The sequence below is a fragment of the Cervus elaphus genome, chromosome 18 (assembly GCF_910594005.1).
Source record: "Cervus elaphus chromosome 18, mCerEla1.1, whole genome shotgun sequence".
NCBI classification, from domain to species: Eukaryota; Metazoa; Chordata; class Mammalia; order Artiodactyla; family Cervidae; genus Cervus; species Cervus elaphus.
Genome location: NC_057832.1, coordinates 118,989,409 through 119,455,855, shown reverse-complemented (window position 1 = coordinate 119,455,855; position 466,447 = coordinate 118,989,409). Strand labels below are relative to the sequence as shown.

The window sequence follows — 466,447 nt, the reverse complement described above, 5'->3', positions numbered from 1 at the left end:
AGAACATCTATGCCTTTTATCTGATTGACATATTCAGCTTACACTTAAGGCTTAATGTGAGGGAAAAAAAATTATTCATCTAAGAAACCATCTGCAGAGTCAATGAACAATTATATGATTCTGTTCAGTTTGAAAAATGCTGATATAACGTCTCTGAGCCTGGCTGTCTGATCTCTAAAGGGGAAGGGAAATGCTGATGGCCTACAATGTGAAGTATTTGGAGGAGGAGTAGGCACATTGCAATTTGAAGAAAATCCACAAGAGGAGAAGCAGTGAACCATCATGAAGAGTCATGGGATAACACTGAAGGACAGTCTTTCCAGGGAAACGTGGTATTGTCCTGACATGAAGTTTGGTTGAGCTAGTATCATGGGGATGACTGCTGTCGGCTTAATGCAAACTAACAGTAACTGCTGGTGGTTCCTTCCTACCAGGCTGTGAGCTCCAGGAGAGGAGGGACTGTTTCTTGTTCATCTTTGAATCTTCTTTTTTTTTCTGGCCACACTGTGGGGCATGTGGGATCTTAGTTCCCAGACCAGGGTTCGGACCCACACCCTTCACACTGGAAGCTCAGAGTCTTAAACACTGGGCCACCAGGGAAGTCCCCTCATTTTTGTACCTTGGACTCTAGCACACAGCTAGGAATTCTGCTGCGAATCCATAAAACATCAGCGTGATTTGAAGTGGAAGTGGAGGGGCTTCCAGGTGGTGCAGTGGTAAAGAATCCACCTGCCGATGCAGGAGATGCAGATTTCATCCCGGGGCAGGGAATGAAATACCCTGGAGAAGGAAATGGCAACCCACTTTAGTATGCTGGCCTGAGAAATCCCAGGGACAGAGGAGCCTGGCAGGCTACAGTCCATGGGGTCACAAAGACTCAGATGACTTAGCAACTGAGCATGCACACACGATTTGAAGTGGAAGCCTCCCACTTTTGTACCTGCAGGGAAAGCATGCTAAAGAATCCAAGGTTTACAGCATTTTAAATCGACTACTGTTTTGTAGAGTCCGACTTTTGCGACCCCTCCCCCAATCAACTGTACTTCAATTAAAAATAAATTAAAAATTGCTGTATTGCAGAAATTAAAGCAACAGTGTAAATCAACTAGACTTTAATAAAAAAAAAATAATAATAATCTAAGGTGTGGGGTGGCCCCTTTCTTCCCTGGGGTGAGAGGTGCAGCCCGTCTGAGGAATAGTGAGGGTAAATAACACTGTATGCTTTCCTCACACCCCTCCTTTTAGAGCTGATTTAAGTAGGTCTTAAGGACAATCACCATGGCGGGAACTTTGAGGAGAGTATCAGCTGGGTAAGCAGTAGGTAAAAGTACTATAAGGGAGCGACTTCCCTGCTGGTCCGGTGGCTAAGAGCCTGAGCTCCCAGTGCAAGGGGTCCCAGCTTCGATCCCTGCTTGGGGAACTAAGTCCCACATGCCACAACTAAGACCTGCTTAGTTATTTATGCAGCCACATAAATAAATGTTGTTTTAAAAGTAGTACAGGGATGAGAGTGAGAGGAGAGGACGAGAGTGTCTTCCCTGCTGACCTTAGTTGCTGACACCATTGTCCACATATCATCTGATCTGATTATGGGTTGAATGGTGTCCCTGCCTCCCATTTGTATGTTGGAGTCCTAACCCCTTGTGCTTCAGAATGTGACTGTGTTTGGAGACTGGGCCTTGAAAGAGGTGAATAAGGTAAAATGAGGTCTTGTGGGTGGGCCCTAAGAAGAAGAGATTAGGACCCAGGCACATGCAGAGGTGTCTTCACCCTTTGACTCCTGCTAAGAAAACGATGCCCTCATCCACTGAGCTCTTCATGTGCTTTTTTTAAAAAGGGGTTTCATTTCCACACCACACATTCTGCTTCCTGTCGACTTCCTGTAACACTTGCTAACTTTCACTTCTAGTTTGCTTTGATTGTTCTATTTTGGACATCATTTTCTTCTGAAGTAAACAGTAACGACTCTGATAAATAGCCCACATATTGTTGTCTTAGTAAAAACAAAAGCAAGGAAACACCCTAGTGCTTTTCTCCTTTAATTCAAGTAGATGTCCAATATGAGGCATGTCAGGCTCTGATGGGTTTTGGATTACTTAACTCTCACTCTGACTTAAAAATAAAAGGAGGAAGTTTTATTAGAAAATGCACAGAGCCCTGTGCCCCAAAGGACTGGGTCAGACCTACACAGCACAGGCAGCTCGTAGGAGCTCGGAAGCAATTCAGAGCTCCTTTGGGGGCTGAGCGGAGAACAGCTAGAAAACACACTTCCCTGTCCTCTTTTCTTCCACCTGACTTTTATTTCTGTTTTTCTGTTAGTTCCATGTCTTCCCTATTGTAAATAGTGCTGCAATGAATATAGGGGTACATGTATACACATATATATTAATATATTTACATATATAACGGAATCACTTTACTGTACACCTAAAACATTATAAATCAACTCTACTTCAATTTTAAAGAATCCCAGTTGGGAATCAACGTGCAGAAGAGGGCTACTTGGTACCCTGAATATCTGTATTAAAATCTATGGACTCTGTCAAATTCTAAGACTTTCTGCTTCAAAGGCCACCTTCAAGATAGTGAAAAGACAACTCACAGAATGGAAGAAATTACTTGCAAACTGTATATGATCCTTCACACCTGTAAGGATGGCTAGCACAAGAAAGACAGATGAGCTAGTTAATTGTTAGAGAAATGCAAATCAGAACTACAATGAGGTATCACTTCACACCAGTCAGAATGGACATCACTAAAAAGTCTACAAATACCAAATACTGGAGAAAGTGTGGGGAAAAAGGAACCCTCCTGCACTGCTGGTGGGAATGTAAGTTGGTGCTGCCACTGTGGAAAACAGCATGGAGGTTCCTTAAAAAATTAAAAATAGAGTTACCACATGATCCAGAAGTGCCACTCCTGGGCATATCCAGAAAAGATGAAACTCTTATTTAAAAAGATACATGCATCCCTATGTTCACAGCAGTGCTACTCACAGTGGCCAAGACATGGAAGCAACCTAAATGTCCATTGACAGGTGAGTGGATAAAGAAGATGTGGTACCTATGTATTAATACAATAGAATACTACTCAGGCATTTAAGAGAATGAAATAATGCCATTTGCAGCCACATGGATGGACTTAGAGATTATCATACTATGTGAGTAAGTCAGACAGAAAAAGACAAATATCATATGCTATCACTTATATGTGGAATCTAAAATACAACACAGATGAACTTATCTATGAACCAGAAACCGATTCACAGACATAGAGACTAGATTTGTGGTTGTGTTGCTGTTGTTGCTCAGTCAATAAGTCGCGTCCAGCTCTTTGCGACCCCATGGCCTGCAGCACGCCAGGCTCCTCTGTCCTTCACTGCCTCCCAGGGTTTGCTCAAACTCATGTTCATTGAGTTAGTGATGGCATCCAACCATTTGTCCTCTGTTGCCCCCTTCTCCTGCCCTCAGCCCTTCCCAGCATCAGGGGCTTTTCCAGTGAGTCAGTTCTTCACACAGGTGACCAAAGTGTTGGAGCTTCAGTTTCAGCAAAAATATGTATGGAAGAATCAAATACAGATTCAGACTAATGGTTATCTTGTTCTCTCTGTGTGTGCAGCAAAGGAAATACACAGCCCTCAGCTTTATCTATTTTATTTTTTAAAATATCTAAAGTAAATATGGGGTAAAATGGTAAGGTTTGATAAAGTTGGTGTGTGGGTGCATGAGTATTTTTATGTTACTCTCTATACACTTTTTATAAGTTTGCAATATTTTGAAATAAAATGCGTGAAATGTCCTATTCAGCTCTTAGGATTCACAGAAATCGATTCTTTATCATCTGTAAGATTCTTCATAGTATCTATTTAGAAGTAGTTGGTGTGTTCTATTTCATAGATGGCCCACAAGAGGGAGACCTAGAACAATCCAGTGACCTGATGCGTGTGTGTGTGTGTGTGTGTGTTTTAGTCACTCAATTGTGTCCAACTCTTTGAGACCCCATGGATTGTAGCCCACCAGGCTCCTCTGTTCATGGAATTCTCCAGGCAAGAATACTGGAGTGGGTTGCCATACCCTTCTCCGGGAGATCTTCCCAACTCAGAGATCAAACCCAGGTCTCCTGCATAGCAGATTTTCTTTACTCTACATTTATTTATTGTCTTTATCTGGTAAAGACATCATTTTGCCTACCAAGGTCCTTATAGTCAAAGCTATGGTTTTTCCAGGAGTCATGTATGGATATGAGAGCTGAACCATAAAGAAGGCTGAGCCCCGAAGAATTGGTACTTTTGAATTGTGGTGCTGGAGAAGACTCTTCAGAACTGCGTGGACTGCAAGGAGCTCAAACCAGTCCATCCTAAAGGAAACCAACCCTGAATAATCATTGTAAGGACTGATACTGAAGCCAAACCTCCAATACTTTGGCCACCTGATGCGAAGAGTGGACTCACTGAAAAAGACCCTGATGCTGGGAAAGATTGAGGGCAGGAGGAGAAGGGGGTGACCAAAGACAAGATGGTTGGATGGCATCACTGATTCAATGGATATGAGTTTGAGCTACCTCTGGGAGACAGTGAAGGACAGGGAAGCCTGGCGTGCTGCAGCCCATGGGGTCATGAAGAGTTGATCATGACTTAGCCATTGAACAACAACAAAGACCAGATGTATCAATGAATATAATGACAACCGGCACCCAAGGATACATGGCCAGAACCTTGGTGAAACCAGGGACTGTTGAGCTCCTATCTGGCCTCTGTCTAAGTCAGGACAGACATGTTCAGAAATCTGCAGAGCAACCACTCATGGTAAAGGAGACACATCATAGGATGCAGTGCTAAACCAAACGGTGTTTTAAAACTGCAATTTAATGAGATGTCTGCAGAGTGAAGAGCCCATGGCAGCAAGTGGACAATGGGTTCACAGAGTGCTGGCAGACATGGGGACCCACAGGGTCCTCTGGAGCCTGCAGCTTGGGGTCTGTTCCCCAGCACAGCAGAGAAAACCAGAGACTCCTGCACTTATTCAGTGAACACGGAGAAAGCTGATCTAGCTGGTTCTACTGCTGCAGCTAGAAACTACAGCCTGTGATGAACAGAGCTGTTTGTCGATGTAATTTAAATTCACCATTAGGAGGACCCTTCACAGATTTAGACTGTGTGTGATGATTTGCAGGCTCTTCCATTTCTATTTCTGCTATTTATTTTACTCTTTGGAAAAAAAATTTTTTTTTTAATTTTTTGGCCATGCTGCACAGCATGTGGGATCCTAGTTTCCCAACCAGGGATCAAACGCATGCCCCTTGCAGTGGAAGCATGGAGTCTTAGCCACAGGACCACCAGGGAAGTCCCTTATTTCATTCATTTTGAATCAGGTGCCCAGAGGTTTTAGTAAAAATTGTGGAGGATAGATAAATTAAGAATAGTCTCTTCATCAGTGTCTTTGTAAACCATTCCTTCCAGCCATTACAATTTAGTGTCTCATCACCTCTAGGGCTTCCCTGGTGGCTCAGAGGGTAAAGCATCTGCCTGCAATGCAGGAGACCCGGGTTCAATCCCTGGGTTGGGAAGATCCCCTGGAGAAGGAAATGGCAACCCACTCCAGTATTTTTGCCTGGAGAATCCCATGGACGGAGGAGCCTGGTAGGCTACAGACCACAGGGTCGCAAAGAGTTAGACATGACTCAGTGACTTCACTTTCACTTTCCCCTCTGGGAGGGCAGGGACCCCCTAGTGACCTCGACAGCAATCTTATCTCCAGCAGCAAACCTCATGCGTGCTACATCAGTGGCACTCAAAAGATGTTTGCTAAGTTAATACTAGAGCCAAGTGTCCATCGACAGATGAATGGATAAGTAAACTGCAGTCTATGTAGAAAAGGAATCTTTTTTCAGACTCTGAAAGGAAGGTACTCCTGTTACCTGCTACAACACGGATGAACCTTGAAGGCATGAAATAAGTCAGTCACAAAAAGAAAAATACTCTGTAATTCCGCTTCCGTGTGCTACTAGAGTCATCAAATTCATATAGACAGGAAGAAGACTGGAGGGTGCCCAGGCGATGGTGGCGGGGAGGGGAAGAGGAATGGGGTTAAAGAGTCTACTGGGGACAGAGTTTCCATTTAGGGAGAGGGAAAAGTTCGGAGATGATGGTGGTGATGGCTGCATACCATGATCGTGAATATGCTTAACACTATGGAACGGTAGGACTTCCCTGATGGTGTAGTGGATAAGAATCCACCTGCCAAGGCCGGGGATGTGGGTTTGATCCCTGGTCTGGGAAGATCTCACATGCCACGGAGCAACTAAGCCCGTGGCCCACAACTACTGAGCTTGCGCTCTAGAGCCTGAAAGCCACAACGACCAAACCCTCATGCTGCAAGTACTAAAGCCCGTGTGCCTAGAGCCTGTGCTCTGAAACAAGAGGAGCCCCCGCAATCAGAAGGGAGCACATACACCTCAAGGGAGAGTAGCCCCTGCTCACCCCGACTAGAGAAAGCCCAGCAACAACAAAGACCTGCGCCGCCAAAAATAGATGAATTTTAAAAACCCATAGAGACACCTAAAAATGTTTAAAATGCTAAATTTCATGTTATGTATATTTTGAAAGTGAAAGTGTTAGTTGCTCAGTCCTGTCCGACTCCTTGCGACCCCATGGACTGTAGCTGGCCAGGCTCCTCTGTCCAGGGGATTCTCCAGGCAAGAATACTGGAGTGAGTTGCCATTCCATTCCCCAGGGGATCTTCCTGACCCAGGGATCAAACCCAGGGTCTCCTGCATTGCAGGCAGATTCTTTCCTGCCTGAGCCACCAGGGAAGCCCCCATGTATATTTTCAGTTCAGTTTAGTTCGGTCACTTAGTCATGTCTGACTCTTTGCAATCCCATGGACTACAGCACGCCAGGCCTCCCCGTCCCTCTCCAGCTCCTGGAGTTTACTCAAACTCATGTCCGTTCAGTCAGTGATGCCATCCAACCATCTCATCCTCTGTCATCACTTCTCCTGCCTTCTATCTTTCCCAACATCAGGGTCTTTTCAAATGAGTCAGCTCTTAGCATCAGGTGGCCAAAGTATTGGAGTTTCAGCTTCAACATCAGTCCAGTGTATATTTTACCATGAGAATGAGGAAAGAAAAGTAGTGCAACAGAAAGAACACTGGAGAGAGTGAAACTCCCTGTTCAGGCGATGAGCCTCTGGGATGGTTCTAAACTCAATCAATGGGTCAGCCTGGCTCCCACGGTGGGATCTGGGGCATGTGGCCTCCTTGCAGGGGCACGGTACTTCCAGGGGGAGGAAGAGATGTCCTGGAGGTCGCCCAGGTCCCAAGCTCAGGAACCTGGGGGGAGGCATGAGAAACTGCCTCGTAGGCAGCACTGTCACAGGTGAGCAGGGTCACAGATGCCAGCAAGCAGCCTGAGGTGTAGAGAGGGAAGAACAGAAAGGCCTTTGTGCTGGAAGCCACTGTGCGATAGCTTCCTTCCCGTCAGCCTCCTCCACCAGGGCACAGAATCACGGTCGCACCTGAGGAAGGATGGGGAAAAGGGAGGAGAGAATAAAAAGAGAAAGAGAGCGCTGGAGGAACAGTGAACACTTAGCATGTCTTCATCCTCACAGTTAGAGGCTGGATTCTGCAACTCGCACATCCGTGACTCAGATGTCTCCCTCCCGGGTGAGGTCCTGGATCCGAGGACTCAGAACAGAGCATCTCCTCCAAGGAAGATTATCCCAGGGAGCCCTCCAGAATTCTCCAGAATTCTCAGAAAAGAGCTGCCACCGCCCAGTTCCCTAGAAAAGGGCTTGTTATTACACAATCATATAATAACTATGACCCGAGAGCTGGCTTTTGTCCCACAGGTCAGGCTATGGCCCTGGGAGGTGATAGAAAATACATGTCTCTCTCGGTCTCTTGGAGAAGGAAATGGCAACCCACCCCAGTATTCTTTCCCAGTATTCTTGAGAATCCTGTGGACAGAGGAGCCTGGTGGGCTGCTGTCCATAGGGTCGCACAGAGTCGGACACGACTGAAGTGACTTAGCATGCATGCATGCATTGGAGAAGGAAATGGCAACCCACTCCAGTATTCTTGCCTGGAGAATCCCAGGGACAGAGGAGCCTGGTGGGCTGCCGTCTATGGGGTCGCACAGAGTTGGATGTGACTGAAGCGACTTAGCAGCAGCAGCAGCTTGATCTCTGCCCCAGGTTCCTGGCACAGACCTCCTGAATCCCGTGGGACTCCCTGGATGATGCAGTGATTAGGAGTTTGGAATACTCAGCCCCTGCTCCCCCCACCCATTCTCCTGGGAGGGGAGACCAGCTGGAAATGGAGCTAATGATCTATCAGGCCTCTGTGATGATGAAGCCTCCGTAAACATCTGCAAAGTGTGGAGTCTGGAGAGCTTCCGGGTTGGGGAATACATGGCAGTTTGGTGGGGTTGGCAGCTCTGCAGCTTCGTCTATAAACCTTTTCCTGGGCATCTCTTCCACCAGGCTGTTCCTGACTTGTACCCTTCCAACACAAATTGCTAATCTAGTAAGCAGAATGTTTCTCTGAGTTCTGTGAGCTGCTCTAGCAAGTTAATTGAACTTGAGGGGTCATAGGACTCTCCGATATGTGGCTGATGGGCCAGAAATAAGGCGATAGCCTAGGTGGTTGTCTGAAGTAGCGACGATCCCATGGGACTGAGCCCTTAACCCGTGGGTTCTCACTTGATCTCCAGGTGGGTAGTGTCAGAATTGAGCTCAACGGTTTCCGGTTCAAGATGGTGGCGTAAAAGGACGTGCGTTCATTTCCACCTGCAGGAGCATCAAAGTTGCAGCCTGCTATTGAACAACCATCGACAGGAGGACGCTGGAACCACCAAAACAAGATAGTGAAAGTTGCTCAGTCATGTCTGACCCTTCGCAACCCCATGGACTATACACTCCCTGGAATTCTCCAGGCCGGAATACTGGAGTGGGCCCTGGAGGGCCTTCCCCTCTCCAGGGGATCTTCCCAACCCAGGGATCAAACCCAGGTCTCTCACATCCAAAGACAAAGATACCCCACGTCCAAAGACAAAGAAGAAGCCACAATGAGATGGTAGGAGGGGCACCAATCAAGATAAAATCAAATCTCATACCTGCCGGGAGGGTGACCCACAGACTAGAGAACAGGAATACCAAAGAAGTTCTTGCACTCTTATGCATGTTCTGAGCCCCATATCAGGCTTCCCAGCCTGGGGACCTGACAAAGGGACTGGGAATCCCCAGGGAATCTGGCCTTGAGGGCCAGCGGAATGTGATTATAGGCCTTCCAGAGGACTGGGGGAAACAGAGACTCCAGTTTTGGAGGACACAAACAAAATTCCACATGCACCAAGAGGAGAGGAACAGGGTCCACATAGGACCCTGAACCAAAACTACCTGCTAGTGTTGGAAGGCCTCCTGTGGAGGCGTGGGTTGGCAGGAGCTCACCACAGGGACGGGGTCACTGGTAGGTCCCCCTTGGCATAAACCCTCTTGGAGTTTGCCACTGACCCTACCATAGAGCCCATAGACCCCAGGGCTGGGCTGCCTCAGGCCAAACAACTACCAGGGAGGCAGTGCAACCCCACCTATCAGCAGATAATTAGATTAAAGCTTTACTGAGCAAGGTCCTGCCCAGAGCAAGACCCAGTTTTTCCCACCATCAGTCCATCCCATCAGGAAGCTTACACAAGCCTCTTAACCTCCTCCATCAGAGGGCAGACAGAAGAAACAAGAAAAACAGAGTCTCAGAGAGGGTAAACAAAAACTATATTACAGAAAGTTAATCACGGTGAAAAAGCAGAAAGTTGTGTCTCAGATGAAGGGACAAGATAAAACCCCAGAAAAACAACTAAATGAGGTGAAGACAGGCAACCTTCCAGAAAAAGAATTCATAATAATAATAGTGAAGACGATCCAGGATCTTGGGAAAAGAATGGAGGCAAAGATTGAGAAGACACAAGAAATGTTTACCAAAGACCTAGAAGAACTAAAGGACAAACAAACAGAGATGAATAGTATACTAGAAGGAATCAGTGGCACAATAACTGAGGCAGAAAAATGGATAAATGACCTGGAGGACAGAAGGGTGGAAATCAATGCCACAGAACAGAATATAGAGAAAAGAATGAAAAGAAATGAAGACAGCCTAAGAGACCTCTGGCACAACATTAAACAGCCAACATTCGCATTATCAAGGTCCCAGAAGGAGAAGGGAGAGAGAAAGGACACTGAGAAAATATTTGAAGAGATAATAGCTGAAGATTTCCCAAACATGGGAAAGGAAAAAGTCAACCAAGTCCAGGGAGCACAGAGTCCCAGGCAGGTAAACCCAAGGAGGAGCACACCCAGACAGTAATCAAACTGACAAAAATTAAAGACAGATAAAACATTAAAAGCAACAAGGGAAAAATGACAAATAATATACCAGGGAACTCCCATCAGGCTATCAGCTGATTTCTCAACAGAAACTCTACAAGCCAGAAGGGAATGGCATGATATATTTAAAGTGATGAAAGGGAAGAATCTACAACCAAGAATACTCTACCCAGCAAGACTCTCCAGATTTGATGGAGAAATCAAAAGCTTTTCAGACAAGCAAAAGTTAAGAGGATTTAGCACCACCAAACCAGCTTTACAACAAATGCTAAAGGAACTTCTCTAAGCAGGAAACACAAGAGAAGGAAAAGACCTACAGAAAATAAACCCAAAACAATTAAGAAAAAGGTAATAGGATCATACATATTGATAATTACCTTAAATGTAAATGAATTAAATGCACCAACCAAAAGACAGACTGACTGGCTGGGTGGATGAAAACATGTGCACGTATGCACTTCCACTTACCATATCACTCTGGTTGACCCCCCCAAATTGTATGCAATTATTTTATATTGTTAGGTTAATCATGTTCCCATTATGGCTTGCAATTATAATTATCTTTTATTTTTTGTCTGGCTATTGATTGTGAAAACTGATAAACATCTTTTACTATTGTGATTATGTAACTATTACTCAATATCATTGTATCACGATTGGTCAACAGGAAAATAATAGAATTCTATATCACCAAAACTAGGATCTAACAGAAAAACCTGTAATCACTTTTTAAAATCCAGATGCATATCAGAACTATCTTGAAGATTTTTGAAAAATACAAATGCCCAGGTATTACTTTTTTCTCCAGAGCTCCAGATGTGTTTCTAATGAGCAGTCATGTTTAAAAACAACTGGACTATATGATGATCTTTTACTTTTATCTAGTTTGTTTCACTTTTTCTATTTCATATTCAGTGCTCCCATTTCATTTAGTTTATGTTCTCCAATTTCTCCATCTTTTTTTTTATGTTCTCTCTCAAGCCTTTATCAAGTGTAGTAGAAAAGCTTTCACACACACACACATAAATATAACATATCTATTTTAGAAAACTTATGAATTTTTGCCTAACTAAAAAAATTATGACATTTTGATTTCACTTGTTTGACTTAGTATGAATAGAATGCCAGATTTCTAATTAAAAACTAGATAATGCAACAAGCCACGAAGGTTTACTGTATATAGCACAGGGAACTATAATCAATATCTTGTGATACCCTATGCTAGAAAATAATTTCAAAAATAATGTATGTATTATTCAAAAATATATGTATTTTTCAAAAATAATATATGTATATATGTGTATTTGTATAACCTTGCGTGTGTACCTGAAACACTGTAAGTCATCTATACTTAAATAAAATATATATATTTTAAAAATAATTAAATTAATTAGAAAACAAAGAGTTGAGCTCAGCTGTAGGCCGCTTTGCTGGTGTGACAGAGAACTGCTCAGCGGGACACGCCCCCCAGCATCTGGTGTCACAAGCACTGTGAGTGTATTGTGAGTGTGGTAGGGTGGTGAGAGCAAAAGAGAGACACAGGAGGCAGGCTGAGGTTTTCTAAAACACGCCCAGAAAGAGGAGGGGGCCGTGTCTGGCCGCCTCTGGAGGATGGGCTTCCTACGGGAAGTCTAGGGTCTTCACCCAAGACAGGACCAGGAAGCAGGAGCAGCCTTAGAAAAGAGCAGGCTTCTCCCCTCCCTTAAAGGAACCAGCCTCGAATGGCCAAGTTCTAAAAGAATGGAGAAAACCTGAGCAGTTAAGTCTGGTTCTCTCTCTCTGCAAGGCAGTTCACAGAAAAGAAAGCACAGACTCTCAACTAAGACAGGCAGTGCGTGTGAATCCCGGTTTCACCATTTACCAGTTACATGGTCTTCAAAGTGAAAGTCGCTCAGTCGTGTCCGACTCTTTGTGACCCCCTGGACTATACAGCCCATGGAATTCTCCAGGCCAGGATACTGGAGTGGGTAGCCTTTCCCTTCTCCAGGGGATCTTCCCAACCCAGGGATTGAACCCAGGTCCTCTGCATTGCAGGCGGATTCTTTACCAACTGAGCTATCAGGGAAGCCCCACATGGTCTTGGGAAAGTTAATTAACCTCACTAAGATTCAGTTTTCTCTCCGTAAAATTAGGATAATATTACTTGGATCATGTGCTGGTTACTCTAAGAATGAAATGAGTACTAGTAGAGTGTTTCATTCACTGACTCATTTATAAGAACCCACAGTCTACTAGGGTGATGATCTGCCTCATAGATGTCAGTTTCTTTTTCCTTTCCTCTAAATTAGGAAGAGAAGAATTTGTTTCATTACCACCATCCTGTAGAAGACATGATAAAAAATTTTTTGCATTTACATGGGTACTCAGATTATTAAGATTATTTGGAGACAGATATTTGTATGTATGTGTATATAAACATATGTATAGATTTATATATCATATTTCATATAATATTTTAATCTGGTTTCTAAAAAGGATTGCATCTATTTAAGGAAAAAACAGGGCTTCACAGGTGGCACTAGTGGTAAAGAACCTGCCTGCCAATGCAGGAGACATAGGAGACCCGCATTTGATCCCTGGGTTGGAAGGATCCCCTGGAGAAGGGAATGGCAACTCAATCCAGTATTCTTGCCTGGAGAATCCCATGGACAGAGGAATCTGGCAGGATACAGTCCATGGGCTCGCAAAGAATCAGATACGACTGAAGCAACTTAGCATACAAGAAAAAAACAAGAGAGTTGAAAATTGTGCAGTCATTTAAATATTTTTTCCTGCTGGTGGTAGTGCCGATTAGTAAAATGTCTTTGAAATGCATTTTACTATATCAGGAATCTTAAAATCTTTTAATATTTTGACCATTTCTAGAAATATATCCTACCTAAGTATCAGAACTTAAATGAAGATTATGTTTTAAAGGCATTTATTACAGCCATTATTTATAAGAACAAAATCTGGAAAATGCCCACATGTTTAACAATAAAAAGAGAAGGTAAATAATTGAAAATGACATCACATTAAGTGAAAAATCAGGACACAAATGGTGTACACAGTATGACTGCAACTATGCAATAATACAGAGTTACTGTTTCTGCTCAGTCCTGTCTGACTCTTTGTGACCCCAAGGACTGTACCTGCCAGGCTCCTTTGTCTATGGGATTTCCCAGGCAAGAATACTGAAGTGGGTTGCCATTTCCTACTCTAGAGGATCTTCGTGACCCAGGGATCAAACCTGCGTCTCCTGTGTCTCCTGCATTGGCAGCTGGATTCTTTACTACTGAGCTACTGGGGAAGCCCGATTGATAGTTACACATGTGTAGAAAGCCTCTTATCCTCGTCCATTAGAGGGCAGACAGGAGGAAAAACAGGATCACAGAAAACTAACCAAAATGATATAAACTGTGTTACTGAAAGTGGGGTCTGGCTGCTTGCTGCTCAACAGCCAATAAAGAGGCAAGGTTGGTGGCAAGAGAAGCTTGCTTTACTTAAAAAGTTTTTAGAAGCTTATTATTTACGCTTATTATTTTTGGCTGCACTGGGTCTCCGTTGCCATGGATGGACTTTCTCTAGTTGCCGCGAGCAGGGGCTGCTCTCTAGTCGCAGCGTGCAGGCTTCTCACTGCGGTGGCTTCTTTTGGGGGAGAATGGGCTCTAGGAAGCATGGGCTTCAGTAGCTGTGCTGAATGGGTTTAGCAGCCTGTGGCATGTAGGATCTTCCTGGACCAGGGATCGAACTCGTGTCCTCTGGGTTGGCAGGTGAAGTCTTAACCACGGGACAACCAGGGAAGTTCCAGTTCGCTTTATTTGGGATGCTTGGAACTGGGGGGAAGGGTGGATGCCTGTCCAAAGGCCAACTCCCCCGAGTGACAATCAGGGGGCAAGAGCTTTCGTAGGCAGAGGGAGAGGGTTACGTGCAGGAAGAGCCCAGGCCGCTCTGACAGTCATCTTGAAATTGATCATTGATGGTCTGATCCGTGTCATCTTGACTGTCTTAACTACAGTCACACCTGCAGTTCCAGGGTCGGTTTGTTCCCATTTCCTTGAGGCTAATCCTCAGGACTGTGGTGGCTTCTATCATGGCTGCTGCTAAGTCGCTTCAGTCGTGTCCGACTCTGTGCGACCCCATAGACGGCAGCCCACCAGGCTCCCCCGTCCCTGGGATTCTCCAGGCAAGAATACTGGAGTGGGTTGCCATTTCCTTCTCCCGTGCATGAAAATGAAAGGTGAAGGTGAAGTCGCTCAGTCGTGTCCGACTCTTTGTGACCCCATGGACTGCAGCCCACCAGGCTCCTCCGTCCATGGGGTTTTCCAGGCAAGAGTACTGGAGTGGGGTGCCATTGCCTTCTCCACAGCTACAGTCTGGTAATCACATAGTTAAATTCTTCCACTTGGTGGGGGTTTCAGTATCTATAAGACAGCTCACAGGATGTGGCTCAGAATATTACAGCCCTGGAGGAGGAAATAAAGATCCTTGACTTTGTTTAGTGACTAAACTATTATTGTTTTGTTCTGTGTGTTTTCCTTTGTTTCTGTATTTCCTCATGTCTCTGATTAGACTTACTCTTTAGCTAAAGTTTTTCCATAGACAAAAGGCAGGCAGAGGACATGGGCCGCGGGGAAGGACCATAGGATCCTGCTCTGTTTATTTTTTGTCCCCCCCCAGATTCACATGTTGAAGCTGAGTCTGAAATATTAAATTAGCCACTTTTTGGACACTGCTGTTATTGCTATTTAGTTGCTAAGTGGTGTCCAACTCTCTGTAACACCATGGACCAAAGCATGCCAGGGTCCTCTGTCTTCCACTATCTCCCTGAGTTTGCTCAAATTCATGTCCATTGAGTTGGTGATGCTATCTAACCATCTCATTCTCTGCTGGCCCCTTTTCTTTTTGCCTTCAATCTTTCCCAGCATCAGTGTTTTTTCCCAAGGAGTCTGCTTTTCGCATCACATGGCCAAAGTATTGGAGCTTCAGCATCAGTCCTTCCAGTGAAGGTCTTTCTGGATGTAGATTCCAACATTGCTTGGTACTAACTTTAACAGTCCTTGGACTGCAAAGAGATCAAACCAGTCAATCTTAAATGAAATCAGTCCTGAATATTCATTGGAAGGGCTGATGCTGAAGCTGAAACTCTAATACTTTGGCCACCTGATGCAAAGAACTGACTCATCAGAAAAGACCCTGATGCGGGGAAAGATGGAAGGCGGGAGGAGAAAGGGATGACAGAGGATGAGATGGTTGGATGGCATCATCAACTTGATGGACATGAGTTTGAGCAAGCTCTGGGAGTTGGTGATGGACAGGGAAGCCTGGTGTGCTGCAGTCCATGGGGTTGCAAAAGAGTCAGACATGAGTGAGCAACTGAACTGAACTGAACTTCATCCCCACTGTGATGACATTTGGATGGGGGGGGATGGGAGGTGACTAGGTCACAAGGGTGGAGCCTCAGGTGTGGGCTCGGAGTCCTTGGAAAGAGACCCCAGAGAACTTGCCTTCCCTCTCTGCCATGTGGGGACACGGGAAGAAGATGGCCATCTGTGAGCCAGGAAGTGGGCTCTCACCAGACAGCAGGTCTGCCGGCACCTCAATCAGGAGCACAAGGCCTCCAGAGTCGGGTGGAGTAGGGGTCTGCTGTTGACAAGCCCCTCCCCTCATCTCTGCATCTGGTTAGAGTAGCCGAGGGGACTAAGACAAGGGGCGTCTCTTTTCCTGTCACTTCTCCTCAAATGACCCTGGCCAGGCTGGGTCTGGCACCTCCATCATCTCGTTTGCCCAGACCTGCAGGGTCCCCTGGTGGCGCTAATGGTAAAGAACCTGCCTGTCAATGCAGGAGACATCAGAGATGCAGGTTCGATCCCTGGGTCAGGAAGATCCCCTGGAGAAGGGCATAGCAACTTACTGCAGTATCCTTGCCTGGAGAATCCCATGGACAGGGGGGCCTGGCGGGCTACGGTCCCCAGGGGTGCAAAGAGTCAGACACGACTGAAGTGACTTAGCAGGCACACCTGCACGCAGGGTGTGGAAGGATTAACATCGCTGACGGAAGCAGACATGCATTGTGAGACCGAGGGACAGACTGAACAGGGCAGAGCCTCCCCTCAGCCGTCCAGCACAGATAGAGCGATGTGGCCCTTCCCAGGACTGCACGTCCAACAAGACAGGGTCACCTTCCCAGTGGCTCAGAGCCTGCAGGAAGCTCCCAGCTCCAGGACACTGGACTTATATAACTACCTCCACTGCCCCACTCCAGTTAACAACATTTTAAGGCTGTGTGCTTTGTACAAACTATCCAAATCTCAGGGGATTAAAACAACTGCCGGTGTGATTCTGTGGGTTGACTACACTGGACTGGGCATCCTCTTCCACTCGATGTCCATCAAGGCTCTGTCCACCTCAGGGCTGGCCCGCACTGGAGCCTCCAGAGGCTGGAGGGTCACCTGGAGTGTGGGTGGAGCTGGGATTTGGAGTGGCTCTTCTCCAGGCCTTTGCACATGGCTTCTTCCTGTGGGTTTGCTCATGGGCAACAGACTTCTTCCAGGATGCCCCAGAGCATCCCTGAGCACAAAGGAGGAGGAGGCGGCTCCAGGTCTCCGATGGCTGAGTGCTGGACCACAGCATCACTACTCGGAGGTCACAGGAGGCGCCCCGGTGTGGAGTGGGTGAGGCCACACCAGCATAGAACACGGGAGGGGCGGAGACCTGGGTCCAGGGAGAGGACTGTCGCTTGAGCTCACAGCTGGTGAGAGCTGGTATCTTTGCCAAGGTTCAAGATCCAGACTCAGGCCCCCCGCTAACTTCAAACCCACGTTCTCAAGGCTGGCTAGGCTGGTCATAACCCAGGACCTAACGGAGGAGGGGCAGGGGCTAAGCCGGGCTAAGCTTTCGGGCCCCACTCCCCCTGCACGAGGGCTCGTGGCTGGTGCTCGGTCAGCCTCCACAGCAGATTTTAGTCATGCTCGTAGAGCGGGAGGCCCCCCTGCTTGGGACAGATGGTGAGATTTAAATTTAACAGATGAAAACACCAGAGCTGCTGAAGTCTTCCTTGGCTTCCCTTCGTTCAGGGACCGTGGTCTTCAAACCAGCCCGAGGCAGGCTGCGTGAGGCATCCGAGGTTGAGTCAGAAGATGTGGGGTTTGCCAAGTTCTTCCCCGACCAGCTGCTCTAATGGGAGAAAACTACATCCACCCTCTGAGACTCTGGCCTGGTCCCTGAGAGGAGATGAGGGGAAAAAAAAAAAAAACAAGCACAAAGGGTGTTCTGAAGGTTCCACAAGATGATGCGAGCATTAACGGGGACAGACAGCCTGGATCTAACAACAGCACAGAGCTAGGCTTGATCCACCTAAGGAAATCTTAGCCCATGACTCGCTGTCATATTGCAAACTTAACGATCAAGTAAGGCCAGGGAAAAATTTGCTCCCAACTTAAAATCAAGAGCTGGCAGGGCCTCAGCATTCTTAAGCTGGGTTCAAATCCTCATATAGCTCTGTCGATAAAGCATCTGCCTGCAATGTAGGAGACCTGGGTTCAATTCCTGGGTTGGGAAGATCCCCTGGAGAAGGAAATGGCAACCCACTCCAGTATTCTTGCCTGGAAAATCCCATGAACAGAGGAGCCTGGCAGGCTATGGTTCATGGGATCACAAGAATCGGACACAACTTAGCGCTGTCTTTCTTTGTTTTCAAATCCTCACTGGTTATATTAGGACATTGAGTAGATGAGTAGAACCCCTTAACAATTTCCTTCTGTTAACATCTGACTCCTTCCAGGCTAATCTTATTCTCATCTCAAACTTTCATTTCAGACTTTCAGAGGGGTGGTCTATTTCCGTTGGCCCATCCTCCCAAATCACTGATTGCCCCCACTGCCCCAGGCTTGGCTGGACCCCGTCTTCACACAAATGTCCTGCAACCTCACACATTCTTTCAACCTCCCCTGACCCCGTCTCTGCACCCCACTTCCAAGTTTCAGAAAAAGATATCTCTACTTTCTGGTTTTATTTTTTCACTGTCCCCACTCTGACTTCAACCCAATCTAACCATGCTTTTGCCCAACAGTTTCATTGAAGAGAGTCTTAAGTCAAGTTGCCCATTATTTCCATGTGTCCAAAGCTAAGCGGTCAGGCGTGTCTCAGCAGCGCACGGTCAGCGGGGCTGGTCACTCCCTCCTTCCGTGGAGCAGAGCACCCCTCCTGCCTTGTGGGACCACCCTGACATGCCCTCCCTGCACCCCCTCCCATGCAGCCCCTTCTCCTCTCCATCCTCCCAGCATCAGAACTCAAAGCTCTGTGCCCATCAGGTCTCCCCTCGGTCCCTGGGTAACTGTCTGGGGTTGAATAGCGGAATCTGTGAACATGGCCCCATTTGGAAACAGGGTCTTGGGAGACTTCCTCAAGTTCAGATGAGGTCACACTGGGGGCGGGTGGCCCGAATCCAGCAATGGGGAGGGAGACGTGTGCACAGACAGACACACGGAGGATGTCCAGTAATGATAGGGCAGGAGCTGGCAGCGAGGCAGCTGCTGGCCAAGGAACGCCCACGACACAAATGGTCGACCAGATGCTAGAAGGCGCCAGGGTGGACCCTCCTCTGCAGCTTACAGAGGATCAACGTTGCTGTTGTTCTGAACCATGCAGTTTGAGTGGCACTTTTTTACAGAAGCCACAGGCAATCCAAGCAGTAACCCGACCCAGTCCCACGTCTCCCTCCACCCACCATCTCTGCTCTGATGATTCTGAAACATCTAACTCCAGTCCTGACCTGGGATCTGAGTCCCACACAGGACGACCTGACCGTCTGCTAGGAGTCACTTCTTAGAAGTCAAAAGCACACTGAACTTAACATGGCTAAAAGAAAACTACTGAATGCCCCTCAACCTGCTCCCTAAGTGTCCCCTCTACTCCACAAATGAAATCCACCCAGTTTCCCAGTCTAAACTAAGTTTTCTCATTTAACTTCAAAATCTTTAATGATAAAACATAAACACAGGTCACCACTGTCACTCAAGTGAATCACCTTGCCATCCCTGGGCCCTCCCCCTTCCCCGGACCTCCCCCTCCCCTGGACCATCATTCATCCCCTGGACCACATCCTGCATCCCAGCTTCTGTTCTTAGTCTGCACATACAGGGCATCCCATATACAGCTTCGCAGGTGATTGTTGGACAGAAAAAATCAGATTTGGCTGCTCTCAACACCTCAGACATAAGGCTGATATCACTCTAATCACAGAAAGCAAAGAGGAACTAAAGAGTCTCTTGATGAAAGTGAAAGAGGAGAGTGAAAAGCTGGCTTAAAACTCAACATTCAAAAAACTAAGATCATGACATCCAGTCCCATCACTTCATGGAAAATAGAAGTGGAAAAAGCAGAAGCAGTGACAGATTTTATTTTCTTGGGCTCCAAAATCACTGTGGATGGTGACTGCAGCCATGAAATTAAAAGATGCTTGCTCCTTGAAAGAAAAACCATGACAAACCTAGACAGCATGTTTCAAAGCAGAGACATCACTTTGCTGACAAAGGTGTGTATAGTCAAAGCTATGGTTTTTCCAGTGGTCATGTATGATGTGAGAGTTGGACCATAAAGAAGGCTGAGCATTGAAGAATGGGTGTTTTTAGACTGTGGTGTTGGAGAAGACTCCTGAGAGTCCCCTGGACTGCAAGAAAATCAAAACAGTCCATCCTAAAGGAAATCAGTTCTGAATATTCATTGGAAGGACTGATGCTGAAGCTGAAACTCCAATACTTTGGCCACCTGATGGGAAGAGCCAAGTCATTGGAAAAGACCCTGATTCTGGGAAAGATTGAAGGTGGGAGGAGAAGGGGACGATGGAGGACGAGATGGTCGGATGGCATCATGGACTTAATGGACATGAATTTGAGCAAACTCTGGGAGGTAGTGAAGGACAGGGAAGCCTGGTGTTCGACAGTTCATAGGGTTGCAAAGAGTCGGACATGACTTAGTGACTGAACAACGACCACCCCCTAGACAGGCCTGGGCTCTGCTGGACAGAAGGTCTCCCACATCCGTTTGCTCACTGCTGGATAAAGTCCATTTTGAACACATACTATGGAATCAGACATACCTTTGAACATACTGTTCCATTTGAAGAACAAGAAGAAAAACTCTGCTAGTACAGTGTTTTCCTGGACTTTGACCTCCAGAAGAAATGCTTCCTCTAAGAGTCTCCAAAACTAACAAGATAAAACCCAGGCTGTGTACAGTCAAGGGTATGAATGCCCTGTCTGGTGGGCAGAGTGTGCAGCCCACACCTTGCCCACAGCATCAGAGACGGGGTGGAAAACAAGGGGGACCCTCCCCCATGAATGAACCCTTTCTCCTGGGTCACTACCCAGCACTTACAGGGCTCTCACTGTGTACACAGTACTTGGTTCTATTTTATTGACAGCAGCAAGGTCCTCAGCAAACACACACACTTAAGATACAAATGTTGAATCAGGAAACCTTGGATTTATTCCCAGGTTTGCTTCTGACTTTTGCGATTTTTATAAAGGTCGTTTGATTTCTCAACGCACCTAGAGGAAAGCTTGCCCTTGCTTTTCTACACGGAGAGGTTGCAAAACCAAATGAGGCTGTTTGTGAATTGTCCCAGGTACTTACAATCACAGGATGTAGTTTCAGCCTCCTGTAAAGCATCACCAAAGATGTCAGTATTGATGAAACCACTTTATAGAAGAGGAAACTATGGCAACCATAATGTGAATTCAGCCTGGAGAGGCCGTGGGCGATTTCTTTTGTAGTGATGGAGAAGGCTGGGGGTGGTAAATAGGACCCCAGGAGTCCCTACTCTGCAGTGCAGATTCAGCTGTCCACACCCACATGTTAGATACAGTTTTGACACATTCCTCTTTCTTGACCATGTCCTGCTTGTTTCTGTTTCTGTACGATTTTCCCTTTGTCCCTTCCTTTTCACTCCACATGGTTACTCTCTTCTTTTATTTGGGGCGTCAGGTCTTAGTTGCATGACGCGGGATCTTGCATCGAGGCTCTAGCTGCGGCTTACTAGTGGCACATGGGATCTTATTTCCTCAACCAGAAATTGAACTGGCGTCCCCCATGTTGCAAGGCAGATTCTTAACCACTGGGCCACCAGGGAAGTCCCTCCTGGATTTCCAATGTCTCTGAAACAGGATACATGGAAGCAAGAGGTCCCCTGCCTGTGACCATTGTTTCCATATATCCCGCCTGATACCACAAAATTAATATTCCCCTAATACTGCCTGTTGAGGTCCTCCCCTGCTCTAAAACCTTCTGTGTCTCCCCAGTGCCTCAAGGATAAACTCCACACTCCCAAGGGATGACTGTAACCTGGACGTGAACCTGCCTTTCCCACTGGATCCTATTTCTCCACCTTCCTGCATTTACACTCCTGTTCTGCCCGTGTTTACCTCTCCTCTCTTCTCAATGGCCCTCCTCAGCTCCACCCAGATGGTATCCATCCAGCCTGTATTTCAAGGTCCAGCCGCTAACAACACTTCCAGACTCCCAAGCACCCGAACCCTTGCAACTCCTCTGAGAGTCAAGCAGGCACCACCTCCCGCTGTGAGCGTGTGTGTTTTCTCCCCAGGAAGATCACAGCTCTTTAATAGGAGATGTGGGGCCTCGTAAGTCATCAAACCCCAGACACACCTCTTTTGACATCCTGTGTGCTCGGTTGCTCAGCTGTGTCTGACTCTTTGCGATCCCATGGACTGTAGGCCACCAGGCTCCCCTGTCCATGGTGTACCCAGGCAAGAGTACTGGAGTGGGCTGCCACTTCCTTCTCCAAGGCATTTTAACAGCTGTGAAATCAGGATGCATCTTACGATCGATAAGCGTCACGGTTTAACTGCCAGGGCATTTCTTTCTTGACGGTAAGTGTAACAATGGTCTGCTATCCAAGCCACTGTGTCTTGGGTTCCATGCTTCTCTGCATCGCCTGCAGCTCCTACCCGAGTCTCAGATGTGACTTTCACGAGTCTCACTGGTTGTCTGATGAGTGGATGTATCCGTAGCTTCAGGTGAGCCGCAGAGGTGCAGGTTCTGGACACACGAGAGCCACACACACCGGCCGCTACAAAGCAACTGTGCTTCAAACCGGAGACGCAAATGAGGGCGGAAGGGAGCAGGGATTTGGGGCTGCGGCCGCTCTCTCAGCCTCGCACATTCATTACAGCCCTCGGACCAGGCGCCCGCCGCAGAGGGAGTCACAGAAGGACAGGGACACCCGGGGACTGTGCGAGCCAGGCAGGACAACAGATCCAATGCAGCTGAGATGCTGCCCGAGAAGCCAGGGGCTGGGGCTGGGCCAACGCCATGCAGATTCACGTCGGTCCAGGAGGCGGGAGGAGCATGCTGGCAAGACCCAGCACGTGGACGCCGAGTGCCGACCGAGCTCCACACCTCAGGGCTGTTTAGCAAAGCTCCAGCCTGGTCAGGCTAATGCAAGAAAGGCCATCAGATGAATTCCTGCTGTCATGAATGGGAACTTAGTGATTGAGGGTTTAGGAGAGACACAGGCTTCAGAAGGAAGCATCCTCTGACTGGGGATGCGTGTTGGACCATCGTCTCCACAGAGGGAGGGTGCTCTGCATCCCACCAGGTGTCCCTGAGCCACCTGATGGAGAGCAGCTCTCCTACTGAAAGAGGGCTTTTTCTTTTTTAAACCTGGACTTCCCCGACATTAGTGGTAAAGAACACGCCTACTGATGCTGGAGACGCAAGAGATGGAGGTTCCATCCTTGGGTTGGGAAGATCCCCTGGGGAAGGGCATGGCAACTCACCCCAGTATTCATGCCTGGGAAATCCTATGAACAGAGGTGGGCTACAGTCCATAGGGTCTCAAAGAGTCGGACACAACTGAAGCAAATTTGGACGTACAACCTAGACAGTGTACTAAAAAGCAGAGAAATCACTTTGCTGCCAAAGGTCTTATAGTCAAACTATGGTATTCCCAGTAGTCATGTACAGATGTGAAAGTTGGACCATAAAGGAGGCTGAGCACCGAAAAATTGATGCTTTCAAACTGTGGTGTTGGAGAAGACTCTTGAGAGTCCCCTGGACAACAAGGAGATCTAACCAGACAATCCTAAAGAAATCAACCCTGAATACTCATTGGAAGGACTGATGCTGAAGCTGAAGCTCCAATACTTTGGCCACCTGATGCAAAGAACTGACTCATTGGAAAAGACCCCAATGCTGGGAAAGATTGAAGGCGGGAGGAGAAGGGGATGACAGAAGATGAGATGGTTGGATGGCATCACCGACTCAATGGACATGAATTTGAGCAAACTCTGGGAGTTGGTAAAGGACAGGGAGGCCTGGTGGGCTGCGATTCATGGGGTCACAGAGTTGGCACTACTTAGGGACTGAACACCAACAAATCTACTTACTCATCTGGCTGTGTTGGGTGTTAGCTGCAGCAGGATCGTTGTTGCATCAGGTGGGATCTTTCTTTGCAGCACATAGAGTCTCTAGTTGTGGCATGTGGGCTCCAGAGCGGGCGGGCTTAGTAGTCACAGTACAAAGGGCTTAGCTGGTCCACAGCATGTGGGACCTTAGTTTCCTGACCAGGGATTGAACCTGCGTCCCCTGCATTGCAAGGCGGATTCTTAACCACTTGACCACCAGGGAAGTTTTTTAATGAGGTCTTTAGTAGGTGCTGCCAAGGGTAAAAATTATATGAGCAATTTCTTTGAACAATAACAGCTATTATTCATGAAAGTGAAAGTGAAGTTGCTCAGTCACGTCCCACTCTTTGCAAACTTACGGACTATAGCCCGCCAGGCTCCTCCGTCCATGGGATTCTCCAGGCAAGAATACTGGAATGGGTTGCCATTTCCTTCTCCAGGGGATCTTCCCACCTCAGGGATTGAACTTGGGTCTCCCGTATTTCGGGCAGACTCTTTACCATCTGAGCCACCAGGGAATGCCTCTATTATTCATAGTACTTTATAATTTACAGATTATTTTCACATGCAGTGTTTTCTTTCAAATCTTAAAACAATGCTTTATGTGGCTCAGCTGGTAAAGAATCACCTGCAACGAGGGATACCTAGGTTCAATCCCTGGGTTGGGAAGATTCCCTAGAAAAGGGAACGGCTACCCACTCCAATATTCTGGCCTGGAGAATTCCATGGACTATAGAGTCCGTGGGGTAGCAAAGAGTCGGACACGACTGAGCGACTTGCACTTTCACTTTGTGCGCTATTAGCTTTGGCATGGGGCTCCCTAAATTCCATCCTTCAGCCATCCCCAACCTTCACCCCAAAACTGGCCCCAGCAGACTTGGAGCTCAGGATGCCCCCGGCTTCCTGCCCTCCAAGGCCTACAGACCACCAAGGAGACAGACAGCAGGTCCTTACCACACCTAAATAAATAATAAAGCCAGCAGGCTGCCTTGGAAGGCAGGTGTCCCCTGGAACCAGAATGATGATGAGGGAAGCACTGTGACAGCCTGCTTCTGTTGAAGAGAAGGAGGTACCCTGATTGTTCCCAGCTGCAAAGTCAGATGGGCAGTGTTCCGTGTGCTAGGACCAGCCAAAGATCAGCTGGGTCTACGCCCCAGGGTCCCACCCTACCCAGGGACCCATCCTTTGTCCTGCTAAGGAGTGACCCTGCTAATCCCTTCTAGTTAATTCAGTGGGGGTGTTGTGACTGGCTCCTTCTTCCTGTGCGCATGCTAAGCTGCTTCAGTCGTGACTGACTCTTTGCCACCCTATGGACTGTAACCTACCAGGCTCCTCTGTCCATGGGGTTCTCCAGGCAAATATACTGGAGTGGGTTGCCATGCCCTTCTCCAGGGAATCTTCCCAACCCAAGGATCAAACCCACGTCTCTTATGTCTCCTGCCTTGGCAGGCGCGTGATGGCTCAGTTGGTAAAGAATCTGCCTGCAATGCAGCAGACCCGGATTCGATCCCTGGGTCAGGAAGATCCCTCGGAGGAGGGAATGGCAACCCACTCCACTATTCTTGCCTGGAGAATTCTATGGAGAGAGGAGCCTGGTAAGTTAATTACTGTCCATGGGGTCTCAAAGAGTTAGACACGACTGAGCGACTAACACTAGCTCAGAAAACGCATTTAGAGAGGTACAGAAAACTTTTGAATTGTGTTGGAGAAGACTCTTGAGAGTCCCCTGGACTGCAAGAAGATCAAACCAGTTAATCCTAAAGGAAATCAACCCTTAATATTCACTGGAAGGACTGATGCTGAAGCTGAAGCTCCAATACTTTGGCCCCCTGATGTGAAGAGCCAACTCAATGGAAAAGACCCTGATGCTGGGAAAGATTGAAGGCAGGAGGAGAAGAGGGTGACAGAGAATGAGATGGTTGGATGGCATCACTGACTCAATGGACATGGGTTTGAGCAAACCCTGGGAGATGGTGAAGGACAGGGAAACCTGGCGTGCTGCAGTCCATGGGGTCACAAAGAGTCAGACATGACTGAACAACTGAATAACAATAGAAGAGCACAGGTTAATTCCTCCAAATACCACCCCTCCCTCTAAATTCATGAATAAAAACCCAACAACTATTAGAGTCTCTAGCAATCGATTAGAGAGGCACCCGATCTGGACTTTGAAGAAGAGATGAAGGAGGAGTAGAAGAGGGGTCACAGATCAGGGAGGGGATGGGGAGGGCTTTTGGGGCCAGAGCCGGTGCTGAGCTTTAGGAAGCAGAGGTGAGGAGGCTGGACGGGCAGGGTGGAGCCTCAAGTGCTGGAGGTCTTCACACCAGGTGCTTTAGGTAGTGGGAAATCAAGTTAGGTTTTAAAGCCGGGAATTCCTATAATAAAAGCAGTTTTTTAAAACAAATGTAGTGGGAAAAAATAAGGGCTCTGAAATTAGAACCAGGTTCAAATGCTTGCTTTCCCGCTCTCCAGCTGTGTGACTTTAAGGAAATTGGTTAACCACTCTGGGAATTAGGTTTTCTCTGACTATAAAAAAGAGATCTTGGGGGAGTCCCTGGGAGAGACATGTCTTTGAATATATAATACTTTTGTGTGCAGGTGTGCTAAATTGCTTCAGTTGTCTTTGACTCTCTGTGACTCTATGGACTATAGTCTGCCAGGGTCCTCTGTCCACGGGATTCTCCAGGCAAGAATACCGGAGTGGGTTGCCATGCCGTCCTCCAGGGAATCTTCTGACCTAAGGATCCAACCCACGTCTCTTACATCTCTTGTGTGGCAGGTGGGTTCTTTACCACTAGCTTCACCTGGGAAGCCTTGAATATACTTTTGGATCTTCCCAAATTCCCCAGTAACAACAGGCAGAGCAACCAGATAGGAAAAAAAAAAAAAAACCCTCTGCATGGGACTTTCCTGGTAGTCCAGTGGTTAAGACTTCACCTTCCAATGCAGGAGGTGCCGGGGTTCAATCCCTGGTTGGGGAGCGAAGATCCCAATCCCTGGTTGGGGAGCGAAGATCCCACATGCTTCCTCGCCAAAAACAGCAAAACATAGGACAGAAGCAATATTGTAACAAATTCAATAAAGACTTCAAATATGGTCCACAGGAAAAAAAAAAAATCTTTAAAAACAGCAACAAAAACCCTTTGCCTGACATTTAAGAGCTAATTAGATGCCAGAGTGTCTCCATAAACTCCAAAACACAAGCAGGTGTGACAAGCCACTGGAGCCCCAAGGCCTGCACGGTACTAGCATCCTCATGGGAGGATGCAGAGAAGCAGGATGACAGGTAGAAGCCGGCAGACCCATCTGCACACGTGGTTTGGCCCATTTCAGTAGAGACCAAGCCTGAGGCTCCTGCAGTAAAACCTCGAAGAGTTGGATCGGTCCCACTCTGTGAACTCCTGAAACCGCCCCCCTGCCCCACTCCCCAGGCTCTCTTCCTGGACCAGAAGAAGGAGAAACAGCTTGGAGTAAAATCAAGACTGAGGTGCACAAGGATGATAGAAGCGAAGAAGAGAGAACGTTCAGATAACTGAGAGCCAAGCCAATACATGTCCTTAGCAGGCTGCTCATTGAAAACAACAGAAGGATCTCTGTTAAGTTAAAAAAAAAAAGCTATTAGCACTAAGCCTTCTCATAAAAGTTCAGGGAAATGAACTTCGTATAAAAATCAACAGCAGAGAAATATCAAGGCGAAATCTCATACAAAGATATTGCTTAGAAAAAGAAGGAAAGGGGCAGAATAACATCCATAGAGTAACAGCCGATGCAAGGAAAGACATGCTCACGAAACAGGGAGACACTGCAAGGCACTCTGTTCGTTTTCTGCTGGTGCAGAACCAATGTCCACACTGAGCAGCTTAGAAGGAATTGGTTTTCGTGCAGTTTCTGTGGGTCAGGAGCCCAAGCACAGGTCAGCTGGTCCTCGGTGAGGGTCTCAGAAGGCTGGAATCAAGCTGTGGGCTGGCGCTGGGGTCTTCTCTGAGGCTCAGGGTCCTTCTCTAATCCCACTGGTTGTTGGGAGGATTTATTCCTTGTGGTTGTAAACGTAAGACCTCTGGCGGCCAGAGGTCGCCCGCTGGTCACAGCTCCAGGCCCTCTCCACCACGTGGCAGTGTGCCTTCTCAAGGCCAGTAGAGAGAGTCTCTGCTACTTTGAATCTCTCTCCTAGATTCTCATTTAAATAGTCTCCTGATTAGCCCAGGCCCACTCAGGACTCTCTTTCTTGTTTACCTTAGAGCCATCCGATTAGGGATCTTAATTATATCTGATAAACACTCTCACATTTGCCAGGTAATGTAGCCTAATCATGGCGACTACATCCCTTCTTGGTCCCAGGTTCTACCACACTCTGGGGAGGGGATCATGGCAAATAGATGGGGAACATGTGGAAGCAGTGACAGACTTTATTTTTCTGGGCTCCAAAATCACTGCGGACAGTGACTGCAGCCAAGAAATTAAGAGATGCTTGCTCCTTGGAAGGAAAGCTATGACAGACCTAGGTGGCGTATTAAAAAGCAGAGACATCACTTTGCAGACAAATGTCCACCTAGTCAAAGCTATGGTTTTTCCAGTAGTCATGTAAGGATGTGAGAGTTGGACCATAAAGAAGGCTGAGCACCAAAGAACTGATGCTTTTGAACTGTGGCGTTGGAGAAGAACCTGTGGTTTGCAATAAGGAGTTACTACAATGAGAGGACCGTGGACCACAACTAGAGAGCAGCTCCTGCTCGCCACATCTAGAGAAAGCCTTCACACAGCAGTGAAGACTCAGAACAGCCAAAAATACATCAATAAACAAATTTTAATAGAATAAAGAGAAAGGTAAAAAGATTAGAGATTGTGCCAAATATTGAAGGCAGAAAAAGAATATCCAACACATGGCTAACGGGAGTCCCTGAAGAAGCAAAACAAAGCAAGGGGCCAGATCAAATATTAAAAACTGTAATTCAAGAAAACATTTCTAAAATAAACATTTAAAACTATGTACTGCTAGAGAATGGGGCTTTCCTGGTGGCTCAGGTAAAGAATCTGCCTGCAATGCAGGAGACCTGGGTTCGATCCCTGGGTGAGGAAGATCCCCTGGAGGAGGGCATGGCAGCCCACTCCAGTCTTCTTGCCTGGAGAATCCCACGGACAGAGGAGCCTGGTGGGCTACAGTCCACGGGGTCACACAGAGTTGGACGTGACTGAAGCGATTGAGCAGCAGCAGCATTGAAAGAGAACAACATGAACCTGAAAATAATGACCCACAAAAATCAACACCAAAGCATATCCTAGTGAAATTACAGACTTTCAGGAAAAAGAAAAGATAAGCCTGGAATATCTAGAAAAAAGAGAAAGTGACTTATAAATAATACTGAATTATCACAAGGCTTTTCAATAGTGACGCTTTATAAAATGATAGTAATATATTTCAGGTATTCAACAAAAGATGGGAGCCATGGAAATTATATTGAGCAAAAAATACTCTTAAGCATAATGAGGACACATTCTTATCAGCATCAAAGAGCATCTGCATCACCTGGCAGAGGTGACCACCAAATAAGACACCACACAGTGCCTCCTACCACCTGGAGCAAGTTAACTGTCAAGGCGCGTTCAGTTCAATTCAGTTTGGTCACTCTGACTCTTTGCAACTCCATGGACTGCAGCACGCCAGGCCTCCCTGTCCTTCACCAACTCCTGGAGTTCACTCAAACCCGTGTCCATTGAGTCGGTGATGTCATCCAACCATCTCATCCTCTGTCATCCCCTTCTCCTCCTGCCTTCAATCTCTCCCAGCATCGGGGTCTTTTCAAATGAGATAGCTCTTTGCATCAGGTGGCCAAAGTAATGGAGTTTCAGTTTCAGCATCAGTCCTTCCAATGAATATTCAGGACTGATCTTTAGGATGGACTGGTGGGATCTCCTTACAGTCCAAGGGACTCTGAAGAGTCTTCTCAAGCACTGCAGTTCAAATGCATCAATTCTTCGGTGCTTAGCCTTCTTTATAGTCCAACCCTCACATCCATACATGACTACTGGAAAAAGTATAGCTTTGACTAGACGGAAACGTCAATGCACGTTATAAAAGGTTATTTACAAAAAATGGTCTGGTGGCTTTATGTAGCATGGGTTTCTCTCTGCCCTGCTTCCCACATTCTGTTTTCCAGGAGTCGGAGCTATGTCAAGCATGGGCCAGGTCTTGATTTTCCAGCGGGTGGGCACAGCTGTGGGGAAGTCCTGTATCTGTTAGCTATTCCTTTGCTATTCCTCAAGAACAACTGAAAGGTTAGAGAGTTCTTGATCCTGCTGAGAACAAACATTTTCCCCAGTGGCCTAGTGTGAACCTTTGGAACATCACAAAATAAGCCTGTTTCCTTCTCCATCACGTAGGTGCCCAGGTAACTGGTAGTTCTTAGATTTTCTCTATTCACCACCTTGCTTTTGCCAAAGGAGGTGCAGCAACAACCAGACTTTTCAAAATGTGGAACAGGTGGTGAGTGGTGTTGCTAGGCAACAGAAGCCTGCCTGGTACAACCCTCCCCCACCCTCCCCCACACTATTTCCTTTCATCCTGCTAAGACTAGTACTAATATAATGATGTTTTTAGGTGTTAACCAACTGAATTCATTCATTCCCCACCCCAGCCCTATGAGGTAGGCACTATTACTATCATGAGACCTCAGGAAATCGAGTTAAGTAGTCAAGCGAATATTCAAGCCCAAGCTCTAGAAGTTACACTCCAAAGCCTGTGTTTCACTACCATTTGCAGCTGCACCCAGTCCTGGTACCACCGAGATTCAGGGCTGGGCTTCAGAGAGGTGAAACAGACCAGGCCTCATGGCCCACTTGAGTCAGAAAACTGAATAACCAGGAAAAAGGAATGCTTTTTCCAGCCCAGCTATAGAAGTCCTCTGCAAGGGATTAGGGAATCAAGGCAAGGTCACCACTGGCCTTGTCATTTCCTTTCTCTCTGGATGTAAATTTGTTGTTGTTGTTTAGTTGCTCAGTTGAGTCCAACTCTTTGCGACCCCATGAACTGTGTGGCCCACCAGACTCCTCTGTCCATGAGATTTCCCAGGCAAGAATACTGGAGTGGGTTGCTATTTCCTCCTCCAGGGGGGTCTCCCCCACCCAGGGATCGAACCCACTTTTATAACTGATCCAGTTCCCAAGGTTGGATCTTCAGTGTCTGCTGACAGAGAGAAGGATCTGGTGCCACAGTTTTTAAAGCACTGAACACGGGCACCAGTGATCTCAGACTAGCAAAGTGCTCGACAATTATCTAAACGATGGCAGCTCATTACTCAAAGCTTTCATTGCAGGCTTCCCTGGAGCAGGCCTGAAATACTAGAGGCAATTCACAGGAAATGATGTATTTAAAAGGTTCTTTCTGAAAATGTTGGTATTTTTTTTTTAATGGACATAGTATCACCTGCAGTAGCACTTGTAGCATCTGGCCTGGGAATACCCCTGGGAGATAGTCTTTGAAATATTATGGCAAAGCAAAGAGGATGGCTTGCAGTAAGGGGCGGAGACCCTCCCCACAAAGTGTCCTGCATTCTTTAACACAGGCCCTCCACACGGCAGATTCAGGCTTATGAAAACGCAGACCCTTCTAGGAGGCAGGAACGCTGTTTTCCCAGATGTGATAATGACTTCCCAGCGGTCCTTCCGCAGATTAACTTTGATGGAAGAGAAGAGTGTAAGCTGCCCCCAGAGTGCTTGTTTCATCTTCGAGGATCCAGAGGTTTCCTGTCCTCTCCTTCCTTCCCAATCCCATGACCCACTTTGGAAGGAACCGGAGAAGCACTTAGCCTGCGGAAGTCGTTGAATGACAGCAGCCGATGTAACCTTCCCGACAGCACTGTTGTATAAATTATATGAATAGTCGCCCACCATGGAAAATGTCACAGTCGTCATCTCTTCCATGATTATTTGGGGTTTCGTGGACCTACCTGCTTCCTACGGTCCCATTAATGCACTGTCTTTTACTAACACACTGTGTAACTGTACCATTTCATCTGCTAAAGGAAGTCTCCTCCGCTCATCACATGTTCTATACACCCAAACCACTAATGGCTCTTCTCCTATGCGTATTCTTCTCGAGGAATTTTAAAAGGACGCATCCCAGTGTTTGAAAATCCTGCAAGGGGCGATGAGATTGGATTCTGCCCACAGTACTCCAGGAGGTGATGGGGGCTTTGCTATCCACACATGGAGCCTCCCTTTGTACCAATGGGACCGCCACCCGGAGCACATTCCTTTCTTTCTCTATTTTTGGCCATGCTGGGTGTTTGCTGCTGCTTGGGCTTTTCTCGAGTTGTGGCGAGGGCGGGGTGGGGTGGGGGACTCCTCTCTAGTTGCGGTGGTTAGGTTTCTCATTGCGGTAGCTTCCCTTGTTTCAGAGGACGGGGTCTAGGGCGCATGGGCTCAGCAGTTTCGGCTCCTGGGGTCCAGAGCGCAGACTCAGTAGTTGTGGCACACAGGCTTTGTTGCTCTGCAGCACATGGGATCTTCCCCGACCAGGGATCAAACCGGTGTCTCCTGTACTGGCCGCCGGATTCTTGACCACTGAGCCATCAGGGAAGTCCTGCACATTGATTTTTGCGAACCACATCTTCCCTCCCTTTAGTTTTCTAACTGGTTTCTTATTACATAAGAAAAGCGTTGAGTCTTGAGTACTTTCCAGCCACTCAGGTCATGGAATCACCTTACTCATTCTAAGTATTTTCAGTTGATTTTAATTTGTTAATCTAGGTAGGTGATTATATTATCAAACAAATTTGTGTCTCCTTTTCAACTTTATAATTCTTAGTCTATTTAGAATTGATTGAGAATACTTGTTTCAGTGATTTTGTTAGGGATTTTTCATCATGGTAAGGAAAAACATAATAAAAGTAAAGTGATGCTTGATGACTCTTTTACTATCATTTCAGTCACTCAGTCGTGTCTAACTCTTTGCAACCCCATGGACTGCAGCACGCCAGGCCTCCCTGTCCATCACCAACTCCCGGAGTTTACTCAAACTCATGTCCATCGAGTCAGTGATACCATCCAACCATCTCATCCTCTGTCATCCCCTTCTCTTCCCGCCTTCAATCTTTCCCAGAATCAGGGTCTTTTCCAATGAGTCAGCTCTTCGCATCAGGTAGCCAAACTGTTGGAGTTTCAGCTTCAGCATCAGTCCTTCCAATGAATATTCAGGACTGATTTCCTTTAGGATGGACTGTTTTGATTTTCTTGCAGTCCAGGGGACTCTCAGGAGTCTTCTCCAACACCACAGTTCAAAAGCATCAATTCTTTGGCACTCAGCTTTCTTTATAGTCCAACTCTCACATCCATACAAGACTACTGGAAAAACCATAGCTTTGACTAGACGGATCTTTGTTGGCAAAGTAAAGTCTCTGCTTTTTAATATGCTTTTGCTATGGATTTTCTTTATTCGGAGAAGAATTCTGAATAGTTGTTCAGATGAAGACTCCGTAGCCAGACTTTTGTGTCAGGTCTCATGGAGCAGGTGGAACATGAAATGCTGTGCGTCAGGAAGACAAACCTATCAGTGAGTAAGAATGAGTAAGAAGACGTTTAAACTTCTAGGAAATTTCAGTCATTATAAAAATTTAGATTATCCCAGGTAACCCAGGGCGATTCCAAGGTGGGATTAATGGCATGTTCCTCAGCCACCACTTGCCCAGCGGTCACCCTTGCCCTTCCTCTTCAAGCCCAGCCGTGGGGAATGCATTTCCCAGGTTCCCTTGAGCGCCGGCTCCGCGCTGGCCTGGCTAACGAGAGAACTGGAGAAGGAGTAGAAGCTGGAGACGAGGGGAGGCCAGAGTCTTTCGCCTCCTCATTCTCGGTCTCCTGGGGTGTCCCTGGAAGAAGCTGGATGACCTTCTTCTGTCCACCGTCATTGAACCATCCACTTCTGATGGCCGAGCTACAGTCAGATGGCCCTGGTTTGGGGGGCTTTTGGTAGAACCACCTCAAACCCACCCCCCCTTGCCATGGAAGCCCAACCCTGAGGGTAGCAGCAGGCAGGGTGGGCTTCGTGGGCCTTCCAGCCACGTGGCTGGGTGGAGACCATGCTGGGATTGAAGACCTGTATTAAATTCTCTCTGGCTGAAACGGTGTAGCGGGCGCTGAGCGGGCAGGTCACCCGAGTCCACGTGGTCGCTGAGGACTGCCCCCTCCAGCCCAGGTCCCTGACCTCTGCAGTCGGCTTCCTGAGCATGCCTCTCATTGTCCGTGCGTGAGCGGGCAGCCTCGAGTCCTGACTCCAGAAGCACTCCTTTCCAGATCTACCTGCTTCTCTGCACTAAGAGGACTGGGAAGAGCTGCTGTGAACCCGCCCTGCCTCCTCGAGCTCCACACCCGCAGGGCGCTCGGCCGCCGGGCTCTGGATGGGCCTTTCCACAGAGCACCTGCTACAGGGAGAGGCCGGGCTTTGGAGCGGGCGACGGGCTCTCCCTGTTACAGAGGTCGTGTTGATAAATGTGCCGATCGCTTAAGGTTTCTTGCCAGCAGCCTGACCACTATGCTGGAAGCAAAGCCAAGTCCAGTTTTAATCTGGGCATCAATCAATCCTTTTCCATGATCCCTGACATTGCCTTTGTCTTACAGGCCGTTACCCTTCCACTCTGTTCAGCTGGAAAAAGAATAACCACTACAGTGGTTAAGAGCTTGCTTTTAAATCCAGCTCTGCCTCTGACTAACTGTGTGGCCTTGGGCAAATTACTTAGTTTCTCTTTGCCTTAGTCATCACGTACCGATGTGAGAGCTGGACCATAGAGAAGGCTGAGTTCCCAAGAATTGATGCTTTCAAACTGTGGTGCTGGAGAAGACTCTTGAGAGTCCCTTGGACTGCAAGGAGATCCAACCAGTCCATCCTAAAGGAGATCAGTCCTGAGTGTTCATTGGAAGGACTGATGTTAAAGCTGAAACTCCAACACTTTGGCCACCTGATGCCAAGAACTGACCCTGATGCTGGGAAAGATTGAAGGCGGGAGAAGGGGACGACAGAGGATGAGATGGTTGGATGGCATCACCGACTCGATGGATGTGAGTTTGAGCAAGCTCCGGGAGTTGGTGATGGACAGGGAGGCCTGGCGTGCTGCGGTCCGTGGCGTTCCAAACAGTCAGAAACGACTTGGCGACTGGACAACAACAAGAAAGTGGGATTAACAGCAGCACCCACTCTTCCCCAGCTTCAAATCTCTCTCTGACTCCTCGCCAGCCACCAGACAAAACCCAGCACCGTGGGGTAGAGCATATGGAGCCCCCCCACCCCCCCCACAGCCGCCTCTGCCCCACTGTCTGCTTCTGTGCACACTTACACACATCTGACCTCGCTTGGTTCTCAACACAGATTTGCACGGCAGTATTACGGCCTCTATTTACAGACGAGGAAAGCAGCTTAAGATGGTTAAGGAACCTGCCCCCCCCACCCCGCCCCCGCGTGGGAGAAAGAGCTGCGTCAGCCAGGTCTGCAGGACCCAGAGTCCTCCCCCCTCAGCCCGCACCCTGAGGTCCCCACGTGCTCCAGTCCAAACCGAACTTGCTGCTGTTTCCTGAACAGGCTCTATGTTTCCTGCTTCTTTGCCTACACACTGTTCTCTCCTGTGCATTTTGAGAATTATGAGTACGTGAATTAGGCAAAGCCAAGTGGTGTGGACTTGCCGGAGTAGGGAGAGTGAATCGGAGCGGGTGGACGCCAGGGACAGAGAGAGGAATCCAAGTTGCAGTTCGATTTCTGAGCAGGCGTGGGAATACACACCGCCATGCCCTCCTGCTCCTGAAGGGGGCGCTGTGGTTTTCTGCTTCGGAGGCAGACACCAACACCTGCGAGTCAACATTTCAGGCTGAGGTTGAAAAAGGCTTGTCTGCATCTGATTGACTTAAACCAAGCTTCGCTTGGAATGGGGTAGCAGTTTTCATGGCGATGTGTAATCACCACGGCACTACTGGGGGCTTCCCAAGGGGCGCAGTGGTAAACAGGTAAAGAATCCATCTGCCAATGCAGGAGACACAGGAGACACAAGTTCGATCTCTGGGTCGGGAAGGTCCACTAGAGGAGGAGATGGCAACCTGCTCCAGTATGCGTGCCTGGAGAATCCCATGGACACAGGAGCCTGGCGGGCTGCAGTCCATGGGGTCGCAAAGAGTCGGACACGACTGAGCAACTGAGCATGCACATGCTGGAAACGGGAATAAGCACCCCATCACTGACCGTCCATCTGACCATAGACCTGCACAACCGTTGTTTCTTCCCCAACACAACATTCCCTCTAAGACAAGTCCACCCATGAGAAACCCCTTCAGGCTGTCCAGAGTCAGAATCCTCAGTGTGTATCCCTCTTCATCTTCTTGGCTGGGGCCAAGGGGAAGAAATGGGGAGAGTGTGCCTCCAAAGGTAGCCTGTGACAGGGGCCTGACAACTTGCTGCAGCCCCCAGACATCCCAGGGGCCCCCGCCCCTGACCCTTGGGCTCGATTTCAATTCCCACTCACAGATGTTCCCGCTTCGCATCCCAACTCCCTGACCCTCCTTTGGGCTTGACTTCTCCAGGCTCTGATCTTACGCTACCTGAGAGTCAAGCTCTGCAGAAATAGTTCCTAAGGTTTTACAAGTCTTACAGTTTATCTCAACTATATTATTATTTCTATTAAATTTTACCCTTCTTTCAAGGCTCAGCTCCAGTCTTCATAAAGCCCTCCTACCACCAAAATTTAGAAATAATCCTTGTGGGACCTAACCCTGGTATTCCTCCTCCCTTCCTGATCCCCCATAGCTTTTGGTCTGTATCACATTCATTCATTCAACAAACACTTATTGACCATCTAAATGCCAGTGTCCTTTTCATTATAGGGGACTAGAATGCAAAAGTAGGAAGTCAAGAAACACCTGGAGTAACAGGCAAATTTGACTTTGGAGTACAGAATGAAGCAGGGCAAAGGCTAATAGAGTTTTGCCAAGAGAACGCACTGGTCATAACAAGCACCCTCTTCCAACAACACAAGAGAAGACTCTACACATGGACATCACCAGATGGCCAACACTGAAATCAGATTGATTATATTTGCAGCCAAAGACAGAGAAGCTCCATACAGTCAGCAAAAACAAGACCAGGAGCTGACTGTGGCTCAGATCATGAACTTCTTATTGCCAAATTCAGACTTAAATTGAAGAAAGTGGGGAAAACCACTAGACCATTCAGATATGACCTAAATCGAATCCCTTATGATTATACAGTGGAAGTGACAAATAGATTTAAGGGACTAGATCTGATAGACAGAGTGCCTGATGAACTATGGATGGAGGTTCTTGACATTGTACAGGAGGCAGGGATCAAGACCATGCCCAAGAAAAAGAAATGCAAAAAAGCAAAATGGTTGTCTGAAGAGGCCTTACAAATAGCTGTGAAGAGGAAAGAAGCGAAAAACAAGGAGAAAAGGAAAGATATACCCATCTGAATGCAGAATTCCAAAGAATAGCCAGGAGAGATAAGAAAGCCTTCCTCAGTGATAAATGCAAAGATAGAGGAAAACAACAGAATGGGAAAGACTAGGGATCTCTTCAAGAAAATTAGAGACAACCAAGGGAACATTTCATGCAAAGATGGGCACAATAAAGGACAGAAATGGTATGGACCTAAAAGAAGCAGAAGATATTAAGAAGAGGTGGCAAGAATACACAGAAGAACTGTACAAAAAAGATCTTCATGACCCAGATAATCATGATGATTATTCCAGACGTCCTGGAATGTGAAGTCAAGTGGGCCTTAGAAAGCATCACTACGAACAAAGCTAGTGGAGGTGATGCAATTCCAATTGAGCTATTTCAAATACTGAAAGATGATGCTGTGAAAGTGCTGCACTCAATATGCCAGCAAATTTGGAAAACTCAGCAGTGGCCACAGGACTGGAAAGGTCAGTTTTCATTCCAATCCCAAAGAAAAGCAATGCCAAAGAATGCTCAAAATACTGCATAATTGCACTCATCTCACACCCTAGTAAAGTATTGCTCAAAATTCTCCAAGTCAGGCTTCAACAATATGTGAACTGTGAACTTTGAGATGGTCAAGCAGGTTTTAGAAAAGGCAGAGGAACCAGAGATCAAATTGCCAACATCTGCTGGATCATCGAAAAATTCAAGAGAGTTTCAGGAAAACATCTATTTCTGCTTTACTGACTATGCCAAAGCCTTTGACTGTGTGGATCACAATAAACTATGGAAAATTCTGAAAGAGATGGGAATACCAGACCACCTGACCTGCCTCCTGAGAAATCTGTATGCAGGTCAGGAAACAACAGTTAGAACTGGACATGAAACAACAGACTGGTTCCAAATAGGAAAAGGATTACGTCAAGGCTGTATATTGTCACCACGCTTATTTAACTTGTATGCAGAGGACATCATGAGAAATGCTGGGCTGGATGAAGCACAAGCTGGAATCAAGATTGCCAGGAGAAATATCAATAACCTCAGATATGCAGATGACACCACCCGTATGGCAGAAAGTGAAGAAGAACTAAAGAGACTCTTGACGAAAGTGAAAGAGGAGAGTGAAAAAGTTGGCTTAAAGCTCAACATTCAGAAAACAAAGATCATGGCATCTGGTCCCATCACTTCATGGCAAATAGATGGGGAAACAGTGGAAACAGTGGCTGACTTTATTTTTGGGGGCTCCAAAATCACTGCAGATGGTGACTGCAGCCATGAAATTAAAAGACGCTTACTCCTTGGAAGGAAAGTTATGACCAACATAGACAGCATATTAAAAAGCCAACAAAGGTCCATCTAATTGAGGCTATGGTTTTTCCAGTGATCACGTATGGATGTGAGAGTTGGACTATAAAGAAGGCTGAGCATTGAAGAATTGATGCTTTTGAACTGTGGTGTTGAAGACTCTTGAGAGTCCCTTGGACTGCAAAGAGATCCAACCAGTCCATCCTGAAGGAGATCAGTCCTGGGTGTTCATTGGAAGGACTGATGTTGAAGCTGAAGGTCCAATACTTTGGCCACCTGATGCGAAGAGCTAACTCATTTGAAAAGACCCTGATACTGGGAAACATTGAGGACAGGAGGAGAAGGGGACGACAGAGGATGAGATGTTTGGATGGCATCACTGACTCTATGGACATGAGTTTGAGTAAACTCTGGGAGTTGGTGATGGACAGGGAGGCCTGGCGTGCTGCAGTCCATAGGGTTGCAAAGAGTCATAAACGACTGAGTGTCTGAACTGAAGTGCCAGGCACTGTACTAGGTCCTGGACTCAGAACAAGACATGTGGACATCTGTTTGTATACAATAAACACAACGTATATAAGTTATGCAGTGAATTAGGAGGCGACATGTGCCAAGGAGAAAAATGAGTCAAGAAGGTGGATGGGGAGTGTCCAGAAAGGGGATTTCGATGTAAAAGCAGTGGTCTGGGAGTCACTCACTGAGTCCCTTGGGGTGGAGAGCTGGAGGAATGGGGAAAGTAGATCATTGGGACCCTGCAGGCAGAGAGCAGCCAGTGCAAAGGCCCTGAGGTAGGAGGACACGTGCCCCGCTGGAGCACAGGTGGGCACATGGCTGGCTGCACCAGGGCAAGGAGTGGACAAGGGGTGGGAGACGAGGCCAGCAAGGAGTGGAGGCAGGTCACTGTGGGTCCGTGGGTGTTCGCTGAGTGAGATTGGAGCCTTTGGGGGTTTTTGGCAGAGGATCACTCTGTTGTTTTGAGACTAGACCACGGGGACCGGGGGTGGAAGCAGAAAGCCGTTACCAGGTGACAGATGATCCACGCTGGAGCAGACTGGCCCTGAGGGGGTGGTGTGATGTGGTAGTTCTGGCTGTGCTCTGCGTTAGGGCCACCTGGATTTGATGATGGGATTGGACATGTGTATGGGAAAAACAGGCAAAGACAGCTCCGTTTCTGGATTGAGTAACAGGAAGGCTGGCAGGGCTGTGGTGAGAACGGAGGATGGTGAGAAAGAACAGCTTTGGGAGGGAGAGGAGGGGCAGAGCTTCAGCTCGGGGGGCTGTTCAATTTGAAACCTGCATCTGTGGACACGCAGAGGAGATGCAAGTAGGTATTTGGATCTGCGCATCTGGAGCTTGGAAAGAGGTGTAGACCAGAGGCGTCCACTTGTGACTCTCTGGGGAACAGATGAGTTCTAAAGCCACAGGATGGGATGAGCACACAAGGGTGTGAGAGGAGGTCCCAGGACGGAGCCCTGTGCCACCAGCACGAGTAGATCAGGAGGAACCGGCGGCAGAGACTGAGGATAAATGGCTTGTGATGGAGAAGGCAAGCCACGGCATGCTGTCAACGGGGGAAGGAAGAGATGGACAGTCAGTGCTGCCGGAGCTGAGTGTGATCGGGCTGGGGCCCCACATGGTCCAGCAACGTAGCAGCCCAGCGCTTCTAGGCGGCGTCAGCTTCAAGGACAATTGCAGGAAGGTCTGAAGGAGATCAAACCAAGGCCAACTGCATGAGGGTCTGCAAGGAGATCCAACCAGTCCATCCTAAAGAAAATCAGTCCTGAATATTCTTTGGAAGGACAGATGCTGAAGCGAAGCTCCAATACTTTGGCCACCTGATGCGAAAAAATGACTCCTTGGAAAAGACCCTGATGCTGGGAAAGATTGAAGGCAGGAGGAAAGGGGGACGACAGAGAATGAGATGGTTGGATGGCATCACCAACTCAATGGACATGAGTTTGAGCAAGCTCTGGGAGTTGGTGATGGACAGGGAGGCCTGGAGTGCCACAGTCCATGGGGTCGCGAAAGAGTTGAACGTGACTGAACTGAACTGAAGAGGAATGTCAGGGGTCAAAGCAGGGACCATAGGGCTTGACAGCTCTTTGGAAGAACTTGGTTGGGAAGGTGGACGTGGTGGGAAAGAGCAGCTGTCCGTGAGCTGGTGGCGGTGGTGGGATGGCAGGGAAAGCTCACTCCTGGTGGGGTTGCAGGCTCCTGGGAGCTCAGGTCTCCCAATGCCTGGAGGACCCCAGGCCACTGAAGGCAGAATCTTGGGGCCCCTTGTGTTTTTTTTTTAAAGTTTGGTGATTCCAACTTGTAGCCAAGGTTAAGAATCACTGCATGAGAGAAAGAAACAATGATGGAACAGGAAAGAGAAGGAATCATTATTTGAGTAGAGCAGGGGGCATCTGGTGAAAAGCAGGGAGCGTCTTTGATGGGGCAGGAGGGGAGTGGGCATGGTGTGCCTCTGTGGGTGTCACTGCTGGTGGGGGGCCACGGTGGGAGTACCCTTCTGATGGGCCCTTTGCTGGAGAAACAGGCGAGAGGTTATCGGGGGAGGCAGGGAGGGGGCCATGCTGGAGGCTTGAGGAGGGCGACGAGAGCTTGAAACGTCACCCAGGGGGATGGGAGAGAGAAGGCTCTCTGGAAGGGTCCTGTGGTCCCAGGCAGCGCCTGTAAGGGTCTCTTAAGCTTGTGCCCGGTAATTGAAAGTGAGACCACTCAGCCTGGAGACCCTCTTCCTTCCGCTTTGGGGCCAGCAGTCCTGGTTGAAGTCCTGGCTCTGTTGCTTGGTGCTGTGTGACCGTGACCATCTTAGTTAATCTCCCGAGTCTCCATTTCTTAATCGTGAGTCCTCCACTGAGGACCCAGGCACTCCGGGCTGAACCCCCTGCTTGCTCCCACACCGTCCGCTCATGGGCCTTTGCTGCTGCCCGTGGGCCTCTGACTTGTCCATTCCAGCAGGAACATGGGTCCTTCCTTCCAGGGCCTTCTCTGATACATAGGACATAACATATTAGGAGAGGACTTCAGACTTTACAAAGGGCTGTGGCATATACACCCTCCTTCAGGTCTCAGAATAACGGGCCAGGTGGGGCGGACGCCCACTGCCCAGGTGAGGAAGCTGAGCAGGCCAGGCCCACCCTGCTCATGGGGAGGGGGCTCAAATCCAGGACCTGACTTGCTGTGAGCAGGGCTGAGGCAGTGAGTCAGCTGACAGAGGAGGCGAGGGTGGGGGCCCTGGGGTTGCCCAGCATCTTCCTCATTGGAAAGGGGTGATGAGAGCAGAGGGCTGCTGGGTCCCCCAGTTCTGACACCTCAGGATCCTGTGACAAGGATTACTCTCACACACTCAGCTCACACATCAGAGGTCGGGATGATTCCTTGGGGTGGCACCACTCAGCCACCGGGCGTCACGAGGCAGAGCTGGTCTCCAGGAGGCCCTGCACCACTGGCTCTCTCCGCAATCTGCCGGATTTCATGGTGTGTCACGAGAACCGATAGTTCTGTGGCCTTGACTGAAGATGAGCCAAGTCTCTTCCTCAGTAAAATGGAAGCTTACGGGCATAAATGCAGCCGCTGCCACGCTCCATGCAAACTGCTTTGAGTAGCATTTGAAATAGGTCCCCCGTGCCCTTTTTTGTGCATTAACTTTCATGTGGCAAGGTCTGGAATCTAATTTGTTTTCCTATCGAGAGGTACTAACGAACTTGGGGAGTCTGAGACTTGTTGCTGTTCAATCACTCAGTCATGTCCAACTCTTTGCAACCCCATGGACTGCAGCACGCCAGGCCTCCCTGTCCCTTACTATCTCCTGGAGTTTGCCCAAGTTCATGTCTGTTGAATTGGTGATGCCATCCAACTATCTCATCCTCTGTCACCTTCTTCTCCTTCTGCCTTCTATCTTTCCCAGCATCAGGGTCTTTTTTGGTGAGTCGGCTCTTCGAATCAGTTGGCCAAAGTACTGGAGCTTCAGCTTCAGCATCAGTCCTTCCAATGAGTATTCAGGGTTGATTTCCTTTAGGATTGATTGGTTTGATCTTCTTGCAGTCCAAGGGACTTTCAAGAGTCTTCTCCAACACCACAGTTCAAAAGCATCAATTCTTCAGTGCTCAGACTTCTTTATGGTCCAACTCTCACATCCACTCGTGACTATTGGAAAAACCATAGCTTTGACCACACAGGCTTTTGTTGGCAAAATGACATCTTTGCTTTTTAAATCACTGTTTAGCTTTGTCATAGCTTTTCTTCCTAAAAGAAAGTGTTTTCTAGTTTGAGACTTGGGTGAGTTTAAATTCTGCTCAAACCCCCAACTGATTGTCTTCTTGTAGCTTTTGCTGGAGTCCGGCTGGTCAGATCATAGATAATCAAGGCCTTCAGAGAAGCCTTGAACTTAGAACTCTTGCTGGAATGTGGTGGAGCTGCTGTCCATCAAGAGTGGGGAGATGGACACAGTTGGGGTGCAGACAGTTTGGTTTGTACGAGGCCTGCACCCAGGAGGTGTGGCCGCCCCTCTGGGCAGGCCCTGAAGACTTCGTGTTGAGGCTGGCTGTGTGCTGGGCTCTGAGGTTAGAGACTGACTCCAAAAACATTTTAATCAGTCTTGAAAAAATAAAACAAGTAAACCTTTCAGCAATCAAGAGGAAGTTGCCTAAAATCCTTAGTTTCCTAAAATCCTTGCATGGAGCAAGGTGACACAAGTAAGTCCAACAGGGTGGTTCATCCTAAGTGCTGAGGGGTGTGATATGACATGTAAGAGAGGCTGTGAGCTGAGTGGCTGGGCTGCCACATGTCTCTCTGGGGACACGATCCAACCCACACAGGTGCTTATGGTCACAGAGCCCATGAGAAGAGCCCATGGTGGCCCAAGACCAGCTGCATTGTGGGGGGCTTCCAGTCACCCCACCTCCCTCCGCTTAGTCCCCTCCAGATGAGAGGCCCAGGAACCGTGGGGGAGCTGCCCCCCAAGCAGGCGCAGAAAGGTGGGCTTGTACGGTACAAAGCAGGACGCAGTGGCCATGGAGGTGACACCCAACTTTCCTTCCACATGACCCGCTGCAGATGCACCCTTGATGGGCATTCCGGACACCACCCCCTTTGGGGTTTGCGCTGCATTTGACCTGAGGTCCCACTTTCCCTGGCTGTCCTCATGCAGTCACAGAAGACGTGGGGGCTAGGAGGGTCTACAGCTGCCCCTTCCTGCCTCCCAGGTTTTCCTCTGATGGCTGACTTCTGCTTGGAGAACTCCTCACTGGTCTGTAAGAGTTTGCCAGAACTGTGTGGTCTGGGGCTTTTCCTACCCAAGTCTGCCTTCCTCAGCTCTGAGCACAGGTGTCAGACCCACACTTGGTCTGAGGCTCTCCCCACCTTGATCCCTCTATCCTTCACCGCATTTCCCCCCAAACATCTCTTGCATGTCTAATTCCATGTTGGCATCTACGTTCCCAAGGATCCCCACAGACACAGACACAGTGGGAAACAGCAGCCTCTGTAATTGTACAATAAGTGAGGGAGATACACTGAGTAATCCCTGGGATGCCAGTAGTTCCACCTGAACCAGACCCCAGTTTTCTTTAAAGAGGGTCATGGAGAGCAAAAGTCGTAGGTTAGTGAGATGTGGACAGAGACTGTGACAAAGAAATTGCACTTTGACCTGCAGCAGAAAGTTCCACTGGATTTTTTTTTTTTTTTTTTTTTTGTGCTGTGCCACATGACATGCAGGATCTTAGTTCCCCGACCAGGAATTGAACTCTTGTCCCCTGCAGTGGAAACACAGAGTCCTAACCACTGGACAGCCAGGGAACTCCCTCCGCACTGGATTCTTTATGCACCACTTCCACACTAAGGATTTTGCCTGGTACTTTTACAAATATGCCATCATAAATTTATCAACATGGAGACTTTTTGTTCTTTGCACCTCACCAATTGGCCCGAAATTATTTTTTAAAAATAGTTTCAAAATATTTTGAGCCGTGGGAAAATCATTAGAAAAAATACAGATCTTCCCAATGGACTATTATAAAAACCATTATTTTTGTTTGTTACCTCACTCCTGAGCAAAGCAGAATAGTGGTAGAATACAAGGCGGGGTGCTTTGCCATCTCATGTGGCCCTAGGATCTGCCATTTTGTGAATCTGAATTTAAAAATAGAGATACTAGGATCCGAAGAAAATGAGGATGTGGTAAGAGTAAACCAGAGGAAAGTGGATTCTTCTGCATCAGATCTGAGTAATTTTCTGGACTAGCAATCTGACCATGTATATGAGCCCAACAACCTTGTTTTCCCATTACTCAGTCTGTTCCCCAGCCTGGAAGTATCTGGTTACAGTGCCACGGGAGTTTAACCAAAAATAAAGAGAACTGAATTATGCCCGTCAAGGCAAATGCCTGGCATATACGTGATGATGCTGAGCTTTAGCTTCTTAATCACTACTTTTTTTCCTGCTCAGGTAACTTGAAAAATTACTAATGGACATCGATAATCCCAGTCATTAGTATACTTTAATCAGGCTGTCTCCAATTACAAAGGGAAAAATTCTCTTTTTATAAAAGATTTATGGACTCCAATTCCATAAACACCCATCAGAGACACTCACCTGAATCTCCAGACTAACAAGAACACCCAGGGCTTCTGCCTGAGCTGAGCCTCTGACAATGGCCCTGGCAGCCCACGAACACTGTTTGGGCGTTACAACCACCAAGAGCTCCATTCTCAGAACAGGCTTGGGGATACACAAGCTGGGGCTCGCAGGCCCTCCGGGAGATCCCTGGTCAGAAGGGCTACCAGGGCTCCCTGACCACAGTGAGGAACATGTCAGGGGTGGCCAAAGGGCAGAGAGGTCAGGATGTAACAGATCACAGGTAGTGGTGAGAGTTATAAACGCTGCTCCTACAGCCTTCCTTTTCTTTTCTTCACCCTTCCTGCCTCCATTTCTCCGCTCCCCCCTTGCCTTGTTCTAGAAAGAATAACCTAGATAATATTGTAAAAAATAATAATCATCTTGTAAAAAATACAAGATTAACTAAAAGTGAGAAGTTACTTAGTGAGGACTCTCACCTTGCAAGAGACAAAAATCCAGGTCCATCTTAAGAAAAGATAGAGAGGGAGGAGGAGCTGGTTTTTGGGACGATGGGGAACAAGGCATTCATGTTCTCCCCCTCCTGTGGGGATGAGGGAGTTGAGCTGGAGGTTGGGCTATGTTCAACCTCTCAGGCTACTACTGCCCTTCAGAGGGGTCAGCCCCAGTTAGAATCCCAGAGAAGGGCTCTGATTGGCTGCCCAGGACCACGCCCCCAAGAGAAGGGCTTATGATTGGCTGAGCTGGTGGGCAGAGACCAGAACCCAGAGTCAGAGGGGCAGCCTCTACCAGTGCGGGAAGCAAGTCTCCCCAAAGGAGGATAAAGCAATTAATGGACACCATGTGTGTGGGGGTGTTACAGATTCCATGCTCCGTGTTCTGGCCAGCCTTGAAGACAACTGTCAGTCCCCATGTCCACAAGGAACAAATAAACCAAGAGTTCAGGAGAAAGTAACTGTTCCTGGTTTTAAAACTAAACAGGACTTGTATACTCGGGGTCTAAACCCAGGTCTTTTTTATGATTCAAATGATCAGATCCCCAAGTTGACCAGCCACACGCAGCCCCTGGCCTTCACAAATATGAGTCCTCGCAGACACAGCTCTGGTTGGAGCAGTTCCAAGTAGAAACAGTTTTTCTACCAGGGTCCCCCACCCTCCTTCTTGGAACCTGAACCCCACATAACTCTCTGTCCCCCACTTCTGGGCCGCCAGTCCAAAGTCCACCACGCCTTCCAAAATCCAGTGCGATCCCTTTTTTGCCTTAATAAAAATTCTGCTTTCCATCTGGAAACAGTATCCCATCTTTCCATGTTAAACAGTATCCCATTTTCAGGCCTCTAACTCATTCCCCTGTCATTCACTCTAAAAGTCATTCCGGAAAACACGTAGAAAATCAGTAACGCTAAACCCACATTTGCACCTCCTATGACATAACCTCTCTTCAGCCAGCGTTTGATGCAGACGTCTTGTACGTAAAATGCAAAGGGGATGTGAGTGGGCATCCCCTCCCCCACCTTCTATGCTGGGAACGTGAACTTCCGGGCTTTCCACCCACACAGCCAGGAAGTCGGCTCCTGGGAAACAGTGTGCTCTCCTGCCTGGTGATCCCGAGGGATGGGGCTATTCTCCAAGGACATCCCCCAAAGCCACCCACCTTCTGGTGACACGCAGGCATGGCACCGGCTCTTCTCTTGGCAGGAAAGACCATGTGTGCAGGCGTTTTTGTCTCCAGAAGGAGACCAGGAAACTCCCGAGCCATTCTGAGGCAAGTGCAGGAGGACCGCTCTGTGAGAAAGAGGAAGGTGGCTCCATCTCCGAGGTGTCAGGCCCCGGGACCCACGGCAACTCTGGAGCAGCGCTTCTGGGAAACGAGCTCTCCTCCAGGGTGGACGTCACCTCTGAGTGCGGGCCAGGTAGACCTCAGATGGCAACAGGATGTGTCAGGAAATGATGGACTTTTTGCAATTTTCCAGAGGAATTCAGGGAAGCAAACAGCACTGACCGTGTGACTGCCACGTGCCTGCTTTGGGGACTGACGTGGGGAAAAGAAAGGAGCTAACTTTGGGGGTTTTTTGAGGCTTTACATTTTTATTTAGGAAAATATTGAGCCTGAAGCTATGATGGTTCAATCTAAGGCGTCCCTCTTTCAATAGTGGAGTCAATTTAGGCAAAACATTTTTTCTCTACTATGAAAAGCACATTGAACAGCATTTTGAGTATAAGGAAATAAAAATATAAAAATATGAAATACAAATACATTCTTTAAACTGGTCAATCTGCTCTACCATAAAAGAAATAGGATGCTCTTTCCCTTTCCTTCTTGCATCTTCCATGCCAAATACACTCTCCCAGGAACATCAAGATTGACCAAAGACACTCCTTGGGGGTGGGGTGGGGGTACTTCCCAGGTGGTGCTAGTGGTAAAGAAGCCACCTGCCAGTGCAGAGGACCTAAGAGACGCGGGTTCAATCCGTGGAGGAGGGAATGGCACCCCACTCCAGTATTCCCACAGACAGAGGAGCCTGGCAGGGGCTTTGTGATGGGGTCACGAAGAGTTGGACATGACTGAGCATCTGAGCATGTCTTCGCCAGGCAGCGGCAGAGGCAGGTCTGACTTCTCTCACCGCCCTTCTGTAAACAGGATTGAAAACCCCAGGAGCCATACAGAACTAATCAATAGAACAAACTACACAAAAAGGGGACAATCCTGAATGAAAAAAGGGCACAATCCTGAATGAAAAAGGGTAAGATAAACAAAGCCAAAACACAAACAGACTGGGAAGAAAAGTTTGCAAACCACAGTACTGACAAGGGGCTAATTTTTTGCACATAAAAAGTTCCTATAAATAGATAAGACAGGTGAAGGGGCAAAGAGTAGAGACAGATAATCACAGAAAGGGAACCGCAAAGGAAATACAACTTTACAGAAAGCTGTTCACCCGCATTCACAAAAAGAAAGACACAGAAAAATACAGAGACACCACTGTCACCCAACAGCTTGGAAAGTACCAGAGCTAGAAACTATCCTGTATTGGAGAGGGCCTGGGGAGATGGATGTGTGCACACGCTGCAGGTGGGAGCCGGGATCGGTGGACTGCTGAGAAGGACCAATCTCCTGTCTGTGGAAATGAACAAGGTGCGCACACACACTCGGCCCCAGCAAACCCCATCTGAGGACGAACCCTCACACCAACTGCCAAACGTGTGAAAAGACGGGTGTGCAAGCATTCCAGCCCTGGAAGCAGCCTACGTTTTCATCAGGAGGGGATGGTTTAAACGCACATAATGTGATTAAACCATAATTGCGACTAATCGGGTACATTTATACAATGGAATGCCATGAGGCTGTTCCCAAGGATGCCTCAGGGCTCTGTAAGCAGACGTGCACGATGCTCCAGACGTGTTCCTGAGTTAGAAGCAGCACAGAGCTCTCCATCCCACTCGTGGGGGGAACGTCTGCAAGAGCCACCCTGCCACTCCCCACCTTTCCTCTCTCAACATCCCCCCGCCCCCCACACACACCTCTCCCGCCGTCCAGTAGTACACACACCTCTCCCCCCGTCCAGTAGTGGCATCGCTTCCTAGTCCCAAAGAAACTAGAGGTGGTCAGGAAGACCTCCCCCCACTGCTCTGGTCTCAAGGTGGGCTGCCCTCTTGTTGGCAAACAGCACCCCTCCTGCCTGTCCCAGCCTTTCGCTCCCGAAGTTTCTCCTCCTCTTTTCTGCATCCTCAATTCCCGCCCCCTCCCCACTCCCGACAGAGACGGAATCGTGACACTGGCAGAGGAGCACGCCGTGACATTCTCCTTGTCCTTAAGACAAGGCAGCCCCTCTCCTGACCCCCGTTCCTCTCCCCCCACCACCTGTCTCTCTCCTCCCCGGGGAGGGAAGCTCCAGGAACAGTCGTCCACTTTGTGCTGTGTCCACTAACTGGTCCCTCTCGAACCCACTCCATAGGGCTGCGGTCCCGGCCAGTCCGAGCTCTTGTCCAGGCTTCCAGTGACCTCTGTGTCACCAAACCCTACGGTCATCTTTCTTTTCCCTTAACTGTAAAAAAAAAAAAAAATTTAAGTATGGTTGACTTATAATGTTGCTAGTTTCAGGGGTACAGAAAGTGATTCAGTGATACACAGACATGCATCTGGGCTTCCCCCGTGGAGCGAGTGGTAAAGAACCTGCCTGCCAATGCAGGAGGCGTTAGGAGATGCTGGTTTGATCCCTGAGTCAGGAAGACCCCTTGGAGCCTCGAGGAAATGGTAACCCTCTCCAAGATTCTGGCCTAGAAAATTCCATAGACAGAGGAGCCTGTCAGGCTACAGTCCATGGGGTCGCAAAGAGGCGGACACCCCTGAAGTGACTTAGCACACACACAGACATGCATCTGTTCTTTTTCAAATTCTTTTCCCATTTAGGTTGTTACAGAATGTTGAGCAGAGTTCCCTGAGCTACACAGGAGGCCCTTGTTGGTGACCTGTTTTACACACAGCGGTGTGTGCCCGCGGGCATCTTGCGTCCCCCTGTCACTCACAGAGCACTGACCGCTCTTCCCCTCCCCGGATGCTCTGTCTAGTGGTCTCTGGATCCACCTCTCCTGGTCGTCTTCCTAATTCTCGACTGCTCCCTCGTGGGCCCTTTGCTGGTTCCTCTGTATCTCCCCAAACCTCTCCCCGGGAGGGCCAGCCATGCAGTCCTCACCCTTTCTACTGCTGTCTACACTCTTGCCCAAGTGTCTTTCTGCTTCACGGCTTGAAACGCCAGCCTTTGGTCGATGACTTCTCAACGCATGTCTCCAGCCAGATGTCGCCCTGGTGTTTTCCCTCTGGTTTTTCCCCGGGTGTCCTACAGGCATCTGTATTCATTGCAGCTAAAAGCAGACTCTCCACTTCCCAGCCCCTCCCGGGAGATGGGATTGTTCCACTCGCTCAGACACCCCTGAAGTGACTTAGCACACACACAGACTGTTCTTTTCCCATTCTTCAGAGCCATAGGGCACACTTTCTCTGCCAGAACTCACATCCAGCCTGTCCACACATCCTGGAGATTCTGCCTTCAAAAATCTATTCAGAAGCGACAACTCACCACCCTGCTGCTCCCATCCTGGCCTGAGCCATGAATATCTCTGGTCTGAAGGTCAGTGACAGGTCCTCACTGGGCCGCCCGGGTCCATCCTGCCGCTTGGTACAGCGTGTTCACGTGTCGGCCGGGCTGGTCCTTCTAGTTGGCCCCGTCTCGTCTCGGATACAAGTCTCTGAGCACCAGCCCCCGTGTCCTCTTGCCCACACTGGACCCCCCTGCCCTCCGGAGCCCCTGTAGCATCTTCCACCCCAGCTGCCCAATTCGTTCACCCCCACGGCTGCCAGATTTCTGCTCAGGGGTTCAAGGTCAGAGCCGTAGTCGAGGCTGCCCGGTGGCAGCTGGACCTGGTGGAGTGGGAGCCATGGAGGACGAATACACTATCCAAGATGCCACCCGAGGCAAAACAGTGGGGGAGACGAAGTCCCTCCTACCCTCCAGGCTCCTCCACCACCTCCTACTGGCTGAGTCTGGCCAGATACCGGTTGGCCGAAGATCCAGGGCGTGCCCTTCCTGGAAACACAGAGGAGGCTGGAGAGGGAACCTCTAAAAGCAGAGGCAGTGACCCCCCCCCCACAAAACACACCCCCATGGAAAACAGCAAGTCTCCAGGAAGGCTGCAGCATCAGAGCGAAGGAGTGGTTAAAAGGCACAATGCCCTAGATGCATCGGTTCTTAAACTTGGAAAGATAAACCAGAGATTTTGGAACTACGGTTCTGTGCTATGGAGACGTAGGTGCTCCTTGAAGCTCAGCTGGAAAGAGCTGCTCTGTCGGCCTCCAACCACAAGGGTCACGGACAACGTGTTGGCCTCAGGGTACAAGCCCTGGCGCCTTGGCAGTGAGCCCCGCCTGCCCCCAACCCTGCACTACACGCCAGGACCCTGGGTGCCCAGAGAAGCTGGTGTACCCACCTCCGCCAGATGCTGGGAAGCCCTGAGCCATGGGTGAACGAGCTACAACCGCAGGAAAAATGTTCTCTCAGGCTGGTCAAAGAACAATGAGCACTGTAATTATGCTTTATTTTTTGACCTAGAGGGTAAAGGGCCACAGTGAGAGGGGAGAGGAAAAACAAGCCAGTCCTTTGGCACCAAGATGCTGCCGGGAGTGTGTGTTGCAATGATCTAACAGGAGCTGACGCAAGCCCTCGCTCGGCACGGAGTTTTACTTGGAAAATCGCTCTCTCCCATCCTCTCCCAAGACCTCATGCAACTCTCGGGAGTTATATTTAGGAACATTTTTACAAAATGCCGCTCTGACCCACAGGCACAAGGAGGGCTGTGTCAAAACCCCTGTGTCCTTGAGAGTCTTCCAGTCCGTCCAGAGCCCTTGGACCGAGCCTCTTACGGGCTCTGTCTGGGCATCAAAGGGGCACTTATTGATTATGGAATAAAGTGCTACAGGACAGGGATAGGGGTAGAGGCTGGCAAGGTGAAGCATGGGTTTGCCTCTGGATGTGGCTGGGCCCTCATAGGAGGAACATGTCTAAGAGCCAGATGATAACCGTGGATCGCAGTGGGGTTCAGAGGTCAGCAGGTCTGAAAACACCTGGAAATCCAGGCTCCAATCTGGTGCTCTGTTCCACAAATGTGACCAAGCCTAAAAAAACCTGCAAATACATTTGTTCTGGAATCTTGTTGAAAAGCTGTAACTGGCACTCTCTTTCTTTTTTAAGATAACCTTCCAGCATCTTTTCTTTGGCCACACCATGCGACATGCAGGATCTTAGTTCACTATTCAGGGATCGAACCTGTGCCCCCGGCAGTGGGAGCTCGGAGTCTTAACCACGGGACCACCAGGGAAGTCCCTGTAACTGGCATTCTGGAGGCCAGGTCTGGGCACCAGCTGCAAGTCACATGAAGGGATGGTAACAGCGGTGCTGGGACGTGGCCCCCTGTACAAGTTCACATTCAGATTTGAACCTGCAATACATGAGGTTTGGGGCCAGTCTAATTCTGCAAGTGATTTCATCTGCTTGGGAAATTATACAATTGATAGATGGGTGAGGTAGAGGTCAGGAAGTCAGTTTTGAGCCTCAGTCAGATAATAGTGGTAAACTGATGCTTTTGACCTGTGGTGCTGGAGGAGAAGCCTCTAGAGAGTCCCTTGGATAGCAAGGAGATCCAACCAGTCCATCCTAAAGGAAATCAATCCTGAATATTCATTGGAAGGATTGATGCTGAAGATGAAACTCTAATACTTTGGCCACCTGATGTGCAGAGTCGACTCATCAGAAAAGATCCTGATGCTGGAAAGATTGAGGGCAAGAGAAGAAGGCGGCAACAGAGGATGAGATGGTTAGACAGCATCACCGACTCAATGGACATGAACCTGAGCAAATTCCGGGAGACAGTGAAGGATGGGGAACCTGGCGGGCTGCAGTCCACCGGGTCGTAAAGAGTCGGACAGGACTTAGCAACTTAACAACAAACATTTCTCAGGATTAATCTGTGTGGTTATGGCGTGTTCAAACCTCAGTACTAGGTTGAGAATGAACGCAAACAGATCTTTAGTCAACTTCGTTGGCCCAGGGAACCCAAACCCACTACGCTGATGGGAGGTAATGCCAGATCACTGGGACAAAAGTCACACAGAAAACTGTAAAGCAGCCATTGGCGGGACCCAAGATTTCATTCCCAACTAATGCTGTTTACGTGTCGATTACCTACAGTCAAGGAAAGGAGCATAATTGCTGGGGTTACCTATCCTTTTATTCAGCAAATAAACCCTTCCCCCCGCATAGCACTGCATGGATACACAGACCCTGCTTGTTTATCTGCCTGTGTGCAAGCACAGAGCTGGTCAAGACAGCAGGCAACTCTCCAGAGAAAAGACAGGAACAACAAGTCTGCCCTTGGGAGAATATTGCCACACAGTCTACCTTCACCTTAATCCACCGTACTTCTTGGATTCCAGGACTGGGACAGCCTCGTGGTCAGAACATTGCTTTACAATATTGCGTTATGGGTGAAGAGCAATCTGGAACACAGATAACAGAGCAGCTTGCCTGGGTCCTCCCCGGAAAAGCAAAAGGGACCCAGGAAAGGGCTGTCAGGAGAGGTGACGTCACAGGACTGCCCCATCTGCGGTCCTGAGTGCCTGCCTCCTCTTCTCCCCTCGGATGGAGAGTCACAGCTCCATCTGCACCAGGGAGCGAAATCTGTCACGAGGTCGTCCAATCAGTGGCCAAGTTTAAAAGGGAAATAAAAACTGGAATGTGACCCTCAAGTCTGGTTTTCATGATTAGATAACACCCGCACCCCCACCTTGGAATCCCATCAGTGATCAGAGCATTTACAGAGTCCTGATTCCAAACCTTAGGGTTTCACTTTCCCTAGAGTTGCTTTTGCCCAGAACTGAGTCACTGGTGTTCTGGGCTACATAGACCACCATTCTCCCCCCAACTCTATGTCAGAGGCATAGAAGCTGATGCCTGATGCCTAGTTAAGATGCTCAATCACTTGTCCAAGGTCACCCTGAAGGAGGTTCCTCAGTAGTACTCAGTCTTGAGCAAAGCTTTTAAAAAAGGAGGGGCCACATTTTTTAATGTCTTCCCAGAGGATACAGCAAATTAAGACCAATGGACAGAAGTTAAATGGACAGCTAAGCGAAGCTGACAGCAAGTCTCAGTTTCCCTCAGCTGTAAAATGCCGAGGAGAGTTTTCTTGGGGGATTTTAACAGAAATAGGTAAGATAATTAATATGAACCACCTAACACAATGTCTGCTATGTAATAGGTAATCAAAAAGTCCATTCCTTTCTTCCTCCTGACAGTGGAATATAACACCCCTGAATACAGAAATCCATCAAACACAGAAGTCCATCTGTCTACACACCCTTGATCTCCAATATCCCCTTCACTATTACATTACAAGTGTACAGGGCAGTCTTTTTTTTTTTTTTTAATGTATGTATTTGGCTGCACCAAATATATTTGGGTCTTAGTTGCAGCTTGCGGACTCCTTGCTGGGGCATGTGGGATCTAGTTCCCTGATCAGAGATTGAAGCCAGGCCCCCCGCATTGGGAGCGTGGAGTCTTAGCCACTGAACCCCCCAGGGAAGTCCCTACAGGGCAAACTTGAAATCCATGAGTACACCATGGATGCTAAGACTTTCTAAGCTGTCAATGCTCTACTGAGATGACTCATCGTTTCCAGAGTCATTTCCATTTACATGGGATATTAATAGACCAAATGGAAAAAAAAAAAAAAAAAGCAGGGGGTGAGAGGCTGGGTAGGGAATAGTTAATCTAGAAAACTAAGCCAAGTGAAATTAAACATCCCGTAAACTCCTTATCCAGGGTTTGTTCTGTGAGGACTTGTACTCGGCGTGTTTCACTTCTCAACTAGAGCGTCGGTGTCCTCAGGGCAGCATTTAAGTGATCTCTGAATGACATGCTGCCCCGGCTGGGGAACAGGTGGCACCATCACGGTGGCCAGTGTGAGGACCTGGAGCCTGGAGGGTACATCAAATGTTCAGGGGATGTCAGTCTGGGGAGTCAGTGGTGGTATAGCAAGTATACCAACACGTGTTAAAACAGGGTTAATAACATCCTCTCCCATACATAAAACACCCTGGCAATGGCATCTAGTATTAACCAGAGGACCCAGTGAAGTCACTCAGTCACGTCCAACTCTTTGCAACCCCATGGACTGTAGCCCACCAGGCTCCTCCGTCCATGGAATTTTCCAGGCTAGAGTACTGGAGTGGGTTGCCATTTCCTTCTCCAGGGGATCTTCCTGACCCAGGGATCGAACCGAGGTCTCCCACATTGCAGGCAGACGCTTTACCGTCTGAGCCACCAGGGACACCCCTAATATTAACAGGTGCCATGGATCTGAAACTCTCACTGCGAGCAGCCCAGACAAGTCATGCCCTAAACGGACACATCTTCAAAACACCAGCTTTCCCTGAGAAGCTCTCTCTTAAACCATCTGTGGGGGAAGGACCAGCGGTCTTCTGTTTGCTTGTCTGTTTTAAATTTTCAATTCATCACACAATACTTCCGAAAAGTTCAGTTGAAAAAGGGACTTCCGCAGACATCGGGAACAGGACACTGTGGCAGAAGGACAGGGAGGAATGGATTGGAAGAGTAGCGCTGAAACATACACATTACCATATGTAAAACAGATAGCCGGCGGGAATTTACTGTATGAGGCAGGGAGCTCAAACCCAGTGCTCTGTGACGACCTAGAGGGGTGGGACGGGATGGGAGGTGGGAGGGAGGGTCAAGAGGGAAGGGACATGTGTATACCTGTGGCTGATCCATGTCAGCGTATGGCAGAAACTAACATAATATTGTAAAGCAATTACTCTCCAATGAAAAATATATATTTACAAAAGGGATTCCTAGAGCAATAAAATTAACCGAGACCTATAAAATACAATTGGGACACAATACATGCCTCCATTAAAGAGGCCTTAGAAATCTTCCACGGGCAATCCCACTCCTTACGGAAGAAAGAAAGTGCCCTGCTCATAGCCACACCACTTCTCAGCGGCAGAGCTGGGGAGGACTCAACTCTTTCTCTTGGGACATGGAAGCTGGTCCCCTGACAGCCCACGGCCCTGGCTAACCTCTGCTTCTCACCCTTCCATCACACGAGGATGAGGCAAATGAGGCTCCTGCCCTGGGTGTGAAATTTAAGGAGGTGCCCCCACATCAGTCATGAAGATAAATAATATTTCAATGTAGTAATTTTTTTTATAGGCAAGTCTATGCTGTGATAACAAATAATTACCAACATCTCAGTGACCCCATGAACTGGCTCCTCTGTCCATGGAATTCTCCAGGCAAGCATACTGGAGTGGGTAGCCTTTCCCTTCTCCAGGGGATCTTCCCAACCCAGGGATCAAACCTGGGTCTCCTGGATTACAGGCAAATTCTATACTGTGTGAACCACGAGGGAAGCCTACAAAATGTCAGTGGCTTAATACAATTGACTCAAGTCAATGTAAGCTGGTTGCCCTCCTCCCTCTTACACGGAACACATGGCCTCCAAGATCACGGCAGGAAGGAAAGGGGAAATGGGGGAGACATACTAACTCTTCACTGCTTGACCCAGTGGTAAAACTACTAATTCTACTTACATTTCTTTGGCCAGAATTAATTACATATTCCTACCCTAACTGCCAGCGCATTAGAAAATGTAGATAATCACATCTATTATGGAGATAATCATAGATATTTGGCGACCACTAAGAGTCTCTCCTTGATTTGGGGGGGGGAAATTATATCTATAAACTTCATGTTATACCACCCCCCAAGTCAGAATTTTACATAGACAGGATCGTTAACAGTGCTAAGCTTGGCAATACTGGACCCTACAGCAAAAGGTAAAATCAGTAATGCTGCCTTTACATAAAATGTTTCTCTTTGGTTCAGCATCCATTTGATTGCATTAATTCTGCAAAGGGAGTCATAGGTCAGGGTGTTCAGAAACAGTTGATGTCAGGGTTATCACAGTGAGGCTGTGGTTTGGGCATGCCACATTTAGCTACCGGCTAAAACAACTTGCAGCCAGGTGAAGGACAGAAGGGGTTCCAGGAGGCACCCCAACACAAATCAATCACTGTGCTCCTTCCATTCTATGTATGATTGATAGAATTTATGATTGATTATACATTTTCACTGATTGGAAGATGTATGATCAATGAATTAATTGCTTTTCAGAAGGAAAAAAAAAAAAAAAAGACAGGTAAGGGACTTTTCAGGTCGTCCAGGGATTAAAAATCCACCTTGCAATGCAGGTACTTGGGTCTGATCCCTGGCTGGGGAGCTAAGATCCAACATGCTGTGTGGCAACTAGTGAGGCCGTGCGCCTCCAGCAGAGAAGCCCACAGGCCGCAATGGAAAAAGATCCTGCCTGCCGAAACTAAGACCTGATAGAGCCCCAAATAAATGAACACCTATTTTAAAAATGACTGGTAAGCTTCTTCTGACACCAACTATAAGAAACACCCAGGGACATTCCTGGTGGCAGAGTGGATAAGAACCCACCTGCCAATGCAGGGGACAGGGGTTCCATCCCTGATCCGGGAAGATCCCACATGCCGTGAAGCAACCAAGTGGGAGAGCCATGACTACTGAGCCTACACTCCCAAAGGGGATGCTCTGCAACAAGAGGAGCCACCACAATGAGAAGCCCCTCATACCGCAACGAAGAGTAGCCCCCCCCCCCACCTGCCACAACTACGGAGTGAGAGTTGGACCATAAAGAAAGCTGAGCGCCGAAGAATTGATGCTTTTAACTGTGGTGTTGGAGAAGACTTTTGGGAGTCCCTTGGACTGCAAGGAGATCCAACCAGATCATCCTAAAGGAAATCAGTCCTGAATACTCATTGGAAGGACTGATGCTGAAGCTGAAGCTCCAATACTTTGGCCACCTGATACAAAGAATGGACTCACTGGAAAAGACCCTGATGCTGGGAAAGATTGAAAGCAGGAGGAGAAGGGGACGACAGAGGATGAGATGGTTGGATGGCATCACCGACTCAATGGACATGAGTCTGAGTAAGCTCAGGGAGCTGGTGATCAACAGGGAAGCCCAGAGTGCTGCAGTCCACGGGGTCGCAAAGAGTCTGACATGACTGAGCAACTGATCTGAACTGAACAGAAAGCCCAGGCAAAGCAACTAAGACCCAGTATGGCCAAAAATAAAGCAAAAACAAACAAACAAACAAACAAACAAACCCAGATTAAAAAAAAAAAGAAAAACACATGTGGAACAACAACAAAAAAGATGGGGGGACTCTTAAAATGTAGGCAATACAGTAAAATGTTTTAAGATTCCCAGGCAGAAAAGTCAACACTCCAACCAAACTCAGAGAGCAAATGAATTTTATTAATGAGTGATGGGGCAAGCCCACGGACTAGCCCAACAGGATCCTCTGTCCATGGGATTCTTCAGGCAAGAACCCTGGAGTGTGTTGCCATGCCCTCCTCCAGGGGATCTTCCCGACCCAAGAATTGAACCTGCAGCGCCTGCAATGCAGGTGGGTGTTTTTACTGCTGATCGGACCGGGAAGCCCAAAATGCTGGGGCATATTTACTCAAATCAACAGACAAAAGTACCTATTCTAACAATCCAGGCACAGCCCATTAACCATGACAGGCCTCAGGCAAAATGCTCAGTGTGAGAAATAACAGGGCAGCCCTCATTCTGAATGGATCCCAGGAGGGCCCTCCCCAAGGCTCCCAGATTTCCCTCCTGCCCCTCCTTCTCCTTCCAAAACCAGTTCTCAGCAAATGGAGTCATTCCCTTGCCTTGGCCAGTTATTATTGTGACAGGGATTAAAATATTAAACTGAAGAGATGGAATTTAAATGACAACTGGAGAATCACTCTGCGTGGGTCCGGGTGGGCTTTATACATCAGGTAGGCTGAAGGCCCACACTTGTCTCTTTCTAAACAGTGTTTCCAGCGTTCAGTGGAATAAGGCAGTCATCTCCCTGAGTTTCCGGAAATCCTCCCCCGCAGCCAGCCGTTCAAAAAAGGTCAAGGCGAGAAACTCCACACCAGATGGCCAAGTGGCTTTTGAACCCAGTTGCGGGCCCCTCCAGGGCACTGCAACCTTCCGTCCAGAAAGCTCCCCAGGTGGCGCTAGTGGTAAAGAACCCGCTTCCCAGTACCGGAGACTCTAAAGACGCGAGTTCGATCCCCGGGTGGGGAAGATCCCCTGGAGACGGGAACGGCAACTCACTCCTGTATTCTTGATTGGAGTGTTCCATGGACAGAGGAGCCTGGGAGGCTACAGTCCATGAGGTCACAAGGAGTTAGACACGACTGAAACCACTTTGCGGCAGCAGTCCAGAAAGCACGGCTCTGGGACGGGAGGGTCTTCAGCGCCCCCACTCCACTCTGGACTGGAGAGCCGGGAGGGGAAGGAACCCTCCAGAAGCCCTGAAACGGGCTCAGAACGTCTGAACCAGGCACCACCCAGACTGGGGGGCGGATTTCACACAAGCGGAGGAACTCGGACTGGACAGGGAAGCAGGAAGATAGGCTGGACGAGGGTACCTTGTAGCTGGGTGGGGGGCACCGCCTGCGGCGCGTCCCTGAAGCGGGCCCACCCTCCTTCCCGGGGGAGACCTCTGCGACCCTCCGCACCTGGACAGGAGGGAAGGCCATCTCCTCACAGCCCCCGGGGCGTCCCCAAAGCGACCTGCGTCCTCACACCACTGATGGCCGGCCGGGAGCAGGAGAGCTGACGTCAGCGTTCAGGGCGCTCGAGAGGCTTTGGGGGCCACCCTCTCCTCAGAGCCGCGAGCAGGAGGGCAGGCGACTCTCTACCGAGGACTCGCCCCACTTCCAGCCGGGGTGGGGGAAGGGTCCGGGGTGCGCCTTGGTTGGGGTGGGAGGGGTCACCCCGCCACCCCCAGAGAACCCCCGGCCGGCCCGGGGCTACGCGTGGGGCTGAGACCGCGGCAGCACGTGGGCGCCTCGCCCCGCGTTTCCAGCCCTCGACCCCCACCATTTCCTCCGCCGTCTTAGCAATCCCGCGTGCCCCGCGGCGCCGGCCTGCGGACTCCGCGCCCGACCCTTACCGCGGGTCCCTTGGTGAACCTGAAACAGCCGGGAGCGGGGCGGTGGGGGGTGGCAGTGAAAACCCGCACTCCGCCCGCGACCCCGAGTCGCACCTGCTCGATGCGATCTCAGCGCGCACGCCGGCGGGCAGGGCCCCAGTTTTCCAGACGCACGTGCTGGTCAGCGCGCATCCCACCGAAATCCCCGCGCTTCCGCCGCCGCCGGGTCTGCGGGGCACGTGTGCGTGTTTCAGAGTGTGTGTGTGGGGGGGGTCATGACCGACACTGGGGGGGGGGGTGGTCTCCCGGGGTCAGAGTGGGTCCCGCGCCGCCGCGGCCGCAGGGGACCACAGCCCCCCGGGCTACAGCGCGCGGTGGCGAGGGGAGCGCGCGGCACGCCGTGCACTTCCTGTTCGAAGCGCGCCGCCATCCACCGCCCCGCGCCGCCAGCCTGCGTCCGGGCCAGGCCCGGCCCTTCTCGGAGTCCCGGGCCCCGGAGCGACGGAGGCGGGGGGACGGAGCGGGCGCCCAGGCCTCCGCTCCCCGCGGGGCTCCCGCGCGCTCTCCGGCCCGCCGCCAGCAGCCGAGCTCGCCGCCGCGCCGCGGTCCAATTGCGCAGAGTCTCCGCGTTTGCACCTCCTCTTCCCCTCCTCCTCCTCCCTCCCTCGCCCAGAAAGGGGGACGGACCTCGCTCCAGGCTGCGGGCTGGTTTATTCTGCGGCCGAGGCTCACGTTAATATATATAGCGTCTCGCTCTCGCCAGATCTTCCGCTCAGGCTCAGGCAATAGGAGGGCTGCTTCTCAGTGTTTAACTGCACCTGCCTGTCCGATTACCTCTGGGAATCGGGGAGTGGCGGGGAGCCGGGAGGGTGGGAAATGTTGCCTCGCCTTGCCAAAGGAAGAAAACTTTGTCACCCGGCGGGAGCCCGCTGCCACGCGTAGCCCGAGCCAGGACGGCCTCGGGCTTCGGTTCTGCCTCGGACGATCCCGTAGGAGGAAGCGGACACGTGAACCCGGCGGTCCCGCCGACCGCCACCCGCGGCGGGCCCGAGGTCCCTGCCCCACCTCCCTCCCGCGGAAGTCCCCACGCGGTGTCTTCAGGCGGGAGGGGACAGTAAACAGCGCCCGCGGCCGACGGCGGGGGCCGGGCACGGGGAAGGAGAGGACCGAATTCCAGGAACGGGTCACCCGGAATTAACTTCGGCTTAAAGTTATGGGAAGCGCGGCCATGGACACCAAGAAGAAGAAAGATGTTTGCAGCCCCGGCGGGAGCGGCGGCAAGAAAAACAGCAGCCAGAAGCGGCGTTCGCTGCGGGTGCACATTCCGGTGAGTCCGGCCCCACGGGGCCTCCCGCTCGCCGTCCCCCGCGGCGCTCCGAGCCGGCGCGGAAGCGGTTAACGCGGGCGGCCCTGCCGCCGTGCGCGCCCCTCCTGCCGCTCCGGGGACGGCTGACGGCGCGGGGCCGAGCTGCGCCGCCGGGCTGGGGCTCCCTCTCCCGCCCCGCCCGCGTGCCGCCCGGGCCGGGCGACCCACCGTCTGCGGCCGGGCGGGCTGGGCGTAGCCCGGGATCCCGCCGGGTGCGGGTGCGGGGGGCGGTGCGTAGGGTTGTTTTTGTTGAAGGAGGACCGTGTGGATTGCGCTCCGGGGAGGTGGAGCCGCGCGCCGCGGCTGGGGACCGACGGGAGGGGCGGTGGGTGGGGACAGCGGGGGAGGGGGCGGTGGCTGTGTAGCTGCGCCCTTAAACGGACCCCCCCTCCATCCCGCTCCCCAGCACCCAGCTCCTCATCTTCCCTCGGGTGTCTCTGGACCCGGGGCGGGAGGCTCCTCTGCAGCCGGCCCCAGTGCCTGACCCTGGGAGCACATTTCAGGCATTTGGAGGCTCCAGACCCCCTAAGGCGTGCACGGCCCTCGCGAACTTCAGCCCTGGTCACGCCGGCCGCCGGGCCGGACTTTGGCGACATCGATCAGTCTGCAGCTTGACTTTGTCCGGCTGGAGGGCGTGGCGGGCTGGGGTCGTGCGCCCACCCTGCGGTTTGCCTGCCCCTGGCCCCCCCGCAGCCTTCCCTAGCCACTCCATGGGTGGGTGGATGGGGGGTTGGTCTGATGCTGAGCCCTGCAGCCCTTACCTGCACCTGAAGGAAGCCCCCAGCTGGGTCACACCCCCAGCCTTCACTAACCGAGTACACATGTGTCCAAACACACACACAAGAGAACTTCGTGGAGGATGTAATGTTGATGATGGGTGACCGGTCTTGGGCACAGGGCTGCCTCCCACCTCACCTTGTTACAGACACCTCCTGGAAGCTAATCCTTCCTGACAGCCGCTGGGGTGGGGTGGGGGAGTGAGGCAGGGGAAGGTGGGGTGCTGGCCAAGCATTTTCTGCTGGGAACTCTCTTGGGCACTTCACTCCGGTGTTTGTTGACTGCGCTTCCTTCCCAGTCCTGTGTGCAAACACTGGCCAGGAAGGTCAGGTACTGGGGGAGCCCCAGACATCTGATGGGTACTTCAGGGAGCAGCCCCAAGTTGGGACAGGTGGCCAGCCCTCCCTGGCAAGGAAGAGCTGAGGGAGCAGGTGACTGGGCCCAAGCTTGCAGTGTGACCACCAGGGTGGTGACCCAAGCTTGCAGGAATAAGCATGCCTTTGAAAAAATAAACATCCTATTTGAAAATGAGATAGTCCTGTTTACATTCCTAACGTGAGATATTTTGAGCCATATTTGTAAATGAAAAGTTAGACAGCAGTAGGCGAAGCCTCCCTCTGGTAGTCTTCACTTGATGGAGCCATTTAACCACTCAGCTTCTCCTGTTTGTCAAACAGATAATAGCTTTGCTTTGTCCCCCTTTCAAGTCTGTTGATATAAAATAACTCGCGGGAAAGCTCATACCAGTGCAAACTGTTATATGAATGTGTGGCTATTACACTTAGATCAGAGCATCTACTTTAAAAGAGAGAAAAGAAAATGACAACTAGTGCCCAGGCCATATCCTATTCATGCTGGTCTCAAATGGGCACACGTGTGTGGGGCACGCTCCGGAGGGGTGGAGGGCAAAACCCAGAACCCCGAAAAGGACCAAGCAGCCAACGTGTGACGGCGGAAAAGCCGCCATAGAGTTGGAATCCTCTCACCAGCCCTCCTGCTGCTGGTGATGACTTTGGCTGCTTTAGACGTCGTTCTTGGCCCGATGCAGCCCTTACAGAAAGTACCGTTCACTCAGTTATTCCACAGCACGTGGGCTGTGCTCCTTGATGGTGAGATCCAGGGGGAAAGGAGAGGGCCTCTGTCTGTGCTTTCACAGGGCCTGCATTTACTGTGTGTTTGGGGGCAGGGGCAACCAAGAGGGTGTTGTCACTAACAACTAGTAATTACCTGTGGGTCCCTGTGCTGGGCTGGGTGAGAGTTACATGCCAGCTGGGAGAATGTGGCATTCAGACAGATGTTTGCAGATGACAGGTTGACCGGGGCAGGCGGTACCTGCTTTCAGAGGGGAGAGAAGGGAGAGATGGCAGGGCATTGACATATTCAAAGAGACTCTGCGCCCAGAGGTGGTAGGCAGGACAGAGAGGTGTCAGGGGCATGGCGGGGGATCACCCCTGCCAGGGAACCAGCTTGAGCCCCCCTCTGGAGTTGGGATGTGTGGGGCTGTTTCCAGATCTAGCAAAGGACCCCTTTTTCATGGACGAAAGGGTTTGAGAAATCAGGGTAATCGGAAATACGTGAAGGTCAGATCAAGGAGAGCCTTTTATCGGCCTTATAAGATTTAGCAAGTAGAAATACTAAATGCCCAGTTAAATTCAAATTTTAAACACTGAACAACTTCTTAGTGTACGAATGTGCCAGGCACCATTTGGGATAAACTTATACTAAAAGAAAAACCGTCCGTTGTTACCCACAGTTCCACTTTAACTGGCCTCCTGTGTCTTCTCTGGGAGTGCTTCCTGGGAGTTAGGCCCAGGAATGAGGATGCCCCCCCCTGGAGCCCTTGGGAAGCTCAGTAGATGCGATGGGTGTCCTTCCTGCTGCGCCCAGAGCCCACCCGGGGTTCCCTGCAGCCTTGCTGGACAGCTCCACTCCACATCACGGCTGCTCACTGTCTCTCTGCTCCTCAAGGACGCCTCTTGAATAGTGGCAGCTCGCTCAGCCTGAGTACAGGCTGGAGTGGGAATGTCGGGGTTGGGATTATGCTCTAAAGGGGCAGCCCTCACCAAGGAGGAATGCAGGTGGGGGAAAAGGTTCTATCTTGGGTTCTGTGGAGGCCTCCAAGGGTCCCAGCAGGACCCAGCCCCGGTTGCCCAGAGTGGTGGACTTAGCAGTCATTCACCTGCTCTTTCTGTCTGGCCTGACTTCCTTGCCTCGCCTCCCCCGCTCCCTGGGATAAACTACTGAATCCAAGTCATTGTCTCACTGTTTTGAGGGGGAATTTCAAGTCAGAGGCTTCCCTGGTGGCTCATACGGTAGAGAATCTGCCTGCAGTGCAGGAGACCGGAGTTCGATCCCTGGGTTGGGAAGATCCCCTGGAGAAGGAAATGGTAATCCACTCCAGTATTCTTGCCTGGAGAATCCCATGGACAGAGGAGCCTGGTGGGCTCCAGTCCATGGGGTCACAAAGAGTCGGACACAACTGAGCGACTTCACTTCCACTTTAAAGTAAGAAGCAATTAAAAGTGATGACGACACCACTTCGCGGAGCAGAGTTATGGGGACTGGGCTGGTGTCAAAGGAAGCGATCAAATGCTTGGGTAAAAAACCCAGAGATCAGCATTTGAGGGCTTGAACTGTAGTAATGATAAGAGAAAACAGACAGAGGCAAGATGGAAGATGGTCAGCCGTGGTGGCTGATGGATGGCAAGGGATTGAGCTGGCTTTAGGATTGCAGGACATTTGGTATCAGGAGCCGGTTCTTGGGGGAAGATTGTGAGTCTGTCACAGCCCAGGTGGACTTGAGCAGCGAATCAAAGGGCATCACTTCTGCCGCCTCCCCCAACACCTGGTGGTCATTGGTGTTCGTTTCCCAGGATGCTCGGGATTCTAAAGAGCGGCTTCTGGAAGATACCGTGGCTCTGGCAATCCAGTGGTGGGGTCCTTTGGTGGCGGCCAGTGACACTAACTATGGTATCCAAAGCAGCTGGGCTTTTTTTCTGAAATGGACATGACTGGACTCAGTCTCCAGCCTCACATCTGATGCGTAAACAGAACTATGACCAAGGATGTTGGGGGAGATAATTGCAAACCTCCATCCTAGGCTCTTTAATCTAGATCTTTCTTTTTAATTTATTTTACTTCTTTGTTTTTTACTTTGTAATTTTTTTTGGCTGCACTGGGTCTTCATTACTGCAGGCAGGCTTTCTCTGGTGATGGTCAGTGGGGGCGTCTCATTGCAGTGGCTTCTCTTGTTGGGGAGCACAGACTCTAGGGCGTGTGAGCGCAGTCGTTGCAGCTCATGGGCTCAGTAGTTGTGGCTTCCGGGCTTAGTTGCTCTGAGGCACGTGGGTTCTTCCCGGCCCAGGTATTAAACCAGTGTCCCCTGCATTGGCAGATGGATGCTTAACTACTGGACCACCAGGGAAGTCTTTTAAATCATATCCTTAACCCTCTTTTACCCTGCTGTCCCGCCAGCAGCATAGCACATGCTGTGCCCTGAGATAATGGAAAAGAGGAATCAACTTTAGGGGATAGACTAAGGGCTGAGGTGACAGTGGGTGGTGGAGACCCACAGTTACTAACTAAAGTAATTCACTAACTGAATTCTGCTGAAGGGAGAATGGCCCTTGGGCCTGATAGAGGGTGTTGCCTTGCTTGGCTTCGGTCTCGGAGTGGGTCACCTTTGGGGGAGACCCTCTTAGATCTTGTCTGGGCAAAGGGGAGGAGGGAGAGGAGAGGAACGCCTGTGTGCAGGCTCCTCTGGGGCTGTCCTGGGCCTTTAAAAGTAGCAAGACAAGCGTAGCGTTCAGAGTCGTGGTGTGCTGGCACCTCGCCTGGGTTCGCGTTCCTCCGCCTTCATCCCTAATGGAAGGCAGGAGCAGTCATCCAGGTGGTGGGAATGCTTTTAGAAAAGAGCTCATTAGAAGCCTAGCTGTGCCTGGCGACCTGCCAGAACCCTCTGCCCGAGCAGCCATCGCTGGGAGTTACCATGTGCTTTCCTCCTTTCTGTCCGAGAAAAAGAATGTGCCCTGTTAATGTGCAGCCTTACTGTAAGTGGTGACCGCTGGCTGTCTTTTTGACCGTCTTATGGGACCCTGGGACTGTTCACAGGCCAATGATGGGGTAGGAGGCCGGGGGGCAGGGAGGACTTTGGAGAGAAGGACCCACGTGGGGGCCTGTGGGGACACGGAGGCAGCTGGGGGAGGTCAGCCTCGGTCTGAGACAGTGGCCCGATACTTACTGCTGCCAGAGTGCCCAGCCCCTGCATCTCCTGGGAGAGGGGCAGCAGAAATCCGTGTCAGTCCCCAGAGACAGCCTAGAAATAGAGCCAGGAGCAGCTGGCCGGCCTCAGAGGTCATGGAGACCCAGAGTGGCTTGGGCCGGTCGCTGGGGACGTCTTTGCTTGTGGTGTCTCCCGAGGGAAGCTTCGCGCTGCCTGAAGCCCAGTGCCCTTCTCCTTGTAGATGGGCCTGGGACCAGTAGCCTCCATCCAGCCAGATTCTCTCTGCTGGGCAGGGCATGAAGGAGGGGGCCCCGCCCAGGACTGGGAGCTGCCTTCTACCCTGCGCAGGACTGCTCACTGCCCACCTCGCCGCTGGAACTTCCTGGACTAAAGCCTCGGTGAAGGGAAAGCGGGTGCCGTGCGGCAAGGTGCGGGGGTGTGTATCATCTTTGGCCTTGACCTTGGTCAGCGTGTACCACCTTGAGCACGATGGGTTAGGGTTTAGGACAGTGTTTTTCAAAGTGCAGCTTACGGACCAGCCTAAGTCGATCCTCCCAGTGTTTGCTTAAAATGTACATCCTAGGGCTCAGTCCAGAGCTGCTGAATCAGTGTCTCTGGGGCGTGAGACCTGTGGTTCTTTGTTTCTGATAAGTTTTCTGGGTGACTCTCAGGCCTCCAGGGATTTAACAAAGAATTGCTTTCCAACTTCCTCAGTGTGTGGGCTGTGACTCTTGCGTGTGCTGAGTCGTGTCTGACTTTTTTGCGACCCCATGAACTGTAGCCAGGCGCCTCTGTCCATGGGGTTTCCTGGGCAAGAGTCCTGGAGCAGGCTGCCATGTCCTTCTCCAGGCCGGTCGTCCTGACCCAGGGGTTGAACCCACATCTCCTGCATCTCCTGCACTTGGCAGGCAGATTCTTTACCACTTGAGCCACCGGGGAAGCCCCCTGCCCCCATGTTATTCTTTCTATCAGTCTGTCCATCCCCCCATCTAAGTATCTGTGTAGCTATCCATCCATCTCTCTAGCATCTGCACTCTTCCACCTGCCGTTGAGAAGAGAGACTCTTGGCTGCTGACGGTAGAACAAAGGTAGAGTGTTCTGGCTCCCAGATAAAGATGAGTGTCCAGACAGGCCCCCAGCCCGAGTACTCGCTGGTGGTCCAGCCTCTTAGACCTCACTGCATTGTTTCCTGACTTTGCCCCTCAGTGGCTTGATGCATTTTGGGCACCCTGAGCACAGGCTCTTACAGGGCCCAGAGCGTGGTATTGGAGGAGGCAGGGGAGTCAATCATGGAGCCCCCGGAACTGTTCTGTGGCTCCGGGGTTTATGAACGAGGCCTGGCTGTCTCTCTGCAGCTCGCAGGGTGTTGGCTGGACTAACTGTGGGGTGGGCTTCATGTAGCGCGTCGGCTGAATGCACAGCTAAGCACAGTCCAGCTCTGGGCCTGTGGGGGGCACGGGTAGGCAGATAACAGACATAGGGGTACCCTTCCCGGAAGATTCCACCCTACAGACTACGCGTGGATCTCCATGGACCAGCTCACCTAGTGACCTAAGCAGAGCACCAAACACGTGGATTTCAGAATCACACATCCAGTGACTCACAGGCTGGATTCCCTGTCTCATCTTCTTGTCCCCACTTTACAGCTTGTCCCCAGCTGAGAACAGGTGCATCCCCCGTCCCATGGTTGGTGACCCTATCGTCACGTCTAGCCTCTGCTGCCCTGGGCCCACTCTTTCCTAGCACCTGTCTGTGGAGGGTTCAAGGTCCTTGTGTAAACCGGGCTCTGAACACTGCCTTGTGGCCTCATGATAAATGCGATCATTGATATCCTGGGTCATTATTGCGCCAAAAGGACATCGTGAGTTCTGTGGTTCCAGCAGCAGCGGCGGCCCCACACATGTGTGTTCAGGGTTGTGTCTTTCCACACATCATAAACTTGATCTGGTTCTCAGCACTTCACCGGTATCTTTCCCTGCCTGTTTCCTCCTCCAGTAAAAATCTAGCAAAACTGTCTTCTATTACTGATCTGCCCCCAGGGGTTTCCCTTTTGACCCAAGTCTGACTCCAGAAAAACTGGAAGCACGTCTTAACTTGCCAAGGGCTTTTCACCTGCTCAGACTTCATTCTGTTTAACTTCAGCACATCAGCTTGTGTCTTCTGAAACCATCCAGACACGTAATTGTGCTCTTCAATGATGCTGTTTCTTTTTTTGTTTGTTTTTTGATGTTCATTTATTTGGCTGCCTCGTGTCTGAGTTGCAGCATGTGGGATCTTGGTTGCAGCAGGCAGGATCTTTTGATGTGGGGCACAGACTCCAGCTGTGGCACGGGGCCTCGATTGTCATCTCTCGGGCTGAGCTGCCCTGAGGCATATGGGGTCTTCGTTCCCCAACTAGGGATCAGACTCACGTCCCCTGAGTTGAAAGGCAGAGTCTTAAACCACTCAGCCACTAGAAAGGTCCCACAGGATGCTGTTTCTTAACTATCTGTTTTTCTTCTACTTTTCCCATCTTGATATATTTAGCTCACTGCCAGCGATGTCTGTTTCTGGGCACTATTTCACTTTTATGGGGTTACTCAGGTCACCAAACAGGCCACAGACCCTGGAAGAGCTGGGTTAGAATGGCCTTCCTTCCCCATTCTCCCCCATCCACTACCCCCGCTCTGACCCAGAACAGTGGGTATCAACACATGTGAATGCCTGTGACTCCCACCTCTTTCCAGACAGTGGCCCAGCCCATCTTGATATCCCTGGACAGCAAACCGAATGTCAGCATGTGGTCAGAGGCTTTAAGATAAGGGACAGACAGTGGCCGATGCTGTGCTGAGCACTGGAGGTGAAGAAGTCCTTCATTTGCTTGGTCAGTCGACCGTGACCTTGCTGTCAGACGGGCGGGGGAGCCTCAGGGGAGAGGCTGCGTCCCCATGGCTCAACCCCAGGGAATTCTTAGAGAGACCCCCACTGTGCGCTGTGTGCAGCTGAGCAGAGGAAATGGTTGAGGGCTTGTCAGCCGGGCTTCCCCTCCAGGGAAGGCTGGTTTAGCCCCGCGTCGGAACGGTTAACCCCAATCTCGCTCATCTCTTTCTTCCTCTGCCTGCTTTGAAAATGATTTGATCCGCATCCTTCCCTTCCTGTTGACAGGAAGCCCTTCTCTGCCAGCTCACGGCTTGTCACACACCCATCAGATATCATCCGGGCTTTGGGGCTCGTGCCAGAGCCTCTGTGTGTTGATATACTCTGACCTGGCAGCAAAGTCGCTGATGAATGGACAACAAAGATCACTTTGCTCTGGGTCACCCCAGGGGTCCAGCCTTTCTTCCAGGTGGCTGAGGCCGGGTCTTAGCTGTGGGAGGCGTGCAGCCCTGCCCACCTCCTGCGGGGACCCGTCGGGGGCTCAGTGCAGAGCTCGGCAGGTGGTCCTGCGGGACCTCACTGGTGCTGGGTGGGGGGGGGGACTGGAGGAAGGATATGATGGGGCCAGAATTTTAGGATGTGGGGGCCAGCTTCTCATTTGGAAGGAAATAGGGAGGTAGGTTGCTGGGAGCATATTTACAACTGGGCACCTTTAGAGCTGGAACTGGGAAACCCGTGAGCCCATTTCTATCTGTTTCCCAGGTCTCGTGCTAGACGTTGAGGATACAGAGGTGAACGGGATCATAGATGACTTGTGTCTCCTGAAAGATGATGTAATCCTAACCTCTGGTAGCAGTGACTGTGACCTGATTTGGAAGTAGGGTCTCTGCAAATGAAATGGCTAAGTTAAGCTGAGGTCAATAGAGCTGGTGTCCTTATAAAAAGAGGAAAATATGGATACAGAGGGGCTTACCCTGGTGGCGCTAGTAGTAAGGAAGTCACTGGTCAAAGCAGGAGACATAAGAGACGCGGGTTCGATCCCTGGGTTGGGAAGATCCCCTGGAGAAGGAAATGGCAACCCACTCCAGTATTCTTGCCTGGGATAATCCCATGGACAAGAGGAGCCTGGCGGGCTACAGTCCATGGGGTTGCAAAGAGTCGGACACGCCTGAAGCGACTTAGCACATGGATACAGAGACACAGAAGGAAGATCATGGGAAGACAGGCAGAGGTTACAGAGATGCTGTCATAAGCCAAGGATCCCTGGGGCTACTGGGGACTGAAGAAGCAAGGGAGGGCCCTCCCCTGGGGTTCCGAGGGAGCGTAGCCCTGCCCACACCTTGCTTTCAGCCTCTGGCCTCTGGAACTGAGAGAGAATTTATATACTTTTTAAATGCACATTGTTCGGGAATTTCCCTGGCGGTTCAGTGGTTGAGTTTGCCTTCCAATCTATACTGGGGTGTGGGTTCCATCCCTGGTCGGAGAGATAAGCTTCCGCAAGTCTCAGGGCCGAAAAACCAAACCATAAAACAAACAATATTGTAGTAAATTCGGTAAAGACTTTAAAAATAGTCCACGTCCAAAAAAATCTTTTAAAAAAAACCAAATAGACTTAAAAAAAAAACACCCACCGTTTGTTTGTGGTACATTATGGGGCCCCAGGACCTCATCCAGCAGAGTCCCTGCCTTCACAGCACTGTTGGGGTCAGTGGTCATTGCGCGGTCATCCCCGGGCATTCTTGTCCACAGGATATTGTGAGCACCCCAAAGCACTTTCTTCCTCCTAGCAATTTGGACGGTCCTTGATGGGTAGTGCCATTTGTGATCAATATTACTGATGATCAGATACCCTCTGGGACGACACATTGTCATCAGATTTAGCAATACTGATGGGGCACTTGCTCAGGATGCCAAGTGTGTGCTTGTATATAAGCTGACTCTGCTTATCTCCGAAATAACCCTGTGAAATACTATAACCATCATTATCAGTGTTATTTTCCTTATCACAGAGAAGGCAGTTGAGGCTGTCCACAGCACCCACCTATTCTAGTACAACCTGCCAAGAAAGCTGTGTTGTGTTTAACCTGGGTTTTTGCCATCCCTGCTCTGCCCTGCCCCCGCCCCACGTTGATGCCCGTGAGTGGTCCAGGCAGCCTGGGGTGGGAGGCAAGACTGCCGGGCAGGACAGACACCAGCCCCAGGATGGGCACAGGGAAAATGAAAGATCTGGTCTGCCTTCCACAGGTTTGCCCTTGGGGTTGACCAGGGGTTTATTTGCTCCCTTTTACAGAAAGACATTGAAGCCTGTGATTTACCCGTCTCATCTAGAAAATAATCTGCCATTTATAATTTCATAGATCTTATTTTGTAGTTCTTTCTCATTTTGTCATTTTTTTAATAAGAACTGAATATTAGGATAAACAGCAAAGCAGGAATCAAGACCTTCTGTGCTGGGTATTCATTCAAACGGCTGCAGGGCTTCTTACTGAGTTACCAAACATTTACCAAAAGCCCTCTGTCTGCCAGGCACTGGGCGGGGCTGAGAGTAAAACTATAACCGGGACGGGCTCAGCCCCCACCTCACAGGCTTAGTGCCTACATCCGGTGCTCCGGGCACAAGTCACCATGCAGGTTCACTTTTGCCAACAAGTACCCCAAATCACAGTGGCTTAAAAAAGCAAGCATTTATCCTTCTCAAACATATATAAATATATAAATAATAATGAATAATGTATGCAATAATCAATGTTAATCTTATTACTATATATTTATATACTATATGTTGTGTAGATATAATTATATAATGTGAAAAGTGAAAGTGAAAGTCACTCAGTCATATCCGACTCTTTGCGACCTCATGGACTATACAGTCCATGAATTCTCCAGGCCAGAATACTGGAGTGGGTAGCCGTTCCCTTCTCCAGGGGATCTCCCCAACCCAGGGATCAAACCCAGGTGTCCCGCATTGCAGGCAGATTCTTTACCAGCTGAGGCACCAGGGAAGCCCAATTACATAATCTAATTATAATTATGTGTAATATAGAATAACATATTGTACTTTTCATACATTATAACAGTAACTGTTAATTAAATATTATTTTATAATATACTTATTACTATATTGAGATTTTAAAGTGTTAGTTGCTCAGTCTTGTCTGACTCTTTGTGACCCTATAGATTGTAGCCCACCAGGCTCCTCTGTCCATGAAATTCTCCAGGCAAGAATACTGGAGTGGGTTGCCATTTCCTACTCCAGGGGATCTTCCCGACCCAGGGATTGAACTCAGCTCTCCTGCATGGCAGGCAGATTTTTTTACCGCCTGAGCCACCAGGGAAGCCCAGGATCTTAAACAGGTTGATGTGTGATAGTATTATTGTTTAATAATATGTTATTAATTGTACAATTGCTAGATAGTATTAATAATATTCTTTGTCATACATACTACAAAGAGGATTGCAATCTAGGGTCTACACTTGGCTTGGACACCAGGATCGTATGGAAACTGCTTCGTCCCCAGGACAAGTGAGCACTCAGGGGCTGTGAGTGAGGTTGAGGAGCCCAGGTCCTCCGGAGGCTGGTATTTGATAGCGCCCCCCTCAACCCTCGCCATCGGCTTTCATCACTAAGGAGAGGTGAGCCTCGGGGGAGCTCCTTTGCCCTTGGGGAGAGGCCAGTGCCAGGAGAAGGGAGAGGTAGCTTTTCACCGCTCTTCTTTGCTCGTTAGGTGTATTATGAGATTTCTGAAATGACCTTGGAGCACAGGTAATAGAATACTCTCGGCTCCAAGACAGAGGGAAGTGCCTGGGCAGCAGTATCCACCTGGGTTAGAGGGGGAGCCGGGCAGGGAGACCACCCCAGCAGGCACGGAAGTGGCCCAGAGCTTGCGTGGTGGTCCGGAGCAGAGAGGTCGCTGGTCACTGCTGCGGACCATGGAGGAGGCAGGCCCCAGCACTCCAGGATGGGCCACGGTGGCAAAGCAGGCAGCAAAACTCAGGTTTTCTCCTGGAGGAATGTCAGGAAGAGAGGAGGCCCTCCGGGCAGGTGGGCCCTCGGCACAGGTGAGGGTGGGGGGCGCTTCTGGGGAGCCTGGTCCCAACTGCCTGGCCTGCGGGGAGCTCTGCAGGGGTGTCTGCCCCTCGGGGTAGACAGAAAACGTTTTCAAAGCAGCTCTGTTTTACGCTGGCTCGAGTCAAGGCTGCGGGCAGTGGTGAGCGATCGTAGAGTCCTTTCAGCACAGACCCAGGCTCCAGGCTTGCACTGCTGTCTGCTCTCCTCCTCTGGACATGGTGACCTCGGTCTTCAGGAAAGGCTCAGAGCACAGCTCCGGAGGCTGGGTGTGTGGGCGCTGCATTTATGATCGTAATAAAATATGAAGAAAGATGGAAGAAAGAAAGATGGCGCTAACTCGTGTCCGACTCTTGCAATCCCATGAACTGTAGCCTGCCAGGCTGCTCCGTCCCTGAGATTCTCCAGGCCAGAATACTGGAGTGGGTTGCCATTTCCTTCTCCACAGGATCTTCCCAACCCAGGAATTGAACCCAGGTCTCCCACATGGCAGGCAGATGCTTTATCAACTGAGCTACGTGGGATGCCCCAGTAGAATATGAGTTAAAGTCAAATGGAGGCTTCCCTGGTGTTCCAGTGGTAAAGAATCCGCCTGCCAATGCAGGGGACCACGGGTTCGATCCCTGGTCTGGAAAGATTCCTCGTGCCACGGAGCAACTAAGCCCATGTGCCACGACCACTGAGCCTGCGCTCTAGAGTCTGTGAGCCCCAGCTGATGATGTCCATGCTCTGGAGCCTGTGTTTTGCAATGAGAAGCCCGTGCATTGCAGTGAAGAGCAGCCCCCCACTTTCTGCAACTAGAGAAACCCCAGGTGCCACAGTGAAGATCCAGCACAGGCAGAAATAAAATAATAAACCTTTAAAAAAGTGAATTGGACATTTAGGGTTCTATTCCTTGTTTAATGGTGAGCTACCTCTCAGTGATGTCCCTGACCTTCACCTAAAAATTATTTCAGCCAGTGCATCTGTGCTGCTTCTCGCTTTGGTCCTTCTGTGGCAGGGCAAGGAAAGAAAGCCAACGGGGCAGGGGGAGAAGCTGGACGCTGGGGCAGTCACAGCGAACTCCAGCTGAGCCCCTTGGGATGGAGATGGCCCTTCAGGGTTGTCCAGGATCGGGGCCACGTGGGGGCCAGACCCTCATTGCCTTAGCTGGACCACGTGCTCCTTTGAGAGCGGCGTGCACCTGCACCTTCATCTCCCAGCCCCAAGGAACCACTTCGCACAGGGACACCTCTGCCTTGATGTTGGTGATGAGAAACTGCAGACGCCAAACAGCGAAGCCAGAAGGCTGCTGGGAGAAGATGGTGGGTGCAGATATGGAACCTGGCAAGCTCCACCTGGGGGTCAGGACACCCCCTGGGGGCTCCCGGAGTCTCTCCCGCCTCCCCCACCCCCAGAGGAGTCGCTGGCCCTGGAGGGTGTGTGCTCCCATGGGTTGGAATGCGACCACCTTGAAGAAGGTGCTGAGCTGCTGGCCTGCTGGGGTGAACGTGTGTGTCTGTCCTCATCCCCTTGGGCACCCACCGCTGAGGCTCGCCTGGGGATTTTGTGCTTCGATTCCAGAGAGTGTGGAGGGCCTTTGGGGGGCCCCTTGGGCTTCAGGTGGGGTCAGGGGCTGGGCTCCCCCAGCTCATCCCCGGGTGAAGTGGGATCAGGGTTCTGTGGTCATGGCCCTGGATGCCGTGGGCCACTCTCGGGTGAAGCCTGTCTGTGCTTCTGACTGCCACCCCTGCTGTTGCAGGCGTGGGCTGGAACCCACTGCAGGAAGGAGGGGAGGAGGAGAGCTGGTGATAGAGCCAGGGGAGGGCGGGACGGCCGGGGGTGGGACGGAGGAGCCCAGTGGGGTCACAGGTGGGGCGCAGAATCGGGGGAGGAGAGTGGATTTCTGTAAGTTCTGGTTATGCCCTGTCGCAAAAGAGGAAGGTGAGATGCTTTTTTAGCCTGTTTTTGTTGTGGTTGTGTTTTAAAATTTTTGTTGGAGTATGTTGTCTTAGTCCCTCTTTTCAGTTCAGTTCAGCCGCTCAGTCACGTCCAACTCTTTGCGACCCCATGGACTGCAGCACGCCAGGCCTCCGTGTCCATCTCCAAGTCCCAGAGTTTACTCAAACTCATGTCCATCAAGTCAGTGATGCCATCCAGCCGTCTCATCCTCTGTCGTCCCCTTCTCCTCCTGCCTTAAATCTTTCCCAGCATCAGGATCTTTTCCAAGGAGTCAGCTCTTCGCATCAGGTGGCCAGAGTATTGGAGTTTCAGCTTCAACATCAGTCCTTCCAATGAATTTTTTACGTAGTAGTGCATATGTGTAAATCCCAGTCTCCCGGTTCATCCCACCCCTCTTTCCCCTCTTGGGGTCTGTGTGTTTGTTCTCTACGTCTGTGTCTCTATTTCTGCTTTGCAGATAGCCTCCTCTGTCATACAGAGTGAATTAAGTCAGAAAGAGAAAAGCAAATATTGTATAGTAATGCATATACGGAAGTTAGAAAAACGGTTCAGATGAACCTGTCAGCCTGTGTTTCTGTCTCCTGGTTCCGCGGGTCTCTCCTAGAGCTGCTAGACGTGCCAGCGTCTGCCTCCTACCTCCCTCTCGAGGCTGGGGTCTCCTCCCAGGCTGCACGTTAATAGTTCTTCTTTAGGGAGGGGAGAAAGCATTTGATGGGGGGAGATGGAGCCTCCTCAGGGGCTGATGGGCCCTCCCGGGGCTAGCATCCTGTGATTTTGTGATGCCTGTGGACACTGCAGATGCCTGACCACCGACCGTCCCTCCCAGCCCTCATCGCCAGCAGCAGGGCTGGGGCCCACTGTGGGAAGAGTCTTGGGCCACGTGGCAGACGGGGGTGTTCCAGCCCCAATCCCGACGTGGACGAGTCCTGTAAGCCCAGAGTCCCTTCTGCTACACGAGATGGCTGTCTAATTGGGCAACAGAGGATGACATGGCTGGATGGCATCACTGACTCGATGGACATGAGTTTGAGCAAGCTCCGGGAGATGGTGAAGGACAGGGAAGCCTGGCATGCTGCAGTCCATGGGGTTGCAAAAAGTTAGACACAACTGAGCAACTGAACAACAGGCCTCAGAAAGCTCGGGGAACCAGCGTCTGCTGAGGAGGGGCAAGACACTGGCCAGCATCTCTCACATGTGCTGAACCCTGGACTGAGGCGGGGTGCATGCATTCCTGGCACGTCAGCCCCCTGTCCTCACCCGGAGCCAAGAGGGGTCGGACGACATTGGTTTGGAAGGCCCAGACCCCAAGGAGCCCAGAGATCTCCTGCGATCCTGAGATGGAGTCTGCCAGCGGGAGGCTGGCACCACTCACAGATCCGTGCAGCAATAGGTCGACAGCGTGGCTCCTGAACAAGAGGGGTTGTGGGTTTGGGGACGTGGGTCCACTCAGCTGGTTAGTGGCTGAGCCAGCGCGGCAGAGAAGAAGCGCCAAGTGTCACAGACCCTCAGCGTCTGCCCGAGTGAGGCCGGCTCAGGGCTGGCCGCCCTTCTGGGCACGAAGCTGGGGTGCCCCTGGGGTCACCCGCTTCCCATCCCAGGGCCTCGCCCCGCGAGCCCTGCCAGCAGCTCGGCGAAGATCCGGAGGAGGGCTTGACTCCACTTTCAAGGTCAAGGTCGCAGTTCGTGGCTGCCCCTTGTTTTCCTTTCCTTGTTTCCAAGGGGAGCCAGTGTCTTCACACCCACTCCACACGCAGCCCTTCCCGGGGAGCGGCTGGAGTCCTGGATGGCGGTGGTCTTGGTCTTGCTGGGGGGCCCCCCTCAACCACCCCACAGTTCAGCTCAGGACCAGCTTTGTCCCTGAGTCCCAAGTGAGCGCTCACTGGTGCCGGGGGGGGGGGGGGGGCGGGGGGGAGGAAGTCTGCACTGGTGCAGCAACCCTGCCCCCCCGCAGCGTCCTCCACACCCTTCTGTAAGCCTCGGGGGTCGGCTTTTCCCGAATCTGTTCCGTGACCGACATGAGAGGTGCTGGCCAGTGTCTGGCCCCTCCTCAGCGGACGCCGGTTCCCCGAGCTTTCTGAGGCCTGTTGTTCAGTCGCTCAGTTGTGTCCGACTCTTTGCCACCCCATGGACTGCAGCATGCCAGGCTTCCCTGTCCATCACCATCTCCCGCAGCTCGCTCAAACTCATGTCCGTTGAGTCCGTGATACCACCCAGCCATCTCATCCTCTGTCATCCTCTTCTCCCCCTGCCTTCAATCTTTCCCAGCATCAGGGTCTTTTCTAACGAGTTGGCTCTTTGCATCAGGTGGCCAAAGTATTGGAGCTTCAGCTTTAGCATCAGTCTTTCCAGTGAGTATCCAGGGTTGATTTCCTCAGCTTCTGAAAACTCCCCTGGACCGGCGGGGGCTGGATCTGCCATTTGTGCCCCAGTCTTGCACGAAGAGGGGTCCTAGAGGGAGATGGAGGCTGGGCTCCTCTCGCACTCCCCCAGGCTCCTTGGGGGGAATTTCTGTTCCATTAGCCATTCCTCAAAGCGCCCAGAGTGTCCCTTATCTCAGACACTCCCTAAAGAGCGTTCTGGCTTCTACCAACGCACCTTTGAAGCTCGAAGCGAACCCATCTCACCTTTAGAAAACTGAAGTCGCAGGAACCCCAGCAGTGTCCCAAAGGAGTTACAGCATTGCCCCGCCTCCAGTGGGGGTTGTTGCGGTCCAGGAGCACCGAGGAGGCGGCACTTTGGTGCCTCTATCTCCCCTTCCCCACCCCCCCCACTCACGGGAAAGGAGCAGGCAGAAGAGGAGGGGAGGGGTCATTTAGAATCTCAACGTTGGGAGGGGCGTGGCTTTTTCAGTGTTCCCTGAGGACCACCTGGTCCAGTCCCAGGAAAGTATCATTAAATACCTAGCCTTTGAAATGGCAGGAGGCGCCCAGGCACACATCCACACAACTGTTGCACTGTCCCCATCTTTCTTGAAGCTACAAGCAAGCGTCTCAACCGCATGCTCACCACGTGTCCTGTGTTGGGCTCCTGGGTGAGTGGACTCGGGTGGAGGTGTGCCCTGGGGGTGTGGCTCACACACCGGGGAGCTTTGGGGTCGACTCCTGGGGAGGGAAGGAGGCAGGATCAGACAGGGGAGGGGCGGAGCAGTCACTCAGTCCACACCCCCAGCTGGAGCTGCGGTGGTCAGTTGTGCAACCGATGAGGGCGGTGGGCCTTGGGTGAGGCAAAGCTTGAAAGTAGCACTGCCAGCAGCCGGGAACGAGCCCCCCACCCCTGAAGAGGGGCCCCAGAGGAGCACCCAGCACAGCAGACCCTCCTTGGAACGGCCATGGGGCCACCTGCTACCCTTCGTCTCCCATGCCTTCCGGCCCAGGGACGAGAAACAAAGGTCAGGGTGGTGCTGAAGGTGGAAGAAGGCATCGTGTCTGCCTCCATGGCCCCATGGAGGTGGCACCTGGTTCGTGTGATTCTCAAGGTCAGCCTGGAAGGGGAAGGACGGAGGAACAGTGACACACAGCTGCTAAGTCACCTCAGTCGTGTCTGACTCTGTGTGACCCCAGAGACGGCAGCCCACCAGGCTCCCCTGTCCCTGGGATTCTCCAGGCAAGAACACTGGAGTGGGTTGCCATTTCCTCCTCCAATGCATGAAAGTGAAAATTGTAAGTGAAGTCGCTCAGTCGTGTCTGACTCTTCCGCGACCCCATGGACTGTAGCCTACCAGGCTCCTCCGTCCATGGGATTTTCCAGGCAAGAGTACTGGAGTGCGGTGCCATTTCCTTCTCCAAGTGACCCATACAGATAGCCGATATTCACTGAGTTAGCCTGCCGGGGCACACTTAGGAGGCGGCTTACCTGAGCCCCGCCTATGAGGCGATGCTGCTGATGTCTCCATTCTCCAGGTGGGGAAATCTTTGCAGCAGGGACCAGCCTTCTAAGCCCAAGCCATCTGGCACCCGAGTCCCCAGGCTGAAAAGCCATGCCCCACAGCCAGCTGACGCTGGGAGGCAAAGAGGGCCCTTGAGGACTTGGACGGCAGGGATGGGGGTGTTTACCTCCAGCCTCTGACAGGCAGATCGTGGACACATGAGTCTGTGGTCTTGCACCTGCAGTAGGTGATGAGGCCACCTTGGGCACAGCTGCCCCGTGACGGGCGGACCCCCAGCGTGGAGCTCTGGGGACCTCAGTGGTCTGCAGGGAGCCAGCGATGAGGGAAGAAGGATCCTGAATGTCACCGGCCAAGGGAGATGACTTTTCCCTTCTCTGTGTCCTCCCGTGGACATGCCTGTGACGCCCCTCTGCCCAGGCCAGGCCCCGAACTTTCTCACCCTCACAGCCTCTGCTTCTGACCTCCCCTCATCCTCAGCACACGCTCTTTCACAGCCATCATCAGTCTTTGGCTCATTGAGACTTGCTGGGGCTTCGGGTTTTTTTCCCCCCCGAGGCTTCCCAGGTGGCGCTAGTTGTAAAGAGCCTGCCTGCCAGTGCAAGAGACACAAGAGACATAGGTCCAGTCCCTGGGTCGGGAAGATCCCCTGGAGGAGGGCATGGCAACCCACTCCAGTATGCTTGCCTGGAGAATCCGATGGACAGAGGAGCCTGGCAGGCTACAGTCCACAGGGTCACAAAGAGTCAGACATAACTGAAGCAACTTAGCACACACACTCATGCGGTGCTTTTTTCTTAATGCTGTCTTCCAAAAATTCTACTGATTGGTGTCTTTGGATTCCCTAAGAGACCATCTATCACAAAAGTCGAAGAAAGTGGACTGATGCGCAAGACTCTCGGCTGCAAAATTGAGTTTCTCTTGCTTTTTCCCTTTTCCTTGTTTTGTCTCCTCCTTTGCATCTCTTTTTTGTGCCTTGTTTTCTTCTGTCTCTCTGTCTTCTGCCTTTTCTCATCCTTTTGTTTCTTTAGAACTGGATTTCACCAGGCTTGAAAAACCTGCTGTCTGACCTAATTCCCTTCCCTGAGGTCGCCGCCCCAGCCGAGAGGCACCAGCCGCGTCCCTGCAGGGACGCTGTCCCTCGTGTTTCTTGTTCTCAGACCGTTAGGTCACCTTGGGATGGAATCATGACGTATGCGCTTCCCAGGCAGTGTGTGAGGTGCTCCGCACCACGACAGTCTTGCTCACGTGCTTTGTCATTTAACTCTTCATCCGCTCCGCCTGGTTCGAGTGATTGCACCCATTTTCACAGCTGTGACGGCTGAGGCTCAGGTAGGCTGAGCAACTTGCACCAAAGGATGTGGCCGGTGAGGGCAAGGCCAGTGTTTGAAGCAGGCGGCTTTGAATCCCAAATCCATGCTCTTTGTCCTGCAGACTTATCTTGCTCGTGCTCCAAGTCCTTATCGGGTGAAGCAAAGACAGACATGCCCTCCCAGAAGCTGTCTAAAGTTCCAGGAGGCCCGCTGCTCCCTGGCGGACAGATGCACCTGTCCCCCATACGTGCTCCGAGGACCCGGCCTTGTAACGATGGTGACAAGGAGCTGGGGTTCTGTGACCTTGGTTTTCCACCAGGAGCCTCCTGGCATCCCTGAACCCAAGTTGCTTTATTTGTAAAATAGCACCTGAGGCTGGTAAAGGGCCTCAGAGGACCTGGCATGTTGCAAACTGGAATGAATCACAGTTATTCCGACGTCATCCTCTCCCTTCTCTGGCTGTGGTGTTGGAGAAGCCCTGAGAACAGGCCAGGGGGCCGGGCTTGGAGTACAGCTCGCGCCAGGCCTGCCCTGCTTGTGGCGGCTGGTTTTCCTTCTTGTGTTATTCCGTTCATCTGACTGCGTTGCAGCATCCTTTTGGTGGCGAAGGCAGGGTGTGAGTCAGTATCCCTGGAACCTGATAAATTCTATCTAAGCAAGCGGACAAGTCTTCTCGGCCCGTCTGCTGGGCGGGGGCGTGGGGGGGCCCGTTCCCGGTCCCCTTCCTTCTGCCTCCCGTCTCCCTCCCGCGTCCCGCTCCCCCCCTGACAGCACAGCCCACGCACGCCTGGTCTTCCTGCTGCTTCCTTGGCGAGCGTGTCCGCCCCGTGGGCAGTGGGTGTGGATGGTGGTGTGTGTGGGTGGTGGCTGTGGACAGTGGTGTGTGTGGGTGGTGGGGTGTGAACAGTGAGGTGTGGACAGTGGTGTGTGTGGGTGGTGGGGTGTGGACGGTGGGGTCTGGGCAGATTCTGCTGTGGTTTGGGGGCCAGAAGCCTCGTGGTTTTGCAGAAGAGCCTGGATTGGGAGCTGGGCAGACAGTCTTGGTTTGAGTTGCATTCATCCCATCTCATGCTTATGTTTTGACGGAGCAGCATGTGGGATTTTAGCTCCCTGACCAGGGATTGAACCTCTGGGGTGTGGACAGTGGGGTGAGGGCAGTGGGGTGTGGATGCTGGGGTGTGGACAGTGTGTGGATGGTGAGGTGTAGACGGTGGTGTGTGTAGATGATAGGGTGGGGACAGTGGGGTGTGGACGGTGGGGTGTGGACGCTGGAGTGTAAACGCTGGGGTGTGGACAGCGAGTGTGTAGATGGTGGGCCTGTGGACAGCAATGTGTGGGGGTGGTGGGGTGTGGATTATGAGTGTGGATGCTGCGGTGTGGACAGTGAGTGTGTAAATAGTGGGCATGTGGACAGTGGGGTGTGGACAGCAGTGTGTGGGGGTGGTGGGGTGTGGATTATGAGTGTGGACAGTGGTGTGTGGGGGTGGTGGGGTGTGGATTATGGGCGTGGACCGTGGGGTGTGGATCATGAGTGTGGACGGCGGGTTGTGGACCGTGCGGTATGGATTATGAGTGTGGACGGGGTGTGGACGGTGGCTGGGACCCCATTCAGCGGCCTCCCTCTGGGGTGAGCAGAGTCCCGGCCATCACGATCTGGCAGAGAGGCCGTGTCCTGCTGGGACCCTGCCCTTTCTTGCTGAGAGCCCCGCGCATCCCTGGGCTCCGTGGGCTCCTGGGCTCTGGGCTGTCCCTTAAGGCAGCGGTTTGGGAACCACAGGTGGCGGGGCCACGGCACAGACAGTCCTTGTGTCCCGAGAGCAGGAGGAAGGGCGCTGGGAGCCGAGAGAGCTCGGCTGTGCAACCTGAGACCCCCGTGCTACCGGGGGTCTCACTCCACCCGGACGTTAAGGTCCACGCAGCCCGGGGGCTCATGCATTGGGGGTCCGCCTTTGTCCCCCGCCGGCGGGGGAGGCCGGATCCCCCCACCTGACCCTTGCAGGACTGGCACACGGCCCTGCCTCCACAGGCCCCCGGGGGAGGGTCTGGGGTGGGCGAGGGGCCCAGGCGTGGGGGGCAGGGCTGCGCCTTGGGCTTCCCGGGTGCTGCTGCTGGAGGTCGGGGCACACCCCCCAACCCCAGCCTCACAATCAGCCACCGGGGAGCATGTGCTGGGCCTGGGCCTGGCTTGTGCTGTGGTCTGGGGGCCGGCAGCATCGTGGTGTTGTGGGAGAGCCTGGATTGGGAGAGGGACAGTCTTGATGTGAGTCGCACTCGTCCCTTCTCGTGGTTTTCTTTTGATGGAGCCACGTGTGGAGTTTTTAACTCCCCGAGCTGGGATCGAACCTGTGCCCCCTGCAGTGGATGCTCAGAATCTTAACCCCGGGACCCCCGGAGCCATCCCATCCCTTCTCTTTTCTGTGTCCTGTTTCCCCCGTGGCAAAAGCAGATGATAACATTAGGTTAAGCCGTAGCAAATAGCCAGTCTTTCACCCTTCTTTTTTTAACCGAGAAAATGATCATTTTACAGAAGTCACCCTAACATCTGACCTGTCCACTGTATAAAATTGTTGAAATTTTCATGTGAAAAATGTATCAACTGTTTTCAAACAGCTGGTTTCAGAACTGAATTCTTTTCTTGGCAAACCCCGTCATTGTGATTTTTTCCCCCTGTTGCTGAAGCAGAGGGTTTCTCTTCCTCTTTCTGCAGCCTGGCCACAGCCTCTTTCTCTCCTTCGCCAAGATGCGGGGTCCCGGGCCCAGTGCACGGCGGGCCGGGGCCTTTGTCGGCCTTGGGATGGTCGTCACCTGTTTTTCAGAAGCTGGAGAGAAAAGGTTGTCATGTCTGCATCTCCTAGTGCAAGCTCTGCAGACACGAAGGGCCCACTCCGGAGACACTCGGTGCTCGGGGAGCCCTTTGAGGCAACCGCTTCCCCACCTCCAAAGGGTGGAATTCAGTCTAGTTCAGAGTTGGAACAAGTGGTCCAGAGCCCCTGCCTTCCTGAGTGGCCCGGGCTCCCTCCTCACATCGCATGCCTCCTCCTGGCTGTGACGGATGCTACATGGGGTCCTGAGCTGGGGACCGGGGACCAGCCTGGGGTCCTAGCTTTCTGGGCACGGGGGTCAGGATCTGAGCTGTTTCTCCGATGGCTGATGGCCGAGTGCCTCTCCCACGCCTGTCCCCATTCTCCTACAAGGCAGGAGTGCTTCTAAGGCGATGGCATCACAGGCGAGGCCTCTGGTCTCCAGGTCAGCGTGCGCTCCTGGGACACAGTCTCCATCCTCAACCTGGCTCCTCCGGGCCCCATGCCTCTGTGACCTACTGCATCCCATCGCCTATGATGGAGCGCTCCCCCGCGCCCTGGGACGGGGCTGGGCCCTGGGAGCCGCGGTGGAGGAGGGGGGTCCAACCACTCCCACACCCCCAGGGGCTCCAGTCCCCCACCCGTGTCTTTCAGGAGCCCCCGCTTGGTCTGACCCGGCCCTGGCAGTCTGCAGGCTTTGTGTGGGGTGCCTGGAGTCTGGGCCATCCGTCTACTCCCCTCGGGGACAGTTGCTTAGACAGGGAGGCGCAGGAGACCGGGGAGGCCCTTTTCCGTCGGGCCCCACGTGGGGCCAAGTGGGAGGCTCCTCTGAGCTGCCTCGTGGTCGTCCCGCTGGGGAGAGGGGAGGCTGACCCCTGACCCGGGCGGATGCAGAGGGGTGCGTGGCCCCAGGTCCCCCCATGTCCACACCCCTGGGGGAGCTGAGGATTTCAGGGTAGAGGCAGCAGGTTTGGAGTTGCACTCGGTTCACGGAAGAGAACCAGGCAGAGTGAGACATTTGGATGTGAGTGCGGGGCAGGGGCGACCAGTGAGCGGAGGACTTCCCATCCTTTTTTTCCAGAAGCATCCATGCCTGCTACTATTCGCCCCGGAGCTCTCCCAGCGTCCACAACCCAGCGCTCCAAGCTGTTTCCTCTAGGGCTCCGCAGGACGCCAAGGGTTAATGGTTAATGGCTTGAGAGAATGATGATGAAACCAAAAGCCTGTAATTTTTGCTGAACAGGGGAATACGGAAATTTCCATTTGTAGCTGACTCCAGAGAGAAACATAACATCAACTTCAGAAAAAAAAAAAAAAAACAGCTTGCCCACAGCTGAGCTGTCGCGATGGCCCGTCCCAGAGCCGGGCGGGGCGGGACCGAGGCAGGGAGCGGCTGTCATTGGCGGAGGCCGCTGCTGGCCAGGGGGGTGGCGAGCGGCTTCCAGAAAAGGGGAAGCCTCTTGGCCAAAGCAGAAGCCACTTGTTTGCCGAGGCTCCGAGCTCACCGGCCTCAAACGGGGAGGGGGAAACTCGTTCTTAGCAAAATGCATGCCCGAGCGCTTTGACGGCAGGAAAACTCACTCGGGCTCCGGAAAGCTGTGGGCTGGCCTTTCACAGGAAGAGGCACCGTGCATTGTCTTCACCAAGCTGAACCCTGGCGCTTGCTAGGTTTCTGTTTCTTTGCTTGGCCTGTGTGTGTTTTCAGTATTTTCCGATGAGGCCATTAGAAACCTGTCAGATGTCAGTTGTTTCGGGGCGGCGGGGGGTGGGAGGGGGGAGATCTCAGATGCAGACTTGCGGGGAAGATAAAGTGTTTGACAGGATGCCTGGCTCTTGTCCCTGGAGGGACCTGAACCGATCTGGTCCTTTCTGGCTTCTTGGGGTAGAAGCAGGTGGCGGTCACACCCTTGGGAGGCTGAGCACCTGGCCTGAGGTTGAACAGCGGTGGCTCCCCGGGGATTCTGTAAGGGTGTCAGTGGCCTCGAGGGTCAGGCCTCACCACGCATCCTCCCTGCTCTCAGCACCAAAGGAGACGGTGACTCACATTGATGGTGTCTCTGTGTTTCGCTGGGCTTCCCTGGGGGCTCAGTGGTAAAGAATCCACCTGCCAATGCAGGAGATGCCGGTTCGATCCCTGGGTCGGGACCATCCCCTGGAGGAGGGCATGGCAACCCAGCCTGGTATTCTTGCCTGGAGAATCCCTTGGAGAGAGCAGCCTGGTGGGCTGCAGTCCATGGGGGTCACAGAAGAGTTGAACACTACTGAGCCATTAAACAACCACCATGGTGCTTCGCGGCAGGTAACCAGGCGAGGTAGATAGACGGGGGCGGGTGAAAGGGGCTCTTCAGGGGCAGGACACAGGGTGTTGGGGTGTGGGGAAGGAGCACAAGCCATCTTAAGGGTCTTGGAATCTGACTACCCAAGTTCAAGCCCAGGCTCAGGAGGCCTTTGCTGAGTGCCGTGCCCAGCAAGAGGGTCACTTCCAAGCCTCGACTTGCTGCCTCCAGGTGGAGGAGTGTCCACTTTAGGCAATCTGAGCTCAGGACAATTGACCTTTGGCCCTGGGTTCCTCCTTCCCTTTCCATGATGAAGTAATACCGTATTTGCTAATCATGTCTTCACAATTTAAATAAACGGGTGGATCTGGTCCCTTCTTCCCGGACAGGCTTTCTGATGGTGATGCGGATTCTCAGCCTCACTGGCACGGCCCCCGCCCCCCCTGCCCAGGACCTGCCCACCGCCCGCCAGAGCCTGTGCTCCCAGGGCCGGGTGCCCTGCAGCCCAGCGATGCCCCTCTCTGAGACGGCCACACTGTCCTCTGGGAAACAGCGAGATGCTGGGGGGTGGGCCTGGAGCACATGCCCCAGACCAGAGCACACTCACAATAGTAGGTATTAGGGGCTGAAGCCTGTGTCCCCCAAGTATGTCCACGTCCTCACCGCCTGCGAATGGGGCCTCATTTGGAAACAGAGTTGTGGGCAGGTGGCATTAGTTGTGATGAGCTGAGCAGAGGGAGCCCTTGTTCCAAGATGACTGGTGTCCTTATGAGAAGAGGGGAGAGGCACCCACGGAGGGGATATCCCCTGTGGGGATAGAGGCAGGAGGCTGGACTGACGCAGCCACAAGCCAAGGATGCTGGCCACACCGGAAGCTGGAAGAGGTGAGGAAGGACTGTCCCCCCCAGGTTTTGGGGGTGCTGTTTGTTGTTGAGTCATGTCTGACTCTCTGCAACCCCATAGACTGTAGCCTGCCAGGCTCTCCCATCCCTGGGATTCTCCAGGCAAGAACTCTGGAGTGAGTTGCCATTTCCTTCTCCAATGCATGAAAGTGAAAAGTGAAAGTGAAGTCACTCAGTCGTGTCTGACTCTTAGCGACCCCATGGACTATAGCCCACCAGGCTCCTCCGCCCATGGGATTCTCCAGCCAAGAGTACTGGAGTGGGTTTGCCATTTCCTCCTCCAGCAGATCTTCCTGACCCAGGAATGGAACCTGTGTGTCCTTCATTGCAGGCAGATTCTTTACCACTGAGCCAGCTGTGGGACCTGGGGCGGTATCCCTGCTGACACCTTGACTGTGGACTTGCAGCCTTCAGAACTGGGAGAGGACACATTTCTGTTCCTTGAAGCCACCCCGTTTGTGGTGCTTCTTTAGTGTGGCCCCAGAAGGTGAAGCAACAAGGCTTCCTGCTCTCCGCTCATCTAGACAGACAGAGATTTGGAGAAACAGGCTCGGGGCCCAGACCACGGCCTCCCCCACCAGGCTTTGCAAATCCTGAGATCACTTGGATTCTTGTGGATGGTGGGCGGACGAGTTCAAGGAAAACGGTGCGTTGCCAATTGCCTACACGGCAAGCGCTGGGCAGCCAGGAAGTGTCCCCAGGAAAGCCCATACTGCACAGCTCGGCTCCAGGCCCGGGAGCGGAGATTGGGGGTTGTGGGGGGTGCCCCGGCCTGCCCACCCGCTCAGCGCAGCCGTATCACCCGTCTCCATCAAGGATCCCACAGAGCTTCCTAAACAGTAATTAATTGCCATCCAGAACTCCCCTGAAGAAGCCGCTGGGAAGAGGGCCCGTGGGAGCAGGGAACCAGGGCCCTGGGCCTGTCTGGACCAGCTGTGCGCAGCCCGAGGCCCCTGCCCCGCCTCATCTGCCTGCAGGTGAAGATCAAACAGGATGAGGGTGCAGGCTGAATTCAGACTGACCCTTCAAGTCATTTCTAGATCTTGTTTATGGATCAAAAAATAAAAGAAGGTGTTTGTCCAAGCACTCGTCCGGGAGGCCAACATGCAGCAGGTGTGCCCCTCGGCCTCGGCTCTGCAGCGGGGCTGGAGGTCTGAGGGCTGCGGGCTTCAGCGGGCGGTCAGCACTGGATTGAGGAGAGCAGCCCTGACCGGCCCGGGGTGCAAGTGCTCCCCCCGCAGCCCGTCTTCATCTCTCTGATATGCTCACCTGTACCTCTTCTTCGCATGCCCTGGGACCCAGAGGAAGGAAGCGTTGCGTGGGATGGGGTGGGGCTTAAGAACCACTGAAACAGCATCCCACAGCCCAGGGACTTCCCCGATGTTAAAGCATCTGCCTCGAATGCGGGAGACCCAGGTTCGATACCTTGGCCGGGAAGATCCCCTGGAGAAGGAAATGGCAACCCACTCCAGTACTCTCGCCTGGAGAATCCCATGGACGGAGGAGCCTGGTGGGCTACAGTTCCTGGGGTCACAAAGAGTCGGACACGACCTTGCGGCTTCACTTTCTTTCACTTTCCTGGTGCCCAGGACGGGGAGAGCCTGGCCAGCCCTCCCAGAGCACTCGGCACTTGGCTGCTGGCGTTGACTGACCTCGTCACTTTGGGAGGAGATGGGGTCTGAGTCGTCAGGAGGTGATGGGGCTGGGCCCGGGGGAGGGGGAAAAGGGAGGGGGCCAGTGGAGGCAGAGCCTGAGCAGAGCCCCCTCCATGGGGCCAAAAGGGCCAAACAGGACCGGCCCCTTCCCCCACAGAGGCGGGGGGAGCACCTAGAGGCCACCGTCCCCATGAGGATGTGGCTCAGAAACAGGAACAGAGCTGCCATGCGGCGGGAAGGTCGCCGGGGACAGATTCGCCTGATTTGTGTCCCACCTGGCTGGCCCTTTGCCCTGGCCAGTTAACTCCAGCTGCCCTCGGCCAGAGGGGGAGCCCCAGGGGCTCGGGGGTCCCGTGGATGCTTTGCTAGGAGGAGTGTTCCCGCCAGCCCAGCTCGGTCGACTGCCCGGTATAGCTGGCGTTCCCTGTAGGATGCTGCTGTGAGCCCAGCGTGACACCAGACACCCAGGGGCCCCAGCTCAGGGCCACAGCCTTCCTGCAAGGTCCCTGCGGTTTCCTTTTCCATAACCATTTCAACTCACTTTTTTCCTCGAAGGCATCCCCGCTGTGGGCACGGGCTGTGTACCCAGCTGTCCCCTCCCCAGCCTTTTACCCCCGTGGCCGCCCACTTTTACTGGTATGCGCCTTGATGATTTTGCTGAGAACAATTTTGTTTTTTTATTGGAGTCTGGTTGATTTATAATGTCATGAAAGTTCAGGCCTACAGCAAAGTGATTCAGTTATACATATATGCATGCTTTTTTAGATTCTCTTCCCATAGAGGTCATTACAGAGCCTTGATTCAAGTTCCCTGTGCTACACAGTTCAGTTCAGTTCAGTAGCTCAGTCGTGTCCGACTCTGCAACCCCACGGACTGGAGCACGCCAGGCCTCCCTGTCCATCACCAACTCCCGGAGCCTACTCAAACTCATGTCCATAAAGTCAGTGATGCCATGCAACCATCTCATCCTCTGTCATCCTGGTCATCCCCTCATCCTGTGCTACACAGCAGGTCCTCATTAGTTGTCTGTTTTATATATAGTTCTGTGTGTATGTCAGTGCTAATCTCCCAGTTTATCCTTCACACCTCCTCCTTAAACCTGGTAGCCATAAATTTTTCCCACATCTGTGACTATGTTCCTATTTTATAAATCTCTCGGTCCATCCATGGTGGGCAGTGGTATTATTTCATTCTTTTTTATGGCTGAGTAGTACTCCATCGCACCACATCTTCTTTACCCATTTTTTTTTTGTTGATGGACACTTAGGTTGCTTCTATGTCCTGGCTACGGTGAATACGGTATATGGTGCTGCTGAATGTTTTTCTGCAGATATATGCCCAGGAGGGGGATTGCTGGATTATACTGAATGAACTAAGTTATACAGACAAAGACAAACGCCATATGATACCACTTATATGTGGAATCTAAAAAAAAAAAAAAAGTACAAATGAACTTATTTACAAAACAGAAATAGAATCACAAGTGCTGAGAACAATTAAATAAGCAGCCGGGGACTCACGTTTGTGTCATTAAAACACAAAGACCCTTGAAAACGATTTGGCTCTGGTTCCCAACTGTGGGCCTCACATGCTCCAGTCGTGGAAACATCTTAGGAGCAGAGTTGGGAAAAGTATCAATGTGTAAAGTACATCAGAACATACTGTTTATTGATACCTGTAGTGATTATAAGAGTAGGATTTATTTTACAAAGTTAACTAGAAGGATGCTCACTTAGTTATGCATATACACCCCCCCCACAGGTACGTATACAGGCATGTACATGTACATGGATGTACACACGTACATATACAGGTATGTACACACATGTGCTTCCATACATGGGCTGAAATGCCACCTCCCTCCAGCATCCTGAGTTACTTACCCCTCAGGGAATGAGAGGCAGCTTTGCAGAAAAGGCGTATCCAAAACTGCAGCAATTTGCACCCGCACAATTTTTACCCCTGCCAACACAGGAGACACAAGAGATGGGAGTTCAATCCCTGGGTTGGTTGCTGTCTCACATTAGCTCCCTCTGATTGCCCTCAGGGCACTCAGGCCCGGTCCTTACCCTAAGCAATGCCGCCCGCTCCTCTCCGTCCCACCCCCACTTGCTGGTGGTGGATGCGGGCGTCTGGGTTACTTTTCTGCTGGGAGTTGCTTTTAGGCATGTAATCTGTGGCTTTTATTTATTTTTCCTCCAAGTTAGGTTGCCCTCCGAGATTCGAAAACTTCCCCCAGACCCGCCAGCGAGAGGGTTTCCTGGTGTTTGGAAACCTTCTCCACTATGACTCCCTTCCCGGGACGGGTCTCCATTCCCAGCTCTTTTGTCTCTCTGTTTATCTTTTATATTTTGTCCTACCTCCTTTCGAAGACGATGGGCTGCTTTTCTGGGCGCTTGATGTCCTCTGCTGACGATCAGAAGTTGATTTGTGGAGTTTGCTCAGTGTTCAAATGATCTTTCGATGAATTTGTAGGGGAGAAAGTGGTCTCCCCGTCCTATTCCTCCACCATCTTGGCTGCTCCCCCTATCCCTGGGTTGGGAAGAGCTCCTGGAGAAGGAAACAGCAACCCGCTCCAGTATTTTTGCCTGGAGAATTCCATGGGTAGAGGAGCCTGGCGGGCTACAATCCATGGGGCCACAGAAAGTTGGATGCAACCAAGCACACACATACACACAGCAGTGGTTTTTGACCAAAGTCTGTCCTTAATAGAAAGACCCCAAGACTGGCAGAGATGGAAAACCATCATGGTAAAAACCAATCCGTAAGCACGGGTGACCGGTGTCCATCAGGGTGTCACCTGACATCATCTCGTGGGCGTCCCTGCTCTGTGCCTGAGCTGGGGGCCTGTCTCCAGAGACCCTGCTGGCCCTCCGACCAGAGGACAGCTCTCCTCTTTGCTCTGGTGGCCACATGCGTGGCTCTTGGGAGAACCTGGCCCCAGAGTGAAGGGACAGGGTCCTGATCTGAGACATCGGGGTGCTGCTGGTGGTTCCGAGGAGACGAGCTTGGGGACCCTGCCACTGGGGCTTTGGAAGGACTCTGACCTCTTAGATGAGTCCTTTTGCCCACCACTGTGTTTTGGTGAGTGCCTCTCCACTGTGCCCCCCGACCTTGGTGACTGGTGGATTGGCCCCCTCCTAGAGCTTGGGCCCCACAACAAGAGAAGCCACCGCGATGAGAAGCTCGCGCACTGCCAAGAAAAGGAGTCACTGCTTGCAGCAGCTGAAGAAGGCCCATGCACAGTAATGAAGACCCAGTGCAGCCAAAAGTAAATAAATATTTTTAATCAATTATTTATTTATTTCTGGCTGCCTCGCCCAGCTTGTGGGCTTTTAGCTCCCCAGCCAGGCATTGAGCCCATACCCTCGGCAGTGAAAGTGCAGGGTCCTAAGCCTTGGACCACCAGGGACTTGGCCAGCAGATAGTGATCGTGGGTTTACCTGCTGCCAGGGACTATTTTCAATGCTCTGGCTGTCAGCAAACAAAATTGTCAGAAGCCCCTAACTCCGGAGCTCCCATTCTAGTGCAGAAAGAGAGATAATCAGTAACAAAAATTCGTGCATTTCAAGCTGTAGACCATGGCCTGCTATAGAAATAATGGCAACAACAACAACAATAACTTACTTATTTAGTGCTTACTTTGCGCCGCCACGCACTGTGATATTTTCTCTTCCATCCTATTTTGTCTTTAAAAAACTGGTGTGGGTGTGGCCACTAAAAGTGGGTGTGGCCCACTTTAGATATGATGTAACTTTGTGATCCCCTGATAGGGATGCCACTGGGCTGGCCTCTGGAAACCGCTGAACTCTGGCAGCCTCACCTAGGTGGAGGGCTTCTCCCTCTCATCTGACCTGCCTCTCTATCCACATCCCGCATCTGCTTCGAGTCACAGCTCCTCTCTGATTTCCAGCTACGGACGTCACAGAATGGCAGGCCCGGGAGCTGGAGAGGTGTTAAGAGATGAGATGTTAACTTCATGCAATCTCCCCATCTTACGGAGGAGTAAGCTGAGGCCCAGAGGTCACAGGGAGGCTCTTGAGTAGTGCTGCCTGAACTCCCAGACCCTTCTTTTCCCCATTGTCCCCATCCCATCCCTGGGCATGTCCATCCTACAGAGTGTAATTCTTCAGGGAGACCTGGGGAAATGGAGGGGTTGATTTCTGGGCTCAGTCTTCCCTGACCTCCCTCTACCTGCACCCCCCATCTCCCCCGCCAGCCTACGGACCCCCAGCAAGAGTCAGAGGTCCAGGTTTAGGCCTTGGAATCTGAGTTGTTGAGAAGTTTCCCAGCGATCGTGTCCACGGCCAGATGTAGGGTCGAGGCCTCAGGTTGGAGTGCCTGGGTGGTCACTGCGGCCCCTCCGCTGGCTCTCCGTGGCTACTGTGAGCCTCCCGGGGCCCCTGTCCCCTCCTCTGGATGCCCAGCCCGGCTCTGAGAATGCCTGTGCCTTTGATCCTGGCCCGACCATGGACAGAGATGTGGCTGGGTGAATTTCCATCTGCTCCTAACCCTGCAGGCTTCCGTCCAGGTGTTTGAATTGGGTCCAGGTCTTCCTGACCTTGATTCTGCAGTCTCCCAGTGAATTTGTTAGTTTGTTTGGTAATAAGCGGTTTCAATTTCCAGCGTCAGCTTTCTTGGGAGGCCCCACCCCAGTGTGGCTGGAGACAGGCTGCGTGACCCCAGGTCTGGAAGAAGAAGAACTCTGTTTCCTCTCTGTGGATGCACACCAGCGAGATAGCAAACTCTGCCCCAGAAATATTAGTGTTTTGATGACATAATTTATTAAACTTTTGGGGATGTGACAACAGGGCCACACAGTTCAAAAACATAGTAACAGCTCAGCCCCCGGATCGCTCAGCCTCTGACGACTTCCAGGCCACGGTCCCTAGGAATGGCAGGCACCCGGATTCTTCTCAGGAACCCCAGAACTCGAGTGAGGGCCCTGCTCAGCCTGTGCTGCCACATGGCATCCCCGGGCACCAGTCCTCTGCACAGGCTCCAAGCAGGCATCTCTCTGCAGGACAGCATCCCCCCATGCTCGGTGACGTTGCAAGTGTAACAGCGTTCCAGCCAGGAGCGTGGGTCCAGTCGTCCCTCTCTTGGCAGGAGGCAGCATCTTGCTTACACCCCTGTTCCCTGGTTGAAGGAATACATAGTGTATGCATGCACTATGCATATTCCTATGAGGGAATACATAGGTGATGCATTTGGTAAACTGCAAAGCAGGGTTAAAACACAAGACATGAGTAAGGTACGATGAAACCTTTTGGAATGGCAAGTGCTGCTATTCTTACACATAACGGGCGCCCGAGTAGAATTTGCTGAATGAGAAGTGAGAAGTAGCAGGTTCGTGGACAAGCCTCGTTCTCTGGGGAAACTGAGGCCCCAAGAGCTAGGGCGGGGGTCATGTCCAGGACTGCAGACAGGGTGCCTTGGCTGCAAACCAGGGTGAGAACTGCCCCCTCCTCCACCCATGGCTTTCCCAGGCCTCCTGCCTCCAGAGGTGTCCACTGGGTTCTTCTTTCTTTATATTTTCTTTATCGCCTCCGGTCTGGCTCATGCCTGAAAAAAAGTCATGATGTGTTTGATTCTTTTTAAAAAACAAGTGTTTTTCTAGGTAGATCTTGGTCCGGGGAGCGCTGGGTGGGGCTCAAGCACAACGTGTCCCGCTCCTGGAGGTTTAGGGAATGACCTGATTAATGTGTCTGGTGGCTGCAAGGCTACGGGCTTGGCGCTCAGAGAACCACTCTCTTTTCTTGGTGACCTTGCCTCCAATTAAGTCAAGCAGGACGTGTCCAGGGACCGCGCCTGCCTGAGACCAGGGAGACAGCCTGCGACTGCTTGGGCCCAGTGCGTGGTGGGGACAGAGCGGGGCTGGCGGGGCCGAGCCTGGCAGAAAGGCTGTGCCCAAGTCCAGGGACCCCGGGCGCTGTTTGGCCACGGAAACCGTGCTGGTTGGGGGTACGGGGTGCCTCGGCCCCGCTGACCCAGCCCAGGGACACCTTGGAGGCAGAGCTGAACTCCAGCCTGTCCTGTGGGTCTGCGGTCAGCGTGTCATGATCATTGCTTCCAGAACTAGAGGAACACTGGCGAGGAGGGAGGCGGGCAGGTGAAGTTCAGGTTCTAGTGTCTCCTACCCTCATAACCCACCACTGCTAACTAGCCCAGGCTTTCAGAGTCCGTCCCGAATTACCATCCTGGTCGTGCCCTCACCGACATCTCTCCTGTCTCCACTTTGCCAGGAGATGCGCCATTAGCGCCTATTTAGTACTGTTGCAGGGAGGTGGTGGGGAGACCAAGAGCTCCGTTTCTGGGAAGGTCTCCCGTTGATCAGCTTTACGCTTTAGCAACCCCTTTCCCCACCCCACCCCCATGCGTCTAGCCCAGGGGAAAAAATGCCTCTCTGCCCTGTCCCTCGAGGAGGGGGCCTTCTGAAGGCAAGAGGATCGAGGGACGTTAGCTACAAATAGCTTCATACATTTAGTTCAGTTCAGTCGCTCAGTCGCTCAGTGTCCGATTCGTTGTCACCCCATGGACTGCAGCACGCCAGGCCTCCCTGTCCATCACCAACTCCCGGAGTTTACTCAAACTCATACCCTTGTAGTTGGTGATGCCATCCAATCATCTCATCCTCTGTCGTCCCCTTCTGCTCCCACCTTCCATCTTTCCCAGCCTCAGGGTCTTTTCCAGTGAGTCAGAGTTTCGCATCAGGTAGCCAAAGTACTGGAGTTTCAGCTTCAGCATCAGTCCTTCCAATGAACACCCAGGACTGATTTCCTTTAGGATGGACTGGTTGGGTCTCCTTGCAGTCCAAGGGACTCTCAAGAGTCTTCTCTGACATCACAGTTCAAAAGTATCAATTATTCGCTGCTCATCTTTCTTTATATTCCAACTCTCACATCCATACATGACTACTGGAAAAACCATAGCCTTAACTAGACGGACCTTTGTTGGCAAAGTAATGTCTCTGCTTTTTAATATGCTGTCTAGGTTGGTCATAACTTTTCTTCCAAGGAGCAAACATCTTTTAATTTCGTGGCTTCATACATTAGCAGCATCTTAAAGGGAAACAATCAAGGTGTTAGTGCTTCAAAGTTCACGGCCAACAGGGTGGAAAAAAGTACAGCATTTAGCTCTTTCCAGATCCCTTCTCAACTCTCCTCTCTCTTCCCTCCTCCCAAATTTGCAGTTGCCCCTCTTTCCAAAATGGCTCTCGTTGTTTAAAAAAAAAAAATCATCTGATGCTCTCTGTGTATGTGAATTCTGCGTGGACTGTTTCTGTGTGGCTGTTACCTATGTCTCCACGTCAGCTGTGGAGCATTGCAGATGCTCTGGGAAGCCGGGCTGCGGGTACCACCAGCAGATCAGGAGCCTCGTCTGGGTACCATCAGCTCCTTGCTCCCGGAAGCGGCCTTGTTTTCCCCACTTTTTTCTTCTATAATTACATCTTCCTGCCCACTTTGTTCCTTCCCCTCCATCACCCCTGAATTGGCTCCCACAAGTAACTGAAGGCCATTTAGAAACATTTGTGGTACTGTTTGAAAAAATTCAACTCTCTCCTTAATTAAAAAACATTCAACATCTCAGCCCCAGTTGGAAGGGGCGTGGACCCTCCTGGAGCTGTGGGAGAGGAGTGGCGAGGCCCTTATGTCACGTCATCCGTCTGTCTTTTTATTGTTGTTGTCGTCGTTCGGTCGCTGAGTCGTGTCCTGCTCTCTGCCACCCCAAGGACTGGAGCGCGCCGGGCTTCCCTGTTCTTCACTATCTCCAGGAGTTTGCTGAAACTCTTGTCCGTTGAGTCGGTAAGGCCATCCCACCATCTCCCCCTCTGTCATCGCCTTCTCCTCCTGCCCTCAGTCTTTCCCAGCAGTGTTGCAATGAACATTAGCATGCATGTATCTTTTGGAATTTTGGTTTTCTCCAGGTATATGCCCAGGAGTGGGATTACTGGATCATATGGTAGCTCCGTGTTTAGGTTTTTGAGGAATCTCATACTGTTTTCCATAGTGGCTGTGCTAATTTACATTCCCACCAACAGTGTAGGAAGCTTTCCTTTTCTCCACACTCTCTTCAGCATTTATTATTTGCAGAATTTTTGATGGTGGCCATTCTGACCAGTGTGAGGTAATACCTCATTGTAGTTTTTATTTGCATTTCTCTAATAATTAGTGATGTTGAGCATCTTTTCATGTGTTTATTGACCATCTGTATGTCTTCTCTGGAGAAATGTCTATTTAGGTCTTCCACATATTTTTTGATTAGGTTGTTTGTTTGTTTGTTTTTTATATTGAACTACGTGAGCTGTTTGTATATTTTGGAGATTAATCTCTTGTCAGTTGCTTCATTTGCAAATATTTTCTCTCATTCTGAGAGTTGTCTTTCCATTTTGTTTATGGTTTCCTTTTACTGCAAATCTACAGGAATCAAGACAATGTGGTACTGGCACAAAAACAGAAATATAGATCAATGGGACAGGATAGAAAGTTAGGAGATAAACCCACACACCTATGTCCATATGATCTATGATTTCGCAACATACAATAGCGAAAAAGTCTCTTCAATAAGTGGTGCTGGGAAAACTGGACAGCTACGTGTAAGAGAATGAAATTAGAACACTCCCTAACACCTACACAAATATAAACTCAAAATGGATTGAAGACCTGTCATGCCAGACACTATAAAACTCTTAGGGGAAAACACAGGCAGAGCATTCTTTGACATAAATTACGGCAAGATCTTTTTTGACCCACCGCCTAGAGTGATGAAAATAAAAACAAAAATAAACAAATGGGACATAATTAAACTTAAAAGCTTTTGTGCAGCAAAGGAGATCATATTTATTTTTAAAGGGACTCTCTCACTCCTGGACCAAAAGTCCTATGTAATTACGAGGTATTGTGGCTGCTGCTGTTACCTACTGAAGGATCTGGAATTAAATCTATTTTAGCTTCTCCTGTTAGAGTCAGGACGGCCTGATCTCAGGATGTACGTGAAGTGCTGTTTTTAACATTTTACAGACAAGACTTGGGCACTCCAACTAGGGCTGCAGATTGAGAACTAAGTTATTATGATATTAAGTGTCTCTCAGGGAGACAAAGAAGCATAAGAAACTTTCTGAGAGCTGCTGTTTGGGGTTGAATTGAACCATCTGGTATGTTGGAGCCCTGGCCCCCAGCACCTCAGAACTTGGCCTTGTTTGGAAATATGGTCTTTGTGGATGTAATCAGTCAAGGTGAGGTCACGGTGGAGCAGGGTGGGCCCCTAATCCAATATGAGTGTGTCCTTATAAAAGGGGAGATTTGGAGACAGGGCGGGTGCCGTGTGAGGATGGAAGCAGAGGTGGGGGTGATGCATCCCTAAGCCAAGGACCAGGGAAGGTTTGAGCGGCCTCCAGAGGCTAGGAGGATGCCTGGACCAGCTCCTCCCTGAGTCTCAGAAGGAAGTAACCCTGCCGATACCTCAGTCCTGGGTTCCTGCCTTTAGAGCTGGGACAGCTGCGTTTCTGATGTTTGAAGCCACCATCACAGTCAGTTCTAAAATATTTTCATCTCCCTGCTTAGAAACCCATTATATATATTTGCTCAGTTGTGTCTGACTCTTCGCTTGGTGGACTGTAGCCCACCAGGCTCCTCTGTCCATGGGATTTCCCAGGCAAGAATACTGGAGTGGGTTGACATTTCCTCCTGCAGGGGATTTTCCTGACCCAGGGATCAAACCCGCCTCTCTTGTGTCTCCTGGATTGGCGGGTGGATTCTTTACCACTAGCACCATAGACAGGCCTCAGGGCTTTTGCATGTGCAGTCTCTGCTGGAAAACTCATTCCTGAAAGAATCCACACGATGAAGTAAGGGACAGGTCCAGTCTCTGACTGTAAGGGAAGGAAAATCCTCTCCTTTGCTTCCACAATCACAGCTCGTCTCCCCAAACCCCCTCCCGACCCCTTCCCCCTTCATTTTGGTTTCCTGTTTCTCCTTTGCTCTCTGCTGCAGCTGGTCTGTTCGTTCAGGGCCTCCTTGGGTGGCTCCAGGGTTCTCAGCCGGATGGGCGGTGTGTGCTCTTCTCCCGAGCCTGACCGAGCTGTGTGCTGGGGGAGGTTACGGGCGAGCACACACAGGGGACACGGCTTCCACGGTGAGGAGGCGCCTAAGCATGAGTCATGAGCCCTGGTGCAGGCACGCGTCATCGGCCGTGGCTCCTGCGTGCGCGGTGCGCAGAAATGTGCTTCTGTTTAGGCATCCCCAGGTTTCCCCCCGGGAGGGTCTCACCCATCTGCGTGGCCCCCAGCAGCGGATGGGAACGCCTGTTTCTCTTAGGCCTGCTGACACCGTGTGGGTGTGCGTCTTCACTTTTGCCAGTCTGGAAGGTGAGAGATGGTCTCAGCATTGTTGCTGGTGTTGTGGTTTCGTTGACCCTCTTACACCTTCTCTCTCCCTCTAATAAAAAGCTTTGTTGAGATACAGCAAAAATTCACCCGTTTAAAGTGCACAATTCACAAAGTTGTGCAACCACCACAGTCAATTCTAGAATAGTCTCATCTCCCCCAAGAGAAACCCCTTACCCTTTATCTCTTCTCCGTACCCCACTCCATGCCCCCCACCCCCAGCCCTGAGCAACTCTGTCTGTGTAGATTTCTCTCCTCTGGACTTTCACGTAAATGGAAGCATAGAACATGTGATCTCTTGTGACTGGTTTCTTTCCCTTACAATAATGTTTCTGAGGTTCATCCATGTTCTAGTACAGTCGTCCCTCGGTTTCTCTGGGGGGACTAGTTGCAGGACGCCCTTCCAATACCAGAATCTTTGGATGCTCAAGCCCCTTGTATAAAATGGCACAGTGTTGTCATCCAACCGATACTCATCTTCCTGGATACTAGAGATGATACTTATGGTACCTAATATGATGTAAATGAAGATGCAAATTCAGGTTTTGCATTTTGGAACTTGAATTTTTTTCCTAATAATTTTGAGCCGCCACTGGTTTGATTTGTGAATGTGCGACTGATGGATGGGGAGGGCCAACTAGCTGTGTGTGTCTGTATTGCTTTCCTTTTGTGGCTGATCAATATTCCAGTGTGTGGGTGATTGTACATCATTCTGCTTATCCCTCTATCAGCCGAAGGATATTTGAGTTGTTTTCAGCTTTTGGCCTTTAGGGATATTGCTGCCATAGACATTCATGTTTAAGTTTCTGTGCTGCGGTGGTTGTTCAGTTGCTCAGTTGCGACTTGCAGCACGCCAGGCTTCCCTGTCCTTCACCATCTCCTGGAGCTTGCTCAAATTCATGTCCATTGAGTCAGTGATGCCAACCAACCATCTCATCCTCTGCTGTCCCCTTCTCCTCTTGCCCTCAATCTTTCCCAGCATCAGGGTCTTTTCCAGTGAGTTGACTCTTCGCATCAGGTGGCCAGAGTATTATATCTTATTGTAGCTTTGACTTGCATTTCTCTAATGACTAATGTTAAGCATCTTGTCATATGCTATTTAGACATTTGTAAATCTTCCTTGGAGAAATGTCTATTCATATCCTTTGCCAAAGTTGGGATGTCTGTTTATTATTGAATTTAAGAGTTCTTTATATATTCAGGATACAAGTCTCATCAGATATATGATTTGCAAATATTTTCTTTCATTCTGTAGGTTGTCTCTTCACTTTTTTAGTGGTTTTTCTTTTGAAGCAGACAAGTTTTTAATTTTGATGAAGTCCAATTCTGTTTTTTCTTTTGTTACCTATACTTTTAGTATCTTATCTAAGAATCCTCAGAACACCCCAAGTGACTTATGTATTGGTAGTTTCATATTAATGTTTTAATGAAGTCAAAAACCCTGAAGGGAGGGCGAAAGAGTTGAGATAAGGCCATTGTCAGATGTAAGTTTCCTAAATCTGCAGAAATTCCTTTTTTTCCCTCATATTTGCTTTCCCATGTTTTCTAGCATTGTTTCCTCAGGGAGATGGGCTTTTTGGGTCAGTCTTTTTTTTTTTTTCATGCAATAAACTAGATGAGATGGTTGGATGGCATCACTGACTTGATGGACGTGAGTTTCAGCAAACTCTGGGAGATGGTGAAAGACAGGGAAGCCTGGCGTGCTGCAGTCCATGGGATGACGAAGAGTCAGATACGACCGAGCAACTGAACACAAACTCATTCTTTCAGCAAGCCTTTGCTTAGCACTTCCCGTATATCAGGATCTGGATTGGATGCATAAAGTATCAGTGCCGCTTTCTGAGACCCCCACCCACACTTGTTGTCTGGGACTTGACGTTCACCCCGGTGCCCGATCGAGACCCCTGAGATGCAGGTCTTCCTCACAAAAGCGTGGAGACCCGTGGACATGGGGTTGCACTCATTCCAGGCTCAGGCCTCCTCCTGGGCAGCAGGTGCTGGTGGCTCCTTGTTGAAGGAGTTGATGATGCCCAGAGCCCCGGGATCCACTGAGATCCTGCCTCTATTCCAGCGTGAGCTTGAATCCTTGACTCACATCGACCTGCATTGTTACTCCTGTGTTTTCTGGGCAGGATGCCCGGAGAGGGAAGCGGGGTGAAGCTGGTCCGTCACATCTGTTGCAGAACTGGAACCCGGCATAGCCCGAGGTGCGTCCGAGGAACCGCAGCACTGACCTTGTCTGCCCTGGGGTCCCCGGGAGACCCCTGGACGCAGAGCCAAGCAGGGGATGGCGTGGCAGCCGCTCTGGAAAAGGTGACAGCCATCCAGGTTCTACTAAGGCCCTCTCAAGACATTTCTCTTGGAATGTGTGCTCAGAAAAGCTGAGCTTCTATCTAGGAACTGATTTCTTCTCTATGTAAAACAGAACAATCTGTACTCCATTGTGCTTTATTTTTCTTGGTGTACAGCAGTGACTCAGCCTTGGCTGCTCATTAGACTCACCCGTTGTTGTTATTGTTTAATTGCTGAGTCGTGTCTGACTTTTTGCGACCCCAGGGACTGTAGCCTACCAGCCTCCTCTGCTCTGTCCATGGAATTCTCCAAGCAAGAATACTGGAGTGGATTGCCGTTTCCTTCTCCAGGGGATCTCCAGCATTGCAGGTGGATTCTTTACTGTCTGAGCTACCAGGGAAGTCCCGGGACATTTTAAACTCCCAGGACCCAGCTGCAGTAATTTAAATCCATTAAATTAGAAACTCTGAGATTGGACATTGGGGTTTTGTTGTTTGTTAATTGCCCAGGTGACCTGCATCTGGGATTGAGAGCCAGTGGCTACAGGACATTTGGAACCAAAGGTCCCGTTTGACTTTAGTTCTCGCCTGCACACCTGCTTTCTCTGTTTCTCTGGCTTTAGTTTTCCATCCTGGGTTGTTTCTCATCCTGATATCTCTTGGCCAGTGGACAAGGAAGGTGGCCTTTGACTGAAATATGGCCTTTCCTGGCTGTGGGCTCTGCCAAGATGCACATTTGTGATGTTAGCAAAACACTCTGCCGAATGAATGGATGAGTGAATACAGTAATTAAAAAGCAGGAGACTAAATGGAGTTGCAGTGAGGTTTTATCTCCAAAGTGGCATTTTATGAAAAGCAAGTTTGATTTGAGGAAGAGGAAGAGGTACATGGAAAAAATGTAAGAAGAGTCATGTTATGAAAACCCTCAAGGGGCTTCTAGACATCCGCCGTATATTCGACTCCTGGTATTTATGTTTAATTTCATCTTAAAACTTTTATTTTCACTTATAGCAATTATTTTTTTTTAAAAACATTTTTTCTTTGAAGTTGAAGTGCTTGTTCTTTATTTTTTTAATGTCTTTTTGTTGTGGGCCTTTTTTATTTTTATTTTTTTTAAGTCTTTACTGGATTTGTTACAATGTTGCTTTTGTTTTATGTTTTGGTTTTCTGGCCTGAGATATGTATGATCTTAGCTCCCTGACCAGGGATCGAACCTGCACCTCCTGCATGTAAGGTGAAGTCTTAACCACTGGATTGCTAGGGAAGTCCCTATGTTTTCTTGATAAACACAAATCACTGGCTTCCTTCTTATTCAGTGATTGTTGTTGTTCAGTCATGTTGGACTCTTTGAGACCCCACGAACTGCAGCACGCCAGGCTTCCCTGTGCTTCACCCTCTCACGGAGTTTGCTCAAACTCCTGTCCATTAAGTCAGTGATGCCATCCAACCATCTCATCCTCTGTCGTCCCCTTCTCCTCCTGCCCTGAATCTTTCCCAGCTTCAGGGTCTTTTCCAATGAGTCGGCTCTTATCAGGTGGCCAAAGTACTGGAGCTTCAGCTTCAGGATCAGTCCTTCCAATGAACATTCAGGACTGATTTCCTTTAGGATGGACTGGTTGGATCTCCTTGCTGTCCGAGGGATTCTCAAGAGTCTTCTCCAACACCACAGTTCAAAAGCATCAGTTCTTCAGCACTTGGCCTTCTTTATAGTTCAACTCTCACATTGATACATGACTCCTGGAAAAACCATAGCTTTGACTAGATGGACCTTTGTTGGCAAAGTAATGTCTCTGCTTTTTAATACACTGTCTAGGTTGGTCATAGCTTTTCTTCCAAGGAACAAGTGTGTTTTAATTTCATGGCTGCAGTCACTATCCGCAGTGATTTTGGAGCCCAAGAAAATAAAGTCTGTCACTGTTTCCATTGTTTCCCCATCTATTTGCCATGAAGTGATGGGACCGGATGCTATGATCTTAGTTTTTTGAAAGTTGTTTTAAGCCAGCTTTTTCGCTTTCCTCTTTCACCTTCATCAAGAGGCTGTTTAACTCCTCTTTGTTTTCTGCCATAAGGGTGGTGTCATTTGCGTATCGAAGGTGATTGATATTTCTCCTGGCAATCCTGATTCCAGCTTGTGCTTCATCCAGCCCGGCATTTTGCATGATGTACTCTGCATATAAGTTAAATAAGCAGGGTGACAATATGTAGCCTTGACGTACTCCTTTCCCAATTAGGAACCAGTTCTTTGTTCCATGTCTGGTTGCTTCCTGACCTGCATCCAAGGTTTCTCAGGAGGCAGGTCAGGTGGTCTGGTATTCCCATTTCTTGAAGCATTTTCCACAGTTTTTTGTGATCTACACAGTCAAAGGCTTCAGCTTAGTCAATGAAGCAGAAGTAGATGTTTTTCTGGAATTCTCTTGCTTTTTCGATGATTAGGGTAAATTTTTACATTAGAAATGAAACAGAAAGAGAGGAAGGGAAAGTGTGAGGGGATTTCCTTAGCTACCAAAGAGCTGGGAAATAGAGGAAATGGGTGAAATGAGTGGATCTGGAAGAGGGGAGAGACACAGAGGAGGGCGTGGATGGGTATGGAGCCAAAGCCAGGGTGGTGGATACACTGATATGCCCAGGACCTCACAGGGCGGGGGAGGAAGGTGGAGGGCAGCAGGAGAGGCCACCTACCTTTTAGGGTGACCCTCTGTCCTGATTTGCCTGGGACCAAAGGGTTTCTAGAGATGCGGGACTATCTGTTTTAAAACCAGGACAGTTCTTCTGGGCAAACCAATGCTGGTTTGCCCAAACCAAGAGCACCTACTGGTTGCCTGGGTACTAATTTTTGTTTGGTGGCATTGGGGACAGGAAGAGGCAGTGCAGGAAGTGTGACCTGGCTTCCAGTGACCCGGATTTGAAGCTCCAGTGTCTACAGTTCTGGGCATACCTTTACCTAATCTGTTGGTTCTCGGGGAAGGATGCCCCAGACAGAACCGTAGTGGGGAGCGTGGGCTGTGAAGGAATAGGGGTCCAGAGGAAATCCACAGAGAGAGCAGGGCGGGAAGCGTCCTGTTCCGAGGCAGTAGGCTTAGGCCTTTATTTATTTGTTTGTTGTTATTTATATTTTTTGTTTTTTTGTCTGTGCTGCATGGCCTGCAGAATCTTAGTTCCCCAACCGGAGATCCAACCCATGCCTCCCGCAGTGGAAGCACAGAGTTTCAACCACTGGACCACCAGGGAAATCCCAGCTCTTGGGCCTTTTAGACAAAAATTCTGTCTCGAGTGTGTTTTTCCTAGACAAGCCCTTGCTTGAAGGGCGGACTTTGCCTTTTCTCTTTGTGTCTGCCTCACCTGTGTGCCTGGTATACCAAGTGTCCAGCGCGTACTTGTTGAGTTCAACCCAGCCGAGTGGAGGTCTGACATAGACATTAAGCGTTATGAGTAGTTACAAAAGGATCGGCGTAGCCTTACTTAGGATATCCTTGAGGGGCTTCCCTGGTGGCTCAGTGGTAAAGAATCTGCCTATCAACGCAGGAGACACGGGTCCAATCCTTGGTCCAGGAAGATCCCACATGCTATGGAGCAGCTAAGCCTGGTTGCCACAGCTACTGAGTCTGTGCTCTGGAGCCCGGGACCCGCAGCTGCTGAAGCCCGCACGCCCTAGAGTCCACGCTCTGCAACAAGAGAAGCCACCACAATGGAAACCCTGGCACCACAACTTGAGAGTAGTCCTTGGAAAAATCCTGAGCAGCCACAAAGGCCCAACACAGCCAAAAATAAATAATTTTTTAAAAGGTGTCATTGAGGATACAACACATACAAAGTATTAACACGTAGAGAATAGCATGAAATGAATTTGTTGAAGAAAACCAAAGCTGTGTTGTGTTTGGGTTCAGGGCTCGCTCTCAGAGGACCCCTCAATCCAAATGGATTCAGATAGCACAGCAGGGCGAGCAAGCCATGCAAACCACTTGAAAGTACAGTAATTTCTACTGAGGTTTTATAGGAATAGAGAGTAGATGCAGAAAAATAGAGTGTGTCGGCCGAATACCCTAGGGTGACACATGACTCTAGCCTCAGCCGTGAGCAACGGCAGACGCGCATTTCTCTCCCATCTCTGCGTCCAGCACGGGCAGCCATGGCTTCCAGTTTGTTCTGGGAACCCAGGCGGAAGACGCGGTTCCTGTCTGAGTCCTTGTCATCAGAGGGATGAGGGGCTATCAGAACTCCGGACAGCTCCTGAAGCTTCCCTGGGGAGGGACACAGCAGCATTTCTGGGAAAGGCAAGCTGCACGGCTGGCCTGCTGTCCATGGTGGGGGCTCCACAGGGAGGCGGCTGTGATGTTAGCACGGGCTGGTCACAATTTCGAGAGCACTGGCCACGCATTATGAGTTAGTGCTCTCTCCCCTGGGATTCCAGTCTTCTGACGTCACACGCTTGTCTGCAGTCTATTTCGCACACCTGATGTAATGCAACCACTGTAACCCAAGCACATGTGTACCCTCTTAGAATTTGGATGTGGGATTCAGGCACAATGACACGTAGTGGGAGGCCAACTAGGACACAGTGCAGCCTGTATTGGGCGCTTTGGCCCTAGCCTGTTACCAAAGCTTCCAGCTCAGAAGTTTTCCCCGTCTTAGAATATTATAAAGATTCAGGATTGAGGGCCATTTACTGCACTGCCCGTGAATAACCAAAATCTAAGTGCCCGTTGCTTTGTTGTTGCTGCTCAGTTGCTCAACGCGTCCGACGCTTTGCGACCCCATGGACCGCAGCACGCCAGATGCCTCTGTCCTCCACTGTCTCCAGGAGTTTGCGCACATTCAGGTCCATTGAGTCGGTGATGCCATCCAACCATTGCATCCTCCGCCGCTTGGTTTGAATTCGGTCAAGTGATTGCCGCTTAGTTTGCATTAAATCAACACTGGATTCCTTCTTACAAGGAAGACGCAGACTTCTGACTTCATATTTCCTTTCTTGGGGACTTTGTGACTAGGAGGGCCCCTGAGCGGTCTTCTCCCTGTGCTTGCTTGCCCATCTTTGCAGTGAGGTGCTGGACTGCACCATAGGCTCTTAATTAGGGTGTGTCTCAGTCCCCCCGTTCTCAGCCCCAGACATTCCGATTCAGCGGTTCTAGAGGGGCCCTGGGCAGCCATGTTTTGAGAAGGCGCCCCTGCAGACCCCGATGTGCCCTCTGGGGTAGGGGCCGTTAGACCAGGGACTTAGCTGGGGGTGGGCTCCACCTCCCTTCCAGCTCCCAGCCATGGGGGAGGGGGTCCTCCGGGCTCAACCTGGGGGTGGGGAGGGGGCCGGACCACAGCATCAGGCTGAGGAAGGCTTGAGAACCAGACCAAGGGTGTCATTTCTTCCCAGCCCCCTCCCCAGCCTTGCGTGTCGCTGAGGCATGAAGTTTCCGGGGAGACAAGGCCTGTGATGGTCTGGAGGCTGAGGCTCCGTCTCCTTGGGCTCTGCTTTCCTGTCTACATGGAGGGGTCTGTGTCCACCACGCACCTGGCACGTGGCGGGGGCAGCGACCGCAGACAGAGGCCAGACTGGGCTTCGTGGTTCATGTCATAGAGCCTGCGAGGGCGGCCCCTGCTGCTGGCTGCCCCCCGTCCCCGCAGCACCCGCGTGTCGTTTGGGTGTCCACATCCTGGTCACTGAGCCTGATGATGACGTTGGGCCCCCGAGATGTGACCTTCTCCCTCCTCGTGAGCAGGGCCGTCGGGCGGTGGGGAGACTGCCATGGGTCTGCCCCAGCCCCACATCACAGGGGGTGGACGGTGAGCTGGGTGGTCGGGACCTCGAGGGTGGTGGTCGGGCTCCTTCCTAGAGAAGGTGGAAGATGAGGAGTCTCTGGAAATGAGAGCAGCTTTAGAAGCTAAGTGTGAGGCAGGAGACAGAAGAATCCGATCAAAGCTGTCATTGTTTGTGCTGTTTGATTCACAGAACCCAGCATTAGGCTACTTCATGTAGAGCCTTTTTCATCAACTATGAGTAGGTGCAGCACTTTGGGGAATTCCGTGAAAGGGTCCCCCCTCCAGGACTTACCTGCCCCAGTATCCCAGACTCCACCTCTGTATTAAATGATGCATGGCCACCCACTCCAGTATTCTTGCCTGTAGAATCCCCATGAACAGAGGAGCCTGGTGGGTCCATGGGGTCACAAAGAGTCGGACATGACTGAGCGACTAAGCACTTAGTAAGTGGTGACTTATCCTCAAGGCCTGAGAAGTGGACTGATGGTAAAGCCAGCGGTGCCAGGCCCGCACACGTGTGGTCGCTGAGTCATCGCTTGGCTCTGAGACTGCAATTGTGTCTTTATAAAGGAAGGGACTCTGGGCCAGGTTAAGTAGGAGGTCACTTAAGGTCGCAGAACCAGAGAGTGGGGAACAGATCCGACTTCGATCCCGAGGCCAGCAGGTCCCCACACCTCCCCTTCCCTCTCCACCCCATCTCCCGTCCATCCCCCTGACCCCGCAGTATAGTACTGACCTCTTTAAATAGCTGAGTTATGTTCTGTTTAGGAAGACAAGGAATTCAGTCAAAAGAGACCACAGGGTGAATGGTTCCATTTATAAGAAGTGTTTAGGGATTTCCCCGGTCATCCAGTGGTTAAGACTGCTCCCAATGCAGAGTGTTCAATCCCTGGTCAGGAAACTGGGTCCTGCATGCTGCAACTTAAAAAAAAAAAGATACTAAACACGGGAACGAAGATCTGACATGCCGCAACTAAGGCTTGGCACAGTCAAATAAAAAGGAGGGGTGGCACTTGGGTGCCCAGTAATTGACTATTTAAAAAAAAAGAAGTGTTCACAAGTGGCAAGTCCACCGATACCCAATGTAGATCCGTAGTTGCTGTGGGCTGGGGGAGGAGAGGAGTGTGGGAGTGACCCCTAGTAGGCACGAGGCTTCTTTTGGGGTGATGAAAATGCTTTAACATTCATTGTGGTGGTGGTTACACAGGTGTGTGAAAGACTTAAGACCAGTTATCGTGCACGTAATTGGCTGAATTGTATGGCATGTGAATTCTATCTTAATAAAGCTGTGAAAAAACGAAAGAGCAAGTGGGTGACTGTCCTGGGGCTGCCGTAACAAAGCATCACAAACCTGGGGGGGCTCGGAACTGCAGACATTTATTGTCTCCCAGATCTGGGGTGGGAAGTCTGCAATCAGGTCATGGGCGGGCCATGCTAGGGGTGGGCAAGACCGTGCTAGGGAACGTCTATTTCAGACGTCAGTCCTAGGTTCACGGCGGTCGTCTTCCCTCTCTACATGTCTGTGTGCATGCATACTCTGTCACTTCAGTCGTGTCTGGCTCTTTGCGACCCCAGGGACCAGCCGGCCAGGCTCCTCTGTCCATGGGGATTCTCCAGGCAGGAATACTGGAGTGGGTAGCCATGCCCTCCTCCAGGGGATCTTCCTGATCCAGGGATCGAACCTACATTTCCTGCAGTTCCTGCATTGCAGGTAGATTATCTTTCGCTGAGCCACCAAGGAAGCCCTACATGTCTGTATCTGTGTTTGAATCCCCCTTTTTATAAGGACACCATCATAGTGAACTCGGGCCCACCCTACGCTCTCACTTTAACTTGATTGCTTCTGTAAAGGCCCTATTTCCTAATAAGGTCCTGGGGGTCAGGGCTCCCACACATCTTTGAGGGGTATGAGACTCAGTTCCATATGATACATTCTGAGAGACTTCTTTTCAGTTCAATTCAGTTCAGTTGCTCAGTCGTGTCTGACTCTTTGCGACCCTATAGACTGCAGCATGCCAGGTCTCCCTGTCCATCACCAACTCACAGAGTTTATTCAAACTCATGTCCATTGAGTCGGTGATGCCATCCAACCATCTCATCCTCTGTCGTCCCCTTCTCCTCTCACCTTCCATCTTTCCCAGCATCAGGGTCTTTTCAAATGAGTCAGTTCTTCGTATCAGGTGGCCAATGTATTGGAGGAGATCAGTCCTTCCAATGAACATTCAGGACTGATTTCCTTTAGGATGGACTGGTTGGATCTTCTTGCAGTCCAAGGGACTCTGAAGAGTCTTCTCCAACACCACAGTTCAAAAGCATCGATTCTTCAGTGCTCAGCTTTCTTTATAGTCCAACTCTCACATCCATACATGATCACTGGAAAAAACATAACCTTATCTAGATGGACCTTTGTTGGCAAAGTAATGTCTCCGCTTTTTAATATGCTGTCTAGGTTGGTCATAACTTTCCTTCCAAGGAGTAAGCATCTTTTAATTTTATGGCTGCAGTCACCATCTGCAGTGATTTTGGAGCCCCCCAAAATAAAGTCAGCCACTGTTTCTTCATCTATTTGCCATGAAGTGATGGAACCGGATGCCATGATCTTTGTTTTCTGAATGTTGAGCTTTAAGTCAACTTTTTCACTCTCCTCTTTCATTTTCATCAAGAGGCTCTTTAGTTCTTCTTCACTTTCTGCCGTAAGGGTGGTGTCATCTGACTTCTTTTAAAAGTGTTAAATGTGTTCTAAGTTTCAGCTCAACTTTTAGTGTTTATTCCATTTTTAGAAAAATTAATTGACAGGGAATCTTTGTAGCCAACAAATCTGGGTACACGAACCTTCCTGTTCCTACATCTTTCATAGGAATGCCTGCAGGCAGGGGCCCGGGGGCGGGGAGACGTAGGATAGCAGCATCTGGTTTAAAAGGATGAGGAAGGACATAGGGAGATGAGCCCAGCTTGTCTCAGAGAAGGCGTGCTCGAGGACCACGGTGACAGAGGGCGCCCTGGACAAAAAAATTGTTTTGTGCCCAAGGTGATTTGTGTTGGTTTCAATTAGTTCAGGAAGACGGGGGCCTATTTAGCACTAGCCTGGCCTTCCACCACCACCTGAGCAGCCCAGACCATCTGTTCAGCAGTGCCTTTGAGACAGTTTGAGGTCACAGGCTTCCAGAACTGGAGCATTTGCCTGAGTCTAGCCAAGCTCAGCCTGTCAGCCCCTTGACTCTGGATGAGCCAAGTCTGCCTTCTGGCTTCAATGGAAGATCTAGTTTCTGGAGCCTTCCTGAGCCTTCCAGAGCCTTGGCAGCACGTCCAAGATGTATTAGTTGCCCAGTGGTGTCCTACTCTTTGCTACCCCGTGGACTGTAGCCCACCAGGGTCCTCTGTCCGTGGGGATTCTCCAAGCAAGAATACTGGAGTTGGTTGCCATTTCCTTCTCCAGTCCAGGGACCAAAGAGGGAGCCTGACCAAATGCCAGGACCCTCCAGGGCCTCTGTTCACTTGCTGCTTCTTAGCTCTCCGCCTCAACCTTGCTCCTTGCATGAAGTACTTCTGTTACGGCTTCCATCCAAAGCAGCCACTTCCTTCTGGACACTATTATGGTGGCCACTGTCCACACTGCATGAGGTGCTGCAACGTTATTCCTTGTCTCCATGACCTTCCTCCTGGCCAGGACTGAGGTCCACGAGACGGGGGAGTCTCGTCTTCTACTTGTCTTGTGTCCCAGAAACCCAGCCTGAGGCTGACATGTGTTTGAGGGTCCCCTGGATACTCATTGTGAGGAGGGGGGAGGGCCTTGGCGAGATGGAGCTAGAGCTGTGGTGGACGGTGGAGACCCCCTGCAGATGGGGGTCCTTTGCGAGCCCATCCTGTGTGTTTAACTGCAGAGGCAGAGAAGAATACGGGGGGCTTCCTTAGTGCCACGCTGCTCCCGTGAAGGTGAGCACGCTGTCCTCCCGGACGGCGGCCCCCCCGCGTCTCAGATCTGAGGAGCTTCCTCCTCGGTCAGCAGTGACCTGGATGAAACATTCAGGTGGAGACTTGCTGTGTTCAGAATCGTGTGGACTCCCCTGGAGCCCTGGGCTCGAGATGCAGGCGGGAGGAGCCTGCAGGAGCCTGGGAGGGAGAGTCTCTGTGGCCGGCGGGGGTGGGGGTGGGCTTCGCGAAGACCCCCGCGAGCCCAAGAGGCCCGTGCCGGCTGTGACGGGCAAACGCCTGAGCCTGTGTCGCCTGTTCACCCCCCAGTCCATCCGCGCTCCTTTCGTGTGCCTGGTCCTTTCTGGCTGCCAGCAGGAATGGCAGATCCTTCCCCGTCTACCCTGCCCTCTGCACCTTGCACACCTGCGCTTGTCTGGACTGAAATTAGGGGAGAGGCCACTGCGGGGCCGTGTGAACAAACCCGGTGTTCCAGCAGGCGGGGCTGAGCTCCTTCTTGGCAGGTGCAGGGGGTCAAAGTCCAGAGCACCCGAGTCCTAGGCCTGGGCCTCTGGGCACCCAGCCACGTGGCCTCGGGCAAGTCCCTGCCCAGTGTGGGCATGCAATTTGGAGCTTGCATGCGGTGCGTATGTTAGTCTCTCAGTCGTGTCCGACTCTTTGTGACCCCATGATCTGTGTCCCGCCAGGCTCCTCTGTCCATGGAATGCTCCAGGCAGGAATACTCGAGTGGGTTGCCATTCCAGTCTCCTGGGGATCTTCCCAACCCAGGAATTGAACCTGGGTCTCCTGCTTTGCAGGCATATTCTTTACCAACTGAGCCCACACCAGGGAAGCCCGGAGCTTGCACATGTTCCTCATTACTTGATGGTGGTGACCCTGTGATCCGGCAGGTGATGTGCTCCAGACGCAAGCGCTGTAACACGTGTGTGTGTGTGTGTGTGTGTGTGTGTGTGTGTGTGGTCAGTGCACTTCCATGGAGGAGGGCCTCAAGCACCCTGCTCGATGTTCACGGCTCAGGGGAGCTTGTGACCCAGGAGCACGTCCCCCTGTGGGGCTCCAGGGGTGAGTCTAAAGACCTACGAGAGTCCAGGACAAGGCTGTGAAAGATGGAGAGACTGTTACCCTTTGGGGTTGGGGTTGGTTTGTTTCTGGTTCCTCTCCATTAAGATCAGGGCATGAGATCCCGCTGATTCCAAATGTCTTTGCAGTTCAAGAGTTCTGGAACTGCTGGTTCTACCTGGATGGAGGTATCAAGGGAGTGGCTGAGTGGCAAAAGGTTCTGAGCCAATTTGGCTGCTTAGGAAACACCTGGGGACTTTGATAACTATCAGTGGCCTCTGGTACTGGAGGTGGATAGGGCCATGTGTTCCCCTACCACCCCCATCCTGGCAGCCTCAGTGCCGGGTGATATGTTACAATGAGAGGAAATCTTTGATCTAAGTTTGCTAAACCCTTACGGATGGTTAGGAACTACCTACTGCAGCTCAGAGGCAGTCCTGCTGCCCTTCAGTAGATTCACTCTGAGCAGAACTCAGAGGTGTCCTTGGGGCGGGACTGGCCGACCCAACAGCAGAGTTCAAGCATCCAAGGCCCAGGATGTGGGCATCGTGGCCTCGAGGGCTGCGGGTGTGTGTGTGTGTGTGTGTGTGTGTGTGTGTGTGTGTGTGTGTGTGTGTGTGTGTGTGTGTGTGTGTGTGTGTGTGTGTGTGTGTGTGTGTGTGTGTGTGTGTGTGTGTGTGTGTGTGTGTGTGTGTGTGTGTGTGTGGCGGGGGACTGGCTGGATTCTCTGACTGCGTGTGTGTGTGTGTGTGTCTGTGTGTGTGTCTGTGTGTGTGTGTGTGGCGGGGGCGGGGGACTGGCTGGATTCTCTGACTGCGTGTGTGTGTGTGTGTGTCTGTGTGTGTGTGTGTGTCTGTGTGTGTGTGTGTGGCGGGGGCGGGGGACTGGCTGGATTCTCTGACTGCTTTTCTCCAGGCTGCTGCAGCCCATGCCGGCCTCCTGAGCCAGCCCTTGCCTTGACACCACTCATTTTGCCAGTGAGAAAGAGCTTTAACCCTCCCTGAGCTGATTAATATGTCCTCTGCCATAGATGTCACTAAAGATGTTCCAGGTCCCAAGTGGCCCTCTTCTGCATGTTGATTCCTCATTGGGATATTTTATTTTACTTTTTTTGAAGTAGAGTTTATTTACAGTGTTTCAGGTGTGCAACGAAGTTGTTGTTCAGTTGCTAAGTTGTTTACAACCCTTTGCGACCCCATGGACTCTAACCCACCAGATCCTCCTGTCCATGGGATTTCCCAGGCAAGAATGCTGCAGTGGGTTGCCATTTCTTTCTCCAAGAAAGTGATTCAGATATAGGTAAATACAGGTAGATATATGTATTCTTTTTCAGATTCTTTCCGTTATAGGTTATTACAAGATAACTGAGTATATCATAGTTCCCTGTGCTAAACAGTAGGTCCTTCTTGTTTATCTATTTTATATAAGGTAAGTCTTTCTTGTTTATCTATTTTATATATAGCAGTTTTTATCTGTTCATCCCAAATTCTCAATTTATCCCTCCTTCTTTGGTAACTATCAAGTTTAGTGTTCTGTGTCTGTGGGTCTATTTCTGTTTTGTAAATAAGTTTATTTGTACTATTTTTTTTTAAGGATTCCACCTATAAATGATATCATATATTTGTCTTTCTCTGTCTGACTTACTTTACTCAGTAGGATAATCTCTAGGTCCATTCCACATAGCTGCAAATGGCATTATTTCATTCTTTTTATGGATGAGTAATTCCATGGCATATATATACTGAATCTTCTTTATCCATTCATCTGGTGATGGATGTTTAAGTTGTTTCCATGTCTTGGCTATTGTAAATAGTGCTGCTATGAACGTTGGGGTGCATGTATATTTTCAAATTAGAGCTTTCATCTTTTCTAGATACATGCCAGGAAGCGGGATCACTGGTTCATATGGTAGCTCTAGTTTTTTGAGAAACCTCCTTACTGTTCTCCATAGTGGCTGCACCAATTGACATTCCCACCAACAGTGTGGGGGGCTTTCCCGGTGGCTGTCGGGAAGATCCCCTGTAGGAGGGCATGGCAACGCACTCCAGTATTCCTGCCTGGAGAATCCCATGGACAGAGGAGCTGGTGGGCTGCAGTCCCTGGGGTTGCAAAGAGTCAGACACGACTGAGTGACTTGGCACACATGCAACAGCGTGGAAGAGTTCCCTTTTCTCCACACCTTCCCCGGCATTTATCATTTAGACATTTTGATGATGGCCAGTCTGATTGGTGTGAGGTGGTACCTCACTGTAGTTTTGACTTGCTTTTCTCAAATGATTAGCAATGTTGAGCATCTTCTCATGTACCTCTTGGCCATCTGTAAGTCTTTTTTAGAGAAATATCTCTTTAGGTCTTCTGCCCATTTTTTGATTGGTCAACTGGGAAGCCACCAAACTCCCCTAACGTATTGCATAGTGAGCAGATGCAGGAGCGCTGGCCACAAGCTGTGTGTAGAAATGGGGTTCCAAAGTCAGATGTCACAGCACTAACATCCCTGCTTGATCTAGAACATCTCAGATGTCATTGCAGGTGGATGGCCAAGCCAGTGCCATTCCAACACCATGCCATACCAGTGGATGGCCAAGCCAACACCAAGCCATCACCATGCCCTGCCAGTGGATGACCAGGCCAGTGCCAAGCCAACACCATGCCTTGTCCCCTCTTCTGGCCCCCCCACTTCCGAGTGAAATACAAGTGTGGTTAGTGCAGCCAGGAGCCAGGCCCTTGGCCGAGGTTGGACCTTTTTTCCTTCTGAAGCATCTGACTGACGGGCTGATTTTTGGTTGTGCCAGGCCTCTGTTGCTGCACAGGCTTTCTCTGGTTGCGGTCAGTGGAGGCTGCCCTTCACGCGGTGCACGGGCTTCTCCTTGCAGTGGCGTGTCCTGTTGGTGGAGTACAGGCTCTAAGCTCGCGGCTTCAGTAGCTGTGGTGCACGGCCTTGGTCGCCCTGCGGCATGTGGGATCTTCCTGGAGCAGGAATCGAACCTGTGTCCTCTGCATTGGCAGAGGGCGTGACACACAGGCCCAGCGCCGGGCAGATCTGGACTCGGGGCTGTGGGTCCCTTTGCTGTTAGGGCAGGGGTTGCCCTCCTGCAGTGGCGCCCGGTCACAGGACTGAGTTTGCACGCAGCGTCTTGAGTTTCAGACTCACAGCCCAAGATGGAGTGGGGCGCGGCAAAGGGCCTGTGTTAGATTACAGAACACTCAGACTCTAACCCTGGGCTGTCTCATCGGGGCTGGGTGGGGGCGCGCTGACGCGTGTGTGACATGTGTCTCCAGCCTTCTGTGTCCCTTACAGGGTGAGGCGATGCTGTGCCTCATTAGCGATTCTCTGGCCGCATCCCTTACGTCGCTTGCTTCTTGGACGTCGCCGCGGTGGTTTCCTCACAGCACCACGTGGCCCTGTCTGAGCAGCCTGGACGAGACGCCCCGCCTCTTCTTGTGCACTCACGTGGCATCTGGGCCTCCTCTTTGCTGCAGATGCGCCTTGTGCCAAAAGCTTTTTTTGCAGTTCAGATTTTCTTTGGGATGGACTCCTCAAAGGGGAATTCCCGACTTGAAGAGTACAAGCTAATTCTGCTTATTTTTAATTGCACATGTCATAGACCTATGCCACAGAAATGCCAGGAGATTCAAATGACCAAAAGTAAACAGATCAAAATGGGGTGGGATGTGAACCTGTCAGGACTGCAGGGAAATACACCGGTCACTGAGTCCCGGTGTTGTCACTGGTTTGTCGGTAACCTTGGCGTCTCAGCCTCCCTGAACTGCATTGTCCTTATTCGTACAATAGGTAGGGTTTTACCCAGTTACCTCTTGTGCAGGTTGAGATAGCTAGCCCTTGAGAAATCAGTTCCAAGAGACAGGCCAGGTCATAACCTATAGATGCTGGCGAAGCCTGTGGGGGATGGTGAGGTCCCCTGAGGCCCCTGGGTGACAGGTCAGCCCAGCCCACAAGGTCGGAAGGTTGGATGGCTGGTGGGCCTGGCCCAGCACCCTGGAGACCCTGAGTTTGTCTGGTAGGTCATACGGAACTTGTGTTTGGGGAGGTTTGCTTACTTTTTGTTTTGGTTTGTCCTTTTGGATCTGGTGAGGGTGCTGAGAGTAAAGTTTGGAAAGAAGTGTTTAGGGGGATTGATTTGGGGGCAGTGAATCGTGGGGTGGGGGAATGGGAGACAGGCAGGAATATTCCGGAGACCGGCCGTGGGGCTGACTACAGTCTTCCTGGGTCTTCCGGCCTTGCCAACATGGTCCCCTGGGGCTCCTCCTTCCAGAACGCTGACCTCTACCCTCTCAGGAGAGTAGGTGGAAAACCTCAGAGTCTGAAGAAGTGTGAAGGGTCAGTGGAGATTTTTGGAAGCGAGAATAAACACAGGTGAAGACATTGGCCATGTCTGTTTTGGCACCTTGGCGGCCAGAGCAGAGTGGCCTGTGCCACTCCATCTCTTAATGAATATTCCAGGTTCCTGAGACTCGGGCTGGCTGGTGATCAGAACTGCAGAGAGTCACCCGCGCCCCGTAAGTCATTCACAGGCGCTTGCCTCCAAACGTAGCAAACCTTTGGACATTTTTGGATGGGGTAGCCCATTTTCCTGCCATCGCCAGCTATTCCAAGCAAAGCTAATTAGGCGTTTTTGCCTCAAGCTTGTTTGTATGCTTTGGAATAAAGCACACAGAAAATAAAACAAGCCCAGCTCACCCCGTGAGGCTAGTTCCAGAACCAGCTGGAGAAAATATTGTGATTGGCCGGGTCTCCAGGGGACCCCTCGCCCCCGTGCCTGGGGAGGGGTGGCCGCAAGGCTGGCTCCGAAGTGACCGAAATGGCACCAGCTTTTTGCTAAACCGTGAGTTTACGCTGCCCTCTGGTTCCAGAAAAAAAAAAAAAAAAATCCCTCCCACCCCAAGCCGATGCTTATTTTTGTCCAAATGCTTGCTCACCCGTTACCCCTCCAGCAGCCCTGGGAGATGCGGGGAGCAGGCGTGTTCCTTAGACTGTTTTCTCAGAGGAACGGGGCCTGGGCTGCGGTCGCGGAGTGTCCATGCTCAGGTCTGAGATGGCCTGGACGTCCTTCCGGGGACACCAGTGTGACCGCCACCAGGCAGAAGGCTAGTATACTTGTGATCCCTGGAACAGGAGCTCCCCCGGCACACGGGGGAAGCATGGGCGGGTGAGGAGGCAGGAGGAGCCTGGGGAGAATGTGGGCAGGAGCCTCCCCAGTGGTTTCTGTGGGAAGGAGCAGGCGGGGCAGGTGAGCAGGCAAAGGGTTGGTGAGTTTGAATCACTTCAGCTCCGGGTGGGGGGGGTACCTCTGGGTGCAGGGGCCGCCCCCTCGTTGTCTGGTACCTGCTGGAGGTGAGAGCCGCGGAAGAGGTGAGGGGTGTGGGCTTGGCGTCTCGCTGGTTTTGACATGAAAGAGGGGAGTGGTTTGCTGACTCTAGGAACTGGTGGAGCCCTGGGAGGGCCATTCCCTCCAGGGTCAGCCAGGCCCCGGACCTCAGAGCATCAGAATGACAGGGAAGCAAGTAGACTCGGTTGATAACCTGGCAGGGACCACATGGCCTGCAGGTTGTGGCTTTGCAGCTGGTCTGGTCAGGGCTGGAGCTCTGGGGTTTCCAATGGGAATTCCACTTGCAGGGCCTTTCGGAAGGGCCTCTGCTCTAAGTAGGGGAAGGGACATTTGGTTCGGCCTGGAGGTGTTTCATCGACTAAGAGGCTCCCCAGGAACAGAAGGAGGATTCAGCATCCGTCTACTTGCCAGAGAGAAATAAAACCGGCATTGTCCGTATCCCGAGGGCAGGACCCCCCCAGGGGCCCAGGTTCCTGGAGCCATGGTGCAGTTCCGCCCCCCCACCCCGAAGGGAGACAAGAGCCCTGCAGGGGCTGCGCTGGGAGCGGACCTGGAGCTCAGGGCCACCGACTGCAGCATCCATCGGCAGTTTCCCCCGCCTCCCTCCGTCCGCTGCCTGTCTTTTTAAAAGACCTGGCTGAGTCTTCCCTCCCTCTCCCTGGACCAGGGTAGTGAGGAGTCGCCTCCCTGCATGCTCCCCCCACCCCACCCCGACGCCGCGGTGGTCATGACAGTTTGCTGCAGTCCCGTCAATGGGGGGACCTGCCCCACGCCGCCTGTGTCGTGAGCCGCAGCGCGGGCTCCAGCCATCACACCCGCCGCCCGTGCGGCTCCGAGGACTGGGGACACACCCAGCCCGCTCCGTCCCCATCTGTTGCAGACGTGCACCCGGCGGAACCCTAGAAATCGCCCTCGCTGAGGGAGCTGGGAGCCCCCTTCTCTGCCTGTCTCTCTCTCGGGGAACCTTGGGAGCCAGCGAGGCAGCAGGATATTTTTTTCTCCTGAGCTGGGGGCGCTGTGTCTCCCCCATCGCTTGTCAGCCAGCGCGTCTCCCCGCGGCCGCCGATGAGCACCCGGGAAGGGGAGATCTCCTGGACCGCTCGGGGCTGAGTAAGCAGACCTCCGGAGGAGCTGGCTGTCTGAGTGCGTGCTGGTCATTGCGGTGCCTGGGTGTGCGGCTTTTGCTCTCTCGTGATGCTTTGTCTCCTCTGTATGCAAGACGGATGCTGAATTCTCGCTTTGTTCCTGGGGAGCCTCTTATTCAATTAAACACCTCCAGGCCGAACCAAATGTTCCCTCCCCTACCTGGAGCTGTGTGTTCCCTCCTTACATAACTTTTTCTTGGAGGTTTAGAGAATAACTCGTGAAGGTGGCATGTGAGTGTGTGTGTCTGTGCTGTGGGGGGAGCGGGGGAGGCAAATTCATCTCTGTTCCTCCTCTGAGTTTGGTCCCTCCTCCCCCACCCACCTGAGTTCAGGGTCTCCCCCCTCCCCTCACTCCCCTCCCATCCACCTTAAATCTCCCTGGCTGAAATCTCAGCAGGGTCTGACTTCCCTCCCTGCCCTGAGTCACCGTTTATTGAATCTGTCCCAAAGGGAAAAAGGGTCAGGGATGCTTGGGGACTCTGGGGCACCCGCCCCGTGGTCGCTTGGAAGGCTCTTGACCACATAACTCATGTTGGTCGGTCTCCTGCCCGTGGAAGGTGAGCTGTGAAAACTGTACTTGTTGTTTTAACTTCTGGGAAAGACATTGAAAAAACAGAAAATAGGAGGTGAGGGGGGTGACCAAGAAGGGGGGAGGAAGAGAGGAGGGACAATGTCTTCACCCTGGTCTGAACTAAGACTGGTCTGTTCTCTGTGCGAAGGAGGAGGGGGGAGGCTGAGAACCCCACGCCTGGACTGTGGAGCCACAAGTGGAGCTCCGGGCTGGAAGGGGCTGGTCCGGAGACACGGCCAGCTGGCCGGGCCCTCCGCTTGTACTGAGGTGCACTGCTCCGAGGTCGCCACTGCTGTTTTTGTTTGGGGGTCCCCCTTCCCTAAGGCAGAGGCTGCACGAGTTATGTGTGGACAGAACTTGAACTTAGGGTCAGTGATGGCTGGTGACTGGAGAGATGGGTGGGGTGGGGTGGGGGGTGAAACAGAAAGAAGCTTGAGCCCCTGCTTCTGCGTTTATAGCTGAATGGGGAGGAAAGTAGGCGTGGGAGATGATTGGCGACTTGGGGGCTCTGGGGAGTCAAGCCCCAGGTCTCGGCCGATTCTAGGTGATGAGAGGGCTGAGGGGCGGTCTGCACAGTTGGGAGAGTGACTTGGCAGGTGCCCCCTGGGCCTGGGGGTGGGTCCAGGGGGCGCAGACAGAAGGGTTCGGCCAGGAGGTTCCTGTCCAGGGGCAGGGGAGACCCCGGAGCATAAGCGGAGAGGATGCTCAGGTGCTGGTAGGTTTGACCAGGTGAGAGGCCTGCAGGAGTGGAGGGGAGGGAAGGTGGGTTGTGCAGGACGCCTGCTGGGAACGGGGAAGCCGGGAGAAAATGGGAGAGACGGAGGCAGTGAGCTTGAACCAGCCTCTGTGGGCTCTGTCCAGCCTCCTTCACCAGCCCAGCGGGAGGCATCGTAACCCAGACCCTCAGGACCCCCGCGCCCCCTCCCCCATCATCTCCAACTGCTTCCTCAGTTTATATGCAAACTGCCAAGGGCTCCATCAGTCTAAGGGGTGGGGGGAGTACTCTGGTTTTTTTTTTTTTTAACCCAATACTAGGCCTATGAGACACGTTATTCAGCTCCTTTTTATAGAAGAGGAAAGGAAAGGTTAAAAGATTAAGTTCGTGCAGGGAAGATAATTGAAAATCTAGGATGTTTCAGGTCCTTAATCTTCTCTCATCTGAAGTCACAAGGGTGGAACTGGCATCTCTTTATTGAGGAGTTGGGGGGGTGGGGAGAGGAGGGTGTCTGGGAGACTGAGGCTGGGTGGGGGGACCTCATCACAGGCTGTGGGGTCCTCCTTAAGGCTGGTCCCCTGTCTGGTATTAAAATAAACTTTAGTGAGACAACCTCTTGAATCCTACATGCCAGGCACTGGCCGTTCCGAGATGAGTAAGGCATGTGGTCGTGATATCACCAGTTCATGGTGCTGGGCAGCCAGGGAGCCCTGGAATGGAGGTGTGAATTTGGGGTTCTCACTTCAGCTCAGCTGTTTTAGTTTTCTGGAGTAAACGCACTTTTTAAAATTGAGATATAATGGGCATACAACATCATATTTGTTTCAGGCGCACAGCACAATGATTCAGTTATTTGTCTGTGATGTGAAGTGATCATCACAGTAAGTCTAGTTAACATCCATCACCATTCATACTTACAAGAAGTTGTTTTTCTTGTGATGAGAAATGTCAAGATCTACTCTTAGCAACTTTCAAATATGCAGTGCAGTATTACTCACATATAGGCTCCGTTGTTAACTGTTGGAATCCTTGCATTTTTCCAGTCCCTCACTGCTCTCCTAACAACAGGCCTTCTTCCTTTAATAGTCTTCCAGTCTCTCCTCCGACCAGACACGCATCCCCTCCTGGGAAGCCCCTGAACCTGCCCTCATACTGCGCCCGTGAGCTAGTATAGATTGATGCCTATACTTTTTGTTTTTTGCCTTATTTTGTGTTAAGTTGTGTTCATATAGTTCTCCTAGGTTGACTTAATTGATAGCACCCTTTGGTCAGCTAGAGATTTTATTAGAAGGATTGTCTTCATCAGTCAGTTCAGTTCAGTCGCTCAGTCGTGTCAGACTCTTTGCGACCCCATGAATCACAGCACACCAGGCCTCCCTGTCCATCACCAACTCCCGGAGTTTACTCAAACTCATGCCCATTGAGTCGGTGATTCCATCCAACCATCCCATCCTCTGTCACCCCTTTCTCCTCCTGCCTTCGATCTTTCCCAGCATCAGGCTCTTTTCAAATGAGTCAGTTCTTCACAGCAGGTGGCCAAAGTATTGGAGCTTCAGCTTTGGTCCTTTCAATGAATATCCAGGACTGATTTCCATTAGGATGGACTGGTTGTCTTCATACCACCTCTTAAACTGCTAATAGCTGTTTACATTTTGGGAAATATTTGTTGACTATGTATTAGGCGCCAGGCACTGTGTTGGACATTTTCATGGATGTTCACGATATTAAATCTCATGACAATCTTGGCCTCATTTTACCCATGAGGAAACTGGAGCTCTGTGAACTTGAATCATTTGCTGAGGTTGCATGGCTAGTACATGGCGTACCAGGGTCAAACTCAGGCCCTCTGACTCCAGAGTTGCCCCCTCCTCCTTCCGGGGGCGTGTGGGCCCTGTCTCCCACTATGGGGCCCAATCTCGGCTCCCATCATGGGCAGTGACTTAGCAAGAAACTGAGACCGGACCTACAGGCCAAGGACTTGCTGGAGAAGCCAGCTGCCCCTCCTCCTTCAGCCCTGTGTCTGCCTGGACCAGACTTCTTTCCCATGAGCAACTTAAGGCCCCAGAGCCCTCCAGGCAAGGATACTGGAGTGGGTTGCCATTTCCTTCTCAAGGGGATCTTCCTCGCCCAGGGGTCGAACCCACATCTCTTATGTCTCCTGCATTGGCAGGCGGGTTCTTTACCACCATCTGGGAAGCCCAGGCAGGTAATAAATGCTCAATAAACAGCAGGCCCCTCCCTCTAGGTGGCGGTCAGTTGTGGGTGTCCCTACTGAGCCCGGCAGAACATCTCCACAAAAGGCCTAGAAATGACCTGGTTTTCCGAGTTCTGTGGGTCTTCTCGATTGGATTTTTCATCAGGAAGTCGAGGCTGGAGGGCTCTGGGTTCTGTTGTGTTCACGCAGTTCCCTGGTGATTCCTGTCCGGCCCCTTCTCCATCTGTCCTTGGTGACATGGACGCCCAGTCCCTCCCCCTCCCCGCCTGTCCCACATGGACAGTTGACGCCCTCGGGTGGGTCATCTGGGTGTCTGCCCTGAGGGTGACGGTGGCCTGGTTTTCCTTGAATCTTAATTCCTTCCTTGAGTTCCTTTGGCATCTTTCATCCTAAGATACAGCCCAGTGGAAGGTGGGGGGAAGGTCGGATTTTACTCCGCGGGCGAGGTGTGTGCTGGCATTTCACTGTCTCGTCTGCTTCTCAGGGCGTCTGCCATCTGCCTGTGCTCGTGGCTCCAGCTCCTTAGAGCCTTGCTGGGCGGGTCCCAGGAAATAGGAGAACAGAGACCCGGGCAGGCGGCCCCACAGCACCCCGCATCTGCAGGCAGCCCATGGAGGGTTAGGGGTCCAGGCCAACCAGGGCCAGGGAATCGGGGGTCAGCGCTGGCCCCCAGCCAGCTCCTCCTCCTCTTCTGGGTCCGGGGCTCCCACGACAGGGTCTCACCGGCTTGAGAACCAGACACGGAATGGGGGCAACTCAGCAGACTCATACCCCACACAGCAGGCGTCTTTCTGGACAGGCAGCTGCGTTGACTCAGTCATGTTCAGAGTCGCGTTTTCACGACTGGAAGTATACTTGGGGCTGACGCTTATGGGCATTTGGGGTGTTCTGAGATGCCCAGCGTGGAAGGAGGAATAGGGTGGGCTGTGCTGGGGAAAAGGTCATAAAGAGACAGAATGTTCTCCTGACTTAGGGTGTGGATGTGCATGTGTGTGCGCGCATGCTAAGTCACTCCAGTCATCTGACTCTTTGCAGCCCCGTGGCCTGTAGCCCACCAGGCTCCTCTGTCCATGGTATTCTCCAGGCAAGAATACTGGAGTAGGTTGCCATGCCCTCCTCCAGGGGATCTTCCCAACCCAGGGATCGAACACAGGTCTCCTGCAACTCCTGCCTTGCAGGCTGGTTCTTTACCTCTGAGCCCCCGGGGAAGCCTGGGGACAGTGCATGACCCTCCAAATAACTGGGACCAACAAACAGACTCTTCCATGAACCGTATTGGGTATGAGACCCCCTCAGGAGGGGAAAAGGAGGGCAGAACATGAGGGGCGATGCAGCAAGGCCAAAAGGCTCCCTTCTGCATAGAAGCAGGTCTGGCCCTGGGACGGGTCTCTGAGGCTTGGGCTGGTTGAAGTGGAGGCTCCTTTGCTTTACAGAAACCGTGGGCCTCTGCCAGGTAAATCCTGCCCACCTGTTCTTCTGAAAGATGGGAGACGTGGGAAGGCATTTCTAGAAATACTTTCACCAGTAAGGATTAGAAGGGTGATTCCTCTTTATTCAAAAATCAACTATAATTCTTTACCTGCCATTGCTAGTACCAAACCCTTTCCTGGCTCTGTGGTACAGAATCCATCTGCCAGTGCAGGAGTTGCAGGTTCGATCCCAGGGTGGGGAGGGTCCCCTGGAGAAGGAAATGGCAGCCCACTCCAGTATTCTTGCCTAGAGAATCCCATGGACAGAGGAGCCTGGCGTGTTACAGTCCATGGGGTCACAAAGAATCAGACACGACTTAGTGGCTAAACTACAATGCCAACAACATCAAACCCTTCCCTACCCAGCTTTGGCAGCAAACACGCAATTCTCCAAGGTGAGTTTCTGGATAATGGAAACTCCTTCCCAAATAGAGCACTTGAGCAGCCAGGTGAGCCCTTCTGTGTTAGAGTTAGGGCTGAGCTGGAGAAGGGGGGTCTGGAGGTGCCCTTGGAGGGGTGTCTGCATTTTACCAGCGAGCGAGGCAGATGTGCTTTGATGGCTGGGAAGACAAACATGGGAGGGAAACTTCCAGAAACCGATGCTGGCGAGAGACCTCCAATGGGGGTGGGGGTCAGATAGGAGGGGAAGGGTGAGGGATGGGGGTGGACAGGGCAGCCACGGATCCTGAACAGGGCTGGGGTGATGGCCGGAAGTGCCAGGGGCGTCCTGATACTGCAGAGACTTGAGGCTGGGTGCAGGCGGGAAAGGGCCGGATGGGGCTGGGGGTTCATCCGTTTTGAGTGGGCTTTCTGCTCGGATTCCCTGAGCCCCTTGGCCCCTGGTGGGGCTTGGCCCTTCCCGCAGGCCCTGGCCAGGCGTCTCCCCAGCACGCCACCGGCTTGGCTTGGAGCTCGCTGCAGACATCTGTCACCACCCACTCGCTCTGAGTCATCCACACTTATCTGCTTAAAGCACAGAGCCTTGAAATGCGCTTTCCAGGGGAGCCTTCCAGCACAGATCCAACGAAGAAGGAGGGTCCTGGGGAAGGGGAGGGACGTGGGTTAGGGGTCCTGAGAGCCCCTTGCTGCTTTCCTTCCGTGGGGTAGTGTCCAGTCGCCCCTCCCAGCCCCTCCCGGCCCCTCATGGTCTCACTAGCGGCCACCTGGCAGCCCTCCCCGAAGGACTCGCTCCTCTTCCAGGCTGGCTGCCTGCACAGGGGGCACTGGGCCCGCCTGGGGGGCTGTCAACCCCACTCCCACCCCCGGGAGAGGCTCTGAGGGAGGCTTCGGGGGGCTGGGGGAGGAAGGGGGCGACAGCGGCTACTCAGTCTGTTTGTCCTCCTCGCCTCGGCCCGTCTTCACTTCCAGACCCCCAGATTTCAGCCAGAGCCCCAGGTGTCTCTCCAAGTGTGCCCCGCTCCTGCATGGGGTCTCTTGGGGGCTGGCCCCGCCTGCTGAATGGAGGTTCCCCGCAGAGTGGTCTGGGCCCTGAGGACCAGCTTTGCAGGAGAGGAATCTGGGTGCATGAGTTGGAATCAGCATCTCTCCCTCCTGCTCGTTTATCTAAAAAAAAGAGAAGATTCTAGATATTGCCCGAAGTCCAGCCTGGTGCCAAGTCTAGCGGTTCCCTGGCCCCTCCCCTCAACTCCCACCCCCATCAGTCTCTAATTTCACTCAGGGAGAAAGATAAGGAAATCACTATCAAAGTGCCAGAACACAAACAAACAAACAGAAGCAAAAAGGCAGAGTATTTTTTCACTGATTCTAAAGGCCTGCGGGTTAATCCAGGGTCCTGTCTGAGCTGGTGGCCATGCCTCCGCTGGATCCTAACTGTCAAAAAACTGACATCTGGTGACACGTCTTGAACGGTGACACCAACCTGACATGGCCCAGGCTCTGACCCCAGAGGTCCTTTTGGGTCTCAGTGACCACCACGGTGACATATCTGGAGTCCAGTGAGTGGAGATGTCAGGTGGAGATAAGCTGGCTGTGGGCATCGCTCTTCACGTGTTTAAATAGCCACGTGTTCTTGGTGCTCGGTGATCCTACACTTCGTACTTGGCAGGCGGGGAAGGTGTGGTTTATGGAGTGGGGAGTGGGGAGTCATGGCCTCAGTCCCAGAGAGCCGCAGAGCACCCCTTCCCCGCTCCAGGGCTCCCCAGCCTCACTCAAGCACTTTTCCTGTCTGTCTGTCTCCATCCCATTCAGATTTCTCTCTTTTATCTCCTAGGCCTTCAGGGTTTTCTGCTGAGATTTGTTGCTGTTGTTTGGCTGAGTTGTGTCTGACTCCATGGACTGCAGCACGCCAGGCTCCTTTATCCTCCACTATCTCCCAGAGTTTGCTCCAATTCATGTCCATTGAGTCAATGATGTCATCCAACCATCTCATCACCTGCCGTCCCCTTCCTCTCTTCCTCTCAATCTTTCCCCGCATCAGGGTCTTTTCCTAGTCAGCTCTTCCCTTCAGGTGGCCAAAGTATTGGCGCTTCATTATCAGTCCTTCTGATGAATATTCAGGGTTGATTTCCTTTAGGATTGACTGGTTTGATCTCCTTGCAGTTCAAGGGACTCTCAAGAGTCTTCTCCAACACCACAATTCGAATGCATCAATTCTTTATGCTCAACCTTTTTTTTATGATCCAGCTCTCACATCCATAGGTGACTACTGGAAAAACCTAGAGATTAGCTAATCTTCTGAGATTACCAACTCAGAGAAGGGAGTAGTTTAGTGAGTTATCTCTCCTGGTTATTTGAATGCAGCCTGGACCCAGATAAGGGTCAGTTTTCTCTGATTTCACTGTTTGAGATCCACAGTTAGGATCCAGCTGAGGCACGGCCAGCAGCTCAGATAGGACCCTGGCTCAGCAGAGTCCCCAGGCATTTAGAATTAGTGAAAAATACTCTGGCTTTTTGTTTTTGTTTGTTTTCTGGCACTTTCACAATGATCTCCTTATCTTTCTCCCTGAGTGACATTAGAGAAAACTGATCTTTGAAGCACCTGTTTCGGTTTGGGACATCTCGTGCTTGGGGATTTACCCTTTGGGAGAAATGGGCTCTTGGTGTCCAAGGGCTCTTTCCTCCCGGCTCTGTTTGTGGCTGCTGTGTGTTTGAGTGGGTCCTGGAAGGTGGAACGCTGGTCTTTCAGGTCCCAGGTAAGGGAAGAAGGGACAGCCGCACCCTCTCTGATTTGCGTGGCAAGGTGCTTTGGCATCAGGAGGGCCACTGGAACCGGAGACTTTCTGCTAGAAAATAATATAACTGGTCCATAACACAGAGCACAGTGCTTCCTGGAAACTCTACTCCCACTGCCTGGAAAAGCGTATTCCGTCTTCCAGGCTTGGCAACGCGGACATCGTCCCTGGGTTCTGGTGACTGCTTGTCTTGCTTTTTCTCCCCTATGGTATAGGGATGGCTGGTGGTTCACCGGTCACTTTTTGGCCAGCTTTCATGACCTGTGGTTTACATACAGTGAAATTCACCAACTTTAAGTATATAAGTAGGTTGGGGGTCAGTATGCAGTCACACGACTACCAGAGCAATTGTGGGACAGGACATTTCCATCACCCCCTGAAGGACCCCCCAAAGGTCCTTCAGATCCCTCTGCAACCTGCCCCTTCCCACCCAGACTGAGGGTGGTTCTGTGTCTTCCCCATGAATGCCTTACCTGTGTTTCTAGCGCCACCCCCGACACACAGGGGCTACTTAACGGATGTCTAAATGGATGAACACATCAGTGGTTCTAACAGATATTTAATACCCTCCTCTGAGACTCCTTCTGGTTCCTCCCCCTCGCCCTCAGTTCTGAAAGACGGTCTGGCAGGCTTTCGTTAATAAATAATTTCTGCATTTAGTCATTCCTGATCTCAGCCTTCTGATCAGCATTAGATAATCAGTGTTACCAGAGCTGATGAAATTCCAGCTAAAGGCCGAGACACGCTGTTCTCATGGCCTGTGCTGTCCGGGGCAAATGTGCGATTCCTGTCCCATTCTTCGGAAGACTGGACGCATTGCAGGAGCATCTGTGGCTGCTTTTTGTCACCTCCCATCCTAGACCGGAAGTCACTGACTTACCTCACCCCCCACCTTCCTTGGTTTTGGGGTTTTTTGTTCATAAAGAGGAAGCTAGCACTTGAGCAATTTAGACACATACCCAGAGAGCATCCCCAAAGACTGCTTCAGTTTACAGGGACTTTCAATTTCCCTAACTCATCACCAAGTGGTCAGAGCCCCTTCATCGTGCCTTCCTGAGCTCTCCTTTCTCCTGTAAGTTCGGGATGGATCTTGCCATTGTAAGGGTGCCATTGAATCTGTCCCTTTCCCGTAACCAAAGCTGTGAGGAAGACAATTCCATGGCCTACCCACTGGGTTCAGCGTTAAAAACATTTTGTCCCTAAATATAATAACATTTACCCATAAAATCAGTCATTCATTTTAGAGTAATAGCTAACAGTTTCCAAGTGATTGTCATGCATCATTATAATCTCTTTATTGCTGTTTTGTTGTTTAGTTGCTCAGTCATGTCTGATTCTTTTGTGACCCCATGGACTGTACCCCACCAGGCTCCTCTGTCCATGGGATTTTCCAGGCAAGAATACTGGAGTAGGTTGCCATCTCTCCTCCTGGGGATCTTCCCAACCCAGGGATCGACCCCATGTCTCCTGCATTGGCAGGTGGATCCTTTACCATTGCACCACCTGGGAAGCCACATAGTCCTTTTCTGTGTTACTACAAATGTATTGTGTTTACCTCTTTATGAGTTTGAGTAAGCTCTGGGGGTTGGTGATGGACAGGGAAGCCTGGCGTGCTACAGTCCATGGGGTCGCAGAGAGTCAGACACGACTGAGCGACTGAACTGAACTGATTTATATGCTCACTCATCATTGCACAGGAACCCCTATGACTCCCATTTTAGAGATTAGAAAACTGAGAAATTAGCTGTCGCAAGATTATATAGTTTTCTGGTCATCTGTTGCTATTTCATAAACCGCCCTGATTCTTAAGGCTGTGGTCTGGGATCGCCCGGGTCTCGGGGCCGCCTCATCAGCCCAGCAGTTCTCCTTTGGGGTTCCTCAAATATTTTCAATGCAGTGGCCCTTGGGGCAGAGTTCTCAAGGTTTTTTCACTGCCCCATCTGGTGCCTGGGCCGGTTTCACATCCCTTTCTCCACGCTGCCTCTTCACGTGGCTAGCTCGAACTTCCCCAGAGCATGGTGGTCTCGGCGCAGTGGGACTTATAACACAGCAGCTGGTTTCCCTCAGGGAAGAGTCCAGGGGATCCAGGGATAAACTTCTTATCACCTAACTCAGAAGCCTAACTGACCCAAGTTGTTCTTCTGTGCTTCCATGTTGCACCAAAAATTGTGTGTGCTTAATCGGTCAGTCGTGTCCGACTCTTGGACTCCGTAGACCGTAACCTGCCAGGCTTCTCTGTCCATGGGATTCTCCAGCCGAGAATACTGGAGTGGGTAGCCTATCCCTTCTCCAGTGGATCTTCCCAACCCAGGAATCAAACCGGGGTCTCCTGCATTGCAGGCGGATTATTTACCAACTGAGCTATCAGGGAAGCCCAACATAGATGCAAATAGCATAGGTGCAAATGTAGGTTACTCAGATGCAACTTTTCACTGATCCAGCAAAAGTTCCGCGATCTGACAGCCTTGGCTGTTGGTGATGAGGCTGTGGGGCAAACAGATGCTGTCCTACACCCCAGTTAGGAGAGTGGAATGGTCCAGACCTAAGGAGGCCTGTGACGGTTTCTGTCAGGAATCAGGGATGCCGTACCCTTTGAGCAGCGGTCACATGAACCTAGAACCATGAAGAACATCCAGTTTTCATTGCAACAGCCTGTGATGTCGACAGGGCCTGGTGAAACTAGAGCGTCCCATGCAGACGGACACACCGCAGATACTAGAAAACCCTGCATGCTGACGTTGAAAGATCCCCAGACAGATACAGTGATGGACAAGGTGTGGAGCAGAATATATAATATACCAGGGAGCCCCTTGTATTAGGAGAGGGGACTATACTTGGTATTTACACTTGCATGAAGACACCCTAACTGGGTGTGCAGCTGAAAGTGGTCCCTTTGGACGCACGTTGTGGATGGAGACATGGGTGGAAGAGCCCAGCTTTTCAAGCCTGTGTCACTTTGTTCTGACTTTTGAGTCACTGTGAGTTTTTTTTATCCACACACAAAGAATCAGTCGGATGACATAGCTGTTGCCCTCAGAGTGTTCATAACCTTGACAGAGAGAAAGTTTGTAACAACAGATGGACAGTGCTTGAGTGGGTCGATTTTATTTTCCTATTTTTTAAACCTTTTATCTTGGAGTATAGTTGATAGTATATAACTCGGGATATAGTTGCAACCATGTTTCAATAGTTTCAGGGGTACAACCAAGTGATTCAGTTGTCCAGATACACCTGTCTTTTCTTTTTCAAATTTCTTTTCCCAGTTAGGTTGTTACATAATATTGAGCCAAGTTCCCTGTGCAGTCCTTGTTGATTATCCATTTTAAATATAGCAATGTGTGCATGTCAGTTGAGTGGATTGATTTTATAACCTTTTTTTAAAAAAAACAATTTTGTTTATTTTTTTACAGCTGTGCTGGGTCTTCTTTGCTGCCTGTGGGCTTTCTCTAGCTGTGGTGCGCGGGGACTACTGTCTAGTTGCGGGCTTCTCATTGTGGTGGCTTCTCTTGTTGCAGAGCCGGGCTCTGTGGCATGCGGGCTTCAGTAGTTGCAATTCCCGGGCTCTAGAGTGTAGACTCAGTAGTTGGGGCCCATGGGCTTAGCTGCTCTGCGGCACGTGGGATCTTCTGGACCAGAGATCGAACCTGTGTCTCTTGCATTGATTGGCAGGCAGATTCTTGACCCCTGAGCCACCAGGGAAGCCTGACTGGGTGGGTTTTAAATGCAGCGGGCTGAGAGGTCATTTCCAGTGGGCTGGACTGCCAAGGCCTTGTGAATCTGTCAGACCCACGCTCTTTCTAAAGGAGGAAGAGGCGATGAGTGGGTGAGAGAAGGGCAGGTCAGCCCCAGCCAGACAGCCTGGTGCTGGCCGGTGCCTCTCAAACCCCAGGGTGGAGGAGGCAAGCCACCTCTGCTGGCCCTGACGGTGGCTTCCTGGACTCCAGCGTGAGAATCGCTGGCTTACAATTGTATTCCCATCGAAGTATTTTTAATTGCAAATTGTTACCCACCTCCTGTCCTTCCTACAGGAGCAGCTGGGAGCCTGCAGTCTAGCTGAGGGTCTGCCTGGGGCTCTGCCAAGAGGCCCGTGGTCATCGGTCCACACTGGGACAGGAGCTGGAGTGGTCACTTCATGCCTCGTCCACGGCTCTGAGTCCTTCCTGAAGGCAGGGGGCCAGGTTCCTGGCACATGCCCAGACTCGGGGCCCTGAGCCCGAGGGGATCTCAGGCAAAGAAGATAAATGAGGCGAGGGAAACCTGGAGAAGGAACTGCGAGCTGAGGTCAGGAAGCAGGAGGGCGGGAGGGAGGCGTGCAGACCCACATCCCCTCTCTCAGGCCAAGCCGGCCATGGGGTGCTGGCTTCCTGACTGCTACTTTTTAAAGATGATTTGTATATAGTAACCTTGAACTTGTGGGGGTCGTGGGCCCGGTTGGAGGTGGGGGAGGGAGAGAGGAGTCCCAGGCCCGGTGCAGGCCGCAGAGTAACCAGGAGGAAGCGGGTGGAAGTCTGGGTGGTGGCCTCGGTGCCCTGGGATACCAGGTGATGAAAATGACACCTCCCTCCCCAGGCCGGAGGGTCCACAGGAGGTTTCAGCTAGCAGGGTCCCTGCTCGGGGCTGCTCTTCCGCCGGGGCCAGGCACGCAGCGGAGAGGACTAGCCCACATGCTCTTCTAACTGTGTCCTTTGAACCATGAAAGCGGGGCTGCATGCAAACCAAGAGGGGACCACGCAGAGCCTCTGAAGGCCCCCCACAGCTCTGGGTATCCCCCCCCACAACCTGTGGCACTTCCCACTCTTTGTGGACCTGCCCAGGGATGAACCAGTCAGTTTACAACAGATCTCTGGGAAGCATCAGCTCCCCACGTCATCCTGGAAGGCCAGAGTCCACTCACTTTGGGCCCAAAGACTTGGGACGTGAAGACCTGTGTTTTGCAAGCAGGGGGAGGTGTCCACAAGAACTTATAGGTACAAAAGGCAGAGATACGTCCAGAGGCTTCCAGAACCAAGTGATCAAGAGTGAAAACGGAAGGCCTGGTGATGCCCGGAGACATGCAATCCCAAGGGGTCCTCTGGCTGAGGAACCTGACCCAGAATCTTCCGTGCCTGTCTCAGTGAGAAATAAAGATCCCAAACTATCTAGGAGGGACCGGGGGACAGTCAGCCCCCGACCCCTTGGGTGGCCTGGGGACACATCGCAACACACGAAGATACACTGGGACCAGGTCTTCCTAAGAGATCATGGCTTTTAACCCAGTTCCTAAGATGTGGGAAGCAGGCTGTTTTTTCCCTCCCTTGAAAAAGCAAAGCTGCAAACAACCCCTGTGTTTTGTACCTGACTCCCCGCCGTGGCGGCAGCTGATCTGGAAGTTTCTGCTTCTCTGGTGACTTTGGCCTCACACCCGGCATTTTTCTTCCCTCTCCTCCTTACATAACAAGCCCCCCTCTCTTGAACAGAATGGGTTTGTTGGCAGCAGAAACAGAAACCCCAGCAAATCCCTTGTTTGGCTCCGTTAGCGCCATGGTCTGTATCCTTGAGTCCCCGACTGGGACCCACTGGTTACTCAGCGCCCACAGGGTCTCCAGCCCGGCCCTGGGATCTGTGCCCCCCACTCACTCCCTGCTCCAGACATCCTGAGGCTGCCACCAGCTTCCATCTGGAGCCTGCTGGCCAGAGCCCTCGCTCCAGGGTCCCTACGGCCGGCTTGGCCTGAGAGAGGGGATGTGGGTCTGCACGCCTCCCTCCCGCCCTCCTGCTTCCTGACCTCAGCTCGCAGTTCCTTCTCCAGGTTTCCCTCGCCTCATTTATCTTCTCTGCCCGAGATCCCCTCAGGCTCAGGGCCCCGAGTCTGGGCATGTGCCAGGCAGCTGGCCCCCGGCATTCAGGAAGGACTCAGAGCCGTGGACACAGGATGAAGTGACCACTCCAGGTCCCATCCCAGTGTGGACTGATGACCACGGGCCTCTTGGCAGAGCCCCGGGCAGACCCTCAGCTAGATTGCAGGCTCCCAGCTGCTCCTGTAGGAACGAAAGGAGGTGGGTGATCAAGGCCCAGAGCGGTGTGTGATGGGTTGGCAGGTAGAACCGAGGACATTTCTGCCTGTTTGCTGCTGTTAATTTTTTTTTAATTAAGAGACTTTTGGGTGGCAGTTTTAAAGTTACAGAACAATTGAGCAAAAAGTTCAGAGAGCTCCGTGTACCCCTTTTCCCTCCCTGCCAGCATCCCCTGTTGCTAATATTAGTGGTGCATTTGTTACAATTGATGAGCCTTTATTAATACACTATTATTAACTGAACTGAAAAAGGGAATGGTAACCCACTCCAATAATCTCGCCTGGAAAATCCCATGGACAGAGGATCCAGGAGGGCTACAGTCCATGGGGTTGCAAAGAGTCAGACACGACTGAGCACATTAGCTGAAAGTCATAGTTCACATTGGGCTCGCTCTTGGTTTTGTACATTTTATGAGTTTTGATGAATTTATAGTGACACGGGTTTCCCTGGGGGCTCAGCTGGTAAAGAATCTGCCTGCAGTGCGGGAGACCTGGGTTCGATCCCTGGGTTGGAAGGATCCCCTGGAGAAGGGAAAGGCTACCCACTCCAGTATTCTGGCCTGGAGAATTCCATGGACTACAGTCCATGGGGTCACAAAGAGTCGGACACGACTGAGCGACTTTCACTTTCACTTTCAGGGTTCAGGGCCAAACACGTCCTATCTTGGAGGAAGAAACTGAGGCCAGTGGAGGGAAGTGCCTTTCCAATAAACGCAGCTGGCTGGAAGTGAAATCTATATCCGGGCCTTCCTCAGAGAGGGTGTGGGCTCGGTTCAGCTGCTTTTTTTTTCAACAACAGGAGCTCAATTAGTAAAAAGGACCAAAAAATACATTTTACAAAATAGCTAGCCGCTTGGCCATTTTGAGTGTCATTACTAACCTGCCCTGTGTCGGGGCTTCCCTAGTGGTCCGGCAGCTCAGCCTCCGAGCTCCCCGCGTAGGGGGCCCAGACTCAATCCCTGGTGAAGGAACTAGATCCCACAGGCTGCTGCTAGGAGCCTGTATGCCGCAACTGCAGACCCCACATGCTGCAGTGAAGATCAAAAGTCCCGAGTACCGAAGCTAAGAGCCGGTGCAGCCAAATAAATAAATAAGCAAATCCCCTACCTAAGGTAGGGTCCTCAAACCCTCCGGGGCCGCTGGGTTCCGTGTGTCCCCAACACCCACTGTTCCACCTGAGAACGCTGGTTTCCCATGTGGGGTGGCAGGACGTGTGCCTGGTGCGTGCTTGATGGGGCCCTGGCAGGCCCTGCCCCGGGAGGAAGGGGAAATGGGCAGACACCCTCTGCGGGACCCGCTGGTGTCCACATACCTGCCGCACTAGGCTCTGATGCCAGCGCCTGGAGCCCTTCTCTGCAGAGCGCCTGCCAGCCTTCCGTCGGCCGGAGGACACCGAGGTTTTTGTGGTTCCCGAAAGTTCCAGGAACAGCTGCTCACCCTGATGGCCGTGGCCACAAGTGAAAAGGGATCCCAGAAAGTGATAAAGTCACAGGAAGCCAACAGTGACAAAGAACAACCTGGAACGAGAGCTTTGTCGCTGGATGCCAAGTTGCCAAGAGAGCTTAAGTTAGAGGAGGAAAGTGGAAAGTGAAAGTGTTCGTCGTTCAGGCCTGTCTGACTCTCTGTGACCCCGCCAGACCTCTCTGTCCATGGGATTCCCCGTGGACAAGGCAAGAACAGTGGAGTGGGTGGCCATTCCCTTCTCCGGGGGATCTTCCTGACCCAGGGATCAAACCTGGGTCTCCTGCACTGCAGGCGGATTCTTTACCAGCTGAGCCACCTGGGAAGTCAAGTTAGAGAAGCGACTTGTGTAATAATTATAACTGACACCTACCCGTGCGCAGAACAGCCAAGCCCGTGCCGGGGGGCTCTGCACAGTTACTCTGTGGGACAGCTGATACCTTTTTATGTGACGGAACCATAAACTGGAAGTTGAAAAATCAGCTAGAGAGCACGGTGTGATGGAGAACTCTGCTCAAAGTGGCGCGACCAAGGAGGCGGTTCTGGCTGGCTCGTGACTCTTACCACGTGGCTTTGAGTAAACCACTCAGCGCTCCCTGGACACCTGTTTCCCCACCTGTAGTGGAAGGGGCCTGATGGGGAAGATTTCTGACCTTGTCCAACAGCAGCGTCCTATGACTGCATTATTTCCTTGGTTTAGTTTTTTTTTTTAATTAGGTTTAGACCCTTGGGAGACCTGGGGGGTCTGCAGCAGGCCTGGGTCAGGAGGGTACAGGTGCTGACGGATACCACTCTGGAAGGGCCTGGTGGGTGATTGCCCCCGGGGCCGTAACTGCTGTTCCGGGTCTGGGGTAGCCCGAGGGTGCTGGGGTTGGCAGCACCCACGGTGGGTCAGAGCAGCAGTGCCCGCTGCTCAAGGCGCCCGGGTAGAGATGGATGGGGTTGGATGAAAGGAGAGGTGGGGAGGCGCCTGCCGCCCATGACCGTCACCAGATGTGGTTCTCTGTCTCTGTTCTTTGTGCATATTTCTGGCCACAAAGTACAAAGAGAGGTCAGAGGGCTTCAGCCAGGACAGAGGGAAGCAGATGGGGCCATCTTTGTCCACCCTCATGACGTCTAGCAGGACAGGGCTCGGCCACTCTCTGAACTCTGCCCACGCTGCTTCAGAGCTCATGCAACACCCGATTGTTCAGACATTTTTGGTCCACAGTTCAGTAAGACGTGTGTTTTATCCAGAGGTCACGTGTGCCTATGTGTGAATAACCGAAACAAAAATTTTCACAATAAGATGCACTCTTTATTTTATTCTAATTTATATTTTGGCGGTTGTATAATCTACTAAATTGATGTCATGATCCACGATGGGTTGGGACTATCTGTTAGAAAACGGGCTAAATGCTTCTGGAGTGGTCAGTTCAGCTCAGGCTGAAGGTGAGAGCGAACAAATAAAAGCACCCTGTTTGTTATGCTTGCTTAGTACCCAAGGGTGCTTCCTTGTGGTTTTTCTGTTTTTCCGAGTCTTTGGTGTTTGCTGCTTCCTTCGAACTCCTTGTACTTTTCAGTGTATAGCATGGGGTCACGTGGCCGGTGGGGAGACATGGGTTTGAGTGGACGAACCCTTGGGCACCTGTAGAAATGATCAGAAAGAATCTTTTGATAAGCGGTTTTATAAATATAGACGTTGGATGTTCTCAAGATTCTGAGCTTAAAAACTGTGTGGACTTTGGCTCCTGGGCCAAGCCCCGGAGCCACCCTGGGTAGGTGGCTGAGAGCAGAAACTAGGTCTCTAAACCCTGACGCTTGCGTAAGAGCCCCCTGCATGGGGGAGGATGTGTCTCAGAGCCACCAGCAGCGCTGTGACCTTATAAACACGTTCCCTGAGTGCATAGTGTTATTCTCATCCAAATTTTCCATCTTGGGCTTCCCTGGTGGCTCAGCTGGTAAAGAATCCACCTGTAATGTGGGAGCCTTGGGTTCGATCCCTGGGTTGGGAAGATCTGCTAGAGAAGGGAAAGGCTACCCACTCCAGTATTCTGGCCTGGAGAAATCCATGGACTCTCTAGTCCATGGGGTCACAAAGAGTTGGACACGACTGAGCGACTTAAAAAAAAAAGAAAGTTGGTCTTGAAGCACAGACCAAAGCCGGTGATATTTCTCCCCGGCAGTGCCCGCACTGCCCGTGGGGAGCAGGCAGGTGGGTGGGGAGGCGGCCGTTGGGGACTCAGGCCCAGAAGCATCCCCTTTTCCCTCGTGGTTGCTATTTTTCTTCCTGGAGAAGACTTAAGTTGTGGGGGGCCCAACGACCCGAGTCACCCAGCTGGCCATGCAGTGGGTGGTACCCACAGAGGGTTCGATGTTCAAGGCTACCACAATCTCGGTTGGTGGTTTGGCATTTTATTTGTGGGTAAAGAAACCCTCCCCAGAAATCCAGCACCTGCCTTTGCAGACCCTATCTTAAGGCTTGTCCTGGTAAAATCATGGAAATTATAGAGTTGAAAAGAGCCCTTGAAATTACAGGCCATCTGTCCTCTGATAGGAGGATTCCCAGCTGGCTCAGTGGTAAAGAACCCGCCTGCCGGTGCAGGAGACACAGGAGATACGGCTGTGATCCCTGGAGCAGGAAGATCCCTTGGAGCAGGGAATGGTAACCCACTCCAGTATTCTTGCCTGGAGAATCCCATGGACAGAGGAGCCTGGCGGGATACAGTCCATGGGGTTGCAAAGAGTCGGACACTACTGAAGTGACTTAGCACACACACAGTGACCCTGATGCTGGGAAAGATTGAGGGCAAAAGGAGAAGGGGACGACAGAGGATGCGATGGGTGGATGGCATCACCAACTCAGTGGCCATGAGTTTGAGCAAACTTGGGAGCTAGTGAAGGACAGAGGAGCTTGGCGTGCTGCAGTCCATGAGGTTGCAAAGAGTTGGACACGACTTAGTGACGGAACAACCACAGTAGTGTATATCTCTTAGTCCTAAATTCCTAATTTATCCCTCCTCCGCTTTCTCCTTTGGGAACCTTAAGTTTGTTTTCTATGCCTGTGAATCTGTTTTGTAAATAAATTCATTTGTATCATTGTTTTGATTCCACATATAAGTGGCTATCATACGATATTTGTCTTTGACTTTCTCCCCTTAGTATGATAACCTCTAAGTGCATCCATGTAGCTGCAAATGGCATTATTTCATTGTATGTAAATGTGCCACATCTTCTTTCTCCTCTCTTCTGTCGATGGACACGTAGATTGCTTCTGTGTCTTGACAGCGGTGAACAGTGCTGCAGTGAACATTGGGGTGCATGTATCTTTTCTGTCTTTTCTAGACATGAACCCAAGAGTGGAATTGTTGGATCATATGGTAACTCTATTTTTAGTTTTTTAAGGACCCTCCAGGGTTTTCCAGGGCTTCCCTGATAGCTCAGTGGTGAAGAATCTACCTGCAACGCGGGAGACCCCAGTTCGATTCCTGGGTCGGGAAGATCTGCTGGAGAAGGGATAGGCTACCCACTCGAGTATTCTGGCCTGGAGAATTCCATGGGCGGTATAGTCCATGGGGTCACAGAGTCGGACACGACTGAACGACTTTCACCAGTGTTTTCCATAGTGGCCGCACCAATCACCAACAATATCAGAGGGTTCCCTTCTCTCCATATCCTTGCAGTGGTTACATTGTAGCCTTTTTGTTGATGACCATTCTGACCAGCAGGAGGTGGTATGTCATTGAAGTTTCAGGAAGGACCTCCTGTGGTATCATCTGATCTTGTCTTCACAGCACTACCCGGTGATACAGAAGGCCCGGTAGCCTCATTTTACAGATTGAAAAATGAAGGCCCTTGGAGGCTAAAATGATTTGCTGCACACCAGAAGTGAGGGGCTTACTGAGGGGAGAATGGGGGACTCTTGACCGCTCTGGTCTAGGGCTTCTGGAGCTCCTTGGTGTTGAGAAGAGTTTGCTGCCTGCTGCTGTTGTGGAGCTGGAGACCGCGGGGGGCGGGGTGGGGGCAACTCCCTTGAAGGGGGGCAGGCGGCAGATTTCTGCCTTTCTCATGTCTCAGGGCTTCTTTCTTGGGAGGAAGGCCGCTGCTGCTGCTGCTAAGTCACTTCAATCGTGTCCGACTCTTTGCGACCCCACGGACTGTAACCCACCAGGCTCCTCTGTCCATGGGATTCTCCAGGCAAGAATACTGGAGTAAGCTGCCATTTCCTCCTCCTCCAGGGGATCTTCCCCACCCAGGAATCGAACCCGTGTCTCCTGCGGCTCTTGCATTGCAGGCCGATTCTTTACCAATGAGTCACAAGGGAGCCCTGCCCGCTGTGGGGCTAACACACGCTCCCTCGTTCAGTAGGCGCCAAAGACCCAGGGCAGGGAGGGAGGCCCCAGGCAGCTGCACGGATCTGTGGGGACCACCAGGTGAGGGGAGGAAGGAGGGTGCCCGCAGGAGGAAAAAATCGTGGCTTTCTTTTCTCTTTCACATCGGGAAGTCTCTCAGACTGCAGTCAGAAGCCTTGATGTGCTCTGTGGAAAATAAAGAGTTCTGGAACTTCTCCCAGAGTCAGATTTAGGCTTTCCTTCTCATTTGACCTCTTATCTGCCCTTGTTAGGGTTAGGGTTAGGGTTAGATGCTGAAGCTGAAACTCCAGTACTTTGGCCACCTGATGCGAAGAACTGACTCATTGGGAAAGACCCTGATGCTGGGAAAGATTGAGGGTGGGAGGAGAAGGGGACGACAGAAGATGAGATGGTTGGATGGCATCACCAACTCAATGGACGTGAGTCTGAGTAAACTCCGGGAGTTGGTGATGGATAGGGAAGCCTGGCATGCTGCAGTCCGTGGGGTTGCAAAGAGTCGGACACGACTGAGTGACTGAACTGAACTGCCCTTGTTGCTGAGTTCCAGCGATTCAGGGTTTGTTCCTTATTTTTCTGGAAGTTATGTGACTATTCCCAGAGGCTGTGTGACCCTGGCTGTGGTCACCACCTCCTACATTAGCACCAAGAGATGCCCATTCGGTGGACGGTGGAATGGAGCAAAGTCAGTCTTTGTGGAGAGGCCTCCCTGGAGCCTCCCACCTGAGGGGCTCACCACGGCCTTCATCACAGCCCCGACAGCTCGGGTGCAGATGAGGCTGGTGGTGTGAGCACCGCCTCTATGTGGGTGACAGGAGGTTGGGGGCATAGGCTGGGTAGGGAGCCGGGTACCCGTGGTTCTGGGGAGGCCACTCAAGGTTTCCAGAGCTATGCCGAGTGTCTGCTGGGATGCCCCCTGACATTGGTACTAGTGACTCGGGTGCTAAAGATTGAGCGACCTGAGGAATCACTTAAAAGACGAGAGGGTTAGTATTCAGGAAGCAGATGAGTCAGAGCACACACAGTTAGAAAGCCAGAGCCTTTCTGGCGGGAGGAGGGTTTGGAGGAGAATGAAAGTGATGAAGGCGTCCAACTCTTTGCAGCCCCATGGACTGCAGCTCGCCAGGCTCCTCTGTCCATGGAATTCTCCAGGCCAGAATACTGGAGTGGGTAGCCATTCCCTTCTCCAGGGGATCTTCCCAACCCAGGGGTTGAACCCGGGTCTCCTGCATTGCAGGCAGACTCTTTACCATCTGAGCCACCAGGCTGTAGATCCGCGTATATATATGTCTGAGTCCCTTTGCTGTCCGCCTGAAATTATCACAATATTGTTAATTGGCTATACTCCATTATAAAGTAAAAAATTCTAATAAAAACATCAAAAGCCAGAAATGCATCTGGATCGTAACCCGTTCAGCTATGAAGCATCACTAGGGAAGCAAGGGACACGCCCTCAATACCCCCGCCCCCCCACACACACACATCGAGTCTGGGGACCCTGCCCTGCGCTGGGAGGACAGTGGAGAATATCTGGTAGTTTGAGAAAAGAAGAAAATTATTTTGACAACAAGCCCTGGAAGATGAGAAGCATTTTATTCTCAATCTAGCAGTAGTCCCTTAAAACTCTCCTGATCCCGCCTGCTGTTTAGCTCCACAGTTAAGAACAGAGCATGTCAGTGCTAACAGGCATCTTCTGAAATTATCTCGTTAAACCCTTCATTTGAGAGCTGGAAGACTGGGTTCAGGCGTGCCCAAGATCCCCGGTTCCCCAGATAGTAAACCACAGGACAGGGCTGGAGCACCCAAGCTCCACCTCTGTGAACAGGTCGTGTTCTTACGTGCCCGAGGGATGCAGGCTTGTCGAGCCCACACAGCGCCCGGGGCCCGCTGTCCGCCTGGGTAGCGTCAGATGCCAATGGCGCTCTGTGGCTTCAGGTCTGCTCGGCAGGGAAGGAGCACTAGACGGTCTTCCATGTGTGCCCTCCCTGGGAGGAGTCAAACCGCTGGAAACTGCACGGGAATGTTTGGTGTGACCCTGATGTTTAAAAGCCCCGGCTGGCCCTCAGGTGCAGGCCGCGGCCCCTGACCTTGGCGGCCTTTCTGTTTGTCCTGTGTGTGCACTTTCATCGGGGCTCTTTCCGGGGGAGCCCAGCTGCAACAACAAAGGAGTTTTGTAAGACAAAGCGTCAGAAATGCTGAAAGGGCAGAACTGCGTCTGATCGATAACACGCTTGCTGTCAAGGCTCTGAGACATCAGATGGTTGTCAACAGTATGGAAAAAGGTTGGGATAAGAGGCTGGGGGAGTGGGCGAGCCGTAAATGAGACCCCAGACTATACAAAATGGGGTGATTGCATCTGGTGGTGGGACGCTTGATACTTTTCAGTCCTTTGCAACATCAGCATGAATAACTTTTTAAAAATCTTCTGTTGAAGTACACTTGATTTACAGTGTTGTGTTAGGTGAATTGCTTTAGATTAAGATGTAGAAGACCTTAAAGAGACAGTATCACACGCTGCCTTGGGAGTGAACCACTGAACCGTACCAAGTCTCCTCCATCCTTGCTCGTCCCCTGGGACCTCACTGTGCCAGGGACGTGCACTTTGCACGGAAGAGCCCTGTATCATCCCTGAAGAGCCCTGCGTATCTTCTGATACCCAGTTGTTTTGTCCCTGGAGCGGAGTCGTCCCAAGGAGGTGGGAGGGTGTAGGTAGAGCTCTGAGCTGGGAGCGGGTGGACCTGGTTTATAGAACCTGTTTGCCATGGTGCACTTGTCTGCCTTGGGCAAATGGCTTCGCCTTTCTGACCCCTTCATATCTTCATCTGTAGACTGGTGTGAAACCACTTGCCTTTCCTACTTGTCTGGGCTGCTCTGAAGACCATATGAGGCAGAGACTCAAAGTTTTTAAGGATGTGAGAATGAGTGAAAGTGTTAGTTGCTCAGTTGTGTCTGACTCTTTTTGACCCTGTGGACTGTAGCCTGCCAGGCTCTTCTGTCCGTGGTATTTTCCTGGCAGGAATACTGGAGTGGGTTGCCATTTCCTCTTCCAGAAGATCTTCCCAACCCAGGGATCAAACCCGGGGACATACCAATGGCAAATCAACGACAACCCTGCTGCTGAGATCTTTGGCTTTTGCCTGAAATTCTGAAGAAGGGCAGGGATGGGGGATTAATAAATAAGCTACTTTTCAGGTCAGCTCGTATCCTGGGGATTTTCTCAAACCTGCGACTTTCCTCTTTTGTCCTGTCGTTTTTGCGACAGGTGACTTTATCAGCCTGAATCCTGAAAATGCACTTTCCCCAGGGACCCCGCTGGTCCTCTCCAGAGCACATGGTCAGGATCTAAAATACGTGTGCAGCCAGGGACTGTCCCTGAGGACAGAGCCATCTCTTGGTGGCTCAGTGAACTGGCCACCCCAGTGCCCAGGGAGGGTCTGAGCGCCTGCCAATGGGGAGAAGAAATTCAGAGATGGCCAGGGGTGGCCACAGCAGTGAGACCCAGAGGGTCTCCAGTGGGTGTTTAAACGTTTAGAAGCCCCGGGCAAGCTCCCGGAGCCTGGCCTCCTGGAACTTCACCCAAGCTAAGTGACCAGGTCCCACTCACGCACCGGCCAGCAGGCTCGTCGTAGTCACAGCTGCAGTCGGAGATTTTCCCACACTAGTCTCCGAGGCGCACCCTGTTTCCTGGTAAGCTGGGGGAGGTGAGATTAGAATCGTGGAATGTGGGGCAAGGGAGCCTTCCAGCAAAGCCCGCCACGGGTGCCAAGAGGCTTAGCTATGGGGATGCTCGACCGAGCGAAACTCCCTGCGTGCTGCCGCGGTCGCCCTGTGAGCCTCTCCTGGGCTCACTCATGGGCAGGACGGGTGGTGAGGGGCCCAGCCCGGGGTGGGATGAGACCCCATCCCGGCCTCAGCTGTCTCAAGACCGTCTTGTCCCGAGTCACTTCACTGCCAGGGCCTCGGTCACCGGCATGTGATGGTTCCCTGAGGAGTCAATGGGCATGTGCCCGCCGGGCATCTGGGGACGGCCAGGCTGAACGAATGTCCCAGGGTGATGGTTATTGGAAACCACAGAGGAATGTACTCATTAAAGGGGGAGGTAAGCGCCCACACCTGGTTCCTCTTCCTCCCCCGTGAGCTGTGACCACGAGGCCTGCCCGCCGGCCAGCCGGCCCCTTAACACAGCCGGGCAGCCCCCACGCGTGCTGCCCAGGCAGGGGGTCTTCCGTCCAGGAGGTGATTCGGAGACGCCTGCCCACCCGCTGCACGGGGCAAACGCAGGGCACGGAATCGCAAGATGAAGACTTAGCCCTGGTCCTGGACCGTTCACAGTCCGGTGAGGAATAGACTGATAAATGATCGTAATACAGCGCTGTAAGGCCTGCTGTGAGGTTCAGGGAGCACAGATAAGAGAAGAATGGATTCTCCCTGAGGGTGGGTCCCGGCCGGACCAGAGAAGGCGGCTGCACTGGGCTTTGCAGGCTAGTAGGAGCTCACCCTGTGAGCCAGGATCGGGGCTGGCTGGGTGGTGAGGAGGAAAAGGCTTGGAGCTTCAGAGGCAGTTGTCAGCTCCACGCTAGAGGCTGGCTCGGCCCTGCAGGGGCCCAGGTGAGACAGGGTCTGTTGTCCCAGGAAGGGGGTTGGCTGTTGGCGAAGGGTGACCTTCAGCTGCCATGTTAGAGGGGTTGAGATGGTACTCCAACGTGTCCATACATACACAGCCTGTTTAAAACACCATAAAGAGCCTGTCTGGGTGCCTGATGAAAGGAGACAGGGTATAGAGTGCATCAGAAATCAGGCTGTGGAGGTTGGCAAGTCCCTCCAGGCCTGGATTAGAGGCTGTGGGGCCCGGCAAGATCTCCTGATGGTGAATCACCCGTGGGAAGCCCATGGCTCCTGCCTGGGCGGAATCACCGTGAAGCCTGCCCTGCACCGCAGACCAGCCGACTCAACCCGTGCGGTGGGACCCCGGCTCCCCAGGTGACTCTAATTGCAGCCCGCTTGAGACGCTGAAATGAACCACCCCAGTGCGGGCTGAGTCTGGAGTCTGCTGTGTTCTTAGAGACTGCCAGCATGTCCCGGTGGACTTGCTGTGGGAGTCATTGGCTTGGCTATAGTGGAGTGGAGGCCCTGAGGCTTTAGGGGTGGGGCCCGCATTATGAGGCCACAGTTTTAGGAATCACTGTTCTGGCAGAGGTTTGCAGATCGCTTGAAACTAGCTAAGTTGAAAGATTTGTTGGAGAACAAAGAGCAAACCCAAAGGAGGGCTGGGCAAAAGGAGGTGCAGACCTGGACCCCTCAGCAGAGCCTGGGGAGGGTGGGAGGGCTTAAAAAAGCAAGGGTGCTGTGCTTAGCTGCTCAGTAATGTCCGACTCTTTGTGACCCCAGGGACTGTAGCCCACCAGGCTCCTCTGTCCATAGAGATTCTCCAGGTAAGACTACTGGAGTGGATTGCCATGCCCTCCTCCAGGGGATCTTCCCAACCCAGGGATCAAACCCAGGTCTCCTGCATTGCAGCAGATTCTTTACTGTCTGAGTTACCAGGGAAGCCCAAGAATACTGGAGTGGGTAGCCTATCCCTTCTCCAGGGGATCTTCCTGACCCAGGAATCAAACTGGGGGTCTCCTGAATTGCAGGCAGATTCTTTACCAGCTGAGCTAACAGGGAAACCCCAAAAGCAAGGGTAGGTACACAGAAAACTATAAAATGTTGCTGAAAGAAATCAGAGAAGACGAATAAATGGAGAGACATCCCATGTACGTTAATTGGTAGACTTAATATTGTTAAGATGTCAGTATCACCCAAATTCATCTACAGATTCAATGTCATCCCTATCAGAATCCCTGTTTCAGATATAGAACAGCCATCCTTAAATTTGTATGAACTCTCAAGGGACCCCAAGAAGCCGCACTATCTTAAGAAAAAGAAAGGAGCAGAGTCTCACATTTCCTGATCTTATTACAAGGCTACAGTCATCAGAACAGTGTGGTGCTGGCATGAAGACAGACTTACATGTCTTACATGAGGACATCAGCTTACTCAGAATGGCATGAGATTCAAAATATACGAATTGCTTATTTCTGGAATTTCCCATTAAATGTTTTCGGACCCCAGTTGACCTCAACTAACTTAGAAACCTTGGAAGGTGAGACTGCTGATATGGGGGGAGGAGCTTCTGTAACTCAGAGTGGATCAATGACTTAAACATAGGGGCTAAAGCTATAAAACTCTTAGGAAATGGAGAGAGAAATGGCAACCCGCTCCAGGATTCTTGCTGGGAAATTCCATGGACAGAGGAGCCTGGCAGGCTTCAGTTCATAGGGTCACAAAGAGTCAGAGACGACTTAGCAACTAAATAAGATCATGCTAAAAATATTTTCAGGAGTAAAGGATATTTTCTTACCTCCATTGTTGCTTTAAAAGTAGCATTTTAAAAAGATGAAACTAATATGCCCAAACATTGTTAATAAAAGACAAACTAAAAGTTATTATATGTCTAGGGCTTCTCTGGGAAACAAACATTTATTGGCTTCTAATTTAAAATTGTTAATTTTATCAAATGTGATTTGACTTTGGTTGGCCTTTTATAGTTTACATAAAGTTGATTTTCCTCAGTTCTGTGATTTTGATATTTCCCACATTGAGCAAATAAAAAAGTTTGAATTTATTTAAAAAAAAAAAAAAACTCTTAGGAAAGAACATAAAGGAAAAGCTTCCTCTATGACGTTGGATTTGGTGATTTCTTGGACATGACACCAAAATGAAAGTGTTAGTCGCTCAGTCGTATCCAGCTCTTTGTGACTCCATGGACTGTCGTCCACCAGGCTCCTCTGTCCATGGAATTCTCCAGGCAAGAATACTGGAGTGGGTTGCCATTTCCTCCTCCAGGGGATCTTCCCAACCCAGGGACCAAACCCAGGTCACGAGGCCAAAAGCAGAGGCAGCAAAGTGAAAATAGAGAAATTGTGCTACATCAGAATTAGAAACTTCTGTGCAACAAAAAACACAATCAACAAAGTGAAAAGGCTACCTATAGAAGGACAAAAAATACTCGCAAATCATATATCTGATAAAAGGGTCATATCTAGATTATGTAAAGAACTCCTATCAACTCGGCCGGCCAGCAGCCTGGTTTAAAAAATGGTCAAAGGACTTCTTGAATAGACATTTTTTCCAGAGAAAATGCACAGATGGCCAACAAGTCTGTGAAAGGATGCTCAACACCAGTAATCATTAGGGAAATGCAAATCAAATCCTCATTGAGATACCATCTCACACCCATTAGGATGGCTAAAACAGCAATAACTAAAACAAAGCAGAAAATAACAAGTGTCCAGTGAGGATGTGGAGAAATTGGCACCCTCATGCACTCTGGGTGGGGGTATAAAATGGTGTGGCTGCTATGGAAAAGTATGGGGGTTCCTCAAGAGTATTAAAAATAGAATTACTGTATAGTCCAGCAATTCCACATCTGGGTGTATACCCGAAAGAACTGAAAGCAGGGTTGCAGAGATATTTGTACACCTGTTGTATTAGTTTGCTAGGGCTGGCGTAACAAAGTGGTACAGACTGGGTGGCTTAAATAGCAGAAATTTATTTTCTCACAATTCTCAAGGACTTCTAAGTCAAGGTCAAGGTGTTGGCAGAGTGAGTGACTTCTGATATCTCTTACCTTGCCCCATAGATGGCCATTCTCTCTCTTGAGTTCTTATGGTCTTCCTTCTGGGTCTGTCCTAATGGTCTCTTCTTCTATGGACACAATCATATTGGATTGAGGTCTTATGGAGGGCCCACCCGTATAGCTTCATGTTATCATAATTCAAAGACTCAACAAGTACAGTCACATTCTGGAGTATTGGGGTGGTGTAACTTCAAACCTATACATTTTGAGGGGCACACAATTCAATCCATAGTTCCTGTGTTCATAGCAGCATTAGTCATGGTAGCCAAAAGGTGGAAGCAACCCAGTTCAGTCACTCAGTCATGTCTGACTCTTTGCCACCTCATGGACTGCAGCACGCCAGGCTTCCCTGTCCATCACCAACTCTCGGAGCTTGCTCAAACTCATGTCCGTCGAGTCGGTGATGCCATCCAACCATCTCATCCTCTGTTGTCCCCTTCTCCTCCTGCCTTCAATCTTTCCTATCATCAGGGTCTTTTCCAATCCCTTAATAGATGAATAGATAAGTAGAATGTGGTCTGTCCATACAATGGAACATTACTCAGCCATTAAAAGGAAGGGAATTTTGTCACATGCTACAACATGGATGAAACCGAGGACATGATGCGAAAGGGAATAAGCCAGTCACAAAAAAGACAAATACTGCACAATTCCACTTCCACGAGGTCCCTAGAGCTGTCACATTTATAGAGACAGAAAGTAGAATGCCAGGGGAGGGGTTGTCAAATGCCTATGGAGTTTCACTTTGCTGAGAGGAAAGGGCCTTGGAAGCTGTTTGCGCAGCAATGTGAATGTGCTCAAGTCCTCTGAGTTAGAATGACTAAGATGGCAAATCTTGTGTTTGTTGTTTAGTCGCTAAGTCATGTCCAACTCTTTGCGACCCTATGGACTATAGCCCGCCAGGCTCCTCCATCCATGGTATTTCCCAGGCAAGAATACTGGAGTGGGTTGCCATTTCCTTCTCCAGGGGATCTTCCCAACCCAGGGATCCAAGCCCCATCTCCTGCATTGGCAGGTGGATTCTTTACTACTGAGCCACGAGGGAAGCCCACATCTTGTGTTACACGTATTTTACTGCAGTTAACAAGGAAAAAAAAAAAAGAAGGTTCGGGATGCGGGCAGTTTCTCCTGGGAGAGGGCTGCCCAGGTGGGGTTTCTGCCTCGAGTGGAGGTGTCCACCAGGCAGAAGACAGGATGGAGGAGGAGACGGTGAGGGTCTCATCGTTTCAGACACGATGAGTCTGTGGCAACTACCCGCGCCCCACAACCCCCCAAAGGATATCTCTCGGGCCACGATGTCATCAGGTTTTTCTGAATGCTTTGCCCCAGCAGCCAGCCCCCAACACACAGCCCTGTCCTCGCCCCAGGAGGACGCACATCCTCGGGCCACGTTCGTGCCAGGAGATGGCGTCTGGCCCATCGGCCACTCCCCAAAGCGTCCACTGGGCTCTCCCTTCCCTCCCCAGCCTTCCTCCTTTGCTCTCTCCCTCCTGCCCTGCGGTCCGGGTGCCTTCTTCCTGCTCCTTCCCTGGGGGGTCGAGAGGGAAGGTGGAGAGCGGGCTGGATCCCCGAGGGGGGCCAGGGCAGGCGTCTCCAGTGCCTCCTTCCACCTTCGTGGCCGTCCACCTCCCTCCATGGTGGCTGACATTCGAGGAGGACTCAGCAAGGGGCTGGGGATACACCCAGAGCCCCACATGTGGCCCCAGATGTGGCCAGGTGGGCCCCCGAGGGTCCCGGTCACTGACCACGTGCCCTCTTTCCATCCTAGGACCTGAGTTCCTTTGCCATGCCGCTCCTGGATGGAGACCTGGAGAGTTCAGAAAAGCCTCCATCTCGTAAGGTAAGGCTCCCTTCCTCTCAGCTTCTCCCAGCTCACCGGAGGTGCCGTGGAGGCCGGACTCGCTCAGTTCAAGCCCGAGACAGACTTCTCCTCCCTGTGCCCCTGGCTGCAGCTGAGCCCAGCCTCTCCCTCCAGGCCTCACCCCTTTCTCTGCCCTTCCCTCGGGGCTCTCCCTGGCCCCTGGATGCCCCAAAGCAGACAGAGGTGATGCTGAAGAGTTAACGTTGAGCTCAGCGCCCCGAGTGCCCGAGATGCTCACGGGCAGAGAAGAGATGGAAAATCAGGGAAAAGCGGGTCATGGAGCCCGGATGTCTCTCCCCTTTGCAGACAGGAGTCCCTCCTCCCGCCCCCGTCCCCTCCTTCCCTCCCCCCACCCCCACCCCCAGCCCTCAAGTCCTTCTCTGCCTTTCGTCCTCTTTCCATCTTTTCCTTTCCTCTCGTTCACCTACCTTCTCCCCTCTCCCACGGGTCAATTTTCCCTGCTCAAGGTCGGTGGAGGGCCGGCAGCCCGAGGCGTGCGTGTCCTGGGATGGGTGGGGTGGCCGTGGCAGGAACGGGGAGGTCGAGGCAGCCTGCGGTGGGGGTGAGTGCGGGGCGGAGGGCTGGCAGGAGGCCCAGCGGTCGTGCCTTTGTGGGGAGCGCTGCAGGCGGTGTCTTGAGAGCAGAGGGTGGTAGACAGACTTTCCCCCAGTCCTCGGGCGGCCTCACAGCCGGGCTGGGTCCAGTCTGGGCTGCCTGGCGCTCACTCCAGTGTGTGCAATGCTGCGTCCGGACCCCATGCAGTGGGACTGGCGGGCAGGCTGTGCAGGGGAGTGTCCCGGCAGGACAGGTCCTGCACCTCCCAGCTCGTCTCTGCATCTTTGTGCCCTGTGACTGAGATCCCCATCTCCTCAGGGAGTTGAACACCTCCTGTGACTGCCAAGCTGAACGTGGATGGGACCCAGGGTGGCTCCTCCTCCACGATCTAGGGGCTGTGGGTGAGCTCCCCTTTCTGGGAGCTCTTGGCTCAAGGATGCCAGCCCCCAGGCTCCCAAGCATCAGTTGAGATGGGAGTTTGTCCGCTCTCCCCACCAGTCCCCCGGCCTGGTTCCCCTGCCCCCAGAGGGGGCAGCTCTTTGTCACAAAAGACATCTCAGGATACACGGGCTTCTATTCCCCTCGACTCTGCACAGTTCTCTGTGCAGCTCCCAGGCCAGCATCGAGAGGAAGGTCAGTGCCTTTGACGTCCCCGGATCGTTCAAGAGCACTGCGGTCACTCTGGGTCAGCCAGGGCGGCCGGGGCCTGGGGAGTCCATGGAATGCCTGGCAATCTGCCACCCCCCACTCCCCCAATGGGTGACCATGAGTTTTTCCTGTCTGTGTCCCTTGATCCTGGGACAAGGAGCCTGGCCCCTCTGTTAATCTTTCCTGGCAGCTTCCCTGAGGTGTGACCTGGGACAGGACCTTCTCTGTGAACCTGTCTCCCCATCGGCAAACCCAGGCTCATGACAGTGCTCACCTCTCTTGTGAAGATGAAACGAGCTCGTCCGTAGAGCAGACACCCATGGGTGCCTGGCCCAGAGCAGGTGCTCAAGGGCGGTCTGGGAATGCGGCTGTGATTCCAGACATCCCCCCTCTGGAGCACTGTGGAGGGGTGCACCCACGTCCTGTTTATCTGAGCCGTGGGGAGCATTGCACTCAGCCGGGCCCTAGACTCCTGTCCATCACTGGCTGTGTACCACTCCTCTGGCTCCTCTGCTGAGACCACCAGCCCCCTTTCTGGAGCACGCGGGGGCTCTGGCTGGGACACCCCACCACCAGCTTGCTGGACGCGGCCTCTGCCTGCCAGACCCAGCCTCCCCACCTCCCTGATCCGAGATGGGCACCACGGGAGGGTGTCCCCGGCCTACAGACCCTCCCGTTGAGGTTTTGTTTCACTCAGCCCCCCTTTCTCTGGTGCCCCTTGCCTGTGACCTCCTTCATCCATGCCCATTTCCCACAAGCTCCGAAGAGGCCCCCAGCAGTCGGCTGTCAGTCACCACCAGGCCAGCCCTGCCCACCCTTCACCTTCACCCCTGCACCTCTCTTCTCCCCTCCTCTGCGTCCTTGGGACACAGCTGAGACCTGAGAGTCGGGGGACTGGGCCCTGCCCCGTGGCCCCCCCTGCAGCCGTGGACAGAGGTGGGCCTGGCAGCCCTACCCACGGCACCCTGAATTCCCATCCATAGCTCTGAGGAGCTGGCAGGCATTCGGGAGGCTCTGGGCCCTTTGTTCATCCAAACCCAGGGAAATGTGCCATTGCGTTAGCAAAGTACCATCTTAGCTGCATCCTGCTTGAAGGCACGGGCTCTGTCCCTAGGGTTCTTACCCCCACCCGCCCTGCAGGACGCAGACCCAGAGGCCAGGTCTGCACCTGCCTTCTCATGGCCACGGCTCAAGACCAGTCCTTACACTCCCCGTGGACAAGGCTGAGCTGGGGCACCATTTTTCACCATGTTGGGGGGAAGGTCTGCTTTCTGGGGCCCCCTCCTCAAGCCGACGGCTGAGGCCTGGTTCTGGCGGCCTGGAATTCTGAGCATAGGATGGAATCCCAGTGTGGAGAATCCTGGGGCTCCACTTGCCCTTCAGATAGGGTTCAGGCCGGCACCCGGGCCCTGTGAGACTGACCGTCCAGTGGCAGTTGGCCTAGCTTTCCCCTGTGAGCTGTCTGTGGTGGCCCAAGTGAGTGGCTGTTTGTCTGTCCTCACAGCTCCACCTCCTCTTTCCCCAGCCTGGGGACGTCTCTGGCCCTCAGCCTGTCCAGAGCCCATCAGCTCTCAGCACCTTCTCTGGTTTGGGGCCCCGTGACCCACAGTGTCCCCTTTTGCAGACTCTTCCCTTTCTGGTTCACTCCCAGGCCAGCCTCACCTTCCCTGCTGTTCTCCATGGCCTCACGGGGACCCTAACCTTCCCCACATCTTGTTCTCTGCGTGGAACGAACATCAGCCTTGCTCAGCCGTTCCTTCTCCCCAGGCTGAGCTCACTGTGCAGTGTGGAGGGGACATTTGCGGGGTTAATGTGACTCCCTGCCTCTGTCCTCACACTTGATCTTGACTCCTCTTCTGTTTCACATTGCCAGGCTGCTCCTGCTCCTGGCCATTTCTGCTGCTCCCGGGAGGTATGTGGGGCAAGGGGCAAGGCCAGGGGCCTGAGGCCCCACCCACCACTGACCAGCGTTGTGGCCTTCACTCTGTCCCCAGTTGGTGCCTTCTCAGAGCTCTGGGTTCAGGAGTACCCAGGGGGTGATGGTGGCCAGCCTCCAGCATGTCGGCCCTAAATGACTGTGCCAGCCCCTTGCTGCAGAGCCTCCATGATGCCCCCTCTAAGGAGGCTCAGGCTCTCAGACCCCACGTGGAGTGAGTGAGTGAAAGTCGCTCAGCCGTGTGCAACTCTTTGCGACCCCCTGGACTGTATAGTCCTGAATATTCTTGGGAAGGACTGATGCTGAAGCTGAAGTTCCAATACTTTGGCCACCTGATGCAAAGAGCTGACTCATTGGAAAAGACCCTGATGCTGAGAAAGATTGAAGGCAGGAGAAGGGGATGACAGAGGATGAGATGGTTGGATGGTGTCACCGACTCAATGGGCATGAGTTTGAGTAGGCCCCGGGAGTTGCTGATGGACAGGGAGGCCTGGCGTGCTGTAGTCCATGGGGTCGCAGAGAAGCAGACTCGACTGAGCGACTGAACATCAAGCCCAGCTCAGGGCGCCCTCTAGTGGTGGAAGCGCTCACAGGGTCCCGGGCCCGGACAGGCGCCCCAGGTGGACAGAGACACAGAGGCCGCCCTCGTACCTCCCTTCTCAGCACATCTGGGGTCCACCTGCCTTGCAGAGCCCGGGGTCTCAGCCTGCTAGCCAACTCCCGCCAGGCTTGGTCCTTGCCCCAGCACCCAGCGGACAAGTGGTTTTCCTTTCCTGCGGCAGAGCTGGGTGGCCCGAGGCCCTCTGGCTCCTGTGTTGCAGGGGACAGCAGGGGACAGCAGCAGGTCATGTGCAAGGGTGGTTCCCGTGGGTCGGGTCTGGCTGGTGCCCCTTCAGACGGCGCGGGGCAGGCCCCCTCATTCCACCCGGGAGGAGACCCAGGCTTAGCGAGTCTCAGGAACTCCTCCTGCTAGCCCAGCAAGGGGTGAGCGGGTCAGACCCAGGCGCTCAGATGGGAATGAAGTGAAGTTGCTCAGTCGTGTCTGACTCTGCAACCCCGTGGACTGAATAGGCCAGAATACTGGAGTGGGCAGCCTTTCCCTTCAGGGAAAGAATACTGGAGTGGGTAGCCTTTCCCTTCTCCAGGCCAGAATACTGGAGTAGGTAGCCTTTCCCTTCTCCAGGGGATCTTCCCAACCCAGATCTCCCGCAGTGCAGGTGAAATTCTTTACCAGCTGAGCTACGAGGGAAACCACAGAATACTGGAGTGGGTAGTCTATCCCTTGTCCAGGGGATCTTCCCGACCCAGGAATCAAACCGGGGTGTCCTGCGTTGCAGGCGGATTCTTTACCAGCTGAGCTATGAGAGAAGCCTTTCAGATGTGAATGCCAGGTCCTAAACCCACCAGCAGGGCACGTTAGAAATCCCTCCAGTCTATGAGTTGCGTGAGTTGGCTTGAAGACGGAGTCTAGCACTTTTTCAAGCCATGACTGGTGGTGACTTCAAGTCATGGCTCAAGTGAGCCTCAGAGGTTTTCAGCCTCATTAACTTTTTTCCCTAACCTCTGCGGTCACTCCAACATGGAAGCTGCTTGGAGATGAAAACTTCGTCCCTTCCCACACCAGGACGGAGCCCCGGACCCCCTGACTCTCAGGTCATGGGGGTCTGTGCTCCCTCCTTTGAGGAGGGGCCGGAGAACATTATTGCAGGGAGGTCAGACCTCAAGGACAGACGCGTGTTCTTGAGAAGTGAAGGGCAGGAGACGGGGCTGCGGATAGGACAGGGGGGAAGAGGCCGTGTTTGAGGCTTCACGGATGCCCTGGCTGTCCTCCCCACCTCCAGGAAGCCCCCTTGCGGAGAGCTGGCTGGAGGCCGGGGGCTCCCAGGGCAGTGTGGCCCAGCCTGTGGATGGGTCGTCCCTGGGTCCCGTCCTGCCCGCCCCCCGCCCAGGCCGCCCCTTGTCTGTGCGAGAGCCTGGTGGGGCTGTTCCTCAGTCTGGGTGTCCTGGACCCCCCAGCTGGGTGGCAGGGGACAGCGGAGGGGGGCAGGTCCGCACAGGCCGCCGTCTGGGCTCCGAGGGACCTCACCCGTCTGTCTGTCTGTCTGTCTGCAGGTGGACAGCCCCTTCGGCTCGGGCAGCCCCTCCAAAGGCTTCTTCACCAGAGGCCCCCAGCCCCGGCCCTCCAGCCCCGTGTCTGCGCCTGTGCGCCCCAAGACCAGCCCCGGCTCCCCCAAAACCGTGTTCCCATTCTCCTACCAGGAGTCCCCACCGCGCTCCCCACGTCGCATGAGCTTCAGCGGGATCTTCCGCTCCTCGTCCAAAGACTCCTCCCCCAGCTCCAACCCATCCACCTCGCCGGGGGGCATCCGGTTCTTCTCTCGCTCCAGAAAAAGTAAGGCATTGATGCTTTGGTTCCAGGTGGGTGCAGGGCTGCGGGGGGAGCCGCTCTGGGCCGCGGGGGACACCGCCGCTGGCTGGTGGCTGTAGCGATGCTGAGCGCGCGTCTGGGTCCGTCCCTCAAGAACAAATTGAGCTCCGAAACAGCGGGGTTCCCTGGGGTCCCTTTCTTCCTGTGCTGACCCCCACCCGTCGGGCGTGGTTTGTGGGGGTTAATGCAGACATTGCCATCCAGTCGGGCTTAAGACAGCCACATGGAATGGTGGAAGTCAGGAGTGGTGTGAAGCTAAGATTCAGCCCCGTACCCTGCTGTGGTCTTTCCCGGGGTGGGCCACAAGCCAGAGGGATTTGGGTCTTTGGGACTCACATTTGGGACCACATTTGAGGGATTTGAGGCTTCTTTCTGGCACATCCTAACTTTGTTTTGTGCCCTGGGTAGCTGGGGTTCATCTGTTAGAGAAACAGGGGCAGGAAGTGTGTGTTCAAGACAGAGTTCTTTAGGCTCATGAGATTTTGTGATCTAAGGATAAACTATTCTCCACTGAGCACAGTTGATTGTAATTGGAAATATTATGGCAAACCATAAAGTTGTTGTTATTGTTTAGTTGCCAAGTTGCGTCAGACTCTTTGTGATCCCCGTGGACTGTAGCCCACTAGGCTCCTCTGTCCGTGGGATTCTCCAGGCAGGAATACTGGAGTGGGTTGCCGTTTCCTTCTCCAGGGGACCTTCCTGACCCAGAGACTGAAGCCGTGTCTCCTGCATTGGCAGGCGGGTTCTTTACCCTGGAGCCACCGCCAAACCATAAAGCAGATGGTTCATTTTCGCCTCTCCTGTGTCTCAGGGCATCTCCCTACTCGTTACGACTCTCCCTGATGACAGAGGAAATTCTTGTTCAGGGAGACGGTGATTTGGGAAACGTGCCTGCCCTTGGGCGTCAGGTCTGGAGTGGTCCTCCTCTGTCTCTGGCTGCATTTGCAAGAGGACCTGTAGGTCGGAGCTGTACTCTGTCCACAAGGCCAGCACCAATGCGGTTTTCCGTCTCTGTGACTCACGAGGAAGGGTGGGGACCTCTTCTTTTGGTGGTTTGGGGTGTTGCTCCTAGCACCCCTCAAGTCATCCCCGTGATGACTGAGCTCGAGTGTAACTGTACAGATGTCCTGTGACGCGGTGATCCTCACGCAGACGATGCGGGCCACGTGCGGTTGGGAACCTACATGTGAAGCCAGAGAGGCAGGTGTGTTCTAGCCCTGATGTCCCAGCGCCCCAGAGCACATCCCCAGTTTCCTCGACAGGGATCCTGAAACTCTCCACTACTCCATCACGCACCGCCTCTCAGAGGAGGGCGGTCAGACCAGACCTTCACCAGCTGTCCTATTTCTCGAATCGGGCCTGGGTTGGTTACAACAGAACAAAGTTGTATTAATTTTGTGGGGGCAGCGATGACAGTGTACCCCAAATCAGGTGGCTTAAACAACAGCAATTTATTCTCTCATGGCTCCAGAGGCCAGACGCCAGAACCAAGCTCTCAGCAGGGCCGTGGTCCCTCTGAAGGGGCTGGGGAAGAGTCTGCTCCAGGCCTTTCTCTCAGCTCCTGGGGTTGCCAGCAGCCCTTGGTGTTCCTTGGCCCGCGGAGGCGACACTCGGCATCTGCCCCCATCACCCTGGGCATGTGGCCGGCTCCCGCCGGGTGTCTGTCCATGTCCACGGGCCGCCTCCCTCCTTCTGAGGACCACAGTTGCTTTGTATGATGGGCCACCCGACCCCAGGATGACCTCCCCCAAATCCCTTACATCTGCTGTGACCTCATTTCCACTTAAGTTCCCTTTTTGAGGTTCCTGGAAAAGACATGAATTTGGCAGGGGGGACACCTGGCGGCTCAGACAGTAAAGAATCCGCCTGCAATGCGGGAGATGTGGGTTCAGTCCCTGGGTTGGGAAGATCCCCTGGAGGAGGGCATGGCAACCCCTCCAGTGTTCTTGCCTGGAGAATCCCCACGGACAGAGGAGCCTGGCGGGCTGTAGTCCACGGGGTCACAAAGAGTCAAACACGACTGAGCGACTAAACTTAGCACACACAGCCATCCCACCCAGCACATGGTGACATCAGAAAAGCCAAGACCTTCAGGTCACCTCACTGGCTGGGGAGTGGAGGACTGACCTGTGGGCATAGGATGGTCATCCTGTTAAGGCCAGGGTCACTTCTGAAGGCAGAAGGGAGCAGCCAAGATGCAGAGTCTGGGAGGTCTGGGGGAGCCTGCAGGTGGAGGCATGCCCGACCTTCAGCTCCTGGGCTGCCAGGAGTCCATGCTGCCCATTTCTGGTCAGTGATTTTAAAGACCATTCGGTGTGCTTGGCTAGAAAACGTGCATGCATGGGAGCTAATTTGCTTCAGTTGTGTCCGATTCTTTGCAACCCCATAGACTGTAGCCCGCCATGTTCCTTTGTCCATGGGATTCTCCCAGCAAGAATACGGGAGTGGGTTGCCGTTTCCTTCTCCAGGGGATCTTCCTGGCCCAGGGATCAAACCCAAGTCTCTTATGTCTCCTGTATTGGCAGGCGGCTTCTTTACCAGTAGCGCCACCTGGGTAGCTCAATAGAAAACACTCGGCTGCAAAGGCGTGTCATTAGCTGCTGCGCACCAAGTGTGGCTTGTTAAGGCTTCTCTGCGTCTGGCTGCTGTCTGCGGCCGGGGCGCAGGAAGGTGTAGAGTGACCTGTGTGAAAGTGAAAGTCGCTCAGTCGTGTCCGACTCTTTGCGACCCCAGTGGACTGTACAGTCCAGGCCAGAATACTGGAGTGGGTAGCCTTTGCCTTCTCCAGGGGGATCTTCCCAACCCAGGGGTCGAACCCAGGAGTAGCCGGGGCTGCTGGTAAAAAGACTCTCGTTGATTAGGTCGGGTGCGGGCTCAGCTTCCTTAGAGACACGCTCTGGGGGGCGGGTGTTCAGACCAGGGACAGTAGCCCGTGCTGTTGCCCTTGAGGCACAGAGCCCACGACCTTGACCTTCCCCAACCGGAAACCAGCCCTGTCCAGCCCGCTGACGACGCCTGAAGGTCGCGGTCCGTATGCAGGCAGAGCATGTCCTGCTTCACGGGGTCCTCCCCTTGGGCCCTGGTCCCCTGGTTTCCCCATCGCGCTTAGTGTGAGGCTAGCGTGGAGGGCGTACAATCTGTCTACTCTTCCTCCTGCTTGAATCTATGCCCACGCCAAGGTGCCCGGACTGCCCCTCGCTCCCACTGCCCCGGAGCTGATTTAGTAACCCTGAACTTGAGAGTAACACCCTCGGCCTGTGTGAAGGGTCTTGTAAGCGGCAGCCCATGGAACGTGCTGTGAAAAGGTGGAAAGATGTCGCGGAGACGCTTTGTCACACGAGGCCCCTGGGAGAAAGTTCCCGTCTCGGTACCAAGAACAGCTGTCCTTCTGAGCAACTGGGTGGCTTTTGTGTGTCACAGACTGTGATGGTATAACTACCCCATTTCCCGTCTGCATTGTCTGCTGGGAATCTTAGAACTGAGTCTGTACCCAGGGCGTTAAGAGAGTGTTTCTAGCCTGGTTTCTGAATCCATTTTTGGCCGCCCCCCCCCCCCCCGCATCCTTTTACTATCCCCTCCAACTTACTTTAAAAAAAAAGAAAACAGTTTATTGGAAGAATTTGAGTGTATTTATTCCGAATTCAAAGAGGAGCTGAATGCTCGCGACTTAGGAAGGGTAAGAACCAGGCTGGTTCTGGGAGGTTCGGCGGCCAGAATTCATGGAGATACAGAGAATTCCTAGTCTTTGCATCTCTCCACTGACCGCTCCAAATGCCTCATCCTAGGATAGCTGATCAGCCCAGTTGGGATCTCTGAACCAATAGGGTACTGTTGAGGGGGGAACTGGGAGGCAGGGTCAAGCAGCTAAAGCAGAGTGACCAGCAGCCCGCCCTGGAGGTGGGCGGAAAGTTCCAGGAGGAGGGGCCCCGTTGGCAGCCAGGATGCACCCACACCACTCTCTGCGTCCACTGCCCAGCCTGTGTGCACACGCAGCCTCCCACGTCCACGAAGATGCCCTCATTGAGCTCAGTCCAGTCACCCCACACACGGCGGTCAGCGTCCCCCTGCTTCCCTGATCGTGTCTGAGCATCACTGCTAAGGATGTGGGTGTGATGGACCAAGCTGTCCACCTCAACGTGATGAGACGCCCGTTTCTCCTCCAGAGCTGTCCGCGCCCTGTCCTTCCGTCCTGTGACTTCCGGGGGAAAGTTAAGATTCTCCACATCAAGAACTGCAGCAGAATTCCTTTGCTGTCTTTCTCTATCGTCTGTTGACCAAAACCTAAAAGTCTGTGTGTTGACACAGGATCTAAAGGTGCAGCAGACTCCCCAGGTGACCCTCAAGCGTGGTAAACATCATTGTTATTCAGAAAAGGGGGGAAGATAGAAGTCCTGCAGAGCCATTTTCAAAGGGAAAGAAAGGAAAAGGATTCAGTGACACATTAAGAGCGAGAGAAGGTGGCAGGGGCTTCTCTGGGGGCCCAGTGGCTGAGACTCTGTGGGCTCCATGCTGGGGACCCAGCTTCAATCCCCTGGTCAGGGAGCTAGATCCCAAATGCGGCAACTAAGACCCAGTGCAGCCACATAAGTAAATAAAATATATATATATATTTTTTTAAAGAGAGAGAGCGAGGAAATGCAGACAGTGGCTACAGTTCCGAGTGCTCCGTCTGCTGTCAGGACCAGCGAGGACCTCGGTTGGCTGGCGCGCTCTCCCCAGGAGGAGAGCCAGCGCTTTGCTCTGCCAGGACCCTACCCCTTGGAGGGGTTCTTGAATGCCGTGGCTGTAGCCTTCCCCTGGGCTCCTGGGCCAGTGGCGTGTTGATCTCAGACTTGTCCTGGGGACGCTGGGGTTTTCATCACGCTCAGCCCAGCCCCACAGTTAACTGGCAGCAAGCCTAACTCCCTTGGAGGATCAGGGTCAGCCACCCCCAGCAAAGCAATAACCCACTGTCCGCCTCTTCCTCTAGGAACAGACGACAGCCCGGGACAAAATCCAGCCTGAAACCTTTCTTCGTTTTTGCACATTAATCACTGAGATACAGGCACACCCTCATTTCTCGCCCGTGTGGCTCTTTGCACTTGTAACAGCAGACTCGAGCTGCTGTCTCTGAACCACATGCCCCATAGGGTAGAGCACGTTTACATCTCGTCTTCAAGTGAATGTCGCTCAGTGGTGTCCGACTCTTTGTGACCCCATGGGCTATACAGTCCATGGAATTCTCCAGGCCAGAATCCTGGAGTGGGTTGCCTTTTCCCTTCTCCAGGGGATCTTCCCAACCCAGGGTTCGAACACAGGTCTCCCGCATTGTAGGTGGATTTGTTACCAGCTGAGCCACAAGGGAAGCCCCACATCTCGTCTAGTTCCCAAGAAGTCTTACGTGGCCATGAGGCAGTAGAAGCTTCCAGAAAATACCGAAGCTTATCTCCAAAAGGAAAACAAAGATTTCTGACAACTTGGCTGAGGATGGCCTTGCTTTTGAAGGTGAGGAAAGGGAAATACATGTCCATCTGTTCATGAACTGCAAATAATAAGGTGAAAGTCTTTAAAAAAGAAAGAAAGAAAGAAAGAAAAGCAGGCTGGCATGATCAGCAAGGCAGGACCTCAAGAAGGACTGAATCTCATGTTACTCAACTTCACTCCCTAATCATTGATAGTAATTGTCCTTGTCTACTGTTCTCATCGTGCGTGAGCACTGGGTTTTGTTCTGCCATGTGCATATTTGTTTATTTTACTTATTTGCTTGTTAACACTTCACTGATACATTAGGTGCATCAAAAAACACACACAAAAACTTAAACATTTAAAGGAAAAGATAAAAGTAAGCAGAAGATACAGTTGCCACACTTCTCTTTCCACATCCAGGGCACCATTTGGCACGCACTCTGGGATGCAAACACCCCAGCATGGAGACTTCGGTGTCCCAGGTGTCAACATTCAGGGTTCACTTCCCGGATGTGCAGACAGGAAAAGCAAGATTCTCTAGATTAGGCACTGTAGTGAATATCCTCGGTGTGCTTTCTCTATCGTCTGTTGGCCAAAACCAAACGGCATTTCCACATCAGACAGTTCCTCCTAGTTCAACACACGGCAAACACGGAACCCAGGACAGGACGTGCAGTGGCACAGAACGCGTCTACGCCCTCAGGCTCCCGTGGGACCAACTGACAAGGCTCCGGGGGTGGAACTGGTCATAAATGGGGCATGAAAGCGGGGAACGGCAGAGAAAGGACAGGAGGAAGTTCCAGGCAGGCCAGCAGACCACAGGCTGCGGGGAGACAGAAGGCAACTTTCCTGGGCTGCAGGAGAGACGCTGCGCTCTGAGAGCAGAGCAGAGGTGAGGAGGGCAGGTGACCCACGTGGGGTGACCCGGGGCCGCCTACGCTGGGAGAGACCGAAGGCCAGTGGAGAAGCGAGCATCAGAGGATGAGACGGGTAGACAGCATCACTGAGCGAATAGACGTCTGAGCAAACTCCAGGAGACAGCGAAGGGCAGGGAAGCCTGGTGTGCTGCAGTCCACGGGTCGCAAAGAGTTGGACACGACTTAGCAACTAAACACGTCACCATTAAAGAAAACACAAAAACTTCAAGTTGACCACAGAACAGCTAACAACCCTTACAGGCCTCCATAAAGGGGAGTACAGACCAAACTGATGCTTGGAGAATATCATTAGGGCCGCTTGTGCAGAGAGTGAGACGGGCTCGTAAGGAAATGAGGCCACCGTCCTAGTCCAAGGTGGCTTGGGACCCAGACGAGGAACTCGGAGCAGTGGAAGGGATGGTAGGAACAGAGAGGGGTGGAAAAAGTATTAATGATGAGACTCCCCTGGCAGTCCAGTGGTTAAGACTCTGCTTTCCAATGCAGGGCGTGTGGGTTTGATCCCTGGTTCGAGAGCTAAGATCCCACATTCCTCATGGCCAAAAAACATAAAATAGGAGCAGTACTGTAACAAATTCAATGAAGACTTAAAAAAAAAAAATTAACGGGGTATAGAAAGGATGGAGAAGAAAGAGGGAAATGAAAGCGTGAAAGACAGAACCCAAACCTTGCGCATTCTCGCCACTCAGGGCTTGTTCGCTGACAGTAGTTATCGGTACTGACAATGCGAGACAGCGGCTCCTTGTCCAGGGCTCCCCAGAGCCTCCTCTTCAGGGCTCTCTTAGCTTGGGGCTGCCACAAGCCAAGAAGCCAGAGTGTAGACAGATGCCCACGTCGGTCAGCACCTCCTGGAGCCTGGCGATGTTCGTAACAGCCATGGCCAGCGACAGGAATCACGACGTGTAGAAGATGATGAGGAAGAAGGCAAGCGACTGTGGGGCTACGGTGTGAGCCCCGGAGCTGGGGTCACGCAGCGAGAACATGAGCGAGAGGGTGGACGCCAGGGACAGGAGGAGCAGAACCGACCACCGGAGAATCACATGGGGCAGAGCGACGTACAGAGTGATGGTCCATCACCTGTCAGCCATGGTATGGTTTCCATAGGGACCCTGGGTGGCAACCATCTGCCTAAGGACCAGAGGCCTCGTGGCGGATAAGATGACGGAAGAGCTAGACAGGATCGGGCACCCAGCAGAAGCCGGGGCACCGACCAAGAAACCCTCCGCTTGAGCCAGAAGAAGACGGGCTGTGAGAAGGAGGCGATCTTGGCACAGCAGAAGACCGCAAGACAGGCAGTCAGCCAGAAGGTGAAGCTGTTGATGAAGCTCCAGGAGATTTCGAAAGAAGTTTTGAAACTAACACCAAAGGAGTTTGCGAGGTTGTTATGGAGGGCCACCCTGTGGAAAAGACCCTGATGCTGGGAAAGATTGAGGGCAGGAGAAGAAGGGGATGACAGAGGATGTGATGGTTGGATGGCATCACCGACTCGATGGACATGGGTTTGGGTAAACTCCGGGAGTTGGTGATGGACAGGGAGGCCTGGCGTGCTGCAGTCCATGGGGTCTCAAAGAGTCGGACATGACTGAGCGACTGAACTGAACTGAACCCTGTGCAGAAGGAACTGGGAGGCGGCCAGGCAGGCCACGATCGTGTCACCTGCGGGCAGTGCCCGGCATCGCACGTGTTCCTGGCTCAGCACCGTAACTATGAAGCCATCCTGCAGTGTGGCAGCCAGCGACTCCAGGACAAAGCTGACCTTGGAGATGGGCGTGGGGGAGGGCAGCATCTTCTCCAGGCACTGGGACTCACCCACGGGGAGACACAGCCTCCCTGGTCAGGCCACGCTGTTGAGACTGCAGGCCCAGAGGTGCTCCCCTGGGACTCAGGCAGACATGCAGCAAACGCCCCCCAGCCCCACCAGTCCTCCAGGAATTGAGAAGGGGACCTCTGTGATTTCCCTGGGCAGACAAATCCCTCCCAGCTCAATGATACCCCCGTGTCTGTTTGCATAACCTGTATTTACCTGCTCTTCATCAGAGCCAAATGTAGGGAAATGTAACAGAAGAGAGGCCATGGGGTGATTGAAAATACCCCTGTGTTGTCCTTTATTTCTCACCACACTATTTCTTTCCTAGTATTAGTCACTCAGTTGTGTCTGACACTTTGCGACCCCATGGACTGTAGCCCACCAGGCTCCTCTGTCCATGGAATTCTCCAGGCAAGAAGACTGGAATGGGTTGCCATGCCCTTCTCCAGGGGATCTTCCAGACCCAGGGATCGAACCCAGGTGTCCTCCATTGCAGATTCTTTACCACTGAGCCACCAGAGAAAAGCATTTATTTCTTAACTTTTTCCTTAAAAGTTCACCAGGGAGGGTGACTGGGCGGGGAGGCAGCCGTGTGTGCAGCGGGGGTGGGCTGGGGGTGGCCGATGCAGAGGAGGACCAGGCCTGACCCCTACCCTGGGGCCCTCAGGTGTGGCAAGACGGGGAGGGTGGAAACTAGTCTGTGTGCAAAGTCTGGACCATCTACGCTTCCTTTCATGGCGAGGAACAGTAATCCCTCCCACTTTTGAAAGTCTTCTTTGAGAATGGCCTTCAGAGCCACGTTCATTTTTTAAAATATTGGTGATGGGAAGTCTTTGCCTTTGGAAGATGGATTTCCTTTTTGTAAAGAGATCTCTTTGGGCCGGCAATGTTTGGGGTCAGAAGTTGAGATGAAGCTGCACTGGTAGAAACCCATGAGCCTGGCGCTGGGTGGGGACAGGACACAGGCTCCCGCGGGGCGTGAGGCCAGGGCTCCACCCTCGGCTCCGCTCACGGCTTTGGCTGCAGCAGCTGCTCGTTCTTTCTCCACTCTGGGTGCTCAGTGGCGTCCTTCTGACATGACTTCACCATCCACACAGTGAGGTCCGGGACAGTTAATGGTTTTCCTGCTTTGACTCCAGTGAAGGATCGAGGGTAAGACACTTGTCAGTCGCTCAGTCGTGTCTGACTCTTTGCAGCCCCGTGAACTGCAGCACGCCAGGCTTCCCTGTCCTTCACCATCTCCCAGAGTTTGCTCAAACTCATGTCCATCGAGTCGGTGATGCCATCCAACCATCTCATCCTCTGTCGCCCCTTTCTCCTGCTGCCCTCAATCTTTCCCAGCATCAGGGTCTTTTCCAATGAGTCAGCTCTTCACATCCATGGCCAAAGCATTGGAGCTTCAGCTTCAGCATTAGTCTTTCCAATGAGTATTCAGGGTTTATTTCCTTTAGAATTGATTGGTTTGATCTCCTTGCAGTCCAAGGGACTCTCAAGAGTCTTCTCCAACATGTTGAAAGCGTCAGTTCTTTGGTGCTCAGCCTTTTCCATACGGTCCAACACTCATATCCATACCTGACGACGGGGAAAATCATAGCTATGACTGTACAGACCTTTGTTGGCAAAGTGACAGACATTAATAGAGAGTATTTCTTCAATGTGGGTCCTGCTTCCTTTTTTCCCTCCCGTTGCGTCCAGTGAGCAGAGTTGGGCCCAGGAGGACTGCAGGACGCCCTGCCTATGCCAGGCGGCTCTATAGGGTTGGCCCCGGACCTGCTAAACACATTGAGGCATTGCTGCCCACACGGGTCTGTCCCTTCCCCTCCAAGGCCGTCTAACCTGTTGGTGTTCGAAACAAGGCCCAGCCCAGCGTTGGGCCTCTGGGCTCAGAAGAGGGTCCTGGCCTGAGCACCAGCGGCGCCTTATCCTGCAGATTAGGTTTTGGGGTAACCGTTTTGCTGAAGAGTGGGTCAGACATCCCAGGAGGGGCAGGAGTCTCTGGCCCTGGCTGTTTACCACCCGGGGCAGGAGCTTGTCCATCTAACTGGCCTGCTCCCACCCCCTAACCCCACTCCCTGCCCCCCCGACTGCCAGGGCACTGCCCACCAAACATGGACTATTCAAACCCAGTCCACTGGCTCTCCTGTCAGCCTGAGGTTCTCAGGGAAACCCTGGGCCCTTTCTTTCCCCAGCGGACGTTTTGGCTCAGAGTCCTGGTCTGTGTCCAGCAGAGGCGGCTCTGTTCCTCATCCTGGGATGCTACAGATGGGCGTTAGCAAGCATGTGGGCTGTGGTCACTCTAACACTGCCCTCAGACAACCGGCAGGGACCTGGCTTGGAAGAGAACCCAATGCAAACCACCCAGGGTGAAAACTGCTGACACTGGGAGGAGGAAACGGTTTCCTGGAAAGTGGGCCTCACTTCTCATGTCCACACTACCCTCCCTCGGCATCCCACCCACCACCACTTCCTCCAGGAGGTCTGCTTTTAAAAGAGCCGTCCTGCCAGCCCCCTCCCATCCCAAGAAGAAGGAGGTGGATTGTGACGCGTGCTGTTGTTTGCAAGAGAGGTGCTGGGAAAACGGAGCCTTCAGGTACCACCAGCTGCCTTCCCACTCTCCAGTGAGCTCATGTGAGAGGCAATGTCGGCATCTCAGTTCTTCCAGATGTTGGTCTGGGCTGGGGGCTGCACTTGGATTTCCATCGTGCTGTGACTCACGTGGCATCCCAGAAGGAGATGAAGCTGAGTCTCAACTTGCCGTTGGGCACAGTTCCTGGAGGCGCATGGACACCCTGTAGGCTCTGCACCCGACGAGACACTCAGAGCCGTTATGGCAAGACTCGTCCTCCAAGGCTAGGAAGGCACCTGGTCGTGGCCCTTGTGGTCATGGTCAGCATCAGGCTAGCAGGTCAGGAGTGCGGGAGTCACGTAGAAATTCAAGGCAAGTTAGCAGGCCAGGGCTTAGTTGGGGAACTGGGCAAGATAGCCGATTTCAATCTAGAGACGGTCATCCAGGGTGACGTAAGGCAGAAAGAGAAAAGCAAGCATCCCATATTCACGCATATATGCGGAATCTAGAAAAATGGTGCAGATGAACCTATTTGCAAAGCAGAAATAGAGACACAGGCGTAGAGAACAAGCATGCAGACTCCGTGGGGTGGGGGGAGAGAGGGGGTATGAACTGGGAAGTTGGGCTTGACACATGCACGCTACTCTGCATACAGACTTAGCTGATGAGTGCCCACTGTGTAACGCGGGGAGCCCTACTCAGCGCTCTGCTGTGACGTGGAGTAGACACACGCGTGTCCGTGTAGACGCGTGGCTGAGTCACTCTGCTGCGTCACAGCAGAAGCTAACGCAACACTGTAAAGCAACTAAACTCCAATTTTTAAAAAAACTGATTTCAGACAGGGTTAGATGGATCATAAAGACACAGAGTTTCATTTAACACTTCTAGTAACTGTTGCGGGTTTACCTGTGTCCTCTCAACAGAGATACATTGAAGTTTCACAGCATTTGGGCCTGAGGGTAGGCCAGCTTGCGGCAGGGTCTCTGTATTCACCCACAGCCCTCGGGGGGCTCCAGCCCCTCCTGGCCCCTCGCTGAGGCCACGTTGGGACCACGCCATGGGGCTTCCATCAGGGGCTGACCATTCCGGGCAGATGGGAGGTCTCCCGTCTGCAGCTGCAGGGCTGGAGGCACAGAAGGTGGAGGTGATGGGGCCGCAGGAGGCGAGAACACAGATCTGTGGCCCGGGGGAGGGGGACACGGTCAGGCCCCCGCCTTCCTTGTGTGAGACTGTGATGTCAGCAAGAAACCCTTCTGAGGTCACACTGCCGAGAACCCCGGGCTCCGGTCCTGCTGTGGCACCGAGTGGGGCCATCCTGACCCGGGCAGGGGGACGGAAGCAGATGGGCGCTAAGGGCTGGCTTCTTTGCTTCGCTACAGGAGAGACCTGGGTGCGCTTCTAGGCGGAGCAGAGATGCATGGGCCTGTGAGACGGGCCTCCGGGCTTGAGTTGTAGACAATCTGATAACCCAGTGAGGACATGTTGGCTTCCACATCCCTGGCCTCAGGGTGAACCAACGGGATGTAAGCAAAACCCTGCAAGGGATCAAAGCAAAGGTGCCTCCTCCCGCCCACAAAGAGGGATGTCCGCGGGCTGATTCCCTCCCCTCTTCCTTTGTGGTGAGAGGCCACGACTTCTTGGCCGTCTAGGGACCACGGCGGACACAGAGGATGGCGGGCCACCAGGGGGGCAAGGTCACGGAGCTTGGTACTTTAGATAGTAGATGTCCTGGTAGTTTAGTCTGTTTTACGTTGTGTGTTTCGGTTATGATGTCATTAATGTGCCCTGACTAAGCTACACGTCTCCTTGGTGACAGAGGTAATGTTTATCCAAATGGCAATTAAAGCAAAACTGGAATATTCCAGAATATTCCAGACCCAGGGCTGAGTGGGGATGGAGGCAGATTGGAGCTCAGACAGACTTGAATCCCTCACCCCCGTGGTAAGAGGGGAAATGGGACACATAAGGGGGAGGTAGGGGCGAGATGGTTTGGGGCAAGACGTGGTGAGGGATGAATTCTGCTCAGTGACCACGACTGAGCCAGAGGAGGGGCCAAGTGCAGGTTAGCAAAAAAGCCTCATTATGCATGCCAGCACCCTCCCCACCCCACCTGCCAGCCTTTTACCTCCAAAACTCTCCCTTGACCCGCTAAATAAGCTAGCAAGCTTATCAGGCCGCCTTTGGGCAACATCTTAGATCTGAGTTCTGCCTTCTGTAAATTCACTGTTTCTAGGTTTTCTCTGTACCATTCCTTCCATGTTGTTTCTTTCTTTTTTTTTTAAATTGTTCTTTGATGGAGACAAATGAGCTTCTTTTTGGTCTGTTTGTTCATTGATGGCTCCCCAGGTCTTTGTCACTGCTCTCAGGGTTTCTCCCTAGCTTTCTCTGCTCCCCAGGGGTGGCGTGTGGACGTCTCATCGTGATCCTCCTCCTGTTACAGAGCACGGGCTCCAGGTGTCTGGGCTTCAGCTGTCGTGGCTTGTGGGCTTGGCTGCCCCGAGATAGATGGGAACTTCCCTGCCTAGGGATCGAAGCGGTGTCCCCTGCATTGACAGGCAGATTCTTAAGCACTGGACCACCAGGGAAGTCCTGCCTTCTTTTTTTTTTTTTTTTTCAAGTTTACCTTTGAAAAGCTTCGATGACTTGAGGCTCTGATGGGGTGGCCGTCCCTGCTAAGTGCGGATTTCCCTCGGGGCAGCCGGTCCCCCAGGAAGCACTGAGCAGAGAAAGAAGGTCCACGTTAAATCTCTCCCATATTCGAGACAAGACGGGGTGAATGTGTCCGCCTTTCACCTTTCTCTCCTGAATGTTTCTTGAAATCTGATTTCCCACAGAAAAATGGGCGCGGGGAGCAGCTCTGGGTCCCAGGGCAGGGGGCCCTGGGAACAGCCCTGCAGCCTGCAAAGCTCCGGGGCCTTTCTGGCTTCGTGTCCAAGTGACCGCTAGAGGGGGATAGAGCCCCGTGTGTGAACCAGGGGACGCGGCTGGACCCACTGTTCCTGCCTGCGGGTTTCCTTGTGCTTAGTCACTGTCGTGTCCGATTCTCTGCAGCCCGCCAGGCTCCTCTGTCCATGGGGATTCTCCAGGCAAGAATCCTGGAGTGGGTTGCCATGCCCTCCTCCAGGGGATCTTCCCCACCCAGGGATCGAACCCAGGTCTCCCGCATTGGTAGGCGGATTCTTTACCATCTGAGCCACTCCCAGACAGAAAAAAAAGGGCGGACGTTACAGAGCAGGCCAGCGGACCTCACCCCTGACCAGCCTGACCCAGCCTTTTATAGGGGAGCAGTCTCACACTGAATATTCATTTGGTCCTTATTTGATGAGAGCTTGCTGAGATCCTGGGCAGCAGGGACAGTACACGGGTGAGGGAGATGCTGAGAGAACTGTTGCTCCAAGAGTGAAACAAGGGGAGAGGGGATGGCTCTTTAAAGCAGGACCTTCAGGAAAACTGATACAGGGGCATCTGAGTGGAGACGGGATGGAGCCAGGCGTGGCTGGGCAGATGCATGAGGCAGGTGTGTGGGGCAGGTAGGGGGGTGTAACAGGTGTGCCTGGCCACGGGGACAGCAATGGAAGTGTCCAGAAGCTGGGGTGGCCTCCGAGCCTACAGGGAGCAGGAAGTGTGGTGGGAACCACGTAGGGAGGGACCGGGGTGGGGCAGTTGGGGTTGGGGGCGCAGGCCAGCCCGGGACCCTGCAGAGTGGTCCAGGGGGGTGTCGGTGGGGGATGACTTGCTCCACGGAGGGGCTCGTCTGGCTGTGCAGAGAGAGATGGTGGACACAGGTGGGGTGCCCAGCCGGGGCTGCTGAAATAGACCGGAGGTCAGTGACCACATCCTCTGAGACCTCCCCTCACCTGGCCTTCTCCAGAAAGCCTCGCCTGACTGTTCTCGCCTGGAGCAGTCTGCCAGGCTCTCAGATAAAACTTAGGTGATATCTTAACTTTCCCCGTCACCCTCGGGCTTGGACCAGCTCTCGGGGAAGGTTCTGGCAAAGGTAGTCCAACTACGATGCGCATTAAGGACGTTCAAGACTGCATCCTCTGGAGTCACTGGCTCGTTTAGTGTATAAATGAGAAGGGGCTGTGGCATCACAACCAGGGGCAAAGGAGTCCCTGGCTGCCCAGTGGTTAGGGCTTCCCCTGCAGGGACACAGTTTCCCTCCCGGGTCAGGCAGTTAAGATCCTATGTGCTTCTGCGCGGCCAAAATAAAATAAAATAAAAGTTAATAGTGATTCCAAAAAGCAAAAACAAAACAGATGCGACAGGTGCTTTTTTTGGAAGCAGTGGTCTTCCCAGAACCCATGATCGATCGAGCTATGTTAGCTGCTGGGGTGAGACCAGGGCGCTTTTGCTAGCTGCCCCACCCCCACTGAGCAAGAGATGGCATCATGTCCCACGTGGGCAGCTGTCCACCCCGAGTGACCGCGGCTGACGGACTCGGCCCCGCGGGGCACTGGGACATTTATCTCTGTCCTGGGCTGTGCTGTGCTAAGTCACTTCAGCCGTGTCCGACTCTTTGTGACCCCGTGGACACACCAGGCTCCTCTGTCCACGGAACTCTCCAGGCAAGGATACGGAAGGGGGTTGCCATGCCCTCCTCCGGGGGATCTTCCTGACCCAGGGATCAAACCTGCGTCTCCTGAATTGGTAGGCACGTTCTTTACCACTGTGCCGCCTGGGAAGCCCCCCTAGAAAAATGGTGTTGAAAATCACAGACTTGGACAGCCTCCTACTTTAATAACCCCGAGGGCTTCTCTCAGTCCTGACTGTGGGGTCTGTAGGACAGACAGGCCAAGAGGAGAAGGTGCAGCGTGGACCCCGGGACCCGGGGCTGGTGCAGCCCAGCGGGGAAGCGGGAAGCCTGGGGCGTTCAGTGAGGCCATGAAGCATGGTCACAACCCTGGTCTGAAGCTGCTTTGTTGCAGCCCGCAGTCAGAAAGACATTTTATATCATAACCCAGCACAGTCACATGGACGGCTAAAAACCATTTCTCATGAAACAATATTTACCCTGGCCTCTGTGCGCTATTTTCGACTCGACTCTCATTGTTGGTGGTACCAGCACGTCGCCTCTGACCCACACGGCGGGGTACCCCAGGGGGCAGGCGTGGGGCTGTGCTTGCACTTTGGGAAGTGCCACCCTAGAGGGTCATAAACAGCAGGATGGACGTGGATCGCCTGCCTGCAGAGCGAGGAGTCTGGCTGGGAACTTCGGGGCCCAGAGGACCAGCAAGGTTGGAAGGACGCGCTGGGGTCTTTGCCAGAGATGCCAGATGCTTGACGTTTGAACTTGTTTCTCAGACCAGCTCACAGCCGCGACCCAGGCCATATGTACTTCGAACACCCTGAATACATTTAGTTTTCTGTTCATAGTTAAAATATGAACGTTCTATTGTGGATGACCCTAATTCTGGGTTATTCACATCTCACTTCTTTAAACCCCGCTCCTGGTGTGTGGGTCTGATCAAAGGATGTACTGAGAGCCGTTTGAAATGCGAATGAGCTTCCCAGGAGGTTTACTGAACTTGTAAAACTTGTGTGCTTCCTTACTCCTCTCCGCTTTGGATCACAGACCGCTCTTCTTTTCTCTCCCAGCAACTGGAGTTTATTTTTCAAATAAAAGTCTGTTTTCCTATAAAATGCCAAGAGTTTTGCACTGTGTGTGGAGGAATGAACTTGGGCTTTTAAGCTTTTAGTTTGGAGCCTCCGAGTCTCCGATTCACATGCCAAGGGCTCAGGGCCCGTGTGCCCCAGTCTAGAGCAGGGTCAGACGTGGGGGATTTGGTCCCTGGCACTTGGGTCTGGGCATCAAGGCTGGTTACCCATCAGAACCTCCACGCCAACACCAATTCTCTCTTGGAGAGGCTGTTTCAGTGACCAGCAGGTTGGAACTTGTCTATCAACCTGGTTTTGATGACGCCATCAAGTTTTTACTTAAAGTTGGTTTGAATAGGACGCTTAAAACTTGTTAACTCAAAACACAGTTCTTCATGGAGGTTTCTTAATGAAATCCTTTGTAAAAAGGCCTATCATAAGTATCCAAAATCACCACAGATGGTGACTGCAGCCATGAAATTAAAAGACTCTTACTCCTTGGAAGAAAATTTATGACCAACCTAGACAGCACATGAAAAAGCAGAGATGTTACTTTGCCAACAAAGGTCCGTCTAGTCAAAGCTATAATTTTCCTGTAGTCATGTATGGATGTGAGAGTTGGACTATAAAGAAAGCTGAGTGCTAAAGAATTGATGAACTGTGGTGTTGGAGAAGACTCTTGAGAGTCCCTTGGACTGCAAGGAGATCTAACCAGTCCATCCTAAAGGAAATCAGTCTTGAATGTTCACTGGAAGGACTGATGCTGAAGCTGAAACTCCAATACTTTGGCCACCTGATGCGAGGAGCTGACTCATTGGAAAAGACCCTGATGCTGGGAAAGATTGAGGGCAGGAGAAGGGGACGACAGAGGATGAGATGGTTGGATGGCATCTCTGACTCAATGGACATGAGTTTGGGTAAACTCCAGGAGTTGGTGATGGACAGGGAGGCCTGGTGTGCTGCAGTCCACGGGGTCGCAAAGAGTCAGACACAACTGAGTGACTGAACTGAACTGATCATAAGTATCAACTTTATTTTTAATTTTATGTAACGCTTGTAATTTTTAAACAGATGCAACTGAATGATGACGTGATTATAAGGGTGAGGGAGGAGCTGAGAAGCCAAGCAAGAGTCGGGGGGGTGGGGCATCCAGGGATTCATGATGACCCCTCTGTGTCCCTGGTGGGAGAGGGACTGGGAGTGACCCCTGTCTGGCAGGGTTGGGGTGCGGGGATGGGGGGTCAGATGCACTGCCCAAGGCCTTGCCCTCCCCCAGCCAGAGGCCAAGGGTCACCCCCCTGAGCACCCAGCAGGGCCGGGCCCAGTGAGGAGTGGGGAGGGGTGCCAAGGGCGAGGTGCCAACCCCCAGAGATGCCTCTGGGTGATGTACGTGCCGAGGCCAGGATGGCAGGGCAGACTGCCCAGGTCTGTCCCCCAGCACCACCGTGAGGAAGCCCCTGTCAGGGCACCAGAGGCCGAGGTTCTTAGTGGAAACTTGGTGTCACCCCCACACACAGGAATCAGTTCTGGAAGGATGTCCTCGTCATCCGCCCAGCCCACGGCTTCCTTCACCAGATCCCCATGTTTGATGCTTGCTGAGCGGGGTCTTCATGCCCACGCCAGGGAGCTGGGAAGGCCCCGGGGGAGAAGATGCCAGGAGACAAAAGGCGCCCTGACCGCTGCCTCGAATCGGCTCAGAGGTGGTCAGCAGAGAGCTTCACCCAACAGCTTGGCTGTGCTGAGTCGCTTCAGTCTTTGTGACCCCATGGACGGTAGCCCGCCAGGCTCCTCTATCCATGGGATTCTCCAGGCACGAATACCAGAGTGGGTTGCCATGCCCTCCTCCAGGGGATCTTCCCAACCCAGAGATCAAACCTGGGCCTCCTGCATTGCAGGCGGATTCTTTACAGCTGAACCCCCGGGGAGTCACTCAGTTGGGACCCACGGATCGCAGCCTAAATCTCTACCCTCCCAGCCCCGTACCAGGACAGGCAGCCTTCCCCTTCTCACCCATTTCACACGTCAGATTTCTGGCCCGCCCGCTGACCCGTCCTCTGGCCTCCTGGACCTGACGTTCTTTGCTTCTGCACATTTTCTTCTCCTCTAAGTTGGCAACCCTTTGGGGCTCTTGGTCCCTCCTGGTATAGGCACGATCCCAGGCCTGGGCTCCTCCCTGGGGGTCTGGCAGCCTCCTGGGAGTGGCCTCTGAGCATATACAGGTGAGCGAATACAGGTTTACTCTAGTGCAAACCATGTGCGCTCAGCCGTGCGGCTGAATGCTGTAGACATGGGGGTGAGAGCCGGGGAGGGTCTCGGGGCTCTCAGACCCCGTGGGAGCCACCCTCGGAGATGATGTGGGGAGGGGGTCTTTTAAAGCAAGGTTGGTAAACCAGTCCATCCTAAAGGAAATCAGTCCTGAGTATTCATTGGAAGGACTGATGTTGAAGCTGAAACTCCAATACTTTGGCCACCTGATGCGAAGAGCTGACTCATTGGAAAAGACCCTGAGGCTGGGAAAGATTGAAGGCAAAAGGGGATGACAGAGGATGAAATGGTTGGATGGCATCACCGACTCAATGGGCATGAGTTTGAGTAAACTCTGGGAGTGGGTGATGAACAGGGAGGCCTGGTGTGCTACAGTCCATGGGGTCGCAAAGAGTCGGACACGACTGAGCGACTGAACTGAACTGAACTGAACTGGTAAACTCTTCCTATAAAAGGGACGTGAAAGTCACTCAGTCATGTCTGACTCTTTGTGACCCTGTGGACTGTAGCCCTCTGTCCAGGCTCCTCTGTCCATGGAATTCTCCAGGCAAGAATTCCTGGAGTGGGTAGCTTTTCCCTTCCCCAGGGGCTCTTCCCCACCCAGGGATCAAACCTAGGTCTCCCGCATTGCAGGCAGATTCTTTATCATCTGAGCCACAAGGGAAGCCCCTTGCTATAAAGGCCAGATGGGAAATGTTTTAGGCCTTGTGGGTCACCAGGTCTGTGCTGCCATGACTCAGCCCCAGATTGAATGTAAACTGTGTCCCGTGAATGCTTATTTACAGAAGCAGGCGGTCAGCAGGGTTGACCCCCGTTTTAACAGATGGCGGCCATCTCGCCCCCTTTTTGACCCCTCAGTGCCTCCCCGATCCACTCGAGTGAAAATCTGGTCTTGCCACGCCCTCCATGCTCTGGCCCTGGGCTGGCACTGACCGCAGCCTGTACTGCCCACCTGGCCTCCTGGCGACTGGGTCCTCAAAGGTGCCTGGCTGTCAAGGACCAGCCCCGCAGCCCGCTCTGGACAGCTCTGAGGCTTGTCCCCACTCCAAGCTTTCTAGGTGGGAGGGCCTGGCTGGGTCTTCGTGGCCTCTGCACTTGGCCCCCGGCCCAGTCCTCCTCCTCCCCTCCTTGTGGATGTTGATCCGGAGAGCGTCCCTAAGGCACACCCGCCGCTGTCCATCTCAGGTGTTGCCCCGCCCTCCGCTCTCGCCCTGATGTCCCGCTTGACAGCGGCCGTTGGAGGGAAGGCAGGGCAGACTGGATGCATGGATGAACAGGTGCACGGGCCTGGAGACGGGGTCCGGGCTCAGGGTGAGGCTGCCCGTGAGCTGGGAGAGGAGGCAGGCCCCGGGACTGCTGGTGGCCACTGGTCCCCACGGCCCTGGCCCCGCTGGTTGTTTACAATCTGAAGCCACACGAGTCCTACCCTGCGCCCCGCTGAGCGAGATCCTCCCTGCCCGATCCCGGGGCTCAGGGCCCCATCCTCGGTCCACCGCCCAGGCGAGAGCCCTCTGGATCCGGGCAGCTGCTTAGGTCCCGATCCCGTGGCTCTGCAGACTTCAGAAAAAAAAACGTGACTCATCCTGCCTGCCCGCAAAGAAAGGAAAAGTATGTGTGGCATCCGAGTTTCCTGAAAAGTTCAACCAGCGCATGGCAGAGCTATGTGGCCGGGCACCCGTGTGGTCCCCGGCGAGAGCGCCCTCTGCTGGCCACCACGCAGAGAAACACGGACCAGCCCGCTTGGGTCGGGCTGCAGGGCACTGCCTTCAATGCCGTCATCTGGGAGAAGCTTCGGGGAAAAAAATCTCCTTTCCCTCAGCAACCTGCAGAGCTCTCCGGTCCTCTCGGCGCTGCTCTGGCGATAATTCTATACCATGCGACACAGTAAAAGGAGATGCCCTCAAACACTGGATTTTTTTGTTTTTAGATAACACTTCTTTTAAATTTATTTATTTTGGCTTCACCAGGCAGCATGCAAGTTCTTAGTTCCCCAACCAGGGATGGATCCAGTCCTCCTTGCATTGGGAGCATGGAGTTTCAACCTCTGGACCACCAGGGAAGTCCCTACATTCTTGCTCTGACTGCTTCTTTAAAAAAAAAAAAAATAGTTCTGTGTATTTATTTTTGGCCCTGCTGGGTCTTCGATGCTGTGAGGGTTTTTTCTCTGATGGAGGCAGGCAGAGGCTGCTCGCTAGTTGTGGTGGCTTCTATTGGCTGGGGAGCACAGATCAGGGATCAGGGATTGAACCCACGTTCCCTGGTGGCTCAGCTGTTAAAGAATCTGACTGCAGTGCGGGAGACCTGGGTTCGATCCCTGGGTTGGGAAGATCCCCTGGAGAAGGGAAAGGCTACCACTCCAGTATTCTGGCCTGGAGAATTCTATGGACCGTGCAGTCCATGGGGTCGCAAAGAGCCGGACATGACTGAGACTTTTGTTTCACTTTCCTGCATTCGCAGGCGAATTCTTTACCACTGAGCCACCAGGGAAGCCCATCTCTGACTATTGGTTAATTTCTCTTTAAAAATCATGTTTTATTTTGAAAATCTCAAACTTATATAAAAGTTACAAGAACAGTAGAAAGCGTTCTCCCACCCCTTTCATCTAGATGCCCCAGTGTTAACGTTTTGTGACCACATTTGCTTATATCCGCTCCCACTTTTCAATCAAATATGTATTTGTGTGTGTGTATATGAAATCTGAACCATCAAGAGCAAGCTGCAGTCACAATGTCCTTGGCCCCTAAATACTTCATGTCTTAAAAACAGGGACATTCTTCCAATTGCAGTTTAACTATTAAAACCAGGAAATTAACATTAATACAACTGTCTTCGCTAAGCTGCAGACTTTATTCTCGGTTCACAGATTGTCTCAGTGATGTTTTCAAAAGAGGAGGTCCATGTCCCACGCTGGTTCGGGTGTCCCGTCTCCTCCATCCCTCTTGATTTGCTGCCCCCAATCTTGTCTTTGTGACATTTTTCAAGACCACACACAGACTGTCCTTCTCTCTGGTTTGTCTGACGTCTTTCCCTCTGGTTTGTCTGATGTCCTTCACTGTGGTTTGTCTGACGTCCTTCACTGTGGTTTGTCTGAAGTTTCCTTGGGATTCAATTCAGGTTGGCTGGCTGGGCACGAGGCCATGCGTCCAGTGTCCTGTGCTGGCCTCATTGTGGGGAGCGTGGGATGCCATGATGATCTGTTCTGGGTGTCACTAACTGATCACTTGGTTAGAGGAGGCATCTACCCCAGTTAAGAAAGTTATTCCTTTCCCCTTTGTAAGCAGTAAAGATTTCATGGAGATCTCCTTTAGAATTATGTAAATATCTTCTTTCTCATCCAGCTTTCACTTGCTGATTTTAGCATCAGTCATTTATTCTGCCTGAATTATTACTGTGGTGGTGGGCGGGCTATTTTCTTACATGATCATTAGTTCTACGTTGGTTGGAATTCCTATGAAGGAAGAAATTTTCCTTTTTGCCTTATGTTTGTAGGCACGTATATATCATGGGCTCATGTTTTAGTCAACAGGTTGCAGTTTGTCCTATCATATTCTGATGTTCAGATTGTCCTGTTGGCCGGCAGGAGCCCCTTCGGGCTGGTCCCTCTGTCCTGGGTCTGTCCCCAGCAGCACACTCTTGTTGTTCAATCACTAAGTCATGTTCATGCACACACTTCTTATTTTCTGCAGCAAAACCGTCCAGCCTCACCTGAACTTTCCCCGCCCCAGCCCTCCAATCAGCCATTTCTCCAGAGAGTCCTTGTTATTTTCAGGTGATGAATAGTATTTAGAAATAAGGGCCGAAGTATGTTCATTGCAACTGTGATATCACAGCTTCTAGGCCTTCTCAACAGACATGCTGGAAATACGCTTAATTTAGGAGAGTACTTAGATAAGATAAAGAAGGTGCATCCACGCATCCACATGGTAGAGTGTTATATCGCTGTAAAAATATATAAACATGGTATCTTTGAGCTGATATAGCAAGAAACATGAATAGAAGATTCTCAGGAGACATGAAAGTGGCCCCTCAACAGCACTTAGACATCAGTAGGAAATCTTTCCCTAAACCCAGGTTGTATTGGGTTGGCCAGAAATTCCATCAGGAATGACAAGGAGCCTCTTTTCACTCACACACATGTCTTCTTTGGAAAAATGTCTTTCATTTTTAACTGGGCTATCTTTTTGTTACAGGAAAACCTGAATGAGCTTTTTGACCAACCCAATAGAATTTACCGTTCTTTTCCTCTAGTATCTACTGTAGTTGACCTCTTCTGTTCTAAAACTTTTTCATCACCCCAGCAGAAACCTCGTACCAGTAACCATTGCTCCACACTCACCCTCCTCCACTCAGCTCCTGGCCACACGGATCTGCTTTTTGTCTATGGATTTGCCTGATCTGGAATTTTTGTTTAAATGGAATCACACAAAATGTGGCCTTCTGTGCCTGGCTTCTCTCACTGAGCATATTGTTTTGAAGATTTGTCCATGGTGTAGAGTATGTCAGAACTCCATTCCTTTTCATGGCTGGATAATATTCCATCCTGTGGACAGACCACGTGCTGTCTGTCCGTTCTTCCATCAGTAGACGCTTGGATGGTTTCCTCCTTTTGGCTTGTGTGACTAGTACTGCCATGAACAGTCACGCATACATGTTTTGTTTAGACACCTGTTTTCAGTTCTTTTGCGTAGATACCTAGGAGTGGAATTTCTGGGTCATTTGATTATCCTGGTTAACGTGGTAAGGAATGATGTAACTGTTTTCCACAGTGGCCACACCATTTTACATTCTCAGCAGCAACGGACGAGGGTTTTCACTTCTCCATATCCGCTCCAACACTTGTTATTTTCCATCTGTTGCTGTTATTAGTATTATTGCCTTCCTAGTCGATCTGAAGTGGCGTCTCATTGTGGTTTTGGTTTGCTGTTCCTTAATGACACTGAGCATCTTTTCACGTACATGTCTTCTTTGGGAAAACGTCTATCGTTTTAACTGGGTTGTCTTTCTGTTGAATTGTAGGAGTTCTTTGTATATTCTGGATACTAGACACTTATCAAATATATGATTTGGAGATATTTTCTCCTTTTCTGTGGGTTTTTTCACTCTCTTATTAGTATCCTTTGATATGCATAAAAATGTCTTAGTATTTATTTATTTGACTGCACTGGGTCTTATTTCCGGCACTCGGGGTCTTTAGATGCAGCTTGGGGACTCTTAGTTGTGACGCGTGGGATCTAGTTCCCTGAGCAGGGATGAAACCCCGGCCCCTGCATTGGGATTGCGGAGTCTTAGCCACTGGACCACCAAGGAAGTCCTAAAAAATTTTTAATTTCGATGACAGCAAGGTTTTGGTGACCAGAATTACTTAATGTGCTGCTCCTTGGTACCTGGCCTGTAGAGACAGACCCTCAGACTTCTTGGCGTGAAGAATGGGGAGCAGGGCCCCAGGAGGTGGCTGCCCCTGACCACAGGTCACTGATTCCAGGAATGAGCCTCTCCAGGGAGGCTGAGAGGCCAGGCCAGGCCGGTGGACGAGGGCATTGTCGCAGGGTCACCCGCCTCGTCAGGAAAGGCTGGCTGAGGGCCTGGTGGTCCCTTGAAGCCTTGAGTGAGGGAAGAGAAAAAACAGCAAGTTCTCTGGAGTATCTGTGTTTCATCTTCTGACCCTCGAAGTTTTCCTGCTTGACCGCAGCGAGTCGGGTTTCCTCCCAGCATTTCTGTTTGGTAGAGAGGGCTGGAAGGCCTCTTCCTCTGCCCACTCCGTCCTCCTCACCCTCTGACCCCGGAGGACCCTCGACCAGCTCCAGGTCACCTAAGGGCCAGGAAGCTGGGCTCTAGGACATTGGTGAATGACAAGTTCTCCTAGGTCATCCCCGAGGACAGGTTGGGCTAAAACGAGAGCCGATGGCCTGGGAGAGGTGCTGGTTCCAACACTGTCCCTCATCTTTGTTTTTTTAAGCATTTGCTAAAACAATTGCCTTAAGAGGTGCTTTGCTGATTTTTTTTTTCTGCTGAAAACACTAATTGCTGTTTGTTAGATTTTGTTGTTGTCTTTCTTTTGTTTTCTCCTCTTTACATTTTAGTTTTCAATGAAGTAGTTCAATCACATGGTTTTTTAAAAAAGAAAAATCAAGGAATGCAAAATGATCGGTATGGAAAGGTCCTAGCCCCACTCCGCCAAAAGCCATAAAAGACCTCTTTAAATTATGTACATCTTCAACTGTGGTACAGTTTTTTGGTGACAAACCTTGCATGTGGTCTTATCACAGTGGGGGATGAATACTGTCTTTCCCACATCTTCCTCAATTTCCCTCTGTTCTCCTTTTCTTTTTCTTTTTTTAAAATTAATCAATCTTTTCTTTCTATCACCCCCTCAGGAATCTTTTTAGGCATTTTAATCACCCCCTTACAATTTTAATAAAACAGATATACTACATATTATTTGTGTTGTATGAAACTGTGCTTTATATATAAAAAGAGGCTGTCCGCCCACCACCCCAAAGTCAGTTTTCACCACCTTAGAGACAATATTGCCCTCAAGGAGAATGATGCCGTCAGCAGGGTTTGAGGTGAGAGATGTCAGTGATTATGGTAAGATCTGATTCACTGAGGCTGAGGCCCATCTGAATCAGCAAACGATCTAAATTATAGAACATCTTTTTTATATTTGGTTAACCTTGAGAACCAGCACGGAAATGAACTTCCTAGACATCAGAAACATAGGCCTTTGAGCACCCAAACCTGCATCTTTTCAAGTGTTTGGTGCCTCAGACACTTTGCAATTTTCTTATTCAAAAGATACTAAATATCATCTCACTCTTTATCGACGACCTGGGGTCCTTACCAGATTCCCTGGGATGGACGCATCCTGCTGCCCCTGAGGTGTGAAGACTGTTTGCAGACTTACAGACTGAAGGGCCTTTTTTTTTTTTTTTTGGTAACTTTTGGCCACGCCGCGTGGCACGTGGGATCTCAGTTCCCTGACCAGGGATGGAACCTGCACCCCCTGCTTGGAAGTGGAGTCTTAGCCGCTGGGGTACCAAGGAAGGACTGAAGGACTTCTGGCCACCCTGCCCCAGGTCCTTCCCTCTGCGTTCCTGCTGCATGCTTTGTGGTGGAATTTTGCCTTGAACAGCAGCACCCAGGCTCTCCCTGATCAAAACGTGCTGCTAAGAAACCGGGGTTCTTTGTGCGTGTTGTTTGAAACGAGTAAATGATCAGGAGGAAGGTCCCTTGGCTCCCCATTCGAGAAATGCAGTGCCTTTGGCTCGTGAGCGGGGGTTCTGTGCGAGCACCTCTGACTCAGTTCAGCTGGAAGAGGAACTGCAGACACGTGGTGCTCCCAGTTCACGTCCAAGTGCCCCACACTGTCCCCCTTGCAGAGCCCGGGCAGCCAGCCCTGCGCCAGCCACTGCGGAGCAGAGGCGGCCTCGGAGACGGGCTCTCCAGGTGACGCCCTGTGAGCCCCATGGCAGCCCTCTGGGTTGGTTTAAGGTCCAGACGATGCTGTTTAGTGTTTAAAATGCTCTGCGGCTGACAGGGTGTTTTTCCTACTTTATCTCATTTGGTTTCCCTATGACATGGGCTCAGGCTGTATTGTGATTTTTTTTTTTCTTATGGGAAGAATGAGGGTGAAGAAGCCGAGCAGCTCAGAACTGATGCCGGTAACTGCGTTGCAGTGCGGTGTCTGACCCGAGTCTTGTAAACCTTTCTGTGTATTGTCTCGGGGCATATATGTCACGATTCATAAGGAAATCTTTCATTTTTCAAGCAAATCTCCACCCAGGCCTCATATTCTAAGCTAGTGGTTTCCAGCTGAAGGAAGTGCTGAAGCAGGAGGGGTTCTCCTACGTGATCAAGTTGCTTCAGTCATGTCCGACTCTCTGTGACCCCCTGGACTATAGCCCACCAGGCTTCTCTGTCCTTGGGATTCTCCAGGCAAGAATACTGGAGTGGGTAGCCATGCCCTTCTCCAGGGGATCTTCCTGACCCAGAGATCGTATCTGCCTCTCTTGTGTCTCCTGCACTGGCTGAAGACAGATTCTTTACCACTGCGACACTTTTCAAATTTCTCCTGAAAGCCCCGGATTCCAGAAAATGGAGATGGTGCTTGGTTGCCTGGGAGACAAGGGCCCGGGTAGGCCGCACTGTGGCTTTCTGCCGAGCCTGGGAGTTCACAGGTCTTCACCCCTGCACAAGGGTTTTACACATTCTGGTAGCCTTCTGACCTCCCTAAGACATAACTTAGAGGAAGAAGTAAACAGAAAAGCCAGACCCTCGACCTCTCGACCCTGTGGAATCTAGTGTTTGCAAGCCCTTGCTCTGTGGCCTTGGGTCCGGGCTTCACCCCGGGGCCAATTTGAAAGCTGGAGTCAGAGCAGATCGCATCAGCTCTTGTCTTTGGAACCATCAGAGCCTTTGGCCTGGTGAGAGACCCCTGGGGCACTACAGGGCCCACAAGAAGGGATTCAGTGAGGCACGCGCTGGGTCCTTCCGTGGAGCATTAGAGTTTAAGAACACCTGGGGATTCCCTCCTGTTGGGGTGCTGTACTTTGGCGTGCTAAAAATCATGACTGCCGTTGGTTTTTGCTTTTTTCTGTCCTTTCCGGTATTTGTTTAAATCAAGCTGCCCCTGATGTCACTGGGTTTAGACGCCACTGACGTGACTTGAACTATTCCAAGTCGAGGTGCTTTGTCTTTGCCGGAAAAATCACCCTCTCGTCGCTCAGAGTTCCAGGAGGAGCCGGGAGGCGTGCGTGACAGTGGGCGTGTGGGGCGACATGTGGGCATCTGAGTCGGGGCAGGGACCGTCGCCCGGGAGCCTCGGCCTCACAAACAGCTCTGGGGACGAGGAGAGAAAGCCCCGGGGAGGTGACACACAGTCTCACTCAGAGTCAAGTGCCGCGGTGACCTTTAGAACTTTCCATGAAATCCGACACGGTATTTTGCAACCAGCCGGAGAGCGCCAGCAGCTCTGTGCTCCCTGGTGTGCGGCCCGCCTGCCGTCTGAGGGGGCCCCCCCACCAGAGCCTCTTACATAACTGGGGTTTGGTTTGGCCTGCGGCCTCTCAGGGGTCCTGTGCTTTTCAGGTACCGTCACGTGACCCGCAAAGCTTCCGAGTGCATTGGCAGTGGGTCCGTCTTCCTTTCCTTTTCCAGCATCGAACCCAGAAGAGGCAGCCTGGTGGGGTGGGGTGGGTGGCTGGGGGTCCCAAATGCCATGAGATGAAAGTGAAAAGGTGAAGTCGCTCACTCGTGTCCGACGCTTTGCCACCCCATGGACTATACAGTCCATGGGATTCTCCAGGCCAGAATACTGAAGTGGGTAGCCTTTCCCTTCTCCAGGGCATCTTCCCAACCCAGGGATCGAACCCAGGTCTCACGGGGGGAGCAAACTGGCGGGATGCCAGCCCAGCTGTGCCGCTGGTCCCTAGGGGGGATCTTGGTCTACATGGGGTGCACCTGCCTGCCAGCAGCCCTCCTCAGCCCTGCAGGCCTGGACTGGGGGCCCAAGGTGAGGGTGTGTCTGGACACGGGGGTGACAAGCAGGACAGGTCTGCACGGGGTCTCAGCCCCCCACCTCAGCCTCGCATCCAGGCCTCCAGTGACCGTCTCGGTGAAACGGAGTCAACGTGCTCCACCCAGCTATCGGCTGCTGACCTGGGAGGCCCGTTCCCACAGCACAGGGGACAGGGGCCGAACCAGGAGGCAGCTCTGTCCCAGTAAAGGGGTCCACCCTGGGCTTCCAGCTGGAGCTCCGGCAGGACTTGTCAACTGTCCGTGTGGACACTGTGGACGATGCTCAGCACCCTTTGGCCCTCCACCCGCCTGCCCCAGCGTGTGCATTAGGAGGCCCTGACTGCAGACAGTAGCCGTGGAGACAGGCCCACTGTCCCCCACCCCCATCAGAAGGCCAGGCCGGCCAGGCTCCCCGAGGAGCTGTCCACCCTCCCCTGGATTTCTGGCTGTCCCCTAATAATAACAGTAAGGAAAAATGAGAAATGTTCAAGGCTGAACCTCCCTCGGCAGTGGCGCCTTCTCTGAGTGCTGAGTGGTGTGCTTCTCTCCCGGAGTTTGCTCAAACTCATGTCCATCAAGTCAGTGATGCCATCCAACCATCTCATCCTCGGTCACCCCCTTCTCTTCCTGCCTTCAATCTTCCCCAACATCAGTGTTATTTCCAGTGAGTTGGCTCTTCACATCAGGTGGCCGAAGTATTGGAGCTTCAGCTTCAACATTGGATCTTCCAATGGATGTTCAGGGTTGATTTCCTTTAGGATGGACTGGTTGGATCTCCTTGCTGTCCAAGGGACTCTTAAGAGTCTGGTCCAGCACCACAGTTTGAAAACTGTCCTCATTACAGCTTGAAAGTCTCCTATTCCAGGCTTCCCAGTATAGCACCAAGCAAGAGAGTGATTTGTATAATATACTCCAGCAATACATTTTAAACACAGTTTCCGGGACTTCCCTGGTGATCCGGTGGTTAAGATCCCACACTTCTGCTTCAGGAAGAGTGGGTTTGATCACCGGTCAGGAAACAAAGGTATCCAAGTGCCACATGGTGGGGCCAAACAAAATAAAACACAGTTCCATCGTGGAACCCACTAGTTCCTTCTTTTTCAGCCCTTCCCTTTAAAAAATCCCCCAAGTGTGGAAAGCATTCCATGAGGATGTGTTCTTGCCGGCTGAGTCACAATCCCATGAAGGGCTTCACCTCTCGTTCATTTGGGACCATCGGCGGCGGAAACCATGACGAAGGGGTGTTTGGTCTTCCTGACAGTGGCCGCAGCTCCCAGCCCCGAGGTCAGAGGTCCTGAAGGAAGGGTCCTTGTCACTCAACCTGCAGCCTGAGTGTCGCCTCACCCTGTGTGGTCTGCACGCATCTCAGTTGTGCAAAGGTGTTGTCCCAAGCTAAGGAATTTCAGGCAAATATGAATCAAACAGGGAGACGCAGTGCTAAGAGAGCCAATTGTAAAATGTCTGGGAATTCTGCAAGCCCATCCGTGCCCCACCGGTGCCCTGAAATGGACCAAGGCGGGAGGTTTGCACCACAGCAAGTGGCAGACCCTGCAGTTTAGTCCTCCCTGCCCCCCACCCCACCCCAGGGCTGCCTGATCAGCATTTCCCGCACGCCCTGTGTCTCCACCCTGGAAGTCCAGTGTCGCCTGCTGCCTTCTTCTCTGCTCTTGGGTGAAGCTGACCCTGGGAAGAGCATTTTGAGTGAGGTCAAAGGTACATGTCGGTGAAGTCCGGGTCTCGCTGGGGCCTTGTATCTGTCGTCAAGGTCGTGGTGTCTGGCATCATTTGTTTTGTTATTGTTGTTCAGTCGCTCAGTTGTGTCTGACTCCTTGTGACCCCATGGACTGCAGCACGCCAGGCTTCCCAATCCTTCCTCATCTCCCAGGCTTGTCTTAGAGCTGCATTTAACCCTGCTCCTCAGCTCCATCCATCCAGAGCTCCCCAGGGTCCGTCCTGTGGGACAGAGAACTGTTCTGGGCCTCAAACGACTTTTTGCTCGATCAGGCCAGTTCTACTGTGTCTTTTCAGAATATTCTGTAGCCATCTCAGTCACAGAACCGTGACCCTGAAGGACCCGGGGATTCTTTCCTCCACCCTGCCTGCACTGCATGCCCGGACTCTCCTCTCCGAAGGCATCAGATGCTCCTATGGGACGAATCCAGAGTTGTGGAGCCCAGAGCTGGGCAGCAGCAGTGGGCTCTGGCCCTGCAGAGACTTACTCAACTTTATGTGTTTATTTTTTCTTGGCGTATCGTGGCTTTACAGCGTCGTGTTGGTTTCTGCTGTATAGCCCAGTGAGTCAGCTCTGTGTGTACATGGATCTCCTCTTTTTCTCATTTCCCCCCCCGTTTAGGTCACCACAGAGCACGGGGTAGCATTCCCTGTGCTACAGGAGTTTCTCATTAGTTATCTGTTTTATGTTGTTCAGTCGCTCAGTCGTGTCCGACTCTGAGACCCCGTGGGCTGCAGCACGCCAGGCTCCTCTGTCCTTCACCATCTCCCAGAGCTTGCTCAAACTCATGTCCATTGAGTCGGTGATGCCATCCAACCATCTCATCCTCTGCCGCCCCTCTCTCCTCCTGCCTTCAGTCTTTCCCAGCATCAGGGTCTTTTCCAGTGAGTCCATTCTTTGTATCAGGTGGCCAAAGTATTAGAGCTTCAGCTTCAGCATCAGTCCTTCCAATGAGTATTCAGGACTGATTTCCTTTAGGATGGACTGGTTGACTCTCCTTGCTGTCCAAGGGACTCTCAAGAGTCTTCTCCAGCACCACAGTTCAGAAGCATCATCTTTCCGGCGCTCAGCCTTCTTTAGTATCGATAGGGTATAGATCTCAGTCGCAATCTCCCAGTCCGTTCCATGCCCTCTTGCCCCCTTGGAGCCCATACGCTTGTTCTCTGTATCTGTGTCTCTCTTTCTGCTTTGCAAATAAGTTCATCTCTACCATTTTTCTAGATTCCACATGTATGTGTTAATATACAACATGTGTTTTTCTGACTTCACTCTGTATGAGAGTCTCTGGGTCCATCCACATCTCTGCAGATAGCACAGTAAGAGTTATTCAACTTTCAGTAAAATGGTGTTAGTAATACTTGCCCCATAGGTTTCTGGGGATGATGAAATAAATTCATATTCAGCACTCCAGCTGACATATGGTAGGCACTCCCCAAACAGTATTTATTATCTTACTAATTAAAATATAATTCTTAGAGGACAGGAATGTCTTTGAATTTTTCATAGCACTAATCCCCTCCATCAGTATCTGTCCTGCTCATTTGGTAGAGGTTTAATAACTACTTGGTGAGTGAACGGCTGTATAAACTATGTACAGAATCATTGTACGTGCCCAGGTTGCTGTTTATTTCCCTCACGAATTTAAACTCATTCTTCCCTTTTAGTCGCTAGACTTTGAAGTGTTTTCTCCTTCTACATAGTCTCTCATATAGTATAAGAGTCTTGCATTGTTTTAGACAAAGCCTTTCATTTTTCTTTTAATCAAATATGGGTCTTTCTTACTAGAATTCTTGTTTAACAATCTTTTCTAAGGAAACTCTGCTTTGTTTCATTTTTAAACCAGAAGAACATTTCCATTTTTTTTAAATGCTGAATTGATTTTTTAATTTTTCAAAATACTTTATTTGTTTGGCTGCACTGTGTCTTACTTACAACACATGGGATCTTTAGTTGAGGCATGTGGGGTCCAGTTCCCTGACCAGGGATAGAACCTGGGCTCCCTGCATAGGGAGTGCAGAGTCTTAGCCACCGGACCACCAGGGAAGTCCTTGAATTGATATTTTTAAAAAGTGAAAGTTGCTCGGTTGTGTCCGACTCTTTGCAACCCCATGGACTATACATAGAGTCCATGGAATTCTCCAGGCCAGAATACTGGAGTGGGTAGCCTTTCCCTTCTCCAGAGGATCTTCCCAACCCAGGGATTGAACCCAGGTCTCCTGCAATGCAGGCAGATTCTTTACAAGCTGAGCTACCAGGGAAAAGTTAGATTTCCTCTTTTAAAAAGAGAAAATCTAAATATGAAACTTCGAAACCTACCTTCTTAGACTTTTTCAGAGCTTAAGTTTGGGCTACCATATTTAACACAGATAACAATCCACTACTCCACTGAAGAACCCAAGTGGAGGTGGGTTTTGCGACTTGTTCTGTGACTTGTAGGTTCCTCCACAGGTGCAATGCTGGCCCAGCCTCTCCTCTCTTCTCCAGACCCCCCAGCCCTCAAGGCCAACTCAAGCTCTGCTTTCCAAGCAGGGTCATGTGATGGCCCCTGTCTGTCTATCCATTTGTGCTCATGACACTGTCCATTCTGGCCACTGGCCATTGAGCACATTTCGCTATTTTATGCAGTTAGTATTATAATTTTATAATAATAGAATTATTGTCTCTCCAAGTCATTTTCACATAGCTTGAGGGCAAGACCTATTTCCTCCATTCCTTCAATGCATGCTGCTGCAAAGATTTGATCACTGGATCTCCATCAGTCTCAGCAGAAGGAAAACGCAGGACCAGGAGCCATTAGATGTTCAGACTTCTGGAAGGAGATGAATTCCTAACATAAGCAGGTCTCGCCTAGGTTTGAGGAGGAAGCTGGGACCAGAGACGAGGAGTGACTTTCTCAGGGTCACAAAGCTAATTAGTGGCAGGTCCCTTTAGTCTAGTGAAGGTATCAGCAAAAGGAATTGAACATTTTTTCCCTGTCTTTTTAAAGTTTTATTTTTAGTTGCAAAACACATGCACACTAGAAGTTTCTTGTTTTTATTAGGGCAGGGGTTTGGCTTAGGGGTCAAGGAAGTTGGAATTCTAACCACTGGTTACAGGACTTGGAGCAAATCATACCCCCTTTCGGAGCCTCGGTTTCCCCATTAGTCATGGGAGGCAGTTGGATCGCATACTCTCTAAAGTCCCCTTGGGTTCTGTCATTCTGCAGTTCTTAGCAAGTCCACAGCTCAAACTGGACATGAGCTTGAGACCCTCCTGGTGGGTCCCCGGAGACCCCGTGTCCCCTCCTCAAAGGCGGTCCTTGCTTCTTTCATCTCAGGGAGCCGCGAGGGGAAATAGATTCAGGGACTTCCAGCCCCGGGGACCTGCGGCTTCTTCAGCGAGAAGCAGCCGAGCCTGCTGACCCCGGGGAGCCCTGGAACACATGAATCAAAATAGTTGTGTGATGTCATGTCATGATGGGAATGCGCTGTGGCCAACCGGTGCCAGGAATTGTCTGGACCGGGTGGTTTCCTTTTACAGTCTTTTTAAAGGGACCTCGGCAGACCCGCACATGACCGGCCGGCCTTGCCCTCCTCTGATTGCCTAGCTCGTCTTCCCTCCCTTTTTTTTTTCGTTTTCAGGAGGAAAAAGCCCCGAGCGCCTGAGTGTGTGGCTGACCTTAACTATATAAACAGACCTGCCTGGGCTTCCGGGGCAGCTTCTTGCCTACTTAAGGGCAGCGGCTGCTCCAGCTTTGCCGCGGCCCCAGCGGGTGGGTGCAGAGGTGAGGACCACCCGGCCTGTCTGGCGGCTGCTGGCCCCGCGGGCGACCCCTCCGGCGTTGGCTGGGGGACCCCAGGCTGTGGCTGTAGCACGCAGGTCGTGTCTCTGAGCTCCCGGGCCCCACGCCTGCCGGCCCATGCGGCGCCCCTCCTGGCCCCCAGGCACCCGGGGCTGACGCTGCCCCCTGCGAGTCCTGGCATGCTCACCCGGCCCGGCTCCCCATGAAGCGGTTTGGCAGCCTCAGGGGCAACAGAAAGCACAAGGACCCAAGCCGGAGCACCGCGAGGCGGCAGTCGGAGCCCCATGGCCTTTGCGGTAGGACACTTCCCTTTGCCCAGTCCTCTGCTGGTCGCCAGGGCCAGTGTGCGTGTGTGTGTGTGTGTGTGTGTGTGTGTGCGCGCACAGCCACCCAGGTGACAGCTGTGTGCGGGTGTGACTGTCAGGCAGAGGGGACAGATGGGGACGTGTGTCCTTACAGACAGTCCTGCCCCCTTGCTGTCCTGAGCTGCTCAGCAGTGCTTTCCCCCAGGCTGTCTTCGCTAACTGGCCCTGATGAGGTTGAGTGATCAATGGGACTGGCGTTCATTTCGGCAAAAGCAGCGGCCTGGGGAAAAGTAAGAATGGACCGGAACTGTTGTTGGCGGCTGTGAAGTACTAGATGTGCGTGTGTAGAGAAAACTATCCCCGAGATCACAGAGGATGCCTTTCCCTCGCCTCCTTGGCCCCACGGCTGTCATCGGGTGGTCAAGGGTTAACGTGGGAGGGAAGGGTTAACGCTTGCCTTGATTTTTGTCCCCGGGGCTGGGGGTGGGGTGGGAGGGAGAAGCTCCTTGTGTGATCTCTCTGGCTTCTGGGACCTTCTGCAGCCTCTCCAGGCTCTACAGGGGGCCGGGACCAGTGTGCCTGGCGCATGGGGTCAACCATCTACACTTCAGTCGTTACAGTGACCTTCGGGTTTGAGGGAGGCACCCTGTCTGGCTCAAGTTGGGCAGGTGGGTTTCAAAGCAGCCAGGGCTTCCCCGAGGCTGCCCGCTCAAAAGTAGGTGGTGGACTTCCTCAGAATTGGGGGTTTGCCTGCCCTGGAGGCTGCTGCTTGTGGAACACAGGATATTTCTGAACACTCCATCCTAAGACAGAATAGCAGCCCCACTCACACAGCCCAGTGGTAACAAAGATGGGGAAGCTGACAGGTGCACTAAATTGTGTTCTTTGGGTAGAAGGCAACATGGTAAGTGGCCAAAAATAATCGTTTTGTGTAGTAGGGAAATGACTTTGGCAAAACTTCTTGGCAGTACATGGAAACTGGAATATAGGCTTGCATGCATGTTCAGTCTCTTCAGCTCTGACTCTTTGCAACCCCATGGACTGTAGCCCACCAGGCTCCTCTGTCCACGGGATTCTCCAGGCAAGATTACTGGAGCGGGCTGCCTTGCCCTGCTCCAGGGGATCTTTCCAAACCAGGGATTGAAGTTGGGTCTGCCTGCATCTCCTGCATTGCAGGCAGATTCTTTACTGACTGAGCCAACTGGGAAGCCTGGAATATAGGCATACCTCATTCCATTGCATTTTTCTTTTTTTTTTTTAATTAAAGGTTTGTGGCTCCCCTGTGTTGTCAGATGATGACTAGCATTTTTTTTAAGCAGTGAAGTATTTTAATTAAGGGATGTACATTGTTTTCTAGACATAATGCTGTTGCACACTTAGTAGACTACATTATTGTGTGATCATATATGCACTTGGAAACTGAAAATCCATGTGGCTCCCTTCACCATTCTGATATTCACTTTATTGCAGTGGGTTGGAAACTGAACTTTCAGTATCTCCAAGGCAGTGCCTGTAGTAAGAAAAGAAAAAGGTAAACATAAAACCTACTGACATCGCTTGCTACACCCAGTTTACAATTACTTCCGGAAGCTTCTAATGGGCCTGGTGTGCCACTGATAACCCTGGGGAGGATAAGTAAAGGAGACAGCAGCTCTGAAATTCAGGGAGTTTTCAATCTTGTGAAGGAATTAGAGAGCAGTGCCTAGCCTGACATGGCAGGGGAGGAGGTGGGGGATGACAGACACCCTGGGCTTAGTTGCCGTCATTCAGTTGCTCAGTCATGTCTGACTCTGCGACCCCATGGACTGCAGCACACCAGGCTTCCCTGTCCATCAGCAACTCCCGGAGCTTGCTCAAACTCATGTCCATCGCGTCGGTGATGCCATCCAACCATCTCATCCTCTGTTGTCCCCTTCTTCTCCTGCCCTTAGTCTTTCCCAGCAACAGGCTCTTTTCCAATGAATTGGCTCTTTGCATCAGGTGACCAAAGTACTGGAGCTTCATCTTCAGGCTTAATTAGATGTGGTTTGAAAAGAAGACTCTTCTTTTAAATAATAAAGTGATAAACATTCATTTACTATAGAGCTAAGTCTAAACCTGTTATTTAACTAAAAGTCTGGTTTTGCTCATGGGCATGGGTGGGCCCATTAGCAAAAAAAGAAAAAAAAATGCCTGTTATTTGCCAGACAGTGGTTTCTCCCTTGTGTTTTAAATCTGTCATCCTGTTTGTTCTGCTTCCGAAATCAAAAATAATATTTGCATGTTGACCAGGCTTTACAAGTGCTCACATGCAAATACCGGCTCTGACCGCAGGGTCAGGAAAATCAGAGTGTCTTCTAGAACCTTCCTCTGGGATGTGGGATAGGGCCCATGTATCCAGTTTTCCTTTTGTCGGAGTCCCAGTGTGAGAGCAGCTGAGCCGGGGTAGGCAGCAGGTGCTGGCCCCTCAGTCACGTGTGGTGTGGGTACATCAGAGGAAAATAAAACAAAACAGAATGTGGACCGAGCATCCTCCCAGCTCCCTGCGGGCCGCCTACCCCTTCCCCAAGACCAGACTGAACCACTCCTATCTGAAACCATCCCAACTGCCTATTCAGTGACCTCCGGGCTTCTCAGGGACAAGGACCACGTCCCCAAGGAAGCTCTCCATCCATCTTCCAACCCTGATGCCTTGAAGCATCACAGGTTCTCACTAGAGAATTGCTGGTCATGGGATGGATTGAAATGGGGTCACTCCACGGATACTCCTGGTTCTCCAGCAGCGTTGTTTCCGGATTTTGCTTTCTTTTAATTCCCTTCCAGCCGATCCCTTTCCTCCCTGCAGTTATCCTTATGTGGGTGCGTAGTCGCTCCGTCGTATCCAACTCTGTGCGAACCCATGGACTGTAGCCTGCCAGGCTCCTCTGTCCATGGAATTCTCCAGGCAAGAATCCTGGAGTGGGTTGTCATTTCCTCCTCCAGGGGATTTTCTGGACCCAGGGATCGAACCCCCATCTCCTGTGTCTCAGATTCTTTTCCTGCTGAGCCACTGGCGAAACCCTGGAGTTTAAGAATTTCAGAGAACTCTTCTTTCTTCTTTTAAGAAAGCTTCCATGAGGGCTGTGAGAATGTCTGTCTTTCACCCACCCTCCGTCTTCCCCAGATCAAGGGAACGTAGGTGGTCGGCCGATTCTGTGTGCTCTTTGGCTGCTTCTGTGGCCCCGTCAGTCTTTTCTGGGAGCCACTCCCTGTATCCTCGGTTCCAGTTCAAGGTGGGGTCGCTCCTCACACACGTGCATCTCCCTTGTTACACACAATTGCACACACACACACAGCCATTCTTGTCGCTCTTTTCTTTCTTTCTTTTTTTTCCTTCTAATTTTAGCTGGGCTGGGTCTTTGTTGAGGCACATGGGTTGTTGTGCATGCGTGGGCTTAATTGTAAGCCCATGTAGTTGTAATGCATGGGCTTAGTTGTCCTGCAACATATGGGATCTTTGTTCCCTGACCAAGAAATCGAACCCACGTCACCTGCATTAGAAGGCAGATTTCTTAACCACTGGACCACCAGGGAAGTCCCCTCCTAGGCTCTTGAGCAGCCAGAACAACCACAGGAGGGAAATCAAGGCTCGGCAGATCGGAGGTTACTTAATCCATGTATGTTTGCCCCTGGCTGGCATGTTTGTTTCGAAGCATGTGGCTCTGGTTGGAGTTTTAAATACTTCAAGCCTTGGAGTTTAAACACTTCAACAAAATGCCCCAGAAAGTTCCGATTTACGAGAAGCTTACCCCTTTTGGCCCAGAGCTTAGGGCCCACCCAGCCCCCCACCCCACTACAAAGCTCAGTAGGCGCCTCCTACTCCAGGTGTCAAACTCTGTAGGCGAATCCAGCGATGGTTTGGACTTAAGCCTTCAATTTCGGCCTCTTTGGTCAACAGGGATCCAGATGACATGGACAAAGTGCGTGTAGCAATAGTAATAAAAATGTAAAAGGCAGATTAGGAAGGGATTTTGCTCATCAGTTCAGAAAGCTGACTGTAGCAACTTTTCTACCATCTCTAGTGAGAGGCGAGTAATTAAACAAAAGCCACCTGGAGCCTTAAGAGGACCCTTCTGAGGGCCAGCACTAGAGCCGGGAAGCCCCTGGGTGCGTCAGGAGGGTGTGTGCCCACGCGGCTGGAGTCCAAGGGACACTGGAGACCAGAGCCCCCGACAAGTCTTGTTTTGCACTGAGCCTCCTCCTCCGTTTAGCCCTCCTTGTGATGAATGTGCAACCACTTCTGGAACGAAGCTCCAAGGTTCCTCCTGCCCGAGTTCACACATCATCCCAACGCTGCCTGTCCCAGTCTCTCATCCCCTGTTAATGCCAGCGGACCCCGCAGCGGGCTGTGCCACTGCAGGGACTGTGGGTCATCTTTGCCTCAGCAGCGGGTACGGCTGTTGTCCTGCCTCCCCTCAGTGTGTCCCCACCCCGGGACCCTCTGCTCCCTGCCCGGCCCCTTGTCATCTCCGTGCTGCTTCTGGCTACCTGCCTGCCCACCCGGATTCCGGTGTCCAGATTGGGGTGGCTTTGAGAGAGCCTAGTATTGTTTCGGTCACTCATTTGAATATATGAATTTAGTTATTTTATGATGGAACATTTCAAGCATCCACAGAAGGAGGGAGAATGGAGGAACAGTGTCCATTTTCAGGCTCAGTGGTGAGAAGCGCCCTGCCAGTCCCATGGACAGAGGAGCCTGGCGGGCTACAGTCCACGGGGTCGCAGACAGTTGGGCACGACTAGCGATGAACACTTCCACTTTTGCTTCACTTTCTGCCAGTCCCACCAGCATCTGAGCGGCTCGGTGCCAACACTGGGGGTGCAGACACCAGTGCACCCTCCCGGGGCAAACCACCAAGGTGGTTCCTTAAACTGTGATAAAATAGACAGGGAATGAGGATGGTTAGGTAGCATCACTGACTCAGTGGACTTGAGTTTGAGCCTAACTCTGAGAGATAGTGGAGAACAGAGGATCCTGGCGTGCTGCAGTCCCCAGGGTCACAAAGGGTCAGACACAACTTAACGACTCAACCACTACAACAAAACAGACGGAATGTAAGACTTAGCACCTTACCCATTTTTACCCATACTCTTCACTGGACTTAAGCTCATTCATACTGTTGAGCAGACCATCACCACCTGCATCTCCAGAACTTCCCAGCGTCTCCAACCAAACCTCTGTCCCTTTTAACAGCTGTCCATTCTGTCTGCCCCCCTAGTCCTGGAACTCCCCCTCAACTTCTCCTTCCTGCCTCTCTCAAATGACCGCTCCGGGTGCCTCATGAGTGGAATCACGTGGTGTTCCTCCCTTGTGTCTGGCTTGTTCGACAGCTGAGCGAGTGTTCCTTTGCGATGCCGGGTCGTGGTGAGCGCTGTGGAGGAAAAGGAAGGACAGGGGGTCAGGGGACAGGAGGAGGCGCCGTGCGGACCCCCGGGGCAGGTCCCTCCAGACAGATGGAAGGCCCAGGCCCTGGGGAGGGAGACCCTTGGGTCCAGGGGCACCGAGGGGCCAATGTGACTGGTTGGCAGGAAGCGGGGTGAAGCCCTTAGTTGGGGCCCCAGCAGGAGGGGAGGACAAAGGCAGGTGAGGGGTGAGGGGGCGTGAGATGAAGCCCCCGGGGGTCTTGAGCCAGCGCTGCTGGGCTCTGGGGGCTGGGGCCTTGCCCAAGGCCATGGAACGGTGAGGGCAGAGCTGGGGTTATGAGCCTATGTCCCCACCCCTCCACAGGACCAATGCCCACCCAGAGCGGCTGGCCCTGGCTCCCAGCCTCTCTGCCGAACCTGTGCCCACACAGGAGACCCTGGAGAACCTGCAGCTCGTCTGCAAGGAGGGGGTTGGGGTATCAGACCCTGTAATGTCTGGCAGAGGCGTTTGGGATTCAGGATCGGTCATCCGGGCTAGAAGTCAGAGGAGGCTGGCTCACCGCCTCCCGCCCATTGTCCCCACCCCAAGCCCAGCTGGAAGGGTTCATCTTCCTTGGCCCAGTTTTCCTCTGCGTGGCCATCACCACGCTGCATGGCCGTCACCACACTGCGTGGCGGCCCTGGCCCGGCCTCCAAGGATGACAGGTGGAAGGAGAGGCCCAGGCATGGGGCTTCGCGGGGAAATCTTGGTTAAGCACTTCCGGCTTCATCCGCCCCCAGGGGCTGCCCTGGATCACTGGCGAGTGGGCCAGTCACCACCTGACAGGCGGGCACAGAGCGGCGGGGTGTGCGTGTCCTCACTGCACGCCTGTTTCCCAGTTGTGTCCCCCTCCCCGGGGTGGAGGTGAGGATGGAGGAGACAGTGGCAGCCAGCCTTCATCTCAGTGCCCCTCCCTTCCCCAGCCCCCAGCGGGACAGACTAGGAACATTCTAGAACCAAAGCCCGAGTGATGATGGAGACGGTGAAGTGGGTGCTTGCGGGCCGCCTAGAGGAGGCATGGTTCCGGGGACTCCTGCTTCTGGGCAGAGAGCCTTGACACCAGACACGGCGAGTCTGTGATTCCAGGACTGAGGGTGTGTGTGAAGACCAGGGGACCCGATCGCAGAGCCTGGTGGAGTGAACAGAGGAATAAGGGAGAAGGAAGCAAGGTGGGAGGGGGTGGACCTCACAAAGTGACCCCGCACGGTGATGGAGATGCCTCGGGGCTGGAAAGCCTGGCCGGGGTCAGACGACACCTGCTGCTCTGTCGCCCAGACCCTCCCGCTGGGACCTGGTCCAGGGTAAGTCTAAGGGCCCAGGGGGTCGGCACCCAAGAGAGCATCATGTGGGGCTTCCAGCATCCAGAGCAGATTGAGAACCTGGGACATTTAAAGAGGAGGTGATTTCTGTCCTCAACTCATTTGTTGAGGTTGTTTAGTCACTGAGTCGTGCCTGATTCTTTGCAGCCCCAGGGACTGCAGCACACCAGGCTTCCCTGTCCTTCACCATCTCCGGGAGTTTGCTCAAACTCATCCCTATTGAATCAGTGATACCGTCCAACAATCTCATCCTCTCTCGTCCCCTTCTCCTGCCCTCAATCTTTCCCAGCATCAGGGTCTTTTCCAATGAGTCAGCTCTTCCCATCAGGTGGCCAAAGTTTTGGAACTTCAGCTTCAGCATCAGTCCTTCCAATGAACATTCAGGGTTGATTTCCTTTAGGATTGACTGGTTGGATCTCCATGCAGTCTAAGGGACTCTCAAGAGTCTTCTCCAGCACCACAATTCAAAAGCATCAATTCTTCAGTGCTCAGTTTTCTTTATGGTCCAACTATCACATCCATACATGACTCCTGGAAAAACTGTAGCTTTGACTAGATGGACCTTTGTCAGCAAAGTGGTATCTTTGCTTTTTAATATAGGTTTGTCATAGCTTTCCTTCCAAGGAGCAAGTGTCTTTTAATTTCAAGGCTACAGTCACTGTCTATAGTGATTTTGGAGCCCAAGAAAATAAAATCTGTCACTGCTTCCACTGTTTTCCTCAACTCCTAGTTTGTCTTTAATGATCGAGAAGGAAAACACACATGGTCCAGACCCTCTCGAGAACCCGAGCACCAGGACGCCTCTGGGACTGCTGCTGCCCTTGGCCCTGGCCTGCTGGCCTCCATGGGTGTCTCCTGACCGTGGTGGTGGGCAGGGGGTAATCCCCAGGGGGGAGTGTGTCCCCTCCCAGGGAGGCCCCAGCTCAGGCCTGTGTGTGGCCTGTGGAGTCCAGGGTGATTGGTGTCCCCGGAGCTGTGCGGGGAGGTGGGGTGTGGTCCTCCAGCAAACCCAGGCTGGAAGCAGGGACATGCCACCCGCCTGGGCACCAGGGCCAAGGGCACTGCTGAGACACGTGGAGGGCTCAGAGGGCGTTTTGGTGACTCAGATGACGACAAGCCTCTGCCGAAAGAGGTAGCACAAACCAGCTAATACTAGAGACTTCACAGATGCACAGCAGATGCATGAGAAAACTGCCAGGGCTCATCCTCGCCTGCGTTCAGCTGTCCTGCCGCTTTCATGTCCATGATCCAAATCCCTGGGCTTCGCTGCTGGCTCAGTGGCGAAGAATCCGCCTGCCAATGCAGGAGATACGGGTTCGATTCCTGATCCGGGAAGATCCCATGTGCAGCGGAGCAGCTAAGCCCGTGGGCCACAGCTACTGAGCCTGTGCTCTGGCGCCCGGGAGCCGTCACTACTGAAGCCTGAGTGCCCTGGAGCCTCTGCTCCAAAACTGGAGGAGCCACTGCAATGAGAAGCCCAACCACGGCATCAAAGAATAGGCCCCGCTCACCGCCACTAGAGAAAAGCCCGAACAGCAGTGAAGACCCAGCACAGCCAAAAAGAAAGAAAGAAAGAATTTGTTTAAGAGTCCAAATGCCCCCAACCCAAGCGCCTGCCTCCTAGAGACGTGTGGCTTTTGGGGGAGATGAGGCTGAGAGAAGGAGGACAAGCCGCTGCCCGCTGAGTTCCGAGCCCCAGGCCTCAGGCCTCGGGTTGTCTGCCTCCCTCTGCGCTCATTCCTGGGAAATCAGTCAAGTGCACCTGTGCTTGTGCAAGGGTTTCTGAGAAATGCCCTGTTAGTCAGAATCAAGTGCGTGTTTTTCCTTGCAGCTTTTCTGTAGACAAAAGATTTCATCTGGATGGGTATGGGGAGCCCTTCTCACATCTGCCAGTGCAGAGCAGAGAAAGGAAAAGACCTGGTGTAGAGAATGGGGAGGTGTATTTTCATTTTTTGTTCATTAACTAGTTGGCTGCTCTGGGTCTTTGTTGCTGCTCATGGGCTTTCTGTAGTTGCGATGAGCAGGGGCTACTCTCTAGTTGTGATGCCTAGGCTTCTCATTGTGGTGTCTTCTCTTGTTGCAGAGCACAGTCTCCAGGGCGTTGGGCTTAGTAGTTGTGGCACATGGGTTTAGTTGCCCCTTGGCATGTGGAATCTTCCGGGATCAGGGATTGAACCCATATCCGCTGCATCAGCAGGTGAATTCTTAACCACTTGGACCACCAGGGAAGTCCCAAGACGATGGGGAGGCATATATTTAAATGTCGGTTTCATTGTTACTCAGGTACCGTGAGGCTGACAGGTCAGGAGTGGACGCCACGGAAAGGCTGTTGGTCACTCCCAGTTCCCAAGAGGAGGGGCACAGCCTCCCCACCCCCATGCCCTGCAGGACCATGCAGGGAAGCTCCAGGGTCAGTGGAGGGGGTCGAAGAAGCCAGGGGAAAGGGTGGACGGGAGCCTTCATTGTGGTTTCCGCGGGAAAGACAAGGCCAGGCAGAGCAAGCAGGGTTGGGATGGACTAGCTGAATCATTTCAGCAGGTGCTGGGGTCTGGGGGCTGTCTGTAGTCTGGGACCTGCCCCTGGGATGATCAGGCAGGGGGAAGTGCCTCCTAGAGCAGAAGCACGAGCTGCAGGAGGGCGCCTCCCAGTAGGACTGTGGATTCGCTTGTTTGCATATGAAAGGCAGTTTCCCTGCAAGGGAGGGGCGGGGTAACCCCGGGAGGGGCAGGGCTCCCCAGGCAGCCAGGCCCCAGATGCCAGACCAGAGAGAACACAGGAAATAAGAAAATGCGGTCAGTACAGGATGCTGCTACCCCCATAGTTCTCACCTGTTCTCTTTGCCCATAATTTCAAAGTGTTTCTGCTTGCACTGGGGGGCGACCTGCCTGCCCTGAGACCCCAGCCCCCAGCACGAGGGGAAGAGGGGCTGGTGTCCCCAGGTCCAAATGCCCCGGACTCCTAGTCTGGCACACCCAGCAGCTCAGGTCCCCAAGGAACAGGGTGAAGGGCTGTCTGTGCCTGGCGGGTCTCCTTCGGGTCCCCCATCCCATCTCCAGACCTCAGAAAATGCCCGTGAGTGACTGCAGACCAGCTTACGGATGCCGCCTACTCCTCCCCACCCCCCCACCCCCCACCACACTGGTCATCAGGGCAGGTCCATCAAACAACCACGTGCCCACCCTCAGTGTGGCCGACGGACGCATGGCAAGTGGGTTCTGAACACACACGCTGCTGGGGATGCTCTGTGGTCACTTCTGCATGGAGTCTGGGAGTCCCTAATTGTGGTCGTGTTTCTGGATGAAAGTGACGGGAAGGTGTGGCCAGGCCAGCATAAGCGTGCGCTGGGGTCTCAGCATCACCGGTGAGCCTTGGGGGGCCCGCAAGTCACCCCATGTGGGGGTCACCCTGGAGCAGAGCCCCACTCACGATCTGACGCCCTGCCCAGGGTCTGCCCACCCCCAACGCTGCCCCGTGTGTCCTCTCTGCCTGGTTCTGCACCCACCTGGGCCTCAGACGTGAGCATCAGACCCTCGGGGCTCCCACCTCCTGCTCTATGTCTGTGGCTGTCTCTGACGTTAAGGTTGAATTCACCGAACACGTCTATAAAGCTCCTACCTTGCATGTGGGTGTAGCTTCTGGGGACCGTGGGGAACAGGATAGGTGCTGAGCAAACACGCGTCCGTGGTAATTAAAGTGCATAATGAAATATTAAAGAGTAAGCTGAGATGTCAGGAGGATCGGTTTCGGTGTGCAGGAAGGCTGCTGTAGACAAGAACAGGCTCTGAAGCATTAGATCGCAGCCAGTGGGGAGGGGAGGGAGGAAGAGGGGGCAGAAGGGATCCAGGTGGGAGAAGCGGCGTGCAAAGGTCCAGGGCAGGTCTGGCCTGGCACGTGGAGTGCCCCAAAGGGGTTCCCAGAGCCCAGGAGGACTCGGAGGGTCTCCGACACCTGGAAGGCCATCCTCAGCGGGTACCTCTCAGCCCAGCATCGCTCTCGGACGTTCAGGGAAAGTGGTGGCCGTCACCGCCAACTGACCGCCCTGCTTCTGATGTCCCTGCTGAGATCAGAGTGGCCGTCGCCGAGGCAGGCCCACCTTTGCAGAATCTACCTGACTCGTGACTGGTTTGTTGGCAAGACAGGGAAGGGAGCAGATCCACTCCCAGAAAAGCAGGTTTTCTCTCAAACAAGGCGCAATGGCCCTCTGCTGCAGGTTCTCCTGTGCAGCCCTGGCAACTCCTAACACACCTCTGCTTCTCCAGTCTGCCCTCGTTGCAGGCTTCTCTGGGTCACGTGGCTGAGAGGGGCCTTCTGGCTCCACGATTATCTTCAGAAGATAAAAGAAAGAGAACCCCACCAATTGTACTTTTCCTGCAGCTTCTCCTCTAGTTCCACAGCCCTGGAGATATCCTCCTACAGTCGTGCCTGGGCTCTCCAGGACCTGCCTTGAGAAAACTCAGCCCAGAGCCTGATGAACCTGGCTGGGCTGTTCTCGTTAAACTCCTGGGCGGCAGAGACTCTCATTCTCTCTGCTTGTGACAGAATCTCTGATCGTCACTCTGATTCCTGCTCCCCGTCTTCCTCAGTCGCAGGACCTTGGTTTCATTTCATGCCATTGCGTGTGGCTCAGTAGGGCAGGTGACAGTGATTCAGTGAGCTATATGGGCAAGTGTTGTTTTCATTTAGAAAGACCCTTAAAAAGGGGGAGAACTGGGAACTTCCCTGGCTGTCCAATGGTTATGATTCCGAGCTTCCACTGAAGGGGGCGAAGGTTCAATTCCCTGGTCAGAGAGCTAAGATCTCACAAGCTGCTAGGTAGGACAAAAAAAAAAAAAAAAAAGAGGGAGGAGAAGTAAATTCCCTTTCGTTCCTTTTACCTCCCTCCTGCCTTGAATGTAGATGTGAGGGTTGGAGCTCTGCAGCCATCTAGGATCATAAGGTGACTGCTGAGGATGCAAGGAATAAGGTTAGTGGAAAATAAAGATAGAAGCCTGGGTTAACATTGTGAAGCTGCCGTACTAGCTATGGACTGCCTGTCTTTCAGACATCTTTTTTATGTGAGAGAAGAATAAACCTCTTTCTTGCTGAAGCCTCTCTTATTTTGGATTTTGCTGTTAAATAAGGACAAGCTTAACCGAAACTGATACAGCCTAAGATGGAACTTGATCCATACCAGGCCCTCGGTAGCTACTTGAGGATCAGGCAGGAGATCTGTGTGGGTGTGGCTCCTTCAGACCCAAGATACCGAGGCCCAGGTGGGTGAGGGCTGCCGAGACCAGGAAGAGGACGTGTCTCTGCGGTCATCCCATGGACCTCTGTCCGGCTCCATTTCCCCTAGAGCTGTGTGTTCACTGCACTGCAAGAGGACTCTCTATAAGGAAACGCTGATATTCTAAATTTAGGCTAAAAAAATTAGGCCTGTGGGTGCTTTATACAAATGGGCCGTTTCTTTAAATTGCCGTGTCCCTTTCTGTGGACATATTTCATCTTTTAAAATATGATTTCGTTTGAGACGGTACCACTGCAGAGAGAGATGGATGAGCTATTCCAGCTGAAGGTGTAAAGGCAAATTCACACCCAGCTTTTGGGCCACCATGGCGAGCTTGAGAGTAGCCATGAAGTCTGGACTCTGTACCAACATGGCTTTTTAAAAGAAAATTTTTACAGTTAACCGTAGACTTTTTTTTTTAATGTGTACTCATTTATTTTTTTTTGGCTATGCTGAATCTTCGTTGCTGTGTGGGCTTTTCTCCAGTTGTGGCAAGCAGAGGCCACCTCTGGCTGCGATGCGGGGGCTTCTCACTGCAGTGGCTTCTCTTGTTGCAGAGCACAGGCTCACAGGCTTCAGTGGTTGCCTCACTACCTGTGGGGCACGGGCTTAGCTGCTCTGTGGAATCTTCCCAGACCAGGGTTCGAACCCATGTCCCTTGCATTAGCAAGCAGATTTTTATCCACTAGGGAAATCCAACCATAAGCTTTTTAAAATCAGAATACAGTTGGCATTCAGGACTATATAACTTCAGGGTGGACAGCATACATCATGAAATTACACAGTAAGTTTAATGAACATCCATCATCGCGAATAGACACAAAATAAAAAAAAAGTTTCCGTGTGATAAAAACTTTTACGATTTCCTCCCTTAACGACTATCATATATAACATCCAGAAGTGTTAATTATATCTTCTTTTTTTTAAATTTATTTTTTAATGGAAGGGTAATTGCTTTATAGAATTTTGTTGTTTTCTGTCAAACCGCAGCATGAATCAGCCATAGGTATGCATATATCCCCTCCCAACCTCTCTCCCATCTCCCTCCCCATCCCACCCCTCTAGGTTGATACAGAGACCCTGTGTGAGTTTCCTGAAATGAGTTATATTTTTCTCATAACTGAAAGTTTATACCTTGTGGCCATCTTCATCCAACTCACCTCCCTGGGTTTCCACCCTCGCTTCTGGTAGCCACCTCTCTGATCTCTTTCTGTGAGCTTGTTTGTTGTGGTTGTTTTTAAGTGTTTACTTATTATTTATTTATTTGACAGCCTTGAGTCTTACTTGAGGCTGTGGGATCTAGTCCCCTGACCAGGGGTTGAACCCAGGCCGCCTGCGTTGGGAGAGTGGAGCCTTGGCCTCTGGACCACCAGGGAAGTCCTCATTTCTTTGGTTTTTCTGTTGTTCAGTCGTTCAGTCACGTGTGACTCTTGGCGACCCAACAGACCTCGGTCAGCAAAGTAATGTCTCTGCCTTTTAATGCACTGTCTAGGTTTGTCGTCGCTTTTCTTGCAAGGAGCAAGCGTCTTTTGATTTTGGTTTAGAGGTATAATTGCCTACAGCACTGTGTTAAGTCCAATGTAGAGATTCACCACTTCTGTACATTTTTAGGGGAACCCCCCAGGCCACCCCGGCCTTGGCCTTCCTTGCTGTGCTGTGTCTCTGGGGCCCATCAGTGGATAAGCCAGACGCCCGCAAGTTAGCCCCTCTGATAAGTGTTATTTATTACACATGTGTCAGGCTGGTCTGAGAACGACGTGAAGATATTGGAGGAGGCTCACTGGCTTGCACGTAGGCAGAGGTGAGGGACGCTTGCCTGGAGGGGGCCCCCAGGACGGGCACTGGGGCTAAACACTCAGGGGCTCAGGTGTGAGCCGGTGGGGGGGTGTGGCGGGCGGGTGGCATCTGCTCTGGATGTAGGGGTGAGGCTGGATTGGTGGAGACTGGGGTGGGGGGGTCTTGCCTAGTCAAGGAAACATCTAGAAAGAGAGGATGGGGCCAGACTTTAGAAAAACCTAGAATGCCAGGCTGGAGGGTGAGCTGGGAACAGGGGCCCCCTGGGAGGGGGTGTGAGCAGGGGCGTCGTGTCAGGGGGGGTTGGGGAAGGGGCTGGTGAGCTGAGACTCCACCAAGGGGAGCTTGTCCCTAGGGAGCAGAGCCCTCCGGGGCCTCCGCTGCAGCTCCTCCTAGCCTCCCCAGGGGCTGCAGGGATGTTGAGCCCTGAGGCAGCCCCCCCACCTGAATGCACTCGTGGGCAGCCCTGTAGCTCTGAGCCTGGCCTCTTGCAGGAGGGTGTCTCCCGGTGCCGGCCAGGTGCAGACCCAAGTCGCCCACCTGGAGAATCGGACCTGAGCAGCATCTAGGGGAGAGCGGAAGGCCACGTGGGAAGGGGCTGCCCTGGCCTGGAGGGTTGGGACGTCCCCGTCGTGAGTTATCTGTGTTGATGTCCCTTGCGTAGCTGCCTTGACATTTCATGTTCAGTCACTCTGTTGGGGCAGGAGGCGGGGTGCAGTCCTGCCCAGGGAGAGACGGGCACCTGGCGCCTCAGCCACCTCCAGGCATCACGCCCCTCCCGCTGCTGACTGTGTGGGGGGAGCACAACCTCCCTGCTCCCCTGCAGGGCCAGCAGAGCATCCCCTTCTCCCCCACCCCCCAAGGCTGCCCCCTACCCCCCGCCACCGGCCGTGACTCCTGGAGGAGACTGAGCCCAGAGTCCCCTCTGTTCTACCTGCGTCTCATTCCTGGGTGACTCAGCCACTCACGGAACAGCCGGAGCCGATCTAAAGGGACAACAGAAGTGGCCGAGCCTAGAGGTGGCCTCTGAGCAGCTGTGGCCACAACCCTGGGGAGGTGCCCCAGAGAGAAGGGGGAGCGCCGTGCCTTCAGGCTGGCGCCGGTGGACCGAGCACCCCCAGGTGTGCTGAGCCTGGGGAATTACCCTCCCCTCCGCAAGCCTTCCAGGGTCTCCCTTCTGCAGGATCACCCCCAGCGGGGCCCCAGTGGTGGGCGTGCAGCACTTTGGAGTCCACCCGTCCTGATATCTACACTTGAATTCCTCCAGCACCGAGTGCCTTTGACACCACGTTGTTGATTCTTGACTAACAATGCAGCAAACCTGTAAAACCTTGTTCATGTAAATTTTGCTACATGTATGCCTGCTCAGTCGTGTCCGACTCTTTGCGACCCTGTGGACTGCAGCCCGCCAGGCTCCTCTGTCTGTGGGATTCTCCAGGCAAGAATACTGGAGTGGGTTGCCGTGCGCTCCTCCAGGGAATCTTCCCCACCCAGGGATCGAACCTGGTCTCTTGCATCTCCTGCGCTGGCAGGCGGGTTCTTTACCAACTGTGCTGCTACCGCAGACGCTTACAGAATCATGTCCATCGTAGGTGGTGAATTTGCACAGTCCACACATACTCGTGTAACCAACGTTCAGACTAAGGGACAGAACATCACCAGCCCCCCCAGAAGCTTCTGCAAGGTCCCCACAGGCACGCCCCAACCCCAAGATGAGCCTTGTCCAACTTTGACCTTTATGTGATGGGTCCGCACAAGGTTTCTCTCTGTCTGGCTTCTTGCACCTGAACGCCAATGATGCGGCCCCGCCCACAGCGTGGCTGAAGTTCATTCACTTCGTTGCTGGGTCCCTGCTCCATCCTCTGCGTAGACCACGCCTCCTCCACCCCCGCCTGCCGGTGGGCGGATGCTGGTCTCCAGTCTGGGGCTCTGATAGTTCCCGCTGCTGCTGTGCCCCTTCTTGTACGTCCTCCTGCCTTTCTGTTGGACACATGCCAGGTCTGCGGCAGGAGAGCACGTGTACGTGCGGTCTGGTGCACCAGCCTCCTCTGCTCATCGCCCAGCTCCACGCCTGGGCAGGTGTTCTCCTCCCCTGGTACCTGAGCTGCAGCATCCCCAGGAGGCCCCCTGGGGTCCCCTGAAGGCTAGTGCCCAGCGCCCCACACCCTGATCCGCTTCCCCAGCAGCGGGGACTCAGGCCCAGCTTGTTGACCGCACACGGTGAAGGCAGGGCAGGCCGGGACCTGGTGGATCGGGAGGAGTTGTGGTCTCTGAGGCCCCTTTCTTCCTGGGGCCCAGCGTTCGGGGTTTATTTGTGACTGAGAACTGTAGCAGGACCTGACTTGTAACCACCAGCTGTTGCTATGGCAACTCTTCACTTACACCACTAAAAATAGATCCTCTTCATCCCTGGGATAGAAAAAAATCAAAGAAAATTGAAGTAGGGGAGGGCCTGTCTGCTCAGCTGCGGGCCCCCAGACGCATTTTGAGGTGCAGCAATGTAGCTCTTGGGGTCCCTTTAACTGCCCACCTAAGAGCAGAAAGTGCTGGGGGTTGGGGGGTGGCAGGTCCACCCTGCTGGCCTTCTCCAGGCGGTGGGGACACTGGCGTCACCCCTGCCCTGACCTTGTCTGTCTTCTCCTTTGTAGGCTGAACCACAGAAGTTAATCCGTAATTATAAAGTCATTTCTCTTGGGCTTTACTCGCTGTCTTAATCTTTAATCTCAATTTTTCTATGGGATTGTAAATATTTTTCAGGGTCAAGGACTTAATTAGTAGGGTGGTATGAGAACTCGAAATGCTGTCCTATGAGAAACAGTTGAAAGAACTGGACATGTTGGCACGGGCAGAGGGACCTTGGGAGGACCGGGTGGAAACAGTCTTCAGATATTTGTCTTGGTGTCAAGGGACTTCCTTGTTCCTCTCATGCCCCAGGAACACAGAACTCAGCTCCACAGACGAAGAAATATCCCCCCCGTGAAAATATGTATCTTTCTTTCTATTGCATTTTTTAAAACCATGAAAGTAAAAGGACAGTTCAAAGCGTTTCTGAGCTGGGGAAAGTCTCCATAACGACAAGCCTGCATAGCACGCAAGTGGCTTTGTGGGTCTCTAAGGGGCACAAGGCTCTGGGGTGGGGGGTGTTGCTCCGGGCGGGGGTGCCCAGTGTGGATAGGGTGGGGCCCAAGTTAGCTGCACTCTGTCAGCCTGCTGGGGTGGCCGTCCTCGAAGGAGGCTGTGGACACTCAGGGTGTCGTCCGGGGCTCCCTGCCCTGCACCCCGTCGGTGCTCAGCTGCGTGCCTTGTTACCGCTGGGAGCGTTCCAGCTGAGGGTGAGGTTTCAGATGGGATGGGAGGTTTATGGAGACGCTGAGGTCCTAGCTACGCGATTCTGGTGGGAGTGGAGCACAGATGTGGGTGAGAATGAGTGATCAGCTGGAAATGTGGCATGGTGGTGCAGAGAGTAGCCCCCGGTGCATGGGCTGAGGCCAGGCAGGGGCACTCAGGAGCCTGGGCTTGGGCCACTGCTAGGGAGACCACCCCCCAACTCTGCTCCAGTGGAGCCCTGACGATGGCAGGCGGTGATACAGCCACTCCTTTTTCTTCAGTCTTTGATTGTAGCCAAGATAGCCTAAAATGCACCATCTTAACGTGTCTGGTTCAGTGGAATTAAGCACTTTCACACTGACGTGCGACCATCACCACCATCCATCCCGAACCTTGTCACCTTGCAAAACTGACCCTTCGTCCCCAGTTAAACAGCAGCTCCCGTCCCCTGCCCGACCACCGTTTTTTCTGTCTTCATGAATTTTTGACTGTTCTTGGAAACTGGTGTGGGCTTCCTCAGTGGCGCTAATGGTAACGAATTGAGATGCAGGAGACGCAGGACTCGGGGTCAGTCCCTGGGTGGAGAAGATCCCCTGGAGGAGGGCATGGCAACCCACTCTGGTATTTGTGCCTAGAGAATCCATGGACAGAGGAGCCTGGCAGGCTGCAATCCGTGGGGTCACAGAGTCGGACATGACTGATGGAGCATGAGCTCAGTATCCTCATGCAGTGTTTGAACTTTTGTGACTGGTGGTGTATCGTGTGTCAGAACGGCCTTCCTTTTTTACGACTGAATAGTATCCCATTGTATGTAACTGCTGCGGGCACTGACCCATTCATCTGCTGTGGACGTGGTCTCTCCCCGCCTTGATGGCTAGCCCCTCGAGACGCTGACGGCCTGTTCCTCTCACCCTGGACGAGCTCACTTCACCTACTGGTGAACCCTCCTGGGGCTGCACGTGGGCCCACGCTGAGAGGGCCTCATGCCTCCCCTGATGGGCGATGAGGAGGTACTGCTGGGGATCAGCCCCCAGGAGACCTTAGGGGCAGCCCCGTGCCATGTGATCGGAGGACAGCAAGCACCCCCAAGGCCCCTCATCTGATTTTCTCAAGGTACCAGCTTTGGTCCCTTAGGGCTCAAATGGTAAAGAATCTGCCTGCAATGCAGGAGACGTTGGACCCAACCCAGATTTGTTCCCTGGGTCAGGAAGATCCCCTGAAGAAGGAAGTGGCAACCCACTCCAGTATTCTTGCCTGGTGAACTCCGTGGGCAGAGGAGCCTGGCGGGCTACAGTCCATGGGGTCGCAAAGAACCGGACACAACTGAGCGACTAAATTTCACTTTTCACTTTGGCCCCAGCATCACCCTCCGTCCCATCGACCCTCCCAGAGGCTCTGCCTTGTCAGCCTGTGCTATTTGGCACCAGCACCCATGCAGGATTTGGCTTATCAACACTGAGTGATGGTGATGGGTGAGGACTGGTTATTCAGGCGAGGAACTGTGCAGTGGTCGGGAATGCTGGGCCGGGGAGCTGGTCTGAGGACACAGGGCTCTTAGAAAAGATGGCGGAGAGGGCCCAAGAAGCCAGGAGAACTTCCGGGAAGAGGCAGTGGGCCTTGGAGACCTGCCTGGTGTTGTCACAGGAGAGTGGGGACCAGCCCAGCCTTCTGAGGGGAGAGGAGCATGGTGGCCTCCTCAGTTAATCCCGAGGCTTGCTGCTGCTGCTAAGTCACTTCAGTCGTGTCCAACTCTATGCGACCCCATAGACGGCAGCCCACCAGCCTCCCCCGTCCCTGGGATTCTCCAGGCAAGAACACTGGAGTGGGTTGCCATTTTCTTCTTCAATACATGAAAGTGAAAAGTGAAAGTGAAGTTGTTCAGTCATGTCCGACTTCTAGCGACCCGACCCCATGGACTGCAGCCTACCAGGCTCCTCCGTCCATGGGATTTTCCAGGCAAGGGTACTGGAGTGGGTATCCTGAGGCTTGAGCCAGTTTTAACAGACCCAGAGCCAAAAACGTAGACTACTGTCCTTTCTCCAGCCTTCCCCGAAGCTGCCTGTGGCTTCTTACCAGGGCGAGCACATTGTCAAAAAGGTGAGAATTAGGCTCTTCAGAGGTGAGTGGACATTGACTCTGAGCTGACGCGAACCCCAGGAGACCCAGAGCACTGCTGTGTCCCACCCACGCCCGGCCGGAGCTTAGGGGAGGATGAGGGCCGGGTGACCAACAGAGAATTTCTGCCGCTCCCTCATGGAGGGTGAAAGCCTTTCCCCTCGGCAGACCTCAGTTTCCTGGTTTCTGGAGGCGGAGACCTGGGAGAGGCGGGAAGGGAGGGTGTGGGGCTGAGGCTGCTGGAGGCTCAGAAGCAGGAGCTGTTGGAAGGTTCAGAGGCGTTTGGGGAAGTGAGGAATGTTCTGTAATCAGAACCAGTGGCCCGCGTCTATCTAATCAGCGTGGGTGCGTGTTAGCAGCACATCCAGAATAAGAATGTGCCCATGATGGGCCAGCCTAGGGGCGGTCGTGGTGTTGAACTGCTGGCTGATGGGGGACCCGAGGTGCCCGCTCTCTGTCCCCGACCCTCACTGGCATAGAACCGCGAGAGCATCTGTCTGTCCCCACCAGAACCTTGCTGCTTTCAAGAGGACGAATGGAATCCCTCTGTCCCTCTCCCCACTTCCTATCTGTCATTCATTTATGAGCCCCTAAGAGGGGCCGCTGGGAGGGAGAGCCTGCGACTGACTAACAATATATGCCCGTCCCGGGCAGGTGTGATGCCCAGGGCAGAAAAGGTGCCCTGGTGTCTGGGGGAGGAATAGACGGGCCGGTGCAAGCAGGAGAAGGAACAGTTTTCAAGCAGTCCTACCACCTTGTTGGCCCCGTCGAGCGCAGGTCTTTAGGCCCCCCGGCCACAGGTAGGGAGCAGCATTTAGCTTTGCTCAGACAGGACTCGTGCCAAGGACAGTCTCGGGGCCCCTGGCCAAGATGCACAGCCTTTGTGTTGTGCCCACAGGAAACTGAAACTGTTAGTCGCTCAGTCGTGTCCGACTCTCTGCAACCCAATGGACTGTAGCCCTCCAGGCTCCTCTGTCCATGGGATTTCTCAGGCAAGAATACTGGAGTGGGTTGCCATTTCCTCCTCCAGGAGATCTCCCCGACCCAGGGATGGAACCCGGATCTCCTGCATTGTGGGTTTGTTGATAGATCTCAGAGCAGAAGGAATCTAAAAGGCCTTCATCCCAGCCTCCAGCTTTCTAGGAGGTGCAAGATCAGTGCACCTGGTTTACAGATGAGGCACCTGGAGCTCAGATTATTTGCACAAACACCAAGCAACTAAATATGCCAGAGTCCCCAGAACAGTTTCAACCTCTAGAATGATATTGTTTTGTTTAAATACATATGCAACTGAATAGTTAATACATGTGCAAGTTTTGTTGTTATTCAATTGCTATCATGTCCGACTCTTTGTGACCCTCTGGACTGAGGTATGCCAGACTCCTCTGTCCTCCACTATCTCCCAGAGTTTGCTCAAACATGATGTCCATCGAGTCGGTGATGGCCATCCAACCGTCTTATTCTCTGTCATCCCTTCTCCTCCTGCCTTCAATCATCCCCAGCATCAGGGCCTTTTCCAATGAGTCGGCTCTTGTCATCAGGTGGCCAAAGCATTGGAGCTTCAGCATCAGTCCTTCCAATGAATATTTAGGGTTGATCTCCTTTAGGATTGACTGCTTTGATCTCCTTGCAGTCCGAGGGACTCTCCAGAGTCTTCTCCAGCACCACAGTTTGAAAGCATCAACTCTTCAGTACTGAACCTTACTCAGAAAGCGCAAAGGCGTATGGTAAAAAAGTAAGCATTCTTCCACCCTGGACCTGGTCCCTCTGCCCAGAGCCAACAGTTGCTTCATGTCCTTCAGAGACAGTCTATGCATTGTTGAGTTTTTGTGTTTTTGCTTCATTTCCAATCCCTTGGTTTTAACCCCTCGGCAGTTCACACTGGCAGTCCTTGGTGGCACACCAGGAGATGCCTTGTTCATTTCCGTGGTTGTGGGGTGCTCTGTTATGCCCTGAACCGGTCCTCCATCGATGGAACCGTTCTCAATCCTTTGTGGTAAAAAACAAAAACAAACAAACAAAAAAAAAACCTTGCAACAAATATTCTCATGCATGTGTGTAAATATATCTGTGATAGAAACTCCTAGAAGTGGAGTTTCTTCCCTGGTGATCCAGCAGTTAAGACTCCAAGCTTCCACTGCAGGGGGCTGCAGGTTTGGTTCCCTGGCCAGGGAGTCAAGATCTCACATGCCGCCAAAAAAGAAAAGAAAGAAATGCCCAGGAGTTTGTTGGGTCAAGAGTGCATGGATTCCTACTGTGAGAGTTCTTGCTGTTTGCCCTGCGTATCCTCTGCAAGCGCGCCTTCTGCCGACATCCTCCGCACACGCGAAGATGAGTGCTCCCTGATCTTTGTCGTCATGGTGATTCCAGAACTGAGCTACAATAGATAACCTTGGTGCCAGGATGGGGGCAGAGACACCACGTGCTGCGGGGCCAACCCCTCACGGGAATCATGAGTGTTTCCGGGTGTCACAGCGGAGTTGCCCCTCCCTGTCCTGCTACAGCTCCTGGGCTACTGACATATTTCCACACATGTTGCCCCCACAGATCTGCTCAGCACCCCACTCCCTCCCCCCCACAAAGGAGGTGGTCCAGGGATTCCATCTGTTGACTTTGACCTGAAACACTGCAGTCCTGGAAACACCGTGAGCTGAAGGCGGCACCCCCGATGTCAAGGGCAGACGCAGGAGGCTGCCCACGAGCCGGTCACACAGTCTGCCACCTGCAGGAAACTTCGCTGCTCCACCTGCCATTGTGGGTCACCTGGGATCTTCCCAAAGGCATGGACACCGAGGGCTGCTAGAAAACTCTACAACCCAGCCTCAGGGGCTCAACCTTCCGCTCCTACCTCCACTGTTCTTTAACCCGGGCTGCTGGCCGCCTCGAATGCCCTACCGTCCTCTATGTGCCTGGGGGTTCAGGGACTCCCCCCCAGGTGATGCTGCCTGAGTCCAACCTAGCCCCCCACTTTGGCACTTTTGGCCCCCCCAGAAGCCACGCCTCCCCGTACCCTCAGTGTTCCTGCCGGCCACCTATGGTGCTCCTGTGCTAGGGCTTCCTCTAAGGTGTCCTCATCACTGGTGTCCTCCTCTGTGGCTCCCACTCATCTGCTAGATCCTTGTCCACCTCTCTTCAGCCCTGAGACCTTTGGGCAAATGTTCATGGAGTAAATAAACAAGGGCTCCTTCTGCTCCAGGAAAATACATCCTGCTGTGGATCCCAGGTCCCTGTCCTCCAGCTTGGGCTCAAGGAACTTGGGGGACTCTGGAGATTTGAAAGTTTCTAGTCTGTTCTGTGGAATGTTGGTCCTGCGTCAACACAATCCCCTCTGGTTACATCCTTCATCTCAAGGCCCCCTGAGACCTCGAGCCACTCAGCCCCACCCACCCTGGCCTCCCTGCCACATGTCCCTACTGGGGAGTTGGTGCCCAGTTCAGTGGTTTTATATGCATGAATCTTCCTTAACTTATGACAGGGTATGTTCCAATAAACACACCAAAAATCAAAGTGCATTTAATACTCCTGCCACACCTCACAGCTTAGCCCAGCTCATCCTACACGTGCTCAGAGCACTCACAGTGGCCAATAGGTGGGCAGAATCCTCTAACACAGAACCTAATTTGTAATACAGTGTTGAATATCTCATGAAATGTATTGGATGCTGTACTAAAAAGGGAAAGCAGAATGGCTCTCTGGGTCCAGAAGTGTCCTCCATGTATCTTGGTTTCACCTGTTGACCGAGGGGCTGACTGGGAGCTGCCCTGCCCAGCATCACGAGAGAGGAGTGGACCACAAAACACTGTCCAGGAAAAGGGCAAAGTTAAAAACTTAACATACAGTTTCTACTGCGTGTGTATTGCTTTCACATCATCATGAAGTCAAAAAATCGTGAATCGAACCAGCGTTAAGTCGGAGATTGTCTGTATTCACGGCTATGTATCCAGCACTGCAGTCCATTTTAGAACATTTTTCATCACCGCGTGAAGAGAGCTTGGGCGCCTTAGCCAGCACCCTGCCCCTCAGCCCTCAGCACTACCAACCTTACTTCCCATCTCCATGGATTCCCCTCTTCTGATCATTTCGTGTAAATGGAATCATCTCCACGTGGCCTCGGCGACTGCCTTCTTTCATGCACTTTTCAAACTTTTTCACTTTTTCCGCAAGGCCAGCCTTGAAGGTAGGGCCGGTCAAGGCTGGGCATGACCAGCCAACGTCCCCCGAACTTAGCTCCCCGGGAGAAGGAGGGGCACCAGGGAAACCAGAGTTTTCTACGAGAGCAAAATGAGAAGGTCCAGTCCCATCACTTCATGGCAAATAGATGGGGAAACAGTGGAAACAGTGGCAGATTTTATTTTGGGGGGCTGCAAATGGTTACTGCAGCCATGAAATTAAAAGACACTTACTCCTTGGAAGGAAAGTTATGACCAGCTGAGAAAGCATATTAAAAAGCAGAGACATTACTTTGTCAACAAAGGTCTGTCTAGTCAAGGCTATGGTTTTTCCAGTGGTCATGTATGGATGTGAAAGTTGGACTATAAAGAAAGCTGAGCACCAAAGAATTGATGCTTTTGAACTGGAGTGTTGGAGAAGACTCTTGAGAGTCCCTTGGACTGCAAGGAGATCCAACCAGTCCATCCTAAAGGAAATCAGTCCTGGGTGTTCATTGGAAGGACTGAGGTTGAAGCTGAAACACCAATACTGTGGCCACCTGATGCGAAGAGCTGACTCGTTGGAAAAGACTCTGATGCTGGGAAAGATTGAAGGCAGGAGGAGAAGGGGACGACAGAGAATGAGATGGTTGGACGGCATCACTGACTCAATGGACATGAATTTGGGTGGACTCCGGGAGTTGGTGATGGACAGGGAAGCCTGGCATGCTGCAGTCCATGGGGTCACAAGGAGTCAGACACAACTGAGTGACTGAACTGAACTGAAAGTGGGAAGGAGACCTCTCTGCCCTGCTACCTCAGTTGGGTCTGAGTCCACACTGGTTATACCGGAATCTAGGGATCCAAGAGATACCCAGCTAGTAAAAATAGGTATTCAAAGCCGCTGGTGCTCCAGCCTCTAGGCCTGACCGTAGGAGGCATGCCAGCAGGGTTTTGTAACATGGGTGATATTAACAGGCAGCTCTCCACCAAGCGCTCCCGCCAGCACTTGAGGAATTCCGCGAGGGTGACAGGTGGGCACGCAGAGTCAAGGGGCGATGCAGGGATGAGGGGGCGGCCCAAGAGTCAGGCCTTGAAGGGGCAGCAGGGCCAGTCAGCAGAGGAGGGGAAGACTTCATGGCTGCACTGCGTGTGGTGTTTCTGCAGGGTTGCCATGGAGACCAGGGAGCGGGGGGGGGGGGGGGGGGGGGGGCTCCAGAGGAATGATCAGGCCAGACCACATCTATGAGAGCAATTGAAGCAAACACAGTTGCTTGTCAGTGAGTGATGATGGGCCACCAGCCTCTGGCTGGGTATACTGCACACTCGTCCACCCTCGGACAAACTCAGCTTGTTCTTGGGTCTTAGAGGTGCCCACCCCGCTGTGTCCAGGCCCACCAGGGCAGATTGCTCCAGATGCCCGCTTCTGGCTATGTGCTGTGGAGTGTGCAGCATGACAGTAGCACCACTTCTGCTGGCGCTGGCGGTCTCCCTGGGCCCCCAGACAGGAGGGGGTGCCCTTGGAAGCCAGGTACAAAGGTTACCTCCAGCTGCATGGCCACACGACATCGCTCTGCTGGCCGCTGGTGCCGGCCCTGGCTTCAGCTGGTGCTCAGTCCTAAAGGGGAAGCCTTTCCTGAAAGAGATGAGAGGGTGGAGGGGGCAGGAAGGGTGCATTTCTGAGCCAAGGAGGCAGGGTGGGGGAGGGGAGTCAGTCAGAGAGATGCCAGCTCTGCAGGGCAGGGGCTGATTGGGTGTGAGGGGGTACAGGGCTGAGTCTGGGGCACCGTTCCTGTGCCCGGCGGGGTCGAGGCTGAGGCCTGGGGAGGCAGGAGGCCCAGGAAGGGGACTAGGAGTGAGCGGATGCCTGCCAAGGAGCCAGGACCAGGGGGTGGCAAGGGCCCTGAATTGTGGGCACACAGGGACACGGCCCCCCTCGGCTGCCACCCTGCCCGGGACACTGGGCCCTCCCAGGTGCTCTGAGCTGTTTGTTCTCCGGCTGGTATGTTTCCAGTTGTGTCTCTTTAATGATTGGATCCTGTGCTGAGAACAACAAAAACCAGATTCCGCTTCTCTTAGTCTGGACAACAGGGACCAAGAGGACGTGGAGCAGGCTTTTCATTCAAAAGGCGACCTCAGCGAGCAGGGAGGAAGGGGGCAGCGGGCAAAGGGAGGGAGGGGCCGCACAAGAGCATCACCGTGGTCACCAGGTGGGCTTGGAAGGTGACCCCGGGGGATGTCAACCCCCGCCCCCCGCACTTCAGGGCTGTGGACTAAACCGCGCTGGTGGCTTTAGGGGGCCCTGTCTGTGTGGGGGCCTGTCCACGACAGCTGCCCTGGAGTCAGAGGTGGCCCGGCAGGGGGACGCCTGCGTCCACACACCCCACCTCACCAGGAGAGGCAGCCTTGGGGGCCGTCCTCGTCCCCTTCAGCCAGTCTCTTCCCGGCTTCTGTCACCGCTGTCCCCTTCTGGACCGGATTCCTGGATCTTTCTTACCAGCACACATCTTCTAGAGCCTGACCCAGCTTTGCTTTAAAAATGGACACTCTGAATGCTTGACTTGAGCGTGTCAGGTCTGTTCTGAGTTATCTGTTTTAGGAAAATTGCTTTCCACGAATTGCAGAAAGGACCCAGTTTGTATCACACACATACACACACACACACACACACACACACACACACAGTGTGGGCTCGCGCTGAAGGCCCGCGGCGTCGGTCTGTCAGACAGAACCTCCCCCTTTGGGGCTTGGGGCCTGTTAGCTGCAGAAAGCCTCACTGCCTGGCTTGAACAATAACAACACTCGTCTCGGGACAGGAAGGCCTGGGTGTGGCCGTGTTCTTTCTCTGTCCACTTGGTCGGCGGCTACCTTCCCTGGAGGTCACCGGTACTGCCAGCAGCGGTGTCACTGACCTGGGAGGAGGGAAAGGAGAAAAAGGGGGACCCCCACCCCCCACCTGAGGATGAGGCCCAGCCTCACCCTCACCCTGGACCAGGAGGAGTTGCCAGGCCCTCCCCCACTCCCAGGGGGTCAGCCAAGCCGGCCGTCCTGGGTGGGGTGCTCTGGAGCTGGAGAGTCAGCGGGGGGGGTCGGGGGTAGGGGGTGGCGGGCAGTGGCCCCTAAGAGGCCCTTGGGCAGAGCAAGTCCAGCCAGCTGGGGGCACTCTGAGCGGTGGCCCAGGCTGATGCAGTGACCCTCTCCCAGAAGTCATCCCAAGGGTGCCAGCTCTGTCACAGGCGAGATGGAGGGTGCCCAGGAGGCCTGTGAGGCCCAGCACCCCCACCCCTTGCCACTCCCAGGTGGAGACAACGCGGAGCCCCAGGCCCACAGAGGGTCTGGTCTCCAGGACACAGGTGATGGCGCGGACAGCGGGACCCGTCCCGCAGGCAGAGGCTGGCTGGAAAGCGGGGGCCTTGATGTACTCAAGGAGCAGATGGAATTCCGTGTACCAGGGAGGCCTCGGGTGACCTCCCGGGAAGGATAAAGCGAGGGAGCGGGAGCCAGCCCAGAGCCGTGGGCGGTTCACAGGACTGACCCCGTGGGCCGAGGGGTGGGGAGACGGGGTCGTGAGAGCCCCAGAGGGCTGCCTGGTTCCGAGGAGGCTCTGGCCAGGGGAACAACGGGTGCTGCTGCGTCAAGTCCCGCGTCCCATCCCATGGGGTCAGGCCTCCCTCCGTGCCTGCTGCGGCCCGGAGCGGCCAGCGGGAGCTGCAGGGGCTCGGCTTCTGTGTGGAGTGGGCTCCTGTGGTCCCCGGCAGGAGGCTTGAGCCCCGCATCCTCCTGCCCACGGTGACAGCCTGTAGGGGAAGCTGGGCCCCGGCTGAGCCTGGGGACGGGGTGCAGAGTCCTCTCTGAGCCGGGGAGCTCTGCCGTCTGGCACTGACTGCTCCCCCGAAGACCCCCGTGGGCAGGGGAGATGTTCTGGGTGTCTCCGTACCCTCCATTTCCCAAATTCAGGGCCTTCTGCTTAATAGGCCTTGGGGACTAGTCATCGAGGGGAGGGACCCACGACGTCCCTGTGCCCGGAGACAGCAGGAGTCCCCTGTGGATGAGAAACCCCTTGGTCACCCGGTGGGCTGGGAGCTCGGAAGGTGGAAGGGAACAGGGCAGCCCTTCAGACTCTAGCAGCTGATGCAGAAAAGAGAGAGGATGCGAGTTCTTAAACAGAGGTGTGGAGGGAAGGGGTGCAGGCCCATGCTCGGCTCAGTGGGTGAGAACTGGAGAATCCCACTGGGACGTCAGGCTTTGGACTCCGTGCGAGGGGGTCCCGTTGGGCTTGGCGTCAGTTGGCCTTCCTACCAGCCAGCCTAGAAATGAGATCTCCCTTGTTGAAATGGACCCCAGAATGTATTAAAAGGTATTGAGGGACTCCTCTGGCACTCCAGTGATTAAGACGCCACACTTCCAACTGGGGAGGGGGAGTGCATATTTGATCTCTGGCCAGGGAACTAAGATCCCACATGCCATGAGGCTAAAAATAAAAGAAGGTATTGAGTAGCTCACAGAATCCCCGGCATGCAAAGAACAAGGCTAGATCTTTCCAAGAAGTGCCCAGAGTCCAGAGCAGGGACACTGGACTCCCACACGGACCTAAATGCAGATACTGTGACCGTCTGCCAGGCCCTGGGCACACCATTGCTGAGGACTGGGTTGTGTCCTTCCCCACTCCCCCCTCCAAGTTCATGTGTTAAAGCTTTAATGGAGTGGTATTTGAAGACAGGGCTTCCCAGGTGGCTCAGTGGTGAAGAATTCGCTGGCTAATGCAGGAGATGGGGGCTCCGTCCCTGGGTCAGGAAGATCCCCTGGAGAAGAAAATGGCAACCCACTCCAGTACTCCTGCCTGGGAAATTGCATGGACAGAGGAGCCTGGTGGGCTACAGTCCACGGGGTTACAAAGCATCAGACACGACTTAGTGTCTAGATGACAACAAAATTTGAAGATAAGGCCCTTAGGAGATAATGAAGGTTAAATGAGCCCGTGGCATGAGAACCTAATCCCATAGGGTTGGTGGCCTTATAACAAGAGGAAGAGAGAGATTTCTCTCACCAGAACTTGACTGTGTTGGTACCTGATCTTGGACTCTCCAGTCTCAAGAACTGTGAGAAAATAAAGTTCTGGTGTTTAACCCACACAGTCTGGGGTGTGGTGTGAGGGCAGCCTGAGCAGACTAAGTCAGCCCCTGCCGTCTCTGGGAGCCAGGGGGTCCCACTCTGCACTTAGCTCTGTGCAACTGAGCCTAGCCCAGAACATCCAGCCATCATTCTGGGTCCCCCAGGGGCTGGAGAAGGGAGTCTTTGAGCCCTTTCCATCCATTCTAGAGACCAAGCACAGGGAAGATGTAACAGATGCTGGGTGGGCAAAAGAACTGACAGGCGCCCACCCAGCATCAGGGCAGTGAGTTTGAGTGAGGTCCCCAGCAAGGTTGAGACCCAAGGTTGCCCAGAGACATAGTCTCAGGATGGGTGATTGACTTTATAGGCTATAAAACCTCACTGTCTTCTAGCACACCAAGAACAGATCTATTTCTTGGTTCAAGAGCTAAGGCTCTCTCATCTGTGAGGCACAGATATCAGGTCCATACATGGACCAACGTGTGTACACCAACACTCTACCAGCTGGGCGACAGGGGGACCCAGTCCCTTAGCTGCAGAGGGATTGCAAGAATGATAGGCAGCGGGACTGGACCCCCGCCACCCTCCCCGCAGACCGAGGGTGGAAGAGCATTTGTGCCCTTGGATGAACATTTTCCCTCCATTCTCTTCTCTTGGAGTTTCTCCAAAAAAGTTTCTTCTTACTAAATTAGAGTAAGATATTATTTATGTCTCCCTGCAGGTGATTCAGGTCACTTTGAGTGGAATTACGGGTGCTCCCAAATTCTTAAGCCATATAATCTGTCTCTTGGTTAGCGCTCATCGGTGGTTAATTACATCTTCTCTTTATGTTTTTCAAAACTTAAATTTATAAGGGCAACATCGTCCCTTCTTCTGTTTCCCCAGATTGTTATGGGGCAAGTCACTGCTGCTCTAGCTTACTGCCAACACTTATTTCTAGAAAAGGTTATAGTTGCTGAGGGTGTAGTTGCTGTCCTTCCCGCTACCCACCCCCCGGTCAGTATGTGCCCTCACTTGCGCTGTAGAGGTTCACATCTTTGAATCAGTTGCTTGCCTCAGGTCTGCATGTTTTCTGGAGTGTTTAGAAACTTTTCCTTAGGGAAATTCAGACCACTGGCTGATAGAATCTCAGGGCTTCCCTGGTAGCTCAGCTGGTAAAGAATCCGCCTGCAATGCAGGAGACCCCGGTTCACTTTCTTGGGGCGGGAAGATCCCCTGGAGAAGAGATAGGCTACCCCCTCCAGTATTCTCAGGCTTCCCTGGTGGCTCAGCTGGTAAAGAATCTGCCTGCAATGCGGGAGAGCTGGGTTTGATCCCTGGGTTGGGAAGATCCCTTGGAGAAGGGACCGGCTACCCACTCCAGGATTCTGGTCTGGAGAATTCCATGGACTATATATAGTCCATGGGGTCGCAGAGAGTCAGACATGACTGAGCTTATTAATCCCTAAACAAATAAGTAAATGTTAGTCGCTCAGTCGTGTATGACTCTTTGAGACCCCATGGACTGTATCCTGCCAGGCACCTCTTTCCATGGAGTTCTCCAGGCAAGAATACTCAAGCGGACTGCCATTCCCTTCTCGAAGGGATCTTCCTGACCCAGGGAAGGAACCCCCGTCTCCTGCATTGCAGGTGGATTCTTTACCATCTGGGCCACCTGCCTTGCAAAATGAATTTCTGTGGAGCCACATGGCAGGCTGGGTTGTCAAAGCTTCAGGGTCCACATCGACCCTAACGGGAACCCTGTCCCCCGCCTGCCTTTGTAACTGACAGTGTGTAGGACTGGGCTGCGTTCGGGTCGTGCTTGGTGGGCTCTGGTGTTTTGAGCCCTGAACTGATGAGACCAGGGTTGGTGGGTTCAGTCCCATCTGCACAAGGGGGGCTTGCTCTGTCCAACCCCTGCTTGTCTAATGAATGCCCTGGGTCACAAAGGGGGCTGGAATGACCCGGCATTCTTACCAGACCAAGGTCTTTATCCGTTGCCTTGGGAAATGTATTCAATGTCCAACAGTAAACATTTCCACTTGGATTCCCCTTTGATCTCTGAGTTAAAGGACAAGGGAACCTTGGGTTTGGTGCCACCTCTGACCACTGGGGGTTAATATCAACCTGCTTGTGTACTGTTTGTCTCTCTGTTGGTCAGTGGCCCTAAACAGAATCGCATATGTCTCTATGTTCACACCAAGAGATGGCTGGGCTCATGGGTTCAGGTGAAGCCTCTCTCAGAAGCCCTTACAAAATATCCAGCTTGGTCTCCATTTTCCTTGGGGCTTGGAAGCCAAACAGAAGTGAAGGATGTTAATAATAGCATTAGGTGTTTAATGAGCATTTACTGTGTATCAGGCACTTTTCTTACACTGTTTTATTTATTCCTCACAACACCACCATCTTATCTATATTCAGATGGAGACGTGAGCTGAGAAATAAGAGACTTGTTCACATTACCCAGCTGGTGAATGGCAGAGCAGGGACCAAGGCCAGGGTTCTCTCCCCACACTTGGTAAACCCTTCTCTGTCAACGAGCATCCTCTAGGGGATGGATGGGAAACTACAGATTCTTGGACTTGACCCCCTTCAGTGGTGATATACTTGGTCTGGAGTAGGGTCTGGGAGTTTGCAGTCTTTAAATTTTTTATTTATTTACTTTTGGCTGTGCTGGGTCTTCGTTGCTGCCTGGGCTTTTCTCTAGTTGCAGCGAGCGAAGGTTGCTCTCTAGCTTCGGTGCACGGGCTTGCCATTGCAGGGGCTTCTCTTTTTGGGGAGCACGGGCTCTAGCGCACACAGGCTTCAGTAGTTACAGCTTCCAGGTTCTAGAACACAGGCTCAGTACTTGTGACCCACAGGCTTAGTTGCTCCGAGGCATGTGGGATCTTCCCGGATCAGGAATTGAACCCATAGCTCCTGCCTTAGCAGGCAGATTCTTTACCACTGAGCCACCAGAGAAGCCCGGGGGCTTGCATTTTTTGACAAGACTTCTAGGTGATTCCAGTGTGGGCGTGAGAGTGATGACACTCCTGTACCATCTTTGTGAGTTGATAGTTGCGGACGGTGGCTGATGGGAAAATGAAATGTCAGGATTTGTATGTTTAAATTCTTCCGCACCAAAAGGTAAAGAAACAATACTTCAGTACACACGTGCGGGAGACAGGCACTGCGGCCTTTAAAAAAAACCTGCTGATTCACAACCTGGCTTGCAAGCCAGGGGTGTGTCCTGTGAGACCAGCATTAAAGGATCCAGGCTGACTTGGTGGAGGGATCAGGGCAAAAGACAACAAAGTCCACAGTTCCCTCCACTCCCAGAAGAGGTTTAAGGCATTTAGATTTGCCAGCCAGCCTGTCTGGTTTCTGAACTGTCGGGTTCAGAACTCTTTCTTCACTGACCACCCTCCCCACCCGCCACCCCAACCCTCTTGAGACTTTTGCACTTGAGTCTTCCTCCTCCAGGTTCAACACGTTCTGTTATCCCGCCTTGATTTAATTATCCAGCCACAGAAAGAAGAAACTGGAAACCTCTTCAGCTCTAGCAGGGTGAAGAGTGTTTGCAGAGGGCGCACCCAAAGCCGCCTGCACCCCTCCTCCAAGGCATGAACACAGGGAGGCCCCAGGAATACAACGTGCTTTGGTTGCTGGGAATCTGCTGCAAATACCCTGTACCCAAATGCGTGATGGAACACGTAAATGCAGGTAGAACGAATTTGCGGGGCTAGAGTGTTTTTCTCCTCTGACTCATCAAACTGTACGGAAATCGCCACAAAAGATGAAAGATTGAGGAGCATGTTGTCTCATCTGCCATTGGCAGTCAGACCCTAGCTAAGCGTGTGGTCGACTCTAGTTTTAAACAGTCACCATAAAGCCCCTTTCTAAGGCTTCCCAGATGGCTCTGGTGGTAAAGAACCCACCTGCCAATTCAGGAGACACAAGAGATGCGGGTTCAATCCCTGGGTGGAGAAGATCCCCGGAGAAGGAACTGGCAACCCACTCCAGTATCCTTGCCTGGAGAATCCCTTGGACAGTGGAGCCTGGTGGGCTACAGTCCATGGGATTGTAAAGAGTCGGACACAACTGGGCGACTGAACACACACACGAGCCCCTTTTGGGATAGGAGCCTCCTGCAGCCGGCAGCCCTAGGAACCATCTCCAGTCAGGCCAGCAGCTGTGCATGAAGCCGGGTCCCAGGTGGCTGGTCCCACCCTGGTCTTCCTAGCTGCCTGTCACCTGAGAGGCAGCCGAGCCCCTGGGTGAGGCTCAGCGTCACCCTGGGGCGCAGCACCAGGAAGTCCCCAGGCTGCTGCTGCCAGCCCCGGGTCCCTCGGGGAAGATGGGGATTCTGGGGGCGGGGGCTGCCAGACCCAGCCAGTGCCTCTCACTCCACCCACACATGGCCTGCGTCCCAAGTTCAGGGTCACCACCTGGGTGAGGCAAGGAGGAGTCCTTGGATGGGAAGATTTCTAGAATGCAGATGAGAATCCACAGACAGGCCAGCAGCTCTCATGAAGATTGTGTCTGATGTTTTCATCTCCTCTCAGGCACCTCAACAAGTAGTCTTGGATTTCTGTTTCAACATTTCTTGTGATGGGTTGTTTGTTCATTTAACAAAGATTTATTAACCGTCTGCAGGTTATTTACCCTCCCTGTGCCTCAGTTTCATCATCTATAAAACAGGTATAACTAGCTCATCAGTTTGGGGGGGTTCAATGAATTGTCTTAAAGTATTTCAATATGTTGCTCCATTGACTATCAATGTAAATATCTTCTGGAGTGCATATACCAACATGCTCAATAATTACTAACTGGGAAATTTTTAAATATTTGTATTTATTTATTTAGTTGACTGCATCAGGTCTTAGTTGTGGCATGCAGGAGCTAGCTCCTTGACCGGGGATTGAACCCTGGCCTCCTGCACTGGGAGCAGGGAGTGTTAGCCACTGAACCACCAGGGAAATCCCACTAACTGGGAAATGGGTATTAAAATGCCATTATTATTTTTACTCTCTCTGGCTTGGGTTCATCCTTCTAGCCTCATGACTGCTCTTTGGGGCTCCAAGGTAAGCACTTTTCCTCCTGAAAGCCCCTCTGAAATGGAAAGTTCCCCCCCCCCCACCACACACACACACACATTCATTGTCCCTTGTCCTGGTCCCCAGGGCCCAGAATCGAGTGTCTCTTGCCTGCTGGGCTTGGCTCAGAGCAGAGAAGTGCTGTTTGCAGATCTCCTGTGGGGCTCTGGGTTTAACCAGTGCCCACGACTCTGAGGGCTGCCTGGTGGCTCACGGGGAACACGAGTTATTGGCGTCACTGAGAAGGTCCCATAGATGTGGTTCTGAGCCATTGCTGGACCAGTAACTGCACTAGGCCAGTTACTTTCTCATGCTGTTTCCTAGTAGAATTTCCTGTGGTATTCAGACATTTCACCTCTCTTCTGCCCACCACCAGCATTTCCTGGATAATTTTGATGGTGTTGTTTAGTCACTTAGTCACTGAGTCGTGTCTGAATCTTTTTGCGACCCCATGGACTGTATGTAGCCTACCAGGCTCCTCTGTCCCTGAAATTTCCTAGGCAAGAATACTGGTGCGTGCATGCCAAGTCGCTTCAGTTGTGTTGGACTCTTTGCAATCTTACGGATCATAACCTGCCAGGCTTCTCTGTCCATGGGATTCTCTAGGCATGAATACTGGAGTGGGCTGCCATGCTCTCCTCCAGGGGGTCTTCCTGACCTGGGGATCAAACTTGTGTCTCTAACATCTCCTGCGTTGGCAGGAGGGTTTTACCACTGAGCCACCAGGAAAGCCCAGTCTTGGTGTAAAAAGAGGGAAATGCGTCCAGTGGGAAGAGTGTCTTCTCACCAACTCTGTGCAGAGGCAGAAATGTGACCCCTGTGCTCCCATACCTGGCCCGGTTCCTCGCCTGGCTAACTCAGTACCTTAAAATCTGTCATTGCAAATGCACTCCCCTGCTGAAAAGAGATGATCACAGATTGAAAACATTAATGCCCCTCAGAAGATAATTCTATTCTCCGATTTCTCTTTCCACAACTCTCCTTAGTGGCAGACAGGGCTCAGATCAACACAGGAGGACCCAGAAGCTATGGAACGCCTCCCTGAGTGGTTTTGCCAAGGGTGAGCCTGGCTGCCAGCAGTTAGTAGAATTCTGAGTACATTAATTAGGCCTCACTGGGCCCAGTTGAAGAAAGCAAGAATAAGAACATTCGTCCTACTTTCCCTTCACAATATTGAATAGTGGTTGGCTCCATGGAGAGTGGATAGAAAAACAAAACAACTCCAATTGAGTTTGGAGCCAGGTAGTCCTGGGTCCAGGCCAGCTCTGCCCAGTGACCTTGAGTAAGCAATGCCGTCTCTCCACACTGTGATTTCTCAACTTTACAGCACAGGGAGCGCCACGCCCCGCAACAGGTGATGGCCAGGGTCTTGACCCTGGGGCGTGTTCACGGTGCCTTGCCAAGGTCGGAGCTCTGCCCGTTGTTCCTCCACGCCCTTACCCCACCCTTTCAGGGCGTGATGAGAGTTTCCTGACTTAGTATGACCCTGCTGGCTCTTGGGGCTTCTCGTGTGCTCCGGCCTGAGCTGCCTGATGCAGAAAGTGGGGTCTTATTGATAGATCTCCAGCAAGGGTGTTGAACCCATGCCCGCTGCACCGGGAGCGCAGAGTCTTGATCACTGGACACCCAGGGAAGCCTCTGAGCCTGGGCTCTGCGTTGGCCCCTGGCCGGCCTCCCTGGAGCCCTCTGTGGCCCCGGTCTCTGGCTGGCCTTGTCCAGCCTGCCTCCTGGTCTGGGGCTTGGTCCTCTGTGTGCCCTGCGTTTCCCGGTGTGGGGCGGGGGCGGGGTGCGCAGAAACCTCTTCCAGACCCTGACCCGTCCCTTGGGCTCCCAGGGGCAGAGTTGCGAGATGGAGTGGGGTGATGGAGGGATGTGCTTGTTCCGGTCACTTCTTAGCAGCCCCTCCACCGGACCGAGAACGGCTGGCCTTGGGGTGTCTGCTGCTGACCGCAGAGGCAGCAGCCCCACCCCCCTTCCACCTCCACCTCCCTCACTTCCCACTGCCTCCCTGTACCCCTCTGCCTTCCTCACCCCCCTCCGTCCCGCTCACCATCACCCCCACCCCCTGCCTCCCCCATCCCCCCTCCCCCACCCCTTCCCCCTCCTCTGTTCCCCCTCCCCCTCCCCTGTTCCCCCTCTGCCTCCCGGAGCACTGGGGATCCTTGGGAAGCCAGCATGTGGGCCGGGGGGTGTGAGTGAGTTTCTCGGAAGGTCACTCTGGTTCCAGGAAGCCGCGGCGCTTTTCCAGCCACTGGTCTGCACAAGGGACCCTGGACACGGGGCAGCAGCAGCTCCCCTGCTATACCCACCCCCCCACCCCAGGCTGCCTGCAGACCACCACCCAGGGTTGGCCCATCAAGGTCGAGTGGACACCCCATTACCGCCCGGACAAAGCCCCTCCAGTCCGGGGCGCATCCAAGAGAGGGGGCCTGGGTTTCAGGGACACGACCCTGTCACCCAGCCACTGCTGCGACTCCCGCTGAGCGTTCTGGGTGACTGAACGACCCTGGCCCCTCCCGGAGTGGTTCCTTGCGAGATGGGGTGACTGAGAGTTGGGGCTCCTGGCGGCTCCCGGTGGGGAGGGATCCCTCTGGGCATCCTGGGGTGGAGGCAAGCCTGGCCTGACGGCCCTGCCCTACCTGTAGGTGAACACCTCGAGGCTGCACTCAGCACCTGTTCCTTGCTCTCCCAGCTGAGAGGCCGAGGGAGCCCGTGGCCTCAGGGTCTGGTCTGAGCAGCGGAAGCAATTGCCAGAGTATAGGTTGGAGGCCGCCCGCAGGGAGCGTGGGCTTGAGCTGATGTTGCTGCCACAGCTAGCGCCCAGGCCAGGCAGGTCTGCATCTTTCTTGTGAATGCATTCGTTGGAAGCAAGTGGGGAAGACGGCAACAAATGACATATGGGTCCGCAGTTTGCCTTCCAGGGTGTGTCTTTGCGAAGCATATGGTGGGCTGCTGCACATGCTCTGGCCCCCGTCCTCCCCGTGGTGGCTTCCTGGGACTTGTCTTCACCATCCACCACTGACCCTCATGGGACTGATGCTCTGGACCTTTCAGAACCAGTTTCATGGCCTGAGGAGACTCGCGAAGGGGATGTTTTGAGACTCTCACTGGTTAAAAGCAATGGGCTTTTCAGGTGTCTCAATGGTAAAGAATCCACCTGTCAATACAGGAGATGCAGGATATGTGGGTTCAGTCGCTGGGTGGGGAAGATCCCCTGGAGAAGGGAATGGCTACCCACTCCAGTGTTCTTGCCTGGAGAGTCCCATGGACAGAGGAGCCTGGCAGGCTGCAGGCCACGGGGTCACGAGGAGTCGGACATGACTGAGCACACACACACACTGGTCAAAGGCAGGGCGAGGTGGGAGCCTGACTTCTGGTCCAGGGCTGTGAACAGGTTCTCTGGCTCCCTCACCTCCGACTCAGAAGGCTTGGTGCCTGAGGACCAGGAGGCAGGAGAGGCCAGGGACTCAGAGCCTGGATGAGGGGTCAGATGGCATAGGTTGACTGCGGCTCTGAATCCCACCTGCTTGGACCCTCAGGGAAGCCATGTGACCCCCCCCCTCCCCGCCACCGCTGCACCCTATTTCCTCATCTCTCAGGGGCCACAAAACCTCCCTCAAGGGCTGTGGTGAGATTAAATCTGTTTGCAAATCGCCCTAACCGATGCCTGGTACGAAGAGCCACTGAATACAAGGCTGGGAAGTTACACTTTCTCATCAGTGAGTTTTCAAAAGAACTGAAGCTTACCCTTCGAGGACACCATTCTAACAGCGTCTTTCTGAAACATGCATCCCTAACCATCGAGGCAGGAAAATTCCCTTCTCACTGTAATAAACCTGCTTTTTTTGGAGGGTGGGGGTGGGTAGGGGGGCTTGCTGGGTCTTTGCTGGGGTTCGATAGTTGCGGCATGCAGGATTAATTGCCCCATGGCATGTAGGATCTTATTGCCCCGACTACGGATTAAACCCACATCTCCTGCATTGGTAGGCCAGGTCGACTTAAAACACCACAATCTAAAAGTTGAGAGTTAATGTTTTATTCAGTGGGAATTTTTAGGGCTTCAAGCCTGGGAGATAGCATCTCAAATGATCCAGAAAGAACAGCTCTGAGGAGGCGAGGGGAGGAGTCAGGTTATGTAGAAGTATTGCAACAAGGGGCAGGTAGTCTGAACATCAAAAGAGTATTGTTAACTAAAGGAAGTCAGATATCCCAAGTTGAGCAGTTTAGCACTTTGCTATGTATGGGAAAATGCAAGAGTCTGGGCTTACTGAAATCATTCCTTTCATATGTATATCAGCTATCCTGGGCAGAATCCTGTTTTTTTGCATCCTGAAGTCCCTTGCAGCTCCCCCTAGGGAGTGGCTGCAGCCTGCTGTCTGCTAGATCACTTCCTGAGTGCCCCTAGGGCTCACGAGCTCACATTGGTGGTGGTGGTGGTTTAGTCCCTAAGTCGTGTCCAACTCTTGCGACCCCATGGGCAGAGGAGCCTGACAGGCTACAGTCCATGGGATTCTCCAGGCAAGAATACTGGAGTGGGTTGCCATTTCCTTCTCCAAGCTCACATTGGAGGGCTGCAGTTGCTGATGGCTGTGGCATCCTTGTTTACTATCATGTCGTAGGCAGGAAATGTTCCGTTTCTCTTTAATGGATTCTCAACCACTGGACCACAGGCAAGCCCCTGTAATGAACCTTCTTTTCATGCCTCAGCAGCACCACTGTGAGTGGCCGTGGCCGAGCCTGCTCCTGGCCTGGGTCTCCTGTGGGCAGCTCCCCTCCAACCTCCCTGGGCCCCTCTGGTTTCTGCCCCTCATACACCACAGCCAGGACACCAGCTGGAACAGGCCAGGTGGCAGCTGGTATCGAGAGCAAACCACCACACAGGCCCAAGGATGCGACTGCACCAGGCGCTCTGTGGCATCGTAGCCCGCCGTCATGGCTGTGGTTGCAGAAAGGTGGGGGGCCAAGGGTGTGGCTGCCAGGGAGGCCGCTAAGTCACACCCTGTCCCTGGTCCCCTACTGATGGCCTGGGTCATTCTCTGTGGAGTTTGCTCTGTTGGTTATGTCCCTGGGGGTCATCAGGAATGCCAGACTTGTCTTGACCGGGCCTTGGTGGCTAGAAGTTGCTGGTGAGCAGGGGCTCCCATTGTCAGATCCAAACTTGTTTGGGCAGGTTTTCCCTGTGATGGGGAGCTGTGGTATTCACCAGCACTGGGTGAATATTTTGGTATCTCACCTTCCTCCAAGGAAGATGCCGTCCGTGTCTGACCTGCTGACAAGGCGGTTCCTGGGACCTTGTTTCATCTTTACTCTCATCAGTAGGGCTCAGGAGACCCAGACTCTAGGCTTGAAGTCCTGTCCTGAATGACACTGATCTTGGGAATTAGGGGGAAGACCTGGGCTTCTCAAGTGACGCTAGAGGTAAAGAGCCTGCCTGCTAATGCAGGAGACGTAAGAGACGAAGGTTCGATCCTTAGATCGGGAAGATCCCCTGGAGGAGGGCATGGCAACCCACTCTAGCATTCTTGCCTGGAGAATCCCATGGACAGAGGAGCCTGGTGGGCTATAGTCCATAGGGTCGCAAAGAGTCAGACATGACTGAAGAGACTTGGCATGCATGCATTCATCCTGAACCTGGTGTGTGGTGGTATCTAGTGAAGAGGCAATAGGGGAGGCGGCGTGTGAGGCCAGCCCAGTCCTCACACCCCTGTGGGCCTGGTGCTGACTTAGAGCATGCCCTAGGGGAGCAGGCAAATCCTCAGCTCTTGCTGTAACTCTAGACCAGCCCCGGAGCCTGGGCACCCAGAGCCCAAAATTCACTTGGATCCTTAGAAGCTCCAGGAGGACCTTAGAGAGCTGATCTTTTGGCCCACCGACTGTTTTCTCTCTGGGCCCTTGTAAAAACCGACCGCACAGACTCTCACATCTCCTATCTCTGTGAAGTGCCTGTTTCCCTTCCTGCTGCCCACAGCTGCTCCGTTGGCCAGGCACAGCTGCGTGCCATGGCCCCTTACGTAAGATCAGGAGCTGGCCTGGCGGGGACACGTGCCTGCTAAGTCAGGCTCCCAGCTTAGGGGTCACAGACAACTCCCCCACCCTATTCTCGTCCCTCCTGGGCAGGGAGTCACCGCCTCTCCAGCGAGAGCACAGCGCAGTGTGAGAAAGCTGCAGAGCAATCTCTGGTGCGTCCACAAGAGCTTGTTAGGTCCCTCTGTGTATCAGCTCAGCAGCCCCCCACCACCTGTCTCCCTAAGGAGAGTCTGCTGCAGACAGCTTGGCTGTGGCAGGAACTGCACCCAGCAGTACCCAGGGCCAGCGCCCCTTGATGGATGGTCCCCAGAGCCAGTGCCCTGTGATGGATGGTGCTGGCAGACGATGCCGCTGTGTTCAGTCTGCTGGATTAATCCCGTGGGGCTCAGTGGTGGACAGCCAACTTTACCGGCAGGATCAACTTTGGATTCTTGTTCACCTCTGTGTGCGCGTGTGTATGTTTTATGACCAGGGTGAGCAAAGGGAACAAATGGCAGTAATCCTTTGTTTCCTTGGTGTTACTTAAAAGGAAGTGGGCTCTTCTCTTATCAGCGGGAATGAAAAGGGAACCTGCCATCCTCCTCGGACTCTGATACCCGAGCTTGATAACAGAGCATTTCATCATGTGTTTCAGACGCCCAGGCCCCTGGTCAGGGCAGCCGAAAGTTCAGCCTGACCACTTTTACATCTTATCAGAACCTTGAGAAAGCCTCTTTAGCCTGCTCGTCATCAGAAATGCGTTTGGCTGTCAGTTCAGCTGTGTATCTGACAGGAGATAGTGGCTGATACTCAAAAAAAAAAAAAAAAGCTCTCATTCAGCTAAGGGTTTTCTGTTTGCTGCGGCTGAGGCTGCCAGGGGAGGACTGTCAAGCACTAACTTTTGAGGACTTGCTCCACCCGCTGGGTCCGAGGTTTGGGTTCAGAAGCTGGTCCCCACCACGTCCCAGCCCGACCTCTGCCATGCCTTCCTGCCCGCCAACATCTCTCTCTCTAGCTCTGTGTCTCTCTTTTCTCTCTCTCTTTCACTCTCTCTACTTCTCTCTCTCTGTCTCCCTTTCTTTCTCTGCCTGTCCCTCTCTCTGTGTCTCTCCTTCTCTCTCTCTTTTTCTCTCTCTGTCTCTCTCTCTGTATGTCTCCTTCTCTGTCTTCCTGTCTCTCTCTCTCCAGGTCTTGGCACCCCTGCATACAGAGGGATAGCTTAGGGCTCCCTTAGATGCGATGCCCAGCACGTTGCAGAAGTTCCACAAACGCTCCAGTGCTAGTCTCCTTCTCACTTCTCTCCTGGGGGATTATTGTGTGTGAATAAAAACCTCAGATAAAGGCAAGCAGAACCCCCAGTGAATGTGCACGTGCCTTTGCTGAACACATGTATGCTATTCAGATGATGCTATTCCTAAGCGTCCCAACATAGAGACTCCGCGGGTGCCCAGAGCTGTCAGGATGATGAAGGCGCTGCAGTGAGCCCAAGGACGGAGCATCCTGCAGCCACGTGCGGCGAGTGTGGTTCACACATTGCACACACACGTGAGGAAGAGGAGCCTGGTGTCAAAGAACATAGACACAACAGGCGGGACTCCTGGATGATGTTTGAATCAATATAGGGATCTCCCTTGGAGGTGGGTGGTGCCTCCGAGGCACCGGGAGTCAGTACCGTCCTGCACCTTACCTGAGAGCTGCTTCACTTTGTGCCAGTTCGTCCAGTTGTTTGCTCAAAATTGGTGCATTTTTCTCTATTGTTGCTCAGTCACCAACTCATGTCCGACTCTTTGCAACCCCATGGACTGCAGCATGCCAGGCTTCTCTGTCCTTCACTGTCTCCCAGAGTTTACTCAAACTCACGTCCATTGAGTCTGTGATGCCCTCCAACCATCGCATCCTCTGTCCCCTTCTCCTCCTGCCCTCAATCTTTCCCAGCATCAGAGTCTTTTCCAATGAGTTGACTCTTTGCATCAGGTGGCCAAGGTATCGGAGCTTCAGCATCAGTCCTTTTCTGTATTAGGCTCCAATAAAGCACTTCTCAAACCACGAGCAGCAAGATGCTGGGGGAGGAGGGACACTATCGAGTTCATTTCATTGATTAAACAGATGGAGGAGAGTGGCGGAGCCATGGAGACTTGGGGCCCCACCCAGGAGCAGAATTGCTGCTGTCCAGGAAGGAGATTCGAGTGGAGTCAGGGCAATGCTGATTCATGTAAGTTTCAAACTCACTGGAAGAGCAGACAGGGATGCTCTGTGAACAGACTTTCTTGCTGAGAGCAGCTGCACCGTGTTATTCATGATGGCAGAGAAGAGCCATCTTTTCCCTTCCCCTTCTGTGCCTCTGGGCCCCGCTGACGAGTGAGTCAGAGAACTCAAAACGGCATTAAAGAAGGTTGAGCGGCTCTCAGCCTCTGACGCGGCTGGAAGGGAGGGTGGGCTGGGTGGGGCCTTTCTGCCTGGTGTTCCATCCCTTCATTTCCCTTTCTCTTTCTCTTTGGGCAAGGTGGTGTGTGCTGCCCTGGAGGGAGAGGTGAGTGGTGCTCAGGACAGGTGAAAGCTCGGAGGCCCCGTTGTGCCTTTGACAGCTGGGCCTCAGCCTTACTCTGTTCCGGTTCTCCAGCTGTAACCTCCAGCTTCTGGCCTTGGGGGGCTCGCCAGCAGCCCTAAACTTGGGCCCCTCCCAGGATACCTCTGGTCTCCGGTCCTCCCCTCCTTGGCGTCTTCCTACTCCCCTGGTCACGCCCCTCAGGCCTTCGCATGATCATTATTAATTCATTCTGTTGTCCTATTCAGGGCTTCCCTGGTGGCTCAGTTGGTAAAGAATCCGCCTGCAATGCGGGAGACCTGGGTTTGATCCCTGGGGTGGGAAGATCCCCTGGAGAAGGGAAAGGCTACCCACTCCAGTCTTCTGGCCTGGGGAATTCCATGGACTCTATAGTCCATGGGGTTGCAAAGAGTCGGACATGACTGAGCAACTTTCACTTCACTCACTGTCTTATTTATCTATTTGGCTGTGCTGGGTCTTAGTTGCGGCATGCGAACTCTTAGTTGTGGCATGTGGTCTCTAGTTCCCCAACCCAGGGATCAAACCTGGGCCCTCCCGCATTGGGAGCTCAGAGTCTCAGCCACTGAACCACCAGGGAAGTCCCCCATGCAGCCGTCTTATCAGCCAATAATGGGGATATTTTAACTCGGGGTTCTCGAGACTGTGAATGCTCCATCCTAAGGACTACATTACTAGCAGGTGATTGATGAACTTGAGAATTGCATTTGTCTGGGCAGAGTGGATATGGCTTGCCCTTGGCAGGCTTACTTGCAGATGAGGAGAGACCTCAGACCTACAGAAGAGATAAGTTACTAATAGATGGGGGTGGCTCCTTCCCTTTTGAAGGACCAGCCCTGGGGTTATTGGGAGTATGGAAGATGAGCTTGGGCTTGCTCCACAAAGTTGACTTTTTCTGAAAATCGGACCATTGATCTTTGCTTCTGTCTTTAAAAGGCATGCAGTGGAATAGCACCATCCAGCAGAACTGTGTGTAGAGATGAAAGTGCCCCATATCTGTGCTGTCCAATGTGGTAGGCACGGGCCATGTGTGGCCAGGGAACACCAGCAATGTGGACGGGGTTGCTGTAACAAGACCACCAACCGGGCGGCTTAAAGCAATAGACAATTCTGTCTCGGTTCTGGAGGCTGGACGTCTAAAATCAGCGTGTGAGAAGGTGCGCTCCTTCTCATGGGCCCTGCAGGAGAATCGGTCCCAGGTCTGCCCCCCGGCCTTTGGCATCCTTGGTGCTCCATGGCTTGCGGCTGCCTCCCTCGTATCTCTCTCTGTCTCCATCCTCACGTGGCCTTCCTCTCCTGTGTCTGTGTCCAGATTTTCCTCTTGGCTTCCCTGTGGCTCAGACGGTAAAGAATCTGCCTGCAGTGCAAGAGACCGGGGTTCGATCCCTGGGTTAGGAAGATCCCCTGGAGAAGGGAATGGCAACCCACTCCAGTATTCTTGCCTGGAGAATCCCATGGACAGAGGAGCTACAGTCTATGGGGTCGCAGAGAGTCGGACACGGCTGAGCAACTTCACTTCACTTATAATAACCTCATGTTAACTTGATTCTCTCTGTAAAGACCACAGTGTGCTGAGTGCTTAGTCGTTAGTGACAGACGACAGTCCCCCTCCACTAGCCTGCTCCTTCCTTACCCCCTTCCCCAGTTGATCTAACCCTAATCATTCTCAAACACCAGCCTTGTCCAAGAATCACCCCCCACCACCACCATCATGCCTACAGCTCTTTGCTCTGCTGTGTTCCAGGCTCCTTATCTTACTTCATTTATCTGTGAACACCCTCTGTTTTCCCAAAAAGGATTTATGCACACTTCATCGTATGCTTCCTTTGCACTGTGCCTTAATGGGCTCATACTTTTCTGTCTCCTCAGCCCATTCCATTATATGAAGCACAGGATCTGTGGTTCATACCTTTATATCCCTGTCCAAACACTTCACTCCCTGATGGCTCAGCCAGTAAAGAATCTCCTGCAGTGCAAGAGACACAGAAGATGCAGGTTCAATCCTTGGGTTAGAAAGATCCCCCAGAGGAGGAAATGGCAACCCACTCCAGCATTCTTGCCTGGAGAATTCCATGGACAGAGGAGCCTAGCGGGCGACATACAGTCTATAGGGTCACAAAGAGTCAGACACGACTGAGTGACTAGCCCAGTAAATGCTTATCATCTCATCAATTGATTATTTCAAAGCAAGAACAGCTGAAAGGCCCCTTTGCCTTGTCTTAAGTGAAAAGTAAACATCTCCTGCGGGATGGGGAAAGCTCTTTATACCAGCCTCCTTCACAATAAAGGCTGCAAAGGAAATGTTGCTGGCTAGGGAGTATTTCTACCCCAGGGAATCAGAGGCACCAGGCTCCCCACGGTAACCCTAGCTCCTCCCTCTCGCAGGGGGTTGAGACTGTACCCTTGACCGTATCCACCCAGGTCAATCTCGCTGACATCTGTTCGGAGATCAGCCAGCAGCAGCCTCGCCCAAAGGAGGAAGGCAACCTTTGTGGCGGAGGGGGGCACCCAGGCAGGAACTCTGCCCAGAGATCTTAACTGCTGCTGAGCCCTCGTGACAACTGTTCATGTGGCTTCTCAGGCATGTCCTACTAACATGAGGGTGAACTTTTTACAGCTGACACCTCAGCCATCAAGGGGGGACAGTTCCACCTGAGGGGGAAGAGGAGATCAAGGTCAGGGGAAAAGGGGTGGCCTCGAACATCCCCAGGGCATTTAGGGGTACTGCTCAGGATTGCTGGGAAGGCTGCTGGCTTGCCGATCATTTCCTTCTAACTGAAACTCTTGTTGCTCTTCAGTCACTCAGTCATGCCCGACTCTTTGTGACCCCACGGACTGCTGCATACCAGGCTTCACGATCTCCTGGAGTTTGCTGAAACCCATGTCCGTTGAGTCAGTGATGCCATCCAACCATCTCATCCTCTGTCGTCCCCTTCTCCTCCTGCACTCAATCTTTCCCAGCATCAGGGTCTTTTCAAATGAGTCAGCTCATAGCATCAGGTGGCCACAGTATTGGAGTTTCAGCTTCAACATCAGTCCTTCCAATGAACACTCAGGACTGATTTCCTTTAGGATGAACTGGTTTTATCTCCTTGCAGTCCAAGGGACTCTCAAGAGTCTTCTCCAACACCACAGTTCAAAAGCATTGCTTCTTCGGCACTCAGCCTTCTTTATGGTCCAGCTCTCACATCCGTACATGACTACTGGAAAAACCATAGCTTTGAGTATATGGACCTTTGTTGACAAAGGTGATGTGTCTGCTTTTTAACTGAAACTCTACCGAGACCATTTAAGCTTGGTCATCATTGCACTGGAGTGAGTTTTCACAGGGACATACGCTGCATCTCTGGGTGCCCGGGGACAGGGAGGAGGCCAAGGTCCAGACGTGCACAGGCTCTCATCTCAGAGATGATAGCTCGGGGACAGGAATCTGCTCGGGTTCACCTGGACCCTTTGCACTGCCCCAGCCCCTCTATTCCTTGGGCCTTTGTGTGAAGAAGGTAGGGAGGCCAGGCAGAGAGCAGGTCCAGTGTGCTGCCATGTCAGTAGCTCTGATGTTCCCGTCTGTCAGGACCCACACCTGCCTTGGCCTTGTCTACCCCCGGCTCCATTCCTTGCTTTGCTGCGCCCATGGGGAGTGGTGCTCCCTGGTGGGAGGCATCCCATCCAGATGTTCAGGTGTGATCTGCCCATTTCCCTGATGGATAAACGGAGGCTCAGTTTACGCGGGAGCAGCCCTGTGGGTGACAGAGCTAGAGTGCACACTGAGGTTCCCGCAGAATGAGTGGGAAGAGGGCAGGGGCCGTGTTCCCCACCAGGATGTTTGAAGCCCCCGGCACAGGGGCCAGCTGGACTCCAGTGAGCACATGTGTGAGCGAACCCACAGAACCACCCACGTCACCCACGCCCGCCAGGGAAGGCATGTCGTCTCGGGGCGTCTCCCAGGCGATCCACACTGGGCCTCTGCCTGATCCTCCCCGGGAAGTTGGTGGGTGTTTTCTGGAATGGTGTTCTCGGGGTGGGGGGAGGAAAGAGAGGTGGGGGACCTCCAGAGGGAACGGGCTTAGTGAGTGCGGTCACGTTGGAGGGAGCGGGTTGAGCCGTCACACGGCGGGAAGCAGGTGACCAGTGCTCGAATTTACACAACATGGAGTCAGCGGACTGTGCCCAGCTGCGGGCTCCGTGCCCGGGGGACACACCCCCTCCCGCCCTCCCCAGTTATGTCACCGCGGCCGCCTCCCCGGGTGTCATGTAAATGTCACATTACCCTTGGCAGGGCTGCCCAGATAGCACATCGGAAACTTGGCTGTGGGAGGCAAGGGCTGTCTGACGCCGCTCTGGCCTCCCTCCCACTGCCAGCCCGGTGACCCGTTCTGGGTCCTGTGACCACGGCCCTCCCCACCCCACACACACACCCAGAGCCCCGAAGGAAGGGATGGGCCCTGGCATGGGCTAATAAGACAGATTCTGACCGGGAGGGACAGTGGGACGTCCCCACGGTATCTTTGGGAGCCGCGTGTGCGTCACATGCCCCGAATCCCTGTTCTGGGCCCTTGTGTCCCACGTGTGGGGGCGCGTGGAAGCCAGACTGTTGGTTCCAAGGGGCTGCTGACTCCACGGAAAAGGGCTGTCAGAGACTCAGGAGGGAAAGCAGGGCAGTAGCAACCCTGGGCAGCGGGGAGAATTTTACAAGAAAGCCGTGTGTGGCCTGGCCATGCCCTGGAATATTGTGTGTGTGCTGTGTGCTCGGTCGTGTCCGACTCTTTGCAATCGCACAGACCGTAGCCCACCAGGCTCCCCTGTTCACGAGATTCTCCAGGCAAGAATACTGGAGTGGGTGGCCATTTCCTTCTCCACCCTGGTATATTATTCAGCCTTGAAAAGGAATAAAATTCTGTCATAAAATTATGACAAGGAGGGACCTTGAGAGCGTTGCACACAGGGAGAGAAGCTGGCAGAAAAGGACAGACACTGGACGATCCCACATGCACGGGGACCCAGAGGAGACAGATTCGTAGACACAGGAAGTGGACGGTGGGAGTGAGGCTTCGGGGAGGGAAGCAGGAGACAGCGTCTCACGGGGACAGAGTCTCAGCTTCGGGAGATGAAAAGGTCAGGACCCTGGGTGGCGATGAAGGTTGTACAACAGTGTGGGTGTTTTAACCCCGCCGAGCTGAATGCTTCAAAACAGTTCGGATGGTAGACTTTCTGTCTTATGTATTTTACCACAATGAAATTGATTTTTTTAGAAAAGATGAGAAAGTTCTGATCAACAGGTTAGCTTTTTCAGAAAGTCCTCCTAACGTATCTGTCAGCTGTCCGTGAGCATTCGTGCACTTGGCACTTGGGTTTCTAAACAAAGCAAAACCGCAGTCTCTACAAATGCAAGACAGAATAAGGCGAGCTCCGGCTGGGTGGGGACACGAGACCCCTCTGCAGGCCTGGAGGGTCTGTGTGGACGGAGCCGGCGAGGGGGCAGCTGGCAGGAGAGACCTGGGCCTGGAAGGAAAGGTGCGCGTTCTCACTCCCGCGGTAGCGTCTCTGGGCCTGCAGCCACCTGGCGAGGGGGCCTCCCCTGGCCCCTCTGCTCCAGACCCCTGTGCAATCCTAGGAGAGCCCCAGGGCCTCCTGCTCTGGCCCTGGACTTTGCTGGGAGCTCAGTCCTGCCCGGAGCCCCAGGAAGAGACGTGATTTGCAGGTCTGCGATGCGGCTCTGGGCGAGGCTCGTGTCTGCCCGGGGGGCACGGAGTGTGAGGCCTGCCCCTCCCGCCGGCTCTGCGGGCCTCTCCTCCCCTTTCGTGGCCTGGCCTTCCCAGCAGCCTGGAGGGCGCGGACTGGAGTGCAGGGGCTCCAGGGCCGAGGCCTGGCTCTCCCTGCTCAGCAGCGGTGGCTCCGGCCTGTCTCCTGAGATGACCTTCAGGGCAGAGGGACAGGATTCCAGCTGCTGATTTTAGTTGAGCAGGTCTCGGGCCCCCGGCTGAGGTGGTGCTTCTGTGGGAATGCTTAGGGGTGCCCCTCAGAACCCACCTGTGTCCTGCAGGGCCCATGGGGAATGGCCCCGCTAGCCCAGGCCACACAGCTGGTGTTGAGTCGCTCTGTCGTGTCCGACTCTGCGACCCCATGGACTGTGGCCCGCCAGGCTCCTCTGTCCATGGGATTCTCCAGGTAAGAATACTGGAGTGGGGTGCCATGTCCTTCTCCAGGGGATCTTCCTGACCCAGGGATCGAACCGTGTCTCCTGCATTGGTCGACAGCTCCTTTACCACTGAGTCACGCTCAACTCACGTTAGAGCACTTTTGTGAACCGTCAGGTTTGTTGACTTGGAGTTTACATACAGTAAAATTCACCCTTTTTAGTGTACAGTTCTGTGAGTTTTGTCAAACATATACAATTATATAATCACCACCATCCGTAAAGAGAGGTTCCCCCATTGACTCAAGTGATAAAGAATCTGCCAGCATTGCAGGAGACACAGGAGATGTGGGTTCGATTCCTGGGTCAGGAATATCCCCTGGAGGAGGAAATGGCAACCCACTCCAGCATTCTTGCCTGGAAAATCCCGTCAATGGAGGAGCCTAGTGGGCTACAGCGCATGAGGTCGCAAAGAGTTGGACATGACTGAGCACACATTCACATACCATCATTAAGATAGGGAACAATCCCATCGCCCCCAGATACTCCCTCGGGCCCCTCTATAATCAGCTTCTCCCCCCACCATCCTCAACCCCTAGCAACCTATAATTTTTTTCAGTCCCCTGTAATTGTCCTTTTTCCAGAATGTCATATAAATGAAAAATTCCAGAATATAGCCTTTGGGAGTGTGGCTTTTATTTAGCAAAATGCATTTGTGAATCATCTACATTATTGCATATATCAGTGGTTCTTTCCTTTTTATTACGGCAAGTCCCTACATGGGAACAAGTCTCATTCTCTGAGAGCGTGTTCATAAATCCAATTTGTCTGTAAGTCCAGCAAAGTTAGCCTAGGTACCCAACTAACACAATCGGCTGTATATGACTGTACTGTAATAGATTTCTAGTACTTTGTACACAAATAATACATAAACAAAGAAAATAAAACACTTTTAATCATACACTGCAGTACCTTGAAAAGTACAGTAGTCCAGGACAGCAGCTGGCATACGGGGGCTGGCACTGCGTGAACAGGTAAGAAGAGTGACTGACGGGAGAAGGAGGGGAGCTGGGAGTTGGTAGAAGGGACGGATCGTCAGGAATGAGACGGAGGACTAGCTGCAGTGTTGCTCACGCCTGAAGCTGGTGGTCCAGGTTCTGGTTCCTTGCTAGAACCAGACGCACATTCACAGTGTTTAAAGTTTGCAGCCTGAAGGTTCACGCGGAGGGGGCTCACTGTACTGAGCAGTGTTTCATGGCATGGACGCACTAGTTTGTTTGTTGATTCACCAGTTGGAGGACATTTGGGTGGTTTCCATGTGGGGACTCTGAGTAGAGCCACTACAAACATTTGCATCAGGCTTTTGTGTGAATACAGTTCATGTTCATGGGGTTCTCGCAGCAAGAAGACTGGGGTGGGTTGACTCTGGGAAAGACTGAAGGCAAAAGGAGAAGAGGGTGGCAGAGGCTGAGATGGTTGGACGGCATCACCAACTCAATGGACGTAAGTTTGAGCGAGCTCCAGGAGTTGGTGATGGACAGGGAAGCCTGGTGGGCTGCAGTCCATGGGATCGCAAAGAGTCAGACACGATTTAGCCACTGAATAGTCAATTTGTGTGACTAAGTTTTCCTTTATCCGATGAGTGGTGTTGCTAGACGATATGGTCAATGTACATTCAACTTCGTAAGCAGCTCTCAGACCCCTTCCCAGCCCGGCTGCACCATGCTGCAGTCCCACCAGCCCCTGAGAGCTCCCATCACCCCACACCCTCACCAGCACTTAGTATCACCAGTTTTTAAAAACATTTCCAGCTAGTCTGATGGGGTGTAGGGGTTTCTCACTGGGGTTTTAGGGTGCCAGTCCCTGAGGTTGAGCATCTTTTATTGCGCTTGCCATCTGTATACCTTACTTGGGTATAAGTGTCTGCATCATCTCCTGGCCACTTTTTTTTAAATTGAATTATTCATTCTCGTATTATGGAATTTTGAGAGCTGTTTATATATTCTGGATACGAGTCTTTCATCCCATGTATGTTTTGCAACTACCTTCTCCCTGTCACTTTTTTTTTTTATTATTTTCTTAACAGTATCTTTTTTTTCATCCACTCAACGGATATGAGTTTGAGCAAACTCTGAGAGATAGTGAAGGACAGGGAAGCCTGGCGTGCTGAAGTCCATGGGGTCAGAAGGAGTTGGACTGAGTGACTGAACAACAACAATGTCTTTTCTTTTAACATTTTATTTTGTAATAAATAATGTTTTAATTTGCCATTTCCTTACAGCCAATTAGGAGAAGGAAATGGCAACCCACTCCAGTATTCTTGCTTGGGAAATCCCATGGACAGAGGAGCCTGGTGGGCCACAGTCTATGGGGTCTCAAAGAGTCAGATACGACTGAAGCAACTAGGCATAGCCGATTAACAATGTTGTGATCGTTTTAGGTGAACAACAAAGGGATTCAGCCATAGGTAATACATGTGTCCATTGTCCCCCAAACTCCCCTCCCATCCAGGCTGTAGGTCCTTGTTGGTTGCCCATGTTAAACATAGCAGTGTGTACCTGTCCATCCCAGACTCCCTACCTATCCCTTACCCTCATCCTTCCCCAGGCAACATAAGTTCATTCTTTAAGTCTTAACAGTATCTTCATAGAAGCTTAAGTTTCAAATTGAGATGAATCCAGTGGATTCACTTGTTCTTATATGGACTGTGCTTGTTGAGCATTTTGTTGAACAAGGTGGGGGTGACACATGAGTCCTGCGAGTATTTACTGAGGAGAGACTACGTGCCGGGTGCCTTGCACGCTGGGGCCTGGACGACCAACAAGACTCGGACAGCGGTGGGTATCGCAGGTCAGACGCAGAAGGTGAGGAATGCTAGGCTCCCCGGAAAAGGCGGCCCCTCTTCCAGCTGGCTCTGATGGGGTTGTTCCCTCTCTTCTGAAAGCACAGAGGAAACTCAGGAGTGATGCTGTGAGCTTTTACTGGGGCCTGAACTCCCAGGGCTGTTCTTGTGCTGCTGTTGTCTGAGGCTCTGGGTTGTCTTTCTTTATCTATGTGTTTTTTTACGTATTTATTTGGCTACACCATGTCTTAGTGGCCTCACGCGTGACCTTTTAGTTGCGTCACGGTGGGATCTCATTCCCTGACCAAGGATCGAACCTGGGGCCCTTGCACTGGGAGCACGGAGTCTTAGCTACTGTACCCGCAGGGACGCCCCTGGGTTGTCTTTAGAAGGACGCAGCCAGAACGTGTGTTTCCATTTGAGATGCCTGGTTTCCTTCTAGAAGCAGCTTTCTTTCTTCATCTCTTCCTCCTCCGTGGAGAGCCACCCCCCACCCCCGCTTTAGTTAATCCCTGGGCAGAGGTGGGGTGGGGGGTGAGGGGTTGGTGGGAGGTGGGGGGAGTGGGATGCTCTCCGCCCCTCGCTCCGGGGGGTGCATGAGGAGGGCAGGGAGTTCAGGCCGGCTCCATAGACACAGCCCGGGTGGCAGAGGCTCGGCCTGGGTGCCCGCCCGGCCCGAGGCCACCCTGGCCTGGCATGCCCGCTGGCCAGCCTGAGTGGCACCTCGCACCCTGAAGGCCCGGCGGGTGGTGTCAGGTGATGTGTTGAGTCAACAGAGTCTCAGGAGAGCCCTGCTCGGAGTCCTGAGGCCGCGACCGCTGCCAGCACCCGGGGAGGGGTGGGGATGCCCCCACTGGCCGGCAGCCACCTGGCCTGTCAGGCGCCCAGCAGAGGGAGGCCAGAGCCGACGGCACACCCCCCCCACCCCCCACTAACCCACTCCGGGCCAGGCCCCGGCCTCCTCCGCCTGCTGTGCTGGGCGAGATTTTCCAGAGAGGTGTTTTGCAAACTGCTTCTGGGCCCACTGGCCACCCAACAGCCTGGCAGGCCGGTACGCTCTGGGTGCGTGGAGGGCTGCATGTCTGGACGCGACCTCAGGCACCTTGGGGAGGGGATGGGGATGCGGCGCCCTTCCTAGACCCCACGGCCCACTCCATACTGAGTCCAGCGTGTGGAAGAGGGGATCAGATTCTGGCTAAACAGCCCAGGATCCACCCAAAATGGGGCAGCCAAGTGCAACACGAGGGGCCACGTTCCACGAGCTCTGGGCTCCTGCAGTCCACGCCGGTGGGGGGCTGCTGGCATCAAGGGTTCTCAATGGTTCCTACAGATAAACCGCAGAAAGTGCAAGAATAACTCAAGGGACAATTTCAGATTTTATAGAGTCTGCCCTGGGAGCTTCCGAGTGGCAGGTTTCCCCATTAGCTGGAATAATAAAGAGGTGATGGACAGTGGACAATCAGGAATTCCAAGAAGGGGCTGGAGGCAGGGCAGGGGAAGCCTTGGGGGGTTGGTGTCCCAGTCAGCAGTGAGGGGCCACCTGCATGCAGAGGCTCTGCTGCTGGAGGCCCCTCTTGGAGAGGCTACGTCCGGGGTGGGGCAGTCCTGCCCCTGCCTTTACATAGGGTCGTCCCAGTTCACAGGGCCAATGCCAAGTGTGCCCACGTCCCAGATCCACCGATTTCCATCACAGCCAGGTCTGCCAGTACCAGGCAGGCTGGCTTTGCCAGGACAATCTGCCTGGACAAGGCTGTTACACACAGGCAGCCCTGCGAGGTCAAGGTTACGAAGCCTTGTCTGAACTGACATAGAAATCCGGTCCTGACCTCAGGGCACGCCTGAGCAGGGCGGGGCCCTAGGAGGGCTCCTGCCCGGAAATACTCTGGTCCCACCTGTGACCAGTGTCACAAAGCCTTGCCCTACATTGTCAAACCCTCAGTAAACTGGGTTTCAGAAACTAGATTGCTGTAGAATCTCTCCCTCTTGTTTTTACTAGTATGTATTTATTGTGGCCGCGCTGGATCTTCGTTGCTGTGCAGGCTTTCTCTAGTTGCAGAGACCTAGGGCTACTCTCTAGTTGCAGAGTGTGGGCTTCTCATCTCGGCGGCGTCTCTTGTTGCAGAGCACAGGCTCTAGGGTGGTCGGGCTTCAGTAGTTGCAGCTCCCCGGCTCTAGAGCTCAGGCCCAGTCGTTGTAGCTCATGGACTTAGTTGCTCCCCAGCATGTGGGATCTTCCCGCACCAGGGATGGAACCTGTGTCTCCTTCACTGGCAGGTGGGTTCTTTACCACTGAGCCACCGGGGAAGCCCTAGAATGTCTCCCTCTTACAAAGCAGCTGAGGGTTTTTTGTTTTTCTTTTTCCACCTCCCTTCCGGGAGAATTGCCTTTGAGCTTCAGCATCAAAAGGCACATAGGCTCTTATCTTATTGCAATAGTGAAGTCGCTGGGGTTACACTTGGGGGCCACGAAGCAGGACGCAGGCCTCCAGAGGAACTTGAAGAGGACATAGCTCCTCTAAAGACAGTCAGATGCCAGAGGTCAGCTCACCCTGCTGGGGCCGAGCCAGAATCACCTCTGTGAGTGCCCATGCCCTCCCCAACCACTGTTTCTGTTTTGTTTTCTTTTGCTGGTTCACCCATGGCAAAAGTCAACACGCTAGAGCCAACCACTTAATAACCAGGTCCAGAATCCTGTCGGGTGTACAAGTCCCTGTGAAACTGCAGCTCTTCCTGCGTTCCTTCTAGGAGAATAAGAACCTTAGAAAATGTCCTAAAAGAGTTGGTTTTCTTAAAGAATTTTTCACCTACTGCTTTATCATCAAAAACGATAAACTGACTCCAGAACAACTTGGGTCTCCAACAGACTTTGAATAGTTTCTGTTATAAAAAGCTTATAAAACAGGCTCTTTGCATCTATAAGCAAAGCTTGTAGCCCCAAACATTATTCCAAACTAATATATGAATTGAGAGGAAGCTCCAGCAGGGCCAGAGCCAAAGCCATCAGGTATAAAGTTATCCAGGCCCATTTCTAGAGAGAGTGTGTCATTCACTCAGTCGTGTCCAACTCTTTGTGATCCCACAGACTGTAGTCCGCCAGGCTCCTCTGTCCATGGGATTCTCCAAGGGATCATCCACACCCAGGGATCCAAGCTGTGTCTCCTGCGTTGAAGGCAGAGTCTTTACCATCTGAGCCACCAGGGGAAAGAGTCCAGAAACTCTGTCTTTGGCTGCAGGAGGAGTAATTTCCATCAGAGGTCAGGCAGGGAGCCTGGAATTCAGGAGGAAGAGAGTTTGCTGTCAAAGAAGGGGGCTGTGAGAGAGAGGGCTGAACCTGGTGCCACATGGCCACCAAGAATGGGAACTAGAGTTACTTTAGAAGTCTCTTATCTGTAAAATGAGGAAGCTGGTTTGAATGAATGGTTCAAAACTTGTCTGGCCACCTGAATCACCTGAGGAACTTCCGAAATGCAGGTTCCCAAGCTCCACCTTGGACTGTGGTAAAGAACATGCCTGCCAGTGAAGGAGATGTGGGTTCGATCCCGGGTCAGGAAGATCCCCTGGAGAAGAGAATGGCAACCCACTCCAGTTTTCTTGCCTGGAGAATCCCATGGACAGAGGAGACTGGTGGGTTACAGGCCACAGGGTTGCAGAGAGTCGGACACGACTGAGCGGCTAAACATACAGGCTTCACCTTGTACCCACTCAACAGAATCTTTAGGCTCTGAGATGGGGTATTTTCCGAGCTGCTGGGTGATCCTGCTCGGTAAAGTTTGAGAACTGTGGGCTGAAATCATCTCAACTGGCTAGATGACTCAGATGCCCTGCCCAGGGTGTTAGGTCAAACTCTGGGGATGGAGACTGAGGACTGCAAAGACCAGTGGTTTTGAGAAAAGTCTTCCCATGGGAAAGGGAGGCAGAAAGGTACCCAGAGTTCAGTGAGAAAGTTACAGGGACTCTTTACGGGTATTCTGCCTAAAGCCTGAGAGCACATCACTGCCAGGCTGGGACAAACCAGGACCACACACATGCTGGCGGGGTGGGGGAGCTAATCCATCCTCCTGAGCAAACAGGAGCACCTGCTTCTTCTTTTTTTAAATATGTATTTATCTGGCTGTTGCACCAGATCTTAGAGTCTTAGTTACAGCACACAGGATCTTCCGTCTTCAGTCACGGCACGAGGGATCTCTAGTTGTGCTGTGCAAACTCTAGTTGCAGCAGGTGGGATCTAGTTCCCTGACCAGGAATGGAACCTGGGCCGCCTGCATTGGCCCCACAGAGTCTTAGCCAGTGGACCACCAGGGAGGTCCCAAGAGCACCTGCTTCTGCACCGAGGGAGACCCCAGCCCACTGAGGCCAGAGAGTCTGGTTCCCCCTCACAGACTGTTCAAGCCCCAGAAAGTCCAGCTGCCACTGGAAGGGCCATGGCTGATCCCTTGAAGTCAAGAAGGACCGAGGAATATCCTATCAATGCTCAGACCTCAGGTCGGTCTGTGCCCAGAATGCACTGGGGTCTCAGGTTTGGGCCCAGGTTTCCTGATGACCCAGCTTCATGTTTCGACACGGAGTTCACACACCTTTGTGTTTCCAATCTCTCATGGGTTACTCTGGGAGACCCCGCAGGGAGCAGAGAGGGGAGATTACCTTTCCTTCCAGAGTCCCCACCTCGGGGTATCCTCCCACCCCTGTAGCTATCCTGCCCCGTCGAGTCAGTTGGTGGCTCTGGGCTATATTTCACCCCATCAGGCACCGAGTGGGCACAGGCCATCTGGACGGCCAGAGTGGAGGCCTGTGATCCGGGGATTTGCAGAAGCAGGACAGGTACCCATCCGCGGGCCTTGGTGCCTCTACCTGGACCGTGACTGCTTGTCTGGAGTGTCGTAGGCTTGCCTCCCAGAAGGGCCTGGCTCAAGGCAGCCGCTCCCCTCCTTCCCCACCGCTTCCTCTCTGTGCCTGAGTGGCAGATGCTCGGGCCGAGGCTGGTGAGGCCTAGAACAGCACCTGCAGATGAGCTCCAGGGAACCGGCCCTGCTTCTGTGGCTCTTCTTCTGCTTCTGGTGTCTCATGGACGTCAGCCCTAGGTGGAGGGGAGAACCCTGATGGACGTGTGTGCCCTGTACGCGAGGACCACTCCCCACAGGGGAGACCGGACCCCGGCATGTGCTCAGCCTGCTTGTCTTCCTTCTATTACCCGGGGCCTTCTGTCCCCTCTGATGTCCTTATCCGTGGCCTGGCTCCTTAGCAGCAGGGGTCCCTGCATCTCCCTGGCCGGGGCAACTGGTTTGACACATACCGTTCATGTCACCATCCCCCCATGACCCTCATCACCATCCCTCCAAAGTCAGGAACAACTGGACTTCCCTAGTGGCCCAACAGTAAAGAACCCGCCCGCCAGTGCAAGACCAGGGTTCAATCCCTGGTCCAGGAAGAGCCCACATGCTCTAGTTAAGCCCACAAGCCACAACTCGAGAAGCCACCGCAACAGGAGGCCCATGTTGTGCAACAGAGTAGTCCTGGATGCCACAACTGAGAAAAACGCACACAGCAACGAAAACCCAGCCCCGCCAACAACAAATAAATAAATGAAAGTAGTACTATGATAACTGAATAAATTTTTTTTTAAATGTTAGGAAGAACTAACATTGTTGTTGTCCCTCATCTCTGGGATGGGTCGTTAGTTATTTTAAAGGCCACATGTTAGCAAACCGCCACTCGAGGTAAATCGAAAACTTGTGCTTCTCACTCCAGGCTGTTGGGACAATGGTCAGCAAGGACATTTAAGATCAGGAAGAAAACAAATTTTTTCATTTTGGTATTATATGTTTCTGGGTATTTCAGACCATATGCATGAGGAAATTTGGTGCTGCCCTGCAGGGGAAGGGGAACACCACGTGTGGGGGGTGGGGGGAGGCACACCACACAGTCATCTGGTCAACCTGGCTTTTTTTTTTTTTTTTTTTTTTAAAACCAAGCAGGGGGTTGGCTAGTGAGTGGTGAAACTAGGCCTAGAACTTGAGGCTCCCGAAATCCAGGGCTCTCCTCTGCACCCTTCTGCTGCCCTTGTTCACTTCCTTCCAGCGGCCCTGCCATTCTCCTGTCTCCCCTCCTCTCCAGGCGCGGCTCAGGCCGGCGTGGCCCGGCCCCGTGAAGTCACCACCAGCTCGTGGCTCCCTGGTGTCTGGTGTGGCTGCCAGGCGTCGCCTCTGTTCACTCACTGGGCCTATTCACTGGCCCTGGCTGCGGCCCCGGGAGACGCAGGGGCATTGTTCAGTCTCGGAGGTGATGGCAGGGCAAACAAAGTCCTCGAGGGCCGGGGGAGGGCGGGAGCGCCTTCCCAGAAGAGCAGGACGGGGGAGCCTGTCGGGGCTTCTCAGTTATGTCACCACAGCCCTGTCCCGTCTGGGCCCCTTTGAAAGCCGCCTCATGGGGTCCGATCCGCTTCCTTCTCGAGTCGAGCCCTGCCCGGTGTTTCCGTGGGGCCTCCCCGCCCCTCCAGCCTCCTCCCTGAGCTCCCCCTGCTCTGGGCTTTCGGGCGCTTGACTCTTAGCGCTCACCGCGTGGTACTGTTGCCATGCGTTTGGGTTTGGGGCCTGTCCCATTTCTTCCAACCAGGCTGGAAGGTGGGACTCGTCCGCTGCACCTTGACCTGGCCCAGAGCTGCTGGCCATTCAGACACGGGCTTCTCCTGGAAGTCCGAGCTTGGCAGTTTATCTTACAATTTAGAAAATAAATCGGTCTGTTTGATGGTAATGGAGGATTGTGTCAGCATCGCCCCATTTTCCTCTTTATGAATGGTGTCACCAATATTCAAAAAAGGGGGAAAAAAGTTAGGAGTATCATTCTTACCCACCCTCTTCCTTCCTTCCATTAGACAGTTTTCCCCTCACTGGTGAAAGTGAGTGAAAGTGTTAGCTGTTCAGTGGTGTCCGACTCTTTGCATCCCCATGGACTGTAGCCCGCCAGGCTCCTCTGTCCCTGGGATTCTCCAGGCAAGGATACTGGAGTGGGTTGCCATTTCCTCCTCCAGGGGATCTTCCCAACCCAGGGATGGAAACCAGGTCTCCTGCATTATAGGCGGATACTCTACTATCTGAGCCACCAGGAGAAGGGGCATAAATGTGATCAGAAGACTCTCTCTGTTGAAATTCTCTCTGCTCTTTCTGGCTGGCACGGAAGAGAAAACCTCTTTGAAGGAGCCCATCCCCACCCCACAAGGCCGCCCCGCTCCCCTCCGACAGCAATCCCACCTTCCCTCCAGGCACTCAAGCTTCCCAAGCTCCCCCTCCTCTTAGCCTCTGAAACCCCACTTTCTGGAAGGGTGATTCACGCCCCCAAAGTGTGATTCTAAGTCTTTGTGTTCTTTCTCTGGATGATTTCCCAGTGTCATTGTAGCAAAATGGGACCTCTGCCATTCACTCACACCAGTGAGTGATTTCTCTAGTCCCCAGTTTCTTCACCTGGGAAGTAGGGTCGTCAACCCGCCCCCTCTCTCTTGGGGATGGGGGAGCAAAGGAAGCAAGAGTGTATCCAGTACTTTGTGACCAGTAAGATGGTATCGTAAGACTCTACCCTGAGAGGTACAGCAGGTTGCGGTGCAGAGAAGGTGCATGTTTGGGGTTCTAGCAGAGTTCTTGCCCTGTGTCCTAAGCTACACACATTCCTAACCCGCACATCATGTTACCTGTCTCCTCCCCCACGACTCCTGCTCCCAGCTCTGAAGTCCAGGTATCATCCTGTATCCCCCACAGGACTCACCTCCTCTGGGAAGGGAGGAGAGCCCTCAGGAAGGCCAGGTGGAAGGTGGACGACGAACCTCTTGACGTTAGAAAGAGTTCCATGAGAGAAGCTTTCTTGAGGGCCACGAGTTCCCTTCAGTTCCCCTGTTTCCACCTCCGGATGGCAAGTCTGCCATCTTCTCCTCAGCGTGGGCAGCTCCGCACGGCTGTGTCGAGGGCGCGTCCTCTGAATGTCCCTCTTGTCCTCTGTGGGGACCCTGTCACATTCATCCCATGCTCACGTGGGACAAGCCCCAGGGGACACAGAAGCCACCATCTAGGCTTTAAGGAGCGCCTTCTAACTCCTTACACTTGAGAAGGGAACACGTTGTCTCAAAGAACTAGCCAGGAGTTCCGCCAGCCCTGAAAGTCCCCCTGCAGTGGGCGGGGGAGGCTTATCCTGAGGACTGGATAAGCCCAGTCCAGTCTAAGCGGGACAGCATCTCAGGGAGAGAAGGGGAAGTGGGGGGCGTTGGGGAAGCCTGGAGGGAGTGGTCCTGCCCTCCATCCTTTCCATGGAGACCCCCCATCAGTTCTCCAGCACACACCCCAGAGTGCAGGAGACACCCCAGAGAGACACAGGAAGGGCCTTGTGTCCAGGGGCCTGGGCCGGAGTGGGGAGCAGGGACCGTGACACTTCTCAATGGACCACCGTGGCCCTGGGAGCCGGTCCACCCCAGGCCACATCGCTGCAGCCAGTGAAGGACACGCCACCACCCCTGGGGCCCGAGGGCGTCCACACACAGGACAGCACAGGGGCTTCCTTCTCCCGGTCGGTCCACCTGGACCCTGTCTCCTCGCGGACTGTGGATGATACCCACATCCACAGTGGGTATCCTGCTTTCCCTGGAGCTCCTCCCTGGTCAGCCTGGGGACTGCTTGGCGTGGTGGCTCCTGGGACAAGGGGGTCCCTGGAAAGTGACCTGGTTACTCCCAGTGCTCCCGTCTAGGAAGTATGGGAGGGAAGGCTTGAGCCTTGGCCCCGCCCCCTCTGGTCTCCCTGCCTGTTGGGTGAGGACACTGACCACGCACCTGCCCCCCGCCTGGACTAGCGCGGGCAGATGATGAATGGGGGCGGGAGGAGCAGCTTACGCATGCTTCCCAGGTGGCCCGCCTGCCGGTGCAGGAGACACGATTCAACCCCTGGGTCGGGAAGATCCCCTGGAGGAGGAAATGGCAATCTCCTCTCCTGTTCTTGCCTGGAGAATCCTATGGACAGAGGAGCCTGGCGGGCTGCGGTCCGCGGGGTCACAGAGCTGGACATGACTGAGCAACTCAGCACGCACGAGAAGCTCACCTGCTTTCACCTGGTTTGGTTTGGCGTGAAGCAGCCTGTTGTTCACCTGTAGGCCCGGAACAGATGAGATGGGCTGAGGCTCATAGGGCCGCAGAGTCAGGAGTGGGGGTGGGAGGAATCGGGAGGTGGTCTAGGGGGTGAGGACGGAAGCAGAAGGAACACAGGTGCCCAGGGCTGGCGAGCGGAGGAGTCTGGACGGGGTACAGAGCAGCACAGGGTAGGCTCGTGGCTTGTAGGCCGATCCGTCTTTGTCAAGGTCAGAGGGAGCAAGAGGGTGGCCCCTGGCCCATGTTTACTGACGTCTTTGGCTTGCATGCCTGTTGTATTTTTGAATAATTTAAAAATTGTATTCAGTTACCTATAAATGTGAGAGACTGGACCCAAATCCAGAGTCCCCCTCTCTTGGAAACAAATCAATATCAGGCAGCATTATTGTATTGTTTCCTGGAGCTTCCATAACAAAGTAGCCCAAACTGGGTGGCGTAAATCCACAGGAGTTTATTCTCTCGTAATTCCGGCGGCTGGAAGTCTGAACCAACGTGTCAGCAGGACCACACCCCCTCTGAGACTCTGAATAGCCTCCCACCTTGCTGCCTCTAGCTTCCTTTTTCCAGTTTTATTGATAAATGATTGATGTGCATCACTGTGTATGTTTAAGGCATACAGCATGATACTTTGAATTTCTCGTGTTGTGAAATGATGATCACAGTGGGTGAGCTAACATCCCCCATCTCTACAGAAACAGGAAAAAGAAATGAAAAAGGAGAAGAGCTTTCTGCTTGTGATGAGAGAGCTCTTAGGAGTTCTCCCGACGTTCCTGCGTGTCATACAGCCGTGTTAACTACGGCCATCATTTTGTACATTGCGTCCCTGGCAGTTAGTTATCTGATGACTGGGAGTCTGGGCCTTTTGACCACCCTCCTCCAGTCTTCTAGCGTCTGATGGTTGCTGGCTTGCCTCGGCTCATGGAGACGTCACCCCAGTGTCTGCCTCCGTCGTCACGTGGCCGTCTCCTCTGTGAGTGTTTGTGTCTTCTCCCCTTATAAGGGCACTACACATGGGGTTGAGAGTCCAGCCTGTTTCAGTATAATCTCAGCTCGATTCTGTCTACAAAGATCTATTTCCAAATAAGGTCACATTCGTAGGTACCGGGGGTTCGGACTTTAACATATCTGTTTGGGGGACTCCGTTCAGCCGTAACTATGATCTTACAGTGTAATCAGACAGGTGTGAGTGACAACCGCCTGCCTCAGACAGGCCTCCAGGATTGCACAAGTCCTCTGGACGTGGACAGCCTCTCACTCTGGGCAGATTCGTGTCCGGGTCTCCTGCCAGTTCCTTGTCCCCCGCATCCCACCCACCCCACTTCTTCCTGGTTCCAGTCCTATCCAAGTCCTCACTCCGCAAGACCTCTCCTTCCCAAAGCCACCCCAGCGATCCTCTTCACAGTGATTCTAGCTCTTTGCACAGCCACAGTGGCGGTTTTCACATCACACATTTTGACAATAACAGAGTGTCTGGTCTGGTCCTTGGTGTAGTTATGTGACTTCTGACCTTCATCTCTGCTGAATATGAACTTCCTCATGTCTTATCCCAAGGACTACGGGCTCCACTCCACATGCTCTCGGCACCATGCTTTGTAGGGGAGGGAGGGGAGATCCCATAGTCTTGGACTAAACTTGAAAATCACGTCCGGTAAGTGTGTGTACATCTTATCACCCAACAACTTCTGAACTGTCCCTGTCACAGCAAGGGGGACTCTGCCCACGACTCAGGTTGGGTGGGGCGGGGATTTCTGGACACAATCAATTCTAAGGGATTAGAAGTATTGTAGGCAAGCTTGTCCCCAACATTCAGAATTGAATCATTTAGATTCTTGCCGTGTGAGACTCTCAGCACTTGCAGCTGGGAGCCCTTTCCTCCATGTCAGCAAATCGCTCATGCCCTTTGTGGTTCCTCTTCTACCCCAGGCCTCTCTTCCTCTCCGTCGACACCCACCCAAGTGGCCAAGCAGCACATGTTCCCTCTCGAGTCCTACAAGCACGAGCCTGAGCGACTGGAAAATCGCATCTATGCCTCCTCTTCGCCTCTGGACACAGGCCAGAGGTTCAGCCCGTCCTCCTTCCAGAGTGCAGCCAGGCCTCCGTCAGCATCGCCGACACATCCTTCTCCCTCCAAATCTGTAAGTCTGGGCCTCCTCCTGGGGGCCAGGCCATCGGGCGTGGGAGGGAGGGCAGAGTCTGGATATAGCTGAAGCTAAGGCTGGGCACTCCTGACATCTTGGGTGTATTTTATCATAAATCACAAACGAAGAAAAAAGTAGCAAGAGCACCATTGCTGTTGTTGTTCGGTTGCTAAGTTGTGTTTGACTCTTTGTGACCCCATGGGCTGTATCACACCAGGCTTCCCTGTCCTTCACCATCTCCTGGAGCTTGCTCAGACTTGTCCATTGAGTAGTTGATGCTACCCAACCATCTCATCCTCTGTCGTCCCCTTCTCCTTCTGCCTTCAGTCTTTCTCAGCATCAGGGTCTTTTCCAGTGAGTCGGCTCTTTGCATCAGATAGCCAAGGTATTGGAGCTTCAGCTTCAGCATCAGTCCTTCCAATGAATATTCAGGGTTGATTTCCTTTAGGATTGCCTGGTTTGATCTCCCTGCAGTTCAAGGGACTCTCATAAGAGCACAATAGGCAAGTGGAAATCAAATGAACAGTAGCTTCTGGAACATGGCCAGGAAAACTTTTTTGCTCTTTTAGCTTCTTTTTAAAAATCAGTTGTTAAAAGCTTTATTTGAATTTGTCGTGATTGGGATACTAAAGTAAAAAGTCCTAGGCAAAGCAAAAAAAATAGTTTTTTTATAGAAATTTTATTCTAGCTTTTTAAGATTTAGAGTCTGACATCATTTGACTTGGGAAGCAGTCTTGGAAAGGTGAGCCTTTCAAAGCAGAGTGGGTTGGTGAAACAGGTGTCTTTGCATCCTTCAGAGGATCAGGACTAGTGGATATGAATGGAGGAGCTGGCTTAATGGCAGCACTTAAACACTCTGCATTTTAACACCGTGGGCCTGAAGTGTGGGGACCACCATCACCGCTTCTAGTTCATGTTGGGACCACAGACATGAACTATCATTCCTATACCTAACAAGGATATAAAAACCGTATCACTGAAGTCTTTGCGTATGGATGTAACCAGTCTGTTCGGTGTGGTGTTAATTTCCAGCAGCTGCTATAACAAAGGGGCACAAACTGGGGGGCTTGAAACAACATGAAGCCATCATCTCATGTTCTGGAGGCTGGGAGCCTGAAATCAAGGTTTTGGCAGGACCGTGTGCTCACCGAAGTCTCAGGGGGCAGCAGGGGGGAGCCTTCCTTGTCTGCCCAGCTTCCAGGAGCCCCAGGGTTTTCTTGGTTTGTGGCAGCTTTCTTCCCGTCTATGCTTGCATCTTCACATGCTGTCTTTCTTCGAACTCTGTTTGTGTCCAGATTTTCCTCTTATAGGAACTTCACTCATATTGGATTAGGGTCCAACCTGGTGCCTCAGACGGCAAAGAACCTGCCAGCATTGCAGGAGACGTGGGTTCGATCCCTGGATTGGAAAGGTCCCCCAGAGACAGGAATGCCAACTCACTGCAGTATTCTTGCCTGGAGAATCCCATGAACAGAAGAGCCTGGTGGGCTACAGTCCATGGGTCTTTGGGCTATAGCCCAAAGAGTCAGACACAACTGAACAACTGATACTACCTCAGTATGACTGCTTTATACATAGATAGATATATCCTTGGCTACGCCAGGTCTTAGTTGGGGGATGTGGGATCTAGTTCCCTGACCAGGAATTGAACCCAGGTCACCTGCGTTGGGAGTGCAGACTCTTAACCACTGAACCGCCAGGGAAGTCCCTAGAATTTTCTTTTTTTAATATTTATTTCTTTATTTTTGTCTGTGCTGGGTCTTTGTTGCTGCACGAGGGCTTTCTCTAGTTGCTGTGAGAGGAGGCTGCTCTTCGTTGTGGTGTGTCGGCTTCTCATTGCGGTGACTTCTCTTGTTGTGGAGTGCGGTCTCTAGAGTTCTATAGTTGCAGCACACGGCCTTTAGTTGCCCCGAGGCATGTGGGATCTTCCTGGACCAGGGATTGAACCCGTGTCCTCTGCATCGGCAGGCAGGTTCTTAACAGCTGGACCACCAGAGAAGCCCGGCTTTTTAAAAACTATTTATGTATTTGGCTGCCCCGAGTCTTTGTTGTGGCATGTAAAATATAGTTTCCTGATCAGGAGTTGAACCCAGCCCCCCGACATTAGGAGCACAGAGTCTTAGCCACTGGACCACCAGGGAAATCCCAGGATGACCTCTTCGTAACTTAATTACCTCTGAAAAGACCCAATTTCCAAACAAGGTGGCATTTCGTGGGTATCGTTGGTCAGGACCTCACAAAGCTTTTGGGGGGACACCATCTAATCATAACAGTTGCTGCCTTTGGGAAGAAAGAAGATGTGTTAGTCTGGCAGAGAACCTACCATGAGTCTTCTCCTTGTTTGTCCAATGATTACTTTATTAGATGTAAGCTTAGCAGAGTATTGTTTTAAGTGCTGAGGGATATAATGTAAGGTATTGTCTCTGCCCTCTAGGGCTTACAGTCTTACTGGGAACAGAATAACACTCAGATAAAGCAGTTAAATCAAAGCGGCAAGTAGATTGGGTGGGGATCAGGTGGGAAACAAATAGTCCACACTGCAGGGGGGTGGGAAGGGGGAAATACGATGAGGGTAAGGAAGGAAGACTTGGGTGACTGTAGGGTTCAAATCAGCAGGAGAGGTGGAGATAGGGCCTTCTGGAAGGAGTGTGACTGTAGCTTGGGGTAGGAGCTGGCAGGGAAACTGTGGGGGTGCTGTCTGGGGGGCGCTGGTGATCTGGTGGAGCTTGGAGACGGGAAGACCAGGAGGCCCCTTAGCACTCAGGGCCCAGAAGGAAGGTCATCTGTGAACTTGGGTGTGAATGAGAAGAGATCTTGAGGTTCCTGTTGTCCCGGGCATTTAGCGAAGAGACTTGGTCATAGAGATTCAAGAACAAATGTGTCCAGAAAAAAGGGATCATGAGGTAACTGAACGTTATCAAAAGCAGGGAGCTACTACTCCCCTTGGGCTGGAGGGATGGGAGGGGACCCCGTCAGGTGGGAGGTGGGACCAGCGTGTCTGCCTGGCAGGAAGGAGCTGGGGCCGCAGAGGAGGAGCAGCCCCTGGCCTGAGCTGCCGTTGAAGGCAGAGGGATAGGAAGCCTGGCATCTCCGTGGCTTCCTGCCCTCCACCGTGTGCCCAGCCTGCCGAGAGGCTGGCGGGCCCGGAGACCTGACAGGGAGCCAGGAGGGGACCAGAAAAGGGAGCCAAGAGTGACCGCCAGAGAGGCCGGGACGGAGGAAGTCTGTTCAAAGCATCGGCTTCTTCTCCCAGACCCGGGATGACTGACAGGACAGCCCCACGGGAGAAGAGACGCTGGTTTGAAGAGGAGGTGGTTGTTTGGGCTTTAGATCATTTGAAGTGATGGTGCAGGCTCAGACACGGGGTTTTCCCACGATTTCAGAAGTTCTGTGCGCAGAACGAGCCCACAGCCTTTCCCAGCTTAAATGAGAGAGAATTCAGAGGACGTTCTAAGTCTGCTTTCAGTACCCCTTCCCTGTCCCCTGATTGTGAGTATATATTTTTTTAACCTTTTTTATTTTTTAAACTATGGTAATATGATAACACATTTACAGGAAACTTGGTAAATACACAGCAAAGTTACATATAGTTTCACAATATATTACAATTGTTAAGTAAAGATGCTTAGTTGCAGTTTCAATATCAAACTCTCAGAAATTAATAGAATGAATGTACAAAGAAGTAGCAGCGCTTCCAAGGTGGCTTAGATGGCAAAGAATCTGTCTGCAATGCAGGAGACCTGGGTTCAATGCCTGGGTTGGGTAGATCCCCTGGAGAAGGGAATGACTACCCACCCCAGTATTCTTGCCTGGGAAATCCCATGGACAGAGGAGCCTAGTGAAAGTCACTCAGTCATACCCGACTCTTTTAAACTCCATGGACTGTACAGTCCATGGAATTCTCCAGGCCAGAATCCTGGAGTGGGTAGACTTTCCCTTCTCCAGGGGATCTTCCCAACCCAGGAATCAAACTGGGGTCTCCGCATTGCCCACGGATTCTTTACCAGCTGAGCCACAAGGGAAACCCAAGAACACTGGAGTGGGTAGCCTATCCCTTCTCCAGCAGATCTTCCTGACCCAGGAATTGAACCAGGGTCTCCTGCATTGCAGGCAGATTCTTTACCAACTGAGCTACGCGGGAAGCCCCATATGTATATTTTACCACATTTAAAAAAAAAAAATGATCCAGTCAGCAGTACAATGTTTATAAAGTTTGAGCTTCAGAAATTCAGGGTGATCACCCGAGATTTCCCACTTGTGTTTTGAAATGATATGTTTCAAATTGGAAGACAATGTTCCACTGGCTATGAACATTAAACAGGAGCCTTAATCATGTTTAAGTTTTATCACCCAAGGCCTCCAGGGGCTCCTTCAAGCATACTGGTCACAGCCCCTGCAGCTGTGTTTGGCTCTGGTCTCTGCTTTCAGCAGCCCTTGGCAGGAGGGCTGGTGATGGATTCGGGTTCATCTAAATGTTTATTTATAATTGGATTATGTTGAATGTCCTCTTGTGCTAAATTCCTTAGAAACTTGGCTGATTTCATGCATTTGGTTACCGGCAGAATCTTCATAGAGGAATGTGAGCTGCTTAAAGGCTTCTATTCGCCTGAAAGTATTTAGATATAATTTATCTCTGCCTTTTGGGATAAAAAGACGCTTACCGTAAACATCGACCATGAAGATCACTTTTATAAACTTTGTTCTCATGAATTTTATTCTAAAATTAGAAAGGGGATGAGGGCAATGAATTCGTCTTTGTAGAAGTACTCATTTTATCGTTTATTTACTCAGCAACTATTTATTAAGCAACTGTTGGGTGCCAGACACTGGGCTCGGGAAGGCTGATGGGTTGACAAGTGTGTGAGTAGCTCTCATGAGGCAGGGATGGTGTTCTCTTCATCTATTAGCAGCACTTAATGCTTGGGAGGGGTTTGATAAATAGCTCAGAACTCACTGAACAAAGGGTTTCTCTGGTAGCTCAGCTGGTAAAGAATCTGCCTGCAATACTGGAGACCTGGGTTCTATCCCTGGGTTGGAAAGATCCCCTGCAGAAGGGATAGGCTACCCACTCCAGTATTCTTGGGCTTCCCTGGTGGCTCAGCTGGTAAAGAATCCATCTGCAATGCAGGAGACCGGGGTTCGATCCCTGGATTGGGAAGATCCCCTGGAGAAGGGAATGGCTACTCACTCCAGTATTCTGGCCTGGAGAAGTCCATGGACAGAGGAGCTTGGCGGGCTCAGTCTGTAGAGTCACAAAGAGTCAGACACAACTGAGTGACTTTCACTGAACAAAAGGAAGGAGATTTTATCTCTGTTTAGTCTCTCCGTCATGTCCAACTTTTTGTGACCCCATGGACTGTAGCCCACCAGGCTCCTCTGTCCATAGGATTTCCCAGGCAGGAATACTGGAGCGGGTTGCTGGTTCCTTCTCCAGGGGATCTTCTTGACCCAGGGATCAAACTTGTGCCTCCTACATTGCAGGTGGATTCTTTACCACTGAGCCACCTGGGAAGCCCAACTGGGGAAGGGGGTATAGACAGATAAATAGTTATAATAGAATTTGATAGAAACTGTGCATGGGAGAAAATTCCTAGTCCAGTCTTAGGGAGTGGAAAAGCCAATCCTGGAGGAAGGAAGTGGAAATTTTCTTCAGAAGCAGAGAGCAACAATCAACTCTGCATCTTGATGTCCCCGTGGTTGGGTGTGGAAATGAGACCGGATGTGGGTACAGCAGGAGTTCAGATGAGATGCTGTGTGAAATGATCTGGGCCTGGTGGCAGCTGACGGTGGAAAGGGGAGGGGACTGGTGTTAAAATGTAGAGAGCTATTTAAGAGGTCAGGTTGAAATGGATTTGGTATGCAGCGATTGATTAGTTGAGGGGACAAAAGAGAAGAATCAAGGATGCGTCCAAAGATTTTGCCTTGGGAAACTGGATGGATGGCAGTTGCATTTTCTGGGATAGGGAACAGAGGAGGAGACAGGCTGTGTGCAGGTGTGTACGTGTATAAGTGCACACACACGTGTGTTAACTGGTGGTGGTACAACAAGGTCCCCAGGGGATAATTAAATGGAGGTGTCCAAAGGGCCACTGGATGTGTGAATCTGGATCTAGAAATTAAGATTTCTGCTTATTTGTTTTTATTTATTTATCTGTTGGCTGTACCACACAGCTTGCAAGATCTCAGTTCCCCGACCAGGGATTGAACCTGGGCCCTAGCAGTGAAAGCCCTAAGCACTAGGCAACCAGGGAACTCTCCTGGAAATTAAGATTTTTTTAATCATCAGAACGTAAATAGTAACTTATGCCATGATAATAGATGAAATAATCCAGAGAGATGTATCACAGATGAGAAGAGAGCCAGAAAAACGTGGGTATTTGAAGGACAGACAAAGGAAAGGATTCTGAATTGCCTGGAAGATAGGCAGAAAACCAGGCAAACACAGCATCATGGAAGCACAAGGACTGTGTTTCATGGTGTATCATGCATTTGGAGGGCGTGGTCAGTGACGGTCCTGGTCGTGGGACATAAGGACTGAGGTCATCTGTAACCTTGGCAGGAGTACTTCCAATGGCAAGGTCAGGAGCGGATGCCTTGTGATGTGGGTGAACGATTAAGAGCTGAAGACATGGAGGCCTTAGTGTAGAAAACTCTTTCCAGGATCCTGGCTTCGAAGGGGAGGAGACGGGGCTACAGCTGGAAGAATGAAGGTGATGGTTTGTTCTCTTAAAGGGGAATAGATTTAAACACCAAGAGGGATAGGGTTAGTAGGAAGCGAGCAGTTAAAGATAGAAGGAGGGACTTCCCTGGTGGTCCAGTGGTTAAGACTTCCAATGCAGGAGGTGTGGGTTTGATTCCTGATCAGAGAACTAAGATGTCACATACCAAAGCATGGCTTAAAAAAAAAAAAAAAGAAGGGGAAAAGCAAGCATGCCGTCTGTGCTTGTGAAGGAAACAGGTGAATTTTCTTAGGAGGTGGGAGCATGTGACGGGGTATTTGTCTTGAACCAAAGGAAGAATCAGGAATCCCTGGTGCCTCAGTGGTAAAGAACCCACCTGCCAGTGCAGGAGACTCAGGTTCCACCCCTGGGTGGGGAAGATCCCCTGGAGGAGGGCATGGCTTCAGTATTCTTGCCTGGAGAATCCCATGGACAGAGGAGCCTGGTGGGCTACAGTCCATGAGGTCGCAAAGAGTCAGACACGACTTAGCGACTAAACCATCCACCAAAGGAAGAGACGTCTTTTAGGGGGTAGAAAATTTGATGTGCAGGCGTTATAGTGATCGGTACTTACCCAATTTCCTTTCTGCAGCAGTCACTCCATGCGCCCCCTGTTTTCTTCTATGGAATTTCACCCTTGACTTGTGTCTCGAATCAGAGTCCCTAGAAGCAGAGCCTGAGACGGGGCTTCAGGTGCAAGCCTGTTTATTCATTACAGAGAGCTCTCAGAAGAAAAGTCTAAGGAGCCGGGAAGGGAAGGGGCAAAGCAACGGTGTGGCTTCAGATGAAGCTGAGCCTCGGCTGTTTGACAGGGGAGCTCTGTGGTGTGAACTGCCCCTGGAGGTGCTCTGCCTCGAGGCGAGGAAGCTGGGCTTTTATAGCTTTTTTTAAAAAATATTTATTTTTATTTATTTGGCCGTGCCAGGTCTTAGTTGTGGAACATGGGCTCTTAAGTTGCAGCATGTGGGGTCTAGTTCCCTGACCAGGGATTGAACCCAGGCCCTTTGCACTGGGAGTGTGGAGTCTTAGTCACTGGACCACCAGGGAAGTCCCCCTCTTTAGTGGAATGGTTGCCGTCAGCTCTGGGATACCCTGGGTGAGGAAAATGCACCTGCCAGCTGGGATGATGCTTACAGGACAGTCCTGTAAGGAGGCTGCAGGTTTGGGCCATTAGCAGCAGCCCCCTGCCGCAGCCTGGAGTCCCAGCCTGCCAGGGCCAAGGACCCCAGGACACCTGCTGCAGCCTGGAGTCTCTGATTCCCTCTTCTCCTGCCTGCTCGATTCCCGTGGCCAGCAAGGTTGGGTCCTGCATCCGCTTGCCCACTGCTGCATAACAAACCTCCCCCACGCTTAAGACAACAGCCATTGATTTAGCTCACCATCCTGTGGGTCAGCAGTTGGGGCCGGGTGTCCTTCTGGCCCCGACTGCTTACTCACCCATCTGTGGTCATTTAGCAGGTCACTTGGGGACTGGCTGGACCAGAGTGGCCTCGGCCAGAACAGCTTGTGTCTGTTCCTTGCGGTCTCCTCCTCCAGTCGGGTAGACTGGGCGTGCTCTCATGACCTTGATGGGGCTCCCCACGACAGGGAGGTCCATCCAAGGCTTCCTGAGGCTGGACTCAGAATCGGGGCTCTGTAGCCCCTCCCATCCTGGGGTAGAACCTATGTCCTCTCCCCTTGGGTCTGGGCCTGTGGATTCCTTTGGCCGACAGAGCACATCAGAAGTGACCATCACACGGCAGGGGAAGTGGACACAGGGTGCGGGCCAGTTCTGAAATCTACCTTCTTTCTTATCCCTTGATTCCAGCAGCTGGGTCTGCAGGTGAACATGTGACATGCTTGAGTCTAAAGGCTCATGTATCTATATTTAAGGAGTCTAATTTAGATGCCGTACCTCGCTGAGAGTCACTTCCTGTTAAGCAGACTGCTGCAGTTTGTGTTCCTGGAGAAACAGAGGCTCTACGGTAGAGATTCCTGTGCAGGATGTTTATCGGGCTGTCCTCTGAGGATTGACACCTGTGGGAGGAAGGAGGGAGGAGGATGGGCAGAGAGAGAAGCTACAATGTGGTGCCGTCTCAACACAGTCCTCCCCAGACCTCGGGGAGCACCTCCCAGTGACCCCAAGTTGGACCGAAGGAGCCAGACCTTTACACGCTCATCACCGGCCGTTAGATGGCAGCTGTCCTGGAAGAGGCTCGACCCCAGGCAAGGCAGCCCTCTCTAGCCAAGGACTGTCCTTGCTAGTAGTTGAGGGTTGCCTGTTGGCAGGTTCCCAGCATCCAGGGGAAAATCCTTCATTGTTGCAAGGGGACCAGAGTGGTAGAGGCGACCCTAGAGCAACACAGATTTGAACTGCACGGGTCCACCTGGATGCAGACTGTTGCCGACCCAAGGTTGGCTGAATCCTTGGATGCGTGACCACAGATATGGAGGAACCAGGGAGAGCTGACAGTAAGTTACACTGGGTTTCCCACCACGTGAAGGCTCAGCACCCCTAACCCTCAACTGTGCGTCACAGCCTCTGGTACATGGACTTATTCCCTGTTTTTCCAATTTATTTCTATATTTCTTATATAATTTTATTTATGTATTTGTGGTGGTGCTGGGTTTTCGGTGCTGGGCACAGGCCTTCTTCCAGTTGCAGCGAGCAGGGGCTGCTCTTCATTGTGGTGTGGGCTCCTCACTGCAGTGGTTTCCCCTGTTGCAGAGCACAGACTCACTAATTGTGGCCCACAGGCTCAGCTGTTGCATGGCGTGCATATTTCTCCTTATGATATAGTTAGTGTGTATATCATAAGGCATGTAACTAAACTGAAGAAAGGGGTTCAGGATGACTGGTTGGGACTGAATCAGAGAGGTTTCCTTAGGCCCAGAGGGAAAGGGACTACAGCCCCCAGCTAACAACCATCACCAACATCCCAGCAGCGGGCGTAAGCCACCGTGGAAGTGGATCGTCCGGCCCCGGCCAAGCCTTCCGATGAGACCACAGCCCCAGCCCATACCTGCACCAGGACCACCCACTGAGCTGCTCTTGAACTCCTGACCCGCAGAAGCCATCAGACATTACATACTAGTCTGCTAGGGCTGCTGTAGCAAACTGCCACAGACTGGGTGACTTACACTACAGAGATTTATTTCTCCCGTTCTGGAGGCCGGAAGTCCAAGTTCAGGGCGGGTTTGGTTTCTCCTGACGGTTCTCTCCTTGGACACAGATGACCGCTGTCTCACTGGGTCCTCACTTGGCCTCTCCTCCATACACACACACCCCTGGCGTCTCTTCCTTCTTACAGGGACCCCAGTCCTATTGGATCAGGGGCCCACCCTTATGACATCATTTGACCTTAATTACTTCTTTAAAAGTCCTATCTCCAAATAAAAGCCTGTTGAGGGTTAGAGGTTCAACATATGAATTTGGAGAGCAGGGGGAAAACAATTCAGTCCATAACAGATATTAAAATATTATTGTTGTTTTAAGCCACTGAGTTTTGGGGTGATCAAAAGGCACCTAATATTTGTTTGATCATGTATGTGGGAAGGAAACAACTCAGTAGATTCAGAAAAGAAAAGAAAACAACTCAGGAACTTTGGGTTCTTTTTAAAAACTGGTCATTCTCCCCACAAATCACTCTCCAAGGTCCCTTGTTTTTCTAGTGTGACTATTTGGAAAGAAATTGCTAGCCAGTTTTCAAGATTGCTATTTGGAATAATTGGCCCCTTTTTAAAAATAGACAGCCCTTTAAACATCTGAAACTATTTCAGATCACTTGACCTCAAGGAGTAAAGATTTTCTATGTACTACTTTGTTTTATATTCCCGTCCTCCATGTAAAATAGCAAGTTATAACCTAATAAGGTCTTGACGTTAAGACTGTCTGCCCAGGAATGGGAAACTAACAGTTTCATCATCTGTTACTCACAACAGATTAGATAATTTAAAAATAGTTTGAAAAAATTCACATTGGGTCAAGGAGCAGGAGCCGCAGAGAGACCTGATTCCCGATGGGGTTGGTTATCATGAGAGCTGGAGCTCAGACAAGTGCAGCCTGTGTGTTGAAGAGGCAGGCGGGGAACATCTCTTCTCCCAGCTGTCAGGAGAAGGTACCATAACTGGCATTGCTCCCGGGCTGCTGCACTGCTGGAATCACGACTGGATGAGCAGAAAGAAGTAAGTAAGAGAGACGTGCTTGGCTGAGAACTTGGTGCGTTTCCTGAGCTGTGGCCTGAGTCTGCGGGATCCTCATTTTCTCTGTTCCCCCAAGATAGCTGCAAGGAGAAGGAGATGACAGAGGACGAGACGGTTGGATGGCATCACCGACTCAATGGACATGAGTCTGAGCAAACTGCAAGAGATAGTGAAGGACAAAGAAGCCTAGTGTGCTGCAGTCCACGGGGCCGTAAAGAGTCAGACACGACTGAGCAGCTGAACAGCTAGGGTAGCTGAGCTCCAAGGAGAAGATGGTGGATCTTCTTACCTCAACGTTTTTTTTTTAATATTTATTTATTTAGCTGCTTCGGGCCTTAGTTGCAGTACATGGAAACGTCATTGCATCATGCGGGATCTTTTCTTGTGGTGCACAGACTCTAGTTGTGGTGAATGGGCTCAGGAGTCTCAGTGCTCAGGCTTAGTGGCTCCATGGCCTGTGGGATCCCAGTTCCTCCATCAGGGATTGAACCCATGTCTCCTGCATTGCAAGGCAAATTCTTAACCACTGGACCACCAGGGAAGTCCCTCAGCATTTTTTTTTGTTACAGCTTGATAAATGCCCGCTGTGTCACCTCCCCAGGGACCCGCGAAGGAACTCATTCCTTCACCAGTTATATCCTCAGACCTTACCATGTGCCTGGCCCTGAGCACTCAAAAATGGCTGAGATAATTCCTGCTCTCGAGAATCTCCCAACAAGAAATTAAGTCCTGCAGAATCAGGACCCCGAGCTGAAGCACTGAGGGGCACCTCCCACTTCTTTACTCTTGGGTCACAACCTAACAGGCGGCAGATCGGCTTCGAAAGACTCACAGGTCCCACGACCTTGCACGTGGCAGTGCTGTGGTCCCAGAGACACAAGTGTGGGGTAAAAAATGTAAATTTCCGGTGGTGGATTATCTGACTGTCTTGACCAATGGAGCCAACCCTTCTCGTGGTTAAATCTGCCATCAAGACAGTGGCCACCTTAGGGTGCACCCTGGGGGAGCAACCCTGCCTTCAACCTGGCAGAGGCAGTAGTTAAAATGTTGGGATGTTCACTGGAGTTTATCACAGGAATCTACAAAAAGTATCTGTACCCAGGGGCAGAGTCCGTCATGGTCATCTTTTGCCCTCACATGGGATGGTATGAGGAGCATCACCTGAATAACAGACTAGACATCTCTCTGCTGAAGAAAGGGTCTCCCGTCACTGATTTCACGAAGCCGGGGGCAGAAGCCAGCTTGCAGAGGGTGGCTGAGTGGGTATGAGATGACAGAGGATAGACAGAGAATGTGGACCACTTTGTCAGGAAGTTTGGTGTGAAGAGGAATCATGAGTAAGGACTGTGCTGGAGGGGACATCTAGAAGGGCATTTCTTTTAAAAGACAGGTGTGTCTTGAGCATGGACGTACGCTGGTGAAAGGAGTTACAAGTTGCTGAATTTTCATGGCTTCTCTCCCCATGTTTCTGTTATAGAGGAATGTAGGGCTTACCTCACAGGATCATGACAAAGATCAACCGAGATAATCTGGGTAAAGTGACCCAGAGACTCCTGAGCTAGCCTTGAATTATAACCAAGGCAACTGGGTTCCAAAACCCACATTCTTACTGTCTTATCACTAAGAAGTCTCAGAGTTTGCAGCCTTGTCCACCACACACTGACTCAGCATCGTAGCCTACATCCCTCACTCGGGGATGGGCACCCTCTGGCCCATGGGCAAACCTGTTTTTGTCATGAACGTTTTATTAGTATGTGACCACAGTTATTCATCTACGCATATTCTCTAGCTGTTGTCATCAACAGCAGAGGTGAGTAATTGCAGTGGAGACTGGGTGGCCTGCAAAATATTTACTTCCTGGCCTTTTTTCAGGAAAAATAAAAGCCAGCTTCTGACTAGTCTGTGCCAGAGGTTCCCTTTGCTGCCACTCAGTTTGTTGCTAAGATATCCCATGCAGAGTGGCAGAACGAGACTGGTCTCCAGAAAGGCAAGAGAGAGGCCGTGGAGCTTTGCCCCCACCAGATGCGTGGGGTATGTCCCTCTGGGGAGAGCGGGTGGGTTAGTCACCAGTTCCGCCCGCAAGAGGCCCAGAAATTAGAGTGGTCAAAAAGATGGCAAACCAGTAAATAGTCCTGTAGAGCTAGGACTGAAGGGTTTGAATTTTCCTGCCCCTCGGAGCACTATAACATGATGCAATCTGCTTTTGTACTGAACTGGGGATATTTGGAATAGTGTAAGCTAAAGATGGAAGGGCCCTTATTCTTCCCCTTAATCTCCTTGAGTTAAGAAATGATCAAATTTGACACAAGCAGCACACGTGAGCATCATAGACTCTTCTTTTTTATGATTTTATTTTTTGGTGGCCCGTGGGATGTTAGTTCTCTGATCAGGGATCGAACCCGCACCGCCTGCCTTGGAAGCAGAGTCTCAACCACTGGCCTGCCAGGGAAGTCCCGAGCATCATTAACTTCTCATTGGCCACGCTGGCAGTGGTTTTCAGAGGAGTTCGTTGGTCAGGCTTGCATTTTAATAGAAGGATGACTCCAGTGATGAGCTGGAGGTTGGATTTCATGGGAGAAAGACAAAGCAAGCTGATCTGTCAAGAAAGTGCTACAAGAGTTCAGTGAGAGATGGCCAAGCACTGAATTCAGGCCACAGGAGTAGAGATTTGGGGGAAGGGATTAATTATAAAAGAATCTAACGTGGCGTGTGGAAGGAAGGGTCTAGGGTGACTCTCCAGGTTTTGGCATGAAAGGATGGATGGCCATGTCATCAAATTAGGAAGAGGAAATAGATCTGGGGATGAAGGACAAGTTCCATCTGGGTCACTCTCTCTTTGATTCATTTGGAACATCAGATAGAGTTATCAGGGGCCTGGATATAGAGTCTGGGATGGAGAAGGAGAGGTTAGAAAAACGATCCTCTTTGTTCAATTTATTCACCATTTATTAAGTCGAAGGACTCAAGACTCTGAACATCTTTACCTGTGTAACTGCTGGTGCCAGGAAGAAAACATAGTTTCATCCCATAAGGGAACTTCACCAACACAGTTGTGCAAAAATGCATTTTAAGGGCTGAGTATTCAATGGTGGAAAAATTACTGTACCTAATCATGCATTCTCAACGGGCCTGTCTTGATTTGCATTTAGATGGGAATTCCTTTAGCTCAGGACCAAGACTGTCCCTAACTCACAGTATTTAGAAAAGCATTAACTTTAGCTGGTAAAGTACCATTGGTACAACAGTAACACAAACCATAACACCAATATTAACAGTGTGCCTTTAATGACTCAGTAGGAATTGGCTGCTGGAATGGTGGGAAGGTTTAGCCCAAGCCTTCCTTGGCGTCTCTGAGAATGGAGTGCCTGCCCAGTTAGTGAATGATGCCCAAATTCTCCAGCAGGGCTGGAGTAAACCTGTTTCAAGGGGGTGTGTGTTGTAACATTTTTTCCACTATTTTTTTTTTTTTTTGGCTGCTCCACTTGCATGGTGTGTGGGATCTTAGCTTCCCAACTAGGGATCGAACCCAAACCCCCTGCAGTGGAAGCATAGAGTCTTAACCACTGGACCGTCAGGGAAGTCCCTCCACTGTTTCCCATGAGGCTTTGCATGGAACTCTAAACCAAGAATAATATCTGCTCATCTTGAGCATGATGAAATCAGAGGATATTTTATTTACAGAATGGGAAATTGAAGCAAGTAGTTCAATAAAAAGTCCTCTGAGGAACCACAGAGGGTAAGTTCAAATACGATTTTTACATCTGGGCTAATGCTTTCCTCTCCACACAGTGTCTCAAAAGCAAGTTAAAAGTCCATTACTTGTGATGTTTTCATTTGCAAATTGGTAGGACTATTCAGTGATCTTGGTTTGGCCTGATTAAGCCATTCTGTGTACTATCTTTGCTTTTAATTTTAAAAATTAGGTGCATCTGGAGAATTATTCTCCCTTAAAATACCATTCCTCTAAGAAGAAGCATTCTGGAAATTGTTGCATAACAAGATAAATGTACTTGACACTACAAACTGTGAACTTAGAGATGGTTAAGGTAAATTTTATGTGTATTTTACCACAATTAGGATAATTTTGTATAAAAGCATTCCTCTAATGATATAAAGAGAAGCATAAAGAAGAAAACAAAAACTTCCTGTAGTCCTACCACTTCGAGACAGTTAAATGGTAGCATAGCAGTCTTTGCTTGGCTTGTGTTGTTTCTTTATACATAGATAGAAAAATAGACTGTGCAGCAACTTAGCTTTTCACTTAATATTATATTAATATTAATTAATATTATAGTCAGGCCCCTGTCTTTGGTTTCCATAGTTAGGTTGTTAAGATAATGACATTTTTAAAAGTCTCCTGCTTGTAAAACTTGATGGTTCCACAACATTTGTTGTTGTTGTCCAGTTGCTAAGTCACGTTTGACTCTTTGCAACCCCATGGACTGTAGCACACCAGGGTTCCCTGTCCTTCACCATCTCCCAGAGTTTGCTCACATTTCATGTCCATTGAGTCACTGATGCTATCCAACCATTTCATCCTCTGTTGTCCCCTTCTCCTCCTGCCTTCAGTCTTTCCCAGCATCAGGGTCTTCTCCAGTGGGTTGGCTCTTCCCATCAGCTGGCTGAAGTATTGAGCTTCGGCTTCAGCATCAGTCCTTCCAATCAATCAATATTCAGGGTTGATTTCCTTTGGGATTGACTTGTTTGATCTCCTTGCTGTCCAAGAAGAGTCTTAAGAGTCTTCTCTAGAACCACAGTTTGAAAGCATCAATTCTTCAGCACTCAGTCTTCTTCATGGTGCAGCTCTAACATCCGTACATGACTACTGGTGCACAACACTAGCATGTTTTATACTATTTGAATTATGAAGTACACTGCTGGGTCTGGTATAGTAAACAGCAAATGTCACAGATAGCCTGGAGCACGTGTATAACACACCAAAGCCCTCAGACAGAGACCACACTGATATTTGTATACAAAACAATGCAATTTCAATAGTTACTAGTGATCAGATTTTTTTAAGACACTGAATGTGTGCATGCTCAGACACTCAGTCGTGTCTGTCTCTTTTGTGACCCCATGGACTGTAGCCCTCCAGACTCCTCTGTCCCTGGGATTTCCCAGGTGAGAATACTAGAGTGGGTTGCCATTTCCTTCTTCAGGGAATCTTCCCAACCCAGGGATCGAACCCGGGCCTCTTGCATATCCTGTGTTTGCAGGCAGGTTCTTTACCACTGTGCCACCTGGGAAGCCCAAAACACTGAATATGTATATAGAATACTTCAGTGTCTGGAGGTCAGAAGAGTTTCAAGCTATTTGCCTGCCTGAGACTCAGCAGCTAGTTTGAGGGTCAGGTGAGCAGGGGGATGAAAGGAACATGTTTTACCTTAAGATCTGTCCTCATTCCATGTTCCTGAGTCTGGCCTTCCACATTTCTTATGTCCAGCAATGAAGACTGGTTTTGGGGATCCCCAAATACCAGTTCATGTGTTCGTTACTCACATTTCATGGCCCTAGAATTGGGTCATAATATCAATATGGTTTTATCTTTTCAGGATGTAAGAATGAATTGCAGAGATAATTTCTCACTGGTTATGTTTATCGTGGTAGAGCATAGCTGGTGGAAAAATATCTACTTAATTCTTTCAGGGTTTTTCCTTGGAGGCCCCTCCATGAGGCTGTATGTAGCACTCCGTGCTGAAATAATCAAGGAAATGGTTTTCAAACAAGAGACCTGGCCTTAGGGGTTCAAAACCTTGTGCTGGGGAAAGGAAGGGAAGGCTAGGGAGTTTGAGTTGGACGGGTACACGCTGCTATATTTAAAATGGATAACCAACAAGGACCTGCTGTGTAGCACAGGGAACTCTGCTCAATGTTAAGTGGCGGCCTGAGTGGGAAGGGAGTTTGGGGGCGAATGGATACGTGTGTATGTATAGCTGAGTCCCTTTGCTGTGTACCTGAATCTATTACAGCATTGTTAATCGGCTATACCCCAATCCAAGAGAAAAAGTGTTTTAAAAAGACCCTACACTCTTGTGCGGTCAGGACACGGTTCCACGGATGGGACTGTGTTGTCGCTCTGCCTGTCCACTCGTTCCTCTCACAAATGGGCGATTAAAGAAAATGTCTGTTTCCCACTTGGCCTCAACCACCAAATGCATTCAGTTGTGCGCCTTAGATCTGCAGACGTGGTCAGTGACCGTGCAGGGACCCCTGTGTTAAGGTATCTGAGTGACAAGAGGAAAGCCTTAACGTCAGCACAAATCCTCGTCCCCTGCCTTTTTATAAGGGGGTGAAAGCAAACATAAAGGCTTTTAGAGGCAGTAGCCGCAGGACTTAGCGTGTGGTCAGCATTTAGCTTGTTGGCCTGACTTTAAATGGAAGGGTGTACACACCACAGCCTCCCCTGAACAAAGCAAAGCCAGTTTAAATTTATTTTTTCTGAGAAACAGAGGGAGGAGGCAGCAAGAGCAGTAGAGCAGGGACTATCCTGCCTGGACAAAGCAAACACAAATAATGAAAGAAGGTCTATTCAGAACAAAATTAGAGGGAAAGAGCCTGCTTTAAATAAACCACCAAGACCAGCGCGAGAAGATCAACTTGTGCTGATATTTATAAATATGTTCGGTTGAGCTCGTAGAATCAGGTCAGGTTTTATTTCCATTCAAACAGCACTGGAGGGACTTCCCTGGTGGTCCAGTGGCTAAAGAATCCACCTTCTGATGCAGTGGACACGGGTTCCATCCGCCACAACGACTAAGCCCGGGCACCACAACGAGAGTCCTTGTATAACAACAAAAGAGCCCGCAACAAAGATCTCTTGTGCCATAACTAAGATTCCAGGCAGCAAAATAAATAAATATTAAAATAAAAACCAGCACTGTAACAGGTTGGCTTAGACCCAGGTTGCTTGCTGGGTCACCAAGTCCCTTCACTACTTGAGTCAAAAGTCAAGCAGAGCCTCATGCAATTCATTGTGGAACCAGGAATCCTTTAACCATCCTATCTCGTTCTCTTCCCCTCCAGCCTTATTGAATTAAATTCTGGATTGACTTAGAAGATCAGCAGAACCCATTAGGAGATTCTGTGTCTTATTTCCAGCTTGGTCCTTTAATACAGAAGGGCAGCAGTCGAAATAATATAAACCAGCTCCCTATTCATCTACACCAGAAAAGACATTGATGGAATGATCACAGCAATGTTCTAGATGTTTAGTGATGCTAGCTGTAGGTTAGTTAAAAAGCATCTTTCTCAGGAAATTCCCTGGCGGTCCAGTGGACTCCGCACTCTCACTGCCCAGGTTTGATCCTTGATTGGGAAACTAAAATCCCACAAGCTGCATGGTATGGCCAAAAATATTTTTAAATAAAAATAAATTTAAAAAAAATTTTTAAAAAGCATCACATGTTCCTCTCCAAGACATTGGCATCCCTTTACTCAGATCCTTATAAATGGGTCTGGTCCTTCAAAGATTTCTGCTCAGCTAAATATATTGTTGGCCTAAGGATACTTGCATGAGAAATAAACTGTTTTTCTCATTGACATGTATTAATAGCATATTTTGTGTTGTCCTCTGTTTTAATTTTTTAGTTTTTTTTAAAAATATTGATATATTTGGCTGTACCAGGCTTTGGTTGGGGCATGCATGCTCTTGCAGCATGTGGGGTCTTTAGCCGCAGCATGTGGGATCTAGTTCCCTGACCAGGGGTTGAACCTGGGGCCCCCTGCATTGGGACCACAGAGTCTTAGCCACCAGACCACAAGAGAAGTCCCTGTCCTCTGTTTAAAACTGCTAGTTAGTTCGTTTTTCTTGATTCATCAGACAGCACATCATTTATATTTCTCTGTGGTCATGATAAACAATGATGTACTTATCATTTTTTAAACTTAACCACAAAAATGAAGCACAATATGGTACTACCAAGATTATAGGTTTAGCCTGAGTGTTCAGTCATCATAGTTTATTCACTGAAAAAAAAAAAATCCCAGGGTTTAAAAAGCACATAATCATTGGCAGGTAGCTGTTAACCAGATTTATAAAGTTGGGTTTGTCTGTTGGACCATATCACAGAGAACTGGTGGACTGTATTTTCATCAGATGTGGGTAATCTGTTGGGATGGTCTGACGTGAAGTGTAGGTTGTATGGGGATGTGGTAGTCATTTCTCAAGTTCTTGTTAAATGCTGGTGTCAGTGCCTTATGTATAGTAACACGCATATTCCTTTCAACCCTCTGAGGTAGGTACAGTTCTGAGTCCCATTTTACAGATGGGGACACTGAGGCACTGGTGGCTGCATGTTGTGGGACCTACACAGTGACACGGGAAAGAGTATTAGTCACTCAGTCGTGTCCGACTCTTTGCGGCCCCATGAACAGATGCCCACTAGGCCCCTCTGTCCGTGGAATTCTCCGGGCAAGAATACTGGAGTGGGTTGCCATGCCCTTCTCCAGGGGATCGTCCCCACCTGGGGATCGAGCCCAGGTCTCCTGCACTGCAGACCGATTCTTTACTGGGCCCTTGCTCAGAAGGGCCCGCTCCTGGTGCAGTGCTCTGTCGTGTCATCTTGAGATGCTTGATTCTGGTTTTGCCCTGCGCCTGGCAAACAGTGCAGCCAGTGCTGGACTTTAAACCACGTTCACGTGTGAGAGCCGGGCTTAGGCTCCAGTGTCCGCTCTGGAACGCACCCTCCTGGCCCGGGCTCACCCGCCTCTCGGGGGACGTTGTGTCCAGCAGAGGCTGTCTGGGTGTCTTCTCCACTCTGCACCCCAGCAGTTCTCCGTGGAGCGCGTGAGGGTGCAGCCATGAGGAGTGAGGGCTTCCAGACAGCGAACGCCTCCCGGGAGGAATCAGCGGGTTGTCTCATCCTCACGGGGCTGATTCCTTCCCTTGGCAAGTCAAGGGTGCCCTGAGATGGGGCCTCTGACTCCTCGGGCTTTGAGCCCTTGATGAGCATAAAACTGCGGCTGTTCTTTTCTAAAGAAAGCCCCAGGACACACCACATGAGGAGAAAAAGAAAATATCATGACCTGTTCACGTATTTCCTGAGTAATGCCTACAATTTGGGCAGCTCTCCTGAGATTAAATGTGGGAACAATTTCCTTTTCAAGAGTGGATCAACAGCAGTAACACAGCCCGAGTGTCTCTGACCTCCCCCGCCCACTACCACTACCATTGATTTTTCTCAGTTCCCTGTCTCTGACACGGTCACAGTCATCAGACCAAGGGCAGGGAGAGTTTGGGGGAGAAGCAACAGGCACAGAGGGCGGCCCCTTCACGCTACAGATGCCGGGAGTGAGCTCCTCTTGGTTCATCTGTGGATCGTCCTTCTGCTTGAAAACCTAAGACGCTGCGTGTGTCCTCATGTTCTCGGTGGTAGTCATGTTTGAGCCATCCTTTCCTCTGCCCCCTCCCAAGCCCGTGTCACCGTGTCTGCAAAGAGCCTTTCCCAGCACCCAGAAAGCAGAAGCTTTGACCCATCAAGTTTAGGGAAGGAAGAACAGGGCAAGAAGGTTCTGAGCTGCTGGGGATAATGAAGCTTTTTTTTTTTTTTTAATCTTGTAAATTATTGTTTAAAGCAATAAATAAAAAGCTTTGAACAGTATTCAGGACCACTGAAGGAGAGCAGTGCTAATCAAAACTTAATTTTCAACTTGCATGCTTTTTTTACATATTTTATTGGCGTGTAGTTGCTTTCCAATGTTGTGTTCGTTTTGCTGGACAGTGTCGTGAATCAGTTATAGGTATACGTATATCCCCTCTTTTTTAGGCTTCCTTCCTGTTCAGGGCCCCCCAGAGCACTGCGTAGAGTTCCCTGTGCTCTACGCTAGGTTCTCATTAGTCGCCTATGTTATATACAGTATCAATCGTGAGTGTATATATGTCAACTCCAATCTCCCAGTTCGTTGCATCACCCCCCTTTCCCCTCATGGTGTCCATAGTTTGTTCTTTATGTCTGTGTCTCTCTTTCTGCTTTGCAGAAACCTGTACCATTTTTCCAGAGTTATAAACAGAACAGTGTACTAATAAGACTAAGCCACTAAGCCACCCAGGCACCAAAGAGGTATTGGCAGAGGCCTTGATAAATAAGCTTGTAACTCCCTGGAGCTTTTGAATGAAATTTACAGCCATGCTGCTCGTCTTTTGTGATCCACTCCACTTTCCTTTATTGGCTTTCTTTCACTTCCATAAAGCCTTCATGGTGGTATTTGAAGCCTTCTTCTGATGAATCCTCCTAGTTTTAATTGTCACCCTTCTTGAAAAACTCACCTTCAACTGAAACAGGGGACTTGGGGACTCTGGCTAAAAGACTCAGGGACCTCTGAAGGCTAGGGTGTAAATTTGTTTGAAAGTTACCATACAGACATCTCAGATTGTCACCCTCACAAGAAGATAAGTCTGCTTTCTGAATGCCTGCCGAGGAGTACAGGCTCTGAAAACAGAGATTAAGTAAAAGCCTATACACAGACTGGTGAGCTCCCCCCAAGCCCCCAACCTAGCTCTTGAGAGCATCCCTATTAGATATGAATCCATGGAAAACCAGACTTGGAGGCAACTCTCAGCTGTGAAAGACAAAGACAAAAAGCAAACAGAATAAAAGGAACTTGGAGAAAGCAATTAAAGGGAGGAAAAGGTACTATAGCCATGAAACAAGATCAGGATGCTATAAAAAAAAGGGGGGGGGTCCATAATCAAGAGTCCTAGGAAAATAAAAATATGCAAATAGATATGCATGGATATTTATATGGGCTTCCTTGGTGGCTCATATGGTAAAGAATCTGTCTACAGTGCAGGAGACCTGGGTTTGATACCTGCACTGGAAGGTAAAGTTGAGCACATCTCCCAGAAAGTAGACAAAAGGCAGACATTAAAAATTATTTTATAAAAAAAAGAAAATGAGAGCATCTGTCCAGGAGGTTCAACCTCTAAACACTAGGAGCCCAGAGAGGAAGAACCAGCGAGACAGGAGGAGAATCAGAGGAGAAAAAGTCCTCACCCATGAGGAAAGAGCCCGACTTTCCAGACTAATGCCCAATACAAAATGAAACAAAATAGAAATAAAGGGAAAAAGAGGGAAAAGAAAGAAGACCTACACCAAGACACAGCATCATGACATTTCAGAAACGACAGGGACAAAGACAGGATAAATCTTCCAGAGAGGAGGTGCAAACAAAGTTTCAGTTCAGTTCAGTTGCTCAGTTGTGTCTGACTGTTTGCGACCCCATGGTCTGCAGCACACCAGGCTTCCCTGTCCATCACCAACTTCTGGAGCTTGCTCAAACTCATGTCCATCAAGTCAGTGATGCCATCCAACCATCTCATCCTCTGTCGTCCCCTTCTCCTCCCACCTTCAATCTTTCCCAGCATCAGGGTCTTTCCCAGTGAGTCAGTTCTTCGCATCAGGTGGCTAAAGTATTGGGAGTTTCAGCTGCAGCATCAGTCCTTCCAATGAAAAGGCAAGCAAACTTTAGTTTAAAAAAAAAAACAGAATTGTGACTCAGAATGGTGTTAGACTTTAGAACAGCAGAAGCTAGCAGGCAGTGGGGTGGTACTTTCAAAATGGAGGGGAAGTGATTGCACATTTGGTAATTTGGCAGGGCATCCAATTGAAAACCATTATCAGGTTCCCCCAGAATTACCTCCCCATGTACTTTTCCTCAGAAAGATACTCGAGCATCTGGCCCCTCATATGTGCATGCATGTGCAGTTGCTCAGTCGTGTCCAACTCTTTGCAACCCCATGGACTGTAGCCCACCAAGCTCCTCTGTCCATGGGATTAACTAGGCAAGAATACTGGAGTGGGTAGCCATTTCCTACTTCAGGGGATTTATCATTCCTATCGGGCGTAAATTAAGACCCAGACATCAGGAAAGATGTCCTTCCCATCAGAGGAAGGGAAGTACCTGTGGGACCACCATGTGGAGATTTTGATGGGGAAACTGGAGAGCCTGGAAAGGTGCCTCCAAGAAAAGAACAAAACCACAGATCAGCTAAACGTGTCTGATCACAGTAGTAGCCAGAGGTTACAGAGCTTATCATATCGGTGAGTGAGAGTAACTAAATTATTTATGTTCTGTTAATTATCCAGAACTCTTTTTATAAGGCCCATTTAAAAACTGAATGTGATTCAAACTATAGCAGTCGACACTGAAATAGCTAAAAATGCTTTGCAGTTTAAATATACATATATGTTGAAAAGCTGGAGAAGGAACTGGCAACCCACTCCAGTACTCTTGCCTGGAGAATCCCATGGACAGAGGAACCTGGCAGGCTACAATCCTGCCCTGGAGTGCGCAGGTCCTAGAGCGTGCAGACTTCAGCAGTTGCCGCACGTGGGCTCAGGAGCTGCGGCTCCGGGTCTCTAGGGCACAGGCTATTAATAGTCGTGGAGCACGGACTTAGTTGCTCTGCAGCAGGAGGGATCATCCCAGATCAGGGGTCGAACCCACGTCTCCTGCGTTGGCAAGTGGATTCTCTACCACTGAGCCAGCAGGGAAGCCCCTCATAAATACATTTTTAATCCAAAAAAAAAAAGTGAGAAGAGTGGCATTGCTTTGCATTACTGTGAACCTTTGTAATGTCTGGTTCAGAGACAGTGGGATTCTCATACCTGCTTCTGCATCCATCCTCCTACCATGTGTTGTTTTGGTGGAAGTACATGAAAAAAAACCCAGCCTCACACAGGTATATAGTTGGAAAAGAGAGGAGCATTTTTATTTCTTTATTTATTTGGCTGCTCCAGGTCTTAGTTTTGGCATGCGAACTTGTACTGGTGGCATATGGGATCGGTTCCTGACCAGGGATCGAACCCAGTCGCCCTGCATTGGGAGCAGAGTCTTAGCCACTGGACCAGCAGCGAAGTCTGAGAGGAGGAAATTGCGAGTAGTCTTCTTGACTAGTCTTCTTGACTAGTAGTCAAGACTACAACTTGACTAGTAGTCGTTTCTTAAAGATTAGTTGCAATGTGGAATCGGAAACCATATTAATGAATTTTCATCGTCTATTTCACAGAGTCTCTGTTCTATCACATTAAAATCTGCCCTTCTGTCTTACACTTTGAGTGAATCTTTAACCCATGAATGATTTTGTAACATCATTCATTGGTCATTTGGAAAATATCTGGTCAACGATTTATGCAGATCATCCAGATGTTGGCATGTTTCATTCGATAATACCCAAAAAAGCAAAATCACGTTTATTAATGACCACCTGTGTTCCCCAGAAGACGTCCCACTAAGTAAGTGGGAAGCTGTCAAGCTCACTGTGGCAGATACGGCTTCTCCAGAATGCCCATTTTTCACTTGAAAACTCAAATGTATCATCGGCAACAAATCCCATCAGTTGTTTTCCTTGAAGTGACAGACTCACCTCGTTCAGTTTGGACAAAACATCTTCCAGACACCCAAGTCTGAGAACTCATGGTTTTTCGGGTTTTCAGTGTTTTATTTTAAAAGGCAGCTCAGGCCCACAAGAGCCTTTGCTCGAGAGCACTACCGTATGCAGCATGTGACAGAAGTATTCTATGTGTACTTCTTGTTTCATTACTCAGAATACTAAAGACATGTACTCAGAATACTAAAGACATTACTCAGAATACTAAGACATGTACTCGAGGGTCGAGAGTTAATCAGAATCCACTTTGCTGTACCATCAAGGACATTCTTAGGAGAAAAGGCTTTTGCCCCGGAGCGGAAGTTTGGTTAACTTTGCTGCTGACTTGCTGTGGACGCGGGGGCTAGGGTCTCCCAGTAACTGATGGGAGGGGGCACACACAGTGATAGCTGAAAATCACATGATGCCCTAGGGTTACCATGAGATGGTGTGTCCTTGGGGGCTCTCTGAAAATGTTGCTTGACCCTCAGGAGTCCTCTGACCACACTGTAAGATGGTTGTAGGCTCTGCTGTAATCCACGGGTCCCTAGGATGGCTAAATGACAGACTGCTGAGCCTCAGAGGGTTTATGAGCGTAACCTCATCCCCAATTCTGGTCCCAGTCCTAACATACAAACCATCCCCTAGAGAGAACGTTCTCTCAACCCCCCTCTTCCCAGCAGGAAAATAGGGAACCATTACCACTCTTAAGTTCTTGATGTTCAGGGAAAATGTAGAAGTACCAAGTAGTCATTATTCTTTACTAGTGTCTGTCTGTCTGTCTGCATTTCCTCCCAGATATGCAGATCTAGCTACCTGAATATTCCTTTGAAAAGCACCAATCAGCATCTCAAGGCAGTTTGGTGTGCACTAGGTGTTCTGTGGGCTTCCCTGGGGGCTCAGATGGTAGAGAATCCTCCTGTGATGCAGGAGACCCAGGTTCAGTCTCTGGGTTGGGAAGATCCCCTGGAGGAGGGAATGGCAACCCACTCCAGTATTCCTGCCTGGAGAATCTCATGGACAGAGGAGCCTGGTGGGCTACAGTCCATGGGGTCGCAAAGAATCAGACACAACTGAGTGACTAACACTTTCAATTTTACTTTCTTTTTAGAGTTTCTGTATTACTTTTACTATATTACTTTCAACTTAAAAATGAATGAGTTGAAAGCATTTTTCCCCTAGTTCTTCCCAACACTGCCCACTTTTCTCTTGGGTGGAAGGAAATTTGACCATTGTTCAGTTCAGTTCAGTTCAGTCGCTCAGTCATGTCTGACTCCTTATGACCCCATTGACTGCAGCATGCCAGGCCTCCCTGTCCATCACCAACTCCCAGAGTTTACTCAAACTCATGTCCATTGAGTCGGTCATGCCATCCAACTGTCTCATCCTCTGCCATCCCCTTCTCCTCCCACTTTCTATCTTTCCCGGCATCAGAGTCTTTTCCAATGAGTCAGTTCTTCCCATCAGGTGGCCAAAGTATTGGAGTTTCAGCTTCAACATCAGTTGTTCCAATGAATATTCAGGACTGATTTCCTTTAGGATGACCTGGTTGGATCTCCTTGCTGTCCAAGGGATTCTCAAGAGTCTTTTCCAATACCGCAGTTCAAAAGCATCAATTCTTCAGTGCTCAGCTTTCTTTATAGTCCAACTTTCACATCCATTCATGACTACGGAAAAACCATAGCTTTGACTAGACGGACCTTTGTTGGCAAAATAATGTCTCTGCTTTTTAATATGCTGTCTAGGTTGGTCATAACTTTTCTTCCAAGGAGCAAGCGTATTTTAATTTCATGGCTGCAGTCACCATCTGTAGTGATTTTGGAGCCCAAGAAAATAAAGTCTGTCACTGTTTCCATTGTTTCCCCATTTAGTTGCCATGAAGTGATGGGACAGGATGCCTTGATCTTAGTTTTCTGAATGTTGAGCTTTAAGCCAACTTTTTCACTCTTCTCTTTCACTTTCATCAAGAGGCTCTTTAGTTCCTCTTCACTTTCTGCCATAAGAGAGGTGTCATCTGCATATCTGAGGTTATTGATATTTCTCCTGGCAATCTTGATTCCAGCCTGTGCTTCATCCAGCCCGCCATTTCACATGATGTACTCTGCATATAAGTTAAATAAGCAGGGTGACAATAAACAGCCTTTACATACTCCTTTCCCTATTTGGAACCAGTCTGTTGTTCCATGTCCAATTCTAACTGTTGCTTCTTGACCTGAATACAGATTTCTCAGGAGGCAGGTAAGGTGGTCTGGTATTCCCATCTCTTTAAGAATTTTCCACAGTTTGTTGTGATCCACACAGTCAAAGACTTTGGCATAATCAATAAAACAGAAGTAGATGTTTTTCTGGAACTCTTTAGCTTTCTCGATAATCCAACGGATGTTGGCAATTTGATCTCTGGTTCCTCTGCCTTTTCTAAATCCAGCTTGAATATCTGGAATTTCATGATTCATGTACTATTGAAGCCTGGCTTGGAGAATTTTGAGCATTACTTTGCTAGTGTGTGAGATGAGTACAATTGTGCGGTAGTTTGAGCATTCTGTGACATTGCCTTTCTTTGGGATTGGAATGAAAACTGACCTTTTCTAGTCCTGTGGCCACTGCTGAGGTTTCCAAATTTGCTGGCATATTGAGTGCGGCACTTTCACAGCATCATCTTTTAGGATTTGAAATAGCTCAACTGGAATTCCATCACCTCCACTAGCTTTGTTCATAGTGATGCTTCCGAAGGCCTACTTGACTTCACATTCCAGGATGTCTGGCTCTAGGTGAGTGATCACACCATCGTGATTATATGGGTCATGAAGATCTTTTTTGTACAGTTCTTCTGTGTATTCTTGCCACCTCTTCTTAATATCTTCTGCTTCTTTTAGGTCCATACCATTTCTGTCCTTTATTGAGCCCATCTCTGCATGAAATGTTCCCTTGTATCTCTAGTTTTCTTGAAGAGATCTCTAGTCTTTCCCATTCTATTGTTTTCCTCTATTTCTCTGCACTGATCACGGAGAAAGACTATCTTGTCTCTCCTTGCTATTCTTTGGAATTCTGTAGTCAGATGGGTATATCTTTCCTTTTCTCCTTTGCCTTTCGCTTCTCTTCTTTTCACAGCTATTTGTAAGGCCTCCTCAGACAGCCATTTTGCCTTTTTACATTTCTTTTTTCTTGGAGATGGTCTTGATCACTGCCTCCCGTACAATGTCATGAACCTCCGTCCATAGTTCTTCAGGCACTCTGTCTATCAGATCTAATCACTTGAATCTATTTGTCACTTCCAGTATATAATCATAAGGGATTTGGTTTAGGTCATACCTAAATGGTCTAGTGGTTTTCCCTACTTCTTCAATTTAAGTCTGAATTTGGTAATAAAGGAGTTCATGATCTGAGTCATAGTCAGCTCCCAGTCTTGTTTTTGCTGATTGTATAGAGCTTCTCCGTCATTATTAGTGACAAACTTAACATTTCCTGTAACTACGCTCCCATCCATATGACTAAATCTTTCAAACAAGAGGTGTCAGAAGGTATAAGCATCTTTTTTCATTATCTAGTCTATGACCATGTGTGCGTACATGTCAAGTCACTTTAGTCATGTCCGACTCTGTGTGACCCTATGGACTGTAGCCCGCCAAGCCCTCCTGTCCATGGGATTCTCCAGGCAAGAATACTGGAGTGGGTTGCCATACCCTCCTCCAGGGGATCTTCCCTACCCAGGAATCGAACCCTCATCTCCTATGTCTCCTGCATTGGCAGGCAGGTTCTTTATCACTAGCGCCACCTGGAAACTATGATAGAAAATCTTGGCCCAGTACTCAACATACATATAGATAATTAAGACAGATTTCTTGAAATGATAACTACCCTCACCAACCTGCAATGCAAAGTGATATTTCTATATTATTTCATTTTAAACTAATGTAGTCCTGACTTCATTAAACTGCCTTCACGAGTGATGAATGGGTCCCAGTTTACCATTTTAAAACCTCTAGTTTAGCCTTGCATCCTTATCTCACATTCAATAATATTGAAAAAGAGAGGAAAAAGAAAAAAAAGAGGCTTGCATTCTCAGCACCTGCTTTGGCCTGTTCCAGGTGGAGTAGATGTGCTTGTGGGGCCATTCCCAGGGGCAGCTTCTTTTTGATCCTTCTGACTCCTCTTATCGCTTCAGTAAGAGGACCTCATCTCCCCCACTGAAAGTCTCACTTTGCGTTGTGAACACCAGCCCCGGGTCTCTGGCTCTCCGTACCAACCCCTCGTCCCCCTGGACCAGTTTTCCCACAGTGCAGGGGGAGCCACTGTGTCATGGCAGATGACTTCAGGGCAGTATGAGAGTGAACAGTTTTCACAGCAATATATTTGTGAATCGGGAGGAGGGGGGAATATCGAGAATATCTAAACTTATGGCTTCATGGAATTTCGGCTAGTTTTTTTTAAGTCAGTTTAAGTAATTATCCAGGGACTTCCCTGGCGGTCCAGTGGTTAAGATGCTTCCAGTGCAGGGAGTTCAGGTTCAAACCCTGGTCCAGGTACTAAGAGGCTACATGCCACACAGCCAAACATAAATAAATAAATGTGTAGTTTGTGTGGGGACACGACAGAAATCACAAAAATGGCACCAGAGCTGTGCTGTGGGTCACACAGCTGATGAATTAAACCACCCACTCCTCCTTTCCTGCAGAGCCGCATACCCACAGCTACCCTACTCACATCCTGAAAGGCGCTTCTTGGCCAGGCAATCAACATCTGAGGTTTAACAGCTTCATCCCAGCATTTTCCCTCCTTCTTACTTCAAATAGGCTCATCCTGCCAATTTCCCCCGATATTCTAGTCTCTTTTCTATTTATTCCCTATCCACTGAAATTCCAAGCCCAAACTATTTTTATCTCTGTGCTACTCCTCAGACTTGCTGAATTTCTTCATTGTACAGACATCTGAAATTTTCCTGCTGGTTCCCCTCCTCCCCTATCCAACCCTCTCCACTCCACGCAGATATTAAAATCTTTTCATAGCACCAAGAACAGTTTGAGGAGATTGACATTCACTCCTTAGAGCCTACATTTGAAATCTGATTTCACCCCTTAGCTTCTCATGGTCTCTACTGATCTTTCTTTAACTTCTCTGCAAGGACACCCCACCCTCTACAAAGACCTCCTATACAGTACAGGGAACTATACACCATGTCTTGTAATAACTTATAATAGGAAAGAATCTAAAGAAGAACCTATGTGTGTGTGTGTGTGTGTGTGTGTGTATAACTAAATCACTTTGCTCTATACCTGAAACTGACCCAACATTGTAAATCATCTGTGAAAGTGAAAATATTAGTTGCTCAATTGTGTCCGACTCTTTGCGACCCCGTGGACTGTAGCCTGCCAGGCTCCTCTGTCCGTGGGATTCTCCAGGCAAGAATACTGGAGTGGGTGGCCATTCCCTTCTCCAGGGGATCTTCCTGGCCCAGGGATTGAACCCGGGTCTCCTGCATTGCAGGTGGATTATTTACCATCTGAGCAATGGGGGAGCCCCTGATAAACACTCTACTCCACTGAATACTGTTGGCCTGCTCTGTCCTGCAGGTCTTTCCCTTCAGGGCACTTGTGCCCTGCCGCGGCCGTTCTCTGAGATGCTCTCCTTTCCCTGCTTCCGTCAACATCCGCCTCAGTGCATCCCTTTAGGGACTTCCCTGGTGACCCAGTGGCTAAGGTTCCGAGTTTCCAATGCAAGGTGCCTGGGTTCGACCCCTAGTTGGGGAACTAAGGTAGATCTTAGATCCCACATGCCGCATGGCGTGCCCCCTCCCAAGTAGCATCTCTTTAAGAAGACTGCCTCTCAAGTATTTCCTTCCTTCTTAGTATTTGTGTCCACTAAGCAGTTGCTAAAGTACTCTGTAAGGTTTTTACACTGTTACATATGCAGAAATATGCAGTGAACAGTTAGAAATAATCTTTACTGAATTAGAATATCATCTCCTGAGGGCAGGGCCTGTATCCAAATATCACCTAGAATGTTTTGGCTGCAAAGGAACAGAAAATTCCAACTCAGACTGAGTTGGAGGACAAAGACATCTATTGCCTCGTATTACAGATCCAGAGGTGGGACAGGCCCCAGGCAAGGTGCGACACAGGCCAGCTCAGTGATGTCGCCAAGGACCGAAGCACTTTCTCCCAGCACTGGCTTCCTCTGCAGACTGGTCCTCAGTAGCAGTCAGGGTTCCAGGCTGTCTGTGGCAGGAATAGGGGTGGATGGGGACATGAACATGTGCGTGTGGGTGCTGGTCTCTCCAACCTTAAGTCCTTTCCTTTAGTCCGGGATTGAGTCACCATCATGACTCATATAAGGAAACGGTATACACTGTGACAAATTAGTGGGGTGTTCTGGACACCAACTAGGCAACCAACAGTACCCACTACAGTTTAGTACAATCCACCACACACTGAGGGCTACACATTGCCAACAATTGAGGCTAAGCTTGGGAATACACACACATACACATATATACACATATATATTCATGCGTGTCATTACATATGTAATACTTAGATCTTACATGTATACATGTATAGGTTACATACATAATGTCATGCAGAATAAAAGAAATGTCTTTTTTCAATAAAGAAACATAAGATGATATATTTAGGTAAGAATCAGTGTATGAATACTACACTTTACAAATAATAACAATTTACAGTGTTGTTCTGCTATAGCAAAGTCATTCACTTATATATACATATACACTCCTTTTCATTTTCTTTTCCACTATGGTTTATCACAGGATATTGAATAGAGTTCCATGTGCTATACATGGACCTTGTTGTTTATCCATTCTATATATAATAGTTGGCATCTGTTAATCCCAAACTCCCAATCCTTCCCTCCCTCACCTCCCCTCCCTCTGGAAACCACAAGTCTGTTCTCTATGCGTGTGAGTCTATTCCTGTTTCATAGATAGGTTCATTTGTGTCATATTTTAGACTTTATATACAAGCGATTGTCATATGATATTTATCTTTCTCTGACTTATTTCACTTAGTATGATAATCTCTAGGTCCATCCATGTTTGCGGCAAATGGCAGTGTTTCTTTTTTATGGCTGAGAAGTGCATGCATGCATGCTCAGTCGCTTCGGTCATGTCCAACTCTTTGTGACTCCATAAACTGTAGCCTGTCAAGTTCCTCTGTCCATGACATTCTCCAGGCAAGAATAGTGGAGTGGGTTGCCGTGCCCTCCTCCAGGGATCTTCCCAACCCAGGGATCAAACCCATGTCTCCAGCATCTGCATTGCAGTCAGATTCCTTACCGCTGAGCCACCGAGGAAGCCGATGGCTGAGAAGTATTCCATGGTGTATATATATGTATATATGTGTGTGTGTGTGTGTGTGTGTGTGTGTGTGTATACTACATCTTCTTCATCCTTTCGTATGTTGATGGACATTTAGATTGTTTCCATGTCTTGGCTACTGTGATGTGGTTAGCTAAAGGTGCTAAAGGTTAGATAAAGGTGCTAAGGCAGTTCAATGGGGAAAATAAAGTCTTTTTAGTAAGCATTGTGGAACAACTGGAGATCCGTATGGGAAAAAAAAAAATTTAATCTTACCACACATCATAATACAAAATTAAACTAAAACAGATCATTGACCTAACGTCAAAGTCAAAATGTAAAGTTTCAAAAAAAAAGATGTAAAGTCTCTAGGAGGAAACACTAGAGAAAATCATCACAGTGTTGGAGGAGGCAAAGATTTCTTAAATAGGACATGAAAAGCATGAATCATAAAAGGATGGATTGGATCTCATCAAAATTTTAAATTTTGCTCTTTGAAAAATATGGTAGGAACATGAAAACACAAGCCACAGAATGGAATGAAGTGTTCACAATGCATGTATCTGACAAAGAACTTGAATCCTAACTATATTTTTAAAAACTTGTTGCATCATCTGTTGGTGCATAACATACCACCGATTAATCAGTTTAAAGCACGTATTTATGCTCTCACACTTTCTGTGGGTCAGAAGGTCAGGCACAGCTTAGTTGAATCACCGGCCTCCAGGTCTTTTATGAAACTTCAGTCAAGACGTCAGCCAGGGCTGAGGTGTCATCTGAAGGTTTGCTGGGGAAGGAGCGCGTCTACTAGTACAAGAGAAGCCATAGTCTTAGGTAGCCTCATCATGGACATGATAGCCCATCACCTTGCTGTGTTCTATGAGAAGCAAGCCACTAGATCCAGTTCACACTCATGGAGAAGAAGGACCAGGGTCTTTCCAACAGTTCCAGAAACATTAAGCACTGTGACACATGTTATCTTTTTATCTATTTTTAATACTCTTCTGTTTTCACTCTTAGTAAATAAGCTTGTAAAATCATATAATTGAACCAGCTTTAAACTATCATTATGCCATTATTTTTTATTATCTGAGTGAAATTATTGAGGCAGGTATTGCATGAACAGTCCTAATATAATTAAACAGATGTACTATGCAAAAAAGAGTCTCTATGCCACATTCACACAACCCAACATGGACCCAAAAAATCCAATTTGAAAAATGGGCAAAAGATTTGTAGAGTCACTTCATAAAAGAAGATCTATGAATGCCCAATAAACAAGATATAAGTAGTCCTGAAGGAAATGCAAATTAAAACCACAATGTAAGAAACCATTATACACCCACTAGAATAACTAAAAATAAAAAAATATTTTAAGGCTAACCATATGCCCAGTCATTCTATTCTTTACTGTTAATTTAAGAGACGTGAAAATGTGTCCACACAAAGACTTGACCATGTATCTTCATAGCATTTTTATTCACAATGGTCAAAATTTAGAAGTTTCCCAAATGTCCATCAAACAAGTGAATGGTGATGCAAAATATGGCACATCCGTACATACAGTGGAATACTACTTAGCAGTAAAAAAAGAAAAAACTACTGATACACTGAACAGTGTGAATGAATCTCAAAATCATCATGCTAAGTGAAATAAGCCAGGTGCACAAGAGTGTGTACTCTATGACTCCATGTCTATAAAATTCTAGAAAATACCTATAGTAACAAAAAGTAGATCACTAGTTGCCTGAAACTGTTGACAAAAATAGGGATGAACCACAAAGGAGCACCAGGAAACTTTGGTGGGGGGTAATAAAAACGTGTTGTATCTTGATTGTAGTAGTGGTTTCAGCTTGACACAGTTGAACATGGATGCAGTTTATCACCGGTAAATTATGTCACAGTAAAAAGGAGATGGAAAAGTCTTTCTCAAAAGCTTGACACCCTGAGGTCCTACACGTGTATTTAGCTGGCTCTGTGTAGCCGGTTCACCCTCATCGGCTACACAGCACCAAAGAGAGTGAAAACGATCACACAGTTCCCCGGGGTCGAGCGGAGAGGGTGCCGCAGAGCAGGAACAGGTCCCTTTAACTTTCCTCTTGATCCCTTAACATACACCAAAACGGAACAAAAATGGAAGTAGTCTCAATCACTTCTGTAACTTTCCACCAGTGTCTGGCCAGAGTTTCCATAAAAAGGGGACACAAAGAGCTGGAAAAACGATTAACAGTAGTCTGTTCTCAGAAGGGTTAATAATTGTAGGGGAGAGAGCAGAGAACAGTGAAGAAAGACTTAATATCATTTGAGGGATTGCTTTATAAGAGGAATATAAGTTTCTATTTGTTTTGAAATAGAGATTTCAAAGCTTACGGCTTGATGCAGTAAGAACCGAAAGGTTAATTGAATTGGCTGAGCAATACTTATTTTTTTAATTTGCTAATTATGGGATATTATGGGATAATAAGAGTTGTCAACGTAATAGAAGGTGTTTAGATCCCCAGTAAGTCCTGTTAAACACAAACTTGATAAGATTACAATTAGCAAAAAAAAGAAAATTAATTTGGATTTATTTGTGAAAGGAGAAAGAAATGCACATTCTAGACCCTGAGTAATGAGTTCCACAGATCCAGAATTTGAAGAGTAGACAGATTAAACCTATATATGTTTAGGGTTCTTACTTCATATCTTTGATATCATCATATCATCTTCATATCATATCATCTTACTTACATCATATCTTTGATGTGAATTTCTCATCACACCAGATATTTAACTGACTCACCTTTTGTGGTTCTTGGCACATAGCAGATGGTAAATACTTGCTGAATGACTATCTTCAAAATCTTAACATAGTCTATTTTTTGGAAATTAGAAGAAAATTTAACAGAAGCCAGACAAAAAGGATTTTTTTTTTTTTGGTTTAGTCTGTTTTCTTCATCTCTTTGTTTGTTAAATATTTATTTTTATTTATTTATTTGGCTGCACCAGGTCTTAGTTGCACCATATGGGGTCTTCATTGCAACAGATGGGGTCTAGTTCCCTGACCAGGGATCAGACATGGGCCGTCTGTATTGAGAGTGCAGAGTTTTAGCCACTGGACCATCAGGAAGTCCCTCTTCATCTCTTATTTAATGATACCTCCTTTGAAACAGTTTTGAGCTGACTTGTTGAACTGTAGAAATTGGTTACCATGCTCTCTGAAACGACTCTGTGAAATAAATGCTCTTTAAAGGAAATCAAATAAATGTTAGGAAGGAACTAACTTTATACCATCTGAAATTGTTATTTAGAAAACTGTTGAAAGGAACAAAACCTTTCTCCCAAATATAATGATTAAAATCGGTCAGAAGGATTAATAGTTATGGTGTTAAATATCTTATATTTTAAGATATAAATAGTTTCAGTTTTTATTTTATATGTCAGTTTTTTATTTAATGTATCAGTTTTTATTTTTATTTTACAAGTAAATATCTTATATTTTAAGATATAAATAATTTGAGTTTTTACTCAGTTTTTAATAGTTAAGTAGTTTCAGTTTTTATCAAATTTCTACAGCACTTTAAAAAATCAATTGTTCTTACTCAAGAGAAACTAAAATTGTAGAGAGATGGTAAGAGCTGGCAAAGCTCTCCAGCGGTATCCAAACCAGGATGTGCTGTCCAGGACCTCTAGTCCTCAGACAATCTATTAAAATAAAAATGCTGTTCCTGTTTCTTAGCACAGTCACTTTCTTTTAGTCAAAATACCAGCTCCAACGCTCAAGGGGAAGTGGGTGTAATTATTTCTAAACAGAAATGAGGTCCCGGAGAAGCAAGAGTGAGTGGAAGTAAATCACCTCTGAGCCCATTTATGCTGTTAAAATCATCTGCTCACCCACCGTGTTTTCAATTGATTTGCTAATAACGAACAATTCATTTCACCCAAGTATTTTTGCAATGCCTACTATGTGTCAGGCACAGGCGATATAAAATCAAACAGGGTCATTTTTTCCCCTTCAAAGAGTTTATGGGATTTAGGGGAGGACAGAAAAGTGAATCCCAGTCTCATGCTAGGTGCCTTATAGAAGCCTGTGGGTTCAGAGAAGCAATTCACCAGGTAAGCTGTTAGAAGAGGTCAAGAAGCAAGAAAGTCTACCTGGTGAAACCTGAGCCGCCTTCTTAAGACTCATTCTTTTCTTTTGTTAATAGGCAAACCTTGAATTTATTTTAGATCACTTTTTTTCCAAAGAAAAACTCCTAATGGAAATTTTCTTAAATTAAGATCCCAGAGAAAAATAGAACCAAATGATAAAACCTCTGAGGAGTATGAGGGTTGATATATACATATATATATATATATATATATATGTATGTATTTTGGCCCTGCCCCACACCTTGCAGAGTCTTATTAGTTCCCCGACCAGGGATCAAACCCTGGGCCCAGGTAGTGAAAGCACAGAGTCTCCTAAGCACGGGACCACTGTTTTCATTTTTTAATATTTATTTATTTGACTGCACTGGGTCTTAGTTGCAGCATGTGGGATCGAACCCCAGCCCTCTGCATTGGGAGTGCAAAGTCTTAGCCACTGCACCACCAGCGAAGATCCAAAAAGTATATACTTTTAGCATCTTTTTTTTTTCCTGGACTAGTTCTTAATATGACTAAAAAGTTTTTCTCATCATTAAGACTCATAAAGGAGTGAGCAGGAACTAGCCTAGTGGCAGAAGTAGGAAAGGGGGGCAGAATATTCAAGCCTTGGGGCTCCAGTGTAGGGGACGCAGAGGAGCTTGGCCAGAGAAGGTGAAGAAATAAAATGACCAGGTCCTGCTCAGGGCTGGGGAGTTGCACTACATCCCTAAAGGGTCCTGAGAGTCACTGGGTGGTTCTAAAGAGAGTAACAAGAACAAGTCTGTGTTTAAAATGAGCCCTGGCTCCAGGGTAGGGAAGGGACTAGAAAAGGATGAGATGGGAGAAACCAGAGCTGAGGAGTGTGATGGAGACAGAGACACCTGGGACAGCCTCCAAGCATGCTGAGACAAAGTGAGAGGACCCAGGGACTGTTTGAGATGGATGAGTTTGAATTGCCTGTAGAAGATTAAAACGCAGATGACCAGGAGGCAGTCTGGAGCTCAGGAGAACTGAGGGCTTGTGGCTGAGGCTTGAAGGCCAGCAGCACAGGAGTAGGGGTGAGGCCTGGCTAGGGAGCGCAGAGTGGGAAGTAGAAGAGGGTTCACTGCATCTCCCGCCCGCACTGGTGGGAGCTAACTATCCCCCCTTTGCTTCCACACGGAGGACGTCTTTGCCGAAAAGCAGAACTCACGGAAGACAGCAGGGGAGAAACATCGAAGCTGCTAAATTATTCAAGAGCTCCTTATCCAGTATTTAAGGTTGATTGATTTCTTGCAGTAGCTATTTAGGACTTTTTTTTAAAAGGCAAAGTGAACTCACATCCGACCTCATTGCATACAGGAAAGCTTTTTTGGCCGTTGTTTTATGATTAAGTTTCCAGGCTGGTGTTTGCCCTTCCAACAATCATTCAAAACACTGGGCACAGTTATGCAAGATGGTCCTTAATAACTTAGCATTTTGCAGCAACCAAAAAGTCACACTTGTAAGGGCTCCACGTTTCTCAGTCATCCTTTCAGTAAAGTTCACCTCCACTCCCTCCCATTGCACTGAAGTCCAGTAAGCCCAGACTGGCCGCAGAAGCGGATGGTAGAAATACCACAAATCTACATGAGGTCTACGGAGGGAAACCGGTGCCTCCCTAGCACGAGAGGCACCAGGTATGACGTCGCATCAGTCCGAGCCCCTTTTCTTTGCATGCGCAACATGGCCCGAGCCCTCCCTCTCAGCTCTCCTCCGCCCCTGGCTTCCCTGCCAGCCTGAAATAGCTAAAATTAAGTCTGGCGTGTAAGTCTGTTGAGACTTTAAGAAAACATCACCATTGAAAGGGCAGCCGACGACCACCAACTTCAGATGATCTGTCCGAACCCATCCATCACTCATTTCAGTCTGTTAACATGTCCGTGCACATCTGAAAAGCGTCTGGGGCCTTCAACTCCCTGAAATTGACCTTGTGTGTCATAAAACAGAGTCATCTGCCTCCTTTGGTATCCTCTAACTGCATGACTTTCAAAGGAAGAAAGCGTGAGGTGTCTTACAAAGTGAAAAAATAACCTGTGGAAGTAAATTCAGCCTCACTCGCGTATTCGATAGAGACATTTTTATTTTCGTCTACTCCTGTACCCCCACTATCAAGTGCAGTAAAAGTAAGAGACTCACATTAATTTGTCTCCATCTCTATTCTCCACACATGTCGACAGGCACAGGACTTTTGGGTCTGAGGACCAGTTTTGCAGAGTTCACAGCATCCAGAAATTCGTACTCCCACTGGCTGTGCAGTTCTGCCTCCCAGTAAACAATTTGTCAGGATTTCAGGGAAATTGATGACACTCCTACTGAATATCAATGAGGGATTTTTTTTTTAAGTATGCCAAACAGCCTGCAGGAAATTGAAATGTAGACTTTTCCAAAATCAGGACGATTGACATCTCCACTAGGTACTACCAAACTTTTTTTTTAATTAAATTTATTTTAAGATCATTGTGGATTCACGTGCAGTTGTAACAGATAATACAGAGATCCTGCGTGCCCGTCACCTAGTGTCCCCCAGTGTAACATCTTGCAAAGTCTACAGGACAGGAGAAATCGGAACCTTCGTACAATCCTGGTGAAAATGTAAAAAGGTGCAGTCACTGTGGAAAACGGTTTGGTGGTTTCTCAAAATGTTAAATATAGAGTTGCCTATGACCCAGAAATTCCATTCCCAGATCTACACCTAACAGAAATGAACATGTACATCCACACAAACCATGGTACATGAGTGTCTATAGAAGCAATATTCATATTATCACCCAAATATCCAGCAACTAATGAATGGATAAATAAAAGGTAGTCTATCCATTCGATGGAATATGATTCAGCAATAAAAAGAAATTAAATGTTGATAAAAATCTTACAACATGGATGAATCTTGAATGCATTATGCTGAGTGGAAGAAGTCAGAGACAAACACATATTATATGATTCCATTTATGTGAAATGTCCAGAATAGGCTAATCTAGAGAGTCAGAAAAGAGATGAGTGGTTGCCTAGGACTGGGCGTGGGGGTTAAGGAGGTTAAAGACAGTAATGGGTACAGGGTTTGCCTTTGGGTTAATGAAAGTGTTGTAAACAGATGCTTGCACAACCCTGCGCATGTACTGAATCATATTTTATGGTACGTGACTCATGTCTCAAAAGATTTTTATAACATTTTCTTCCTTTTATACTTATTTATTCATTTGAGTTTTGGTTGGGGTTTTTGTTGCTGCACGCACGCTTTCTCTAGTTGTGGCAAGTGGGGGCTACCCTAAAGTTGTGGGGCTCGGGCTTCTCATTGCAGTGGCTTCTCTTGTTGTGGAGCACAGGCTGTAAGCACTTGGGCTCAGTAGTTGCAACTTGCTGGCTCTAGGGTGCTCGGGCTTCCGTAGTTGCGCGCAGATCATGGGCTCAGTAGTTTGGGCTGAAGAACTTAAGTTGCTCCCCGGCATGTGGAATCTTCCTGGACCAGGGATCAAACCCATGTCCCCTGTATTGGCAGGCAGATTCTTATCTACTGTACCACCAGGGAAGTCCTCAATAAAGATTTTTTTCTAAATGAACCCCAATTGTCATTTCCTCCACACAATTAAATCAGCTTGGCTTGACTTGTGGCAGAAAATATAATATGATATCACAAGCAGATCTCAGATATGCAGATAACACCACCCTTATGGCAGAAACTGAAGAACTAAAGAGCCTCTTGAAAGTGAAAGAGGAGAGTGAAAAAGTTAGCTTAAAGCTCAGCATTCAAAAAACAAAGATCTGCATCCGGTCCCATCATTTCATGGCAAATAGATGAGAAACAGTGGAAACAGTGGCAGACTTTATATTTGGGGGCTCCAAAATCACTGCAGATGGTGACTGCAGCCATGAAATAACAAGACACTTACTCCTTGGAAGGAAAGTTATGACCAACCTAGACAGCATATTAAAAAGCAGAGATATTACTTTGTCAGCAAAGGTCCGTCTAGTCAAAGCTATGGTTTTTCCAGTTGTCATGTGTGGATGTGAGAGTTGGACTATAAAGAAAGCTGAGCGCTGAAGAATTGACGCTTTTGAACTGTGGTGCTGGAGAAGACTCTTGAGAGTCCCTTGGACTGCAAGGAGATCCAACCAGTCCATCCTAAAGGAAATCAGTCCTGGGTGTTCACTGGAAGGACTGATGCTGAAGCTGAAACTCTAATACTTTGGCCACCTGATGCAAAGAGCTGACTCATTTGAAAAGAACCTGATGCTGGCAAAGATTGGAGGCAGGAGGAGAAGGGGACGACAGAGCATGAGATGGTTGGATGGCATCACCGACTCAATGGACATGAGTTTGGGTAAACTCTGGGAGTTGGTGATGGACAGGGAGGCCTGGCGTGCTGCAGTCAATGGGGTCGCAAAGAGTCGGACATGACTGAGCAACTGAACTGACTTACTGATGCAAGCAGGATATTGACTTTGATACAGTTAAGAATCAGAACAGTTCTATCATCACTTTTATGGCCACAGGTACCTCTGTTCCTCCACCCCAATCCCTGACCCCTAGCATTTACTAATCTGTTCTCCATTTCTGTCATTTTGTCATTTCAAGAACATTATACAAATGGAATCGTACAGTATATAATCTTTGAAAGTGACAGTGAAGTAGATCAGTCGTGTCCAACTCTTTGCGACCCCATGGATGGTAGCCTACCACGCTCCTCCGTCCATGGGATCTTCCAGGCAAGAGTACTGGAGTGGGTTGCCATTTCCTTCTCCAGAGGATCTCCCCGACCCAGGGATTGAACCCAGGTCTCCCGCATTGTAGGCAGATGCTTTTACCATCTGAGCCACCAGGGAAGCCTTTAAGAACTGGCTTTTTTCACTGAGATACTTGCCTGGACATTCATGCAAGTGGCTGTATGTATCAATAGTTGATTGCTTTTTATTGCTGAGTAGTACTCCACTGTATAGATGTAACATTGTTGAACCACATCTGTTATTTCCAGTTTTGGCTGAGACAAATGATGCTGTTTTGAACATGCATACATAGGTTTTTGTGTAAACATGTTTTGTTTCCCCCAGGATAAATGCCCAAGAATGTCATTGATGTATCTAACATATGACAGTTGGGAGGTTATTTCCTTAAGGAACTGCCAAATTGTTTCCCATAGTGGTATGATTTTGCATCCCCACAGCAACACATAAGAGATTCTGTTTCTCTGAATCCTCACTGGCATTTGGTGTGACCACCATTTTTATTTTGACCAGTCTTAACAGGTGTGAGGTGATAGCTTATTGTGGTTTTGATTAGCATTTCCCTAATGGCTAATGATGCTGGCCTTAACTTTCATGTGCTTTTTTGCCATCTATACATCTTTTTCAGTGAAATGTCTCTTTGTATCTTTTGCCTATGTTCTGACTGGATTGTTTTCTTTTTCTGCTATTGCTTTTTGAGAGTTCTTTACATATTCCAAATACTGGTCATTTGTTGGCTTTGTGGTCTGAAAATCTTTTTCTCCCACTCTGTAGCTTGTCTTTTTATCCTCTCAACAGGCTCTGTCACGGGGCAAACATTTTAAATTTTAATGAGGTCCAATTCATTAATTTTTTATTTTACGGCTCATGCTTTTGATGTCAGATCTAACTGTTTATCAATAGGTCCCAAAGGCTTTCTCCTATTTTTTTCCTAAAAGTTTCATAGTACTACATATTTATAAGTCCTTGATCCAATTTTAGCTCATTTTTGTATAAGGTGTGAGGCTTACATTAGGGTTTTTTGCCTGTTGATGTCCAATTGCTCCAGCATCATTGTCTTTGCATCTTTATCATACATCGATTTGCAGTATTTATGTGGATCTATTTCTGGATTCTCTACTTGTTTCTATTGATCATTGTGTCTATCTCCCTGCCAAAACCACACAGTCTTGATTACCGTAGCGCTGTGGTAAGCTTTATTTTTTGTACTAATAATTATCTGTTTGGCTGCACTGGGTCTGTGCTGCATACTTGGGCTCTCTGATCTTTGCTGTGGCTTGTGAAATCTTTAGTTGTGGTGTGCAAACTCAGTTGCAGCATGTGGGGCCTAGCTCCCTGACCAGGGATTGAACCTGGAACCCCCTGGATTGGAAACCAAGAGTCTTAGCCACTGGACCACTAGGGAAGACCCTGTTGTAAGCTTTAATATCCATAGAGTGACTCTTCCCACTTCAATTCTTCTCTTTCAGGCCTATTTTAGCTTTGCCTTTCTGTGTAAATTTTAGAAGCTTGGCTTGTCTATGAAAAACCTGGTTGGGATTTTGATGGGTATTGCATTCAACCTGGAGATCAGTCTGGAGAGAGAAAGGATGTCTTTACTGTGCTGAGTTTTCCGATCCATGAAGTACCTCTCCACTTATTTCAGTATTCTTTTATCCACACATTGTAATTTTCAGTATACAGATCTTGTGACATGTTCTCCCAAGTGAATACCTAAGTATTTAATTTTCTTTGTGGTGATCGTAAATAATGTTGGTTTTTCTTTTAATATTTATTTATTTGGCTGCACTGGGTCCTAGCTGTGGCACGAGGGATCTTCAATCTCCCGTGTGGCAACATGTCGGGTGTTTAGTTGGGACATGTTGTGGGGGATTTAGTTCCCTGGCCCGGGATCTAGTTCTACCTGCATTGGGAATGCAGAGTCTTAGCTACTGGGCCACCAGGGACGTCCCAATAATATTACTTTTAATACCAGTTTCCCCATGTTCATTGTCAGCATACACAAATATGATTGACTTTTATGTATTGATCTTGTATCCTGTAACCTTGCTGAACTCATTAGTTCCAGTTTTGGTGTTTTGGGGGTTTTGTGGGAGGTTTTTTAATTAGTAGATTCCTTGGGACTTTCTATGCAGACAATCATACCTGCAAGTAGGGATGGTTTTATTTCTTTCTTTCCAACTTGTATGTCTTTTATTTTTCCTTGCCGTATTGCAATGGCTGGAACTTCCGGTACTATGTTGAATAAGAACAGTGTGAAAGCAGACATCCTTATCTTCTTCTGAACTTAGAGAGGAAGCATTCAGTCTTTTGCTGTTAAGCATGACCCAGCAAAGGGTTTTTACCACCTCTTACAAAATTATTTTTCTTTTCCTCCCCCCACATTTTTAAAGGCAAAGATTAAGACTAAGTGATTGGTAGGACATAGGGGGATCCACTGGTTAAGACATCATACTTCCAATGCAGGGGGTGTAGGTTCAATTCCTGGTCAGGGAACTAAGATCCCACATGCTACAGGGTGTGGCAAGAAAACAAAAAAAGACTTAAATTGGCCCAACTGAGATGACAGAGCAAAAAGAAGGCATAAAGATATGAGTACTTCCTCCTCCAGGCTAGGCTTGCAATAATGACAGAACCAAGTTCCTTGGGGGGGTGGGGGTGGAGCCTTAATCAGCGTTGGCGAGCTAATCTCTTTATCACGGTGCTTGCACTCTGCAGTGAGCTAAGGGCCCTGCACCTGGGGCAGTCATTGCCTGTAACACAGGAGAGGGGTGCCTGTCGCCTGTTTGGCTACCCTGCTCTTCCAGGAAGCTCTCGGCTGCCAGGCCCCGCTGCCTGCCAACCTAAACTGGCGATCGGAGAGTCTCAGATACCCAGATCCAGGGTAACAGAAGTGGCCAGAGCCAGATTTAGAATTTTATGTACTTTTTGGCACTGGCTCCCCAAAGAAGAGAATGAGCTACCAAGAGAGGAAGCAAGAGTTTCATGGCCGGGTAAAACTGATAGCAACAGTGCATCTACAATACGTGTATCCCCGGGGAACAAAAATTTTAATAGGGGGAAAAGGGATGGGCTTTTTTGCTGTCTCCGACTCCTCGCTACCCCATGGACTGCACGCCGGACGTAGGGCTAAAATTTAAAAGAAAAGCAAGCAAGCACGCCCTCATTCACACCGCCCTCCGCCCCCGTCTGCGATGTCATCTCCCCTGGGGTCTCGCAGGCTCCATCACCCTCTCCCGGGCACATCGCCCCGCCCACCGCACCCCCACCTGGCTCCGCACCCCTCGGGCCCCACCCCCGGGCCGGCCGAGACCACACCTGCGCAGGTTAAACCTGCGGGGACGCGCTTCCGTGGGTGGCTGGGGGAAGGTGAGCGGGTGTGAGCAAGGGGGTGGGAGGACAGGCCGAGGATGAGAAGAACAGCCTCGGCGAAAGGCGGGTCGGCGGCCCCGGCGGCCGGAGCGGGGCGCCCCCACCGCCCTGGCGTGGACCAGCCCCGGTCCCCCGGGGTCCTCTTCCCACGGTTCCCTCTCGCCGGTCCGTACCAACGCGCGGGGAGCGGAGGGGGCGGGGAGCAGGAGCGGGCCGTCCCACTCGGGATGGCGGGGCGGCAGGTCAGGCCACGGCCGGCCTGGGGCGGGGAGCGGGGGACTGGGCCGGGCAGGGGGAACTGGGCCGCGCCGCCGGTTCCCTGCCGGGCCCCGCGAGCTGGGCAGCGCTCTGCCACCCCCGACCCACCCCAGTCCTGCCAGCTGCGCTGGAGGCCCCCTTCTCGGGGCGACCCCGCGCCGAGCGAGGCCGGAGCGCCCGGCGGGGCAGCAGAGCCCACCCGCGGCCCCGCCCCCGCCCACTCCCGCGCCCACCCAGGCCGCGCCCCCGCGCCCCAGCGCCGCCGTACAGCGGCCCCGCGGCCCACTGCGTTCCGGCCCCGCCCCTGTCCCCGCCCCTGCGGCCTAGGCCCCGCCCCGAGGCACTGCCGTTGTGCTGCGGCCCCGCCCCGGCCCCGCCCCCGCCGCCGTACCGCGTCCCGCCCCCGCCCCTGACCCCGCCCCTGCGGTCTCGGCCCCGCCCCTGCTGCCCGCCCCGTGCGGCCCGCCCCCGCTGCCGTACCGCGGCCCTGCGGCCCCCAGCGTCCGGGCTTCGCGTCAAGGCCCCGCCCCTGCGGCCCCGCCCTCGCGACCTCTCCGCGGTACCGCGGCCCTGCGGCCCGGCCTCGCGGCCCGGCCCCGCCCCCGGCCCCGCCCCTGCGGCCCCGCCCCCGCCCCCCGCGGCCCCGCCGCCGTACCGCGGCCCTGCGGCCCCCCCGCGGCCCCGCCGCGCCCCAGTCTCCCTGCACCCCCCGCCCTCCGCCCCCGCGCGCCCCCGCCCGCGCGGCCGGGGACGAGCGCCGCCGAGCGCATGCTGATCCGTGTCGTCCTCCTCCTCCTCAGGCGGCGCTGGCGGCGGCCCCGGGACCCGCGGAAGCCGGCATGCTGGAGAAATTCGAGTTGGAAGAAGAAGGTGAGTGCCCCCCCGCCCACCGCCCGCCGCTGGATCGCGCCTCCGCCGGGGGCCGGGAGGGGCCGGGGCGCGGGGACAGCCGGGTCCCCGTCCCGGAGGCCGCGGGTCCCCGCTGCCCACCGCCCGTCCAGCCTCGGCGGGGGCCGGCGAGGGAGACGCGGGGCCGGCGGAGCGCGTCTGCAGCGGCCGCGGTGCCTCTCAGAGGCGTAATCGAGCTGGCTCCAAGGGGAGCCCGCAGCCCGGCCCTCGGAACGGATGGTCGGTCCTTTTGTCCTTACGAGCTGGACTCGGCTGAGAGCAAGGTGACATGCAGTCGTGATTGTTTGTAATGCCACGGTACGCAGGGAAGTCGCCCCAAATTATGTGTATGGTCCGTACCTTTAAATAACACACACGGCTTCCCTATCTGTACTTGTGAAAATACCACCAGCAGGGTGTGTCTTCTTGTCTTAATAGGGAAAGTTCAATAGGAAAACCGGAGGCGGCTCAGCGAATGGGGTCTGAGTTCAGGTGACCCTGTCATTCCATCGTTTCTGTCGCCTCTTCTCTCACTCACTTTTTCATCTTCCTGGCTCCTTTTCGCCTTTCTTCTTCTTACTTGGATGTGATTTCGAAGCTGTGAAAATGTGAGGGGATGGATTTTTTTTTTCCTTTGGCAAAAATGAATATTTAACATGGAATATGGTCAGCTCTTACCTGAATTCTTATTTTGAAACTGAAAATTTGGAGGGGATACGCTTGTTCTTTGGTAAAATTAGTTTTTAAAATGGAATATGATGAACTCAGAGTTGAAAAAGAACTTTGTATAGGATGTTGGACAATTTGAGGAATGTAAAAGACCTCCACACTGCCTTGTGTTCTTCCATTATTCATTTAGTGACTTCTCTTTTTTTCCAAGAGTATTGATGGAATAAAGCTCCGGGAACAAAGCATGTGCCATGTGGATGCCGTGGCTTGTGCCAACTTTAATACTTCCGTTCATTTACAGTCAGGCAATTACTTAAATAAGCATGCTCAGCCAATATGAGAACGTTCAATCGACAGTATTAGGCCAGGGCCTAATTTTTTAGGCCTACGTTTATTTTTCCTTTTAGAGTTCCTGCATTTCACAGACCTGTTAGCCAGAAGATAGTGTATTCATAGTAATTATCATCAAAAGTCTGCAGCCATATTTACTATTAACAAGCAGTTACATGATGCATTTCAGAATTTTACTGGGACTTAATTTTCATTCTATCTTACTGAAAAATAGTCCAGTGTCTTAAGTCAAATCCACCTAACTATTCCTCGTTTTTATTGTATTGCACGTCAAATTTTGGGCATTGTCCAAAGGGCACTGCCCCCCCCCCCCATTAAGATTTTGAATGTCGAGATCCTAAGAGTTTTCTTTGTCCCTGATTTTAGTAACAATGGGAGTCCATTACATTTTCATCATTTTGCGATTTACATGGGGGCAAAAGGAAAGGCAAGTTGATGCTATTAGAGAGGTGCTCATAGTTAGGGGCTTCCCAGGTGATTCACTGGTAAAGAACCTGCCTGCCAATACAGGATATCTGGGTTCAGTCCCTGAGTCGGGATGATCTCCTGGAGGAGGAAATGGCAACCCACTCCAGTATTCTTGCTGAGATAATCCCACGGACAGAGGAGCCTGGCGGGCGACAGTCCATGGGGGTCGCAAAGAGACTGATCAACTGAGCACACATGCACCCCCACATAGTTATCGTTAAAAGCATAAGGCCCAGCTTCAGATCCGTATCTTAACTTATTAAGCTGTGTGACCTTGGGCAAGTTACTTAACCTCCCTGTGCCTTAGTCTTCCCATTCATAAGGAGCTAATATCAGAGTGTTTTGAGGATTAAATGAGATAGTCCATATAATGCTATTTAGTACACTGTAAATTCACAGGAAGCACTGTGTAAATGTTGCTGTTAATTTTAAGCACCATTTACTATTGTACTGAACTCATATACTTTGTAAGTTTTTATCAATGAATCTTCCATAGAGATTCTTCTCAACACAGGTTAGGTTTTTTTTTCCTTACTTGAGATTTATTAATTATGTTACATTTTTCAAAGCAGATATATAAGCCTTTTCTCTTTTGCATTGTTTCTGCCAATGGAGTGAATGTAAAATGTTAAACCTAAGCATCTAAGGAAAGGAATTTCCCATTTTCACCCATCTGCTTTTATCTATATTTCTGTCATTACTTTAAAGCATGCTGAACCCCACAAATAACCCTGTCAAACTTTTCTAGATTGTTAAGGAGGCAAAATGTTAAATAGCAGTTTCTTGGAAGCTGTCAGCCAAGCTGGAAGGGATAGTGTTGGCGTGGTCGTCTCAAACGCTGCTTTGTTTCTTTTGAACTTCAGATTGCTTATTCATCCAAAATACAGAAAAATTGAATATCAAGCAGAATCTTAACGTTTATATGGGGGGAAAGTAAGTCCTAACACACATTACACCTTTCAGTATCCTGTGAGCTGACTTGTTAGCAGCCTACATAATACATGGCTGTTGAGTAGATCCTCATTTAATCTTCCAGCTCCCTTTCTATTCACCTAATGTCATCCTTTGTGCATTATGATCTGGAGGCTTTCCTTAGATGGAGATACATTTGGGATACACGGAGACACTTGATTACTAGTGTTTTCGTTACCAAGTATTTTTCTCTTTCCTAATAGATTATAACAGATACTCTGTTAGAAACAAAATTGGCAACATTAGTGAAGCTGGAGTCATCTCTTAAAACATTCTTTGCTTCTGGGAAGAAAGAACAAATTGGACCTCATTCTCCCCTGTGTGGTTGTTCAGCTCCTCTTTTGCCTGGGTTCTGACCCCAGCTGCCCACCCATTTCTTACGCTCATGCCCTGACAGAGGGACCTTTCCAGAGCATGAATTGACAGCCCCATTCCTTTACGGGAAAAATCTTTACCACTTTTCTGTGTCTATATATAGAATACACGCAGACTTTTCATCTGCAGCCTCACCGCCTCCTCCCAGCCATGCACATGAGAGACTGGAGAGCTTGCTCTCTCTGGAGAGAGCTTTTCAAAAGGCAGATTCTGGTTCTCTGTGTCGGGGAGTGGGGGGTGGGCCTGGGAGTCTGCACTTCTGCCAAGCTCACAAGTGTGGCTGTTGCTGCCTCAGACGGAGTAATCAGGCTATAGAACCAGCCTCAGCAATCTCGTTCTGTCAAGAACTAGATGGGCTCCATCTCAGTCTCTGTCATAACTCCTTAACCCGCCCCCCCTCCCCAACCAGGCTGCCGCAGAGCAGCAACACGGTCCCACTGGCCGGGCTGGTGTTCCAGCCAAACTTTGTTTACAGAAAGAGGCCAAGTTGGGCCCACAAGCAGAGTTGGCCAGCCCCCTGTTCTGTGACTCCTCGCAGTCCCAGTGACTCAGGGTTTGCATCCTTTGGAGGGTGAGACCTTCTCTCGCTATGTTCTCCAGCTGCCAGCGTTACCACTGTGTACATCCTGTTTCATACCACCACCATCACAGCTCAGCCCAGGTCTCACCCTCTTAGAGTCCCTCCATAAAGCCCTTCTGTGCGCATGCTTAGTCACTCAGTCGTGTCCGACTCTGCAACCCCGTGGACTATAACCCACCAGGCTCTTCCGTCCACGGCATTCTCCAGGCAGGAGTATTGGAGGGGGTAGCCATTCCCTTCTCCAGGGGATCTTCCCAGCCCAGGGACCGAAGCCGGGTCTCCTGCATTGCAGGCAGATTCTTCGCTGTCTGAGCCACCAGGGAAAACCAGAGCCCTTCTGTACTTCTCCACAATCCCTCCTCCCCTTCCCAGCCCGTGACACCGTGGTGCACCGTGGGCGCTCAGCGGTATTCTGGCGACTACACCCAGGGTTTATGGTTCCTTTATGGGAGCAGTGGGAGGATGGGATGATTCAGTATCTGCAAAGTGATGAGAGCGGCGCCTAGCGCTCAGCAGTCACATTATGTGTTCGCTTTTCAAATGTTATATTACATCAGTCATACCTGTTTGCTTTTATCAAGGTTAAATGTCTAGAACTTATTTAACGACAAGACCAAGCACCGCCGTAAGCACCTGAGCCCTCGAATGCTTTCTCCAGTAAATGATGTTGTTGCTGTCCAGTGGCTCAGTTGTGTCCGACTCTTTGCCACCCCATGGACTGCAGCACGCCAGGCTTCCCTGTCCTTCACCATCTCCCAGAGCTTGCCAAACTCATGTCCGTTGAGTCTGTGATGCCATTCAACCATCCCATCCTCTGTCGTCCCCTTCTCCTCCTGCCCTCAATCTTTCCCGTCTTCGGGGTCTTTTCCAATGAATCAGCTCTTCGAATCAGGTGGCCAGAGTATTGGAGCTTCAGTTTCAGCAGCAGTCCTTCCAATGAATATTCAGGGTTGAAATGTATCCATGATTAATAACCCTATGATTCTGGTACCACGTCAAGAATGTTATAGCCCCTGGAAACTATCTGTGTTATCTCCTCGCCCTCTTCTCACCGTTCCAGCTGTCGCAGCCTTTCCAGTTATTTCAGGCTTTCAGTAGCTCACTCTGTGGGTTCGTCCCACCGTCTCACTTCTGTCCACTCGCCTCCCCTCTGTTCCCTCACTGTCTGCCTGCTTCCTTCACAGTCCTCTGTCTAAGCTATTCCTTCTTCACCTGCAAGGAATTCCTCAAAGGATAGTATTTTCAAGACTTGCCTCCAAACTCATTTTCCTAGCAAGACTGATCAACCCTAGTCTTCACGATGAAAACTAGGTAAGAAGTGGACGTGGAAAGTAAAAGCGAGAGGGAAAGTACTATTTTTCAGTCAGGAGTCTGGTAACCTGAGACCCCATTCTGTAATGAGGCAGCTGTGTTCTTGGCTGATCCGAGTCTCTCCAGGTGTTGTTTGTCTGTCTCGTTGTCATTGTCACTGCTGTGGGTTTTCTCTGTAGAATGAAGCCCAGCACTTGGAAACTTGTGCTTTTCCTTCCAGCCTGAAAATATGACCTAGAGCAACGAGCAGGTGCTCTGCAGAAACCAGAAATGTACATTCACTCAAACTCGCTCATTCTCAACTGAAGGATGTTGCTGTGATGCAGATGTCACTGTGATGTGAGCAGAGATTGGCTCTTGTTGGGGGACAAAAAAAATTTTAGATATAATAGTGGTTTCTGGCTCTCCAAAGGGCCCCTGAATGGATATACAATGTGTTTTCAGTATTCAAGTTTCATGGGGGTAAGACGGGGCGGGGCGGGGGGAGGGGCGTGAATAATGAGAAGCACTGCTCTGACTTTTCTTAGGGAAGTCCTCCTGTGCATTTATAACCCCTCATCACTTAGCCTTGATAGCAGATCTCCCAGGAGGCTTGGCTGCATCCACTCGGTTCGCTGACTGTGGTGTGAGGGGTGCTGACCTCTGGTGGTGACAGGTTGATGATCACAGCTCAGTCGCTGGCCGATCGCCTCGTAGTATCAGAAGGCTCTGATGACCTACCATTCAGACTCTGCCCTTCCCTACTGAGCCTGCCACTTACCTTCCACAAGAGAGTGACTGTATCTTGATTATAAAAATAGTTACAGCTGTAAGAAACATTCACAGTGAAACATTTTCTCTTCTGGCTGGCCCCATATTTGAAAGTTTGCTATATTTAGTAGATTTTAGGTGTACATTTTAAAGTCTCTGAAGTCAGGCTATAACTTCACATTTGATGGTATCTTAGATTTGATGAGGTAGAGGAGCGGAGGTTTTGTTGTCTGAAATGTTAAGACCCCCGACGCCTTTAAACAAGAGGGGAGTTCACAGCAGGGTTTGGGGATCTAAAAGCGGGACTGGCCACCAGGCTTCACAAGTAACTGGGGAGTCACCAGGAGCCGAGGCGGGGCTGAGTCATCTCCGGGATGAAAGGATCGCCATGACCTTCCCTCTCAGGACTGGCTCTGTCTGCTCCATGGTGGGCGCCCAGCAGCCCCAGCCAACAGCTGGCCGGAGTCCAGGCCGGTGAGTCAGACCGTGTGCTCGCTGGCCGGGTGGTTCCATCCTACAGCTCTGCAGTGGGGGCGGAAGAACCCTTGCGAAGTTGTCATACCAGGACCCCGGGGACTTTCCATCTTACCTGTGAAATGAAAAGTGGAAGAATGTTTGTGTCCTTTTTCTGGTTTATAGTAACTGGTGTGTACTAGGTATATTAAGACACTGTTGTAAATCTTTTACGTTGATCTCATCTAAACCTCAGAGCAACTCTAAGAGGTAAATATTTTTATCATCCCTGTTTTATAGAGGGGAACACTAAGAGGGTGAGAGGTTAAGTAAGATACCTCAGGGGATGTATCTGGGAAGGTGGGGTCACCAGGTTTCAAACACGGTCGTTAGGCTCACTGCACGGGCTCCGAGCCAGCCTGCATTCCCAACAGGAAGTAGTCCCTTACCCGGAAACCCACTTTCCACGCCCTCACCTCCCATCTCTTCTTCAGCCCCTTTCCACCTCTTCACCCAGGCTCCCCAAGGTGGTCCTTTGTGGCTCTGTTCTGCAACCTCCAGCAGACACTTAGTCCTCTTCTCATCTTGAGCTCTTAGTAGCCGTCCCCAGAGACAACCTCCGCCCCCTTTGCCCATGGAACACTCCGGCTGCGCTCCTTGTCCCTGTCTCCTTGGTGGTTTTCCTCTTTTTCCTTTTTTGGTTCTGTTCTGTTTTGTAGTAGCAGGTGGAGTGAGGTCTGACTCACACGGACATTAGATATGGGACTTGCTCCTGGCTCTGCCCGAAGCCCCCCTTGTCTTCTCCTCCTGTCCTCTCCCCTAGACAGTCCTACTCACTCCCAGGGCTGTAATTACCCCCTGCCTGTTGCCCAGTGTTCTAATCCCGTCTATTTAATTACAGGATGCTTTAATAACCGGTGACGCTCCCGCAGTTATCTCCAGCCACATCTCTCCCAAGTATCCAGTTGCCTATTGGATGTCTCCACGTGAGGCACCACCACCTCTCTCACCCAGCCTCCCGCTCCCCTCTTCTGTTTTCTCCCCCAGCCTGATTCAGTAAATGGGCACCGTGTCCCCCTGGTTTTTTTATTTTGTATTTTAACAAGAATGATGTTGAGCTCTGCCTCTCTCACCCACCCTCCCCACATCCAAGCCGTCCCTTCTCTCCCTGTCACCTCCTGAATCCCTCCCGTCTGTCACTCTGCCATCGTCACCTCTCTGCCGACTGTTAAACAGCCTGATCACCCAGCATCCACTCTGGCCCCCTTCAGTTAACTTCACATGCTGCAGTTAGTGATACTTTCTAAAAACATGTGTCTAATGGCATCATTTCCACACTTAAAAGCTTTCTCTGGCTTCCTCTGCCTTTGGGCAGGAGTCCGGTCTTCTCCCCATGTTCTCTGCCCCTCCGTTCTGCCTGCCTCACCTCACACCGCCCTTCTCCAGGCCTCCTGCACGTTCCTCAGCTTTGTTCTCTGCGCCTTCTGGACTTCAGGCGGGCTGTCCCCTCTCCCTGGATGGTTCTTCCCTGTCCTCTGAGCCACCCGCTGGCTTTCTTCAGGTCTCAGCCTAAATGTCACTCCCTCAGGAAGGGCGACTTTCTGGAATCCCCAGACCAGCCTTCACACCTTATATCACAACCCCACCTGGTTGATTGGGCTGTTCAGGAGAAATGTATTTGTTCATGTTTCCTTGCCGTCATGTAAGCCGTGTGAGGACGGGGCTGAAAACTTGCTATTTGCCAGACCTCAGAGGTATCATGATAAACAAGACCTAGTTTCAGTAAGTATTTGTCACATACGTGAACTCATCGTTTTTGGAGCTTTAACCTTTACTCTGGCACGTGGGCTCAGTGTACTTCAGTGGTTAATGTTACTTCTTATGAGGAAATAAAGGCATTTCTATTAAAGGCAGTGAGAGGAAGCCCCCTTGCCAGGCTGATGTGTGCTAATCCAAGAGCAGTGACTAGGCAGAGGTGAGATGACCTGGGTGTACCTCCCAGGTGTGCCAAGACTCCCGCTCCTGAACGTGAGGTCAGAGTGGACTCTGTCATGAACAGCTTCAGAGGCAGTCACGGTGGATGGAAATGTGATAACTTACTCCCATAACCTGGTGTCCGAGGAAAAAGTCTCTTAGATCTTTCTTTTGTGGCTGTGACTGCACTTGTGCTGGTGTTAGGGGAGAAGTCAAGCTTCACTCAGATGCTCAAAGGAGAAGGTCCTTTGGGGAGGAAGCTAATTTGGGAAAGTTTTGGTCAAATTTTAGTCACGTCTTAAATCTGTTCACTTGCTGCTTCTGCCCCAGTTAGAGCTATTTCCTGTGTATCTGAATTTACGTCACATCATTGAGGTTCTGAACTTTGTAGTACCTGATTCATGTTGTTTTAGGTTATACTTTGGTCATTTGTTTCTAATAGTAAGTTGTTGTTCAGTTGCTCAGTCATGTCCGACTCTTTGCGACCTCATGGACTGCAGCATGCTAAGCTTCCCAGTCCTTCACTATCTCCTGGAGCTTGTTCAAACTCACGTCCATCGAGTCGGTGATGCCATCCAACCAACTCATCCTCTGTTGTCCCCTTCTCCCCCTGCCCTCAATCTTTCCCAGCTTCAGGGTCTTTTCTAATGAGTCAGCTCTTTGCATCAGATGGACAAAGCATTGGAGCTTTAGCTTCAGCATCAGTCCTTCCAATGAATATTCAGGGTTGATTTCCTTTCGGATTGATTGGTTTGATCTCCTTGCTTTCCAAGGGACTCTCAAGAGTCTTCTCCAACACCACAGTTAGAAAGCATCAAGTTGCTACCAGTAGATTGTTTGTCATAGACCACGTGTTGTGGAATGTGTACTTGTTTCAGTAAGACCTCAGGAAGACAGATGTCCCTTCGTTTGGCTCTTCCTTTCATAGTGACTCCTTGAGCTTTGATTCTTACGCATGTGGCCTGTCCCCTCCCCCTTTAAGTTGCACGTGTAATTAGTGTCAAGTAATCAAGAGCATGAGTCAGACCCAGGTTGGAGTCCCACTTCTTCAACTTAAGAGCTATGAGACCTTAGGCAAGTTATTTCAAGCTTCAGTTTTTCCTTGTGTAAGCAGGAAGTAATCATAGCACCCAGCTAAATAGGATTATCCATGCATTAAATAACCTGAATGTAATGGTACCTGCCCTGTTGTACAGTCTCCACAAATATACTACGGTGATGCCCCTGGAAAGGACCAGAAAGGCAAACGAGCCAAAAGGTAGAATCAGGCCACCATCAGAGCTTCATCCGGTGACTGCCGCTGGCCCAGCGACGACTTCGGGGTCAGACGTCTCCGCATGTGACTATCATATGAGTACCATCCAGTCAGCAGCGCCTGTGATCTATCCCATCCCTCAGAATCACTCTGCAGGAAAGATGGTGTCCTCCCCATTTTACAAACGAAGAGATCCAGGCCAAGGGGATGAAGGAACTTGCGGAGCACCCCACAGAATGTGATGGCAGTTCTGACACAGATCTGCTCTAGACGTGCCCCGTTCGTTTTTCTACACAGGCTCCCACAAGCACCCGAAGTTCCTGTAGCCCCCGCTAGAGAGGCGCGTGCTCCCTGACGTACTGATGTACCTGACGTACTGACGTACCAACGAACTGACGTACCGGACGTATTGACGTACCCACGTATGTACTGATGTGCCTGACGTACTGACGTACCCAGGCCTGTGGGCTCAGCAGGGAACCATGTGTCCTCCCTGCCTGACTCTGCAAGTCACTTGTCGCATTTAGGGGTGAAATTGTGACTCTGGGCAGCACTTCCGCATGCTGTAGAAGGATGCTGCGCTGTGTTAGAGGCGACATGAGGACCCATTGTGTCGCTAAACCCCAGAGACGCGCACGCGTTTACAGATGTGTTAAAGCGCGGTACCTGAAATATGTCAAGGCGTCTCCGAACCACGTTCTAATCCAGATGTCAAACCGAAGCACGCTGGTGGGGACAGGGTGACAAGCCTGTCTGAGCCGTACCTGACCAGTTCACTGCGCTGAGTCCCACACTGTGGTTCAGGGTGGTTTGTTGAATATGTTCATGTCTCTCTCCTCCCTGCCCCAGAAATGCTATGGAAATGTCAGCAATCCATGAAATCGAATACAGAAAATAGTCTTGCTCAACAAAAGCTAAAGCTTAATTCTTGGGAAAAGACCAATAAAATGGATAAACCTGTGTCAAGTCTGTTCAAGAAAAAAATAAAAATAAAAAAGAGTGAAAATGCCCGGTGTTAGAAATGAGGACTTGTTAATAATAAATGCAGAGATTTAGAAAATCACATTGAAAGAAATCTGAATATATCAAATTATATCAATACATTCAAGAATCTTTTCAGTTACTTTTGAGTAAGTTTCACCAGTTTGTATTTTCCTGGTCGATTATCCCTTTTATCAATCACCATAAAAGAAGTTAAAAGCTAATTATACTCTTCACATGGGTGAACTGTATAGATATGAATTATCTCAATAAAGAGTTTTTTTGTTTCCAGGAATTAAAGGGCGTTACCCTTTTAGGGCTCAGGAAGGGACAGCAGGGTCCGTGCTCCTTCTGTGGAGCTCGCTTGATCCGAACATCAGAACCAGACGGTAGCACACAAAGCAGAAAACAAACGATTCGCCTGGCATTTAAAGTACGGGCAGGACTCCCATAAAAACATCAGCAGAGTGAGCTGTGCAGTCTGCGGTGACCAAACAAGGTCTTGTCCTACAAATGCAGGATTGCAGTTTATTAAGAAATCCACCAAGGAATTAATGTCAGCAGATAAAAGGAGAGAAACCTCTGGTCATCTCAGTAGATACTGTAATAGCAGCTGATAAAATTCAACCTATGTTGCATTAACAAAATCCTAAAGAAATAAGCTGGAGAAAGCAGGAAACTCCTTCGGGTTGCAGGAGCTGGCTGGGGTGGCCCCAGGTTGTTTCTGGATCACCAGTCTCAAAGGGTTCTTTAATCTCCTGGCTGGCTCCTGCTGGGGGCTGGATCCTTATGTGCCAACCTTGGTCCTCACTGTTGCTTCAGCTCAGAAGTTGGGCTCTGTTTCCTGAGAAGGAAGAAACATTGGCTGTGGTAGATGTTTGAGCCATGTAGTTCCAAGAATTTTCAAGTGGATGGGAATCAGTCATTTCAAAGTCACAGCCTTGTTTGTGACATTCCTTAGGCATTTATTGCAACTAACCTTTAAATTTTATTTTCTTTTATTATTTATTGTCTATTTTGTTTATATTACTGTTTATTTTATTTGTTGCAACTAACTGATTGCGGAAACTTTGTGCCTTTACTTACATATACTTTTCCTACTGTTTTAATAACTCTTTGCCCCCTTGTCTGGAAGAGCATCTGTATCTCTGTCTTCAGTGGACCCTTTTGCCCCCAGCACACACAAAGCCAAGCATTGAAAGGGAAAAACAAAAACTAACACACTTCATTTATTCTGCTACCTTGTAAGTCCTGCAAAATTACGTTTGAACTTTGACTTTGTTAATATCCATGTATCTAAGCATTTCAGGAAAATGTCCACAAGAGTTTAATCTTTTGCATATACTTTAAACTTTCATATTTCCCTTTCTGCTTATTTCTTGCTCAGCTATTTTAAATGGTTTTTGCTTATTTCTTGCTCAAATATTTTAAATGATTTTCTAAAAAGAAAAGATAGGACTTCCCTGTAGCTCAAACGGTAAAGAATCTGCCTGCGATGCAGGAGACCAGGGTTTGATCCCTGGGTTGGGAAGTTCCTCTGGAGAAGAGAATGGCAATCCATTCCAGTATTCTTGCCTGGAGAATTCCATTGACAGAGAATCCTGGTTGCAAAGAGTCAGACACAACTAAGCAACTAACACACACAGAAAGCAAAGATACTGTATGAATATAGTAAACTTACATTTCCAAATGTATAATAAAGTATAAAGGACAAATGTTAAAATGACTAACCTATTGATAGTCTTTTTCTTTGTGGAATTACAATGAAAGATCTTACATTAAGTTAAAATTAATAGGAATTGGAAATAAGGAGTCGGTTTTTTAATTTGGGTTTTGTTGTTGTTGTTGTTGTTGTTTAGTGCTATCTGGGTGATGTGTAAATTTTGTTTTAAAGTGCTTCTCATCCTACACCCTTGGGGCTTCCCTGGTGGCTCAGACAGTAAAGAATCTGCAGTGCAGGAGACCCAGGTTCAGTCCCTGGGTTGGAAGATCCCCTGGAGAAGGGAATAGCTACCCACTCCAGTATTCTTGACTGGGAAATTCCATGGACAGAGGAGCCTGGTGGGCTACAGTCCGTGGGGTCACAAAAGAGTCAGACACGACTGAAGTGACCTAACACTTGCTTGCAGCCTTACAGCCTCAGCTCTTGAAGATGGGGGTTGGATCCTTACCGTGACCCCTGCCCTTCCCTGGGATGCCTGTCAGCTCCATACCAGTTAGCAGGTATGAGCTTGTCCTGACCCACTTGAGGAACTTGCTGCCTCTGAAGCTGCCACCCACCGCGGATGTCTAACTGGTACAAAAGTCATCATGACTGTGTGAGGGCGTTACTCACAAAGCCCCGGTGGGGGCATTGGTTGTGGAGGGGGTGCTGGTGGCTTGAGGGTCTTTGAGGAAGGCGCTCTGGGCCTGTGAACTGAACTAGGAAGGCGGAGGAGGCTCCTGAGGCCACTGTGACCCAGTGCCGCATGCCTGGTGGCCGAGAACAAGGGCCCTTCATCCTCCTGCAGTCAGGAGGCCAGATGTCTGAGCCCAGGAGTCAGCAGGACCAGCACCTTCTGGGGGCTCCAGGAGACTACGCCCCAGGCCTTCCTCCTGCCTTCGGTCTTTGCTCGCCCTCCTCGGCACCGGGCAGTGTCACTCTGATCTCTGCCTCCACCCGACATGGTCTTCTCTATGTGTGTCGTCTCTCTCCTGTAAGGACGTGGGTAGCTGCATTTAGGGTACAACCTCGTAATGCACCGTGGTGGTGGTATTGTTGTAGTTCAGTCTCTCATTCGTGTCCGACTCTTTGCGACCCTGTGGACCGCAGCACGCCAGGCTTCCCTGTCCATCACCATCTCCCAGAGTTTGCTCAAATTCATATCCATTGAGTCGGTGATGCCATCCATCCATCTCATCCTCTGTTGTCCCCTTCTCCTCCTGCCTTCAATCTTTCCCAGCATCAGGGTCTTTTCCAGTGAGTCAACTCTTCACATCAGGTGGCCATAGGGAGCTTCAGCTTCAGCATCAGTCCTTCCAGTGAATATTCAGGACTGATTTCCTTTAGGATGGACTGGTTGGATCCCCTTGCAGTCCAAGGCACTCTCAGGAGTCTTCTCCAACACTACAGTTCAAAAGCATCAATTCTTCAGTGCTCAGCCTTCTTTATGGTCCACCTCTCACATCCATACATGACTACTGGAAAAACCATAGCTTTGACTAGACGGACCTTTGTGGGCAAAGTGATAATCTGCTTTTGAATATGTTGTCTAGGTTTGTCATAGCTTTTGACCTCACCTCAAGATGCTTACCTTAAGTACACCTGCAGAGAGCCTTGTTTCCAGAAGGGTCTTGTTCTGTCATTCCAGAGGAACACCATTCAGAAAGGCAGGTAGGATTGCAGTGGCCCCTACCTGGGGCAGCGCACTGGGCAGAGGCAGGCACAAGGACGAGGTCCCAGAGCCGAGAAACTGCCTTTGAAAGGAAGTGTGGATGGGATCCTAGGGTGTGAAATTCCTAGGGGATGTAGTGGCGGCTGAGTGGCATGGCTGTGCTGGGAAGTGAGGACGTGTCAAGGGTGTTGTGTTATCAGATCTGCTTTCAGGGAGGGACATAGCATGTAGAATTGTTCCCATGTAAGCTTAGATGTCGCAGTTTCCAGACTGTTCTGCTAACCTTCATAGGTAAACAGTTCCAACATATACTTTTCCTAGACGGCAGTAGTCTTCAGTCGCTCCCTTGGACAATGGCTTTGGGTTAGCGTGTGATGGAATGTGTAACGTCCATCCATTCACGACGGGCAGCTTTCACAGACTACGACTGGGGTGCCAGTGAAACACCCTCTAGTTACACTCTTCCCCAGGGACCCTAGGATGCTGTCTTAACCCCAGTTACCTGTTGAGTGACGAGAGCTTGAACCGGCCTTCTCAGGAATTTTAGTAGCGTATTCCAGACAGCCTCATGTGGTTGAATGGTTTGGGGGGTTTGGTTTGGGTTTTTTTTTTTTATTTTTTGGTTTAACTCCAGTTGACTCTTTATTTCCTGTTTCAGTGCATTTCTTCCTGCAGGTACAATTGGAGACTTCATCATAATAGAAATAAAATAAACGGTGCCCTATTCAGAAAGTTTTACCAAAGGTGGAGAAGCAGTGACATTTCCTAGTATTATACTTTATTCTCCTAACTTTAAAGGCTAACATTTTTGTTAGCAATATTATTACATCATTAGTAATCCAGCCTTTGTAACAAACCAAAATTCAATTTACTATCATCTGTTTTACATATTTAACATTTTGCTTTACTTGGTCAAGCTTTTTACATTACAAAAAAAAGGTTACAGACCTGCCTCGAAACCCAGAAGTGCAGGCTAAGCATGAGAAAAACATCAGACGAATTCCAATCGGAGAACCTCATCCTAAGTACCTTCCCAGTGGCCCTCAGAATTACCAGGGCTGGCAGGTCAGGGTCTGCGGAGCCTAAGGAGACAGGGCTGCCCGTGAGATGCTGTCCCGGAGGGGTGACAATTAAGGCAGTTGAACAGTCGTGACAAACACACCCCACTGCTGTTAGATGTTAGTGATTGAAGGCACACCACCCACCCACCAGGGAAATGAGGGGGTCCCTCTCACAGCGAGACCCTGAGGGCCCAGCTCCCCACATCCCGCTGGCATGGGGGCTGCAGCTGTGAGCAGGGACCCCGCAGGGCGGCTGGCAGGGAGTCACAGCCCCGGTGGGCTCCGGGAATATGGGCCGCGCCCCGAGCAGCCCTGTCCTCGAGAGGGACCCTGCCGCCCCGAGCACTGGTCCTAACAAGCTGTTGGATTGTGACTCAGAGAATGAGAGTCCACACTGAGATTAAAGTGTGAGTTTTTAACCATGCGTCAGTCATCACTGTGATTCGTTGGTCATGACAGACACACCAGCGCATCCTTTAGGGGAATGATATCTCAGGAAATTGCTGCTGTTCAGTCGCTCAGTCATGTCTGACTCTTTACAGCCCGTGGACGGCAGCACGCCAGGCTCCCTTGTCCTTCACCATCTCCCGGAGCTTGCTCAAACTCATGTCCATTGAGTCGGTGATGCCACCCAACCATCTCATCCTCTGTCGTCACCTTCTCCTCCTGCCTTCAATCTTTCCCAGCATCAGGGTCTTTTCCAGTGAGTCAGCTCTTTGCATCAGGTGGCCAAAGTACTGGAGCTTCAGCTTCAGTCCTTCCAATGAATATTCAGGACTGATTTCCTTTAGGATGGACTGGTTGGATCTCCTTGCTGTCCAAGGGACTCTCAAGAGTCTTCTCCAACACCACAGTTCAAAAGCATCAGTTCTTTGGTGCTCAGCCTTCTTTATGTTCCAACTCTCACATCCACACATGACTACTGGAATAAACAGCTTTGACTACATGGACCTCAGATGATCCGTTTGGGGAAACCAGATGTGGGGAATACAAGGAGCTGCTGTGTCTTTACAGCTTTACTATAAATCTAAAGCTATTCAAAGTAAAATGTTTATTTAAATATTTTTTAAAATCAGACAAATTAAAATGGTACCCCAAAATATGTTTAGCACACAAAACTTATAGTTTTGGGAGCTGATGCCATGGGTAACTCCCCTGCATCCAAGTTCTTTTATCTGAACGCCTCTACCTGAGGGTATTCTTTGGCAGCTGGACTTGTGGGTTCGAGGCAGGAGCAATACCCTAGGGTGACCCCTATCCGAAGCAGGCAGGGTGGTCCTGATACGGAGGCATGCACAGCCTCTCCGGGGTCCCCAGTAGCTGCAACTGCATGGAGCTGTGACCTGCCAACTAGAGCTCCTCTTTTTTTTTAATTATTTTTTTTAATATTTATTATTTATTGATTTGGCTGCACCAGGACTTCATTGTGGCATGCAGGATTTTCTGTCTCTGTTGCTGCTTGAGAACTCTTAGTTGCAGCAGGTGGGATCTAGTTTCCTGACTGGTGATCGAACCTGGGCCCCCTGCATTAGGAGCGGCGTGGAGTCTTAGCCCCTGGACCACCAAGAAGATCACTGGAGCTCCCCTTTTAAAAAAAAAAAAAACAACAACTAATTTACTTACTTTAATTGGAGGCTAATTACTTTACAATATTGTAGTGGTTTCTGCCATACATTGACATAAATCAGCCATGGGTTTACCTGTGTCCCCATCCTGAACACCCCTCCCACCTCCCTCCTTGCCCCATCCCTCAGGGTCATCCCTGAGTGCCCTGTCTCATGCATTGAACCTAGACTGGCGATCTATCTCACATATGGTAATATACACGCTTCAGTGCTATTCTCTCAAATCATCCCACCCTCACCTTCTCCCACGGAGTCCAAGAGTCTGTTCTTTACATCTGTGTCTCGTTTACTGTCTCACATATAGGGTCATCATTACCATTTTTCTAAATTCTGTATGTATGTGTTAATATACTATATTAGTGTTTTTCTTTCTGACTCTTTTCCTTTCATCTCACTTCCCCTGGTCTCATGGGTCAGCTGTGGGAGAACCCACACTAAGACCATCTGCAATAAATAGGTATTAATGGATTTAATTAACACAGTAAGTGGGTAAGATTCTGACCATTCAAAGAAATTAGCATCCAGGAAGAGAAAGACTACTGGAGCTGTGCAGATCACACCCGGTTCGCCCAGTGAGGAGCCATGGGACGTACAGAGTCATCACGCAGCCTGCCCTTCCTGACTCAGGTCGCTCCCGCCCGCAGCCTCATGCAGTCCAGCACCTCACCCATCGGGGGACGCACATCCCAGAGCCCTCGCTGCCCCCGACAGCTCACGTGCTGGGAGGACACCCCAGGTGTCTGCACACCGGGACGGCCAAGCAGACAGCAGCTCCTCGACACGGATTGAAACCCCACTCCCGTCACTTCCTAACTTCTGACTCCACCCCAGTTGCTGAGTCGGCTCACATATGGAGCAAATCCAGGCACATCATTCAAGGTTGTCACGTAAATTGCAAGAGGTCACTTCCTGTAATACCTGGGATCGCAGCACAGAAACAAGCACTCAGTCAGTGCCCTTGTGGAGAAGATGGCATTTGAAGTGGGGCAAGGAAGTGGAGAGCAGGACGTTTTCATTACGGCAGAAGGAGCGACTGCCAGAACGTGAGATTAAGGGCTGCAGGGAGCTTGGCCGAGAGAGCTGTGTGCCTGGACAGGACAGGAAACGGGCAAGCAAGGTCACGGAGCAGCCGGGCCCGGGAGCCTGAACACCAGCCAGAGTCGGCTGACTTTATTCCACGAGCAGAAAGGGAGAGTGGGAGAAGGGGGCTGCGCTGGAGGTGATGGGAAAGACAGGCGTTGGAATTACGGGTTACAGTGCCCCGAAGAGAGGTCAGAATGGGAAACAGAGGCTTGGCAGTAGTTCACTAAACAGCTTATCATGAAATTGGCAAACCAGCCAGCATGGACTCTGTTCACCACAGTCGGAAGTAGAATGACGGGCTTCTTGACACAGTCAGGGAAGTTGGTTCCTGTCGTGCCATTTTACACTTTCAACTCTCGTCTTGGTAATTCTGTTGTCATCGTTTAGTGACTCAGTCATGTCCGGTGCTTTTGTGACCCCATGGACTGTAGCGCACCAGGCTCCTCTGTCCATGGAATTTCCCAGGCAAAATACTGGAGAGGTGTGCCATTTCCTTCTGCAGGGTATCTTCCCGACCCAGGGATCAAACCCATGTCCCCTGCATTGGCAGGCAAATTCTTCACCACTGAGCCATGAGGGAAGTCCCATCTTTCTAATTAGTATGCATAATAAAGTGAAATCTTGGGCTGAATGAACCACAAGCTGAAGTCAAGATTGCTGAGAGAAATATCAACAACCCCAGATAGGCAGATGACACCACCCTAAGGTAGAAATCAAAGAGGAACTAAAGAGCATCTTGATGAAGGTGAAAGAGGAGAATGAAAAAGCTGGCTTAACATTCAGCATTTACAAAGCTAAGATCATGGTATCCAGTCCCAACATTTCATGGCAAACAGATGGGGAAAAAAATGGAAACATTGACACAATTTATTTTCTTGGGCTCCAAAATCACTGCGGATGTTGACTGCAGCCATGAAATTAAAAGATGTTTGCTTCTTGGAAGAAAAACTGTGACAAACCCAGATAGCATATTAAAAAGCAGAAACATCACTTTGCCAACAAAGCTCCATCTAGTCAAAGCTATATATTTTTCATTAGTCATGTACAGATGTGAGAGTTGGACCGTAAAGAAGGCTGAGAGCCAAAGAGTTGATGCTTTTGAACTGTGGTGTTGGAGAAGACTCTTGAGAATCCCTTGGACAGTAAGGAGATTAAACCATGTCAATCCTAAAGGAAATCAGTCCTGAATATTCATTGGAAGGACTGAAGCTGAAGCTCCAGTACTTTGGCCACGTGATGCAAAGAACTGATTCACTGGAAAAGACCCTGATGCTGGGAAAGATTGAAGACAGGAGGAGAAGGAGACGACAGAGGATGAGATGGTTGGATGGCATCACCGACTCGATGGACATGAGTTTGAGCAAGCTCTGGGGGAGAGTGAAGGATAGTGAAGCTTGGTGTGCTGCAGTCCATGGGGTCGCAGGCAGACACGACTTAGCCACCGAACAACAATAATAAAGCAGTTTTTTTTCCTCCCTGGATACCATCCAGGTAATCTAAATCTTCCCCAAATGCAGAGGTCGGTGTGGGCTGCAAGGTGTTGGAGGTGTGTCCCGTGAGTGGACCAGGAGGTAGGAGTGAGGTCCTTGCAGGCAGTGGGCCCTGGGCCGCCAGCCACAGCCACAGCTTTGGAGTCCAGCACCTTGTCACTCCTTTTGCCAATTGTCAGTTAGCTTCTACAGGAGTTGAAATAATAGAGATGACGTTATGCATATTTGTTCGTTAATGCATATTTGTTCATGCAGTTACTGTTTCCAGATCTCCTTATGTAGATCCTTATTTCCATTTCGTTTTTATGTAAGTGATGCCTTTAACTTTTTCAGATTTCCAGGTGTTCCTTGCTAGTATGTAGAAATACAATAGCATGTGTCTTTTTTGGTTTTTTACTTACTCATCCATCTGTGACCTGCTAAACTTTTTTTCTTTTTATTTTAGATCTGGGAGATTTTTTCTAATTCTTTGGTGTTTTCTATGCAGAAAATCAGATAGTCCACCAGATAAAGACAGTTTTGCTTTTTCCTTTTCAGCCCAGAGGCTTCATCTCTTCCCTTGCCTTCTTGCATCAGCAAGCACAGCAGGGTTGAGTGGCATGTGCTTCTCGCTCTTAGAGGGAAAAATATTTCTTATTTTCCATTAAATGTGTTAGCAATAGGTTTTTCATGTGTACTCTTAAACTGATAGAGGAAGTTCTTTTTTATTTATTACTGATACTAGCCTTGTTTTCTCCTTTTCAGCAGAAGACTCAGAAAGTGGCGTTTACATGCGATTCATGAGGTCACACAAGTGTTACGACATCGTTCCAACCAGCTCCAAGCTTGTCGTCTTTGACACCACATTGCAAGTGAGTGAGCCCCATTTCCCTGAGTCCGAGCTGTGTTATTTCGGTGGCTGCCCTGTCAGGTAATTTGGACCCAGTCCTTTCCGCATGTCGGGGCCTGTGCTGAGGTTTACCGTCTGAATTCTCAGTCGTCATGGCAGTCTCCTAAGGAATGCACTGTTTAACAGATAAGGAAACTCATTATCTAGAGTTTACTCATTTTTTAGAATTTGAGAACTTGGTCCACAGACCCGGGGAGTCATGAGGTGGAATGAGAACTCAGGTCTCTCTGATGTGTGTCTACCTCAGCCCCTCCTCGGCACATCCTGATGGCCTGTGTTAGTTACTGAGCAAAATCAAGTTGAAAAAACTTCAGTTATAAAGAAAAAATTACTCAGGTGGATAATCTCTTAAGAGAAAACTGTCGATCTCTTTCAGCAGAAAATTTGAACCCGATTATTATGGTATTAAAATTGTGCTTACTGCAACTCGTTTTATACCCTTATGACTTACAATTGTATGTGAAAAGCTCCAAATAATACATTCAGTATAATCAGATTACATCCAGTGTAATAAGTAAGATATGTGTGCATACACATGTATACATGTGTGCATGTAAGTTTATGCATAAGTCTTTACCAAGAGGATTATGTTTACTTGGGTTCCCCAAAAGTAGCCTCCGAGCCAGGAATTCACGGGCTGTCAGCGCTTTATTGAGGGCTTCCTCCCGGGGAGACCCGAGGGGCTGGAGGAGAGTAGGGAGGGGCCAAGGCCCTACAGGGGCAGCTCTCAGGTGAAGCCCACCGCTCCTTCCCTCGGTGGGACCCCACTGGGCGAGCGCATTCACCCCGGCTGCTCGGCTCCTCATCCAGCATGGTCCTGGGAGCCCTGCCCAGCCCTCTGGTCTGTGGGCCCCCAGGGACACCCTGTGGCTCTCCCGCCAGGATGCCTGGGCTCTGGGGGACCACTCTGCCTGCGTTCAGCCTCAGTGCCCAGAATTCTCAGGAATGTGAAAATCGCTTTGTCCTTAATTTCATTTTCCAATTGTTTCTCATTTTTTTGTAAATTGGCCTGATACCCTGTGACTTTGCCGAACTCACCTGGGCCCAGGCACCCTTCGAGGCCCCTTCTCCAGCTCTTGATTCCTTGACTCAAGGAGGACAGAGTGGTATCCAGAGGTGGGATCTTAAGGAAGCAGACAGTAACTTCAGGAAACCTTCTCTACCCCTGTAACTACAGACTGAAGTAGTAAAGTACCTGGAAATTCTGAATTCCCCAAATGAAGAACTAGATCACCCCGTCCCACCCTCACTCGTCTGCCAAAGGCCGGATGGGAGGTTTTTCAGCAACAGAAAAGCAAGTGATCCCAGGTTTCATTCTTACTCAGCTTTTCCCTCATGAAGTGGACTCTTTTCTGAATGTAGAATTTAGCCAGAGTGAGTGATACATGAAAAATGTGATGCTTTATGGATCTTCAGAGGTCACTAATCCAGTAACTGTCACTCCCTTGATTAATAGAGGCTGCCTGAACCTCATTTCCTGGAAGTCACGAATCCTGTGGGCTCCACGCTTCCAAGGAGCTAAAACGGGTTACCATGGAAATGGGGGTGACACTCTGCACTGGTGACAACAAAGTGAATTATGTGTTTGAAAGGCTAAGCAGACCGTTGTCTAGACGCAGTCTGCATGGTGGCCGTGGACATGTCCCGAGGGCGAGGGAAGCAGGCTGGGGGGCTGCAGCGTGTCCGTCCCCGAGACCACATGACGGTCATCCTGCTTGAAAGGTCGCAGCCTGGACAGCTCCCAGTGTGCCTGTGGTAGGGCAGCATGGCGCCGTCGAGATGGGCAGAAGTTTGTCCAGGATGTGTTTCAGTTAAAAAAAAAAGTGTATTCCGATCAAGTCATTCTGAGGGTATCAAAGACACTGCTGGTCTGGGGAGCCAGGGTCAGCTGTCCACACGTGAACTGAAAAGGGGGTCACAAAAAACAGAGGCGACTAGAGAGGCCTGAGAAGGACGTGGGTGTAGGGCCCCCCTCCTGCACCCGTGCCCTCGGCCTCTGTGAGGCTGCGGGCCTCCTGCGGGTTGGGATGTGATGCCCCCCGTGTCTCGTGTCCGCGGACATGCAGCGCCGGGCTCCTGGTGCCCTGGAAGCAAAGTGCACGTCTCAGAGTCCCGTTCTCTGTGGCAGCTCCTCGGGCCGACTGGTTCTCCCTCGAGGTCAGTGTCATCACAAGCCCCTGACGGTGGTGTGACTAAGGTGGGGGTGCTGCCCGGCTCCCCCCTACTCCCTGGAGGGCAGGAGCCTCCCTTAGACGATTCCAGGGCTGGAGGTGCGGACGGGCCAGCACTCGGGCTAGACAGACCTGATGCCACCCTCTTGGGGTGGGCGCTGGCCTTGCACGATGGTCCCCCGGCTTTCAGCTGAGTTATTCTTCCCCTACCAGGCCCTGTAGGAAGCCAGGAGCCATTTCTCAAAAGGAAAATAATGACCTGCAGAAGAAGGTGTGGGTTTTTTCTGCAATCTTTTTCCCGCCCCCAAACCAGTGACTGTGACTTGCCTGTTGGTGCCTGGTGGCCATTCATCCAGCGGCCCCAGCTCTGCCTCTGGGGGTCGCAGGCCTGGGTGGACAAGGGGCCCACCCTGCTGCAGAGCCATGCCCTGCTCTGGGCCCTCTGAAGACTGCTGTCACTGGTCACTCAGTGCACGGGTCAAAGCAGCACTCAGTCAGGGGCGTGTCCTTCCGAAGGCCCAAGAGGGTGGCGGGGAGCAGGGGGCAGGTGGAGTCTCACAGGGTGAGACTCCCTGATCCCCCCGACCTGATCCCTCAGGCTTGCAGACATCACTCTGAGGCATCTGTAAAGCATTGCTCCTCCCTGCCCATCAGACCAGCCAGCCCGGTGTCATCTATGTCACCATGCGTGACACGAGGCCTGGGGGCAGGTCAGCATCTCTGCAGATGGTGGAGTCAGTGTGGGAGTAGGCTGCGCGCGCCGAGGCGGCCCGCGCCTCGGGGGCCGAGTACATCGGTCCAGAGAGAGTGCATGTGCAGGCGGCAGCTGCAGGGCCCAAGATGCTCGACCTGGAGTTGCAGGAATCCAGCTGCATGGGCAGGTTCCCTCGAGTGTGATGGTCAGCACCTCCATCTCTGCGCTTCCCCAGGATGCCCTGCTGCCCCTGGCTTGCCAGCCTGTGGTTTCAAGGGGTGGCCTGCCTGGCCATAACATCCCACACCTTGTGGGTCCGAGAGCCAGAGTAGGGTCCCCAGTGCTCCATTCGAAGACGGGGGTAGCCAGTGTGGCATGCAGACCCCTGAGCTCCGGGGCTTGACCTTGGCTGAGACTCTGTCCCCTGGCGACCATTCGCCCCACTTGACTGCAGCCACAGTGGCGTTGGGGGTGCTCGGAAGTGGCGTCTGTTCAAGGCCAGTGCCTGGTGACCCTGAAAGGTCTGTGCTCAGCCGTCCTGGAGAAGCAGCAGTCCTGGGTAGGGCACCCTGCTCAGGGGACCCTGCCCTCTGACTGAGTACGGGACTCGGGTCTGAGAATGGTGGGCGGATGGGACCACACGTTGATGACTAAAGGCGGGGTTTTGGCCCCTGGGCTGAGAGTTTTTCTGGCTGTGTTTATCAGGGAACATTTCAGAGGCCAGGCATCTGCCTCGTGCCCAGGGATGCTGTAACCGGTCAGCCATTACCAAGGGCCCGCGGGTCAGAACACTCTCACCCTAGCCGGGCGCCTGCTGCCTCGTCCTTGGCAACTCAGCGCAGCCCTGTCCTCCCCCAGAGGACCCTCACCCCACGCGCATCAGCGAGGTTCACACGAGTACGCCCCCTGCAGAGTGCCACCAGCACGCAGCTTCTCAGGGTGGAGGGTCCCAGCACGCAGACCCGGGGAGGGTGTGACCTCTGGGCCCTGCTGGGGAAGGGGGCTGGGGGCTGGGCGCACGGGCGCACGTGCCGAAATCTCCGTAAGCCCATGGGTTCACTCTTCCTCCTCAGAGCACCAGGGTTCTGGCATCTCGGCATTCCACAATGCCCTACATTCAAGGCCGTCAACTCGGAAAGCTTTCAAGCCTTCCCAGCGGCTGCCCTGGACATCACGTCCACACTGCCGGTAACTCCACCAAATCCCATGTTCCCACACTCACTTCCCGGGTTTCTGCAGATACGAAGTGGTGAAGCCTTGCCCCAGGCCCCACGTGTGAGCCCCTCGCTGGGGCAGGCTGGGGTCTGACACAGGTCTCGGGGCGGCAGGGGGTGGCTGCAGTGGTCTGGGGAATGAGTGACCCCAGGTGTTCAGGGCATCAGCCCAGGAAAACCTGTTCCTGGGCCTCCAAGCCAAAACAGGCGGTTCTGACACCAGCCCTGTCGCTGTGCTGGGTTCTGGGGTTGAGCCAAGTCAGCGCCCAGGCTTTCACGTCTGAGACGCGGGGAGGCGGTGACCTCTGGGGTGGTGACGCTCCATCCCCTGCAGAATTAACACCATGTGTTTGATTTGGGAAATCTCAGCCCAGTAGCTGCAAGGGAAGGGCTCTTTGGGGGCTGCCGTGGAGGCTGTGTGGTTCTCAGTGACCACAAGTCCCCTGTGTGAGCCCCAGCCCTGGCAGGACTCTGCCCACACCAGAACCCACGTTCCTCTCGCTGCGGTGACTGCATCCCTGGCTCCGGCTCTCCTCTGGCACCTGCAGGCTGGGGCGGGGGCGCCACAGTCACGGGGGACCCTGGTTTCCTCCCAGGGCTCCCTGCCTGGGACCATGGGGTCTGGGCCCCACTGACCCAGAGCTCAGCACTGTGTTCAGGCCCCAAGATAGGAGCCCAATCCCAAACCCTCGGTCCCCAAAACCCTCCCTGGTGCATTTCTGATCCACTGGGGTCCAGTCAGGACACAGAAACCACAGCAGTCGTTGAATAGAAAGCTAACATATATTGGCATTAATTGGATGTAAGTTATCTGCGTAACTGACAGGGTAAATGCTGACCTCTAAACCATCCTTGATGAAGGTGAAAAAGGAGAGTGAAAAGCCTGGCTTAAAACTCAACACTTAAAATACAAAGATCATGGCATTGAGTTCCAACACTTCATGGCAAATAGATGGGTAAAAAGTGGAAACAGTAACAGACTTTATTTTGGGGGGCTCTGAAATCACTGCAGACAGTGACTGTAGCCACAAAATTAAAAGATGCTTGCTCCTTGGAAGAAAAGTTATGACAAACCTAGACAGTGTATTGAAAAGCAGAGACATCACTTTGCCAACAAAGGTCCGTCTAGTCAAAGCTATGGTTTTTCCAGTATTCATGTACGGATGTGAGAGTTGGACCATAAAGAAGGCTGAGCACCAAAGAATTGATGCTTTTGAACTATGGTGCGGAAGAAGACTCTTGAGAGTCCCTTGGGGAGCAAAGAAATCAAACCAGTCCATCCTAAAGGAAATCAACCCTGAGTATTCATTGGAAGAACTGATGCTGAAGCTCCAGTACTCTGGCCACCTGATGGGAAGAGGTTACTCATTGGAAAAGACCCTAATGCTGGGAAAGATTGAGGGCAGGAAGAGAAGGGGACGACAGAGGGTGAGATGATTGGATGGCATCTCTGACTCAATGGGCATGAGTTTGAACAAACTCCGGGAGATGGTGAAGGACAGGAAAGCCTGGGGTCACAAAAAGTCGGACACGACTTAAGGATTGAACAACAACACTGGGAGAGCCCCACTTGCCTACTTTAGAGACAAGAAAGATAAGGGTTCAACCTGTTCCCAAAATTCATGCTGCAGGGGCTAATAAAGAGGAAGAGAGATGTTTCAGCTCATTTTGTGCTTTTTCATCATCAAGGACAATGATCTTCAAAATGGAAGAAATGCAATAAATGGTGATTAGAAGACGCTAAGTCCAGGGTAGGTGTGGAGACGTAGGAGGGTGCTTGTTTGCTTTCTGGCCCCAACTTGTGCAGTGGTGCCAGAGGACTTGTGGAGACCAGGTGAGCAGGTCTGAGGCCTGATGCCTGAGGCCAGAGGTGAAAGGCAAAACAAGATTCCTCAAAAACAGTGGGACACGTGGTGTCCATCCCAAGTAAGGTGTTTGAATGAATCATTAATAAAAGTAGTAGTCTCTAGAAACCTGTTGTGGCCTGACCCCAGAAAGTCAGGGCGAGGAACCCAATTTCCTCTTTGGATTGTTTGTAGCTGTTGTAATACCATGAAGGAAAGGCCAATCTGGGAGCTGACAGAGCCTGGCGCAGCGTCCTGATGGATAAGATACAGAAGCATATTTAGGCAGCTCGGGGAATTAATGGCTCGTTATGGACAGAGGATGAGATGGTTGGATGGCATCACTGACTCAATGCACATGAGTTTGAGCAAGCTCCGGGAGTTGGTGATGGACAGGGAGGCCTGGCATGCTGCAGTCCATGGGGTCGCAAAGAGTTGGACACAGCTGAGCAACTCAACTGAACTGATGTACCTTAAAGGAACATCAGTGAAATCTCGGTCTCCCTGGAGTGAGGCTCCTGGTTGTTTTGGATTCCTCTCAGGGACCAGGCCATCTGTCACTCCAGCCAACCCTGCCTCCTGCAGGCTCAGTGGGCAGCACCCTGCCTCAGGAACCAGCAGGGGACGAGCAGGTGGGTAAGCGCCCCTTCCTCTCCTGCTCTGGGGGGACAGTTCTCAGAAGACCCCCAGGGGAATGGAGCCCCGTCAGGCCAGCTCGCCCACCCACCCCCCTCTTCCCTGCAGGCCTGTGTCACTCCTGGGATTGTCTTCTCAGATAAGCCACGGGTGGGCCCCTCTACTTTCTGGGCGGACTTAGCTAAGAAATTGTTGGATGCCTTAAGGTTCTTTCCCTCTAAGCCCATCAGCGTTTGGAGCAGTGACTTGAGTATTGATTTCATTGGTGGCATCATCTAATTAACAGATGACTTGAAACCGAGAGAGACAGAGAAAATAATGACCACTATCCAGAAAAATTCCTCAATGAGCTAGATGATCCCTGGGACTAATTAATAAGTCCCTGCTGTCCAGAATGGTGGGAATTAGAGCGTATCGGTATTCCAGAAAAGACTTAAGTGGTCAGAACCGCGATGTGAGGTTGACCCGACCCGGGGGGGCCCACACAGCAGCTGGCGGACTGCTCGCAGGAAGTACAGGCAGTGGGCTTTACGTGTCATGTCGTCTAGAGGTGGTGCAAAAAGGCTTCCGTACAAACAGCAGCCTCTGTTCCTCCTCGGCCCCTCGTCGTATTCCCAGAAACAGCAGTTCAGCTGTCGGGCCTGGCATCACCGCCACCTCAGCGCGAGTCGCTCACTTTCAGGCACTTTTCTCCTTTCTAACTTGGCAGCTGGGTGCTTCGTTCCTCGTGTGGCTTCCTGCCTCCCCTCACTGCCGCCCCCCCACACACACAATTAACCATGTCTCAGGGGGTGTTTTCACGCATCTGACTGAGTCGTGTTGTACCGTGGTTACATTTCCTATTTGTTCAGTTCAGTGTTATTCCTGGAGCTCGGAACCCTTCCGCTTTTAATTTTCTTTGATCATCTAAGGCTTTTCCCACCGTCTGACCTCTCAGTAGGATTTCCTGTGCAGTCAGCCCAGGCCCGCAGGCTTGCAGCCCCGCGCAGACCCACCCCTGCTGCTTTTGCATCTCCTTCTCGGCCGTCATCATCACCCGAGACCCTCACAGCTTCACGCCGTCAGTGCCCCCATCCTCTCCTGATAACCTGAACGCAGGCTTTTCTGCGCTCCTGATTTATCTCCTCTGTTTTGGTGGAGCACTTTCCCCCAGAGCTTCCTGCCTCGGTCCACTAGGGCTGCGTGACAAAAGCCTGCAGACCGGCGGGCTTTGTTTCTCCTGGCTTCCAGTCCTCTTGGCTGGTGAGGCCTGTCTTCCCGGCTTGCGGACAGTTGCCTGGGGAGCAAGACCACTCTCAGTCTTCCTCATGAGGACAGTGACCCCACCCTGATGACCTCCTCTAACCCTGTTCAGCTTCGTCACACTAGGGGTCGCTGTTGTTCAGGCGCTAAGTCCTGTCCGACTCTTTGAGACCCCAGGGACTGTAGGCCGCCAGGCTCCTCTGTCCATGGGATTCTCCAGGCAAGAGTACTGGAGAGGGTTGTGATTCCCTTCACCAAGGGATCTTCCCGACCCAAGGATGGAACCCGTGTCTCTTGTATTGGCAGGTGGATTCTTTACCACTGAGCCACCAGGGAAGCCAGGTCATAGTAGGGTTCAGTTCAGTTCAGTCCCTCAGTCGTGTCCGACTCTTTGTGACCCCATGGACTGCAGCACGCCAGGCCTCCCTGTCCATCACCAACTCCCGGAGTTTACTCAAACCCATGTCCATTGAGTCGGTGATACCATCCAACCATCTCATCCTCTGTCGTCCCCTTCTCCTGCCTTCAATCTTTCCCAGCATCAGGGTCTTTTCAAATGAGTCCTGTTGGGGTTAGGAGGATTCAAACGTCGGTACACTTCCCAAGAAAAGATACATGAGAAAGTAGTTACTTGAAAAATTAAACATTCCATACACTCAATCTGTAGACTATGTACAGAATTCCATAATGTGTATTTCGGATGTTGAAGGCTTTGTTCCACTGCTTCTAGCTGCCTGTGTTGCTGAAGAGAAAGCAGTTGTGCTTTTTACTTCTTTAATCTCCATCTTGGATGTGTGATTTCTTTTCCCCCTCTGACGCTTTTGGGGTTTTCTCCTTATCTCTGGGGCTCCTGAATTCCGTGCCTCGCGCCTGGTTGTGGGGTTTTCCGCTCGTGAGCCGGCGCCCGATGGGCCGTCGGGCCTGACCTGTCACTCCGTCTGTGTTCATCGTGCTGTTTCTTCCGAGGTCACCTTCCTGCTCTTCCCTTTCTTCTGGAACTTCAGCCAGGAGATCGTGGGCCCTGAATTGCTCTTTAGCATTCTTACTACATCCCCTTTTTGTTCTGTTTCCTCACCCTCTAGTGAGACGGATGTCAGACTAGACCTTGTGCAGCGTCAGTGTTGGGGGCTGTACGGGGTGGTGCCCAGTTAGACGGGGAGCGCCCGCAGCTGGAGGAGCACGCTGTTCACACGGGGCTTCCGCCTGGCGCATCTCCCTCAGGAGTCGGGCCAGCTGTCTTTTCCACTGGAAGCGCCCAAGTGTTCGTCTTTGTGCCTTTTATTTCTGACGCAGTTTCTCCAGAAAAAAATAGTCCTTTGATGGTTGATGCGGTTATGATCTGATTTGAAACAATCTCCCTGCTTGTTTTCAGACGCGCCCAGGCATCCGGAGCCTCCAGTCGTGGGCTTCCCTCCACACTTGACTCTCCCCCCGGTGCCTGACTCTCTCCCCCACGCCTATTAAAATACAGATTTTTTAATTGGTATCCATTTAAGTAAATTGCTCATCAGGTAAAAAGAAAGAAATTTTTCAAAGGTACTCAAGGCCCCTGACGTTTTTCCCCAAAGACTGGAACTCGATCGTGCCCGTCCGCTTGTGTCCTGTCTCCGTTTGGTGATTGGTGATACCCTGTGCCTTCTCTAATTGTGAAGTTTTCTCAGTACAGTGTCAAAGGACTCCGCACACGCGGTGCTAAGGAAGCAGGTTTAGAAGGTCTCCTGATGGTGCAGAAGCTGCAGCCAAGCCAGAGGAGGGACAGGCAGGGCTGCTGACCGGCCACACCAATACACACCCCCTCTCAGGGGCTGAGAGCACATCCTGTCCACTCCAGGGGGTTCTGTCCGGTCTCTGGAGGGGCGAGTTGTGGCCCCCACCCTCTGACGTGTTGACATGTCAACATGTCTGTGTGGCTGAAGTTAAGACAATAAATCTTTCTCTGCTTCTGGTCTGGTTTATAGAGACTGGAAAATTAAAAACTTTTTTCCTTTTTGACTCTTAACTGCTGAGCATCTTCAGAGCAGGTCTGGTTCGTTCAGTCACTTGTGGGAGCTCCCTGGTGGCCTAATGGTCAGGAATCCGGGCTTTCACCGCCGAAGGTCCAAGTTCAGTCCTTGGTGGGGGAACTGAGATTCAGCAAGCCATGTGGCATGGCCAAAAAATAAAAACAAAAACCCATGCACTTGTGAGGAAAACGTTGTCTGTTAGCCCCTTGTGTGGCTGAGAATGTCAGGACTCAGAGAGGGCGGAGGACCTGAGCCAAGGAAAAGCCAAGGTCAGCCTGGTTGGTCCTGCAGCTTCACTCCCCCTGAAGGCAGCAGGAGGCGCTCTGCTTCACTCCCAGCATTTTCCTCAGTGTCTGGCTTCCCGGGTGGCTCGGTTGGTAAAGAATCCGCCTGCAATGCGGGAGACCCCAGTTCGATTCCTGGGTCAGGAGGATCTGCTGGAGAAGAGATAGGTTACCCACTCCAGTATTCTTGGGCTTCCCTGGTGGCTCAGCTGGGAAGAATCCACCTGCAATGCGGGAGACCTGGGCTCAGTCCCTGGGTTGGGAAGATCCCCCAGAGAAGGGAAAGGCTGCCCACTCCAGTATTCTGGCCTGGAGAATTCCATGGAAGGTATAGTCCATGGGGTCGCAAAGAGTCGGACACGACAGTGACTTTCACTTCACTGGCTGTCTTAGCCTCCCGTGCAGAAGTGAAGGCACTTCTCACCTCGAATCCCTAACGTCCCCTTTGCCCCTGGATGTTGGCTTCCCTGCATTTGTCCCTCTCGTGGCATCAGCAGTGCACCCTCAGGTCAGCACACGTCACAGCCCTGCCATCCGAGGCGCCAGCCTGAGCATCCTCGCTGCGTGTGAGAGTCGGTGCCGTGTGGGCGTCTCCTTGGGTTTGTGTGCAGAGCCCTTGAGAGCCCTTTGGTAACCTCCGAGCATTTAGGGGCCATTTAACAGTTTGTGGGCTTCCCTTGTAGCTCAGCTGGTAAAGAATCCGCCTGTAGTGCAGGAGACCTGGGTTTGATCCCTGGGTCGGGAAGATTCCCTGGAGAAGGGAAAGGCTACCCACTCCAGCATTCTTGCCAGGAGAGTTCCATGGACCGAGGAGCCTGGTGGGCTGCAGTCCATGGGGTCACAAAGAGTCGGACACGGCTGAGCGACTTCACTTTCACTTTTCTTCACCTCTGATGTGCTGGGTGCGGTTTTCTTTGTATGTTTCCTGCCCTCATTTTATTTGGCTCTTTTTGATAGATTAGTTTTCTATTGAAATTCACTGATTTGAAGATGATTGGAAAAATGCCTTTGGAAAAAATTCCAGAAAGATTATGGAGCTCACTCGGTGTCTTTTCTCTCAATAATTGTGGCTCCTTGAATCCTGCCTGTGTGGTGACCGCCAGCGCTTTCCCATCAGGGTTTGCATACGGTCTGTCCAACTTGTGTAGTTGTTTTCAGCTATTTCCCCACGGCCAAACCAGAACTTTAATGGCTGTGGTCACTGTCTTACGTGAATGATCCTCATGAATGATTTGTATACTGGTTTTTCTGTGCTAAACCTCTTATTTTGGAGAAAACAATGAGCAGTTTGTGGTTTTAAAAGTGCCCCCACTCCCTGCCTACTCCAGCCAGTTAGAAAAACAGGCTAAGCAGATATTTAATGTGTTTCAGAATCTGTGTGTCTGTGACTTTGCCCCATATCCTTTGATGATGTTTTCTAGGCCCGCCATCAAGGATTCCCAGATTTCCATGGTCCAGGTAGAAACAGACCATTCACCTCCACTCACCACCCCTGGCTGCCGTTTAGTTCCACACCCTGTGAATGTGTTGTGACCCTTGATACAAGCTGTGGTTCTAAAACCATCTTACCAGTTTGTGGATGCCGTTCAGTTCCCGCTTGACCCTCATGCCCTTGGATTGGCTCTTCCCATCTCCTCTCCCCCGTCCCCTGCCCATTTGTCCAACAGGTTGATGGAATCCCTGCCGTACTGAGGACAGTGCCAGACTCAGCCAGGACAAGGGTGGGAAACAGCCAGCGAGAGTCCCCCTTAGCTCCAGCCATCCTTCGGCTCCTGTTCTGATGAGCCAGGCAGCTCCACTAATCACTCTTGTTCAGTAAATAAAGGCAGAAACTGGTGCCAACCCATTACTCTTCCTCTGACATGAAGCTTTCGGTTCTTGTAATCCTCCCATTTCTTTTCGCTGTTACGTTAACAAGGGGTTGGGGAATATAGTGGGTGAAAAAAGAGCCTTTTTCTTTCTTGGTTATAAAGATAACTATAACACAGAATAAAAAATTTTTTTAAGACATACACTTTCACTGCTTCAACTCCTTAGTATAGAAGTTTAAATTTTTTTTGCTTCTCTTTGAGCTTTTCTGTTTAAATACATGTTTTATGTAATTATAATACGTAATTTTATAGTCTGCATTTTCACTGCCATAAACCTTTTTTTTTCCCCCCACTTCAACACAGTCTTCACACTTATACTGTTTGGTACTTTTTTTTCTCATTGGTATGCCAGTATTTAACAAGTTTGCGGGAGGCAGATCTTTTTTCAGTTTTCTGTAGTAGAAATAATGCCACACTGAACATCGCCGACTCAAGAATCCTACTCCTAAAATTTTTGTGTAACTAATTTGACAGAGGAAAAACAGGTACACAAACAGTATTTTCGTGATTCTTAATACAAGCTGTTGGTCAGAAACTATTCTAACAATTCATGATGCCACCAGTGGTTTTACAGCCACACCTGTGTTAGGTGCTGTAAATTAAAAATATTGGCTTATTTAGCAGCTTTAAATGATGTTTTTAATTTGCTATAATTTTCATTTCTTTGATTATCAGTAAAATTGAGCCATTTTCCAGATGCCCTTTGCTCTCTGTATTTAGAGGTCATTGTCAGCACCTCCACCACCTCTTTCCCTGCCATGGTATCTGGGAGGGTGTTTGTCCTGGGGGCTCAGAGAGGTTCTGCATGTGAACTACTCTGAACAAGACCCAACCCACGATGGGCATACGGTGGTGGGTGTCCATCTCAAAACTGTATAACAGTATGTGTATGTTATGTCCTTCATTCCTTCTCTTTCTCACCCTCAGGGGAATGAAGGAGGTATGCTTGATGTTTTGTTATTAAATGTATGAAAAACAGATTTTCATTTCAAGTACTTTGATACAACTTCAGTGTTTTCAAATGAATTAATAACCACCTATAAAAGAGATTAAACTCTGAAGTTTAATATGTGGTTTTAATTATATGAAGTCTGTATGTATTCAAGACACTTTAGATACAAGAAAAAAATTTTTGAGGTTAGTTGCCTTGTTTGTTTCAAAAAATAATCTCCAGTCCCTATATACCTTGCAATATAATACAGAAGCATATTGCTTATGTTAATACATTCAGTTATTTTTAACTTATCAAATTTACAAAACTCAATGTTGAAGATAACTGGTAAGATTAGGTTGAATATTTTAATAGGTTGGTGCAGACATAATTAGCATTTTCAGTCCGTGAATTTTAAATCATTATAACTAGGCTCAAACACATCTTTATTAATCAAAATAGAAACCACTACAATTGACACATTTTTGCCAGTGAGAAGTTTATTCATGTAGCATAACAACCCATGCTTTCGGATTTGACAAACTCCAGGAAAGCATTTTCTGCCTCCTGCTGATTGAAGAATCGCTTTCCCTGCAAAAAGTTGTTGAGGTGCTTGAAGAAGTAGTGATCAGTTGGTGAGAGGTCAGGTGAATATGGCGGTTTGAGGCAAAATGTCGTAGCCCGATTCCTTCAACTTTTGAGGTGTTGGTTGTGCGACGTCAGTCCGAGTCTGTCGTGGAGAAGAACCGGCCCTTCCTGGTGACCGGTGCCGGCTGCGGGCCCTGCAGCTCTCAGTGACTCTCATCATCATCATTTTGCCGAGCGTGCTTCTCAGATGTGATGGTTTCTCCAGGATTCAGAAAGCTGTAGTGGACCAGATGGGCAGCAGACCAACCAAACAGTGACTGTGACCTTTTTTTGGTGCAAGTTTGGCTTTGGGACATGCTTTGGAGCTTCTTCTTGGTTTCGTCACTGAGCTGGTCACTGCCGGTTGTCGTATGCAGTCCACTTTTCATCACACATCACAATCCGATCGAGAAACGGTTCATTGTTGTTGCATTGAACAGGAGAAGATGACACTTCAGAACGATTTTTTTGATTTTTGGTCAGCACATGAGGCACCCACTTACGGAGTTTTTTCATCTTTCCGATTTGTGTCAAATGCTGAATGACCACAAAATGGTCAGCATTGAGTTCTTTCATAACTTCTCGCGTAGTTGTAAGAGGATCAGCTTCGATGATTGCTCTAATGGGTCGCTGTCAACTTCCAGTGGCCGGCCACCGCGCTTCTCATCTTCCAGGCTCTCGTCTCCTTTGCAAAACTTCTTGAAACCACACTGCACTGTATGTTCATTAGCACTTCCTGGGCCAAATGCATTGTTGATGTTGTGAGTTGTCTCCGCTGCTTTACAACCTATTTTGAACTCAGATATTCAAGAAATTGCTCGAACTGGCTTTTTGTCTAACATCATTTCCATAGTCTAAAATAAACATAAAAATACGCAGCAAGTAGTAAGTCATTAGCAAAAAAACATAAAGTGAGAAAGGCGCATTAAAGTGACGTATAACGTAACCACATTTAAGAATGTATTCCAATATCAAATGGCAAATTTCAACAACGCAAAACCACAATTACTTTTGCACCAACCTACTACTTGAAGGTATTTTTCTCCCTGCCTATGTATGACTAAATATGTGTGTTGTTTCTCTTGTCTTAGGTTAAAAAGGCCTTCTTTGCCTTAGTCGCCAATGGTGTTCGAGCAGCACCTCTGTGGGAGAGTAAAAAACAAAGTTTTGTAGGTAAGCGGTGCGGGCCTGGGGAGAAATCTGAACACCTGAGGTGTTGGAATCCAGCCTCGTAAACACATTACCAAGTTAAAAAAAGACCGTTGCTTTTTACATCCTGTGAGGTGGAGCTGCTAGTAAATTCAAAACATTTATGAACCTGTACTGGGTTTCTTTTCATCCAGCACCTTTTTGGCTCCAAAGGTTCCTCTGGGCCTTTCGTGGTCCCGTGAGCCCCAGGAACGGGGTCCCCGGCCCGAGGCCCGCCCTCTGCTGGGTTCCCGCTGCAGGGCACCCCCGTTTCCTCCTGGGTGAACGTCTTTCTGACACGGTAGAGGAAATGATGGAGACGTGGTTGATGCCTTTGCTAAATCATTGTCACACTATTAAAATTACCGCTGACTCACAGTATCTAGGCTCCACAATGTGTCATCTTAGGAATCGCAGTGGACCCTGGGTGTTGCCCCCTCTCAGCAGGCACTGCGTGGTCTGGAAATGACTCGCTGTGTCCTTCTCCCCTCGGGCTGCAGCTTCGTCGGGGAAGTGCTCCTTGTCTTCATCCCTGTAGTCTTGGTGTCCGGCACACAGTGGGCCCTTCATAAATCATGCCTGAGAAAGCCATTGTTTTTAGAAGGATTCTCAGAAAACCATCCACGTGCTACCAAAAGTGCCATGACTCTAGAGCTTATGGTACACTTGATCTTATCTTAAAGTATCCAAAATTATTTGTGTGCAGATGCAAGTCTTTCGTGATGTTTTTGTAACATTCAGAATGTTTTCTCTCAATGAATTGCCAAATATTGTGATTAATTCCATTAAATACTATGAGGCTTTACCTTCAGTTAAATTTGTATATCTTAGTTTGGGGTAGATAATTAACAGGTTAATAGTTTTAAATAATTTATTAAGGTGTGCTGTAATCATTATAGTATAATTTAGAAGATTTTGTAGTAAATAAATACTTCAGGTTTGCTTATCACCTGAAATTTTCCTTTAATGTTTCCATAGTTTTATGTTTAACATGTAATTCTTTCTTCCAGGAATGCTAACAATTACAGATTTCATTAATATACTACATAGATACTATAAATCACCCATGGTAAGTGCCAGAAATCATTATGTCAAGTAAGTGGAGCTATGTATGTCTATGCATGTATATAGAACTGTTCGTGTATATGTGTTTTAAGATTTTGTGTGTTTTTCTTTTTTGGTACTGGGCTGACAGTGCTGGTGGTCAGTTTTTCCAGATACACACACACACATATACATGGGGCCTGCCAGATAGCTCAGTTGGTAAAGAATCTGCCTGCAATGCAGGAGACCCCGGTTTGATTCTTGAGTTGGGGAGATCCGCTGGAGAAGGGATAGGCTACCCACTCCAGTATTCTTGGGTTTCCCTTGTGGCTCAGCTGGTAAAGAATTCTGCCTGCAATGCAGGAGACCTGGGTTTCATCCCTGGGTTGGGAAGATCCACTGGAGAAGGGAATTGGTTACCCACTCCAGTATTCTGGTCTGGAGGATTCCATGGACTGTATGGTCCATGGGGTCGCAAAGAGTCAGACACGACTGAGCCACTTTCACTTTCACATATATATATGCAGGAAACCTCGATGTAAATCAGTCTGATGTTTGAAGCTTGAAGAAAGTAGTCTCAGGAAGCATAGAAACACAGCCTCTTTCAGCTTTCAGAAATCCTCAGATTAATGGGATTCTGTGTACTTATTTATTGCTTGTGTGCTAAGTAACTTCAGTCGCGTCCAACTCTTTGCGATCCTGTGGGGTGTAGCCCACCAGGCTCCTCTGTCCATGGAATTCTCCAGACAAGAACACTGGAGTGGGTTGCCGTGCCCTCCTCTGGGGGATCTTCCTGATCCAGGGATTGAACCAGGGTCTCCTGGTCTTCTGCATTGCAGGCGGATTCTTTCCCGTCTGAGCCACCAGGGAAGCCCCCGTTGACTGCATAGACTATCGTCTGTTGTTTGTCTAGTTGCTCAGTTGTGTCCAGCTCTCTTGTCACCCCATGGACTGTAGCCCGCCAGGCTCCTCTGTTCACAGCATTTTCCAGGCAAGGAGTAGGTTGCCATTTCCTTCTCCATTCCCGACCCAGGGATTGAACCCTGTGTCTCCTGCATTGGCAGGCAGATTCTTTACCACTGAGTCACCAGGAAAGCCTCTACTATTAACTTCACTAGATTTGTGCTCTTTAATGGCATTATGGGCATGCTGTGGCATTGAGATCCACCTGGACGCGTGAATGAAGGAGGCCACTCGTACGCCTTTGGACCGGACGGCTGTGCCCAGTGAAGCCTCGCATTATATGAGCTGACACAGGGTTTACCTTCCAAGCCTGTGGATGTTCATGCAGTTTATTGCAGTTATTCCCAAAATTCTACAACAAGGACTATATGGACACGGTGGTTTTAACAAAGTAAAAATTAAAGTTAGAGAAATTCACTTTTGACATCTTTCTACTGGCTAATTTTAGTGACAGAGCTCCCTGGTCCAGTCCCACTGTTTTATAAGAGCATAGTTGGAAACCCACATGTAGCCTTTATCTAACTCTGTGATTTTCATGATTCTCCAAACTTGTTTGGTTTTTGCTGTTTTTCTTGCTTTATTTCATTGGCTGAGCCCTCCAGTACAGCGCTGACATCATGAAAGCAGACCTCCTTGCCTCGTGTGCCCTCCTAGAGGGAGAGTGTTTGGTATTTCACAGTTACTTTGGTGACAGCTGTCGTTCTTTCATAGATGCCCTTTATCACGTTGAGGATGTTGCTTCGTTTTCAGGTTTGCCAGAAGTGTTTTTCTCATGAACAGATGCGGAATTGGGCAGATGCGTTCTGCAGCTGTTGAGATTATCGTATTCTTTTTCTCCATTCTCTTAGACACCATTTCTTTGAGTATTTTTCTGTCCCCTCCTCCACAAGGATGCTAGTTACTCAACTAACACTCTTGTTTTGTAGCATTTTCCCCAGTATTTCCTCTCTGGACTTCATTTCAGATATATTTTATTTCTATGTCTTCATTTCCACGGTTCCTTTCCTCCACAGTGTCTTACCTACTATTTTTGTTTTTTCCTTTTAGGTAGTATGTTTTCTGTCCTGGGAGTTCCATTTGGATCTTTTTTATATTTTCCATTTCTCTCTTCCTGTAATGTTTATATTTTCCTTTAAATCCTTGAACGTATTATGTCAGTTGTTATATATCTGATATATGTGTATCAGAATCTATTTCTGTCATCTCTCTTCTGGGTCTGATGCTAGTGACTGGTTTTTCTCCTGTCATGGGTCGCATTTCTGCTTCTTACAAATTACTAATTCCTAATGAATGCTGAATATTATATATCATATATTATAATATTGTGAATATTATAATTATAACATTATGTGGTTGAATATCTGTATTGTCTTCCTTTAAAGAGTATTGGACTTTGGGCAGGCAGTTAAATTACTTGAAGATCCTTTATTAAAAGCAATTTTGTTGAGATATAATTTGTGTATCTTATATTTCACCCATTTAGAGTATGCAGTCCAATGGTTTTTAGTATATCACAGAGTTGTGCAGTCATCACTACAGTCAATTTTAGAACATTCTTATTACCCCAAAAAGAAACTTCACACCTCTTAGCTGTGACACGCCACCAGTCCACCATGACCTACAACCCTAGGCAACCACCAAGCTACTTTGTAGATCTGCCTATACTGGACACCTCATGTAAATGGGACCACACAATATGTGGTCCTTTGTGACCAACTTCTTTCTCATAACATAGTGTTTTCAAGATTCCTCCATGTTGTAGCATATATCAGTACTGCATTTCTTTTTGTTGCCAAATAATATTCCATGTTATGGCTATATCACATTTTACTTATCCATTCATCAGTTAATAGACATTTAAATGGTTTCCACTCTTCAGCTATTAGGAATACCGCTGCTATAACAGACACATCCAGGTGTTTTTGTGGATATGTGTTTTCATTTCTTTTGGGTATAGACCTCAGTTTAGTTCAACTGCTCAGTCATGTCCAATTCTTTGCGACCCCATGAACTGCAGCACGCCAGGCTTCCCTGTCCATCACCAACTCCCAGAGCTTGCTCAAACTCATGTCCATTGAGTCGGTGATGCCATCCAACCATCTCATCCTCTATCATCCCCTTCTCTTGCCTTCAGTCTTTCCCAGCATAAGGGTCTTTTCTAATGAGTCAGCTCTTCGCATCAGATGGCCAAAGTATTGGAGCTTCAGCTTTAGCATCAGTCCTTCCAATGAATATTCAGGACTGATCTCCTTTAGGGTGGACTGGTTTGATCTCCTTGCAGTCCAAGGGACTCTCAAGAGTCTTCTCCAACACCACAGTTTAAAGGCATAATTCTTCAGTGCTCAGCTTTCTTTATGGTCCAACTCTCACATCCATACATGACCACTGGAAAAACCATAGCTTTGACTAGATGGACCTTTGTTGGCAAATAATGTCTCTGCCTTTTAATATGCTGTCTAGGTTGGTCATAACTTCTCTTCCAGGGACCAAGAGTCTTGTAATTGCATGGCTGCAGTCACCATAGGCAGTGATGTTGGAGCCCAGAAAAGGGTATAGACCTAGGAGCAGAATTCCTGGGTCACACTGTAACCTGTGTTTAGCTATTTTCCACAGTGGCTGCAGCATTGCACCTTCCCACAAGCCGTGTGTAGTATGCCAGTTTCTCCACACCCTCGCTGACACCTGCGACTGTCTCTCTCTGATGACAGCCATCCTAGTGTGTGTGAGTTGATACCTAGTTGTTGTTTTGCGTTGCATTTCCCTGATGGCTAATGATGTTGAGTATCTTTTCACGTGCTTCTTTCAAGGCTGGCTTTTAAGCTTTGTCAGAGTGTTAATCATTCCTCTGGCTGGTTTAGCTCTACCAATACTTCAGGGGTCTCTGTGGATTTCCCTGGTTGTTCGGCAAGGACTTTCCACTCTGCGGTTGGAAGGCAAATGTCCTTCAGGATACGTCTGCCAGGGCTCACAGAGCATCATCCCTTGTGCATGCCTGCCTAGCGTTCTGTCAGAGACTCAAGGAGCTCTGTGCAGCCTTCTCTTTTTCTGGACCCCCAGCCCGCTTTGTCTAGTGGTCCGTCCTGCAAGTCCCACGTGGCTCCTTCTGTCTAGACTTTGATTTCTGTCTCCTCAGCTCAGTGTGACTTGCTCTGCTAGGGGTCAGCTGCCCGCATCAAGGTCTCGCTGCCTCTAAAGCAGGGCATGGCGGTCACAGCGCTGCCTGCCTCCCTTCTCTCGGGGACGGCCGACCTGCCCCGCCTGTTGTCTCATGTCTGAAAGCAGCTCCACATATTTTTTCCCCCATTTCTGGTCATTTGTAGCAGGAGACGTAAGTGTGGTCTCATCTATTGCATCAGGGCCAGTAGAGCTCTATGACTATCTCAGGCATACCTTTTGGCATGATTTTTGTTGTCTTGTGGTTGCTGTATGCATTTCAGTATCAATTTTCACTTAACCGCAGTCCATTTAGAGTTAATATTGGTGTTATGTAGAAAGTATACTTCCATTTAATCTGCCCCTCGCATTTTTATTTTAAACAAAATGAGTAAAAGGGAAAAAAAATTAGTTTTTTATATTTACCCACATAGGTACCATTTTCTGTTCTTTTCTGTGGATCTGAGTCACCATCTGTTTTTATTGCATTTGTGTGGTCCACATCAGTGATGAATTATCTTAGTTTCTGTTTGTCCAACAATGTCATTATTTCATCTTTTTTCTTTTTTAATCTTGATTTTGGAAGGACAGCTTTGCTGTTTTATAGAGACTGAGCTAACTGATTTTGTTTGTTTTCTTTAGCTCTTTGAGGATGTAGTTTTGTTGCCCTTTGCCCCCAGTGCTTTTGATAAGAAGTCAGTGGAAATGGCTCTCCTTGTCTCCTCTTTGTAAGGCACCAGTTCTGCCTGACTCAAGGCTCTCTCTTTAACTTTGGATTTCAGCTGTTGACTCCAGTGCATCTTTGTATTCATCCTGTTCCGGGTATGTTGAGTTTCCATGATCTTCTAAGTTGCTTTTCTACCTATTTTGGGGGCTGCTGTTTTCTTCAAAAAAAATTTTTTTTAATCTCATTCTCTCTCTCTTCTCTCCTTCTGGGACTTGTATTCCTTGTATGTTAGACCACTTGATCCTGTCCTCTAGGTCTCAGTCTTTAGCACCAGGGATCTTCAGATAGTATCTGTTGATCCATCTTAAACTCACTAATTCTACCTGGGGTGACCTCCAGTCTTACTATCAAACCTTATTTCTTTGGGATGCTTCTTTTCAGTGGGACGGGGACTGTGACTGTGAATGATTTTGTAGCTTCTCTGGAAGATTTTCCAGGCTGGTTTTTCACCAACTGGAAACAGCAATTTTAAGTTATCATTTTTATGTCTGTTATAGAAGAACTGTTCCTGATGATGAGAGCCACGGCCGCTAGTTTTCCTATTAACCACTGTAGTTACGCAAGTGGAGGTCCCGGATAGCCTGTTTTTCAAAGCCCAGTTTTGTTCTCAAGCAGTGGTCAGCGGCTTCTTCCCCGCCGTCCCCAGAGCCGGCCGGGGTGTTGCTCACGCCGGGCAGTGGTGGTCCCTCTTGCTTCTCCTCTCCTGCCAGCCTGTCCACTCAGGTCCTCCTCTCTCTCCCTCCCCCGGACTCTCCTGCCCTCCTCCCCCCGTAGCTTCTCTTCTTTGGAGATCTGAATCCACTCCCTCCACTGGCATTCTCCTTCAGGCCCTTGGTCCTTGCCGGTTGACACTGTGGTCTTCCAGAACCCTCCTCAGGCACCCCCTCCGCCAGGGTGAGCTCCCTGTTGTCCCCCTGGAGCGGATGAGTCCCCATTTCAGTGCCCCCCAAGAATTACCCAAGTGGCACTTTTCATGTTGTGTTCTGATTTCGCCGAGGGCAGGGTGTCTCGGCTGGGAATGATTTTGCCTCCCCCAGGGACATTACGTCTCCTGGCTGGGGAAAGGGTGGGCTGGTCCGACTGGTGTGGAGTGGGCAGAGGCCAAGGATGCTACCGAACACAGCACACAAGACGCCCTAAAACATCCGTCGTGCCAAAGTCAAGAAGCGCTGTCATTGGGGCATCTGAGGTTCTTGTTAGGTCGTTCTTAGAGGTAGCGACTCTGTCTTACGCATGTTTATACATTATACACACACACACCTTCCCATCGTACTGGGGGGTACTGGGGCCAAACACCCCCAGTTCATAATAGATTGCCGTGTTAGCCGAGCATGTCCACGCTGATGACCGCAGCTAGAGCCCCAAGGGGTTGTGCAGGCAGAAAGCAGGGAGGCCCCTCCTCTGCTGGGCTGAGGCTTCACCTCAGAACCGCCTGGGACAGACCAGGATGTTCTGCTTTCAACTGTGAAAGCCAGAGGCTCATCTTCCTCGTTTAGGAAGCTGATTCCTTCCTCATCCTCCTCTGTGTCCTGGATGCTATCAGTGACCTAGCATCAACATCGGGAGGTGGGGGGCTTCTTATTTATCCATCTGTCTCTATCTCCCCTCCTTCATTCTCCTCTAAACCTTTTAATTCTTCTCCCAGTGGCCCCCTCCGTCCCCACAGTCACCATTTCGAGACCCAACCTCCACAACGCTTGGTCTTGCATCTGACTCTGGTGCCGTCTCATGGGCCCTCTGCTTAAACCATCATAACTGCCCTGGCCTCTTCCCCCCGAAACGGAGCCCGCCCCGGCTTGTCAGTCCCCTGACCCCCAGCTCCGACCCCCACCCTGTCCGTCTCCTTTCTGTGTTTCAGGAACGTGAAGAAGTCCTTTTCTTCTCCGGGGCCCTTACTTGGGTTTGTCTTCTGGGTTGACGAGAAGTCCACCCAGCAGGCAGAGCCTGGCTGAAATCTGCCTCCTGAAGGTCTCCAGGTCTGACCTCTGACCTCTGCTCATCCTTGTATCCCCACGATAAGCCTTGTGGAGTCTGCTTCCCCGCCGGTCGGTGGCGGCTCTGCTCAGGACTGTCTCAGTGTCGCCAGGCTGGGTTGGGAGCTCAGAAAGAGGCCAGGCGTTCCTGCGGCAGGGCTCCAGGAGCCCCCCCGGGTAGCGAGCGCTGCAGGAGGCGGCGCCCCAGGCTCCCTCTCATAGACCTCACAGAGGCTAGTGTGGACGGCCTCCCACCCCGCTGTTCAGGGAGGGACGCAGACTCAGAAGCCTTAAGTACTTTGACCGAAAGCAGCAGCCAAGATGCGGTGCTGTGCGTGCTGACGGCTCCCGGTGATGGGCTGCTATCAAACCTGCTCTACCTTGGCGAAGACGCCCGCCTGGTCCAGCATAACCCGATCCAGCAACTTAACTAGCACGTTTTAACCAACTGCCCTTTTTAAACTAGAGAGGCTAAAAATCTTATAGATCCTAAGGAGTGTGTGTTTATATATGTTTAAAATTTGTAGTTAGTATAAGTTATATACTAACTATATAGTATAAGTTATAAATTTTAAAGTGTATCACAGATTTTCAAGTTAAACTAATAATATTGTGTTGGTTTATGTTTTAAATTTACACATTTGTCTTCAAAGAAATGCAGAGCACACTTTATGTCTCTCATTTATATTTCTGTTTCTGAACTACCTCGCTTGTTCCCCTCTGTTGAATTAAGAGACTCAGCAGTAGTTGTGAAATAGTAGTTTCTTTTTTTCCTTGTCTTGTATATGTTAACATTTGCAAATAAAAATTTTCCTTATTTCTAGGTACAGATTTATGAATTAGAGGAACATAAGATTGAAACATGGAGGGGTAAGCAATATTGAGTGTTAAAAAAATCTTTTTAATAACAGGAAAAAAATGTTCTACTTATACGTAAAATGTTTTAGTTTCACAGATCCTCTTCTCTCCACTGTATAATCTACTATGTTAATTAAAACATTGTTTTCTATCTTAATTTTGATACTGTTGTGTGCCATATTACTATAAGTGTTATCCATTCTGTTCAGTACACATGTACAGAGGGCCTGCAGCAAGTCTTTATATGAGGCTGGGATGTAAATGAATAAGGAGCAGTGCCCGAGTCTCCGCCCTTCAGTGGGGCCACCATTCACCACTGAGTATTACCTCCCAGTAATACTTTGTCTTTGGATAGAAAACGCACAAAAGGAATGCCTGAAATTAACTAAAGCAAGGATCTGTTCCTACTTAAATTTGACCATTATTTCTCTCCAAATTATGGAGAAACATAGAACAAATGAACCTTAAACTAGATGATTTGAATTAAATCACAAGAAAATAACTTCAAGATGACTTTCTTTTGCAACATTGGATTTCATCCTCTGTAATCACAGTACCCTTTTCTGAAATGGAGCGATTTTTAAAATTGTAATTTCAGGGCTGTGAAATCGTTGTCTTTAATGAGACCCGTCTTGCTGGGTTGGTACAGCGAGGCCAAAGGGGCAGTCATCAGGAATGGCAGCTAGGAGCCAGGGGTGGGCATCATTAAGGAGGGATCCTTTGTAGGTGTTCAGGGAGGAACCTGGATGGAAACAGAGGGACCCGCTGAAGGTAGTTTTTTAATTTAAACCTGAAATTTAGCTTTGTACTTCCTGTTATCTGCTTGGTTTGAAAAGCAACCTTTAGACTGGCTGCAAAATCTGAACATCCGTTAGAATTCTCTAAAGGGCTGGGCCGCTTTTAATCCTGCACGGAAGTTTCATTGAGTGATATATTTGATTTACGGTGGCTTTATCACGCCAAACCAAAGTAAGTCAACATGGAATCCACATGTTAGCCTATTATGCAGTGAATATATATTTTAATAGCAGGACAGATACTTCTTAATAAATTCTACTGTTTAATGTTAGACCAAGGTTTAAGTATATTTATGTTTTGTGTATTATATGGCATTTGGTAGTAGTAATAATGTCAAGATTTTCTTGAATGCCTCCTCTATAGAAACCTCAGTAAAGCAAATGAATTACAGTTTATCTTTACAAAGATGATTTCTGCATACTAGAAAGATCCCCAGATATGGTAGATCTGAGCTTTGGTGTGGAAAATAAAACCTAGTAACATTTGAAGAACAAAGTTTGTTACAGCTTTTATCTTTTAACTTATGAAAATTAGTTTTAGGGGATATCACACTAAGCTTCATTTCTTGAAGGTGATCATGACTTGGTAATATTCTAGTGACCTCTGCTGGTATTGCTCTTTTACTAGATGTCTTGACTTTTCAGGTTTTTACAATATCTATGGTAATATTGTTTTTAAATACTTTTCCACAAAGGCACCATCTGAAAAACAGTGTGGAACTTGTTTAAAATAACCGTGACTATCATTAACACAATAGTTTTCAGTAAGTTAATTCAGTTTGGGTTTTTAATCCTTCTAATCATTGTCTGTAAATGGAAGGATATATTAACTTAATAATTACAAATAGCAACTATGTTACTAATTACATATTTTCTTTCTATAAATACAGAGCTTTATTTACAAGAAACATTTAAGCCTTTAGTGAATATATCTCCAGATGCAAGGTAAACGTGTCAAGTTTTTCTCCTTTGAAAACATTCATTCATTCAGATTCATCCGTTTTGTGACCATGGGTAACAGGTTATTTTTGTCTAGATGGGGGCCAGCCTTTAGAATTAAGTTCAGTAAACTTAAGAGACAATGGAAATCACTGCCACTGTCAGTCCAGAGGGTTGGTGATGGACTAGAAGGTGGTTGTACTAAGCAGCTCGAGAATCCAGATGACCTGCAACAGAAGCCAAGTGGGGAGCTGTTCAGGTATTAGAGCTGCCGATCCCTGAGCTGTCCTCCCAGCCTCGCAGACCAGCCTTTGAAGGGTGTCGTGCCGGGAATGTGCGTTACGGCAGCACCGGTCCAGAGGTGGTCAGAGGCAGGGCTGCCCTCAGTCGTCCTGCTGGACGTCCCACTGTTCCAGATCCAGGAGCTTCCCAAAATTAAAGACAGACATCAAACCACAGGTCAAGGAAGTTGGCAACACATGTGGAACCAACCAGGCCTCCTGGAGCGGCTCTGAGACGTCTCTATGTTCGTATAAAAGCATTCTTAAAACTAGTGTTCTAGTGAGGAGAGCGTGGGCTTCCCTCATGGCTCAGACGGTAAAGAACCTGCCTGCCGATGCAGGAGACCCAGGTTTGGTCCCTGGGTCGGGAAGGTCCCCTGGAGAAGGGAATGGCAACCCACTCCAGTATTCTTGCCTGGAGAATCCCCATGGACAGAGGAGCCTAGCGGGCTACGGTCCATGGGATTGGAAAGAATAGGACACGACTGAGCACACACACACACACACACAGTGAGAAAAGGTGGAATGTTGATTTTTATTTGCAAGACCTAAAAAAGCAGCTCCACCCGGCACCCACTCCTTCTCTGCAGTCACAGGAGAGGCCAGAGCAGGAAGTGGCCAGTGAGTGAAGTCAGGGCAGCCACGCCAAGCCCACCACAGCGCACTCTGTTGCCAAGGTTGTCCATTAGCTTCCCTGGGGGTAGCTTCTGTCCTTTCTCAAAAGCATCAACCCTGCTATTATAAAAACTGCTCTCCTAGAGGTTTGTCGCTTACATTTGGGTTTGAGGTTTTATATTAACACCAGTTGTGGAAGATCAAAAATTTTGCTGAAGTCTGCAGTCTAAAACTTTTCCAGAACACTTTAATGTCTATCAACCTCTTAATAATTGTTACTGAAAGGCATGGAAGATACGTTGAAAGCAGGGGTGGTCCACAGGTTTCTCATTCTTCTTTAAAGCCTCCTAACAACTGTAATGGCTTTTCCTGCAGCCTCTTCGATGCTGTGCACTCGTTGATCAAAAATAAAATCCACAGATTGCCAGTTATTGACCCCATCAGTGGGAATGCACTTTATATACTTACCCACAAAAGAATCCTCAAGTTCCTCCAGCTTTTTGTAAGTAGTTTTTAGTGTTTCTAAAGACGTAGTTGCATCTGCTTTAACTAATTTACCTCAAGTAAACTGACTCCCTGTTACCCTCACAGAAGAAATTTGTTAGTTTTGAGGTCTCCGTTTCTAAACTTCCGTTTCTCAGTTCACTGCTATTCGAGTTGCACATTCTCAAAGTTGATTCCAGTTAAAAAGCAATCCCCTTTTAGCACAAGTATCAAAATAGTAAAAACACTTGGGATTCTCTATTTAAATAAGAATATTTTTATCGCTTGAAATGAGGGGACATAAAGCAATTTGCAGGTCAGTCTAATTAAGGATAGACTTAAGATAACGAGCCAGATTGCCTTATTAAGCTTTATTGGTATCATGGTTTTGGAAATATATTCAAAAAGTCTTGTCCCCCGGATTATCTTATTATTATAAGTGCAGCAGTGATGGAAAAACCCAAAACAAATAAAATTTTGACCAAGAGAATACCATGTTGGTCCAAATGAGGGCTATATTTTCTGTAGGTTTTGCCAACTGTGTTTGAAATAAGATGGCTTCATAATCAGCAAAAACGTAGAACCTCTTTGCTTCGCAGTGTTAAAAAGAGGCTCAGGGGACCAGAATGTTTACAGAAGGGCTTTAATCTTTTTTTCTCTCTGATTACATGCACTGAAATTGAGGTTATAAGTAATTGGTCAGCTGGAACCAGTAGGTGGCCTCATTCATGGTTCAGAAGAGATCATATTAAGAATCATTCTTTAAAGAAGGTGAAACCTGCATGAGGTTAGCGTTGCTGTCTTCCCTCCAGCTTCAGAGAAGGAAGTCATGTAGCATCTGGTGTGACACGCAAGAGCTCAGCTGCTCTTGGGACCTGCCCCCCACCCCCCAAACCCCTCGCCAGACAGCAGCACAGAGAGTTTACTTAAGACTGGGAGGGGAAACGCCTTGTCCATCAGACCAGCCCTGTGTTCTAGTAAGTTTGTGTAAATGCAACCCTCTTCATGCTTAAATGCATAGAAAAAGTAGGAAGGAGAAGAGCTAATTTACACACACAAAAAAAACACGTAAAGTTTGGTAGAGACAGTCCAGGGAAGAACTACAGAGGCATAGATTTTGATGGTCAGACTCCCCATCTGCCGTGGGCTAGATGCAGTCCCCTGGCTCTGAGCTCCAGCAGGACCCCGGGCAGGGGCTGGGCCAGGCCCTTCGCCCACGCACCCCTCGGAGTCATCATTTAAAAAGAATACCAATCATGAGCACCGAACACCACTAAGCACTGACGCTGTGTCAGGCACTTCACATGATAAACCTGATCCCCGCCACCACCCTTCTCAGGTAGGTATTTTTACTCATCTGATTCGTAAGCGATACAGTTCAGCGAGGTGGTGTGGCTTCGCCACGGTAGCCCTCGCTGTCCCCGGGCCCCTCGGGAGGTGGCTCGGGTCCTAGCGCTCAGGGCGCCTGGCTCACAGACCCAGACCCCCGGTGGCCGAGCTCCAGCCCGCTTCCACGGCCGCGCTGTCGAGGAAGAGCCACCCACAGTTGGAGACAGGCCTTGGGCAGTTTTTCTCTTCTGCACAAAGAAGAGGAGGTTGCCTCTGCCAGTCCTGCCTTCTATTTGGGCCAATATGGTCATTACAATCAAGCTGTTAGAATGTCCAGCTAGGAATTTCCAGATAAAAAATGAAGAATTCTAAAGCCTGATTCTTACTGACTTGAAAGCACTCTCTCAGAAGCAGTAGCATTGCCCCTAGAGACATTTGCCCATTAGCCCGAGTGGACAGTGTGGATCAGGGGTTAGTGATCCTGCATCAAGATGGGCTAGGTGACCTAATAGGCCTTTCTTTTTTTTTTTCTCTAAATTTCTAGGATTCTCATGATTTGAATATTGATGAACTCTTTGACTTGAACATTTTGTTTCTTCTAATTGTTCATCTTTTCCTGATAATTATAAGGTACACCAGGAGGACGGAATCAACTGTGCCCTTTATAAAAGGTGGATTTTTGAAACCATAGAACCTTGTTTTGTTTTAGTCAAACGTGACCCTAGGCTTCTCTCTTCTGATTTCTCCCTCCTCCTCTAAAACAGCCCATGAAAAGAAAAGTTAACTTTTAAATGTTCTAATTCTGTTCGGTTGGCTTGTTCTTGTTCCTTGTAGACAAAAATTGAAGTCCTCCAAAGGAGAATTCGGGATGTTAGAGGTGGGATGGGGTGACAACTGGCTTAGCCGCTCAGCTAGCCACCATCCAACACTTCGGGTTTGGAAGCGTGTGGCTTCTTAGTAACTGTTACTTAAAGATGACAGCAGGACCACGAATTTAACAGGAATAATTTTAAAAGGTTCTTGGTGGCTGATGGGCCTTAGTATCCAAACAGACTTGTTCCCTTCTGTCCACTTTCCCAGTGAATGAAGAGGAGAAAATGTTAGTGGCAGCATTTTACTTAGTACTTAAATAGAAGCTTAGACATACAATCTGGCTTGAACAAAAGACACAGTCCTTATATGTAACATTTTCGTATTAATTTACTAAGTACTTAAATAGAAACTTAGACATACAGGCTGGTTTGAACAAAGACACAGTCCTTATATGTAACATTTTCATATTAATTCAGATTTCCGAGTAGATTTCTAGAAAAGACTAACTAATTTGTTGCACATAGTTTTTCATCAAGTGTGGACATGTGAACATTAACAGGGTGTGTCTTGGCTCTAGAGCATCTGTACTATCTTCCTGTCTAGATGTCTGATATGCCAAAGCCTGCCTTCATGAAGCAGAACCTGGAGGCACTTGGAATCGGGACCTACCATAACATCGCCTTCATACACCCGGACACTCCCATCATTAAAGCCTTGAACGTTTTCGTGGAAAGACGAGTGTCAGCCTTGCCCGTGGTGGACGAGTCAGGTCTGTGTACTAAGCCATACCTGTTGTCTCCTTAGGGTAAAGTGTGTGTGTTAGTCGCTCAGTCGTGTCCGACTCTTTGCGACCCCATGGACAGTAGCCCGCCAGGCTCCTCTGTCCTTAGAATTCTCCAGGCAAGAATACTGGAGTGGGTTGCCATTTCCTCCTTCAGAGGATCTTCCTGACCCACAGATCAAACCTGGGTCTCCTGCATTGCAGACAGATTCTTTACCGTCTGAGCCACTAGGGAAGCCCCGCTTAGGATAAAATTATTGTTAAATGACCTGGCATATCAGATAAGTGGGGAAAAGGAAAACTTAGATTAGGGAGCACTCAGCTTAATAAGAATCATATTTTCCATTAAGATGTGATTTCATATCTGTTTTTAAACAGACAAGTTTATTTTGTTTAGCAGTATTTAATTCCTAGTGATTATCTAGTTAAAATTGATATTAAATGCTATTTTTTTGTTTCTAAGACTTTTTCTAACATATATTTTTATTTTTAGGAAAAGTTGTAGATATTTATTCCAAATTTGATGTAATTGTAAGTATTTTTAATTTTGTTAAACCTGTCATCTAGAATGCCCATGAAGCATATTCATTACTCTGTTTTTGTGATTTTTCCTAACTTAATAATTCCTGGCTTATTAGAGGATGAGGATCTTATCAGAGAATTCCATAGACTCCCCCATAATAATTGTACTTATATTGGTATTTTATTCATTGATTTAGCAGTGAATAACATACTAGCAGCATTTTATAATTCTTTTTCAGATCAGCCATGACTTATCTGTTACTATAGCATGTGTGTATATTAAGTGGTCATGTTTCTGTGTGGGAGACAGTAATTCATTCTGCCAACAGGCGTGGGCCTAATACACACCTGTATCCCTGGGCACACATATACCCCACCACTTGCTGATTGGCAACAGCTGTTCTAAAGAGGACAGCAAACCTATTACATAGCGTTATATAAAGATCTTCTTTAATCCCTGGTTTATTCTTCTTTAACCCCTGGTTTAAATTTACTAGATTGATTTTGGTGCTACATCCTTCCACTTGGTGCTTTCCCCCCACCCGACTCATTTAAATGCATTTTCTTAGACTTTTACATTAATTCGAAGAAAGGGAACTGAAACTTTGATAGCCCCAAACATGCATATCTTTTTTTTTTCTTTTTTTTGCCACAATATTGACTGCAGCATTTAAGTATTCTTTTGTAGCTGTCTCAAACCCTTATGTTTCATCCTATTCCGTTTAACATAATAGACACCATAAAACAGGCTTACTGGAATCTGGTTGGGTGGGACCCCTGTAAGCTTAATCAGAGCCTTAAGAACCATTCAGATCTACAGGACTTCCTCCACGAGTACTTGGTCCTGACGGCTCCCCACCCCCAAGCCTTCCTAGCAGAAACCTTCTTCCCCAGCCCTGGGGACTTCTCACCCTTGGCAAATGTTAGTCCACCTCTCAAAAGACTTTATACATCAGGGAACAACCTGTAGAGTAAGAGGGAGAGGGATAAATCGGAGTTTGGGATTAGCAGATACAAATTACTATACATAAAATAGAAGAAGATCCTACTATAGAGCACAGGAAACTATACTTAAGATCTGGTAATAACCTAAATGAAAAAATACATATCTGTAACTAATTCACTTTGCTGTATGCCAAAGAGTAACACTACCTTGTAAGTCAACTATATTTCAATTAGAAAAAAAAAAAGAACCCTACTGGGTAAGAATGGGGCACTCTTCCATAGGTCACACAGTCAGAATTTAACACAATTGCTTCATAGTAAAAGTATACCTTACAAGCTTTACTGTTGATAAGATGATGAAATAACAGTACCGATGGCATGCGTTAAGCTGGTACCATGGTACTAAATTAAGATGAACATTAATGTTTTTTTAAAAATCAGGTTGCTTTGAACTTACTTTGGTCATTAATGTGAATGGAAACAAAGGATATAACTCACTGCTACTTGATTACAGAACCTTGCTGCTGAAAAAACGTACAACAATCTAGACATCACAGTGACGCAGGCCCTACAGCATCGGTCGCAGTATTTCGAGGGTGTAGTGAAGTGCAGTAAGCTGGAGATACTGGAGACCATCGTGGACAGAATCGTGAGGGCGGAGGTGAGGCGGCTATGCGCACACACACACGTCCCTCCCACCTCCCTCCTTCCTTCCCTCCACCAGCACTAACTAGGAAGCAGGGCCCCAGGGATTCGGAGTCACAGGAGCAGCCCCTGAGGCAGCCTTCCAGTCCAGTCACATGGCAGTCTCTTGCTGTAGAGTGTATCGCGTGTCTTGGCGCTTAGTAGGTCATCTGTGAATGGCCACTGAATTAAATTTATAAGTCCTGATGTCATAGCCGAATCAAATAATTGGGTAGGCTACTTTCATGGTTTTAAAACTTAAGAAAACAGAAGTCCCAAGAGCTTTAAGTTTCATTAGGGTGTTAGTGAATTTAAAGCTATAGATGTAATTATATGGTTTTAACAAAGTAAGTCAATAAAACTGTGTTCTGATCTTTTACTAAGTTAGAGTAATTGTCTTCCTATCAGTGTGTCTTTTCCTGATTTAAACCGTAAATGGTCAGTCCATCTCCTGACCCTCAGCCTCATGTCCCCTTTTATTTTACTGCTTGTAAGATTTTTTAGTATACTTTGCATAACACTCTAAATAAAAGATGCACAGGATCACCCCCATAGTGTATCGAATACATTAAACCCATCCTCAGATAATTTCTTTCCTTTCTTGTTAGGGATAGGGAATTACCCTCTTTATCAGTCTTTAGGACTGAAGCATGGATGCGACTGTGTTCCTCCTAACCCCTAACTGGGCAAAAGCCGTTCATCAGTCTGCTCGGATTTATATTTAAATGCAAGGATGCAGTCCCAGAAGAAAAGTACCTGAGTGTTTCTAGGCTCGTGGCAGGTGACCTCAGCCTGCGTTCTGACTCTTCCCTGCGAAGTGGTGTGGAGTCTGGAATCCCTGCTCAGGAGCCGGTGACACCCAAGCCCACCAGCCCTGCCCGTGTCACACGTGTGAAGAGCCCCACTGCCATCTCGGGGCTGGTGTGAAGAGCCCCGCTGCCGTCTCGGGGCTGGTGTGAAGAGCCCCGCTGCCACCTCGGGGCTGATGCCCCAGCTTCAGCCGCCAGGCTTTACCCTGTTTCCCTAGCCTCAACATGAAGGCTTTCCTTTTTCTACTTGACTTTAATACCCATTACTAGTTTTCCAAAGGGCTTTAAGTGGCTTAGGAGTACATCTAAGCTTCCTATTGTTCTTTTATGTGCCTTTTGAAGATCATAAGAAATCCCTCCGTAATTATAAGGACAATGGACCACATCCATCTGAGGGACTCCTTTATAATGATTAAGGATCATGTTAAGGGAGGATGCTCTTGATATGGAAAAACAATATATTGCCAAGAAGAAAGGCCAATATAAAGTGTAATCCTTTGTGTGAACATAACACTCACATGCATAGAAAAGAGTCTAGAAGGACTTGCACCTCAGTATTGACACGGCTGTTTCTGGGGACGTGAGGACGTGGGGAATGCCAGCACTCCTGCGTATTCCCACGCCCCTGTTTAAGCGTGTGTTACTGTCACATAAAAGAAGAAAGTGATTGGCTTGTCCTGGAAGTTCATCGGGTGAGCAACACAAATTTCACTGTAATATGAAATAGGTCATTGAGGAAAATAAAGACATAATTAAAGTTTTCTTGTTACCCATCTTGACTTTTTTCCTCATTAATTATTTTCCACCAAAATATGTTGAAGCTGAAAACTGGGGACAAAGACCAGTTTTTAGCTTCAACATATTTTGTTAGTAGAAGGGTGTACATCAGCGATGAATATATCAGCGATGATTTGCCTACATTATTTATATAATGAATATCACACTAGCTTTTAGAAAAGGAACATCTGTAAGTTTAGACTCACCAACAAATAAAATACTTTTGGTGCAACTAATTCTAGGTGAAATGGTTTCCCCTTGACCTTTAGTAGTTCAAAAGAGAGTCATTTATCATTATTAAAAATTAACAACCGTGTCTAGTATAGAATATAAAGCATTCTCTGACCCTAACTGTCAAGCATCAATTTATGATCACAGTTAATAGATAACTGTGTTATATCACAGGGTGATTGAAGAACCTAAGTTGTTCTAGAGGAGCTTTTAAACGAAATGTACGATTAGCATGATTAAGATGACAGAGTAATTTCCTTTTTAACCTAAAAGCAAGCTATGATGTCAGAAGCGTCACCAACACAGTATCATTCGAGACAGACTTTGAAAAGGATTCCCCTCCTCCCTCCATCTCCTTCCTGTGTGCCCCACCCCTGATTCTGCACCAGCCAGGGTTTCTGTGGTCAAAATGAGGAAGAGAATCTCCAAGCTGGCCACCGGCATGTGGTTGCCTCAGGCCTGAATCCTAAAGCTCATACATCAGAGAAGCTCTATGCTCTCTCTCTCTTTCCTAAGGACACTTTGTTACAGTAATACCTCAAACATTGTCTACTTATAAAAAGGCTTTCAAGTAGAAAACAGGACATGAATGTAATTTATTTCACTGTATTATAGTTGATTATCCTGTTATTCTTAATATATGAACTTCATAGAGAAAAGAGAAAAAATAATCTTAAGCATAGTGACCTTTTAGTTTTGCTGTTTATTTGGACTTCTCTGCCATGTAAAACAGTTATCTGATAGTTACTAGAAACCAAAGTACAATGGTAAAAAAATCTAAAACCATTCAAGAGATTATAGCTACATGAAATACCTACTACTACACTTCATGTTTTGAGTTGTATCTTTCATGTATTAATATTTTGAAAATAGAAAGCTCAGCCAGACATAGCCAGCCAGTGTTTCTTGTGTGCATGAGGGCTCAGTTGCTTCTGTCGTGTCTGACTCTTTGCAATGCTTTGGACTGTAGCCCTCCAGGCTCCTCTGTCCATGGGGATTCTCTGAGCAAGAATACTGGAGTGGGTTGCCATGCCTTCCTCCAGAGGATCTTTCTGACCCAGGGATCAAACCCAGGTCTCCTGCATCGCAGGCAGATTCTGTATTGTCTGAGCCACTAGAGGTTGTTACTCACTGTATAGTACATGAAAGATTTTCTTTCTAAGGTTCACTTTAAAACTTGACTTATTTCAGCTTTCACATGTGGGGCCTCCTCTTCTCTCGTTTGCAGGTCCATCGGCTGGTGGTCGTCAATGAAGCCGATAGTATTGTGGGAATTATTTCCCTGTCCGATATCCTGCAGGCCCTGATACTCACCCCCGCAGGTATAAATGCTAGTGTCTGACCTTCACCGTAAGTATATGGCAGGGGGTGGGGGCGCGCAGTAAGCCCTTCCCTAGCACCTGCCAGCCGCAGCCTTCTCTACAGTACCTCATCAAGCATTTTCATTTTTGTTGTGGTTTTGAAGTTTCACTGTCCTACTTGAGAGAGAAAAGTTTATGGAAAAGTATTCTGACTTAGGAGCATCCTATCGATACCCAGTCCTTGGGTAATCAAGGACTCATTGCCATGTTCATCATAACCTTTTCCTTTAAAAAGAGTTCCTCGGTTTCACTTTATTTTTAGGGCTGCTAACTGGAAATGAGGAAAGAAATTCTTTGGGATCCACCTATTGAAACCATCCTTGGGTTCAGGCCCTGGGTTGGGAAGATCCCCTGGAGAAAAAAATGGCAACCCACTCTAGTATTCTTGCCTGGAGAATCCCATGGACGGAGGAGACTGGCAGGCTACAGTCCATGGGCTCACAAAGAATTGGACACGAATGAGTGACTAACACTTTCACTTTCACCCTTCGAAAAAAACTTACTAGTAGTGGCTATATCAAACAAATGAGCTGCACAAACTTTTCCATTAATAGTGTATTAATAGTTAATTACATTAACTGCCAAATGACATTTGGTGACTAAACTCATTTTCTGCCAGATTCACTCTAAGCAAACCCACAGGTCACAGTCGGGAGCCTGCAAGACTGGGGAGGGGGCTTTAAAAGAGAGAAGTTGGTGTTTCTTCCATACCACATGTTTACTAGATGGGTCCTAAAACCACCACCCCCGCCTCTACCCGCCCCCGCCCCCCATCCCACCGTACTAAGCATTTACAGGTAGCCCAGCCTCAGGCCTTGTGAGGCCTGACCTCACAGGCCAAGACCTGAGAGTAAATGATATGCCCTTTGAACTCTTAAGTTAAACATTAAAATTTGCATTTACTAGGGTATTGATTTTCCTTTAGTTCAGAAATTAATCAGACTAGCTACAACCAGTTTTTACAATTGGCCCGTGACCTGAACTGGCCCGTGACCTGAAGATACCCGCCCTAAAGGAACCCCCACCACCAGCAGGAAGCAGACCCCACTAAGCGAGAAGGGCGGGGGCGGGGGCATGGCCCCAGGGGACGGGGCTCTCGGAGCTGCAGCGGCACCTGGCCGGTGTCGGAGAAGTCCAGGGGGCCCAGCCTACGTCTGCCAAGTCGCACCTCTCGAGATGGGGCTTGCCGCAGTCATTTTCAAATCTCGGACATTACAGAACTTCATTTTAAGGACGAGTTTCAGGACAGCGTTAGAGGCCAACCTCTGCACACACCACATGCGATCAGCCTCCAAGTCCAGCCACCACCGTGCAGCTGACCCCTCACCCATGTCACTGCTCATCCCCCTTTCCTTCTGGAAACCAGTCCTCTGTTCTCCATGTGTTTTTGTCATTATTTCATTAGTTTTGGCTCAGGGTTTTTGGGGTTTTTTTTTTTCTTAAGATTCCACATATGAATGAGATCCTATGGTGTTTATCTTTTCCTGTCTTATTTCATGCTGAAATAAGGGAAAGATCCATCCACATTGTCAAAAATGGCAGGATTTCATTTTTTTTCCAGCTCATGATAATCTCTACAGTCATGAAATTAGAAAAGGACTAAAAGAATGTGAGATTGTCCATAGCATTACTTACAGTAACCTAACACTGGGAATAACCCAGACATCTTTGAGCGCAAGAATGGACAGACTGCATTCTGTCTGTTGGTGGAATGGGTGGATGCTGAACGCACAGCTGTACCTGACAGTGGACGAACCTCACAGACAAACCATAGAGCGAGGAAGCAGGGCCAGAGTGTGGTTCCACTGGTGTACAGCTGACCCTTGGACACTACGGGTCCACTTCTACGTGGAATTTTTTCAGTAGTAAAGACTGCAGTCCCACACAGCCCATGGCTGGTTGAATCCACAGAGGCGGAACCAAGGATGCGAGGGGAATCGTGGGTACAGAGGCCAAGCTGTATGCAGTGCCCGGCCCCTGTGTTCACGGGTCAGCTCTACAGCACCTCCATGCACGTTAGGGAAAGGACTCTCCTCCACTGAGGCTCATCCCCACGGCCACGTCACTTGGCACCTTGAGAAAAAGACACCCCTTTTCTAGCCGGCTGGCCCTGGGCCAAGGCACACAGCTTGCTGGGCAGAGTCAGACCAAACGTCAGCTCGCTTCTGTCCCCGAGGCCAAGATTCTTTGTGCATCACAAATTCACAGTAAGCAATTCTTGATCCTCTCTGTGCCTTGGCGTCAGAAACCAGAAGAATGAGAATGTTCATCTGGGCAAGTTTAAATTTCCATCCAGATTGGATTTTTTTTAAAATTCTAAGTCACTCATGCAAGTCAGCATTAGTGAGAATGCAAGAAGGAAACCTGGGCCACAGCTGGATTTGAAATGTATGTTAACACAGAAATAGCATTATGAAGACAGGGATAGTCAAATTAAGAGTTCTTTCTAGTACAGTGGATGTAACATTGTTTATTTAAGGACGGTGCCCTGTGCTCCCAGTAACTGGATTATCCGTGAGCCTTGGGGGCAGAGCTCTCTTGGAATGGAGGGAGCACCTCCTTCAGACCAGAGGTTCCCACACACCGGTCACAGTGTGGTGGGAGTGTCAAACCAGAGGTCCCGCTTGGGCAGCCAACTCCGCGCTCCGCCTGCTCTCCCCCTGAGCTGTAAAGATTGTGGGCCAGCTCGAGGCTCCCCTGTGCAGCCTCCACCCCTTCTACAGAATGAGCAGCCAACACAGGCCTCCTGTTCCTCCAGAGATCTGTACCCTGATTGAAACCACACCGCGAGGCTCCACGCCCAGGATGAGCACTGTGCGGTGGATGTTTAGGGGATAATGAGTAAGAGATGCTTTTGAAAGCATCACTATTATGTGAAGAAAAGGGCAGTTCAGTTCAGTTGCTCAGTGGTGTCCAACTCTGCCACCCCATGGACTGCAGCACACCAGGCCTCCCTGTCCATCACCAACTCCCAGAGCTTGCTCAAACTCATGTCCATCGAGTTGGTGATGCCATCCAACCATCTCATCCTCTGTTGTCCCCTTCTCCTCCCGCCTTCCATCTTTCCCAGCATCAGGGTCTTTTCCAATGAGTCAGTTCTTAACATCAGGTGGCCAAAGTATTGGAATTTCAGCTTCAGCATCAGTCCTTCCAATGAACATTCAGGACTGGTCTCCTTTAGGATGGACTGGTTGGATCTCCTTGCAGTCCAAGGGATTCTCAAGTCTTCTCCAATACTACAGTTCAAAAGCATCAATTCTTTGGTGCTCAGCTTTCTTTATGGTCCAATTCTCACATCCATACATAGCTACTGGAAAAACCATAGCTTTGACTAGACGGACCTTTGTTGGCAAAATAATGTCTCTGCTTTTACCAGTAGTTATTCTTTTCACTGGATAATGGATACAGTTCCCCATTAAGGATACTGATTTGATATATAACATTTTCTCTTGTTGAAAAAAGTTTTAGCTATAGTTCATTGTCCGGCTTATCTCAGGTGTTTCAAGCGAACTTAAGTATCTACACATTACACATGCAACCAGTGAGCCAACAGCCCAATCGCGGTAGCTACAATCTTTTAACCCCTTATTTTTATAGATTGTTAATCTCTTTCAAAGTGAACTGTCTTCTAGTGTCTGATGAGAGAACAGAGAAGCTGTTGTAATGACAAAATAAAAACAGCTGCCCCCTCCCAACCCATTTAGAAATATCCTGGCCAGATGAGAGTAGGTGTTAGGGGCAGGTACTGTCAACATGTTACAATGTGGTTTTTTTTTCACATTTTTTGTAAGTATATACAACAGAAGTACTCTGCACCTTTGCTAAAACTTAAATACACATTTCTTTTTAAAATTTTTAGCAGCAAAACCCTCTTCTTTTCAAATTAAACCTTGCACAGTTAGAGTTACAATATGCAGTATGGATTAAAGGCATGCTGCAGCCATGGGGGGGCAGGGGGTGGAGCCCGGACCCACCTGCTCATCACCCACAACTCATGAGGCTCTGCAGGTGAGGGTAGGAGCCATGGGGTGGAGAACCACCTCTGTGCGCACCTAGGACCGGTGCAGCGGCAACATACTTTTACATTGCTTTGAAACCTCCATTTCCTATCTCCTGGCAGGTGCCAAACAGAAGGAAACGGAAGCCGAGTGACCCCCGTGAGCGGAGGAGCGCTCGCAGGAGAACTTGAACAAAGATGCTGGGTCACGCTTTGCCTCATGAACACGGACCGCGATGAACACAGCAAAAATGACTGAGAACATGTGGTATCAGGGTTTAGCGATGGGTTGTTTTTTTTTTTTCCCAGTGATGTTGACACGAAGCATAAAAAGAGAAAGATTGTATGTGTTTGAAGATTTCAAGCTTGCATTAAAAGACTGTTCTCAGACCGCCGTCTGAAAGATTTCAAATGCTGTATGTCATTAAAGTGCACTGTGTCCTGCGTTTTTATTCTTTTTCATGTTAAAGAAGTCACTGGTATCTTAACAGGCAGCATGACATAAGGCGAGTGTGTGGCCTATTGAGAACTAGTGCCTTATGTCGGAACAGCGGCCCATCATCCCCGCTGCCCGCGGCGGCCGGAACGTGTCCTGGCGAAGCGGCACTGCTGGAGTGTGAACGTCTCTGAACCTGTACCAAATCAGTTTGTCTTCATTCAGTTTGTTGACTAGCTGTAATCTGAATATAAATAATTTACTTTATATAAAATTTTAATGATGGTCTTACGTTTAAGTGTTCCATTCTGAACCATAGTGTAAAACAAGGCTGACTTACAGCAGCTTTATTTATTTTTTACTTCCATGCAATTTTTTTACACATCTTTTTGGTGGGTAAACTTCACCGTACCCATGAATAAACCATTGATTGCTACTTTAAAAGGGCAGATTTCTCGTCATTTCAGTTCGGACCTGGAAAGGATAAGACTTCTCAGAGAGCCACTGTTGGGTTTTAAAAGCTGACATTTCTAACAGCATGTGTGGGAACCTGCTCTGCAGGGCTGCAAACAAAGTGCCCGGAAGATGTCTATTTTTTTTCTTGTGTTTTGACATGAAAATCATGTCTGTATGACTGCTGATGTGATTGTTTTGTAAATTTTACTGTGGCATATACAGTATTGTCATATGGTTGAGGAGAAACACAATGTTTCCTAGCGTAAGTGCTCTGAAAATGTTGACACTGTGTGTGTGTGTGTGTGTGTGTATACACACACAAGTATAGTTTGGTTTTTTGTTTTTGGGTTTTTTTTTTTTTGCAGATTGAAAACTTAAAATAAATCTTACTATCTGCCGTCTTGTTAAAGAAGTTCTTTAAAATACTTTGTATTTCAACACACATTAATTAAAATCCTACATGCAATTTCCCACTTAGATCTTTCTCCCCAAATAAAGGAGAACATGCATTCTCCTATTCTTTTTTACATCAACAGGAAAAAAAACCTTAATGATTTGATTCGTAAACTTTCTCTCTCTCCATTATTAAATAAAACATTTCATTTAAAATTTCCATGCATATTTTATTATGCTAGGGATCAATTTTTTCATCTAACAGGCCAAATATGAAAGATTTTGCCTGTTTTCCCCATAGAAACAGTAGTGTTTGTGATTTAGGTTAATGGTAAATCTTGGAGAACAATGAAATATCAGAGAAAGTTAAAAAAAAATACTGGGTAATAAACCTGACCAAGAAGATATGCTAAGAACTATAAAACACTGATAAAGGAAATTGAAGGTGATTCAAAAAAATGGAAATAAATCCCATGCTCTTAGACTGGAAGAATTGACGTTGTTAAAATGGCCGTGTTACCCAAAGCAGTCTATAGATTTAATGCAATCCCTATCAAGTTACTCATGACATTTTTTACTAGAACAAATAATACTAAAATTTATATGGAAATATAAAAGACCCAGAATTGCCAAAGCAATACCAAGCAAAAAACAAAGCTAGAGGCATAACCCTCACAGACTTCAGACACTACTACAAAGCTACAGTAATCAGAACAGTCTGGTATTGGCAAAAACAAAAACAAAAACCAGACATATGAATCAGAGGAAGAGAATAGAGAGTCCACTAATAAATCCACACACTTACAGTCTTCAACAGAGGAAGCAAGAATACACAATGGAAAAAAGACAGTCGTTTCAAGGAGTGGTGCTGGGAAAGCTGGACAGCTGTATGTAGATCAATGACGTTCAAACACACCACACAAAACACAGAAATAAACCCAAAATGACTTAATTACAAGACATGACACCATAAAACTAGAACATGGGCCAAGCATTCTCTGACATAAATAGTACCAAATTTTTTTTTTAGGTCAGTCTCTCAAGACACAAGTAAAAGCAAAAATAAAGGGGACCTAATCAAACATTAAAAGACACTTACTCCTTGGAAGGAAAGTTATGACTAACCTAGATAGCATATTAAAAAGCAGAGACATTACTTTGCCAACAAATGTCCATCTGGTCAAGGCTATGGCTTTTCCAGTGGTCATGTATGGATGTGAGCGTTGGACTATGAAGAAAGCTGAGCGCTGAAAAATGGATGCTTTTGAACTATGGTGTTGGAGAAGACTCTTGAGAGTCCCTTGGACTGCAAGGAGATCCAACCAGTCCATCCTAAAGGAGATCAGTCCTGGGTGTTCATTGGAAGGACTGATGCTGAAGCTGAAACTCCAATATTTTGGCCACCTCATGCGAAGAGTTGACTCATTGGAAAAGACCCTGATGCTGGGAGGGATTGGGGGCAGGAGGAGAAGGGGACGACAGAGGATGAGATGGCTGGATGGTATCACCGACTCAATGGGCATGAGTTTGAGCAAGCTCTGGGAGTTGATGATGGACAGGGAGGCCTGGTGTGCTGTGATTCATGGGGTCGCAAAGAGTCGGACATGACTGAGCGACTGAACTGAACTGAACTGAACTGAATCAAACATACAAGCTTTTGCATGGCAAAGGAAACCATAAACGAAAAGCCTACAGACTGGGAGAGAATATTTACCAACAATGTGATCAAAAAAGGCCTAATTTCCAAAATATACAAACAGCTCATATAATTCAATAACAATCAAAAAATGGGCAGACAACCTAAACAGACATTTCTCCAAAGAGGACATACAGATGGTATGAAAAGATGCTAACCATCACTAATTATTAGAGAAATGCAAATCAAAACTACAGTGAGGTATTGCCTCACCCAAGTCAGAATGGTCATCATCCAAAAGTACAAAAAATGCCTGAGAGGGTGTAGAGACAAAGGAACTCAAACTGTCCGTGGGGATGCAATTGGTGCAGGCACTATGGAGAACAGTATGGAGGATCATTAACTAAAAATAGGGTTGCCATATGATCTTGCAGTCCCCACTCCTGGGCATATAGCCAGAAACTCTAATTAGAAAAGATGCATGTATCCCAGTGTTCATAGCAGCACTATTTCAATAGCCAAGACACAGGAAGCAGCGTAAACATTCATCAACAGATGAATGGATAACGACGTGGTACAACAGAATATCACTCAGTCAAAAAAAAAAAAATTATGCCATTTGCAGCAGCATGGATGAACCTAGAGATTATCATGTAAGTCAGACAGAGATGGACAAATATGATACCACTTACTGTGGAATCTTTAAAAAAAAAAAAAAAGGTACAAATGAACTTATTTACGTCACAGAAACAGACTCACAGACATAGAAAATAAGTGCATGATTACCAAAAGGTAAAGGGGGAGGGGTGGTGGAATTAGGAGTTTGGGATGAACAGATACACTACTATATATAAAATAGGTAAACAACAAGGACCTACTATATAGCACAGGGAACTATATTCAATATCTTGTAACAACCTACAATGGAAAAAAACATAAAATATAGATCTGTATGGGTGTATATACATATATATATATAACTGAATTACTTTGCTGTATACCTAAAACTAACATTATAAATTTATAAACTATACTTCAATTGGAGCTTCCCTGATGGCTCAGACAGTAAAGCATCTGCCCGCAATGCAGGAGACCCAGGTTTGATCCCAGGGTCAGGGAGATCCCCTGGAGAAGGAAATGGCAACCCACTCCAGTACTCCTGTATGGAAAATCCCATGGACGGAGGAGCCTGGTGGGCTATAGTCCATGGGGTCACAAAGAGTCGGACACGACTGAGTGACTTCACTTTCACTTTCTTTGCATACTTCAGTTAAAAAAGGAGAATACTTGGAGAAAGGGGAAAAGTCACAAAGCTGCTAGAACCCAGTTTTGAAACTCAAAGTATCTATCCTCAATCTGCCCTTGCTTGTGCAACACACGCAAATGTGCACAGACGGCACATGGTGTGTAGGAGGCATGTTCTGTGTCCTCTGCTTCAGAAGACAGTTTGGGTTCTTAAAAGAACCATGTCTCTTCCCACGAGGCACACTCGTGTCCTGTAGGTCTCCGACCCACCCCCGAGTGTAGTTTTTTTGTTTGAGGGTTTTGCGTTGTGTGATCGGGCCAAGCACATCAGGGTGTGAAGCCTAAGGAAGCAGCCCCGTCTAGTGGTCAGGTTACAAGTAACCAAGTTCCATTATCCTTCGGTTTCCATCTAAGTATTATTTGTTCCCAGCAAATGATCAAGACTGGGTTACAGTAAACATGTTTCTGGGTGTCCTTCTAGAAACAAGGAAAAGTGGGACTTGAAGGCCAGGTGAAAGAAGGATTCTAAGGGGAAACATCTAAACAATTTGAGAGATGGAGCTCACCTTGGAAACCCTTGTACCAAGATGCTGACAGCACCTCCAGAGATTGGTATGAACAAAAGTGACTACTGTGAAAGCAACAGCATGTCGGAAACACCATGTCTGTTCCAGAAATGGAGGGCACCATTCTACTTTGTCTTCTGATCTCTAAGAAAAACCTACAGACATGTTGAGCTGATAACATTTCTCATGACTGTCTTAGAGAAACACCTTTGCATGGACAGACTGTCCACTTAGACCAGTGGTTCTCAATCCAGAGAGATGTCCATCCTAGAAGACATCTGGCAAAGTGCAGATGTTGTGGCTGTCACCACTGGGAGTAGAGAGAAGGACTGCGTGTCACAAAACACCTCTCTGCACACGACAGCCGCCATGACGAAGAGTATCCAGCCCAAGATGTCTGTAGTATTGAAGCTAGAAACTCTGCCCTAAAAAATCAGTATTTTCTTGGTATTTTGATTATATTTTTGAAATATAATCCTAACTGAATCCACCTGTCTTTGGAAGAAAAACCCAGCAGGTAGCCTTTCTGGGAGAGGAGACAACCGAAATAATACACAGGCGAATTCCATGGGTCCACATGACCCTCATCACAATTTCATTCTGAAGCATTTTCACCAAAAAAAAGGGAATGTTTCTTTGCGTAATAGCAAGCACTCTAAGGGGAAAAGTGTTACCCATAGGGAAATGCTTGGAAAGTCAACTGTGCTCAGTTATCTTATTTTCATAAAGAAATGTAGAATAGGCTCCAAAATTGTTTATCATGTAAAAAATTTTACATGTGAAAATGTTAAAAAAAAAAAGTTTTTTTTCACCTGCACAGCTGACAGAGTAAGTTCATGTGTGAAGCACACTTAAGGCAACTTCACCTGAAATTCCGTCTCAGTGTGAGTCACGCCATCTTACTTCTTGGGCTAAACACACTGCATAGAACAATCACTCAGCTCTCAAAGCAAACTGAGGTTCCAACCTGCAGGGAGAAAATCAGACCCAGTTCTCTCTAGACATCTCTGCGCAGGAAGGGGGCCGACCTCCACACCTCACAGGTCAGGACCTGAAAACTCACTGAGACACCAGGCCTGACTCTTAATTCTGTGTCTCCCTCCCTGAAACACCTGCATCCCCATCGCCAGGTTTCCTTGGCAACCAGAGCCCTAGGAATACCGGGTTCTGGCACGCTGAAGACAGAGGCCTGGGGTCAGGGTCCTTCCTACCCGCCAAGGTCAGGACTCAAGCATCCTGCCCCTCTTGCTTCTCCCGGCCCTCAGGACACAGGATGGCAGAGAACATGGACCAGCGCTCCCAGGGGCCCCAACACTCGTTGGCCACAGGCCGGGGGTTCCCCCTTGCTCATTCCAGTGACCCACTGGTCCTGGGAGCACTTGAAAGAGAAATGCATTCCACCATCTAGGGGCAAAGCCGTCCCCTCCCAGCTGGGGCCTGTTCCCTCCACCTCCTCCTGGCTCCAGGGCCCAGGGTCCAACACCCGAGGCCTCAGTCTCCCACATCGGCGCACCTGAGGCTCTGGCCACCCTCTCAACTCGCTGCCCACGTCCAGGCCGCCCGATTCGTGGGCTCGGCGGCCGGGGGCGGGGGGTGCAGGGGCTCCCTGTCGGGAGTGGCACCCTCACTCCATCACCGCCCGGAAGCCCCCACCCACACCCCGCCCCCTGCGCACAGACACGCCTCCGGTCACGTCCCACGAAGACATCACACAACGGCAGCATTCCTGACAGTTTCCGGGTGCAGTCAGGTCCATAAACCCAAAAAGGTGACCCTTCCGACATTCATCCATCACAATGATCACACTGCCATCTTCACCCAAACCTCTGTTCACCTCATTTCACTGCTCAGAAACCATCAGCCCCCTACCCCCACCCCCCACAGCCTGCAGGGTCCAGCTGGGCCTCCTTGGTGCCGATGGGGCCCCTCCCACACCTGTCCACCTGGAGACGGCAGGCTCCTCTCTCCAGGCACTCACCAAACGCTGCCTCCTCCGTGAAACCTCCCAGGACTCTCCCCACCCGCCAACAGCCACCTTCTGCCTCCCGCCTCACTTGACCCAGGATACGCTGAGAGCTCTGCATCTGAGTTTCTGCAGTGTCCTGCCTCCTTTCCAGAAAGCAGGGAGCAGGCTTGGGCCCACCTGAGGTCCACAGGCTGCTATAAAAATCCCTCAGGGCTCCGAGTCCTGTTCCCCCTCTGCGGAGATAAATACATGTTATAAATACATAAACCCACTGAGAGGGATAAATACATGTGTACACAGGGCTAGGAGGAAGGGCGCTCCCAAAAGCTCAAGGACTATGTAAAGTCAGATCCAGATGCTATTGCGGTCGCCACAGTGGTTGCCTGGGTCCCTGGGAAGGTAACAACACCCTATTTGTCTCTCCGTTCGCTTATCCTGGCGAGTCACTGGCACCTGGGAGGTGCTTCCTGAATGTTCCTCCGATGTTTGATGAATGGTTGGCAAAGGCCGGTACTCGACTAGGATCGTGGGCTGGTGTTGTGCTCTGCTCACAAAATCTCTTCTCTCTAAACTGCGGGTTTCCTTGGTAAAGTTAGAGAGATGCCATAGAAGATGGAGCGCCATCCCCACACGCTCAGAGGCAGCCCTCCCCTCTGCCTTGACAGTGAAAATCACTCAGTCATGTCCGACTCTTTGCGACCCCATGGACAATACAGTCCATGGAGTTCTCCAAGCCAGAATACTGGAGTGGGTTGCCGTTCCCGTCTCCAGGGGATCTTCCCAACCCAGGGATCGAGCCCGGGTCTCCTGCATTGCAGGCAGATTCTTTATCAGCTGAGCCACCAGGGAAGCCCCCTCCTCTGCCTTAAGCTGCAGAATTTGAGGGCCGACATGGAGAAGGAAATGGCAACCCACTCCAGTATTCTTGCCTGGAGAATCCCATGGACAGAGGAGCCTGGTGGGCTACAGTCCCTGGGGTTGCAAGGAGTTGGACATGACTTAGCGACTAAACCACCACCACCACCTCTGTGGGGCTTCCAGAAGAAGCTGCGGAAGGAAGGATCCCAAAGATAAGGGCCTTCCTCCCTTTCCATCACTAAGGGCACCTCCTTATCAGAGGGGTGGGTGTGGATGCTCGTGTACCCCCAGACAGCACCCAAGGTCAGAGGAGAGAGCTGCCCTCTGGGGACAGGGTACCAGAGGCCACAGCGGTCAGGGGCATGGAACACAATGGACCCGAGTGAAGGAGAATGAGGAAAGGACACCACACCCGCTCAGACAGGAAAATGAGACTGTCCTCAGGAGCTGGGAGTGGATGGAACAGACCAGAAGGAGGTGAGTTTAGGGCCAGCCCCCTCCCCTCCAGAGAAGGTGCAGAGGATCCAGTGACCCTCTGGCAAACTGGGAGCAGCCACTTGGTGATATTTTGAGAATTCGAGGCACCATCTTTCTTTGCCCCTTTTCTGTTTGGCCAGCTCAAACAATTTCCAGAAACCAAAAGGCACTGTTTAAGGAACAGCTGCAGATGAGTCCCAATAGGAAGTGTGGTGTGGAAGGAGGGACCGGGCAGCAGAGCGGCCCCCGGTTTGCAGGTTTCCAGGAAGCCGGCCTGGGGAGAGGGCCACGTCATCCCTGGTACTTTGCAGGACCACGGCGAAGAGGAGAGGCGCTTCGTCCTGATCGACAGAGCGGCAGCATTAATTCATTTACTTGGCAACAGCTGCGCTGGGCACGGGGCACTTGCCTGGGCCACACCCGTGACCGACATCCTTCTGGTCTGTTCCATCCACTCCCAGCTCCTGAGGACAGTCTCGTTTTCCTGTCTGAGCGGTTGCTGGTGTCCTTTCCTCATTCTCCTTCACTCGGGGCCATTGCGTTCCCTGCTCCTGGCCCACTGTGCCCTCCAGTACTCTGTCCCGTGAGGGCAACAAATCCCTTGGACCCTCCTGGGGGCGGGAGGTGGTGAAAGGAAGGAGAGCAGCATTGGGGGTCTTAGGGTTCTTGTTCTAGCTGCTTTCTCTCCCTGGAACCCCCACCCCAGATTCCAGCTCACCGGATTCCCTCATGGCTTCAGTTGTGCTGACATCTCACCCTCTTTGGCGAGGCCTGTTTTGACCACGTTCTATTAATAATTATGAGCAATACAAATAATAACGCAAAGCACATCAGCGACAGGAGAGCCAGCAAGGAGCTTACATGTTTCTCCTATGAGCACAGTCCCCACACACCATCGGAAGCCGGTCTGCATCAACACAGAAAAATTCACGGGCCCAAGTTCATACTGCTTCAGATTCTAGGATGTTGAGGTTGGATAACAGTCTTGTCTAGTTCCAAAGCCCGTGCCCTGAAACCCGGTTCTCAACAGCTGTCGTGGGGGAACTACGTTCCCCAGGAGGGTCTGCTGAAGTCCTCACCTTCAGGACCTGCAAATAGGACCTCACTGGGAAGCAGAGTCTTTGCAGATGTCACCAAGTGGAGCAGGGCGGGCCCTAATCCTATCCTATGGCTGGTGACATCATGAGACATGACACACAGACAGACGCATCGACAGGCCAGGCCAGGTGACCTCAGACTGATGCGTGCGACAGAGCTAGGTGCTTAGTCATGTGTTTGAAATGTTCCATACTAGTTGTTCTTAAAAATTTACAAGATGTTTTATGAAATTAAAGTTATCTTTCCTTTTAAAGTAGTTTTATCTTAACCTAGACATATTAAAATTAAAGTAAGTGATAGGAGATATATAGCTGAGAATTAAAAAGCAGACAAAGCAGACACGCAATTTTTCAGTGACAGAGATTCATTCGATTTCCCGGTACTTTGACATGCCTTCATTAGAAGCAGGCCATGCATGCTACTTCCTGTTATTAGTACATTCAAAGTTGTCACTCAAAAGTAACCATGTTATTGATTCCAGACAACTTAACACAAGGTGATGAATAATTTAGGTTTGTTCATTATACACGTGCACCTGAAAGTTCTATTTATTATGCTATAAATGCATTGATCCCAATGCTCTTTTTTGAAATAGGTTTTAAGAAGCAGAAATAGTTTTTAAAAGAGAACAGAACGTACTTTCCTCTATTATTTGCAAATTGTCTTTGAGAAGAATGCTCCCACCTCTGTGAAACAGAAATGAAGGTGTAAGATCACGGGGAGCACGCCTTGTAGGGAAGTGAAATGATGGGAAACGGCCGCCCGCCCCGCCCCCAAGTTCATCAGCAACCTCCAACCCTCCTGATGGTTCATGATCATTTTCAGGTGGGGGGTCACTGACCAGGGAAGCAACCCTCCTCCTCCCCCAGCCCAGGGCCTAGGGCCCTGTGAGCCTCCCAGGGGTGGCTAGCCCACAGCCTCACAGCCCCCGCTGTCTGACTCTCCTGACTCCCTGCCCTCCTGGTCCAGCCTAGATCCCACCCAGACACCACCAACGCGATGCCCTTCTCCTGAAAGACCGCAGCTCTGGATGGCCACACGCACCGTCTTGGCTGGCCTCACCCATCACTTCTTCATTTGCTTAGATTTCCATCCCCTGTCATTAATTCAGCTCCCAAACTCTCAGCAAGAAGGACTTGTCTTTTCACACAGAGTTCAGAAACATGCCATAACCCATTTGTTTCCTTGTCCTTAGGGTCAGCTCTCCTCAGCTGGCCATCCTCCTGCTCAAACTGGACCAGTGACTTTTCTAGGTCCACTGTCCAGCCAGATGCTTGTCCGTTTTATTAGTTCTTCCCCAAACCAACATCTTCCTTTGTTGGTAATATTTAATTTTTGCTTTGTATATTTTTAATTCCAGCTTTTGATTTTTCCTTCCTTCTGATTTCCTTGAGTTTATTGTGTTCTTATTCTAAGTTGTTATCCTAAACTCATTAATATTCAGCCTTTTTTGCTGTTCTAATGTAAGCATTTAAGGTTAAAAATTTCCCTTTTATGGCATCCCATAAGCCTTGATTTTAGCGGTTTTTGTAGCATGTCTATTATCAGTTTAAATATTTTCTAATTTCCTTTTTTATTTCTTTTTGAACCATGATGTATATAGAAGTCTGTTTCCTGTTCCCCAAATGTGTGGGGTTCTCTCTGCTTTTGTTGCTGACTTCCAACTTAACTGCACTGTGATCAAAGAATATGGCCAATGAGAGAAATTCTTGAACATTTGTTGACTTGTTTCATGACATGAGACATGGCTTCATAAATGGCTTGAATGTATTTCTTTTCATTTGTTGAGAGCAATGTCTGATAAATGGGCATTATACAAGTTTGTTAATTCTGCTCCTCAAATCTTTCCTCTCCAAAAAAAAGCACTTTCCTATCCTGATTTTTAACAACTATTTCACCTACCAATTACTGAAAGGTATCAAAATATCCTATATGATTTCCTTCTCTCCTTGTAGTTTTGTCAAGTTTTGCTTAATATATTTTGCATGAATAAAATGTTATTGCTTATAGAAGTTTGGAATCATGATATGTTTCTAAGTATTTAAACCTTTTATAATTATTTAGAGACTCTCTTTTCACAGTAATTTTTTTGCTTTAAAACCTTTTTTTTAATCAATGCAGCTTCACAAGTTTTCGTTTGGTCAATGTTTGGTATATCCTTTGTAACATTTACTTTCAATTTTTTGTATATTCTAGATATTTCTCTTGTAATCATCACATGGATAGATTTTTTTAAAATCCATTCTGTCAATTTTTGTCTTCAGAACATTTTATACCCATTTGTTGTAATTACTGATATATTTGGTTTTGGTTTTATGTTTTCTATTTGCATGGCCTTATTTTATGTGTCCCTTTCCCTATTTTATTTTCTCTCATTCCACTCCATTTCTTATCCCATTTTCTCCTTCTACTATTTGGAATTTTTGCATATTTAAGCACTCTCTCAGATAAATAGGAATTTTTAAGACATTTAATTATCATACGATTATCTCAACTGAACATAATTAACAAAATCCCTTACTATCACATAATACCCTCTGTTCTCAAACATCGCCAAAGCAACATACATTTAGTATGTTCAAATCAGGATGTAAACAAGATCCATATGTTGGAGTTGGCTTATTTCTCTCTCCACTTTTTTAATCTGTATGTGCGTGTTCAGTCTCTTCAGTCGTGTCCAACTCTTTGAGACACTATGGACTGTGGCCTGCCAGGCTCCTCTGTCCATGGAATTCTCCAGGCAGAATACTGGAGTGGGTTGCCATGTCCTCCTCCAGGGGATCCTCCTGACCCAGGAATCAAACCTGCGTCTCCTGCATTGCAGGAGGATTCTTTACCCACTTGAGCCACCTGGGAAGCCCATTTTAATCTGTAAGAGTTTCTCTACCCCGCTCCCTTTTTCCAGGTCACTTGGTTGTTGAAGGAATCAGGAGGCTTATCCCATAGATATCTGCACACTCTGGATTGCTGAGGCTTCACTGATGGATTGCTGATGCTTCATTTAACATGTTCTTCTAACCTGACTTGGGGCATCTTCAGACTCAGGTTTAATTTTTAAGCAAACACATTTCAAAGATGGGACTTGTACTTTCTACTACAAGTCAATCAGACGTTGTGTGTTTCCTGACATGATGCGATTCAGCATACAAGTCAGAAAGCAAATGCCACTCAGAAATAATAGGGTCAAAAAGCCTCAGAAATATTACACGGATGCTCCAGTCTGGCATAAATACAAAAAAATTCACATTCCAGAATCTTTAGTCTTATTTTAGACCATCCATTTTCATCTTCCATTTATTTGAAAATAATTAAATGAGAATCATATTAATGGGGCTTCCCTGGTGGCTCAGTGGTCAAGAATCCACCTTCCAATGCAGGAGACATGGGTTTGATTCCTGATCAAGGAAGATCCCACATGCTGTGGAGCAACTAAGCCTGTGAGCCGCAACTATCAAGCCTGTGCTCTGGAGCCAGGGAGCCGCAACCACTGAAGCCTGCGCACTCCAGGGCCCGAGCTCCAAAACGAGAGAAGAGGAGCCCCTGCACACACACACCACAACTAGTCACCCCTGCTCACCGCGAGAGGGGAGCCCACACAGCGACGAGGACCCAGTGCAGCCAAAAAATCAACACATAATTTTTTTAAAAAAGAATCATATTTGAAAAGAAATATCTCTTTTGTGAAATAGGATCAAAATGTTCCTATGTGTTCTGTGAAGGGGAAAAGTATGACCACATAATGCTAAGACTTATCAGTCCATCTTATCAAAGGTCCACCGAGCCAAGGCTACGGTTTTTCCAGTGGTCATGTATGGATGTGAGAGTTGGACTGCAAAGAAAGCTGAGCGCCAAAGAATTGATGCTTTTGAACTGTGGTGTTGGAGAAGACTCTTGAGAGTCCCTTGGACTGCAAGGAGATCCAACCAGTCCATCCCAAAGGAGATCAGTTCTGAATATTCATTGGAAGGACTGATGCTGAAGCTGAAACTCCAATACTTTGGCCACCTGATGCAAAGAACCGACTCATTGGAAGAGACCCTGATGCTGGGAAAGATTGAAGACAGGAGGAGAAGGGGACGACAGAAGATGAGATAGTTGGATGGCATCACCGACCTGATGGACATGAGTTTGAGCAAGCTCCGGGAGTTGGTGATGGACAGAGAGGCCTGGCGTGCTGCAGTCCGTGGGGTCGCAAAGAGTTGGACACAACTGAGCGACTGAACTGAACTGATCAGTCCAGCAGCGAGCATAAACTCCTACTTTTTGCTCTTTGGAGGTAGGAAAATTTAAACATTTTAAAAGATGACAGAAAAATGACTAAAATACATATATCTTATTATAATTTGGTAAAATGGGTTTTAAGTGCCATTTTGAACAATGCACACTATTAAAGAAATATCAAGTTTTGCCCTTAAATTTTATCCAATATATGCTGAAAATTTGGGTGACTTAAGAAATTTTTTTCAGCTATATTGAATAGAATTAGCTTACCTATCATACTGCTTTGGCTATTTACAGTTCTTTTCTTTCCATTTTATGAGACAGCTGAGAGATGAGTATTGAGAGCAGTTGAAAAGAATTCTGTTCTGATAAACTGTTTTTCAAAGCTGGTTTTTACATATACTCTTTCCAATCAATGCTCTCTTTGCTTTGCTCTCATGAAACTCTCCCTCAAAATGGATCTATATTGACAGGGACAGAAGAAGGAAATAAATGAAAGTTATCATTCTCTCCACCCCTTTCTACTCTATTCCTGAATATCTCAACTGGGGCTGAAACACCTCCCTTCTGACCCCAGGCTTCAACCTTAACATAAATGTGTCTAAGAAGGAAGAATATAGGAAACCCCAGGGGCTTGTGCTGTTTCCATTAATCACTCAAAGAGTTCTTCCCTTTATCTGGCAGCCTTTGGTTGTACAGATCTATCCAGTGATGGTGAGTAATCCTGACTGCCTCCACTATTTACTCAATTTACAAAAATTACTTGAATGGGGAAGGGAAATCACAAGTGAAAAAACAAAACTGCAAAGCTAAAGTTACAAAATGACAATTATCATAATTTGCTGAATGAAACTCTACTTACACAATCTGAAACTTGAAAAGTCACAAGTTAACCATAATTTCTAAGATAAACCCTCCACTTTTCCAGAATTTATGTACGCCTGCCCCCTGATATTTTTCAAGACCACATTCCTTGATATTTTTCAGGGACTGAAAAGACATATTTTTCAAGATCTGGCCCCTCAGCCTCTCCCTCTGTAAGTATTATGATTAAATACTGACAACAGGCAACTCTGTTCCAAGTTCACTCAAGGACACGAGAGCTGCTCCTGAGAACCAGTCAGTTAAGACGCAAAGGGCTTGCCTTTCGTCCTGGGCTCCTCAGAAAAGCTCCAGGCAGGCTGATCACCTTGGTGACAGGTTCCACTGACAGTGAGACAGAGGGAGACGTCCACCGCGCACACCGGCTCCGGGAGACAGCGCCGCTCGCCTCTGACTGAGCGGGACCCTGAGGGGCCTTCCCGGGACAGGCCGGCCCATCCCCTCTGCCGGAACACCTCTCTGAAGGACCGGCCTAACAGGACCTGATGCTCATGGCTTCAGTTGTTCCACAGGTGTGAAAACCCCACCAAATGAAGACGTTAACTACTTGAGGACCAGGAGCACCCAGCTCCCAGCTCTCTGGAGCCCAAGGACTGATCCTGTTAACCCTTGTGACACCACCCTGTGTGACCTCCCCATCAGCCAGTCAGAAGCTTGTGTATGAACTGATCCCAGGCTCTAAGACCCTCCTTCCTCACCCGGCTTTTATTTATTTTTTAAAATCATTTAGTTGGCTGCACCAGGTCTTAGTTGCAGCGTGCAAGACCTTCTGTAGCTGCATCCTGAAGAAATGCAGCCTGTGAGCTCTTCCTTGCAGCGTGTGGGATCTAGTTCCCTGACCAGGGATCCAAGCCGAGCTCCCTCCATCAGGAGTTTTAATCCTAACCGCAGGACCGCCAGGGAAGTCCCTCAGTTCACTTCAGTTCAGTCGCTCAGTCGTGTCCGACTCTTCGTGACCCCGTGAACCACAGCACACCAGGCCTCCCCGTCCATCACCAACTCCCGGAGTCCACCCAAACCCATGTCCATTGAGTCGGTGATGCCATCCAACCATCTCATGCTCCGTCATCCCCTTCTCCTCCCGCTTTCAATCTTTCCCAGCATCAGGGTCTTTTCAAATGAGTCAGCTGTTCGCATCAGGTGGCCAAAGTATTGGAGTTTCAGCTTCAACATCAGTCCCTCACTTGGCTTTAAAAAAAAATGCTTTGCTGAAATCTTTCGGGGAGCTCTGGGCTTTTTAGGGCACGAGCCATCTGTCTCCTCGCCTGGCCCTACAGTAAACCTCTCTCTACTCCAGCCTGCAATGCTTTGGCGTTTGTTCTCACACTCCCACTCGGGTTCTGCTGCCCCCTAAGTTGCACCCTTTCTACCTGTGGCACCCCTCTCTGCTGCGTGGTCTTCAGCGGCTTATGGCTCCTGTTTCCCTGTGTCTTTCGGCTTCTACCCTGCTTCCAACTTGACACATCTTACGTGCAAGCCCCGAGCAGCTGGGACCACTGAGCCAATCAACAGTATAGCTCACCCTTCGGAGCAGAGCCCTGAGCAGGCCACCCTTGGCTCACGTGCTTGTCCTGACCCAGCCAGTGCCAGACCAAAACCATCCCGTCACAGACCATGCCACCCTGTGAAGGAAGAAACCCTCCAGCAGGGCCCTGTGGGTGTGAAAAGCCTTCCAAGGTTTCCCCAGAAAGCAGCTGTGGAATTAAACCAGTGAGCATCCTGCTGGCCTGCTCAGGAGAGTTGAAAATAAAACTATCCTGTTCAGACTCGATGTTCTAACGTAATGACTTTGATCTAATATTAGCTCAAGTTACTAATGAGTTCCTACATTTCAGCAAATGCTGAGACAAAGCTATACTCCAAATCAGGATGGGCTATTTCAGTTCAGGATTTAGGTACTGTTAGGTGAAGTTCTGTAAGGTAACACTGTTGTTCAACTGGGGCACAAAGCTTATTCCCAAAATTCTCCTACTTGAATATTTTTACTGTTTAGTATATGGTATACTAAATGACACATTTTCTTGAACTCTTGACAGCTGGCTAATTTTATGCTTGCATTAATCTTAAAAACTATAATTCTCATGGAAGGAAATTCACAGCCAAATTTTCTCACACACCATCAATTCAAGCTTCTTTCTTGTCATTTATCTGGGCACATCACCTTTTCAACTTTTTTTATTTATTTTTTAACTTCCAACCCATTTTGTAAGTTTCCTCTCTGACCCTGACCTTGGTCATGCTGACCATCCCCCTAACAAAGGAAACTTCTGAACCAAGCCTGGCGCTGCCCATCTCAGGGAAGACCTCTGTCTAGCACGCTCCAGTCAGATCTCTTTCTTCCTCTAGCCAAGTGCTGCCTCTAAGGGTTTTCATTGGTTTGTCTCCAGCTGGCTGTTCCCCTCTCCTCTTAACTACTGTAGCTGGTTTTCTTTTCTTCCCAGCCACCTTCTTCAAGGTCAAGCAAAAGAGCCCTCCCAGCTTTAGAAGTTCTGGGATGGGAACCTTTTCAGCTCATGGAAGCATTCGATACTCCTTTCATGTTTGTGTTTTGGTTGACTCGCTTTAATTTCAAAAGACTTATGTAGCTAATCTCTCCTCCATCAAAATCAAAGGAAAGTTGGCCTTTCCTTGGAGATGAAATCTTTAACAAAAACCACATTAAAGAACAAGTAACACGATATGAACTGATATTATGAAAGAATTCAGAGAAAAGTAGATATCATAGAATAATTTGAAAATAAGGCTATGAGGAAAGTTTATATTCAATGCCATCTCATATACTGCATGAGAGAATACACACTGAAGAAAGAATCAAGTATTTAATCCAGTCCCAAAAGAGAAAAGAAGGAATGCAAAGTAAAGGGCAAGAAGACAGGCAAAGCCTCCCCAAGCGTTAGTTGGGGAGCCTCACCCGGCCCATTGCTGGACTCTGGAGGCACAGGGAGGTTGCGTGGCTTGCTTGGGGCTGTGCAGATTTTATGAGGCAGAGCAGGAGTTCAAACCCTGGGGTATTTACTCAAAACAGAAGTCCTTGCCTTGTTGATAGGCCATTTCTGGAATAAAACTGACATACCAATGTGTTTTTTTTTTTCAAGATGATTTCAGATACAGACATCTCTTGCTAAGGTAGGAAAGTCTGAACCAACTGTATCTTGTCCTCAAGCAAATAAACACCACACTTCATGGTGAAATGTGTACTGCTTATTCCCCAAGGTCAAGAACAAGACAAGGGTATCTGCTCTCTCCACTTCTATTCAGGATCATAGTGCAATAAGACAAGAAAATTATATAAAGCATCCGAAATGAAAAACAACCAGTAAAAACTATGATCATCAACACAGAAAAGCTAATGGACTTCTACAAAAAGATCTACTAAAACTAGTGAGTTTAGCAATGTTTTAGGATAAGAAATCAGTAGTCAAAAATCAACTGTATTCCTGTATACAAGCAACAGGCAATCAAAAATAGAAAAATTTAAATCCCATTTATGTGTGCCCAGTCACTTAGTCACATCTGCCTCTTCACGACCCCATGGACTGTAGCCTGCCAAGCTGCTCTGTCCATGGAATTTTCCAGGCAAGAATACTGGAGTGGGTTCCATGTGCTCCTCCAGGGGATCCTCCTGATCCAGGGATCAAACCCACATCTCTTGCATCTCCTACATTGGCAGGCAGGTTCTTTACCACTAGTGCCACCTGGGAAGCCCCCTATAGGGATGTTATGAAGGTTTTAAAAGCTCAATGAGTTAATGCCCATAAAATGCTTAGGCCACAGTCTGACATGTAGTATATTAAGTACTACATGTGTGCATGCTTAGTCGTGTCTGACTGTTTGGAACTCCATGGACTACAGTAGCCCGCCAGGATCCTCTGTCCACAGGATTCTTCAGACAAGAATACTGGAGTGGATTGCCATTTCCTACTCCAAATCCCATTTATAATAGCATCAAAATAAGAAATACTTAGAATAAATCTGATAAAAGATATATATAGCCCATACACTGAAAAGTACTAAATACTGCTGAGAAATGAATGAAGACTCAAACAAGGGGAGTGATACACCTTGCTGATGGGTCAGAAGACTCAATACTGCTAAAATGTAAGTCCTCCCAAAATTGATTATGGATTCAAAACAATGCCAACCAAAATTCCAACAGGCGTGTTTGTAGAAATTGACAAACTGATTCTGAAATGCACATGAAAAGACAAAGATCTTAGATTAGTCACAGCAACATTGAAAAAGAAGAACAAGGTTAGAGGGATAAAACTACTGTATATCAAGATTCATTTCATCCATAATGGCCACTATAAAATATAAATCAGTAGATGTGAAAAGAAACAAACAAACAAAAATTACCTATGATCAAGAGAAAAGTCATTCAATAAAAGCAGACCTACGGGACTTCACTGGTGGCACAGTGGATAGAATCCGCCTTGCAATGCAGGGGACAGGGGTTCGACCCCTCTCTGGGAAGATTCCATAAGCCTCAGACCAACTAAGACCATGTGCCACAGCTACTGAGCCTGTGCTCTAGAGCCCTGGAGCTGCAGCTACTGAGCCCAGGGCTGCAGCTACTAAAGCCAGGATACCTAAGGACTATCCTCCGCAACAAGAGAAGCCGCCGCAATGAGAAGCCCGCACACCACAGTGAAGAGTAGCCCCTGCTCGCCGCAACTAGAGAAAGCCCATGCGAAGCAATGCAGACCCAGCACAGCCAAAAGTACATAATTTTTTTTTTTTAAAAAGCAGACCTATGGCAAATAGATGGGGAAATAGTGCCAAGAGTGGCAGACTTTATTTTTTGGGCTCCAAATTCATTGCAGATAGTGACTGTAGCCATGAAATTAAAAGATGCTTACTCCTTGGAAGGAAAGTTATGACCAACCTAGACAGCATATTAAAAAGCAGAGACATTACCAACAAAGGTCCATCTAGTCAAGGCTATGGTTTTTCTAGTGGTCATGTATGGATGTAAGAGTTGGACTATAAAGAAAGCTGAGCACCGAAGAATTGATGCTTTTGAACTGTGGTGTTGGAGAAGACTCTTGAGAGTCCCTTGGGCTGCAAGGAGATCAAACCAGTCCATCCTAAAGGAAATCAGTCCTGACTGTTCATTGGAAGGACTGATGTTGAAGCTGAAACTCCAATACTTTGGTCATCTGATGCAAACAGCTGACTGATTTGAAAAGACCCTGATGCTGGGAAAGATGGAAGGCAGGAGAAGGAGGGGACGACAGAGGATGAGATGGTTGCAAGGCATCACCAACTCAATGGACATGTGTTTGGGCAAACTCCGGGAGTTGGTGATGGACAGGGAGGCCTGGCGTGCCGCAGTCCATGAGGTGGCAAAGAGTTGGACACGACTGAGCGACTGGACTGAACTGATGAGTGATTCAGACATTACAATTAGCAAAGATTTAAAAATAACTGTGATAAGTATGTTAAAGAACCTACAGAAAACAGGTATATGTTGGGGAGAGATAGGAGAACTTCAGGACAGAGGTGAAAATTATAAGAGGATCAAATGGAAATCCTAGAACTGAAGAATATGTTACCCCAAATTTTTTAAATTATTAAATTAGAAATCAGAAAAAAAAATAGAGGAAAGAACAAACAGAGGCTTAGTGACTGGTAGAAAACTATCAAATTGCTTAATATGTGTGAAACTGGAGTCCCAGAGTAAGAGAGAGTATAGGGCAAAAAAATACTTGAAGAAACGTTGGCTGGGAAGTTTTCCAAATTGGATCAGAAACAGTAACTCACAAATCTAAGAAGCTGAGTAAACCTTAAACAGCATTAAAGCAGAGAAAATTACACACAAACATATCACAGTAAAACTCTAAACACCAAAAATAAAGACAAAATCTAAAAAGGAGATGGGTAGCAAGGAACATAGGACATAAAGGAATTAACAAGATGATAGCTGATTTCTCAACAGAAAAAATAGAGGCTAGCAGAAAATGGAACATCTTTAAATAGTAAAACACACACAGAGACACATACACACACATACCACTGTCTACCTAAAATTGTATATCCAGCAAAAAAAAAAAAAAAACCTTTCAAAAATGTAGAGGGATAAAATAATATGAGGGAGATCTTTGTAATGATGGGACAGCTCTGTATTTTGATTGTGGTTTTGGTAACACAAATCCACAAATGTACTAAAATTGAACAGAACCACACACACACACGTGGATGTAAAATTGGTGTACTCTGAGTTCTGTGGATCATACAATTTCAATTTCCTGGTTTTGAAATCATGCTACATTTATGTAGGATTTTCCATCATGAGAGTGTTACACAGGACCTCTCTGTACTATTTTTTCCGGTTCAGTTCTGTCGCTCAGCTGTGTCCGACTCATTCTGACCCCATGGACTGCAGCACGCCATGCCTCCCTGTCCATCACCAACTCCCGCAGCCTACTCAAACTCATGTCCATCAAGTCGGTGATACCATCCAACCGTCTCCTTCCCTATGGTCCCCTTCTCCTCCTGCCCTCAATCTTTCCCAGCATCAGGGTCTTTTCCAATGAGTCGATTCTTTGCAGCAGGTGGCCAAAATACTGGAGTTTCAGCTTCAGCATCAGTCCCTCCAATGAATATTCAGGACTGATTTCCTTTAGGATGGACTGGTTAGATCTCCTTGCAGTCCAAGGGACTCTCAAGAGTCTTCTCCAACACCACAGTTCAAAAGCATCAATTCTTCCATACTCAGCTTTCATTATAGTCCAACTCTCACATCCATACATGACCACTGGAAAAACCACAGCTTTGACTAGATGGACCTTTGTTGGTAATGTCTCTGCTTTTTAATATGCTGTCTAGGTCATAGAGGTCAAAGCTGGTCATAGCTTTTCTTCCAAGGAGCAAGCGTCTTTTTATTTCATGGTTGCAGTCACCATCTGCAGCGATTTTGGAGCCCCCCAAAAGAAGCATCTCAGTATTTCCATCATTTCCCCATCTATTTGCCATGAAGTGATGGGACCGGATGCCATGATCTTAGTTTTCTGAATATTGAGTTTTAAGCCAACTTTTCCACTCTCCTCTTTCACTTTCGTCAAGAGGCTTTTTAGTTCCTCTTCACTTTCAGGGTGGTGTCATCTGCATATCTGAGGTTATTGATATTTCTCCTGGCAATCTTGATTCTAGCTTGTGCTTCATCCAGCCCAGCATTTCTCATGATGTCCTCTGCATATAAGTTAAGGAAGCTGTTAATCAATAATTATTTCAAAATAAAAAGTTAAAGAGAGACTTTCCTGGTGGTACAGTGGGTAAGAATCTGCCTGCCAATGCAGGAGACATGGGTTTGATCCCTGGTCTGGAGAGGTACCACTGGCTGTGGAGCAACTAAACCTGCAAGTGGCTACTACTGAGCCTGGGTGCTGCGGTTACCGATGCCTGCATGCCGAGAGCCTGCGCTCTGCAACAAGAGAACCACAGCAATGAGTAAAGTAGCCCCCACTCGCCGCAAACAGAGAAAGCTCTTGAAAAGCAGTGAAGACCCCGGCAGCCAAAAAAACTATTTAATTAAAAATAGGGAAAAAATCCATTTTAAAAAAGTTAAAAGAAACAAAGACAACCTTCAGATAAATAAATGCTGAATTTGTTGCCAGGAGACTACAAGAAATGCTAAAAGAAATTCTTCAGGCAGGAGGCAACTAAGGGAAAGCATAACTTGACTCACCAGTCCCTGAAGGCTGCATACAGTGACCCCCTTCCAAAGAGCGCAGCATGGAAGGGGAGAAAGAGGATCTCATCTGTGTGGAAGCCAACAGTTGCCACCTCGGACAGGCAATCCAGGACAGCATCCACAGTGGCAGGTCACATGGGTACGATCCACCCTTGATGAGATGAAAATGGCATGTCACCTCTGCGGTCCTCCTCCCAAAACCCGCACAGCCCCGTTCATGTCTGAGATAAACATCAAACGAATCCCAACTGAGGAACAAGCTACAAAATCATGCCTGAAAGCATGCCTCATACTTTCAAGGTCATCAAAAACAAGAAAAGTCTGAGAAATGGCCATGTCCAAGGGGAGCCTAAGGAAGCATGACAATTCATTGTAACAGGGTGTCCTGGAAAAAGTGCATTAGGGGACAACTGGGAAATCTGAATAATGTATGAAATTTAGTCAGGAAGAGTTAACTAACCTGTATTGATCATTGTAACAAATAGTACCACACTAATGTGAGCTATTGATAATGGGGGAGAGGGAGGAGACTGAGCCTAGAATATGTGGGAATCCTCTACATTATCTTCCCAATTACCCTGTTCATCTAAAAGATAAAGTTTACTTTAAAAAAAAAAAAAGACAAGATATAGTAACCAATTGCATCATATGAACTTTATTTAGATTCTGATTTAAACAAACTGTAAAAGAAAATGATGTATTAAGAGACTTTGGAATAGTCTGGCTGTTTGGTGGTACTAAGGATTTCTTAATGGGCTTCTTTGTTTTTCAGGGTGAAAATGGCATTTTTTTTTTTAAGAGTCATCTTTCAGGGACTTTCTTGGTGGTCCAGTGGTTTGAACTCTGCACTTTCACTGTGGGCCTGGATTCAGTCCCCGGTGGAGGAATTAAGATCACACACACACACACACACACACACACATACACACACAAAGTCATCTTTCAGAGAAAATACTTAAATGAATTTGAAATGGTATGACACGGAGGACTGACTTCAAAATAATCCACATGTGTGGGAAAATAGTTGACAGGAAATAGGAGTGTCATGACTCAGTAAATACTGAATGAAGCAGGGGATGGGTGGCCTGGGGTTCATTGCACTAATCTCTCTACTTTTGTACATGCTTGAAATTTTCCAAAGGGGAAAAAAAGTTGCAGAAAAATTTGTAAAATCTTAGTGTTTTGGATGCTCAGTTTTTTTAACATCTCACTATTTGTTAAGGGATATTTACTACATTATTAGCTAATATCAAGGTGCAATTATGCTAAGTCATCATTAATGATAATGGATATGAATTCATATTTCTAATGCTCTTGTCAATTTTTGCACGAATTTAGTTGCTAAGTCGTATCTAACCCTTTGCAACCCCATGGATTATAGCCCACCAGGCAACTCTGTCCATGGGATTTCCCGGGCAGGAATACTGAAGTGGGTTTCCATTTCTTCTCCAAGGGAAGTTCCCAACTCAGGGATCGAACCCAGGTCTCTTGCATTGACAGGCGGATTCTTTACCACTGCATCACCAGGGAAGCCCCTTGTCAATTTTTACCTTTTTGGAATAATGATCATTTTTTGGTAAGATATTAGGTTAGTAAGATTTGGTAAGATTAGGTTACCATGTTTACCTTTAACATTGTTGGCAAAGAGCCCACACAAGGAAGAAGTGCAGCCTGTTATTTTTCTTAGTGTATACTTACATTGCATTTTTATTCTCATCAATAATTCATGGGCTTTTTGAGTGGAAAACTTTTTTTAAAATTTTTTAAAATTTATTTATTTTAGTTGGAGGCTAATTACTTTACAATGTTGTAGTGGTTTTTGCCATACATTGACATGAATCAGCCACAGGTGTACATGTCGTCCCCATCCTGAACCCCTCTCCCACATCCCTCCCCATCCCATCCCTCCCCTCTGGGTCATCCCAGTGCACCAGCCCTAAACACCCTGTCTCATGCATCAAACCTGGACTGGCGATCTGTTTCATATACAATAATATACATGTTTCAATGCTATTCTCTCAGATCATCCCACCCTCGACTTCTCCCACAGAGTCCAAAAGACTGTTCTATATATCTGTGTCTCTTTTGCTGTCTCACATATAGGGTTATCATTACCATCTTTCTAAACTCCATATATATGTGTTAGTATACTGTACTGGTGTTTTTCTTTCTGACTTACTTCACTACGTATAATAGGCTCCAGTTTCATCAACCTGATTAGAACTAATTCAAATGTATTCTTTTTAATGGCTGAGTAATATTCCATTGTGTGTATGTACCACAACTTTCTTATCCATTCGTCTGCCGATGGACATCTAGGTTGCTTCCATGTCCTGGCTATTACAAACAGTGCTGCGATGAACATTGGGGTACACATGTCTCTTTCAATTCTGGTTTCCTCGGTGTGTATGCCCAACAGTGGGATTTCTGGGTCATATGGCAGTTCTATTTCCAGTTTTTTAAGGAATCTCCACACTGTTCTCCATAGTGGCTGTACTAGTTTGCATTCCCACCAACAGTGTAAGAGAATGGAAAACTTTTAAGGCCCATGACCACTCTGTGAGATTCAGTTTAGCAGAACTGAGGTAATACGTTCTGTAGTTCCTCAGAACTAGACATGTGAAAAGGAATCCATTACAATATTCTATACACTGAACAGTGAGGGCAACACGGATGGCCCCTCCCCATTGTGGAAACACCACTAGGACACCTCTCATCCCAGTCACAACACGTTGCCATGAATATGCCATGGTCAATTCATATATTACATAGGTTTTTTTGTTCAGTCACTAAGTCATGTCCCCATGGATTGCAGCACACCAGGCTCCCCTGTCCTTCACTATCTCCTGGAGTTTGCTCAGATTCATGTTCAATGAGTCAATGATGCTATCTAACCATCTCATCCTCTGTCACCCCCTTCTCCTGCCCTCAATCTTGCCCAGCATCAGGGTCTTTTCTAATGAGTCAGCTGTTTGTATCAGGTGGCCAAAGTATCGGAGCTTCAGCATCAGTCCTTCCAATGAATATTCAGGGTTGAGCTCCTTTAGGATTAACTGGTTGGATCTCCTTGCAGTTCAAGGGTCTCTCAAGAGTCTTCTCCAGCACAATCTGAAAGCATCAGTTCTTCCACGCTCAATTATTTTATTTATAAATAAAAACGTTAAAAAAAAAAACCCTATAAGAAGTTTTTTTTTTTCTCCCTGCACAACAATGTTAGAAACTCTCCAGGTCCCAAAATGCTGGATAAAGCCCAACACTGAGAACACTTCACACAGGAGGAGGAACCAGTGGTGAATGGTCCCTCAAACCATAATTATAACGTTCAGTGGCTTATAAGCACTGTGACTAAATTCCACATCTAAGGTACACGTGAAGAGCATAAGTAGTCATAATCAAAGCCTTGCTGGCCAAGCCATCACATTTTATTGCAAGGACCTGGCCTCCTGCTCTCCCGGAGCTTGCCCGGGTACTGCTGTGCCAGCTCTTAGGAGCATGGTGTTCCCCTTCTGTCATCGTGCCCGATGACCACACAGGGACCCTCAGGACTTGCTCTGCAGGACAGCTAGCACCCCGCCTAGGGAAACACTCCCAGAAGGTGCACGCTGGCTTGGGGTGTTGGGAAGGAGGTCAGTTTCATCCACAGCGCGGCAGAAACTAGAGTCAAACTTTAAAAGAAAGTCTGCTGAGAACTTGAGGACTGGTGATGGTTTCTTTTTTCAGGGCTGCTGTTAACAAAGTACTGTAAACTGAGGCTTATTTTCTCACAGTTCTGATGTCCAGAAGTATAAACGCCCCCCAACTTCAGAGGGAAGCAGGGCTCGAGCCCTCTGAAGTCTCCAGGGAGGGGCATCACTCCAGCCTGCCTCCATCGTCACATCGGTGGGTGGGTGTGTCTGTGTGCTCGTCTCATCTTCTCTCTGAGGAAAGGATTGGATTGGATTAGGGCCCACCCTCCTCCAGTCTGCTGCTGCTAAGTTGCTGCAGTGGCGTCTGACTCTTTGCCATCCCATGGACTGTGGCCTGCCAGGCTCCTCTGTCCATGGGATTCTCCAGGCAACAATAGTGGAGTGGGTTGCCATTTCCTGCTCCAGGGGATCTTCCCCACCCAGGGATCAAACCTGTGTCTCCTGCGGCTCCTGAGCTGCAGGTGGATACTTTACCACCGAGCCATCATGGAAGCCCACTCCAGTTTGACCTCATCTTAACTAATTATATCATCAACAGCTGTATCCAAATAAGATTACATTTTGAGAGGGTTAGGACTTTGACATATCTTTGTGGGGGACTTGTTCTGAGATAGGCTGGGACCCTGGACCCTCTCCTGCAATGCCTGCACCTGGACAGATGTCTCCTCATCTCCTCTCCCCACTCCTTCGGCAACAGAACACAAAGAAACTACAGGGGACTAAAGATAGTTGCATATTAAAAAGCGGACAGCATATTAAAAAGCAGAGACATTACTTTGCCAACAATGGTCCGTCTAGTCAAAGCTATGGTTTTTCCAGTAGTCACACATGGATGTGAGAGTTGGACTGTAAAGAAAGCTGAGCACCGAAGAATTGGTGCTTTTGAACTGTGGTGTCGGAGAAGACTCTTGAGAGTCCCTTGGACTGCAAGGAGATCAAACCAGTCCATCCCAAAGGAAATCAGTCCTGAATATTCACTGGAAGGACTGATGCTGAATCTGAAGCTCCAATACTCTGGCTACCTGATTCGAAGAACCAACTCATTGGAAAAGACCCTGACGCTGGGAAAGACTGGAGGCAGGAGAAGGGGACCACAGAGGATGAGATGGTTTGGATGGCATCACCAACTCATTGGATGTGAGTTTGAGTAAATTCCGGGAGTTGGTGATGGACAGGGAGGTCTGGTGTGCTGCAGTCCATGGGGTGGCAAAGAATCGGACCTGACTAAGCGACTGAACTGAAAGATAGCTGCACCTGTGCACTGTAGGGGAGAATTATCAACAGTAAGAGAGAGGCCAAAACCCAGTGGTTGCTTCTGAGTGTCAGGAGGAAAAAAAGGTGATCCCTGCACCCATCATCACCACGGGGATGGGCAGACCACCAAGCCACCCCTCCCCCACAAGCAAGGGCACTTGTTGCTTTCTCTCTCTCCTTCCTGCTGCAGCAGGAGCCCCATTAAGGCCCTGCCTGCATTTCCCATCTGGTCTCTTATATGGTCTGGCAGCCGTCAAGTATTTCCAAGTGAATTCATACATCAGTCCCAAATATTTCAGGTCATCTGAGTCATTTCTTAAACCAAGGAAATTCTCCCCATTCTGGAATAAAGGAATCTTCAGAACTCCGGGATCTGGTCTTAAAGGGCTTTAACACAACTGGAATATTTCGTGAATGAATTTGTCATTTACAACTGCACTTCTTGGTCTGGACTCCTAAGTCTGGACTTCTCAGGCTAGGGCGGTGCTTTCAAACTTTTGGGGGCAACACATAGAAAGAAATACATATTACAATGGAATGCAGTACACATTACATATATACATAGCATATATAAATATATGCACACACACAACAAAAGTGTCATGAAACAGTACTCACCTTTACTATGTAAGGAACTATTTTCTATTCTGTTCTTCTATTAAAAAAAAAAAACAAAAAAAACACTAAGCTGATTTCACAACCTGCCGGGGAGTCTGGTACCATTAGTTCAAAATAATGTAGTGGGTACTGGCTTAGTCACACCACAATCTATGACTTCGTGGACCGTAGCCTGTCAGGCTCTTCTGTTCACGGAATTTCCCAGGCAAAAATACTGGAGCAGGTTGACATCTCCTACTCCAGGGAACTTCCTGACCCAGGGACAGAACCCGGTAGCTCTTGCTTCCACAAGCAGATTCTTTACCACTATGCCACCTGGAAAAAATACTGCAGGAGAGGCATTCAATTCACAGGACAAAAATTATACATTTTCCTGGCGAGTCCATTTTAAGGCCTGAATTGTTTAAATATTTCAACTAATTACAGGGCAGAATGCAAAAATCAATTAACATAAAAGACAACTTGAAAGGTTTTCTCCTGTCCAGCTGGTGGCCTGGGGCTTCAACTGTAAGACCCTACCCCCTCAGGACCTGAAGGTGCACTCGCCCTCTCCAGTGAGTACTTAGAGGGACAGTGGAAGGATTCTGCCCCAACGTCAGTGTTTTAAACCCAACACCGCGACAGTTTAGGGACTGTCACCTCCAAATCTTCCTAACCCAGGAATCCTGCCCTTGCCGCTCAGTTTCCTGGGGGCTTCTCCTCGGTGCTCACTGGGCGAGGCCAGGACCAGAGGTCGGTGGTCCCCCTTAACCAGGCAGGTCAACACTGCCAAACAGCCCGAGGATGACAGAGGGGCTGTGGTACGAGTAGCAGGTATCTGCTTCTTCAGCAACCTCCATGGACAAGTACACCTAGCATGATAGAAGGCTCTAATCGCATCCTGTTTTCTTGGGCCCGGTTTTCATCTTCTTGTCGCATGATCCAGGCCTCCTGAGCTGGTGTCCCTCCCTGCAGCTCCAAGACTGGTGCTACCCCCAGACACCCTTCACCAGCACCACTGAAAACGGGGTTGTCAGGGCACCTCTGGAGGGAAGTACAGCAGCGTCCCTTCTTCAGCGGAGAGGTCAGCCCACGCCAGAGCGCCGGCTCACTGGAAGGACAGTTCTGGTGAGTTCTCAGCCAACAACGGCGGGTGTTTTAAGTCTGCCTTACTTTCAATTAGCCACGCAGGCGTTGACAGTTAAAAGCTGCGTCGACCCGGCGCTGTTCCTTTCCCGTGAGGTGTGCGGGCTCCGCAAACGCCAGGGTTAAGACCAGAACTGAGGAGATGCATGAGAACTGAGGAGAAAGCTTTTTTCATGAAACGCGTTCACATTTTCAATGAACGCATACTCCATTCTTCCCATGGTCCTTCACCCATGGCTGATGCTTCGTCATCACCTACATCCTCCACCTAGACTCACGAAAGCCAATGCAGCAGTTTTAAAACAAAAACAAATAAACACACACGAGGAATGTACCGGGCAACCAACAGCCCAGCAAGGCACCAGCTACGCGCCTCGTGCCTTTTAAGGGTTCAGCGACCCACCAATCACCGCGCCTCCCACGCGTCGCCACGCCCCCTTCCCGCGATCTAACCAATCCCTGGGGAGGTAGCTTCTCTCCGCCCCTCCCACCTGCCTCCAGCCCTTCCGAAGTTCGAAGCCTTCAAACTTCACCCGCGCCCAGCCGCGAGCTCCCAGTCGGAGTTTATTTTTAGCTCCCGGGCCAAGCAGCCCCCGCCTCCGGGCCCGCCTCTTCACCGCCCGCCCCCCCAATGGGAGAAGGAGTTTCCGTCGCGTCAGCGCGCGGGCGGATGGGAACTGTCCAATCAGCGCTCGGGGAGAGCTGGCGTCATTAAAAAGCGGCGGAAGACGGTGGGCGGGTCATGACGCAGCGAGTTTCAGTCGTGACTTTTCCAGGGGCATCTCGGCGTCCCCTCTTTTTCCCTTTAAAGTAAAACGCCTCCCGACGCACACCCCGTGCGTTTGGGGCAGGGGGCGGTGGCCGCGGGAGGGCGGTGCTGACGCGAGCCGCCTGCGGCGTCGCGCGGTCACGTGGGCGTGTTTGGGGGCGGGGCCGCGCGGCGGTTCCGGGCGGTTGGGCGCGCGAGCGAGGAGCTGAGGCAGCCGCGCCCGCCCGCCCCGCCCCGCCCCTGGATGCCGCTGTGCCCCGGCGCGGCCGCCGCCGATCGCAGCGCAGGAGCCGCCGCCGCCGCCGCGGTTGATGTGGTTGACCCGGGGCTGAGGAGGCCGCCAAGATGCCGCAGTCCAAGTCCCGGAAGATCGCGATCCTGGGCTACCGGTCTGTGGGTGAGTGGCGGGCGCCGCGCGGCCTCCTCGCACCCCGGGCCCCGGGCCTCGCCCGGGGCCCGGCCAAGTTTGGGGCCGGCGCGGCCATGTGGCGGCCGCGCGTTTCGTAACCGGCCGCCCGCCGCCGCCACCTCCATCTTGGAGCGGAGGCCGGCGGCGCGGCCGGGCCCGCGGGGCAGCGAGACGGACGCGTGTGGGAGGCCGCGGGCGGACGGGCGCTCGGGTCGGGTCGGGCCGGGCCGGCGGTGCGGGTTGGCCGCCGCGCCGCCCGCCGCAGGGCCCTCCACAGCCCCGGAGTCGCACCTGTCCCCCCTCCCCGCGGCGAGCAGTCCGTGATTGTTGCTGGTGGCCTTTTCCACCCCAAATTAAAACCCGTGGGGCTTCAACAAAGGACGTCGCACCTTAGCCGTAATTTTTCTGTCTTGTGAAGTTTCAACATTTTAAAGCACACCCGGGAGCTCAAAGGACGTTTGGCTGCTGAGGGCCAGTTTCCTAGGAAGAAACTCAAAAGAGCCCCCCCCCCCCCCAATCTCCCGCTTCGGAAGCCCCCCGAGATCCTGCCAGCGACCGAAGTAGGAGGGCAGAGAAACGGAAATTTCTGCCCTCTTGGTGTCCTGTTTTTTCCTTTGGGGGGAAAAAATAAGGTCAGATACTTGTAACTAGAATGTCGAAGTAATTCAAAAGTATCCCTCCCCACCCCCCTGCCAAAGGTTGACATATATTTGAAACTGAGAGTGGCTGTCGCTTTTTCCACCCCGAGCAGAGGTGGTCTGGGGTGGGAGGTGGTGGACAGAATGCCGGAAAACGAGGGAGAAAACAGAACCGTTGAACTTAACCATGCTTCAGGGTGAGGTTTTTATTGTCTTTGAGAACCGGAAGTCTGGAAAAATTACTTTTATCTTTCTGTGTTGTTTTTAAGAAGCAGCTGTCCAAGGAAAAGGGCGCACTTGACCACAATGGGGTAGGGGTGGCGAGGGCAGGGATTCGGAGTCTGTGGTGACTGCAGAAGGAGGTGATACAAATTGCCCTGGGAAAAGCTGGTAACTGCCTGCTCATTGGCCGAACTCCCCGACTTCGCTTTCCCTTCTGCTTCTTCACCCCCATTTTCCACGGTCGGTGCCAGGGTCTGTGCTCTTTGACCAAGATCAGCTGCAGCGTGCTTACTCATCCTTTTATCATCTCTCTTTGTCAAAGTGCTTGGGGGGGGGCGGATATCAAAATGAGAGGCTGAGAGACTCTTGTGTACGGATAAGGGGCGCCAGGAGCCCTGGGGGTAACTCCTGTGAGATGCGGTAATCCTGTGGGGGGGAAGGAGAGGTGACAGTCTTAACAACCGCAGCCGTCAAGTCACCGGGCGTCAGATGGAGGCTCTTCAAGTCTCTAACAGCCCTGAATGCCCATATGGAACCACCGCATCCCACCTTTATCAACAGTCTGTATCTCAGAGTACTTGCTTCTCTGTTCTCTTTCTTTTCCTCTGCATTGTGAAGAGTGGGACTCGGACACATCCTGTCTCTTGAATGAGTTATATTTCCTCAGGGTGCCCACTAGTTAAAGGTACCAGTGTCTGAATAATCAAGTTACAGGTGACATGAATTACCTGGGCTGCCTGCTTTCAACTGAAGAGAATGTCCCAAACGTCCTGGCTTATTTACCCCTTGAAATTCTTGAGATGGTGATTCCAGTCGCCAGTAATCTAGTCTAGCATTTTATCAGTGTGTGTTAAAGAAGTTCTTTAGGTCCCGTTGAAACCAATTGTGTCCTACCTGCCTTCTAATCACATCCTCTTGAAGACCCAGAGGTGACACATCACCCATTTGCTTTCACTTCACATTTATGTTAAACCACTCTTCCTGAAATGTTGCGCTGGATTAGCCTCCAGGGGCACCCAGAGTAGGTCCAGTCCCTGTTTTCCTTGCCTTCCTACTGCTAAACCCTGCTCCATTGTCTCCATGTTTATTTTCATACGTGGTGATGATTCAAGTGAAATGTGTTTTGCACAGGTTCAGTGACTGCCAGTCTTTGCATTTGATTTTACAGTTGTTTACCTTTGTTAGGAACCAGGACTTCTTGTAGTTTGTGGGCTCTTTTGTTTTGCCAGCATCAGAAACGGAGATAGCTCCCTGATTCCACATCCTAGCCACTCGGCAGAGAATTACTCACACGTGTGAGTTCACTGACATGTCTGCTTGCCAATGATGCTAGGGTAGAGAAATCTGAGTACCTGTGTTCCTAGGTTGTGTTACTGTGATGCTAAACTGTAGTGTCATATTGACTGGGGGTAAAAGAGTCTAAGCCAGAAACTGTATCTTTCTTAGAATGTTCTCTTGACTAAATATCGTATGCCAGTTTGACTCGTAAAATATTTGTCATTTTGAGTTTATTTTAAAAGTTTGCCTTCAGATGAAATTACTAAGTGCAATGACTGTTTTACTACTCGGTGTTCAAATTTTGTATTTTTTTAAAACACTGAAAAAACTTACTGGTGAGAAAAACAGAATTCTCAGATCATTTACACAACTTTTTTTTTTCCTGAAGGACTTTTCCTGTTATTTACAGTGTTAAGCTTTTAAGGACACGTCACCTGTAGCACAGGCTGGCTTGCAGGGAGTGCTTTGTATGAATTGTTTTGGTGGTAGCCAAATGTGCCAGCTCCCTGACGTCCATTGTTCTAATACAAATGAGTAGTCCCATGATAGGAGGTAACTGAATGAGTAGTCCTGTGATAGGAGGTAACTATACTTAATCTGGCTAAAGTTATAGTGTCAGGTTAACAACTATCTTCAAATAAAATCTGGCACATTTTTCACAGGAATGTTCTACAGAGAGGTTTGATAATTGAGTTTACCATTAGACCACAACAATCAAAAGATTGTCATATATTACTCTCGGAGGTTAACAAACAGGATGGGATCAAAGGAGTATGAAAGATCTTAAGAGAGAACATGAAAAAATTCTGTGGTGTGGTAAAAGGCATTTCAGTAAAAGTAACTCAAATTATTACCCTCCTTATAAAAATGTTTTAAGTAGTAAGGAACATGCATCCTTTGATTTGGCTACTTCATAGGGAAAGATATCATTAAATTTGTTCCCAATAGAATATCATCCAATTGTATGCTGATTTACTGTATATTTTTAAATTACCCTATCCTTTTCTAACACATTGCATTGAGGAATTGTAAAGTTAGACAGTGTTTGCCACGTATAAATGTATTAGTATATGAAATTGTATGTTCACGTGCTTCATAACATTGCAAAGTTGTGTACTTGTGGGTGAGGATAGTCCTGTGGTGACCACCTTGTGTGAAGCTTGAAGTTAACTTTTCTTTCAGTGCCATTCATTGTTCTGTGCAAGAAATATTCAGAGCTTGCATTTGCAATTTTGACTTTCCAGTGCTTAATAGAATATTTGTAGACTTTTTCTTTTCTTGGCTGTGCAGGGTCTTTGTCGCTTTGCGTGCGTATTTTCTCTAGTTGCAGTGAGCAGGGGCTTCTCTTGTTGTGGACCACAGACTCTAGATGTTTGATCTTCAGTAGTTGTGACTTGGGACTTAGTTGCTCCATGGCATGTGGAGTCTTCCCTGGCTAGGAATTGAACCTATGTCCCCTGCGTTGGCCAGGTTGATTCTTATCCTCTATACTACCAGGGAAGCCCCTAGATTTTTTTTTTTTAAGTATAGTTGATGTATCATATTTATATAAGTTACAGGTGTACAGTAGAGTGGTTCACAATTTTAAAGGCTATTCTCTGTTTACAGTTGCTATAAAATATTGCCTATATATTCCTCCTGTTGTACAGTGTATTGAGCTTATTTTGCACATAATAGTTTGTACCTCTTAATCTCATGCTCCTATATTGCCTCTCCCTACTTCTAAACATCAGTTCTGTATATCTGTGAATCTGCTTTTTTTGTTATATCAAATGTTAATGTGATGTCCCTGCGAGTTACGGCAATCCGTGCCTCCCTTCATCCCTCCAAAAGATACTCCGTACTCAGCAGCAGTCCCCTCCCAACTTCTCCTCACCTCACCCCCTGGCATCACTAATCTTTCTGATTCTACAAATTTACCTATTCTGGACATTTCATATAAATGGAGTCATGTATACATGGCCTTGCGTGCCTAGCATTTTTCATTTAACATAAATATTTCTAAGGTTCATCCGTGTTGAAGCAGGTATCAGTAATTCATTCCTTTTGGTTGCCAAATAATAATCCATTATTTGAATATACCACATTCTATTTATACGTTCGTTAACTGATGGGCATGTGGGCTGTTTCTACATTTGGGCTAATACAGATAATGCTGTTACGAGCATTCCTGTTAAATATTTTTTGTATGTGTAATTTTTGTGTAGACATGATTTCTCTTCTTTTGGGTATACCTCTAGGAGTATAATTGTAATTGCTGGGTCATATGGTAATTGTATGTTTAACATTTTGAAGAATTATCAAACTGCTTTTCAACCAGTTTACATGCCAGCTAACAATTGAAATTGGTTTCAGTTTCTCCACATCCTCACCAACACTTCTAATCATCTATCTTTTTATTTAATTTTTATATTTTCATTATCTTTTAATTTTTAAAATTTTTTTATTGCCGTATAGTTGACTCACAGGGCTTCCCTGGCGGCTTGCAATGCAAGAGACCTGGATTCAATCCCTGTGTCGGGAAGATCCCCTGGAGAAGGGAATGCCAGCCCACTCCAGTATTCTTGCCTGGAGACTCGCATGGACAGAGGAGCCTGAAGGGCTACAGTCTATGAGGTCACACAGAGTCAGACACAACTGAGCGACTTCACTTCTTTCACTTTTCATAGTTGACTTACAATGTTGTGTTTCTGGTGTACAGTGAACATTGACTTATACTTACCTATATATTCATATTCTTTTCCATTATGTTTTACTACAGGATATTGAACATAGGTCCCCATGCTACATAGCATGTGTGTGTGCGCTCAGTTGTGTCCGACTCTGACCCCATGGACCATAGGCCACCAGGCTCCTCTGTCCATGGGATTTTCAAGGCAAGAATACTGGAGGGGTTTGCCATTTCCTTCCCCAGGCGTGCTATATAGTAGGAACTTGTGTATTTTATATTTAATATGTAATAGTTTGTATCTGCTAATCCAAAACTCATGATTTATCCCTTCCCCACACCACTTTACCCCTTTTTAATGGTAAATTTGTCTGTGAGTGTGTTTCTGTTTCATAAATAACTTCATTTGTGTCATATTTACGATTCCACATATAAGTGATATCCTAGAGTATTTGTATTTCTTTGTCTGGCTTAACTTCATTTAGTATGATAATCTGTAAGTCTCTCCATGTTGCTGCAAGTGCCATTATTTCATTCTTTTTATGGCTGAGCAGTATTCCACTGCATATATGTATCGCAACTTCTTTATTCATCTATTAATGGACATTTAGAATTCTTCCATGTTTTCGCTACTGTAAATAGTGCTGCTATGGACGTTGGGGTACATGTATCTTTTTGAATTAGAGTTTTTGTCTTTGGGGGTATATGCCCAGGAGTGTGATTGCAGGATCATACGGCAGCCCTATTTCTAGTTTTTTAAGGAACCTCCATTCCTACCAACAATGTAGGAAGCTTCCCTTTTCTCCACACCATCGTTTGTTATTTGTAGATTTGATGTCCAATCTGATGGGTGTGGGTGATGCCTCATTGTAAAGTTGATCTGCACTTCTCTAATAATTAACTAAATGCAGAGTTTCAGAGAATAGCAGTGTGAGATAAGAAAGTCTTCTTAATGCAAAGAAATAGAGGAAAACAATAGAATGGGAAAGACTAGAGATCTCTTCAAGAAAATTGGAGATACCAAGGGAACATTTGATGCAAAAATAAAGATCAGAAACATCAAGGACCTAACAGAGGCAGAAAAGATTAAGAAGAGGTGGCAAGAATACGCAGAAGAACTATACAAAAAAGGCCTTGATGACCTGGATAACTTATGATGGTGTGGTCACTCGCCCAGAGCCAGACATCCTGGAATGTGAAGTCAAGTGGGCCTTAGGAAGCATCACTACGAACAAAGCTAGTGGAGGTGATGGAATTCCAGCTGAGTTATTTCAAATCCTAAAAGATGGTGCTGTTAAAGTGCCAGCAAATTTGGAAAACTCAGCAGTGGCCATGGGACTGTAAAAGGTCAAATTTCATTCCAGTCCCAAAGAAGGGCAATCCAAAGAATGTTCAAACTGCCCTACACTTGTGCTCATTTCACATACTAGCAAGGTAATGCTCAAAATCCTTCAAGCTAGGCTTCAGCATTACTTCCAGATATTCAAGGTGGGTTTGGAAAAGGTAGAGGAGCCATTGCCAACATCCATTGGATCATAGAAAAAAGCAAGGAAATTCCAGAAAAACATCTGTTTCATTGACTATGCCCCATGGACATGAATTTGAGCAACCTCCGGAAGATAGTGGAGGACAGGAAAGCCTGGCATGCTGCAGTCTGTGGGTTTGCAAAGAGTTGGACACTTCTAGTGACTGAACACTAATTAACTAGCTCATCCGTATTTCTTGTACTAGCCATCCTTATGAGTTTGTGAAGAGTCATATACAATTTGCAAATAATTTCTTCCATTCTGCGGGTTCTTTTCACTTACTTGAAGTTGGCCTTCCTTTGAAGCAAAAAGTTCTCAATTTTGACAAAGTCAATTTTATTTATATTTTTATTTTGTCACTTGTACTTTTGTTGTCATATTTTTTATCTCTTATATTTGGGTCTATTATCTATTCAGAGCTAAATTTTGTGGTGGGAGATAGGAGTAAAACTTGATTCTTTTGTATGTAGATACCAAGTTGTCCCACCACCTTTGTTAAAAGACTGTTCTTTATTGGATTGTATCGACGTCCTTGTCAAAACCAAGTGATCCATCTCAAAATGGAAGTACTGTTTGCAATGGAGAAGAAAGCCCCTCCCCTTTATCCCTCTTCCCTCTGAAAAAAGAGGCAGAAGGTAGTAATAGAAACTGATTTCACATCAAATAATAAATTACAAAAAAGAAAAACCCCAAGTGATCATACACATATGGTTTCTTTTTCTGGATTATTCCTTTGATCTGTTTGTTGGTCCTTGTACCAGTATCATACTATTTTGATTACTGTTTTTTTATGGTAAGTTTCAAAATAGGGAAGTGTGAACCCTCTAACTTAATCCTTTTTCAAGATTAACTTCTGAGTTCCTTGTATCTCCATAGGGATTTTAGGACTGGCTTATCAATTTCTGGAAGACAAAGACAAGTGGGGTTTTGTTTTACAAATGTGCAAGTGTCTTCAATACCTGGTTTAAAAACACTTGAATTCTCTTATCTGCTTCTGAGTTCCTTCCACTGCAATATTTAACTTTAATAAAGCATATAAGAGAAATCCAACCTGCCAGATAGGTACTTGGGAAACGGAGGAGTGTTTTAATACTGTGACATTAAATTACTAATACAATACTTTTTTGGGTGATTGTGGCTGTTCTCTGATACTTGAGCTTCCCAGGTGGCACAGTGGTAATGCCTGCCAGTGCAAGAGACATGGGTTCAATCCCTGAGTCGAGTAGATCCCCTGGAGTAGGAAATGACAACCTGACTGGAAAATTCCACGGACAGAGGAGCCTGGTGGGCTATAGGCCATGGGGTCGCGAAGAGTCGGACACAGCTGAGCACCTGCGCATGCGCGCACACAACACACACGCTGATACTCACGAAGACCCCGTAAGCGGTAGTTTCTTAGAAGTTAGTTGTAATATCTGAAATCATATGAAGTGTTTTGTTTTGTTTTGTTTTGTTTTGTTTTTTTACTCTGTTCCATTGAACTCCATTGACGTGATTGCACTTTGTGTGGATCTTCTACTCATACCTGATTTGGGAACATGGTACCTTGTTATTGTTCAGTCGCTCAGTCGTGTCCAACTCTTTGTGACCCCATGGACTGCAGCACACCAGGCTTCTCTGTTCTTCACCATCTCATGGAGCTTGCTCAAACTCATTTCCATTAAGTCAGTGATGTCATCCAACCATCTCATCCTCTGTTATCCCCTTCTCCTCCCACTTTCAATCTTTCCCAGCATCAGGGTCTTTTCAAACGAGTCAGCTCTTTGAATCAGGTGGCCTAAGTATTGGAGCTTCAGCTTCAGCATCAGTCCTTCCAACGAATCTTCAGGATTGATTTCCTTTAGGATGGACTCGGATCTCCTTGCAGTCCAAGGGGCTCTCAAGAGTCTTCTCCAGCACCACAGTTCACAAGCATCAGTGCTTTGGCGTTCAGCCTTCTTTATGGTCTAACTCTCACACCTATACATGACTACTGGAAAAACCATAGCTTTGACTAGACATACCTTTGTAGGCAAAGTAGTGTCTGCTTTTTAATGTGCTGTCTAGGTTTTCTGCCAAGAAGCAAGTGTCTTAATTTCATGGCTGCAGTCAGCATGTGCAGTGATTTTGGAGCCCAAGAAAATAAAGTCTCTCTCTGTTTCCATTGTTTCCCCATCTATTTGCCATAAAGTGATGGGACCAGATGCCATGATCATTGTTTTTTGAATGTTGAGTTTTAAGCCAGCTTTTTCACTCTCCTCTTTCACTTTCATCAAGAGGCTCTTTAGTTCCTCTTTGCTTTCTGCCATAAGGGTGGTGTCATCTGCTATCTGAGGTTATTGATATTTCTCCCAGCAATCTTGATTCCAGCTTGTGCTTCATCCAGCCTGGCATTTCTCATGATGAACTCTGCATAAGTTAAATAAGCAGGGTGACAATATACAGCCTTGACGTACTCATTTCCCAATTTGGAGCCAGTCTGTTGTTCCATATCTGATTCTAAGTGTTGCTTGTTGACCTGCATACAGATTTCTCGGGAGGCAGGTAAGGTGGTCTGGTAGTCCCATCTCCTTAAGAATTTTCCACAGTTTGTTGTGATCCACAAGTCAAAGGCTTTGGCATAGTCAGTAAAGCAGAAGTAGAGGTTTTTCTGGAATTTTCTTTTTTTCTATGATCCAGCGAATGTTGGCAATTTGATCTCTGGTTCCTCTGCCTTTTCTAAATTCTTCTTGAATATCTTGAAGGTCTCAGTTCACATACTGTTGAAGCCTGGCTTGGAGGATTTTGAGCATTACTTTGCTAACATGTGGGATGAGCTCAGTTGTACAGTAGTTTGAACATTCTTTGACTTTGTGATTCTTTGGGATTGGATTGAAAACTGACCTTTTCCAGTCCTGTGGCCACTGCTGAGTTTTCCATATTTGCTGGCATGTTGAGTGCAGCACTTCAACAACATCCTTTTACAGTTTGAAATAGCTCAGCTGAAATTCCATCACCCCCGCTAGTTTTGTTTGTAGTGATGCTTCCTAAGGTCCACTTGACTTCACACTCTTAAGATGTCTGGCTCTAGGTGAGCGATCACACCATAGTGGTTATCTGGGTCCTTAAGATTCGGTCAATTGGAAATACTGGTTCACTCTTTTGCAGATCTTGCCACGTTTCGATACATTTCAATATAAAATTATTTCTTTAAATGACATCTTGTAAATCACCACCCATCTCCTCAGAAAAATTAAATATTGGGAAGATGTTAAGATCACCTGGAGTGATGTAGATTTTCCAGAATTCCTCTTGAAAGTTCAAATTTGATGGTTGGCAAAATGCTACCAGTTTTTCATAAAATGAGAGTCTCATTTCTTTGATTTCCAAGAAGGTGTCTGCCAGAGACCCACATCTGGAACAGCAATAGCTTGTTGGTCATTCTTACAGATAAAAATGGCATCCACGATCAAGCTGCCTGTTTCAGACCACTTCCCACACCCTCACACGAGTGCTTTTCCCCAGGCGACGCCGTGCTCGAGTGTGTAGCAGCCACACTATATGCAAACATCCCATTCAGCATGTAGAATATTCAAAAGACATGGATTAAAGGTCAAGATTTAATAAAATTAATTATTTGTACTGCTTCCTCAAGGACACTGTTAAGTAAAAATGGCCTTTTTTGTACTGTGCGCGCATAGTGGTGCAGAACACAGTGGCCGTCCTTTAGTCTGTGACCCGCGCCCTGACTCTGCAAAGGGGCACCAAGCTGGCAGTCTTAGCACCATTGCCCGTGTATCGTCAGTGCGTGTGGGAACCGTGGAGAAGGCAGGTCATACAGTGAGTCCTCGGCGGGGGAACAGGGCCCTCCTCAGAGCACGCCCGTGTGTGTGTGTGTGTGGAAGTCTCAGTCGTGTCCGACCCTTTGCACCCCCATGGACTGTAGCCCGTCAGGCTCTTCTGTCCATGGAATTCTCCAGGCCAGAATGCTGGAGCAGGTAGCCCTTCCCTTCTCCAGAGGATCTTCCCAACCCAGGAATTGGACTGGGGTCTCCTGCATTGCAGGCGGATTCTTTACCAGCTGAGCTGCCAGGGAAGACCCTTAAGTCCAATATTTTTAAGTCCAACAGAGTTGGCCTAGGTGCCCAGCTAACACAGTTGGATATACAGTACTGTTCTGTACTAGGTTTGTAATACTCTTCACACAAATAATACATAAAAAACAACAAAAACATTCTTACTCTTACAGTACCTTGAAAAGTACAGTAGTAGCGGTGGTACAGTACAGCGGCTGCGTTCCCGTCTGTGAACGTTCGTGTAGGGGACTTACTGTGAGATAGTTTGACTTCCGAGCCCCCTGAGAGTGTCTCCGGGGACCCCCAGCCTTGTGCAGAAGAGGCCCTGCAGCATCGGCAGAGACCAGGCTGGTGAGCTGGGAAAGAACTTGGCATGCTGAGAAGGAAGGAAGTGGGGGTGGCTGGGCTTCGCGAGGTGGGAGGGGGAAGCAGGGTTGGAAAGGTAGGCAGGAGCTGGCCAGGCAGGGAACGGGAGGGCACCTTCCTGTGTGGCGTGCAGTGAATTACTAGAGCCTGCAGAGAGCTAGGCTGTCTAAGTGCCATGTGACTTGGCCTCTAATGGTGGTGCAGTTAGGGTGAATGCTTGGTTCTCAACCTGGTACCAGTGAAGCTCCCAAAAGAGAAATAAGAATTGCCGTGGTGGTGGCGGCACCCCCAAGACCTATATGCTAACTATGTGCTTTTCAAGTCCAGATATCACCACCTTTATCACGCAATATGAAATGGCCATCTGTACCTGTGATTATGAAGTCAGAAAGGTGCAACATTTTCCTTAGCTTAAGGTCTGGAAGAGAGCTAGTAACTTTAACACTGTCCACGAGTGGATTGTACTTATTTACTTAAATAAATCAGAACTGAACTGGGACGTGATTGTGCAAGATAAAGCATTATGAAATCTTTAGTGCTCACAGTTGAGAGAACCTTTATTCTTAGTTCTAATTTATTTTGAAGTACCAAATTAAATCTTAGAGTACTCATAGTCTGTCTTAAACTGATAACTGTCAGAATGCAGACTGTTGAGTACCTTTGACATGAAGTGCGTGATTGATTTAGAAATATAATTTAATATCTGAAACACAAAGGTCCCAGGATGCTATTTTAGTGTTCTAATAGTCTTAAATATATATTGGGCTTCTGACAAAAGAGTTCCACATAGGGCATCAGAATTTGAAGTCTAAATTGGTGTTAGTTTAGAACAGAAATGCAGAAAATCTTGTACTGTGCTTTGTAGGCAAGTGAGAGCAAGGCAATTTAAGGATACCAATATAGTTAACTCCTCTGTGTCCTTGGTTGGTTGGTGTCCTAGCCATGATGGAATTGAGTTCCCCCTTACCTACCTGCTCCCCTCCCCCATATTTCTTTTTGTTGTGCTTTCATGCTTGCAGAAAGACTCCTCCGGGACTTTTGAAACAGAAATAAATATTTTAGCAAGTCGTGTTAGGATCCTACTTTTTGCAAGACTCAAAGTTGAATGTTAGCTCCATGATGGCATAGTGAATAATTTGTGAACATGGAGATGAAAATACTGGCTTTTACAGTTCATATAGTTTTAGGAGACGAAAACGCTTTTCTTGGACTAGTATGTCTTGAGTATAAATGCATCTGGCCAGTATTTTGCTCGTTTTCAAATCTAAATCACTTTCAGAATTTATTTTAAAGAGGAGATTTTATAAATACAGGTTCTTTTTAGTCTTGTTCATGATTTAAGTGAGTGAATAAACAACGTAGCTGGCAAAATTCAACCATGGTGGCTGAATTCAAGATGGAGGAGGGTTCAAAATGACCTTGCCAGACTGGACATGTGTGCTAAGTCGCTTCAGTCGTGTCTGCCTCTTTGTGACCCCGTGGACTTCAGCCTGCCAGGCTCCTCAATCCATGGGATTCTCCAGGCAAGAATACTGGAGTGGGTTGCCATTTCCTCCTCCAGAGGATCTTCCTGACCCAGGGATTGAACCCACATCTCTTACGTTTCCAGCATGGCAGTCGGGTTCTTTACCACTCGCACCACCTGGCTCTCCATGGCAGGGATGGAAGTGGGAAAGCTCATTTCTAATCCATCTGTGCTGTGCTTAGTCGCTCAGTCGTATCCAACTCTCTGCGACCCCCTGTAGCCTACCAGGCTCCTGTGTCCGTGGGGATTCTCCAGGGAAGAATGCTGGAATGGGTTGCTGTTTGCTTCTCCAGGAGATATTCCCAACCCAGGGATCGAACTCAAGTCTCCCACATTGTAGGCAGATTGTTTACCGTCTGAGCCACCAGGGAAGCAAGCCCTCTAATCATCTGCTGGCTAAAAATTTGAGTATGACCCTGAGTACCCTCAGGAGCAGGAGCACCTGATGCAGAGGAGAGCTGTGCAAAAGTTTAGAGCAGGGCATCACTGGAGTGGCTACTGAAGGAAAGGTGAAGTCTTGTGTTTACATCTCAGAAGAAATCTCCTGTGCACATCCAGGCTGAGAGACCTGGGTTCATTTTCTGAGCAGTGCAGGTGACCGGTTCTCGTCATGAACTCGTGAGACTTAACATTTAGTTGTTCTCAGTTCTGGTGCCCACTTAGAGTGGTGGTTCTTAAACTTGGACTTCAGGAGTTTAGCCTGAGACTGTGTGAACATTTTCTGGGGAAAGAGTCCAGGGTTTAATCAGCTCCCCAGAGGATTTCAGTCCCCCTAAAGATTGAACTACTGAAATGACTGGTTGATGAGGACAGTGTGTGGGTTAAGTGTACCACATGTTATTCAAATGTTCATTAAATGTTTGAGTCAACTATGTCCCTTCCATGGACCAAGCACTGTGTTCTGAGTCCCCAAGACTGGGGAAGTCCTGACCTCTGCTGCCGGGGAACTTCAGTCTAGTGAGGGAGCCGCAGCAAACAGATGTATCACTGCCGCTAATAATCATTGGCTGGTATTCTTAAAACGTTTACTGGTATGGGATGCCTTAACCTCCAGGAGGTAGCTCAGGAATAATGAGGACCTGATTGGTGTTAAGACACGGGGTCAACACAGATGTTTAAAGAACTTTTGAAGAAATAATCTATCAGTAACCATTTATGCTGATTGATAGATAGGCTCTATTTCATGTCTTGATTCATTTTCCTCACTTTTTTGTTATTACTAGTTTTAATCAGTCTTAAGCTCCATGTGGTTGTTACGAGATTGTGTTATGATTTAGGAATTTCTCTCGTTTGCTTTTCTGCAGCTCTTTCCCACCCTGACCCCCAACCTTCTCCCCAGTTTTGGCCCCGGATCTAGCAAAATTTATTGTTCATTGTTGCCAAACAGTTAATTGACTGCAGTTTTTCGGTTCTATTCCCTTGCTTTCCAACTTGGCTTTATCTATAAATCATTCCATAGAGATGAATATCCTGTTCTTGAAATCTTGAGGGAAGCAGTTCCATGGCGTTTCTCAGCAGCAGTTTCTTTTCTTCCTTTTAGTTCAGTAGCCCTGACAGGTAACAAAACTCTTCATTTATGCAACTCAGATCTTCATATTACGGTATTAAATACAGACTTATTTCTCTTAGTTTCCTCAGAGGCACGTGTCTGGTAGCATGTATGCTCTGTGTGGCTCAGTCGTGTCAGACTCTCTGCGTCCCCCTGGACTGTAGCCCACCAGGCTCCTCTGTCCATGGGATTCTCCAGGCAAGAATACTGCAGTGGGTTGCCATTTTCTTCTCCAAGGGATCTTCCCAACCCAGGGATCAAACCCACGTCTCTTATGTCTTCTGCATTGACAGGGGATTCTTTAGCATTAGCTTCACTTGACAATAGTAAGCACCCAGTAAGCATTTGAATGAGGAATAATTTTATGAACCAGTTTTACATTCTCTTTGTTGTGATAACTGCACCTTAATTTTTTTCTCTCCTAACACCCAGTTTTTGAAAATTAATAAGGAAGTGTGAGAAACAATAAGGTGATGTCAGTCCTGCTTAATTCATAGGAACAAGTGACGTAATTCACCTGAAAATGTTTTGTAAATTCCTTAACACGGTGTCTCACTTCGCTTCTGGTGAACAATTAAAATCTGGATTATCTGCATCACATGCCCTCACGTGCCCCTCTGTGTGCTGGAGATGTGGGGATGAGTGTGCCTGTTAGACTCCAGAGAGCACTTGTACAGAGCACACCGGAACTCCTTAGACACTGTTTTTAAAAATGAGAACGGTGAGGTCAGGGTTTGTATTTTTCAAAAGGCTTCCTTGGTGACCCTGATATGTATACATCTCACCTTGCCCCCTCAAGAGAGCAACAATAAACCAATGCTACTATTGACAGAACTACACCTTTTTTTTTTTTTTTTTTTTTACTAAAATGGGTGTCTACTTTAATAAGCATGTAATTGATATTGTGTATTGTGTGAGGAACACATTGTTAAACAAGCCTTCATACAGTTCATTGTTATTCTAGCCTTTTTAATAGCGATGATACATACACTCAGGTTGCCGTCCCCGTTTACAGCCGCGGCTGATCCTGCAGACTTTCTCTGCTGTTTGCAGACCTGGTCCCCTTTGTCCGTGTCCTCCTGTCAGTGGCTCCCAGAGAAGCTCCTTCCCTGGTACCTCTTCGTGTCTTGGCCCTGCAGCACTTGTGGCCAGCAGGGCGCTGCAGAGATGACCATGAGCCAGTGTGAGGCTTCAAGCCATAAGAAGTTGGCAGCTTCCAGCAGTTCTGGGGGGGACACTCAGGAGAGGACCCGTCGGGAGGGAGAAGGTCCAGCCCTCCCTACTGAGTCGCCCACAGCCACCCACCTGTTGAGGGAGCCAGCCAAGCCCAGCCTTGCTTGTAGAATCTGGAGCAAATGAAATGGATGTTGGTTTCAGCCACTAAGTTTTGAGGTGTTTGTTGTGCAGTGAGTGATAACTGAAACAGTAATTTTCTGCAGTAGTGTGTGTGTGTTTTTTAATTGATATTTTTTCATGTGAGTGTGAGAATTTAGCTTCAGTTACTGTTACTGTATATAATTTTCTTAGCCAAGTTAATAGAGATAATTATTAGAATGTTGGCTAGGATTAAATGAATGTCTAGAATACGTGGTTAGGTAATAAGTCCTCAGTAACTGTCATTATTATTACATACCAGATATTCAACATGTATTTTAATTTAATCCTTACAACCATCTCTAAAGTAGGTACTATTATTGTCTCTATTTTACAGTGAGGAAACAGACCAGGAGAACTGCCTACTGTCACTTACCTCATAGTCACCATCCTATCCTGCTTGGTGAAAAAAAGTCAGTGTATTGTCTTCCATTTGTTGTACATTTTTAAAAATCAAGTTTTGTCTTCCTCTGTCCGACTTCAGTTAGCATAATATCCTCCAAGACAAATACTCTATGATGTATCTCTTATTTGTGGAATCTTAAAAAATACAACAAAGTAATAAATATAACAAAGAAGAAGCCAACTCATAGATAAAGAGAACAAACTAGTGGTTACCAGTGGGGAGAGGGAAGTGGAGGGGCAAAGTAGAGCTGGGAGATTAAGAGGTACAAACTAGTAGGTATAAAAAGGGGAATATAGGCAATATTTTATAGTAACTGTAAATGGAGCATTCCCTTTAAAATAGTGAATCACTGTATTATACATCTCTAACTTCTGTAATATTATACATCAATAAAAAAGAGGCCAAATTTTGTTGAGGTTTAATTTATGTATAATAAAGTATCCATTTTAAGTGTAAAGTTAGGTGTGAGTTTTGGTAGATTTATTCACCTGTTTAAAACCACTGCTGCAGTCAGAATAAGAAACATTTTCATCATCCCCCGTAGTTCCCTCATAACTCACGCCACTCCCAGGCAAACAGTGATCTGCTTTCCGTTACTGTCAGTTAGTTTTTCTTGTTCTGAAATTCACATAAATAGAATCATGCAATGAATACTCTTTGTCTAACTTCTTTCAATGAGTATGTTTTTGAGAGCTATTCATGTGGTAACATGTGTAAGTTTCTTCTTATTGCCAAGTAGTAGTCTGTTGTATGGACACACCTTGATCTGTTTCTCCAATCACTTGTTTCCAGTCTTGCACTGCTAAGAATAAAGCTTTGATGAGCATTTATTGTGTCTTTGTCAACATGCAGTCATTTCTCTTTGGTGATTATCTTGGAATGAGGTTAGGGTCACATATGTGTTGAGTTTATAGTTTTCTGAGCAACTACCAGTTTCAGCTGCCGTTTTACACGCCCACCAGCAACAGATGAGACCCATCCTCATTGCTGCTTGCTATCGTCAGTTCTTTTAACTTTGGCCATCCTGATGTGGTTTTGCTGTTATGCCATGAAAATTTGAATTTCGCGATGACTACTGACTTTGGACATCTTCTCATACATCTTGTGGTCATTTGTATATCTTCTTTTGTGAAACGTCCGTTCAAGTGTTTTGCCTTTGTTATTGGGTTCTTTTTATTGAGTTATATATTCTGAACAAAGTTCTTTTTCATATATATATAATACTTTCTCCTAGTCCATGGCTTCCTTTTCATTTTCTTGTGTTTCAAAGAACAGAAATTTGTAATTTTGGTAAAGCCCAATTGATCAGTTTCTTTGTTTATGGGTTAGTCATTTTTTTTAATCACATAAGGAGTCTTGGCCTACCTGAAGATCCTATTTTCTCATTTTCTTATGTTTACTTCTAGAAGTTTAATAGTTTTAGCTCATAAGTGTAGGTCTGTGATTCATTTCTAGCTAATTTTTGTGCATAAGGTGAGGGTTAGAATTCTTTTTTAAACTTGAAGTACAGTTAGATGCCGTAAAATTTATCCGTTTGGTGTGTGGCTGTTTCAGCAAACACAGTTATGTAACCACGTGACATGGAGCAGTTTTCTCTCAGTCCCCAGGAGGCCCATGTGCCCCTCATAGTCAGCCCTTGCCCCCCTTGTTTGCTGTCCCTGTAGTTTTGTCTTTTCCAGAATGTAATATAAATGGAATCCATTTGAAGTTTATCCATGTTGTTGGGTCTGTCAGTCTAATCCTTCTCTATTGCCTAGTTGTGTTCCTTTGTGTGAATTTCATATAATTGTTTATCCAATCACCTGTTGAAGGACTTTTGGTTTGTTTCCACTTTGGGGCAGTTACGAGCAAAGTTGTTAATGGGTAATGCTTGCAACTTTTTGCGTGACCTTAGTTTTCATTTATCTTGTATAAATGCCTTAAGAATGGGACTGTTGGGTCATCTGATAAATATATGTTTTATTTTTTTATTTATTTATTTTTGTATGTTTTATTTTTTAAAAACCTTTTCCAAAGTGACTGTACCATTTTGCATCCCTTCCAGACAGATCAGTTGCTCCACATCCTCTCCAGTACTGGCGTTGTCAGTATTTTTTATGGTAGGCATTTTTAATTAGACATTTTAATCACTGTGATTATATTTGCATTTTCCTAATGAATAATGATAAGCATCATTTCATGAGCTTACTTGCCATTTGAACATTTTCTTTGTTAAAGTGTTCAGATCTGTTGTTCATCCACTTAATTGGGTTGTTTTCTTACTGGTAAATTTTGAGAGTTTTTTACATACCCTGATTCATGCCCTTTGTCAAATAGTATGTTTTGCACCTGTTTTCTCCAGGTCTGTGGCTTCTTTTCCCACTCCCTTAACAAGATTTATCACTGACCATTTTTCATTTTGACGAAGTCCACTATATCCTTTTTTTGTTTATGGATTGCACTTTTGAAATCTTGACTCAAAGTCACAAGGATTTTTCTCCTATGCTGTCTTCTGGAAGTTTCATAGTTTAGGTTTTACAGTTTGGTCTGTGATCCATTTTCTCATCCTAGAATTTGATATGAGATGCAGCAGGTTCTTTCTGTTACAATATTGACATCCAGTTGTGGCAGCACACTTCTCTGGAAAAGGTTCTTCTCCCTTGAATTGCCTTGCACCTTAATCCAAAATTAGCTGAACATTTATACATCTGGGTTTATTTCCAGGGCCTGTATTTTGTTACATTCATCTGTATATTGTCTTTATGCCAGCCAATACCACACTGAAGTTTTTGTTTACCTTACAGATTAATTTTCTCTTTTTTTACCCCCTTTTTTGGTTTGTAATAAGTACTTACTTTGAAGCAGGTGAAAATCTGCATTTTTCATTTCTAGTGCATTTTTCAGAATTTCATCCTGATCTTCCTGGTCTTTCACCTTCTCACATCCCTCTTATGACTGGAAATTCTCCAGTTTTTTTTTTTTTTTTTTAAAGAGGATTAAGTGGAAAATCTTTGGTGGTTCCTTTTTTAAAAAAAAAAAAAAAGATAGTAACAGCAACAACACTCTCCAGTCCTATGGAGGGTGGGTGGGTGTACTTTTCACATGGGTGCTTTTCTCTCTATTAAGGTTACAGGATCCTTGTAGGTGGCAATCAGGCGTATCACACTGAAGTCTTCTTTAGATTGTCATAGAGTCTTACTATGGTGATCATAATTTGGGAAAAGCTTTATTGACTTTGGAATGCTATACTAGAGTTCAGTAATCATTTATAGGTGATTACTATAATCACCTATGCTTTGTAGTTGTAATTTCAAGTAATCATCATACACGTGAGCGTTTAGGGCCCAGCAGCATACTGGGGCTCACACCATAATCTGAATTCAAATCCTGAGCCTTAACCCACAGTGCTGTTTCTACTCATTGTCTCCTTGTTGCCAGGATGTACTGTGATTTTCAGTTACTAGTGCACTCATCAACCCCTGCCCCCCGAGACTGCGGTTAAGAGATGATGTTTCTCAGAGTAAGAGGAGTCCTGTAAGTGGGAAAAGATGATTTTTCAGTGGTGAATGCTTTTTGCCTTGTAGATATAACCACAGTTACTCCATTATTTCCTTGAAATGTATTTTATGTGAACTAGAAATGTATTTCAAAAGATGTTACCTAGGGTTTTTTAAACAAGGTGTTTGTGAAAAAGAAGTTTTTTCATAATCCCTTGATCGTGTTTAACCTGTTTTTTCCTAAGTCTTTGTTTATGTTGGCCGTGCTGGGTCTGCATTGCCGCATGGACTTCTCTCTAGCTGCAGCGAGGGCTCCCCACATGGTGGCTTCTCTCATTGCAGAGCGCGGGCTCTAGGCACGCGGGCTCAGTAGTTGCGGTACATGGGCTCAGTTCCTCACGCCTGTAGGGTCTTCCTGGTTCAGGGGTCAAACCTGTGTCTTCTGCATTGGCAGGAGGATTCTTTACCCCTGAGCCACCAGGGAAGCCCCTTTTCCACAAGTTTTTAAAAGTAGAAGTGATGCCTTGGATAATCTCTGGAAACTCTTGGCATATTTTTGTTAGTCTTTGAAGTCTTTGTAAGATTAATCTCAGCTATTCCAGTTGCTCTGATGGCTGTTTTTTCTCAGCAGTGAGGGTTTTTGTGTGATTAGGAATTTGGGATTGCAGGTTGGTTTAAGAGTTGTTCTCCTCTTACTTCCTCTGCCATCCATCTTTACCACTCCTTTCTTCGGGGTTTTTCTTTAGCCTTCATCCGGCCCCTGTCCACGACCCTCTCGTGAGGCGCTTGTTTGGTTCCTGGTTCAGTTCAGTTTAGTTGCTCAGTCGTGTCCATCTCTTTGCAACCCCATGGACTGCAGCACTCCAGGCTTCCCTGTCCTTCACCAACTCCAGGAGCTTGCTCAAACTCATGTCCATTGAGTCGGTGATGCCATCCAACCGCCTTATCCTCCCTCAGTTGTCCCCTTCTCCTGCCTTCAATCTTTCCCAGGATCAGGGTCTTTTCCAATGAATCAGTTCTTCACATCAGGTGGCCAAAGCATTGGAGTTTCAGCTTCAGTATCAGTCCTTCCAATGAATATTCACGACTAATTTCCTTTAGGATTGACTGGTTTGATCTCCTTGCAGTCGAGGGGACTCTCAAGAGTCATCTTCAACACCACAGTTCAAGAACATCGATTCTTCGATACTCAGCTTTCTTTATAGACCAGCTCTCATATCCATACGTGACTACTGGGAAAACCATAGCTTTGACTAGACAGACCTTTGTAGGCAAAGTAATGTCTCTGCTTTTAGTATGCTATCTAGGTTGGTCATAGCTTTTCTTCCAAGGAGCAAGTGTCTTTTAATTTCATGGCTGCAATCACCATCTGCAGTGATTTTGGAGCCCAAGCAAATAAAGTCTGTTACTGGTTCCTGGTACGGAATCTGTGACTGTGTCCTGTCCTGTCCCTTTGCCACCCCCATCCCAAACATATGAAAAATATGGACTCCACCACCCCATGCTTGGTGGGCAGCTTTCTTTTAAATTTCTGGCTCGGATCTTCTGAGGATCATTCAAGACAGCTACTAGAAGGCATCACTTTTACAAAGCTTCTTTTACAAAGACCTAAGTTCCTTGAGAAATTTTGCTTCCAGGTTCTGTCAGTTATGAGTGGGTGTAGAGTCAAGTGATAAATAGTGTTTCTTAAAGTGGAGAAGACTCCTATCACTCTAAAATTGAAATTTATTAAATAAAAGAGTAGTGATCTGAGTGATCTTCAAAATAAGATACTTAAATTTTCACTTCTAACTGCAGTAATATTGCAATCAGTTAGGATGCTTTTGACTGCAAAGTAATTTATCTTGTGCTGGCTTAAAGAATAAGAAAAGGGTGCATGTGCGTGCTAGGTGGCTTCAGTTGTATCTGACTCTTTGCGACCCCATGAACTGTAGCCTGGTAGTCCGTTAGGCTCCTCTGTCCATGGGATTCTCCAGGGAAGAATACTGGAGTGGGTTGCTATTCCCTTCTCCAGGGTTTCTTCCTGACCCAGGGATCGAACCTTCATCTCTTATGTCCCCTGCATTGGCAGCTGGGTTCTTCATCACTAGCGCCACCTGGGAAGTCCAAGGAAAGGGTATTCTTTCACATAAATGAAAGACTGGCCGTTGATTGAGTGAGTGGTCAGTCAGCTGAAGAACAGAGTTTCTTCCATCTCTCTTTCTGCCATCCTTGACCTTGATCCAGTGGTTCTTAAACTTGTGGCCCGTTAGAATCACTCAGAGAGCTTTTTAAAATCCCCACCCCCAACTGTGCCTTTACTAATTTGATCAGAATTGCTTGGGGGTGAGGCCCTGCCAATAGTTTTTGGAATTCCCTAGGTAATTCTGGAGTGCAGCTAAGATTGAGAACCAGAGCTCTAAACTTTAGAGCTTGGTTTGGAGATCAGTATCACCAGGGAGCTTGGTAGAAATGGAAAATCCCACACCCCACCCTAGATCGAATAGATTAACAATCTACACTTTAACATGGTCCCTGGGAGAACTCCTTGTTCTTCAACATTAGGGAAACCCTGCTGATTTTTATATTTCAAACAAGCTGGAATTCCCGGAGGAGTTAGCAAAATACTGACACATGGGCCCACCCCAGGAAATTCTGATTCATAGGAGTCCTGACATGTTACCTAGATCCTGGGTTTTGCTGTTGCATCCCATAGGATTCAAGGCATTCATTTGTCCTGTTATTTCCTGTAAATTGGCAGTTAAATCTAACATTTGGGTTAGATTTAGGTGGTTTTTTTTTCTTTTTCGTTTCCCAACCTTCTTAAAATTGCTTCCAGGTTAAAGGTCTCTGTTTGCATCAGGAGACCCATAATACCTGGTTATTTTTCTTTTTGTGGCATTAATAGCTGCTCCTTATTGTTGCTTAGATCCATTCATTCATTAGTTTAAAAAATCATGGTAAATGTTGATTTTATCCTTTTGTTTACAAGGAACAGATGCATATTTTCTCTAAATTTACTGCATTTGTTGTGCTTATCTTTTTTTTTTTTTTTTTTTAATGTACTTCTCACTGTTAGAACTTACATACCCCAGAAAGGTTTCTGTCTGTTTGGTGATAGATCCGATCCCAGTGCCTACAAACGTGCCTGGAATGTGTGTGCCCTATGCTCAGTCGTGTCTGACTCTTACAGCCCGCTTAAGAGCTGCTTAATAGATATTTGAGTAAGTTAATGAATTAACCCATAGTCAGGACTTTGAAAACTCGGGCTTCAGAATAGAACGAAATGTTATCAAGCTTGACATCGTAGAAAATACAACTGTTTGGACGCAGAACTGGGAGGAAAAAAGGTGCTTGTACAGGTTGAGGGGCACACCTCCTTATTTTACAAAGTGGCTAGTCCAGCACTTCTGTCTCTAACTGATGAGACTGGAAATCAAGGTTTCAGTGCCAGTTGTTGTACTTGGTCGCTCAGTTGTGTCCAACTCTGCGACCCCCGTGGGCTGCAGCATGCCAGGTTCCTCTGTCCTCCACTACCTCCTGGAGCTTGCTCAAACGCATGTCCATTGAGTCACTGATGCCATCCAGCCATCTCATCCTCTGTTGCCCCCTTTTCCTCCTGCCTTCAATCTTTCCCAGCGTCAGAGTCTTTTTCCATTGAGTCGGCTCTTCACATCAGGTGGCCTAAGTGTTGGAGCTTCACTTTCAGCGTCAATCCTTCCAGTGAATACTCAGGGTTGATTTCCTTTAGGATGGACTGGGTCGCTCCGCGTTCAGTCGAGGGGTCCTCAGGGGTCTTCTCCCGCACCGCAGCATGAACGCTGCGGCAGTGGCACCATCCGGCTCTGGGGAGTGGGCAGGGGAGCAGAGCGCCTGCAGCTGGGTGGCCGCGCAGCCCTGGTCCTGCAGAGATGGACGTGCAGCAGTCCCAGCCTGGCCCAGGCCAGGGGGCGCTTGGAATTGTTCTGAGTTGCAGGCTTCCCAGTGCCTTGATTTCTTTTGTAAAAGGAAACCACTGCTTCTCTTCCTTCATTGCTTCCACAGCTTTAGCCTCTGTTTCCCTGACTTTTAACTAAAAGCTCCTGACACCAGAGGCTCCACACTTTTTGTCGGGTATTGTGGTCAGGTGATGACAGGACATACAAGTCGCACGCGTCCCCACGGTTGTGTTTCCCTTGGGTTAGTGGGCAGAGCGTTAAGTCCCAGATCTTTTGTGTCTCGCGCACTCATCTCTGGTTCAGCAGGCAGCACCCGACAGCTGCAGCGCCCAGCCAAGTCTCTCTCCAACCCTGAGAACAGAAGGGGAACATAACTTAGAATATACTGCCTGGGATTTTTAAACAGACTTAATAAGTATTTCAGAGGCATGTGAAAAACCAGATGGATTGGAGCAAACCAGTGGAGAAACGAAGAGTGAGTTTAGAAGTGTTCGAGGAAGATGGTGTGGAGGAGACCAGGAGAGGATGGGGTCTAGAGCCAGGGGCTGGAATTACTTTGTGGAGAGGAGGGTGTGCTAACCGCACACCTTAGCCTCGAGGTGACAGTGTGAAGAGGGCAGGGCAGGGGCTGCCTTGCACAGCCCAGTGCTCCCTGCTCACTGTCAGATGTGCGCGGAGCCGAGACGAGGGTGAATGGAAAACCGTGGGGTCACGGCTGTTACCTTTAAGGCTCAGCCCTAGCTGGTAGTCACGGGTGTATCCTAGTTCCCAGCACAGTATGTGTGTGCTTTAAATGCTTCTGATCTCAGCTGCTGGGAAGAACTGGAGGATTTGGGAAGACCCTTCAGGCTGAAGGAGGTAGTTGATTTGGAATGGTCAGATTTGAACTTGTTGCCTGGTGGGGGGTGGGGGGGCGGGTATTAAACTTCAGGGTGCAACAATTGAGTGGGGGGGTTGTTAATATTCCCATCTGGGGCGGGAGGACTTACTTCCTGGTGGTCCAGTGGTGAAGAATCCACCTTCCAATGCAGGGGATTCAGGTTTGATCTCTAGTCGGGGAGCTAAGACCCCACATGGCACGGGGCAACTAAGCCCCTGAGGCTGCAACCAAGATGCCACTTGCAGCAACCTGATGCAGCTAAAAATAAATATATAAAAAAATATATATATATACTCCTATCCAGGAGGTTTGGATGGGCTCAAGAATTTGCATTTGTAGCAAGTTACCCTGTGACACTGCCAGAACCACACTTGACTGCTTTGCTAGGGAAGGGACACCCCAGAAAGGATTCCTAAAGAGGGGACCGGGGGAGAGGGGCACAGCTGCAGAGTGTTGCCAGCCTACACAGCTGCAGCTGAGCTCAACAGGCTCAGGAAAAGGCCAAAGATTAGATTGAGATCAGAGGATTTATCAGCGAGCCCAGAGAAAGGAAATCAGTGGCTTCTGATAAAAGAGCATTGCATCGTAGTGCATAGTGATTTATCTTGGGGCTTAAACTGTAGGGAAGGAGGCGAGCCGTGGTAGAGATTGGAGATTCAAGAGAATCAGAGAGTCACGTGTGTCTAACTTTTTTTGGCTTCAACCTGTAGTAAGAAACACATTTTACCCCAGTCATAAGTGTTTTTTAACTGTTAGTTTCATGGCGACTTTATTATTTGCAGTCCACGCTGATGTGCCTGTTTCTTTAAAAACAGTGCTGGTCACAGCTTTGTTGAATATATTGATTTCATGATCTAGTGGGGTTATGACCCCTAGTTGGACAACATTGCTTTCAGAGATGGGCTGGATTACGTGATGGGAGTCAGAAGGTGAGGGCGCTGGGAAGTGCAGATGTTGGAGGTGGAGTTATCTGGGTGTTTCATGGCGTGGAGATGGTTATTGGTGGCAGGCCCAGTGAGCTTGGACAGCTTACGTGCATGGTCATCAAAGTCCTGTACGTTGAGTTTAAGGACTCAGGGGGACAGTGAAAGCAGTTCTTGGCATGAGTTGTGTCCCAGATCCATGACTTTGGTCCTCATGGACCGTTCTTCCAAGGACTTGATAGCCTAGCAGATTGAAACCTACTCCTCCCCATTTTATCCCTGTGATCTCGTGACTGCTATTCCAGAGGATGCTGGTTTAGAGTCAGGGAGGGGATAGAGAAGGATACCTGTGTTTTTCTTTTTGGAGAATAAACATGGAAAGTCATTCAAAATTAATCTGAACTACTAAACGTTTGTATAAATAGCACCCATTTTGTAACAGTCATGAAGTGTGAGATTCAGTTAACAACCTTGAAGGTTTATCTTCTGTTGTGAAAATACTGGGTGAAAAAACTTAGTTTGCTGAATCACTGTTGCAAAATACATATAAATATGGCAGTGCTATTTTTAATCTGGTTAAAAAGTTCAGAAGAAACTTTTTAAAAATAATTTTTATGATTTTTAAAACTGAGGTCGTTCTTAGTTTGGAGAGAAACTATTTGGAAGATAGTTGTGGATAGTATTGAAATATGTTATTTTCAAACCTTTTAAAGATAATACAGTTATAAAATGAGTGATTTATGTCTCTGTATTGATAAACCCTCATCTGGGCACGTGCTGCTTTTCCTTTTCTCTCAGATCACGCCTGTATTGTTTTCATACAACGTTTCTCCGTAGAGTTGATCTGGAGTTGAGATTCTCTTCAGATTTAAAACTTAATGCACGTTCTGAGAGCCTGACCATTGTTGAACCATCTTCAGGAAATAACTAGTGTTTCAGAATCTGAATTGGATAAGGACAAAAGCCAAAGTAAATTTTTGAACTTATTATGGGGGGAGACTTTGAAAGGTGATCAAGTAAAGAACATAGTTTGCTGTAGATTAGCGAAGTCTCTTGTGGCTGCTGCAAGCAGACTGCTTGTGAACTTGACCGAGGATCTGAATGGCCTGTTTGGAGGATGAGGTTGGTGAGGGCACCTCTCAAAGCCAGGAGTGACTAGAACCAGGACTGAGAGCCCTGAGTAGTGGGATTTACTTACTGAGAATAGTTGTTGTTTAGTGCTGACTTGCAAAGACTTTAGCCCTAGTTATCTTATAGTTCTACTTTTGAATGGAAACAGTAAACCACTGTGTCAGGTCTGCAAATAGCACCTTCCTGTTCCTTCTTAATATAAGTATTTAATGATCTCTGCTTAGGGGAGAGTCCCAAGGATGAAAGACCCAAGGGAGACCTAGCTTTTCCTCAGTCCCACTTCTGCTCATGAATAATCCCCTTTTCCAGTGACCATTCTGAGTGGAGTCCGGCTTGCTCCCTGGGGAGCTGGGGTTTCAACTCTCGTGTCCCAGTTACTCCCGAAAAGCAGAGTTTGCCGTCAGCCTGCCTGTGATCTGAGTTGAACTACGTTGTCTGCTTTTGTCAGAATAATTACTTGCGTTTTCCAGTTAAATGTTCATTTAGCCTAGTAACTCATGCCCTTTATAAAGATATAAGTAGGGAATTTTCACTGGATATGTGCCAATAATTATATTTTTTCAGTGTGGTCCACTGTTTATCTATACCTATGTTTTTGCACTTTACTCATGCTGTCTTATCTATTGTGAGTAAAAAAAGTGAAGAAGCGTTAGTCGCTCAGTCGCGTCCAGCTCTTTGCGACCCCATGGATCGTAGGCCATCAGTCTCCTCTGTCCATGGGATTCTCCAGGCAGGAATACTGGAGTGGGTTGCCATTTCCTTCTCCAGGGGATCTTCCCAGCCCAGGGACTGAAACCCGGTCTCCTGCATCGCAGGCAGATTCTTTACTGTGTGAGCCCCCAGGAAAGCCCTTCCTGTGTGTGACTCCTTCCTTTGGTCGTCACTTCAGAAGTTGACTCAGTAATTTCTGAGGCTGTTCCCCACCCCACCCCACCCCTGCAAGTAAGGCTGTTGAGACTTATCTGGTGCCAGCACATTATGGTTTATTACTATCTAATCCAGTGTTTCCTACTGGTTTCCCTCTTTGGGGAAGCTTAACATGTATAGCATAGCATACCTTCTTTCTTTCACTGATTTTAATCTAATTCTACTTTTAAAAAGCTATAAAAATCATTTTTAATTCCTTTTTTAAAAATTCTTCAAAATTTTTCAGCCTTGCTAACTTATAAAAGAAGTGTTTGGTTTTTTCCTTCTTGCTGCTTTCATTGCATAAAAGAGTTTTGTTATATTTTGAGCTAAATGTCCCTTTAAGGGGAGGCCAGGTGTTACCATCTCCCTCATCAGAATTTTCTCAAAGTCAAAACATTTCCTCCATGGACATATGCTTTCCTCTTAAAATACAAAATCACAAATGAGCTAAGGCTGTGTATGTCCCTTGAGGAAAAACAAAGCCAAAGAAAAAAACAAACATACAGAAACGCAGGGCAGTGGACACATAGTGCGATACCAGTAGAGCACGGTTTCTTTTGACCGCAGCGCGTCTGAAGTGTGTGGCATTGCTGGATGACCACCGCAGCTCTGTGCCACAGGCCGGCCGGTACTCGGACACCAACACAGACTAGACGTGTGTTTCTTACTAGGTTGGTGCAAACATAATTGCAATTTCAGATCATGAATTTTAAATCATTATAACTAGGCTCAAACACATCTTTATTAATCAAAATGGGAACCATTACTATCAACACATTTTTGCCAATGAGAGCTAAGTTTGTTTATTCCTGTGGCGTGAAAACCTGTCCTTCAGGATTTGATGAACTCGTGGAAAGCATTTTCTGCCTCCTGTTGGTTGTGGAAGTGTTTTCCCTACAAAAAGTTGTCAAGATGCTTGAAGAAGTGGTAGTCGGTTGGCGAGAGGTCAGGTGAGTATGGCAGATGAGGCAAAACTTCATAGCCCGGTTTGTTCCACTTCTGAGGTGTTGGTTGTGCGGTCGGGCGGTGTCCTGGAGAAGAACCGGGCCTGTCCTGGTGACCAGGGCCGGCTGCAGGCCGTGCAGCTGTCAGCGCATCTCACCGATTTGCCGAGCGTGCTTCTCAGATGTAATGGTTTCTCCGGGATTCAGAAAGCTGTAGTGGACCAGACGGGCAGCAGATCACCAGTGACCATGACCTTTTCTGGTGCAAGTTTGGCTTTGGGACGTGCTTTGGAGCTTCTCAGTCGAACCACTGAGCTGGTCACTGCCGGCTGTTGTATAAAATCCCCTTTTCATCACACATTACAACCCAATAGAGAAGTGGTTTGTTGTTGTTGCATAGACTTAAGACAACACTTTAAAATGACAATTTTTTGAATTTTGGTCTGCTCGTGTGGCACCCACTTACTGAGCTTTTTCACCTTTCCAGTTTGTTTCGAATGCCAAATGACCATAGAATGGTCAACGTTGAGTTCTTCAGAAACTTCTCATGTAGTTTGTAAGAGGATCAGTTTCAGTGATTGCTCTGCATTGGTCCTTGTCACCTTCCGATTGCTGGCAACTGTGCTCCTCATCTTCCAGGCTCTCGTCTCCTTTGCGAAACTTCTTGAACCACCACTGCACTGTATGTTTGTTAGCAGTTCCTAGGCCAGATGCATTGTTGATGGCAAGTTGTCGCCACTGCTTTAAGACCCGTTTTGAATAAGAAACCGCTTGAATTTGCTTTTTGTCTAACATCATTTCCCTAGTCTAAAATAAATATGAAATAAACAGCACATAATAAGTCATTAGTAAAAAAGCATAAAGCAAGAAACACACGTTAAAATGATGTATAACATAACCATATTTATTTAAGAATGTATTCCAGTATCAAATGGCAGATTCCAGCAGTGCAAAACTTCAATTGTTTTTGGACCAACCCGATAATTTCTGTTGACCTGTTTCCTAGTCATGAATATAAATTGACGTCTTTTGTGGTATTAGTGTGAGCCCCTCAAAGGTCTGAGCACGTGTGTCTGCAGTGTGTCAGGCACTGCGCTTGTCTTGGTAGACTGATTAGTGAAAGAAGATCCTTTCAGACAGCTTTTAAGCACAAAAAAGAAAGAAAACAAGACAGCTGAGACAGTGACTGGCAAGGAGTGGGTGCCATCTCCAGTTGGGCGGTCTTAGAGAGGGATGTTTGAACTCAGGCCAGAATAACAATAAAGTGTGTACAGTCAGAGATGGGGGTGGGGCGGCCGGGACAAAGGCATGAAGGCGGCAGGAACTTGGTGAACATGGAAGGATATGACTGGAGCTTGGGGGTGCGGGTGGATATAAAGATGGTAGGATATGACCTAGCTTCCCTGGTGGCTCAGACGGTGGAGCGTCTGCCTGAACCGCGGGAGACCTGGGTTCCTTCCCTGGGTCGGGAAGATCCCCTGGAGAAGGAAATGGCAACCCACTCCAGTACTCTGGCCTGGAAAAGCCCGTAGACCAAAGGAGCCTGGTAGGCTACAGTCCATGGGGTCTCAAAAAGTTGGACATGACCGAGTGACTTCACTCCTTGGAGGTGGGGGTGGGCGCAGCAGGTGCGGTAGGGATCCCTGGTGGACAGAGCCTGGGACCGTGGGCTGTGGTTTCGAGGCAGGGCTTATTCTGATGGCAGTGAGGGTTTTAAGCAGGGCAGTAACATTTAATTTTCAGAAGCTCTTGTAGACTGCTTTGTAGAGAACAGTCTCAGTTTTTAGCCATCCTAAAGATTCTCTGAACTGTGCTTACTGCACATGCATCCAGAGAGGCCTGCCAGCTTGGGGCTTTTCTCGTCATCTCCCACAGCCCCGACTTTGAAGCTCGTCTGTTTATTAGTTGGAGTGTGTGGGGACTGCCTTTGGTGTGAAAGTTTGAGCCACACCTCTCTGTGGTCTGGAGGGAGGTGGGTACCACCCAAACCCCAGAAGTGTGAAACTCGTCTTGCCAAACTTCTCTCCCTGGCCCTCCCTGCGCATCCTTTGAGGTGGAAGTTCCATGAGATACAGCAGGGCCCGTAAGGTGGGTGCTTAATAACGCTCTAAAAATGTGAGAGAAGGAAGGGTTTGCGGTGAAATTAGGGAGGGGCCACTTCCTATTTCCTGCTAATGAAATCAGTCTGCCCTCCATATGCAGGTTCCACATCCAGGGGTTCAGTCAACCTTGGATGGAAAATATTGGGTTGGGGGGCAAATTTCAGAAAGTTCCACAGAGCAGAACTTGAATTTGTTACACACTGACAACGATTTACATGGAATTTACTCTGTATTACTGGGCATTACAGGTAATCTAGAGACGCATGTCAGTTTCAGGTATACAGCAAAGTGGTTCAGTTTTTTATATGTATATATTTTTATCATATTCTTTTCCATTGTAGTCTGTTACAGGATATTGGATATAATTCCCTGTGCTGCACAGTGGGACCTTATTGTTTACAGTTTATATCTGCTAGTCTCAAACTCCTAGTAGATCCCCCCCCCCCCCACCTTCCCCCTTCGGTAACCATAAATTTGTTTTCTGTGTCGGTGAGTCTGTTTCTGTTTTGTAAGTTCATTGATACTGTACCATTTTACATGAGGGACTTGTGTATCTTTGAGTTTTGGTGTCTGAGGGGAGTCCTAGGACCAATCCCCTGGGATTCAGCAGGACAGCTATAATGTGGCCTTGCCCTCTTTCTTCACAGGGTACCCTGTTCTCAAGTCCCCCAGTAGAAATTTACTGACAGTAGAGGGGTGAGAACTTAAGGCTGGTTCTTGATTTGTTAACGTACAGGCGCAATTATTACTGGTGATTTTGTGAAGTCAGAATATTTCTTAATTTTCTTCTGTGTGCCAGGCATTGCGAGGCCTTCAATGTTGAATGATTGAGAGAGAATTTCTACCTTCAAAAAGTTTTTAAAATAGACTTTTATGACATATTTTCAGATGTGTATGTGTTAGTCGCTCAGTCATGTCCAATTCTGTGTGATCCCATGGACTGTAACCCACTAGGCTACTCTGCCCATGGGATTCTCTAGGCAAGAATACTGGAGTGGGTTGCCATTCCCTTCTCCAGGAGATCTTCCCAACCCAGGGATTGAACCCGGGTCTCCTGCATTGCAGGCAGATTCTTTACCAGGGAAGCCCATTTTCAGATTATCCTCTTTAAAAACTATACTTGATAACACTTACAACATCCATAAATTAACTCAAAGAAACTAATCATGCTGTATCAATTTTATGTTCAAAATTAATAACCAGATTTCAGGGACACCAGAGGAAATTAGCTTAGACCTTATTTAAAGGTTTGTTTACTTTTAACAAACTGTGTGATATGCTTATTGGTTAGTACTGTTTGTTAATATCACAGACGTGTTTAATTCATAGTAGCTTCATTGTTTAAATTCCTATTGTATATATGGAATATATTTCCTCTTAGACTATTTTTGGTAAAATAGTAAAATTGAAGTTTTGTGGGGTTTTTTTTTACCTTAATGTGGCAATCCATACTGAGCTGTTGCTCTCTTTTATAGGGAAATCCTCGTTGACGATTCAGTTTGTTGAAGGCCAATTTGTTGACTCCTACGATCCAACCATAGAAAATAGTAAGTATTGCTTTCAGGGCTTTGTAAGCTGAGAAGCCTGCTTTTTGCTTATCAGCAGCCACTGTGTCTTCCTGGGGGCTTGGACTGCAGAGGGTACTCAGTTAAACCTATGGATCTCCAACCGGAGCCCAGAGAAGCTGCCACAGCTTTACCCATTCACAGGGAATCAGTTTTACTTCACACTGAGTGAGTGATGTCCAGATCCCATTATCTCGAAGTTGTTACTCATTTCCATAGGATCCAGTTCCACATTGGAACCTCCCATTAGAGATGCTGCTGTAAGTGAAGAGTATGCAGTCTTTTCTTTCCTCTTCTCAACGGTAGCCCTTTCTAGTGATTCCCAGCTTGAAAGGATGAAGACACTCCAGATCCTTTGTACCTTACTCTTGTAGACGCACTAGTCCCCACAGCCCCTTCTAGCTCTAAAGACTTGAGAGGAGGCTGTGAAGAGTGAGCTGTTTCAGGATTGGAAAGAGCCCTTGCAGCGTTTTCTGACAAGTTGCATCCAGAGCTCGTTGGCATTTCAGGCCATGTGCAGAAAAAAGCCCCCAAGACCAGAAACAGCCTCAGCCTTTACTTTGTCCAGTATCAGTCTGTGGTTTCAGAATCTTCTGAAGGATTCTAGGCCCATGACACAAGCCTAGATTGCAGGAAACAGGGAAGAGAACCTGAAGCACTTGCATCCTGGGAAGCTGGTGTTTTGGACGCTGGTCTTACTCCTTGCTGTCTTAGAACTCTAGGTAGACACTGGAACCAAGTCTTAAGTTTCTTAACACCCAGACTTACCTAGCATCTCCGCAGGAGCTTACAGATTTAAACCTGAGATTGTCAGAGTCTGATTGGCATGTTAGACATGAAGCCGACTTAACAGCCGGGTTCATGACTCTTAACAGCTGGATTTGTAGACTTCTCCTGCCCACAACCTGCTAGAGAGAAACTTTAAAAAAAAGGCTCACGACAGGTTTGATAGATGATGGCCTGCATGTCACAAAGGCCTCACTACCTGTTTGTACGGCTCTTGAGCAAAGAATGATTTTTACATTTTTTTAATATTTGAAAAAGCCAAAAGAAGAATAATGTCGGTGACATGTGAGTGTTGCATGAAATTCAGATTTCAGGATCCATAAAGTTTTATCAGAACATGGCCCTGCCAAGACAGTGTGCTCCGCTGTCTCTGGCCGTCTTAGCTCTATGATCGCAGAGCTGTTGAGTGGCTGCCTCAGAGACCATCTGGCCCGAAGAGCCTGAAATAGTTACTGTCTGGCCCCTTTCAGACAGAGTTTGCCAGCCTCTGGCTTAAAATACTCAACTGTCCTTCGCGTCCCAGCGTGCTGGTGGCAGGGAAGGAAGCCTGTCGGTTGCTGAGCTGACTCTGGGCAGATCCGAGTTTGAGGTAACCCCTGCCAGTCTCTGGAAGGAGGTGTCCTGACTGCGTCCTGTGTTGATGTGTTTAGCTGGCATCGACTAGTGTGCCAGTGTGAGGAGCAGATTCATCTGAGTGCTACATGCACAAGCTTGGTTGCCTCAACGTCAGAATAAGGACAGAATAACCCATGACGTTGTCCTTAATATTTGCTATACATAGCAGTTTCGCAGTTTGTCCTTAAAGAGATAAGGCTCATTTGGGAATTTTATCCATAGATGACAGTTTTCATGGCAAGCTCTGCCCTAAAAGTGCTTCCTCTAATTGTGCCATTTAAAATTGAGTTGGAAGGAAAGTCATGTTGTATATAAATACATTTTCTTTGTATGTAAGTAATGGAACTGATGGAAGTGGGACTTTCTTACCTTGATGCTATCTCAAAACCAGAATATAATCCTGCCTTGAAGGCTGTCAGCATCGTCTTTAATCACATTTTTAATATTTTCCTAACAGTGTTCCATAATAAAGATTGAATTCTCAGTATTTATTAAATCTTTTGGCAAGAGCAGAAATGATTGTCAGAGTATGAGTCCCTTTAAAGTTCATGAGATGGGACCTCCCTGGTGGGCCAGTGGTTAAGAGTTCTCCTGCCAGCACAGGGGACACAGGTTCGATCTCTGGTCCGGGAAGATTTCACATGCCACAGAGCAACTACTGAGCCCTTGCTCTAGAGCCCACGCTCCGCAACAAAAGAATCCCAAGCACTGCAACCAGAGAGCAGCTCCTGCCCACCACAGCTCGAGAAAGCCCATGCAACAGTGAGGACCCAGCACAGCCAAAAATAAATACATAATAAAAAAATTTTTTAAGTTTATGAGGCATACACAGACATGTTCCGTATGTGAGGCTTCTGACCAACTAACAGTGAGAAACCCTCCACCTTTTCCCCCACAATGTAGCGGAAGAAAATTGTTCAGAGAAAATAAGGAATGAGCAAGGAAATGGTTGCCATAAACTTGTTGGTAGCATCATAAGTGAATGTGTGGTTTTATGGTTTTAAAAAACAGTACTCTAAATCTGGGAACCGCTACACCTAACTTTATAATCTAGTCCAGGTTGTTGCTAGCAAACATTCAGTAGTAACAGATCTCTGAAGTATCACTGCAAAAGCAAAAATTCTGGGACTCGGTCATCTTTTAACAGGGGTTTAAGAAAACAGCATCAATAAAACCATGGTAATATTTTCTAGTTTGAGGAAATTTCTAGACCAAATACTGCTCTGCCATTGTGCTTTCCTATATACTGTAGTGTTACTCCCACAACTCAATTCAAACTAGATTGATACGATGAAATGTAACGGTGGTGGTTGTTCAATTGCTCAGTCGTATCCAACTGTTTGTGACCCCATGGACTGCAGCACGCCAGGTTTCCCTGTCCTTCACTATCTCCCGGAGTTTCCTCAAACTCATGTCCATTGAATGGGTGACGCCATCCAACTGTCTCGACCTCTGTCGTCCCCTTCTCCTGCCTTCAGTCTTTCCCAGCATCAGGATCTTTTCCAAGGAGTCAGTTCTTTGCATCCCGTGGTCAAAATATTGGAGTTTCAGCATCAGTCCTTCCAGGGAATATTCAGGATTGATTTCTTTTAGGATTGACTGTTTGGATCTCCTTGCAGTCCAAGGGGCTCTCAAGAGTCTTCTCCAACACCACAGTTCAAAAGCATCAATTCTTCAGTGCTCAGCTTTCTTTATAGTCCAACTCTCACATCCATACATGACTACTGGAAAAACCATAGCTTTGACTAGATGGACCTTTGTCGGCAAAGCAATGTCTCTGCTTTTTAATAAGCTGTCTAGGTTGGTCATAGCTTTCTTTCCAAGGAGCAAACATCTTTTAATTTCATGGCTGCTGTCACACCTCAATTCAAACTAAATTGATATGATGAAATCTCACAGTGGTAGTTTATAATTTAAAGGAAAAATAGCAGCAGTTCACAGTTTCTGCCATCTGGAGGTAGCACTGTTGGTGAGTTAGTACAGCTCCTCACCGAAAGTTGGGAGATTCTCCTTAGGCATTGTACCACATCACCGCGCGTTGCATGATGGGTAACTTGTCCAGCAGACTATGAATTAGGAGTTCTCAGCACACATTAGTAACACAGATCTTACTTTGTGAGTACCTCATTTTAGAAATCTTTATTAATATGCTGCTTATTTGCTTATTAGGTTTAACTTTAGCTCGTAAGCAGCTGTTCATCTTGCTTGTGGCAGTTTCACGGTTTGAGGTTGGAAATTGGAGGAATTTCTCTAGTGATTAGAAAAGGGAGGGAGAGAGGAGAGCCCAGGTAGAGGCTCGCAGGAGCCGGCTGCCTTTCCCTTTGCACCAGGAGGTCGTGTCGAGTCTTCCTGGGCTGTGGAACCCACAGGCGTGCCTCTCATTGCACTTCCCTTTTTTCTGTAGTAACAAGAAGAGGCAGTGTTCCCGCGGCAGATGGAAGGTCTTCAGTTTCATTTCACTGCTGTGTGTAGGAGGGTTTACATCCTCTTCCTGGGGAATGAAATGCTAAAACACTTATTAATATCTTGTTTCTTTTCTGTCTCTCCCCTCACTGGCCAGTACTTCCCCTGTTCCTTGGTTGAATCTCCTGTCTTTCTGACCCGGCTTCGCAGGTGCCCCCGGCGCTTAGACCCTTGCTCTCTCATGACCCTGTCTCTCCCCTCAGCTCAGCTGTTTCAGCTGCCCCCACTGCCCCCTGGATATTTCCTGGGCTTTCACGCTGAACATAACTAAACACAGCCGCACCACGCCCGCACCTCCTCCAGGCCTTCTCTTTGCTGATGGCTGGTGACTTGGGCCTGGAGTTGCTCAGGCAGAAGCTCAGGCGTCATCCTGATCTGCATTCTCTCACACCTGCTTCCAGTCCATGAGAAAACCCTCTGGCTGGCCTGTGCCTTGCGTCTAGAATCCGCCGTTTCTCAGCCCTCCAGGCCAGGCCCCCGTCCTTCTTAGATCATGATAGTCTAGATGACGTCTCCCGGCGTCCCTCATCCATTTTCGTCCATCTCATTACTCATGGCATAGCCAGAGTGATCACACCAGGTTACTCACCACGTCCTAGCGTGTTCATTACCTTGCCCCTCTCCCCAACCCCACCCTCACTGTTCCCGCAGTCTCAGTGGCTTAGTCTTTCTCACTTTTCCTTGACTTTCTTACTTTTTCACTTGCAGTTTCAGCTCTGCCTGGATGCTTCTCATAGAGAAGCTAATTGTGTGTGTCTGTCTCTCCATCTGCTGCTTCCTCCTTTTCCTGGGGTGTCAGCCCACCGAGGTCAGAGACAGCAGTATCTTGAACACTTGAAACAGTGCTGGCGGTGAACACCGGTCCCCAGGAAAGAGTTCCTGAGCAGTGAATGTTCTGTCTCGGTGATCTTTTCTGGGTTTCTTGCTCACCAGTGTCCCTGCAGAGCTGCCATCGGGTCTCAGATGTGCTTCTGGTCTCACCTGACTGTGATGGGGAGGGGGCAGGTCTTCACACAGGCACACCATGACTGCCCCCGGCTGACAGGCATCAGGAGCAGAGTCAGTCCGCTGTGCACCCCAAATTCAAGCTTACAGCGTGGGGGAGGAGTACAGTAGCGTTTTTCTCTTAGAAGTGATGAAAGCAGTTTATCTTGGGTACTCCCTGTCTTCATATATTCTGATTCAGTTTTCATCTAGTGTGACAATTTCACTGAAGTGATGGTTTTCAAAAAGAGCACAGGAATGATAAAGTGTGGCAGTTGGCTTGAGTGGTCTGCTCTGTGATTCTCACTTTCCTGATTCTAGCCCCACCCTGGTCACATCAGAAAAACTTGGTGCTAGGAAGAGTCTCTTTGATGGTCGCATCTGTTGGGGGCCAGCCTTTCTCTCCCTGGAGAATTCATCATTGAGCTAAGATCTCTCCTCCTCGTCACAGCTTTCTCTCAGGATTTTCATCGGTTACTTTTTACTTTCTCTTTCGTCTGTGGAACAGAGTGGCAGAAGTGGGTCCTCTCTCAGTGGAGCAAGGAGTAGGTTCTGTTGGCCAGCTCCAGTCAGGTGGGGGGCCAGCCAGGAGATTGAAGACTCAGGCTGAGTCAAGATGCTGGGCCTGGGGTGTGCAGAAGAAATCTGTTCCATTTGTTTACCAGGGGTTCATATCCTATTACTATTAATAGTTCTCTCCTCTTTCATCTCTGTTTGTTTGCCGTCTTTCTCCTTAGAATTATGAACTTTCCCTAAGTGATTTGAGTCTGATTCCCACCCACCCCCCTGATAGGGAAAAACCAGTTGTGACAAATTGCTTCCAACCTTAAGCCAAGTCAGAGTGGTGACTTCACAAAGAACATCTATTCTGTGCCGTTCTATTTCTCGGTAAAATTGTTAATTTTTTATGCACTGGAAGTTCTTAGCGCTTCAGTTAATATTAGCTCTATGTGTTCTGACACCAGACTTGCTATAAATTAGTGAAAAGTTGTGTGCTTTGGGTTCATTCTAGACCTCAGACTTTATATGTTGCACTTTTTCACAAGAGGACTGTCCACAAAGCATTCATACACCTTTTTATAAGATACGAAGTGTTGTCTGCTTTCAGTTTCTTTGACTAAAACCAATCAGGCAAACCTTGAACTATTTTCAGTCGCCACTGCTTAGTTAAATAATGGAAGAAGGGAAGAGTCTATTAACTCAGACATTCTTTTTTGTTTTCTGGGATTGTTTTATGAGATTATCAAGGACTCTGCTTAATTGCTTGTCATTGTTCAAGCTTTCAGTGATCGAAAGTTCATTTTTTTCTAGCTAACAAATATTTTAATTCCTTTTTCACTGTAGCTTTCACAAAATTGATCACAGTCAATGGACAGGAGTATCACCTTCAACTTGTAGACACGGCTGGGCAGGTAAGTGTGTCAGAATCCCGTGCAGCGTGCCTGGTGTGCCGGCCCTGCCATTCGTAGGCACAAGGACGACGCCGAGAAAGCCCTGTGATCATGTGTGTTTGGACATCAGTAGGCTGTCTGCTGTGTCTTTTCAAAGAGACTTATGGGAGTTTTTTCAAATAGCTTGTTTTTCTACTTCAGAATTTGTTTTAAATATATTCATGGTGGCGTTGTAAAGGTTTATATTTATTACAGGATAGTTTTCTATTTTCTAAACATTGATTCCATATCAGAGGATCACATCAGTGCTTTTCCTCCCTTTGAAATACGTCTCCTTCTACATTAAGAACAAAAGTAGATCTTTTCCAGGGGAAAAGGCATGGGAAAGGTATAAGGCAGAAATAAGCTGGTTGTATGGATTTATTATATGATTACAAGATTAAAGAGTGTCAGTTTTATTTGCTAGACAGTAATTGCCAAAAGTAAGTAACCCCTCCCCCAAAAGATATTCACAGGTTAATGTGACAGTGATGGTGGCGAGTGGGTCGCCGGCACCAGTGGTAAAGAACCCGCCTGCCAGTGCGAGAAACATAAGAGATGGGAGTTGGATCCCTGGGGCAGGAAGATCCCCTGGAGGAGGGCATGGCAACCCACTCCAGTATTCTGACCTGGAGAATCCCATGGACAGAGGATTCTGGCAGGCTGCAGTCCATGTTGCGAAGAGTTAGGCGTAACTGAAGCGACTTAGCATGCATGCAAAAGATAAAAGAAATGAAGAGAACGTCAAAGGAACAAAGAGAACACTTCGACAGCTCATTTTCCCCCTTACTTGTCACCCAGTCCCACTTTGGTTAAAAACCGCTTTGTTCAGCTGAACTTAGGACTGTTGACCGAAGGCTGGGACCTGTAAAGACGCTGGGTCCCACCTTGTGTCTGAGAACCAACAGGGGATCAGACTGCAGGCAAGTGAGAGTCAGGTAGACTGGTCTGCCATGTTCAATGGAGGCTTTTTTCCTAGACCTGGGAAAACTGGGATAGACCTAGAGGGATGTGGCCTGCCTTCTGGGTTTGGAATGAATTCCCTCTGCTTTATATTTTGAAGTGAACAAAGAAGGAAAGTGTAACCACTCCCCCACCCTGCCCCCCGGCCAGTGAAGCAAGAGAATAGCTGTATTGAGTCATTTTGGCGGTGCAGGGAATCCTGGAGTTTCCTTTCTGGAAGCTTCAAATACAGCAAATGTTTGTGTCAGAGAGCTGTAACACCCAGCTCGTTCTCTCAACGTCCGTGTAGATTTGCTGGGCTTTCGTCTTCAGACCTCATGGGGTTTTCTTACAGCGGAGCCATTCTAGGCTTTCAGTCAGTGGGGTCCCTGCCCAATCCAGAGTGGGAGCCTACTGGAACAACAGAAATCTCCACCAGTGACCGACCTCATAGACGACTGACCATAGATGACTGATCACGTGGCTTCGAAACCAGTGTAGAAAGCCCCTGGGATAGGCCCTTATTCTGGGTGTGTTCTACGAGGTTTTGTTTTGCTCTAAAGCATAAACGTACACTTTGCTGTTAATTGTTTTAATGAGCGGGTGATACAAAGAATGGCCCTGAAAGGACCAGAGCTCTCAGGGACTGTGTCCGGTGTGAGTGTGACAGGAGCGTGGGCTAAGTTCTGAGCCCTGCTGTCTTGCTCCTTTGGATTGTGTTACCACCGGCTCAGAATATATAGAGAATTTCTGCACAGAATATACCCAGATTAGGTGCTTTGAATAACTTGTTCTCGTTGCAGCTAATAGTTCCTGAAGGCTGTATTCATACTTGGGAGACCATTAAAGGCTGTGCTGGTGTTTATATACCATTCAGGATGGTACAGCACAGGCAGTATTTCTTGCACCATGGTCCCACCCTCATTCTATAGAAACTAGATGACGTGGCACTTATATTTACTGCTCTAGGAGCTGTTTTTAAATCGGATTCCTATGGGCTGGCTCTGGGGTTAAGACCATGGTAGCAAGGAAGAATGATTAAAGGGCAGTTTCCTTAGAAGCAGTTTGTAGTAAATTTGTTCACTCATGCATTTGAGGAGTAAAATTACGTGTAATCAATTACTGTATAGCAGTATATGATAGCAAGTACTGTTTATGTAGTAGTTTATTTTATGCAGCTGATTTAATTGCCCAGCTAGAGATGGTGATGAACATGGTAAATACAAGTTGGTTATTTTTAGTTTGCATGAAATATTTTGTTTTGGTCTAATTTAAGTAAACTCATGACAAGTGAGTCAGAGACAGTCAATTTTAATGTCAAATTCCCACTCCCCCCCCCCTTTTTTTGTCTTTTAAGGTCATCTAAAAATAATAATACCATGTACATGTTAGTAGAAATAAAATAACGCAAAAAGGTAAATAGTCAAACTCAAATCTTTCTACTATAGCTGTCTTAGCTTCCTTCTGCCAGCAGTAACCCATTGTAAGTTTTTAGTAAATACTTCCAAGTTCTTTTATACATGAACATGCGAATATATTTCATTTTAAGTTTTTTTCTTTTATTTTCTACACAAAAAGTAATGTGTTTCTGTATCTCCATCATGGAGATTATTTTGTATCAGTACAGACAGCCTGCCCCGCCCCGCCAGGGCTGCATAATAGCCCATTATTTGGATATATCATTTGTTGTTTAGTCAGTAAGTCGAGTCTCTTTGCAACTCCATGGACTGTAGTCCACCAGGCTCCTCTATCCGTGGGATTTCCCAGGCAAAGAAGACTGGAGTGGGTCACCATTTCCTTCTCCAGGAGATCTCCCTTACCCAGGGACTGAATCCACATCTGCATTGGCAGACAGGTTCTTTACCACTGAGCTGCCACAGAAGCCCAGGATACATCATAATTTTAACTATTGATCAGCAATTAGGTTGTTTCCTGTCAGGCCGCCACCAGCAGTGCTGCAGTCAATATCTTGTGTTGTTTTAGAAAGATGGTTATATCTGGCATATATATAAGAAGATTTCCTGGGTGGGGGGCTACTGGACCCACAGGGTCACCTGCTTGGCAGCAGTCAACAGGACTACCTATTTCCCTGTAGCCTCACCAACACGGTGTGTGGCCAATTTTTTTTATGTTTGCCAGTCTGCTGGGTGAAAAATAGTATCCCAGTGTCATTTTAATTATCTTTCTTATTAAGGAATTTGATCTTATTTTCCTGTGTTTGAGGACATTTGTATTTCCGTTCTGTGAATTACCTTGTCTATTCATGTACGTCACCCTTGTCTTTTGGGAGGATGGTCTTTGCTTGCTGATTTTAAAGATCCCTTAATATGTGAAGAAAAACAAAAAAAGAAATATGTGAAGAAAATTAGCATTTAGTATATGAGCTGAGCTTTGAGGTTTTGTTTTCAGTCTTCCTTTTGTTTGAAAGACTTTTAGCCATGAAGAACTTCTTCATTTGCATAGAGTTGAGTTGATTAATCCCTTTTTAACCAAGACTGTTATTGTTGTTTCTTCATTCTCCCATCCACTGTGTACACAGTGTCAGTTTTCATCTGCAAATCTTTCATTCCTCTGGAATACACTTTTGCTGAGGTGTGAGTTAGAGATCCAACTTAGTCATTTACCCCCAGGTGGCTCTGCATTTGTTCGCTGTACAGCTTGCTGAGGGTTACCTTTCATCCTTAACTGATTTGAAATGCCAGTGTTACATGCCTACTTCCTGGATCTGTTTGGGTCTTTACAGACTTCCCAGTCTGCTCCATTCATGAGATGTAGTCCTGCTCTGTTTTAATCTCTAGCTTTATAGTTTCCATCCACCTGCTGTGCAGTTGCTATTCTTTCTCAGGAAGTATACTTGTCATCAGGAGTATGTTACATTCATGTATAATTTAGGATTAATTAATAGATATCCTTACGAGTCTGCATATTCTTGCTGAAGTCTGTGGCACACTCTTTGGCTGATTTAAGTCTTTTTATCTTTTAGGACTATTTTAAGATTTTCTTCAGCTGGACCGTATATTACACTTCTATTTTCTTAGATTTTATTCCTAGGAATTTTGTCGTCTTTGGTCATTGTTAAAGCTGAGGGTCTTTTTCCTCCGTTTTACTTTCACTAGTTTTTTCACACTGCCTCTTGAATATGATTATTATTTTCTTTTTTCCCTCACCTTTGCTTCAGGGAAAATATAATTTTTAACTTTGAGTCTGCTGTAGCTGAACTCTCGACTAAAAGCATTTGAAATTTTGTTTTAATCTGCGTAGAAAGATCTGTCATTCCATTAATAATTTGATTTTCAACATCAACACTAAAGTGAATTAAACTTAATCATAATTGTACTAATAATTAATGGTTTTACTTTGCATACATAGTAAGCTCTGTGATGTTGAAATGCTATTTCCTGATTAATATCAGAGCATTGATAGTTCTCTTTTTTTTAAAGACACATTAGCATGGGGCAGTGATTCAGGGTCATCGTCATAACCACACTGGAACTGCACAGTTAACAGACAGTTACTTGATGTGAGGCTGGCTTGGTGTGATTCTCCTACAGTAGAGCTTGGGATGGGATGGTATAGTAACAGCTGTATTTCAGCTGAGCAGGAAATGTTTGTACCAGACAGTGGCACCCTTGAATCCTGCACTGATGTTAGGCACTTCCGTGTGCTTTAAATAATTGTGTACGCAAAGCTCCAGGGTGCTTCAGAAAGCTTTACAAAACTGGTCCTAATGGGCGGTGGCATAAGGTGTGCCTTTAATTCCTAAAGTTGCTCAGTAAATAGCTCATTCAATCCTAAAACGTCTGAGTATGCTGACTTGGGTCTGGTGTGTTGTTTTCTCAGTCATCCTCTTTTTTCCAAGTGCTGGTAGCAACCCACTAATGACCCATGGACTGGGCCCAGGCCATTGTGACTCATGTGTGGGAAATAGGTGAAAATACACATTTATGGGATAAACTAGAGCACTCGTAAATTTTCTGCGAGGCCTAAGGGACTCTGGGCTTTATATCTGTAAAAAATGTGGTGGTGCTTTTCCTTGACACAGGATCATGGAACCTGTCTTTTCATTCCTTCTCTCTCACAAACTGCAGTAGACGTTAGTCGTCCGTAGAAAGTCTTAGACTAGCCTGAGCTATTTATTGGCTTAAAGCATATTATTGCCCTCAAACCAGCCTTAAATCTTGGGTGTATAAAAGCTATGTCTCTAAAATAATAATCTACTTTGTTTGCTTTGATTTCTTTGACCATGTGATAGTCCAGATTGCTTGTTACCCTATATAAAGACTTTGTTGTTGTTTAGTTGTTTAGTGGTGTCTGGCTGTTTTGTGACTCCATGGACTGTAGCTGGCCAGGCTCCTTTGTCCATGGGATTCTCCAGGCAAGAATACTGGAGCGGGTAGCCATTTCCTTCTCCAGGGGATCTTCCCAACTCAGGGATCGAATCCAGGTCTCCTGAGTTGCAGGCAGATTCTTTAATCACTGAGCCACCAGGGAAGCCCCATGTGAAGACTTTGCTCAAATGTAATTATTTTTTTCTTCCACAGGATGAATATTCCATCTTTCCTCAGACATACTCCATAGATATTAATGGTTATATTCTTGTGTATTCTGTTACATCAATCAAAAGGTAAGGCGTACTTCTTCTTGCTTGAGTTTCTTTGCCATGCTTAGGTGACATTAATCCTTCTGAGGGATTATGCTGGAATTGGCAGTAGTAACAATCAGACTTTAATGGTTCTTAGTGGCTGTCTGGTGGAGCAAACAGGTTGTTAAGGGAAAAAATTATCCCATTCAATATTCTCTTGCACCAGTGGAATAAAAAACTATGTCTTTACCTCAGACTGCCCAGACTAGTGAATGAACATGATCTGAGCTTTCCTGCTAATTAAAATGGGAAATACTTAATTGACTTATTTTTCTGTGTTTTTACCTTATTAGTGTGGAGCATGGGCTGATTGCTAAGGAACATTCTACAAATGTTTTATTCAGAGATTAAATCAGCCCAGTTGTAAACGTTCCCATTTAAGTATCTTGCCTATTCTACCTTGAATATTCTCAGTAAGGGCTACGAGTGTTGAATACATACGCATATGAAAAAGAATGCTAGGAAAAAATAAAGGAATTCCTTGTGTTCAGTTTGATTTATATTAAAAATGGTGAGTCTATGACATTTTCTATTGTTCACAATATAAGTATCGATAACAACCATTTTAGAATGTCACCACTAAAATGGGTGTCTGATTTCATGCTTTTTGTTTTATAGTTTTGAAGTGATCAAAGTTATCCATGGCAAATTGTTGGATATGGTGGGGAAAGTACAGTAAGTAGCGACCGTTTATCTCTTTTTTTTAGATGTACTAGTATCATCCGAACAATCAAATCGGGCACTGACCAGTGTACTTTGGCTTTTTTCCCCTTGTGTTAACAGAATACCTATTATGTTGGTTGGGAATAAGAAAGACCTACATATGGAAAGGTATGTAGCTTCTAAATACTGCTGTATAAAGTGATGTAGTCACTGAGGTTCTGTTTTTAATTGTTCTTAAAGCCAGAATATTTTTAGCTATAGCATTTCTGTTTTCAGAAGTGTGGAGAAACAAAACTGCAGTAAAAAATCTTACCCATCGTGGAAAATGTTTCCTCTAAAAAAGAGGGCACACACTGTAGAAAATTATCTTCAGATGCTTTTACCATTTTGCACAAAGCAGACTAAAAATACAATGGTAGTGCTGGTTTAGTCAGCACAGTTTCTGAGCACCAGGCTGAGGACCCTGTTCCTGGGGAGCTCAGCATCTGGAGGAAGACCCAGATCGGAAGACCCAGCCCGTGGGCAGCAGGAGGGCCCCATGGGCCCTTTCAGAATTGCCTGTCTCGGGGGGCTTACAGCCGAGCAGCTGAGAAAGTAGTCGATTGTTGCGGAGGCCGGAGTCCTGTTCTCCAAACCATAGGGGATTTGCAGGAGCTGGGCGGCCCCATCAGGCCCCACCCCAGCTCAGGGTGGCCGAGACTCTGCGCGCACTCTGGATGAGACTGAGCTGCTGCCTCATCAGTCAGTTACACATACCTTACGTGATAAAGGGCAAAGCACTTCAACCAGAATTTTCTGTTTCTGTTAGGGTGATCAGTTATGAAGAAGGGAAGGCGTTAGCAGAGTCTTGGAATGCAGCATTTTTGGAATCTTCTGCTAAAGAAAATCAGGTACGTGGTTTTTAAAACTCACGTTGCCCCGTATCCCCTCAGTGGTGGGCCTGTGTGTTGCTGAATCAGCGTCTCCCTGCCATCTTCATCACTCCTGTTCAGTCTTCCTCCTCCTACCACCTCGAGTATCCAGCTCTGGGTTGCTTTAGGAAGATAAAAAGCTGTTGATACTTTAATTCAGTCAGTGTTCTAAGTATGGTGGGACCTAGAATATTTGTATGATAAATAGAAATTAATTAATATAAAGGCAGTACTTCCTCTGCCAACATGTAATCTTATTTTTGTTTCATGCTAAAGGCTGGTACAGAACTAAGTCCAGGTGTAGAAAAGAAACAAGAATGATTTGAAATCACTTTGGCAATAATTTTGTTCTTGTACCTCCTCCCTTTTTGTGTTGGGTAAACTGAGTTAGATGTATGTATTGTTTTTAAACATAGAAACCAGTAAGAACCAGTCCACAAGCATGTTTCACCAGTGTCAGCCCTGCAGGCAGATGCTTCTTTACAGGCATGTGTGAGGAGGGATGTCAGTTCTATGTCAGCAGGCTTCCCGTGTCCCCTTTTTCCTTTTCCTTCCTTTAGACCCAGAGCGGCCCGGCTTGCCTCCTGCCTCCACGTGCTCACCAGTGTTTCTTTTCGCTGCAGATCAGATGCTGTCACTCACATAAAAACTGTCAGTGGGTTGCCCGTCGTCTGTCGAACAAGCCCCAAAGCGCTCAGTGTGGTGATGAGTGCAGGGTGTGACTCACACTCTTGCAGTTACTTCCACCGCATCCTGTGCTTGGCAGACCCACCAGGCCCCTCCCACTCCCCTCAACACCATGGAGCTTGCAGATGCCTCCCCTGTGTCCTCATGTCTCTCTAGCGAGAAACGCTCTTTCTCTGATTGGCTGCATACTTAGTCTTTTCAACATGTCATCTTGTCTGATCCTCAGATAAAATGAATTGGCTTGCATTTTTGTGAGAAACTACAGTTCTGGGGTGGGGAGTGGGGCTTGTGGTCGAGGACAGTGGGCTGTCCTTCCCCAGCTCCGCCCCCTCTCCCCACCAAGACCCCTGCCCTTGGATCCACTACTCAAATCCCACCTCCTCCTTGGCCCTCAGGAGTCCTCCAGCCAAAATTAGTGTCTTCTTTCTGATCCCCTTTGTTTGATCCTGAGATTCAAGGACCGTATCACTGAGCTTCGTGTTCTCCACAGTGTCCAGCCACTGATTTTGTACATACAGTAGTTTTGTTTCTAGTAGGTGCCTGATCAACCCAGGGATCCCCTGACAGGCAGATCTGTTTGTCCCCGTGTCACCAGGTGAGGGAACTTAACTATGCGGTTGCCTCCTGGGTTGTAGATAGCAAGACATTTATCTGCAGTTGTTTAGTTCCTGAGTGCAGACCCTGGTGGCTCAGACGGTAGAGAATCTGCCTGCAATCCAGGAGACCCGGGTTCGATCCCTGAGTTGGAAAGATCCCTTGGAGAAGGGAATAGCAACCTACTCCAGTATTCTTGCCTAGCAGTTCAATGGACAGAGGAGCCTGGCTGGCTACAGTCTGCAGAGTTGGACACGACTGAGCAACTAACACACATATCCAGACAGTGAGAATCCAGTTGGGATAGTAAGAGATACCTGTATTATCTCTAATTGAATTAAACCAAACATTGTCTTATCTACCCTTAAGATCATCTAGTTGATCTGTCTCATTTTAGAAGTGAGGCATTTAAGATCCAAGAGGTGAATAACCTTTTAAGATCACTCTGTACTGCAGGTGGTGTAAGAACTTGGACTGAATTTTGAATTTAACCCAGATCTAGTCCTCTCTCCTCTCTACCTTGCTTTCTGATAGATGAGAAGACCTGTGCCTGACCAAAGTGTCATAGAGATGAAATTTTTCCTGAGGGGGAGATGGAGACTGTTCTGTATTTAAATATCTCTGTGAACCTTGAATGGATCTGGTCTAAAATGGCTAGTGTGAAAGACGTTTCCAGTCAGTTGGAGAGATTTGAGTACATTTTGGAAATGATTGTCTTAGGTGTAGTGATGGTGTTGGGATTAGGAGAGACTATATCCTTACTCTTAGAAAATGCAAACCAGAGTATTTAGCAGCCAAGTTTCATAATGCCTACAACTTAGTTTCAGATGAAATAGATGGGTAGAGGGATAGAGGGAAAGCAAGCAGATACAGCACAGATGTTAACATTTGTTGAACTCAGGAGCAGAGCCCAGTGGTTACAGTTGACCCCATTTTTCTTTGTGCCTGAAAATTTACATTATCAAGATTTGAAGGGGTTAGATAGTATACAGGTTATAAAATAAAGAAATCTTGGGCATGTGATATACAGCATGGTGGCTATGCAGTATATTTGAAAACTGCTAAGAAAAGAGTGGATCCTAAAAGTTCTCATCACAAGAAAAAACAAATTGTGACTGTGAACCAGACTTAGTGCAGTGATCCTTTCCCATTACGTTCTTACATCGAGTCATGATGTTGTACACCTGTAATGTATGTTTTGTGACAGCTGTATCTCATTAAACATGTTTTGGGGTGAGGAGTGCGGTTGAATGGCCCTCTGCTTTCTTTGGCCTGTTTACTGACTTCCCTCTGTTTTGGTTCTTTGGTGAAAATCTGAGGATCCAAGAGCAGTTATGCTTTCCAGCTTGACGATTACACAGGCGTCAGCTGCTGTCCCATTCTTCTGTGGGTGCCCGTGGTCCCTCTGCTGTGTGTTCGTGTGTGTGCTGTTCTGGACGCGTCTGGCAGTTCCTTTATTACGCTTGCCAGCAGCCTCAAAGGTGTAGATACTTCATGGACCCTGCCTGCATGTAATCAAGAGGAATTGCCTAGTAAGCCTCAGGCTCATTTATCTTCTGAGAGTGACCTAGGGTTGTGGTCACTGAGAGTGGCCTAGTTGGCTTAGGATTTGTTACTGAACTACGTTTTGGTATGAGGATGCAGGCCTGTCCTGTCTAGTTTATGTTATATAGCTTAAGATTCTTAATACAGTTCTGGATAGATTTACTCTAACCTTTCAGCTTCATTTAGAAGATAGTAGACTGCTTTTTTGGTGTCTGGAGGAAAGATGGAATTGTGCTCAAGGCGTAAAGTTAAAATGAAAAAATTCCATCAGCTGAAACTCTAAAAGAAGACAAGGGTGCAGTATGGTGGCCTCAGACATCCCAGATAAGCTCAAGGGTCAGATGAACCAACTCACCGTTGCCTTGGTTGCTTGATCATCTTCATCAGATCAATAAACGCCTTATCAGACGTGAACTAATCCGTTAAGGTAGAAAGATTCTTGCCCCCCAGTTAGGTACATACAGGGATGGGATGCGTATCCTTGGAAAGCCGCAGTCCTCAGAGTTGTGCGGACTCTTCTCAACCCTCAGTCATGGCTCCTGGGACCTTGTCTCATCTTGTTGTCGAATCTGCTCCCATCAGGTGGGGAGAAACCAAGTCCCTCCGACCTCTACGTGAGAGGTGTAGGTGATTCTGGTCCACACAGGTACTACATACTGGAATGCTTACTACTCTTGGTCTGTGTGTAGGAAGAGATACCTAGTGTGTAGGAAGAGATACTCTAGTAAGAGATACCTCATCAGTAGTCACAAAATTAGAGACCAGTCTGTGTAAACTGCTCGAATATTTTATTGATAAGTTTTCAAGGGTAGCTTCATACTACTTACCAAAAATCCAGTATTTTAAAATAAACTGTCCCCAGTGGAATTGAGCCAGATTTGTTGATAACAAAATACATGGTGGTTTAAAAAAAAGAAAAATTATCAACTCAGTGTGAATACTGCACTTTGACTATTACTGAACTATGAGATGTGTTTGCAGTTTTGGCTTATTTTCTGTGGAGGCCTTCACAAACTGTATTCCAGCAGTCTGATGAAAGAGAATGCACTTTGGCAGAGTCAGACCACACAGGTAATCAAGGCGAGTGCTAAGATTTATCCAGAAAGCCAGATTCCAGGCACACTGTACTCTTTGTAAGACTTTGGCATGCGTCTTTCCACACATTTTTCTTTGCATTTTTCTTCAGTTCAGTCGCTCAGTCGTGTCCGACTCTTTGTGACCCCATGAATCGCAGCACGCCAGGCCTTCTTGTCTATCGCCAACTCCCGGAGTTTACTCAAACCCATGTCCATCGAGTCGGTGGTGCCATCCAGCCATCTCATCCTCTGTCGTCCCCTTGTCCTGCCCCCAATCCCTCCCAGCATCAGGGTCTTTTCAAATGAGTCAACTCTTCGTATGAGGTGGCCAAAGTATTGGAGCTTCAGCTTCAGCATCAGTCCTTCCAATAAACATCCAGGACTGATCTCCTTTAGGATGGACTGGTTGGATCTCCTTGCAGTCCAAGGGACTCTCAAGAGTCTTCTCCAACACCACAGTTCAGAAGCATCAATTTTTTGGCGCTCAGCTTTCTTCATAGTCCAACTCTCACATCCATACATGACCACTGGAAAAACCATAGCCTTGACTAGACGGACCTTTGTTGGCAAAGTAATGTCTCTGCTTTTTAATATGCTATCTAGGGTGGTCATAACTTCCAAACAGTAGGCGTCTTTTAATTTCATGGCTGCAGTCACCATCTGCAGTGATTCTGGGGCCCAAAAAAATAAAGTCTGACACTGTTTCCACTGTTTCCCTGTCTATTTCGCATGAAGTGACGGGACCAGATGCCATGATCTTAGTTTTCTGAACGTTGAGCTTTAAGCCAACTTTTTCACTCTTTCACTTCACTTTCTGCCATAAGGGTGGTGTCATCTGCATATCTGAGGTTATTGATATTTCTCCCGGCAATCTTGATTCCAGCTTGTGCTTCCTCCAGCCCAGCGTTTCTCATGATATACTCTACATGTAAGTTAAATAAGCAGGGTGACAATATACAGCCTTGACGTACTCCTTTTCCTATTTGGAACCAGTCTGTTGTTCCATGTCCAGTTCTGTTTCTTCCTGACCTGCATATAGGTTTCTCAAGATTCAGGTCAGGTGTTCCTGGTATGCCCATCTCTTTCAGAATTTTCCACAGTTTATTGGGATCTACACAGTCAAAGGCTTTGACATAGTCAATAAAGCAGAAATAGATGTTTTTCTGGAACTCTCTTGCTTTTTCGATGATCCAACGGATGTTGGCAATTTGATCTCTGGTTCCTCTGCCTTTTCTAAAACCAGCTTGAGCATCTGGAAGTTCACGGTTCACGTATTGCTGAAGCCTGTCTTGGAGAATTTTGAGCATCACTTTATTAGCATGTGAGATGAGTGCAATTGTGTGGTAGTTTGAGCATTCTTTGGGATTGGAATGAAAACTGACCTTTTCCAGTCCTGTGGCATTTTTCTTAGGATGAAATAAATAAATAACATGCCAGCTTAGTCATGGCAAAGGAAGGGGAATGGATAATGTGGAAAGAGGGGTGCCTGCTGAAGCCAGTGGCCTTGATTAGACTAGAGTGCTGGGCCTGGGGCTGGCTGGGGCTCGCCTGGGGCTGCCTCTGTCATTCCATCCTAGGAAGGAGCAAGCCAGAGTGGATGAGCCCAGACTCAAGGGCATGGTCATTGGTGGACGAGTTCGCTTATGGGTGCTGCTTCTGTGTAGAACGCAGTCGTCAGCCGAGGGTGAGAACGGGGCAGAGGTTCAGAGACCCTGGTGGAAGGAGGCGCCACCCCTTCATCCCGGGGAGTGACTGGACCGGGGAAGTGTGGGTGGGCGCTGGGACTCGGGGCCCTGGGGGAGTGTCCCCCGGCTATGTCCGCCGTGTGGGTGCAAGCGGACGGATGGCAGGGCGGGGAGCAGAAGGACAGTGACTGCCTGGGGCCTCTGCCTGCCCGGGAGGGAGGGCAGGGAAGTGTGGTTGGATTGAGAAAGCGGGCTGAGGGGTGCTGGCCGGCAGGATACTGAGTGGAGCTGAAAAGCAAGATGGGGGGCTGGTGCCTGGTAATGACAGGATGTAGGTGCTACCCCGCGAGGCTTTTGAAAACAGGTGTTTCGGGGTTATCACAGTGACTGCCCCAAAATGACGGGGACTGACGGCTGCCCCAAGTGATGGCTTCCCGCCCTGAGGGACAGGGGCTCCTTGTGAAGGGGCGGGCCCTGGGGCTGGGAGGCGCCATCAGGAGAGAGGGGCCGGGGTGCTGCCACCCCAGAGGCGGGGTGACTGTGACGGGGTTTGGAGAGGACAGCCTCAGAGTCAGAGCTGAGGGGTTTAAGGAGGTGGGAGGGGAGAGGGTGTGAAGGGCGGGGTGTGGTGCGAGGTGGGAGGAGCCCCTGCCCTGCTCCAGTCCAGAGCCCCGGGGGTGAGGGGTGCGGAGACGGGGCTCTTAAGGTCAGAGGGGAGCGGGCCGGAGCTCGGGGGTCACGGATGAAAACGGGGGTCTCCAGGGCAGGTGGAAGCCCTGGTTCCTGCGGCGCTGGGGCACCTCCCGCCGGTGGCCTCCACCCCTGAGCTCCGAGCGCAGGACTGGGCAGCAGGCCGCCTCCTGTCCGGTGGCGGAGACCGCCTTTGTCCTGGTGTGTCTTGGTCGCCGAGGCCTGTCTGACTCTCTGCAACCCGTGTTGGTCACGGCTCCACTTTAAAACTAACACCAGTTGGTTTTCTCTGTGTTTTCAGACTGCTGTTGACGTTTTTAGAAGGATAATTTTGGAGGCAGAAAAAATCGATGGGGCCGCTTCACAAGGAAAGTCTTCCTGCTCGGTGATGTGATTCTCCTGCAGAACCTGGACTCTGGGGCCCAGTCCCGCCTGAGGAAGCCAACTGCCCGTCATCCTTCACGATAAACTGCTTCATTTCTCTTCTGTTAACCTGAAAGATTTCATTTGGGTCAGAGATTCTCCCCCACCCCCTCCTTTCAGATTATGTTCAACTCTGACTCTGTCCAAATGAGTTCACTTCCATTTTCAAATTTTGAGCAATCATATTTTCAATTTATATATTGTATTTCTTAATAATATTATGACCAAGAATTTTATCGCATTAATTTTTCAGTGTAGTTTGTTGTTTAAAATAATGTAATCATCCAAATGATACATATTGTTACACTACTATTAACTAGGCTTCGATATATCAGTGTTTATTTCATTGTGTTAAATGTATACTTGTAAATAAAATAGCTGCAAACCTTCATCTTTGTGCTTCTCAGTGTGGCTTGTAAAGAAGAGAGCTGTCCTCCTGAGGGCACCTCTCGCAGCCTCCCGGGAGCCTCTGGGTTGGATTGCAAGGAGCTGCTGGGGGCTGTGGCCACAGACAGAGGCGAGCGGCCCACCTGGCGGCCATGGGCAGTGGGGTAGAGTGCCCGAATTTGGGGGGTCTCTAATTGACTGAAGTCAAGTGGCCTTGGGGGAGATGTGTGAGGGGAGTTGTTCCCCAGTAATGACTGTGTCCCCCATACCCCACAAAGTTCCCCTCTTGGGTGGAGTGTTTCTCGCAGGTGGGACTACGGGCTTCCTGAGGGCCTTCTGGGCTCCCTCTGGCTTGTCTCTGAGGAGACGCAGGGAGACACTTTTGTACTTAGCTTGATGTCCATGGCAGACAGGATCTTAGTTAGGAAATAGACTGACCTGTCACCATCCCAAACCTCCAGGAGTGTGAAGGACAGGAAAGATTGCCTGGTGAGTCTTCTGTGTTCACGAACCTCCCGCAGACCCGGGCCATGGATCTCCTGCTCTGAAAGCAGCAGCTTGGAAGGACAACCAGAGATGGAAATTGCCTGGTGTCCGTCACCTCAACTCTAGCTTAGTTGACTGATGTGTTAAATGCTGCCCTCCCAGGTAAAATTTCATAGGGCCATTTCTAACATTTAAGGAAATGTTACTGATTCTGTTGATCAAATATAATTTTGCTTTGTAACTGACTTTTTAATGAAAAAGTTATGTTTTTAGAATATGCCGTTATTTTGGATCTTTGAAGTGTTTTTGCCTCATCATTCCAGGATGAAATTTGAGCCTTAGAAGAACTTCATCAAGTATTTTTTATTTAAATAAAGATACGTTTTAGCAATGTAGTATCATTACTTATTAACAGGGTTTGTTCTTAGGTGTAATATTATGTGTCAGTGCTCTCACTGGATGTGGAAGAAAAAAGTGAAAATGTTAGTCGCTCAGTCATTTCCAGCTCTTTACAACCCCATGGATGGTAGCCTAACCAGCCAGGCTCCTCTGTCCTTGGGATTCTCCAGGCAAGAATACTGGAGTGGGGGGCCATTTCCTTCAGGGGATCTTCCCGACTCAGGGATGGAACCTCCGTCTCTCGCACCTCCTGTGTTGGGGGGCGGGTTCTTTGCCAACTGAGGCACCAGACGGGCCACATTAAACTTGGATCCAGTTCATCCAGGCAACCTTTCTCGTCTGATAAGTTATTTCTGTGTAAATGGAAGCTTGGAGCAGTGTATTCATGTTTTTTGTTCAGTCACTCAGTCGTGTCCAACTGTTTGTGACTGTGGCCTGCCAGGCTCCTCTGTCCATGGGATTCTCACCATCGCCACCTGAGTCTCCTTGGCTGTCTCCTCCATTAACCTCTCTGTGGGCCCTTTTTCCTTCTTGATTTGCTGTTTCCTCCAGTTCAGTCACTCGGTCGTGTCTGATGTCTGACTCTTTGCGACCCCATGGACTGCAGCACACCAGGCTTCCCTGTCCATCACCAACTCCCGAAGTTTACTCAAACCTCAGGTCCATTGAGTCAGTGATGCCATCCAACCATCTCATCCTCTGTTGTCCCCTTCTCCCGCCTTCAATCTTTCCCAGCATCAGGGTCTTTTCCAATGAGTCAGGTCTTTGCATCAGGTGGCCAGAGTATTGGAGTTTCAGCTTCAATATCAGTCCTTCAAATGAATATTCAGGACTGACTTCCTCTAGGATCTCCTTGCAGTCCAAGGGACTCTCAAGAGTCTTCTCCAACACCACAGTTCAAAAGCATCAATTCTTCAGCGCTCAGCTTTCTTTATAGTCCAACTCTCACATCCATACATAACTACTGGAATAAACCACATCGTTGACTAGACGGACCTTTGTTGGCAAAGTAATGTCTGCATTTAGTATGCTGTCTAGGTTGGTCATAACTTTTCTTGCAAGGAGCAAGTGTCTTTTAATTTCATGGCTGCAGTCACCATCTGCAGTGATTTTGCAGCCCCCCAAAATAAAGTCTGTCACTGTTTCCTGAAGACCAGAATTCATTTCTTCCACCCTCACCTCTGTGGGCTCCAGGCTTGTCTTCTTTTAGATGTCTCATAGGCACGATCTCACATTTATCATGCCCCAAATTGAATTCTTTGATTTTCCTATAAAATGGTCTTCCACTGGACCCTGTTTCGGGAAAAGGCACCACTAGGTGCTGCAGCTAGGCTTTGGGAGCATTCCTCGGCCAATCTGTCAACAAACCCTAAAGGCACTGCCTTCAGAAATCTTACATTTTCCCTACTTTTTCCATCTTCACTGCATACTATCCTCCTCTAATGGCACACCCTCCAAAGCATTTATACTGCAGCCCATGTCAACTTGTTTACACATTGTTTATGTTACTCCCTTGCTTAAAATCCTTTAATAATAAGTGTGCCTATTCAGGGCCTCGGGCATCTCATTTTCCAACTTTTCTTGTGAAAAAAATTAAGAGCTTCCTTGTTTACATTTGCTGTGATTCAGTTGGTAAAGAATCTCTGCCATGTGGGAGACCCGGGTTCGATCCCTGGGTTGGGAAGATCCCCTGGAGAAGGGAAAGGCTACCCACTCCAGTATTCTGGCCTGGAGAATTCCATGGGCTGTATAGTCCATGGGGTCTCAGAGTTGTACACGACTGAGCAACTTTCACTTTCACAGCATCAAATAAGTTGCCACTGATTGTTTTTGACAAACACCCCTGGGGAAAAGGGAGTCGGGTCAAAGACAAGCCTTGCAGAGGGGGTTTTCCAGGGAACTGCAGATGATGACATTCTGGGCTGAGAAATCAGCAATCCCAACCTGACCCTTCCTGCAGCTGCTTAAGGAGGCGCCTGGCAGTGGGGCAAGTGGCCATGCCTCGAGGAGCTCGCTGGGCTGGGAATCGGCTGGTTTCCCTAAACAGCCCAGGACTGGTGCAAGCTTTTCATCTCCAGACCTATGAAAAAGCTGATACTTTCGGACAATGTGTTGCCAGGGTTTTCACTGATTTCTGAAGGTTCTTCCTGCATGCTCCCAATGGTGACCTGGAGCCTGCAGGCAGCTGTTTGTTGAGTGGATGAGTAGCAGACGCCTCCCATGCGCTGCCTTCTACACAGGTTCCCTGGAATTTGGCCTGTGTCTGCTGCAATGTGGAGGAACCCCTCACCATTCACACAGTACTCTGGGATGGGCTTTAATCAACCTCAGGTCCACCCCTTATCTCACAAGGAAGGAGTGACGGTCTTCTCTGGTGGAGCAGTGGTGAAAAATCCACCTGCCAATGCAGGAGACGCAGGAGAGTTCAATCCCTGGCTCGGGATGATGCCCTGGAGAAAGGGAATGGTAACCCACTCCGGCATCCTTGCCTGGGAAATCCCATGGACAGAGGAGCTTGGCGGGCTATAGTCCATGGGGTCACAAAAGAGTTGGATACGACTGAGCAACTAAACAACAGGGAAAGAGTGATGCTCTCTTAACAAGATGTCAGAGGACCACAATAAGCACTGCCTTTAGGTGATCATCTAAATGGAAAAAAGGTTTAATGATTCTTGGAGAAGTCTGGACTTCTGAGAAAACCCTTCCAGCTCCTGTGGGCTCCGGCCGCACGTAAGCGGCTTGCTGGCGGAAGGTCTCCGGCTGCCCTGGTTACTCCGTTGACCAAGACTGTTGTGTGGGTGAATAGAGGCTGCCACAACGGCCATGTCAGCAGGAAACGGGGACATATTCAGAAACGTTCTCAGAAAATTCTAAACTTGAATTTTCATCTTCACCCCACCCCTTCATCTCCCCAGGAGGGGAGAGTTACACATCAGGTCAAAAACCTTGACATGAGTAAAGTTTTTGTGTCCCGTCCTTATTACCCTTTTTACCTCTGGCAGCTTCCTAGCCTGACCCAGGGAAGTCTGCTCTGCAGTTAGGGCTGCATGGACGCTGAGAGCTAACTTAACATCTGTTATCAGAGGAGGGGCTGGATTCCTGACAGACCCCCACCCTCCTGCGCATAAGTCAGTTCATTGTTGTTTGCACTACACCACGTGTGAATGCGACCCCAACACACAGGGAACCCCCAAATGAGTGGAGCGTCAGACGGAGACTTGGCAGTCGTGGTCCCAACTCTGCAGCTAATGTCTGTGTCTCTGGGCAACTGCTTTATGGCCTCTGGTCTTGATTTCTGTACCAAGAAGACCTCTCTGCCTCAGACTGTTGTCATGGCTACAGGTATGAAAACCTTGGCTGTTTCCAAAGCCCAGCACCAGTGCTGACCACTGTCCTTCAGATAACGAGCTGATCAGACCTCTGGGCTTGAGCTCTCCCACCTCGGCAGGGCCTCCACTGCTGCTGGAGCTCCGAGGTTCCCAACCGGGCGACTCCCGCCACAGTCGATGACTCCGAACTCCAGCCGTATTGCCGCCCCTGGGCTGCACATCCCAAAAGGGCAAGATGGAAAGTCACAAATTTCTCTACAAGCAAGTTTACCAGGAAGTTTCCTGCCAGTCCAGCCCGAGGTATCAAGAACACAAGATGATAAGACACATGAGTCCGCCGGAGTTCACAGGTTACGCGCACTGGAGGTCCGTCTGGTCACAGCACTCAGTCCGAACACACCCCACGGACCCCTGTGGTTGCTCGGTGGATGAGCCCTGGTCGGGGGACAGAGAGTGCATTCCCTTGGACTCTTAAATGGAGACATCAGTCCTTCCCCTGAGGTCGTCTCACACCTCCAGGTTCCTCCAGCTCCCACATTCTGCTACGACCTGGGAAATGCACTTGGCTCATCTTTTTTTTTTTCTGCCTTTTTTTGGCTGCGCAGCTCGGCTTCCTGGGATCTTAGTTCCCCAACCAGGGATTGAATCCAGGCCCTCAGTAGTGTCGTCCTAACCTCAGGCCCGCCAGGGAATTCCTGGGTCATCTTTTTTTTTTTTTTTTTTTGGTTTAATGGATACAGACATGAGTTTGGAACCATCAACATTAAGTTCCTCGTTTTATTGTTTAGTTGCTAAGTTCTGTTTGACTCTTTTGCAACACCATGGACTGACTGTAGTCCACCAGGCTTCTCTGCCCACGGAATTTTCCAGGCAAGAATGCTGGACCTAGCTCATCTTTTCCTTTAAACATATCTTTTGTTTTTATGCCTTTTATTTGTTTTTTTCTGACTGCTCCACGTGTCATATGGGATCTTAGTCCTCCCACCAGGGATCAAAATCTCACCCCCTGCGTTGGAAGTGAAAGTGAAAGTCGCTCAGTCGTGTCCGACTCTTTGCGACCCCATGGACGATACAGTCCATGGAATTCTCCAGGCCTGAAGACTGGAGGGGGTTGCCTTTCCCTTCTCCAGGGGATCTTCCCAACCAGGGGATCAAACCTAGGTCTCCTGCACTGCAGGCAGATTCTTTACCAGCTGAGCCACCAGGGAAGCCCCACTGGAAGTAGAGTCTTAACCGCTGGACTGCCAAGGAATTCCCCGGCTCATCTTTTTAAGGCATGAATAGGATTCTGGAAACATCATGGCCTCAGGAGTCAAGACCTTTCACCCAGTTCTTGCTGCTGCCCAAGAAAGGCCTGGGCAGAGCTTTGATTTATTACTTCCAAAAGCAAAGTGGCCCTGCCTGGCAGCCACGCCCACCGGGAGGGCCGTCTGCTGCAAGTCGCTGGCTTCCTGGTGTTCTTATCATTTTCATTTCTCCCCCTGCTCCCATCATTAACAGACCAACGAAGAATCCAAGTAAACCCACACGGTCATCTGGCTTTTCCGTGTGGTGTGGCTGTGAGGGTGACATGCCCTGAACTTTACCCTAAAAGGCTTAAGCGGAGGGCCAGCCTGGTGTTGACAGCTGGCGCAGCTGGAAAGGTTACATTCCTCGGCTCTGACGTGTGCATTGTTATTATCCCAGAGCAGAAATCATTCAGAGGCACAGCCTTTTCTGTGCCTGTAACTGGAGCACCGTCGCGTGAAATTGTAAAATGACCAGCGGAAGAGCTCTGGGTCGTCACTGACGCCCCTGCGATGCCTGCGGGGGCAGCTCCTCCGCTGACTGCTGGTTCTCAAACCCTGACCCGTCCCAGAGCTGCCTGGAAGCCTCGGGAAAACACACGGGGCTGGGGGGCGGGGGGCTCACCCCCAGTGTGCTCAGCTGTGTCTGACTCTTTTGCGACCCCCTGGACTAGAGCCCGCCAGGCTCCTCTGTCCGTGGGATTCTCCAGGAAGAATACTGGAGGGGGTTGCCATTTCTCCTCCAGGGGATCTTCCCATCCCAGGGATTGAACCTGTGTCTCATGTCCCCTGCATTGGCAACAGGATTCTTTACCACAAGTGCCACCTGGGAAGCCTCATTTGTTTTTTTATTTGACTGTGTCAGGGTCTTCGCTGCATCACGGGGAATCTCCCATCATGGAACACGGCAGGTGTGGCACCTGGGCTCCAGGGCCTGCAGGCTTCAACAGCTGAGGTGCACGGGCTTAGCTGCTCCACAGCATGTGGGAATCTTAGTTCCCTGGCCAGGGATCAAACCCCTGTCCCTGCCTCGAAAGGCAGATTCTCAACCACTGGACCACCAGGGAAACCACCCCCACCACCCCCCCGCCCCAGGAGTTTCTGATTCTCTGAAGACATCTGGATTTCTGGCAAGTTCCAGGGCTGCTGCTCCTGCTGGTGGTGGTCCAGGGACCACATTTTGAGAACCACTGACCTAGGCAATGATACCTCAGATTAAGTGGGAGTTGTATGACTGCAGGACTTCAGAGTATGCAGGCTGACCAACCGGCCCAGCTTGCCTGGTCCTTGAGGGGTGTTGAGCTCTGACCTCCAAAGAGCTGTGTTGTAGTCCTGATCCCCAGCCCCTGTGCGCGTGACCTTATCTGGAAAGAGAGCCTCCGCAGATGTAATGAGAGTAGGGTTGGTTAACGACCAGCGTCTTTATGAAAAGAGGAAATCTGGATTCAGAGAGACAGATAGACACGAGGAAGAACGCTGTGTGAAGACAGAGGCAGAGACTGGAGTGACACAGCCACGTGCCAAGGGGGTGTCACCACCCCCAGAAGCCAGGAGAACGTGGAACAGATTCTCCTCGGAGCCTCCAGAAAGGAACTGAGCCTGCCAACATCTAGATTTCAGACCTCTGGAACTGGGAGAGAATACATCTCTGTTGTTTTCAGCCACTCCATTTCTGGTACTCATTGTGGCCGCCCTCAGGGGTCCTGCAAGGCTGGACTTTGAAAACCAGGACAGTCCCTGCCAAACCGGAAAGAGCTGGTTGTTGTAAGCACAAGGAAATTAAGTGGCCTGGGCTCTCAGGCTTACAGCGGGGAACTGATGCTCAGAGAGGCTGTGACTGCTCTCCGGGCCCGCTCGGGCCGGGCTCACACAGCACCACAGACCCGGCCGCCCATCACCGCAGAGGTTTCTCTCTCCCCTTTGGAGGCTGGGACGTCCAAGATCAAGGCCCTGGCAGCCTGGGTGCCAGGACAGGCCTGCTTCCTGGCTCACAGACACAGTCCTCGTGTGGTCCAAGGGGAGAGGGAGGTCTCCGGGGTCTTTATAAGGCATTACTCTCACGACTGCCCCAGTGGTCCAGTTGGTAAAGAATCTGCCTGCAATGCAGGAGACCCATGTTCGATCCCCGGGTCGGGAAGATCCCCTACTGAAGGAAATGGCAACCCACTCCAGTATTCTTGCCTGAGAAAATCCCATGGACAGAGGAGCCTGGTGGGCTACAGTCTGTGGGATCTCAAAGAGTCGACACAACTGAGCCATTAACTTTCACTTTCATGACTAGTACCTCCTGAAGACCCCATGTCCTTGTGTGCTAAGTCGCTCAGTCCTGTCCAACTCTGCGACCCCACAGCCTCTGAAGCCCACCAGGCTCCTCTGTCCCTGGATTCTCCCAGCGAGAACACTGGAGTGGGCTGCAGTGCCCGCCTCCATCCCAATCCTCACATCTAGAAAAGCACTATCTCCCTTCACGGTGACATCAGCTCCTCGTGACTAGCAGAAAACCTTTTGCAAAGTAAGCGCTTGATCGCATTGAACTCCCCCTTCACCAAAATCACATATATGGACCTCCCCCCATGACCCCCTTGGAGCAGTCTGTCAGAGGTATCTGAGGTGCTGTCTCCTGGGCTACCGTCCTCATTTTGCCCCAAATAAAACTTAACTCACGACTCACGCTGTGCCTCTTTTTAGTCAACACCCACCTCCTAACACCACCACCCTGGGAATTAGGATTTCAACCTATGAATTTGGGGGACACAAACATTCAGTCTATGACCCCAGGCTGCCCAGTGTCACCTCACGTCTGTGTGAGAACCAAGACTAGGACCACAGGGTCTCTAAGGGTCTCCCATGCCCCCTCCACCCCAGACGCTTCACACACACACATGTGAACACATGTGTGCACTGCTGGGCTGCACCCCGAGGCCTACAAGGCTTGGGTTTGCCCAGCTTCAAGGCCGAAGAACGAGCCTGGAGCCAGCAACAGAGACGGCTGTTTCATGGACGGGGAAGCTTACACGTTGGAGGCAAGGTCCTGAAGTGACAGCCGACGGACAGCGGACACGACATGGTGGCAGGCTTTGCTTCCGGTGGGGAAGGCGAGTCACAGGGCAACCATCACATTGACTCATCAGTTACCCGGGAAACAAGCAGAGGGGTAGCCTCCCACCACCCCTCTGATGAGAACAATCGCCAGCTGGGGCCCAGGGTAAAGACGCAGGAGGGGGCGTCGGGTGAGCAGGGTGTAGGTGAAGGCGGCCTTGGTCGGATACAGGGTGGACGGAGAACAAGAGAAAAGCCACCATCCCGAGTGGCCTGACCACAGAGGACACGCAGGAGAGTGTGACCCTCAGGGCGACCTCAAGGTGGGGCGAGGGGTGCTTCACGCAGGTTCAGACTCAGTCTGAGGTTGAGACCTAGACTTCCCATTCCTGATGCTGCTGAGTTGGGGGCGGCAGGGCGGGGTGGGGGGCACACTGCCTGCTCTAAGTAAACCCCTGGGGAGGATGCAGCCCCTGCAATAAAGAAGTGGTCCTGGGCCGACTGCTGGGAAAGACAGGGACCCTCTGTCTTGACCTTCCTCTGCCGCTGGCTCAACAATCCGCCTTCCTCCCCCCCTTTTCCCCCCCATCTGCAAAATGAACATGCGTTTGAACTCAATTGGTTGTTTCCAGTGATGCCTGTTTCTCGGGTTGCATCCAGGCGTTCCACGACAAAATGAGAAGTTCCCAACTTTCAGACAGAAAACAAAACAAAACATTTTTTCAGTCTCGAGGGGGTACTTCCTAACAATTTTTCTTACCCAGGTAGCCCCTGCAGCTGGTTGTCCGTGCCCATGTGACTTAACCCCAAAGACACATCCGTGCGGCATGTGTGTCGGGTGAGCCGGGTGCCGGACCAGGCGGAGAGCAGCCCCCCTCCGCGGGCCGGATTTGCTCCGTCGCCCCCTAGAGTCCGAGCGAGGCGCGGCCCCGAGCCCTTGTTGCTACATTTCTGGACCAGCCGCAGCCTCCAGCGGGGTACGGGAGAGTGGAAGTGGGGGCGGGGTACAGGTCGGGGAGTGGGGCGGAGGCCCTGCCCGCAGTCCTCGAACTAGTGACCCGCAGGCTTTTCCGTGGTTTCTTCTCTCATCTTCCGCGCGATGCCTTCTCGGGTTTTCGGAGTGAAGGGCGATCCGAAAGCGGGGCGGCAGTGGGGGCGGGGGTGATGCGAGGAGAACAGGGGGGGGAGGGGGTGTCCCCAGGAGAGGGAGGGGGCGCTCTGCCTGGTGCTCGGCCTGTCAACATCTCAAAGCTCCTCAGGGGTGCGGGTGGGGGGACAGATGGCACCGGTGTCTTGGGCTCCAAGTCCAAGTGCACGCGCCCGTCTGCCCTTCCGCTCGCGCGGGACCCCGGCGGGGGCGCATCGGGCCTGCGTCTCCCTCTCCGGCTCTCCACCCACCCCGCTCCCCGCACCTGGTGGGTGCCTGGCCACCCACAGCTCCCGTGTTACCTCTCCGGGGGCTCCAGGGGTTCCTGGAGGTGGCACCCCCTCGAGGTGCCAAAAGTGCCGGTCGCCTGGCCTCTCAGGGGACAGACATGCATCTCCATCCCTCCTGTCTGCGGGGGTGCTCTGCGAGGAGCCACCTAGGCCGGAGCTCCCTAATCAGAGAAGCCCCGTGAACGCTCTGTTTGGGAACGACTGATCTGCCCGATGGGCGCCCCCCGCTTCCTTTTCTGGGATGCCGTGAGCAAGGCCAAGGAAACAGGAACTATGGGGGAAACCATCTGACTGCTGATTTAACTCCCGCCCACCCCCACCCTGGCCTGGGAGATGCTGTTGCCTGAAGGGAAGCAGACAGCACTCACTTCCCACCGTGGGAAAACACTCCCGCCTTGGGAGGGGGAAAGGCCCACCCGACCAGCAGTGCCCGGAGGCTGGCCTCCTTTCATCTTTTTGGGCTCATATGAGGGCACCCCTGGGGGGAGAGGGCAGAAGGGAAAGCAGGTTCAGAGAGAAGGACTCAGATTCAACCCTTGCGGGAAAGGATCCAGGGCCACACGCAGATGTCAGATAAACTCAGATTTGAATATCAGCAGTGAAAAGAGGTTATCATGGCAGATAAAACATTTAAAAATTGTAAATAGCCCTGCAGGGCAGCAGGGACTGCTCCAGGGGAGCCGAGGGTCAGAGAAGACCCCTGTCCCGCCCACCAGCTCTTTTCTAGCCATCCCCTGCTGGGGCACGGGGCTGTGTTTGGCTCAGCTCCTCTGCTGGGTGGTCGCACAGGTGTATATATGTTTTGTACGTTGGCCAATGACTGTACATAGTGTATGAAAGTTACTTAAGCTCCTGTTGTGCATTTCTGTTCCCAGACAGGATGTGAGTGTTCTAAGAAGTTGTCGTGAATAAAATGCAAATGGCCACTGGGGGGTGGGGGGAATTGTAAATAGCTGCTATGAACTCTGGTGCTCCTGCTGAGTCGCTTAAGTCATATCTGACTCTTTGTGACCCTCATGGACTGTAGCCCTCCAGGCTCCTCTGTCCATGGGATTCTCCAGCAACATGCTGGAGGGGGTTGCCACGCCCTGCTCCAGGAGATCATCCCCACCCAGGGATCGAACTCACATCTCCTGCGTCTCTTACATTGCAGGCGGAGTCTTTACCACTGAGCCACGGGGGAAGCCCCTATGAACTCTATATGACAGTAAAACTGAAATTTTAGGTGGATGGCCTATAGTGAGAGGGTATAAATTACCAAAAATGACCCAGGAATAAAAATAGAATGCCTCCATGGAACTAAAACTGTTAAAAGAATTGAATCCATAGTCAAAAAAATCTAGCAACATAAAAAGCATTAGGCCTAAAAAAAGAAAAAAAAAAGAAGCACTAGGCCTAGACTGTTTTAAAGGCCAGTTTTAGCAAAACCTCCAAAGAACAAACCCTCCAGAGAATGGAAATAGACAGTTTCCCATCATCTTTATCTGCATATCTGAGGTTGTTGATATTTCTCCCAGTAATCTTGATTCCAGATTGTGATTCATCCAGCCCAGCATTTCACATGTTTTCTGCATAGAAATTAAATAAGCAGGGTGACAATATACAGCCTTGACATACTCCTTTCCCTATTTGTAACCAGTCCATTGTTCCATGTCCAGTTCTAACTGTTGCTTCTTGACCTGCATACAGATTTCTCAGGAGGCAGGTAAGGTGGTCTGGTATTCCCATCTCTTTAAGAGTTTCCCACAGTTTGTTGTGATCCACTCATAGCCTTTAGTGTAGTCAATGAAGCAGAAGTAGATGTTTTTCTGGAATTCCCTTGCTTTCTCTGTGATCCAGGGAATGTTGGCAATTTGATCTCTGGCTCCTCTGCCTGTTCTAAACCCAGCTTGTAAGTCTGGAAGTTCTCAGTTCACGTACTGCTGAAGTCTAGCTTGAAGGATTTTTGAGCATAACCTTACTAGTAGTATATGAAATGAGCTCAATTGTACAGTTGTTTGAACATTCTTTGGCATTTGCCTTTCTTTGGGATTGGAATGAAAACTGACCTTTTCGAGTCCTGTGGCCACTGCTGACTTTTCCAAAATTTGCTGGCATATTGAGTGCAGCACTTTAACAGCATCATCTTTTAGGATTTGAAATGGCTCAGCTGGAATTCCATCATCTCCACTAGCTTTGTTCATAGTGATGTTTCCTAAGGCCCACTTGACTTCACATTCCAGGATGTAAGGCTCTAGGTCAATGATCACACCGTTGTGGTTACCTGGGTCATGAAGATGTTTTTGTATAGTTCTGTGTTTTCTTGCCACCTCTTCTTAATCTCTTCTGCTTCTGTTAGGTCCTTACCGTTTGTCCTTTATTGTGCCCATCCTTACATGAACTGTTCCTTGATACCGCCAATTTTCTTGATGAGATCTCTAGTCTTTCCCATTCTATTGTTTTCCTCTACCTTTTTAAATTGTTCTTTGAGGAAAGCCTTCTTATCTCTCCTAGCTATTCTCTGGAACTCTGCATTCAGTTGGGTATATTTTTCCCCCTTCCCCCTTGTTTTTCACTTCTCTTCTTTCCTCAGTTATTCATAAGGCCTCCTCAGGCAACTACTCTGCCTTCTTGCATTTTTTTCTCTTGGGGATGCTTTTGGTCACTGCCTCCTAGACAATGTCACGAACCTCTGTCCGTAGTTCTTCAGGCACTCTGTCTATCAGATCTATTCCCTTGAATCTATTTGTCACTTCCACTGTATAATCAGGAGGGTTTGATTTAGGTCCTACCTGAATGGTCTCCTGGCTTTCTCTACTTTCTTCAAATTAAGCCTGAATTTTGCAATAAGGAGCTGATGGTCTGGGCCAGAGTCAGCTCCCGGTCTTGTCTTTGCTGACGGGATAGAGCTTCTCCATCTTCCCTGTGCATGCGTGCTAAGTCCCTTCAGTGCCTGACTCTTTTCGACACTGTGGAGTGCAGCCTGCCAGGCTTCTCTGTCCGTGGGATTCTCCAGGCAAGAATACTGGAGTGGGTACCTATTCTATTCTCCAAGGGATCTTCACGACCTGGGGATCAAAGCCAGATCTCCAGAATTGCAGGCAGATTCTTTACCATCTGAGCCACCAGGGAAACCCATTCCAGCCTCTCTACTGGCCGGTTTCCCTGGGAAAGGGAGGTGTAGTTGTTGTAACCACCTCTAGGGGTCAGGTTTCAGCACCTTTCACTTTCTTTATGGGCTCAATATTTGAGGCTAGGATTGGGTGTGGGAGGGACAAGGGGATTCTTCTAGGACCTAGGCTTCCAGCCTTTGCGCTCCCACCCTTTCCTTCCCTGCCGCAATCTGATGCTCCCCCTGGAGACCTCTGGCCCCTCTTGTGGGAGGGAGATGTCTTCTGGTCTCCCAGAAGTGGATTTGAACTAGGGCAGAGCAGGGCACCCGGGTCGGTAGGGCGGGACACTGAGCAAGCCCTAGGATGTTTCACCCCTCCACCAGGCAGGTTCAGGCTCCCGCTGGTCCACAGAGAGGCTGCCTTAGCAGAGCACAGGTTCTGGCTAAAGGAGGTCCCTCCGTGCCTGTCCAGCAGGAACCCGGCCAGTGGTCTTAAGCCACAGATGGGGAAAGTTCTTTATAATCCACGCACACCACCAAGGGATAGAGAATAGGTTAGATGGCAGGTTAAAACACTCATGGACACAAGGGAATAGATAACAGGGTAACATACAGATGCGAAAAGGATAGGATAACAGGCTGATAGACAGACCAACCACAAAGGAATAGGTAATGGGTTTAGGTTAACACGCACACACACACCAGTCAGGAAGGACTCGGGCAAGGTGGACAAAGGATGAGAATAAGCAGTAAACAGTAGAGCAGACGCAGACGTGCCAACATACTGATGGATGATGTTGAGCAGCGAAACACAAACCCACGGGTCGGGGGGCCTCTCCTGCATCCCATGTAGCTGAAGGTATGCTCACGCTTGTCCCAACAATTTCACTAACGGTGTGAACCTCGAAGGGGGCAAGAATGGTCCTTGGGATCATTTGGAAATTTGAAGGTGCTTGTCAGAATGACAGAGGAAGGGAAGCCTTCAGTTGGCAGGGCCCAGGGGTATTTGATACCCTGTAACCGGCAGTGAGCAATTGTCCCATTGTTGTTTAGTTGCTAAGCTGTGTCCGATTCTCTTGTGGCTCCACGGACTGTAGCCCACCAGGCTCCTCTGTTCATGGGATTTCCAAGTCCAGATTACTAGAGTGGGTTGTCATTCCCTTCTCCAGGGGCTCTTCCTGACCCAGGGATCGAACCCATGTCTCCTGCATTGAAGGCAGATACTTTACGGCTGAGCCACCAGGGAAACCCCAGTTGTCCCATTGTTTTACCCATAAACACAGTATTCGTAGGACTTCCCTGGTGATCTAGTGGCTAGGACTCCGGGCTTTCACTGCAGGGGGCTCGGGTTCAATCCCTGGTCAGGAAACTAAAGATCCTGCATGCCATTCACTGCTCAGCCAAAATTAAAAAAATAAAAAAAGAAAGAGGTCAGTGGTTGCTGGGAGTTGGGGCACAGTGGGGAAGAGCAATGAATAAGCAGAGCCCAGAGGATTTTTAGGGCAATGAAAATATTCCATATTTAAGATGCTATGATGATAAATACATATCAAATACATATCAAATGTATAATATACATTTGTCAAAACTTGACACCAAGAGTGAATTATATTGTAAACTATGGACTTCAGGTGGTAATGATGTGTCAGTATAGGTTCATCAGTTACAAGAAATGTACCATTCGGGCTAGGACACTGATGGTGGAAGAAGCTGTATATGTGGGGCTGGGCAGGATGTGGGAACTCTCTATACTTTTAGTCAATTTTGCTGTGAACCTAAAACTGCTATAAAAAATGAAGCCTATGTTTAAAAAAATAATAAAGGGTTTAATTTTCCCAGTTGAATACAAGGGAAGAGACTTCCCTTCCTTTCTCTTCAAGAATTCCTTTCTCTTTTTCTCATGTATATGCATCAGTTTGACGGCTAAATAAGCCTCTTGCCAGCCTAATACTCTGAAGGTTTTTCCTCTAGCAGCTGGGAGCTATCTCTTTGAAACAATAACATCCCACCTCCCAGTTTCCTGGGAGGAGAAGGGCTTAACTTCAGCCATCACCTTATTCTGAATTGCAAAGCCTATCTCTGGGCATACAGATACAGAAAATTAGCAATTTTACCTTGAGCACATGTACATGAACATAATGAGAAAGTCTGCCTGACTGTATGAAGGCTGAGATGTCCCTGTCTTTGTAGTCACTGCCGCAGATTGCCTGGGAGGCATCACTCTTTGGTTTAATGTCCATAATAAGACTGTTCTTCTCTTTAACCTATATGGACGGGCTTTCTGGGTTGGGAGAGCTTGCTTTTAATTATATTCCACAACAGGGCCCGTATCCAAAGGCAAATGTTAGAATGTGTGGTTTGGCCAGTGTGGATGCCTGTTGGGGGGCAAGGGGCAGGCCTGGGCCCCCTGGGGGGCCTGACTTTGGATGCAAGGTGACATGCGGGTTGTAGCATATGTACTACATGTGACAGCCTCCCAGAGCAGGGGCAGGGCCCCCCTGAACCCCCAGAATCCATGACCTCTTTTTCCTGAACCTGAAGTGTCTCATCCGTGAGATGGCGGTAACACCTGCCCTCCCGAGAACAGCTCAAACGGCGCCCACACGCACTCCTCGCCACGCTGTGCCCTGGGAAGCCCCCGAGGTGTCCCCTGCTCCAAACGATGTCTCTTTCCTTCGAGCTCCAGGCTGGCCCGTCACCCCGGCTAGCGGCCCCGCGTTGTTTCCTGTGCTCCCATCTCATCTTCCCAGCCATTGAGGGCTGCGCATCTTGTGCCGCAGTGTTGATGGTTTGTCTCCGAGCCTCTGTCATGGGCCAAGAACTTCCACGCCCTAGAAAGCCCCCAGCGGAGGCAGGGCTGTGTGTTTCTGTAAACCCGTCCTTGCCATTCGGGGTGGTCTGGATGCCGAACCCTGCGGCCCATTGGCAAGGGGTGGGGGGTTCAAGTTGGGGCAGGTGACACCTCGACAGATTGAGGGTGAGCATTGACCGGGGGTGGGAGAGGACAGGATTCCAGGAGCAAGACAGAAGTGGAGGCTTCAGGACCACCACCAGACATGGAGATGTGTGTGTGTTGGGGGGTGGGGGGGCAGACCAGTGTGCTGCTGGAGCAGAAAAGATCCAGTGGGGCTGGGAGCTAAGACCACAGTGTAACGGAGCAGGACCCTAAGGGGCCTTCCTGGGACAGACCCCCTCCTCCTCCCACGTCCCCTGCCTGCTTCTTATTTATAGAAAAGCTGTTGTCTCCCAGGCCTCGGCTGAGTCACAAAAGCCTGGCTCAAGAATTCATGATTGGGGGACTTCCCTGGTGGTCCAGTGGCTAAGAAGTCGCCTTCCAATGCAGGGGGACACAGGTTCAATCCCTGGTCAGGGAACTAAGAGCCCACATGCCCAACCAGAAAACGCCTATGGGTACAGCTGAAGAGCTGGCACAGCCAAAAATAAATAAATTAACTTTAATTAAGACCCTGATGCTGGGAAAGATTGAGGGCAGGAGGAGAAGGGGGCAACAGAAGATGAGATGGTTGGATAGCATCACTGACTCAGTGAACATCAGTTTGTGCAAACTCCGGGAGATAGTTAAGGACAAGGAATCCTGGCATGCTGCAGTTCGTGGGGTCTCAAACAGTCGGACACGACTTAGTGACTGAATAACAAATTAATTAACAACAAAAAAAAGAATTAGTGATTGGAATGATGTGAACATGTAGTGATAAAAACGGATAGTAGTTGGGCCAGGAGAACTGGTGAGAATTTGAAGAGTACAGTCACAGAATCTTCAGTTCCTCCCTGAAGTAGCTGGGTAACAATGTTTGTGCACGTTTCCTGAGTTGTTTTACAGATGCTAAACTAAAATCCCCACCAAATGGAAGAAGTTAATTACCTGATGACCGTGAGCACTGTAGCCCCCAGACCTACTGGAGCCTCGGGATTGATCATGTTAACCCCTGTGACACTGCCCCATTGCCTCACCATCAACCAATCAGAGACTTGTCCCAGGGCTGATAGCTCACACCCTGTGACTCTCCTCCTCACCTTGCTTTAAAAACACTTGAAACCCACCCGGGATTTGCAGCCTTTTGAGCATGAGTCGCCTGGTTCTCCTTTGCAAGAAACCTTTCTCTGTGCCAAACTCCAACCCCGGGTTCGTTTCGCCTCACTGTGGGTGGGGTGCACAAATCTGGCTTGGGCAAGAGAAGAAGGTAGGGGGCAGGCAGGGACTGTCATCTCTGCCCTCTGGAGCCTGGGGTCCATCCTTCACCCAGAGAACGACTCAGTAACAGGCTTAGCCCGGTCCGGGTGGGAGAGGGGAGTGGCCGTCTTTCTGTCCGGGAAGGCTCAGGGCTCGATGAGGGGGAGGATGGAGGAGGGGAGCCTGGAGACCCCCGCCCCAGTGGCGGGGCGGGGCAGCGGGGGTGTGTGGTCCTTACTCAGCAGGGCTAGCAGGCAGGCTGAGCCCGAGGGACAGTCGGCCTTGGGGGCCGAGCCGGGCTCCGTGACCCCCGTGAGCACTGGGGAGACCCCCCAGACGGGGGCGGGGCGAGTCCCACCGGCCGGGCGGCCCCTCGCGGGCTTAGCACGCCCGACAGCACTAACCAGCCGGCCCAGCAAATCTTTTGTCGGGGCGGCGCTGAGCCAGCAGGGCGCCGCCCGCTATATCTGGGGCCCCCTGCACGCCCGCGGACCCGCACTCCAGGCGCCCAAGGTGCACCATGGCGCAGCGCTCCGGGAAGGTGAGTGCCCGAGGTAACCGCCGGCCCCGGGGCGGGGCCCAGAACCCCCTTCCGTGGCTCTTGATGCTCTGGATGGGGGCTGGGGGTGGAGGGTGGCAAATTGCTGCTTCGTGCGTGCCCTTTGCATCTGACAACCCCAGGGTAGCCTGGCCCTGGCTGAGGGCCTCTGTGATGTGGGGGTTAGGAAGTACCCCCATCACCTCTTCTAGCCCCTCCAGCAAGTGCTGGCCCTGGGGCCCCAACCTCCACCACCAACCAGGAGCAGGCCAGGGTGGTGAGCTGTGAAGGGTGCCTAGGTTGCGGTGGGGGACCCTTGCCTTGCCTTGCAGGCCCTGGGCCCCTGCTTCTTTCCCTGAGGCTGTTCTAATGTGGCTTCTCCTTCCTCAGAATCTGCCCAGGGGCACTTGGGACTAGTTATCTGCACAACCATTCAGACCTGAGGGGGCCTCCGAATTCTGTGGGTGACAAGTTGTCCTTGAATATCTGGGGGTGGGGAGAGCCCTCAAAGAGACTTGTGCAGGAAGGAGGGTAAACTTGGACCTCCCCCCCTCTTCGCTAGCTCCCTGTCTTTTGGTCTCCAGGGGCTACATTCAAGGTTAGTGAGTATTACTGCATCCGTCTGCGCGGGCTAGGTTATGCCTCAGTAACAAACAGCCCCAAGAGCTCCCCTCCACCACGGTCCACGCACCCTCTGTGCTGCAGAGCGACACCCTGACAGCAGCAGAGGCAGAGGGAGAGAGGAGAAATGAGGAGTTTTCAGAGCTTCCGAGTCCCCCACACGTCCCTTTGGCCAAAGCCTGTGGCTTCACTTAACGCCAAGGGGCCCAGAGAGGCAGTTTGTACCATCAGTGACAGCACACATACATGATGGCTGTCGTCACTCGGCCCAGGTAGCGTTACTTTGCCAGGCCCCTTCTAGGAGCCCAAAGTATTAGTTGCTCAGTTGTATCTGACTCTTTGTGACCCTGTGGACTGTAGCCCACCAGGCTCCTCTGTCCATGGGATTCTCCAGGCAAGAATATTGGAGTGGGTTGTCATTCCCTTCTTCAGGGGACCTTCCCCACCCAGGGATCAAACCCAGGTCTTCTGCATTGCAGAGGCAGACTCTTTACCATCTGACTCACCAGGGAAGCCCCTGAAGAGCTATCGAATGGTTGGAATGTTAGGTTCCTCGGCAGAAAGGGAGTGAGTTTGAGGTTGATATGGTTCATGTTTTTGTTTTGTTTTTTTTTTTGAAGTACAATTGACTGACAAGATTGGCTTAGTTTCTGGTGTATGACGCAGTGACTGGATATTTTTATCCCTTACCAGATGATCATCAATAGGTCTAGTTATCATCTGGTTCACGGTGTTCAGTTTGAGGACACCCTTCAGCGCTACATCACCATGGCACACGGTGTCTGAACTGACCACTGGGTTAGAAAAGCTCCAGATCTAACACATGCATGTCACCCGGAGGGGTGGCCTAGGGCACAAAGGGACGGGGCTACATTGAAAAAACCTGCTTTTGAGCCGTTAATCCCGCGCTGGGCCCTGACTTGGCTCTGTTGGATTCAGTCTGTCCGGTGAAGCAGATGGATGCCAGAAACCTGACTTTCTGAAAACTGAGTATTTGGTTATAATGGCGAGTCCTGAGTGAAGTGTTTTCTCTTGGAAGTGTTTCCTTGGATGTTGTGTTTTAAAGATGAACAAAAATTGAGTTTAAAAACTGCAGTGGCAGTTTGAAAAGAGCCAGTTTTCACAGGGGCCCCTGGACAAAGGGGAAGTGCCTGTCTCCTCGGATCTTCTGAGATTTGTCTGCTCAACCATGGGCCCCTGGGGTGGGGATGGCCGGGCACTGTGGCTGACCTCAACCTAACATCCATGTGTTCTTTCACCCAATCAAGAGACAGGGTTGAGCACCTAGTGTATGCAGCAGATCTGGGCCTGGGGACTCAGGGTTCAGTGGGGCTGTTGGGCCCCACGTGTCCATTCCCGGAACTGAAAGGAGAGGCGCGCCCGACCCTTGCCCTCTCACCTGGCTCCTCTAGATCACGCTCTATGAGGGCAAGCACTTCACTGGCAGGAAGCTGGAGGTCTTCGGGGACTGTGACAACTTCCAGGATCGAGGCTTCATGAACCGGGTGAACTCGGTCCGTGTGGAGAGTGGGGCCTGGGTCTGCTTCGACCACCCCGACTTCCGGGGCCAGCAGTTCATCCTGGAGCGCGGCGACTACCCCGACTTCTACCGCTGGAACGGCCACAACGACCACATGGGCTCCTGTCGGCCCGTGAGGATGGTGAGTGGGCCGGGGTCCTCCACCTGGCCGGCTGAGGGGCTTCCTGCTGGAGTGATCCAGGGCTCCATGAGTCTGCTCAAGACATGGAACAGGTATTGGGAGGGGGGTGACCCTCCCAGCTTTAGGAACGGGTGAGACCATGGGATCTTTAAGACGGCGAGATGTCCCCACACAGACCTAGCCCCTCCCGCGCATGGGGACCAAATCGGAGAGCCCCTGGGAGTTTTCATGCCCGCGTTTTCAGCCGTGTATCAGCTTCAATTTCCTATGCCAAAATCTTGCTGAGTTTTCCACTTAAAATGCTATTGGAAACATCAGAAGTTTGGATTTGCAACCAGATGGGGGAAGCATTCAGCTAAAGTAAGGCTCATGTGGGCCTGGTGTGTCCACCAGCCAGGTCACCTTGTAGCGCTTTTCGGGAGCCTTCGATGGAGCGGCCGATGGAAGAAGCTTAGGTATCCTTGGCCAGGCAGCGGGAACTAAGGGACAGGACCCAGCAGACAGCCGCCACTTCACAGGGCGGATGATGAGGGGCGTCACTCCTCCTCGGCAAAAGACTGTATGTGTCTGGTTGTCCCTAGTGTGGGGACTGGGCATTCCTATTCCTTACGAGTCGCCCAAGTTCAAGTCCTAACCAGCCTCCTGTGAGCTCTGGAAGCTAGGGCGGGACACAGCTGGTTCCAGACAGCCAGGTGAGCTGCTCATGGGGCATCTCAGGCCTTGTGTCTGCAGGAGCGCCTCCCTGGACAAGCATCTGAGGACCCCCAGGGGAGGGGCCTCCTGAATGGAAACCCCTCAACCTCTCTCTTTTCTACATGGGCTGCAAACCCAGCTGGGTTTCGGTCTCTCAGATTATAAGAATACTTTCCTACGCTTCCCATCAGGTCACAGACATTTGGAAAAAAGGAATTGCCATGGCTGGCCCTGGGTCTTGCATAATGCTATTTGTATGAAAACTATCCCGGGTATCTTTTGAATGCTGTTCTCATAAAGAGCTGTCTTTGGGGCCAGCTCTGGCGTAGACCCAGCCCCTGCTGGCGCCAGAGCCCAAGGGGAGCTGGCCTGCCTCCGGCTTTTGGAAATACAGGGGACTCTTAAGAGGGTATGTCCTCGGCCCAGTGAGTCAGCAGGGATTTCAGCAAATGAGATCTCTTATTTGTTTTAGATTTTTGGCTTCATGTTTTAATAAAAGGTTCTGTTACAGTTTGTAAAATATTATCCTTTAAAAGCTGCCCGTGGCCTGCAGCCCGGGGCGGGGTTGAGGGGGGTGATGGGCACAGGAATGCGGTGGTGTGTCTGGGCAGGAGGAAGCCCAATGCCCCAAGCCGGTCCGAGGGTGGCCGCTGTTCCAGGCGGGCTGGCCCTCTCTGGATCCTGGGTTCTTTAGTTGAACAAAGGGGAGAGTAGACTGATTTGAGGCCCTGAATCTTTTTAAAGAAATAGATGCCTTTCATCCAAACAAATCTTATCTGCAAGTTCTGGGCTGAGGGGCGGGTGTTGGGCCTGGGAGGGGGCACTCACTAGCTCTCCAGCCCAGGAGCTCTTGGGTGCCCCCCGGGGCCCTGGGTGAGTTTCCGCTCCCACCCACACGTGGGCACTCCCTTCACCCTCTTCCCTTCCTCACTCTCGGTGGGGACCCGCAGCACGGGGAACACTTCCGCCTAGAAATCTTCGAGGGCTGCAACTTCACGGGCCAGTGCCTGGAGTTCGAGGAAGACTGTCCCTTCCTTCAGAGTCGGGGCTGGACCAAGAACTGTGTCAATGCCATCAAGGCGTACGGGGACGGAGCGTGAGTAGAACCCACCTGGCTGCCGCCCACAAGTCCCCGCCTGCCAGGGTGGGTCAGACCCCCCAGCAGAGGGGCAGCCTGTCCCCTGCCCCGAGACCCTTTCCCTCCCTCCCCCAGCCACCTCCCTGGCCCAGGAAGGCCAGGTTGAGGAGACACGGGGCTCCAGAGGGCCCCCGCCCACCCTCCCTGCAAAGGGCAGGGGGCCCTTTGCAGATAGTCATTCTTTAGGATTGGGCTGGGCTCTGGTTTGCTTGAGCCGGGGGAAGCCTGTTCTGGGCAGGGTGACCCTGCCCACTTGCCCACCCTTCACTGACCCTGCACTGGACCTCTCTCCTACCAAGCGCCCAGCCCCCCTAGGCGGGCCTCCCTGAGGAGATGCACCTCACTTCTGGTGGACCACGTGGCTGACTGTGGTCCTTCCACCAGCCGAGGCAGGCTGTGCGCCCACTGTGCACGCCCATCGGGCCAAGTTTCACGGCCCCTGTGTGCACCCAAGCTGGCCATCTCCTCCCCATCTACCTGGCTGGGTGGACGGTGTGTCCCCATTTTACAAAGCAGCAAGCTGAGGCCCAGAAAGTTATCCCTACCCTGCAGTGAGTGGCCCTGCCAGGATGACAGCCAGGCCTTTGGCTCCAAGTCAGACTGTCCCTGCTCCGGAGCCTGGGGTCTCCCCAGACCTCAGCCCCAGCCCCCAGGAGAAGAGCCCCAAGACATGGGTCCCAGGAGCCTGGCTCTTGTCACAGCGTCTATGGGATCCCTTAAGGCACAGGGTCAGGATGCCAGGGACTGAAGGAAGACGCTCCCCACCTTTCCTGGCATAACTGATGTAGGCTGCTGGGTCCTGGGCTCTGACCCAAGGGTCCTTCAGAAATTCCAGGTTTGCCCCAAGCTGATGGCACCTGGGGTTCTGGGGGTAGAATTCCAAAACAACCATTTGCTGGCTAAATTGTATTTTGTGAAGCCAGAGTCATACCTTTGGGTAGAAGGTGTCCTGAGCCCTGAGCCCCAACTTCCACCCACCCCCGGGAGTCCCAGGGGCTTGTTTAGAAAAGAAGACAGGGAGGTAGGAGCTAAGATTTGACTATAGGGACTTCAGGCCCCTCTTTACTTAAGAGGGGGCGAGGCTCAGAGGGGTGAGGGGGTCACTGGAGGCTGCCCGTGGGGGATGCTACCTCCGGCTCTGGGCTCTGCTCGTTACCCATGGAGCTTTCATCCTTTGTCTCCTGTGACTTCAATTTGAAAAAGAGACATGTAAACCCGTGGCCAAGACAAGCTGCCTGATGACGCCCCAGGATATGTAGTCTGGGCAGGGAGGGGCGTGGGGTGGCGGCTGTGGGTCAGGGGGATTGTGGGGCTTCAAGTACAGGATCTGGTCAGCCCCGGCCCCTGACCCCTGCCCCCCTCCACCCAGGTGGGTTCTCTACGAGGAGCCCAACTACCGGGGCCGCATGTACCTGGTGGAGAGGGGCGACTTCCGCAGCTTCTCCGACTGGGAGGCCCACAGCGCGCGCGTCCAGTCCCTCCGCAGGGTGGCCAACTTCTTCTAACTGCCCACCCACCCACCTGCCCACCGAGGTCTGGCCGCAACCAGGAGCCACTCCCCCAAGGAGAAGGCCAGTCCCCTCTGCCCACCCCAGGACCGTGGGGAATAAACATCCTAAAAGCCAAGCGCTGAGTGACTTCTCTGCCCTTTGTGACCAAGGGACAGTGTTGGGATAGGTGGGTGGGTGGGGGCGCCCCAGGCTCTGGAGGAACCGACCACAAAGGGGTGGAGGGGGACATAGTGAGGCATCTGCTGGGAGAAGTCAGGGCTGGAGGGGACCTGCAGGTCGTGGAGTCCAACCATGTTGTTTCACACGTGAAAAGTCAATGACCCACATAGGGAGGCACCACCTTGGATCTAGGATGGGAAGAGGTGTTTCCACCACCCGAAATGCTGCCCCGGCCAGCCAGGGGAGAAGGGGAGGGGGGGTTGTGATGGGGGAGGGTATGATGGGGTGGAGGAGGGGACGGGGGTGGGGGGCAAGGATGGAGGGTGTGATGGGGTGGGGGAGGGGGCAGGGGGAGGGAGGTCGTGATGGGGGAGGGGTAAGGATGGAGGAGGTGATGGGGTTGGGGAGGGGACTGGGCGGGGAAGTGGGGAAGGCGGGCAGGGGGAGCTGCCAGGCAGCATGGTCTGCTCCACTCCACCACCAAAGCCTGACCCAGGGCCCCTGAGTCGGCATCTCGGGGAGAATCTTGGCCTCAGGGATCTCATAGGGGAGGACCTTCTGAAAGGATGGCTGGACCGCAGGGGCACATCACCCCTCACAGCCCATATGGAGAGAGAAATTGAGGGGCTTGGAAGAATGGGGGATTGCTGCCTGATCAGGTGGGCTCTGAGGAGGGGAGGGGGAGGATACAGGAGGCGCCTTCAGGGCTGAAAGGCCAGGGAGCATCCACTCCCCCACCCCTGACTCTCACAGCGCTGCTCAACCCAGGACCCCCGCTCTCTTCACCCCAAGGAGAATTCACGGAGTTTCTCTGTACCGTGGGCCCTCTCCAGAGCAGTGGGCCCACCTTGGTGGGGTGGGCTTGATGGGAGGGGCATTCACACACACACATCCCCCCCAGGGGACTGGGAAGGAGGAACCTGGCCTGGGAGGGAGTGGGGTTTCCAGGAATAAGAGACCACCATGGCCTCCCTGATGGCTCAGTGGTAAAGAATCTGCCTGCCAACCCAGGAGACACGCGTTTCATCCCTGATCCGGGAAGATCCCACACGCCTCGGAGCAACAAAGCTCCCCTAAGTGTCGCAGCTATTGAGCCTGTGCGTTGAAGCCCAGGAGCCAAGGCTCCTGAGCCCTCGTGCCGAAACGACGGAAGCCCGAGCTCCGCAACAAGAGAAGCCGCCGCAAGGAGAAGCCCGCACACCGCAACCAGATAAAATCTGTGTGCAGCGACGGAGGCCAGCACAGCCAGAAATAAATCAATCAACCGTAAAAAAAGGAGCTCCCGACCCCTCCCCAGCCACACTTCAGTGTCCAGCCAACCCCCGTACCCCTCCCCCGCCACCTCAGTGACCCAGGTAACGTGGTCTCCTGCCCACAGCTGACCGCTAGAGTCCTGCGCTCTCTCCATCCAAACCAAGCACTTGAAGAAACTACCATGAAACTCACCGCAAACCAGTGCAAGACCCTGAGCCCACAACGCCTCGCCTCCTGTGAGTCGAGAAGAGGGTTTGCCGAAAGCCATGCTCTTGTGTTCTCGGCTGGCTTGTTGGGGGAGGCGGTCTCTCTGGTCAAGCTCAGCCACGCTTGTCTCCAGGTGTGGGAGGCCCTGCCTGAAGCCAGGCCCCTGTGCCTGCTCAGCTGGTCTTTCCTGCAACTGTCTGACCCCTAGAGCTCCACATCAGGCCTAGGAGAGGAGGGGTCAGCAGTCCAGCTGGCCCCCAGCCTGCAGGACCTCACACTCCTTTCCCCAATGTTGATGCTTCCATTGAAGTTTTTATTTTATGCACTGACTTGATGCCGGGCTCTGTATGAGTGGAATCTGTGTCATTTTACTTACGTACGAAAGTGAAGTCACTCATTCGTGTCCGACTCTGTGACCCCGTGGACTGTAGCCTATGAGGTTCCTCCATCCATGGAATTTTCCAGGCAAGAGTACTGGAGTGGGTTGCTGTTTCCTTCTCCAGGGGATCTTCCCGACCCAGGGACTGACCCCAGGTCTCCAGCATTGCAAGCAGACAATTTTACTGCTTGAGCCACCAGGGAAACTTACGTACAATAACACCATGATTGTGATAAGCTTATTATCGCTGCTGCAAAGGAGAGCTGGACACAGACAGGTTAGGCAACTTGCCCAAGGTCACACAGCAGTCAGGGTTCAAACTGGGCCTGGCTGATAACTTTTGCTCCTTATCACTGCACCAGACTGCACACATATTTGCATATGTGGGTGTATTTCACAAGAGTTAAGGTAACAGTAGTCCACCCAGCAGCAATCACACACGCAGAACCATAGTCCCTGCGTCACCTCATTCAAACTCCCAGTGACCCGTGAGGAAGGGGGTCAGAAGAAGCAGGATCTGGCGCGAATTGGGAGCAAAGTGTGTCAAGTCGGCGCAGGGCTAGGATAATGGGAACTGTTCTCTCATAGCTCCAGAGGCCAGAAGTCCGAGATCAAGGTGCTGGCACCTCCAGCATGCAGGTGGCTGTCTTCTCCCCTGTGTCCTCACACGGCCTTTTCTCTGTGTTCCCTGTGTCCAAATCTCTTCCTAGAAGGACACCAGTCATATTGGATTAGAATCCAACCTAACAACCTCATTTTCACATAGTCACCTCTTTAAAGACCCTGTATCTCCAAATGCAGTCACATTCTGAGGTTCTGGGGCTTCCCAGGTGGCGCTAGTGGTAAAGAACCCACTTGCCAACGCAGGAGACCTGACTTGGCTTTGATCCCTGGCTGGAGAAGATCCCCTGGAGGAAGGCCTGGCAACCCACTCCAGTATTCTGTCCTGGAGAATCCCACGCACAGAGGAGCCTGGCAGTCTACAGTCCATGGCGTCGCAGAGTCAGATAAAACAGAAGCTACTTAGCACGTACGCACATTTGAGGTTCCCATATGACTTTGGGAGAGACATGTGGCAGCCCGTAACATGAGCCAAACAGCCTCTCTGGACCTCAGTCTCCTGCTCTATGACATGAGCTCGATCACGTCTGTTGTTCTAGCTGTATGCTCGCGTGGGTGCTCAGTCGCTCAATCGTGTCCTACTCTGCAACCCCATGGACCATAGCCCACCAGGCTCCTCTGTCCATGGGATTTCACAGGCAAGAATACTGGAGTGGGTTGCCATTTGCTCCTCCCGGGGATCTTCCCGACCCAGGGATGGAACCCCCGTCTCCTGTGTCTCCTTGCATTGGCAGGCAGATTCTTTACCACCAAACCACCCGGGAAGCCCTGTTCTAGCTGTTTACGCAGCTATAAAAGTCAAACAAGTAACTCTGAGAAGGTGCCGTGTGAATACTGGTTACTAGCTGTAAGGGACGCACTCAAGGTCATCCAGGACCCCGGCAGAGCAAGGGTTAAGGGCCAGCTCGGGGTCTCCACCCTGATCTTCTCTTGGTCCCTCACTAGGCTGTGTCCTGGACAAGTCACTGCTCTGTGCCTCAGTTTCTCCAGCTGTATGGTGGGAATAATCCCTTCCCAGGGAATTAAGGGAGACTTGCCCATGGCCGAGGAGCTCGGTCCAGTCCGGGGAGCCTGGCGAGGGGCCAGGCCTCGCAGCCCTTCCGGAGTTCCAGAGGTTTCTCTGAACTCATCCTGCTCCCCAGCACCTCTTTAACTGGTGATTTCGGGCCTCAGCGATAGGCCTGTGCTCCTGGGTGACCTCCCGTTCCCCCGGCCCTCTGCTGCCTCATGTGCCCGCCAATCTGCTTCTCAGTCTCAGGAAGAAAAACAGGATTCCCAGCAAAGTGCTTGTGGGCAGGCCTGTAATTTGTCTGAAGTCAGGCCAGGGGGCCGGTGGACCGAGGGCCAGCGCCTTCTGAAGAGTCACACACGCCTCACATACTTGCGTCTCCGCTCTGTGGCTTGGAGAGCGGGGCTCTCACCCGGCCGTCACTCGTCCGCAGCCCTCCGGCCCCCCACGCCCCCTGACCACCAGGAACCGCCTGTGCTGTGTAGCAGGCCTGTCTGACTCCTGGAAAACATCCCCTCTGAAATCCCCACCGACGCTCCCACCCTCTCCCCACCCTCCCCTCCCCTCCCCTCCCCTCCCCTCCCCCCTCCTCCCAGCCCCCCCCCCCCACTTCCATCCCGGTGAGTCCCAGGATCCTCTGCGCCCCTGGAGACCACCCCCACCATGTTCCCTGAGACCTCCTCCCGTCTCTACCTCCAGGGCCCTACAGATCTGTGTTCCCCTCAAGAAAGCACAGAGATTTATAATTAAAAAAAAAAAACCTGTTGAATGAGAGGATTTAAATATGTAGCTCAAAAAACAAAAAATGTAGTTCCTCAGTTTCTGTTTGGGAAGATGAGAAGGTTCTGGATGGTGGTGGTGGTGATGGTTGCCCCCCGAAAAACGTCAAGGTGTTTAATGCCCGGGGCACTGGAAAACGGTTCAGAGGGGTGAGTCTTCTGTCCTTAACGTGTTACCCCAATGAAGACACACGGTCTTTCTCGTTCTGGGGGCGCTGGGGGCTGTCGGGAGGTAATCTGCACATAGAAGAGACTCCCGGATTTTGGCGGACGCCATGGTTCCACCTGCCCACCCCTCCTGGCACCTGAGGAGTCTCTCAGTCGGTCTCCCGGTCCCCCTCCAACACACACCACGGAACCGGAAGTGCGGAAGGGGACGGCCGGGGTGAGGGCCTGGGCTGAACCCCCACTGCCTGAGTCCTGTCCCTGCCCGGCCACCCCCATCTGCGGAGCCCCATGACCCCAGAGGGAGTGAGTGCGCTGAGGCCTGCAAGCCCAGACCTGTAAAACGAGCTTTGTGTAAACAGGCTCCTGGCCTCCCTGCTGACTGCGGCTGAAAGCCCTACTCTTTGGAATCAGTGATTGAAAACATCCGAAGAGTAGAGCGGACAGACGTGGAGCCTCGGCCTGGCCTTACCGAGGGGGGCCGGGCGGTGGCTGCCCTGGACAGGCCTGTGGGTTTGGAGCGGGCTTTGCTGGACGCTGAGAACAGCCCCTTGGTCAGGGCGGGTCACGGGGAGCTGGCTGAGCGGGAGATGAGAACCCTGCTCCTGGCCAGGCGGCCAGCCCCCAGGCTACCAGTGCCTGGGAGAGCGACCATTTTACTGAAAAAAAACGAGATGGGAAAGGAATGTGAAGGCATCTTTGGGCTTTTGGAAAAGGTAAGACAGTGGTGAGGCCAGGGTCAGGTGAGCGTCCACAGTATTCTGTGCAGCAAGTTCTGCCCGAGTGAGAACGGAAATGCGTCCTGTGATGCTGAGTCTGAAAGATAAACCCATTTCCCAGGAGGAGCTCAGTGATGCCTGGGACTCGGGCCAGAGAGGAATTTCTTCCCACTGGGTCCTCAGGACCCGTGCTGAACATCACAGGCTGCCTTTTCAACAGATCCCCCCCACAAAGAAAAGAGCAAGTTTCTTTGGATTCTTTGCTAATCACATCCCACAGGGTTAGGCCAGTGGCATTACGCCAAAGTAAGCTTTCCACGGGGGGAGAAGATTTAACATCACTTGTTTACATAGGAACTTTTAGCAAATTCTATGAGAATCTGGGCCACTGAAGCAGGGCCTGGCCATCCTTGTTGTTCAGCTGTTAGTCGTGTCGGACTCTTTCCGACTCAAGAACTGCAGGACACCAGGCTCCTCTGTCCTCCACTATCTCCCAGTTTGCTCAAACTCATGTCCATTGAGTCAGTGATGCCATCCAACCATCTCATCCTCTGTCGTACCCTTCTCCTCCCAACCTCGATCTTTTCCAGCTCAGGGGCTTTTCAAATGAGTCAGTTCTTCACATCAGATAGCCAAAGTATTGGAGTTTCAGCTTCAGCATCAGTCCTTCTAATGAATATTCAGGACTGATTTCCTTTAGGATGGACTGGTTGGATCTCCTTGCTATCCAAAGGACTCTCAAGAGTCTTCTCCAATACCACAGTTCAAAAGCATTAATTCTTCGACTGAGATAAGCATACCTTAAAAATATTCTTCGTTTCGTAAGTAGTATAGGATTTTGGTGTCTGATTTATCACTTAGTTCATAGGTTATGGAATATTCAGACGGTATCTTGATGGGGAGTGAACATGAGTCACGCTCTTGGACTCAGAGGCCAGCCGCCCTATCACACCACTTCGGGCATGGTACACTGGCGGGGCGGGTGGGGTGTCAGTTGGATTGTCCCCCTGTTGGGAGTGGGGCAGCGCTCAGGTGGTACCCACGGGGTGGTCCCTGGGGCCTTTCTCCTCAGTGACCACGGAGACAAGGGTGTTTGTGTGTGAGCCCTGGGCAGCCACGGGTTGGGGGCAGTGAGCGACTTGGGTCCGTGACAGTTGCTGTGGGTCCAATGAGGCGGCAGTCACAGGGTACTGCTCCCAACCAAGTGAAACTCAAGGTGGGGATTGGACTGTCTCTTCTTGGGAATGATTTCTGGTGCCAAGTCACCCCGGGAGAGGAGGAGGCCGGAGCCAAGTGCACTCACAGCCTCATCCAGACATGCATTCCTCAAGTCCTGGCTGCCAAGAAGCCGGCTTTTCCCGAGTGCTTGACCTTCTTTAACCTGGGTGTTCATCTCTCTTTCACTTGCTCTCCTTCCAGTAAATCCCCCTTTCTTGCTTAAACCCACGAAACTCAGTTTCTTTTGCAGCAGCCGAAGAATGCCGACCTCCCCCTCCCAGTCGACCCCTCCTTTCTGCTCCCAGGAAAATAAAGGCAGGTGTGGAGTTAGCGGTCCCCTGGACCTGGCCTCCACCTGAAAGGACCTGAAATTCATGTAAATACCGTTTGTAGGATTAGCAGCTCCGGTACGAATTACCCTTGGCTTCAGAATCCACATGGAGAACAAGCAAATACATGGTTTTGTGGGCAGCTAGAAATCTTCTGGAATGAGTGAAAACAGATGTTGCTAAACCAGGCTCCCCCATTGTCCCTCCAAGTCACACACAGACACACATGCATGCACGCTCTCTAACCAGGGTTCCTCGCTGTGGCAGATGAGGCAGAAGAGAAGAGGCGCCGGCGTGCAGAGGCTCTGAGGTCTCTGCCCCGAGGGTGGCTGTCGGCTTGCTTGTCTCATCCCCAGAGAAATTCTGGGCCAGCGGCATCAACGGACCCTCTTCTGAATATTCAGGCAAAGGCACTCTTGCTAGATCTCCACCCAGGGTCTCTCTGGGGAAATTCCGTGGGACTGGACAGGAAGGTTGACCCATGAGCCTCCTGTGCATTGGCACAGAGGTGGGCTTACTCCTTTCAAGCCACTGACTCTCTGTCATTTGACAGACAAGTCCTTAGACTTGGCGTGAACAGAGCTGGAATCTCAGATCTCTCCACTCACTAGCTGAGCCACTTTGCTTAACCGCTCGAGGCCCCAGTTTCCTCATCAGTAAAACCGGGAAGATAATACTTACCTTGAGTTGTTGTTATGGAAGCCAAAAGTTATTGAAGTGAAAAAGTGTTAGTCTCTCAGTTGTGTCTGACTCTTTGCCACCCCATGGACTGTAGCCTGCCAGGCTCCTCTGTCCATGAGGTTCTCCAGGCAAGATTACTGGAGTGGGTTGCCATGCCTTTCTCCAGGGGATCTTCAAAACCCAGGGATCCAAGCGGGGTCGCCTGCATTGCCGGCAGATTCTTTACCATCTGAGCCACCAGGGAAGTATAATTGTACCTGCCTCGAGATTGCCACTTGATTACAGTGAAATCATATAAAAATTCCAAAACATAGGAATTTTTGTTTCATGCTATGGGTGTGTGTGTGTGTGTGCATGCGTGTGTGTGTGTAAAATCTGTAAGAAAGCTTCTACCCTTGGCAATGGTCACTTTCATATTGGCCGGTGAATACAGAGACCTGGCTTTATCTCTTGATAATCTGTTGCAGACAAGATGCTGGTGAAGAGTGTGAGTGATGTGTTTGTTTCAGGTAACTATTAATACTTGCAAGGAGTTGGCAGAGTTGGCCTGAAACCAGAGATGGCTGCCACCTGCACTGGGAAAAATGAGGACGCTTAGGAAGGTGTGTGTGTCAGATATTTCTCCCTGAGGCTGAAATCTGGAATGTAGGGAAAGACTCTCTGCCCACCCCCACCCCTACCCCACCCCCCGTCCCCTCCACCCTCCTTCCTCGCTTAACAGCAAACAGAAGCCTAGTGATTCCACTTGAAGAAGAATTGTGAGATGTTTAATTGTTACATAATGGGAGGGACCCTGTGCTGGGGGCCAGAGAGGGTAGAAAGGATCAGACCAGGGCCCTGAAGGAAGGAGAGATGGACCCCTTGGAACAATAGGAATAGGTGAGCCCAGTTCCTAACAATAACAATAGGAATAGGTGGGCCCTGCAGGCCCACCGCCCCCTACCCCCTGCTCCCCCACCAACGGAGTGGATGCTGAGGCAGCATTTGCTCAGCTAAACTCGGACAATTCGGGTGTTTCCAGTTTGTGAAAACTGCAAATAAAGCTGCTATGAAAATTCACGTGTAAGTCTTCATATGGACGGATGCTTTCATCCTCCTGGGTAAAGGAGAATGGATGAGTCATGTGGTAGGTGTATGTTTTACTCTCTAGGAAATTGCCAAACTGTTTTCCAAAGTGATTGTACTGTTTTATATTCTTATCAGATGTGCAGGCATGCCTCTGAGATACGGGTTCAGCTCCAGAGCACAGCAATAAAGTGACTATGTCAATACAACACGTCACAC

The 466,447-nt window shown here is 49.7% G+C and overlaps 3 protein-coding genes across 11 annotated transcripts; all 3 read left to right on the top strand.

Moving 5' to 3' along the window:
- The first annotated feature begins 60,380 nt into the window (after window positions 1-60,380).
- On the top strand, window positions 60,381-353,767 carry PRKAG2 (protein kinase AMP-activated non-catalytic subunit gamma 2). 9 transcript variants are annotated; one of them, XM_043873272.1, is made up of 16 exons: window positions 60,381-61,014; window positions 147,123-147,194; window positions 152,467-152,746; window positions 248,872-249,083; window positions 293,943-294,012; window positions 313,547-313,653; window positions 328,300-328,381; window positions 329,407-329,465; window positions 337,081-337,126; window positions 338,802-338,856; window positions 340,122-340,248; window positions 342,975-343,140; window positions 343,646-343,683; window positions 345,134-345,280; window positions 348,349-348,442; window positions 352,602-353,767. In XM_043873272.1, the coding sequence occupies exons 1-16, from the start codon at window positions 60,901-60,903 to the stop codon at window positions 352,631-352,633; spliced, it is 1,701 nt and encodes a 566-aa protein (XP_043729207.1). In that variant the 5' UTR covers window positions 60,381-60,900; the 3' UTR covers window positions 352,634-353,767. The 9 variants fall into 9 exon arrangements, with proteins under 9 accessions (XP_043729207.1, XP_043729209.1, XP_043729208.1 ...); XM_043873274.1 differs by having other exon boundaries at window positions 60,383-61,014; window positions 152,614-152,746; XM_043873273.1 differs by lacking the exon at window positions 60,381-61,014 and adding an exon at window positions 116,108-116,263 and having other exon boundaries at window positions 152,614-152,746.
- Window positions 353,768-381,851: 28,084 nt separating this feature from the next.
- Window positions 381,852-434,224, top strand: RHEB (Ras homolog, mTORC1 binding). Its single transcript, XM_043872211.1, has 8 exons — window positions 381,852-382,254; window positions 413,610-413,681; window positions 419,892-419,959; window positions 425,461-425,543; window positions 426,180-426,236; window positions 426,345-426,392; window positions 427,033-427,114; window positions 433,714-434,224. The coding sequence occupies exons 1-8, from the start codon at window positions 382,203-382,205 to the stop codon at window positions 433,804-433,806; spliced, it is 555 nt and encodes a 184-aa protein (XP_043728146.1). The 5' UTR covers window positions 381,852-382,202; the 3' UTR covers window positions 433,807-434,224.
- A 17,244-nt stretch (window positions 434,225-451,468) lies between these two features.
- On the top strand, window positions 451,469-457,752 carry CRYGN (crystallin gamma N). The gene is made up of 4 exons (XM_043872737.1): window positions 451,469-452,022; window positions 454,053-454,301; window positions 455,945-456,090; window positions 457,502-457,752. The coding sequence occupies exons 1-4, from the start codon at window positions 452,002-452,004 to the stop codon at window positions 457,635-457,637; spliced, it is 552 nt and encodes a 183-aa protein (XP_043728672.1). The 5' UTR covers window positions 451,469-452,001; the 3' UTR covers window positions 457,638-457,752.
- Window positions 457,753-466,447: the final 8,695 nt, after the last annotated feature.

Bases quoted from the DNA above. Each gene is read 5' to 3' on its own strand.
- PRKAG2 (XM_043873270.1), top strand. From the start codon at position 116,123: ATGCGGGGAGCAGGCGTGTTCCTTAGACTGTTTTCTCAGAGGAACGGG. The intron at 294,013-313,546 runs GTGAGTGCCCCC...TCTCCTTTTCAG, and splicing joins ATTCGAGTTGGAAGAAGAAG to CAGAAGACTCAGAAAGTGGC. The intron at 337,127-338,801 runs GTAAGCAATATT...CTATAAATACAG, and splicing joins TAAGATTGAAACATGGAGGG to AGCTTTATTTACAAGAAACA.
- CRYGN (XM_043872737.1), top strand. From the start codon at position 452,002: ATGGCGCAGCGCTCCGGGAAG. The intron at 454,302-455,944 runs GTGAGTGGGCCG...GGGGACCCGCAG, and splicing joins CCTGTCGGCCCGTGAGGATG to CACGGGGAACACTTCCGCCT. The intron at 456,091-457,501 runs GTGAGTAGAACC...CCCTCCACCCAG, and splicing joins AAGGCGTACGGGGACGGAGC to GTGGGTTCTCTACGAGGAGC.
- RHEB (XM_043872211.1), top strand. From the start codon at position 382,203: ATGCCGCAGTCCAAGTCCCGGAAGATCGCGATCCTGGGCTACCGGTCT. The intron at 426,393-427,032 runs GTATGTAGCTTC...TGTTTCTGTTAG, and splicing joins AAAGACCTACATATGGAAAG to GGTGATCAGTTATGAAGAAG. The intron at 427,115-433,713 runs GTACGTGGTTTT...CTGTGTTTTCAG, and splicing joins CTTCTGCTAAAGAAAATCAG to ACTGCTGTTGACGTTTTTAG.